This window comes from Lichenostomus cassidix, chromosome 4 (genome assembly GCF_008360975.1).
Source record: "Lichenostomus cassidix isolate B80296 chromosome 4, HeHo_3.0, whole genome shotgun sequence".
In the NCBI taxonomy this organism is placed as follows: Eukaryota; Metazoa; Chordata; class Aves; order Passeriformes; family Meliphagidae; genus Lichenostomus; species Lichenostomus cassidix.
Window position 1 is genome coordinate 19029912 of NC_139484.1, and position 441747 is coordinate 19471658.

Genomic DNA, 441747 nt, shown 5'->3' on the forward strand with positions numbered 1-441747 from the left:
CTGGACATCGAGGGCACCACCACCCCCATCGCCTTCGTCCAGGTGAGACCCGGTAGCCGCCGGCACCGCGGGGGGCTCCGGTAGCATCGCCGCTCCTAAGCGTGACTCCCCAGCCCCGGCGTCGCGGGGGGCTCCCGTAGCATCGCCCTTCCTACCGTGACTCCCCAGCCCCGGCGTCGCGGGGGGCTCCCGTAGCATCGCCCTTCCTACCGTGACTCCCCAGCCCCGGCGTCGCGGGGGGCTCCCGTAGCATCGCCCTTCGTACCGTGACTCCCCAGCCGTGGCAGCTCGCCGCGGGGCAGACCCGAGGTGCCGCCGGGAGCGAGAGCCGTGACCCATTTTCTGCGTGTTTCCAAATAGTGCTTACGAGAAATACGCCTTGTCTTGGCGATCGGCCGCCCCTCTGGTGGGCTGGGGAGCAGGTCCTTGTCGCTGAGATTCGGGGCAGGCCAGGGATTTTTTTCATGGATATAGAGCACTTGGAGTGCTCGCAACCTCATCCTGGAAATGCCCTCGAGCATCGCTGTTCCTTTGATACCTGGAGCTGCAGCACCGCACCCGGCTCTGCAGGGAGCCTCAAATACGATCCGTTTGAAGTACGATGCTTCTTTGCCTTAATTTCACTAATTAACAATTTGCAGTAATCGATAGTTCTCGGGGTTATCCGCAGCATTTCCCCTCGGGAGGGTGGCACAGCCGAATGTCCCCGGTGTGCCTGAGGTGCGTGTCGAGCACTGCGGGAGGGCAGCGCAGGGGACACGCGGAGTGTACGCGACAGGGACCGTAGTGGCAGCCAATGTACGAGTGGCCTCCCTTGCCTAGGAAAAGGCTTCAGACTGCTGGAAATGCGGGTTTAGGTGCAGGACTGAAGTGACTGGGAAGTCTGCGAGTCACGGGCGCTTGGAGAAGCGCAATTTTTAATAGCCGCGAGTCCTTCCTCTGCGGGAGGTTTTGGTTCCCAGCAGGGAGCGGCTTGCTAAGACACCGAACGGATGTGTGCCTTCTCCCGCCGTTAATTACCCTGGATTGCTACATGAGACATTACAGCTTTTGGTAGATCTTTTCAGCCAGTAGCTTCCAAAGGTGCTTTGTGACCCACATGGCAGGCGAAGGCTCCTGCCAGGCTTTCTAGAGGTTTCTGCTAACACAGTTTAGCAGATGAACAGCATGACCTACATCTTTCCTGTCTGCATTCTTCCAGTGCTCTTGAAGAAACTTCAGGCCTAGATGGCATTATAGCTGCCTCCCTCCCCTCAGTATCTTTCAATTTGAACAGTTTGGACAGCTCAGGTTTCTTACTAGAATCTAGCAGAGCATCAGAGTTGTTTATAATCCACCTTGAAGCCGTTCTGCAGTTGTGCAAACATGCCATACACCTGAGACTTCGGGTTTCCACCAAAGTCTTTCTGTTGCAGGGAAGCCAAATTAGTTTTGGTTCTCAATAAAATTCAGTTTGCTGGAAATCCTGAAAATGCTTGGAACAAGTTGTTTAATTTGGTCTTTCAGTTAACCTCTGGAATTTCTATTTGTGTTTGAGAGGTCTGCTGCTGGTTAGGCAGGCACTTTATTCTTTAATATTAAATTATTTTATTTAATCCTATCTCTAATGTTAGACTTACTGAATATGCAAAGTAAGGAAATAGAATGAGTCAGTCAGTGGGTGTATTAAGGAAATATAGCAGAAAAGAGAGTATCATCAATTAGAGGTCACCAAGTTTTCTCATTTGCCAGGTCCACCCTGGCAGAGTGGAAGTAGGTGGCTGGGGAAGAGATGTAATTAGATAAACTGCATCCTGTGGGATTTGCTAGATCTCCTGAAAAAGAGTATATTGTCACTGAACTTTGTGACAGCTTGCATGACATTGAGAGGAAAATGGACCCTGGTCACTTAAAATCCTACAAGCGCTAATTACAGCGAGCTGCATGGGCAGCTGCTGATGGTAAAAATGCTTCCCTTTCTTTGCTGGGTTTGACATTGTGAGCAGTTGTGAAGGCTTAGGAGGGCTGTCAAGCTGTGTTTGCTGGATCATGTTTCTCCATGCTGCCAAGCTGTGCTGGGGCTGGACGATGTTGAGGAGCCTGGCTATTCCCCTGCATGCAAAGGAGGCAGGCAGAGGGGTGGGAGCTGTGCACAGGCAAGCTCATATCTCTGTTCTCCAAGGGAAGGAAAAGTGGGTGAACTTAGAATGGTCCCAGCTAAACCTATTCAAGAGGCTGCAGCTGCCAGCTTTTGCTGAAAGCTGAAGTGGCAGAGGTGGGAGTGTTTTCTTTGAAGGCTATGAGGAGTCTTCTACACAGACTCAAGATCTATTAAACTTAGTACATCATTGGCTGGGATCACTGTTGACATCCATAAACCATCTGTCCTACTGGCTGTCCAGTATTCCAGCTGTCACATGGGTGTCTCCTCTTGGTCCACAGACTGACGAATTCGCCAATCAGTCAAGGACAAGACTTTTACCTTTTTAAAATCCCCCAAACCATAGAATATACTGACCTTTTGGAAGTTTTCTGTAGCCAGCACAAGAGTATGAAACACTGCTTTTGGAACACAATTGAGACCTTTCGACATCCAAGCTGTAAAGAAGGTTAAAGCAAGTCAGCAGGTCAGCTGCATTTCCCAGTGGATTCTCTTTAATTTCCTCCATGATTTAAAAGATAGTTTCAAAGTAAAGGACATGAGAGAGTAACTGGAGGGTATTACAAGGCTTCTGATTTTCCTAGGAAAGTTTGTGGTAATTTTTTAGGCAATTTACATTGTTTTTAAAATATACAGCATGGAAACACAATATTAGAGCAATAGAAAATCCTGCAGTTCTGTCACCACATCACACTCTCAGTACCACTGCTTTCTTAATTCAGTAACAAGCTAAAGGTGACATTCAACAAGGAGAAAGAAACTATGAGCCATTTTTTGAGGAGAGGGGAGCTGAGGTTAGTTTTTTCCCCAGTTACAAAAAGCTCAGTTCTGTACCCAAAGGAAGGAATTCCCTGCCCTTCTCCTTGACCTGAGGCTTTTCCCACACCCAGAGATGCACAGTGGCTGCTGCTGGCTTCTGACTCGTGAAGCACCACTAATGAGAGCAATTTGTAATTATTTCTGGTTGCCCTTGGGATCTCTGTGAAGGTTTGTAATTTTCCTGTGGCACTTTTCCCAAACCCCATTTCATTTCATTTGCAAGGCTGTCCTGTGGAGCTCAGTGTCACCAGATCAGGCTTTTCATTTTACAAAGTCCTCTAGCTTTGGTGAGAGGTTGAGGTGTGTTTTCAGAATGACCTTTGCTAGGACAAGTGCCCCATCAAAAATACAGTGGCATAACTTGTCAGTTCAGAGTACATACATTGTCAGCCTTGTACTCCTCAGCTGGTGGGAATGTGGGGTCACATGTGCCATTTGAGACATTTTTTGGCAAACCCAGGAGAAGTTACCACCTTTTCATCACAGGGTTTGAAAGTTTCAGCTACGAAAACATTTGTGTAAAAAAATCCACCTGCACTGATCTTGGCCTGAGGCTGGCTCAGTCCTGTAACCAGGCAGACACCCTTGGCAGGAAGTTTCACCACCTGCAGTAGTGCAGGGAAAGCTAAAGTTTCCCAACTGTACGTGGCAGCATGTGCGAATGGTTCCTTTAAAAGCAAGTCAGCCTTACCTCTGCCAGGTTAAAGGAGCATCCTGTTTTTTTGCCAGGAGACCTTGTTCCCTTACATCAAAGACAACGTGAAGGAGTATCTGCGTGCTCACTGGGAGGAGGAGGAGTGCCAGCGGGATGTCGGACTTCTGAGGAAACAGGTTAAGTAACAGAGTTATTTCGTGTCTCTGGGTTTTCATGGCATGCCTGAGGCTTCAGGTCACTTGGACTCCCCTGGTCACCCAATATTTATCCCTATCTCCTTGTCCCCACCCATGGAGGCTGGTTGCCTCGATGGTCAGATTCTTCCCCCACCCACAGCCTGGGTTCATGCTTAAGGAAGAGCTGTTGGTCAGCAGGCAGCAGCTTCCCTCAGCTCACCTTGGTCTTCACAGCCCCTGGGCAACTGTTGAGCGTAGAGTTTCCAGTTTTTTGCCTGCAGTGTGCCCTTCTTGTTGAATCCATTCTCTTTGGGGACCAGCATGGGGGAATGGCAGAGGACTTGTCCCACACAGGGCAGTGGATGCTGCCCCTGTAGAGGGACACAGCATCAATCTGAGACCTGTGGCTGAACCCAACAGATGCATTTTCTTCTTTACCTCAATTTCAGTAATTAAATACTTAAACAAGCATAGTTCTCATTAGAGTATTCACAATACAGCTACAGTAATGCTATTTGTTTGGTTTCAAAAGTACAATCCAAGAGTTTCTAAACACAACTGAAGTCTCAATTTCCCATTGTGAAAAGCATTCAAACAACGTTGTAACCCCTCGTGTGAAGAGCAGCTCAAGCAGTGTTGTGCACAGGGGTTCATGAATGCAAGTGTTAGACCACTTTCCTACCTTATGGGTGATGAAACAGCTCTGCCTCTTCCCTCCCCTCTTTTTATCATGGATGATAAATCATAGAGTCACAGAATACTCTGAGCAGAAGGGGACCCAGAGGGATCATTGAGCCTAGCTCTTTAGTGAATGACCCATACAGGGACAAACCCACAGCCTTGGCATTGTGGACACTGTGCTCTAACACCACTTTCCAGGCTCAGGAGGACTCCAGCCTGGACGGGGCCGTGCCAATCCCTCTGGAGAGCGGCAGCGGGGAGGAGGAGCTGGAGCGAGTCATCCAGGCAGTTGTAGACAACGTGCACTGGCAGATGTCCCTGGACAGGAAGACCACAGCACTGAAGCAGCTCCAGGGCCACATGTGGAGGGCAGCCTATGCCACCGGGCACGTCAAAGGAGAGTGAGTAATTGTGTGAGTAGTTGTGTGTCCCCTCCAGGGGGGCAGGTATGGTGGGGGAGACCTTTCCTAGATGTTTATTAGCAGAACAGCTATATAAGCTATTCCTGGGAGCAGCCCCTCCTACAAATAAAAATAGGTTCACTAGCTCAATGGACAAGCCAATATTTGAGAGATTTCTTGGTACACCAAAAAGCTGAGGCACAAGTATGAGCTTCTTACAGTTCTCTGTCTTGCATTTTTTGTCCCCAGATTGCACTCATATTTTGGAACAAGTATAAACAAGCCAGGGTTGGAGGGTCAGACCCTTTCAGTTGTTTCCTCCTGCTTTGTCTTTTACCTGTGTGTTTCCTGCCTTTCCACTTCTTTTTGTCTTCAGGTTCTTCTTTATGTTTCAGCCACAACACAGGAGTGCATAAGTAGGGACAACTGGAATTAAGCCAGATCTTATTTAAGTTAAGAGATACTTGGTTAAACTATGCATTTCAGGTTTCCAAGTAAGTAAAACAAGCCCATAAATTCACAAAGGGTTTTGTCAAATGAGGAGCAAGGAAGATGAAAATGAGCTCACACAAAAATGTAAACATCCACCAGAGAAAGTAACAAAACCCAAAAACAAGTCGAGACAGATACCCTGTTGGTTTTGTTTTTAAAAACAGGGCTAAATTCTCTCACAGTGACCCAAAAACCATGGGGAAAGCTTCCTGCTTGATTGCATTCAGGGAGTGAGATCTCTAAAACCTCCTTGCCCAGCTCTGCATCACCCACTGCTGAAATGAACTCCCTGGTTCCAGGAGTGCTGAGCAGATTGAAAATGAAGTCCCCTCGCAAACTAATGGGGCAAAACTAATTGTTCCAGTGGCTGGCTAACGGTGTCCCTCCACGTGCCTCTGGGTTTGCCCTTACCTGCTGCCCTGTTTTGCTCCAGAATCTTCGAGGATGTGGTTCCAGCCATCCGGAAGTGGCGGGAAGCAGGGATGAAAGTCTACATCTACTCTTCAGGCAGCGTCGAAGCCCAGAAGCTTCTGTTTGGATACTCTACAGAAGGTGATATCCTAGAGGTAGATAACCTTACCACCTTCCTTACAGCTTCTCCCCCTGCAGAGCACTCCCCTCCCACGACCAGCCTTGCTCTAATACTTTAAGAATCAATTCTGGGACAGGATGGTGGGGCAATGGGTTTGACCCATGCGAATTAAGCTCAACCAGTTGACTGTGAGAGCATGGCCACGCCAACCCCTCGTTACTGTGGCAGAAAGGGAGGGAGGGAGGGAGATTTATCCCTGCTCTTCAGGTGGCACTCAGCAAAGGCCTGTGCTTCTCTCTCTCTCTTTCAGCTCTTTGATGGCCACTTTGATACCAAAATAGGCCCCAAGGTAGAAAGTGAGAGCTACAGGAGGATTGCTGCCAGTATTGGGTGTGCCACCAACAACATCCTCTTCCTGACAGATGTCCCTCGAGGTACGTGACCTGCCAGTCCTGCTGCTCTCACCTGTGCAGGAGAGGCAGGTGCTCTTCAGAGGGGTGCTGCTGACTTCTCACAAGCACCCCAGAAATACTTCAGCTGTAGCTGTTGCCATCCTTCTTCCTTACACACCCGGGCTTGCACACAGCAATGGGATGTCCGTGTGCAGTGCTGCAATGAGGGGAAATAGGTCAAGTAGAAAACCTGCCTTTGCACCAGCCAGGAAGGAGGGACTGCTGAAGCAGAGCTGAAGCACGCCCCATTTACAAACAGGGTCAGTGGTTTGGCCCGTGCTCAAGGCAAATGATGGTGTTTGCTGTGTTGCTACGTGGCTGGTTCTTTGTGCCACTCACAGTTAGGCTGTGTTCAGCAGCAGGAAAACATTGCTTCAGGTTGCCAATACTTGACCCCTGGAAAACCAGGTTTGAGAAGCTAATTTAATTTCCTGCCTTTGCTGGAAACATCTTTCTGGCAGAAAAGGCACTGGGTCTCAGTCTAAGCCAGCTCAGTCCCCTGGAGTTAGTCCTTACCTCCTCCCCAGCCTTGGCAGCAGAGCTGATGGGAGCTTCTAGTTACCTCCTTTTCCCTGGATCATCTTCCACTGGCCTTTTGTGCTCAGAGTGCAAAAAGAAGCCTGTGAGAAGTGACTGGGGGAGGGGGTGTTTGACTCACAAATGACATATCCTGACCACAGCCCCGTGACAGGAATCAAGCTGATGGAGCAGGAATTGAGCTGATGGTGTGTGCTGCCTGCAAGGTGCCTTGGACAGCCATCAGCTGGCAGAGGGGAGAGGATGGCAAGGCTGCCAGGTCCTGTCCATTCTTGCAGCTACAGCCATGCACAGCAGGTCTGCCAGGAGCTGGTTCCTCTCTAGAGCCCTGCCATGTGCAAATGCTGCTTTCTCAGGCTCAGCCTTTAAAATCACTCGAGTGTTTTGGGGCATCCTCAAGCCTTAAGGAGCCTGATGTGAAGAGGTCAGTAAGCAGCTCTCATGTCCCCTCTCCCCACCTCTGTTTGTTTCAGAAGCCAATGCAGCCGAGGAGGCAGACACTCACGTGGCTGTGGTGATCAGACCAGGCAACGCAGGACTGACGGACGATGAGAAATCCTATTACAGCCTCATCTCATCTTTCACCGAACTATTCCTGCCTTCCTCCACTTAGGGAAAGTGGTGCACGCACAAAAGACTGTGCTTCACCCAATTGTCCTTGTGAAATGTTAGGTAATTTTGTCCATAATCAGAATTTCAAACCAAATCCACATTATGTCTTGGGCCTCGTGCAGGCAGGTATGGATGGAGAGTATGGTGTGGGGTCCCCTGTGCAGTAGGACAGAATCCTGCTGCCAGCTGGAGCTGGGAACAGGGCAAGGAGCAGCACCCATGAGCCCTGCTGTTCCTCCCCTTTCCTGGCTAGCAGTTAGCTAAGGGAATGCTTCCTTCAGACTCATCCTCTGAAATCTGGTGCTGAGATGCCCCACCATGAGCTCTGTCATTTTTAGAAGCAGTCTGCAAACAAAGTTTATGTCCCCTTGTCCCAGAGGGAGTGCTGAGGACCACGGAGGGATATGGGAGCTTCTCCCTGCAGATGGGATTGCTGGCTAAGTCAAAAACATTCACAGTTAGGATTGCCAAAGGAAAATGCCAGTTGTGGGCTATAATACAGTAGGTTTGGGCTGCCACAGAAAAAGCCAGCCCTTGCTGCAGACAAGCTCTTTAGACAAGGAACTATGTTTATCTTGGCTGTGTCTGCAGCAGCTCTAGGTACAAAACAGTACAGCTTGCATATGGAAACTGCTTACAGCTCCACAGCCAGCCTACCCAGAATGAAGTATATATGAACAGAGCTTTAAAAGGTAAATTGTGGACACACTTCACTGCTGCATCATGGTGCTAGGCTGTGGGATACAACTGGCTGAACCCCAAAGTCAGCTTGACAGCATTTCTGAAGTATCTCAGCACTGACCTGTGGAGCTCCTCCTCCAGCCAACATCACCCAGTCACATGTTCATAGCACTGGTCAGCTGTGAGCAAACCTTGACAAACTGCTCCTGAGGGCAGACAGCCTGCTGCATTTGATGAGAATTAAACCCCTGACCTTTTCACCTTACCTAAATTGTGCCAATGTAGATCAGATGGTCATGGAGCTTTTCCTAATGTAGTAAATAAAAACACAACTTTGCTTTCATTGTGTTCACTCCATCACAGCATTTAGCCTTCCTGTCATCACCAGTGATCCCAGCACCTAAAAAGCAAATTTTATTATTTCTAAACCTGTGAACACTGTTTTCCTGCTTTCACCTTCCCCAGTCCTTTCTTTAAGGCAACAGCCTTGTCCTGCCAAGGAAGCTGCACTACCTCCCTGACCATTTTTGGATTTCAGTTGTGGCTCAGTGCAGGAGTGAAAGCCACAGGGAGGTTATACCTGGTAGCAGTGGAGGCAGAGGCAGTCTGAAACTCTTGTCTGAAATCCCTGCTTCCCCATTGCCTGCTGCTGGCACTTCACGCACGGCTGTCTTGCCCTCACAGCCAGCCAGAATATAGTAAGTGCATGCTGCCTTCCTGAGCTCTGATCTACACCTACAGTTGTCCCTGTTGAGGGAGGCTGGTGAGTCAAGAGCAAGGAAGAGACAGGCACTTGGGGAGGAAATTACATTGTGCCAGCATGGCCCTTCTAAAAATTTAATAGTAGCAGGTCAGGCTGTGGGGCAGCTAGTCCAGATGCCTTTCTGGACTGTGCAGTGAGTGTGATCCTTCTCCTAGAAAAAGCCTGCTAATTAGTGCTGTTACAATAAGTCTATCTGCATGGCTGAACAGTCCCTGGCTTCCTTAAGTGATAATGTTAATCACTACACTGTAAATAAATACTCACCTTTTGTTTTGCCTTTGCCATCAGAAAGCTATGCTTGGGGTAGGGACAAAAATAAAGCTCACTTTCTCCATAAAAGCACTTTATTTAGTGGTCATGTTTCAGTGTATATCAGTTGTCATTCAGTTGTACTGAAATGTGCTGTTAGAAATACTCTTAAGAAATGTACAGTTATCACTGAAAACCTGAAGTTCAGTTTGGATTGCATATAGGAAAAGGAGCAAAAGGAAAAAAATTAACCACATCATCTTTTTTTTCTTTGATAAAATTACAAAATCTAAAATAATAAACTGAAAGTATTCATTAGGGAAAAGAAGTCACAGTGGACTATTTACAGTAAAACACCCTTACAGCAAATTGCTATTTTGTGCTCCATATGGATTGTGTGCCAGTGCAAGAGGATCCCCACCTGCATGTTCTCCAGACTGTCCCCTCCTGTTCTTGCCCAGGAGGAGCTCCCTGGATGAGCCACTGGGGAGCTGGCACCTCACACTGCTGTGTTGTTGGCCACCTTCAGCACATCCTTCCAGGAAAGCTTTTCACTAATGGAAAGCTGCTACAAGGAGGAAGCCTTCAGCAATCCGCAACAACCCTCTGTTGGCCAAAAATGCTCTGGATTTGTAACAGCTGCCTGAGAAAAAGTTTTGGTGCACAGAAAATAAAGGGCTGGCTGAAAGCTTTCTACTTGATACACAGTTTGTCTCAACTGTTTCTCCTCTCAGGAGAGGCCTGTGACCTTTGCAGAAGACTGAATGCCCTTTTGCCTTTTCCCTCTCTGTCAGAAATGCCACAGAGTGGTAGGAGTTCCCCTTCAAATGCCTTTTCCTACCATTTTAATTTCTGCTTGTTTTCCTGCAGCTCAGGCAAGATGAAAACCTAAGCTGAGCCTGATATGTGGAGGAAAATAGGAACCATGTTCATGAGAAGCAAATCCCATCACTCCCCTGCCCAGCCAATACACCAGCCTTCCCAAAGTCAGGTTTGAAAACCTCCTTTTAGGCAGGGAGAAGCCCTTCTGGTTCTGCTGTTCCCTTCTCACACTGCCAGCCCTCAGGCAGATCACCCAGTCTGTGGGGCAGAACTCACTCCTGGCACCTTGGAAGCCCATTTAAACCTGGGGCAGACCCCACTCAGGACAACTGGCCACACTGAAGGGCCCAGCCCAGCATGTCTGAAGTTTGGCTTGCACAAGGAGCAAAACCAAACCCTGTGCCCAGAACCACTGGTATTGTTCTTGTGGTAGATGAACCTGGTATCTCTAATACAAAGTTCTCCCCCTCAGTGAACTTAAAAAAAAAAAAAATTAAAAAAGCTTTTGAAATACTACACATGATGTGTGTTGGAAGCACTACACACTTGGAAAGAGCAGCCTTTTCTGGGTCATTTCCAGAGCACACAGATGTTCTCATCTCAATTCAGCACCTCACTCCCATCAGTCCCCACCATGAAGCCAAGCACAGCACCCCTCGTGTCACCCCCTCTGGCCTGGGGATGATCTGCTCAGCTACAAGGCAGCATCGACCAAGTCTCGCTTCCTGATCACAGCACAGTTCCTTCCAAACCCAGATTTACTGTCGGCTGCTTTCCAGGCTGGAAGAAATGCCTGCCTGCTTGCCATAAAAGCCAGTCCGTTGGGGTCTTCCACATCTGATTCTGGGTTTTGAACAAACAGCTGCTCTTGCTCACCCCACCAAGTTGCTCGGTTGGCAGCAAAGAAAACCCCAGAAACACATGAAAGATGCAGTCTGGTGACTCGGGAATCGGTGACTCCTGAAGATTCTTTGTGCTGGAAGAAGTCTGCTTCCTTCACCTCCTTCTCTGCAGGGTGGGCTGAGCAGCACCTGTCTCAGAGAGGTGTCACCAGGACAGGCTGTTGAATGGTTTGAACAACAGGAGTGTGACAGAGCCACTCAGAAAGAGTCACTGGTGGCACAAACTAAGCAGCTTGTGGTCTCTCATGCTGCCACTGAGATGGATCCACTCCTCTTCCAGCAGACACCTCTGTATGTTTGGCTCTTAGTGAGACAGCCACCCTCAGAGCCCTTTGGCAATACCATCATGATTGCACATGGAAACAAACTCATAAAAAAAGTGTAAATGAGGTCACGTTTAACCCATGAAACCATACCTGCCCCCCTCCCCCCCTGCCAGAGGACAGGCTACACCTGATCTGTCTGGTACTCAGAGGCTTCTGATAAGCTTTCGGAAAAGCTCAGGAAGTTTTCCTGGTACTCAGAACAAATTATCTCAAATCTGTAATGCCTGAACTCCACTGCAAAGGTGCCAAAGTAGCACAGGAAGCACATCACCAGGCCCCACTGGATTCTGGAAGCATGCATGTGAATGCCCTGGGCCATAAGAATGAAATCTGGAAGAGGGAAGTCAAGGAGAATAAGTGGGAGCGGAGACACAAACCAGTTTAAAAGCCAACAGGGGAGAAAATCTGAACAAAGTCACGAGGATAAGTCAACCCATCCAGCCATCATGAGGAGTGTGAGCGTGATGCCAGAGATGAAAAGGATGTCAGGTGTCCAATGGTGCCCGTGGAGCACAGCAGCTCTCCTGTATGGATCAGGGCTTCCTGATCCCAGATCAGGATGGTAAACATTTACAGAGGGAGACTCGGGTGCAGAGAAGTCAGTGATCTTCTTGAGCATCCAGTTAGATATCCAGCTCTATCCAGGGATAGAGCCAGCAAGTGGGGATCTGTCCATGGGCCCCTACCTGCCTGGAGCTTCCCAGTGGGAACTGGATCAGGTCACTGCACTGCAGGCAATGGGAACACCTTCCAACCTACACTGTGAAACCTTTCCTTCTATTTAGATCACCTGCAAAATTGTCCCTTTCCATGAAATCTGGAAGCATCACTCTACGCAGTAGGGCACTGATATAGGACTATACCATGAAGACAGAGTAGCATGCCTAAATGCTTTGAGATCCCAGGACAGGTATGAGAAGAGCCAATGTTCCCTGCTGCAGAACACACATGATACCTGGGTTCCTGGGGAGCAAGACCAAAGGATACAGAGCACCACACAGAGGGTGATGCTGGCTGAGAGAGCCACTCGTGGAATCCCAGCTTTCCGCCCCTCATTCTTCAGGTTGATCTTGAGGGTAAGGGCAGACTGGATCCAGCACGCCAGTGTCCCGAAGCCAAAGGTCAGCGATGTGCCCACGTTGTGGATCTCCTCATCATTGGAAAGCTAGGAACAAATAAAACTGTAATTGCCTGGACACAACAGGAATTATCTGATAGCTAACTGGATTGCTGCTGAGGCGGGATAGGGGAGAGTGGGAATCACTAGGGTGTGAGACAGAGATGCTGTATCCTTTCTTCTGGCAGAGGTGTAAGGTGTAACATAACCAAGATGAGCTGGCAGCTGTCACAGTGAAGCAGATCTTCTGCCCAAAGCCCAAGAGCACTGTGGAAAATGCAGTTGCTTGGGGATTGTCTCCACAGCTCGCTGGCAAGACTCACAAATGCAGAGCTCAGAAATAAATCTTTCCCTGGCTTGAAGTGATGGCCAGGGCAGGCAAGAACAACCCACTGGGTATTGCTCAGCTCCCTGCAATGGAAGCAAACCGTGTACCTTCAGTGCCAGCTGCAGGGAGCAGTGCTGCCTGGGGAGTGTCAGCCAGAGCCCTGACACCCCCCCTTGAGCTATATATGCTCCTGGTTTGGCAAGTTTCTGCCACCAGATTTCCTCTCCTGCTCATCCCTGACCATTGGGGTCTGAGGCAACACAAACCCAACCTCTCTGGAGTGCCAGTGCTTCCCTGTTCCTTCCCTGCCCTGTCTCACAGGGCTCAGTGACTGTGCAACACTGCGAGGCAAAATGACAGACAGGTTCAGCTAGCAAGAACCTGCAAAGAGATCCCTTGAGGCTGCAAATCCAATCAAAAAGTCCAGCATGGACTTAAGCCAAACACTTTCTCTTTTCCCTCTGCCACTGAGGCTTTTCTAGAAAAAAAAACACCAGCCTGTAACTTCTCCCTGCAGCCTTGATTCCTGTTTGATTATTTAACAAATCCCCATCAAATAAGACAATCCACAGGACAACAATCCAGTTGCTGTGCCTCCACTGATATATCCTCCCATCTCAACCCTGAGCTTTTTCAAGAGTAGGTCTGAATCATAATACAGGCAAAAATGGGATTGAGCTGCCTTTCCCAAGATACCCTCCACTGCGAGGGACTCAGAGCTACAATGTCCCTCTATAACACCCAATGTATAATTTTCCAGAAATATGATTTAATGCTACATTCAGCTTAGCTGTCAGACAGGGAGGCTAAGGTCTTATTACCTTATTATTCTAATAGACTAAGGTCTTATTACCACGTTTTCATGTTTGGCAAAAGGAAGGATACAGGTAACTAACAAGGAATGGATAACTGGAATCAGGTATCAGAGAATAATCAGAATTTATAGCCAGGCATGATTCAAAGCATCTACTGTTAAATATTAATTCCTTGTCATGCAAAGCCAGGGAAGCAGCCAGCCTGCACTGACCTTTCTCAGTTTCTGCCATTACTGGGGGTCATTACTTGCACCCCAGTGAGAGGCAGAGCCTCAGACTCTAAAGTGCCACTGACTCTAAAGCCTTGATTTTCACTTCAGCCCTGACAGACACACTCATGATCACAGCAGACACCCATCAGAGGAGCCCTCATCCTGACACCCATCGTACCAGAAGTCCTGGCATTCCTATGCTTTGTCCCTTCCCTGGTAGGTCTGAGGATCAGCAGGAGGTGGATTTAAAGCAACATATGTTTTAAAAGAAGGACACTGACCTCTCTGCTGAAACTGTATGGGCAATCGTACATCTGTTTGCACAGGCATGTCTGCAAACTTCCCACTCAACCCTTTTACCCAGGGCCATCTCTGCCACCTCCCAGGGCTTAAGAGATTCAGGAGGTCAGGTCTAAGCATGCAGGTGCAAATCCTGCTGGAGACACTTAACAAATGATTGTGGCCCTTCATCTTGGCACACGAATGGCAGACAGACGTGGCAGAGCAGCTACAGGGAGGGCTGGGGCACACACTTTCCCGTGCTCTCATCACAGGTCGTTCAAGGACCCAAGCAGATCCGCTAGAAAAACAGGGAACTCACATCACAGCCAGAGCAGGCGAAGCCTGCAGGGCAGTACCTGAAAGTTGCCGAGTAGGGTCATCCCAAAAGAGGCCAAGCACAATGCCACCAAGCCGCTGATGTTCAGCCAAGGCGTGAGCACCTTTGGCTTCAGCTGGATGAAGCGCAGGACAGCCACAACAAGTGCTGCGAAGGAAACAGAAGGCAAGGGGTGTCAGTAGGTAGACAAAGCACAGGAAGCATTTCTCTTGTTGCACCAAGCTCCTGGCTTCCTTTTCTCTTTATGCTTTGCCTGCAAATTTTCTGGGTGGAAAGAAAACCTTCCTGCTTGCCTGTGAAGCTTCCACATACACACCACGCATTCATTTAGTGGCACCTGGGCTTGCATGGTTTCAATCCACTGAGCTCTCCTGGAGGAGGTATGTCAAACCTCACCTGTATTAAAAAGCATATGAATGGCACATAGATATTTCTGCAGGGTTTGCCATAATGCCCACTGCCTCTTCTCCTCCTCTGGAACACGTTCTGTTGCCACAAACATGAGCCAAAATATGGCACTAATTTTCCATGAAGAATGGAACAACAGTCCTTCCAAGCTTACAATCACCCCAAGCACTATGGTATATCATACATGATAGATAGGATATATTATACATCATATTATATGGCATAACCCCAAAACATACTCAAATTGTGTATTATTGCCCTCCCTAGGGAATGCTGCATGGAACAACACAGAAAGCCAGGCAATCAGTGGGCCTTCAGATGGAACTTAGAACACTAAAAAGCAATTTAGCTGGACAGGGAAATTTGCTTGCTGTCGAACACCTTCTTATGCTTATGCTCATGCTCAAAAAGATAGCATGCAGGTCATATTGCTGTAAATAGTTTGCCTTAGCAAATTAAATGTTTTTTCCACAAAATCCCTGGTAAAATATCAAAAACATGGTTTAGGGAAATAAGGCCACGGTAAGTGAAAAATATCCATTTTTATCCAAACTGCAAAAGACATTTGAATTTACTCGCTCACAATTGCTCCAGTGAATCAATCTCCTCCAAATCCTTGAAAATAAGAGAACTCTGTTCCTGCCAAAAAGAGGATTTCTGTTTTTCATCCCCAGGTAATTGTTTGGGACAGCCATCCTATGATTACTTGAGTTCACATACAGGAACTTTTTAATTTCTGTTTCTCCAAGACAGAATCCTGAAATCATGTGATCTTTTAGTAAAACTTGATGGGAATGACAAAAGGGAATTAAAAGTATTCCATGAAAAGCAACTGCATTTTCAATTTCAGTCATTCCTGTTTCTAGCACATTTCTGTAGTTTTTCTCTCCTTCAGCTTTGACATAACTAAGGTGAGCAGAGATAAAAGCTAAAAGCAGCTCTCAGAAGTACTCAAATACAGCAGAGGAAAGTTTGACTTTATCCACAAAGCAGAGATTAGAACAGAGCAGGTTATTTCTATTGGAAGGGATCCACAACAATCATCGAATTCAGCTGCCTGACCAATTTAGAGCTGACCAAAAGTCAAAGCATGCTATTAAGGGCATTGTCCAGATGCTTCTTAAACAGTGACAGGCATGGGGCATCAACTACCTCACTAGGAATCCTATTCCAGTGCTTGACCACTCTCTCAGTAAAGTAATGCTTCCTAATGTTCAGTCTAAACTCCTCCTGGAGCAGCTTTGAACTGTTCCCACATGTCCTGTCACTGGATGTGAGGAAGAAAAGATCAGAACCTCCCTTTCCACATCCTCTCCCCATTTATACTTGGGTCCAGTGTCACTCCATCCTAGGGGCAGGATACAGCATTTAGACTGTGACAGCACTCACGGGCTCCTAAGCCCTCAAAAGCAGATTCCCGAGGTACTCTGCTAAGTACTTCCCTGAAGACCTTAAAGCTTGCTTTCTTGAAATTTAGGGGAACACTGCTGCTTCGATTTCCTAAATTCTTTTTTTCTCATTACAGCAGAAGTTCTAAACCATTTCATGATCACCAAGGCCGAGACAGTCACCTACCATCACACCTCCCACGACACATTTGCAGTCTTGGAGGTTGTATTTCCCCTGTTACATTTCTTTCTTTGCAATGGGAAGAAGCAGCAATGAAATGTACAGTTCAAAAGATTTCACATCATCACATTCAAGAAGAATATGTACAGGATATTACTTATGTTTCAGTGGCTCTTAAAACAAACAGAAAGAGAAAGAAACTGCAGTTGTGGTTCCTACCTAGAAATGCTGCCATGTTCATGACTTGACTAAACACACAGCTTGCAGGAGGTGCATCACCTGCAATACTTGAAAATATAAAGTGTATCATTGTAACTCTAGGATGGCAAAGACACATAAATAGCAACCATTAATCAGAGCAGTACTTGGAAGAAAATAATTCATTTACCTTATGTAAGGCGGTCTTTTGGGACCAGGTTTCCTAAGAGACACAGGCACAGGAATAAAGATTCAAGGTTTTCTTTCCCATTTTGCTTTAATTGTTTCAGTATTTTAAAGAAACAAGTGATTGAATACAAAACCGACAAGCAGCTCTTACCTATCTGGTACACTTAGTGGGAGAATTTTGTTATCTTCCACTGCTATAAAGTACCTGTCAAAAAAAGGGAGAAAAAACAAAATAGTGTAAAACCTCATCCTAGCTTCCATTCCAAATATCACTCAAACAAAACATTAAGTGTCTCACAGCCCACTGGCAGGATCAGCTGCAGGAGCCTGTGTTTCTCTCTACTCAAGCAGGCAGTTTTGCTTATTTCTCAGCCTATGTGCTTTCCTTTGTGTTGCATCCGGTTTGCATGATTGAGCAAACAGGGTCACTGAACTGAGCTGCCTTAAAAATAGCCAGCCAGGGGAATGTTTTCATTTTTAGTTTGAATCATTTTGATTCATCAGGTTTACTACGGTACTCCATCCACAAAAGCTGTTTTAATAGAGAGGGGATGGGACAAAAAAAACAGCAAGCAACAGAGGTCAGACAAAAGGCTTAAGCTGCCCCTGCTGCTGAAAAGCAGCATCCATAGACCATGGCCAAGGCCACATCCTACAACATAACTGCTTCTCAGCCTGAGCATAGCTGCTAGTCACACATTTATCACTCCCAAATTCATGCTGCAGTCATCTGCCTGCATGCTTGGAGGGAGCCCAGCTCAGGGAGATGCATGTCTTGTGTGCATTTTGGTAAGAAGCATTAGGGAGAAAGTGAGGTGTCAGCATTAAGCTGCTGGCAGGTTTTCAGTGCGGTGCTGGATGCTGCAGATTTTGAGTTTCCACCCCAAAGCAGGGCCCAAGTGTTTCTCCAAGAGCTCTGCTGAGTCATTCAAAGAAAATATGATTAAAGGAAATTTTTATCTTTTTGGCTGTCTCTTTTCAGACAGCTCCCAGTAATGTGTACCAAGAAGAAGGCAAGGTCAGCAACTTGGCCTGAGGAGCACAGAAACTCAGGGATAAAAATGTAATCTTCCAAGCCAGGAACTGGCACAGACTGACCCCTGCCCCTTTCATGTGCCTTCCCAGCCCCACTGTAGCTCAAGGGCAGAGCACCCCCAAAAGACTCTCCTTAAGGAGAAGCAGCCTCCCAAAAACCCAGCAGGAGATAACTTACACTATCCATAATCCAGCTGATGTAAACAGGGTAAAGACAAGAGGTAAAAACATCCACACGCTGCATTTCTTCCCATCCATACCTGCTGGAAACAAAAAACAAAGTAAAAACAGAGGGCAGAGGCACCCACCCTGCTCAGACCCCCTCTTCTGAGAGCAAGAAGGGATCCCCACAGCAGTGCCAAGGCATCGAGCTCCTGATGGCCACTGCAAGCCCCTCATGCTGTCACTACTGACATAAAGGGTTAAACTGCTGCACACAGGCAGCATCCTCCACGCAGTGAGTAACAACCAAGGCACTGAAGGCAGAGCGGGAGACTCTTCAGACACACCTACAGAATTTGAGTGCTTTTCAAAGTACTTTCCTTGAGGATTTCGCACAAGGTGACCACAAGACCTGCAGCTCTGATTCCCTACTCCTTCCCACAGGCACAAGGCAAGGCAGCCTCCCAGCCAGGGTCATTACCAATTCCACACACGCTGCCTCAGCAAAGCCTGCAGCACCGAGAGACAGAGGGATGCCCGTGCTGTCATTATCTCCACAAAGCACACCACCAGCTCCCGTCCTGGCCACAGCAAGCAGCTAAAAATAGTGTCTGGCCACACCTAGAGTGGAGCCAAGCTCCAGTTCCAGCACACAGCATGCTGTCAGGAGTCAGGATGAGGCGCTGCAAGCGGGATCAGCTCTTGACATGCAGGCACTGTGAAATCCTGCATGTGGCGTAGGAATGCTGTGGACACTGCTTCCCGAGGAAGCATTTGTCCTCCAGGCAAGATCGTGCTGGATGAGCATCTGGAATGCCGGGGCTATTCCTGTAATATGTGCCATGCAGAAACGCTGCTGTGCTGCGGAAACAGAGAGTCCCATGTCTCCCTGGGAGTCCTTTGATAACGGATCAAGTATTTTCTCGTGCTCTGTCCTCCTCCATAAATGCTCCTCCAGGCACCAGCACAGCCAAGAGACACAAAGAGAAGGGAATAACACGAGGCTCGCAGCTCCAGCACCTGCTTTGCTTTCACCTGTGCCCCTGAGCTCTGCCCCTATCCCTGCTGCAGGACAGGCATTCCCTGGGGTCACCAGCACCCACATGGCATAGTGAGGCACCCTGCGGCCAGAAAACCATGATTTGGTGCTGTTTGTACAGACAACCTGGGGTAAGGCTGAATTCCAAACCTTAAAAGACAGAAAAGCAATCAGACCTGGGAGCAGAGAGAACTGCAGACAAGGAGCCTGAAATTATGCAAGCATTAAGTACACCGATTTAAAAAGCAGACAGCTCCGGTGTGCATACAGATCTTTAGCACAGTGTAACAGATCAGGAGAGATTATCAACGAGGGGGGCTAGATTTTCCACCTCACTTCTACTCCTCTCCTGCACAGGAGATACAGCGTTTCACAGCTCTGTCCCCTGCTGGACTGAACCAAGGTAGCATAGTTCTTTCAGGTTGGGGGATGGCACATCTTTTTATTTACCCTTCATCTTTGGAAAGGTACAAAAGTTTCATTTACTCAATGAGAGCAAACACTAGCCATAATACCCGTCCTCATCAGTGGGTTGCCACAGCTCCTCCAGCCCCCAGCATGGAAACAGCAGCTTTCACAAGCTATTTTAGCATTGTCTGTTGCACAGAGAGGGAGATGGCAAGGCATTTTCCCCCAGGCAGAGCAGCGAGGCAACACGTAGGGACAGGGACTCCACACTAGAACAAAGTGGAGAAATGTGAAAATCCTGTCCAGATAACCATTGCTCTGTGCTGAGCTCTAAAATGGAGCGAGGCCAGGACTAGTGCCCAACCTTGCCAGAGTCAGAGCAACATGGCTACAGACTCACCTCCTTGGAAAACAGCCCGCTGGTTAATATTCACGGTGCCACACTGAGTCCCCTTCCATCAGCCACTAACAGAAAATGACATCTGAAATCATTGCATATTAGATGAATGATCAGTGCAGAGCAGAGTGTCCTGATGGGAAGCTGGTTCCATAGTTCAGGGAAAAGCCCTAATTTCATCCAGTTAAAAAGAAGGAAGCCTCCTGCAGTCTGAGAGATGAAATGCCAAAAGCAGGAAGGAAGGGTCCCTTTCCTCAATGTCCCTAGAGGAGCAACACCTTTTAATGCTGGCCATTGGCACAACCCACACGTGCTTGGATATGTTTCAGCATCCCCATGTGGGCAGAGGGCAGTTTAAAACCAGGGCTCAGCTCCTGCACATTTCTCATTTATTCCCTGCTGCGTTATTCATGTGCTGGGAACAAAATTACATGTAATCCCAATTTCTGCTAAAGGAGAAACCCTAAACATGTGCCAAACCTGCCTAGCTTTGCACCAGTGTTCAGCAGACATCATTCTCAGCAGCTGCCTTTGGGTTAGTCTTGTTCTTTTCAGGGATGTCCCCAGGGTTTGCATCTTCAAGCTGAGAGACCTCTGTGCACACTGTGACCAGCACCTCTAAAAGCAGACAGGAACAAGAGAACAAGGAACCCAAATATCAGCCTCTCCTGCAACACCACACCAGTTCAGCCAAAGTAAAATGCCAAGAGCGATTGGAAAAATTACCAAAATTCTTTATGGGAAATGTAGAAACAAATTCTTTGACAGTTAATTGCCCCATAGGGATGACATAAAACCAACCTTCCTCTCCACAGCTCTGTTCTGCATTGCTGCTGCGGCCAGTGATGCCAAATCTGAGCAGTCAACTCCAGCTGGCAACAACAGCAATCTCTGCCAGCCCATGTTCTCACAAATAAACACACTGTATCCAAGAGGCAGTTGGTAATTTCCCATACCCATTTGTCTTCCATTTTTAAGGCTTGCACAGGAAGGCCTTCAGCAACAGAAAGCTCTTGTGGTGCAATGGATTCACAAAGCTAATAAAAATGTTTTCAGCACTGCAGCTGACCCAGCCACCCTTCTCCAAAGCTCACATGTGGTTTTCCAGTCCCTCTTGACACACCCTCTCACACCAGCACTGCAAAACTCCTGTTGATGGATGCTCCCTCTGCCAGCTAATATGAGTCAGGGTGCAGAACTGAAAAGCGTTTCACATTAGCACTGCCCCGGTGTATGTCTTGAGGATTTCTCTCAATGCAAGCTTACTCATCTCCAGTTCCATTTTTAAATCTAAATCTGCTTAGACTGTCAGCTGCTTGCTCTGCTTTTTTTACCATTGCCCTGCTATACACCCTCAACCAATTAAGCTTCCGTTCCTCTAATGTACACACTTCAATTACAGCAGGCAGCTCACCAAACATACACTGCTGCTTGCTCGAGGTTCATTTGATATGGACGTCTTAATTTCATCTGCCAAGCAAAGCTGCAGGCTCCTCCTGAAGTTGCTTTCACCAGAGAACGTGAATGTAAGGATGGACAAAATTACCACATTAACAGAGCCATACATCTTTTTTAAGACTAAAGCACACAGATGCATTTAAAATGCATAAGAAGCCAGAGCAACATGCCTGCATTTCACAGCACGAGGCCATTGGGTTATTTCAGAGAACAGGTACAGACCCAGGAGCACTGGGAGAAGGAGGACACTTCAAAACAGAGCAAGTCACAAAGAATTGCTGCCAGTCAGCAACAATCAAAGGGGAACAAACACATTCTGTCTTTTGGGGGAGCCCACTATAGCTCTCTGTTGCTTTTAAAAGCAAAAATAACCACAGTCACTTGATACCTAATGCCTGTAACTGAGTAGATACAAACCAGCACATTATATAACCTGCCACCCACAAGTCACAAATGTCAACATAACAAAGCAGGGCGTTTTCAGGTTTATCTCAAGGTTTCCAGTGTGAGTGCACAATGAGAGAGATGTGACAGAGACTTATAAATATATAACAAAATGGTGGGGTAACAAGAAAAGAAGTGATCCCCTCTGTCAGCAGGGTATGATGTTCTGCTTGCTCCAGGTACCCACCTACCATCCCATGGATGTGCAGAAATGCCATTTTCATTTTATTTTTACAAGAAGAATGGGGAAAGGTAACGACATCTCTGGGTTGTGCATGGGGAAAGAGGAGATGCTTCAGTAATCCTGCAACAATGTTGAGAGGCAATGTTTTCACCCACGGCAACATCAGTACATGTTTCTTGTCTCATTTCACACACTGTGACTGCATTCAGTGGGCTAATGAAAAGCTCTGGCCAACACAAACCTATCAGACATGGGCCAAGTGCAACAAAGGAACAAAACCTTCTAGTAACCAAAAAACAGGGGCAGAAAAGGACATATTAATATCCTGACCCACAGATACTCCTGCAGCACTGCTGGCTCTCACAGCCAGTGCACCCCACTGCCCTTCAAAAGGTGCCCTCAGTATTCTGCTTCCTGCTGCCCCACAAGCTTCCCCCTCAGTCACACGAGTGGAAGTACTTACAGGCCATTTAGCAACCAGTGCTGAGCTGCTGTGTTACGGCCAGAGACGCCGACTGTCAGCTCCTGTGGGCTGAGTCTGCCTGTCTCACATTTGGCGCGGTACGAACCAGGCACGCCCCGCTTCCAGACCACGCTCCTGGGTGTTGTAAAAGAAGAATTAATATGGTTTGCCACCACAGGGCCAAAGGGGTGTTCTGCAGGCTTTGACCCATGGATCTGTGCCAGATCATGCTGATTTCCATGAGGTCCCATTCATATCATGAGCAGGGCTTGGGCAGTCATGGCTCTCAGCCTGCAAACAGGCAAAGGATGCAGAGACAGGAGCTGGGTAAGGCAGAAGGTAACATCCAGTTCAGACACAAGAAGCTAGGGCAGCAGGCAGTGAAACCAGGCAGGAGCAGCCAGGGTGAGCTGAGCAGAGCTGCATTTTGCAGGTGCTGTGTGTTTCTTTGTCCCAGGGATCCCAAGGGCAGATGCCTAACCCTCTCCAAGGGCAGATGTTGAGGAATGTACTAGCTTGGTGAGCAGCTGCAGTGGGAGCTGCAGGTTGTGCTGGTGGCTGGAGCTGCAGACAAGGAGCCATGACCTGGCACCTATCCTTTGCCTAGCAAAGGGCATGGAGAGCTGTGGCACTGGCCAGGGGTGGCTGGTCACCCAGAGACTCTGTAGAACCCAAATAAACAGTGAGAAGGCCCCAGACTAAATATCATGATTAGAACAGGCACACAGACTGTGAGGGTATAAAAGCCTGGGGGTTCCTTAGTTCAGGGACCTCCCCTGAAGGCACCAATTCAAGCTGTTACGGTGTTATTGCACCATGACTAAATTCCTTAAAGGGTCCAGACTTCTGGGACTCTGCTACAGGAAACCTGGGGTCCAGCCAGTGAGGGAAACCTGTCTGACTGTGTGAGCGTGGGGTGCAGTGGGAGTGTGACTGCCACAGTGGCTTCCAGGTGGTTAGACAGGAAAGCTTCCTTAACACAGAGATGCTCAGGACTGGGGCCACATTCACCAGACTTCTGAGACGCAAGGGCAATCTCTAGCAGAGCCTCAACACAGACCAAACCCATAGTCTCACACCACAACCACAAGGGCATATCTTCCCCTTGAGAATCCTTTGGTTTTGGATGCTTGTGAGAAGAGCGCTGTGAGGAAAGTGTCTCTGAAACCATCTCCTTGCTCTGCAGGCAATACAGAAATGCAGGCTGATGTTATGGCAAAGCCCAGGAATTCAGAGGCACTGTGCAGACAGGCTGTCCAGTAATTGTCCTCCACCTCAACTACCTCAATCTAATGATCAGATTGGAATGAGGCAGCAACAAGTAGATTGAGTGTTTCTCCTCCCATAAAGTACAGAGGTCTTGACAGGGTATTAATAATTTGATATAGGTGTTTTATTTGCTCCTCAGTTCAAAAAATCACAAATGCCTTCAAGCATTTCCAACGTGCACGAGCAAGCGAAGCCAAGACACACATTACATTGGAAGGGGGAAGGAAATCTGCCCAAAAGGTTTGTCCCATTATCAGGAAAACAATGTAAGCGTTGGGAGTGGCAAAGAACATTTAACAGAGAGGTGAAACCTCACATGTTGCCTTACAAACAGCTTTGAAGGTAAGAAAAATCAGATTAAGCCCAGGGGAACAGCCTTGGCAGAACGTTATTCCTGATCATATTGTCTCCTTCTCCTGTAGTTTACGGATGAGAGAGTACAGGTCCTGCAAGGCCAGAAAAATTCCAGGCTCCCCTGCCTTTCCTACTCTGTCACTGTTTTTCCCCATCAAACAGAAAACACACTCATGCTACAGAGCTTCTCATGGAGTGCTAGCAGGACTTCTCCCACCTGCCAACCCTGTCTTTTATCTCTTTTATCCCTTCCCTCTCTCTTCTATTCACCTTTTGGAAGCACAAGCTTCTTTCTTCACTGCACTTTGCAGCTCTACACTTTTGGAGAGACGTACACTGTCCCCAAAGCACCATTTCCTTTGGCAAATGCAACTTGTCATGGGGAAAACACCCAATGCCTGTGAGCTGTTAGGGACTGTGGCACAGCATACTGAGCCTTCTCTGCACAGTTTTCCCTCACCAACCTCTTCAGCCTGAGGACTCACTCCTCCTCCACAGAAAGAAGTCCTCTTCTTCATGTCTGTGTTGGTTTTGTTTGGCCTGGTTTTTGGTAGCAGGGGACCACAGAGGTGGTTTCTGTGAGAAGCTGCTGGAAGTTTCCACCATGTCCAGCAGAGCCAGTGTCTGATGGCTCTGAAGATGGATATGCTGCTGGCCAAGTTTGGGCCAATTAGATATAATAGTAATGCCTCTGTGACAACACATTTAAGAAGAAAATCAAAACAAAGTGCACACAGAGTCCCCTTCTAGCCAGAGAAGAGGAGGAGGTGAGAACATGTGAGGAAAACAACATGGAGACACCAAGGCCAATGGAGAAGGAGGTGGTGCTCCAGGCATCAGAGCCAACAATCCTCTGCAGGCCATGGTGAAGTCCCTGGGGAAGCAGGCTGTCCCCCTGCAGCCCATGGAGTCCACAGGGGATGCAGAGATCCACCCACAGCCCGTGGGAAAGATGCCCATGGGGTTTGGAGTGGGTGGATGCCTGGAGGAGGCTATGATCCCATGGGAGACCCAGTGGAGAGAGGGGGCCCTGCTTCCAGGCTGGAGCAGCCTGTCCTTGGAGGACTGCACCCCGTGGACAAGTGACCCACATTGCAGCAGTTTGGGAGGACTACTGCTCGTGAGATTGGAACCACATTGTAAAACAAAAGTGGAGGAGTTCACGGAGAACTGTCTCCTGTGGGAGGGACCCCGCAGCACAGCAGGGGAAGGACTCCTCTCCCTGAGCAGCAGAAGAAGATCTCAGTGATGAATTGACCAATCCCCCCCCCCCCCACACACACACACTGTTCCCTGTGCTGTCAGTGGGAAGGAGGGAATGGTTGGGGGAAGAAAGGGTGTCTTTAAGGGCATGTTTTACTTCTCATTATCCTCCTCTGTCTCTGTTAGTAATAAATTCACTTTGTAACTTTAAGTTGAGCCTGTTTTGCCCTTGGAGTGTTTCCTCCCTGTCCTTATCTCAACTCATAACTGATTCATTCATTTTTTTTTCTCTCCTCTGCCCAGCTGTGGTAGGGGAGAGCAAGGGAGTGACTGCCCTGGGTGCCTGATGCTTGGCCAGGTCTAACCATGACAATGTACTAACCATCAAAGCCCCAGAGGAGCAGCAATGAGGTGATGGGCTGGAGGGTGAGCTACAAGGATGGACATGCAGTACCCATGGCTTAGCTTTTGCCATTGTACTAAAGAGGCCCTCTCTGGCATAGGGATTGTCTTTTGACTCTGATGAGACCTGTAGAAATCATTTGCCCTGAGAGGCAAAGTACAAGATAAGTAGTCATACACAGGCATTTTTGTGGTGTTCACCACTTCCTTGCCAGCATTCCTTATTTGCAGGAAATAATTCCATTTGTTTACCAGTGTCCCAAGCTGATACAACCAAAAATTGCTGTTTGTAGGGTGCTCAGGTGAGCAACAGGAGGAATTTGCCATGCAGCGTTTGCCTTCATACAAAGAGACAGAGGGGAGCAGGGAACAGCTTCCAGCTGTTCAACAGGGGCCAAGCCTGTGTGACCAGCCTCTACATTGCATCCAGGGGGATTAAAACCTTTTAAGTCTCTTGAAATATTTTCAGAGACAGACTTTCCTGTAGGAGACCACATTAAACCACCTCTAAGAGCATTCAGCTGAGCCAAGACCACACCGGGGAGGCTCTCTCTGACAAAGCTGTGGCCATCCTCAGTGGCTTGGCCAGGCAAAATCCACTCTTGCAGTCCTGTGGTGCCAAAACTGAAGGGCCACTGGCTCTTCTGGTTCAGGCAGTCACCACTATTAATCCCAGTGGCTCTTCACAGGATGCAGAAATAACACAGCAAGACCAGAAGTTCTCTCCCTAAGTACCTGGACCTGTCCCAGCTCAGGAAATAGCAGGGAGGATGCTGGACACTCTCCCCACCACTGCAGCAGATCAGCCCACATCCTCCAGGCTTTTGCTCCCTTCCCTTTGCTGCCCATGGGAGAGGCAGCCCAGACCTCTCCCCTGCAGGCAGGAGCATCCAGCAGCAACCTCAGCATTAAAAATATGCAATAAACCCAATGCAAGGTAACCTAAAGCCATTTTAACAGTCTTTTCCTCTCCTCCCATTCACTCCACCCTTCTCTCTCCACCTGTTCCCAATGTGTTTTTCTTCATTTTCACTCTCATCCTGCCTTCATCCCTGAACCTCAGGTGACATCTTCTGCAACCTGCAGGGACCCAAGGCCAGGGAAGACCTTTGCAAGTCTTCTTGAGACAGCAAAATCCCAGAGTTATTCCCATTTTAGACAACAGGGCCAGTGATTTGCTTGCTGGGAGGTCACACTGGAAATCAGTGACACAGAGGAGTGTGCACTCAGAGAGTCCTGGCCCAAGCCTTCTACTGCAGCAGCAGCCTCCTCACCTGCCACCAACCCTATCCCAGCGTATCCTTCCCAATGTGTTGCCTAGGATCACCTTTCTCTCTTCTCATAGACCTTTCTCTGCTTCCCACTTAACCTGCAATCACAGCTCATTGTTTCAGCTTGGACTGCAGGACTTGGACCTTAAAGTAGTTCTGTTGAGCCAAACAGCAATTTTGCAATCTCAGGCTGCCCAGAAATGGCTGGGGGAAGAGAAAAACCATGGGCATGACATTTCTTCCAAGGAAAAACAATAGAAAATGTTGGTGTTCTCACAAGCACACATCCCTGCTCTGCATCTGAAAAGCAAACACTGCAGCACAAAGAATCCTAAAAGGGGAAATGAAATAACTGCACTTTCAGCACCCAGGTTCAGAAAATGCTGACAGCTGGGCATGGATAACCACAAGAAAACAATTTGACTTAACAGTCCAGCAGTGAAATCAGGAGCAAGACGTTTGTCAAGCAAATAGGAGTCCCCAGTCTTCATCCTGTTACCCCAAAGGCAAAAAGTGGCAAGAATCAAGTCCCCTTCTTTTAGGCACTGTCATCTGTTTGAGCAAGACACAACAGGCAGTCAGTGTCAGGAAACACCTTTCACACACTGCCCTCCTCCATATTGCATTGGTATTCCTAATTAACCATACATGTGTGCATTGCTACGGCAGAAGGATTGTGTGAATGTCGATCAGACAGCCCTTAGGGTCACTTTCACAAGTAGCTTTGTTTAAAAAGGAAAAAAGAAAAAAAAAGAAAAAAAAAGCAGAAAGGTTAACTTGTAATTTCTGTAACCTTTATAGCTTAAGGGCTCTGAATCAAAGGTCTGGCACAAGCATGATGCTTTAATTGAAAGCTAAGACTGACATCCCAAGCAACCCCGTCATCACCCTGGAACATCAGCACCCAGCACCTTTCTATCACTCAGAGAGAGGATCTTGCCCTTCCTTCCCTGAGGGACCACAGCACAGCTGAATGGCCTTTGAAACCTTAAATTCCCTCCAGGGAATTTAACTGGACGCAGCCTGCATGTCCTGACAGGACATCCTGACAGGATGTAGGGAAGGCAGCACCTGTCCCACCCCACAACCCCAACCCAGATGAGCTTCTCCCCAGACCCTTCTGCAGCAACCCGGCCGAGGACCCCGCCGAGTTCTGTCACCACCACATCCCTCGGCGCCCAAGGGGTGGATGCTCCAGAGGGACTCACGGGTGAGAGGGATGCCGAAATCACGACCCGGGAGAGCTCTTCCCCAGCTAGCTCCTCCAGGCCGCGGGCGAAGCGGCTCTAATCCTCTTACCTAGCCCGTGTCCACCTGCGGTAGCCCAGCACGCTCCCGGCCAGGCAGCGCTGCGCTCCCGGCTCCTGCCGCAGCCTGCAGCACCCGCGGGTCCCACGCCCGCCGCCCTGCCCCGCTCCCCGCCCGCAGCTCGGGGCTCCCCGGCTGCCGCGGCCACCCGGACCGGGGCGGGGGCGACCATTCGCGACAGGGCGGGGCGACAGCGAGACGGGAGCGGGCGGGAGGGGTGTGTGGCGCTCCGGGCGGGGGCTGCCGGCCGCGGCTGCCGGAGCAGCTCCTACCTGCGCACCTGCGGACGGCTCCGGCTGCGGCTGCCGCTGCGGCCCCGGCGAGCGCGGCCGGGCTGGGTCCGGTCCGGGTCCGAGCCCCCGCCCCGCCGAGCCCCGCCCCGGACGGGCGGGTCCGCAGCCGCCGCGGCCACCGGGGGCCCGGGAGCACCGCGGGGCCGCGGGAGGTGGAGCGTGTGTCGGTCCGGCCGCCGCGTTTGGGATGCTGGACGCGGCACAGCCCTCCCGGCGCTTCAGAGCATCCCTGGGGCACGGCCGGCAGCACGGCCCGTGTGCGGGCTGTCCCGCTGCAGCCGTGCCAAAGGCTCTCTCCTCTGCCCTCTCCCTGCCCGCCCTTCCCAGCGCCAGGAGCACCTACCCAGCCTGCGGCTCCGGCTGCCCCTTCTGCTCCCGGAGGCACCGGGGAGAGCTCGCCGCACAAACCCGCATCTGGCCGCGCAAGCCCGCAGCCCTCCCGGGAAGCGCTGCCCGTTTGGATGGGTAGTTTGAAAGGCCTGAAGGGAGCAGCCACCCAATAGCAAGAGACCCCAGGAACAGTCTCTTGCACCCCTTTTCCCTTTCCTACTGGGTGGTGGGCTTTGTGATCTCTGTGGTTGGAATTTTGAGGAGAAACATTCCCAGCTAAACAGCTCGATGATAACCATTTGGGACTGTTTCCTGGGTTGGAGGGATCCCTTCGCTGCCTCATCTTCATGGGATTAAGTCAACGTGAATGCTACTACTTCTTTTTCCTCTCCCTCCCCCCTCCCCCTGTCAGGATGACTGATGTTATTTAGCGACAGTGTTGTTTGTTTTCCTAAAATCCAAATAAGGTAGCGCTTATTCAAAATCTTGTCCTGGTGCCATCACTTATGAACCAACACAAAACAGACAGATGCCGAAATCCATGTCAGCCCCCAGATCTGAGCTGAGTTATACAGCAGCACTTTATCAGTATTTCGTCTGCTACCCTTCCAGCAAGCAGCACTTTCACCCTGCAGCTTTGGCCCTCGTGGCACACACTGAAGAGATTTCATCACTCTGATCCCCAGGGATTGAAAACCCCTCAGAGTGCTGATCCTCAGAGCAAGCACTGCACCAGCAGGTCCCCTGAGCCCTTTCCAAAGTGGCTGCATCATCAAGGGAGAGGACAGACACTCCCACAGAAAGGCACGTACTGTGTATGCTTTTCCATGTTTTAAAGGGTGAGGGGGCTATTTTTAGAGCTGAAATAACATTCTTCCTGCTTTGGTATTTTAAATCTTCTGTTACCCTGGACTAATAAGTGGTTCCTTGCAGCATTTGCTTTTTTTGCAATCCCCCAAAATCCAGAGATCTTGGACAGGTTTCCCTTCTGCATGCACCTGTCACTGCCCCATGGCACTGCCGTGCTCAGGAGCCACAAGTCACTTCCAGGCATGGCTTCCCTCAGGCTGCTATTGCCTCCATGTCACCAAGAGAGGCCCCAAAATCAGGTGCCTGGAAAAAAATATGCTTGAGGTATCAGCATTAACCACATCCCTCCCTGCAAGTCTTCTCATGATAGCAAAAGTCCAGGAAGTTCACGTTAAAAGTAATAGAGGGGAGGTCTCTCAATCCCTGTGCCCTCTGGCTTTCAGCAGCTGAGGCTGAAGAAAACCTTCTGTCAAACAGGTGAGAAGTGACAGTGCTCAGCCCCAGCGAGTTTGGCCAGAAAGGAAAATGCAGCAACTAATCAGAAACTGCCTTAGTCACTTCACCTCTGCTGTCAGCCAATGCTGGAAGGGAAACAATGCACCATATGGGATTTTAAGGCAATTTCATTTTTGGTAAACTCTGAGTGTCTGAGACATTTTGTTCACAGCTCTTTTTTGAGCAGATGGTGTCCCTCTGAGTGCTGGAAAACGCACGATGCTGACAGGCCCACCAAAAACCTATTGCAAATTAAAAAATCACAGCTTGAAAAAAAGGGCACAGCCTGGGGACAGCAAGCATGTGCTGCAGCCCACCCAAGTGCAGGAAGAAAGAGAGATGCAGGGAGGCATCAGCCATCAAGGGGTGATGTTACGTGGAGATATTTCCTACAATCACTTCTTCCTGGGGCACCCTCTTGCATGACCCTCATGCCACATCTGCTTTCTTCCAGGAAAAATGGGAATTCTGAGCCCCCACATCCTGACATCAAGTAGCAGCATCACGCCTTGGAGGTATTTTATTTTTCATGTAGAAAAGAGGACTCCCACAGAGCTAACCTCTGCTCATGCAGACTTCACTCACAGCTCAGGAGGAAGCAAAGCAACTTCATGCCCCTCTTGTAGTCCTTCCCAGGGTGATATTACCACTGAAGACTGGCTGTGGTTATCCTGGACTGGTTTTTTTGGGGGGGGGGAGGAAAAGGTACAGAGATGAGGAAAATGGAAAAGGGAATTGCTTTGAGTTTACTTTCATCTCTGGGAGATGCATGTCTTCTGAAAATGTTTTTGCCACCTTTTTCTCCTGTCCTGCTCCTTTCTGCTCCAAAGCTGGAGTGAAGCCTGGCAAGAAAGGTTGCCCACCCAGAAAGAGGAGCAGCAGGGGAAATGAACCTAGGGGTCACTCAGCAGCAGCCATTGGAGCTGCTCCACACCCTGATGCATGCATTAAATACAATTAAAACTGTTAAAAACCAGTTAAAACTGTTTCTCAGTTTAAGTGTTAACCCTCATTTCATTAGCCTGATCATCTCTTATCACAGCCATCTGTTCCCTTTTGGAGCTTTTCAAATATTGTGATAGACTTCATATCTCCAAATGCCCTGCTGACAAACAGATGTCATCTGAGCATGTGAACCTGTGGCTTGGCTTTGACAAGGTGTGCTCAGGGTGGTCGGAGAGGCAGTCACCTGCAAGGTGCTCTCTCTCACCCTAAGAAATATCCCCAGATCCCAGCCCTCCAAGATGAAGCTCTTCCCAGTTCACCCACCAGATCCCAACTGAGAAAAATTTACCTGGATCAGGGAATGGAGCAGCAAATTGAATAGACCCACTCCATCTAACTGCAATGAAGTGACACCATTTGAAAAGGAAAGGAATATTAGGAAAGGAAACGGAGAACATGGAAACAAAATTATAATTTTGTTTTTCCATAAAAAGAGAAGTTAAAAAAATTTACTGCTGTAATAGCAAATACATGGGGTAAAGAGGATTTGTGGTCAGGGTGTGAACTCTGGGGAAGAAACCTTGCAGTGCCAGTGTGTGCAGATGAGAGCTGCAGACTGGTGTGCCCTGGCCCCAGTGGGTGTGTATTCTTGCCTGGCAGGAGGACAGCCCTACATCAAGTACAGAAAATGCTGCGAAAAAAAAGGACTTTTTTTTTTTTGTAAGAACAAATGAGATTGTGTAAAATAATTATTTCCTATTATCATGCTATAAATGCTAATGGAATTGTGTCAGTCAGGAAAATTTAGTAGCCACAGTCAATACAAAGGTTAGGCATACTGTGTAGATGTGGCAAGCACCATTTCACCTACATTTTTTATCTGTGCTTCTCATTGGAGCCTTTCCTCCAATCATTTTCCAAGTCCTGCAAAAGGGGATTTTTTTTTTTGTTGTTCTGCAGGCAAGCTTTGCTGCTCATTCACTTATCCTGGGCAGTAGATTTATCTTTTAAAATGCTTCTGTGGGGCAGGGCCTTTACCTGCACTGGGGCCATACCTTTGCTCCTTGCCCTTTTGGCTTTAACTCCAGCTCGGTGGCTGGTGCAGGAAGGGGAGGGGTGGTGGCACAGCTCCTGGAGGCACTTGTCTGAAATTCAGGGTGGGAATTCTTTCATCATTTTCTCAGAAAAAGCCTAAATCAGGGTTTAACTCTCCAGGGAGGTGGACTCAGTAAAAGCAATGGACCCCATTGTGCAAGGGGTGATTTAATCAGCAAAAGCCTCCAAATTATCCAGTGGGCAACTCTGCCCATGCAGGGGCACCCCAGGAGTTCTGATTTTTCCATTTTTTCCACCTATTCTCCCCTGTTTAGTGGGCTGATGCTGCTGGGTAGAGGTTTTTGGCAGAGATTTCTGCTCCTGGGCCAGGCTCAGCTGTGCCAGAGCCTCTATGGGAGCTGGGGCACAAGGGCACATGTTAGCACACGCCTCCTTTCCCATTGGGCTCTGCTTTCAGTTTTGTTTTTCATTCTTCTTTCAAAGATTTTATGGGAAATTGCACCCTGATTCCCATAAACATGCAGAAGGTGGGGAACACCCTGCAACACCCTGTGACAGCCCTTTTACACAAAGGGTAGAGCTACAAAACAGCCTAGGGGCAAAAATACCGATACAAGTCCAGCCTGGCCATGCATTTGGGGCCACAGTCTGGGACATGAAATATCATCAACCACCCCTCCAAAATGAAAGGCCTCCCAGCTGCAAATACCCCAAACGTCATCTAACCAGAGCCCACAAGTCAGTCACCACACTTCCAGCCTTGCATGGATTCTCAGGCTCATGTGGACACGGGAAACCTTTTAAAAGATCTTTTTTTTTCCCTAGGATCCTCCCAGCCCAGCAGCTGAATGTGATACCTGCAGTCAGGCCACATTTCCCATCTGCTGGGCTTATTTCTAGAAAGCTGTGTTCTGGCTGCCAGCCCAGGGACAGCAGTTGCCTTGCACTTCCAAGCTGCAGAGGGATGCAGACATTCCCGAGGCTTACCAGGGAACAGCAGAGCCTCTGGAGAAAATGGGCAGAGCAGAAATCCACCCCTCATGCCCCAAGAATGCAAACCCTGATGCATTTCTTCAGCGCCAGCACTCACCCTCTCCCTGCAGCGTCTTTCTCAAGGTGTAATTTCAGTGTCAGCAGGTTTTGCCCATCACTCCTGCTCCAGGGATTACCTCAGTGCAGCCCAGCCCAGCTGCAGCAGGGATGGGCTCAGATATAGCCTGGAAGTTCCTCTCTTGTCAGCCACCACAACCTTGGTCTCACCCCATAGAGTGGGGTGACTGCTTGTCACTGCTGTGTTTGTGCACAAGGGGTGACTTTCATCAATGTTTGCATAACCAAGCACATGCTGTAACTTGGAGATTAAATCCTCCTCTATGCTGTAATTTACTGATTGAATCCTCCTGTAGAAGTTGTGCCAAGTGCCAGGGGTCCCAGGGCAGGCTAGCATTCCCTCGAGCCACCCCATGCCAGAAAGCAGCTGACCTGCTCGGGAGTTTCCACTTGGAAGGCGCACAAAACTCCAGAGGCAACACTGCATTCTGTAAGGGCCCCTCCAGTTCTGGGAAAAGAGGTGAAACCCATCCAGTGCCTGCTTGTGTGCCAAAGCTGAGAGCCTGGAAACACTCAGGGCATGGGGCAAAGTACAAATACCTGTGCCCACCCCTCCATGGTGTTATTGCAGGTGGTTCAGTGTGCCCAGAACAGAGTTAGAGATGACACAAGAGCAGGCAGTCAGACCAGCAACTCTCAGAAGAGAGTCTGTAAAAACTACACTAAAGAACATGACCACAGTTATTCACAAAACCAAAAAACAGAACAAATGACCAAAAAGTTTGAAACAAATACAAAAATACAAACAAGTAAGCAAAAAAGAAACACAAATATTCTTTACCAAAATTTGAGGCACTCTCTTAAAAAATCTAGTTTTCCTGCAAAGGCTGATGCTTTTTTTATCAACTCTACCACAGGGAGGATTTCATCCACAAAAAGAGGGATTCAGGTAGCATAAGCTTCCAGATAAGACATCTGATGGAGGAGCTTTTTCTTTTCTGAACGATGTTTCTTTACTTATTTTCAGTTTTTCAAAACCAGGTAACTTGACAATGGCTTCAATTTCAATCTCAGATCCCTGAAATGCACTGGAACTGCTGCTGCTTTTGAAGTCCTATACCTGGGGGAGGGTGGGGGGAATATTACCTTGCTGTAATTTCAGGTATTCAGAGAGGTTCAGAACAGCGTGTGCCTCTTCACAAGGCCACTTATTTTTGTTACACCAAGCACTTGCCAGGAATGAGCCTAAGGAAGTCCAAGCAGCAGCAGTACAAAAGAAAAATGATAAAGATCAACAGGAAGCTGTGTGTCTTGGTGCATTCCCTGCAGTTCTCCGGTCAGGAAACTGCACAAAAGAAAGGATGGAGCACTGGTGAGATCAGGCATTTGCACATCTTCCAAGCTTCACTCCTACATTTGCACCCCAAGTCCAAACCCATTACACACATCACTTTGAAGGCAGGTTCCCTATGATTTTTGCCATGGAAGGAACAGCTCTATCTTTCTAACCAGCAGGTCAGGAGCCTCCCAGCTCCAGCAGCCCATTTCCACACCATCCTGCAGGCTCTGCAGCAGGGGGTGGGGAGACATCTCCTACTCGTGTGTGTGTAATTCCTGTGTCTGTCAAACGGCTCTGACTCCGGATGAATGCACATCAAAACACATCTTCAGGCACACCCGGGTCTTCAGGCACATCTCAGCAGAAACAAAGAGAAATTACAGCAAAATGTAAATAAATTATTTAATATTTTTGGCCAAAGTGTTGTCCTGCAGTCACACTGGGTTGGTATTTTTCTATAAAATTGGAATTTTCATGTGCAAGAGCTCACCACAGTCTCCTTTCCAGTTTTTGTCAGCTTCCAGTTGCTTTTCCCCCTCTATCAGTTTGGCTAGGAAGCCCAAAGTAATCAAATCTCTTGGTGCCCTTCCATTTGACAGCTTCCTCTTCCCCTGACATTCAGAAATGCTGAGGGGGAAGGTATTTTGAGCTGCACCAAATGCATAGCTGGAAATGCCAAATGAAACACTGCTGTAATTCTGATGTGTGATGCACAAAGCCTTTCGCTTTGGGAGATGTTTCAAAATTAAACACAGTGGCCAGTCTAACTCATAACTGTTTATTGTAAATCACTCAAGAGTTTACACATCATTAATGGCAAAATAACACTTTTAAAACACCTGCTGGATGAAAGACAGAATAAAGACAACTCTTTTATATTATATGGCATCATCTGAAAAACAAGAAACAGAACAAAAAAGAAACCATTTTATTTTTTTTCCCCCACTTTTGCATCTTTCCTGAAAATATCTGGGCCTGAGTCTCAGTTATCTTCAGATCCCTGCCTTGCCCAGGGCGTGGGGCTGTGTGGCTGGGAAACAGGCACTCCCTCTCTGAGGGGCAAGGCAGTGACCTTCTTTATAAATGAAAATCATGCCCTCTATCTTCAAAAGTGCTCCAGTGCTGACAGTACAAAGCCTCTCTCCTGCACTGGCTAATATCTAACACAAAGGGCTATATGTCCCATTAAATCCACATGCCTTTTTTTTAATATTTTTTCCTTTTTTTCTTTTTTTTCTTTTTTTCTTTTTATTTTGGTTAAGCAAGGCAACTGTTAAAATTCAGAAGCTACATAACTGTCTTTAATAATTTTGCTCAGAAACTAATGGATGTTGCATGCAGCTGAAATATTAGTACAGGCTCTGACTTAAAGGTCAGTTTTCTAAGACCCACTAGTCAAAGGCAGAAAAAGAAATTAAGAGGCCTCTTGTGCAAAAGGAGCTAAAACATGCATGCATCGATGGCCATGACTGATTAGAATATGACTTAGGTCTCCCAACATTGAAACCGAAGCTTTATTTGGCTTAAGACATGGTTGAGCTCTATACATTTACAATTACAATGTATGTGTGACAACAAAGGAACCACCTCAATACAGCATCAGTTGGTATTTTGGCCTGTATAGAGACTAATCTTCAACACAAAAGCCTGCTCAGCAATAAATGGTTTTCATATTTAGCAAAGACAGCGGTGCACTGGGCTGGCTAACAGGGCTAATGAAAAGAAGAAAGCAGGTTTCCAAACTAACATCTAACTAAATTGAGGGTGATTTTTCCCCTTGGACATACTGGTTTTTGTCAGTGGTGTTACTGTCCTTTCCACGAGTATGCAGCTGACACAGCACACTGGGCCCTGCCCCATCCCCCCGAAAGATGCGCCTCAAAAGCATTTTGGATTAGCAGTAGGAACAAAAATCTCCCCTAACTGCACTTGGAAAGGACAGTTAGTTCCTTCAACCTGCCAACGCTTACCATGAACAAGCAAATTACAACGAATCTCAGACATGAACTACAGTGACTAAAATCAAACCTCTCTCCCGTTTAACTGCAATATTAAATAATATATAACATTTTTACACTTAATAGTCTTAAGTTCAGACATAAGACAGCTAATAACGTAAAAAAAAAAAACCAAAAGCTGCGGCTGAATCAGTTTCTGTGGAACAAATTCAGCCCAACTGATCTGGAACAAAATATTGATTTAACCCAGAGGTAAATCCACCACAGGCACAGGGTTGCACACACACACCCAGCCAGCCACGTGGACAGCGGCGCCGGCACAGCGAAGCGTCACTCCTCAGGCACTGCCATCTCCAGTCCTTTCCTTGCGAGCCTGGATCATCTCCTTGGGAGCCTGCTTGCGGTCAGTGACCAGCCCCAGCCAAAACATGAAGTCAATGAACCACGTGGTGGGGTTGAACTTCAAGCCCAGCTCACTGGCTGAGTAGTCGAATGGGAAGGTGTGGTGGTAGTTGTGGAAACCCTCACCTGGAGAACAGAGAGGGAGTTTACAGACCTCGTGGCTGGCACTTTTGTCAACACAGGAACACGCTCGGCTGCAACGCTTCTACACCCACTTCCCAAGTCTTGCATCCAGTGGAGGTTGTGCTCCTCCCCAGGCCTCTGGGGCAGACCCAAACCAGACTCCATTTCAGTGGGGCTTTTCCTCCCAGTAGGAAGGGACATGTCCCACGCCTTATGCCCAGGGAAGAAAATCACAAGTGCTTCAAGAGGGGAGACACCCAGCTGGGTGAGAAGTGGGGTCACTCACTTCTGCTGCACTATCTGCTGAGCAGAGGCTGCTGCTGGGTGCTAACACCTCCCTCCCCAGAGACTATATGGTGTTATTCCAACATGGGCACCATCAGCAGAACAGGGCCACCTTCCTCTAGGATGCACAAGCCCCAGCCCCCTCCAAACCCTGCCTCCAAGAGCCACAGGCACCCAGAGGCCCAGCCAGGGTGAACCAGGCTGGCACACCACTCCGAGCGTGCAGAGCTGTGCCCAGGGCTGCAGCACTCACCAATGGCTCCCAGGGTGACCAGGGTGTTCTGCCTGGGGTTGATGTTCTTGTCATAGGGGCGATTGCCATACATGTGGGCAGCGCTGTTGACCAGCCAGGTGACATTCAGGGAGATGGTGTACCTCAGGATGGAGGCCAGGAAGTAGGCATTCCACAGGCTCTCGCCCCACAGGTACCACGGCACGAAGGTGGGGATCACAAAGCACATCAGCACAACGGAGCTCTTGTAATACCTGCAGGAGTTACGAGGTGAGGAGGAAAAAAAGGAATGCAGAGTGAGACCCGTCTTGTTGGTGCCTGTATGGCAGGTTTAAAATAGAGCCCTGCTTTTGTTGAGTTTTCTGGAAGGGATGAGGAAAAACAGGGTTTGGTGTGGCTAGCACAGACCTTTCCCATGAGAATTATTCTCTCTCTTCTTCCTGCGTTTTATAAATAAAGTTTGGATGTTATTAAAAACAGTTTCTTGGGATGTGGATAGTTCAGGCCTGGCCAATCAGGCCTAGGGGGAGGCTTCGAACTGACCAATCTAGGTGACCTTTGAAAAGTCTATATAAGATGGAATTAAATAATAAAACCTTCTTCCGGATGCCACACTTTGAACCTAGACCTTCTTTCTCTGCTAGAGGCTCAACAGTGACAGTTTGGATTTATTAAACAGTTATTAAAGCTCTGCATTTGCTGAAAGGTTCTCAGATAGGAAGAACTGTCATTTTTCTTTGACAAAAACAAACAGTTTTCAATTAAAACCCACAAAGGATTGGAAAAATGTTAATATTAGCAGTATTTTTGAAAGAAAAGAAGTTTCCATGAACACAGTTCTCATCTGTAACACATGAGCTAGTTTTGATCATCTTGTGTATGAAATAAATCAACCTCTTGCTTTGCAAGTTCTTTGCTTGAAATATTTTGTTGTTGTTTGGAGGTTGTGCCTCACATGCTGGGCTCTAGAAGGAGGTCTGCAGCTCTACCAGCCATGGTGGAAAGAGAGCATTCCTCAGCTCTCTCACAGAACTCTATCCTCACTTATCTGAGCTAAGGCCCTCCGAGGAAACAAGTTCCCTTTCTTTGCTCCACCAAAGATAACAAATAATTGCCCACTCGTATAACTGACTTCAGATAAAGTTTGCAAACCTCTCCAATTCAAGGCCAAGATTGAAGCAGAGCTGGAGGAGAAAAATACTTTACAGTCCAGAAAACTCCTTCAAAGTTCAAAGCCTCTACCACTCTGGGGAGATAGACTAAAATATGAAAACAGCTTATCAGGCACCAAGTAAAACTATTCTGCAAAATGCAAGAAGCCCAGACTGAAGTCTTGAAATCTCCCATCTGAACAAGCATTGAGTACATTGTCTCCCTTTGACTGAAACATCCACCTTGGAGTGAGAAACCTCCTTACCTGGAATGCAGGGGAATCAATGCCTCAACACATGCTTGGGGGACAGTGCTGCTTTCTCCACATGAAAACTTTGTAATGGAGACACTTCACCTGTGAGCTCCTCTCTCACATCCCTTGCAGGATTATTGCTCCATTATTCACAGAGGGGAGGTTTTGCTGTCAGATGTGCCTGGAGCAGTACTGTGATTTCAGCTGAAGTGATGTGGTTTTAAACTGACTGAGTGGTGCCTCGTCCACAACTCAGCAGCACTACTACATTCAGCAAAGCTAACAATTTTGGCCTTAAAACAAAACGTGACAAGAAGGATTTATTATAATTTTTACTGATCTGACCTGCTAGATTTCCCATGCTGTCAAAAAAACCCCAACACTGCAACCTAGTAGAAAGGAGAAACCTGAATTCTGATTTCTAGATAAGGGACAAAGTCCTAAATCCAAATCCAGAGCAAAGACATTTGCTCAGACAAACATACTTTTTCACTACACAACCTTTGCAGCATGACCAAAGCAGTACAGCCTACTTCTCATGGGATGCTGTTGTCTTGGAAAAGGTAATAACCAAGAAGAGGTGCAGCAATCTGCAAGGGAGCTGTTGCAAACAGGCACTGCCAGCTGAGGAACGAGCAAAAGCAACCATATGTGGAGGGAGCTATTCCTCATTACTGGAAGATTTCCATTATGAGGGTAATATTTTGCATTAGAGAAATCTGTGCACTCGCAGAAAAAAAACCTGATTTTTGGACTCAACTGACTGCTCCCCTCACTCAGAAAACACACAGAAATGGCCTTAAGCAATTTTCCAAAGTGCCTGGATGAAATGCTTGCAAGCAGAAAGTGTTCTTGTGCCTAAAACACAGGTACTCAGAGAGAGCACAAAGGATGTTGCTCAATTCCCAGCTCTCACACAGTGTGGAGCAAACCCAGCTAGCACTGTGCTAACCCTCAAGGGAGATAATTAATCCTGAATAGAATGGCAGCCTCGGGAGAGGAGGCACTTGGCCTGCACTGGCCCAGGGTGCCAAAAATTACTTTGCAGAGTGAAATGTGCACTTCCGTGTTCAGGCAATTAGCGATTGCAGAGTTTGCTCCTATCATCAAAGAAGAAGGCCAAGATCCGAGCAACTTCTGCCACAGCTGTTTTCATAACCAGCCCTGGCTTTTTGGGAGAGCAGAGGGACAAGGACAGGGTGAGGACAAGTGTCAGCCACATGGGAATAGTGGGGGCCAGAGGGAAGGCAGCGCAGCACTTGAAGCCAAGGCGGCAGGGACATTTCGGGGAAGAAACGGAAACGACGAAAATAAGGAACGAGGATAAATAAGGATCTCTCCAGCCCCAGCTCCCATCAGGACGCAGCGCTTGCACTCACTTTCTTTGGAACCTGACGACAGGGTCATCGAGCAGGTCGGTGAAATCCAGCTTCCTGCCCTTCTCGATGACGTCGCGGTGCTTGCGCACGAAGAGCCAGCCGATGTGGGAGAAGAAGAAGCCGCGGCGGGCGTTGTGAGGGTCTGCGTCCGTCTCCGAGTACTTGTGGTGCACGCGGTGGTCTCTGCTCCACTCATAGATGTCATTCTGCACAAAAAATGGGGTGGGCTGAGAGGAGAGGGCCAGGCACTACAAGCTCAGTCATCCCACACACAGTAACAGCAACAAGTGTCTCTCTGATGCTCCTCAGAAAAGGCTGCTGGCTAAAACAGGCAGCTTTGCGGCCAGCCAGCCCATCACACCTCTGCTGACAGTCCCCACACAGAACAGGACCTGCTCTGGGAACTGGTGACACAGACTGGACAAGTCTCAGGGCTGGAAATGGCTGTTGCAGCCTGGTCCTGTGTTCTCCCTGGGTATTTGCTGTCCGAGTTACCATCATCTGTCTGCCCTGGGTGTCTGAGGCTGGGCTGCAGGGACTGGGTACACACATGTTTACACTGTTGTTTTAATTCTGTGCTATGGAGAATTGTGTATATTTATTTTCAGGGGAGTACTGTACAGAGGCTCTCACTTCTGGCATCCTCTTTCTCAGCTGGTTCCCTCCAGGCACAAACACAGCACTGAAAATGGGACAGAGCTTGTGGATCACTGCAACTACTGTAGTGAACAGCATGACACTGAAATGCCTTATGGCTGTAAATGGAATCATGGGGATTGCAGGGAGGAAGGGCTGGACCACAGTTTCACACTTGGATCCATAAAGTTCACTCAGCTGAAGGGAATTCAGCCTCCCAGTTTGCTCTGCAGGATGCACTGGACTAAACTGGTGGCATTTGCAGTGGTGCTGAGCTACTAGTGCAGGGCACTATAAGAACATTCAGCACTCACAAACCTCAGGCCACACACTCATCTATGACTTGAATTGCTCAACACCAGCACCAAAACATGGAAATGTCACTTGATGCTCAGATCCAAAGGAACATGATCTTCAATCAGAGAGTTCTTAGCAGAGGGTGCTATTTCCATCTCTGCACAGTCAGGGAGGTACCCAAGCAGAAATTCCCAAGGAAGGAAAAGCTTGAGTTACTCTTAGGAACAGCACCCACAGCTACCAAGCACAGCAGCTTTGCCCCCAGCAGAACTGAGCAAACCATTTGCAGTGTCTCTGAAGGAAGAGCAGGACACCACCCATCTGGGCACTCAGTACACCCCAGGACACAGCAAGCACTGGATAATGACAGTTGTGCATGCCTGTATTTTGAGAGGCAAAAGCCCTGTGCTGAAAGCACTGCAGAAATCATTGCTCTTTCTTTCAGCTATCAACGTTTGAGAAAAAGCACTGAGGGAACTCTGGGAACAACTGCAAAGGGCAGCTAAAGAATCCAGCCCAAATGGCTCCACATCCAATTTCAGCTTTGCAAAAATGCTCTCTGCCTGCAAGAGCACACCAGGGACAAGTGAGGAACAAAAGCCCTGGAAACATCTCTGCTACACTGCATTCAGTTGTGCTCTACTGTTGCCATGTAATGAACACAATGATGCTGGCAGTGGGCTGGGGATGAGGGGGACTTTTTTTGAAGCACTGACCCATCTAAGACATTGAGAGGAGGCAGCAAAGATCAGCCCCTTGCCAGTGCTCCAGTGTGTTGCACCTTAACTATCCCACTGCATGAGAAAACAAAGTAAACTGCAAAAAAGCAAAGGAAGTCACCAAAGTCCTCAATGAGAACAAGGGGAGGCTTCTACCTTCCTACAGAGAAATCAGAAGGAATGAAAACCTCTTCATTGCTTCAAGTGGCTTCAGTGGGAATATCTATATGACTGGAAAATGTCAACATGAAGTAATTTAAAAATAAAACAGGGTTATGCGAGAAGCACATTTAGAAAAGGTCCTCTTTCTTAACTAGAAATAATTTTTCAAGTGAGACTATTGATCATTTTGTCACAAGAGCAGTTGATAAAGTCATTTGTGGGACAGCAGATAACCAGGAAAAGCAATGATACTGTGAGAAATTGACTCGGCTTTTCATGCCACAGCAAATGCCTGCAGAGCTGGCAAAAAACAAACATGATTCCCCAGATGAAAGGGTTAGGAAGCTGTGAAACAACTGAATTGCATCTAATTAAAAACCACAAAAGCTAAGAGGAAATAAGTCCTGAGGCCAGAACTGTTGACAATGAATACACCAAGAACTGGAGCACAGCATGTGTAAATATGCTCGGAGTGTATTAATAGCAACCATTTTTCAGGAAGACATCCCTTTTGATCAAGTTTTGGGTGAACACAGGGGTGAAATCCCTTCTGAAGCAGAGAGCAACAGCATCATGCTGTGTGACAGTGAAGCAGACATGAGGTTTCATTAGCAGGTCCCTTAATGAACCTGCAGACTGAAACATGCCAGTAGACTGGGCTGTGTGGCAGTCTCTGTGTGCTGACACAGATTCCTGTGCCACCATTCCACACTCCTGCTGTGGGCAGATGCACCCAGCACAAACAGAGATTGTGCCACAGAGGTGACACCAGCCCAGCCCAGCTGAGCTGCTGGCACTTAAATACTAGGAGATCAATAAGCAGGTATTACCTATGTCTGAAACAGACAAGTGACAGCAAGAAGCACAGTCTTTCAAAATTGTGAGAGCTTCATTCTGGATGGAGAGAAGAAACACAGCTCAGCATGCTCCAATCATAAAAAAATCCACAAGGCAACACGGCAAAAATGGCTGCATCTGATGGTATTCCAGAGGGGTACAGCATGTCACAGCCCGGGCAGCATCACGTTAAAACTCTACAGCCAAGTTTGTTTCCCCTGCCCTTCAAGAATTCTGAATATATCCTCATTATTTAGCATCCAGGGATGCTGTATGCATCTCCAATGCTATCTCTTCCTTTCACAGCCAGCGTGAAGGAGATGGACCTGAAAACTCATCCCTCACTGTCTGTCTGTGGTGGTGGAAAGAGCCTTTAAGGGCAATGGATGTCATGGTAATTAGGAGCAGCTTCAGACTACTTCAAACTTTGAGTGGGCAATTTGGCCTTTCATCTTATTTCAGGTATGAAGGGCACAAAGGTGGCTTGAAGCTGCTTTGAAGTACTTCCCTGCCTCAGAACCACGCCGTGTCCTCAGACAAAAGCAGTGACGAGGCCCATGCAGCTGAGAGCAAAATCCATAGCAACAGGGGAGCAGAATGCAATGCAATCCCTGTGTGCAGCCTCACTGCAAGCAGCTCTATGCATTCATTTAAATTACTTGTGAAAGATAAGATCAGCTGTGCAACAGGGAGACAGTACCAGGGGCTTCTCAAAACTCAAACCAGTTGTTGAACACACTCAACAAAGGGCTTGCAAAGCTCTGCAAGGAACCAAGCAGCAGATGGGAAATGGTTCAGAATAAAGAAAGATTACAGTCAAAATGGACACATTTTCATTTTCAAGCAAAAGCATTGTGCTCTTTGTAATGCATAGAGGTGCTAACTAATTAATTCTTTCTTTAAAAACAAAATCAAGTCTGATAAATGAGCAGTACAGAAGTAGATAAAGGGACTCTTCATTCTCTGTCAAGGTCCATTAACAAAAAGTCAACCAACCAGATTGAAGGGAAAAAGCTGAAAACTCAGGGCACAACTCACACATGGTACTTGGTGCCACAAGGGGTTATGGCAGCCAAGCTCAGTAAGTTTAATGTTAGTGCAGGTTCCTGTCTCTACCCTTACCAGCCAGAGGAGGAACAAAATTCACACGGAGATGATCCTGGTTCAGGGCTAACTCCTACAACCAGCTGGGTGTTACACAAGTGTTTCTGTGCTCTAAGACTGCCTACCTCTGAGACAGTAAGCACAGAGCTAGTAACACACTTCTTCGCAAATATATTTGAATTTGGCTGGTGGAAAACACTGCATAAAACAGAGATAAATTAAGATTGTGAAAGGACGCCTGCTCTCCTATCTGGGCACAAAGTCTCCAACTGCCTGGGTGAACAGACACTTGGTTACACAGACCCATTTGCATCAAGTTGGCCCTTATAAAAAGCCTCCAATGTTGTCCTGTGGAGTGTGGGGCCTGACCTGTGCCACAGATCAGCTGCTGGGGTGCTGAGCTTCTGACTTGGTCACGTTCAGCTTGGTCCTTAAGTAAGTATTGCTCCTGCTCTATCTGGTGCATGTTGTTACGTGGATGGTGAGGGGCTCTGCATCCCCTGAGCCAGCAGAATGTGTTACAGCAAATAAATGTCTTTCTGTCGTTCTGCCAGTATTTTTTTTTTTTCTTTATTTTGCTGTTTCTAAGCTGAGGGGATCCCTGCACAGCAGGGAGAGCTGCCTGGAGGCCAAGAATCTGAACAAGCAACACAATCCCACCTGGAAAGCCATGGAGTTAGCTGCAGCCAGAAAGATCCTCAAAGGCAGCTTGGCTTTGTAGGAACGGTGGCTCCACAGGCGATGTGCACCAGCTGTCACACCCAGAGCCGTCATCAGGAAACAGAAATATGCTGAAAGACACAAAAACACAACACAGGGTGTGCCACGGGGCCAGCTGACATTCTTGCTCTCTTGGGTGCAAAGATGCTCCTTGTCCTGCATACTAACACCTGCAGGGAGGTGACATTCTCAGCCCACCTCTGCCTCACACACCCTGTGCCTCAAGGGGACAGGCTCATGTTGCAAGTGCAAAATTAAAACAAGAGCAGATTCAAACAGTAAGAATATTGCAGGACAACTTCTAATTCATTTACACCATCTGCAGCAATGTGTTGCTTAGCCAAGGCTCCCTGCCACCCTACACACACAGAGATATTTTGGGTAAAACAGCCTATTTCAAATACCTAAACAGAGTTACCAGAACAAATAGGGAAAATGCGATCCCCAGAAAGGGGTTTTCTACTTGTGTCTGCACAAGAGTCTGTCCAGCAGGGAACCCTGTTAGACAGGAATTCACAGTCTGCTTTTCCCACTGTGCAAGGTACAACATTTGTCTTTGCAAAAAGAAAACAAATGTATATGTAGGTGTGTGTCTGCTGTGTCCCTCTGTCAACTCCCAGCTCACAGTGCTTGAAATTGCAGCATCTCAGAGAAAATATAATAGAAAGATATTTGGGGAAGTAACAGCAACCATATTTCATGTTGATTGTTGTCACCCCTGCAGACTGAAGAAGCAAATGGACTTTTTCCACCCCACTGGTAGATCCATCAAAAACAGATTTACCCAAACTGCTTTCCATTATGTTCATGGCCAAAATCCCTGTCCATCTCCGGTACAGCAAACCAAAGCCTTTCTCACAAGATGCAACAAACAACTGGAGTCAGACTGGTCCCAGTAAAGATGATGCCTCTCTAAAACCTGCTTTGGATGCCATCACTGAAGAGACAATTCTGATTTTCAGCAGGCTGAGTGCTCATGGTACTCCTGGAAAAGGCTCCTTTGTGCAGTTACGTCCAGTGCACGGAAGTCTATCCTGAAATTAAAATTTCTACCCTCCTGAAGGGAGGTACAGAAATGAACTAAAATAATGAATTCTCTCTGCACATTATCTACAGATTTTGCTGAATTTACAGATTACTCTCAGATCAGTAAAAATGCTGACACCAAACTCCTCACACTCCAGTCTCCACTGCAGTCTTGCAGTTCTTGCATATGCCTTGTTAGAGCAAACGTTTGGACTTGTACAAAATCAGGGAAAAACTATCCTGCCATTTTCTGTGTGTGATGTTGAGCTGTGCAGAAACATCACTAAATAAAGCCTTCCAAATGACTGTAATTGTGGGAACAGATCTGTGACACACAGAATACTGACATTATCCAGCTAACATAAAAATATTAAGGTTAGAGTCCTGAATCATTACAAGAACATATTTTCTGTGGGCTTTATGATTGGTTAACCTCCTGCTAGTCATGGGCTGAAATCTCCCATCTTCAGCAGTTTCTTTGCTTTCTTAAAGCACAAGGGGGCTTTTCTCCCACTTCAAAGCAATAGATCATTTAATTGACCAAGTGCTTCTCAAGGGCATCCATCCATCTTAATCATGAATGATTGCTTAAAGCCAGAATGAAAGATAAATGGGTAGAATGAGATACATGCAATATGAGGATTGATTTTGCTTCCTGTCTCTGTCCAGCATTAAGAATGAGGCTGCATGGTAGGTAACAGACCATATGGAATATCTGCACTGAACACAATCTGGGACAATCCTCTCTGGCCTTTCCAGTCCCCCAGGGACTTGCCAGCCCTAGCCCACTCCCGCAGTGCTCAAGTGATCAAGAAAACAGCTGGGGTTTATACCCACGCAACATGCCTATTTTTTGGCTTTGCAGAGGAGGAATCATAAGAGCAAGAATCTTCCTAATATAAATCCTGAGGGCTGGAACATCCCCAGAAACAAACAAATAAAATTACTCTGGAGGTTCAGTGTCAGAGCAGGAACAAATCCTGTCAGACAAATGAATTGCTCAGTGACAGCAAATTCTGTGACTCTTACAGCAATTAAGGGTGCCCAAAAATATTACTTGACCACTAACTCCCACTGTATAAATAGCCAAGATGACAGATATTTGCCATGTAAGGAATAGGTCTGAAGCTCTCCTTTGCAGAATAAATTAGGATCTCAAACCAAAAATCCGACTACCAGCCATTTGATTTGACATTAATCATGCACATGAGAAAAAAGCCACTGCTTGACTACCTGTCTCCTTTCTGGGGGTGGCAGTGTGTGTAGGGGGTGAATGTCAATGAAACACAGAAGGATTACAGCCAGTTAATAGCAATTCCCCCTTATACTGAAACACCCTCTTAGACCTGTAGCTAAACGGGTCTCCTAAGTAATAGAGTAAATAATATTTATTGCAGGGAAAAGTGGGGGAAAATAAAACCACAAGAAAAGTACCAATGAATAACCTGGAATTCAAACAATTCATGTTATATTTCTTTTTCATTTAGGGGGATAGCTAATGTACAAAGAGGAAACTGGTAAAATAGCCAGATGTATCCTCTACATGTTCCACTAAGGTCTGACAGAAGCATTTCCCACCAGGAGCTCACTCCATAGAGCACAGCACAAGCAAAATGCTTCTGCACTGGAGCAGAGGGAGAACCACTTGAAAGAGGGAACAAAGAGGAAGAGGGGGAAGAGAAAACAGCAGGTAAAGCTGTGCAAAAGGACAAGAGGGACCCAGGGCACAGGGAGAGGATGCAAGAGAGACAAGACACACGAGGTTAAACCACTGTGCAAGCAGGGAGCTGGCGGGTTGCTAGGCTTCCAACATACTGTGCCTGTGCACAGATGCTATTTATGGGAACATGCCAGAATCAATAGGCAGAAGATTTTTATTCAACATTCTTATTAATGACCTGAAACAAAGGCAAACAGCATACTAATTACAACAGTGGATGATGCTATATTTGGAGCAGCAGTGAGAGAGCTAAGAAAACACGGGAGGATCCATGCAGAAACAGGGAAAGTAAGGCTCAAAGTAAAGACAAAGCAAAGTAATGTGGTTTGGGGAGCAGTAATTGGAGACAGGTATCTGCAATGAGGATGAGAAGCTTGGGGAAGCAGAAGCCTGAAAGGAGGATCACCAACAGTTCATAAAATATTCCCAGAGGGCCACATGACAAGGCAGCAAGACATCAGTGTGATTTTGAACAGCAGGCAGAGGTATCACCTCACTGCCACACAGAAGCAATGAAACTATATAAGGCAAATCATTTAAAAATGGATGAGAAATCAACAGCATAAAACATTTGAGCCATCTTTTTCAGAAATACTCATTATGCCCATAGCTGATTTCCAGAAAACATTTACTAAGCCCAGAGCCAAACTCTTCTGAAAATCTCAGTGTCCAGGGAGCTGGCCTCTTATGAAGATATGGTAGATGTTGCCACAGTCTGTATCTACTTCACAGGCATCAGGAAATGATCCTCTCCTCTAAGAGGTTGCTTAAATTGGAGCAGATCTCACCCCCTGAAAATTTCAATTCTGTTTTATGCTGAATATCAAAATTAGAACTTTTCATGTTTCTGAAACCTGGGACAACATTAGAATAATATGTGTTTATCTTTTGAGAATCCAGCACATTACAGATTGATTTTGACTTTTATCTGGTCATAAAAAAAATGAATCAACCAAAAGAAGATGCTCAGCAATCACCGGGCTCACTCTGCATATCTGACCAGACAATGCTGGCTCCTGGAAGCGTGGAGATGACTGGACATCCTTGTTCAGCACAGATGACAAGCAGACACTGTGGGACAGCAGCTATCCACACGTTACCAATGTCCAACACAGCCTAGCTCAATGGAGCAAATCACAATTAGCTCAGAGGGACAATACATCAGGCAGGAAAATAGGAGCAGTGAAACAAAATCCACTGCTCGTTCACAATAGCACTACAGTCAACACACAAACCATCTTTAAAACACAGAATAATGTCACTCAGTTGCTCCCATGGGGTGGCAGCACACGGAGCCTGGCACCAACTCTCACCCAGTGGCTGCAATCCCTGTGCTTGGGTGGCAGGGAGAGGAGGGATAGCAGGGCCAGGAGCAGGGAAGTGAATCAGCCCTTGCCAGCCCCACTGCTGGCATCTCTCTCCCATGTGGCTCCCACTGCCTTCTCAGGGATTTGAACACTGCATTCAACACAGCAAGGTGACTACTTTGAACCTTCACAGGCCTGGAGAGCCATCTTCCTCACAGTTTGGTCTGAGTTGTTCCAAACACAGATCCCACCACAGCCCTTTTTTCCAAACACACGTTGGCACTGGGCAAGTTCTGTGAACCTTTGAGCTTATTTGCATGTTGCAGCATGTAAGAAAAGCTTTCCTGGTCCTGATGCAGACTTGGTTTTAAGTCAAGGGATGACACATCTTCCATCAGCCAGCACTGGGGTGTATTACAGCAAGTGCCAGGAGCAGGGCAGAAACTCCCAGACCACCAGTGCCTCTCCAGTATGAACAATGGGGAAAAACACACGGGGCAAAGTGCTCACCCCTTCAAACAAGACAGATCCCAGGCCTTGTGAAGTGACAACAGTGGCTCACTTAGCCCCATACTTTCTTCTAAGAGGGGGTAAGGGGAGTTGCTATGCAGAAGAGACAAAATAATTAAAAGATAAAATAATTAAAAGATAAATTAAAAAGAAAAAAAAGTAAACACAGTCCAGCTATTGCTGTACTAGCACGGCCTGCACACTTAAATGGTGTGGACTTCAAGATGTGGCATTATGCAGAGAGAGCATGTGAAAAGTAATTACCAAGGCAAGTAATTAGTGGAGGCTGTCCCAGAGTTGTTATCACATTTGCTCTGACCAGGAGGGTGACAGACCTTGGGTCAGGATAGCCACCAAGGGTCAGGGCCTTGGTTTCATGTCTAGTTCTGAGGCTATCAGCCCCATTTAGTCCTGTGCTGGCTGCTGTCCCCTCCTGCCAACCCCTGATGCAAAGCCCCACTCCCAGCCAGCCCACAGAGTTATTCTGTACATGCTCAGGGAGCTGCTCCTTGCTCTTTACCTTCCTGCTGCTGTTTTGGAAAAGCCTTACCTGTTCTCCTGCCATCTTTTTGGGGACAGCTTCAGAAGCACACAGCCCTCTGTTCTGGGGGAGGTCCCACTGCTGGGTAAAGCTGTGCAAAAGGACAGTCCCACTGCTGGGTCATGACATTCCCAGTGCTGTTTAGCCTACAAGAGTTGATGCATTCCCAGCCCCAACCCAAAGTTACACTCAGCAAAGGCTTATATACGTTTTTACAAACACACACTGTGTCTCCAGCAGTTCAAGGACGAGGAGGCAAGATCCCATGGATCCAGGAAGGAGTAATTTCCTAAGATGTGAATTCTAATCACTCTAATGGCAAAGAAAGCCATTAGTCTTTTGCGTGGGGAATTAAAATTAGCAAATGCAAGGGCTGTGCTTCACCTGTAGACATCTGTTACCTCTCCAACAAGAGGGCAGCTGCAGACAGCTGACCTTAAAATGCTGTTCATGATGAAGACATCTCGTGACATGACACCATTTGCTGAAAATTCTCTCTCCACAGTAGCCAGCAAAGTCTCAAGCAAGCTGATGAGAAATTTTAATCTTAGCACAGGCCATTTTCTTCTTCCCTGTATATAAAAGGATACCACAACTTGATTTATTTGTATTAAAAAAACTATTTGAGGACTAAAAATAACAGGGATGGACATGAAATTTTCGTCCATTTCCACACCAGCATCCTGTGCTTATTCAGTCAGGTAAAAATTGCTTATTAGGGAATTTTACTAACCAAATGAGTCAAACCCAAAGTTTTCCATTACGCTGCAAGAACTGCATGAGAAATACAAACAGCAAGTTATTCAAGCACAGACATGCAAAGCTGACTGATTGCCATAAATATGTAACATTCCTGTAACTTCCAGTGGTGATTTTTTTCCTTTCTAAAAATTAAATTACCTCTGAATATCCTGCATCTTCCTTCTCCTCCTCACTCATGGGGTTTTGCTGTTCTTCAGTAGCAGATTTAGGACCAAACCAGGGAAAGCACTTCCAGTAGTGCTGAGTGGTGCCTAACTCCATTCCTACTGAAATTCAGGGCAGCACTGCCACCCATTTCAGTAGCTTCACTATGCCTGGTCTCTTCTGAACTCCTTGGAGATCCCCCACTTCACTACACATGCAGACTGAGGTAAAAGATTCTCTTCTGATTCAACATCAGGGCTCAGACCAAAAATGCAGCCAATAATTTTGTAGTGCCTGGTATGCTTTTGTATGCTTTCATTAAATAATGCCAAGCTTGGGGATACATTTTCTTAAAATGCCATGTCTGCCCTCAGAATGGAAAGTTTTCCTACCCCGAATCAGGCCAGGAGTTTTTCCAAACATCTCAGTTAGAAAAGCTGGTTGTTGTCATGCACTGCACTGGTGGGAGGGCCAAGGTCAACAAACAGCATTCTCAGATGTAGATTAAATGTTAGCTCCCCAGCACATCTCTACTGCTTAACTACAGGGAAACCTTGGAGATCTCTTCCTCCACAGCAAAGAGACACCAGGGAGCAGTAACACACCATTTAACCCACAGTATCCTACTAAAAAAGCCTTGTTTCCTGACCTGGAACTACATTTATTAAGGAGGAAGAAATTTTCACCTTCGTCCCTAAATTGCTGCCAAGAAGAAATGTTGAGCTAGTGCTCTGGCCCTGGGATCTCTGGGAAGGAAACATTGCTCTGCTAGCCAACCCTCTGCTCACTGAGCCTTGCTAACTATCAAAGGCTGGCATCAAAAGCTCCTTGGGCTGGATTCAAACAAGCAGATGAGAATTAAAAAGCACTGGCATGCAGCAGCACTGATTCCCTGGGCTGCCCACCATACAGGTCATGCCAGCTCTCACGGGGAGCTGCGCTTTCCTGTGGAGACCAAACATGTGAAATCTCAGGCCAGAAAGTTTCATCTAAAATTAGATCTTCACATCCCCTGAGCGACTCTAAATTGAGCCAAGAGAGAAAGAGATAAGAGGAAGCACATCAAAGGCAAAGGGGAAGCAGAGTTTCAGAGCTGCAAAGATGATTTCTGATGCTGCCCTGCTCCTGCCCCTCTGTACCGTGGTGGAGCTCCAGGAGAAGCCATCTATCACATCCCCTTGGCCCTGCCATCACCAGCTCATGAAATCCAGGCTGGCTCTGCCTGGATGCACATGCCTGCGTATGCATTTTCAGGAACATTCCCCAGAGCCAGCACTTTTGGCTGAGTATACAAAAGACTTTATTCCGGTTGGAATAGCAGAAATGTTCATATTGACAACTTCAGCCAGTGTGACATAAATAAAGCCAATAGAGCAATGGAAATCAGTGGCTGACAGCAATTATTCCAGCTGATGCTAGAACTCCCCTAGGAAGGAAATACAGATTCCCTAAACTCACCAGCAACTGAAGATTGCCTTAAGATGTCGAACAGCTTATACATATTTTTAGATCAAAAGAGAAGGCTGAGAGATGCTTTGGTCTCTCTGAAATTTTTGATGCTTATGTGTAGCCTGTCTCAGCTCAGATGGGTCCTGCGTCATCACAAAACCATGGGCAGATTTCACTTCTCTCCCAGTGACCTCACTGCTGTCCTCAATCCGCACACTGACTCGGGCTCTGGTGGGTTTTAAGTGCTCTATAAATGCCAACACAGAATTAATGCCAATTTTACCTCTTTTTTTTCAAGGACAGAGTAAGGAAACAGCATGGTTAAGCCATTAGCACAGCACCCCAGAGCCTTGCATTCAGCAGGCAGCTCTGCCCCAAGGAAGAAGGTTTAGTTATTCTTGTTTAGCATCCCTGTCCAAAAAGGGACAAAGCCAAAGGTTGCCCTGTGCAGAACCAGGTACATGGCAGGGGAATGCCCTGCTCTGACCCAGTGCTCTCCCAGTGACCACTGAAGCAGAGATCTGATGGGTTTGACTTTTCAGGACTTCACAGCCCAGATGTTTCCTTCTGTATCACTGCAGCTCACCTAGACGCTTTGTGTCTGCTTCACTTATATGCCATCAGCTGCTACACCTATTCCTCTCCCTTCCAAAACCAAACAGAGCTCAGAGAAAAATCTGTTGCCAAAAATGGCTTCTTCCAAACTTCACTCCTGGCAGTTTGAGCCTCAGAGTTGGGCTGCAAGCATGAAACCTCATTAAAATTAGAAGGCACAAGCCCCTAACTGACTCAGTAGGTCAGGTTAGACGAGGAGACCTTTGTCTCCAGTGTGGTGGGCAGGCTGGTGCTCCCCAGGGGCACTCACCAAATGTTTGCTCCCCCAGTGACTCCTCACTGCATCCCTCCAGCACAAACAGCTCTGCCCCAGCCCAGCTCTGCTCCCCCAGTGAGCTCTAAGCACTCTGAACATCCTCTGAGAAGCCACTGTCCAAAAATGTGTCAAGAAAAATCCTCCAGAAATCCCTATCCCCTGGCACTGAGATCCCTGCACAAGAGGGATGGCAGGCACACAGGATTCCCAACACCAGCATCACAAACAGCCTTCCCCTCTTTTTCACATCAGCTTTGCTTTACTTAGCACAGTCATTGTTAATGTTTCAGCTCTCCAGTGGGGCAGCACATTTTATTGTTAGCCTACATGGTAAAAACAAAATCTGATCACAAGGAATTGCGTGGCTTCAATTATAACATCAGTATTAGTTACAAGTGCAAGTGTGACTGCAGGGAGGGTAGGTGGAGTGGCAGAGATAAGGAGCCATGTTAAATTCAATACAGTCACTCTCTTGAGACTTCTCCTGCAGAACAGTCCATCCTGACTCATCCACTGGAACTTCTCAGAGCCTGTATACTGCCATCCCCACCTGCACACGTAACCACAGATAAACAGCCAGAGCCAGAAATCCCTGGTGACTCCCCAGAGCTGCCTGTACCAGCTCAGGGGCTGGTGTACCATGGCTAAAGAAGGCACTTCATGCTTTTGTGGCTTTTGGCTGTGCTTTTGTGTTTGCCACAGCCAGCTCTGGGGGTGCCAACAAACCTTGCCTTCATGGGGCTGCTTTACAGGGATGCCTCTTCAAGCCCACAATGCCAGGGGCAGCCCAAATGCTGACAATCCTCCCAAATTCAGACAGGGATTTCTACCTTTGCTGGATCCAGTTGTCATCTCTGTCCTCATCACGCAGATCAAAGGGAAAGAGTGCTTGAGGTTCTTCTGGCTTGCCTGCAGCATGGGTCAGAGCAGCCCAGCAGTGCCTTGTGCTGGGTGAGCATCCCAATGTCCAAACACAAACAGCTTCCCTGCTCAGGAACTCTTCAGGAGTGCCTTGAACCCACTCCTGAGAGCAACAGGACCAAAGGATCACAGCATGCATCCGGGGCTCAGCACACACAGGGGAATTTTTTCCCCATTCCTTTGTCATGCTCACAGTGCCCACGTGATGTGCAGCACACAGGACAGAGGCAAACAACACAAGAGCACCATTGCACTGGGGATAAGATCAGGATAAGGAACAAAACACGTACAGCTGAACAGTGTGACAGACAAGACCTTAAGGAACCACCTCCAGCAACAGTTAAAAGAAGAGGGGAGTGAATACTGGGGAAAACATCTGAGAGGCAGGAGTGTCCTCAACAGTAGATCATCTCAGAGCAGGATTCTGAACAGACCCAGGAACACCCTCATGTGAATGTACCCATCCATACCTGTTCACAACCAGGCCGTGCAGGGAAGTGGTGGAGTCTCCATCCCTGGGTGGATTTAAAAGATGTGCAGGTGTAGTAGTCAGGGATGTGGTTTAGTGGTGGACTTGGCAGTGCAGGCTAATGGTTGCTTTTGATGATCTTAGAGGTCTTTTCCAAGCCGAGTGGCTCCGTGCTGCTGTTCTCTCTGTGCACTGTGTGAGGGTGTGTTCCCCAGCGCTGCCATGGACACAGCTCACACCATTCCCAGATGTGTTACAGCCACCCCCAGCTCCAGGGCTCAGCCCATTTTTAAGGAGAGAAACACTGTTTAGAAAAGACTTTGTCCTTGTCAGAGAGGATGGGAGTTCAGCTCTTGATGCCAGGAGGGAAGGAAGAAGCCAAGAACTTGGCTATTAAGAGTAACAGCTGTAAACCATGCTTTCAAATGGGCCAGGGGAGGAAAAGCCAATCCAAAACTTCTCTGGAGACAAGAAAGGCTACTCCCCTGTGCAGATGTGCACCTCAGAGATGGAATTACCATTCTGATGCTCCACCTCTTCTCCACTCATCATCAGCTGCTGTCTTGAACTGCTGAAAGCATTGTGCAACTGAGGGCTGATGGACAACAAGGCCAGACTCCTGTATGGCACAGAAATCTCCCAAAGCTGCTCCCTGCTCACAGCTGGGGCTGTTCTGAGAGGCAGCAGACAGGAGATCACCCTTGAGAGTAAAGTGAGGAAAGGTCCTTCTGGTCATTAAGCCCTTCCCACTGAGTATCCAAGATAAATGCATTTGTTCCCTATTTCCTGACCCAAAAACTTGCCTAGAGAAATCACCTGAGCATAACCACTCTCTAGAGCAGCAGCAGGAATGACAGAGAAGTTCCCACCAAATGTCTCCATTCCACTGTGTGTGAAACAGAGACAATATTTCCACTCTCCTTCATCCACAGAGCTACCAAGGGAAACTTCCCTGGGGTTAGGATTTTTGTTATTTACAGCTGTCTGAGCAGAGTTTCCAACGCCGTGCATAGAAATGGTTTGGGACTAAAACCAGTTAATAACTAAAAAGCCAGCAGGTGGCACTCAAGAATATCCAAGACTTTGGAATCATGCAGGACCAATAAAACTTGCATCTGCAGTGCACAACAGCAACCTGTGCCTCATTACATAGCTCTGCTACCTACCAGGCAGCCTGAGAAACAGGCGATAACCCAAAGTGCTAAGAACACAATTGCTTTAATCTCTTTTACTGAAGGGATCCAGGCATCCCAGGCAGGACCCAGACTCTTGCCTGGGAGCAGTTTGCATCCCAGCAGGGCTGCAGCTGGGCAGCACCACTGCTCTGTCTGCACTCCCAGCCAGGCAGCACTCCTGCACGGGGAAAGCTGTGGATAATCATGGCACAGGGCCTACCACGGCTAAATATGAGCAATCTGGCGCTCTCAGGAGCACTAAAACGTCTCCTAAATGCTGCTAAAACAACAGCAAAAAGCCTCTCCTCCTCTATGAGCACCATTAGGGCAAGGCCATCCTCCTTCCCAAGCCCAGGCAGCAGCCTGTGAACTAACATCTACTCATTGCTCAGGCAGCTCTGCCAAACACATCCTGCTGATTTGGGATTTCTGGGTGGCCATGCTTGTGCAAGTTTTCCAAGTTATTTCAGCAGCCTGGAATAAAAGTTTTTAAAGCAGGTAAACAGCTCTATCTTTTTTGTAGCAGCTCTATTTCCTAAAATTAATTTGGCTACTTCAAGGATTCCCTCACAAGCCCTCTGTGAAGACTAAAAAGCACCTTTTTCCAAACAAAATCTGAGAAAATCACGTGATCCCCCAGATGGAATCTTTAAGGAGTTATCATGAGCCCACCAAAAGAAAGAGCGAGCAGCTGCTAGCATCAGGCCCTGCAGGGAAACATGCTGGTACTTCCCCCTGTACAAGGATTTCAGTTTTTCAGTTTGCTTTCCTAAACCAAAACAGATAAACCTCACTGGGACTGCCACAGGGTGGATCTGGCTGGAGCAAGGAGGTTCCTGGTTAAGAAGCATTATTTAATGGCGTGCTACTATCATAGGGGATGAGCTGAGTATATTTTCCTCCCAAGTGCCCTCTGGAAGGTGGTGCAGCATGTCCAGCCCAAAAGAGGACAACAGCAAACCACAGCCCCAGCTGGCCACAAGCACCCCTTTGCACAAGTTCACTCCTGGGAAATCTGCATGCTTGTCCCACCCAGCCCCATCAGCAGTGCTTCCACCCTGCTTCAGCTCCTCGTGGAGAGAATGGTGATGCCTCCCCTTCAAACCTCCGTGGTGCTGAGCACTGGGGAGAAGGCAGCAGGGTCTTCTCCACACACCCCTGCACCAAACCACAAGTCAGGCTGGAAAAGAGCAGGGAAAGAGCTCCCAGTGAGCCTGGGCTGCTGCAGCAGGGGACACTGCAAATCAGCTCAGCTGCTTGCATGGCTGTCCCATGGGCAGAGCCCAGGGCTGCTCAAAGCCTCTTGGGTCAAGGCAGCTCCCGGCTCATGGAAAATTTTGACATGAGTAATTTCATTGGTTTTGTTCAGCTTGGAATGAAATCAAATTCCACAGAGACACCGGGATGGCCCCCAAAGCCTGTGTTTTAACCAGCTTATCTGTACATCCCTTGAAAGATAACCCAATTCCCGGTTTGGCACCAATTCAAATCCCCAGTTCTGCACCACCCAGAATGCTGTTTGGGATCTCCTGTGCAACCCTAGCTCCACGTGGGGTGTGGGAAGCTGCAGCACGGGCCTCAAGGTGCTGGTGAGGGAGGCAACAGGAACAGAGGAGCACAGATAATCCTGAGTAAACAACCAGCTGAGCCTTCCTTGGCAGCATTTTCCCATTGTCTATTATGTACAGCTGGACAAATGTCAATAAATTACCAATGGAAATGAGCCCTGCCGAGCAGGCAGCTTGGCTTGAACAGCTGTTTTCTAGGTGGCACAGTGGCATTTCAGCTCCACTTTGCAATCAGTGCTGCATCAGCTGCCTCCGGGGGTGGGAAGGGAAGGAGGAAAGCGAGCCCTGCACAGAGGGAGGGTTTGTACCCGGCCTCCCCCAGGGGAGAACACAAGGAGAGGTGGATAACTTGGGGGAGGAGAAGGTAAAAAGCCAAGCAGGCAGTGGTGAGTCATGGGAAGCTGTCGGCTTCCTGCCAGACACCACGGAGGTCACAGCCAGCACTGGCATCCCACTCGCAGCACACTTGTCCCTGCAGCTTGTCCACAGGGGAGCAGCGGTGGGGAACACAGAGCAGAGCAATGCAAGGGCTTGCACAGGACCACTGGGAAGCTTCCCGAGTCCCAGGAAGGCTTGGGAAGAGAAAGGGAACCATGGAGGGATGCACGAAGGCTGCAGCTCCTCCATCTGCACCCTTGAGCGTACACACATCCGTGCACTACCTGACACTACACTCCACATCCACCCAAGTTTGCCAGCATGCCAGCCCTGCTCCTAAGGCTGGCTGGCAGCCAGCGCCCACAGAAAGGCAGTCTCACAGCTGATCTGCACAGGGAAGGAGATGTGGAGATCTGGGAAGGCTCAGGGACGCATCTGATCGACACTTCTTCCTTCCAACACAGCTTTACTGCTTGGCTCCTTGCACAGTGAACAGAGGTGAGTTTGCTAACTTAAGCAAAGCCACCTTTTTTATCTACCCTGAGTCTCTCAGAAGGACCTCAAAAACAGGTCACCAGCGTGACAGCAAGCTAATTTGTCTGATATATCCTGCAGGAGAGTGTGTATTTTCATGTTGCTCACCACTTCTGAGGGGAGCAGGACTGGCAGCAGGCAGAGCGGCACGTAGTGTCCAGCTGTCCAGGACAGCTGGAGCCAGTGCACTCACCCCCTGCTGTGGAGCCCCTGTAAAAACCACCCAGCAAACTCCTGTAAAAACTCTGTGGTCTGCTTTAGGCTGGCTGTTAAAAATAACCATGTCAAGAAATGAGAGGCTCTTACTTTCTGAAGGAAAGGCATTAAGCTGCAAAGTCACTGAGACCTGTTTATTATTTAGCATCTGTTTAATCTCAGCTAGGAAAAAATACCTTGGAGGACAGTGGGCTGAATTGGTAATTCTGTCCTTCAACTCCAGCCTCAGGGATTTTTGTAATTAAGCACAGTGAAATCAGAGATGATTTCAAATTGTCTTCTTGGAAAGGCAAAACAGAAGAAGAAAGCCCACCTGCCTGCACACAACAGGACCTAAAAGGATTGAAAGCAGATCACAAGCTGTGTGTTTTGGCCACACAGCTCCCACAGGCTCTCCTGGTCTCCCTGATCGTCAAGCTGTGGCCAAGGTAAACTATGAAATCAGCCTGAACACAACCGGGAATAGGGAGGAGAGAGGAGTAGTGCTTACAGAAGGAAACTATGCAAAACACAACCACCCCACAAAGCTCTTCTGGTCATGAGCAAGCCAGGTGAGGGATTGTGCAAACTAGGCAGCCAGTCAAATGCTGGTGCCCTCCAGGTTCCCAGAAACTGAGGATGGTAATTGACAGAAAGATTAATTTCCCAACTGCAAGCAGCAATGGTGGCGATTGCTGGAGGTTTAAGACAGACTGAATATCAAAAGCTGAACCTGTGAAAAAAAGATTTAGGACTTCTTCAAATAGAAGGAATAAACCTGACTTCTAAAGCATTTAGCTGGGTCTTCTGAAGAGTCACCTCACACTAACGATGACAGCCTAACAATCCAAATTCCATGTCTGAGTTTCTGCAGCAGAAACCCTTCTTTCCTCTGTACTAAAGAGTCACAGGCTTATATCCTCCACTCACCCAACAGCTCCCCAAAGCAGGTTTTTTATCCAAGAAATTGCATCAGCTGTAAGCAGCACTCAAGTTTTTACCCTCTCGTCCACCGAGATTTACATGACTCAATACACAGTTCAGCCTGCTGAATAGCGATGCTGACATTCACCACCTATTTGGTCTCACAAATCCTGACAAGCCTTGCACAATACTGCAGTGTTTCTATGTAGCATCTTCTCCCAGCATCACTCTCCTGTGGAGACAAGAGGACCACAGTGTAGAGAACGGAAGGAAAGATGCTATATTTCACATTCTCTTTCCAAACCGAATCCTTGGCTTTTCACGGCTAGCAGGACAGACACTGCGAGCCATCTCACCTCAAAAAGCACAGCCGGGCTCATCTTCTCTGTGCCAGCACCTTACGGCTCTTCCTCGACTTTTACATCTTCCCTAACGCGAAGATGTATCACCGTCCGCAAGAAACAAACGGCGAGCTGATTTTCCACTCCCGAGCGGAGCAGAGAAACGTGGATGTTCACAAAGTAACAAGGTGAAACAGCAAAGGGACTGCCGGCGCGTCCTCTCTCAGACCTTTAAACCGAAACACCGGCGCCTGGCTGGCCCTTTGTAACTAAAAAACCTGATCAATGTAACCGGAGGGAGGGAGAGCGCCTCCCGTTTCTACAGCAACCGAGGGCCCGGCGCGGCAGGCGCTGGCATCCCGGGAGCGGCCAGTGGGGGGGCTGGGGAACAAAAGCCACGGCGCCGGTAAACACGGGGCGGACAGGGATCCCGAGCCGCGCTCGCTGCCCCGCGCTGCCCGCAGCCCCCGCCCCACCTGTAGCGCATCCCGCACTCACCCCAGAGCAGGGTGAGGATGTGCGCCCGCGGCACCAGGCTCAGCGCGTAGACGGCGCCCAGGTGCAGCAGCCCCATGAGCACCACGTTGCGCCAGACGATGGCCTGCCCGCCGCCCGCCGTGCCCGCCGTGCCCGCCTCGCCGCCCGCCGCTCTCCGGGGCGCGGCCATGGCTCCGGCCGGGCGCTGGGGAGCGGCGGCGGCCCCGGTTCAGCGCGGCCCCGCGGCGGCTACGGGCGGCCGGGACGCGCCGCCGCCGCATCTGTTGCTGCCGCCGCCGCCTCCATGGAGCCGCCGCGCCGCCGGCTGCGCCCCGCACCGCGGAGGGGACGGGCGGGGGGCGGCCGCGGGGACCGCATAGCGACAGCCAATGGTGGCCCCGGGCCGCCCGCTCCGCCCCCGGCCCGGCTCCGGCAGCGGCTCCGGCAGCGGCTCCGGCTCCGCCCGCGGCCGCCTCTCGGCGCGCCCCCGCGGCAGCGCGCCCGCGCTCCCTGCCCGCACAGTCCCTGCCAGCACAGTCCCTGCCCGCACCGCCGCTGCCCGCACAGTCCCTGCCCGCACAGTCCCTGCCCGCACAGTCCCTGCCCGCACAGTCCCTGCCCGCGCTGCCGCTGCCCGCACAGTCCCTGCCCGCACAGTCCCTGCCCGCACAGTCCCTGCCCGCACAGTCCCTGCCCGCACCGCCGCTGCCCGCACCTCTCCTCCCCCGCTCCGCTCCCGCCGCCTGCCCGGCTCCCGGGAGACGCGGGTTCCGGCGGCGTGTAATTCTGGAAGATAGTGCCATCAAATAAAAAATGCCGCCGGCGCTAGGGGGGAGCGGATGTTGGAGAGGTGGTTGGTAAAGTTTGCCTGTCTGGGGCGACAAGGTGGGCACCGAAAACAAGCTCCCAGGCAGGCGGGAGGATATCTATCGGCAGCGCCCACGCGAACCGAGAGCTGCCACACTTGTTTGCTCCGTCCCACCGCCGATGGAGCGGCGTTCTTCTAGCGCTCAGCTGTGGTTTCGTGGGGCCGCCTGTGTCCCCCTGTGTCCCCCTGTGTCCCCCTGTGTCCCCCTGTGTCCCCCGCGTACTGCAAGCTCTGCGGGAGAGGACGGATCCCAGGGTGCTGGGGATGGCAGGGTGGGCGCTGTTCATGGAGAGCTCACCGATGGCAGAGAGGTGACCCAGAGGAGTGGCAGGCGGAAAGCAGCTCGCTGTCACTAGCGCGGTGCTTCACCTGCCGCGGAGCAGGAGCATCCTGCACAAGCAGCGTACAGAGGGTTTGAGCCATTAGGTGGGAACCAGACACCGATTCCAGATAAAACGTTTGCCTGTGGTGCATTTTGTTTTGTTTTGAATGCTCCTGGGAGGACTGGGGGGAAGGAGGGAGCGGCCCAGGAGTGCCAGCAGCCCTCCGCCTGGGCTGGGACCGGATTTTCCATGATTTACAGCCTGCCATGTCCTTCCATTGCTGCGCCAGGACCACAGAAGGAGCTGATTTAACTTGCGCTGTGCATTCCTGCTCTGACCTCCTCCGGCTGCCCAAGGTCAACTATCAGGCTTATTTCAAGTGTACCTACTACTGATCTAATACGTGATACTCATTTTCCTGTTTGGACTCTGCAATCTGATGTTGGGGCAGGCAGGAGAGAGGACTCCATCCTTCAATGATTTTTCCATGTCTCGGTGCCTGAGAGCACAAAGAAGCCCTCATCCCTTGCACAGCAGCTGCTGGGCACACTGCACAGGAAGGAAACTGCACAGCCCAAGCTCACCTCTGCACACCACAGATAGGATGCCCTGAGTGTTTAAGGCAGGAATGTCAGGGTTCAAGGTGAATGAAATGGGAAGCAGGCAGCAAGAAAATATGGAGACCCAGGGAGCACATCTCTGAAAACGCAGAAAAATTCATCCTGACCTGTTTTTGCAGGCTGTTAAAGCATGGCACAGGATAGATGTCAGTCTTGAATGCTCATGCAGATGCAAGTGGCACTGAAACCTCACAGCTACTTTCCACAGACATTCCTGCCACCCTGGCAAGAAGCAAACAAATTGCTTTGCAAGATGTCCAGCTAATTTGAGTCCCTGATGAGCATATCTGTGAAGACTCCCTCAGTGAGCCTTTGCACACAATACTGTAAGTTCCACACCCCACATTTATCTCCAGTTCACAGCAGTTTGCTCACAGAGTAGCCAACACAGCAGGGAAAGCAGGTGAACAAAGACAACATGACAAATGCTCTGCTGTGGCCAGAGCTCCTCTGGGTGCAGGGAGTGCTGATGCTTAGGGTGACACTGTTGGGTAACTTCTGTGAAGGAATGTCCTTGTGCCCCTGTGCAGGTGACGCTGGCTGCGTGCAGGGAAAGCTTGTCAAGTGCAGCAGCCAAACTGTAACGGGGATATTATGGGCTACCCACATATTATGTGGAACCCACCTGGTTCCAGAAGGGTCCCAAATGCTCATGGAGTTGCTGCTGCTGAGGAGCAGAGGAAGCCCAAGCCAGACTGAAATATCCCCATTGAGAATGTCATTGCACAGTGTTGTTCCTCATGAGTGGAGCCCATTACTGTTCCCCTGATCCCAGAAATCACTGCTCAGGCAGTGGCAACTCAGTGACAGCATCAGCATTTGTCCCAGGGTCACTGCAGTGGCTCTGGAAAGCAGCATATTTTGGGACATGATGCTGTGAAAACATCTACTCTCTTGTATAAAGCTACCTGGCTACATAGATCATAATGTCAGGACTACATGCCACAGACAGAGATCTGGACTTTCAGATTAAGGCCTTGCTAGTACCCAGAAATGCAAAGAAAATACTTTGCAAATCTGACTCCTACTTCCCTTGGTAAAAAAATAATATTGGAAAATATTCAATGAGCCAGAATTGCCTAGAGAAAAAACCTGGGGAGCTGCAACCAAAACAGCAACAAAGTCAAAAGGAGATTTTCTCAATAAACATTCCAGGGCTCATATTTTGAAAAGTGAAGGATGTGCAAGTCTGGGGGAAAAAAAAAAAAGGCTTGAGTGTAGTTTAGAGATCTGAAAATGACTTGGTTTTGTCTGCTGTACTTAATGGTGAATGTAGATGTGCCCAGGTTCCAAGCCATGCTTTGGTGCATCCTGCAAGTGATCACACATCCTCTCAGCCTTGCCAGCAAGAGGGGCCTCATCCATCATCTGCACCGAAGTGTGAAATGCTGCCCAGGACACCAGCCTGGGAATACCTCCCTGGCAGATTCCCAGTGCTGATGGGGACAGGCAGCTCTGTGCCACAAAGACACTTCTGTGTTGCTGGGAGGAAGGAGCTTACAGGTCACTCTGACAACACAACTGAGTGTCAGACAACCAACACCAGAACAAAGGACAAAGACCTAAATTTTGTGGAGCTTCCTATTCCAGAAGTGAATCTCATGGACTTGCAGGGGTCCAGGGTTCAGCACTGCTGCTGGAGTTAGATACTGCTCCTTAGACAAAGCCTGTTTTCTTTTCTGACTGCGGGGAGAAGCACTGAGGAATCCACTCAAACCTGCAAACAGTCCCTGCCTGTTGAGTTCTGTGTGTCAGAGCACAAGTGGGCATCTGCAGCTTGCCAGGCTGGTGCCTGTGCCATCAAAAATCCTACTGCCAAGTAACAAGACCTAGAGGCTCTCTGACTTACTGGGGTGAGCCAGGCTGGGATGGTCCTGGGAGCTGAGGCTGCAAAGGCTTTGTAAAACTGAGCCCCAGTGTTGCATAGCTCCAGAATTTATTTGTCCTTCTCCACTTACTTGACTTGAGCATTTCCTGCCTTAGAAAGCCACCCAAAGGAGTTCAGAGAGAGGTTTTTGGCAGGGTCTGAGAGTGGTGTGGCAGGGAGACACCAGCTCACCTCCATCCCAAGTGGGTCTCAGCACAGCACTGGGCTCAACTCCTGATGGGTCTGGACCCAGCAGAGCGTGGCTTTGTGAGTGATATTGCTACAAAGCACATTAGTCTGCTGTGCTAATTAATTACTAACTACACCTCCTGAGGCAACTGAATCAGCAGAGAGCATATAATTAAACACAAGATTGTTTTTGATATATTTTAAACATTCTTCTAGAATTCTCTGCCTGGAAGAAAGGAAGAGGGCAGCGATGATGAAAGGCTGTGAATGGTTCATGTGAACATTGAGGATCATTTTAATGATACTCAGTCCTGCCTGCTACCATCACATTTCAGTGCAAAGCTGTTTAACATGTTGACAACAGTGGCCTTTCTTTCTTTTTTTTTTCTCTTGCCATGAAAAATGAAGTAATGACCCCAAAGCATTGTTCAAATGAACACTTTAAGTAAAGGAGGAAACAAAGCCTAAAACATCAGTGGGACATGAAATATGTGATCAGTGTTTGTGGGTTGAAGTGCTTCTTGTGTACCTGGCAAAGAATTTGAGCAATGATTTCCCAAGAAGCCTTCTGCATGCTGTCCAGGCAGGCACAGACTTACTGGGTGAGGTCAGCTGCAGCTGCCTTTTTAGAGTGCTTCTTAATAAATCCCCTCTTAATTAGATGCTCTTCTGGATAACTTGCAGCTCTAAAGCTCAGAGGAATTTTAATCAGTTTAGCCTGTTTTGAGTGAGGATTGCATTAAATGTATCCATACATCCATGCTGACTGGCCATTTGGTGATGTATCTGTTTGATCTGCAGGATCGCCAGAGGAAACATGGGAATGATCAACTCAGCACACAGCAAGTCAAGGCTGGGAGATTACCCATTTAAGACTGGACATGTTGAAACTGTTCCTGCTATCAGTACAGTATTTATTACATTCCTCAGTGTTCTCTGGTGGTGGCCTTGGCCCTTGTTCAAGGCTGAGCGCCTCAGCTCAGCAGCAGGCACTTCAACAGGACACTCAGCATTCCCTGCAGGGGAGGTGCTGTCAGCTGCTGGCAGATGTTTGGCTGGATGAGTCTGGTTTTCCCTTGAGCTTTGAGCCGTGTCTGGCTCTGTACCTGCTGCTCTGCCTTTGCAATGGATTGCTTCGGAACAATGAGCACTCAGGGGTGTGGAGCCATGTGGGATTGAGGGTAGGGGGGAGGGAAATATCTGACTCAGGGTCTCCTTTATTCCCCCTCTCAGGCATAACAGGGTCCCCAGCCAGGCTAATGACACAGCGGGGTTGGTGTTGCTGAAGCCCAGTACCAGCATGCTGGTGAAGGTGAGGATGAAGCTGAGGGCAGCCTGCAGAACTCTGGGAAGTGGTGCCACTGCTCTGCATGCTGCCTCTGATATGCTTCCCAAAACATGCCCTCTTCCCTCCAAAATACTTTGGGGAAACAGCTCTGGCAGCAAGACCCCTCACCCTTCCTTCTCAGTAGTCTGGTCAGTCTGGCACATGCTTCCTTCTGGGCAGAGAAAACTCAGTCACTAAACAGTAAACCCACATTCCCAATCCTTGTGTTTGGGAGCTGCATGATGCAGAAGGCACAGCACAGGACAAATGTGATGTAAACCTAGCACAGGCTAGGAAGGCAGCAGCAATTAGAAGACAATCTCCAACATTCATGGCTAATGCTGACCTTGGACCTCTGCCAGCAAAACCAAGGTAAATCCATTACAGAGCTTGACATGCACAAAAAGGTTTCCACTCAAGTGCTTAACTTAGATGTCCAGGCTGGAGCCAGCCCTCTCTGCAGTACTGCCCCTGTTCCATCCCCACCTGTTTCCAGCAAATAGGACACAACTGCATTAATTCTGCCCTTCCCTGCTGGTCCTTCTGCTTGGATGGTGACTCCTCAAGTAGCAAGGTACCTCCTCATGTCAGCTGCCATAGGACAACACCCATGCTGCTCAGACTGTTCCTCAAATTTCCTTCCATCCCTTCTTCTTATAGCTCTGCAGCCTTAGGTGACTGCAAAGAGGAGCAGCTTGATTGGTGTTACAAAGGTATAAATCTCTTTTCACTCAGTGAGATCAAAATTAGGCTATTTGGGGCCAAATTCTTTTACCAGCACAACTTGGCAGGGCTTCATTGCCTTCTGTAAATGAAGATGGCCGTTTGCATTTATCCCATCAGATGGGTGGCTAATTGCTTGGCATTCCTTGAGGATATGAACAGACGGCAGCATAACCGATAATTCATCTCAGCTGCTCTCAGGAGAGAAGTAGCAGATTTTTGCATCCACAGTGCAGGTTTCCTGTCCTGAACTCCTGACAATGGCTGAGGTGGAAGACAGCTTTCATTTCAGCAAGGAGAGGAGATTATTCCATTGCTGACAGTGCCCATGCCATGGTGTAACATCAGGGTACTCATAGGATACTATCACCTCAAAACCCCTTAGTGTTTCCCTCATTTTTGATCACCTCAATTCCCAGACTAGCCAGCTCATATTACATTTGTTCTCAAGCTAACACTGCTCTCTAGTTCCAACCAACCTGATTGCCTCATGCTCTTCACAAGGGGAACAAGCAAAGTTTATTTAATCTCTTCCCATTAAATAAACTCTTCAGTCCTGGCCCTGGCATATGTGCTTCTCATTTGGCATCCTCTTTGACATGCATGGAAGTCTCATGAGGGTTTGTGTCATTAAATATTCCTTGGCTTTTACAAATCCTACTACTTTCACATCCTACTAAGTTTTATTTATTTTATTCCTGTTTACTTCTGAATGTATTCTTTCTTTTAAAACTTGTTCTTTTCCACCTTGAATCAAGACCCAAAGGAGCTGAATACACTGCTGTAAATACACTTACCACAAGAATACTTGTAACACTGCTTAGAAACCTATAACCTAGATAAAAATTTTACTCCAATTGTTGTTTAAACTCCTTAAATAAAGTACTCCAAACTGATGCCTTATGTTCACCAATTTTAAAAGCTCATAAAGTAAGAAAATGCTGGAAAGGAAATAAAACTGTTTTGTCTGACAAATCTGTTTGAAGTCACAGAAGTCAGCAGTGATTTACATTGTTATTTAGATATTATTTCTTGCAGTATGCACTGCCAAATCCTACATTGCACAGACATTGATATTTTAGGTAATTTTCATGCAAAACTGCTTTTTATTTCTCAAACCCAGACATTTCTTCCAACTGCTTTCTTTCTGTGTTCTACACAGAGCTTTTAGTGAGAAAGAGGAAAAACAAAAGTATTCTCATGCCCAGGACACAACACAAAGTGGCCCCACTGTACTCCAGGTCCAAAATCTCTCCACTGCACTTCATAAAGACAAATTTTAATAAATTCACATTTATTGAAAATATCAATTAGCTTTTATTTTGTTCATTTGCCCCAGCGCACAATTAAGCTATTTAACATGTAAATTGTAGTAACAGAACTGCAAGCAGCTTCATAAAATGAAAGACCAAATACACCTATAACATGATCAGACAGTTTTTAATCTGGTGGATAGGGAACAGTGGGGTGGAAGGGAATAATCTGTTTTAGGGTCCAATACAGATCCTATCTTGTTGTTTCAACGCATACATCTGTTATTAAAAGCCACTGTTTAGCAGCATAACATGCACCTAAAAATTGACAATGTGGGACGTATCATCCATTAAATATCCTATTTGTAGATGAGGATCATTAGGGATGGGGAAAGGATTAAAATAAGAAGAAAAGCACCAGGGCTCCACAGCCCTTCTAGAACAAAGTACTTTGCAGGGAGAGTGTAATGCCATTTGTCAGCTCTACTGCGCCATGCTGTGAGGACGAGCATTTGGTCCATTTCCTGCATGTCTGCCGTAGAAATGCACTTCTTTGGGAAAGCAACCCCCAGGGCTTTGCAAATGCAGGGCTACCTCACACCCCCAGCTTGTTGGCCTGGGTGAGGACAACCTTCAGGACTGGCATGAAAGCAGAGGTCTCGCTGAAGTTGCTGGTGCTGACAATGTGTGTGTGGATGTTCAGTCCCTCCTGATAGTTGCGGGTTTCGATGCTCTTCACGATGTTGTGCAAGCCACTAATGATGGTTGGAGAGAGCTGCAAGGAAAGCAGGCAAGGCAGGTCAGCACAAAGGAAAAACTAGGAAAAGAGAAATTCCCAGTGCAGCACTTGGCCCTCAGGAAGGTGCAGCAGTTAGTTCCTTTCTTTGGAGATGGCCATCTTCAGAGCTGCATCACACTAGGAATAGTCACTGGGAAGTCTAACAATGGACTTCAACCAGAATTTATCTTCTCTGCAGTACTGCTACGCCCTGCAAACCTTCCCTGCCAGTGTCTGGATGCAATTCCCTGGGGTGGGAGAGCTGCTGTGACAGACTCTGGCACCAGAAAAACCTACTGAGCTTTTATGCCTTTGGGTAAAGCTAACTGCTCAGCAAACATGGCCTGACAGCAAGAGGATTACATCATTCTAATTCTAAGGTACTAAGACACTTAAGCACAGTCCTTTATTCTGCCAAAGGCTCCTGGAAGGCTTTCAAAACACTACCAGATCTTCAAAAGTACTTGCACATCTGCCTTCCAGAAAAGTTAGTGAGCCTCCAACATCAAAATCCCCTGGGCTCTTTTTTGACCCCAGGCTGTGTGTTTCAGCTCCTGCCTGGAGCAGAGAAACAGTGCCTGCTGCAAGGAGCTCTGCTCTTTGCCTCAGCACAGCCTCTGAACAACACCATGAAACTCATCACACAATCCCAATAAATGCATTTGTTGCATTTGCTTAGAAATTGGATGCAAACATCCAATAAATGGATTTGGAGCACACTTCCAAAGGAAAAAAACAAGCACCCACTCCATACTGCAGAAGTATTATTGCACCAATGAAGTCATTGGCCATAAGTGATCGAGGGGTCGGCAGAAGTAAAACAGAACTTACTGTCTGTTCCCTAAGTTTGTCATATAGAAACTCCAGGCGTTTGTTTGCATCATCCAGTTTCCTCTTGGTTTGCTGCAAGAGAATAAATACATTAAAGTACAGCAATTTTAAGAACCCCATACTAATCTGACATCATTGCAAAGAGGTCCATGCAGCACATCAAATTCCTTTCTCAACAACATTTTCCTAACACATCATTTGGATTCTTCGTTCTGTACTCTTCTTCCCTGATTTTGCCAGGAGAGACCATGTGATATGACTGTAGCTCTCTGCATGTAAACCCTCCTACAGAACCCTCTATCTACAGAGAATAGAAAACTGTAGAAGTGCACCCCAAAAGCCACTAGTCATTTGCAAAAACCCACTGGTATAGCTGATAAAAGTAACAGAATTCTGAGTTGCAGCACAATTTTTTTTTTCTATGGTTCACTGCAAAAGCATAATGATAATTGGATAAAATTCTTACTGGAATGAAGTATCCAGCAACATCAATGAGAGCTTAAGGGCACATGTAGCTACTCAAGTCTAAGTGTGTACAACTCAGTCTCAATTTATGGCAAATCCTAATTATATTTTTCCTCATGTGATTAGTAAAGCCAGGATTTTGTCTGTAAGTTTTTAGTGTCAACAGGAAAACGAATAGCCTAACCCAGTATGTCCTTACAGATCCTTTGTGCTTTCATGACTTTTGTAAAGTAAACCACCCACTGATGTGCCTGGGATTATTTTGCCACCAAAATAACTCCAGTACATTCCACCTGGAACTGCAGCTGCTGGAGAAATGAATTTTTATCCACTATTTTTTTTTAAACAACATCTAAAATTGTAGATTTTACTCCAGAGTAATGAAACAGTAATAAAGCATCAAGGTTACAATTGCATGAGCACAAAAAAGCTGCTGGTCAACAGCAGCAGAAATGGCATCAGTGCACAGGAGTAATGGAACTTCCTCCTAAATCGGTCTGAGCATCAATTCATCTTCACTTACCCTAAGTGCCATTTTCCCTGGCAACTGGAAACATTTCTCTGGATGAAATAATTGCCCAGAGAAAATAACAAAGCCTGTGGGAATGCCCTAGCTCAAGGGTGAAGACCAACTGATGGCTGCTTGCTGTGCTAGAAATTAGGGAAAGCTGTTCAGATGGCATAAAGGAGAACACAGCACATGGGTCTTGGGCCACATGAGGAAAACTCCTCAGCAGCAGTTACATCATCAAGGAACTGAGATATCTAAAGAAAAAGTATCCCAGCAGGAGCAGGTAAGAAACCCCCAGTTCTTTTGGACTGGCTAACTCTCAGATACATGACTAGAGAACATTTGTTTCAAAGCCTGTGAAAAGGTGCACATGCTATTTTCATTTTACAGATGGTCCGCTAGGACAAAGAGGAATAAATGGTGTCTAGGAAACAACAAGACATCTGTCCAGCCAAAGCAATTAGGTGGAAATGCAAACTGGTTGTTCTCCTCGCTCTTCAGTTCCTGTTCCCATTTTCCCCTTTAGAAACTGAGCAGTGCCTGTATTTGCTCTGACAACAACTGATGTGTACAGTCAGGGTGGTGTCTCTTGTCTCCATGGGCTGAAACACTTTCCCTGCCTAAGAAAATAAAAAAGACTTAACAAGAAGCAAGCAAAATGTGTTGGCAGAGCAGAAAAGTAATCCCCAGGTGCAGATGTGAGTGGAATGCTTTTGCTTTCTTTGTCTGGGAAATGGGGCACTTGGAGGAAGAAAAGGTCAAAGGGAATGCAGTATACACTATATATATACACACACACTTATATATACACTCCACAGCCTTTAAACAAAGGATTTTGAGCAAGTGAGTGATACTAAACTGACAAGAGCACAAGCCTGTGCTGCTGAGCAAGCAAATTCAGTGCACAAAGCCCTCTGCACACACCACCAGCACCACCTTTTAGCATGTGGCAGGCACGAGCTGAACAGTCAGCATCTGGGCTTTGTGGTGGCACATTATTTACTGACCATCAGAAACAAATGAAAAGCTTTGGGAAGGATGGCTCATTTACAAAGTACTGGATGCTGTGGCAAATATTTCTTCTATCCAGCTCTGGTGATTGTGTTAAAGCTTCTAACCTTCCACTTCTCAGCTGCTGTTTCCCTTTGAAATTTAAGAATTTTAAATTTAAGTTTAAGAAACCACAAATGACAGAAATCACCTACCGGATCAGAGGCAGACAGGAGGCACCTCTGGATAAGAGCTTCAAACGTGGTCTTCAGAATAAGGTGCTCCTCAGGGATGGGCTTCTTGGTGATCTTCTCTGTTGGCAGTGCCTGCATGTGCTGAGCAACAGAGAACAGGTGAGGCTTTTCCAGGTCACTGTGCCCACATGTTGTTTGCAGCTAAACCGAGTGGCATCATTAACTAGCTTGGCACAACTCCTATTTCTTCCCTGTGGGTGTGTGGAGGTGACATTACCAGCACTTGATGTGGCTCCCTCTGGGAAGCTGTGAAAGTTGCAGAAGGAAGCAGCTTGTTGGCCATACTAACTATAGTATTAACAGCAAAAAGGTGGGTCTAGGAGATTACAGTAGCAAAATGCCAGCATGGTACAAAGCCAGTGCCTAGAAACTCCACAGTACATTTTGCAGCTAAAAGAAAAGCCTGGAAAACAAAATCCTGCCTGGCAGGTTCTACTGATGGACAAACAAACCCACACAACACCGAGGCTACATTACCTGGATGGCATTGCCAATTGGGGCCCCCGGGGCACCCTCTGTGCTGGGTTTGGAAACAGTGGGTGACATGATGGTTGGCCCCAGGGGCTGGGAAGCAGGCTGGTATCCACCCTGCAGCACCATCTGCCCTGCAGGGAGGTGGGGAGGCTGGAAGCTGGGTGCACTGGTGGGCGGTGCTGGAGCCGGAGGCTGCTGCATCTGAGACTGCGGATCTGCCACCGGGTTCATGATGGGGGCAGTGATGGGGACCGGGGGCAGGAAGTTGTCAGGGACCTGGGGAAAAAAGCAGTGCATTTACAGTGGTGTGGCTGCTGCAGGCACAGCACAACACCCAGCTCTTACAGACTTCCCAAACCACAGTAATTGAGAGCACTGGATACAGAAACAACACAGGCAGACAACACAGGACTGCACTCTGGGCTAACCAAACCCATCCCTCCGGCTGCACAGGAAGAAGTGCCTTGGAGCAGCCCAGCCTGCCCATGGCCACAAGAGCTGAGTGCAGCCACCTCAAATCAGAGTCACTCTCCCTCGGCCAAGGGCACAAACCAGAGGTTTGGCAGACCAGCACTATTAGAAGAGAAAACTAACCCACACCTACATCTATTCTTACTATTGGGTCATTATATTTAGACTTTTGTGTCTCACTTTCAAGGGTGTATTTTTGTCCATGCAGCACATAGGTCACAGCCAGCAACATGCCCCAGTAAAGCTTCTGAAAGCCTTTCAAGCTTCTGGCACACAGGTTTGCACTAAGGCAGATTACCAGGGCATTTCAGATTCATCCCTTAGCATCTGCCAGTCTTTACATGGTGTTTCACAAACATTTGGCAGAGCGAAGAAACAACAAAATGAGCTACTGGCCTCTGCTACAAATCATGCAGGAATCCAAATGACAAAAAGGGCTTCCATGGGAATGTGCACATTTTTTTTTGTGCACATGGAAAACAAAGGGAAGATTACAGAATCCAGAATGAATGATGCTGGAATTAAACTAGTGGTTTGAGACACCAAAAAAAAATATTCCCAATTCAGCAACGAAGTCAGTTATAAAAGGAATGAATCACAGCAATAAACTTTTGAGTGGTGCATAAGTTCTTACTTAGGAGGAAAACAGCTGAAAATTATGGCTTGAAATGCCAGACGCTGCTTCTATTTTATAACAGTCCATGTGGTGACTCATTTTATAATATCATAAACCACCCCTCAGACAGTGGACAGAAGGGAAATGAACACAAAAACACGACTGACAGATTTGTTAAATACCCAACAGGGAAAGCAACAAACACATTCCTCATTTAGAAGGAGCCAACCCGCAAGCCTGGGCTATGGCAGAAATTGTGGCTGTGACACACACACAAACCGAAGTAGCTGTTTGGATAAAATTCTGTATTCTGGATAAAATTCTGCAGCCTGGGTTCAGAAGGCTGCTTCTTGAGCTCTCAGCTCCAGCAGCTATTCCAACACTAAGAGTTCTCTATCTAACCTCCAGAAGCTTCTTCATCCTTGAACCACAGAGACCAAACTCCAAAGGGTAAGGAAGACTTCTGCCTTCACCCAGACCTTATTTTCTCTGCTCTAACTTTTTATGTTCTCCCCACACTTTACATGCTCCAGACTTACTCTTGCTTCCCAGGGTCAAAGAGTGGTGGATGACACTGACTGCTGTGGAGACACCCTAGGCTCCAGCAGCACCAGGGGATGAAAAGGTTCACTCTGCTCCATGCCAAGTGTTCCCAGCTATTCCGCCCTGCTGCAATTTAAATCCATTTTGCAAAACGACATTATCTCCATCATGTAAATTGTCTTACTCTCAACAGATCTCTCAGGGTCAGACCCTTAATCAGGATAAATTGCCTTCAGCTCCAGCAATGTCAATAATCTATAACAGTTTGCACAGCCTTCTCATTTTGCCTAAGTACCATCTCCTGCAAAACTCAGCTGCTTTACTGCAGATGAAAACAGTCAGAAGTATTTGCTTCAAACCAGGAACAATATTGTTATTAGCAACCACAACTTCAGCAAAAAACCCACCATCTCTTTAGAGGCTTAGACATTTTGGGAGGGATAATGCACATTAGAGAGACATAAAGGCCATTTCTGCTCATGAAGTGCAGCTTTTGTCTGCTACTAATTCTTCTCTTTCCTTCTCCTGCCAACAGGTTTCCCAGGAACAGCTCAAACTATTGCTTTTCAAGTGACCAGCACACAGTAGGTGGTGAGGTAGGACTTCCTAAAGTACCTTCTTCTTCTTGGCAGCTCTGTTCAGGGTGGGAGGGTCATTCCAGCCGTTCTGAGGCCCTGAAACGGAAAGAAAACAGAGACTGTAAGTACCTGGGAGGATGGCAGTGATGCCTTCTTGAGCTCAGCTGGGCCAGCTCCCTGCCATGGCTCTACTGGCAGAGCCTGCCCTCACCTGTCTGTTCCTCTGCCCTTCCCTGAGAGCCAGAACAGCTCCTGTGCCAGCCAGAGCCTCCCAAACATCCCTGCCATCAGACCCTTTGGGCTCTGTGCCCGCTGTGCGTGTTTGGGATCTTGACCAACTGTTCTCAAGCTAATAACTTTTTCTTCTCTTGCAGGAAAAGAGCTTTGAGCAGACATGCCCTCTGAAAAGGGCTTGCCATGCCCAAAAAAAGCTCTGCTACACGGACTGTATACTTGAAGAGAACTTATCCATGACATTTGTGCATGATGTTCCCCAACAACACCACACAGAAAGAAGAGGCACAAGAGGCAACAGGGGCTTTAAACATTTCAGACCAGATTCACCCAGCCACCTTGGAAACACAAAAGAGCCATAAACCCAGCTTTCCCCTGCAAGCTACAGCATGTTTTTGGGTGCTTTGTATCCCCAAATCAGAGCAGAGCTGCTCGAGCAAGGTGGAAAAATCTGGCTTTCTGCATCAGGGGTGATTTGTTTGAAACTGGAAGAAGCACAGAGGAGGTCTGAGCAGATTCACTCCAAGTCTGGGGTGCTGCTCTGCACCAAACCTTCTGCTCTCCCAGGAAAGCAAGCCCCGTGCAGCTGCAAGATTTGCACCCCAAAGCTCCCATTAGTGCATTAGGGAGAGCTGCCATCTCCTCACGGAGCACATGGAACTGGGCCCATGGCATTACGTCCACGCATTACTGCAGCCTCCCTGAGTAATCAGGATTTATTGCACAAAGCCACAAAAAGCCAACAAAACCAAATCCCTGCTCAATGGACTTTTTCACCACAGTGTTTTTCACTTAGCAGATGATGAATTTACCTTAGACAGCGCAGCTTAACATTACTGCAGAATTTGCTCAATTTAGCTGAAATTTCATTTGCTCATGAGCTGTTGGGGAAGCAAGTTCCACATCCAGAGCACATTAAAGGGGTAAATGAAAAACTATTTAAAATCCCTTCCACATCTGCTTTCTCTTTAACCAAAGGCAGTGCCATCTTCTGGCAGCTTCCTCTATTCCTCCCTATCCAGAAAATCTCCCAGACTGTTACTGCTATTAATTTCCTGGTATAATTTGCTTTAAAAAAGGAAAGTAATTAAAAAGAATTTGTTTCTGTGGTTAAAAACTCCAGATATATTGTTATTGGTTTCAATTAGGCAATTAAAAATCAATTTGATTAAAGTCTAATTGGCAAACAGCATCACACTTAATGTAAGAACGTTTGCATAATTGATGTCCATTCAATTAATTTCATGTAGTGGCTGTAATTATTTTCAGGTTAGGTGGTACCTAGTTCACCTGTGAAGAAAGAGGCCTGGTCTTGAGTTGGTAGACTTTCTGCAGACAAAATGCAAAGATAACTAAAAAAAAAATTTCTTCAAAAATAATAAAGCAGTTGGTCTTTAGTTTTTGACCAGCAATTTAGTTTCAACATGCATCAGCAGAAAAAACCACCTAACCTAATTACAATGCCAGCTTGGAGACAAGCCATTTGTTCAAATCCCCAATGGAACTGCTTTTGTCCACCTTCCCCCAAAACAAGCCTGTTGGTCTTTCCATGCAGTAAATCAGTGTTTCTAGTTGCTTCTAACAAATGTTGCAGGGTTCTGGCCCATTTTCTTATTTCTTCTGGTGTTCTCATTTTCTATTCCAGTGCAGCTGACAGACCATTACTCTTAGCCACAAACTTCTCCACACCGTTTTACCATTCCAGAAAGGTTTTCAAGAGATGCTGAAAGTACTTGACTTTAAGATCTCCAAGTATTTTCTCAAATCAAGGCACACTCTCAACTGCATGCAGCCCAGCAACACAAGTATGTTCACACACCAACTTTACACTCACATAAAAAGACACACTGCCTGCTGGGACTGAGCAACAAATCCAAATGGCAAAAAGCAGCCAATAAAGCCTCCACCATTCCAAAGAGGAGAAAGGAGCTTTGGGGATGAGATAACTCCTGTCCCTAGGGTTGGCCTGGGTCTGGTGCAAACCCTTCCTTTAGCTCAAAATTGGCCTATTGCATTTTCAAACAAGATTCAAGAAAAAATGAAAATTAGAACTCCCTTGGAAAGTAGGTTCAAAGATATATCACAAAACAGTGAGAGGGGCTGAAAATAAAATGAAATGTGGGTTTTTCTTGCTTACTGAAGCTCCAAGCACAGCTTAACATACTGATGTTATATGCCTTTGCAAAAAAACAGAAAATATTTACAGAACTCTTTATGTGCATCTTTAAATCCAAGCCAGTTCAAAGGTCAGGTGCTTCTCAAGAGTTCAAATCTGAGATGTTTTTTTCCTTCCTCCCTTACTGTTGCCTTTAAATGAGTCACATCTGCAAAGTGAACCATGATGTTCCCAGATAGGATCATCACCCCACACAAAAGCACACCACTTCATTGCCAGGATCAGCATCACAATACCCACTGCACCAGAACACTCCGAGTTTCAGGTGAGATCTACTTCTGGCTACAGATCTCTGTGCTTCTACAGGATCTCATGCCAAGGCATCTCCCACTAAGCAATGCAGCTGCTCAGAAAATATGTTGGTGGTTAAGCATATTAAGCATGTACACAGTCATTGCTGCACTTAAAAAACAAGGTTTTTTTCCTTCTTGTTTGTGTGCTTTCTGAAAGGTGTAATCTAAACACTGGAAGAGAACAGAGTGTGCTCTTCCAACACACTTTATCTTTTCTCCACAGTTCTCCAGCTGCAATCATCAGCTGTGTATATGCATGAGCCATCCTGCCCTCAGCACCTTGTTGTGCCCTGGAGTTCACCTCTGCATTTTAGCCTAAGGCTGCAGAAATCAGAGAGGATGCCCAAATTTGTGTTCCTGAAGGTCTGACACTTAGTACTGGTTACCTTCCCACCACAGCTGCTGAGAAAAACATAAGCAGCATTGAAAGTTCTTAGGAAGTTTCTTAAACAGCCTAATACAACCAACTTTTAACTTTGAAAAGAGCTTCACCCACTCTGAGCACTGCATGTGGACTATGTCAGGTCACTGCAAGTAACTCAGCAAGAGGCAGATCTGAAGTGCCGGCCAGTGATGCAAGTTGAGTAGTAAAATGGATAAGAAAGAACAATTTTCTTGTTCCTTGCATTTATTTGGAGGTGCAGAAGCTATGCTGTCTGCATTAGAATGTGCTGGTTGAAATCCCAGGCCTAGAACCTTATCCAACCCCTCTTCCTCCATCCAATTTAATAATTCTTCTGACTTACAGGGCATGCCAAATGTGAATCTCTAACATGGGGTCAGGAGAGGTCTCCTGACCTTCTGACAGTACAGCATCTCCAAGAACAGACAGGACACCAAATGTGGCTGCATGGTGGATGGAAAAGGCCCTTTCTGCCCTTCCAACTCTGGCAGGCCCACACCCAGTCCTGTTTTTTGACATAGCAAACAACCATTTCACCCCCAAACACAAGGGGCCATGTGAGCTGCCAGCCTACTCATAGGACTCATGCTGCCAAAGGCAAAATGCCATTCTGCACTGGATCACCCCAACAGACTTTTAAAATGAGGGAATGACAGTGGGCACATCAGGGCCTGTCAGCAGAGTCAACACCCCCAAAACATCCCTCAAATCTCGCCCAATATTCCCTGTACTCTCTGCTTCCCAGGTCTGGTCCTTGACTCTTCAGCTGGACCACCTGAACGTGAAGCATACTTATGAGCAGGTTTAGAAAAGGACTGCTGATTCTTCCTGCATGGCCTGACATGCAAAGCTGCTGTTTCTCAGGCTGCTAAGTGAAGGGACAGGTTTGTTATGGCAGGTGAGGTCACTGTCCCACAGCAAAGTGACACCCAGGCAGTCACAAGCAGACACTGAGCTCCACCTCAGCGAGTGCTCTCTCACCAAGCGTGCTCCAACATGCTCCTACGTGTCAGCCACACACACATGCTTTTAAATGACATTCAGGGAAGAAGAGACATGTAAAAGCATTTCTAAGTCACTTCTGATTTTCTTTTAAGGCATTCACAGCTACAGTAAATCCCTTCGCAATAAGAGGTTAGGGACAAAATAATGAAAGGGAGCCTATGCCACAGGAAATGCTGTTTGAATTAAATATGCTGCCAATCCTGGGCTTAAAAGGCTGCTCAAGAACCAGGGACACAGGGAGAGATCGTATTTGCAAAATCATTCTGCAAGGAGAATCAGGATCATCTTGTCTGCAGCCATTAGGAAAACTTGCTCATTTTTGTACTTTGCTCTCCAGTCACAACACAGGCTGTGATGCCAATGGTAAAATTGAGCCATGATCCATCCATGGCATACAACAGCCTTGTTACATGCCTGTTGCAGCACCCTGTCTTGGGCAAGGCAAAAGCTCTGTGACTGTGGCAAGGTGTGTCTCACAAGAGAAAGGTGACTACTCATGCTGCGCAGTGTACCAACACAGCCCTATCACAGATGCACAGGGATGGTGGCTTAGAAATGCTTTGAACTGATCTCTAAGCAAAAGCAAACCTTTTACAGAGCATTCACAAGGAAAAAAGTACATATTTAACTGAGTGGGTGAAGACCAAACCCCTCCCTCCTCCCTGCCTGCCCCCCTGTCCAAGCGCAGACCTGTTCTCTGGGATGCAGGAAGGTCACTGGTTGCAGGCAGAGTACCTGTTGGTCCAGTAGGTAATGCATAAGCCACAGAAGTTGCTGGAGGTCCTGGCCTGCCATGCTGAAAGGATGTGCCAGAAGGAGGAGCAGGGAAGGAAGAGGCGGGATTCAGGCTCGCTGGGGAGGGTTGAGGGTGCCCGGGGTACAGCGGGGAGGGCATGGAGTGGGCAGGGGCAGAGGGCAGGTAGGAAGGGGTGGTGTTAGGGGCAGGGCTGGGGTAAGAGGCTGAAGCAGGGACAGCGATAGGCTGCTGAGGCTGATAGAGAGCTGGTCCCCCTGTTCCAGAGGAGTACTGCTGTGTGGCCTGATACGCTACAAACAGGGAGAAAAAACAGTTAGTCAGTTCATAACAGAGCAGCAGCTTTCATCTGCCTCTGCTTCCTTCTTCACCTGACTCCCCTCTCTTCCTGTCCCGACCTGACCCCCCAAACCACTTACCTGCCCAGCCAAATCCTGGCTCCCACAACTCTGCCTGTGCTTGTAGGACTGCTCAAATCCCCACCCTGTCACTGGGAGCAGGGAGGCACAGAGAGGATGACCTTGGCTCAAAGGACTCCTGCTTTCCCACACACACTCCCAGCCCAGAGCCACCATGCTGTTTGGGGTGGGGCTGGGACACACGGACACTGCTGTGTTTTGGATCACTGCAATCCTCACAGGAGCTCTCAGAGAAGGGAAAGCCCAGGCCAAGGAAATGAACACAGACTCTGGAAGGGAATGTAAGCTCACAGCCTTTCAGTGTGGGCCCTGCAGCTTAATTTCAATGCCTCTACCCACCTATGGCCATTTCTCCTCCCTCACACCAGTACTTTCAGTACTGCTTTGAGTGTGTCAGAGCTCTGCCCCCTTCTTCACTCACCTCTACTACTGCCCTCATTTCCTCATCCCCTTTCCCATCTCCATGGAGCCCAAATGAGAAATGGATGGCCCAGCTGCACACAGTTGAACTGTGTCCCTCTTTACCTGTGGCCTGTGCCGCTTTCCTAGGACTCAGACTTTGCAGTTTGTGACCCTAGCACAACCTTGAGCAGGGCCAGCTGAGGAGTGAGTCTGAGAGCTGCAGGTAGAAACCTCAGCACAGGAGGAATGTTTGGCAGAGGGTGTCTGATGTCTGGACCCCACCAAGAAATGACAACCCTCAGACATCACCTCACCTCTCTCCCCACCCCACAAGTAATGTGGACTGGCTTGGTCTGAACACTCCCAACCACGAGGAGGGGACTGGTTATCCCTGAGTTAATGCTGGCTCACCTGGGTGGGAGGGAGAGGGGGAAGCTGCTGCTACTTACTCTGTGGGTATGCTGGCCGTGTTCCTGCCTGCGAGTACATGCTGTAGTTGGAAGATGTGGCTTGCTGTGGTGGCATGCTGGGGCCAATGGCACCTGGCATAATAAACCCTGGAGGAGGTGGGTTGTCCCCCTGTAAAAAACAGATTGCAGGAAAAATGGTTGGGAGAAGCAGGATTTTTCAGTAACGGTAATGCATTCCTAAAGCAGAACTGCAGCAAAATGATCAGTTCACGTTTCAAGGCCTGAAACCACATTCCCCGGAAGAAGGGAATCACCAGCACAGGGGCAAATGCTTCCAACCACCCCAGAGCCTCAGGGCACCCAGCACAGGACTGAAAGCACAGCTGGATGTGCAGTGACTTCAGCAGCAAGCAGAGCAACACACACCTTCCTGCACAAGGAAGAGCTCCCTGCCAGTGCTGCCTTGTGTTCAGGCAGCCCCAGAGCACCCTGCCATCTTTCAACTAAGTTTAAATGCTAACTCTGAAGCTTCTAATCTTTATGGAAAAGGGGAATGGAAAAATTGTACTTCAAATACTGCAGTGTGGGGCAAGGGTTGGGGAGGCTCAAGTCACACTGAGCTCTCACTCAAGGCTTTCCAGTGCTGCTCATCTAGACACTGGTGAAAAAAGAGTAACAAGATGCAGAGGAGTAAAACCAGAGCGTACATGGAAGCTGCTCCTCCCATCTATCTGTACCAGACTGTTCTAAGTACACAGACTACACCAGGGGACATATTAGGGTGGAGCAGAGGCTCAGAGAGGAATAATGAAGGTTATACCTGTGTGTCAGAGGGACAGCCTGCAGGAGGATGGCTGGGAAGGGCAGTAGGAGTTTTGTTACTCCAGGTAGTGACAGTAGGGGCAATTCTAACCTGAATCGAACAAAGAAATACCAATCATGGAAAACAAAACAATAAAAAAGTCTAAAGGGTTTCACAAAACAAGATGCAAAGGAGCGAACGCAAGAAGGTTTGCATGCTGGCACTTGTAACAGCCATAAAATCTCAGAGGAAGAAGGAAATTGCATTCAAGACAGACAAAAATCAGTGTGCACTGGAGCCAAAGTGAATTGCAGAGTGAGGACGAAGCACAGTGGAGTTGCAGCTGCAATAGGCTGTGGAGCAAGTGCAGTGTTATGTGTGCCAGTCAGCCAGCTCTCCATCTTCCATCACATTTTCCTACTGCAGAAGGCACCCCCACCATTAGTCCATGGCAGCAAGCATCACTAACCACAGCTGCAAGCCCCAGGCACCGTGTTAAATTCAAACATATGCCTCACACAAAATAAGTCTGTTCAAATTGAGCTTCAGATGAATTTAAAAAGGTTAAAATATAATTTTAAAAGGTTAAAATCTGATACTCAGCTCTTACACAAGCACAAATACACATCTTAATGGTAATTGCTTCCCAGCCAATCTCCCGTGGCTCCTGTCCTCTATCTTCCTTCTTTGCCACTCCAAACAGCTTCAATTCCATACAATCACTTCTACCTTTCTGATCTGGACAGAAGTCAAGAACTTCCTGTGCCTGTGGCATTCCTGAGCAAGGAGTGGGTGTGCTGCCCAGCAGCAGGATGCATGGCTGGGGTTCAGGAGCATAGGCAGAGGGAAAGCTGTGACCCTGCAGCCCTGGCTGGCTCAGCTGGCTTCAATCTATGTCTCTAACCCCACACAGTGCTAGGCTAATGGTGCAGTCAGCTGCACAACAGCCACTGCTAATGCCTGCATAACTCATCACTGGAGTCATCTAAAAGACTTATCCACCCCCTTTCATGCCTGGTTTATTCAGATGAAAAAGAGGGTTCAACAAAACTATGCTGAAAGGAATCCAAGTGTTGAGTATGTGTTCCTGTTTGGGACAGCAGTTAAACAAAGGCTGCCTCAAGCTTGAACAAGCCCTTTAAACACACTTTCTTAAAAGGAAGTCAAACAAAGCAAGTATCCTAAGACTCAAATATGTAATTTCTCTCCATTCTGGTTCATCAGCTGGGAACCTGACTGACACCTGTCCCATTCAAGCCCTTCCTGCTGAGAATAAACTCCCTGAAAAGCCAGGAACATAGCAGGTTGTAACTTGCAGTGAACTCATGGGGTTGTGATACACCCAGCCTTTAATTAATGAGCAGGGCTGGCTGAAATAATAGCTTGAGACATTCTGGAAACAGTGGGAGAAAGAGAGAACTCTGGTTTAAAAAAAAGCATTGCTCAGATCTCAGCATCTAGAGGAGAGCTGCGACTCTCCAGAGCCAAATGGGAAACACACAGCTTTGCTTCTCAAGGCAACTCATCAGTTACAAGGAGGAAGGCCAGAGACACAAACAGCAGAGCAGAGTTAATTATTAATGATGATGCATTTAATATCATATGCAATAGGGTTGGCAAGGTAAATCCTGGATGAAGGCTTTCTGAAATCTACCTTGCTAACACCCTGGAGAGAAGGCAGAGGCACACACTACTGCTGATATCGAGAATGCCCAACTCCCCCCCAACCTTTCATCCCTTCTTTCCTCCTGCCCCGTTTTTTCTGGTATGCAATGCTTGAGGGCAGCACAGAGAGAGAGAGAGATACCTCTGCTTGTGCCAGTATCCTCTGTTTGAGAACATCCACAGCCCTAACACAGCTCTGCTCTCAGAAAAGCCCAGCCCAGAGCACCTTTAGAGCAGGGCCAAATGAACTGCTGTGCTGGTGGATTAGAGAGCTGGCAGTGCTCTCTAAGCACACACACAGCTAGGGCTGCCCAACACACCACACTGCCCTGATAGCCAGTGTGCTCTGTTGCAGTATCATCCTCAGGTTAGAGGTAAAACCAGGGAACTTGCCTCCCCCATTTCTCCTCTTCCTCCCTGCACATCTCCCTCATTAGTCTCATACTCACCAGGTCTTGTAGCAGAGCTCACTGTCAGCCTCCCCACTGGCCCATGCCCCCTTAAACCCAGCTGGGAAGGTGTTTTCACAGCAGGCTGTACCCACAGCTGCTGAAATGTGCCCTCAGTTTGCTATTGCCACTGCTCAGCAACTTCTGCAGCCAACAAAGGAGCTGGGGGCAGGAATAATCAGCCCCAGATGAGGCTAGTGAGCAGCATGAGCAAGCCCCAAGGCCTGCAGGGATGGCACAACATCAGGGACTGTGAGAGGAAGCACAGAGAACTCCTGCAGTGCTCTCCCACACAGTTGTTCTTGACACAGAAGCACATTCTCAAACAAAGGGGAAAAAGACCTAATCTTCAGAAGCAGGCTACTTGATAAGATGTTTAAAGGATGTTTCCAGATGAGGAGTAAAGGAGGCATCTGTACTGACTGAAAGGAAGCACCAGTGACCTTCACCACAAGGCTCTCAGTAGAGGTTTGTCACACAGCCTCAGATCAAGAGAAAGGAAAAAAAATTATTACATCCATCACTCTCCAGAACTCAAGCACCATGTTCCCTCTTTTACTGCCAAAGCCCATTTACCTGCTGATAATACTGCTGGGCTGGAGCCTGGGGCGCCTGCATCCGTCCAGCCACAGGGCCAGGTCGTCCTTTGGCCATGGGCTCTCTCTCATATGGTCCCTTGAGGCTGTCCTGTCCCACTGGGAGCTCCCCTTGGGCTCGGCAAAGCCTGTCCCGTAGCTGCACGATGTTTGGCTGCAATCAGAAAAGAGCAGTGAAGGGAGCGGCTTCTCACCAAGAGGCTGAGTGGCCAACCACTGATGAGCTCTCTCAGAAGCCTACTCTGTTTTATTTCATTGGAATAAGTCTTTTCTACATGAGACATGGGGCCACTGGAAGTGTCTTAATGTGTGTCTGCCTCATTCCCAAATCAGCCTGTCTCCAAATACCAGCTGATGGAACATGAGAAGTCCGAAGAGAACAAGTAAATATTAATGTCATTTCATTCGCCGTGTCTGGCTCACAGGAGGGACACGCTTTGGCAGTCACTGGCTGCAGGGACAAGGGTGTGAAACCAAGAGGGAAGCAGAAGTCTGTGCATGCCTGCCAGCTCAGCAAGGCCAGAGCAGGGTGAGGGGAACAGCCTGGCTGTCACATCCTGAGGTGCATGTCAGAGGGCAGTCCTAATACTGAACTGCACTGTGAAGAGACCTTTGCTTGAAGCACACCTTCTCACAGAGAGAGGGAGAGAGCAATGCCTGAAGGCACCATACCTGGTTGGTGTTGGCAGGAAGGAAGGTCAGTGCTGCAGCCAGGCTTCCCTGAGCAGCCAGGAGGTTGGCATACTGGCTCATCTTCTCAGCCAAAAGGGCCCCCACAGCATTCGGGTCCACAGCCTGCGTGAGCTGCACGGCTTTGCGCAGGATTACAACCTTCTCTATTAAATCCTGAAAGATCAGGAGAGAAAAAACTCACCCACAAGTGAGAACAACAAAGTGAAGTAGGCCCTGTCCAAGGACTGTAGTGGAGCACCCCTCTCACCCAATGGGAAACCCAAGCTGAGTGCAGGTTTCCTGAACAGCCACAGCTGCACCAAAGGCACGGCTGCTCCCAGAAGACAGAACAGCAACCACCCACCAAGCAGCTTCTAACAGCAAACCCAGCAGAGTTCAAAAGAACTGCTTTTATTAAACAGGGTTTCAGGGCCCTATCAGCACTGAGCATGTCCACCAAGTGGAAGCTTTCATAAAATTATCTGGTGACAGCCTGAGAGCAAACAGAAAACATTACACCTGTCACCACTACTAGTGCTGGGTTGCTGCACATTCATTTACAGTGTTTTAGTAAGTCAGTTCTTATCCATCTTAAAAGGATTGAAAAACACCCTTGGGAGAGCTGTCCCTAGTTTTCTGGTTGTTACAGCAAAATGATCTTCCTGATATTCACCAGAAATACTCTGTATCTTGCCTTCTCTGCACATCCCCAAACACCAGAGCTTGTCTTGGCTGGGTTTCCTTCTAGTCCTAAATTATAGGAACATTTTCTGTTCAGTTTTCTCATGTTTTTCTTACTGTATTTATACTGAAGGACACTACAAATATTCATTTCCCAAAATTAAATCCCTTTTTAAAATCTTAAGAGATTTAATGGGGGTGTACCACACAAGATCTCAACCATACATAGCTAATAAAGATTGTTTTCTAACTGTTTGTTTTTTCCAACAAATGAGCACTTAAAAAAAGACAAGTAAAAAAAAAAATAAACCAACAGCTTCTGTTGCCACTATCATAGTTAAAAAGACACCTAATTAGGCCTTCAACAATATTTTCAATTTTACTGTCTGAGAGGCCAAAGCCATGCACTCAAAATGCAAATTCTAACTGAAGGTAAATCTGTAAATAAAATCCTCAAAATCAAATAATTTTGATAATGCAAAACTGGAGTGAGTTAATAACACAAAGCAAAACTCATATACACATCAGTTCCTTCAATTAACTAAACAAGAATCTCACAGCATTGTCAAACTGGTCTTTCAAAGGTCTTAAACAGATGGAAGAAACTGAGATTGTACTATAAAATAAATTACCTAATTGCTTCATTCTACTTATCAGTCCTATTCCCTCAAGATATCTGCTATAGGCAATGTATTCACTGCTGGAAACCAAGCATTGTATGTGTAAACCCCTAGAGAAAACTCTCACAAGAACTTTCCTACAGTCGCCTCTCCAGATTTAAATATAATTCTTTAGATTTCTTCTCCTGAACTTCCAAAAGCAGAAAAGTCCAAGTATTTCCTAACTGCAGAAGATGCAAGCACTGAAAGACCCTTCTTTACCAAAACACTAAGCACTACAATTTTTTACACAAGAAGTGTATAGCACCACCACCCAAAGAACAAGGCAAGCACAAGGGCCACTGTACTTCACAACATGCTTTCCAGTGTCATATTTATGAGTTATTTTTCCAGAAAGGAAAGGCTTGCATCCTGATGCACATCAGACAGCAAAGCCCTACACTAGATAATTCGATTTAAGAGCCAAATGACTGCAGCATGTTATTTACAACATCTTTCTTAAAAGAATCACCAACCTGAAGGGACAAGGGGCTGTTTCCATCCTGAACTTTGGTCCAACAAGCAACAAGTTTATCCACGTTGCCAGCACAAATGTAACAGAGGCAAGCTTGTGTCTGCAGAATGCTGTCCCCCTCATTCTCCAGCCTGCTACCCAGGAGATCTAGATAAAATATGAACAAAGATGCTGGTGAATCACTCTGGTTATCCCTCCCCACCACTGCTGAAGCTGGGGAAGTAACTGGCCAAGGAACTGCAAGCAAAGCTGTGATGCTGCTCTGCAATTTTCCAGTCTGTGAAGTGTCCTTACCGCAGAGGGCTGTAAACTCATCTGGCCTGGCGTAAGTGAGCACAGCAGCCAAAGCCTCTCTCCAATTCTGCAGGTCACAAGACTGCACAATCTCTTTCCAGTTCTTCGTTACAACTGCAGTGATGAGCTAGACCAGGAGAGAGACCACAGTTAGGATCTTGGTAGTGTTTCCTCTGTATAACACACAGGATAATTTGGGTCTGGTCAAGTGTACTCATCCCCACTGTTTCCAGGGTCACAACAAGTTCAACCACTGCACAAGAGCACATTTTACTAAAAAAGGAGTTCAGTGAAAAATCACAAAACAAGCTCAGAGAACACGCAGAAGCCAATTATTCTTGCTACAAAATGTACAAGAAAACAATACACGAATCTCCACAAGCTGGGATTGTTGCAAATGGTTTTCAGCACTATTTTTGCAGACAAAGATAATATATCAAGTATTTAGCTACAAGCCTTCTACACAATGTCCAGGGAGAGGTATGAATTTTGTTTGTTACACTGTTTCATTCAGCCTTAAGCTCTTGGTCTCAAGCTGATCAGGGAGGGGCAATTGAAAAGGCTGCATAAAGGAAACAGCAGTATCAGCCTCAGCTGGCTGTAGTATTCCTACCCTCCACTCACCTACCCAGGCTGCCTCTGCACAGCCCTCAGAATGAAATCCCAGTTTCTTCCTTTTCAAACTCTGCCTCCAGTTACTTTGCTTTAAACAAAAGAAAGACTTGGCAGCTGTGCTGCTCTTCAGTGAGCAAAGCCCTTCTCCTGCCAAGACTTCAAGCTCAGAAACAGCTGAACAAGCAGTATGTGTGCATTTTGGGACCAGAAAAGAAAAAACACACCTGAACAACAAATGCAGCATCCTAACAACAAGGTCAACACTTGCTTATTAGCACAGACACAGATAATTGGTCAGCTCTTAATAAAAAACTTTTCCCAAAGGATGAACTACAGTGAAGAAATTCCTCTAAAAGCTGCCCTCCTTGCTAAATTCTTTTAAAGCCACTTCTCCTGTTTCAACCTCCTGTCACTACTTTCTCATATTGGTAGTAAAAAAGAAAGATTTGCACAAGCAGCAGCAGCAACCCCTAGCCATGCAAAAAGCTGAAAATCACAACCACCAGCTGGCCACAACACACTGTCTCCTAGACAAAGGGTGATTAATCTACCCTGGGCATATTTTGCTCTCTTCTGTGTATGCAGTGAAACAAAGCAGCAGCAAAATCTGTGCTCATGGGCAGAAATCAACATAATGCTGCTGGCCCTGAGCATGGGTAATGTGTGCAAAATGTGACAGAACAGCAGACTGAAATGTGCCCTGGTCAAGGTATTTCTCTTTACTGAGAATCTATTAGTGTAGATGCAACTCAGAGATCCTGGAGATGAGAAAGAATACTCTTGCATTCTTCTGTACTGATATTCAGGTAGCGTGCCTCTTCTCCCCTTATCAATGCATTAAAAAAGTAACAGAAATCCTTCTGCTCTGTGATCTTACCAACTTGAATACTTACTAACATCTGCCAGAAATAAACCTATGAAATGGCAAGAAAACTTTTAAGGTGAAAAAGGGAGTTGTCAAAGGCATACAAGCATGTTAGTTCTGACCTGAGGAGACATACCCTGGTAATTTTGCTCTGCATCTTGGCAAAGTACTTCTCCTGTGTCCGGGAGAGCAGCTCCTGCCCGCCGGCAATGGCCAGGATGATGGCGTCGGCCATGCGGTTGTCATGCAGGCACAGATCCACGGCGCTTTCAAAGTTCCCCGTCAGCAGAGCCTGTGTGATCAACCCATCCACATCTGCAACGAGACACGAGTGCACCTCCAAACACTGCCACAACAGCCACTGAGAGATGCAGCAGCAGGTGACACTGTTTGACTGCACAGTGCTGGCACAGTTGTCTGCAAACCAGCCTGTTCCCTGCCAGGCACTTACAGGGGTGCTCATGTTCACCTCCAGCCTCAAACACACACGCAGGCACAGCCATGCCACAGGGGCACTGTCAGGCATTGCTTACCTTGTGGCAGGGCAAGTTCCTAGAGGCCTAAATGGCCTCTGAAACAACTACCTGCATAGTGCCATAAAAAGTCAAACCTCAACAGGGGTCAGTGGCTTCTCTGTTACTCAAGATCCCCTGGGAGTTTCTGTACAAACAGAACTTCATGCCTGACCAAGCATGTCTTCTCTTATATCAGAAATCACTCAGAGCAGCTGCATGTCAGCAATAGGGTACACAACTGCTGTATAACTTCCTTCCTTCCTTAAAAGAGTTGTATTTTCAAGTGCCTTGAGTTTGCGTGAGAATGCAGCTAGATGCAATTACAATCCTTCACAACCTGTGCAGAATTTGCCTTCTCACTGAACACCAGCATCAACATCAGTGTTTATAAATATCAGTACACACAATGAAATAAGTATCAATGGTTTTTTGTACCTCCACTAACAGAAATGTTAAATGTTGTCTTTGCAGATCCAAAATCTTCAGTTTCTTTTTTATGATCCTTCAGCGTCTAAGAGAAAGGAAAAGCATCATTTTTGAGAATATGTAAACACTTAGAAAATTTTAAAATACACATTTTAAAACCACACGGCTCTTGCATTGCAAATTAAATTTAGAACTCCAGATTACCAGTCACCTCAGAGATCATTAACTTAGAAGGGAAGGTCATCCCTGTGTGCCAGTTTGGGCAGAGGTAAAGTTACGTTTCTTCACAGTAGCCAGTACGGGGCTGTGTGATTTGTCCTGAAAACCGTGTTGACAATAGAGATGTTTTTGCTTTTGCTGAGCAGCACTTGCTGCATCAAGGCCTTTTCTGCTTCTCATACTGCACCCCCAGTGAGGAGGTGGGGAGTGCATGGGAAGCTGGGATGAGACACCACCAGGACAGCTGAACCCAAACTGACGCAAGGGATATTCCAGGCCTGATGACCTCATGCTCAGCATAATATAAAGCCAGAGGAAGAAGAAAGAGGGGGATTATTTGGAGTGATGGCAATTCTCTTCCCAAGTCACTGTTACATGTGACGGAGCCCAGCTTTCCTGGAGGTGAACACCTACCTGCCCACAGGAAGTAGTTAATTCCTTCCTTGTTTTGCTTTGTTTACCAATTAAACTCCCTTTATCTCACAAGTACCAGCAGTCAGACACCTGGATCCTGGGTATGACTTGCACACACACATCCATGCTCATACACATACAACCCCCTCCAAGCAAAGCTACAGCTACAAGCAGATAATCAGAAACCTTTCCCTTACCTCCTATTTCAATGTGAACCCCTACCAAGAAATCTACCATTAATGCTCCCTAGGTTCCACTCTGCTCTGCTTCAAATTTCAGCTCATCCTTGAAACCCTCTGCACTAGGCATACACCCTAGTTTAATTAAGCAAATTACACATGCTTAATTTTCAACACAGAAGTCCAGCCCAGACCACACGTAAGCACTCTGCGCTCAGCACCAGGAGTGCTCAGTGGACAGAAGCTGCTTTTTTTATAAAACTCTCCCAGGAGTTAAGACAGAGACCATTTTGTGCAAGTACTTGGATTTTGGGATTGTCCTAGGTTGCAATATTGATGTAGTTAAGTATTCTATTACCACCAGCTGTGGGCCATTAGCTGCTATCACCCACTCCGAATGACAGGCAATGGGCCATCCGTTAGCTATTTTCACTTGCTAACGACCCACCCCGCATGACAGGCAATGGACCATCAGAAACCCACCGTGTGACTCATGGACTTATCTCATCCCATGGTGAGATGCTCTGCCGAAGAGGGAGGAGCCAAGTGTTCCCACGTGAATATAACCTAGCCCTAGAACTGCCTGAGCTAGCCCGGTCTACTGGGTTCCCAGAAGACCAGAGCTACCACTAAATCTTCAGCTGGAGACTAGACCTTCACAAGATCACCGCTTCAACTGGACTACTTCAGTAGGACTGCTACTACCACCCTAACAGGGTGTTAGGTTGTATCTGACTTTGTCAGTGCTTTTCCTTGTATTATTTCACTTATTTTTAATTTCAATCTTGACTTGTGATCTCCCACTGGTTTGTTTCCAAACAAAGACATATTTTGGCGCCCAACGTGGGGCACGACCTGGGGAAACTCAGAAAATCCTATCACCATGATGATCAGCCTGTCTATGTGGGTAATGTATCTTACCCTTTATATTTTCCCTCAAATGGGAAACTATCTACCCGTTGCATTGCTCCTGTTGCGACCAGGGAACGGCATGAGAATTGCTGTATTGGTTTATTATGCCTATTACATGGTAACGTGTGAGGCGATGAATACCATTCGGAATATATACTCGACTTTGTCTGCCTGGCCTAACCTGAGCTGCTTCGTCTGGGACCTCCTCAGCAATCGCACCCACCCTCTGGGGCTAGGAAGAGAGAGTGGTTTCTTCCAGCATTTCAGGCCAGGTACAGCCATCTTTGACAACATTGAATTCTCTCTGGATGCTAAGGATGGCATAATCTTCCTGTTAGTTCTGTTTTCTTTCTTCTCTGCGACCAGCACAGTGTACCTCATGCTGAGAAACAGAACAATACTTGGTGTTATACAGCGTCTTCTCGAAGAGGAGGAGAAAAGAAACAAGTCAGCAAGCAAGAAGAAAAGAACCAAAGGAGCAGTCAATGTCTCAACACAGACCATTGCCGAATCAAAACAGCCAAAACCAGTAGCGGTTGCCCCCGTCCAGAAAAAGAAATCCAAGAGCAAATCAGTCCGCACAGCGACTGATGAGGATGCGGCAGGACCATCTCACCAAGCAGAAGAGACAGAGCCGGAGATCATCACTCGCTCTCTATCCCTGGGGGAGCTGCGTGACCTACGGAGGGAATTCACCCGGCAGGCGAATGAGTCCATCTTAACCTGGCTGCTCCGTATCTGGGACGCCGCAGCTAATGACACTATTCTAGATGGAAGTGAGGCCAGACAACTGGAATCCCTGTCTCAGGATGTGGTCATTGACCAGGGGATTGGGAAAACCCAGGAAACTCTCAGCCTCTGGCGGCGATTGCTGCTGAGTGTACGGGACAGATACCTGTGCAAAGAAGACCTCCAGATGCACCAAAAGAAATGAAACACAATAGAACAAGGTATCCGATGCCTGAGGGAATTGGCTGTGCTAGAGATCATTTTCTCAGACAACGAGAGATTCCCCAAGAGCCCAGATAATGTCCGGTACACTTCACAAATGTGGCTAAGATTCGCGCGGCTCGGACCAGAGATATACTCTCGTTACCTGGCAACACTGCAGTGGAGGGAAGGCGAAGACCAGGTGGGCGTGTTAACAAACAAACTGAGAATTTACGAAAACACTGTCACCGCTCCACTACGCACTCAGGTCTCATCAGTAGAAACAAACCTGGCCGAGCAAGTCCAGAGCTTGATTGAAGAGAGCCTCCAGAAACTCAAGAAAGAGTTCAAAGAAGAATTTTTCCATGCCACACCAAAACCAACCCGAGTCTCTGCCATCAGGAGCAGACGTCCCCCAACCAGGAAAAGAAGACAAACCCCGCGACGTGACCTCTGGTTTTTCCTTCAAGAGCATGGGGAAGACATGAGAAAGTGGGATAGGAAACCCACCTCCTCCTTAGCAGCCCGGGTACGTGAATTGAAAAAAGAAACATCCACTTCAGGAGGCTCATCTAGATACAACACTGCCCCAGTCTCTTGTGGACAGAACTCCAGACAAAATAAAAACGATAATATGACTGATCCTCTTGAAAAGACCTCAGAAACACATTTACAAGAGAAGAACATCGTGCACCAAAAACAAGATTAGAAGAGCCCTGCCTCTAGCCAGGTAGAGGAAAGGGATAATCGGATCTATTGGACTGTGTGGATCCGATGGCCTGGCACGTCTAACCCACAAAGATACACAGCTTTGGTTAACACCGGCGCTCAGTGCACCCTGATGCCATCCAGGTATGTGGGGACCAAATCCATTTCTATTTCTGGGGTAACAAGAAGATCCCAGCAGCTGACTGTACTAGAAGCTAAAGTGAGTTTAACTGAGAATAAGTGGCAGAAACACCCCATTGTGACTGGTCCAGACGCCCCATGCATCCTCGGCATAGATTATCTCAAGAGTAAATATTTCAAAAACCCAAAGGGATATCGCTGGGCTTTTGAGATAGCAGCCATAAAGACGGAGGACATAAGACAACTGAATACCCTACCTAATCTCTCAAACAACCCATCTACTGTAGAACTGCTAAAAATTGAAAAACAGCGAGTACCAATTGCTACAGCAACAGTGCACCGCCAGCAATACCGCACTAACAGAGACTCTGTAGCCCCCATCCATAAGATGATTCAGAAACTAGAGAGCCAAGGGGTGGTCAGCAAAGCTCACTCACCCTTTAACAGCCCTATATAGCCAGTGCGTAAGTCCAGTGAAGAATGAAAACTGACGGTAGATTACCGTAACCTGAATAAAGTCACACCACCACTGAGTGCTGCTGTACCGAACATGTTAAAACTTCAGTACGAGCTAAAATCCAAGGCAGCAAAGTGGTATGCGACCATCAACATTGCCAATGCCTTTTTCTCCATTCCTCTGGCAGCAGAGTGCAAGCCTCAATTTGCTTTCACCTAGAAAGGTGTGCAATACACGTAAAACCGACTGCCCCAGAGGTAAAAGCACAGTCCCACCATCTACCATAAACTGATCCAGGCTGCACTGAAAAAGAGTGAAGCTCCAAAACATCTGCAGTATATTAATGACATCATTGTGTGAGAAGACACAGCAACGAAAGTATTTGAAAAAAAAGAAAAAATCATCAAAATTCTCCTGGATGCTAGTTTTGCCATCAAAAAGAGTAAAATCAAAGAACCTGCCCGAGAGATCCAGTTCCTGAGAATAAAGTAGCAAAATAGACAGCGTCAGATTCCTTCTGAAGTCATCAATAAGATCATCGCGATGTCTCCACCAACCAACAAAAAAAAAACGCAAACTTTCCTAGGCGCCATAGGCTTTTGAAGAATGCACATCCCTGAGTACAGCCAAATCGTAAGTCCTCTCTACCTCATAACCCGCAAAAAAAACGATTTCCACTGGAGCCCTAAACAACAGCAAGCCTTCACCCAAATCAAACAAGAGATCGCTCATGCAGTAGCCCTGAGACCAGTCAAAACAAAACCAAAGGTAAAGAATGTGCTTTACTCTGCAACCGAAAACCATGATCTGTCCTAGAACCTTTGGCAGAAGGTGCCTGGTAAAACCCAAAGTCAACCACTAAAATTCTAGAGTCGAAGTTACAGAAGATCTAAAGTCAACTACACTCCCACCAAAAAAAAAAAATCTTAACAGCTTACAAAAAAATCCAAGCCACCTCAGAGGTGATCGGCACAAAAACACAACTTCTCCTTACACCCCAACTGCCAGTGCTGGGGTGGATGTTCAAAGAAAGAGTTCCCTCTACCCACCATGCCACTAATGCCACGTAGAGCAAATAGATTACCCTCATCACACAGCGCGCCCATATTAAAAACCCAAATCGCCCTGGGATTCTGGAAATCATAACAAACTAGCCTAAAAATAAAACTTTTAAATTATCTTCAAAAAAAGTAAAAAAGCAAGTAACACGTGCCGAAAAAACACCCCCGTATAACAAGCTGCCAAAGAGTAAAAAACGCTATGCCCTCTTCACCAATAGTTCCTGCCAAATTGTAAGCGCAAATCGAAAATAAAAAGCTGCAGTATAAAACCCCACACGACAAGCTGTACAGGCTACCGAAAGACAAAGTAAATCAAATCAAATCGCAGAGCTTAAAACCATCCAACTAACTTTAAATATTGCCAAACGAAAAAAATAGCCAAAGCTCTATCTCTACACTAACTCCTAAATAGTAGCCAACGCACTATAGAAATAGTTAAATCGCTAAAAAAAAACTAACTAGCAGCGCAAAAAAAAACCCATCTGAGCTGCTAAAATTTAACAAAACATCGCCGCCCGAACAAAAAAGCTAACCGTAAAAATTCAACACGTAAATGCACATATACCCAAAAATCGAACTAATAAAAAACATCGTAACAACGAGCAAGTAGACCGAGCTACCAAAGTAAAAGTGTCACAAATAAATCTAAACTAGCAACACAAAAAAAAATTATTTCTAGCTCGTTGAACCCATAATACCTCTAATCATCAAGAGAAAAATGCAACATACAAGTGAGCTCGTAACCGAGAGATAGACTTAACCATAAACAACATCTCACAAGTCATCCACAGCTGTGAAACTTGCGCTGCAATCAAACAAGCCAAGCAAGTAAAACCTCTGTAATACGGTAAACAATAGTCAAAATACAGGTATGGGGAAGTATGACAAGTTAACTACATCACACTTCCCCAAACCCGCCAAAAAAAGCGCTACGTGCTAACCATGGTAAAAACAACCACAAAATGGTTAAAAACCTACCCTATACCTCATGCTACTGCCCGAAACACCATCTTAAATCTAAAAAAACAAGTCCTATAGAGACATAGTACCCCTGAAAAAATCGAGTCTAACAATAAAACCCATTTCAAAAATAACCTCATAAGCACCTAAACTAAAAAACACAAAATTAAATAGATATACCACATCCCCTATCATACACCAGCTACCAAAAAAGTTAAACGGTACAACAAACTACTTAAGACAACTTTGAAAACACTTGACAAAAAAACCTTCAAAAATTAAAAACTAAACTTAGCAAAAACCACCTAAATAATTAACACAAAAAATTCTATCAATCGAGCCGATCCTGCCGAATCCAAACCTTTACACACAATAAATAAAAATAAAATCCCTGTAGTACACATAAGAAGTTTTTTAAAAAAAACTATTTAAATTAGTCCCACCTCAAGCAAAAGCAAGCCCATCCGTGAAGTTATTTTTGCCCAAAAACCTAGTTATACTTAGTAAATGATGCAAACAAATAAAAAAACTCGTTGTGTCCCACAAAAAAACCTTATCTTAAGTGAAAACTGTGTAGATAATAATAAAATAAAGAGTGGATAATGTCCTAAGTTGCAATATTGATGTAGTTAAGTATTCTATTACCACCAGCTGTGGGCCATTAGCTGCTATCACCCACTCCGAATGACAGGCAATGGGCCATCCGTTAGCTATTTTCACTTGCTAACGACCCACCCCGCATGACAGGCAATGGACCATCAGAAACCCACCGTGTGACTCATGGACTTATCTCATCCCATGGTGAGATGCTCTGCCGAAGAGGGAGGAGCCAAGTGTTCCCACGTGAATATAACCTAGCCCTAGAACTGCCTGAGCTAGCCCGGTCTACTGGGTTCCCAGAAGACCAGAGCTACCACTAAATCTTCAGCTAGAGACTAGACCTTCACAAGATCACCGCTTCAACTGGACTACTTCAGTAGGACTGCTACTACCACCCTAACAGGGTGTTAGGTTGTATCTGACTTTGTCAGTGCTTTTCCTTGTATTATTTCACTTATTTTTAATTTCAATCTTGACTTGTGATCTCCCACTGGTTTGTTTCCAAACAAAAACAGGGATTTCAAACAAAACCTTTCAATAATAAAAAATAATATCAGAGGGAATTCTCTCTACACCATTAATTTTCACAGCACAGTCAAAGCAGAGTGCAGAACCTGACCCACAAACTGCCTCATCTGTCACAAGCCATTGCTCCAGTACACGAAGAGAGTTCAGGAACACCCTGCTCGTTCAGCTAAATTGAAGGACACAGTAGACCAAAACCAGGCATTTGGATGGGGAAGCAAGTCTGAAACAAGCTTTATGTTTTCACTCCTGAAAAGGACACAGCGTCTGGAAAGTTATTTTGTTGCCAGAAAACACAGGATGTGTGTTGAGAGCATGTTGTGACTATCAGAGGAATAATGTGCCCATCCAGTTACTTTATGTATGTGACAGCACACCCTGGTGCATCATCAGTGGCTTCAGGCCAGGCTCACAAATATTTAGGTAGGCTAAGGTCATGTTTGGCTGTGAATTCTCTCCTAGAAGAGACATTTGTTATGAGACATCCAATATCTTCGTGACTGCATACAGCAAAACCCTTACAGTGAAATACACATCTGCCACTACAGAGCCCAAAGAATTAACAGGCAACCAAGCACCTAACCCAAGGAGAACATTAACAGGCTGTTTGTTATGTGAAGTGCACCACCCCAACATGCATGAGCCTTAAACCACTGTCCCCATCTCTACAGACAGCTGCAGACAGGCACCAAGCACAGAGAGGACAGCTAACAGCCCATCTAACCCAAAAGGGAGACTGAGGCAGTGGGGAAGAATGAAGTTGGCCTGCTCATGCAGCAGTACATTATTTTCAGTGCTACTGACACCTCACAAGGCAGAGGCAGAGGTCTTAGTGCTAATTATAGACCTGTCCCCATGTTTACAACACAGGGCTGAAAACAATGCTGTTCAAATGGTCAGATGAGAAGAGCAGCTGTGGGATCCCAAATGCTGACACAGTTGAGCACAAGCTGCCTGTAATAAACCTGGCTGCCCAAAGCAGATGAGAAAAATCTCAAGTAACTTAACAGCAGACCAGTTTTACCATTCTAAATAACTTTTTGTATCTCTGTATAACCTCAGCACTAGAAAAAGCCAACAAAAGGAGATGCTGTTAAAAGTAAAGTAAGTACAGGGAAGGTCAGCAAGGTTAGTCTAAAGGGCAGATACCTCTCCCAAGAACTGCTCCTCTGTAGTCTGGCCTTCATCCCCCTCGTTTGGCACAGATCCATCAGATTCTGCAGGAGCCTTCAGCAGAGAGAAGATGCCATAAAAATCCACCAGCAAAAGAGGCAGAAATACTTTGCATTGCAGAGTATAGTCACCTTCCCACCAAACAGTTAGAACCACACTGAAAATCACAGAAATGCATTGGTAATATATGCCTGAGCATCACAAACATGGCAGAGGCCCTGTTTCCTTGCTCTTTGCCATTACACAGTACCTTGTGCTGTTTTCCTCTTAGCTGCCTCAAAACATGCAACAAAAGCTTTCTTCCCCATTAGGCATGTACAGATGACATCTGAACTGTCTGTGGCACAAAAGCAATGCAGTCCTGCTGTAGACTCAGGCCACTGCAATTACAACAGGCCTGTTCTAATTGCAGAATTACAACAGGACTGTAGTTACCCCTCTTGCAGGAAAAGTTATAGGACCACACTCTCAGCCCTGCTTTTTTACAAGCCTGATGAAGGTGCTGCTCTTCAAATCAGGCAGCAAGGCTCTGCCCTACCTCACATGCAGCACAAAGTGTCACAGTGGACAAGGCACAGACAGCAGCATGGAAAGCTGGAGGGGCACCAAGGAGGCTGTGATGAGAGCCTTTGATTAGAAAAAGAGGGGAACACCTGAGTGGAAAAAGAAAAGGCTGGTTTTTTTTTTTAATAAGCACCTTCATCCCACTGAATGTAGGAACTTGCCACATGCTGCATTATTTCTGACTTACTTTGGGACATATATCAAGTGGAAAGAAAAACTATTCTTACTTTGCAAATTTCATGGCATTAAAAAACTAGAGTTAGCAAGCATACATGTGTTTGCTTACCTCTCCCAAGACACCATCTGCAAGACCTTCTTTATTCAGAGCAGATGTGATCTAGAAAATAACGAAGATTTAAGCAGGAGGCACCTAATTATCAGATTGCAAAACTGGCACATGTAGCTACTATGTTGTGTAAACAACAGTTTAAATGAAATGAAACATTTCAACATAAAACTAAAGCCACTTCCTTTTCCAGTCTGGTGATGGATTTACTGCTAAGATCCCTGCACCCCAAGCTCTGATGGACACAGCCACTCTATACCTTTAACTTGTTAACTTGAGGGCCTCAAACCCCACTAGAGCTGCTGGAAACCACAAAAATAAAAGCAGTATCACAATGTGAAGGACAAAACCCTCCATCTGCTCTGGTCAGGGAAAATAAAGCAGTGACAATCCTTAAGGAACATGGAGTCTGTCAGGAAGCTGTGGTTTCACCACATCAAGGCACATGGACTAGGATTTTCCAAGGTAGAAAAGAGTTAAAGTGCTCAGCTTCTACTGCTTTGCAAAGCAAATCATGACTCCAGATTAAATTAGTGCTCTCAAAACCAGCAATTTTATGTATAGAGTTTCTATATTATTTTGCATCAGGGAGACTGGGTTTCACATTGCTCCTAAAATTATCTACTGCTTTCAGTATTGCAGCCTTTATTTTGCCCTTGTAGGCTGGTTTGTGTAAAAAGCTGAGCTCAAACTGCTGGAGACAGTTTTCTCTTTCTTTTTTAATCATTGGTTTACAATAAAAATGAGAAATCCAGGGCTTGGCTTGAATGAGAATCACAGGTTTCAAGAATACCACCCACCCTTCAATGTTCTTAACTGCTTATTACAAGAAGCTGAAATTTGTGACCCCTGCTTTACTTTCCTAATGCTACCACAACAGTAAGAAAACCAAGTTGTGATTTAGTGAGTTTATCATCTGGGTATCACAAACCAAACTGATATGAGTGGTATTGTGCTGTTTCTCGACCCTGAAAAAAGCATGGACTCCATTTCTGTGTGGAATGCTTTTAGAAAACAGTTCCATAAAAACAGCCTTGTAGCCCCTCTCATGTGTTTCTCAAATGCTGAAAAAATGGGGTAGGCCCAGCATTCCAGGCTACCCAGCTCAGCTGTGCCCATTCTCCCAGCTTCCCCTCATGCACAGGGCATATCAAACCCAGAGCAACTGCAGCAGTGGGCTTTAACCTCACGAGGCCACTCTGCAGAATCTCTACTACATTTCAACTGGATTTTCTAATTGAGAGCTGCTTTTCAAAAACAGGATTACCCTTGCTGTGCTTGCCTTTGCAAAAATATTTAGACGCTAAGGACAAACTGTTATCAATTTTGCTTTTCAAAATGTAACCATGTTTGACCTTTAGGGTTTTTTTTTCCCCCCCAAAAAATTAATGGTATCTCCTGTTACCAATAGGTAAAGCTTTATAAGCCTTATCTACTGGTAACAGTCTCCCACAAACAAAAAAGAATATTCCAGCTCTCCCTAGTTAATGATACCCTGAAAACTGCTTGCATGTTCTTCAACCAGAAAGCCTAAAAGCAGATCCCATTCCATGATCCTAGAGTGGAAGGATGTCACATAAAAGTTACACAAACAGCCTGAATCAATAAATATCAAAGCTTCTTGATGGGTGAGAATTTCACATCAACAATGGACAGTAAGATGCTCTGAAGTCTGTTGCCTGCTCTGACATTTCCATTGAACATCCATATTGCAAGAAGACACACCTAATGAAAAAACCCAACAGAGCAAACTGTTTTCTGTAAAAATTCTGAAACTACTCAACAGTTATTTGTCTCACATATCACACATTTACCTTCTTCCTCAGATCATCCTTCTTGTATCCTAAGAGTTCAAGGTACTTAACACGTGAATCTTCTTCGAAGTTCACCTTTAAAAGGTTAAAGAATATATTGCAATTTACCATTCTTCATTTTCCCCCTCACTGGCACATATAACCCAGTAAGGTTTAGTGACTGAGTAGATTGAATGTAACAAAGAGAACTGCAAAAGTCTTCAGTGACTTGGACACCTGAGCAGGTGGGCAAAGCTTGCATCTGGTTATTGTAGGTGAGCAATCTGTTTATCTGCTTCACTTGGAAACCTCTAAATGCTCTGAGTGAGCAGTGAAAAGCACATCTAAAACTACCCCAAAGCTTTAATCCTCCTCACCAGCTCCCTGTACAAATATGTGCTGATGGGGGATATCAAAAACCATGGAATACCTTCACCCACACCTTTGCTTTGCCATGACTTCACACAAACCCCACAAACACCCCTGGCCCTGAGGACCCTCCCTCTTCTGGTGGGCCCCCTCCAGTGACATGGCTTAGGGACACTATTCCCACAGCCTGCAGCTTTTGGTTCCCAGCATGTCTTCTGCTAAATGTGCAGAAGGAACCACCTCCTGGCTTTCCCAGTCAGTGTGGAACTTGTGAAGAGCTGTGACCCTGTTACCTTTAGGAAGGCCCACACATTCCTCTCAAAGTCAGCCAGGGCCATGTCGATTTTCTTCTGGCAGTAGCTGACAAAGCCCTCAGACTGCACAGCCTCCTGCAGCTGGTTTGAGCGGGCCAGGAACTCCTTCTCTGTGACAACCTGGCTCACGTAGACATGGGGATGCTGCTGCTGCTGCTCCATGCCTGGCTGCTGCGGAGACTTGGAATTCTCAAACGTCACCAGCTTGCCTCCAAACTGCAATTGAAGGACACACAGAGTATACAAAAATATAAGTATAGAGGGGAGCATGTGTGAAAATGTATTTTATATAACATATATATGCTAATTGTCCAATAACTGAACACTCCAGACATCTACTCATTGATTTGTTGCCCCCTGCCCCAATATTTCTATGCATGTAAGGAGCTTGTTGGGTAAGTAGGTTCACATTTAATAAGATTTATAAGCACAGCCATTCTTGTGCCTGTTTTTTTTTTCTCAGGCAAAAGACAGACCAGAAACTGAGAGCTAGAGATGTGGGTCTATACAGTACCCAGCATCAGTGGAGTATCTCATGATATTGCAGTGCAATTACCACAGAAACTAATGCACCATTAAGTAAATGCTCAAGCATTATGCCTGCCCTGCTCTTTCCAGGCTGTTTAGCAGTTGAAACCCTACTGACAGATAGGCAGTAAGTTGTGACACCATCTGAAGAGGTAAAATCAACACAAGAACATAATTAGGAGTGGCTTATATTATTTCATTCTATAGCTCAAAGTTAATTTACACGGGCCAGTCCACTAAAATCTGTGTTAGAAAAATGCAAAAGGCTAGCCAGGGAAAAGACTGACATCTGGCTTCTAAAAAAACCCCAGGACAAGTAAGGGAATAAACAACATTATAAAATGACACATCATTCAGTGGCTAGGCAACATCACTTCTCTTTGACAGGAGAAAATTGCATTTAATTTGTGCATCAGATCATGAATAAGCAGACATACAATGCTGAAAATAGAGAACTATTCCACCAGAAAAATCAATTTCAAATGGACAGGCTAAAAGCTCCAGAACATCCCAAATAAATGGACTGTGGGTTTAGAAAATAAGCCAAAAGAGGGGCCAAAGAGCAATGACTGCAAAAAGCAGAGCTTGCCATCCCCTCAGCTGGCTCCTCTGCAAATGAACCAGCCATGGAGGAACCCAGCCTTGTGTAACTCCTGCTATCTTGATCAAAGCTAACCTGAGTATTTTCCACCACACTGACTCACATGAGTGCAGTTTGAAGCTATGAAGTCTCAGATACTTGCCCAGTTTGGGCTCATTCCCCCCAATGCATATTTATTAACTCCAAAGCAAGCACTGCACAAAAGCAAAAGCGAAGCCCTAATGCCAAAACACAAACAAACGAATGGTAATGTTTCTTTTTCCCAAGCATTTTGGTCAGGCTTTTGCTGTCCCCAGTGCTCAGAGCATCTCCCACTGTGATGACAAACAGGAAGTTCTCCCAAGGTGGAGCACCACACTCAACTCCCCCTTTCCTGAGGAGCTTAGCAGGTGCCAGCGCTATCTCCCTACCTGCCTGGCTGACCCTGCCCATCCCTGTCTCCTTACCGAGAAGGATGCTCCCATGGGTCGCCGGATCCACTTGGGTGGCTTCTTCAGGGGCAACACCACACTCTGTGGGGCAGTCTGCTGGGGAAGCTGCAGGGGAGGCAGGGGCTGGCCTGTGCCAAAGGGATCGAGGTTCCCAAATGATGAGGAGAGCTTTGATAACACAAGAGGGAAAAAACCAGAAGTGACATTTCTCTAATGAACTAAACATTTATTTGTACTGAAGTGGTACTCCTGCAAGTAGGGCTGCAGACAACCACTGAAGACTTCCCATATTTTGTTCCCCCCCTATTCTTAGCTGAACAATTTTCACCACCTGGTCAACTTGCTTCTGCCTCAAGCCATCAGTGCTGCCGCCCATGATGGAGTAGATGCTGATGCGCCCGTCGAAGGAAGCTGCAGACAGGACAGCAGGGTTCCTGGGACACCACTGGATATCAAAGCACCACTGGGTGTTTGTGGGCAGCTCGTACAGCACCTGCAGAGCAAAACCAAGCCAAACAAATCAGAGCTTTCATGGAGCACTGTGTCCAATAGCAGCAATTCTCCTGGCTGCCCTGAGACTGGTCTGCTCTTGCTCCCCCGCAGCCTCCACATCACTGTACATATTAACCGTGGGCAAACCCTGACAATCTCCAAACAGCAGATTATCACACATCGCTGCTTCATTTCCTTCTCCTCCCATTAAATCTTCTGTTTAATCCACACAGGACAAATGATGCAGGTGGGGTAGGTCTGTGCTGTCCCATTGACAACTGTGAGCTGTTGACATTCACACTAGTTTTCTCAGAGCTGATTTAGGTATCCCCACACACTACATGGAGTAAGTCTGTTTTCACAGGAAAACTGAAAAACACAAAATCTGCACCCTGGGCAGACAGCCTCTTGTGCCCTGGAACAGACAAGCCACCCTTACAGTAGACATTTAACCGTAAGTCACGAGAAACTCAAAGAACAAAATGCTAATTGTCAGCAAAATGCTGTCTCCCAAGAAACTGGTTTTTATTTTCAATAAAAACATGCAGCATGATTCAACCACATGTAAAAACTTTGTAAAAGCACAGGATCCAGCTCAGATAAATAATTTACTAATGTACAGCTTTTGCAATTTTGGGCCAGTGTCTGAATTTTAGAAACACATCCCACTCCACAATTACTGCCTCCTGGAGGCAAAGAGCCCTCCAGCATGTTTGAAGTCCTGATCATGGTCTTGGGACAAACATGGTCTGAAAAACAGATCTCATCCTCTTTGAAAGGTATCCCTAGGCCCAGCAGGGTGGGGTGGGAACACATCTGAGTGCCTCTCATTGATCTGCTACTATTATGGCAATCTACAAAATCCCTCCCGTCTGGATAAAATTCTTACAGAAGGAAAAAGGCAATTGCAACAATGACCCAGCCACACTGAGCCCAGAACAAAAGACAAGGAAGCATATACTTAGTTTAAGTGGAGCCATTTCCATCTCTTATAATGAACAGAGACATCATTACTTGGTAAGAGAGAAGCAGCAAGGACAAATGTGTAATGTTGACAATACCAGGAAGGAATACTGCACCAACAGAACAAGCTCAGAAAACATATATGGCAAATAGGATAGAGAGAAGCATCCCACAGAAGCATCATTCCTAGGAATGCACACACAGGAACACACAAACACACAAGAACACATGCTTTGCATGTGCCACCTCTGAACAGAGATTTTTGGGTTTTTTTAATGTGGCATGCATACAATACCTCGCCTGTGTTAGGGTTGGAGCAGAGAATTTTAGCATCCTTCCCACAGCTAAGCAGCAGCTCTGGATCTGCCATACTCCAAGCAATGGCCAATATACCCCTGCATGAAAAGCCACAATCAAAAAATGTTTAATGTAAAGGGAAAATGGTAATAAAATAAAGCATATCTGTAAGTTCAGCATCCCACCTCAAAATGCCCCCTCCACTCCTTCCTCTTACAGGAGGAGGAATTTTTCAATGTTATCAGCCCTTGTTTTGTTAAAATAGATGTTTTCTATTTCCTGCATGAAAAGGTATAAAGATGTAACCATTGTATCTGAAAATCAAATACAACAGTCATATGGGAGAACCTGTGCATTAGTGTAACAACATGGTTTGTTTGCTTGCAGTGTCACTAATATCCAGAGTGCAAACCCATAGGTAAGGTCAATGACTATGAAGTTTGTCAGCTTTTTATTAGCAAGAGATTGAAGTCAGCAGAACCCACTGGCAGCAGGTTTGGTAGAAGACACAACACTGTTCTCCCTCCTTAAATCAAGTGTTAAGGAAAGTTTCACCAACAATGGAAGAGGGACAAGAATTTAACAAAATCACCCACTCTACCCAAAATTAAGGCATTTAGGGGTTTGAGGGGCTGGAAAAGTGTGTGAGTCCACATGTGAGGACATGCCCAGGTGCACCTTCAGTACATTATTCAGGCACAATCAGCTACTACTAACTCTTTGCACCTCAGCTCTCTCAAAACAATTAGAAACAAAGTAGTAGCTTCGCTGTTTCAGCAGCATGGTGGTTTATTTATTTAATTTTTGAGCCTGTTTCCTTCAAAGTACCAAGCTCCAAAAGGCAACTCTTTCATGGCACAGGGCTGGCTGGGCAGCACGCCAGCATACAGCACTGCCTGCTGCTGAAATTGCCACCACCAACCAAGCCTTCCTTCACAGGGAACAGCAGGGAGTGAGATGTAAAAACCATGGAGTCACCACTGCAAACACCATGGAGCACACCATGCTACATAAGACTCGTACCTTGTGTGACTTTCCAGAACACGCAGTGGTGAGGAGGCAAATCTTAGGTCCCACATCTGAATAACAGGCAGCCTGTCGTCCTCTGAGGCCAAAACCATCTGGGTGGCAACTTCAGGGTGCCACGCCAAGCCTGAGCAGTGCATCTGAGGGACGACATTGGGCCAAAGCATCACATAACTAAGCAGCACTAAAGGAAAAACAAAACTAGACCAAATATGGCTCTGTGCATGGAAAAACTGTTGCAAGGGAATTTGCAGCTGTGTTTCTCGGCTGCATTCAGACTGGATATCCTCCTTATTCCTGTGAATGAGGAAACTTGCAGTTAAGTTTCCCAAGGTCCTCTCAGAGAGATTACATTGTGCTTTTTCACACTCCTATGTTTTAATGTTAGAAAACTGTAAAGTCCACCATATAAATATTTTCCTGTACTATTTTTATTGATATTTTAATAAAAGCTGACATTAGGCAGAGGTTATTGTCATGAGAACATTATATCACAGGACTACAATCACATGATGAAGACAGCCTACTGTGCTGCTGTTATGTCAGGCAACAAACACATAAAACACTGAGAGTTACACAATTTATCAAAATAATAATACAGTGACCAAAGAGCTACTTCACAAGCAACAACTTCTAAGTTTCATTTCTAACTCTTGCTTTATCTTTGGAGCTTGTTATAGCAATATTCCATTTAAAATAATAAATTATACAAATATATGCATTTACACTGCCTACAGGGGAGGCATGGTGGTTGTAACTACAGGAGGCAATGCCCCTGTAACCTGCTTGACACCACACTCCTCTGTGGCAAAAACAATAAAAATCTTTCTGTGGTAGCCCCAAACAGATCAGTAAGGGCTTTCTCAAAACTAACTCATCACTCTGATAGGGCACCTGAGTGCCTTGCCTTGCTTCAATCTGCATCTGGCTATTTTAATTTATAATGCTGACAATCCCTCTTGCACAAACGTACTCTCAAGAGCAAACTGGGCCAGGCACCAGTATCTCTGCCACAGAAGAAGGGGTGCCATGACCCATCCTTACCCCACACCTCTCTGCCAGCACCCCAGCAGCTGCAGGAGAGAACTCAAACTCACCCTGTTGTTGTGGTCGCTGACTTTGATGATGGGCTCGTTCTTCCTGAGATCCCACACGGTGGCTCGGCCGCTGGGGCTGGCAGATGCCAGGATGTGCTGGACTTGCCTGTTCCATGCAATGCAGCTGATGTCCTCCAGAGGCTGCCACACACACACAACAGCCTGTCACAGCTCCGCCAAACTGAAGACGCAAACCCTGTTATTTTCAGGACTTGCTAAGTGAGAAATCTGCAAGGAGACTGCCCCATGTACTGGGTGTGCTCTGGTTTCCTTGGTACACGTGCTGTAGGGCACAATGCCTGAAAACACTGACTGATAAGCTGCTAGAATTTCTCCGTGAAGTTATTTTCTGCTCTGAAATACTACACATTAGATACTGAAACAAGGGTAAGCAAACTCTCCTCAAGAACAGAAAATTACTACATGAAAGTATATCCAAATATATGAACTGCTCTTTTATCTTGGACTATTAGGTTTTTATTTAGCAAAAAAGAAAAAGTTGGCTTGAAGAAATTCCATGGGATTTTTTTATTCCCCCAATGTTTATTTTTAGACCAAAAATTAAAAGCAGTATTAATCCAGCCCTTGTTCCCCTATTATTTCTAGCTGTCATGAAACATATCCCAGCCAAAAAAAAATCCTAAAAGACCTAAGTCTTTTACAGGGATGTCTAAGGTGAGCACCCTCTCAAATGCCTACAAGTTAATAAATGACTTGAACTAAACAAAGTAACCAAACCCACAGAGTTTAAAAATCTTTAAACTCAAGATTACTTCTCATCCCATTTGCTCACTTTGTCGTTTCCAAATTATCATGCAGTAATAAACCTGCTTTCCAGTAACCATGAATTTTTGCACAATTTTGTAACAGCTACAGAAGTATACTTGCATTGAAACAACTTCCTCCCATTCTTCCATTTCCTTCACAAGGCACAAAGCACAAAAGACTATTGTTTTTCCCCATGGATCTTCTTTAAGAGACAGGCTAGACACTGAACCTTGCATGCAGTAATTAAACCACTCCCTGAAACTCACTAAAGGTAACTGCAAAACCTACTGCCTCATCATCTAACTTCTCAGTAGCTGCTTTTTATCTTCCTCCTATTTTCCTCTGTGTAGCTTCACCATCTTCAGCTATCTCCATGCAGTGAAACAGGCAGAGGAAGACTAAAAGACATGTAATGGTTATGGTACTTGAAAAGTAGTGTAACCTGAGAGACTCGGCTTGTTGCTTGGTAAAATGCAACATTTCTCAAAGAAAAAAAAAAAAAAAAGAAAAATCCTGCCACATGAAGACATGACTGGCTTGTGCAGCCAGCTTGTGCAGGTCTGCTGTGGATAAAAAAGAGAGCACATTCAGGGATGCTGCACAGGAAGCAGAGCACACCACCCTTGTATGCAGCCACTACCCAAGTTAGACGTTAACAGACTTCCATGTTCCATGTCCTTGAGACTGCTTTAAAACTGCAAATTTCAATCAGCTCTCACTCATCTGCCATACATATTTTTCATGAGTCTGCTCTGCAGAATTTAATAACCACAAATCTGGTACCTGTGTCTTCACTCCTGGTGTCATTGGTGTGGCAAAGTTGTTCAAGTCCCAGATATAGATTTCAGACTCATTAGCACCAGAGGCCACCAGATTAGTCTGTAGGAAACATTAATAGACATAGAGAGTATTTTCAGCATCAGCTTTCCCAGTCTTAGCTGCTGGGGGGTATCAGATCTGCAGGACTCTGAATTTCCCCTATCAGTTCAGGATATAGGAAAAAATACAGGAAAAACAGTGACATGGCAGAGGAGGAAGCAGTGCTGCAGTTCTGGCCACCACAGAGCTTTGCTCTGGACAGTGTGGCATTCCTGCCCTGCCCACAGTGAGTGCAGCCAGCCAGAGCAATCCTGCACCTGGGATGCAAAAGTCCAGGCAGGGCAACATGAGCCAAGGTCACCAAGCACCCTTTGGTCACATTTTGTGGCCAATGACAGGCAAGTTCTGAGTTCATAACAGGCAGAAAGGGAAAGGAAGAGATTCAGACAGGACACAATGAACACAGCACAGCCTTGCTGGAGGCAAGTGTGCAAGGACAGAAGTGTTATTTAGGAAACAAATGCAACTGAATTCTTGCACAGCTGGTGGCAACAAGGAAAAACCAACACACTGTATCTAGAGGGAAGTAAATGCTCATTAGTGATGTGGGAAGGACTGTTGGCTTTGAGAGCCCTTCTGCTAAAGAGGCCACAAGGCTATGTTCCCTTGCTATCTCCTCTTTCCAAACAACAATACTTAGAGGTCTTGAAGATTGATCCTACCCAATCCTCAAAGGAGATACCTGAAAACTGATCTCACCAGAAACATGACTGAGTATGCAATTACTTTCTGTGTGATGAGAAAAATACTGGCACAATGCATGGAAGCTAAGAGATGAGACTGGCTAAAAACATCCTGAGGACTACCTCTACTTCACACATAACCTGAACTAAAAAGATCCACTAAATTGATGAGGATAAGAAATGAAGCAGACAGCTTAGGTGCTTTCATTTCCCATCCTGAAATGCCAGTAGCAGGACCGGTTTTCCCTACTAAATACAAACACACCAAATAGCAAAAATATAGTTCATGCTTTTCAGGGGAGGGTAAGCGGCAGAAACACCTGAGGTCACAAGTTAAGACAGGTCACTATTGATGGTATGTTAAGAGGAACAGCAGAAAAACCAACCTGGAACATGTTGACATCGAGTGCTCGCACTGGTCCCGTGTGCTTGTCTTTCTGGGCAATTATTACCTCAGCCTCTCCATCTAGGATTTTGGCTGGGTCATACAGAATGACATTTCCATTTTCACCCCCAGCAATCAGGACCCCAGACACTCTGTCCCCTGAGCTCATGCTGTGAGGGCCCCAGATCAGCTTGTGGTACCTGTAAGACACAGAGGTCCCCACAGTCTTAGAACCGTTCACCACCAGCTCCTCGTAGGTTGATACATCCCATTTTTGCTCATCCCAGCTGAAGTCAGAAAAAAGCACTGCATGCATTTCTCCCTAAGGATGAGTCTCTGCACTTACAACCACTTTCATCAGAAACACAAGCCCCAGTTCTGCTCATTAACAAGAGACACAATATGCACCACCAATAACCTGCAAAAAGATAACATCTCTAATCTCCTGGCTGCAAAATCAGGTAAGTGCTCCCAACTGCAGTAGGAGTAATCAAAGAAAGGCTGTGAGCCCATCCAACCACAGCCTGGAGAAAGACCTCTGCTGTTTGCAAGCAGCTTCATACAGGAGAAGAAAAAGATAAAACTAGAAAAATTCTACATCCTTTTCCATATCTGTGCTTTTGGATGTGCAAGTGTTTTGTCTGCCATACCAGGTGCTCAGTAAGTGCTTTACTCACGTCACAGACACGTCTTGGACCACAGCCTATTTTTCAGGCTAAACCATGAGGAATTAAACATACTTCCAGAAATTAAGAGCTTTCACGCTACTGTGTCCATTTGTAAATACCCACATTCCCTCCAACTCAATTAGCTTCCTGCATAAGTAAAACAGCATTCCTGTGCATTTAACCATGCAAAGAATGAGCACCTTCTACATAAAATGACACAGCCACCTATCAGGTCTTATGCAAGCAGAAAGCACACCCACATTGACTGGAAGGTGGGCAAGGATCTACCTTAGCATTCCCTGTTCTATTCTTCATCTCTTCGTTACCTCTTGGAAATCTACAAGTTCTTTAAATCACAGCAACTTTAGCACAGTAAGGTGCACAAAGAGCATATGCTGGGTGAGAAATACTGTAACAGCAGGGTTTAGAGATTACAGGAGGGGTTCACCAAAGAATGATGCTACAAATGGAAACTGTTCTGTGATATAAGACAGACCAATTCTTTGGGTACGGCTTTTATGCTTCTGCACCTAACTATGCAAGTTTATGAGGAATTAAGTGATTGACAGGGTCATCCAGGCATCACCAGCAAGACTGAACAGGATTTAAGATAATCCAAAATGAGGGCAGGAAACAGTGAGGAGCAAACCCCAAAAATTAACTGTACAATTACTTTAGTCTTGCCCTTTACCCTTTCCAAGATATAGCACAGTTCTATAAAACCAGTGCAAAACTCTGCTTGGAAGGCAATTAAGGATTTATCTTTCGTGAGTCTAATCACCTGGACCTTTCCATTTGCTGCAAACCAAAATATAGCCTCTCATATATGTGCCTATCTAATCTTTAATTGAAAACAAACGAACAGCCCTTAACCTCCCTTTTAATGGATTTTCTGGGGCAAAGTCAAATTGTTGTGTTGCTGGTCAAGGGAGGTACTTTTCAGGGAGCACTGCATCCCAGCTATAAGTAGCGCTTCTAGAAATTCAGTAAGCAAATAGCAAGTCTTGAAAAATCTCAGTCATACTTAAAACAAGGTAGAACAATGAAACTCAACGATCCAACACTGCATCCTGCTCTGAGCAGGTCAGCAGCACATGTTAACATCAGCTCTGCTCACAGTGCAGGGCATTTAAAAAGGAACTGTGGCTGTTTCAGCTCTGCCAGAGAGCTGCTGCAAGTGCTGCTGAGATGGAAACTGGATGCTCTGATACTCACAGTATTTGTCTGGATAAGGACATGGTAAGGAACTAAAGCTAAGTGGAGGTGTGCAGACAGGAATTTGGCTTCTCAGCTGCGGGAACACATGCAACATTACCCAAGCTCATTATGTTACAGGAGTCCCCCTGAAATACCTCGATACAAACAGGATGAGGCAATAGGAAAAGATACTACCACATTTTCACAATTTCACATTTTCTTCTGTTCTCTTGTGAATGCCAGAGACTTCCTGAGATAAAGGATCCACATACTTATTCAAAATTTTTCGCTTTATGTCAGAGCATGCACTGCTTGCAACCCCTCAGAGTCCAAGCTCACTGCCCCACAATATCCATTGCACTCACTTGCTTCCATTTTTCAGTGCTGAACTTCTGCTTCTCCCCCCAACAAGTGCAGGCAAACCACATAAAGTGACCTTTCCACACACACCACGTGTAACAGTTCCACACACATTACTTTTCCCTTACAACACAGCCTACCTGTGTGAGGAGGAGAACGTGGCACAGCTCTTCATATCCAACGAGGGGTCGGCTAAGTCCAACTCAAATATTTCTAGAGAAGCACTTGTACTGAAGGTTGCATCCAGCTGCTGAGCTGATGTACCTGCGAGGAAGCACAGCTGGCAGTGAGAAAGCCACAGTACACAAAGCAGTAACTGCAAATGCAGCACAAGAAGGGGAATAAAAACATCATCCTTGCAAGAAGGACCCTAAGATGGGGTCAGGTTTCTATTACTTAGATGTAGTTCCACACAGCTCTGCTCCCCATGGTTCCCCCTTTGAGTGTTTCTTAACGAGCAAGAAAAGCTTTTGGCAAGTACCTCTCCCTGACGATGCACAGAACACGATTAATGTCACAAAGGAACTACAAGTGACTGGCACTTTGGATTGCTGTCACCTTCCTCTGGCAGAAAGAGGAGGATGTATGCTGCCACTTGCAGAATGCAAAGCACTATTTTATCAGCACAACCAGAGAACTCCACTGAAGGCACCACAACATATACCCCTCTCCAGCCCTCAGGGCACAGAGTAACTCCTACAAGTTTCAATAATGGCCCCTTCAAGGCAACCACCACACACAGCCTGAGGTCTGCTAGCCCATATTTCCCAAAAACTCACCTGTGGCCAGGTAAATGGGGTGCTGCTGGGCAGGGCTCCATGCCTGCATGGCAGTACGGTCTATTTCCTTCAGCTTCATGTTGCTGAAAAGTAAGACCAGAAAAGGTGATGTTTAAATGGCGCGTGGTGAGACTGCACTGCCACGGACTCAGGAGCTGCATTAGGACTCGGCAGAAGCAGCCGGAGGGACCATTTTCCTAAAGATATCCCACAGACAGACACCTAAGCCATCCTCTCCAGAGCACACCCGGGGGGAGGGGAGGAATAACTCTCCATTGGCAGAGTAACATTGACACGTAGAGGAAACTGACGGGTGCAGAACATAACACAGGAAAACGTGGGCAAAGCTTCAACAGCTGGGAAAAACCCTCTTCTCACAGCGTCAAGGCATCGAGCACCCTACAGCAGCCTTCTGCCTTAACCCACGAAACAAACCAGCCCCGGGAAGACCCTCCCTAGACCCCTGCCGCCAAACAGCCTCAGCAGCTCATTTCTGGCTCCTATTTCGGCATCCACGGGCTCCCCCCGCCTCGGGAACACCCCGCACGGCCAGCGGGACCGCCACCCTCGCCCGGTCTCCGACAGGAACCGGAGGAAAACAGTCGTAAAGCAGAGGATTTTCCCCGTCGCTGCCTCACCTCGGCGTCCCCGGCGCTCACCCGTGCCCGGACCGCTCCAACGTGGCAGCCCCGGCACCGCCTCCCGGCCGCCACCGCCTTCCGGGCGCGCCCCGCGGCTTCCGGGCGGCGGCGAGCGGGGCCGCGCCTTCCCGGCACCGGGAGCGGCGGGAAGCGACGGGCAGCGGCGTGGAGTGGGGTGGGGGTGGTTGGAGGATGCGTGTGGGGATGCGCAGCCGCCTCCTTCCGCGGGTGTCCTCCGTGTCCCTCGGGGCGGGAGCAGCCATCGGCCCTGGGGAAGAGGGAGAGTGGTTAGGGGCACCGGGACCGGGGGGAGCCGGGGGGCAGCGCCGGCAGCGCGGGGCCGCGGTGCCGCCTGTCCTCAGCTCAAGGGCAGTAATCATGGCGTGCTCATGATGTGAACAGCAGTGAGGCTCATCACCGGGCAGGGGCCACCCCAGGGCGGGGTACAGCCGGGGAGCTCAGCGGCTCCCACAGCCGGGGGCGGCGGCCCCGGACCCACCTCCTCACGGCAGCCGGGGCACAGCTCCGCTGCCGCCTCCCGCCGCCGCCGGGCCCCGCGGCCGCTCGGCGGGCAGACGCCGTGCGCGGGGCGGGCGCTGCCCGAGCCGCATGGCGCGGCTCAGCGGGGGCGCAGCGGGAGAGACGGCGGGCGCTCCCGGCCCCGGTATAAATAGGGGCTGGAGGCGCGGCTCCCATTGGCGCTGAGGATCGCCCCTCGCCACTGGCTGCGCCCGCCGCCGCCGCCGCTCCCGGTTGGCTCGGTTCGCTCCCCGCTCCCGCCGCCGGCACCGCCGTGACGCCGCCGCGCCGCCGCGCCCAATGGGGCCGCGGTCCGCCGGGCCCGCCGGCCAATGGCGAGGCGGCGGCCGGGCGCGCGGGCGGTGGCGGCGGCCAATGGGCGGGCCGGGCGGGGCGCGCGCGCGGCGGTGGGGGCGGCGGCGCGCGCGGGGCCGCCATGACGCGGAGCTGCTCGGCGCTGGGCTGCACGGCGCGCGACACCGGGCGCAGCCGCGAGCGAGGCATCTCCTTCCACCAGTGAGTGCCGCCGCCCCGCCCGCCGCCCGCGCTGCGCGCATCCCGCCATCCCGCCATCCCGCCATCCCGCCATCCCGCCTTCTCCCTCCGCCCCAGGTTCCCGGTGGACGCCGCGCAGCGCCGCCAATGGATCCGCGCCGTGAACCGCGTAGACCCGCGGAGCCGCCGGGCGTGGCGGCCCGGCCCCGGCGCCATCCTCTGCTCCCGACACTTCGCCGAAGGCGACTTCGAGCGCTACGGGCTGCGGCGGAAGCTGCGGCGGGGGGCCGTGCCCTCCCGCTTCCCTCCCTCGGTGCGAGCGGTACCGGGCGCGCTCCCCGCTCCCCGCCGGCGGGTTCCGCGGTGTGCCGTGACCGCCCCTCTCCCTCCCCCGCCAGGAGCCGCCGGGCGCCGGCCGGAGGAGGAGCAGGACCCCCGGCCGAGCGCTGAAGCAGCCGCTGCCCAGCCCGCCCGCTGGAGACCACAACTACAGCCTGCTGCAGGGACAGCGGGCGGCCGAGCACCAGCAGCAGCCCCCGGCCGGCAGGTGCGGCCCCGCGCACCGGCGCCGCACCGTGCCGAGCCTCCTCAGGGAGCTGGCGGGGAAGCGGCAGCTTTCTGAGGAAATCGTGGGTTTGCTGCGGGCGCAGTTTTCAGGTACTGCTGGGGACGCTTGCTGAGGCAGAGTGTATTCCCTCGCCCCGGTTTCATGTCTTAACCCGTGCCGAGGAACAGGTGAGGCACAGTGATACCATTTCTGAGCTCTACGCTTCACACCAGACTTCAGGACTGAGTTGTTCCAGAGACTGTCCTGTTGCCTTGCATTCTGCAGTGTATTTGTGTCATGTACCCCTCTGTTACGAGCCATTTATTTGCTTCACTAAAGTTGACCTTTTGTAATTTCTTAAACAGATTTGCCTTGCGAGTTGCAGAGCTGGAGGCAGATGGCAGACTACTCACCAGAAATGAAGCAATTTGCTTGTCTTCTCCACCTCTACCATATTAAGGCCTATGAATACTTACGGAAGATTCTTCCCCTCCCTCATCCTTACAGCCTGACAAAGCAAGTTTTTATTCATTCATCTATTCAGAGTGCATTTCCAGGTTCTCATGTAGAAATAGGTGTAACAGATCTGCCCTGAAGATATTAAGCAGTAGTAATTTTCTCTGGTTTGTTTTTCGTAACAGGAGCAGAGCAGAAAGCAAATGCCAAGAAACATTGATACCCCAGAGAGCTGGAATGTATTCCTGCATGTGGGTCACAGCCTAGGAATGACACACCTGCACTGTGTCCCAGGCTGCTTATCAGATTTATTGCCTGAAGCTACCTGAACAAGGCTAAAGAAACTCTCCCCTTGCAGGTTTAGGGTCTCAGACTCCTGTAGGGCAGGTGGAGGAATCCCAGGGGATACACACAGTCTGTGCCAGCCTGTGGGGGTTTAGCACAGGTTCCTGCTAGGAATCTGTTCAAAGGGATGCCAGAAGTACTGGATGGAGTGTATTGTGAAGAGTAGCATACCACATGGATTGCTGAGGGTTTCACAGCTTCCAAACTGGAATATGTCTGGTGTGGAGAAAGCCAGTTGGGAAGGAGAGCAGACTGGTGTTGCTGGCCCTCTGCATAGCCTGATTTGCATTTCTATGTTTGGTTTAGGTTTTTTTTCCCTTTTGCCATGAGATCTTATACTTTGAAAAGGCAGGAAGCTGCTTTGTTACTTCTCTGCATGGTCAGTAATTTCCTTGGCTTTCTACCACTAGGGTGAGAGAAAAGAAACTCAGACTATGCATGAAGGAAAGCAGGGTTGCTTTCTTTGCCCTGCATGTCTCAGCCTGTTCTGCGGCTCTGGGCATGGCTGACCATGTCTTAAGTGGTAAAAAGTGCTCTCTCTTGCTTCAGCTTTTTCAGAAACACACCTCCTAATCACATCCTCCCTTTTTTTTTCCCAGCTGGCTGTCTAGTAATGAGGCTGCTGCAGGCTTCAGCAATGACATTTTTCTCCAGCTTCAGAAAACAGTGGAGGGAGGGGATCAGGCCTACCGCTACTGTGCTGTGCTGGTACAAGGCATGTCCCTGCAGAAGCAGCAGGAGTGGGACCCCCAGAGCAGGCGGCTGACGGGCTTTGTTGACTTGGGAGCAGGCATGCTGGATGCTGATGAAGCTCCACTGGCGTCGGAAGCGATAATCCTCATGGCAGTTGGCATGTCGAGCCGTTGGACAGCTCCCCTTGGCTACTTCTTTGTGAGCAGCACGTCTGGCCACTTCCTGGCTCAGCTCCTTCGTCAGGCCATCAATAAGCTGAACAACATCGGGATCGTGGTCCTGGCTGTGACGTCGGGTGCCTCTGCTCATGGTGCTGAGACTGCCAGAGCTTTGGGGATCAGGATAGATCCCAAAAGGATTCAGTGCACTTTCCAGCATCCACCTGGTTCTGCTCACAGCATCGCATACTTCTTTGACATTTTTCATGCCCTCCAGCTGATAAAGAATGCTCTGCAGTGCTTCCAGAAGGTAGAGTGCTGTGGTGACACCGTGTGGTGGCAGCATGTGGTGGAGCTGGCAGCTTTGCCCGAACAGAGGGTGTTGGAGCCATGCAGTCCTGAGTCAGGCAGGGCTGGGAGTAAAGGGAGTTACCACCTGAAGGTCAACCTTGCTACTCTGCTGTTCAGCGAGGGTATTGCTGAGGCACTGGAGCACCTCCAGAAGCTGGGCCTGGCCTCATTTCAGAACTGCAGCGGGACTGTCAAGTTTGTGCATCTGATGAGCTCACTATGTGATGTATTTTGTGGCAGAGGTCCCTATGGAAAGGAGTCTTTGCTAGCTGGAAATTACACCAAAATAAGCAACCTCTTCAATGAGGCCAAGAGCTTCTTTGTCAACTTAACAGACTGTATGGGGAGACACATTATTAAGAGCAAACGCAAACTAGGATTTCTGAGCTTCTTACTCAATGCTGAAAGCCTCAAGTGGCTTTACTCCAATTACATGTGTCCAGAAGGCATTCCTTCCCACCACCTCCACACTCATGCCTTCAGCCTGGACCCTCTGGAGCAGTTTCTCAGGGCCCTCCAGCAAGCCTGTGGCAGCAGTGGCAGCCCCACCTGCACTATGTTCCAGACTGCTTACCACAAACTGCTGGCCAGCTGCAGCCTGGCACCACACTCACCACCCAGCAGTGGCAATGTAACCTCCTGGGACATATCCCTGTCTCGGAGGAGAGACCTGACCCTTGGCAGCATTCGTGCTCAGTATCACCCAGCTCCTGGGAGGACAGTGGCCCCAGAGTGGCCCTACAGTGCAGGCCTGCTTTTGCCCAGCTGTGCCCTGAGCAACGCACTGACAGATCTGTCGCTGTACACACGCAGTGTCACCTGCACTGCTGGCTGGGTGGCTGAGCAGCTGGCCTTGGAACTGCAATGTGATGCTTGTTTTGCCTCCCTCTTTGAGGCAGATGAGAGCAGGCTAAGATGCAGGTCAGTGCTCTACATCAAAAAGTTAGGTGGTGTGAGTCTGCCCTCGGCCAGCGTGCACCACATAACAAGCATTTCAGAACAAGTCCTAAACTGGTATGGCAAAGTAGGAGGTGCCAATAAAAATACCAAGCTGTGGCATTTGTCTCTAGAACAGAAAGTTTTCCAGGAGCTTCTGGGAGAAAGCTCCCTCTTTCCCACCCTCACAAACCATTTATTTGAGGGGGAGTTGAGCATCAACAACCACTACACAATCTTAGTAAAGGAATTAACATGGTGTTACTTAAACATCAGAACAAACCCTGGCCCACACCTGAACTTGAAATATCCATGTGGAAGGCACAGATTGAAGAGACTGAAGGGAAAACATTTGTTTCCATCAGCGCTTGATAGCTGTCAATCAAACAATCCACACAAGGTCTAGCTGAGTTCTCTGCTGTTCCAAGGATGGCTCTTCCCTGCTGAGACTCAGTGCCAGCCACACCTAGGCAATACATGTGAGGAAATGCTGGCAAAACTAGTGTTGTTAAGCAGTGATGTTTTGGACCATTGCAAGCCCCCTGACCAGAGTTTAGCCGAGCAAAGCAAGGAAGGTTATCCAATCCCCTGTTCTTGTAGCAATCCTGCAAAGCAGCCACATATTTAATGAAACTTGTGTGGCAGGTCAGGAGGAGCAATGGTTACTTGAGGTGCCTGGGACAATGGTAGGAGACTCTGCAGTGTCCCCTAGAAGTGCTGGGTGGCTTCAGTGCTGTATGTGCTCTTGCCAGGAGAAAACTGATGCATATTTGATGTGGTTGCTAGAGAATCACATGCACTGGCACTTTGATTTCACCAGAACAGATCTGCTTTATAAAAGCCGGAGGCAAAAAAGCTTGCAGAGCTTTTACTTAAATAGGAAAATAAAGATGTGAAAAGAGGGCACTTAAACGGCCCACAAGCTCTAATCTCCTTTCCTACATATCCCATCCAACAGCTAAATAAATTTAGTCTAGATGCTCTGGATCAGTGCTGAGCCTGTAACCAGACTCCTGTGTCCAGTGGCACCCAGGAGCACCAATACCCTCCTCCATGGGCAGGAGTACATGGGTGTGCTGCAGCAGAGCAAGCATTTCAGGTCCCATGTCATGGTCCCATCCTCCCAGGGCTGACCTGTGTCCTGCAGCCCAGGGCACAAAGCAGTCTCTTTGCAATGTTTCCACTGATCACTTGAACCATAGCTTTGATGCCACCACAGAGGACAGGCTTCTACAGTTAGTTCATTTCCATGGCAAGGAAACTGCCTCCAGTGCTTTAACTGGAACAGCAAAGTTTGGCATAACTGCTGCTAAGTGGTTTCACTTTGCTGTGCAGAAGAGCAGTTGCATCCATAGAGATGAAAGGCAATTAATTCCCACAAAACTTGCTGTTCAGTCACTTTCAAGATCCATGATGGAGATAGGATGAGAGGTAGTGACCTACTGCATCCTAGGGCAGTAATAGTATTAAAGGTACCATTTTGCCTACCAGTGACTTGACAAAACTGTCCATGGTTGGTTTGGGTTCCTCCTCCCCTTAGTTCTAGTCACTCATGGTGGGAGCAGAACTAATGCACTCAATCCCTCGAGCTCTGCTTTGAGAGCAGCAGCACCACAGAACTTCATACAATCACTGAGAGGAACAAACCAGAACCTCAGCTTTTTTTCTCCCACTCCAAGTATCTATGCAAAAAGCCGTCTTGAAGCCATCACTGTCATGGAGCCATTCCAGCTACAAGAGACTTTGCAGGAAACTATTCCCCCACTCTATATGTGATTTTTGGGACAACTGGCAAAATGCTGCTGAAATCCCAGTGACAGGTTGGTTGCAATCACAGAATGTTGGAACACTTGCATTACTTACACCTCCAGCCACAAGATGAACAGTTACGAACTGTGCCACAGATTGCTGTGCATGACAGCACACCAGTGGAAATAAATAGCCAAGGGATATTTATTTCTGGTAGGATTTGGTCTCACACTGAAAATCCAAGTCAGTACTTGCATCAGAAGTGGACCTAGTATTAACGATTTATTTTGATATTTCAGTAACAAACCAGTGTGTATTTGTCAGTGCTGAAGCAAAGGAGTGCAAAAAAATCGTATTTACAGAATAGTATAAATGTTTATTTTTTGTGATTTATCTGACTGTTTTATTTGTACAATATAGAAAAGTGTATTCTTTGAATAGGTCTTGTAAATATAAATTTAATTTTTCTACTTTTGGATGTAAACAGAACTATAAAATGAACCCTTGCCCCATTCCCAATTATTTTTTATGTAACTGGATGAACTTGACTGTTAATCTTGTCCAGCAGTTTGATGCAAATGGCTAAGGAAGTACAAAAACCAATTAATACACTCTACACCAGGGAGAGGGAAGGAGGAATCCAAGCTTAATATTTGAGAAAGCTTGTTCAAAACAAAATAGAAGAACTAAGAGCATTTGATTGCACCTTCAAAGTCTTTACAAGCAAAATATTCTCCAGCAATGCCATCATACATAATTACAACTGTAATCTAAATTTCACAAGTGCTTTTGCACACTGTATATAAATACACATCACAAAAGGTGCAATTTAGAGTAAGACACTGAATATATACAAAATTAACACGGATTGAAGTCTAAACAAAAGGCATATTGCAATCTGTTTGAAAAATAACGTAAGTAGGTATTACTTTATTCACTTACACTAATTTACATTTATACAAATCTTACTGGACAGACTATATTAGGTCACTAGAAGGGAACGGAATATCCGCACTATCTACAGGTAAAGTTACTGCACTGATTTTTTAGTAAATCCAAGTCCTAATTATGAAAAAAAGTGGCATTTACTTACACAAGAGGTGGATTCCCTTTTCAGAGATTTGCACAAACATTGCTATTTATGCTCAGGGAGATGTCCATAGCAGACAGAGCCCTTCAGACAGTGACTGGCAGGTCCCACCTGGTCTGTGAGCCACCACTGCTGCTGGCTGCCTCCCAGGCCCTTCATGCCTCCCAGGCATTTCAAGGAGGCACCAAAGAAGGGTCAAGGGCCTTCTGCTCAGTGCACAGGGCTGAGAGGTGAAGCATCCTCCCACCCTACTGCCTTCACACACATAGGCACATATCTCTGCTGCTGGTATGTTTAGCCCCAACCTCTCTCCAGTGTGGCCCTGGTAGAAAATCTGGAGAAAGAGCTCTGCTGCATTTCTCTGTATTTACAGTTTTATAGAAGGAATATAAAATCCCTTTTGGAAAAAACAGCTAGTTCAGGCTGCAGTGAGACAGGTAATAAAAATGCCTGTGATTAAACATGGTTAATGGATGTTCATGATAGGTAAGTAACCCACCAGGTTAATTCTGCAAATGTGTTCCACTATCAAAAACGTGATCTGAGATTGCCTGTAACAAATACTGAATAAAATCCCCTGCCTTAGTCTATACCCAGCTATAGCTGATTGCTCCCCATTTAGTGTAAAAGGATCTGTGCCTGTTTTTGTAGCAATCCTGATTCTGTGTTAGTACCTTCTCTGATCACAGCTCTCACAGTTATTCTAAATAACACTAAAAGAGCCCTTACGCCAAGTAAATTACCACCATGGAGAGAAGTAGCATCCTGAATACCCGCAGCCAGGCTGAACATGATCCCTACCTGCATTTGCAAGTCGATTCAGATGCAGACTGTAAACTCCCATGACTTCAGCTTCTCAGGCCTAAACAATTTGCCAGGCTTACAGCTTGATCCTAGAAAACGCAATGGACTGCACAGCCCTACTTCCAATGAGGGATCAGGCTGCTGCAGACCTCTGAAAAACTAAGCTTCACTTAGGCAACAGCATCCATCTGCTACACACTTAGGTAACATTACACTGGGCAGACAATCTGGCATTGTGGCGTGGCTGCTCTTCCTCACTTCTGAGGACAGGCCACTGTCTTAACCTTCAAGTTCCAGCTTAAGAAACACGTGAGCACTCCGCCCCATTCCTATCAAAAATGCCCAGTAATGCCATTCGCCTCTACAATCCTTGGGCCCTGCTCCAGAAACATTCTCCATGACTTGCTCAGTGCTAAATCTGCAAGCAACCCCTCTGTATTATTGCCTATGTATCTCACAGTGCTGTGCACTAAAGGAACATGCTGTGTCAGGTCCTAAATACAAGTACTACCTTCCATTTAGATGCTCATTTCTACACTTCCTTTCAGAGTTAGCTTGGATACACTGGTACATCCACATTACAGGCCTGTCAGCAAAAGCATGACCTGGCTATTGACATCACCTGTGTTTTCCTGTATGCACAGTGATGCAAATTCATATACTGTAAATAATATATATTATAATAATTTATATATGCCCTTCAGACAATTATTCTAGGGGAAAGGGGAGGACACATCTAGTTTTTAAGAAACCCAGGGTAAAAGCTGTACATTGGGAAGAAGAATTGACCTTTAGGCATTGTCTTAAGTAGAAGAGGATTTAGCTAAGATTTAAAAGGCTCTACATCTTGTTATAAAAGAATTTTTTGTTTCAATCTTACATGGGTCAATTTACAACAAGCACCAAATTAACAAATATTATTAAATCCTTTATGCTAAACCAAAGTGTCCCTGTGCCTTAAGTGTTCTGTTCAGTCCACTTCATTGTGGCTCATGTGCATGAGTCAGCAGTTCATGGCACAAGGGTCACCTTTGGACTTCCCTGCAGAGCTGATAACCCTCATCAGACAGCGTCCAAACTCCTCCAGGATCATGCGCTCTGCTGCAGCTTTGGACTTGCCCATCTTCTCTGCTTGCTCTGCCTGTGCCAGGAGGCATTCACATGTTGCATCTGCCACCTCTTTGGTGACAAATGTAAAGGGCAGCCTGAAACAAAGAAATAGCCACTTAGTCTCTGCAAGAGCACACAAGGCACCTAACTCTGGGACTGGCAATTTTTAGTCTGGGGACTGATGAGATTTCATCTGTCCCATTGCTTCCAAGAGCCTTTAGACGGTGAATAAGCCTCAGTCAACAGCCAAATGAACTGGTAGGCCAGTATCCCACTGTTCTGGAACAAAAAGCTCCAGTCACCTGACTGCTCCTGCTTCTACAGCTTACACAGACAAGGTTCAGAGATGACAGGGACATACCTGTCACATACATCAAAAACCCACATTAGAAACAACTCAGAGAGGGTGCAGCACTAACTTACTTGCCACCACCACTGCTGAGTGCTGGTGTTGGCCTTGTCAGCAAGTCTGAGATCTGGGAAGATAACTTGGTCTTTGCAGCAGTCTGCTGCTGGACCCTGACTTCTGCAGCATCTGCTAAATGCATCAATGTCTTTCGCTCTGGGCTTTCTTCAAAATTTTTACAGCCAATGCATTTGCATATGGAAGAACACATGATCTTTGCCTGAAAGAAACAAACAAAAGTCAAGAATCTGATGCGACCTTGATTCCCCTTATAAGAAGCCACAACAAAAAGATCTCTTTTTAATCTCTTACCAATTCACCACTAGAAGAAACTCCCAAGTAGTAGTCTTCCCTCTAAATTCTTACCTCAAGTTGAGATGTCTTCCCAGAATGTATACTTGAATCAAATAATAGAATCATAGAGCACAGAATGTAAATCAGTGGCTTCCCACTCATCCCTTTCTTAATCAACCTCCAATCTCCAGTGGAATTTAGACAGCTGAGCTATGAGAAAGGTCAGTCTGCCAGTCTCTACATCCACAGACTGATCAGGTAGCAGATCAAGTAACAAAAGCTTTTTCTTTTGACTTCCACAGACACATTCTATTCCAGAGCATCTGTGGGATGCTGCTTCAACTCCTCCTAGGGACTTGGTGCAGTAGATTCCTTTAGGAAATGGTGCTATTCAGTAAAAGATGAAGCTGAGCCTAAGTTCAAAGTTGCTACATTGTTTAAAATTAAAATTTAGTAGCGATCAATTTTGCCATTTACATGGCTTTCTATATGCAAACTGCCAGGAGAAGAGGTAACATTATAGCAATAGAAAAGAAGAGAAAACATTATAGCAATACAAGGAGAGACAAAGCAAATGAGAGAAGTCACTGCACTAAAGGGAAAAAGTTACTATCTTTCAAACTTCGTACCTCATAACACTCGCAGTAGTTTTTGAGACATCCCGAGCGTTTACAGTTACACCCTTTGCTGTGCCTCCGATCCGATTCTCCTTCCTTTCCTTTCCCTATTTTGGGCTTGAAGGCTTCAGGGTTTCTGTCGAGGCAGGCCTGTCAATGCAAACCCAAAGGGTCAGTCATAGCATGCAGGGAGCAGAATTTAGAGGTGCAATAAAAGAACTTAAGCCTTGCACATGTGGGAGGAGATCAGGGCATTTATACACCCACTCTGGAGCTTCAGAAGAAAGAAGCTAAATGGCTTTGATCCTGGGAGCAGGGGAAGAGGCCCCTCACCTTTATTGCTTTTTGCCTATCGTTTTCATGGTCCAGGTTGTTATAACAATTTGTACAGTTGCAGTTATTGCAGAATTCACCATTTGCAAAACAGTCACAATACCTGAAACAGAAGATGCAGAAGGCATTTGTAAATGTGACCATTACATTGCTGTGAGTACTGACAGCAGTAGCAGAAGTTCCTACTCTGGCACCAATAAGGGTAAGGGTCTCCCTCTGCTCAGCTCCACACATACAAGTGGTACCAGTCTCAGTGCAGAGCCAAAATCCCCTCGCGCAGGTCTAGCTGCTGTCTAAAGACACAGGTGGAGCTCAAGGGTGTCCACCTGAGCTCATCACAGAGCACAGGTCCCCACAGCAGAAAGAGAAGATAATGGGACTTCCCCCACATATTGAGGGCCATCCTGCTGCAGCCACCTCACAGCCAGTTCCTGACCCAGTCAGTCCAAGTTATCCCTCAGGAGCCCTCATACAGCCAAGCAAAAGGCAAGCAGAGTGCCACTTAACAGGCAAACTAACTCTGCAATGAGTTTTGGAGGCTTTTTGTTAGTTTTGCCCATAAGCTGGGATGGAAAAATAGAAAAGGAGTAACAATTGGTACATATTGGAGGCTTTGAAGCACAAGTAACTAGGGGAAGGATCTGAATGAGAATAAAGCTGACTTGTTAAAGGGACAAATATATGAACAATACGCAGCAAAACATGGACAGGGAAAGCCATATTGCCATGCCTCTTACGTACCTCTGGTGCCTCCCACCAAAAATAAATCTCACCAATCCCACAGATGTGATACATGGAAATACCACATTCATCCCCAGCTCAAACATGGCTTCAGGCCACAACAAAATCTGACATTTTTCAATGCTTCCAGGACAACCTCCAGCTATAGGTAAAAACACTGATCCTCTTCACCTGCTTTTCAAAGCCTGCTGGGAGTGTATGATCATTTTTAGGAGCCTAAACCCATTGCTAAACTGGCTTTCTGTGGCTTGCCCAGCCTAGCACTACAAGAATTGGATTAAGGTTACCCTGGAGTCCACTACAACCCTTCATCAGGTTGAACTGGATTTTGGTGATTTTTAGCATCTTGAATGGTCCCAGGGAGAAACTCAATTAAAAGCTTTTACAACCTGTTATAGCTCTCTTTTCTTTTTTAAAATTCAGCAGTGGAAAAGTCCTGGTTTCCAAAGCAAATAGTGCTAGCATCAATCATAAGAATATCGGTGAGCAAATAACTGAATTCACCTCTTTGTACATTGGGCTATGTGCCTACCTTCGGTGTGCATTTGGGAAAAAAACAAGTTCCCTTCCAGACAGAAAAAAGGTTTTACTAGTGAGAAAGCACCTCTGCCAGAGTGAATTAACCATTTGCTCTGCACCAATGCCCAGTTACTTAAAGATATAGGGACAGTGATTTACAAGAAAAGTTTGTTTCCAAACAGCACTCTGAAGGTGCAAAGTATCACCAGTGATGCCATCATCCTCCCAGAATTTCTAGGGCACATTCAGGCTAAAGCTAAAACCCCACACATCTAACATACACTGGGCACTATGAGGGCAATAAAACACGTAAATTATGTGAAAAACAACTACGCACCTTCCTGTTTGCCATGACCTCTATGCAACTGACAATTCTGAGCACCCCTCCCCATATAGAGGGGAAGCACAGAGCACCCCTCCCCATATAGAGGTGGGGTGTACTACACAAGAGGACACCCAAGCTTAAAAGTTTAGACACATTTCTTAACCTGGGTTCACACATCATTGCATCACTTCCCCTTTGAGTACCACACCCCTGATTTCCTCTACATTGTCTAGGATTCAGGGAACCACAGATTTATTTCAGGGTCTCCGCCCATTCCTGTCCCAAAAATATCAGTAAACTGACTTTGCTTCAAGGTGAAGAAACTCTCCTCAGCTTCAAATACTTTTCTGTCAAATTCTTACAAATACATTGAACAGAACAGCAAAATATCTCATAGATAAGCAAGAGTCAGACCTATGAGTGAAGAATCACTTGTCTATTCAGTCCTTTATTAAAAGATATACAGTCCATTTTTTCTGAAGTACTTGATCCAGTATGGTGTTACTGATGCACTTCAAAGTATAGCAAATGCCCACTAATGATACCATGAGATGTCATTTCACACATGGTACCAAAAAGGCAACCAGAGCTGCTGAGGGGAATCAGCTCCACCATGCAATAAGGTGCATGGTGCAAAGTTAGACATTTTTAAATGTTATGGTCCATACCGCTCACAGGAGTAGCAAAATTACACAGGCTCTGCAACATCTCCACCAATATCCACCTTAAAAGAGCATCCAGACATGAAACTTCTGACATACTTAAAAACATTATATGCTGATACCTGGCATACATTTGTGATGTTAAATATGAGGCCTGAAAGACAAAAACCATACCAAGCTGTACTTACAATTTCAAACACAGAGACTTAGTACAATTGCAAGGCTTCCTGGGGCGGTTTGCAGACTCAGAAGAAATTATTCTGTGGGGGGAGAAGGGCATTTATATACACACAGTTTTATCAGTTTCTTCTATTTTAAATTCATGTAAACAACTCATAACAAAAATTTTGGAAAAGTTTTATATTCCCCTTGCATTAGGTTTTTGGCTGACAGTGTTTAAGTAACTATTATTTCCAACCCAGAAAGAAACAGATTATTTGCTGCAAATCTGGGTGCATGCCTGAAGTAGAAATTAGGCTTTAAAGCTAGAGGAAGCATAACTGAAAACTGGAGTCAGAGAAATCTTCCCCAGAATCCCTTTAAGTGCAGTGGAACCAGATCCAACCACGATTCACACAACATGATCATGCCTTTTCTTTTGTTCTATTTGGAATTAAAAAAAACCAAAAAACAAAACCCAAAAAAATACACCCTCTGGCGTAACAGGAAAGCAAGCCAAACCACGGTATTCAGTTTATAGATAAATTTTATATTAGACACAGTCTTTAACTGCTCTTAAAACTTGGATTTTGTGACACTAATCACTTCTGATGAGATTTGTTCCATTCCTATCCAGCAATTTCTGCACGTAATACTAGGGAGATTAAATCAAACCCCATCATTTGAATAGCTGCATCTGGATTTGGGATTAGTTTGTATCAGTTGAGGGTGCAGCAACAAAAAGCACCTTCATGTTCACAATTTCCAGCAAGCAGTAATACAAAAGGACTGTGCAGAACAGCTAAGCCTGCTGGATTGGCAAAGGGAAAATAATGTATGTTAGCTGTTATTTTCATCCTTAAAGGAAAAATACAAGACTGAAAAAACCCAAAGCCTCCTATCAGGATCCATTTTGCTGTTTGGCTGAATTTCTGCATGTGTTAAGCATCTAGCTCATATGTTGTTCAGTACCTCTTTGCAGCAATGTTGAGAAATAGTTGAGGCCTGTAGCTCACAGGTGCTGTTGCAAAATAAAAAATGAGCAACAGGGAGCTTTCAGGTCAACTTCCTGCTACATGAGCTCAAAAAACAGAAAGGAAAACACAGCTTTGATCAAGAGACTGGCTCAATTGTCAGAGAGATCCACACTACTTAGTCAGAGGTAATAACCACACCACAGCAGACTTGAGTATCTTGGAAAATTTCCCAAACCAAACTCCAACACCTGATGCTGATTCAAGCAACCTATTCTACATGTTCTGTTGTTTTTCTTTTTTTCCCCAAAGCACTTACCCGTTAAATGGCAGCCGTGCCTGGGACTGGACGCTGGATGTCCCTGTGAAGCCAGTGTTGCTTGCTATAGATACATACGATGACTGTTGTAGCTAACAAAACAAAAAAGTTAATGCCTGACATGAAAGAAATTACAGCATACACAAGAGGATGTGTCTAGTCTTTAAATTAGTTTTCCAAATATTGTTATAAAAATAACTTGCAAGTACAGTTTTAGACACTTATAGAACTTGGATCAGGTGGCAACCTCCTGCCTCCATACTTAGCATAAAAATACTATTTTAGATTATATATTTTTTCTCTATTGCAGTGTCTAGATCCATACAGATGACAGATAACACATAGAAATGTGCAGACCACAAACAGCTCCTGCTCCTAAAAACATGTTCAATTTCCTCTAATGGAGCACAATCACTTCCTGCACAAATTAGTAGCTTCCTTTATATACAAGCCACTTACTCTGAAACTAAATAAAAGTAAGCAAAATAGTTTGCATTCCAACTCCTCTGTATACCTGAATCCACCTCTGGTTTTCCACATTAAAAAAAACAAAATCCCATAAGAACCTACCAAACAGCACTGTTCTTGACTACCTTCTTTAGCACTATCTACAAGCAGCTGTTTGCTCCTGCTGGGACAGGTTCTGGGGACAGATTGGCACACTGCAAGATATGGATCTGTACTGTGACCAGGAAAAAGCGGACAGGTTGTGACTGGAACACAAACCACAGAGGAGAGGTCCAATAGATGGTAGTTTAAGTAAAATGTATAGAATTAGACTGAATGGACACAGTAACAATCTTCAAGGCCAAACTGCAACTGTGCAACTGTGACAAAATCTAAAAGGCAACCAGAAACCAGGACAGTACCAGTAATCCCATAAGCTATCAGAGTACTTGTTCCTACAAACCAGCCTTCTACAGAATGTTTCATTTATTCTCTTTTTCATGCTGAACATTGGTCAGATCTTGGCAGAGAACAAAAACCAAATCCCTACACCTCAGCTGGGGTGACTGGTACCAGCTGCCTCTGACCCCTGGCAGTGTCCTTAGCACTAACTAAAACCATTTTATAATGAAAACAGCCATACTCTGTGACCAAGCAGGTCACATATATCCTCCCTTTCTCCTCATTATCAGGCCCTGAAGGTCCTGTGAACCAACTGACAAACCAACAGAATTTCTTCTTGCCTTTACTACAGGTGTCAGGATTCCTGGGCATCAGGCCAATTTCTCTGTTCCTTACTGGATATGAGGGCCTTGGGCACCCAGACAGCCAGTAGTGGTGACTGTAACAGAACAGGCAAGTGTAACAGCACACAGAGCACAGTTAGAAAATCAAGCTGTTACAAGTCCTAAGTGATGAAGCTAGACTGGAACTGCTGCTGGACATTGAGACCTGTGACTGCCAGTGGCTGCAGTCACCTTCACTGACATCTGCTTCCTCTGACAACTGAGTAACTCATACTCTTTTATATGATTTTCAAGTCTAGGTTATAGTGATGAAGCCAACTGTGTATCAAGATCTGACCAAATATGCAGAGGGTCTAGATGGTAAGAAATTATAGTTGAGATACAGATGTTTCAAATAAGTTTGCATTATAAATTCTGTACTATGCTACTTAAAATTGTAGTACACTGATTCTGCTTATAGAAACCCTGTGCTATTATGCCAATAAAAAATCCTGTTGAGAAAATAGTTTTAATTGCAACTATGATCTAGTGCCATCATCATTCTGCCAAGAGTCCCTAAAAGAAACTGTCGCCTCAGTGTCTGGTGACAGTCACAGGAACCTTTAAGTGAAATGCAGAATGTTCCACAAGAGCAGCATTTCCTTAGCCATCTCTGGGAAAGGCCATACCTGTGTGACATACTGAGCTGGAAGGACTGCATAGCCAACATTTCCTGTGCCAGGGGCGGGTGCCAGCACAGTGCCTGGGGGGAGGTTGGTGAGGTTGGGCTGGATCTGTGGCAGTGGAGTGGCTGGCATGATAAGTCTTTGTTGAGGCTGACTTGTAGTGACTATCTGTGAAGTTGAGTTGATTGGTTTGGGCACCACCTGTGGAGAAAAGAGGTCTTTATGAAACTAGTGTTTCAGTCATTCAGAACACACTTTTATTAACAGAACATTTCCTTACAGAGCTGGAGCAGACTTTTTTCTGTCCAGCCAAAACATGTCAGGAATATTTAATGATTTACATTTAGCTCACCTGTTTCACAGTCTGTGCTGGTACTATGGGAACTGACATACGCACTGGGGTCGCATTCACCACCACAGGCTTCGCTGGTGTCAAGAAACAACATCATATTAATGTGGATTAGTCACTCAGAGTCCCTAGTTCAGCCCTTCAGACTTTCACAGTGCATAACACAGAGGTACTTAACGCTGTAACTCATGGCATGCAACACTTGGGTCTAAAGAACACTTCTGTAAACAGGTATTTGGCACAAGAGTGTATGCACACATTTCATAGCAATGGCTTAAAAAACCAGCCAGGGTGCAGACCTCCTCTAGACATCGGACTTCCCTTACACCCCTTCTCCCTTTGAAATCTTTTATTCCATTACAGCTCTGGAAAGCAGGAGAGAAAACAGCAAAAACATCTGTCATTTCTAAGCAATTTACATGGAAGGATCTTCATGTTACAGGAGTTTTAGCAATATGCTTGTGGGCTGTCACACCTTCACACTTTTCATTATAGAGGAGACGGGAGTTGGATGAACCACAAATTTGGTAAACTAGGGAAAAGCAACCTAAAATGCTCCCAGGATTCAGGCCCAACTACAGAACAATTTGACACAAAGGAACATTTTCACATACAAACCAGAGATAGCGGTAGAATATGGAATTTATACAAGTCTTACCACAAAACCAAGTACAGCTGGCAGTCTTCACACATCTCTGTTATGTATTCATTTTAATCCTTACAGAACAAATGTGAAAGAAACACCCAACAGAAGCTTCAGACAATATGTTAACAGCAGCACTTACCCTGTTGCAGAGGCTGAGTATTTGTACTGGGATTTTGACTGGCAGATTGGGTTGAACTACTGGCTGTTGTGGCAGTAACGAGTCTGACATAATGGAACTTGCTTCCAGGTACCTGAATCTGTTGAACATTGGGTGCAGTTGCCAAGGGAATAATTGTCTTAAATTGAGATGTACCCACTCCTCCTACAGTAATGGTCTGCACTGCTGATTTCACAGCCTGTTAAGCCAACACAGACAGCACGAAGTTACTTGTACAAAGGCAGAAAGAACATCAGCATGTTTATTTCTCAGTTCATTAGTGAGCAACTCTACCATACCATTCGTACCCTTGAGTGGAAATTAAGTTACCCCCTTCTTGCTTTCAAAAGTAGAACTGATGCAAAGACATTAAATGCCTCTCAACAGCTGAGTGTAAACTCAGTTCCATTTTCAATGCTCTACACCAAACATCAGAGTAAACTAATATTTACATGAGTGGGGTGACTCAGGCCACTTCACCAGATACGTCTGCCAAAACTATTTTGGGTGACTGCTGAGAACATGGCTTGGTTTGTTTTCCACAATCAATCAACAACCAAACCTAGAAATATTCCTACTATTAAAAGCACATGGTAAGAACTTGCAGAACACTTTGTGCTGGACCACAGCATGCTTTATCTGTGTGTGTACAGGTACGTCCTGTTAAGGTAGTTTGTGATTAATCCACAGAAATCACTGTGCAACCCTTGAAAGGAAAATGGAACAGAATCCATAAACTGATGGACATCAGAAAGAGTACAAGCTCAGAAATGAAAGAAGCAAGAACAATGAGGAGTAGCAAAACAAATTCATTAAGAAAAAAGGCAAAATAGTGAAAGAAAGGGAGCTCAGCAGACCTGTGCTACCTTACAGTTGGAGTATCAGTATACCTGGAATTTGCAAAAGTTCATATTTCCCATTCTTCTCAAACTACAAATTAATAACAAGAAAGTTTTATTTCATAAGTCTACTGGTTTGATAACGGCCTCTTCTTCCAGACTTGCTCAACCTCAAACCTTGATTTCTTCCTTCCTCTCCTTCCATTTAACTTCTTTTAGAGCTCAGCTTTTTATTCTCAGGATCTTTTGCTATTGATATTAAACATATTGTCCTTGACATCAAGTTTAAGTATTACATTTGGCTGACAGTATGATGTGAATTCTTATGAGAACATTTTCCCAGTTCCCCAGCTTTCAGCAACTACACAAATAAAATATCAGTTTGCACACATTTCACTAGAAATACAACCCATGTCCTCTAAAAGGTGCTTTCTTGGGATTTTTAATTTTTTTCCTAATACACTGAAACTTTAACAAACCAGAGCATCAAAATAAGCACTATGTGTAAGCACAGTCACAGACATTATCAAAGGGAGGCCAGTAGGGCCAAAGTTCTCTCTAGCACGCAAATTAGAGGCTGCCATCCAAGGACAACTGGGAAAATTGTAAAATCCAAGGGACAGTTCTTCTAAAGGCATGTTCTTGAGCCCAGTGAAGACAGGTGAAGCCCTTGTGTCAGATAGCTTTGGATTAGAACTCAGTACGTACACCCCACAGATATCTCCATTTTCTCACTTAGGGTGCATGCGCTAGAGTGAGTTAACCTTTTAACAATTACTTCAAAAGATAGTTTTCCCTGGGGAAAAAAAATTCAAATCTCAGGTGTCCACATCCCATATCAGCATTCCAAGTATCACCTGTATCAGTAAGGTAAGGCTGGGAAAATCTGTCCAAGTCTCTGGTCTGATGTTGTACATGCAACTATGTTCACTCCCAGTTACACCCACACCCATATACATCCCTTCATGTTTGCCAAAACAGCAATACAGATATTATGATAGAAAAAGGTTAACCTAAGATCAAAAAAGAGGAAAACAGTAAAAACTGTAGTTTGTAAGAAAGGTCAGTTTTGTCTTGTGATTTAATTTAAAACTATTTATAAAAGCTATCATGGAAACCCATTTTTCTAGAAATAAGACATAGTTCTAGAAATAAGACATAGGAAATTAATGATTTCTAGGTCTGTAGGTTTCAGCCCACAGTGTCTTGCTTATACAGACCTCTACGGTAGGAAAATGAACTCTGCTGCAAACCTCAGAAACACGTGGAAAGTAGCCCTAGCCAGTGGCATAGAAACACTGGCAGAAGAGAGAGAACCACCCAAAGAACTCCTCCTTTTGTCACAGTTTTTCAGGTGACTTGGGAGATTCAATACACAGAAACAAGAATTTTTACCAAGTGGAGCTTTCCAGGTTGGAAAGCTGCTTACTAACAGCATGCCCCTGTATGGGCTTGCAATGGTTTGCACCCCTTGACTGAAGAAGTATGTGCTCCTCAGGGCAATGCTTTCGCCAATTCCTAAGCAAACACCATTCCAAGAATACCTTGGGACTGACCACTGCCAACCTGTGGTCCAACACTCCAGTTTCCAGCAAGCAATGACACAGACACACTAGAAGACAAAGGAAAGTCAGTCTGTACCTGGGTGGTAGTGTGGTTGACTATAGCCTTCCCAGGGGAGGAGGGTGCTGACTGCTGCACTGTGAGGATCTGCTGTCCTAACGCTACATTCAGTGGGACGCCCACCGTCTTCTGGGGGGAGTTGGGAGGCTGGGAGGCCACTGACACCACTGTTAGCTGCTTGGCAAAACAAAAAGCAGTTTAAACCTCTGTGCAGGATACAGGACCCTGTATACACACATTCCCCTCCTCAGGACAGTACATCTCTCCACCAGAACAGAGCTCTTTCTGTGAACAAGGGTGCTGCATTTAACCACAACTCACATGGGTCCAGCTGCAACAACAGCAAATAGACCCCAAAGGAACTTGGAAGACATCACTGGTTTCCAGCACCAAAAGGCTCCTGCAGAAACCTTAGCACAGCACCTGGCAGGGGAAGTGAGTGTCTTTTCATTTGCTTTGTGGGTTTTTTTTGTTTGTTTTTTTTTTTTTGTTTGTTTGTTTGGTGGTTTTTTTTTTAAGGAAAATATAGCATTGAAGCCTGAGCATCGTCAAGAGGGATCTTCTAAATAAAAGCATAATTGGTACAATGATTATTTCATCGTAAATAGAAATTTTAAAGAAAAGTTGTTGGAAAATAAATGGTCTCACCTCGTACTATACTTTGATTCAGTCAAAGTATAAGAACATCAGAATTTTCAAATCTACTTTACAGATTCCCACAGAGATCCAGTCTTCTGGCTGCATTTCTGCAGAGTGCAGTCTTCGAACACTCTAGTCTATATAACCCTACCCCTTCCAAGGCTGGCTTTCTACTTTTGTTCTACACTTCCTTATGTTTTAAGAAAAATCAGATATTTAGAGTTACTTATCTACAGTAAATTCAAGATGTGACCCTAAGGAGTCTTTTCACCCTCACTCCTAGTTAACAAAAAGTAACTTTAGAATGAAAATTAACTTCCTCATGTTGCGTCTCTTACTAATAACTGCCAAACACAAGTCTTTCACACTATCTGTATAACATGACATCACTAAAGCAGAGTCATACTAAAAGAATTCTTTATTGTTACTTTTTATATGTGATATTTAGTTTGCCTGCACTGTGCATCTTGTTCCCGTACCTCCCTTTCTCCAGCAGTATTCCTGTTCTAAAGGCAATTATCAAATCTAAAACACAAGGATCACCTTGACCTGTGCCAGTCTCCAGCTCTGTATTTGGCAAGGACCATTGCAAATCTCACTTACTTCAGAAGTAATCAGGGAAGACTAAATTTCCTGTGCAGTAGCAGGCAATGGTTAATAAGTGCTGACCTATTAATATTATTGAGGTCTCCTCTTAAACAGCCTGTTGACGTTTTATGAAGGCATTAAAAATAGTTTGAGCGCTTGGCTAAAAGGGAACAGCTGCTCTCAGAATGGATGCTTGGGGAATGGCAAGAAATGGCAGGAATGGGAAACTATGCAGTAATGCATAGCTACTTAAAACTACAGTAAGGGAGCCAGTTGAAAAAGAATCTAACTTAGGGCATTACCACAGAGCATCGTGATGCGAAATGGAGACTCCTTAGATATTTTTATGGACTCTGGAGATACATTTATTATCTCTGGAGAGATAATAAACAGCTTGTAGCAAAGACACAGAGAGCTCCATTCAGACCACTGTGCAGGAGGGATAGAAGGCTTCAGCCAGAACAGGTCCTTACCTTATTGGGGGATTTGAGTGGTGAGATAGCTATTTTATTCGGTGTCTGTTGTGTTGTTGTACTCAAAGATGATCCAATGACTCCGCTCTCAGAGATCGTTATTGTCTTTGGTGGTGTCCCTGGAGCAGACTGTGAAAAAACCCTACCTATAAACAATGAAGATACCATCAGCTCCAGTTATCCCTGGTCATATTAACTTCCAAAGCAAAGTTTTCCCTGCATATCGTGCAATTGATCCCTATTTCTGAGAGTGCATGACCTGGCAGGAAGGACACTGGCATTCTTTAAGTTAGATTTAGCAACAAAGAAGAAAATAATTGCCATTATTACAAATAAAAAGACAGCTCACTCAGGCTTAAAAAAAAGGAGCCAAAATGCACATTGAGCTTTCTGTGCCATTCAGCTGATAATTCTTGATAGCCAGGAGAGCATCCTGAGGTGCAGAGCCCTCCAGTACACCTGCACCACACACAAACACTCAGCCAGCTGGCAGTTTCCTGGGAAATCCCTGGGCTGCTGCCAATGCATGGAGAAACTGAGCATCTGTGGGGACTAACTTCTTTTAAAACCTCAGCCACCAAAATGAGATGTGTTACAGTGACCAAGTAAAAGGTGTTTGGTCTGTCTGCAATCAACTCTGAGGCTTTTGGGTTTTTTCTTCTCTTTGTCGATGGTTGTTTCACTGCCTAACAATATACGACACACATGTGAAAGCAGTGTGGTAGTGCAACTAAAAACTGTCTCTTTCTACAATGCCAAAGAAGATTAAACATCAAAAACAGCAGCTCCAAATCATGACATCACTTTCAAGAATATTGCAAAACTCCCAGAATGGAAAACAGATTTGTTTTTTCCATACTTTCTAAGTTTCTTTCCAAAGAGTGCTTGACCACTGAGCTTTCCTCTGCTCCACTTTGGTTCAGACTCATTTCTGTCATAGCTTCTCTGTCACCCATTCTCTTGTACTACATTTATAAAAATAAGAAACAAACAAACAAATACCAGCATAACTTTTCCATCCAAAATCAACCAGCAGCATAACAAAGTCAACTGGAACTAACAAGAAAAAGCACTATCCTCATGGAAAGCTGATTTCCTCTGAGGTCTGTGCTCTAAAATAACCACTTTGTGCAGTCTAACTAACAGCACAGACAGTTGCCAGCAGCTGCTAAAGCTACATGCAACCTGAAGAATGTCAGTCTGTGGAGAATTTCACCATCTAGAGTTTTCAAGCCTTTGAGTTATTTTCCTGGTGACAGCTTTCCCTTTCTCACTACATCTCCTCTGCACCCCTTGGCACCAGCTTCCTAAACAGAATCTGGTTGCTTATATTGAGAAGTCTTTCAGATTGACAACTTCCACCTAAGCTTGCAGGAATTTCCAGGCAATTAAAAATACCAGATTAATGAAAAAATGCATACAAAATCAAATGCACACAAAAAACAAATGTTACACCTTCCATTAAACGATGCCAGCCTCTCAAAGCTGGCAAGCTGTGCTGGTTGTTTGGAATGGTGAGGGGAAAACCTGATGTTTAAAAATATTTCCCTGTCAATTAGTGAAGCAACTTCACCTCCCAGTGATGCCTTTCTCACAGGCTCAGGCACATGTGATTTTTCAACATATTGATTTAAAACTGCAATTTATTTCTAATGTTTTTGGTTGGGTTTTTTGTTTGTTTTTATTTTGTTTTTTTAAACCCACAAACAGTTTAATTCAAGTATTTATAAGCACAGCAATCTTCTTAGAGGTCTGTATATTTGGTAGGGAACTTGAGAATGGGGACAAACTGGGGAGTGGGATAGGGAATTCCTCTTTCACCTGAAACACAGGTCAGGCTGCAGGCAGCCTGACAACTCAAGAAAAAGATTGTGTTCCAGCTATGTGCCATTCACTGGCATCTAGCAGCATTTTGAATAGAGGAGACAGTTGAATCCAGCTTTTAAAACCAGCTCAAGTCCCAGTTCTGTAAAGACTTAACAAATTCGTTTAAATATTTAAATACATGGAAAAGGTTTAAGGCCTACTGGGGTTGGTCAATCTGTAAGCAGTTAAAGACATCCATCAAAGCTCTAAAGATTACTCCAGCTTCCTACATTTTTCTTTTTCAGACAAATTACATGTCTAAGATGTTAAGCAACAGATAGACTGCTGTGATTTTTTGCTTTAATTTTGGTGGTGTTTTTGTTATTGTTCCACGGTCGGTTGTACTTTTCTTTTTTTTAAGGATATGTAGATTTGTTTTCCAAAGTGTAAAATCATTTGTTATTTGCCTTAATTACTTTCTTAGACACTTTTGCGATGGTTATTTTTAAAGTATGTGAGCAACTTCACAAAAACAACACAGCTTTATTCACTTTCTTCATTCAAACACTTTTTTCTGTTACTTGCATGTATTACATTTAAGTCCAACTATAAGCAGATTAAAGTAATACAAAAGCATGTGTCTCCCTTTCCCCTTGTGTATTTATATAACATTTCTACAAATACTTTCTGTTTATCAAGTAATCTTTTCTGTGGCTCTGGGGTATTTTTTTCTCCTCCCCAAAATCCATGAAGTAAAAGTACCTTGCAGCAAAAGCAACTTTGCAATTACAAAGATTATTTTAAACAAACTACTTATAAAAGGTACCGACAACTGCATTTACCTGCTTCTACCCACAAAGTTTTCTGCTGATTTTTTTTTTTAATTGCTTGAGGTACTTTGACAGAAACTATAGTAAAATCGTTGAGACAGAAGTTCTACAATTACCATTTCTTTGAAAAGCCTTTGAAAATGGTAAAGCAAAACAAGTCAAAGTAGTACAACCTGCAATGACTGGTGACACTTGAGTGGTCTGCCCTGTAACAGCTTTGCTATTGATTGGTTTTGCAAATATCAGCTTGGTGATCACCGGGCCAGAAGTTGGGGTTCGAGTCTTCTTCGCAATCTAAAAGATGGAGGAAAAAAGATCTAAAGTAACTTGAGCATTTTAGACCTAAATTATTGTTTTGTTAATTACATTAAAAAATAAAAAGGGTGATATTTGTATGCATAATTAGAAGAGTAACTGCTTATCTCACATTTCATCTCCATTTCTCCCTATGGAAAGAACTAGATTATCCTTGACACGTTAGAACACCAACTACCAAAGTAGGAGAGCCAAATCCCTCTCAGCTTTTTCATAAGATAGCTCTCTGTGCAAACACACCTGATCTTCAAGATGCTGAAATTATTTCTTACACGTGATTGCTCTACATAAAAATGTTAGAATTAAATGCACAACTCCCAGTATGTGAAGCTTTAAATGAAGTTACTTGTTTTTCAGCCAACCAGGACAAAACTTGTCCCCCAATGACTTAAATATGACCACTACTGCTCTGAAACATCTCTTGACCATTTTGAAATAGCAGCACATCTATTTTGCAAATGGGGAAACTGCCTTCTGCAATAGTTGCCCAAAAGTACATGGATCATCAGTGCCTGAAAGCTTTCAGTATCCACTAGCCATGAACAAATCAGTTAGCTACCTCCAGGTACAAGAGGGTCTATTTTCATTTTGTGATCCAGTCTCCTGAAACACAGCTGGACTGTATACAGCAATTCAATGACTTATCTCTTCAGCTTGAAATCTTTGTAAGCATGAGTTCGTAGTCTTAAAAGTTTTAAAGAAGACTTTTCCCCCTTTTCCACATTGAAAGAAGTTACATTCATTCCAACAGCTTTTATATATTGGCATTCAGCTACTGAATAGTTTAATTTAGAGGCTGACTTTTTCCAAAGACTTTTAACCTGCTGACTGCAGAGGCTGCCTATGGATGTGGACTACTGCTAGGATCTTCCCTGAGTCTATGTGAGTACACTGGAAGGCATTACTGAAGTCCTTATACCTGCCCACCCCACAGGTCAGGCACAACCTGCCTCTCCTCCACCACACACTTGCAGGCACTTGCTGTGGGCATCAGCAATAGAGAGGCCCAACATTAACATCTATGTGGGCAGCCAGCTCTCAGAGGCACAGAGCCACCTTTATTACTCAAGCAGCTAACTGGAGAAGTCTCACTGATGTGCAAAGAGATACAGAGATGACAGCTACTTTCGACAGCCTGAGAAAGTTACGAATGCTCAGATGAAGCAATTGAGTAGGCTGGAAGTTATGGTTTCCTACACAAAACGCTATGTATAGAATTTGTTGCCTGAAAACACTTTTTTTACAACCACAAAAGGCCAAAACATTCGAAATATTCAATAGCACATAAATTCCTCAACTGCTCCACAAAAAGTACACGTGAGGCTGCCCCTCCCCTCTGCTATGGAAAGCCAAGGGCACCTCTGTGTGCCTGAGCTACACCCAGCCAAAGGAAGCCACCAAGGAGCAGCTCTGACACCAGGCATCACCAAAGAACAGAGCTTGATTAAAGGAAGCCATGTGCTGCTCCACAGTAGCAGCACAGGAGCTCCTCAGAGGAAAGCTCCATCTCAGAACAAATATGCTGCTCCTCAGGCACATGAGCTTCTTTATAGCTGATATACAACTGTCAAGGCTTAAAATGAAACAGAGGAGAAATAAACCTGTTCTATTTGGAGATATATTAACTAAAACTTTGAAACATAATTTGTTTGAAGAAGGAAGCTTCATTCACAGCCCTGTTCACTAATTTAACTCAAAGTCATTTTAACATTTCAAGGATTTAATTATCTCAGCACATACACAGCTGATAGATGAGCAAGCATTTTCTCATTAATTTTTTTAGCTCGGACACATTTTAATTTCTGATAAATTCTACACATTTCATCTGCTTGATTTGAGATTTCTGTTCTGCTTAAATTAATCTTACCCTGCCATAAGGTATTATTGCAACTCAGCTGCTACTGCTTTTGTTCTGAAGCGAGAGCAAAGTCTGGTTCAGAACGTGATGAACATTCAGCAGGAACAGCCAGCTCTGGGCAACAGCAGTTGTTTCCCAGTAACAGTCAATAAATGTGCTTAAATTACTTACATGAATGTGTGCAAAACACTAGCTACCATTAACAAGAAAATATTTCAGAAAAAAAACGTAAAAATCCCAAAATAACAGGTCAACACAAGTAGCCCTGCTTCCCTCATACTCAACTTGCAGTATCCTCTTCAAATAAACCTCCCCCTAATTTTCAGGTGAACTTTTTGTATACAAATAAGGAGATCTAATATACAAGTGAATCCTGTCAGGGCTTAGGAAACAGGAAAAAAATGTGGTTGGTTACAAATGAGGAAAAGCACTCCTGCCCCCACCTGCTGCCAAAAGAGCCTTTCTGAGGTTTATGGCACTGGATAACCCCAGCCACCTGGAAAAGGCTTCTAGGCATCACTGGGAAACTCACTACCCATTTCTGTAGAGACTGGAGAAGCCAGAGGAAATAATCAAGATGCCCCTTTGATATTACAGAAGGAGCAAGTTCTCTGGAGCACTCCGCCATTGCCTGCACTAATCACAAGAAGCTTAACATTATCCCCCTGCCTATGTAAGCTAAGCAAACCCTCTGCAAATTACGTTGAGTTAGACTGCAAAAGTATTCCCTGGAGCAAGAAGCTCTTCTGTAAGAATATTACTATATTTAGGAGCCACACCAACCTTCTTTCCCCTACAGAAGTCAAGAGATTTACCTGCAGGCAACTTGACTTAAAGGGTCAATTTATGTCTTTATAAACATTCTCCACTAAAGATGAACTAGCAAGTTCATACGGCTGGACTTGGTTTTCAGTTGTCAGACTGTTCTATTCATACAGAAATAGGCACACTCATGCCTCACATTTACTGCTGGATATCCACATAGTTAGCTACCACAAAGGAACTAACACACTATAAATCCACTTCCTAGATGACCTCTTGGGAGCTTGTCCGTGTATCCACTCTCTGTGTAATTTATATTTGGCATAGTATGAAAAATCAGGGACTCTAGATATAAAGGAGAATAGCTCACTTCAGAAATGATGAAACTGAGCTAGGAATGGGAGTTTGAGTTTAGGGAATGCACAAGGTCCCTTTTCAGTGTTGAGACGAAGCCACAACGATGGCTTAGCAGTCGTCTTGCCATGGTAGCAACGATGCTATGGACACTGTTAAAAGAGCCAGTTAGCACATCAAAACAAACACAAGTCAGACTTGATGATGACCATGGCAATGTGTCTGGACTCCTGGTTCAGAGTCACGTGCAAGGCCAAACTCCTGCTAAATGCACCTGGACTAAAGTAGTAGAGCAGCAGGCACACCATTACTTGTAAGCCTGTACACAGGCAGGAGCCACAAGCTGAAAGCAGATGCAATTGCCCAGCAGTTCCTTCCACACATCCACGACAGTAGTGTCAACTAAATCAGGACAAGCTGCTAAGGACAGTAATTAACCTCTGGGTATAGATGAGGCCAAAGGTCCTGCCACTCTTTGCACCTCACAGTCTCATACCTCTAGAACTGTAACTGGAGAAGGAGCCAAATTCCAAGAAACATTTTGCTGAACTCTTCCAATTATGCCTCAGGTGCTGAGACTTCAACTGTCTCAATTAGATTACAAGATTAGATTAGATGTCAAGGCAATTGAGTTTCTCTAATGATATGCAAAGCCCCTGTGTTAGTGACCACAAGAACTGATAAGAGCTCTTTGTCATCTAATCTTTACCAGTTCACTTTTCAGCACCAAGTCAAAGGACTGTGCTGCCCTCCATCTGAAATACCTGACTCACAAAGCCACAAGAGGTAAGTTACACAAGACCCATGGGGAGGCAGGGAAGCATTCACAGCCTCCTTCTGCACTCACTGAAAGCTTAAGGGGCTTGTTCAGGATGACACGGTTAATGAATCACTTCTTTTTCTAAGACAAGGACTCAAGGTGTGGGTTACCTCCCCTGTCATTCAGGGCAGAGTAGAGCAAGAATCTCTCACCCAGCCTCATATATCACTCTGACACTTCAGTAATTTTCTACAGGGAAAAGCACTGTCTGTAAAGTGCTAATGTGATCATTTTCCTTGCAGTATCAGCTACTAACCCTGCCTTCTTGCTTTTCATTTCTAGTTCCTCCTCTCCTTATGGGAAAAAAAGGAATGTCAAGTGCTAACAATTCAATCTGTTTTCCAAAAGGAAACAACAGTTTAACAAAAATAAACCACAACAAAATAAATTTATCCAAACTGCAATGAAAAGTGGATTGCAGTGGAAACTGCAATTAAAAGTGGATGCAAGTCCCTTAGTAAGAGCTTCTGCTAAGGAACCTGTAGAATTCCCAACGGCAAATGGCAGAGGTCAATGGCCAAGTGGCTGTATTTCAGTCTCTGACAGCACAAGTCATCTCAGGCAAGGAAAAACCACATCACAGCTAAGTCATTCTCCTCAGTTTCCTGTATCTGTCATTTGGCAGTGAATAATGAAGCCAAGTAACAGGAACTAATCCACTCTTAAACACTCCTATGCTGAGGAAAGAGCAGAGACTTTATTGAAAGCTATAGTGAAAACCATTTGTGTTTCAAATGGCCATTATTAAATGTATTTCCACAGGTATGATGTAGCAACAGAATAGGAGAAAATAGAAATTGCTGCAGGAATCTGCAACTTTAGAAAAATATTCAGAATTGCTCTCATTCACCTCCCATGAAATATTACTCAAGGAACATTTGGCTAATAAAATGTTTTAAACTTTGTCATTTCTTACATGCAGCTGATTATTTTAATAGCATATATAAGAGTTTAATTTCTCATTTCATTTAGACAGTAAAATAAATATTTTTCCATCATAACCTGCATTGAGTTCTGCTTTCCCTTCACTTCAAGAGGTCTTATTTCTGCCTCACTGCCAACTAGAACAAAGTCACACACATTTAGTTCTGCCACATACCAGATGAAAATCAGACCCTTTGGGTCATAACCCAGGTCTTTTCAAACACGTTTTCAGATCCAAGCAGATTCTCTGTAGTTTCAAATAGCTCAAGATCCATGCCAGAGACTGCAAACAAAACCTTGAAGTGTTCAGCTTATGACAGTGTCTAGTGCATCACAGTCTATTAACAAGCTTAACTAGATTTGAGGCAGACAAGATACACCTTTCTGTTCTTTTTTAGATGCTGGAAGTTGGTCAGAGAATTTATTTAAACAAACTAAATGTAATAGGCAGAGGCTACTCTTTCATAGAGGAATGTATACTTTGAATAAAGAACAACAGGCATATAGAGTTGAATTCAGTCTTCCTGAAAGTATGTAGAATTTATTTTTATAAAATGAAAATAATGAGAAAATTATCTTCAATTTACTGAATAGTCCACTTTCTCTGAGGCAAACCCTAAGTTTCTAGACAGTAGCTAGAGGCAAACAGCATAAAATGGGAAATGCATCCACAGATGAAAGCATGGGCTAAGAGCAGCACTGTATTTTTTAATACAAAGAATAAATGCAAAGGCTGAAAGCAACAGTGTGTCAATCAGTGCAGGAAACAGACAACAACTGCAGCAACAGAACTGGTTTTAAGATGTTTCATCAGCATAACTCACTTTACCTGTACTGTTTTTACTTGCTGGGACTGCAAGACAGAGGGCTGGGCGGCAGTGTTTATCAGCTGACTTCCCTGTGTCAAAGCTGAGACACCCACAACAGGTTTCACTTCCGACCGACCTCCAATGACAACTTTGATCTGCTGGCCTTGTACCTTGGAGTCTCCACTCTGGGCTGGGGACACGGCCTTCTGTGACTGCGGGAGCTGGCTGTGGGGTAATGCTAAAACGATAGGCTGGCCAGACTTGCCCAAAGTTGTTACAATCAGCTTTTGCCCGTCCGGTTTAATACTCTGACTGCCTATTTTAATATCGGTGGCCTTGTTCAGAATAATCTGATTGGCTGAGATAGTGACAGGGGTCTGAGCACCAAGTTTATGGAGGCCACCTGGAAAGGCAGGCTTTACAGCTGCATTCACATCAGCGGGTGGGGCTGTGGTGTTCAGTGCTGCATCTCCTGAGTGGCTGCTGGGCGCAGGAACCGATTCCGTGGTGACTGTGGCTGTAGTCGTGGCTGAGGAGTCGCTGGTGGAGCTTATGTTCACTATTTCTTCCAGTTCTGTTTCCATGGGAATAGACTCTCCCATCGGTGAAGACACGATAACGGCCTCGATGCTGTCGTCTTCCACCAGAGTTATGCCGGTGTCCATGATTTCCTCAGGGAGCAAGCTGTTGACTTCTGCTGAAACCACCTCCATTTTAGTAGCTGTGGCAGTGATGGCCGGAGCAGGTACTGCAATATTTTAAAAAGTTATTGGCTTCCAGAAACACATATTTTCAAAGCTTTATGAATAATATTACCCAAGAAGAAAATATAGTAGAATTTTTTCAGACTGTAAGTATTGTGCATGCACAGGAGGGATATAATGGAAAAAATCATTATCATAATGTAACAGATTGAGCTGAATTTACTCTCAGTAATGACTTACATCAAACCTCTCCAACATCATTTAACTGAAGTCAAATCAAGACATTACCAGTCCACTCTTCTCAACACAGTACACAAAGAAGCAGGGCTTCCCCCCGAAGATATGGGGGCACAGACATTTAATCTCACTGAAGTATAAAGCAAGAGTTAAATAGCTTTAAGAAAATCCAAGAGATGATGATGTATTCTCATACATGTCGATATTGATTAGCAGGTTATCTTGCTCAAGAGACTTGTTATCCATACCAGATGTAACATTCTTGCCAAATTTTCATTTTGGAAACCACAGAAAAACAAGCAGCTGTTTAGTGATGGACTTGAACAACCCCACAAGCTCAATCAACAGCCACCTATCCCAGGATCAAGCCAAAGCCCTGACTCTCACAAGATGAACAGATAATCCCTTGATGCTGGCTATGAAAAGAAGAGCTCGGTAATTTTTTTTTACTTAATACTCACCAGAAAATATAACACCCAAATTCATTAATAATTTGAAATGTGTTCTAAACACAAAACAAGTAACATCCCATATGAAAGAAAACAGAATTTTTTCAAGAGTACCCAAATCATATATTGAACAAACCCTTACAGTGAGATTCAAAGCCAGTCACTTCCACTTGAGAAACCTGACAGACACTGTTGGAAATGGTGACATGTGCCATTCCCCTAAAGCTGTATCACTGTCAGAGTCTGAAAACAGATCAGCTTAATAAGGCATTTTCCGCACTTGCTGACCCCATGAGCACACTTGGGCACTGGATGGGTGAGCACAGCACGTGGGTCTGTGTACACGCTCCTGAGTACTAATTATGAGCTCAAGGGGACAAAATCCTTGCAAATTCTGTTTCCTACTTGCTAGGAAAAGCAGAGCTGAGTTTTAATACTAATTCATGAGGAGCTGTGCCAGCAAAAACACTGACCAAATGCCGAGGTGACATTGTTTCCTCTGGAATAATTTTGGGCCCATTTTGTACAACAGCTAACTACAGAACAGCTGCATTTCACCCACAAGGTGGAATGACTGGGGAAAAAATCCCTGCTAGAATTACACAGTTTCCATGCCTAACTCCAGAGGCTATGCTGGAGCAGTCCATGGCCTCCCTGATTGCCAAGGGTGCCACTCTGATCCCCCTCACCTCAGAGTGGCAGCCAGATCAAACTGCTGTGACACTCAAGAAGCCTGAGCTGTTAAAGAACTCGACTGACAGTTAGACTCACTGCTCACTTATTGGCAGCCATTTAAAGATACAAAGTAACCTGATGTCACTGCCAGAAATACCTCCTTTGGAAAGCATTTCTCCCAAAGTAATGCCTGCACAGTGATGCCAGCACTGGTAACCAGCCCTAGACAAAACAGCCAACTCCTAAGGAGATGTTAGCAATAGAATCACAATGCTGCCTTAAAGTCAAATAGATTAACTGCATACAAGACTACTCAAAAATAGGAATAGCAAAGTAGATTATGTTTTTAAAAACAGCATATGTTAAGGCCACTAGGTCTTCTTCCGGAGCTGTGTCACTCGACTGTCACCTCAGCAACTTGCAAAGGTTTGCGGCTCAGATATTACAACTTCAAATTATTTCAGACACAAAAAAACTAAACCTCAAACCAAACCATCATCCTGTTCTATACTGATATGCACACAGGGCTTGGATCCAGAAGTTAAGACTCCTAGTGTCAGGCACAATCCATGTAATGATTGCCTCCAAGATTGAAAAGGAGGGAATAAACTAAATCAGACAGTGGGAAAATCACCTCACTCTGTAATTATAAATAATTTTAAATAACTTGCTTTTGGTTTGCATTTGTATATGTTTTCCCAAGAAGAAAGGCCATTCTTAGTACCTATTAACAGTATGACCATAAAGTACTGAAACATATCTAAGCAGTTCTATAGTTCAACAGTTATTTGCATTCTTTATCCTTGCCATTTGGTTATGTTGCAAAGCAGTGAGTAGTTATTAAACACATATCTCGTTGAAAGTATATTTATATTAAAATACATGGAGTCGAGCTTTTAAACAGCATTTTGAGTCCAAACCAACCAGTTTCAAGTCAAAATGCAGAAGGAAAAGAAACACAACACATCAAGTCTGGAATCTGAAACTGAGAAGTGAAAAGGAAAGAAACATTACTCATAGTTACTGAATTAACAGTTTATGGCAATCACATTGGAAGATTTTGCAGTTACCAGGTCTAGTCATTTTACACTGAGCCTCCATTAATGTATTCAGGCTAGTGTCATCAAGAAGAGCAAAAAAAAAACATAACACAACCCACTTGTCCTATTTCGTCATTGCATATTGGACATGACTGAAATAGATACATGAAAGGCAACAATGCAAATCCCATCCTGGCTATACCAGAGGCTGCTGTCAAAGGCAGCTTCAACATCCCTGCAGATTTTTACTTCTTGGTATTTAGCCAGGATTTCTCAACAGTTCAGCTGTTTATTTTTTACTAATGCTTTTATACTGTTTCCATTTTTCAGCTCCTCTACTAAAGCGATTATCAACAGTAAAAGCATGCCAACCTCTTTTAAGATTCTAACAGCCTTGAGATCATCAAGAAAGGGTAGAGAATTATTTTAACTATTGAAAACATTTGAACATTTCCTTCACTTCAGCATTTATGCTTTGAGTACTTGATAATGCACGATTTCTACCTACAACCCCGGGAAAAGATGCATCACTAAGTGTTTACTCAACACCTGCAGGAAAAAAAGTCTAGACCAAGGAAGGGTTTAAGCTTCAGACTGGGACACTTGACAAAAATCCTAGGTTCAGATTACTAAACACGTAATTTTAACCTATAAAATAAGGGCCATACAATCAAATAAAAGTTCACAAAGAAATTCACATACTGAAGATTCGTAAACATAGCTCAGCTTAGAGCACCCAAAAAGCCAAACACATTAATAAAAAAAGGACTAAAGCATATTGTCAACAAAGTCTTGGATCAACAACTTTGAAAAGTGCTAGGTACGGTAAGGAGGAGGTGAAGAACAAATTCTCAGCTTGGACGAACCACCTGTGATCATCCTACTCAGAGAACAGATTCCTACTCTTGATATTCACGAAGAAATATATATATATATATATATGATGTTGTAGAGGATAAAGGGGATTTGTAAAGAAGAGGATAAAGAAGACCAGGATTGTTGGCAAAAATACGGAATGGTGCCTGACAGGTACCTGTGAACTTTGATCTTTTTCTCTGTCTCTAGCATGTCACTGCAGAATCTTTAAGAAACTGTTAAAAGTATTGAGATCAATCATATCAACACCTTTGTCGACAGAACACCAAAACAGCCACACTGAAAAGGAAAATAAAAAAAATTAATATAATAAAGCACAGTGATCCACAAAAAAGTACACAAAACCCAAGACATAACAATGCTTGTACTTTATAGTAACTGCATTCTTTTACATGTTGAAACATCTCCATTTCACTAAGATAAGAATAGCTAACCTTTCAGTCTGCAACCACGAGCAGTTTGAGTGCAGTGCCATGTTACAAAACCATCAGGAAGGCTATGCACTGAAAGCAAAACACATGTTCATAAATTCAGATTATACAGCAACAAGGCTGCTGAGACCAGCTTTACATGAACTCCAGGGAAGGTGATGGATGTTAGCAAGACCATCACAATGAGGCAGAGGTCTAAGGAACTCATCACCATTTGTGGCTGCTTTAGTGATCCCCTTCCCATTCTCTTCTCACCTGGTGGTGTTCAGCCATGGGAACACTTTGCTATAACTTGACAGATTTAGGAACACTGGCCAGACCTGCCGTGAGTCACTGGCAACATTCATGTCCTAATCAAGTTCTCAGGTGTCGCTTTCACCAGGAAATAAGGAAATTCAATCAGTAACAGCTTTGGTATGAACACCTCTTAAAGTACAAAACAAACCCACACCATCCAAAATCAAAAGCCTCATAAATGCAATGCATCCAATATACCCCTAAAGAAGCAGGGATTCTCTTGGGATCAGTAAGAAAATGCTAAGTGAAACTAAATATCCTTGCCAGATACAGCAGTATCTGTTAGTAGCTCTTTAAATCTGGAACAGATACATTTAAGAGTAGCAAGTGCAAGTAAATTCAACTTCCCGAGCTAAAACCATGCAAAAGCCTTTTAAAAGAAGTATGAGGAAGAACAGTGAAGCCTGCCCTAAAAAAATGGGAGAATGAGGCTGAAAACTTGGGTCAGATGAATGGCAGAAAAGTAATAGTGAACAACCTAACAAGTAATTATTCACTGCAAGTACAGTGGACTCTAATGAAAATGAATACAAAAGAATGCAGCATCACCAATTAGTCAGTTCTAAAGGGGTAACATTTGGAATTTCCATTGCTGAGACAAAAGTGTGCCAACACCACCTCTTCTCTTTCCAATCAAAGTGCAGCAGAGGACCACCAGCAGGCTATGGCTCACATTTGAGGATTTTAAAACTCAAAAGTCCCACAGTATTTGTATGGCTGCACTCATAAAATTGACATATTTAAACCTTAACTAGCACAGGTTTAAAAACACAATATATTTCATTCCTAAATCCATTCATTATAACAAAGGGAAAAGCAGAAAGGAGGGGAAATACAGAATGGATCCTTGATGATTTAGTGGAGAAGCATGAGATGCTGTCAACCACATTTTAGGTGCTTAAAGGCTTTTCAAATTTTTCAGCTTCTGCTTATATGCCAGTATTGGACAGAGCAGATATGTAAACTCCTGAAGGCTGCTGAGCTTAAGAAATCTAATTTTTTACGGTCTTAATACTTACAGATTAAGCAATTTGAAATAGCCAGGCCTCAGATGCCAGTGCCTAGAACTTTCTGCTGGGGCAGCAGACCTGCCTGCAAAAGGGGTGCTTGGGTGTTGGACCTCCTGCAGCAGGTGGTACGAAGGAGTTGGATGGCTGGTTCCAAGCACAGGCTGCAGCAAACTCACAGTCCACAGCCAAAGAGCCAAAAACTCCCCCACCAGCACACCCAGAAGGTTCAGGGCAATAATGCAGAGAAATGGAGGCTTGCAATGGCAAGGACTGGCAGGAGGAAGAGACTTCTCCCAAAGGCTGAAGTGCCCTTGCCAAACTGCTTCACTGCCTTGCAGACTGAAGAGCAAAGACCCATCACACCAGGAAAGATGCTGGAGCTAAGGCAGCCCCATCTACTCCCCGTGCCACCAGCAGGGGTTTGGGTACTCAGACCATGGGAGTCCTTAGGAGAAACCTGGTCTGTGAGGGACTGATGGGGTCTGTCTGTCAGAGAAAGGAAAGAGATCTTCATTCATAGGTTTGTCTGGATGGTTTTTGAGGAGGGTTTTAAACTAAAGTTGTCAGAAGAGGGGAACCAAGGGTTGTGATGTGGAGCAGAACCTGGTTGGAGGCCTGTAGCCACCAGTGCTCCCCAACGGGTCAGTACCGGGTCTGGTCCTGCTCCATTTGTTAAATGACCTGGATGAAGGGACAGAGGGCATCCTCAGCAAGTTTGTGGATGATACAAAACTGGGAAGAGCAGCTGATACACTAATGGGTTGTGCTACCATTCAGTGAGACTTGGACTGAGAGGAACCTAATGAAATTTATCACCAGCAGGTGCAGGGTCCTACACCTGGTGAGGAATAATCCCACACACCAGGCTGGGGGTTGACCTGCTGGAAAGCAGCTCTGTGGAGAAGGACCTGGGAGTTGCAGGGGACAAGTTCCCTGCAAGCCAGTAGTGTGTGCCCCTGTGGCCAAGGCCAGTGGTATCCTGGGGTGTGTTAGGAACAATGTGGTCACTACCTAGAACTGCTGGCCAGAGAGGTTTTGGAGTGTCCTTTCCTGCGGAAACCCACCTGGACCTGTAAACCAAACACATGTAACCTGCCCTAGGTTTGATTGTACTAGATGATCTCCAGAGGTCCCTTCCAACTCCAACCATTCTGTGATTCTGTGAGCAGTTGGAAGCTGCAACAATTTGGAAATTCTGGAAGTGGAAAAGAGATTCAAGTACAATCAAGTGGAAATGCTGCACTGCAGTAGGAATTCATTCACCTACTCTGATTCCTCTTCCTAATCTTCCAGCTCTTGGGATGGAGGGGAAAAAAAGCATGTTGCAATTATTCAACCATGAAACAGTTACTAAGCTCTCCATGCTGCTGTAATTAACATATAGTACTACAAAATACTGACAAGGACAATTAAAACATATTAAGCAGCCCCTCCCTCACAAAAAAACCCCAATACACAGAGGAAGAAAGATTATGTTCTTTATAAATATACTGTAAAGAATATTTTAAAGTTTCCAAAAATTCATGTCTTACTGTCTTCAGAACAGAAATGTTACAACTGTATCTTCTTCCTTCACACAACAGCTGCTACAAATATACTTTAAGACTCAGCTATCCTGTGACCTATAGCTGTTTTCTTCACATCAGGACTATTTCCCACATTAAAGGAATCACAGCATGCTACCACAGAAATTTGATTACACACACCAAGTACAGAAGCAATTTTCACAATTAAACTAACAAGGACTTTAGAAAGTGTACATAACCAAAAATCCCCATGAGTCAGTGCCTTTCAAGCAAAATGAAAGGTGGGGAGAGAAGAAGGAAAAAAGCTATAACTAAGTTTTCGATAAAAGCAGCATATCATACAAATTGCAAATGGTGGAGTTATGTTACATGTACAAGTGAGTGCACTGTTTCCTAGAAAACCAGCATTTCAAAATACTGAGATATCTAGCTCTGGATTAGACAATTCCTATTTCACCAGAAGAAAATACTACATTGCCCAAAGGTACTATCTATTACAAAAGAAGATTATTAAGGAAGAACATTCCAGCCATTGTGAGGTGCTGAGCAGTATTACTGCACAAAACACTAAAAAACTCCAAGCACTCATCCAGAATCATTAGTTGAAATCTTAAACACTGCTTGTTTACCACATTTTACAGCAACTTTCCAGGAAAGTACTAGAAATTACATTTCATGCAGCAGAATACTTCAAAGCAATTCAGTTTGCCTTCTGTAATGGGAAACAATGTTCTACTCTCAAGCGGAGCTTTAGGCAAACTAAAAATAAAATAGAAACTAAAAAGTCAGAACATTTCCCCTCACCCTTTCCTTGGTTTGCATGCCAGTTTCAGTCATTTTCAAAACACACCATAGCACAAAAGCTAAAATACAGAATTTCACAGGTGCAATGACCACTAAACACTTTCTGAAGGTGTTCTCTGCAGTGAACAATCCAAATTTTGGGTTCACAGATTCTAGGGCCTTCACATTTAATCTAGCACTTCTAACCTTGTGTTCCATACAAACTTTGGTGAAAGACAAAAATACTGAAACCCTAAAATAACTTCAAATAATTTAATTTTTTGCAGTGTTTACTAGGCCAATAGTAAGGCATTAAGAATCTAAAGTTAAATTGAGTAAATATGTGGTGAACTTAGTTTGACTGATTAAAAAAAAAACCAAACAAAACAAACAAACCTGAAATGTGAAGAGTACTTACTCCTAGGCCCCCAAAAATGCAGATTTTTGTCTTCTATATATAGATTGAAATAAAGATCTTGCTTTCCAAACTCCGGAATGTGAATTCAATGAACCACTTGAATGTGAGGCTACACAAAAATTCAGAGACACAGCAATATCACACCAAGAACACTCTTAACAACAAGTGTGAAAACTATCACCATAGGCTTGATATCAACTTTCCCACAGACTTTTAGCAGGTGTTATCATATTGTACACGTTTAAGATCAGGCTTGCTGCCAGCAATTTCAGCAAGTTTTAGGACTGTATTTATGAACATTTATTTATGAAGATTTCATCACAACAGAATTGTAACCTACCAGTTTTACTGAGATTTTGCCAACTGGGAAGCACAATGATTATGCAGTGCATCACATCTATACTACACCAGTACTTTCCGCTTGGGAGGTACAATACATGAAGATCATTATAATTGAAACAAAAACCCCACACATGACACTTATTTCAGTGGAGTATTTAATTTCAAAAAATATGCTAAAATGGCACAGAAAGCATTTTGCCCTAACAATTTAATTCCTTGTGTGTCTTATGCAATCATGTAATTCTTTTCAAAGTTAGAACACCACAGAGATGAAAACCAGAAAAAGAATCTTAAGACGATAAAGCACAGTACTTTAAAGGTAGTACTGTCAAGATCTGAACAGCAGTGAGAGTTGCTGTGGCCACTACTGCTTTTTAAACTCATCCTAGAAATCCAAGCTGGCTTTCCTAATTTTTGAGTCCAGTGGAGCATTAGAACAAAAATTAAAATAGCACAGTTACATTGCAGTGATTTGCAGGAAAACATGCTTCTAGCTGCAGATCTCAGCAGTTTTACCAGCTTTAAACATGACAACACTTCACAAGAACAGAATATGTTTACTTGCAGAGGGGCTGAGCTGAAGATAAATAGCTCTCCAGCAGGCAAACCATGACTTCTTTCAGATTCCAAAAACACTATTAGCACCTCCATCCCACTTTAATCTCTAGATAAAGCACCTCTGTATTCCTTTTGGGAAACCGTATTTAAACAACTAGGACTGTGCAACAGCTGATTTAATTTTGTGGAATGAAATTCCACATTAAGATTTTGAGTCAAGAGATCAATTCAATAGGAAAAATGGGAATTGCAGTGGAATCTTCATCTCTGCTCCGTACCATGTGGGTCACCTCAAACGCAGGCTTTTCAGACGTCTGAAGCCTCATGTGTAATAACATAAGAGGTTGAAGAGCTTCTGAAACACAAACTGGTAAGTTTCATTAGCTGTAGGTAAAAAAACCTGAACAGTTATGGGTAAACACTTCAAAAAACCCCAAAAACTTACAGTCAGGACTAGCCAGAAAGAAGCATTCTGCTGACTAGGACCACAACCTAGTGCAACCTTTGTTTTCAATGTGCTGAAAGTGACACATCGAGATACTGACACTGTAGCTTATTCTATCCCTGGAAAAGCTTTATTCCAGACTATATGCCAAGGCCACTTAGAGTTCTTCGTATGCACCCTCCATGCTGCTCACTGGGAAGCCTGTTCCAGTACCCAACCACTCTCTGGGAGAAGAACCTTTTTCTAATACCTAACCTAAGCAATCAGGAGGCTTTGAGAAATGCCCCAAATCTGTCCTTACAGGATACCCTTCCAAATTCGATTTCCCTGGCAAACATGCTTAACCATCAGTTGGACAAGTCACCACTACACTGTCTGAGTTGATACAGATTCAGAATGTTCATCTCATTCTCAGAATTACTAAGCGAAGAAACAATATGCAAAGCCTTAACTGTGGAAAAATGGAAAAAGTTGTTTAGCTTCTTTTTATGTAGCAAGACCTAGCTCTTTACTACATCTAAAACCACTTTGTATATACAAAAGAAGCTTTTGCCAACTGTCAATTCATAATTTTGATGACTGGATATTAGCAGTGAGTAACATGACAGGACACTGGAGCTGACCTACAGCTTGGCAGGTTCTCTGCTGTGACTCAGCTGCCCTAGTTCATCACTACACAGTTAATAGCACCCCAAAGCCAGAAAGAGCTGGACACACCTGAACCAGAGGGTGTCACTCCATTAATTCTCCCACAATTCAGCTCAGGACACACACCCAAGCAGCTCAGTCAAACTGTACAGTGAACCCAGCAGCAGCAACAGAACACATAAATGACCATGGGATACCTCTCTGTGCAAAATCCTATTGCATCTGCATTTATCAATGTCATCAAGAATTTTTGTTAAGAATCCAGGACATCCAACTTGTCAAAACCTTTTATTCAACCTATTTCTTTTTGCTGACATAACACCAAAAATCACCTTCCTGTTCAACAAAGAACAAGCTCTTATTTTTCCCAGTCATTAAGTAGCAATGTAAAAATTCTCAAGTAGCTTTCCTCTTGCCCACTTTCTCCTTCTCTCCTGGGGGAATCCACATTTTTTTGTCCACAAGAAACAGGAGTGACAAACTTCGCTAATATCATTGAATGCAAAACTGACTACAGCCTCGCTGGTCATTCCAGTGTAGCCAGTCCACAGCACTGGCACCAAAACTAATCTCTGCAAATGGAAAAACACCCATGGGTCATTTAATGGTCCAAGTATTCTCCTAGCAAAGAGAAAACTTATTTTCAGAAAAGATCAATGCATAACAACACAAGGCTCACAGTTCCCAGAGATTCTTGAGTGCTTACCAGTGCAAGGGATTTAGAACACCTACCTATGCAAAGTAGAATCAAGCTACAGTTTAGAAAGTGAAGCTCACTTGTTTGCCTAAGTTGATTTCAAGGGGAAAACAAATAAATCTTAGAGAAACAAATCCTTTTATTGAGTCATTTTATAACCAAAACAAACTAAAGCACAGGCTAGTTAATCTCCTTGTTTGCTGTGTTCTCTCATCCCTTTTTGACAAGCAAGCACACCAGCAATTCCAGGCAACTGAAATTCACAAAGAATGGCACAAAAAAAATTAGGAAATGCAGTTCTTAAGAAACTCTTAAGAGACACCAGACATGTTTTCATTCATTTGTTAGAAAAGCCTCCACAGAAGCATATATATACCCAAGACTCTCAGCACTGCTGGTATATTGTCAAATGAAAGAGCACAACTGCATGTAGGTGATTTTGCTGTACTACAATTATCCTAATTAATTGTCATTCTTCAATTTTGCCATCTTTTCAATAATGGGTAAAATAGTGTCATTCATTTTAGGCATTCTCCATTTTCTTACTCTCTCTGACACTATGTTTTGTCTCTAAAATTGAAAGGTTTGTTTTGTCATAAAGCAAGGAATTACAAAATCCCTCAGCACTGTGTTTTTTCAACAGAGAGGCTTTTGTTTAAGCTTACTGAGCTAGAGATGCTTTAACAAAATGGATGTAATGAAACCAGTAAAAGATGAATCCATGAGGAAGCTACGATTAACAAGGGTAAGTGGAAAAATTAATCATCTAAGACTGCAAACTCACCATGTTTGCATATGTAATAGCAGACTGAAAGCAAACAGTTTTAACACAGTAACAAAATATGTATGTGGAGCACAGACAAAATAATTTCCACTCTTTCCCAATCTCTACATATGACAAGACATGGAAGCAGTTTGTCTGCATGCTTCCCAGAGGATCATGGCTCTAGATTTATCAAATACAATACCAATGGCAAACTATAGCAAGGGAAAAACCCCAACCTCACTCTTTATCAAATGCTGAATACATAACTAGTGTAAGTATCCAGTCTTTCTTCCAACAGCTACAAGGAATATTTGAAGAAAATACCTGGTGTTCTTCTACCACAAATTAACCATCTATAGACACAAAATAGTTCCCAAGGCAACCATAATTCCCTCAACCAACACAGCCATTCCCCTCCCATTACTCTACGTTCTGCTAAGTGAGTGCTTGCTGCCTGACACAGCACACAAACAACGGTGTGCAGCAGATCAGAAGAATGGGCAAGGTACACAAATTAGCAACTCCTACGTGTTTAAACTGACAGTTGTTAAGTGATATGTACATGAGAATTTTAGGTTACACAGTTGAGGTTTTTGGTTTTATTTTGGTTTTTTTCCATGGAAAGGTTGCTGAAGCTCATGTTTCCACTGCCATGATTATAATAGAGGTGCTAGCTGGTTTCTTTTTAAGAATGGACAGAGAAAAACCAAACCAACAAAACAGTAACTTCTCGTCCACATACCAGTTACAAGGAGATCCTTCTTCCCCTATCAAGTTCTGGGTAATTTATGCTTCCATTGTAATTTTAAGAGGAAAAGCAAAAACTAAAAAACCTTACATGTCAACAAACTCTTAACAATACACTAATAAAACAAGCACCTGCTACAATTTTAGAGCATTTAATGTGAGCAGTATCCTAGCAGTACCTTTCCTGCACTGTTATTTCAAAGAGCATAATTTGCTACTTTGACCACTGTGTGCACACCAGCAGCAGCATTACTTTCCTTACATTTCAATTTCCCGTGTATATTAAGCCAGCATTTGGCATCTGCCCTTTCGTTTCCATACATTCCCCCTCCTTGTGCTAGCAAACATCTGTGTAGCTGCAAGGGCAGCCCAGATGAAGGAGCCAGGCTGGAGCAAAGACATCCAAACCCAACTCCAGGTTGTCACTGCCCCATTTTCTCCATGCCACTGACACTGGTGTTCAACCCAGGAAGAAAACTACTCCACAAAGTAGTAAGCAAATTCTGGTGAGTCAGTGTGCTGAGATTGCTCAGTTCAAAGTCTATGAGCACCACAGCTGCACCAAGGGGTCACACCTCAAAGACTTCTCCCAGAAACAACAGTTTCATCCAAGGAGGACAAAATTCTTGAGTCTATAACAGAAACTGCTGTTACTCCAAAGGAAGAAAAACCCCAAAAGAGTCAGTCCCTACAGGTGGGGATTCAGTATGTACCTAGAACTCATACAACAGATCAAAGCAGAGCCCAAAACTATGGACACAATCCTCATGGGAGCAGCAACACGTCTGACAGCAGAAGGATGGCTTTTGAAGGAGAGCGACACACAAGTTAAGGAGCCACCAATCTTCATCCACATCTGGAACATGAGAATCTCTCACATCGTGTAGCTTTGCGCCCCATGACTGATCAAGGGATTACTCTGTCACTCTCACTTTTTCTTGGGCAAGAACATTTTTTTCCAGACTTCTAATGTTGTCAGGTGAGCAAGCCTAGTCAAAGGCTGTACTGAAAGCCACATGCTGCTTATCATGTTTCTGAGCAACTGAGGAAACCAAGCTACTCAAATATAAGGCCTGGCAAAATACAAACCTTCGAAACAAGAAGTCAAGAAACGTTTTCCACTTCTCACTGGGAGCTTCTGAAACTAAGAAGAATAATAAAAAACCAAAACCAAGCAATCCTGAGTTTATCTCCTAATGTCTTCATTACTTCTAATTAAGTACCCCACCACATCCTCCCACTGCTGTAGTGTACAAACTCTGGAGGATATCAGGATGTGCTTGTCACAGCATGTGACAAAGAAAGCATGACCTCTATAGCACATATAGGGAACAAAAGCACAGACCAAGCGACAGAAAAGGAACCACAATTTATTGCTGAAGCAGAAACCAAATCCACCCCCAATCTACTTTAGTCCCCCCTGCAAATACTTTTCCAACAAGTGTACGGGAAAGTATCCTAAGGAGCTCTGATGTTTCTTCCAAATCTAAAACAAAAGATATTGCAGTGTATAAAATAACATCGCTAAGGCTGAATTGTGACAGTACTCTTCATCACCACCCTTCATATTTACCTGTGGTTAGCAGATATTCCATCTGAAAGCATTTAAAACTTCTCAAGAATTCTGGCTGAATTGTTCAGAGCATTCAGTTACAAACTATCTGAGCGTGGACATCACTGGAGTATAAGCAAACCAAACATCAGCAGATAGTTCTTGATACATAAGCTGAACAAGCAACCTTGCATAACAAACTGTTGAAGCTTACCCCATTACAACAAGCATGAAGTACTTTTTTAACCCGTTAGAGAAGCTGGGCTGTATTTTCTAACACACTCTCCAAGCTAGCCTGGAAGAGTGTTTGGCCTACAGAGCAATACAGCCACACATCTCTCTCTAGGTTGATGCAACTCTGTACAAGGCATGTAACCAACAGTTACCACTTGCTGACAGATTTATAAACTGGGTATCTTGACTTATAATAATTTTAAAAAAAGACAAATCTAATGTATTTTAGATTTTTACAGAAGGATTTCACTGACAGAAGAAGTATTTTTGGCTAATAACCCACTATTCTTCTTGTCTCCAACAAGCCAAAAGCCATTGAGAAGAAAATAACCACATACTCAAGGATTCATTACCTGTTTGTTATTGCCAGCTTCATGTAAACATTGCAAAGGGTACTTCAAATTATTTTTCTATATTCAGTATTTCCTACAGTAACTGTACTATATCAAGGAACTGTTCAGAAGGATGAAACTAATGAAAGGTGATTTAAATATCTGTTATTTTCTCACCTGACATCTTAAGTCTGAGAGCTTTCCTTGTGATTATGGTATATTCCAGTGGACAGTTTCACATGCTCTCAATACCACAGGGCTCTCCAGAACCCAAATCCTCAATATCAAGCATTACGTAATTACTACATGATGTGCTTCAAAGTCAAGGCCACAAGTAATTAAAAACACATTCTGAATACTGATATACCTCATAACAAGCAAGAATGGTGACACGAAAAGCTGGAACTATCCCAGAAGATGGTCCAACTACATTCACAGAATCCCAGAATCGTTACGTTTGAAAAGCACCTCTGGAGATGAGCCAGTCCAACCTCCCTGCCAAGACAGGGCCACTTGGAGCAGGTGACACAGGACCACAGTCAGGCGGGTTTCAAATGTCTCCAGAGAGGGAGACTCCACAACCTCCTTGGGCAGCTGTTCCAGTGCTCTGCCACCCTCAACAAGTTTTTCCTTGTGTTGAGGTGAAACTTCTTGTATTTTAGTTTATGGCCATTTATCCTTATACTGTTGCTGGGCACCACTAAAAAGTCTGCCACCATCCTCTTGGCGCCCACCTTTGAGATATTGACACACATTAATGACATCGACCTTCTCTAGACTAGACAGGCCCAGCTGCCATAACCTCTACTCATAAGACAGATGCTCCAGACCCTTCATCATCTTTGTGGCCTCCGCTGGACCCTCTCCAGTAGCTCCTTGCTTTCTTTGCACGGAGGAGCCCAGAAGCGGACACATTCCCTTGGAGCTGGGGCTGTTCACAGCCGGGCAGCGCAGCGCACAGGTGCGCCCCGGCACCGGGGAGAGCCGCGGAAGCACCGCACCCGCTCCCCGGGGCAGAGCCGGAGCGAGCATCCCGCCGACACAAGCGGGACGTCCTCACCCACCCGGGGCCGAGCCCGGCGCGGCCCCGCCGGCTGCCCGGTCTCCTCGGGTGGCGTACGCCGACGAGCTCGGCGAGCAGCCCGGGCCCCGGAGCCGCCCGACGCGCTGTCCCCGGGCCAGCCGGGCCCCGCCGGCTCCGGGCCCGGCGCGACTAGTCCCGGCGGCCGCCAGCCCCGCGCGGTGCCGCCAGCGCGGCCGCTCCCCCCGCGCCCCCCGGGCCGGATCTCACCTCGCGGGGGCGGCCCGGGCCCGTCAGCGCCGGCGGCCGCCGCCGTATTTCGAAAGATCCGCCATTTTCAGCCCGTCACCGCCACTCCCGCCCCCGCCGCACCTGCCCCCGCCGCCCCGCCCCGGCGCCGCCCCCGAGCCGCGAACCCCAACCCCTTCCGCACCGGCGGGTCCCGCGCAGACCCCGCTCCGGAGGGGAGCCTCGCGGCGCCTCGGGGCCGCCGTGACCCCACCGCTCCGCCGCGGCTCCGGGCGCAGCTGACCCCGGCGAGCGGCGGGCAGGGGACGCGCCGGGCGGGCACCCCCGCGGCGGAGGGGCGGCCGGGACCGGCTGTCCGCGCCGTCCCGGGGAGGCCGGCGAGGCCAGCCGGGAGCACGGCCCGCCGCAGGGAGAGCACCCGGCGAGGCCGGGCCTGCTCCTTCCCGGCGGGAGGCGGCTGTCAGCCGTGCCCGCACCCCCTTCCCCGTCCTCCCGCCGCCGCTTTCCCGCCCCTCGCACTCACCGGGCGGGCGGGCGCTCTTCTTCCTCCTCCGCTAGCGATGCCTCTCTCCGGTGCCGGCGCCCCCCGGTGCCGCTCCTGGCGGCCGCGGCGGCGGCGGCCGCGCCCGCGCCGATCCCGCCGCCGCGTTTGTTCAAAATCACGCGCCCCGCGCCATTCCCCCGCCGCATCCCATAATACCGCGCCGCCCTGGCAACCGCCGGCGCAGCGCCCCGCGCTTCCGGGACCGCCCCGCCCCGCCGTCCGCTTCCGGGGCCACGCGCGGGCACCACCCGTGGGAGGAGGCGGCGGAGGCGGCGGCTGGGGCCCGGGCCCGGTTCCCCGCGCGGTGTGAGTCCCGCGGGACAGCTCCGCGGGATAGCTATCCCCGCGCGGGGCCGACCCGCCCGCGCCCCCTCCCGCCGCCCGCGCGCGCTCCCCCGTCACGTGACCGCCCCCCCGCCGGCGCGCGGCCCCATGGTGGGAGGAGGCGGCTCCCAAGATGGCGGCGGGCGCGGTGCGGCAGGACCTGGCGCAGCTGATGAACTCCAGCGGCTCCCACAAGGACCTGGCGGGAAAGTGAGTTCCCGGGCGCTGCCGCCGCCTCCCCGCGCCGGGGCGAGGGGTGCGAGCCGCCTGCGGGCTGAGGGAGGGCCGTGCGCTGGCAGGGTGGGTCGTGGCCGGCGGCCGCGTTTCTTCAGATAAAAAGGAGACGGAAAGGTTGCACCTCATGGTTGCGGAGTTTTTTCGTTCACGGGCTGTCCGCCCGTGCCGTAGCTCCTCAGGACTGCCCTCAGGGCTTGGCTGCTGCCCCTGGGCTGCGCCTCAGCGAGAGGCCGGGTAGGTGTTTTCCTCTGCTTCCGCAGGTATATCAGCAACTCTGGTTATGGTTAGTAATTATTAATATCTTTTTTTGGTGGCTGTTTTGGACGGCAGCCCTCAGGGGCTGAGCTCCTCGTGTCACATAGGTTTTCACTCCCCTAGAGTCCAGTTGTCTCCTGGAGTTCTTTGACTCCCAGTCCCGTTGCTTGTGCTTTAGAGGGCTTTCAATCCTTCTAGGACTTTCGTATAAAACCTTGGAAATTTGCCCCTCAAAATATAGCTTCAGCGCGGATGTAGTGCTTCATCAGTGTCACATACACTGAGGCAAAGTTTCATTGGCTTGCTGAAACATGAAAACAGCAGTTGCTATTTTTTTTGCAGAAATAAACACTTGAAAATGCATAGTGTGCACCTGTGCTCGTGTCAAATGGCTGTAACATAGTATTTATCATATCGCTATTTCTCAGTCACATTGATTGTGGCATTTTGAGCATTTAATTACCTTGATTAATCTGAATCTATGAGCAATACAGTTTTCATTACTTTTTCTGTGCACCATCCTGGGCATGTGATTATTATTTTTTTTAAATTTCCAAAATGGCACATATATTCCTAGATAACAAAATGATGAGTTCTGTTATCTGAGACTCTAGTCCTGGGATTTAAGAAGAGCCAGATACCAATTCCAGGTGAATGTTTGTGACATTTGAGAACAATCTCTTTGGAGAATTGCCACCTCAAGATATAGAAAATATAAGCAGCAATAGGTGTCTTACATAGAACGTAAGCAGAGAGGCAGAACTTTTTAGTGAAAAAATGTGTGATTTTTAACCTCTCTTTAATTTATTTGTGGACAGATACCGTCAGATATTGGAAAAAGCCATTCAGCTGTCAGGTGTGGAGCAGCTTGAAGCTCTGAAAGCTTTTGTAGAAGCAAGTAAGTGCCTCTGGTATAATTGGTTGCACACTGAGTGAAGACTAGAGGTCTGTGGGGTTGTGTGGTTGTTAGCTCTATGTGAGGCTGTGTAAATAAAATATATTTTGGTCCTGCTGGAACTCAGACACAACAGGAAGAGGAACCCTCATCACCACACTCAGAAGTTAAGAGGGAATGGATTTGTAAGCTTTGTAAGTTATTACGACTTTCCAACCTGTCAGCACTGGAAGATGAAGACAAAGCAGTGTCTGTTGAGTGCTAAAGTTGCTGCTGGATGCCAAGTGGTATTTAAGCTAACAGCCTCCTTCACCCATTTGTAAAACTGCCAAGAAATTGTTAGGGTTTTTTGGTATGGTACTGGGTGTTTGGCTTATTGAACATCCCTGTAAATTATATCTGCTTCAATTTCTTTAAAGTTGAGAATGAGCTTAGTGAGATTTAGCCCAAACATTTACTTTGTCCAAGATATTTCAGCAACTGAGAACTGTGAATTGAGGATGGAAAATTCATTTTTATCTGTCAGGGGTTATAATTATGGTGACCTCTAGTGTACACAGTTTCTGAAAGAAAAAAATACGCACTTTATATAAAAAACCCCTTCATTTGCATAGGGTTTTAAAAATTGAAATATTCAAATTTAATAAAAAAGCAAATTACTGCCTTTAGTGAAAGCACTGACAAATATTCCATCCATTCTATGTTTTTCTTCTGTGCATCTCTGAACCAGTGGTGAATGAGAATGTCAGTCTGGTGATCTCACGGCAGCTGCTAACAGATTTCTGTACCCATCTTCCAAGTCTTCCTGACAGCACAGCCAAAGAAATTTACCACTTCACCTTGGAAAAGATACAGCCCAGAGTGATTTCATTTGAAGAACAGGTGAGAAATCAATGATGAGGGGGGTTTGGTTTGTGGGTTTGGCTTTGGTTTCTGCCCTCCTTGTCTGCTGACTGTTTTAAGCCTTTCAAAAAGCTGTTCAAAACAGGTATTCCTACTTAGAGTCCAGTTTTTCAGTACTGTACATGGAAAACCTGAGCTAAATGCAGAGCACTTTAGGACTGTGCAAAGATTACACACTGTCACTTCATCATGATGATGGACATGTTAATTCCTCTGCTACCAGAAATTGGCTTGTTACAATGAAACAATCCTTGAGCTATTAGAGGTACTTTAGAGAGACAGACTGGTACTTGTTTTATTGCCTTTTACCCAACAGGCAGATGGTATAAAGAACATGCCTCTTGACAAATACCTTTTGTTTCAAAAAAGCTGTGTGTGTTTATTTGAGCCATAATCATTTTACCAGGAAACAATATTTTCTTGAAATTCCAGTTCTACATAACTACCGAATATGCTGCTGTGCTTTTTTAGTTCAGTTCAGTGTTTTGTTGTGTGAATGTACACCATAACCTGAGAGTTCTTAGAGAAGTTGCTTATATGAAAAGCCCTTGGGATCTAGTATTTGGGAAGAAATTCAAAGCAGTTTCTGCTATAATTTTTATTTGCTTCTCTTTATCTTTTGTCTTTTTAAGCAGCTTTTAGTCTGAGCTGCACATGCTTGGGGTGTATTGTCCTGATAATGCATAAATTAAATCCAATATATCAGATTATTTCTTTTTTTTCCCCCACACTTCCACTTAAAAACCCAGGTTGTAAGCACTGATATTTTGCCTGCTGACAGCTGCTCTCCAAAGTAGAGGTTTCTGCATTAGGATCTAATCACAGCTCACCTCACTCGTATCTCATGGGCCTGATATGAGATGTAACTACAAAAAGTGGCTTGTGACTCTTGGTGCTTCAGTTCTTGAAAGTTTCTTTTCATCTTTTTAACAGCTTTATAAACGATAACTACTTTTGCTATTGATTTTGTTGTTCTTCAGGTGGCTTCAATAAGGCAACATCTTGCATCAATCTATGAGAAAGAAGAAGACTGGAGAAATGCAGCACAAGTGTTGGTGGGGATCCCTTTGGAAACAGGGCAAAAGTATGCTACACCCAGTTCTGTGCTGTTATCTGTACCTGCTCTCTGTGTACTGAACTAGAGCAGCGAGTGAGAATTGTGAGGTTGCATATTTTCCCAGAGTTTCAGTAGTGCAGGCCAGAATTGCTGTCAGATGACAAAAGTATTGCCTGATGCCTGTGCCTCACACTAAGAGTATAGTAGGTCAAAATGCTGCACCAGAAGTTACCCGCTGTCAATAACTCTTGTTGAGAAACTAATCTTTTTAATAGAATTTTGCAAAAATGCTTCTAAGGAAGCATTGGAAGGTGCTTGAAAGGTTGCAGTTCTTCCATGTGCACCTTCAAAATGAACACATAGTTTGAAATTGGATATTAACAAATGCACTTGGGGATTCTTTTGTGTGTTTGTGAAGTGGGGTTTGATTTGTTTGGGGTTTTTTAGGTCTAGAACCCTTGCTGTTGCTTTTCTCTGGCAGTCCTTTCCCCTTTCTCAGTTTGTACGTAGAAGGAATTGCTGTAGGTTTTTCCTATTTAGCGCCTCTTTGTTGCACTGCAAGGTTGCTTCTTAACTCAAGTGGCCACCACTGGTGGCAAACTTTCAGTCCACAAAACCCAGATTATGAGACTGTACATTTGTGTCTTGGCATTATTTCTGCTGGTGTTTGCAGGAGCCAGTTCTATATTGGCATTCATCTCAAATTTCCTTACCCTATACAGAAAGTGCTAATTTTGGTGGTAGGGAAAAAGAAAGTAGGGTAAAACAAATGTTTTACCAAATGTAAATGTAAAACAAGTGCTTAAAGATCATAATAAATGTTTAGAGCAGTTAAGAACAAAGGTAGTTTCGGAGAAATGCTGAGCACTTGCTTTTCTCTTTCCCTACAGGCAGTACAATGTAGATTATAAACTGGAGACCTACCTGAAAATTGCCAGGCTGTATCTGGAGGATGATGACCCAGTTCAAGCAGAAGCTTACATTAATCGAGCTTCCCTGCTTCAGAATGAATCAACTAATGAACAGCTGCAAATCCATTATAAGGTTGTCTAACCTGCTTTATTGCTTTCTCTTTCTACAGGGAGACAATTCCACATTGAGATGTTTTTATGCGCTGCCACTAAAACTCTCAGCATGAGAAAAGAGACAAAGGGAAAAACTACATGGTTTTGGGAGCTTGAGAGAAACAACTTAGCAATAATTAAACAACTTATTCCTTATCATTTGGAGATAATAATTATTGAGTAATGATTCCTTAAATGCCAGCTTTATTGATAGAAAAGAAAAGTTAAGCTTCAAAATATCTGAAATATTGTTGATAATATTGCCTCCACCTTTGTCTATAAATCTAAGAGGGAGGGAAAATTGCATCCAATATTAGTAACAGTAGAAGTCCTCCCACCCACCAGTAATTAAATAATAAATTCCATACATAAAAGTAGTTTTAAGTCATAAGTAGTGGATTAACTGTTGACATTCCTGCTTTTTTTTGTGGATTTACTGTGTACATAGTTCATACAGATTTCTCAAACTATTTTAGTAACTGATGAGCAGTGATGACTACAGTGTAACAGAATTGGCCAAGTCTGGTGGTGGTTAGAATTCTATGACACATAGCAGATGTGCCATGAGCTGTAAATCAGCATCTAGTGGTTTTGGTTTGTTGGTTTTCCCTTTCCTTTTTTCCTCATCCCATATTAGGTTTTGAAGTGTGCACTCAGTTGAAAGTGTAAATATTTTCTGTGAATCTTAAAAAAACATGAAGGAAGAAATATCAGGTAGTGCTACTGTGCTGAAAGGGAAAAGCAAACACTTGAAACATAAATTGCTGCCTAAGTGGTATCTGTCAGTGTCAATAGTGAAGGGGAAACTCACACAAGGACAGTATCAGCTGTACAATATTTCATTTACTTAAGCTCAATACATGGCTTGTAGACATTTGCAGTGTTTAACATGTGAACAGTGGTGGGAAATGCCCTTCCAATTGATTTCCGTGATACTTTAGCAACTACTTTTCAAGACAAGCTACTTCCTTGAAGACACAGATTTCCCTAGGAAGCTGAAGAGTGATATTTATGGGAGCTCTCACCTGATAGTATGCAATTTTTACACACCTGTATTATGCAGGCACCTCTGCTGCTTTTCTGAGCTATCCTGCCTTTTTAGGTTTGCTATGCTCGAGTACTCGACTACAGAAGGAAGTTCATTGAGGCTGCCCAAAGGTACAACGAGCTGTCCTACAAGAGCATAGTCCATGAAACTGAGCGGCTGGAGGCATTGAAACATGCTTTGCATTGTACTATTTTGGCATCAGCAGGTAAAATACACCTTACATTTTTGTGTAAAAGACTCAGCATAGGGATTTCCCCTGAAGCAAATCAGCTTGTGTATTACTTGTGGGGAGGTACTTTCTGACTAGGATTTGGGGGAGGAATCCAAAATTGTGGACACAGTATCAGAATAGCCTTTTGGGAAACTGTTACCTCAGAGTTGGATTAGTTCGGTGTCTTTGCCTTTGAACTGAACATAACCAAATTCCTTGTTCAGTAGAGCACTGGTGGCTATTATCTGCATGTATTTGGGGGAAAAACGCTGGTAACCTCCTGCTGTTTACCTCTAAGTACCTGGTGTTTTGGTGGTCAATTATGAGAATTCCTCTTGACTTTCCTAGGGCAGCAGCGTTCCCGCATGCTTGCTACTCTCTTCAAGGATGAGAGATGCCAGCAGCTTGCAGCCTATGGGATCTTGGAGAAAATGTATCTTGACAGAATTATCCGTGGAAATCAACTGCAAGAGTTTGCAGCTATGCTAATGCCTCACCAGAAAGCAACTACAGCTGATGGTATGCACCTCTAAAACCTTGTAATGCTAGGTGTTCATCTATGGGAGTTAGACTTCCAAAATCAGTCAAGAAGTGTCATGGAAAAGAGCTTAGTATTGCTTATGTCATTATTTGAAAAATATTTTTCAGCATCTTTCCTTCATGAGTATAGTTTAATAGTCAAGCTTCTTAACTATAGTTCTTCTTTCTGATTTGCTGTTAAGGTTTTGAAATACTCTTCTGGAAGATCACTTGTCAAATTTTCTTTCTCTGTCCATGCGTAGTCCGCTGACCTCACGCTATTTCTGGCTGAGTCACTGTCCTCCTGAGGTTCTCCAGTTCTAAGGCAGTGTTGTAAATAGGGTGACTAGAAACCCATGATATGCATGTAGGCCATAAATGGTCTGTATTGATGATAAATTTATTTGAACTGCTTCCTGACTTGACAGGAAGGTGACATAGTGAGGGGATGATTTGGACCTCACACTGTCTCCACTCTCATGAGGTTAACTCTGGAACCTCTGAACAGTGATAAAAAATGTCAAGTAATGACTTCACTGGAATTCTAAACAGACTGGTCTCAGTTTTCTAGATTGGAAGAATATCAAAGTGGAAAAATACATAGGCATGAAATATCTCTGAATCAGGAAAATCTTCCAACTGAAAAATAGTTGTTGGTTAAGGACAAATAATTATCTATGCAATTGCAGAAGTGAAAACTGGATTAAAGGTACTTGCTAACAATAAGGGAAGGAAGCATTCCTTCCCTTGGGTCACTTTGTTTTTTATTTAGAACCTGTACTGTTTGTCCTTAAAGAATGCAGGTTAGGTGGTATTTAAGACTGTGCTTACCTTCAGCTAGAGGTTAAGGGGGAAATGAGTTATACTGTTGAAAACTGTTCAGTCAAGAAGAGAGACATCAGATAAGGGTTTATCACAAGCACAGTAAGAGAGAGGTTAATTGTACTTCTAAGAGCCATAATGAAAAATAGGAAAACCCCCAATGGTCTTTCCATTTGTCAGGCTAGGATCACAGGAGGTCAAACTCCCACAATTCAGACATTGTCTTGTAGCAAGAGCTCTACTTGCTTACTCTAGAAATTAAATAAAAGGGTTTACCTGTTTTAAAATCAGCCATGTGCCATCCATTTGTTTTTGTCCACTGTCTCTTCCTAGCTTTACACTGATGCAAGGCAGATGCATCTGGACCTTCTGCACATGTAACACTTTGGGGAAAAAAAAAAGAGAAACATTTTTTCATTTGCTCAACTATATAAACCAATATTTCAATCTTATAGTAATGTTTTGGGGTTTTTTCTTATCTAACCCTAAAGGTTCCAGTATTCTGGACAGAGCTGTTATTGAACACAACTTACTCTCTGCAAGCAAACTTTACAACAACATTACCTTTGAAGAGCTTGGAGCGTTACTAGAGATCCCTGCAGCCAAGGTATCCATTTCCTACCTTTTTTCTTTTTTAAAAATGAGCATGAATGGCATGAGGAAATAGCTTTGGTAAATATTAGGAAAATTAATATTAGGGAATAATTAAATATTCGATATTACAAGGAAGGTTAAATATCCTGCACAGAGAATGAGAGGTACACAAAGTGGAACAAACAATAGTGGAGTTAGATGCCACTGATAGTTTAATAATTTAATAATGAGTGCTGTCTGTAGGTTCCTTCCCCAAAGTGTGTGGACATGTTGAAAACCCCGTAAGACTGCTAAGTAATTTCTAACTGCTAAGACTGCTGAATAATTTTGAAGTTCTTTGAGAATGGACAAAGTTTCTAACATCTTCCTTTGTCACTCCAGGCAGAGAAGATAGCTTCTCAGATGATAACTGAGGGTCGCATGAATGGATTTATTGATCAGATTGATGGAATTGTTCATTTTGAGAGTAAGTTCAACCACAGTGTAATTTATTTTTTTACTACCTTTCAGAGTGAGCTTTTGGAGGTGGTGCCTGCCAGGATAAGGAAATTAAGTTAATTAATCCCTTTTGCCTGAAGTGAGCTGGCTTGTCTTGCTGTGGCCAGGAGGTGGCAGAGTTTGCCATAAGGGATAACCTTTGCTGCTTCACCCACTGCCTGCTCTGCATCCTCTCACCCACAGGAGAGTGTGAATCCATTCCATCAGTCTCCTTCTAGGAACAGGTTCACCAGGAAATTCTGTGTTCAAATCTGCTTCAATGCAGGAGGTGGGCTTGTAACAGACAGATAAAATAACCAGCTTTTGAGTACAGAAGTGATCCTGATGTCACTGCAAGGAAGGCTTGCTCTGTGAGTTACATGAGGGCAGTGGCAAAAGGAAAGGTTGCAGTTGACAAGGCAAGGGAATTGCTAAGACTTGCTTTGTTTAGTGTGTGTTGTTTTTTCTCTTCTTTTCAGCTCGTGAAGCTTTGCCAACCTGGGACAAGCAGATTCAGTCCCTGTGTTTCCAAGTGAACAACCTGCTGGAGAAGATCAGTCAGACAGCCCCGGAATGGACAGCGCAGGCCATGGAGGCCCAGATGGCTCAGTGACTGTGTCACCATTGTCTGAATGGAAACAATCACCTGCCTGCTGTGCCAGAAGGGGGGAGCTGAGCAGGACTGGGAAACAAACCAACCATCTTCGTATCCCCATCTTCTGCTTTCACTATGGCTTAGGAGACAATTAGCTGATACCACGTTTGGTGTGACAGGCCCCCAGTTCTCTCAGCTTAGATGGATGCTCTTGCTGCCTCTGCATTGCACTCTGCTGTCCTGAAAATTCTGGTTTCCATATACAAGAAGCTGTAACATCTGCAGCAATCTTTGGGCTTGGTTTATTTAATTGGCTTTTTTTCCCACTGTATTGCTGTAGCTTTTTAGCCCATTACTTCCTGTGATGCTTGTCCTGCTGTGAAAATAGAAGCACCATGTTTCTTTTAGTTGTAATTATTCTAATAAAGGCTGAGATAAGCCATTTGGTTTAAGTGTTGTAAGAACCTGTGGTTTTGTGGGTTTTTTGTTTTGTTTTCATTTTTTTTCTTAAAGAGTAACTTGAAATCAATTTTTCTAATTGCATTTTCAGCCCTTGAAAATGTAAATGAAAACCATCTTTTTTTTCCTTCTTTGCTTATAAAATGCAAGTCAAGGTGCCATGTGGTAAGCAGGACTAACTTGAAATGCTTATGCACAGCAGTAGTGTAAAGTATGAAAATGGTCCTCTTGACATTTATCAGTCTGGAGCTGGCTACTCTACCCATCTGTGTGCTTAGCCAGATACACAGCTAAAAACCATGACAAACGTTTGGGTCTTTGGGGGCTTTTATGCTTTGTTATCTCCATTCTTTCGGAAACTCCGCTCAATTGCATATCTAGCTGCATACCTTGGATCCATCAGAATTTTATCATGGCTCTGTAAGCATCTGTAAGTTCTTTAACTGCTTACAGAAACAAAACCAAGTGGGCTGACAAGGCAAAGATCCCAGAAGAAAAGAATTCACAAGGTTTCAGGGTGTCAAGTTCAGCAGAAACTAGTTGCTATGAAATGAAAGTCTTTAATACGAGGAAGAGCAGCATGCACACTTGCTATACTTACACACTTGTCCAGGTCTGTAAAGAGGTGTCTTGTTTCAAGGCATATTACTACTATTACTCAGTAAGAAACTGTCAAGTGAGTTTTGACCCAATTACTTCGACCCAAGCTTCTTTGCTATGCAGGCACTGCACATCTCAGTCCAACAGCATCATAAATGTAAGAGCAAAGTGATGACATAAGTGGTGTGCCTTTTCAAGGCTGAAGAGTGCTTTGGCCACCTATTTTCAAGGGAAATTGCTACTAACTTGTTTGAAGTACTGGCTGGGAATTTACTCTCCCATCAAGAGAAATCCTGATGTAGTCACCTGTTGATTTTCTTTATGCTTTTTCTTTTTTCTCTTTTTTCTTTCTGTTTTTCTTCTTTTAGTTTGTCTTTTTTTTTTTTCCTCACCTGGATATGAAGTGTTAATTAACGTTTTCTCACAAGAATCCAAATAAGACCATAAAACGGGAGGGGCTATATACTGTCTTACTGTGTCCTTACTCTGTAGTTACAGTTTTAAGTAAGGAAAACTGCACTATTCTTATATTAAATGAGTAATTAAATGATCAACCAGTTGATCAGCAGCTGACTTTTGAGAAATCCTTCACAATTTCATATTGATAATCATTACCACTCCATGGCAGTCTTGTTGGCCTTAATTCTGTTACGTTTGTTACTTGTAAAGGCAGTAGTTAAATGTCTTGAAAGTTTTTATTTCTTTTTCCTTAAATAAATCAGCAGGTATGCTCAGTTAAAACAAATTGGTGATGAAGAATACACCTAGTGCTGGTGGCTTAGTGTGCTGCTGCAGGATGTGCCCTGGGTGGGGGGAATGTCAGGAGCCCCCAGCAAGGGGCTGTGACCATGCCAAGAAGTGGCTGATCCCCCTGAGACTCAGCAGGAGCTGATGAGCAGTGAGAAGACCCCAGAGTAAGGATCACCACTGGAACAGATACCCACATTGTGAGCCAGCAGCTCCCCACTAGATGGAGAGCTAAGAGCACATAACCCAGGCTGGGGCCTCAGCGACTGTGGAAGACCAGCACATTCCCAGTTTTATTTTGTGATTAAACTGGGCTTATCCACAGCGAGCACAGAAGAGCAAATTAATCTGCCTGTGGGCTCTGTGGATTTGTGAGCCTTCAGCTGTACTCAGAGCAGGTTGCAAAGCTTGCTTCCCACATGTAGTGCTTAGGCTGTACTTCTCAACTTCAACAGTCCCTTGGTACCAGAAAGTTTTCCCTCCACCCAAGCTAAAGGTGACAAGAAGGGAACTTAGCTCAGAGTAAGGGAGTAAAAATTACCACAGAGCCTTGCAGGATGATTCAAAACAATATATAATATGTTTTTAAGTATCATGTGGGACTGAATTTGGGATAAATGAGGTTTTGGGAGTTTTGCAAATTTTTTTTAAAATAAAAACTTAGTACAATGAGTTGCATTTATCTAGAAAAAAAGGATTTCTATGAAGAAACCCGAAAACAATGTAAGTAATCTGTTAGGGGGACAACACCCATGCAAATCCATTTCCCTTTTTTTTGTTTAAGGCTTAGGGACTTTCCTTCACACATGATAAATTACTTCTGTATGAAATTATGTTTTTATTCTTTGTGGTAGTCACTATTCTAACTTGGTTACTCATTGCAAAAGATAATCCAAAAGCAAAATAAAAAAGTTTACCAGACTAAGAACATTGGATTAAAAACCAGGCTGTCAGCCTGGGTTCACAGTGAGTGCACAGCATTAATTTTGTTGCAGGAGTGCAAACTTGAAACTGTGACTTGTGAGGGAAGGGATGCCACCCAGAGGCACCTTGACCGGCCTCAGAGGTGGGGCTGTCTGAACCTCATGAAGTTCAGTAAGGCCAAGTGCAAGATGCTGCACATGGGTCGGGGATATCCCAAGCCCAAATACAGGCTGGGTAGAGAATGCATTGTGAGCAGCCCTGAGGAGAAGCACTTCATAGACAAGAAGCTCAAGATGACCTGGAAATGTGTGCCTGAAGCCCAGAAAGCCAGTTGTGTCCTGGGCTGCCTCCAAAGCAGTGTGGGCAGCAGGGCCAGGGAGGGGATTGTGCCCTCTGCTCTGCTCTGCTCTGGTGAGATCCCACCTGCAGCGCTGCATTGGCTCTGGGTCCCCAACACGAGGAGATGGACCTGTTGGAGTGAGTCTAGAGGAGAGCACAAAGATGGTCAGAGGGATGGAGCATCTCTGATGTAGAGACAGCCTGAGATAGTTGGGGTGTGTAGCCTGGAGACTTTTAACACCTTCCAGTGTCTAATGGGAGCCTTAAAGGAGGCTTTGCAAGGGCATGTATTGACATGATGAGGGGTAATGGCTTTAAATTGAAAGAAAGTAGGGTTAGGTTAGATATTAGGAAGAAATTGTTTACAGTAAGGGTAGTGAAACACTGGCACAAGTTGCCCAGAGAAGCTGTAGATGCCCCATGCCTGGAAATGTTCAAGGCCAGCTTAGATGGGGCTTTGAGCAACCTGGTCTAGTGGCAGATGTTCCTGCTCAAGGCAGGGGGTGTGGAACTGGGTCAGTTACCATGCTGTAAATCAAGATATTTTCACAGCATAGCATGTGTTGATTGTTTGGGGGAATGATTGAGGGAAATGTGCTATCAGTTACCTCACAGCTTTGGGGGAGTCGTGGCAAGGTTATATTTTTGTTGGCTTTTGAATGCTGCAATCACTGTTGTAACTTCTATACTTCAGGGTACATAATGCTTCCATTATTGCCTGTACAGTGCTTTATTTCTGGATACAAAACACTGCATTGCTGCTGTGATTTTGCTTTCAAAACATGCACTGTGGTTGCACACCTGAGCACCATTAAAGCATCAGGTAACGATTGGCACTGATTGTTTCTAAGTGTTTTTAAGAGCCTGGAAGGATAGAAGCTGCTTTCTCCAGCAAGTTCTGCCTAGCAGGTCTCTACTGTACATGGATAGTCCCAAGGTACTGTGCTAACTATAAAATTAGAGGAAAATAGTAAGGTATGTGTAGTGTTCTGTAACTGTTTCACATGGTTAAATCCATGAGCAGCTATAATTTTCTGCTCTGAAGAATGGGAAATAGTCACTTTCTATAGTTATACTGCCTTGCCTTGTTCATCTGTGTTGGATGTGTAATTTTGTTGTGACCCCTCATAGCTTACAGCATTATAGCCACCAATATGACTAGGTTTTTGTCCTTTGAATTAGCATGTTTATTATCTGAAAACAAATAATTGTCATTATGTATTTCAGCTTTGCAGTAATGGATAAAGCCAGAGAGGAATAGTTGGAGATTATTTTAGACTCTCTCAGTCTTTGTAAGATGTCTTGTTACTTGAATGTGCTCAAAGCCTGTGCTATTTCCATTGTTGTCATCTCCTTTTTGAAGGGCTGGAAATCTTGACCTGCCTTTGTAAGCCTCCTTTAGCAGCAGCTGGTCAATAGCTTTGATCTGTGGGGTTTTGCTAATGGAGCTCAATACCTGTTCCCCTAACCTGAGGGCATCTTCTCTGATCAGATGCTTTTTCCTTCCATGCAGAATAAAGATTACTAGCCAGGGGAGGATTAACAGAGAGGGGAAGATTAGGAATTCCCTGGAGGTTTTGTGTGGTTAGAGGCTGGTGGGAAATTCAGGATGCATGCACACACACTGCCAGTGGAGCTAATATAATATGCATGACCTGAGAAAGTGAATTTCTACTGTAGAGGTAACTGAAGACCCAAGACAGGAACAGAAGGACTTTTTGTTGTTGCTTGCAAAAGTTGCTGCAACTTTCACAATAGAAACTCCTGAACCCTTATCTGTTCCAGATTTACTTTGATATTTTTTGTGTGGTTTTTAGCTGGAATTTGCCTTTGTATTGTAAGTAATGTTTCTCCTTTTTGTGGCATACGTGAAGAGAGAAACAGATGGGAGTTCATCACTGGACTAGGAGCTCACATTAGTTTTGGGCTCATCAGTAGGCTGGCTATTCTGTCAGTAGTCCCAGGGAAAATATGTCAAAACTGAAATGAGATTCACTCAATAAAGAATTACAGGATGGGAACGTATTAGTGCAAATCGATATGGCTTAAAGGAAAACAGGTGCTAGCAAACAAGCTAAGTAGGGTTGGAAAAAGTAATTGTGCAGGGGAGAAGAGGTACCCAACTTCACAGGTGTTTGTGACTTGCAAAAATTAGCTGTTGAGAGCTGATAGGATAAGAGTTAAGGAACTGATGTCATTCTAGCTGTTGATTAAGGAATCCCTATCAGCTGAGAGGTTTTGCTAGGAACAGCCATAACTCAGTATTTCCATTTACAGTCTGCAAGTGAATAGTTAACAGAATGATATTTGTGGATGCTGCATTACAGCAAAGACAGACTGGTAAGGTGAGACAGTCTGGGTGGAGGGGAGACATAAATGCAAAATAGATTTTGAAATAGCTGCATGCAAATTACACAGATGTTAGTGTTTCATTGCCTTTTGCCTGGTGTGTTGGTGCTGGTGTAAGCCATTAAGAGAAATAAGCCCAGAATATTGGTACACGTGTTTTTAGTGTGTTAAAACATTGGGGTAATACAGCTAAGTGTGGTCAAACTTACTTTAGAAAAGATAAATACTTTTTAGACCGAGCTTGAGGAATTTATGCTGTTGAATTCTCTCAGAAGTCCCTGGAGTGGCTAATTATCCATTTTCTTCCATGCAAAGCATATTTACTGAACTAGGATGAGAGGCGTAGTAACAAAGGGGTAAAAATTGAAAACATGAAACTGTGATGAGAAAACAAAGGCAGCAGCTCCTCAGAGCAGGAATTAAGCTCTGGAACTATGAAAGGCCAAGTGTAGGTTTCCACTGTTTTGCCATCTTGAAATCCAGAATGGTTGCCTGGCTGAGAAGTGGCTTAGCCAGTTAATGCTGGTTCAGTGTAGTCCAGAGACAGCAGTGCAGTTTAAGGGTCTGACCGACAGGAGGTCAGACACCATGATCTAATGGTCTGCTCAAACCTTAGGCTTTTTTGATCTGTGAAGTGATTGGAAGGTGAAAAGACTTGAATCTTACCCATTTCTCCACAGCAGCCATACTGTAGCCTTTAATTACTTTTATTCTGTGATGCTTGTATTTGAGGAAGAGCAGCATCAGAAATTTATGGTCAGACAACAAAGCAATCAAGTGCATGAAATAATAACTACATTACTTCTGGGTCTGAGTGGAAGGTTACATTTTGTTTTCCAATAATGTAATCAGATTTAATCTGACAGTTAGACTTTACCTAATGAAATGAAATACATATTTAAATTCCTTGATCAGAAAGTGAGCTGCTAGAGGATATATTGCCACATGCGAAACACTCTTTTGTTGTTGTTGCTGCTTGCCTTAGTCAAATCAGGAAAATATTTTCCAGGGAGTTATCAAACCTGGGTAAGAAGCTAATAATATTTGCTGCTTGTGTTGTAGTGAGAACTATTGAGAGATATTGACATCTTATTAGTGCTGATGAGTGACCCAGCTGGTTACTTGGGGACAATCAAAGGGCAGGTGGGTGGTTTTTCAAATCAGGCTGCCCTACCTTGCAGGTGTGTGGGCTGCTGTTATCAGAGTGGTGGGGCTGTTCAGAAATGCCTTCTGCTGTCAGCTAGAGCCTGTGGCATTTGGCTTATTCTGAACATGATTTACAGACTGTGATGCTGGTCATGAAATCCCATCAGCCCACTGCCTCCTGGCATGAATGTGCACAGCCTTTGGGAGACAGATGGGTAAAAGACCTCTAAAGGACACAGATTGGATTATCAGTTGCAATACTTCATCATACTGGACTTGTGCATAATTTTTAATTGAAAAAAGATAACTGACAATTCCATTATATGTCCTGTTGTGCAGGCATTCAATTTCACAGCCAGTTGTTCCTCTTGTCTCTGTCCAAGGACAGATCTGGTTTTACCCTGGTCTCACTTCTGCTGCCTTGAGACCATTAATCTCATTGCCAAGCTGTTGCATGCACCAGCCTGTGCAGAGGAATCCTACTTGGAGCCACAGCTGGCATAAAGAGGAGGTATGGCAGAAAACTGTCTTGTACCAGAGGTTTCTTACAAACCCACCTGTGCTGACAGCAGGCATTGGGGATGTTTAGGTGTGTTTATGCATGTTGTGGGAGCTGGGAAGAAAGCAATCTGCTCATTACTGATGACTTATTTTTGCTCAAGTGTCTGACTGGGAGACTGATACCAGCCAGCTGCTGCCTCCTCCTGAGGGTCTAAAACAATTCTGATAGTTAAGGCAGAAGATGGTTAAAGATGTTCCATGTACCTCTCCAAGCTTGTAATTTCCACACTTGTAGAGATGTCAGGCGTTTTCTTCCACTGTTGACACTCTGCACTTGCTCCTGGCTGCTATCAGCATTGATTGTGGTATTAGCTTGTACTAAACCAGGAGAGAATCTGTGCAAATGGTTGGCTTTTCTTTCTCACCAGTACCTGGCAATCAATGCTTAAGCTGCTGGGCCTGGAACAAATCATTGCATTCTCACAAATTGAAATATATTCCATTTTGGTGGGAAGCCCTTTGTGCTTAGCTGGATTGATTTTCCTGAGGTTGCCACGAAGCCAGCTTAGGATTTCTGCAAGGTAGATGCAGTTCATGGGAAGGGAATCTGTTGCCTCACATTTTAAGGGCTTCACAAATGAAACATTGATTCTGTCTCACAGCAAATATAATTAGGTTGTTAGCTTTAGGTGTTCACTGTTTGGTGTGCTAGCTAGTTATAAACCTGTCCTGTTATACAGAGTCAGGTGAGCTGCCTGTGGCTGGGACCAGGCCATGGATGGGCTGGAGTTACAACCCTGGCAGCCCAGTGTGCCCCTTTTTCCAGTGTAACAGCCATGGAGCTGTAAACATGTCCCAAAGTGTTACAGATGTGCAAGTGAACAGTGTTTGGTTTCCAGTGGGTAGTCCTGAGAAGGAGACCCCAGACTGAGTTAGCAGAGCTACACTTCTGAAAGATGGTGTTGCATGAAAAAGGGGCACATTTTGACAGGACTTCCACAGGAATGTGCCAAGATGGGCCTGATTCCAAGCAAGTGAGAAATCTATGAATGAAATTGGATCACAAGTTTAAAGCACGTGCAGCAGAAGCAAGTTAGGAAACCAAGTGAAAATATCCTGTCAGAATACTTGGTAATACAAATGGTCTCTGTAAAAATGGCACCAGTTCTAGTACTAAAATATTCTGAGCTATGTCCTATTAAAAGTTACTCTTTAAACCCCTTAGTTGTTTTGGGGCATGTCTTAAAGAATCGATGGTGTGGTATTGTTTTAGCTTGTGATAAAGGCTTCTCTTTATTGCCTTGCATGGGATATGCTTTATTCATGTTTTCCATGCACTTGTTGTTTTGGTTTTTTTCCCCTGGAAATGGCTGCTGTGCATGGTGACCTGGAGAGCCACTGCACCTCCACACCTGTGAGGATGAAACAACTGGGTAGTTTCCTTTAATGAGCAGCTGAGTCCCCACAGTGGAAGTTTCCACCGCAAGGACCCAGCGAGCTGCTGTGACCCTGTATTCTGTCCGTCAGACAGTGACTCCTGTGGGACCTGTGAGCAGAAGAGCAAGACAGGAAGCTGTGCCAACCCTTGCTGCAGGGCACTTCCTTTGGGTTTTGCCTTGTGACAGTCAGGTGGCAGAATGTGGATTTTTATTTCAGACTGACCTTTGCCCACGCTGTGAGTGCTGCAAGGGGTTTTGTGCCAGACACATCCAAGCTACACAGTGAGGCCAAGCTGGGTAAAACAGGCTGTGCTGGGTTCTGGGGTTTTGTACCTAACCTGGCATAGGCTTTTGGCTCAGCTCAATTACTTTCATATCTCTTAACTGTCTTATATCATAATTAGCTTTTGTGCGTGGCTAATTAGGGGCTTTAGTTTCTTTGAAATGTACAAGCTGCCTTCCCCATGTGTGCTGGTTTTGGCTGGGGTAGAGTTAATTTTCTCCACAGTAGCTGGTATGGGTCTGTGTTTTGAGTTTGTGCTGAAAATACTGTTGATAACATAGGGATGTTTTCATTACTGCTGAGCAGGGCTTGTACAATATCAAGGCCTTTTCTGCTTCTTGTACTGCCCACCAGCCAGGATTCTGGGCTGCACAAGGATTTAGGAGGGAACACAGCTGGGAGAATGGACCCCAGCTGACCCAGGGAATCCAGACCATATGGCATCATGCTTAGCATCTAAAGCTGGAGGAAGATGAAGGGAGCAGGGGGAATGTTTTCTCCTGCCCATCCCTCCTCTTGAACACTTTTTGGTGCTCCTACAACACTGAACAATCCATCTACTGCAATGAAACCTGAGTGCCAGCCATGGAACACTTCATAGAACATTCTCAGACACTTGCTGGTTGGTCACATGGATCATTCTTGATGTGCTCCGCAGCTGGTCTCCTTTGCTGCTCCTAATCTGTGCTGAACCATTTTAAGCTCCTAAGGACACCCAGTGATTCAAAGTGGTGTCATAGTTTATTTTCAGTATTAACTCAGAGAAAGCATCATTTCACTGAACACAGACTCCAGTCTAGTGCATTCAGGAACTGTCAGTAAGAGCATAGAGACTGTTGAGCTGAGACTACAAAACCTTTTCTTAAACATAGTAATGAAGAATTTTTCTTAAAAAAAAATTATTTCTCCTCTATCAGAGGTCTTGTTGGTGGCTCATGCCAAAAACCAAAAAAAAGCTAACTCATCTGAATTAGGGTTTCTAAGTACCAGAGGGGAAAGCCAAACATGAGGTGTCCCAAATAACCTCAGTGTGGCCTGCAAGGTGGTCAGGGAGCAAAGATGCTTCTCACAGAGCATTGCCTGTGGCTCTGTGTGGATAAATAATTATCCAGTCTCCTGAAGCTGAGGAACACATAGCATGTTAGAGACTTAGTTTTGTTAGATGAAAAATGTCCTGCAGGGATTTCCCTGCCACTGGAAATCCAAATTTAAACTGTTGAATTATGTCCATGGTGGTACATTCTGGGTTTAAAATGCCTTAGAGGAAGGCTTGAGAGAAGGCTCAACCTGAGTGGTTTTGCTCCAATACCTGAAGGTGGAAATTAGTCTTTGCTCTTCCACTGATTTCCCTTTAGGAAAGAATAAGTAGCAGTGTATTTCTAAGATCTGCTTAGACAGGAGAAATTACAAAACGCAGCCAAGATTATGTAAAAGTTTAAGATTGCTTGGGGGTTTGAATTTTTCAGGCTCACTCGGTTTGGAGATGATTCTTGGGAGCAGTAGCCTGAAGCTGTGATGGGAGGCTACACAAAGCCTTTGCATGTCCAGGCAAATGAATCCCTTAGTATTTCTCAAGAGGAAAATGCAACCCTTAATATCAGTGGTTCAGATCCGGGAGGACATGGACCATTGCCCTGTACCTTTAATTTACAAACTAGCCAAAATGAGTCCACCTGGATCAGGATGTCTGAGAAGCAGAGAGGACAGCCAAATGTTAGCTGTCCCAAACAATCTTAGCGTGGCCTGCAGGGTGCAAGGATGTTTCTTACACAGCATTGCCTATTGCACTGTGTGGGTAATTAATCATCCATTCTCCTGGATGTGAAACCAGAGGGTAGAGTGGTTCACCTTTTAAGATGTGTGGGGCATCTTATGCCCAGGAGGGTGTTGGCTATTCTGCTTGCCTGTGGAGGGATGTTATGTGCTTACACCACCTTTAGACAGCATTAATTGGACAGGAGAAATGATATTTGTAGCATTGTCCCTGATACCATGACAGACATATGACCCCAAGGGTTAACCCTTCCTCTGGCAGTGATTCAGGCCATGCCAATGGGATAACCTCTTGTTTGGAGATTGAAATGAGCCACAGACTGCTCATGTGAATGGAAAATGTGGTGTTGATGGTAATGGATCCAGTTTAACTAACATGTGACAGTACAAAGAAGCAAAAAAGAGTTTATATGTGTCAAGACAGAGGTAAAAAAGAAAGGACCAAAAAAAAAGTTACTTCTTCTTGTCTATGAGGGTATGGTTTTCTGGAGTCATCCTAGCCAGTCCTTTGACTTGTGAGCAAGAGTTTTCTTAACAATGCTTCCCTTGTTATCAGAGCTTGCACTCCAAAGGATGGAAACCTGCAAGCTGGTTGGCCTACTGGAATAAATGCATTTCAGCCAATCAGTCATCATGGTTTTCTCCTCCTCTTCCTCAGGATGGCTGGCTCTTTGGAGCAATCTTCCTTTCCACACTGCAGTGTGATTTGTAAAAAGCAGTTGAATGTTACCAAGAGTTTGGTGCTGTCAGTCTTCAAAGGAAGAGTACAAGGGAAGGCAGTGTCTGTGTGCCTGTTGATGTGTATCTGCCCTCTTGACTGCTCAGGTGTGGAAGCAGCCACATTGCAAAAATGCCAGTTCTCCAACAGGGATTGATTTGTGTTCAGTCTCTTTCTTGGTTTCCTGTGGCTGCATGAGCATCAGGTAGACTTTTAATGTTGAGGAAGCAGTAGGAGAAATGGCTTCTCTCCAATGTAGTCTCATAAATCTGTGTATGATAACTTCATATTAATTGAGAGAGAAGTTTCTTTGGCTCCTGCCTGCAATAAACACTTTAAGAAAGCAGAGCCACTCATGCTCAGCAATTCTCAGGACTGTGCTTAAATGCAGTTTTGTTCAGGGCTGTTGGTCTTTCCATATTGTGTAACTACCCTTCCTACCCTTCCATTCTGTGTGACAGAACTTGTCAGGAGCACTGACACAACTGAGAAGTCCTGCTTTGCAAGGAGATGTTTGAGGTAGCAATACAGAAAATCTACAAAGCACAGCCTGAAGCAAGTGCTTGTTTCCAGCTGGAATCTTCCCAGCAGCTCCTTGTCAAAGATATATCAAAGACTGATCCTTGGCTGTTAGCTGAGCTGTCTTGGGACTGGGGTACAGCATTAATATAAATATTGTCACAGAGTGACATAGGAAATTATCTTCTCTATCTTCTGTAATAGAGACTTTCTTGGAGTCATGGACTAGCTATAAGCAGTGCTGAGGGCTGTTGTAAAGAAGGTAGTGAATGGATATTTTGAGATTAAGGTTTTGTTTTCTTTGCAGAAATTATCATGAGACTTGTAGCTGGAGAAAGCATTGTAATTGCATCCTCAAAATGTACCACAATTAGCATTTCCGATGACTGAGGAAAGCAGGATGCAGTTTTTCTGTCTGTGGTGGGAGTGGAAGCCACAAAAAAAGGGACAAGAATGTGAAGAGACTATTCCTTCTGCTCTTGCATCTTCCATCAAGTGTCCAGGCTTAATTATGCACCTATCGGAAAATGTATGGAATTGGCATTCCAGTTAAGGATGTACAGGATGATTCAGCATGCTTTCAACATCTATGCTCTATAAATGGAGCAGGGAAATGAACTCAGAGGAGAGTAGGAAATGAGCCAGGTATTAGGGGTTTATCTGAAATTCTGCAAGTTTGAGGGTAGAATGTGTATTGGCAGGGTGCATTCTTGAGACACGCATCAGCAACTCTGGTAATCCCACCCAGTACAAAAACCTGTGTTTAAAAGGGTCATGGTGTTGGGCTTATCATTGGGATGTTAACTGTGAAATTTGTGCTGTTAATACCTCACTGACCCTGAGCACAGGGGTTCTGCAGGCACAGGTTGGCATGGAGGAATCCAAACAAGCTAAAGGCTGTTTGTCAATGAGTTGATACTAATGAAATGTCCTGCTGGTCTCTACTATTCTTCTGTTTACCCAAATGCCATTTACTATCATGTTTTCCCAACTTGCCTGTGTGAAAGCTGAGTAGGGACTGTCTCTTCCCTTAAAACTGCTACAAATCTGTTAGACTGTACACATCATGGATCTAAATATACATTTAGGTAAAATATATAACACAGCTGCTAGGCAGTTTATTTTCACCAGTGGAAAGACTATATTTCAAGAGTGTAGTGAAATGTCAAGTGAATTATGGGGTTTGTCTTCTTACTTGTAAAAATAAATTGTATATTCTATAATATGAACCAGACTAGGTTTTAATTATGCACTGTTTTGCTTTGATTTACTAGGCAGGTTATCAAGAGGCCAAAACACTAGCAGATATATTGTAGTAAGTCTGGAATGACTTAAAGGGCAAACATTAGACTGAGTAATTCATTTTCAACAAGCTACCATAGTTTTTTTTTCTAGGCTTTCTTTCATCTTTTGCCTCCAATTTTAACTCTTTTGTGGATTAGTGTAACTTCTCATTTCTGTTTGATATTTTGATTGTTAATTACCAACTCTGTCCATTCTGCATACAATTTATGCCCATAGGGTTTTGGGGAAGTAGATGTAACTTGAACTTGTCTATGCAGGACTTTTAGCTAATTGACTGCTTTTTCTTGTGGAGAGCTGAGTCTGGAAAGATAAGCCAGAGGCACTGGTGGTTCAGTGAAATGTGTGCAGCACACAATGGGAGATGCTCACTGAGGTATCATGTTACAGGTAGCAGCACTGATGTCTAACCTTCCTAGACATATCATGCTCCAGCCAAACTCCAGAGATTTTATCCTCTGGTTTTCATACCATGTTTGAATTTTGTGTTCAAATCAAATGCCAGAAGTTTCTGCAGAGCAGGATAGGTTTTGAGTTGGACAAGCATCCCTGATCAGTGGATTGAGTGGTTGTGGTCAGGGATGAAAAATTGCTTTTGACATTCTCCTGCATGCTGGGCATGGATTCTGACAGTGCACTGAGAGATGCTGTCAGTAGAATTTCAGTGTTACAGTAATGTGTCAGCCTTTAAAATGGCAATGGAAATAGTTACTTTGGATTAGTAAAGATAAGAGCTGAGAAATGCTGAATGTAAGAATCACCTGTTAACATCTCCAATCTGGACAGCTAATCTAGTAGATTTGATGAAATCCATTAAATACAAGGGCTGAAAAACTGATCTTAGACCAGAATTTCTGTGTAAAGAACTCAGTAAATTTACCTAGTGTAAAGTAAAAAACAGCAACATGGGGGATGGTCTGGGCTGATTTCTTGGAAGATTTTTTTGACAACAAATGTTTCAAATAAAAGCTGCTGTGTGAAAACAAGGAGATGCTGACCTTCACTAGGAAGCATTTTAGAGAAAATGTTACGTCAATAATTGGGCAGCAGTGGTTCAAAGGGGACACTGCAGACAGACAAACTGTCCAAAGTAAGTGAGCACTGACACTGTGCTGGAAGAATTACTACTGTTTTCATATCGACTGATGCTCTAGCCTGACCCTGCTTCCTTCTGGGATTTTCAGTATTTTTAGCCTGTTTGATGCCTCAGATAACTCAGCTGCAAAATGGACATATGGGCATTCAACTTTTGCACTGGAAAGTGATTTCTTGACATGTGATCAGATGCTGCAAAGCAAGCTGGTATTTGTCAGAGAGCAGTGGAACTGGGTTGGTTCACTTGGATTTGTAATACCAGTTACCTAACTTAGATTTTTGAGTTGCGTTTAGATTTTCCTTAGGTCAGCACAAAATTTATAAGAAGGCATCAGATCTGTCTGAAGAATTGTGTAAGTAGAAAGCCAATTACTCAGGAGTAGTAGTCTGTACCCTAAGTGCTTCCAAAGTATTTAGTGCCCATTATGAGTTGTTTGCAGTAGTAGAACAGAGCAGCATCTGCCTCACACAGACCCATGACTGTGGTTTTCAATTAAGTCAGGGAAGAAAACTTGGCCCTACTCCTCAAATTGCCTTTTTCTATTTCACAGTCAAATATCCCTGTTTTAAAGAAACTCCATAAAGAGCAGAACTGGGTGGAACTCTTTATTCACCACTTTGCCTTACAGTAAGTGCTGAATGTATGTGCTGACCCTGTTATAAACATTAGCAGAGCCTGCTCTCACCAGCCCAAAGCAAAACCCATGCCTTTTTCATTTATTCCTGTAGTTAGCATGCACTGGCAGGGTTGTGGAGAGCTAGGCTAATTACTAAAATTCTTTGCAGAGCTAGAGCTGATTTTGACTATTTTTTAGCAGTAAGTTTTTAATTACCTTGTCACACACACCAAATTTGCTGACAGGCTTCAGTGAGTTTGTGCATTGCAGTACAGCTACTGAATGTAGCACAACATGGTTGGTGTGCTTTATATTGTAGGTCTGTCAAAGGGGTTTTTATTCTTTTTATTAATATCAAGTTATTGTATATGCAGCTTTAGAAGCATGCATTATTAAAATTTTTCTCCTGTTAAAAAAAAATCTATCAGGAAAAACTCTACCAGTTGAGAATCACATTTTAGCGTCAAGAAGCAACACTGTGTTCACTGCCTCTTTGTGTCAGGGGAGCTTCCTAGGTTTTTGGGGGGGGGTGGGTTGTGTTTTTTTTTGTTTTTTTACTGTTGTGGTGGTTGTTTGCTGTAGAACCACGTGATTATGTGGTGTTTAGGCAAATTATAGACATAGAAGGAATGGTTGCACTTCTCAGAAAAGGAGGAAATAGCAACAGAGTAGCTAGTTAAAGTGATGATGTCAAGCGAGAGAAAGGGCCAATGAAAAGGACTGAAAGCTGAATTATAAAGAAATATTTATGGAAAATAGGAGATAAATACAGCCTCATGCTGAATTTGCCTTCTGCCTGGTGACTAAAAATTTATCAGCAGTTGTCTGTGTAATATTACCCTGGCTGTGGCCTGACAATCACCATTTGTTCCCAGGCAATCTATTTCTCTCAAGGAATTTTTTCTCCTGAAGTAAATCTGAGAGAATATTTATATCTGTCTGCATCATGCACTTATTTTCTTGCTGTAAACAAGTATCTAAGGCAAACCTGTAGACAGTGTCCAAGCACAACAATTAAACAGGAAGAAGTAGAAAGTCGCTCTGTAGAAAGAGTTATCTTGGAAAAAAGCAGTGGATTGTTAACTTGCAAACACTTGAACAGTGCATAGGAGGCTGCAATTTGTACTTTATTGCTTCACATGACTGTACTCATGTCACTGTTGAGCCGCTAGCAGAGAAGAGGACCCAGTTCTCAGTGTAGCAAGAAAGGCGTTTATTATTTTGATTTCCACACATATATACACTTTTCAGAGGTCACCCAGATTGGTTAGTCAGAACCCTCCCCCTAGGCCTAATTGGCCAGGCCTGAACTGTCCAAGTCTCGAAACACTGTTCGAAAAACATCCAAACTTTATCTTTGTTTATAAAACACAGCAAAATGTTCTCACGAAAAGGACCTGTGCTAGCCACATACTCACCCTGTTTTCCTGGGCATAATTGTATACATTTTTAAAATGGCATGAGATTTTCAGAGCAAACAGCTTTATTTGACTGAGATTTTGCACTTGCTTGACTTTAAAGGTCAGTGAAGTTTCTCTGGGTCACAGCAGAATCAGATGCTCTACAATACACAGCCCAAGTTCACTCTTTGCCTGAGATTAGATCTAAGAGAGTAAATCAGGCAGTGAGCACAAAGGGTGATGCTGTGCTTCTGGAGATACTCTGTGTTACTGGGATTTGGGAGGTCAGGTGGCATGATCACATCTGCTTCTTTTAGATTTGAAATCAACGAATCCATGAGTCAGAGGAAAGTATCTTGCCTGCTCATCGAGACCTACATTTTGAATTTGCATATTCAAGTGTGGCCATTGAAATTCTCCATTTTGTGGTCATGGTTTCAGAGACTGAAATATTTAACATCTGTTAACATGAATGCAACTCAAGCATTTGCACAGCTGGGGATCATGCCATATATGAAACTTGGGTGTAACCTTAAAGAAAAGAAAGCAGATAATTTCCACTTAGCTACACGAAAAGGAAGTCCTGTTTTCAAGACTTGTAGTGTATCTCTAAATAAGTCTTGCTAGGTTGTTGGATGTATGGGCTGATCCTTGTACCCTTTAATAAATGACTTATATGCTACCAAATACACCTATTAACCTTCATTTGATGGAATACCCAAATAAAGTTTAAAAAGCTGTATTATAAAGATTGATATCTGTGTAGGCTGGTTGATTCATGGTCTGGTTTACTTGAACGCTGTCGGATAATAGAAATGTGGTGTTACTTGTGGACTATCTGAATAGGATTACCAGTGTTTTCCAGCAATTACTTCCAGCTGTTTCCAAGATAAGTGTGAGAAATGGAAAGCTGTGGAGAAGGGCTGGATGCAGATATGGGAACTCTTCAGATCTTGTGTAATAAATACTGAGTGTGAATGTAAACAGTGCTTCTTTGAGGGTATGTAACAAGGATTTTGGGGATGGTGCTGGGGGGTGTCTACTGAGTGCAGGCATGGAGAAGATTAATTATATTGTGTTAAAGTAGTAATAGTAGTATCAGAAAAAAAAATAGTTGTAGCACTTCCTATTAGTGAGATTTCCTGACTATTTTGTAATGTATGGAAGAGTGACACAAAGAATCCAATTTCTCATTTGCTGCTACAGTTCCTGAGGGTAGAAAAGCTATTTTTTTTTCCAAGTTATACTTTAATATCTAAAGCAATTTTTTGAGTTCGGTGCTTCAGTGAGGCCCTGTTTTGATCCCTTATAGATGGGAAACAAACCACAGCTACTACCAGAAATGAAATTAGGTGAAGTGGAAATGAGCACCACTTAAACAACCAGGCACTGCATCTGAAACTGTTGAGGGGAGTCCAAGGATTGTGCACTCTCATTGGGTCATGGTTTTTGGTTATGTAGGAGTTAGAGCTGTGAAACCTCAACTCTGCTGCTGGGGCCCCTGGAGGCAGGGAGCAGAGTTAGTGTAGATGAGCATCAGCTGCACAGCTCAAACAGTGAAGGAAAAAGTGCTGTTCATGAATTTGCTGCTATTGATTATTATTGATTTAGCAGCATCCAGCACATCAATAACTCAGTGACATGAAACAGGTAAATTAATGATGCCATATTTACAGGCACATTGTGCTGTGATGCCTTTGCCAGTGGCCAAATGCCAGTCATCCCTGGTCTTTTAGCCCCTCCAAAAGCTGGGCAAGTAATTTTCTCAATCTCCTAACTATCCCGGGAAGTTCTCCAGAGCTGTGCAAGTTGCAGTGGAAACTGCTTCCAATTCCACAGGAAAGGCAGACCTTAGGGAAGAAGGCAAATGCAAGGACATGAAGTCCAAGATCAGCTGATGTTCAACAGGCAGGTGTCAGATTCATCTCACCTTCCCTATGCTTTATCTTCTATCTAACTCTATGCTAATATTCCTGTCAATATTCTGTCTTAGGGATGTAATCTTTTAAAAAGTAGTAAACAGGACAACATTAATCAAGGTTTTTGCATGACGATAACAGTTTGGTCTTAAATCAGAAACAGCCCCATTAGTTGGGGATTTCAGCTTCTGGAAATAGTTCTAGAACAGAACCAAAATGGTTGTAGTTCAAGTTGCAAATTTCCTTTGAAAGGAAATAAATGTTCTATAAAAATGTTTTTCGCAATAGATTAAAAAATCCAAAATAACCAAACAAAAAAAGTTCAGAATAAATACATATTCTTGATATACATTTAGCTAAGTTTGTACCTCCTATAAGCTCATGTGCTAAATTACAAATGTTTTCACAAAAACTTAGCAGCAGTGACTTGAAATACCTCCTCTGCAGTCAGTCAAGTTCATAAAATGTGGGAAGCAGAGAAAGTTCTTAGTTAAATTAAATGAAAAACATTTGATGTCTAACAGGGTCATGGCTAGAGTCCCTGCTTCAAATGATTTTTTTTTTTAACGTTTTTGTTCTGCTTGACTGAGATGCCTGAAGCACAATTATGGTTTCCCACATTAAAATAAAAGTTTTGAGCAGCCTTTCTAGGGGTGATTTTCTGTGGGATGCTATAGTATGACAGAAAGATGCACCAGTCTGTAGTATCTGCAGTTGTAATGCAACTTCAGCTGTAAGCTGTGGAGTACAAATGTAGGTTCCATGGCTTTAATATCCATACGACTGATTCTAGGAAGTGCTGATTAATATTTTTCCCTTCCCCTTTCCTTCCCCAACAAGGTACCCAAACAAAATTTCTGCTGTCCTCTCCTAGAACACAAGGTGATTTCTGAGGTTTGAATGTCTGTAATGGCATGCATGAATACATGGATTTTTCCATCAACATGATATATCTGCTTCCACTGGAGTGGTCAGGTGATCTAATAAACTTTCATCTCTGCAAGGGGAGACTCAGAAAGCTAATATACTATTACCTCATTTTAAAAAGCAGTTGAGGAACAGCAAATAACACACAGTGTTTTTATACTGTTTGATGGAATCATAGAATGGTTTAGGTTGGAACCCTAAAGATCATCTCACTTGTGCACATTTGTGGTGGATGGAATGAATACCAAAGCTGTTAATATAATGAGCAGTCCTCAAGGATGTGTGTGATTTCTCCCGCACAATCCAGGGATCCTGTGCTAATATCTCAGCTGAACTGAAGTCAGAAGGGCTTGCAAAAGGAGAAAGTATTACCCATGAGAAGGGCTCATGGCCTGCTTGCTGCTGCGGGCAGGTGAGTCAGATGATTTTGGCAATTCAAGGTATTTGCAAAGAGAACAGATGAGAAAAAGAATACCTTTTAGAGGGGAACAGTCACAGAGTTCATGTTCCTGCTAGGACAAGTTTGTATTGTTCTGTTAATATAAATCATTCCTTGAGAGGTCTTGGGAATGCAGGCAGGCAAAAATGTTGACACCTTAGGATATTTGCCCAGGGTTTTTTCCTCAGAGGCTCCATCTTATGAGACTGATTTTGATAAAGAAAAATCCTTCAAAGTAAAAAGTGACCTTGCAGTTAAACCAACTTTGACTTTTGTTATTCACTCAGTTCTGTGTTGCAAGGCTTAGTATTTTAGAAAGTTATTTTGGAAAGATCAACTCTAATATTTATGTAAGCTTTCTTTTGTTCTGTTCAGCTATTCCTTCTGCTTGGAGGAACTTGTCATTTTCTCACTAAGTGTTGTCAGAAATACACTTCAAGGGCTTCATTGTTCACAAAGGAGTTTAATCAGTTTGGAACAAGGCATCTATGAGGCATGATTATATCCAACAGGAAGAGTAGCAAAAGAATTGTGCCTTGTGTGTATATTCCCAGCAGTGCTCTGCGTGTGTCAGTTTTGCTGTTGGCAGAATTGTGCATGGGACAGGGCTCCAGAGATGTAGCTAATTTGACACACTCTCATAGCTTAGGAGAGGTTGTTTTGCATGAATAGAGCATTTCAAACCTAAGGTTTTTCGTTCCAGCATGATCAGGAAAGAAAAGTTCTCCGGTGGCCAATGAATATAAAAGCATTCTCTGAGATTGTGTGGTCTGGTGCCAGTGCCAGCTCTGCTACTGTCCAGCCACACCACCCAAAGCAAATCATGGGCTAAGCTTATCTCAGTTCTGCTACCTGTAAAATAGGGAGTCACTGACTGCCATTTCCTAATCCTTTCTGCCCTGGTCCACCCCACATTGGGTGAAAGAGGAGGAGGAGAGGGCCTTCAAACACCTCTGGGAATGATTGAGGAACCAGCAAGCAGCTGTGTCATACTTAGTTGCCAGCTTGGGTAAAACCACAACACTTTGACATCTGTGGGGGATAACACTGCAAAAATACTGGCAAGAAAAAGAATTTTCTCTTCAGTCCCACAACTGCTGTTGTCACAACCCTCACTTGAAAGTGCCCTCTGTGGAAATATGCAGATCTGCACAGATGTTAAGGTTCTGGCTTCTGTAAAACAAAGGTTACCACTAATCCTGTTTTGTTCCGGGGAGAAATTTTCTCCTGGAAAATACACCCTATTCTGTGCAGCAGGCTACTTTCACTTGTGGAGACAATGGACAATAGAGGCTTTGCTGTGGTGCTAAAGCAAATTTGAAGTTTCAAATTATTTCCTTTTGGAGTTGGTATCTATTATTCATCTAAGTGTAGCAGTTCTGAAACCAGATCTGCTCAGCAATGCCTGGCTTTGACTCAAGAAATAACAAAAGAGAGGAAGAATAAAAAGAATGGTTTCTGCAATACATGGAGCAATGGCACTTTGAGATGCTTCAGTAGACTTCTGTCTCTGGAGTGCAGCCTCTTATGTTACCTCTGGCTGCACTCACTTATCTGCAGCCTCTCCCTCTTTGTCCTGGTTTGCTATTCTCCCCTTTGAAAGGACTTATATTTTTTTTTCCTGTATGAATTGTCTGGAATCCACTTCAAGGGCTTATTGATCTTGATGGAGTTTACTTGCTTTGGAACAAGCCTTCAACGAGGCATGATCTTAAGGTGCTTCCTACAGTTTATGGTCTGTAGATCGTATTCTTTAATCTGCTTCTTCTGTAAACTTGCTGTGGCCAGGTTTTTACCAGTCTCAGCTTGCTCCTACACCTCCAGTGAAGTGTGAGGATGCAGTGAACCCCATCTCAGTTGAAGGTGACTGGAGAGCAAGGTTTGTTTTGAAAGGAATTGTGCCAAGTTCCCCTGTATGTGTGAGTTTTGGAAACTGTGCAAAAATGCCTCTTGCCTCTTACTGTGCCAGTAACAAGCCCAAATAAGTTTAAGCCTTTTTTTTTCTTTTTTTTTTTGTGCTGAAGAATATAGAAAGACAAATTTCTTCTCATCTGTTATCTCTTACTGAATTTTCCAGAGATTTCTCTACCTTCACAATTAAGAGAAAGTTATCAAAGATTTAAAGAAATGTGACATGCAGTGGCAGATCTCATCCTTGGAGTTGTGTTAGGAGTTCCTTGTTAGAAGGAAAACAGGTTTTGCAGTAAATATTCAGAGGCCAGTACATCCCACATGGAAACCTCAGAGCTGCATTTCAAAACTGTATTCTGCTTGGGCTGTGGCTTGACCTTTGTGCCGTGCGGGGACAGACAGGGCTGAGGGCAATGGAGGAGTTGAAGAAAATTTCACAGCACAGACTGGATAAGGACACTGTGGTCCCTTGGGAAGAGTTCTGTGGCTGCTTTGCTTACAGTGAGCATGTCTTTTATATGTTCAATGTTGGTATTGAACTTCTTTTGAAGATATAATCAAATATGTGTGTACGATAAAGGTAGTTAAGCAAGAGATAATAACAATATTCTGCGACAGCATTTCTGTGCCATTGTTATTTCTGGTGTTGATGAGCAGTTTGTGAAGTCTGCTAAACCATGTCTTAATTTCAGTTTTGCAGCAGAATAAGCAGTTACTTGGAGTGTTTTAATTAGTCAGAATTTTCATTACACCCATACATAAGATGCTACTGTGTAGTAGTGAAGCAGGAATAACTGTGGGCATGCTGACTAACCTTGCAACAATTCCATCAGATGAAGGTCCCACTTGAGCTTTTGTACTTTGGAAGTAACAAAGTTTGGGTGTCTGATGTGAAAATAATAAATTCTTTGGTTGTGATTTGCAGTGGATGACTCATTGGTGACGAGTGAAGAAGGCATGTGCAAATGTGCACTCTGCTGTGTTACACTGCTGAGATCTTATCTGACATGTGATGTGCCCAAGTGGCACATGCTGGGTGGAAAAATCTGGTTCTGTAAGAGATGAGCTCATCCTCCGCTTGCTGGGGCTCACATCTTGTTGCTGAAATAGAATATTCAGTGTTTTTTCTCATCTACAACTTCTCTTTCCTTCCATCACTTAACAAATTGAAGAAGACAAGCAGCTACCTGAAAAATGTTTTTCAATATCTCTGCTCCCTAAATACTTGAGTTTTTATGGTTTACTTTTTCACTGGTATTGAGCCTGTTCCGTTGGAATACAATAGTTACTATACCATTCTTAAAATGCATTTTCTCTGGTTGACCAGAACTGAGCTTTGAGGGTAAACTTTAATGTTAGTCTGCAACTCCCTGAAAGGAGGGTGTAGCAAGGAGGGAGTCAATAATTTCTCCCAGGTAAAAAGTGACAGGATGAGAGGAAATGGCCTCAAGCTGCACCACAGGGGTTTTAGATTGGATATTAGGAAAAATGTCTTTGCTGAAAGGGTGGTCAGGCATTGGAACAGGCTGCCCAGGGAAGCGGTGGAGTTTTAGACATTTACGTTAATGTCATAAATAGAAAGATGCAAGTTACTCATTATGCGTTTTACAGTAAACAGAAAGCTGACTTCATACTTAAATTATAGAAGATTTCATTGATGAAAAATGCAGCTATTGTCTAGTTCACACAGCAAGGCAAGTGTTTAATACCTTCTTGTTTTTCACCCAGCTGGATGTCAAGTTATGTGCGAGATGGCCAGTGAGAGAGACTGCAAGTCCCACTGAGCTCTGAAATGTGTGCATTTCATGAATGGCAGTGAGAGAGCAGGTGTAATCCTACAATTACACATTTCTTGCAGCAGGCAAGTTGGTGGGGGGAGGACTGCTTTGTTTTGCTGATAATCAGTTCTTAAGTTTTTACAAATGCATAAAGTATGAGGTAAGCGTGGATTTAGTGTGGTGGGTGTTTAGCTACACTTAAATCTCCATAATGCCTGTGCAATGGTTTTATCAGCAGGAGGAAATCCCAAGAAGCAGAACTCCATCACATCTAGAATGTCCTTAAAGCCCCAACCTGGCCAGAGGATCTCTGTTAAAAGTCTTTCACCTTCATGGAAAATGAGTTATCAAATCAGTGAGGTATTGTAAGAGCAGAATCATGACTGAGCTGTTTTCAGGGGAAGTGCACTTGTTGTATGTCTACTCTTACATTTATGTGAGAGTTCAGACTTCCCCCGTATAAAACTTTATTCATTCTCTAAAATGATGTATTCAGGTGGACATGTGGAATTCCGGGACCTTTGTGTTAAGGCAGCAGAACTGGACATGTGCTTTGCACAAAGCAGTACCTTCATTTAATGAAGCTTTAAATTCTTACTGTTTTTTGGTTTTGTGGTGGTTTGTTTTTTTTTTTTGCCAAGTGTTAATATATATTCAATACTCCTGTCAGAAAGTGATCAGTAGGTTTGGGGGTCCAGGGCCTTTGTACTTAAACAGGGTCACACAGAAGGGCAAAGAATGGAGGTTGAAAAGTGAAAGATTTAGTTCTAGAAAACAGTATGTGAAATTCTATCTTTAAATGTATTTTTAAGAGTGGATGAGAACCTAGAGTACCCCTAGCTGTAGTAAATCTTCTGTCAATGCTGGAAATAAATAGAACTGCTTATGACCTTCTGATCTAACATTTGGACTGGTAAGAAAACATTATGGTTGAGTAGATTAAGTTTGAGGTACTTTTACAATTGCAGCAAATCTTTTAAATAGAGATCTTCACATATTAACGGTAATATTTGACTGGTTTGGAGTGTGAGGACTGCTGAAATGCAAGAGTCTCAAAGTTCAATTGTGGAATTTTTGTGAGGACAGAAACCTTTGTCTTTGTAGTTAGAACACAGGTTTAAAAAAACCCTGCTCCAAACACTTTAAACACAAAAATGAATTTGGAGCATATCTACCGCTAAAAATGCAGTTTTACTCACACAGAATTTTATGTATTTATTAAAATTTATTAAGTGATAATTTTATTTTCCTTTATGTTTTGAAAATTCTTAACATTAAGATAACAGAACATAATTCTTAACAAGAGACCTGTTTGCTTAAAGAAATTAATTTGAATTCGAAAAAACCCAGCTATATCCTGTGGATCTCCTCCCAGGTGGAGACTTTGTGGATTGTTTTGTGTAGCTGCAGAGTAATAAGTACATCAGTTATTAACCTCTGAAAAATGGAGGTTATGATAATGCAAAGGCTGGCATGTTTGTAGGACCACAAAGAGTGCTGCTGTAATAACAAGGTCTTGTTTCTCTCTGTGAAGATTGTGGAAAGGGACCTTCAGCTGCTCAGGTCCTTTTGAAAAACAAATTAAATTTATCATGGGAGAAACTTCAGGACGGACAGCCCTTGAAGTGAAGTACTAGGTTTATTCATAGCAGAGTTATAAATGTGGACAGTCGAGGTGTGGGTTTCTTAAGACTGATAACTAAAAGCTTTGAGTAATTTTTAAGGCTAGTTCCAGATTATCATAGAATCACTTAGGTTGGGAAAGACCTTGTGGATCATTGAGTCCAAGTCCTCCAAGACCATCCCCAGGCATTTGTGTTTTCTAACACATCGATAACCCTTGTCTTTGCAGCCAGGTGGGTCTCTGTGCCCTGCCTTCTCTGAGATTGCCTTCTGAAGGACATCCCATCACACATGGGTGTGCTGTCCCCAGGCTTCTCTCTGCTGAGCCTGGTTTTCTCCCTTCAAATCTAGGTTAGAGCTCTTTCCAGGAGCCCTGCTGACACATTTGAGGCAGATGTATTCCACTGGTTGCCAGCAGGACTGGTGTTTGGTGGACAGACCCATGATAAAAAAATATAAAATCTGCCAGCGACAGCAAACTTGGGTTCAGTTATTGACCTGTTGGCTCTTAAACCACAGTAGAGGGGAAAAAATTGGAACATCATAAGGACAAAGGACATTGGAGTCTAGAGTGACTGGCAGCTCTGCCCTTGGAAAGGAGCTTGCAGAACAACCAAGTCATCTGCCACACACAAAAGAATCAAGTAAATGATGGGATTTTAAGTGAGTCTGAAATGGAATGTGTGCCCAGGAGCTGGGTTGTGCTTCCAGGTTTCTGTGGATAATATGTAAATTTGGTTGCTGGGTCAGGGGGAAGCACTGAACCCTGAACTCCTCACTCAGGTTTTGAATTTATGCTGGGATTGACATGATGTAATTATTGACTAACCTTGAAACACAGAGTGCCACAAAATGTTATTTCACCTTGCTAACCAGCACATCAACTTCAGGAACCTGATAGGCAGCAACTCACTAACCGATGCACTTCTGAGTGCTAAGGCTTCATTTTCTTGTCTTTGAAATATAGGTATTACTTTGAATGAGTGAAGCTAATCCTTAACAAGTGGGGATGTTGGAGAGCCATCTGTCTCATGCATGTTCTGTAAACCACAATATTTTCCATGTGCAATATGATAGTAAAATTTCAGGAGAAAGGTGCTAATTTCCTGAGCGCAGCTGTCTGCAACTGGGTGTTGTTGGAAATCCCATGAAAATTCCCAAGTGGTTTATCTCTTGGGATTTGGCATCTTCCTGGATACACTTGAAATGGTAATGCTCTTCTGTCTTTGCTGAAAGTAATCCTAGAACAGTATTGTTCTTTTCTCTTGAGCATCAGGTAATACTGACAGTACTGGGAGAAAGGGTTTGTATTTTCTTTTAAATTTCATTTTTTTCCATATGATTGAGTGGAACCATATATCTGAAGTGCTCTTGCACATCCAAAAATAATCTACTGCAGCAAGATAACAATAAATATGACAAATTATAACCACCCCAACCCCATCTGGTGGTTGACTTAAATTACTTACCATATTTAATAACCTTGAAAAATTTTTAACAAAATCAAACCATTCTTTCTGTAGATTGTAGGTCTTGTAGTACATATTCAACATTGACTGAGATTCAACTCATAATAAAATTTCTTTTTCCAGTGTAGCACTGGGTTTATTTTCTTGTTCCAAAGCTTACAGGAAGCTTTTTCCCTTTAGTCATGCAGTACAAGCATGTCTTAAATGGTCCGTGCTGTGTGTCTCATGGGAGAACTGCTTTGCATGAAATATGAAATGACCAAACTTAAGTTTCAAAAATGAGCTTAAACTTCTGTTAGGTTGAAAACCTAAAACTTCTTCTATGTTGCCCTGTCATGTGCTTTCCTTTGACAGCCTGTGTTCTCATCTAGCTGATCTAAAACTGACACAATGGGTAGTATGGCAAAAGGGCTGCTTTGGTTATTTTACTCATCATATATCAACTGTGGTGAGGAATAATAGGAAAAATTGAGTTTCTGTTCAGTGGAGGGTATATTATTATAGCCCACGTGCCAAAAGAGGTTTCTATGAACATTTCTGAAGAGGTTTCAACATCCTGCTGGTCAGCTTTTAGAGCTGTATTTGCAAAAAGAGTAGAACCACATTTTAGGTGAAAAAGACTTAATGTGCCATCAGGTCTTGGGCAGTGGAATTATATGATTCCTCTTGCCATATGTTTATTTGATCTCAGCTGTTACAGGAGAGGTATTGCTGTGGATCCTGAAGTGCTTGCTAAGTAACATGCTAGGAAAGTTTGAACTTGTAGGAATATTACTTCCTTTTTGACTCCTACAAAATCATACCTTCATTTAATATTTTGCCTGTTTGACCTCAGTGCGTTTGGTAGGTCTGTAACCTGGGGCAGTAATTTGGTACTGTAAACATGTATTTGTGTGGAGAAATAAAAATGCCTGTCCATCATCTGGGAGGCAGAATACAGGTTCCAGGTTCCTAATTTATCCAGAAGCAGGTCTGTCTTGTGCCTGAGTTTGGCTGGCACAGGAACTCTGCTCAGAACCTGAGTCTGAACACCATGTGGCATTTCAGAGCTCATGTCATACCATTATTATAAAATAAATACCTTGGTTTTATTTTCTATTGGTTTCTATTCTATATTCTTGGTTTCTATTTTCAATTAAAATTCCATGCAGCTTCTCACCAGAAATTATGCTTATAATCTGTTGCTGTGAGATGTAAAGTGAAAAACAAAGAAATTTATTAAAAAATAAAATAAGGTTATATAACATAAGGGAGGACTGCAGAAACAGAAGGGAGCATGGTAGACTACAAGGCAGCATAAACAAGTTCAGTTTCCATTTTTGCTGGTAATAAACTTTCTTTTTTTTGGGAATAATGAGTCTCCTTAAGGTATACTTACCATGAAAATTCTATTATTGCTTTTAATAGCACAAATTCATATGGAGGTATAAAACAGTCTATAGCAATATACCAGTACCAAGAAAACCTTTCCATTTAGCCTAACTTTATTAAAGTTTTTGTCATCATAGAGGAGCAATAAATGCCTTCTGAGCCTGAACAAAAGACTTTTGTCTTTTGCTCTGAACAGGGTTGGAGTGAGCATGTGCTGGCAATCCCTTTGAATTTCTCCTCTAAAAAGAAGGGAGGGTGGAGTAACTGCATTTATAAAATTTCACTAGAAACAGAGTGCGTGTGTTAGTGCCACAAAACTGTCTTGTTATAGTTCTAGCTGAGATGTCTCTTCATGTTTTAAATTACTAGACTTTTATGGAATGTTTCTGTGATAAATGCAGCTTTCCAGTGCATCTTGTTTTCCCACCATTTTTTTTCTGCTGGATCATAAGTAGATCAAAGTCTGGGGAGAAATAACACAGAAATTTAAGACAGCAGAACAAGGATCAGAAAAATAAGAGGAGGGCTGGGAACTGCCTCGGGGATGATGTCTGGACAGCAAGCTGTAGCAAATGTTTTGGGGTTGGAAGTGAATGTGAAGAATGGGGACCGTGGTATTTTTGTCTTTGAGCCACTCCAGGGAGCACAAGATGAGGCATTTAGGATGTACAGTGCAGCAACCTCGAGTAGCAAACTGGCTCCAGGCAGAAGCAGGACTGGAAAGGGGGAAACAGCCTCTCCATGGGCTTCCCTTGCTGCTTGGGTAGATCAGGCCTGGGAGATTACAGAAGGGCATTTGGAAGGAAAGCAGCCTGTCCAGCAAAGAGGAGAAGGGAGCCCTTCAACTTCAACCCCAAGAAATACGCAGCCCAGGAGAACTTGGAGGAACCTGAGCCAGCCAGCCCCACAAACTGCCTGCTAAGCTGACATTGCTGTGGGTGAGAGTTTGACACAGAACACCAAGGGAAGCCAGATCCCTTGAGCTTTTGTGTACCCTACAGTCGATATTCCTCCTAGCAGAGAACAGTTTGGGGTTGCCCTCAGGGCAAAATGAGAGACTATCTCAGATGCTCTGCAGCTCATGCTGTGCATGAATGGGACTCAGAAAACTGAGCTGTCTGCTAGACCAGAATACCAGAGCCCTGGCTATTAAACTGGTGAAGTCAACTCTACAGCTAAAGCTTTGGCAAATTAGCAGTTTAAAATGATTTTATGCACTTAAAGGATATACTTCTCCTAAAGGAAGTGGGTGACAGGAGGAAAAAAAATAGGCTTGCAAGATTATCAGCGATGGGGTAATTGCTTCAGCTGTCTGCTTTGGGGTGCAGGACACTGACAAGTGAGTTGCAGACATCCTCTGAAGTGTTCAGATTCTGACTTAGTCTGAAAGAGCTTGTCACTTTAATAATGCATGTTCATAATGGTTATAGGCATCAATGGCATGGATTAGCAAAAGAATTAAAAATCCACTATTTAAATGAGTCTGGCCAAAGGCAGATGGTTTTCTATTAGTTTTTAAATAATATCTGAACATTTTAAACAGAAGTGTTAAGGGCAAATTGCATTTCAGTCAAGTGCATGCAATTATTTTCACCTTGCTCTCTGGCATTCTGTTTTGGTGCTGGGCTGAGGGTCCAAACTATGACTCAATCTGGATTTCATATCCTGCATTCCAGGGGCACTGAAGTCTGAGACTTGGCTGTTCAGCAAATAGCAGACACCAGCTTCTCCTTTAATCATTCTTGGTGGAACTCACACTTCTGCCCAGTTTAATTTGTCTCTGACTGCTCCTTTTCACTGATGCTTTTGGTGGCTCCATTAGATCCAAAAGTCCAAGGCTGCCTGGACTGAATGGAGGTCACTTAAGATCCTTGTGATCTCAGTTCAGCCATTCCACCCAGCTGTTCACAGATGACAGCTGGTCTTACTTGCTTTAAAGTAAAGGGAGGAAGGAAATAAACCTATTATCTAAAAAATAGCTGAACTTTTAAACCTTTAATCTTCAAGCTGTACTGAGGCCAAGGCAGAATCTCCAGTATTGAATTTTACAAATACCTGAGTTCAAGTCATCCTTCTGTCTTAGTTACATAATTGGCTTTCATGGCCTTGTTTCCTGGGTGCTTGCTGGCTGGCTGCTGCTCTGAGATTTATGGAAATGTCCATTCTTTCCAAGTCAGATACAAGGTAAAAGCTTAGGCAAAGTTTAGAACTTTTAATGCAGGCAAGTCCTGTAGGCTGTATTTGTTCTGTATTCAAGCAAATGTACTGTTACCATTCTAGATTTGCTGAAATAAATATCCAATTTTGGTATTACAGGTACCAAATTAAAGAAGTATGGAAAGCGTTAAAGGGCATGATCAAGGGAGTAATGTTTTCTCTGAATATGTGAAAATACACAGTTCCCTCCAGTAGGGCTTACTAATTATCTTAGAAGCAGAAACTACTCAGCTCAGCAGGGCAGAGAGAAGGAAGTTAGTTAGAAGTTGCTAAAACCATCAAGCTTAAGCTTATTTATTTAGGTAGCTACCTGTCCTACACAGTCATAATATTTGTAGGAAAACTCTAACATAATTAGGTGCTTTAACGGAGTTTATATCCAATACTTTCATCCTATCATGTTCTTCCCTTAGCCAGACTAGAAACGAGTATTAGTCAATGTTCTCTTGCACTTATTGAACCTAGTTTTAAATAATCAAGGTGTGTGTGAATTTACCTGCAGGTAGCACCTGACAAGTGTGTGAGAAGATGGTGTATTTTAGTCTTGGCATTTAATTAGGAAAACAGTGCTTTTAATGTTATCTCATGCTTTTCTCTATTAAGTCCCATCTCATTCTTGGGATTTTAGGTGGAGTGGTAACATTATTGTACTTGCTGAATGTGAGCATGGCTTAAACTTTTGGAATGCACACATTTTAGTATTAGAAAAATAAAATTAAAAAGTTTTTACTCTCTTTTTTGAGGGAAGGATTTGGATTTAGCAGAAGAGTAGTGAAGCTGCTAATTGACCTCAGACGTCACAAATTTCTCCTGTCTCCAAATCAGTGTAGTGGTTAGTCTAATTAGTGTGTCTAAGTAAAGACTATTCAAGTTAAACTAAAGAAAGTTTGAAAAAGAAACCCATTTCTGTGTTGTCTGGATAGCCTGTGAGGCAGACTGCTCTCCCTAGTGAATTCATTAAGCTCAGGCTTGTCTCAAGGCTAAATCAGAATTTTGGAGCTTCAGGCTAGTCTGTGTTCATACCTGCTGCTCAGTCTGTGCCTGTTTCTTGCAATTGTACATCCCTTCACTTTTGTATCAACTGGGTCAATCGTGCAGCTGTTGAAAAGAGGCTGGAAGTGCTGCTTACTCACCTGTGCAAAGACTGTGGGGGCCGAGACTTTCAGAGGTTGAATAATCTCTTTTATTGAGATGGTTTTGTAATCTACAAGCTTCTTTACAATGCTTGACTTTAAATTTAAGAGTCAGTGGTTTTTATTTAGCTAATTCAACTTAGGTTTTATGGGCTCTCTTCTGAGTAAAACAAAATGTCATCATTTATAGGCACTAAAGGTGACACAGCCAAATTGCTCTGGCTTACTCCAGTGAAAGGGCAAAAGGCGATAGCCACAGACAGAACAGGAGAATTTGTTTTGAGATAAGAAATCTGAAATCTTTCTCCTGTGTAAGTGGATCAAGAAGTATCAGAGGTTTCTCAGAGAGACTCTGAAATCTCCATTCTTGGGCTATTCAAACCCCATATGAACCTGGGACAGCGTGTTGTAGATGACCTGTGTTAAATAGGGGCATTGGACCAGATTATCTCCAGAGGTCTCTTCCAGCTCAGTCCTCTGGTGTTTTGAGCAGACTGCAACCATTCCCTCTGTAAACATCTATGTGATGTGAAAAGCTCATCATTTTGCTACAGTAGGATAAAGAAAAGGTTGGTTGTTTTTTTTTTTTCAGCTGTGCAAGACAAAACAAAGGACTCAAATGCTGTGCTTTTTTGCAGAAACTCGTAAAAATTAATTTCCTGTTCTGGACTATAAAATATGCTGAGGAATTCTGGGCTTTACAGTATTACCTGTAAAAATAGGCTGATTTGGTAATATTCTGTACCTGCATGAGAAAGCCTATTAAGCACAGTTGTGACTTAGCACAGCCTGATTCATGATGCATTTGACTGGTCTCCAGTTTTAAACTTGTCTGTTTTCAGTATCTTCTTACACTGAGTCATGTTAAAATATATGTATAAAAGCAGGTGCAACACTTGGTTTGATAAAATGTTTTATATGCATGACTTTGAAATGGCAACCTCAGCTAAAATGTGCATAGGTATTACAGACACTTAAAATAGCTTCTTTTTGTGTGCTAGCAGGAGATAGTGTGCTGTAACAATGATTTTTGTCCTGCAGTGAATGCATTGAGGAGCCCGAGTTTAGTTTAGCTTACAGAAGCATCAAGTGTACACAAGTTTGTTGTAGAGTTGAATTTAAAATACATTGGAATTCCACTAACCTCAAAATAGAAGCCATTCTATCAGCTGCTATGTGCCACTATTATTGGAGGAGTATAATGGTGATGTTCTCATATCCCATGCACAGTTTTCCTTCTGTTCTGCAGGGTTTGAGAACAGCACAGGGACCGTTAGGGACCAAGCTATTTGTAAGAATGTTAGTGTTGAGGGTTGAATTTGATTCTAAGTGTGGCAAAACAAAGCCCTTACCTTTACAGAACACAGCATGGGGCTGTCCACTTCCACATTAATGCTTCTTGCTATGAGCTCTGCTTTGGCAGAGAACTTTTAATTAATGTAATGTGGTACATACAGTATCTGACTAGGTCAGGGTTCAATTAAAGCTGCTCTGGCAGCACTGGCACACAATTATCTGTTTCTCTTAGTTCCTTTTGTGACTTCATAGAATCATTAAGGCAGGAAAACCTCCAGGATCAAGTCCAACGTTTGATCACCCCCCCGACTAAACCACAGCACTGAGTGCTGTGTTCAGCTGCTTCTCAAACACCTCCAGGGATGGTGATTCCACCACCTCCCTGGGCAGCCCATTCCAGTGTCCAATCACCCTTTCAGTGAAAAAATTCTTCCTGATTTCCAGCATGACCCTCCCCTGGCTCAGTCTGAGGCCATTTCTTCTCATCCTGTCACTGGTTGCCTTGGAGAAGAGACTGATCCCCACCTTTCCACGACCTCCTTTCAGAGAGTTGTAGAGAGTCATAAGGTGTCCCCTGAGACTTTTCTTCTCCAGGCTAAACAATCCCAGCTCCCTGAGCTTTTCCTCCCAGGACTTGCCCTCTGAGCCCTTCCCCAGCTCCACTGCCCTTCTCTAGACTTGGTCCATCATGGTCCCTTCAAAATCTGTCTTCAAGATGTTATTTTTAAGTTTGTTGCCTTTGGTATTAAATTGCGATGTTAAAGCTGAGTATTTGGGAACATTTTCTTTAGTAGTCAGCTGCAAGACAAAGTCAAAAGCACTCTTCAGCTTCTTAGTTTTTAGAAGTCAGTAGACAGCTTTTTTGGGAAATGGATGAACTTTACCTTTCTTAGGAAAGCAGCAGAAAGTTGTCACAAACCTTGCTATAAACAGTCGGAGAGTTGTGTGTACACAGTCCAGTTAATATGACTTCCAAAGAAAAAACTTGTGGGATGTTTTATAAACTTTTTTTTATAGAAACTCAGGACACATGGAATTTTATTTTAGAAACAAACAGGAGTTAATATCTTCAAAAAAATTTAATTCCTAATTGTGACTAACTTCTGCATTGACTCCAAATTATAAACAGAAAGTGTGCATGCAAGGAACTTGACTTTATGGCATGAGAGAGGTGGAACAAAACTTAAGTTAGGCAGGGGTAAAATGAGAAAACTGCAACCAGCTGAGTGTATTTACTGCTGTTTTGTTTGTTACAGCTACCTCATTCTGTTACTAATAGTCTTCAAGGTATCTGGTCTGATGTTTCCAGTGCCACAGATGTTAAGAGGAAACATGCAGCTGATGAAGGCTTGGGCTTGTGCAGGAGTTTCCCACAACAGCAAATTGCAGAAAGCATCAAGCTGGGTTTCAAAGGGTGTGATCTGGATTAATGTTCAGAAGTTTGACTTTAAGTGTTTGTAGTTCCGTAAGGTAAGACTGAAAGTGAAACTGGATCCCAACTGTTGCAGCTGGTCCATGTTTTCCTACAGCCGGCAGGATACCTCCCTCATCATTTAGATGGCTGTGGCTGTCAAGGATCCTTGCTCATCTTTGAGCAGAGGGAAAACATGAGTCTCTGTTGGGGTCATGCTTTGCCTTTAGGTGTCCACATAAATGGAGTGGAATGGTTTTCTTCAAAACTGGTAACACTGAAACTGCTTTAATTCTGGGCTTTGGCATGGATTCCTTTTGGAATATATTTAGTATAAGGGTTCTGTACCAGCAAGAGTACAAGCATCTCAAGCCAGGAATAAAAGAACCCACAAGGACTGGCAGTTGAAGGAGCTGAAAGAATGGTTCAAATGAAATTTAGAATACCAAAATTCCCCATTAAGCAGAACCATTAGGCTATTTTTTCACTAAATGCAACAGTGACTGTTGTACTAAATGGGTAGTAAAGGTATGTGTCTCTATAGCATAAGTTCTATTTTACTGGCCTTTTCCTTCAGGGATATTTTCATTTTATGATGGATACAGAAGTTTCTGCCATTGGCTGAAATTAATTATCCTTTTAGCTTTCTCAGCTATTTATTGCTTTTGATACAGAGTCAGAAGATAAAGGTGTGTTTTGAGCTGATAATTTAAATAAAAAAGACACTGAGAAAATTGATAAATGCCTCTTCATGTTTTTCTTAATCCATGATTGCAGAGTTGGTATTTCCCATTATATTGCATCACTAGGTAGAACATGGAATGCCACTAAGGTGGAAAGAAAACTTTGCAGGCTTTTTTAGATCTGATATTACTCACATCCTGTTAGGTCAGTAATGATGGAGAAGCCTTTTCATGTTATGTTCTAATAGCTTGCATAGCAGCAGCTTGTGCCAGGCACAGGTGAAGGTGTCAGAGGAGATGTCTTTCAGTTTCTTGTGGGCAAAATAGCCAGAGTTTGTCTGAAGTGATACAACAAAGCAGACAGGACTTTGCTCCTTCTGTCAAGTAATCCTTCCCAAGCTGCTGTTACGGAACACGTTTGTATTTCTACACCTTCCTTTAGAAGATAAGGTTAGTATCTTGCACATCAGCCCTCTTCTGGGATTAACGTGGGAGTGTTACGAAAACAGTGAGCCAGGGTTCACTGGTGCAGAGCGTGTGAGCAGCTGCCTGCTTTGAGTGACAGAAAATAAACAGGCCTTGTGTTTACAAACCAAACACATGCAGGTGCCCCAGAATTCATGGTGCCTTGGGTGATGGATTTCAAGGGGATGGAGAGGACTCAGGATTACAAGGAGACTATATATATATATATTTTTTTTTTGAGATGTGACAAAAACCAAAAAAAAACTACTTGAGAAATGAGACCTGTGTACTGCTTAGTGTGTGTACTCTCCCAGGAGCATATTTCTCATTTTGGGAAGCTGTACTAATATAAGAGTTTGGCATCTGTGGTTCTAGATTGATTCTGAGGCTACTTAATCCAGGCCCAGCTCCTAATCAGCTGCTGTTTTAAGTTTCTTGCATAAGATTCAGTCAACTGAATGCTCAGGGAAATCAACAGTTCTGCATACAGTTATTTGCCTGTTAAATGCACTACTCAGTTGCTGGGGTTTTGTTGACTGCTTTTTTTGGGCTGATATTTTAGTTGTATAGATTAGTTTTGTCTTACCAGGATGTTAGGATTGTGAATTTAACCCAAGAAATAAAAAATCAGGCTCCAGTAGTTCTAGCAGAAGACTAGCAGCAAAGCCTGCTTAATTCCAGGCTGTAGTGCAGTGCAGGTGTTACCATGGTAACTTCTTAAACATCCAAGTACTATGTGGGTGGGATGCTTATTGATTTTTGCCTTTTTCCTTTTATATATTCTCTGTATTCTTTACACATATATTTGTATTTCTGTAGTCTACTTTATTTTTTACTATTTTTTCACTGGACTCCCAAAATCTATTCAGGACCCCTCAACCTCCCCTCAATCCTCCCAAAACTTCCCCAAGATGCTCCAGCTTCAAATTCCAATATTTATAAGAAGTTTGGGAAAGTGACATTGTGGGGGAATCCCTGAGAATTTGGGCGCCACAGGGTGGGATGTGGGGGTCCTGGTGGCGTCAGAGTGGTGGGAACCCCACTTTTGTCCCTCTTGACCTTGAGGAACTCTGCCATGCTGGAGAAATATTTCTGGTTGGCCTTGGCCACTTTCTTCTTGGCTGTCTGGGGTTTTCATGATCTCTAACCCCTGCAGGGGGTGAAGGCCACACTCATGGCTATGCCCAAGCTGTGGTCCCAGATGGTGGATTTGCCCCCATAGATGACACTCTGCTTCTGCAGGGTGCCCTGTAGGGTCTTGCTGATCATGGCCTTGGTGGCCTCCTTGACCTGCGTCTAGTGCACTGCTGGCCTTGCCCAGGTGGCCCAGGCTGAACCAGAGGTCCTCCTGGACGGCATCTTCCTCCATCTCCCCAAAGCTCACCCTGTTGGCCTGTTTGCAGATCTTCATCCTCTGGTACCGCCGGCATCCTCTCTTCCTCCTCTGCCCATCCAGCAGCATCTTCACCTGCTTGACCAGGGTGTCTCCTGCTACTTGTCAAACCTGTGCTCCATCTGCTCCTTCAGCTCATACCCCACCTGCCTGTCCCAGCTCTCATGGAAGCTGCCCACCCTGGCCACCAGCGTGCACTTGGCTGCCATGAGTTGTGCTGCTTTTCTTCTCAAATCCAGCAGTAGGGACTTGATGTCGCTGTGGTAGATGAAGCTGGTGTGGAGGAGAAGCTGGACATTGTCTGCTGCTGGGCCCCCAGCAGGAGGATGCTGCAGGCCAGCAGCTAGGACAGCAGGGTCAAGCCTGCTGTCACCCCCATGATCTTGGTAGCCATAGAGGCCCCGAGGATGAGGGAGGGGCTGGAGGCGATGAAGGACACGTGGGACTCCATGTACTCATGGATGCAAAGCTAGGCCCCACTCAGCACCAGGGCCATGCCGCACCCATCCTCAATCCTGCCCTGTTTGCGTGTACACATGTCCTGTCCTAAATGGGGATTGCAAGGATTATTTACTTCAATATGGTAACTGGCTACTAGGAAACTCCTTTCAAAATGAGCACTGTTGTAAATGTCCCCACACACTCTCTGAAATTCTCTACCCAAGCAGCTCTCTGAAGGCTCTCTCTAAAGTAGGCAGAGCTGGTGTTAGAAAAACACCCAGGCTTTTCCGTGGTCCTTCAAGAAGATTTACTGTAATCTGCCTCCTAAACAGAGGTCAGACCAAGTGAAATCCACAAAAGGATTATTAATGATACTTGCCAAGACAGAACAAAAAAGAGAACAGAAGAGACAAAAAGCCACAAAGTCCCCTCATATGAACTTGTCAGGCCCATGAATGAAAGAGCTCAGCCTCTTGACACATCTCTGACCAAATTTTATGTTTTCAGTTCCAGCTTTCTGTAATGGCTGCAAGATCCAGTCACCATAGAGACAACCTCTTCTGGATACCCAGAGGGCCCACAAAATGATTATCCATAAATCAGAGGGCATCTCTGTGGACCTCACAGGAGATGGTTTATAGCACTTTGGGCTGGTGAGCTCATCAGGTGAAGAGTTGGAGGACTGAAGGTGGCTGCCAGCCACTGTTTGCTGGTCGTTCTTTGGCCCTTCATCTTCCCCCTAAAGACTTATACATCAAATGTCATGTGAGCACTCTAAAGCTCAGAGCTTTTTTTTGACTGTGCTAATGCAAAATTTCTTGACCACTGTATGTTGGGTATTGAAAACTGCTGTGTACCAGTCCAGGGACTTGTTTTTGGCTTGAGTTTTAGATCTGGTTGCTTGCAAGTGATACAAATTCTGAATCAAAGACTATGAAATGGTGCACAGTATCCTTGAGGTACAGGTACCTTTCTACTCTAGCTAGGTAAGAGTAGGTTATAAATGGGAAGGAGAGTTAAGGCTGGGGTATTTCAGATTCTATAACCAGCTCTAGGTTAAGTGCCTTATGCAAGTTGTGGCAAAAGATTCAAGCACTGCTGTTCTTTTATTGATTAGTATCTGAGTCCTCTATGCCAGTTATGTGTGTTATTTCAAGTATCAATTTGCAGATAGGGTTTGTTTGCACTCATTCTCATGCTTGCTCTGTGTCATAATTTTCATAGTTATAGGAATGAACTTGTTTGAACATTCCCAGTTAAGTGTAAAAAAATATTTTCCCATGAGTATCGTCTTTTTGGCAAACACTAATGTGAAAAGGAGCTGCTGTGGAAACTGTTTCGTGTGCTTGGGAAGAATTTACTTTGAAATCCTTTCATATTGCAGAAAAAAAAATTTCAGTATCAGTCATTGCACAGAGGTCTTTGGAAATACAAACTTCACCCAACTGTCTATGATATTGATAAATAGCACTGTACTTCCCAAAAGATTCTTGGGAGTGAAGTTAAAGTTAAGTGCTAATATTTTTCAACAATATCTAAGGAAACCACATGACCTATTTGAACAACCAGGATATGCTTCTTGGCTTTGTATGGGCCAATCACATTTTGTGTTATGATTTAGTAACTGGGAAAATTTGATACTGGTTTCTTGGGATGGAAAGAGTTTTGCCAGGTTAAATTGTTATATGCTAATTTTACTAAAGCGAGCACTGTCTTAATGACACTGTAAGTGTGTGACTAGCTGAAATCTGGTGTGCTTTTGTTTTTGGTTTGTCAGGTAACATGATACTGAGGGAAAGCTGCATTTTGTCTGGGATCCTGAATGCATATTCCCCCGCTTTGTTTTTGATCTGAGGTCTGTAGGAGGTCAGTGGAGATGATGGCTGGGAACAAATGAAAGTGTGCCAGTACAGAAAGCTGCAGTGCTGTAATCGAGCATCTGTTGCTGTAATGTGTGAATGTTTGGCATTCTGGGAGCTGGGACACAGATTGTTGCTAGCTCCTTCCCAAGGTTATTTCAGAAGCACACAGAGCAGCTGGCAGGGTCTGGGACAGGTTTAACTCTCTAGTGGCATCCAAGTGCATGCTGCATTAAAAGTTAAATACACATCAAGACACAGTTTTTCTCAGCGTAAGTATTTTCTGCTGTAACTTATGTTTGACCTCAACACTAAATCCCTTGGTCACCATCTGAATGAATTACATAGTGTGAGATATGCAAAACCAGAAAACAGAAACCTGCAGCAGGTTTTGATGAGGTTGGGTGATTGTTTTTGAAAGAGGATTGTTGAGCAGAGCTGAGCAAAATGAGAGCTTTGTTGAGAGCTAACATTACAGTATAGCCAGACATTAACTGCCCTGGAAATGATCTGTAGGAGGTAAGGAGACAAGATTTCATCAGTCATCACTGCGCTATCCAACTAGATAACTGAAGATACAGCTTGCCGTTCTTCCTACAAAAGGCTTACTCCACAACTGCACACTGTCTACTAATAAACTGTAGACTGTAACATATTTTTCTTTTACATTTGATCTGAACTTTTTAGCTGTTTGGTGAACACTATACCAGACTTGGTATAGTGAAATAATAGCAGGAGAAAATATCATTCATATGGGAAATCAAGTTCTGTTGCTACTTAATATGCTGTTATACCTGCCTTGTTCCTCTGTGATTCAAAGGTGGTTGTAGGATTAGTTGTTGAAAAGCTACAATGTGAAGTCATTGAGACAAATAAGCAAGTCAAGTGAAATGCAAAAATGAACAGTGACAGTATTTTTCATGACTTCTTAAGGCCTTATACTTCTCAGCACCTTTGGAACTTGAAATTGATTGCTTTTATAAAACGTGTTTTGAAAATAGTTAGAATATAAACTTATCGGGTGATGGTGCTTCATTTCCCTGAATCTAATTGAGTTAATCATTGAATGCTTGTTATTCTTGAGCTATCACAAAAATATTTTTAAAATTATTTAAGCAATGAACCATTGTAGTTTTGAAGGATTTTGGGGCAAGTTTTTGTTTTTGTTGTTGTTGTTGTTTCGGGGATTTATGTTTGTTTGTTTTTTGTTGGTTTGTTCTTGGGGTTTTTTTTTGATTTTTTGGAATATTTACTATGACTTTAGTTTCAACATACTTTGGACATAATCTTTTTTAACCTCAAAGTAATCAAAATGTGTGCTGAAAAATGGTGTTTCCTATTTTAGTGGTGTGTTTTTATTCAGGTAGAGAAAAAAGAATGCATGGGATGAGTTACTAAGGCTGCTTTCTGTGTTTAACAAAAAACACGCTCATGGATGTTCCCTCTTTGTTGCACTTTCAGATGGCTTGAGATGATCGTTATGTTGTAAAAAATCTAAAGAGATGAGCAAAACAAGGTGTCTAGGTGCACATGGAGGCCAAGAGTCACTATATAAGTGGTGAGGCACTCTTTCAACACTGTCATGTGCTGGGTCCTTTTTATTAGCTGCTTATCACACAGCATCTTCTGCTGTCTGATTTCCTTTGAGGCACAGTTGCAGTAAGCTATCTAATTCACAAAAGGCTGCTCATGCTGTTCATCCTTTAATATTGAATATGATCTTATTAGCGATGTGATTTTTTTTTTTTTTTTTTTTAAATCCTCAGGTAAGTTTCCTGTCTCCTGATAGTATCTGTCTGGAATGTTTGCGGGATGTATCTTGGCTGGTAATTACTCCACTGGCCATTGAACGTTCTACAGAAATCAAGACTGATTTTCTCTGTCGGTGTTACATAAACACAACACTGGTTGCAGCAGAGCTCAATTTCCCCATGACCTGGTCCTGTAGGCGTTGCTGTATCTGATGGAAGGCCTTACATCCCACTGTTCTCCATTTCCCTGGTGTCTCTCTGTTGAAATCTGTGCTGACTGTTAAGAAGCGTGAGAATAGTGTGGCACTGAAAATACTTTTGCAGTAAAACTATTTATTTTGCACTCTTTCTGTCTCTAGAAGAGAAAGTTCCTTTCAGTGCTGTATATAGAAGCATTGTATGTTCATTTCTTTTCAAGAGCTAATTCTCTTCTGGGTACCTGTGTTTGACTTGAGCCATGAGAACCAGAGCCCCACGTGAGGAATAAGTTAAAAGTAGAAACCGAATTGTTCATTCAGTGCAGGCTATGGTTTCTAAACCAAATTGAAACTGGTGGTGGTTCTCTGGTGGCTGATGTAGGTTTGTTCACTGCATTTTAATTTTTTTTTTTTTTACCTTTTTTTCTTTTTGGCTGCTTTAGGCTCTATTTCTCCCTGCTCTCCCTGTTCTGAAACCTTACAGATTGCCCGCAAGTGTTTTTCTATGAATAAATTGTAGGTTTTGGAAAAAGGAAAAAAGATGAAATACAGTTTCTGTTATTTTTCATCCTGCCTCTGCCGTAAGGGAAATATAAGCAAAACACACATTTTCAGATCACGTAGTAATTGTCAGCATGTGTTGTCAAGCACCTCCTACAACAAGCAACTCTACTTTCTTTCCATTTTTTTTTCTCAGGGACTCTCAGGTCTACCTTGCCAGACTGAAACCCATTAGGTACATGTGTGATATATAAATATATAATATAATTGATATTCCTTCATAAACTTGGGACTAAGAGAAAGACTGAGTTATTGACAAGTCTCAAAAGAAGTTCATATGTTGACTTGATGCTATGTTTAGTGGTATAGAAATTTTTCCAGTGTACTTCCCATGAAATGGTGTACTGGATTTCTTTCTGTATGAACATGACAGAAAAGAAGAGGTTTTGTTTGCTAAAGGTCAGATTATATAAAAAAGATGCACTGTTTTGGGAGGATTTTTCTTGCACATGTGCACTTTTACTGGGTCAGATGTGGGTGGCCTGTGCTGATAAAATCAAATATCTGAGTAGTTTGCTTGTGCACTGCTCAGTAAACAGCTCAAGTACTGTGTCCAGAAGTGCCTTAAAATAGTCATGTAATGTTTTTGGCTCACCATGTTAGAAAATCTTTGGTAGTTTCTTTAAAAATAATCTGTTTGCCCCAACCAACTAGTTCTCTGGAGCATTACTGGTCAAAAGTCTCTCTGGTAACACTGAAAATAATTTATTCTCTCTTGATCAACTTTTCCTTTCATCATTTTGTGTATCAAAACCCCTTAAAGGGCTAGCATGGGCCAGATTACCAGGCTATTAATGCAGTGCTCTCCTCCACAATAGTCTTCATGTTATTTGCTTCACTTATATATTTCCCTCTCCCTGTTAGTTGCATGTACACAGGATGTTGCAAACAACAGGCAGCTCTATTTGCAGACACTGAGAAGTTTCACAGTTTGCGTAACTTTTTTTCATTATTAATGTGATGATAACTTGATGGTTTCAGGATAGGTCAAAACACTGGTAACTTGGTAAGCACCTTTTTTTAGTGAGGGAGGAGAGTACAAAAATGGTGTTTCATGAAACTGTGAGAACTGGAATTATTTTGGTATATATTGGGCATGTCTTTTTTTGTTTGTTTCGATGTTGTGGGTTCTTTGTTTGGAGGAATTTTTTTGTTTTATTTGTTATTGTTGGTTGTCTGATTTAAGGCACATGGATTTTATAAAACTGAAATTTGGAAAGGCTGGAATTTGACTTTGAGCTCTGTATTTAAGGTGCTCCTCCACAGTGATATTAACATATTGGTGATGAAAGGAAGCATAAATTTTCCTTCCTGCTATATCAGCCCAGTACATTGGCTACCAAGTTAAATATTTAAAACATTAACTTGAGAGCTCACCTACTTTTGCTGCTACCTACAATTGAGATGTTTGGTCATCAAGTGTTACCACAAAACTGAAAGAAAGCATACATAGTGAAGAGTAATCTTGCTGGGTCTTCCACTGCATGCTTCCTTGCCGTGACTTTTTTTTTGGGGGGTATTGTCTGTGACAGGCAGATGGGAGACTAAAAGCAGGCACAAAGTTTGATGCAGAGTTTTGAAGCCACTGGTGGAAGAGTGAGGGAACCTAGCCTTTGTTGTGTGTCTTTCCCTTTGAGCCTGGTCTCTCTGCTGCCTTGCAGGCACTGCAGTTATCTACCCTTGTTCTGGCTGAGAATGAAGGGCTCAATTTCATTTGCTTGTACATCTTGAAATGGTGGCACAGTGGTAGAAACAGAAAGTCGAGACTGGAAACTTTGCTATTCCAGTAGTGTGAACCATGTGACAGAAGCAAACAGGCACACTTTGTCTATTTAGTGGTACCAGCTGAAATTTGTTTTATACTGATGCAGTTTAAACTGATCCTAAGTGAATTCAGGCACGCTGATTTTAACTGAAGATCAAAACTCCCTGTGCCACACCATGGCAAAGCTGGAACAATTTATCTAGGTTCTTGTTTGTTTTGTCAGCATGGTGTTTGCAGCTGTTCTTGTTTTTCTTTATTTTATAAAAGAGCTCATATTCAAGCTGTAACAAACTTGATTTTGTGTGGTTGCTGTCTTTCAATTTTTCTTCCACTCACACCCATTCTTAGGCAGCCTCAGAAGCTTGGGTTTACTAGGGCTGTCTGCAAGGAAGGTGCTGTGAGCTTGAACGGGTAGGGGGAGCAGCCTCCGGAGGCAAGTGAGAAAGAAAAACTGAGTTTAAAAAGGTCATGGAAGGCAAAAGTTTGGGTTGAGCCAGTATAAAGCTCTGTCTGGTCCAGGATCACATTACAAGGGTTCTGGATACGTTTTAGCCTGTAATCTATTGAAAACTTGGAGAGGAAAAGGGACTTTTCTTAAATCTTTGAATTAATAAAAGAAAGTGATTTGGAAGATGGAGGCAGCAGCTACCAAGAATTACAGGCTTAAAAACAAAACAAACAACCCCCTCGCCCCAACCAGTTTACTGGTACTTTGAGAATAAAAGCCATAAAACTAACCCAAAACCCATTCTCTTTGATGCAAAGTTGTCTGAGCCTTAGGTACAACATGGCTTAGTATCATCCATGGAAATAAATAGGAAGTACACCTGTTTTCATTATTTGGGAAATGGATGCTGTCATCTGAGATTTTCCAGGTTTCTTGTTCATCAAACACTCAGGCAGGAGCCAGGATGAAAATCTGACTTACTGGTTAAAGCAGCAATTACCCTCCTCATAGCTGTAATAATAAAGTTCTTTTCTGATTTAAAAGAACAGCATGTTGAAGCATTAAATTTTCCAGATGAAGAAAGTACATTAAAATAAATGAAATTAACTTAGAAGCTTCTGATTTATAGTACCAATGGATATGAAGCTTTAGAAGAGTGTCTTGTTCAGAAGTTTAAAATTAGAGTATCAATTTTATTGTGGGAAACGGCTTCTTTGTAAAACTGAAAAGACGAATTCCTTACTAGTTTTATCACTTATTTATTTTTCGTGGTATGATTCAGACAGAGGTTAAAAAGTCAGCATGTCATATTTGACAATTGGTGACTCAGCCCAATTAAAAAAAAATCACGCCTCCAATGAGAAATAGCACTCTAGACTGCCTTTATTGCCCAGAAGTCTTAAGAATTGTTGGTTCTTTCCATGCACACACATGAAAATTTATCAACTGGTATTTACTGTGCTTTCCTTCCAGGGCTTACTGCCCTTCCTGTGGGTGCCAAGAAGAGGACTCAGATTAACTTTTCCCACAAAAAAAAAAAAGAGTTGGGGTGCAGTAAGGTCAGCTGAACTGCTTGGAAGGAGGAGTGTTGTCAGTCTTTTACTAAGTAAATGTGTCTTTAAACTTTACCACCTTCACAAAGAAGGTACAGCACCAATTAGCAATATTTAGCAACTATTGCGTTCTGAAGAAATTTCCCAATTTATTTTCCTCAGCAATCACTTTCTCCATTTTATGTTTTAGTGGTGTGTCTGATTGCTTTGAATGAAACAATAATTATGTTTTCTTTCATTTACTATGCAGAGTTGAAAGTATTTTGTGAGCACGTAACTTACTATTTCCCTGTCCCTTTTTTCATGTGTGTGCTATAATAGTAACAAAAAATTAAAATTTTATATATATAATTTAAATATATTTGGTATGCCGGATTCTCTGGCATGCAAACTTCTATGTAATGGAAATATGGTTAAATAGTTTCTTTAGTAAAGGACATCTGTGTAGTTGCATGTGTTTTATAAGCAAACCTATTCAATTCTGTTGACGTAGAGATTACACTGCAGAATTCTCCAGTGTTAAACATTGCTGGCATTTAGCCTGTAGAGATTTTACTAGGATCTCAGATCCCACTTAAATGTTTGTTTTTGTTTTTTTTTTTTTTTTAAATGTCAAAATAATGTGCAATTTTAAAATCTAAAGATAGTAGTTGGAATACCAGTTTTTGTTTCTAAAAGGATTTATACCTCTGAGCTGCTTCGGTAATTTCTTACATTCCATTTACACAGGTAAAATTTCTACATTCAAAGTCGAATGAAAAAACCTTGGTACATTTCTGTTGTGTAAAGATAAAATGACACCAGTAATTGGAAAACAGAAAATAAGTGTTCTATCTAGTTTGTGATGAGTTCCAATGTACATCTTAACTATTTAAAACTCAGTGTTATTTGATGACAGTGATGTACACTTGCAAAGTCTGCCTTCCTAGTAAAAATAATGTAGAGTAGTGCTCTTCATATCCTTTCTAAGTTGCTTCAGAGGCTGAGAAGACTTTGGGATCACAGTATAACTCATGTTGCAGATTAGTATCTACTCTAACTATAGTTCAAATGTTTCCCTGGATTAAGTAGAGCATGAATATTGTCCCATACTGGCATACCCAGAGAATGTTCCTGAATTGTGTACTGAGGGTGGCTTGGTTAGGATGGGCAGGAGAAGATTTTCAGGAGTAGAAATGCAAATTTTGGGCCTGTTGTCAGCTTTATTTGTGACCCTTTGTCTTCTGCACTCTGCTCTTTCTGTTCTTATACCTGGAGAGCGCTCTGTTTGTCTGTGCTCAGCTGGATGTCTGATTTGGTGCAGATGTTTCACGCCTGAAAGTCAATTTTGCAGAAGAGTTTAACTGAGAAAGGGGTTAAGGAGAGGCTGCTTGAGTTTATGCCTGAGTTAGGTCAGCTGTCCCACATTTGGGAGCACAAGCACCAGCCAAGGGCAGCCTGTTTTGTGCAGTTAGAGCAAAAAGGCTTCTTTTGCTACCTTTCCCATTCTGATAAACTGAAGTAGCTCTGACTGAACTTCAGTTAACTCTTGCGTTCTACTCATGTGCCTCTGTAGTTTGGCTCAGTCAAAACTGCCCTTTCTAGAATAGTTCATGATTTAAGCTCCAGATACTGCAGTAAAAAGAAAAACAACTGAACAAGCGAGTGATGGATCCTGGGATGAGATCATTGGGCAAGATAATGAACAGCTCCTTTCAGAGATGAAATACTACTGTAATTCCAGCAATGTTCTGGCTATCAGAGTTGAGTTACTATTGCCTTGGAGGTTTTGTAATCAGCCTGCTGGAGTGCAGCCTCAGTGCAGCCTCCTGTCTGCTAAAACACTCCAGTTAAGTGACTGTCTTGGTGCAGTTATGTTCCTTTATCAGACGCATTCACTGCAGGCAGAGACATAAGAGGGCAGCCTTCTGTGAGGGGATAATCACAACTGGACAGGCAAGTCAGCATAGAGAAGACCAGCAAATGTGGAAGGGTTCATCAGTGAAAATCTGTGAGCCTGTGCCTGAAATGCTCATTTTTCCCCACTTAAAAATCCAGTGCTTTACATACCTTACGTTTTGTGTTCATCCTTTGCTGTTGTGGGATGCTGTAACTGTAGCGCTCGTTAATTCTAAAATAGCAACCATTTTCTGTGTATGTGGTCATGTAAGACTGAGAAAGTCAGACTACTAATCTAGAAAAGGTTGAGGAAGAAGAGATTATTCTCAAATTATTCTAACTAGGGAAGCTGCAGCTTTTTTGTCTGTATTCTTTGGATGAAGGACAAACAGTAGTTGGTGAGGCCAGACCAGGCCTGTAACAGTCACAAAATATTTCAGGTTGGAAGGGTCCCATAAGGATCATCAAGTCCAATTCCCTGCTTCTTGCAGGACTATTTAAAATTAAACCATATGACTAAGAGCATCATCCAGACACTCCTTGAACTCTGTCAGGCTTCGTGCCATGGCCACTTCTCTGGGGAGACTGTTCCACTGACCACTCACTCTCTCACAGGGCCACTCTCTCAGAATTTTTTCCTGATGTCCAGTCTGAACTCCCAGGAATGCAGTCTTGGTGAAAGTTTGAGCAAAACAACTGTTAAGATACACAATTTAAAACAGTCCTGTGGGTAGCAGACACACCTGCTGGGTCTCAGAGATCTGTCTAGTTATACTTGTTCATGGCTGTCTTGTCTTCACTAAATATTGTCAGTTGCTGTATTTTCTTTTAAACCAAGCTTATTGGAAACTATTTCCTCTCTGATGAAATAGCTTAGTGTTGACTGGATGTTGCTTAGTTTTCCTGCGCAGGATGCCCTACCAAACATGTTTCAGCTCTGCATTGCTTACACTGTATTCTTCTGTTAATATAGTTCTTGTGCAAGATGGTATTTTTTTCATCAGCAATTTGCTGACCCTTTTTCCAGTATCTTCTGATTTTTCTCATAGACCATACTTCAGAGACTGCAGGAAATACCTAATTATGAGTAGAAATAGCATGGAGTAGTTATTTAGAAGCTTCCAGAGTAATCTCTAATGTTTTCCAACCATGTTCTGAAACATTCTCTATGTTTTCAGGCTTCAATTTTTCAGCAAGTTACTTACGCTTGCTTTGTTATGTAGATTTAATCTAAAGATTAGCATGAATGCAAGAGCACTGATAGATTTCTGTAATAGGGATGGGACAAGTAATTTTGAAAACAATATGAAATGAACAGTTCAGGTATCCACAATGCAGGTCTACCTAAAGCCATTTGCTTGTGTGAATACTGGTTTTAGTGTGGCATTTTGTAAAGGTTTAATCAGAAGAAAACAATTCAACATACTTCAGTGAATTTTAATATCTGCATTTTACTGTATTCTTTCAGAACTGTGGATGATCTGGCCTCCAGCTTGCTGAGGCACAAAGGTACTACTAATTACTGAGGAAAATGAATGTCTGTTTTTGTGAGCTAGCAAGGCTTTCAGAAGTGATGTTTGAACTGTAGGGTTTTTTTTAAAAAGATTTGGTTTACCCTCTTCTTTTATAAGAGCTGAGCTAAATGTTTACCTCTTTGGAGACACTGAAATGAAGCAGATTCAGGCTGTGGCTCTGATGTTGGTGTTTTGTCAGTTTTCTTACAGTGAAAATTGCAGTAGAGATAATACTCAATACAGGTAAAAAGAGAATTTCCAACATTTTACACAGAAGATCATTGAATGCTGCTTTTGCAGAGCACAGCTTAAAATGTGTTTTGTAGCCCTGCTCTCTTTGTGTGAGTTTCCTGGTCTGTCTGACCTTTCTGAAGTCACTCAGCTCAAAATGGCCAGCAGATGGATTCTGTTGGTTAAGTCAAGCAGACGAATGGCACTATTGTGTTCATACATGAGCCAGCAGCTCAGCTAGACTACCAGACATCAGTAGCAGTTCTTAAAAGTAGAGCTCTGAAGGTGCTCTGTGTGGTGGTGCTGATGGAAGAAGGCTTTCGTGCTGTAGAAGTAGTGGATCATAAAAATTACATGTGACAGCCAGTGGGGAAACTCAGCTATTGCAGAGGCCCTGTGAAAGGCTGAGTGATGCTGAAAAACACTGGTGAAATATTGCTGCTGATACAAACAAGAGGCCTGGAGGTTGATCTTGCAGATACTTGTCTGTGTGTTCTTTTTAATACAAGGAAGTAATTTATCAACTGGAGTAGCTGCAAAGGTAGCTAGGAGAGCTCTGTGACAAATGGCCCAGAATCCGTGTGTTGATGTGAATGTGTATGTGGAGCTTAGTCTAATTAGCAAATACACAGTGTAGCATGTTAGTGCAATTATTGCCTGTAAAGGAAACCATGGCCATTGAATGTGGTTTTTCACCATCTGGAAGGTGGGGACATAACCTGAGCCATTGTTTTGCTAATACCTGTGAAAGCTAAGACAGAACACATAATAAACGGAAAAGATTTGGTGGGAGTCTTGTCAATGTTTCCTGTTCTTTGGAAAATGCTAAAGAAGGAGTATGTTTACTTTTTTGGTAAGGGACTTGGGGCTGGGAGGAAAATAAGCTGTAATTTTCCATTAAATATTGCTTGAAGTTGGAAGAGGAAAGAAAATGAAGAGTCCTAACATCAAGGAATGCCCAGATCATAACATGCAGACAGCAAAGTTCTTAGGTTATTTTAGGTTATAAAGGGTTATTAAAGCTACACAAAATTTTGTTCTAGGTAAACCCCCTAAAATCAGATGTTGGAAAAGGCTTTGATAGTGTAATTTCCATTATGGGATTCCATGTTAATTAAAGGTGAAAGGTACTGTGCTTTTTAAGGGAGCTTAAATGTTTAAGGGAGTTTAAGATTAGAGATACCTTACAGAAGAATAGCAAACAAGATGGTAATGATGGATCTAGAAACATGGTGATGAAGAATAGATGGAAACACTTTGGATGGATGTCTGAAATATTAGATCATTGTTGTAAGAAAAAAAAAAGTGGGAGCAGTGTCTGTTGAAACATTTTATGTTTTTAACAAATAATAATTTGTATGTCACGCTGAGTATTGAATTTTCATCCTAGCTAAGGCAAACTTTTACATTGCTCTCAATGCTATCAGAAATGTGAATTTTTGGCTCCTCAGTGAAAAGCTGTGTCAAATGTTCTTCCTGACTACAACAACCATCCTTTGGTGCTTGGCAGAGCAGAGCTTGGGTGCTGTTCCAGTTGCACAGCAGCCCTGGACTCCAAGATCCTGTTTTAATTTTCTTCAAAAAGCACTGGATATTCGGAGTGAACAAGATGATGAACTTGTCATTGAGTAAATAGACAACCAAATTACATCCAGAACACAATTACACTGCTATAACATATGCTTTTATTTTATTTTAATAATGGTCTTTTACATGTGCTGCTCTTGCCATGACACAGACAGTAGAGAACCTTATCTGAAAGTCTGCACCATGCACTGAATTTGTTTAATCCATTTTAGAGTAAGGGCAGAACTGCTGTGCTGAGCAGTCTTTTAGCATGTGGCACAAAATGTATGCATAGTCTTTACAGTTTCTGTTGGAAGCATTTTGCTTGTTTGTACATTGTCCCAGGGTGGCACGTGGCTAAGAGAGCAATATACCTGTCTAGGAAACAACTGTTTTCTATTTCCCAAAGCCCAGTAGCAGAAAAACGAAGTTTTTACTGAAAAATGATGGCTGCATTTGTACTGGCTTTTAAAGTTGACTTTTCTGTGTGTCTGTAGCAAAAGAATACAATGCCTGTGTTGACAGGGTGGCTATAGGATTCAGGAGGAATGCTGAGCTGTTAGGTTGTATAAATGAGTAATGTCTTGCAACAGTTGGCCTTGACAGTCTTACACTTTCTTAAGCGGATTTACAATCATCTAATATTTGCACACCTCCTTTCAACACTTAAAGCATCAGCTTCTCTTTAGTCACCATAAATCTAGGGCTATTCTTTCAGGAGTAAGTTTCCCCCAAGTGATTTCAATGACCTGAAATGCTAAGTGAGATGGCTGCACCTTTAATGAGAGTGATATTTCTTAGTTCATCACCAGCTCTGTTATAAGAGAATATTTGCATTCTCAGTTGGCCAGCAAGAGTCTCATTATAGCAATTTCCAGATAGAAAACAGCTGAATGCTGAAGCTCAGCTTTAATTAAGTGTGCTACATCTAGCTTAGCTTCTCTAACAGGCTTATGTGATGAAATACCAAATAATTAAAGGGATAAGGTAGAGTAATGACTAGGAGTTATGACAAAGAACCAAGTCTGGTTTCTTTTAATCATGAAATGTTTTTCTTTTTCTGTGGGTGGACTTGAACATTTCAGTCCTTGTGGCTCAGTTCACTCAGCTGAAGAAATAAATGGTTATAACACTCCTGAAAAAGTGAAAAATAGTTGACAATAACCAAACAAGACCTATTATTTTTTCTGGATATTGATACAGAGGAAAACATGAAATTGTGATGAGTATGGATGAACTTTTGGAAAGATTAGAACTTAGACGGTTGCTGCAAAGACAATTACAGTTGCTGTGGCTTTGATCACACATAAAGCTGGAAATTCATTAAGGCTCTGTGACAATGCAAACTTTGGTAATTTGTTACCAGAACTCTCTCATGCTGTAGTTTTCACATTCACTCCTTCACAGTGCAGTTGAAAATTATTTTTAAAAAGTCAAACAAAAAACCTCCAAATGAGTGTCAGTTGTAGCTAAAAGCATCATTGAAACACTACACTTCCCAAGCATTTGGAAACCACGCAGCAACACCATGATTTGATTCAGACATTTCCAGACTCTGGACAGTGGACTGCTTCCAATCTTTCCTCTTTGTTATCCAAATTTTAATTTCATGCTTTGTAAAGTTGCTGTGAGATGCTAATCATTACCTCATGGTCAGCTTTGGACCAGCTCCCACAGTGCTGTGGTCCCAGTGGTTTGCAGGAGCATAAAAGACGCTCTAGTGCTTTTCCCCATCAAATTAAGTTCTTGCAAGGACCATATCTTCATGCTAGTGCTCCCACTGCATTACTGTACTCTTAGCTTTTCCCAAAGGAAAGCCAGGCTTCAAAGAAGCTGGGCAAGGCGAGACAAAATGCAGATTTGCTATTGTAGGGCAAGATTCCATTTAGAAAAAAAAAAAAAAGAGAAAATCACCACCAAGAGTTCAGCAGCATGGATTCAGCCTTTCTCTTATTTTTCCATTCTCCCGGTAGTGAAATAATTGCAGTAGCTATTTAAATATGTCTGGCAAGCAGGAATATCTTTCTCTGATGTCCTGAGGAAATTGGAGAAGAGTAAGAAACAGAGGGATAGTCCAGAGGAAAAGAAAAAATGGAATAGCACAGAGGGAAGTCACTGTCTACTTAATTTCACTCTGTTGCAAACTGTTAAGGGCTTTATAGTTTGACAACGACAGAGCTGTCATCAGACCCCACTGTCAAACCTTAGACTTGTGCTTTAACTAGTTCACCACTGGCAACATACACAGGATCAAATAATGTGTTGCATCTTGTGACAAAGCTGAGGTACACAGAATACTTTGCAATTGTACAAAGAATCACGGAAATATAAAGAAAAGGGTCCCAGATGAAAAAGAGGACTTTTTATCTGCTTAGGAGCTAACTAGTTTTTTTACTTTTTTTGACTTTTGCATGTGGCTGAATTTATATGCCCTTATACACCAATAATTTGCTCAATATGGATCTGAAAATGTTATGTGTGGAGCTTGGTGCAGCCTATTTCTAGTGATAGAAAGGGCAAATCCAGTGTGAGGTTTTTCAGTACCTTGGGCTGTAATTGTCATCAGTTTGTGTTCTTAGTTAATGAGCCATTCAGTACTTTATCACAGAAATGGGAGACTCATGCACAGTTTGTACCACTGAATTAATTGTCAAGCGTGTTCATGCTTGGCAGCTGAGTGTTAACTAGTGGCAACCTGTCCTGATGAAGCAAACAGCTGGCTTTGCTTGACATGCTGGAAAAGAATATATTATATTTTTGTTAGAGGCTCAGAAATATCAATTAAGTGTTGGAAATGTGCTTGAGGCTATGAAATGGCCACTTTGATCCAGGATTCCTTGTTGTTTGGACTTGTTCAAGTGCTGAAGTTTGGTATGGCCCATTGTGGGGATAGCTTGAATAGAAATAACTGTATTGTAGACAGCAATTATTGTTTTCATCAATATAACTCATCATCAAGGCATAGGCTTTTGCTTAGGTCCATTTCAATACTCTTGTCCTTTTTGCTTGATCATTGGATTTATTTCACAAGGTAGAAATGCTAAAATACTTACAGAAATGATGTTACAAACTGAAAGCATGAGCTGTGGGGAAAAAGGCAGGAACCAACTGCCCTGAGTATCTCAGGGAATCTTGGGTTTGGTGAAAGGAGGGTGAGAAGAGTTGGGCAATTTGGAGTCTTAAAAAAATGATGTGTGATTAAGATTTTGAGAGACTGTAGGTATGTAAGTTGTATCAGTGACTTATGTGGTTTCCTGGGTTTGTTGCTTTAATGCAGCAAACTTGTAACTTTAGGAAAGAAAAAATGGGATCCAGAGAGAACAGATTGAAGAGAGGTGTAAAGGAAAAAACCAATGCTCTAAGGATCCAGGTGACACTGTAAACCACCAGACCATGTCTGAGTGCTTTATCATGTCAATAAAAACTCCCCCTTTCTAGTTTAGTTTATATGCTTCATGGAAATTGAAAATCTGGCCTTGGAATATATTTAGAAATCTCACAGGATTTATTGTCTGATATTACAGTAATGTTTTTTCCCTGGGCTTGACAAACAACTCCAAAAAACCCCAACCTCTCAAATCACTGGAGTCTTTCCATCCTGTTCTTGTCAGTGAAATAAAAATCCATTTATTTGACAGGAAAGCTGCTAAGTGAAAGTACCCAAAGCAAATCAATTCTTCCTAAAAATTCCAGAAACAAAATGTAATTGGATATTGTATTGTGGCCATCCTGCCCATATTAGGAAATAAATTACAGCTTTTCAGGAGCTACTCTATTTAAAAGTGAATTAAATTGTTTACTTTTTGATCCAGATCATCTTTTTCCTGTCCGTTGCATTCTGTCACAGTTGTCACTGGTTGCATCTCACCCCATGCTCATAATAAAATGTGTCATACCTCATCTCATACACAAAATGTCTGGATTTTTCATTAAGAGTGAACAGCCAGTATAAAATAGAGTAAATGCTTGCCTTCAGCCTGCAAAGGATAAAAACATTTATTATTTGATGATAATATTCACAAAAGCAACTCACAGAATTACTGACTTCTCAGCCTGTGCCACCAAGGGGCACCCACAAAATACATGTAAAATGAGACTGTGGACTAAAATTCCATAATAGTTTATTGGATGGTAAAGACCTGGTGAGTTTGGCTTATGATCTGGTAAAGTTTTCCTGTGGACTGCTCCTCATAATGTGAATGTTAATGACTGTCTTTTCAGCTTTGAGCGACAAAGGTAAAGCAAGGACAAAAAGCTCTTCCCTCATTCTGCTAACAAGATTTTCATATTTCTGTGCTGTCACTGTGGTGTGGTTTGCTTTTTTTTTCTCCCAGGAAACGTCCAACTGATTAATGTAATTACATTTTACTAAAATCAACTGTGATTCACTTACATTAGATTTCTGCTTTTCTACTTTATCACATGGAGCCAAAGGTTATAATTCACCCTCTCAGTTATTCTCTTTACCAGTCCTGTATTTTTTATCCTGGTGATGACACATGTTCAGTGTAATTAATAGAAACATTTCCTGGTATGGAAAAGAGTCTGCAGGTGGTGTGCAAGAGCATTTAACCTTTGAGTTCACTGGAGACAGGGTGATGGACAAAGTGACTTAATATTTGTAAAAATAATATTAAAGCAGCAAAGGTGCAGTGCAGTTTGGCAGGAGATACCAGGCCTATCTAGCAGTACATATCTGACTGGACAGTGGTAAAATGATTCTGCTTCCCTGATCTGGCTTGTGGATATTTATTTCTTCTTCGGGAGCCCCTTCCTATGTCCCAGTTGCCAGTATCATTTTAATAATCAGGATGTTACTTCAGGTAGATGCCCACAGATAGGACCATGAAGCACTGTTGTATTTTAGTAGGTTTTTATTGCCCTGCTGCAGCTTATAGCTGGTCTGCTGTTTTCAGGCTTTGAAGAAGTTTAGTTACTGAGTCCCCTTCTCATTTGCTCTCTTCAGACTGTTTACACCACATAGTGGGACCAATACTGGGCTACTTTTTACTTCCCTTTTTCAGACCATCTACATACCACCAAATATGGAAAAAAAATTAGTTCTCTCTGATTTTTATGGTCTGGGTAAAAGTTGGCAAGGCATTATTTACTTGTGCTCTATACAGTTACTTGAAGATGTTTCCTGATCTGTCAAGATGGGATTCACAATCCAAATTCCTCTTTACTTTGCTACCAGTGCAATGAGTGTGTGACTTCATCCTGCTTCCCTGCAGCAGAAAATACAGAAAATAAAATCCTGTGCCAAAATCTTTGAGAATTAAGCCTGGGTATCCTACAGTCACGTTATGCATATAAGGTTTTTGTTGCTTCCTAATGGAAGCACAACATGATGGGCATTGTAGCAACAGAGAGTCATTGTCCTGGAGAGCTTAAGTTGAAACAGATGTGTTAGAAGTGGGGGAGGAAGAATAAAGACATAGAATAGCAGCATGGGTTTCCCAGATTTGCTTGGCTGGCAGAAACTTGGACTAGAACTCCAAATCTCAAGGCCCCTAGCTCATTGCTTTTTTTGGGCTGGATCCTGCTCTCTGTTTATACCACTCATGACATCTGTCTCATTTTTGAGACTTGCCAGGTAGGTTGAAGAAAAGAAATTAACGGGACATTACCACTGCAGTATCCATAAGTTTCCAAAACCACAACTACAATTTTTTGAAGGGGGAAAAGTAACAGTGTTTTTCTGTTTTGGGTTTGTTTTTTTTTTTTTTTTAGTATCCAGTTTTGCTGAAATGTTCCAGTTACAGGATTGACTTTGCATGACTTGTATGCAAACATCAGTAGGAATGGTTTTACAGTCTGGGATGCATTTTCCTACTCTGAATTTTTCAGCTCTGTTATCATGTTAGCAGTGTAGCAACTCACTGGAAGTGGAGGGGAAGCCAGTCTCAAGAGTTTTGCATTTTCCGTTGCTTCTGGTCCCCAAGGTCTGGCAAGCAGGAAGGCTCGGGTTGCTACAAAGCCCTGGTCTGTGTTTGACAGCTTGGTTCTGGCTGAGAGCTGGCAAGGATTTTGGCAGCCACTCTGAAAGGGATTTGAACCCCACTGTGGGCTTAATGGTAGATGCAGTGTGATCCAGTTCCACAGAAAGTTTTTCCTTGCGTAACCAATCACATTTTCTTCCTGGTCTGCAGTCTGTGTTGTTTGATCACAGTTTGATGGGTGATGGGGGCTTGGGTGCACTTGAGCTTGGTAAATATTATCATCACACAGATCCTCTGATACTTACAGAGAAGGTTGTCTTTTTTCTTTTTTTTTTTTTTTTTGTCTGATGGCAAAAGCTTTACCTCAGATATTCACAAAATACAATAAATGCCAGTGAGGTTGTGACATCCTAGCCTGGGGCAGGGGGAAAAGTGACTTATCAGGAAAAAGGAGTTAAAAGAGGAGAAGTTTTAAACTTGTTAGTGCTTTGAACATCCTGTGAAGGGCTTGTGGAGATGAGGCAGATGATATTATTCCTCTATCAGCCATCAGTTCCATGGCAAATGCTCCTTACAGGTCTCCTAAGTGGACAATTTTTGTTTGCTGCTGCCTTGAAGTCTTTCAGAATTGCTTCTCCTTAACTGGAGATTAATAGATCTCTAGTAGCAAACACAGAGGGTCAGAAGAGACATGTGAGGCTGCAGATGCGGTCAGGTGCATAAGGAGAGGAAACTTAAAGGTACTTTCTGAAGTGTAATTTCTGTTTAGTATTATTTATCTGGTTGTTTAGCCTCACTCGCTAGCTGTTGGGATTTAGTATGCATCCTTATCCATTAATTTCTGTTCCCCCATACCTGACACAGACAGTGATGCACAGTGTGAGGCAGGTGTGAATCTCTGGGAGCCTCTGTCAGATCACTCCCTTGTTTTTCAGTATTTGCTGTAGAGTCTAAATGCTGGAATTGTGTATTGGCTTAGAAATGCTCTTGTCTTCAAGGACTGAAAGGTGTCAGCTTCCCTCACAGTGAGAGAAACTGCATGACCAAGGCCTTCTGGAAGCAGCTGTGGGTTTCCTAATTTTGGGAATACCATGTCTGATCCTAGTTTTGCCATTTTTGGATCTGGATATCTGTCAAAGGAGGCTTCTTCCACAACACTGAAGAAGCTGGGGAGTAGCAACTGTTGATTGCTATGCCTGGCTTGTTTGTGAGGGGTAACCAGTAATCTGTGTTTGCAGTATGTACTGCCAAAGAGAGATTAGATTAAATTAAAAAGAAGATCCAACAACCCAATACAACCTTCATGCCAGATCCTTTATATATGTATTTAATACAAAATCCACCAAATCTGGTTAAATTGTGTGATGAAATAGTGGAGTCAAAAAAGAGGGGTCTGTATATCATCCATCTTGGATTTTACTGCATGAAGTAGTAATCCCCACTGTTTTTGTGACTTTTAAAGCATTATTTGGAGTTCTTAAGGATGGGAAGCATTTTTCTCCTAGAAGTAATAGCCTTAATTACCTCATTGTTACAAGAAGTGACTCATTTTGTTTCTGTGGCTGCTTTGCTAGAGGAGGAGGTCATTTGCCATGACACTTTGATAAAATCTCTGGAATTAAAAACTTTGAGTACACAGGTCATCAGGCATGCATTAGATTCTAGAAAAGACTCATAAAACTAAATGAGGCATGTGGAGATGAGTGCAGCAGCCTTTATTGCCACGATTAGGTATCCAATTACGTTGCTTCTTTTGACTCTGATTTCATGTAGCCTCTGCTCATGGCATCACCTCCACTCACTGCATCTCTTTTGTGTCACATTGAGCAAGTTGTGGCAGGGGCTTAAGATAGACCTCAGTGGCAAGCAGAATATAGATGCTTTAAAACATTCAAATGTAAAAATCCTGTTCTTGTTGGCAGGGTTATTTTTGGGTAAAAGGTCTTGATGAAGAGGGGAGTATCCATAGGGAGCTCTAAAGGGAAAAAGAGCAGATGACAATGGTATTGCAAGAGAAACCCAAGAGCTAGTTGAGGGGGTTTTTTTCTGCTGAAAGGTTTTTATTAAGCACCTGAAAGGCACAAAATACATCTCAGAAGTACTCTGAGTCAATTGGATGGCCTTGAAAACAGCTTGTATGTGGGAGAAGAATGGACAGGTACTAGAATGGCTTTTATATATGGGATAGCAGAAAGATGTGCCTATTTATGCTTGATCCAAAGGGGAGCACGCTGAGTGGCAGATGGGGCTTTTTGATTTAAAAGGTAAAAGCCTTACTTTTGCTATTAAAATCAAACAGCTCAAGAACTGTCTCTAGTATTTTGAAGTAAATGCCACTGTCTGAGATAGAGGTTTATCTGTCAGTCATGCCTCTAGATGCATCCAAGAGAATGTGAGAGAAATGACTTTGGACTGCTGTGTTTTCTGTTAATACATAGTCTGTTGCTAGAACTATCTCTCACTTGAATCACCTGTTGGAATTTGAAGGCTTTAATTGCAAGATCCTCAGGCTTTCCTTACCTCTAGTTCTTGTGAAATGCAGCATGAGGAATGGCAAACACTGCTGCAGCTTTGAGTGCTCAGCTTCCCAGTACTCTAACTGGGATCCAAGCTTACCATGAAAATGTGATGAAACTACTCAGGATCAGCAATCCCCAAATATGAGTGGGATTGCATCTTATCTTTTCTGATGAGACATATCTCATCTTTTGGCTTTACTCTGCTGGTTTAAATTTGTACCAAATAATGGATGCAATAAGACCAGATTTACAGTACTGCAAAATAGTGTATAACACATTAAAGATGAAGTGCAGCAAGAAATGCTAGTGAGATGTAGGAAGCAAACAGTGCACAAGCAAAAGGCATCTGAGCTGTAACCATGTGAACTTTTATTTCAGTTTCTTCTTGTCAGGACCACAGTGGAAGGGAAGCAGTAGATAACCAAGTCCAAGTGATCCATATTTTGGTGAGGCACTGAACAGTTCTTAAACCATTTTTCTCCTGGATGCCTAACTAGACTAACTGTATGGTTGAAAAAAGTCCAGACATTTACTGATATCAGCAATAAAATTTTAAAAAGCAAAATGAAAGAAAGCAACAGCAGCTTTAATAAAAATGTTTTCTGTGCTACGGTAGTAAGAATGCATTCATAACACTAAGAGAAAGATGGCGAGTCTCCTGGAAGGATTTAGATGAAATAAATATTGTGCACTGGAGATGCTGATCAGTAATATTAATACATCATGATATACTAATCAATGGCACACTGACAATGTAAGCTATTCAGAGCAGTAGCAAATGATAACTTACCTGGAAACATTTGTTGCAGGAGTAAGATGCTGGATGTTACCAGCCACTGATGCAGCCTACTTGCATCTGGCCTTGGAGGAAGTGGTGATGGATATTCCAGGATCACACTTAAATTATTGTAGAACATAGATATTGCAGGCAACATCCTGCAAAAAAATAATCTGTGGATTTACCAAAGGACTAAGTTTCCCCTGGCATAAAATGTGTTGGTGATAGGAGGTCCAGATTTTCTTCAACTACCATATTTTTGAGACACCCAATCTGTGACAATTGCTACCATGATGATGCAGTAATGCTAGAAAGGATACTTGCATGTGGAACAATGTGTGGGGAAAGGTGAGATTTACATGATCTGGCAAATGGTATGCTCCATTTGTAAGGCATTATGTAAGTCCTAATAGTAGCAGTCTTGACACTGTAACTTTATTGGACAAATTCAAGGCATTTTAGTGCTCCTTTTTGACACACTCTTCAAAATAATCCTTCAATAATATGGAACAGAATAATTTGTTTCCATCACTCTTGCTTACTTTTGCTCACTAATGAAAGCTGACCCAAAAGCTATTTGCAAGTTTTTTACTGCATTATCCAAGTTGTCAAGACAAAAATTTCTAACTTGTCCCTGGTGACTAAGCCTGCTGTCTTGTGCAGGAGAGTGTTTTGTGGGCGAATTGTGTAACAATTGCCTTTAGTTTTTGCCCTCTTATTTTTTGCTGTGGTCATGTTCATCTTACCTTTGATGCCCTTTGCACCTGAAATGATGTAGTTCATGTAGGGGGGCTTGTCAATTCAGAGCTGAGGTCCAACAGGTTGGGACTAACCTCTGGGAATCTGTGCTTGTGTTAAACATGGGTTTTGTTAGATCCTTCCTCCTCATGTGCCACTAGGGTAAAATACAATGCAATGGCTGCGTTGGCTTTCTCAACTAAAAAAATACAGGCATTTCCTACTGCAAGTTGTTTGAGCCACTGGTTTCCCACCCCTCTGTGCTTGTTCTTGACTGATCTCATGTAACAGTGACTAACTCAGAGGGTGGTGTTTGGCTGCAGATGTCAGCAGAAGTCATTGATGTGATAAGACAAGGACTTGAGCATTTCTATTGCACAAGGCACAATTCGTGTCAATTTAACTGTACCATTACCTTTGCTTAAAGGCTTTTTGTTATAAGAAAGCATAGGAAGGAGAACTTGCTCACCTGAGGAGGATGTGCTCTGTGCTGTTTTCATACTTCTCCTCAGAGATTAGCCCTAACAGGTGAATGAGTGTCCTCTGCACAAGGTGTGCAGACAGCTCATTAGAATTCACAGAAATTGCGAAGTACAAACATAGTGGCACATAATTTCATTGTTTAGGGTTTTCTGAACTCTTTACCTGCTGGTGTAACAGTTAAATTCATCACATTTGATGCAGTTAGTCCTGTGTATTATTCCAGGTTGACCGTGGGCTGCTGTTTTTCCCTTAATTTACTGTTGCTTTACAGGGTGGCTGTTTCTGTTTTTCCATCTAGCTTATTAAGAAGCCATGTGAACTGGAGCCCCTGTTTACTGTTGAAGAGGAACAGTCACTTCTTAGTGATTTGAGAAGATTGCTTGGCCAGCAGTGAACTCCTCTGAGCTCTTAGGGCTTGTTTGTTTCCCCTACTACTTTTCTCCTACTACTTTTCTACTGCAATTGCTGCCATGTTGCTTATGAAAGTGAAGTTGCTCAGAGTCTGCATCTTTGAGGTGAGACTATGCATTTAAACACCAGTTAGCAGGAACATAATTCTAATATTAAGTTCTGTTTGCATTCTTGTGTATATACGTTTTAAGTGTATCACCAAAAATAAAACCTGACACCCACCCAGTATTTTTGGGTTTGCTAATTGGGTGCTCCAGCTGCTAAATAGACAGCTGAGGAGTTTTCTGTAATGCATTGCAGAATATAAGTATAGATGTTAATTTTTAAGGGGAAGAAATCTTGTTTTGCAGTGTCAGTGTTCCCAAGCGGTACAGGCTCAACAACCTTTATTTTCATGTGAATTTCAGCATTTAGGAAGATCCCATTATTTAGACTTTTTTTTTTAAACTCCTTAAAAAAAACCCAACATTATTTTTGCATGGCACCAAGTACTCTGCAAAATGTCTACTGTCAAATTGGGAAGAAAACACATGTTGTACTTTTATATTTAAGGGTTCTCCTTTCTGTATAGAAAGGAACAGAAGTAAAACTTTCTGTTCTAAACTGCCTTAAGCAAACAGGATCCAGAATTTCCCTGTTTGAACTCTGACCTATAATAGTAAATCAAGATTCACTGCTGGAATGACTACATTAGGAAGGGAATTTTTAATTTCTTCCTAAAAGGTATGGCAGCACGTAAGGATACATATGTTTGTGTTCTGTGCTTCTGACCAAAGACATAAGGTCAGTTACCTTCTGCCTGTCCTGTGAGTCTAAAGGAAACTTGCCTTGTAGCTGGGAAAGAATAGTATGTTTATGCTAGTAAGGGCTAATTCCAAAGTAATCTTGGAGGAAAATTTAAAGATGTTTAGGAAATCAAAGCCAAGTGGTGTAATCTAATCTGAGATTCTGGCAACAGCCTTGTGAAAAAATCAAGTCTTGTAGTCAGTGAGTGCTTTAACAAAAACATTAGTTTTAAAGCCCTATGTTGATGTTCCTGATCTTGGTTGTCTTGTTTCTACATTTCTGCATTGATCTGTCACACTTTATCATCACTTTAACTATTGAAGCTTTTATTCTGTGCCTTCTAATGCTTTCTCAGTTCTAAGGAATTAATATAATTTGAAGCACATATTACATGAGTGGCTGTCTTTTCCTCAGTCAGAACACAGTGGAATCAATTTCCTTCTGTGTGTCCAGAATAACCTTGTTTTGTTTTTCATAATAATTTTAGTACAACTCTAGACTCAACAATCTGAACTTGAAGGAAGTAGACCAGATAAAATTGTTTGGACTCTTATAAGAGGAGGAGAAATTCTCTGCGGAATACTGACATCCAACCTAAACATGAGGTTATTTGGAGCACTTGCACAGAAAGGAAGAGAGAAGTGATGAAAAGCTTATTTTTCTTTTTTAAATGAGTATTATCACAATTTCATGTGATTTGATGTATGACATACACATCTTAAGACTCCTACATTAGTCCCAGTTATCTAGACTGGAAAACAGAACATGTAGCTAGGAATGATGGTGTTGAGTGCAACTATTGTGGGGAAGGTTCAGTTGCCATACACAGGGATGGAGCAAGTTATAAGGCAGGGAAAGCAGAAAAATCAACAAACTGGTAAGGAATATTTTGCTGCAGCTGGGGTAAGAGGATATGTAAATGGCAGGATATCCATGGGTTATTTGAGATAAAATGATTCCCAGCTGGACAGCTAGATTTTTGATAGATTTGAAGATACAGAAATTATTCAAACATTCTTAATGACTTTGAGTAGAAGTTTCCTGCATATAGAAGGAAGAACTTAGCACTTTTCAAACCATTCTCAACATGTCAGTTTTTGGCCCTGTCCCTGAACACTTGCATGCCTGTGCTTTATGGCTGTTAGTGTAAGCAGCTTTACTCATTTGTGAAACATCTTGCAGAATCTGTCCCTAGGGAAACAGTAAAGATTCAAGCCACTTTTCTGGGTGCTGTCTATTTAATCTGAGTGTGGCTTTTCCTTTTCTTGCTGAGGACTAAAGATACAGGAGTATATTTATCCAGTGAGCTGCAGTTGTGTTTTCTAACTTGTGGCCTTAAATTTTGATGACACTTGCTATTTGAAATTCCAGTTCTTTCCTTATTGTCAGCTGTACTATTGGATAAACAAAGGAAATAGTGGTAAGCCAGTACTCAAAACTATCCAACAAAAGTTAAAACACTAGTGTTTGAAAACATACTGCCTCTTCCAAAATAATCCAGGCACTGCGGGGATATGACAGATTTTGTTTATGAGTGAGTTAATGATAAATTGAATTGATTACCATGAGAATGAGGATGGAAAATAACTGTCCAGTTTGTTCTATTGAAGAACATTACCAGTGAGAATAGGGTGAGAAGATATTTCCTGAAATGTAAAGTGAATTTAGTACTGTCTGCTTTGTTGGTATTAGACAGAATCTGCAGGGGCAGCAGATGCCCTCTGGGTTTAGTTACATTGCAAAAAAAAAAAAGCAAAAAAAAAAAGCAGTGTTTCTTCCAGCTTGCTTAGACTTTTGTCCACTTTGCTTACCAGGCTGCACAGATCTCCGCAGAGAAGTTGTCTTCCAAAGACTATGTGTATGTATGTTTATATGTATACTTGCCCTAGGAACATGTTTGCCCAGGGAAGGGGGATTACCTTTGGAACTGCTTGCACTTGGCCAAGGGTTTTCTGTGCCTGAGCAAGGCCAAACTGTCTGTGGCAAATGCAGATTTCCTCCTTCCTGTTTGATTGTTTGGTAAAGTGTTTCTAGTTTTTGTCAGGAAATGTTCTGGAAAAAACGATGTGTTTTTCTTCCAGAGGAAAAGATTCAAAATCTTAGTTCCCTGCCTTGCAAAGGTGAAGTCTTTGAAGTGTGTCAGTTTTAGGTTTGGTATCTATGGAGTCAGATAGGAGCAGTTCTGATATGAGCTGGTACCTACCTGTGCCAAAACAGTCTTTTCTTTGCCTTAATTGTGCTTTGCATGGAGTTGGATAAACTGCTTCCAGTTACAGTCCTGCTCCTAACTGGCTTTTCCCTAAGGTAGCTAATGAATGACTGGATATTGATGATGTGCACATAAAAAAAACACCTAAGGCTGAAGGATTTCAATGCTCACAAAACTGCAAATATGAACTGGTTTATGGTCTAAACCTCCACTTCAGAAGTGCATCAGCTATCAAACCACAAACAGAGAAAACGAGCTGGAGCAAGTGACCACCCATAAGCAAAGTAAGGAAGAAAATTCCAACTACAAAAGGTCTCCTCATTGTTATTTGTAATTTGGTATTGATAGCCAGACTTCATATGTGCAGTTGTTTGAGGATGTGAGTGGCTTTGCAGATCAGCTTTTGAAGGAACCTGCGTTGTGGGCACAAGGCTGTGAGCTGCCTGTCAGGCACAAGCAAGTCTGGCACAAGACCAGGGGTTTGAGTTTACCCAGTGCTGCAGCCAGCAGTTCCAGTTTGCCCTGCAGCTTGCTTCCTGTGTGTCCCTGTGCTTAGGAAGTACATTGTGCCACTCTCCTTTCTCTACGGTAGCTGGAAATTTCCCTGGGGTTACTTCTCTCTTAAGAGAACAGCATAGTAACAGAACAGTAATTTGCTATACTTTAAACAAGAGGTCTTGTGTCTTAATACAGCTGTTGTTCAGATAAAGGCACAGAACTGGGGAGACAAAAGTTACAGAAGTGCCTGGGTTAAATTTTTATGTAGTGTCGATAATTGTGATGCATAAAGTGAGGCTGCCATACACACAGGCCCCTCATCAGAGCAGGCATGGTCCTTGATGGTGGAAAGCTTTCCAGCCCACTAAAAATGTTTTTTCTAGTGTCATTCTGGCTGTTCTCCCTCTGAGCCTGAATTTGGCAGCCAAGCAAATTGAAGGCCAGCATAGGTATCCTGCTGTGCATATGTTTAATTCTGTCCTACCCATCATCTAAAGTTTGTGCACGTTTATTTTCTCTTCCTGAGCAGCCATGTATGATACACCCTCTTTACTCTTAAAAAATTACATTGGCATAGAGTCAGTGGTTTCTTCAAACTGGAATGGGTCCTGGGAGAAGCTGAGTTTTGGTGGGGTGCAGCATGCTGTTCCAGATGCTGAGGACCTCTGTTGGCCAAATCTTTCCATTTGGCAGGGAGATCATAGGAGTGAGTTTGCTCTGCCTCCTCCTTGCTTTGTCTCTGTGGATTTCTTTTCCAGAGGCAGGAGCAGGGACCAGCCCTCATGCTTAATGGCTTGCTTAGTTGTCTTTTCTGGCTGGTTGTCTCACAAAAAGCTGGGCAGCTGAGGAAAGTGCCTTGGGTATTCCCCTCCATAAATGTACTCATATCTGGGCTGACTGCTGCCAGCCCCAACCCTTCCTGCAGCATTAGTGAGAAGCAGCATTCAGAGTTTTATTCAGTATGGATAACCAGGTACCTGAATTATTTTGTTTCTGTTAAAAGCAGAAGCTTCTCCAGTGCAGTGGTATCCCATTATCACATGCAAGCTATGACATGTCACCTGCTACACTATGTAAATATTCTTCAAACCTCATCTATTGAAAAACCTCATAAATCTGCAGAATAAATCAGAAAACTTATTGCTTTCAAAAGGCTGTACCTGTTGTCGTAGCACTGGGGAATTTTTTAATGCTTTCACACTGGGTGGAGCTGGAACCAGCAAACACAAAACTGTGAGAAATGGGTCATGGGAGGGAAGTCGGTGGGAGTGTCTAGATTTGTCCAAGCTGCACTCATCAGACGCTGAGATTCTCATGCAAAACATTTTTCTAGCATCTAAAGATCTTCCAGCTCCAGTCACTGGAGGAACACTATGTGCCTGGTATGTGTAGCTGAAAATGTGCAGGATTTTGTTGTTAGTGTGTACTGAAGGCTGAACCCTGCTTGGGCTTCAAAATGAGGTGTTGTGACATCTTCAACTATCATTATTAGTAATTTTTTTCTTGTGATCTCGTTGTGGTATCATATTAGAAACTGCTTTTTGTCTCATGATGGGGATCTGAAAGAAGAGACCAGGAAACAGAGCATCTAGGATTTTCCGAGAGAGGCTGTTTCCACTGAAAACCAATGCTGTGGGCTCTGGTATGGTGGCAGGGAGGACGGAAGTTCCTCGTCATTCCTTGCCCTCTATGAGTGTGGGGAAAAGCAGAGTGCAGTCTCATGCTTCCTGAGTCACCCTGGAGCAGCATGCATCACTCCTGCCATCCAGGGAGCGGACAGCAGCTCCCGAAACTCAATTACAGCTGCACTTTCCATCCCAGTTCCCCCATTTCTGCTGTGCACTTGAGCCAGAACCGGGCCTTAGGACCGTCGTTGTGCGGGCCCATGGATGAGTAAAATCCCCAGTCCTTCTTAGAGAGAGCTAAGCCGTGCTAAGTTGGAGGTGCTGTTGGAAGTGGCTGAGCCGGGGCTGCTCGGAGCGTGTTTAGTCCACTAAAGCTGCATCACAGGCACAAAGGAGAAAGGAGAGGGGGCGGCAAAACTCTGCGTAGCATCTCGGGCTGCGTGTGTCCCCTAGGAGCGTGGCAGGGTTAGGGACAGCAGGGAGCCCGGCGGGCGTCCCGGCGCTGGCATTCCCAGGGCGTCTGGGGAGGCAGGCGCGTTCCTCCGGCAGCGGAGCCGGCGGCGCGCCCCGGGGCTGCCAGCTGCCCCTGAAACCCGAAACCCGAGGGCCGGCCCTGGGAGGCCGCCGCAGCCCCTCGGCCGGCGCGCACAACACATCGCACATTATCCATCACCCTCGCACGCCGCCGCCCCGCCCGCCGCCGCGGGCTGCCCCCGGCGCGGCTCCCGGGGCACCCACCGCGGCAGCCCCCGTGGCATGGTGGCAGCCCCGCCTGCGCGCAGGTCGCCTGAGCGGCTGAGGGAGGGGGCAGGAAAAGAAACTTGTGAGCGCAGCCGGGCTGCGAGCAGCCGCCGGCGGTGCCGAGCGTGCCCCGAGCCGCCGCCGCGTGTATGGGGGAGCGGGGCGGCCGGAGCCCTGGTGCGTGAGCGGCAGCGCACGGTGAGTACCGCCTGCCCTGGGGACACTGCCCGGCTCTGTGCGGGACCAGGCACTGCCGTGGGGGTGTGTGTGTGAGACAGCTGTTCCTGCGTGCTCTCTGAGTGTGCAGGCATCTCTCAGCGTTCTTCTGTGCTGTTATTTCTTAGCAGTACTAAACACTTCCTAACGATCTGTTTTTGTTGGTTTCAGGGGTACAGGCTGAGTGTGTGTCATCTGACTACTTGTTGACTTGAATGCAAGTCAAGGCTCTTTGTGCTTTCTGCAGGCTTGGGTTTGTGATGGTTGTCTTAAAATCTTCCGCTTTCTGTGTAAGTATCTGTAGCAGGCTTTGAGAGATAAGGTCCTCACTGGGACAGATTTTGTAATGAGGACTTTAATTGTAATAACAAAGGAGTTAGGGAATCTTCCGTGGGTTTTTAGAGCCACTGAGTGGATCTTTTTAACCTAAGGGAGTAATTGTGTTCTCTTTTCCTTCATTGGGAAGGAAATTGGAGGTAGTATTTGTCTATCTTTCTTTGCAGTAATATGCATGTGTGTTGTCAGTTTGGGAGTTTTCTTCCAGCAGGGTGGAGAGTATTAAATAATTCATGTTTGATGTTAAAAAAATATTTGCAAGACATGACTAGAAGTAAACAGCAAGGGCTTTTTTTAGATAGGTACCTTTGTCCTGAATAGGTAGAAATAAGAAAACAAATTTCCTGTGTAGCACAGTGGCTTCATAACAGAATTTATCTGATATGAAACTGAATTCTGTTTGTCTGTGCTAAATAGCATGGTTGCTGGGAGAGGATGATGATAACTCTTATTAGATCAGGAGGTATTAAGATGCAATTAAGTTCTTCTGTTGTACAGTAGTTCTGTACCTAGGAGGTGACAGTAACTTCTGTACATTCTGGGAAAAAGGATTTCCCATGAGGTAAGAATTAAGGGAGTGGGAGTGGGACAAGCAAAGCATCTTGTCCTATCTAAAAGTCATTGAAGTAGCATCTTGTAGTCACAGAAGGCATGGAGTTACAGGCAGAGGAAGAGAGAAGGAAGAATTGAGAGTCAAGTGCCTGTCTGCAGTCCCGTGAAATTTTCATGTTGTGGCAGGTTTTGTTATTGCAAAAGCCATCTTCTGGTTCGTGATAGTGACAACGTTAAAAATAAATGTGCTTAGAGCTTGTTTCTTTGTGGATGGTATCTAAAGTTATTAGACTGTCTCTTCTTTGGTTGTTGTGCTGTCTCTCAGCTGCATTCTTCTTCTCCTGTTCTGTACTTGACTTTCAGTCTAATGAAACTAGCTAGGTCTAGTTTGGAATAAATAAGGTACCCATACCAAAAATCCCAAAATCCAAACAAAAAAACCCTCAGAAAACAAAATGGTAATTAAGTAAAAAATATAAAGCAGTGTAGAAAATTCAACTGGAAACACGATTCTGTGTGGAAGGCATGACTTCTTTGCACTATAAGGTGATGTGCTGCTGGGCTCAAGTGAGAGGGAGGCTGTGGGTTGTTCCTTGAAGACATGGCCTCTCCTGTGTCTGCAGACTGGTGCAGGAAGATCACTTCTATTTGTGGCTCTGTAACTAGGTTCATTTTTCTGAAGAGGGAGTTTAGAAAGACAGAAATTAAGATGCCTTTAAGAAATGGCCCAGGTAATACTTTCAATTCCTGGTAAGGCTGTGTCTTCAGAAGCAGGCAGAATCAAAACCCCCTGTGAGCTCCATGTGCAGCTGTGGCAGACAAGCATCTCTCACTGCTTGATTCAGTATCTTGGTGATTTTTTTAAACACACCAGGTGGAAGAAAAAAAAGGAGTTGAAATTCATGGTGGGTATTTTGAAGTGATTTGCATCTGCTGACTTTAAACAAGAGGTCTTGTTTAAAGGTCTTGTCTTCTGTGTAGACTTTTTTGTGTTTTTTGTGATCTGATGGCTTTTTGAAGTATGTTTAATTCCTGGAGCTATAACTGGCTCTCTCTATATTGGACAAAAGGATTGCTTGATAAGATTTTTATTTTAAAGTAATTTCCCAGAACAGAGTGTGACACTTCTTCATATTGGGGTGGCATTTGTGTTGTACACTGTTTTGAGGGTGAATGTATGTTAGCTTTCAGCCAGGGAGAAAAAGAAAAGGTTGTCTTCTCTTGGTTTTCTAAACCAAGAAAAGCATGGCAGGAGAGTATCTGGTACAGTTCCAAGTCTGGAACTTGGCTGTCTATTGTGTTGAAGACTCCAGGTAAGGTGAGTGGCTGATAGCGTTGGATGATAAGGAAACACACAGCTTTTAATGAAATTTACTACTGCACTGCTAGTCTTGGGAGAGATAGAAACTTAAGAAGGCAGTAGAGGCTAAATTTCCAGTTTAGATTCTCAGTCTTCGTGTAAGACTACAGAAAGTGTGAGTGGTAGGATTTAGTGTGTTAGTCTATTATTATTACTCTAAAGCAAGGATTTAAAGTTAGAATTGTTTTTTATAGTTGTTGCCTGCATTTATTTAGAAACATCTTGCTTAGGTTGCACTTTTTAAAATTGAAAGCAAACAAAAATATAGGAAAATACCAGGCATCTCAAAGATGGATATACTGCAGCTTCAGCAACATAGCAGACATCAACAAGCCCTGTGTTGAGACTGTAAAAAGACTCCTCAGTTGCAGAGGTGCTATCAAATGATGCTGAAAACCCAGCCTTACAGCAGTGGGGAAGGCACACAGCCTGTGGTGGCAGTGGCACTGTGGGAGCCAGGAGAGGCTGCTTGGCCAGGGCAGCTCCCAGAAGCTGCTGGTTGGTGTGAGGAATCAGCTCGCTTCAACTCCTCTGGTGTCCCAACCTCAGCAGGACAGTCACCAGCTGAAGCCTCCCCAGCCTCATGGCTTTGTCATTTTTGCTTTCACTGGGTACCCCCAGGATGAGCCAGCTGTGGCAGCCAGTCTGTGGGTGTCTGATCTTGGTGTGAGGAGCTGTGTGCTGAGAAACTTCTTCCTCTTCTGCAGCTTCTTGCACATTTCCTGACTCTTTCCTTCTGCTTCACCATTTTGCCAGTTACGTTTGGGTGATCAAATTTGGTATACTAAGGACTGGAGTGAAGCTGTAAATTGGTTTTGTACTTAATTGATTATGGATCCAAAATAAACCATAATGGTCCTTGATTAGCTTCTGTTATAAGCTAGATCATTTAGTTGTGTAAAATACCCTGTTTTGCCAACAAAGTCATTTGATTGACTCTCAATACTCTGCAGTATATTCATTTGGTCTAATCATCAGTCAGCTTTACTGCTGATTTTTGATTGCCAGCTTTGTTAGCTCTGGTTCTTGTTAGCTCTTTGTATATGTAATAGCCTTCTCTATCCAAATTTCTGCTTTCTCTTGAGTTACTATTTTATTCTTTACCTTCATTTTTTAAAAGTGGAACATATAGTTTCTTCATTTCTTGATTTTCTTCTCCCTTTCTTGATTCCAACATTTTTAAAAATGGTTTCGAGAGGAGATGCTCTCAGGTACTGTCAGTTCTTCCCAGCTTGAGCACCTGCTGAACAAGGAGACACAGACTGTTGTGCAGACAGACAGACAGCTGGCTCTCAGTGGCCTTTCCTCTTTGTAATTAACAGCTTCTTTGGTATTTGTCACCTGCACAACTTTTCAGTCATGATTTTTTTTTTTTCTTCTTAATTTTTCTTCCAAGTCGTTGGTTACACTACAAAATAAGATAGTTGCTTGGAGACTGGAAACCACCTGCAATGTGGTGCTTTTTTTGTTTACGGTCATGGTCTTTGACTTATCTGTTAAATGTTTGAATTAATTTTGTCTGCTTGGCTCAGCTCTAGTTTCATTGGGCTTTTCTAATGAAAATGTCATGCACCATCAAGCCAGAGGTCTTGAAGGAACACACGAACTCATTGCTTTTAACTTTAGCAAACTTCTGTTGTTTACTGTTGTACTTGATAGTTTGGAGGGGCTTTCATGCTCCATTGCTCAATGAGACAAAACTCAGCAACACATGATGGATTCCTTGGCAATGTGTGTAGTTTCTTGTCATGAACTACCTTTCATTTTCCTGTATTTAGTTCTCAGCGATTTTGTGTATTGGTAATTATGATTAGTAGTGTTTTAGCAAAGGCATTTTTCATGTGTGTTACTTCCAAGAAGTAGTTGGTGTGTTCCCATGGTCCTTTTCCCATATCTACCTCTGCTTGTAGAACAGCAGTTTGTTAAAAAAGAAAGGAAAGGAGAACTTAAAATTTTACTGGTCTGGTATTCTTGGCCTATCAAATTGAACAGTCATGAAGTGTTAGTAAACCCCAGCAATTTGCCTCATTGCAAAACAGGGAAATAGCTCAAAATAAGGAAATAGCCAACACATTCTGGCTCAGACCACACTAGTCAAAGAAAAGGCATGTTTGGGTCTCCCGGTCAGTGACTTCTAGAGGGATCTTACTGCCTCCCAGGTACAGGCAGAGTGCTCCTTCAGTAGGCAAAGAAGCCTTCCAGTTAATCCTGACAAAGTTGACTCAACCTCAGCTCCAATGGCAGCATTCTGGATTTTCTATAAGCTTTCTTTCTAGCTCTTTCTTTGATCTCCCCCAGCTACCACATGCTGTGCTGTGAGAAGAAAAATGTGAGGGAGGATAGAGGTGACATCAGGGGAGGAAGGTTCTAGTAATTGGCAGCTTAAGCTGGAAAAGGTCTTAAAAAGGGTGAAAAGAATGGTTAAGGACAGCACAGCTTCTGTGCAAAAAACACTGCAGCAGGAAGGAACTTTTCAGCCTGGAGATGAGATGACTGAGGAAATTGCATTCGCAAGTGTCAGGGAAAGGGTAAGTAGAAAGTGCTTCTTTCCTTATTTTTCAATAGAGGAGTCCCAGGCTCTGTCCAGGAGTGATGGTGACAGGCTCAAAACAAGTGAAAGGAGGTAATACTCTGTACAAGATGTGAGGTGTAATTAAGATGCATAAGTACTTGCAGTGTAGGGGTTAGTGAAAGGAAAACCCAGTTTTAAGAGGTAGTTAACCAAAAGTATTTCTGCTTGCTTGTCTTAGTTATCCTGTTTGTTTCTGGGATTCTGCTTCAGTTACAGATGGAGATGGGATGCTGGGCTGGATGGACTCTTTCTGTCCCACTGCAGCCATTCATTTGTTCAGTTCTGACCCTGTTTAGTTTTAGTATTACTTACATGGAGGAGAAAAGGTCTGATACTCTGTTCACGGCTTGATGGAAAGGAGCTTGATGTCCACAGCCGATCATGAAGGCCTGACTTCTGCTAGGAATGTGTGGATACAAGGAAGGATAAGCTGCTGTTGCAAAGGAAGTTGTGATCTTCAAAAAGCAAAAAGATTCATCACCACTTTGTTCCCAGGCAGTTGTGCAGGAATGTGTACACATGGTCCTACAGGATGAGTCTTCAGAAAATGAATAACAATGGATCATGTGAATTCAAGTGGAGCAGACAGCCCCTGAAGCCTGCTGGAGCTTGGTCAAATAAGGCTTTCTCTACATACCCAGCTTGACAGCTGGCACTGTTGAGGTGGAAGATGAAGAAGCTCAAGTGCTGCTGTGCTGCAACAATCCCAGTGTGCTAAATGATTGTTTAGCAAATGGGAGAGTGCTACAGTCAAGGGTGACTTAAAATATGCTTAAGGCCCCTCTTGAGTTTCTTGAGAAAGAAAAATGATGCGGAGGCTACAGGCAATTAACTTTGCTTCTCATTCTTCAAATCCTGCTCTGTGGATCAGTTGGATGTGGCAACTTACCCCATGGCTGTACTGGTTGATAATTTGGTATTTTGGAGGGGAAAAAGAGTTTCAGTAAATCCCAAATGAACTGTGCATTGTACGATAGCTTCAAGATCTTGTTGCTACCACGGCTGTGTGTATTTAGAACTAGTTACTTTAATTTAGTTGCCTATTACCATTCTGGAGCTTTAATCATATTTGCCTTACCTCCTTGGTCATAGACTGAGAAATAAGAATTGTGCAGTTGTCGCTATATAGCATAGAACATGATAAAACTCATTTTTAGTCCTTCCTGTTGGAACATAAGATTGCAGCAGTTCAAAGACAAGTATGTAACACAGACATGTATCTAGGAGATGAAGTTAGACTTCTGGAAATCTTATTTATTTAATGACATCATTGCCTTATTTCAAAGTGTTGTCTTGGAAAGTGTTCTGAGTAATTTGGGGTCTTAGTGTTGTTGCTAAAGGTGAGATAATGATGAAGGGTAAAGCTGTGCTGCACATTTGCTTGTAATTATAAACTAGCTACCATGGCATTTTCATTGTCCAGAAGCTGGAGCAAGCAGCCTGCTTGCTGTATAAGCTTTTTTTATGGTGGAGTCTCTAGACAATTCCTTCAGGGGTTTGGGTTTGTGATTGTCTTCTCTGTGTGTTTGCATGTCTGTGGTGGGCTCATGTTGAGCTCCTGCCTCTTATCCTTGACTGAGGTAAAAATTGTGTGTCAAATGCATGGATAGTCACTGTGGTTATCCACTACTAAGTGTTCTTGCAAAACACAAAATCAGAAATCCTGGATGCTAGAAAGAAATCTTTTCTCTGGCAGTTGCAATATTTGTGCAGCTGTTCCCACAGATGTTTCTTTTCTTCTTGGCTTTTTTTTTTTTAAATTTAATTTCTCCTAAGAAGTAAGCAAACCGAGGCAGAAATGTTAAAGGGCCTGCCTGGAGAAGGAAAGAGAAAATGCAGTGCCTTTTAGTTTGGATGGAGTGATTTATGCTCTTCCAAAATGACTGTGAGTTCTTACTTTGTTTGCCAAGTCCAAAGCCTGCTTAGGCTCTGCAGAGCTGAATGGAAGTGTCCTAAAATGGGAGCTTTGGAAATAAGCTTTGAGAGTCAGAATCTGACTGTGGTAATTTGGGATCTTAATAGCATGGCCAGAACCCAAATGGATCCAACTTCAACGTCTAATTTGCTCATTTTAGGAGTGAATAGGAAATGTACTGGTCAGAAAGCTTGTTCTGAAAGAGCTCTGCTCTGTGGCTTAAAAGTGAAATTTTGGAATGAAAACGTCATAGCAAACACCCTCCATGTCCCAATCAATAACTGATTTCAAGATTGAGGTCTATGTTCATACGTAGGACATATATGTTCACTGCTTTTAAAAAAAGCAAATACAATTCTGTTATGTGGCAGTGGGAAGTCTTGAAGGTGCTATTTTAAATACACCTCAAGTAAAAATTCTTTAAAAGTCAATAAATTAATTGGAATGTAAAACATTATTAACATGTGATGCATGATGGTGAAACCCCTTCTCCTAGGAGAATACGGGGCTCGAACTGGAGTCAGTTAACCTCATCCTCCAGAAATGTTTCATAAATGGTATTTAGGAAAACACACATTTGTGTAAATACAGATTATATCTTGATGCCAGGAGCTTTCTTAGGTTGGGTTTTTCTCTCAGGGGTCACAGCTAACTAGGTAGGAAGAAGCTCTAAGAAGGCACACGTTGTAGTGTTCTAGAGTAATGAAAACTTATGAAAATCAATAAATATCTGTCTATAAGTGTAAGAGACCTGGTGCTTTTGGGTTGTTTAGTTTTCCATGTAACCTGGTATGTGTGTGATGTCTGCTGCCTAGACTTAACCAGCCATGCTCCAGTTCACTTTCTTCAGAGAAAATCAGACCTGGCTTTGTGTGTTCTGTGAAAATGAGAAAGCAGCCTTAGTCTCTACACATAAATACGTCAGGTGGGTAAACATCAGGAAGAGAGCAGAATTATTTTAAGGTGATAAGGAGTAAATTGGTGTAGCCTGTCCATGAGTGTGCTGGGATGAAAGAAAAATTCTGACAGGGTAAGGAGTTCCTGGGAAGTCTTGGAACTGCTGGGTTGAGGGTGAGTGGAAATATTAAATTAGCTGTTTTGATGGTGTTTATTCACTACCTGGAAATAACTGTGTTGCCAGCTCCCATGGGATTTTAGAAGTTGGGCTTAATGAGTAGGGAGATCCTTTCCTTTCCTGCCTGTCTGTTATATTTGGACAGTTGTGAAAAAAGTAGTCTTCTGAATCATAGGAATATTTTACATGTGTTGTAGGATGTGCCAGGACAAAAACATAATTGACATCAACATGCTTATAGTAGGACCCTTATTATTTTCAGTGTGATGATTCTGTCCTACAGTGACTCAACTATTAATTAATTTAATAGAATCATAGAGCTATTTAGGTTGAAACAGATCTCCAAGATCAAGTCCAGTTTTTGACCACCACCATGCTGACTAAACCACAGCACTAAGTGCCACATCCAGTCACTACTGGAACACTTTGAGGGGTGGTGATTTCACTTCTTTCTTAACAGCTTTACTGCTTTTGAAGAATTTCCTAGGTTTTAGCACTGGTGTTACAAACAATTATGGTCACTTGCTGTGGTTATTCAGCTCCTGAGTTGGTCAGCCATTACTGGGAAGGGTTTGTTGGGTCTGTCCTTTGCAGTTGTCAGTGGATCTTTGTATGGGAATAACTGCCTTGGTCCATTCAAATGCTGCCTTTGCCATGGTAGAGGTACACTTCTGGGAAGGAGCAGGGACAGCTGTGATGATGATGCTGTCATCTGGGGAGCTTGGTGGTTTCTCATGCACACTCTTACGTCTCTTGCATTTGGCTGTTGTCCTGTTTAATATGTGCTGAATTCCCATGTGCTGAATTCCTGCCTCTTGCTGTCAGCCTGGGCTCCCAAAGCTCAGTGCACTCAGCTGACACCAGGAAAGGACTAAAGCAGGCGGTTGAGCATGCAGCACGTGGCACGTTCAGTGTCAAGACTATTTATCACCTAACGAGATTAAGCCTCTGTGCAGCACTGCTGTACAGTGCAGTTTCCTGGAGCTCTGACACCTTTCCTTGGCGACTGGGAAGGTGCAGAAGGCGAGTTGGGCGTAGGTGTGATCCTTTGGTAGCATTAGAAATAAAATCCTAAACTCTGAGACTCACCTCAGAGGTTTGTGTCATGTTTGATGGTGTCACTCCTGGGACACTGCTTCGGAGATGTTCATCTCCCAGCACCCACAGGAAGGCTCTGAAACGTGAGTTTTACCATTTCTTGCTTTCATAGGGGCTGTTAGAAAAAAAGACAGATTAGCCAAAATAATGTAGCAGGTATCGTTAATCTACATATGACTATGCAGTGAGCATTTTGTACATTATTTAGGTGTCCAGTAAGTAATGAAACATTATTGTGCAATAACTGGTGGAAACACCCAGGAAAGGAAATAATTTCTCATCTGTGCTGTTACACCAGTGAATAGACTCAGGACAATGAAACAATAAAAAGGTCACACTAATACAGTGGCAGGGTTAAAACTAAAATAATGGGATATGAGCAGTGCTACTGAGAGATTTCAGAGGTCCATGCCCTATGGATTTCTTTCCTGAGGATGTGAAGAACAGGCAGTTATCACTGAAGTGTTGCTATGGAGTTGCAGTTGTTGATCTGATCTCACTTGCAGTCTGATAGCACTGCTGGACTTGACTTCTGAGTTGTAGACAGAGCAGTAAGGATGTGTTGAAAAATGTGGAAATGTGGCATGAGGAGGTAATTGTTTTTCAAGTGACTCATCAGAGCTGCTTGTGCCTTCTGTAGCAAGAGCAGGTCTGTCATGTTGGGCTGTGCACCAAGCCTCCAGGCTTGTTGGAGAGGAAAGGAAAGGTTCATAGCTCAGGACAGATCTTTTGTAGGAGGTTATACTGCTTCAAATGCACACCTAGGTCAAGCTCCTGGTGTCTCATGAACTTAGACTTCTGAGGAAAAGTTAGCTCTGGTAACTGAGCTCACCCTGTGACACTATGTTGGACCTCATTAAGGAGCTGTGCCTTGGAGTGTCTCAGGCTGGAGGGACTGGATGGAAATAAGGCAAAATTCAGTGTCGTGGACCTCTGATACCACTCAGTTATAAGCATAAGTTAGTTCATACTTATTTTCTAATCCCATAAAATGTCCAGTAGCTTTCCATTGAACATGGCTGGGGGGAGGGTGGGAATTATGGTAGCTGTGATAACAGTATATTCAATGAGGGGTCTGGTTTTGAGCTGCAGGAGCATTGCAATTCTTTTTGTGCTTTCTCTGTGGAGAAAAAGTTTAGAATTTTTCTTCTTAGTCGTGGAGGTGTGACATGATGGACTACCGTGTGTGTGACAAGTTTCCTCTGTCACTTACCTGAAAAAGAGAGTAATGTGTATACAGTGTCATGTTCTGTGCTGACTCATATAGTCCATTCTTGCCTAGCTGAGGATCAGAGGTCCATGTTTGTGGATGGTTTGTATGCATTTTACACAAAGCAGTCTTGTAGTCAGAAAAGTCATGTGATGCTTCTTGTTAAATTGACATATTTCTCTCATGGAACACTTTTTACTGTGTTACCAGGCTTTGTTAGGTGTTAAGGAATTTCCTAGAAACATGAAAATTAAATAGTGTATTTACATGAGGAGATTGCTGGCAGTTTCTGACAATGTAAGTTGAGTATTGTCCATGGCATGATAGTACAGCAGTCTTGGATGCTAACTTGGAAAATACTAAGTGTGGAGCTGGTGGTAGGGAGGTCCTCTGTAGATTATCTGTGCTTAAAAAATAGGGCGAAAACTTGAGATCAGAAACAAGTTGTATGTGCTGTTGGATGTCTAGAAAAATTAGATTTTTGTGTGTGTTTTCAGAAGGACTAAAAGCACAGCTTTTTTTTGTTTTTTTGGCATCATCTATATAGATTGCAAGCAATGGAGGGTTGAAGTCTTATCACAAAACCAGAAAGATGATTTATTGACAATGTCAAGAAATCTATCACAGAGCCTAACAGGCCAGTTAAACAAGCTTTTTAGTTTGGGTATGTTTACAAGCAAGGAGGCTTGAATGGTTCTTGTTGATAAACTTGGGTGACAGATTGCTTGGAAACTGACAGGAGCAAATAGTTTGTTCTGAGACTCACTGAAAGTGGAACAAAAAGTTCTGCTGTTTCTTGGTGAGTCTGTCATTTGCAGATTTTTTTTTTGAGGCTAATAAAGTAGGAAAAAGCAGTGTGGAAACTGGGACACGATCCTGTAATTTTTCCCCCTTTAACCAGCCATTAAAATTTAAGAGACCTTTTTTAGAGAATGTTTTTAAGGTCTAACTTGTCATATTTTTGGTTGTGGTAGTGCTGAAATACATCTACAGAGCAAATGGGTGTTTTAGCTGAAAGCTTGTGTGAAAATATGTTAGTATTGACCAAGTTGTCAGGGAAAGGTTACTGAATTCCAAGATAGTGTTGGTGAGGTAGAAGATACTCATTTTCCATCCTGGGACAGAAGAGCACAGGGTAAAATTGCTGATGGCTTGGAGTGGTGTGAATATTATTTTTTGCTGGCAGTTTTTAATATACTATGTAAGCATATTACAGGAAAAATAAGACACTTCAAGCTGCCTCCTTGAGAAGTGTTATTGTTGAAATGTTTTAAAAATTGTGATTCTTGTTGTCCATATAGATGAAAAATTCAAATGGAATTATGAATTATGTCATTTGCAGAGCTGAAGGCAGGTGGGAATCTCCTTGGTAGTAGAAAACCAGTAATTCCAAATCTTTCCTAGCTTTAGCACCCCTTCACTTTACCTTACTGAAGCTGGCACTTACTGTATTTGGTTCTTGTTAATAGTAATGCTTAATGCCATTTAGTAGCATGAATGTGTGACTCTGTGCTGCTGTTGAACTTTTTAAGGCATTTGTGAAAAGAAAACACTAAATGTGGGCAGTTTTCAAGTGTTCCCTTGCAAGAAAATAAATTCTCTACAGTCAGCAGACACTGTAGTGTAGTGTTACTGATCACAAACACCAAGCAGAACCAAGCAAAATGCTGTGTTTTGTCTTGCTGTAAAACTTGGGAAAGCATTGAATGGTTCAGGGTGATGTTTTACAGAAATGCTGCATTAATTTCAGCATGTGGGATGGGAGAATGGAAAGTTAAATAAAGTGATTACAAACTATCTTAAGTGTTTTAGTGCCTTGAGAATTGTCTTGAATGCTGTGGTGAACTTGAAACTGCTGCTTTTTCTTGAGCAGTGATGAAAATGGGTCCCCCATCATTTCAATTTACCATCCATAGTTTCCTGTTATCAATTAGGATCTGGTGCAAAGTCTTAAAAGCTGCATAAAAAAAAATTATAAAGTGCATTATGAATGATTAAGCTGCTTCTCAAGGAATAATTTATAATGCAGATCTTCAGGATAATTTAGGCTTTTTTGCATAGCTGTGCTAATTCGGTGGTTTTTTGCAGCTAAAACGGACAAACTGTGTATCAGGAAAGTTTTAGTTGCCATTGAAGTACAAAGAACTCTTGTAAACTGGTGTGATGGATGAATACAGTATACTATAAGAGCAGATTTTTATAATTCTTGACTGGCCTGTTTGAGGGTGTGAAGGGCTGGCAAATGAAAAAAGTCTTCTGGAGATGAGAGGACAAGCTTCCAAGAGCCTTTGTGTTTGTGACTACCTGAGAGCTGGTTGTAATTGCAGACTCTGTGTTTGATGGACCAGAAGAAATAATATTTCATTACTTTGTGTTCACTCGGGTGATGTACTGGGCACAGGTTTAACACAGGAGAGGTCTCTGGGAATTTCATTAGCAGGTTTAGGTTGAATGTCTTTGTCACGTGTGGTGAAATTTTGGGCCTTTTCCCCTGAGCACCTCCTGTCCTCTCTAGCAGGATGTTTTGCAGTTTGCCACATTTGCTTTCAGACAGGTTCTGAAATTGCCAGAGACCTTAGAAAATCCAGTGACTGCTATGCAGAAAACTGGGAACAGTTAGGTGTGGATACTTACATGCCTCCAGCACTTTTTTTGGACTTACTGTTGTTCACTGTGTTGACCTGCTGTAGAGGTTGGTGGCAGCAGCTCCACAATCCATACTATTTTACCAATATATCTTGACACATCTTGCTTTCAGAAAAAGCTATTAGCACTGGACTTAGTACTGATGTTGTTATCTGAAGTGTTGCTGACTCTGTCTTGACATGAGGGATCTGGTTCATGACGTGATGATCCATCTGCTCTGGGCTTTTGATAGCTGAAGTAATTTTTCCCTAAAGAAAGCTCCCATTTATGTTGTGTTCAATATCCACTGAAACCAAGTAAAAAGGGCAGAAAAAGTATTGCTGAGAAAGAAGGCAACACATAGTAATAAAAGAACCAGGTGAACAGATTGAAATAATCTAAGTAGAGTATAGAGTCAGTAGTGAGTTGAAAAATGTGTGATACAGTTTTGTGGTAATTCCACTTGTTTGTGACAATCTGCAGACTGAAAGAGAAAACTTCCTGGCAATGAAGTCATGCAGTTAATGGAATACAAGTTACTTTAATTGTTCACGGGTAAAAATGCTTCATCGTTACTGCTCTTTTGTCTGTCACACATGCACAGGTTTGTTCATATGCTTAAATCTATCAGTTTGACCTGTACAGGGTAGGTGATGTCATAATACGAAACAGTATAAAAATGGGATTATTTATTTTCATACAGTGAAACTAGTGAGAGCATTTGTAGGATTATTGTCAGCTTTGGGTTTATGGAATTGTCACCTGTATGATGAAAACGTTTGAGTACTGTTTCAGAGCACCTGTTTATAGTACAAATTTGGAAGAACGCGTGGAGCATGGACAAGCTGATTTTGTGCTGAATGGTGTACCTGTGTTCCTTGCGCTGAAGAAATGATTTGGTGCAGGAATAGTTCTTCACTGAACTCTTGGAGGCTTTTGCTGGGTAGCAGAAATGTGGTGCCTGTTTTTGTTCTCTGAACAAAAGGCTATTTGCTCACTCAAGCTTGCTGTGGGAAGGTAACTTTGATGGTTTATGTTGCTGCCAGTGATACTCCTGATGTACTTCTCGAGCCACTGATTTTTGTGCCTTAGTGAGCCAGCGTGTGTCATCCCCCCCTTTAAAGTTGTCTTTTCTCCTTGTTGTTTGCACCCTTCAAACATTTGTGGAATGTTTTGTGTTCTTGGCTGTCAGGGTGTCAGTCCAACCAAATGCTCATCTCCATTCCTCTGCCCTGAATGTCTGCCAAGCTGTGTGTGTTGTTTCCAGTGGAGAAAAATCGAACTTGGTAAACAAGGTGTTGATGTATTGATACCCTGTACTATTTTCCATATTGAATTGGAAAGCAAGTTTGTAAATAGCTTGTTATATATTACCACTGCTAGGAAAGTGCAGTGGAGAAAGAAATCTATATTTACTCTCTATTTCTTCCAGGCTATTTTTATCAGAGAAGCAAATAGTATTTTTTCAAATGTGAATCTTACAAGAAATAGGCCAGAGTTGCAGTGTCTTCTCTGTTAATTCTGTCTTTCAAATGTGATTTTTGCAATTCTCACGAGGATCAGAAAATCTTACAGGCAAGCTGCCTATCCAAATGCAATCACCTCACTGCCTTAGGATAGGAAGGGAAAACTCATGTTAGTTTTGACAAAATCAGAGTTTTGCAAATTGTTCCATCCACTTCCGGTTGCCACTCTCCAGCCCTTTTTTTCTTCCAGGGTGCCAGGCCAGCTTGTAAAGGTTTTGCTTTGCAGATTTAAGCTTGAGTGGGCTGCTTGAATGGTAGGCTCTTCTGGAAATCTGGACCATGAATTATGCCAGGATGTTCTCTGGGTCCCAGACTTGCGATATCTTTTGGGAAACCCCAGATTCCTTGGCAGTTTGTCAGGAAATGTCACGGTGCTGTGAGAGCTACTTATGTCCTTCCTTCCTGACAGGAAAAATAAAGGAAAAATCTCCAGTGAACCATAATAAAGATGATAAAACCAGCTTTGTCCTTGGAAGGCTTTGTTGAAATCTTAGAACTGTTTCTGAGGGGTTTTTTTTCATTCAGTTGTCTGCTGTGCTGCTTATCGTGGAATTTCTTCCAGCAGAAATTTGCCTTTTTTTTTTTCTGGTGGTTGGTTTTTTTGGGTTTTTTTGTGTGTGTGCATTTCTAAGCTGCAATTCAAATAACTTGGGATTAGAGTTTAGGACATCTAATGCGTATTTGCCAGAGAGAAAAACTGGAAGTCATGTGAAAAATATTTTGCTTTCATTCTATCCAGATGTGTCTAGACCATCCTTCATTTATCTGCTGTGGGGACAACATCTGTTTTCTTCTTTCCCTTTCACTTTGTGTTCTTCACGATTGAGTAATTAAAAGGATAAATTGTGGATTAGTTCTATGTATAAACTGTGACACAGGGATGTGGTCAGGTTCCCCTTAGCATCTGCTCTGAGTTGGAGTTCTGTCTGCACAGAGGAGCTATAGTTGTGTCTGTATGCCACCTTTTCATGATGTTGGATTTCTATTTGTGCAATTGCTGCTTGATTTTGAGAGCACATTGTGAACTAATGTAATAAATAATAAAGTGTGTGTTCACTTGGGAGGTACTGGAATGTATCTGAACTGAGGAGTTTAAATGAAAAGTAGGACTCAGGTTCAAGTTTGAGATGTGAAAATCCTGAGAAAGGTGAGGAGAGTTCTTGGCAATGTGGTAAGTGCCAGTATTTTCTAGTAGGACTGCAGTCATAATTGCACTTTTGACATCTTAAAACGATGCTACTTATCTTCTCAGGAGTAGCTCCTGAGAAAGAGAAACTCTTTTGTGTACTTGAGCTTGTACTTTACTTGGCAGAAAATCACATATTACTAGGTGATTGCCATGACAAATGTGTCTATTTCTTTTTTATTGATTGTTGTTCAACCTCTGTTGTGCCATCTTCTGCAAAAAATGGTGTACCTGTGACTGTGGTAGATATTGTCACTCTTATTACAGGACCAGCACATGAAAATGCCCTGTTGGGACAGCAGGCAGATTTTTTTGGTTACCAAAAATGTGCATTCTTAGCTCCCTACTCTTCTGGGGTGAAATGAACCACTTAGTGTGGACAGGAGGATTTTCTTACACTGTTCTTTATGATGTACAGGTCTGTTAGGAAGGGGAGGACAGAAGGTGGACTGGTTTTAGCTTCCCTTGCCACCGTTTGAGAGGGGCAGGTGGAGTTTTGCATGACAACCCTGGCCTTACCTCCCTTGTATTTCTGCTGTGTTGAACCAGGTGTGGAGCTGTTAAAGGCTCAGCACAGCTGTGCCAGTGTTATGCTTGGATCCCCTGTGTGGGTGTTTGTGCAGGGAAAGCTGTGTGACTGAGCTGGATAAAAGAGGAGTAACCAAGTCACTGCCTAGTAAATTCCTGGGAATGTTTCTTGCTTGTACAAAAATATTTACAAAGGGAATGTTCGTTTGCCAATTTCGAGGAGAAGAAAATAAATTGAGGTGAAATTGCAAAGGAACAGTTTAAAGAGGGGTGGGGCAAAAGGAGATGGTTTGAAATCAATCACACACACTCCTCTTCCACCTGCAGTTTCTTTGATCCAGAAAATGAACCTAGGCCTCCCTTCCATTCATACTAGTTTTTCAAAATGCTTTTGGAATAACTAAAAAAATAAAACCAAAAAAACAACCCAAAACAAATCTACAAAACCCCCTCAAAACTATTAAAATAGTTTTAAAAAAGAAGCTATTCAAGCTTTATAAGTTGTTGAGCAAGCTTTAAAAAACAATATGAATTACTGCAAGTGAAATTTTTCAATTATTTGCTTGGCGAGTAAAAGTTGTTTTTTTTTTTTTTTAATTAAAACTTAAAACTGCTTACTGGATCTTTTCCCACTCTGCCAGAAGAAAACATTGATTAATTTGAAGCCTAAGGATAAGTTTGGTTCAGTCTCTACAGAGATCTGATAGTAGTGATGAAATCTAAATAGAAGTAGTTCTCCTGGTGATTTAGCACTCTGTCTTGCACTTAGGTTTAAAACTGATTGTATTTTTCAGTGAGTTTTGGTGAAGGTTTGAGATGGATTTAGTCATATCTGTTTTGTTATTGGAGTTGAAAAGGAGGAAGAATTAGCAATGCACAGATAAGTTTTCAAGGGTTTTGGAAATAAACTTATGCAATTTCTTCATTAGCTGAACAAAATTTGTCTCAATGTGAACAGGATTATCCATAAGGCTAGATCAGGAATACAGCCATATTATGTGTTTTGGTCATGTGAATTGTCCCAGTGAAGTGTATATATGTCTGATAAGAAATACTTGACTCTCTTTGAACACCAAAGTAAATGTGTTCTTGACAATACAGTGGTAATGGTTGAACTTGCAGGATATTCACAAGATCTTTGTGCCACTGAAGGCAGAAAGAGCTGCTTCTTTGGGTAAGTTTCAAACACATTCTGTGTAAGGACTAAAGCATCAACTCATAGCACAGACAGACAAAATTCTGAATAATCAGCAAGTACTGCAGCAAGGTATTTCATGAAAAATTTACTTCTGCTTCCAAGTGTCAAAACTAGTCCTGCAGAGCTTACAGATCAAACCAGTTTCTATCAAGCTGTGTACCAAAGGATGGAGATCCACAAGAAGAATTTGTTCACCACTAAATAAGTTTTAATGTGTAGAAATATTTCCAAATAGGGGAAGTAAAAAGCTATCTGGGAGGCTGGGACTTGACTCTGTTTTAAGGTTTTGGATTCGGTCATTGTTATGTTAATATTTGAGGACAGACTAAACACTGAGAAAACTAAACATACATCCTGCCTGCAACACCAATTAAAACAAGAAAGCCACTTACACTTGGTGGAGGGAGTGGTTTCTTTTCACAGCAATAACCTGAAGTTACATTAGCAGTGGATGTACAGAAATGTTTTTTGCTATGCTGTAACTATTCAAATAATAAAATGAGCAAAGTTTATATACTGGTGGATGAGACTGAGGACTGCAAGTGCTTGTGCTTTCAATTTCTCTCTTGGTTAAACATCTTGTAGGCTTGTCTGTCTTGGGGGTGTTGGGAAAGTGATGGATTTAGTCCTTTGGTCTTGGGTTTCCTGGGGCTTCCAGTACTGAGAGGTGTACATTCTTTTTCCCCCTTTGTCTAATTTCCTCCCTTTGAAGTGGAGATCAGGCTTCCATTGAAAGCAGAGGTTGTCCAGATACATGGCATATGAACATATGATTTTATTTGAGAGTACATGAAAGGCTTTTATTACTTTCTTTTAACATTTCTGTCTCGTAATATTATCTTAAATCACACTATGAAATGAAATCATAATAGTTGCCGCCTAGATTCCTTGTGTGTTGTAGAAAGCTTAATGCCTTATGTACAGGATCTCTCAAGGCCTAGCTGAGATTTCAGCTGCATTGTCTTCCATATGGTTGGAAAAAATCCTTCATCATCTGCATCCAATTTAGCAGAGAGCTGAAATGCCGGAAACACGTTTTTGTTCCTGATGAAATATAACTGCAAGCACACTGTGAGCAAAAGCATCACAGTGGAGTTGTTCCTCTATTTGTGTAAAGCAGAGGTGTCCAAGTTCTAGCTGCTTTTATTTATTTATGGGTTTTAGTTTGTATTTCTTTGGTGTGGGTGAGCCTGGAGGGCTGCAGTGAGCCTACAACAAAGCAATCAGGTCAGCTGTGGTTCTACTTAGCCCTTGGTGTAGGGCAGAGGGGCTGTGCTGCTGCTGCTCTGGCTGTGCTGCAGGAATCTCACGTCCTGAAAGAGCTGCTCCAGGCTGCTCCTGGAGCTTTCTCCTGGAGCAGATACTGGCCAAGGACACTTGGTGATGTTTGACATCTCAATATCTGGTACTTAGACTCTCTAGCAGAAGAGGCACGAGGAGGGTAGGTGATGCTGTTCTATTACAGTGCCTAGTCACAAATACCAACTGGATTAACTGTTTTCCTGTTTGTTTTGCTGAAACACGTGGCAAATTTCATCATCCTAAGAGGCAAAATGTGTTGGTGCTTGTAGGCATTGGTGTGTTTTGTATGTGTTTTGTCCAGAATCCTTTACCAGCCTATTGCTGCGAAGCGGAATGCCTTCCACAAACAATGTCTGACATCTGTTATCTGTGCTGAATTGTTTTTCTCCATGTCAACTTGAAAATTGTATGTATAAAGCTATTTTTTATTTGTTTGAAACTTCCAGGGCATTTGACTGTTTTGTTAGGAAATGCAAGGTCAAATAAATGTTTTTGATGAGTCTTGCTGTTCGCTCTTAACAATTCTGAAGCGGCACCAGCAGTATTATGTCTTCTAAAAGACAAAGGCTTTAAGACTAATTGAAAACAAAAAAGTGAAGGAATTAGAAAAGCTTTGCCAGAGCTAATGTAAGAAGAGAAGTCAGGTCACAAGACAATAATCAGAGCATCTGTTCTGCAAAATCCCAAAGTATGAAGTTCTTTGTTTTCTAGAAAACCCAACTGTTGCTACAATGTCATCTATTTGCACTGGCTGATCTGTTTTTTTAAAAGGTTAATTATCTTCTTCCATTTGTAAAGGTTAAAATATTGTCTTGAGCACTATTGTGTCTGTTGGAAGAGAAGAGGAAAAATCTAAGTCTGTCTGCATCTTTTCTAATTAAACTTGGTTCCTAAATTTGGGTGAATGATAGATCAGGCTCGTAAAACAGACAACTCTGTAAAAATTGCTGTCTGTGGGGTTGATACCTAGAGATTTTACCTTCCAACTTAGAAGAGCAGAGTTACTTTTCTAATCTTTCTTACCAAGAGCAGATGAAAAAGTAAGGGTGTAGTTGGGGTTGCAGATACAGAGGAAAAGGATGTCAAGTATGAAGTTACTAGGACGCTGGATTAATTTAATTGCCCTACATTGGCTTTTCTGCAGTGTCTGTTCTAGAGGTTAGCTCTAAGTATGATTCCTTGGGAAAAATTGTCCAGAAGCGATACTTGTAAAATAATAAAAGTCACAGTTGTAGCTTTTACCCAGTTCTACTGAACTGGCTTTGCAAATGGAATAAACTGTGTGGTGCTGATTCTTTTAGCAGTCAACTCATGTAATTCATTCTTTACAGAACGCACAGTATTCTGCAAAAAGAAATCCTTTAACAGTCTGTGCTTTGGCAAATAAGGAGCTGCTTGAGTTTCAGAGACACTGATTTAAATTTCATTTGGTTTCCTGCACTGATAAAACATGTTGCTTTTGAAATGCATGATAGTGTTGGTGCAGGTTATAGATAAACCTGAAGGTTACAAGCAAGGCAAAAAAGGTGTCCTTTTCTTCTTTCTGAAAATAAAGATCAAAAAATCAAGAAAGGAACAGTGCTGAGCCATGACGGCCATATGGAGAGAAATGGGGTATTTTTGGGATGTGGGTGGCAAAGCTTCTCCACGATTTTGACCACAATAGTGTGAAATAGTAAGGCTGTCTGACTGGAGATAACTTCCTTTCCCTTGGGCATGCTGATGTTCCCCTCTGCAGATAGTGACTTACATAAAACACAAACTATCCTTACTGTAAAGGGAGTTAGTAAGAAAAGGTAGATTTTGCTGGTTATCATAGCATCAATAGTTCTTGATGCTATATTATGCTGTTAATGACCTCTGTCATTCATAGGAGAAGAAATTTATATTCTCAGGATACCTTGCCTCTCTTAAATTGGGTAACTTGAATGAATTGAGCTCTGTAAACATGGACATGCTCAACACAGTTTCAAAGTGGTTTCAGATCCAGAACCTGCCATATTTGGATTATTTTCTTGTGCTTTTGCATCTGTTTCTCTGAAGTGTTAGTCCTAGTTAATGCCACTGTCACTTTTTATAGCCTACCTAAAACCTGGAGAGTGCCTAATGTTTTCTGCTACTGGTTGGTGTTTTCTTTTAAAAAAAGAAACCAAACAAATGTTTTGCTTAAGTTTTATATAGGTAAGTAACATGTACATGTCTTCTGGTTTTGAATGCTGTTAGGTGAATAACTCTACTTGGTTTTCCCTTTTTCATTTTGGGTGGAGCAACGTCAGAAAAAGATGCTTACATGTTTCTAGCTGGCTTTCAGGTCACTGAAGGTAACCAGTTTCTTGCTGAAGTGTTCTTGACTTTAGTTCTGCTTCTCCTTTAGCTCACAGAGCATGCCAGAGTAGTGACGAGAGAGACACACATGCATATAAAATGCTTTTAGAGAAGGTGTTTTTCACCTTTTAGCTGTGGGTTATGGTGGTGGAGTCTGAAGACTCTGGATGCACCACAGCAGAGTTGCCTTTGCCTTCAATGGATCCTTCAGTACAAGCTGGAAAGGTAGCTGTTAGCATCCATGCACAGATTGACCTTTTAAAGGTTAAGGACCACATGAATTTATTCCATTCCCCCATATGAATTCATTTTAGAGACTAAATAGAGTGTTGGTGTTGGTGCTGATTTAGGAATTCAGGGACAGTATTCACTTTGCTTGGAGCTTTACTGGAAAAGGCAATGCCACAATGGTGTTATTTTTCATTTACTAATGCATGCTAATTTTTCATTTACTAAAACAATTTAAGTGGCATGACATACTCACTGCTGCGTTCTGAAATACATAGGAAGGACTGTGGACTCTATTTTTCTGATGCAAACTAGGTTTTAAAAAAGTGAAATGTTAGTTCTCTAAGTATGAATTAATGCTTTTCCTGGGCAGAAGATGGAAATGTCAACTACAAAGTAATGGTGCTTATTTAGAGTTGGCTTTTTCAGTGGAAAGACACACATCTGCTTTTAAAAAATTTGACTGTATTGTCTCCAGTATTCTAGCATGGAAATTTATGTCAGTATGGTTAATGTTTTTAAGTGACAGAGGCAATTACCATTTACATAAAACATTTCTGAACAGCATTAAAACTATACTGATTCCTGCTTAAAAGTAGATCTATTTAGAGTTTAGCTCCTGCTGGGGTTGGCACGCACAGAGGACACAAATCTTGGCTCTGGTACTAAGTTTAATAGGAATGGAAGCAGATGCACCTCTGAGGTTGCCAAGTTTGAGCCTTTGGTTCTGACTCGCCCATGTTTGTTTGAGTTGGGGCAGTGCCAAGACACTCTCTGAGGCTGGGTGGGTGCTCACTACCTGTGTACATTATGTACCTACCTGCTTAATATCCACATATTCTTCTGGATGCATGCAGGACAGGTGGGAAATGGGCATGGTAATTCTGGGTTTCAGTGCAGGCACAGGCTGTAATATGCTGGGGCAGGATGCTCCCACACACACATCTGTGATGCCATGGTCCTTCTGGGGAGCACATGGAAGTGTGAGAGGTTTGCTTCAGGGGAATCTCTCAGCAGATCACCAAGTGCTGCTGTTACTTGAACTTCTTTGAACTGAAAGGAATAAACATAGTGTACATAACAAAGCAGAGGAAGTAATTTTGCATGAAATGTTCATAGCAAATACGTTCAAAATAAGTCAGTGGATTTCTCTTTGTCAAATGTGAACTAATGTAAGACTTAAAAGGTCATTGTGGGCTGTGTTGAGGTGGATTGAACCTTCCTTTGTTTCCCCTGAGGCTTCTATGGAGGCACCCAGAGATAAGGTTCCTCCTGCTCTGAACATCCAAGTAGCCAGAGAGATGTTGCCAGGCAGTACTTGCTGTGTTAATCTTCTTGCTGAAGTTGGGACTTTGCTGGGACTGCGTTTGCTCTGAGCAAGAGAGGAGTTTGAAGCGTGGTGCAGGCAGCAAATATGCATCTTTCTTCCTCCCACTCTCCAGCAACTGTGAACTCTTTCTCCAGAACCTGGGGGCTCCTTTGATTTGCAAGTACTACAGCAGATTGGGGAGGAGGCTTTTGCTGCCGTAGACAAACTAGAATGTTATTTTTGCTGTTTGGCAGTGTACTTAGTGAATGCCACTTGCAGCATTTTAATTCTCTTGGTCAATTTTACGAGCAATGTGTGCAAGGCCTGAACTGCTGTGAAAAGGACAACATGGAAAGTCCTCTTGTGTTGGATTTCCTAAAAAAGCATTCAGCCTTGTTTCATTCTAAGTGATTCTCTGTCAGAGGGCAGCTGACATCTGTACTCAGATGTCTTGTGCCACCAGTCATTGAGAACAAAGAGTTAGTGCTAGAGATTATTTTTATACTTTGAGAGATCATCTGTTGAGATCATGCTTGGGCACATTTCTTTTTCAATTATTTTGTAAGTGAAGCCAGTATGTGCTGAAGTATTCACCACTCACATGTAGGAATTAAGTTACATTTAAGCTGTCCTTACGATCACTTTCTCTGTGTAAAGTATGAAGCAGTAAACAGGGTTTATGTATTTCCAGTGTCAGATATTCAGAGGCAGCATTACCCTTTGGTTGGAAGAGACATCTGGGATTGGGATTTCATTCAGCTGTTCCAGATGCTGCCTTTGTCTTGCTCCCTGACCTTTTCACTGCTTGGTATTTCAGCTCCTGAGACTTGTCAACTGTTCTGCATTTCTTTGTCCATCTTGCATCACTTGACCCTTTTGACTATCAGAGGCTCTATATTACCTTGTCTGTTGGTTTTTTAAGCTTCTCCAGATACAGATGATTTTCTGCTGTATACAGTTTATCTCTAGTATTGGTAGTTGTGCAGAATAAGACACTTGAAATGGGAGTCTGGGGAGAAACCTGGAAGATGAAGGACCACTCCATTCTAATCATAGAATAATTTTGTGTTGGAAGGGACTTTTCAAAGGTCACCTAATCCAACCCCTCTGCAGTGAACAGGGAGAACTTCACTTTTCCAATCACTTTGGTAGCAGCAACCTTGTCTTGCAGCTGTGTGCTACCATGTGAGGAACAAACTGAGGGGATATATGCATGATAGGTAACATGCAAAAGCATGACAGAGGCAGTGTTATCCTTGCAAGTTGCCTCTTAAGTTCTTCAGAGCCCTTTCCTGTGCTGTGACATTTTGCAATGATTCCTAAATCAGACATGGTATATCCCGTGCTTGAGAAAAGATACCCAGACAGATTGTGTGCAAATGTCTGCTAGTTACACAAGTCTTCTACAGCTGGAGTCCATCTCCACTCAGAAAAAGGTAATATGATTAGGAACTGATGGAGGGAAGGAAGTGTCTTTTCTGGGTGTCAGAATACTCTTAGCTGTGCAATTTCGTTGTGGCTCCTGCTGCCACAGCAGTGGTGGGAGGACAAGGGATTTGCTCAAAAGCTGCTGTGTGGATTTAAACAGAATAGGACTGAATGGCAAGGGTAGCAAAAGTTAAAGCTGTGAAAATTACTCCAAATGCCGATCTGACAGTGTGATGCTGCAGTAGCAGAACTTCAGCTGATTTTTTTCTTTACAAAACTGTGCACATGTATGCTAACACTAGTCACAATCACAGAAAACAAATATACACATGCAGAAGTGGATGTTTTGAGAAGTGCCTGACAGAATTTGTTAACTAATTCCTGTTGTAATTCACAAGAAGTTGAATGTCTTATATTCTTTGTAAATCCTCTAGTCGTGTTTTATTTGGGCTAATTATAGTTGTGCTTGAATTCCTGAAAGGAAACAGTAGGCTTGTAAAGGTTTGGCTAGTCTAGGAATATTTGTCAGATGGTTCTGACATGAAAATGCAAATCAGGTACTAAAGAGTTGTATTTGACCAAGGCCTCAATTTTCTGGCAAAATTACTGGGTCTTGGCTTTCAAACAGTTCCCAAAATGTGCAGAAAAGATAATGGAGGTCTTTCCCTTAGCTTCACCAGGCAGTGAATGTCACCTGCTGCAGTCTGACTTCAGCAGACTGATAATACTTCTCACTGTTTTTTATTGACTAAGGAGTAATTATTCAGGCCTCAGAATTAAAATTCTTTCAAGCAAAATACATTTGCACTTTCCCCATTAGGACAAAAGTGAGAGTGAGGAATGCAGAACAGCCAGATGATCTGTGCCTAGGAACATTACTGCTGGTAGTACAAGAGTTTTCTCAGATGTCTCAGAAAACCTTTTGAATAAAAATATTCTGTCTGTTCTAAAAGTTCGTGGAGGAAAGCTACTGGCAAGTGCACTGCTGCAGATTTTGGAAAAGAGCAGGACTGGTATGCTGTAAAATCTGTCCTTGCAGTGATAGAAACCAAGACATGCTCCATGCAATGTAAAAATGGTTGCTAAACACAAACAGAAGGTTAGCTCTCTTATGAAGCATGTTTTTACCTCCTTGACACTTCTTTCCTTCAATGTGCAATATCCTGTTGATACAACAGATGAGTAGCAACTGCTTTGAAATATCCTCATGGTGGGAAATAGGCAGGTCTTTCTCTTCCTGCAGCAGTTGCTTACAAACTCATGCCTCTGTTGCAGCAGAGATTCAGGTGCCTTGAGACATCTTACAAGCAAGATGAATGGTGGCAGTGTTTTCACATACTAAATGGTTTTAAGAAGTTGCTACTCAGCAAGACTAAATCAAAAGGAAACTTGCTGGTCAGAGGCGGCAAGTCTGTACCTGAACGATACTGATAATAAATTCAGGCACTTATGCTCTGTATAGCCCATCTTAAATAAGTAGAAGGGAGCACAGAATTAGACATCACTTGGGAAGTGGTGTAAGTGTTGAAGTATTAATCTAATTTTGCGCAGTGCCATTGTGTCACAAAGACGTCTATGAATTTTGCATGTATGTATTTGGCAGATACATTTATCAATAACCAGGCCAATTGTTGCTGCTAAATTGCAGCCTTTTCCTGGCTATCTGTCCATGTGTCTGATGTGGAGAAGTCATGTCTGTGCAGTGCTGTGTTTGCCTGCCCTTTTCAGAGAGCAAGGGAATTAGATGTTGTGACATGCTGAAGGGGTATGGTTCTGGGGCAGGCACTCTGGTGGCTTCTCACATTTATCCATTCTGTGCTGGGCTGACATCGGGCTGCAAAGAACAGCATTTCAGCAGTGGCAAAGATGAAGAGTTACTGGAAGCGAACTCTGTTGATGTTTTGCATGCTTGAAATGTGCTATCTTGGCCATGAGAAATTTCAGTGAGAAGAAAAACATTGACTGCAAACCACTGAGGTTTCTTGCCAAACAGATCGTCTTCGTGCAGTCTTGTGACTATTCTTGTAACTGGATTTGGTGTGCTTTAATGAGTTTCTCTGACTATTTCCTGGCAAAATGCTGGGAGCTGGGGGAGCTGCCCAATTCCATAATTCAAGTATTGAGTGAGTGGTAGCTGAGGAGAAACACTTTCCTGCTTTCTGTGCCTGCCACCGGCACAGACCTTCCACATTGGCAAGGAGAATGTAAGTGCAGTTATTTGCCTTGTAGACAGACCAGTGAGAGAGGCAAATGGTTTATGGGAGCAGAAAAGGGTTGGATTGAGGCCAGTGGTGGTGGATGGCGATGGTCTCCGTGGACCAGGAGATGTTGATGCAGAGCCAATGTGTCAGGGAGCATTTCTCATTTTGTTTGCTTTGCTCTCCTGATGTACAGATGAGGCCAGGAGACTGAGCCCACAGGCAGCCCCAAATGAATATATGGTATAGAATTTATTCAGTTCTGGTCATTACCTAACTGGAGGCTGGCCAAGTTGGTAGAGTTGACTCTGGCAACAAGTACAAGTTGTGTTTCCTGTTGAGAAGATGATTTTGAGGAATATTCTCATTTAGTGCTTGAAAATGCATGGCTTTCTGCCTCGTCTTATGAGACCAAGAGGACTTGGAGTATGTTGATGTAATTCCACACTTTGTCATGTGTTGTTTACATACTGTTTGCACCTCACTGTTCTCTGCATCAGTGCCAGCACCCTGATATTTCTGCAATTTATTTTTATGATCTTAGTGTTGAAACAGCTGTAAAAACAAGTAGTGAAAGTGAGCCAGCTGCTGGAATTTCTGATTCCAAGTCTGGTTTGTAGTAGGCAGATATTGAAAGGGAAGGATACATGAAAAACAACAAAAATTTAATCTCAGGACTAAATGCAAACAAGTTAAGTGGCTGAATTTTTAACTGCTGAAGAGAATTAAATCACTAATGAATGAAATAATGCAACGTTTTTTGTACAGAACATGTCCAAGGATATACAACTTCTCCAAAGGAGATCTTACACTGTCCTGTAAGGACTTGAGAGCAGTACAACTGTCATCTCTCCTACACCTCATTTATTTTAGTATTGCAGAAACAGTTATATAGAAATTTTACCAGACAAAGAGATGGAGACATATTAACATTTTCCTTGGCTGGATAAAATCCGTATACTTGCTTTGTACACTGGTATCAGCACCATTGGCCTGTGACTTTGTGAAACAAAATAAAAAATAGTCTTTCAACCAAGCAGCTAATCGATTTTTACTTTGGATTTAGGTTCTTGTTTATGGTCCAAGTGTAATAGGGACCTAATGTCCTTAGCACTGCAGTGATACACATAATTACTGTATTTAAACTCCTCCTTTGTCCCTGCCTTGAGGCTTGCCCAGGCAGCAGAGATAAATTGATCAGCTGAGCAGTTAATGCATCAAGGAGCCCAGGGTAGCCTATGGGTAATGATTTTGTTCCTTTTTTCAGCTGCAGTACTGTACTTGCTGTTTACAATGCTTTCCTTAAAATATTTGCTAATTCACTTTCTAGGGGTGTGAGTTGGAGGGCTGCTTTTTGGCATCTACTTTGGTCCACCCAAAAACCAGCAGCCTCCAAGACATTCCTGCTCATATTAAAAAAATGCCAATTACGAGTTGGGTGCATTTCCCTTTGGAGAGAGGTCAGTGTGGTCTGAGGATTTTTCAGCTGGTTCATTCTTGTTCTCCCAATTGTAACCACAGGCACACGCACAAAAATCTTTATCTGCTCTACAGAGAGCCAGACACGTTTGTATGTTTTGTGGGGACACTTGGCTCAAGTAAATCTCTCAGTACAAGTGTTCTAGGTGAACCCTAAAGAGACAGAAAAAAGATTTCCTTTGTCTGAGAAGAATACCAAGTGATTGAAGTTTCGATCCTGCAATTTGTACTTTGCTGAAACCTCTGTGCTTGTGTTGAGACCTGTTAGCCTCAGTGTCACAGGGCAGTGAGGAGTTGTAATCACAGCTATCAGATTACAGGATCCAGCTCAAAGCAGGGATGTGACAACAGGCTGTGTGTGGGTATTAAAAGAAAAAGCTGAAAACACACAGCAGAGATGGCAGCTGAAGAAGTTGTTCCAAAGGAGGATGTGTGAGCAGTAGGAAGAAAGGAGCCAGAGGAGAAGAGGGCTGAAAACCGCTTCTGACTGCAATCTATGGATTTCTCCTTGCTTCTTGTATTGGGATTTATCTTATAGTGATGTAACACTATCCAGACAAAGTATGTCTATTAATTGTCAGAGGGATGGTCTCATCTGACAAATGGGTGTGTTATCTGCATTTCTGCTCAGCTTCTGCCTTAGAAGCTGAGTACAGCCTTGGCAATGCTGATGCCCATGCACTATGGTCAGTAAGGATATTGTTGCTGTGTAGGGAACCAGAGCAGTGCCAGGCTTGGACTCGCCGGTCTACTTTGCCAAAGTCAGAACATGAAGCTTGGATGTAGATAGTCTTAGTGTCAGGTATGTCTGCTGCCTGCAATGTCAAGAATATTTATTTATTTTCCCAAACTTGTTTCTAAACAAGAAAGTACCTATGAAGCCATTTCTCCGTACCCCTAACAGCTATGCAAGCTCCTGATGAGGCAAGAAGATTGCCAGTGGTAGTCTGGAAAGAAAAGAAACATGTTGTTCTTTAAGCACTTACAGGCAGTGAAATTTCACCATTGATTTTGCACACTGCTGTGTTTGTGGTCATAGGCACGTTTTATTCTGTTTAGGTATAAACTATTTGGCACACGTAGGTTTTGGGTTGATTTGTATTTCGACTGGAAATATCAGAACTTGCAACTCAAAATCCTGAGATTTTTGAGCTTGAGACTTAACAGGGGATCAGGAAAAGCCTTTGACCATGAAGATTAAACATTTTACTGAATGATTACATGTACAAAATCCATCAGTAGTAATGACTGTCTAGAAATTGTTAAAAGGTATAGTTCTAATAAGGCCAAAATGTCATATGAAATTTTGTCAAGTTTAGTTTCACAGTTCTGCTCTAGTTTTGACACAGTTCTTGTGCCTGAAGTTAAAATGGGCCAAAATTCTTCATGATTTGCCAAATGTCTGTAACAAGTGTCTGGACACACACTTCTGTCAGGGGTTGCTTGCATGAGAGGATGTGCTACTATTCTTGCATTTACTGTCACCATTCCGTTAAATGGATTCAAGTAAAATGAGCAAAAACAACAACAAAAGCTGTCTTGTCTGGTGGGGTAAAATTAAGCTTTGGTGAAGCAGAGGCTTTTTTAACGTTCGCTGAAACTCCCAAGCCTGCCAAGGAGTTTTAAATGGGGACATCCAGTAGTCAGCTGCTTTCCTTAGTCTGAGGAAGTACTGTAAATTGATTCCTTATTACTGCCTGTAATCCAGCATAACTCACCTCAGGAAACAGCTGATGTCTTCTTCACTGCTGGTCAAAACGTCTTGCACAGCACTTGAACAAAACTTTTGCCTCTTGCCTGCTTTTTAGCAGCTCATTATTATTTTAGTACTTTATAGGTGAGTAGTAATTCTCTCAGCTGATGGGGTGCTGGTACGGGAACAGGCAGGCAGATGGTAAATGCTTTTCTAACACACTTTTGTAGTCGAGGTGTGTTTCTTTTCCAGCTGTGTTGAAAGGAGAGAGTTACTGCCTGGATAATAATCTAATTATTTTACCTTTTCCTCTTATTTGCCCAACAGGAGAGTTGCCCATTCCCACTATGGAAGAACACAATGGCTCTTCAGAGACTCCAGCCCTGAGCCAAGGGCGGCACGTTGCCATCAAGTGTGGGTGGCTGCGGAAGCAGGGGGGCTTCGTCAAGACCTGGCACACGCGCTGGTTTGTCCTCAAGGGGGAACAGCTCTACTATTTCAAAGATGAAGATGAAACCAAGCCCTTGGTAAGTGGAAGGAGGAGATAGGATGGGAGGTCAGGGAGAAGAAATTAAGTTAATGTGAGTAGAATCGTTTAGTGTCTAAAGCATCCAACTTCATCTCACTGACTCAGTGTTGGATTTGGGATTTTGATTACACTGAGTCAGGCCCTGGAAGTTAGTGTGGTTTCCCCATCAGACTAATTTCTAAAACTTCCTTTCCCAGGTCAGGTTTTCTCATTTCTGCATTTTAAAGAGAGGAATATATATACAGGAAGTTCAAGTAGCAAAAGTCATCAGTCAGATGGGCTTGACTGAGGCAGATGAATAAGCTGTATTTGAAAAGATACTGCCTGTTTGGGTTTTTGGTTTTTTGTTTTTTTTTTTTCCTGCTTACTATGGATAGTATTCCTTCTTCGTGTCATCCCAAGTAAGACCATAGCCTGAATACATTGCCATCTGTAATATGGAGCAGACTGGTGTCTGTCTGCCTGGTTCTCTTGTGGTGGTTTACTGCTCCTTAACCTCATCTCTTTTCCTATTTATTTACCTTTTCTACCAGCATACTTTAGGGCTGCCTGTCCCCAGAGTGCCATAGGACTAGAGTTAAATAGTGCTGCTTCTTTGGTCAGGGCAGGCCTGAGCATCTTTGATGGTAAGGATCTCCTGCTAGCACCTACAGGGATATGATAGTCTCATGTATTAATGATTTTCCAGATGTTTGTGACTTTAGAAAAAAGCTTTGACATCTGTGAGTTATTTCTGTGCAGATAGTAAAATGTGATCATCACACATTTTTTATGGCTACTAAATTTCTGATGGTATAGCTTTTGTATGGAATTTCACAGGGAGTTCTCAGAGATGTAAAACCCATCTAATCCAGCTTCTTGTATGAAACAGATCATGAATCTTGGCCAAGTTTTACAGCTTACAATATCGCATATATGTTAAGAAAAGTGTTCAGTCTTGAGGTAATTGTTTCCAAAGTATGAGTTAATTTCTAAGTACCTATTTCACAGCCTTGGTAGCTGTTTTCTCCTCAAATTATGTCAGATAGTATGGGTTAATTAAATAACACACTGCATATTTACAAATGATATGTTAGGATGAGTGCTTTGAATATGAAATAGTTTATAATTTCTGGGAAATACAGTGTGTCTTCCACCATGTATATTTTGTTCATCAAGAGTGTAAAAAGCAACCATCAAAATAAAAGATTTGTGGACCAGATCCTGGGTTTCCAGTATATAACTCTGCTTCCTAGCACTTGATATCTGCCAGTATGGTTACATGCAAAGACTTCATGGCCCTTTGAGAGGTGGCACAATGCTGTGCTTCATGGAGCTTTCTACAGCCCAGAGCCCAAATTACTGTCTTGTGCATCTGCTGCTGACCTGTGGGATGGCTTTAAAAGATCCTACTGACTTGGCTGCTTCCTTTTTGTGAAATGGAGGTGGTGATTCTGATCTGATGTTTGTGATGGGTTAGGTAGCAGCTTGTGAAATAACTAAAAGCTTATTTGAATTTTCCACTTATGTCTTAAGTAAGTTCATAAAGATACCTAGAAATACCAAGTAGGGCGAGAAAAGTGCTGAGAGAAGTGTAACTTAATACCAGTGGGTTTGGAAAATTAATGGGCTTGTCCAAATTAGGATCAGTCAATATCTCACCTTGGTGTAGCTTTTGAAATGTTCCCGAAGCAAACTGCACAAGTGTCAGTGCCTGAAATATGTCCCAGGTTCAATGCCATATACAGAACTATTTTTTTCCCATTACAGTGAAGGGTTTGCTGCATTAACTTTGACAAGAAAATCACTATGACCTTCTGGGAACCCTGTTGTTCTTGCTGTGGTGAGCTAAAGCAAAGAACTCCACTGTTACAATGAATTTTCAGTGCATAGGGGTATTAGGAAATGGCAAGCATATTTTGTTATATTGGATCTGTGTTTAGGATAAATACCTCTTTGTTTACTACTGGATTGTACAGTCTGTGCAATTTACAGATGTACAGTAATTCTTTTAGGCAGTAATATAATGGAAGAAAGTTAATGACGTTTTGTTCCAAATCAGGTTGTGGTTTTTATTTTGCTACTAGTTGGTTGTTTTTGGAAGGAGGCAGAAAGCAGTGATTACTCATATTGAGGAATATTCTAATTGCACACCTTGTGTATATATATATATGTATTTATAAAAGGTGGAAGAACTGTAGCAGGAGAGGACAAGACAAGCCAGTGACCTTGTGTTCATAGTCTTATTTCTGCAAATTCAGCATGTGTCCTGAGCACCAGTCTGCTTAACATTTGGGCTTGGCATCTATTTAGTCCATACTAGACATTGTGCTGTGATTTTTGTGTTTTTGAAAGTGAGAGTGATGTGAATGGAACCAAATTTCAGAAAAATATTATATGATCTGTCAGACTTTATTCCCCAAGAGACTGTGTATAATGGGAATAAAAAGAAAGAGGAACATTTTTTGTCTAAGCCATCAGTAAATGCTTTGGAATTCCTGAAACAGGCTCACTTACTGCTAGTAATAGAGATAGCTACTGCATATGCTTTAGTCAGTGTGTGTACATCTCCTTGTTGTCAAGACTATTAAATTTTAAAGTCATTAACTATCAGTGTGAGTGTGGGGAATTGCCTCTGCCAACCTGTGCCTACAGGCACACAGAGCTGGTGAAGAACAACAGAAGAAAAAGCAGTGCACAGCTGTTAGTCTTATAGTCAAGGTCAGTGGATTGTCATTGATTCTTTATTATCATCCAACACAAGAATCTTTCCCTTGTAATGTTTTATCAGTAAATTAACATTTATCTTTTGCTCTGATACCAATGAAATATCTCTGAGGATCTGGCAAAGATGGCATTTCTGTTTACTGAAGATGTGTGTATGGATAGCAATAATCTCGTTAATTCCTCAAGACAAAAAATCCTAACAAATAAGTGAGCAAGCCATGTGAAGAAATAAAATCTGATTTCTGATAAATCTGCTTTATCTCTACTACTTGGAAGTGGTACTGGATTCTGCTTTGTTCATTCTTTTTTCTATTTCGTGCTTTAGAAAACTAGTATTATGCCAGATCTGAAGGTCAGCTCTCCAAGCTTGAAATGTGGGCAGCTGAAAGAAATCAGAATTTAGCATTTCCCATTCCACAGTACAGCTGTTGTTTAAATGCAGCCCATGAAAATTCATTTCTTCTGTTCTTCTCTCCTATGGTTAACCTCTCCAGCTGCATCAGGATTGACATGGTCTTGACTGAAGACAGGAGGAGGAAGTCAGTCCCTGCTCAGTGAGACATGGTGCTTTTTCTGTGGTTTTGTGAGCAGCAGAAGAGAGATTTGAGGCAGTGTCTCCTTTCTGCAGTTTTGCTGTCTCACTCTCACAGTGTTAAGAAGTGCAGAAGTGGGAGCAAAGCTTGGTGACCTGTATTGATGGAGCATCACTGGTATTATACGTTTGCAAATGATAGAGAATGGGCAAGCTCATCCAGTCCAGCAGTGTAGGTTTAGGCACCTCTTTAATGTTGCTGTGACTCAACTTGGTTTATGGACTTGAATTTGAGGTGTGTATAGTACAGAGATCTTGTAGAGCTATGAATTAGCCTTCAGGAAGCACTTGGTGCATGTCTGAAAGCTGACAGTGATCTGATTGTGGTTTATATCCTATCCTGAACATTTTGCTATGCAGTTTTTATCCTCAAGATCTTTATAAGCTCTTAACTGTTCAGCTTAAGTAATGCTGAACAGTATTCAGTGGCTCACAGTATCTTATGCCCTGGGATGGGACAGTAGATTGGAGTGGAAAAGTGCTAGTCTTAAATGTGGCATTTGAATTGGTCATTGACTGAAAGTGAGTTAAGTGGCAGCTGCAGTCATAAGTATGGGTCACTGTTTTGTCTGTAAGGGAAAGATGTTCTCTGATGTACAAACAATATATTTTGAAGGATCACTTTGTAGAAAAATCATTGAACGAATCATAGTATGACCTGGGTTGGAAGGTGTTTTTAAAGATCATCCAGTTTCAACCCCTTGTCATTGATGCTATTGGAACTTAGCCCTTGACCACTATGCTCTGGATCCAGCTAATTCCTTACCCACCAACAGTCCACCCGTCAAATCCATTTCTCTCCAATTTAGAGAGAAGGATGTTGTGGGACACTGTGTCTAAGGCTTTGCAGAAGATCAGATCAGTGACATCTGTAGCCCTTCCCTTGGCCACTGCTGGAGTCACTCCCCTGTAGAAAGCCACTGGGTTGGTCAGGTGGGACTTGCCCTTGGTGAAGTGGTGCTGGCTTTCCCAAATCACCTGCCTGTCCTCCATGTGCTTTAGCACAGCTTCCAGGAGGATCTGTTCCCTGATCTTCCCAGGCACAGAGGTGAGGCTGACAGGTCAGTAGCTCCCAGGGTCCTCCTTTCTACCCTTTTTAAAGATGAGTACAAAGTTTCCCTTTTTCCAGTCACCTGGGACTTCACTTGACTGCCACAGCATTTCAAGTATCATGGAGAGTGGTTTGGCAACTACATCAACCAATTCCCTCAGGACCCTGGGATGCCTCTCATCAGGTCCCACAGACACATGTACATTCAGGTTCCCCAGTGGCCATGAGCCTGATCACTACTTACTGTGGAAGGGACTTTGTTCCCCCAGTCCCCATCCTGCTGTCCCTCCACTGGAGAGATGAGGGAAGAGAGGTTGCCCCTGATAACTGAGGCCAAGAAGTTGAGTACCTCAGTCTTCTCTTCATCTGTTGGTAACAGTTTACCAGTGTTGTGTGTTGGGGTGGGTACACCCTCTTTGACGTTCCCCTTTTGGTTAACATTCCTGTTGAAGCTCCTCTTTGTTATTCTCTGCATCTCTTGCCAGGCTCAGTGCTTCCCATTTAATGTGATTTGTGTAAAAATTTCATCAACAGATAAATCCATTTAATAGCATTAATAGGAAACCTGACAAATTTCTGTTGCATTTTTAAATTAAAATAAAGCTTCTCATGAATGTAAATAGAAATTACTATGATAATTACATAATTTGTATCTTAGCCTGTCAGTAGGGAAGATCCTTCAGTATTAGTGTTGAATGTGATTAAAGATTGAGCATCAGGTTTTTTTATAATTTAAAAGGGAGTGGATAACACTTCTGTGTGGAGGGCAAAAACCTAATTGTACATGCACTTGAGAACTGCATCACAAGAAATGTGATCTCTCCTTGCTGCCCAGAGCATTTTCAGTGAGGGAGATCAGAATATACGCTCTGCTCCTTGTCTCTGGAAAGTAACAAGAACCAACTTTTGTGTAAGTACTGACAAGGGGCATAGCAAGTGCAACAGCTTCTTAGTAGATTTTGCTTTGATTTTTAAGAGCAGCCCCCTCAGTCTTGCTGAAGGAAGGATGTGAAGCACTGAGTCCTTGTATGCTTGGCTTCGTGGGCCTTGCTTCAAAATCCCCAAAGCCAATTCAGGGACTTGATGCGAAAACAGCAAGGAGTGTCTAAGCCACTGATAATCATTTCTTATTTTTCCATTTCTAGGCAAAATGCTTGCTATCAGTCAAGGAAAGTAGAAACAGTTTTGGGATGGACATGTGCTGCAGGGTGAACCCTTGTCTGTGCAAATGTATTGTAAACTTTAAAGGGAGAATTTAATCAAATTAAATAATGCAGGTGTCACAAGAAATGGGGGATGGGAGATGTTTCTCAGGAATTTCAATAGAAACTCAGTATACTGGATGAAGTTAAATAGGGTTTGCTTGACATCAGTACTGATGTTTGCCAAACTGTTTACCAGAAAGACTTTCTGCTATTGGACAGTGGTGAATATGGAACTTAAAAAACAAGCAAAAAGCCTCCAAAAAAAAAAAAAATCCATCGGAAAGTATATCTTAAATGGCTCACGTGAATGCAGTTGGAAGGATATCCAGCACACCTCAGATGAATTTTTTTTCATGTCATGCCAACAGGAGACAGATTCTGTGTTAGCCCCATGTTCCTGGTGTGGTGATACCTCTTGTTTTTTAAAATGCTTAGTTAAGGAAGAGAAGCCTCTGTAACTTACTTTCCTATGTGTGACAAGTGCATCTTTTCCTTTCTGCTCATTCTTGAGCTCCATCCACTGACCATAACATCTCGATGTCGCTGTTGGGCCGCTAGCAGAGAAGACCCGGATTCTCAGCGTGGCATAGAAAAAAGAGAGCTTTATTATTTTGATTCCAACCTATATAGACTTTTCAGAGGTCACCCAGATTGGTCAGTCAGAAACCTCCCCCTAGGCCTGACTGGCCAGGCCTGAACTGTCCAAATCTTGAGACACTGTTTTAATATCATCCAAACTTTATCTTTGTTTATAAAACACAGGAAAAAGTTCTCATGGGAAAGACCTGTGCTAGCCACATCTCACGAGTTTTAAAGAGAAAATTTAACTGCTTAAGCATGTCCCTGATGGAGTTTCACATCAGACAAGAAGAGCTGTGTGTTGTCTGATTGTGAGTAGCAGTCTTTTATGCTTCAAAATTGCTTTCGGTACTTTTTATTGGTTTTCGGGGAATGGTTTTTCAAGTGTATCAATATAAGCAGGCTTTTGCAACTAAAGCAGTGAAATTTTTGGAATATTGGGATTTATTGAAGGATAGGTCTTAGCTTTTACACACAGTCGAAAGTTCTGCTATTTCTAATACCTTTGTGGATTTTTAAGTCATTTACTCCTGCAGGTTTCAGCAACTTATTTGCAGAGACACGTTTTTTTACTTCAGTGATTTATATAAGTGCTTTAAAAGGTGTTTTAAAGGTGACCAATACACTTTGGTTAGTAGATACCCATGGGAATTTGTACATGAGAGATTAGTGTGATAAGATTGAGTTTATTTGAAACCAGGGTGTTTCTAGTGCCTTTATTCTGTTGCTGGGGAAGGGTTTCTCAAATTCACAGGACTGAATTTCTGTTCTTAGCCTGGGTCAAATAGCAACAAGATCCTCACTGAGGTACTCAGCTTGGAGGTGATCAAATTCCAACTTTAATCCCCTTTTCTGCTTCTTTCAGATAAAAAATACAAACTTGAATTTTCAGTAGTTGTTTGTTTTGTTCCTTTAAAAACTTTAAAGTCCTTTGGCTCAGCCCAGTAGGAGTCTTAAAAACTTTCACGGAATAAAAGAGGTTTTTTCTCCAGCATTAGCTTCCACATTAATTACAGGAGTGTCACTAAACTCTCTGCAAGGTTATGGAGTCTGTGCCAAAATCAGGTGGTTCTTGTTTCATGCTTTGCTCGAGCTCATGCAGTTGAAAATTCAGTTCCCCTGTGAAGATGGTTTTAGGTTTGAGTTCAATGCAAGAGGTATTCAGTGTCTCTTTTAGTCAGTTTTGCATGTAGCAGTTGTCATTGCCGTGACTGTACTGGCAACATCTGCAAGCTGCTCTATCCTGCTATTATACAAATTTGTTTAAATCTCTGCATGTTTCATTCCCAAGGGCTTGTAGCTTTTCATGCTCCCTGAACTTGACTGAGTTTTCAAAACAGCTCTCAGGTGCTGCCTTTGTCTTTCTTGCATTGCTGCTGTTCTCTTTCTTCAGATCCAGCTCTGGCTCTCACTTCCCCTGGGTCTTCCTTTGCCTCTGAATACATTGGTTCATGAAATGACTGTGCTCCCCTCCTCTCCCCATGCCTGTAATGTCCATAGAGGGCCAGCTTGTATGGTTGTTGCTCCCTAACATGGTTCAATGTCTCCATTCCATTTGACAACTTGGAAAATAAAAGATTAAATGGTTGCCTTCCTATTCCACGTGCCCTTAGCATGATGGCTGCCTGAGCAGATCTTCAGTTTCAACTAAAAGTTTGGTTTTTTCCGTAATCAGTCTCTTTAATGCATTTTGACACTCACCTGCCCTGAAATAAAAGCAACACTGGGCCTAGATGCTGTGCCAACCTGAGATCATGTCTATCTCATTTTAGGCCTCAGAAAACACGTCCAGGGACTGAATTTCAAAATGCACTGAATTGAGACACTTTTCTAGGTGGGAAATGTGAACCTCCTATGGTGTTTCTACTTGTGCATTCCACAGGGACTTTTTGTTGTTATAACCAAGCTCAAAATGCAGAATGGTAAAGACAAGATGATCCCATGTGAGTCTGCCTGTTTGTGTGGCAGTCAGTATAGCCCCAGGTCCTTTTAAAGCTGTTTGGGAACAATGAATACATGTTCCCAGACTTCTGTGTCTTTAATGAATCCAAACTGGGAAATTAGTTCCAGTAAATATTTTTACAATAGAACAAAGCAAGAATGCCTCGTGGCACTGGCTGAGAGTGCCAGTGCCATTGACCCATGTGTGCATTCAGAGCTGAAGCTCCCGAGTATGCTACCATGTGTTGTATAAACTCGGTGTGTAATTAGACTCAGCCAGCACCTGCTGTTAGATTGGAAAAGAGAGGCTCTCTAATAAGATGTAAACTGGCCAACAGCTTAATTTCAGGTCTTGGCTGCCAATGCATCTGCCTAGTCCAAATGTTGTGAGAGCTGCCCCCACCTTTCTCTTCCAGGGACCAGAGAACTGACTAGTTTGTGAAAGCTTGCTAATGCTGAAGTTGAACCCTTAGCGTGCTTCATTGCATTTCATGGACAGGCAGGACTTCCAAATGTAAGAAGCTGCTATGTGGTACAGAGCTGCTTTTCCATGATGGTGGGGCTGCCCAGTCTGTAGGTCTCTTGAGCCCTGTATTTCCCTTTATGCTCACACCATCTTTCCCTCCCTCCTTTCCTCTCTGTTTCTGACTCGTGCCAGGGCTTGGGACAGGGAAGTATGGGGAGATACTGTCTTTTTCTTTTCTCTATTTAAAAATGAAAAGTGCATTTCTGTTGGATGCTAATGAATGTATATTTAACAGATTATTGAACTAGTGTGGAGAGGAGTAAGGTTGGTGTCAGGCTGGTTAAAAAATATACCTACTGTTATGTTGGATGGTATTGATTATCTTCTTGCTGCTGCCTTCTTGTCTGAAAGACACTGATCTGAATTCCTAATCCTGTCAGTAGTTTTGTATTATGAACTCCAGTGCAGTGCCTTGTGTCATATTCAGTGAGCAGCAGTAAAGCAACTAATGTGAATACTGCTACACAGCACATGTGAGGCTATAGGATGAAATTCTGTGAAAATCTGCCTCAAGATTCATCTTTAAGTAAACTTAATGCTTTCTCTTTCAAGTATTTGTGGAACCTTAACTGTTGTAAAAGTTGGTCTTTTTCCACACGCCATTAATTTGGGCAGCAGAGACTATGTGATAAGTCTGTTTTGTTTAAGGGCAAGCACATGGGGTAATGAATAGGTGAGGATGTTTTGTTTTGGAGCCTGATAGTTGAAATTCAGTAACATTTGATCAACTCCTAACCTGAAGGTGTTGCTGATAGCTTTTAGTTTATCATATGCTATTAAGGTAATACATGAGGTGTGGAAAAGTTCTGTTGGTTCTGTTACCTTGTGTAGGCCACAGTTAATGTCTCTAAATAAAGAAATCCTAGGTGTGTTTGCTTATTTCCTTGCATATTGCTCAGGGATTTACTTAATGTTGTTGCTGTAGTGACTGAGAACTGATTCTAGCAAAAATTTTTAGCAGCATTCCTACAAGTCCACTGACTTCAGCTTGGTTCAGCTGGACTGCATAAATGCTCTTATATGTGAGCTTATGCTCGTCACATGAAAAATGACATAAATCCTATGCAAATTTGAACACACCAACGTGGTGAAGATGTGCCATGTAACGTGGACAATGTGAGCAAGAAAAGCCTTCCTCTGTGTGTTGGTTATTAGAACTTTTGGGCTGCCACGTGTTGCTTATGAGCTGGGCCAGACATTTCAAATCCCTTTGCATGGAGCAAGTTTATGAGAATGGCCATCACAGGTGGTATTTGTGTTGGCAGCCTCAGAAGGGAGTCCAAGGGTTGAATAGTAACAGAAGCAGCTAAATTAACTTCTAGTGCTGGAGGGACATCCTTTCCAGCAGGCTTGCAGTACAGAAGTTGAGCTAACAAGAACTTTCTCTTTTACTGCTTGGACTGCAGAATAAAATCCATTAAAACTCTATGCAGCTACCCACGAAGAGCTCCTGCTTTGAGCGACTAATTGCAGTGTTTCCACTCTTTTAGTCTTGAATAGTAACCACAAGCAACTGAGGAGTACTAAGGGCTTTCACAGACACAGGCATGTGTTTTGGAAACTGGTTGACATGAACTGAGCATTACTGTAATGATCTTGTCATGCAGGTGATAGAAAACAGACAGAAGGCTGTGTTTTTAAGTATATGAGCTGATGCTTTAGTAAGCATTATATGTGTATTTGCCAGAGTACAGTGGGGATCTCAGAAGAACCTTCTTGAAAAAAATAGGGAATTATTTACATGTTTTGGAGCCTAGTGAGAATGAGAGACACTTGCAGGTTTTTTCCATTTCCTTCTTTTGCTTTTCCACACTTAAGGAACAATAAATAATGCTCCAGATCTGAAGAAGAGGTTTAGTATTTGTGTGGAAAAAGGATATTGTAAAAAACTTCAGCTTGTCATTCTTATTAAAGTTACTACTTACTATAAACTGCCTAGTGTTAAGATGCCAGATTTTCCAGCCCTCCCTGGACTTGAAAGTGATACCTATCCCACTCTGTACCATTACTGAAACTGTTTAGCTTTTGCAAGCTAAAAAGGTAGTTAGCAAATTATAAATGTATTGTGTTTCTTCTAATTTTTTAGAATAATAATATATAAATTTTTATATATTGTTATATATATAACAATATATAAAAATATAAATATTATAAATATTATAAATAATATATAAAATATTATTCTAAAATAACTATTGTTATTTTAGAATAATAACAAAGTGGTTGCTCAGTATACTTAATTGTAAAACCTTTATTTTCTAATGCAGAATCACTGACAGTATCTTGGAATGAGCTTCACTGTTTTTCTTGATATCTTCTGTTGACTGCAATTTCACCTCTTCATCTGCATACTCTTAAATCCAGTGTAATGATCTAGGTTCTTGTGAGACAGATGATCTGCTACATAAACCAACTTTTATGTGTTACAGGTATAATAATCCCTTTCACAGGGAAACTATTGCCTAGAGGGACTTTTTGAAAAAACACCTAATGAGAATTGCTAGTGTGATTGGTATTTGTTACAGGTCCTGCTAGCATGTCTCTGAAAAGGATAAAGAAAAAAGGTAGACTGAGATCAACTTGTTTTCACAATTCCTTACATAAATGTTTAAGAGCAGAGATGTTGGCCATGGGAAGAGATGGGATGAGGCACACAGTGGTGCTGGGAAAGGAAAGGAGACATAGTGTGAAGTTTGCTGTGCTGTAACCTTCTTCGTGCCTCTCAAGAATGCCAGATCAGTCTCAGGAGCATCAAACTGGCTTAATTTCCTTTAATGAAGTTGTGTATAATTCTGTGCAGTATCCAAATTCTTCTGTCACCAAACGACTTTCATGGAGCGAGAAGCTCTACCTGGGGGTGAGGATTAGCAAGATCTGTCTGTGGTGGGCTCCTGAAGGTGACTTGTTGGCATGAGAGTTCATGGATTAGTCTGGAAGAAGCCTAGTGTTAGATTTCATTCACAGTCTAGGCTGTAAAGCATATGTTGCATTTAATTACCTTTGGATCAACAGAAGATCTTTTTCCTTTTGCTTCATGGGTTTGATTGTTATTCCAGGTGTGTTTCGTCATTTTCTTTCAGTATTTATGTAATGTCATTTATATAACCAACACTATCTGGAAAGAAGAAGTACAAGTCATAGGTGAAAAATAAAACACACAGATCTTATGTGTCAGCTTTTTTGATGTACTGAAGTTTCTGGCTTTTAATTTTCTGGCCAATTGCCTCAGTTTTTGATAGGTTAACCTAAGCTGAGGGTGGAGGGTACAGAGGAGAGTAAATCTTCGGTATTTATAATGTGACAATAAGAAGAAATGCATAAGGTAATTTTCTACTTTCTGGCTAACACCAGGGTGAAGGTAAAGCATTTCATGAGTAATCAAATCATTCTGAGCCAGTTGGAGACAAGGATTCATGTACATTATACTGAGGACATGCTAGAGAGGAAATGGTGAATTTTTTCCTTAAAATAGCCTTCAGTTTCTATTAAAGCACTTGTTCCAATAAAAAGTCTAAATGTAGCAGATGTCAGTGCTATCAGTGGTGGCTGTGGAACAATTTTCACTGGGAAGATAAGGTCCAGTCCTCCTTACTACCCCTTTGCAAGCTGGAGCTTTACATTTCCCAAGGCACTTGTGTATTTGGACTGTGAAAACCCAGGTTTTACTCAAGCATGAAATCATGTTTTTAGGACCAGTGCATATTATGACCCTTGGTTTTTCTCACAACGCCTGTTTGTGATTGCAAGAAACAGAGTACAAGCAATTCTAAAAACAAACAAGTGTGCCTGATGGCATTTGTTTTATCCTCTTTAGTGTAACAGTTTAGTAAACACAGTGATTATTTTGGTGTCCTTTTGCTAAACTGGAAGAAGTATCCAATTAACTGAGTGAAAAAACTCATCTGCTGCTCTGAATGTTACAAAAGGCTGATTTAGTTCTCAATCTGAGAGTATTTAACATTGTGAGTAGAGCTAATTAAGCTGTTAAGCTGGCATGAGGAAAACACAAAACCAAGATCCCCGTTCTTAACTCTCATTCACAACACAGCTGTATTCTTGGACTTTTTTAATGACTCATACTCCTCAGTACATAGTTCTTCTAATAAAATGTTTAATTAAACAGAAGGAAGGTCGGCTGGGTTAAGTTGTTGGTGCTTTTTTGGTCTCCCAAAAGAGAGCATTGAGACTTCTTATGGCTATTTCCTGCTGAAAATACTAATGTAATATCTGGAATAGCTGTGTATATGAGTGGTTAATCTTTGACTTGAAGCAGTTTTGTTCTGGCTAGAGCAGTGTTGCGTAAGGAGTCTGCACTATAGATGTGTCTCAGTGTCTTCTCCATTGCTCGGGGTCTTGCTCAATTTGCTGCCTCTGGGTATACCTGAGTTATAAACCAGCAGTTCCAGTAATGCTGTTCAAAGACACCATGTTTCAGAAGTTAAAATGGTTTTCTTAGTTGAGTGATTCATGTTCGCTGTATTTACAAAAAAGTAGTAATTTCTCCCTAGTATTCCAATATTTCTCAAATTCCTGCCTTTATCAATGTGCTTAAGTGTCAGACGTTTAGTGCAGCTCTCAAAAGCAGTGCATGGTAGTGCAGTTGTGTGATGTTCTCTGTAATGGCAGCTGTATGATTTGCATCCAGTGCAGCCATCAGCAGCTGTGTGTGTCTCCAGTATGCTACAGGACCAGTGAAATGCAAGATAGTTTCTAGACTGTCTACTCTCACTTTGAAAGGCTTGAGTTCACCATCTGTGAATGCATTATTCCTTCTTAAGCTTTATGTTACCAAAAGAATATATTGCTTTCTTTGAAGAGAAGAATATACTTGACTTTTATGTAGTCTGCTAGACAGTGTCCATCCTGTAGTTTTGTTTTAACATATGTTGTTTTTTTTTACTTGAAACATCCATGGTGTGCTGCTGCTCTTCTCCCTCTCTGTCCCATTGCACTGTGCTTTGGGAGAGGAGCAGGGCTGAGGAAATAGGAGACAGGCAAGTATTAAGTATTGTTCACACTTGGCATCTTCTGGTAGCACCCATATATCAGGACTGAGACCATCTGCAGGACATGGATTATGGATTTCCATCACCCCTATCCTGCCAGCTCTTTGCTGCTGGGAATGGAATGCTGGTGCAAAGACAGAGGAGATGCTGCTCAGTACTGTGATTGCAGCAGTAAAAGTGCTTTGTGGATATAGTAGCTTAAATGTGAGCTGGTCAGGTTGATGTTTGTAGCTTACAGAGTCTGATCTGAGCTGGCAGAGTCGAGGGGGTGCAAGCAGGGACAATTTCAGGGAAAGGTTGATTGCATGCCTGTAAAGCTGTGCAGTCTCTTTCAGATCAGGGGCTTAAATGTGGTGCTGTGGGAGCTTGGACATGAATGTAGCATTTGATCTTGGGAGGGAGGGTGAAGTGGTCAGAGGGGGCTGTATGAGAAAATTCAGCTGTGCTGTGTAGGCTCAAGGAATGTAACCAGAGATCAGGGGAGGAGTGTGTTAAATGAAAGGCTGCAGAACTGGACCATGGCTTCACAGCAGGTGTGGGGAGGAAGAGCTGAACTTCCAGACCTAAAATGCTGGCAAGACTTCCCTTAATTTGTTAACCATTCTTCACATTCTCTGTTTTCTTCAGAGGATAATTATTTGCTTGCATTATTCTGCTTGGCTCACCTTGTGAGCACAGTGTGCATCTGCAAATAGCATTAGGTTCAGAATTTGGCTTGTAGTGTTTTCCCATAAAAGACTTCAGCTCTGTTGTTTTTAAAACCTTCAGCAGCTCACAGTAGAGCTCATGAAGGTATGCTCTGGGGAAGATGCAGGGACAAAAAGGCTTTTTTTTGCAGAATGGTCTCTAAATCTGTGTGTAACACTTCTAAATGAACATTTGACAATAGAAGAATAATGTTAAACCAGACAGTAAAATGAGATTTTAGAACAATACCCATGCTTCTCTCAAATTGGTGGCATTGCCAGCAATGGGACATATGGCTGCTGAAGAGTGAAACCAGCTAAAGGCAGCTCTGCTGCCAATTATCCAGTGGGCTGTGTCCAGCAGGTCCCCAATGTGTTGCAAACATTCAGGGAGAGCATAAAGGCTTTTTATGTAGGGTGACTGTGAATAATGGATACTATCCAGAAAAGAATTGCTGTGCATTGTGGAGTTTGCTAATGCCTGTGTAGTCAGCAGGAAGGTTCAGTGATAGATTTCTCTTTTAACTGCTTACACAGTTAATAAACCAGCCACTGTGTGCACAGCAGGAGCAAGGTGGTAGAAGGTCCCTCTGGAGAGGAAAACTGTGATGGTCTGCTTTGGGAGATACAATGGTCAGAGCTGGGAGAGGAAAAAAGGAGGTGTCTGCAAAAGTAAGTAGTGAGAGCCTTCTTACTTGACTTGAAAGGTGATCTTGCAGGAAGGTAGGGTTCACTTGACTTACTTCAGGAAGAGATTACCTAATGGGTACAAATATTGGTGTGAAATTTTAGAAAGTTCACAAAAATTTTGCTGCATCTCTCTCAAACAGTAGCAATGTTGCAGACAATGCCATTATTTCCTGCCTTCTTCAGGGCAGTATGTGGAGCAGGAGAGGGGGAAGTTTTCAGAAAGGGTTGCTGAGCTCAGACTGCCTGTGAGTCTTGTGGGATTTTGGGCAGTAGTGAAGTTGAGCTGGGGAGGAGGAAAGAAACTGTTCTTCTCTGAGAGAATAGCTCACATGTTAAAGACTGTCTGAAAAGAAAATGCTGAAGATAGTATTTTAGTAGAAAGGTGTTGGAGATGAGTCTTTTGACTTCCTATCTGAAGTGAAAGTGATCCTGCATGATGCTTTGAAGATCCAAGGTCATGTTACTTTCAAAATGATTGTAGTGTTTTTGTGGGAACTGTTTCTAAGAAAACCAAAATTTTTGGGGTGATCCATTTTATATACAGAGCCTGGTAAAATGACTAGAAATAATTTTAGAACAGAGGCTCTAGGAACCAGGTAGGTAAAAAGCAAGCTTTGGGCTTTGACCTTGTTTGTGTGCATAAAAGCAAAAGGAAAGACCAAGAGACACAAGTAAAAATAGGGAGTGAATGTCAAAATAGATCACTATAGCTTTTCCTGCATACCAGCAAAGGGACTGGAGGAATAACCACTGGAAAAAGGTGTGCTTCAGGTGAGTGTGAGGAGAGTGGTCCTCCTTTTATGCCTGTATTTGTCCTGAGTGGCAGAAACTAGAATGCCTTTGTCACGTAGCTCTGGTGACAAGTCCCATTTTGCATCTTGCACGCTGATGCAAAGCATGCTCAGGAAACAATTGTTTTGCATTTAATTATCCCAGGTAACACTGTCCTTCCATGTTCTTCCTACCCTTGTGCTGTTTAAATGGAGTAGAAGGACAAAGTGCCCAAAAAGCACTGGGGGTTTGGAGGGTATTGGGAGTGTTCATGAAGAACACAAGTGTCTTGGGCGGAGAGAAGAGCAGGAAGCCTCAGGGTCATTTAGGGGTTCATCATTAAATGACCATCTGCCCTACCTAACCTGGCCTGGTATCTGGTAAACAGGAGAGTTTCTGAACTGTACTTTCAGAGAGTTTTGCTTATTATGTGACTTGCAAAACGTATGAAGGCTTGTGCTGTCTGCTGTGGGGAGAAATTTAGTATCCCAAAAGGAAAAGCCTAGGCTTGTGGTTTTCAATTATTTCCAATTATCCACAGGGAGTTTTAGAGTATGGGTAATTTAATAAACACTTTTTTGCTTAAAACCACTGCAAACCGTAACTGAAAGCAGGTAGAGGTAATACTTCTAATGCAATTTGAAAAGAAGATTCAATTATATGTAGTATTTTAAAAATATACAAATGTGATTTGTGGGGGCTTGTAGAATATTACAAGAAATAAATGGATTTGATGATCACTAATTTAGTTTCATTTGTAGATTATGTCCACAATAGGATGCACTCTATTGTGCACTATGTGTGGCACTGATTTTTGTCTAAGACAAAGGCATGGACTCTGTCAAGGACGTGAAATGGCATGCTAAAACTCTCTTATATAAAAGATAAAGTATTTTAAAAACTGTCAGGTGCCATAAATAGAAAAAAGTAGATCTTTTAAGTCATCAGTGTTATAAAAGTTGAGACACTGATTTTTAATCTAGGCTGGGATTGTCATTTCAGCAGAAATTGTAAATTCCAGGCTGTCTTCAGCAAGATAGACAAATATCCTGGATTTTTTTTCCCAGGAGTATTTTATAGTGAGTTCTAGGAATGACATTTTTGCTGTTGTCTGCTCAAGGCTTGTCTTTCAGTGGAAAATAGAGAAAACATTTCTTCAGAAGAGAGAATGAGAAGTTTTGTGCATTCAGTGCTTGTATGCATAAGCAACCAAACCAGCCCTGTAAAAATGAGCAGAGCAATGAGATTTTTTTGTTCTCATGAAAGAACTTAGGGATACTACAGTTAGCTTCCTAAAAGAAAAGTGTCCTTTTAAACCCGTGGAGTGTATTTTGTAAGGGACAAAGAGGGTTGAGCTCCCTGTGGCTCAGAGAATGGAGGCAGCATGTCACATCAAGACTCCGTGAAAATTGTAACTATTCATTGCAGCCTGGCTCTTACTATCTGTGATATCACCGTGGTGGAAATGGCCTTTCTAAACATGCTTAAGGACACACAGATATGAATGCTAAGAGCTTGGATGCGCTTTGTTGACGTCTTTGTTGACTTCAGTGTTTCCTTAATGGGCTAGTGAAAGCATGCCAGAGCTGGGGAAAGTGAGTGGGGTGAGCTGGTGCTTTGGGATAACATCCTCTTCCACAGCATGATGAGGTGGCTGCTGCTGGTGGCACTTCTGTGCCAGCCATCTGTGAGGAGTGCGGTGACCATTTTAAGGATGACTAAGATGCCTTCTGTATTCTCCCTAAATTAGTAGTAAATTGAATATAAGCACAGCTGGCAGGAACCTGCAAATCTGTGTTTGAGATTCTGTAGCTCTTCACTAGAGCACTTCCCTGTGTGGTGATAGTTTCTTTGGTCTGATTTTCTTTGGTCTGAAGTTACTTCCTTTACTTACCTACAGGAGGGAACCATAGGCTTTGTGTGTGGTTAACTGAAAACTTACTGTAAAGTTGTAATTCCTGATTTCTTGGAGGAGATATTAACTGCCCTGTCTTGAAATAAATGAGTAAGGGCCCTGTACCTTCAGCTGTGGGGCAGTAAAAATGAAGGACCTTTTATAACTTTCTGTGAGATGAGAAATTATTTTTTTACTACAGATTGTAATGGTAAATTACATTGGACTTTACACACTGTCTTGTGGAGGGAGCTGGTGACACACTGAAATAATATGTGCATCAAGTGTTTGCATATGGGCAATTATGTTAAGTGTTTTTCTAAGAGATGACATCTGTAGGAATTGCATACTGGGATAAATGCAGTCACTTAGCATCAGGTGAGGCCCATCTGCTCTGGTTTTGTCTCCTAAGTTTATTGGTGACTGAATGACTGACTTTTCCAGTATCATATGAGGTGAATGGGCTGGGAAAAATCACATGAATGTAATGGAGCAGTGCCAGATCCCTTTTTTTGCCAAATGTATCCAGTCATTTGTGGAAATATGGGCTCTTCTAGTCTAAGCTTATGCCATAAATTAAAACGAGCCTCTTCTCATGTGCATGCTTTTATAGATACTAGCACTGTGATATTAGTGGCTGCTGGGTGTTCAGTTCCTGTAGATTTTCCCATCTCAGTATGCACAGAGAATGAGTGTTGTGCAATAATGCTTTTTACGTATTGCCGAAGTAAAAGGGATGTGGCTTTGGGATGTTGGCATGTGTGGTGCAGGAACCTGCCTGCTTCTTGTTTTCCTGAGACTTGTATCAGTGCTTTTCATCACAGCATTTTTCACTATATTTGTGTAGGCACAAATACTGCTACTCTGCTCTTTTATCAGATTGTGAAACTGAGGGCTGCTTTCTGCTTAAAGAGAGGAACAAAAGAGATTAACATTCAAATTTATTACCTGTTTATTCCAGCCTTAAAATTCTTCATAAGCTTTATAGAACTGTTGCCTATCACTTAAAATTAAAAGGATGGAACAGAAATTTCACTGTTTTATACTGGAAGTTTCTCTGAAATACTAAAATGATTAATGACCTCCAAACATTTCTGTAAGGAATATATCATCCCCTATTGAATTCAACATAATCATTTCATCAAACCATAAACCACAGGATTTCTACTAGCACCTGCATGAGTTTTTCAGCAGTATCTCCTTTGTCCCATATTATTAAAACACAGAAAATGAGTGAGCAGGTGACAGCTCCAAACAGTTTTGGACTGAGAGAATAACAGTCCCAATAAATTAGAGATGGCTGTCACCATTCATCATCCTTAGTATAAAATGAAGCTCAGTGGAGTAGAAGGGGTGTCCTTGATTGTGGTGATGAGGCTCATGGCAGGATTTCTAAGAAAACATGGAAGTGATGGGAAGAAAGTCTTAAAAAAAAAAAAAAAAAAAAAAGGCAGCGTTCTTCTCCACCTTGTGTAGAGGCAGGGCAGGCACTTGTCCAGGTCAGATAACTTCTGGTTGGGTAACCTGAGATATGACTGTTGGTTTCAGAAAATACTCACAGTTTTCACACCGTGGGGTTGACTGTTGGTTTTGCCAGATAGATTTTAGTAGGTGACTGCTGTATTTTCTAAGGCAATTTTGATTTTGCTTCCATTTCTACTGCACACCAGAGGCTAATGTTTTCTCACAGACTGATACTCATTTCTTACTATTTTTTTACTGACTTGTGAAAGACTAACTCAGTAGCCTGTGAATTTAGGTTGGGAGTCAGATTGCTTGTTGCTTACTTAAAATTATTTATCTGAATGTGCAAATGAAATTTGGGACAAACTTTTGAAGGCATGGTTGATGAGTTTTCAGTGTTCAGATGAAAACAGACTGTATGAAAAATGAGGCTCCTTTCTCAGACAAGTTGACTGCTTTATCATCCCAGCCCTGATGCTGCAGCAGATAATTAAAATACCTCAGTAAGTAATTAATGATTAAAAAAAAAAAAATCTTGGTTTGAAGTAAGCGTATGAGCATATGGAAGTTATTTTGTATAAAACTGAACTAGAAAATGCTCAATGTCTACTGAGCTGTCTTCCATGCTGGCTAGCAGACAGAAGAGCTTGAGCTTCAGCAGTGGCTTGGACTTCAAAGAGAGTCAGACATTTGAATTTCCCTTTTGCTTTTTTCCCAGTAAGACGGACATTTCTGAAAATTGTGACTGTGTAGTAATAACTTTAGAGTTTGAGGCCTTTGCAAATAATTTTATTGTAGTTTATTTTGCTTGGAAAATTGATGGGAGTGGGAATGAGATGAAGCAAAATTGGTAGAAAAAAGTTTCCAGGATGTGTGAAGGAGTTGAGGTGGGATGGAATGGTTGTGCATTTCTGCCACTGTGCAGGCATTCTTCACAGACTGGTATCTGTGTGTTGTGAACAGTCATGAGGAAAAAAAAAAGGTGGCTGAAGGATTTCAGTTGTCATGACTGAGCTAGCAGGAAACTAAATTAGTCTCAGAGAGCCATATTGTCATGGTAGCAGAGAGAGAAGGGATCTAGAGGCACACTGGGTATTGTTTGATGAGTTAACATCATATGAGGAACAGCCAGACAGAGCTAGAGGGGCACAAATCATATAACAGTGACTTGGGAAATGGAAGCTTTATTTTAATGTCAGCAGCACTGAATCACAGTGTCTTAATTTGCTCTTTTATTTACCTATTTTTCTGTGTTTGTTTCATGTTTTCAGTAAAGCATTAAGACGTTTTAGCAGCAGCACAGGCCATATCATTGCTACCTGACTTAGCCAAGGATTAAATAAATTTGTTAGGTAGAAGGAGTAAGAAAAAGGGAAGTGCACAGATATTGAGCAAATAATAGGGTTTTCTTCCCCTCACAAGAGAAAGGCTGTCTTCCACCTCACTTTCAAACACAAAAAATAACTTTCTGTCCTCCAGGAGTCAGCAACCCCCTTGTGTGTTTAAAGTTTTTAAAGGTGTGATGGGAGGCTTGTGGCAATTAGTCTTGGGTGGGCACAGAGGAAGATCCAGTGGGTAGCCTTCACAAGGACTCATTCCCCAGAGTGAAGGTGACATACGAATAACAGTGGTGCTGCTCCTTGTAATCTCACATAATCTCTTGATCTTGTCAGATAGGAGCACTTGTGCATTAGACTAATCATGATCAGACAGTATTGAGTGGCCTGAGAAAACCATCATTCAAGTGTGTTCCATCTCACACTCAGTCTAAATGCTGTAAAATTTTCCAAACAATTAGGGACGATAAGCAGTTGTGTGATAATCACTCTTGTCTACAGCTTGACTCTTGTGTGGGTGATGGGCTTTTTGATGATCTTTGTTTCCCTGTTTAAAGGGAATTTCAGCACTGTAGGAGGTCTGTGTCCATTAAAAGGGCCAAGTCATGATGACTTTTTTATTCCTTCCTTTTATTTACTTGGATGTGGTACAAGTGTGCATGGCTCCTGAAGTAGCAAAATGAATAGCTCACAGGAGAGCCTCATTAGTCTTGAAATTAAAATAATTGAGTTCTTTTAGCTTATTAGTGCTTAAGAATAGCCTTCTCTAAGTGCATTACCTCTGGGATAAAAGCCGTATTTGCAGCTGAATAAGCAGCATGTACAACATGACTTGTTGCTAGGGAAAGAGGCTTTCTGAGTTCTTTGCCAGGCTTGTGTAGTAGAGAAAAACTGAATGACCTCAAATTGCATTCCTGAAATCCTCTTTACTCTTCAGTTGGCAGTCTGAAAATATTTCCATAAGTGTCTCTGGCTTTCTGGAGCTGCTCTCATTCCCTTTCCATCTCGGACAGTCAGTGATGTGGGAAAAGAAGCTCCTTCTCCTGCTGAGTCCAATTCTATAATGGCAGTGCTCACTTGTTTTTAATGGGTTGAATCCTGGTTTTGGTGGAGTCATTGATAGAAGCCTCCCTCAAGAACGATTCCAAGTTTTAAAATAGACCAAACAATGTAAAATGTGTTGAGAGCAATCTTACCAGACTACCTTTAAGCAAGACGTTTAACTCTCAATCAGCAATGAGGCACATAAAAATAATTTTGCTCCTTCAGCAGCTGAAGTTTGTAACAATTGTGCAGAGTAAAGTGCAGTAGAGAAGAAACTGAGATTGTGCTGTACTGATTAGTACAAGAAACTTGAATACAGCAGGTCAACAGTTGTGCCTTTATACAGCTCAGATTTATCAGATGAGTCCTTTTTCTGCAGTGGGAGCAAGGGAAGTTCAGTTTTAGAAATTAAGATAGCAAATTCAGGAGTTTATACTGGATGGGGGAAAAAGTTTAAAAAGTTTAAGTGCCAGAAAGGGCTTGGTGGTTATTCTGACATCTGCTGTCTTACTTTGAGATGTCTGTAGTAAAGACATTGCACAGGACAGTGAGGACCAGGACAGACTGCAATTCTCTTGATACTTGCATGATATTAATAATGAAGAGGGACAGAAGTCCCGAAATCCTGACAGTATCTATAATACGAGACTTGTGTCCTTACCTACCCTTTGGATAAATGCTGTAGCTGTTGCAGTTTGAGGATGAGAGTCCTGCAAGGCTGATGGAGACTGTCAGTTGTTTGGCTGGCACTCATATTTAAAAGGCATCTTGGTCAGAAATGTCTGAAATCTTGAATATGTGGTACTAAAGAGGGATATATCAGTTAAAGGGCCCTAAAACTCAGTGACAAGGACTGTGGACTGAATGTCGGACAGGAATGTTTACAGGCTTTGGTACCAGCAGTGGTTTTCTTAGATCATAAAGCTACTTGTGTTCAAAAATAATTTTCTTGATCCTCCGTTCTTCTTAGCACTCAAAACTTTTTAAATCTCCGTATAATGGGAATGCAAGCCTTTATCTTATACTCAAGAGGGAGGTCATCAAATTGTGGTAAAAATTCGTGTTTCACAGTGAAAATGTACTGAATCCTCTAGAGTGGAAAATCATCACATCAGTTAATCTTCTCTGCTTTAAAGGGAAAAGAGAAAAGAAAGGAAAATAAGAGACCTGGAGCAATCATTGGTACAAACTCTTCTTATGAGAGACAAAAGGAGACGATTTAGAGATAGGGAGTTTCTAATTCAGAGTCGTGGAAAAGACTTTTGTTCCTTAACACAAACCCTACTAAGAATAGATGGGTGCTGTGGCTTCAAATGAATTTGCTGCTGTTTGTGTTTGAGTGACTGTATATCATCTTGCAATTCAACAGAGCTCTCAAGCTGCAGAGCTTTCTTGTTCTCTTTTGCTAAATGTATTCCAGGGGTCCAACTTCTTGATTGGTGCTCTTACAATGGATCATAGCAGTACAAATTTTGATCATTTGCTTCATTCTGTATAGCTCCAAGTCTCCCTTGAGACATGTCTGCTTATGTAGGCAGAAAATTAATCGGAAAGTCTTCTGTCTTTTAGGTTTAGGCTGTTGTTTGGTGGCTCTCTCAGTTGGACTTTTTTTTTGTAGTGTATATATATTTAAATGTTGGGCTAAGTAGAAAGCATTTGTGAAAGGTTTCTAGCTGGGTGAATGGGGTTTGGGACGTGAGAGCCTGGCTTTTGTGCATCTGGGTGCATACACAAATAACAGTTTCTGAACAAAATGGAAATCGTAGCAGTGTAATTCCTTTCCCTTCAGACAGATGTTTCTGAGGACAGCTTTTCTGTGAAAAGCCTTGGAATGGCTGAAATTTTGCTTTTCCATGAAAGCAGCCCTGCATGTCAATCCCCCATGAAACTCCAAAATCTGCCTGTGAGTCCAGATGTCATTTTTTGGGTTGCTGTGAGGCATGTTCAGCAGCAGTTTGCCTGCTGTCTGCTTTCCCTGGGATGTCCGTCCAGCCACTTTAAATGACTCAGCCAGTTTGTGTTGAGTACTTCCTTGACTGTTGTAGATCTAAAATGTAAAAAATACCAAAATTGGAAGAAGAAACTAGTGGAGAGAGCTCCAAAGCTATAAATATGAGATGCACTTTGTCAAAATTGATGCTAACATTTTTACAACATAATTTGATTGATGTAACACTTCAAACAGCAGCCTTGATCAGGATGCTTTTGTGAACAAGATAATTTATCTCAGCAAATACGTTCTCATAAATGTTTTAAAATGAAAGGCGTGATAAATCTGTCTACAGTCTGCACACAATAGAGCTGCCAAACCTGCCACCTGTTAAAGATTTTAATGAACTGCTCTGTATTTAACAGAAAAAGTTTAATTAATGTTGTCACCTTCGTATGCTGAGACTTCCCTTATCTCAGACACTCTGAGATACCATGTAGCAAGTGCTTCTGAGTGGAACTGCTCTGGTGTTTTAATTAGAACTTCAGCAAACTAGTGAAGAAGGAATTAAATCCTAAGTGTGGCTTTTGTGCAGCACAGCCATGAGGATGGGCCTTTTGTCCAAAGCCACGGGGAGCCAAAGGATGCCCAACTTCGTGTTATGTCATTAGATTAATGGGAAATTAGTTCCTGTGGATTTTCTAAATGGAAGATTTAGATTCTGTTTTTCAGAGGAAACCAAGAATGCACCAGGATTTTATGCTTCTGTGTGTGTGAGAGAGAGAAAAACTTTGAGTGCATTCACACCTGTAAGACATGGCTTGATGGAGGTTTTTCTGCAGCAGTGGGAAAGTATTTACAAGTCCTTCTCAGTCCTTCTCCATCTCTCTTGTAGACGCTCTTTAGGTACTGAAAGGCTCTTGGAAGGTCTCCCCAGAACTTTCTCCTGTGAGAAGCCCCACCAGGATGCTTTTTCTTACGATCTTCAATGAATTTGTGTTTTTCATCCAAAGTATACTAGATGCTTGCCTTTTAGGTTCTTGATTGACTTTGATTTGCTGTGGATATGGAAAGCATTCCTAGCTGAGTAAACAATACTCAGCTTTTAGTTAAGCTATACAGTGTCCAGACTGAAGCTCACTGATGTTGTAGAAGGGATGTAGAAGGGCGGAAAGGACCTAGGAAAAGTAAAAGCAGTGGGTAAGGAGGTAGAATAGCAAGGGAGAAAGCTGTGTACAGATTTGTGAGATACATGGGCAAAGTTAGTAGCATGATCAAGAATAGCTATTGATAGCAGCACCAGCATAAAACCATACCCTTTAAAAAAAGTAATCAAATGTCATTGATTACCTTCATTGTGTATTCTGGCTTCAGTAAGCAGCCTCTGAAAGCATCCTCAAGCCAGTGGCTCAAGTGGATATTGGAATTCAGAAGCTTTTCTATTTTTCTTTTGCCTGAGTTACATTTTGTCCCATGAGACAAAATAATGTGATAGTTTCCACAGACTACTATAGACTTGAGACAGATCCTTCTCTTGCCACATCCTAATTGGTACCTCAGTTTCCCATGGTGATCCCAGCTCCAGCTGTAATCACTGTGCTCTGCAGCTGTCAGCATGCCAGAAAATGGGGCCACTTCTGGTTCCACTCCAAAGCAAAGTTTTTACTTGCAGATTGGTGGACTGACTAATTTGACATGTTTGCCCTACGTTTTCACTTTGAAGAGAACAAATGTGTAGCAGAAATAAATGTGCATCTAGAAATGCTTAAAGCTTCTGGAGCTGTCTCTTCTTTCAAAAAAAAAAAAGCAGATTCCAAAGTGTTGACAGCAGATGACTGGTGTGAACTACTTTTTCTTAATAGTTGGAAGAAAGGCCCCTTTTCAACAATAACTCCAGGCAGGGAGCAGTCCAGTGGCCCGAGTATTATTGTGTTTGCCAGAAAACCTGGAGCTTTGTTTCTCTTCACCTGCTGTGTAAACACTGCTTGGTTTCTCCTCTTCCATAAACTGCATTTCTTCCTCTGCTTTTGTAAAGGCTTCTGCCGTTCTCCTGCAGACTGTGAAGGCCTTCATGGTCATTTATATTTTGATAACTTATTAAAATAGCAACATGGAATCTAAGGTATTTATATTACTATGGTTGGAACAGAGCAGCTGCTGGAGAGCAGTTAATAATGCTGGCCTCCAGTCACCCTGAATCCATTTTTATTCCAGACTGTCTGGAATAAAATCCTGGCACTCTGCAGGATACACCCCCCTGAACAGGTCTGCAGCAAGCTTGTCACACTGCCTTGTGGAAAAGCATGTAAACGATGGTTTGATATTTAAATACATAAAATTTTGAAAAGTTGTAATAAGCTCAAATACACTGTTATTCTTGCTGTATGTTTACAGAATGTTGTAAAATACCTTTGATAGTGTTATTCAGAGATGCGTGTGAAAGTCTAGATTTGTTCTCAGTGAAGTAAGTGCTATTTTGAGACAGTATAATATTGAAAAATATTGGCTATTTTTAAAAGATATCTCTAATTAAAAAGGTCAGCCTCTCTGCAGACCCTGGTAAGGTGCAGGAGCAAGTCCTTGTGGAGACTTTTGCATACAGAGGGAGCAGCTCTGTGGCTCAGCTTTGGCTTTGGTGTAGTCTCCCATAGTGTCCTCAATGCCAAACTGCTGAGATAAATAGGTCAATTAAACTAGCACTGAGAATAATTGTTTGTGGTGCTCCCTGAGTGGTTGTTGCCTTATTCTGGGTTGGTTTTGTGGTCCACATGAGTTCATGGAGTTGAACTGATGCCAACAACTTGCAGTAGTTTTGAATGCAGGTTGTGCCAGTTGAAGATGATGAAGAAACCATGTGAAACCACAAAAAACTCTCACCCAAACATGTGCAAGCAGAATTGCAGAAATGCCATGTATTCTGCATGACTGAACTGATCCATGGGTACTTGACTTGACCTAACCTAACTCCTACTAAACCCTTCCTTGATTGTGTAGTTATTTAAAATGGGAGTTATCTGGCACCTTTTCTTACATAGCTAGTAATTTAAGCATTGTCCTCAAAAAACATGCTACCAATACATAAGACTAATATGAAGCAGCTAGAATTCATGGAAAATCTGTGAAAATGTGTGATTCAGATCAGTTATAAAGATGAGAAACTATCCAAGAACTCCAGTTTCAAACTGGAAACAATATCACAGAATGAATGAAGCAAATGAAGATGCTGAACTAAAAGTAAAACGTGAAAATATCTACTGCACACAAATAGTACTGCAGGAGAAGTAATTTGTAATCAGGGAATCTGAGCTTTCCAGTTCTTCTACTTGTTTACATGGAACTTATTTTATGTAGATAGCACAAAAGACATGACCCTAGTCTCCCCCTGAGATAGGATCACTGCTACTTAATGTAATCCCTTAAACAAGGACCAACAGAGTATCTTACACAAATGCCAGAAAGCTAAATGAGCTATTTAATCTGTGTGATTGTGGTATTTGTAGTGTAGTAGCACTTCTAAGCCATGCTCATAAAATATTTACTATATAGATTAAATATAAACAATGTATAGTTGTTAAACCAACAAGTAGAACAGTCATTAAAAAACCTTGCAAAACCAAGTGATAATCCTTGCCATTAACCTGGAATTTTTCCATGTGAAACTGAATTTTTTTCTTCCCCTAAAAACTGCAAGATGAAAACTTACATAAGACAGGCAGACTCACCGGGAATGTTCTTGCTAGACAAACCAAATGAGAACATTTGCACAGGAAAAAAACTTCAGTGGAATTTTATTCCCACTTCCATGTCTCTCTGCCACCTTTTTTATCCTGTAAAAGTTTCACTTTATGTGTAATTTTTAGGAAATCTGCAGCAACTTCAACTTTTACTACACATTGACATGGAAATGAATTGTCCTAAGTGGGATAGTTAGCATAAACAAGTTTCCTGGAAAAAAACATACAGTTGGCCTTTTCCTGTAGATTCAGCCTGTTCAGATCTCTCTGTAGAGTCTTCCTATTCTCCAGCAGATAAACAGCACTTGTAGCCAGCTGCCAGCTGGATTTGACTCCATTTACACCATTCTCTGTGCCTTGCCATCCAGGCAGTTTTTTAACCCAGTGAAGAGTGCCCCCATCCAAGTTTCTCCAGGAGAATGTTGTGGGAAACTGTGTCAAAGGCTTTACTAATGTCTTTACTAATGTCTTAAACATCCACAGCCTTTTCCTCATGCACTAAGGAGGTCTCCTTGTCATAGAGGGAGATCAAGTTAGCCAACCTGCCCTTCCTAAATCCACACTGTCTGGTTCTGATCCCAAAGAGGGGATTGAGTGGATCAGCCTTTTTCCTCATCCATTGTCACTATGTTTTGCCTCTACATCCAGTAAAGGGTGGAGATTTTCCTTAGCCCTCCTTTTGTTGCTGATTTATTTATACAATCATTTTTACTGTCTTTTACAGCAGTTGCCAGATAAAGTTCTAGTTGGGCTTTGGGCTTTTTAATTTGCTCTCTGCATAACCTCACCACATCCTTGTGGTCCCTCTGAGTTGCCTGCCCCTACTTCTGAAGGTCATCAGCTCTCCTTCTTTTTCTCTCTGTGCCAAAGCTCTCTGTTTACCCAAACTGGTGGCTTTCTCCACTGGCTTGTCTTTTGGCACATGGGGACAGCCTGCTTCCGCATCTTTAAGATTTCCTCCTTGAAAAATGTCCAGCCTTCCTGGACTCCCTTGCCCTTCAGGACTGCCTCATGGGATTCTTGTCAACCAGACTCCTAAACAGGCCAGTCTGTCTCTCTGAGTGTTGCTGTAGCTGTCAGACTGTCACTGGAGAGCTCTGTATATAAATGAGAGGTCATACTTGAAAATTTCCCCTTGTCAAATTTTATCCTTTTGGGAAATAATTGCATTATTTTGACCTAGATGTTCTCAGGACTGGAAGTTGGTAAATTTACTTTGCAGAAGTGATCGGTAAAGCAAGACTTGGTCCTTTGTGTTCTGGCGCTTTATTGGCTTTTTTCTTTGGGAAAATAATTTTATCTAATTAAAAGCTGAATTCCTTGCTGACCAGAGCTATTGGAAGTATTTTTCCTGTAGTAAAAATCTGTAGCAATTCAGTAGTGCCCAGTTCCAATTTTGTGTGTTGATCAAAATTTCATGACCATTGCAAAGCCTAATTTTATCAAAACTTTAATGTGTGCATATAATTATGATCTCAGCTTGTATTCATGAGTTCTTAAACTCAGTTCAGTCTCCGAATTTGTTTATACATTTAATTTTTCTTTTTCCATTGGGAAATACCAGGGGTCATTTGTGTGAGCAGTATGGCAATTACTGAGAGGCTTCTCCAGGAAGGCACCCTGTGTTGTAGAGCTCCAGCTTCTGAACCCTGTGACCTGTCCTGTTCCCTTACCTGAGCTCAGTCCTATCATACCTGTCTCTTCTCTCTTGCCCTTTCTAGAGAAATGAAAACCATAGGCTTGCAATATGGATCTAGCCTCTGGGTATAGGCAAACGTAATGTTTTGTGCTGTAAATAGCTTAACTTGGGATGAGCTTGCTTTCTGTCAGGGACAAATAAGGGAGTTTTTTTGTCTAGTGGCTGATCAAGCCAAGATTGCTTCATTCTTGAGGAAAGAAGTTTCTCTCAAGCAGAGAAGCACTCAACCATTAAGTGAAATGTCTGGCAGGAGAGAAAGAGAAAAATGTTTAAAGAAACTGTAATCACATGGTAGTAAAACTGTCAGTTCTGTCTCTCATGTCAAAATCAATGTTTTGGTGCTCAATATCAGGCAGACAGTATAGATGGTATTCACCACCACAGAAAAGAATTCATATTTTTTTTTAATATTAAGCTATCAGGTAATTCCTTTGGTAAAGGAAAAGAAATCTCCTTTGGGCTCCTGTTTGCTGAGTATGTGAGAACTAAACAATAATTTTCATTCTTCAATAAAAACAAACTCTAGAAATGTGTTACTGGGACAAGATGTCAAATACAATGGTATTTATGCCAGAAAAATGTGTAATGGCTTGATTTCATCCAACCAGCCCTGGGGTATTTTTTTGTAATTTCTCTTTCCTTCTCTGTCTTCATTCCTGGCATGTTACCCCCTAAAATCTGAATAGTCACCCCCAGCCATTGTTCTCTCCTTGTGCATGCTGAAAAATTGTAAATGGCTGCAATAACTACAAGGCAATGAGTGTATCACCTGCTGCAGTAAATGTACTTCTTCTAGTGCTTTGGTTCCCTAACTGGTATAAAAATCCACTTGTTTGATAAAAATTTTAAAAATCTACACTGACCCAGAGTATGGAGCCAGCTGGAGAGCTTGCTCAGGCCCTGTTTGAAATACAGATATCTCTGCGTAGGCAGTCAGATGAAAGGGCTGGCTTTCAGAGTTGCTGTGCCCTTTTGCAGTGAGTGATTTCACTGGGGTCTTGGAAATGAATTGTAATGGTAGAAGTAGAGTGGAATTTTAAAGAAGTTACTGCAATCAAACTGCTTGTAGTGAGCGCAGTGCAGGTTTCATTCATTACTGACCCCAGTATGAGTGGATTTCTGTGCTCTAAGTCTTCCTCCTGACCTCATGTCTGTAGGCTCCTGACAATGCAAAGGGCTCACTTGGACTTGAGATCTATTTTTGTGGTAGATTAAAAGCAGAAACAGCAATGTGAGGAACAACAATTTAAAGATAGCTGGTAAGAGCTTGCATGTTCTCTTTCTCCTTCTTTGATATGCATCACTTGTTTATGAATTCACAGGACATGTGCACATCTGTGTATCCACAGAGAAATACACTTGTGTGTATGTATCAGGTATGTTATTTAATTTACATTGATTAACAGGCTTCTCTGTGAAATACAGCAGATGCCCTTCTGGTTGTGGCCTTGTAAATACTAGTAATGTTGAGAGTATTATTCACTAGAAGTAGTGTTTTTCAGCTTAAGATGCCATCTGAGCTGAAGTGCACTGTTGTTTCAAAGTATGACAGCCAAGACTTCCCAGAAACAGCAACAGTGAGAAGAGAAACCACAGAACACTGCTGTGTTGGATGTGGCTGTGAGTCATACAGAAGACACAAGTACCCAAAGATCCCTTCTGCCTCTCCATCCCCCCCATCAGCTGCCTCCTTTCTGGTGACCTTCCTGCCTCTCTGAGAGCTGATGGGATGAGTTTTCCATGGAACAAGAAAAACAGATATGTAAATGCAGCACCTATCTTGAAAGTCAAAGTGGAGTCCAGGGATCTTTGATGAATAATTGAAGCAGGAAGGGCAAGAAGAGCATGTGATATAACTGCTGGTACTGTGTACTTCTCAACTTTAAGGGGTAGCAGGACAAACTACCAGCAAGCAAATAGCCCTGGGGAGGTGTATTAGGATAAATCCTGAAAATGTTATTTTGGCACAAAAGCACTTAATTGCCTCATGTCTCTATGTGCTTTTTGAGTAAAATCCATTCAGAGATGTTGAAAATCATTTGTCTTCATAGTTGTCACTCAGCATCTTAAAAGCATTGGAATTCCAAGCTTTATTGGGGGAAAACCTGGTATCTTTCAAACAAGGTGGGAAGTCTGCTTCAGAAAACCAAGTTCAAGAAAGGCTGGGGAAAGTGTAGCTAGGGAAAAGTAATGGAGCAGAGGCAGCAAGAGGCACAGGGTTGCTTCCCTGTTGCAATGTGTTACACAGAGCGTGCAAAACAGAAATACCATCTGTCAGCTGGTCCTCATGAAGCACTTGTGCAGTGGCCATCCTGTCTCCTCTTCCGTGCTTCCTCCTGAAGTTCAGCTGCTGAGTGGTGCTGAAAATGTTTCAAGGGACCAGCATGGGATAAAACATCTATTTGAGCAAGACTGTATCATGCTGTGACTCTAATCCAAAGTAGATTGATGTCATTCTTGCTGCATTATAGTGTTTTATCAAGCGATTAGTTAACAGAGCAGTATTTTTTCTCAAGCTAAATCTTTCATCTATGAAGATTTTTGATTGTAACAAACGTGTTGCTCAGCTATTTCAGAGATCTTTGGTTTGAAGCAACAGTGGGCTATAGAAAAATCAATGTGTGTAAGAATCTCTCTTGAAAGTGGGCCTGATACTCAGTTAGGGAAAAGACCAATGCTTCTTGAGCAACTCACATTTCTCCTGCATGCTGTGAGTCATACTGAATGCTCCACTAGGGAATCAAAACTGCTCTGGTAAGGACAGAAATGTTGGAAATGGAAAAACAACTCGGGCATACCACAGCAGGAGCTCTGCAAAGCACTGCTGACCTGGTGGAGGCACAGCCTGCAAACAGAATGGCAATGGGAGCCAGGAGGGACTTGGGTCAGAGCCACATTTTTCTCCCACTTCCCTTTTTCTTGTATTTCAATAGACTTTGTCTTGTTCCCTGCTGGCACCACTCTGGTTTTCGGTTGGGTTTTTTTTTTTTTTTTTCTTTTTTGAAAGTAAAGTATTAATCTGGTCCAATCTGCAGTCTTGAGTTGAGATTTTTTTAAATGTTTTGAATGAGCTGTAAAGTTTGATGTGAAGCAATGTGAAGTCTTATTATGGAACATTTGCATGTGCTCGTGCACTGACACGCAAGTCAAAACATGTATTTCCTCTGGAAATCACCTTCCTCTTGTATATGCAAATTACTATCTTATTAGGTGTCTGAGGCTATATAGCTGGTTTTCTCTTACTTCCCCTGGAATTAGATACTCAAGGCGGAAAGCAGAGCATGAGTTTGAAGCTTTGCAGCTGACTGATAGTCTGTACTCTTGGGACTGTTCAGGCTGTAAGGATGGACCTAATGTTGCACCTCAAGGGCCCAGAAAGGCAATTGAGCAAGGGGACCAACAGTGATGTGGAGACTGGGGACCCTATTTGTGTCAGATACCCCACAGCCAGGGCTTTGTTACAGTACAGATGTGTTCCCTGGGCATCAGCTGCTGAGAAGCTGAGCAAAGGGACAGTCCAGATAGCCTCAGTGCAGTTCTGTAGACAGCTACAAAACTTAGCAAGGGGGGAAGCATTGCTGTGTGGAGAAGGCAGACAGATGGGTGTGAAAGCAGACAGAATGGGAAGTGAGAGCTGCAATTGCTCTCTTAATCTTTTCTCCACTAGAGCTGCACACCCAGGTGCATGGTGCACAAAAAGAGTTTTATTTTTATTTAAAAAACCCCTCACATACATGTATTGATATACTTCATGTGCACTGATGTTTGCAATAATAGCATTGGAAACAGACAGTAAAATAAAATCGCAACTTGAGGACATTTTCTTTTTAAACCATGGCAATTTTCTGTATGATTTTACTGTCTGGTTTCTCTTCATATTAACTTAGCTGTTGTGTGTGGCTTTAGGCTTTACATTTTAGTAGATGAAATAGGTTTCATCTCTGAAATGAGGGCTCTAGGCTTATAAATATAATGCTTTTGTTTCTATGTTCTAAAAAATCTGTCATTAAGAGAGCTCACTGTAAATGGTAAAAGGGTTTTATATCAAAGAATCAGAAACCATCACACAGTAATGAGACTGCAGAATGCCTGTTGCTAATGAGTTGACAGCCAAGTTGAATGCAGTTTTCATTTACTGTCTCATGAATTGATTTTAGTTTACAGTGCTGTAGGCTAGGTCTCATTAATTTTGCATATTTGTTTAATTGAATAGCAAGACCTATGATTAGCTTAAATATGTTGTATGCCTTCAGTGATGGAGGCTCCCGAGATAGTGAAACCTAATCCAGCATGAAGAGGGATCTGCTCATCCAGCAGATGGAGGGAGCTTCTTTTAGATAAAACCAGCTTGATATCAAAGTGAGCAAGAAAATTATACCTGTCTTAATGGTGTCTTACATGGGACAAAAAATATATATAGTTAAAATGGTTTTTAGAGATTCTTACTCTGGGTCTCCCATAATTCTAAAAATAAAAATATTCCTTATATTTCCTGGTTTTTCTTCAGGTGTTAATATGAGAAGTTGAACTATATTGACACTTACCTTGTCTTGTTCATATAATCTTTCTTGGTTTTGATATTTTTCTTGACTAATAAGGTATTTCCCAGAAGGCTTTGTGGTGTGACCTTTATTAACAGGTCCTGCTTGTGGCAGGAATGCAGGAAGATAGCTCTGAGTGGGGCTATTGGACCAAGGCACTTAATGCTTATAATACATTTGTAAATGCAGTGACTGGGGACATTTGCCCACGACTGCTAGTACTTGGCACTAGTACAACCTCAGCAGAAAGCTGTGCTGTTCCACCTGCTTTCAGAAAAAGCATCATACTGTTTAATGGAGGTGATTCTGTATGTTCTGATGAAATCCCTGTACTCCCTATCTTTGCCTTCCCGTGATAACACAGTTCTTGCTGGCACACAGCACTGACAAGTTGGTATAGAGCCCAGACTTCACAACAACTAGTACTAATGCTGATTTTGTGAAACATTTGTTACCTTTTCCTTCAGGTGACTTTTTCCTGTCAGTTTGTAAGGTCTCCTTTGTGAGAAGACTGTAGTGTTTCCACTTGTCTTGACTTCCTAATAATTCTAAATGGTTCTGCTTGTAATGAAGGTTTCAGGTCGTAGCAATGAATACTGGATATCAGTATTGGTGGTTTTCATGCAGAGGGATATCTTTAGTGCTGTTTAGGTGAGGGGTCTGAGATATTTGGGTGTTTGGTTGAAACTACTATGGAAAATGGTGCTCCAAGTTGGAATCAGTGGTCCTAACGGGGATAAGGACCGTATGTGAGGTGTTCTGTATTTAAAATGTGCAAGTTATAGAAGTGTTTACTTGGGATATGGAGGCCCCATTATGTCATAACTGGAGGTTATGCACTAAGTAGGTGCTATTTCCCATTAACAGTGGTGGACGTCTTGTACCTAATACAATTCCTAGGATGTTTCTCTGAAAATTTTTCCCTGGACAGACATCCCAGCATAATTTCACTAAGGAATGCCTGCTGACTAAGGTTGAAAAGGTACTAGGAGGAACTGTAACTTCTAGAAATGAAAAAGAGCTCTCAGACGAAAGTGGTGGTTTATCCATCCCGTGTGTCAGTGGAAGAAAGGGGAGGGAATAAATTCACCACAGCTGCAGAAATAGTTTGAGAGTTGCAGGGGTTGTTTTTTGTAACCAGTGTCACTATAAGTATGCACAGCTAAAATTCCCTACCTGCCCTCTCAAGGTAGTAAAGTTGTAATAAAAGCATTCAATGCCCATCACAGAGATTTTCTCTGCCTGTAGCAAACACATCTTTGAACAGGACCCTGTCTGTGCCTGCTGTGGCTTAGCACCAGCAGGCACAGAGCGTGCTGCAGCCGCTGGCTGGGAGTGGGATGTTTTCTCTGTACTGCTTCCCTGGGACACTTTGGGAAAAGGGCCCAGAGCAGGAGCTGGGTATGCACCCCACAAACTGAGGTTATTCTTCTGTCCACACCAAGAAGCCTGGCTGGTGAGTTCACCTGCCTCACACATGCAGCTTCTAGCTCTTCACTAACCCTTTCTTTTAAGTCTCGATTTTTTCCTGCAGAACAATGGGATTAGTATATATGATAAGTACAAAACTCTGCATGGTATCAAATACCCAAGAGATTAAAAAGCCCTAAGACTGTTAAGGGGATCTATTTATGTTGCATTTTGGGATAATCCCTCCTCAGTCTCACACTGGAAGTCAGCTGCTCAGGTGTTTACAGTGAAAAATTCAAGTTTAACCCAGTCCAAAAAGAAGAAACATTAATCTATCAGAAGCATGATAGCAGTTTTAATCCAATGTTTGTTGTTACTTTTTTTCTTTAGGGTACCATCTTTCTGCCTGGCAACAGAGTAATTGAGCATCCCTGCAATGAAGAAAGTCCAGGAAAGTTCCTTTTTGAAGTTGTTCCAGGTAGGATATTCTACTCCATGTAAAAAGCCTTTGCAGTTTGTCCTCAGTGACGAATGGCTACATCTGTTCTACTAGAACAGAAGCTGAAGGTGATTAATGATCCAATTTAAGGGGAAAAAAAAGGTTTAATTTGTTAATGTGTTGGTTCATAATTTTTTCATTCACCACCAGGCAGCATAGGCAAAGGATGTGTATTTTATTTGTCAGTATAAAGCAGGATTGTTCAGGGCAAGGAAGTACCAACTCCTGCTCTTGGACCACAACAGCCCCATGAGTGCTGTGGGTTGGGGGCAGAGGGGCTGGAAAACTTCACAGCAGAAAATAACCTGTGGGTGCTGAACAGCAGCTGAACAGGAGCCAGCTGTGCCCAGGTGGCCAGGAAGGCCAGTGACATCCTGGCCTGGGTCAGCAATAGTGTGGCCAGCAGGACCAGGGCAGTGATTATCCCTCTGTGCTCGGTGAGGCCACACCTGGAGTGCTGTGTCCAGTTCTGGGCCCCTCAGTAAAGATAGTCACTGAGGTGCTGGAGTGTCCAGAGAAGGGCAACAGAGCTGGGAAGGGTCTGCAGCACAAATCTGAGGAACAGCTGAGGGAGCTGGGGGTGGTTTAGCCTGGCAAAAAGGAAGCTCTGGGTGGGGATTTTACTGCAGGTAACAAGTGATAGGATGAGAGGAAAAGGCCTCAAGTTGCACCAGTGGAGATTTAGGTTAGATACTAGTAAAAATTGCTTCACTGAAAGGGCTGTCAAGGATTGGGACAGGCTTGTGGAAGGGAAGTAGGGGAGTGGCCATACCTGGAGTTATTTCAATGATGTATAGATGTGATGCTTAGGGACATGATTCAGAGGTGGATGTTGCAATGTTGGGTTAACAGTCTTGATTTTAAACATGTTTTACAAACTAAATTATTCTGTTTCTACATCAAGTCAGCCCAGTGTATTTATTCCATCTGTTCTGTTAATCCCCATATTACTTTACAAATTAGCTCCTATTAGAGCTATTTGGAAGGACAGATAGATAGTAATGTCTATTGAAACTCACCTCCGTGTTCTTGGTCTTAAACCATCCTAGTATCAGGGCAAAAATGTAGTTGTGTTTACTGATGTGCCAAGTTTTAATACATTGTAAATGTGTAAGAAATACGAAGTAGACTTCAAATCTTGCTATGAAAGACATAGGCAGTAAAGGATTATTATGCAAAGACAGCTGGTGTGGTATCTCTGAGGTTTCACACTCACCCCAGTCTTGAATCAGTCAGATTTGAAAAGTTTCTTACTGTGTCTTCTCAAAGTCACTTTTTTATATGTTCAAAATATCGAAAGAAACCTATTTATTAGCATTGCAAGTCTGGACTGGACTAAAATCTGGTTTCCATTGGAAATTGAGAGAATTCTTCATATGTCCTGATTCATATGGCACCTTAAGTTTTCTGATAATGCTGACCCTGGGAATGCTTATCCTTCATGCCCAAGTTGAGCATGCAGTTGCTCTTGTGATTTCCTAAAATCTGTTATGCCACCTTTCTATGGAGTCAAGTTGAAAAGCAATTTGTAGTTACTTTTGGTCTGCATTCAGTATTTATTAGGAGCATCCCTGAGAATCAGGTAGGCTTTTTTGTTTTGCTTTGTTTTTCTTGTTTTTAATTCTGAGAATGGGGTTTTGAATGTGTTTTAGGATAGCACCAGTGTATTTATTTCCCACCCAACTTGCTAACGAGCATGTAGCTACAGAGACTTCCTACTGGACATATTATGCCAAGGAATTATGACCAAAAAAAGGTTTTTTGGAAAATCAGGGCATTTCATGGTATAGCACTGGTCTTTGGGGGATGAAATTAAAATGAGGACTCAGACTGTGGAGGTGGCATCACAGCACAGATGTGTAGTAGTGAAGGAGAAGTGTCAACTGTATTTTATGCAAAGATGGAAGTGAGCATTGCCACCGTTGTCATGTCACTGTTCCTTCTCAAGGCAAGTATTTTTCAGCCTTCTGTAATGGAGCTGTTTGTCATCTGTATCCTCTTAGTGACTCACTATAAAAGTCAGTTTTATAGGCTGACAGCAACAACACTGAGCTCATTGAGTGTAAAAGAGAAAAATGTAGCAAAGGTTCTGTTTGGCCTTTGTGAGCTTTCATATGAGAAATTAACTACGTAGCAAGAGGATTTATTTGCAGATTTTTTAAAAATTTTGTCATCTTAACTGAGCATTGTGTTAAATGTATGGTGCTGAAGCTCATGCTGTTCTTGCATTCTGTTTTCCCTGTATTAAAAATTGAGGCAATTTTAGTTGTAATCCCAAAAGCAAAAGTGACAAGTCCTCTTTTTGTCTATCATGTCAGTGGGCGGCCTGAAAACTTGTGTGCGTGTGTTTCTTTATTGGTAATACATGCAAATTATTTTGGGAATGTACGTGGGAGTAGGTTTATACTGTGAAACTAATACTCTGTATGCAGCCATCTCTGAAGATGAATGAAAAAAATGTGTGTGGAGACAAATATCTTGCAGTTTTGGTGCTGTAATTAAAATACAGATGCCTTCAATTTGCATTTTGAAAACATTCTGTTCATTCCTTAAGTCATTACACAATTTAACACTTGAAATTTTTCCTTTTTTTTTTTTTTTAATTTGCTGTGCTGACAGAGTTAATTTACAGGAGAGAAGCTCTCTCCTGCACAGCACAAGGCCTATGCCACAGTTCTGTGTGGGAGTTTTCTGTGCTGGAGTCAGTGACCACAAAATGATTAGTGATGCCTGTGCTCATTAAGAGCTTCTCTTGCACTCAGAGGAATGTTTCATTGTCAACAAAAAAAAGAAGAGGGTTTAAGTTAATACCTTTTCAGTTGGAAATACGATTTGTTCAAGTGATTGCATTGTATTTGCTAATTGTTATGAGCTTTATATAGTAGATAAAACCTCATTCTGTGCATTGGTTGTGTTCTAAAGGAAACCTGAGGTTTTCCTCTTGGTGTGCAGGTGTAATGGGTGGAGGCATCTCTGTTCCCACAGAACTGGAGCAGGTGACCTAGCTGTGTCTAAGTGCATTAGGTGTCACCCATAGGTGCAGGACAGGGGCACAGCTGTGATTTGCATGTGTGGTGGTTTGCAGACAGGATTCCTGCACCTCATTTGCACCAGGAGAAGCCAAGCACAGAGATGTGGGAAGCTCAGCCTTGTCTATTATTTTTCATATAAGGCTCAAGTGTCTTTTTTAGTCTCCTGGACTCTCCAAGGGTTGCTGCCTGAAGGCATGTTGAGCAAGTGCAGCATGAAAAGCCTTGTGGTAGGGGTCTATGGCATTCCCAGGGGTGTCTGGATGCTTGTAGGAGCTCCAAGGACTTGAATCCTTGTTCTGTGGAAGCACCACCAGCCCAGAATAATCTGGGACTATATAGGCAATTGGTCTAGAAGAGATGGTGGTTATTGAATGGGCAATGGAATGTGGTTCATCATTGCCTGGACTTTGATCCTGGGAGCTAAGCTGCTGATACTGCTACCCCACCAGCTGCCGCTACTTGAGATCCTTGTGTGCTCGTTGATGTCCTTCTCTGAGTATGGCAAATTGTTTTGCAGCTTGGCCTCAGGTAAGAAGCCAGATCCTCACTCCAATGGTACCTCACCATTTGAATTGTTACAAGTCCCGTCTTTCCTAGTCCCTGTCCTGTATTAATGCAGATTTCAAGGAAAAACAGCATGGAGGACAAGGTTACTTGCAGGACCATGTTCACTGGCCAGTAACCTGTTTGCATGCTCTGATCTTAATCCTGAGCTCCCCAAAAGACACAAATATCCTAATGATTTCTCTGATGAGTTTTGCAGTTGCATGAGTTTTAATATTTAGTTAGTACTGTTTAAACTAAAACATAAATTTCCAAATATTGATCTTCATTATTCCTTGTGGAATCTTTTGCTTGTAAGCTTTGTGCATCTGTGTTGTGTTTTTTACCATTGACAAAATAGCATAGTCCAGCATGTGCATCTGTGTGGACGAGTTTGCACTTTGGTAATACTGAGGTACAAAGTCAGTTCATCCTGCTAAGAGCATTCTCTGTGCAGCCCCAAGTCATGTGTCTGCAGCTTAAGTCAAAGTTTCATGCTTAGGGATTATTCAGGCTGTTAGGGAAGAACTGTAATATTTTAGCAAAGTCACTTGGAGTCTCTGCTGATGCTTTTTTCTTCACTTATGTATCTGGTGATTTCTTCTGCTTGTGGATCCTGGCCTATCTCCCTTCTTATCAGGGAACAGGATAAGTCATGGATAGTGGAGACTGCAGCAGGCAAAAATTACCTTCAGCACTGTCCCCTTTTGTTAAAGGTCAATTTGTCAGGCTCTTAATTAAAACCTCTGTAAGGGTGTGAAATATTAAGTTCCCAGAACTTTGAAATAGTTACAAATTATTTTTTTCATTAGTCAGAAGAAAAGTGACAACCAAAGGCCTTTTATTTTGTTTTTTCATGCATTTCATTTCATAGTAAATGTCAAATTACATTTCATGCAGATTAACTCTTCTGGTAGGGAGTGTGAGGTGGTTTTGAGGGTTGGGCTTTTTTTAAGCTTCCTTTACATGAAAGGTTGAATAATGAACCATTTTGCTTCTTCTAGTGCAGTAAGTTTTCAGTCCTTATGTCAGCATAGATCTGCATAGTTAGGTCTGTGCCCCCATGGCTGAGAGTCAGCTGAGGTCTGTTTTGCATGTGTGTGTCACACTGATCTCCCTGTCAGTAAACAGGCCCTTTAGCCTCCACAAAGGTGCTGTGAGCTTTGATAAGATAAATGGCTGCTGGTTTGTTGTGAAGTTACCAAAACCTCTTGAGTTCCCTGTTGCTGTACAGTGTTCAGCAGATTAAGCCCTTTGAGACTTTTGCCATAAGTTCTCAAACATCTGAAATAGGAAGGCCACACTAGGTGATAATTCTTGCCACCTACTGATTCACAGTGGCTTTAATTAAGGGTCCACCAAGGCCTGGAAAATGTGGATTTTCTAAGTTCACTTGCATTTTTTCCCCAAGGGACACAAGACAAAACAGGAATTACAGACACATCTTTTTTGGCTAAAAAAGCAATTCTTTTTGTAGTGCACCTTAGCAGGTTGGATACAAGGTGCTTACTGTAGCTTGTTTCAATATCCTTCTCCTCTGATATCAGTACTTTTCAGTCCTGTAAGCCCTACTGACAGCAGGACTGCTGTGGGATGGGACAGCTTGTACTCCACAGTGAGGCACCAAGCAGGGCAGATGATTAGCTGACACGTTTGACTGTGGCTGATATAATGCAACATCATGTCTCAGGGATAGAAATGGTTTAGGTTTTGGGCTTGTTGTTTTGAAATAGAACTGTGTGTTGTCTGTGAGGATGTAGCCTTGTTAGAAATAAGGGGCGAGAGTTTCCTGCCTTATTTTCTCAGGAGTAATTGCCATGTCCTAAGTGAGGATACACCCACATGTACAGCAAGTAGCTTTCCTTGAAGGCTTAGCAGAGTGTTGGGAGCACAATGCAATAAGCAAATTCTCTTCTGTTGACTTCAGGAGAAAACTGTTTGTGTATTCAGGAGGTTTCCTGCCCTGATACAAAAAAAAGCCTTTCCACAGTGCACGTGTGCACACACCTGAGCATTGAGGTGCTCTCTCTGCCTTTGCTGTCCGGCAGATTCTCTGTATTCCCTTTGCTATCAGCATAGCTAGCACAATTTATTCCCTTTTCTCCAACATATAAAACCCAAAAACGAAGTGTTAAACCATTCAGCTGCTCTGACTCGTTCCCGGTGCTGGATTCCTGACTCCTGGTATGATGCAGGTGGATTTAATTGGCGCTGCCAGGAAGATGAATGCCTCCCCCTGAACGTGCTGACAGCCAGCAGTGCCTCTTCATTAGTCGGCAGGAGCACAGCACCTCAAGGGCATTGCTGATAGCGCTGACTGAACTAATTGTACCTCTGATATCTTGGGGAGGGAGCAGACAGGCTGTTTAATCAAATGGGCACCAGCCTTACTGCACAGATAGCCCTATGTATTGTGCTAAAGCAGCTTTGAGCGCTGCTCATTCCTTGTCGGAGATCTCCTGAAAGCATTGCTGTCCTTATTAAGAGTGATACATTTCTCAAAAATATCTGCTAGAGAGCCACCTCTCTGCACTTGAACACATTGGCATGCACTGTCTCATTCTCATCCTTCAAAAGGTGATTCAAAACTGGGGGTTTTTTTAAGGATGTCTTGGAAGTGCATGGAGTCAGCGAGGCAGGGAAATGAAGCTGGCTGAAGCCTTGCTGCATGTTTCTCACAAGGTGAATGGGGAGGGCTCTGGGAATGAATGCTTCTCCATCTTGAGCAGCAGCTCTTGTGATGTGGAATTAGTTGATGTGCCTGTAACAATTTTGTGTCCTTAGTAGTTTTCAGAACAGCAAAATCCAAACCATCGTCAATCCTACATCCGTGTGAAATGAGATGGTGGGTCACACCACTGAGCTGTTCTGCTGCCACCATAAAAATCTGCTTATTTCCAGCTCATTTCTGTACAAATCAGTGCATGTAATATCCCTTTTTACTCGTTTTTGTGCTTTTTTTTATCATGGCTAGTGAGCAACAACTGGGGGAGGGCAGCAAGTTTAGTATGCCTGCTTTTTTTTTTCCAGCGCCTCCTTGTGTGACATTGGACCAAGTAGTATCTTTCTGTGCCTTTGTGTCCACATATATTTAATTCAGATGGTACCTGCATTACAAGAATTATATATTAATTGTGTCAATCTGAATTAATGATATAACCTCTGTATGGGGGATTTGAGGGAGAGAGGCGAGACTAAGATTGTGACACCTATTTCCAGAGTGACATGAGTAGTTTTGCCTCCTCTCCTTCATATGGAAGATCCTCTCATGATACTGCAACTGCTTAAAGATTGAGATTGGTGTGACTCAGATTTGGGCTACTAAAAACTACCAGAAGATGTCCCGTTTATCATGCAGGGGGAGATGAGGTATCTTTTCCCATTCAGAAGATGATGTTGCTTTTCTGGTAGGACTCAAGCACTGGTATCTAGCAAAGAGCCTGCAATAACTGGTTTAAACAATTTCATTAAATACAGAAACATTCCTTCATTATTTTTTTTTTTGTTTTCAGCCTAAAATAATTCTGACAGTAGAAGTTTAGGCCATCTGCTATCAAAGTGAAGGAATTAAATCTAGATGCAAGAAATATTTAAAAGAAAAAGAAAAGAAGAGCCCTATCTGAATATCTTCTCTGAGCTATGCAGCATGTGCAGAATCAACACATTTCTCCTCATATGGCTTGGGTGTGTAACTTCAGTGAAACATCACTGATTTTTATATACAAACCCCCTTATCCTGAATCCCTTCTATCTTGGTGAATGAGTGCAGAAGATAGGTTAAAAATGTGTTTATATTAGAAGAAGTAGTAATGTTGCCTGCTTTCTGAATGCTATTTCCTAGTTACAGTCTATTTTGAAAATACGTGACAGAGGTGAATCACTTCTGAGAACTACTGAACACTCATATCTTCATTTTCTTTCATCTAAAGTAATTCCAATTAATCATCTGTCCTCAGTGACATTAATTTCATGTGGCAGAAGACTGTACAGACTCTATAAAAATTTACCCATTCTCCATAAAAATATACCATTACTCAAGCATGGTGTATGAAGCTGAAGTTAAAATGTTATTTTTCACTTGTGTCTTTTAATTTGGAAGTGGATTGCTTTTATCGATTGTGCTTAGCCTGTGGTGCATGTGATCTGAAATGTGTTAAGTTGGCAATATCGATCATTTGTGACCCACTGTTGTCATTCTGGAGGTCATCTTCTACACGGATTCGGAACGTAATGGCAGTGGCATCTTTAAAAACCTAGGTGGCAAAGAAGCAAACATAGTGGTTGAGTTTGTGATAAACTTCTTTCAGCATTGTTGTTTGTGTACACCAGATTGGCCCTTAGTGAGGATGTAGCTGATCCTGAAAATTAGATTGAGGGGTATGGCTTATTCCCACCCTATTTTAAATGCTGCCAGTTGTAATTGCAGCACCAATGAGATTTTTTTTTTTTTTTCTCTGCCTCAGCACTGCAGCCAGCACGGGATTTTGATGATCATTAATAATGTTGGAAAATGGCTTAGGTAGTGCCAGAAATGCAGAGAGAGTTCCTACAAAGCCACGTGTTCTGTGGGAAGTGAGAAAGGTAACTGGAATGAGAGCTTGTTTCTTGGACCATTTCTGATAGTGGTTTGGGGACCAAATTGTGTGTGTGGGGAAGCACAGTATTGGCTTTTTCCATTGTTCTGTTGAAAGGTGTGAGCAAATCCTGAACTTCGATTGTGCAGACTCTGTGGGGCTGAAGAGAAATTGCACCCCAAAGGTATGGCTGGAATGAATGAAACTACAGCAGGTCATCAGTAAGGTCTGTGTGCATTAACTTAGTGTCCATGACCATTTTGTTTGCCAGTACAAAATCTTGTGTGTTGATACTTGTGGCATTCTCTGTGGTGCAAGGGCAAACTTTGCCCCAAAAGAAGCAAAACGCCTTTTCTCTTCCTAATTACAACAGCTGCCTGAGGGACATCTGTGACAGATCATTAGGGTTTTCTGCTTGGCTGTTTGGTTTTCTTAGCTTCATCTAAGTCCCTCTAGTGGTGACATCAAAAAGCCCAGTGAAGTGATAGATGTTCTTGTGTCTGGGATATCCTGTTCAGTGCTTCAGTTCTCAGCTTCATTATTGCTTTTAGAAATATCCCTGACATATCATGAAGCACAGTTTGAAACTTAGATTCCCCAACAAATTCCGTGAAGAGGGAAGGAAGTACCGGGAAAAAGTCAGAGGCAGTGATAACTCAAGCTTCTTTTGAGAAAAGATGTTCCTAAATGCCCATACTAGTGACATTATTTGGATGGATTGTGATGGTGATAATTTTGCTGTCTACCTCTGCTCACAGAATTGAGGATCCATCAGCTTTAGTCAACATGCAAGGTTTTATAACACAATAATGTTTTTATTACAATTGTCTGTGTGCACTTTCTGTATTTCAGTTGTTAAAACATGCTCTGTACTTGATTGCAGTAAGTAATGAAAATAGTATTGTAGAAAGAAGTGAGACAGAAATGTTATGGAGGGAAGCTCCAAAGAATAGATATTCAAGATGTCATTATTTGATGGGGCATTCTCTAGTACAGAAGTCTGCCAGTCTTCTGTAATAGTAGTAGCTGTAATAATAATAATAATAATAAAAACCAACATAAAATTCTCATACTCATCACCATTTTCAGCAAGAATATCTGCAGCTGCAAAATGTAAATGAATTAAGATGCATATATACCTCCTCAGTCATATAGCTGGTGGGATTCCACTGTAAATGGCAGGAAAGACAGAGAGTAGGTGACTTGCCTGAAGTTGTCTGGAAGGCTGGTGGCTGAGTCTGAAGGCAGATCTTGCCTCCTTGGTGCACCAAAGAGCAGTGCTTTTGATGTGGGAAGCAAAGGGACAGAGGCTTCTGAAGTCTTCTTGTCTCTGAAAGTAGTGGGAGAATCCAAGCTCCACTTGGATTAAATGATGTTTTAGCAAAGCATCCTCAGAATATATTACTTCCTAGTGCCTAGGTAATCTGAGTAGAAACTGGATTATTTTCCTAGTTTGCAGGTCTTATGGCAGACAGCTCACATTTTCTCAAGTGCTTGGGTGTTGCTGCCTGACCCAACCCTCCACCCTGTGGCTGTGGCAATAAGAAGCTCGTAAGTCCTTTGCTCTTCATCCCATCCTCCTGCAGACTCTTTCATCTTCTCCCTATTCCATTACTGGTACCTGGGGAACACTGCTCCTTATTTAAAATAAAGCCTCATCTTCCTTCTTTTTCAGCCTTGTGTTAAAAAGGTGGGCAAAAACTTTCAAGCCTGTGGTGACTGCAAGGACCTCACTTGCCTTTGCTTCTTCAGCATGGGTGTCAAACTTAAGGCTGAAAGGCAGAATATCAGCCAGTTTCAGAGTTACACCACACAGAAGTACATGGTGCTGATTTGTTATGCAGCATCTTATAAGTGAGGTTAGGCCAATTCCTTCCCTTTGACAGGAAAGGAAAACCTTTCTGTGGATGTGAGTCTCTCTTCCTAGGCCGACATTGTCTCATCTCTCCTCATGGAGTCACTGCTGGCACCACTACCTCTGGAGATGGAAATCTCTGCTAATTAAACTATGTCTCTTATAAATCTGATGGGTATCACTTGTGAAATTGTTCTGTGCTGTATTTCAAATCCCTGCCATATCCATAAATTTAGTGAGCACTTAAGTTTTATTTTCTGGAAGAAACAGCAAGGAGGAACATGTGATTGATGTGTGTTCATGAAGAGATAGCTTCAAACTGCAAGCCCATGGCTGACAGTGAGGTTTTAATGGAGCAGGTCTACAATTTAGGTGATGATTAATGAAAGCATAAAGTCAAGGAGCATTGTTTGATGGTATTACGTGGATTCCTGCTGCAGGCTGAACATTTTCTTCTGTGGGAGGAGAACTGCTTGCTCTGGATGGAAACAAGCCATACCCAGCAGCCAATGTTCCCACTCCCTGGTGTGCATTCCGGGTGGCGCGTGTCAGGAGCAGCGTGTCCTTTGTCCGTGCGCTGCCGGGTCTGCTCCGCAAAGGGCTTCTTTCAGGGTGGCAGCGGAAAATGTGACAGCCTTCTCAGCCACTCTGCTGCCAGCGTGGAGGAGGAAAACACCCAGGGAAGGGTGATTATTGCAGCTTGCCAAGTGCAGCGCTGCAGCTACAGGATCTTGGGAGAAGGTGCCATATGCTGCCATTTGGCACGGTGGCTGCGGGGGCACAGAGCACATCATTGTCCTCGACCTTGGCGGATGGAGCTGGCAGCATGCCTGCTGGGATGCTGCCTTTGGCAAGAGATGGGAGAGGGAGGGACGTGGTGGTAAAAGGGCAAACGTGGCTGTGCCTTGCATGCCACAGTAGTGCAAGAGCTGGGGGAGAGGGACTGGGTGCCTTGGGCACCATGTGGCTCTTTTGTTCTGCCATGGAAGGACAGGCTGCACCAGCACTGAGTGGGGCCAGCAAAGGGCTCTCAACCCATGGTGGGATAATGTGCCTGTCAGAAACCATAACATTGTTCAAGCTCTTAGTGTGGTGATAACTGGAGGCTTACGCCAGCTGATGAGAGAATGAGCTAGCTCTGTGGAGACATTGCTGAACTTGGATAAATATCCCCAAACTTGATTAAGAACACCAGGGGCTTGTTTGCTTCTGAAGGACATGACACCTGCAGCTTCCTGGCTTTCACTTTGTGTTGTGGTTTACCAGGTGTACACCTTGTTTCCTAAAGAGAGAGGAGATAGTAGGGGCTTAAGGAAAGACTTCAAGTAAACTGCCTAAACCACCAGATATATCTTTGCTCAGGGAACAAAATGCTCACATCTCAGCTGTGAAAAGAAAATGGCGCTGAGGTGGAAGAGTGTACTTTTAGCAGCAGGCAAGCCAAACAGCGAAATCAAGGTTTGAGATACAGTAATGGCTAGAGCTAAGGAGAGCAAATAATGGGATTAAGCAGTGGGCTGCTAAAAAGGTGTATAAAGGGAGACTGTTTATATCAGAGGAACATGAAGTAATTTGTGCCATATGCTTGTTACTTCCTTATCAACTGAGAGTCAAATTGTGGTAAAGGCTGAAGGACAGTCCCAGTGTAAAATCTGTTCCTGCAAGGCACACGTGCATGCCCATGCTGTCTTTCTGTTTGCAGTATTGCAGAGGAGCAGCTCTGGAATGGCAAAAGAGAATTCCGGCAGGGAGGGCAGCCTGTAGTTCATTAAGGGCCTGGGATGGATAAAAGCACATTTAGCTTCCATCTGTTCTGGTTTGGATGATGCCAGTAGAAGGGTCATACTTTTGTCAGTGATGGATGTCTGAAGTCATTGCCATTTTTAGCTCGTCCAAAATTTCCCCTCTTCTGTTTATTGGACATCTATTTTTCTTTTTGACATGTATTGCCAGATACACTGCAGGTGGTGATGAGCTACAGGTGTTAGATGAAGTGAATCTCTCCTTGCTGTCTGTCTCTCTTTCGCTGCTGCACGTGGTACAGAAATGATGGGGAATGGGACTAGTTAGAGATATGTTTTGGCACTGTTCAGATAACTGTAATTTTGCTTTCCTGGAATCATATGTGTAATTACCTTACAGCTTTTGAGATATTATTAAAGCATGAATGTAGCTTGAAAGTAATAAAAAATGTAGTTGTTCTACTATAGTGCAATTCAAGAAATGGATTATGTGTCAAATACTTCATTTTCTGAATACTGAAGTAGAAATGTTTTTCATATGTTTTAAAAAAGTCTCTGCTGCCTTGTGATTAAAAAAAGTCATCAAGGTATGTCTTAAATAGTTTTCCTTTAATCAAAAATTAAAAGCTATTGTGAATCTATGTAAAATGGCACACCATACACTGAATACCCAATTATAGCATTCAGTACTTCTTCCTGGAAAGTGGCAAGAAATCAGCATTGTTGGTATGTTAGAGAGCTCAGCATTCTTTTTCCGAAAGTTGTCATTTTTGACAGGGCGTGGGCCAATGGACAAGCATGTGTTTCCTTCAGAGAGGTTTGTCCTTTCTGTGTGTCTCTAGAGGCAGTATCTATGGACTGAAGAGTAGTATTTTGCCACAAATTATTGCAAATCCATTTACTGTAGTTCCATATTATTAATCCTTGTGAACTTCTGTGATACCTAACCTGCCTTTATTGAAAACACTGTAATTGCTGTCTTAACTCGAAGTGCATATTTGTGATTCTCATTTAAAAGCCTTATCAAAGGTGAGTTAGACTCCAGTGTGGTAAAACCTATTTAAAGAATCCCCAAAGGCTTTTTATGTGGCAGACTTCTTCAAGCCACAAAGACTTGCAGAGCAGTGGGCTTTCTTAAAGAGCGTGTTGTAATAGATGCACGTGTATATGCTGATTTATTTTGTTTGGAGTACAGCTTTGTCCACATGTGCAGATGATGGGAGAAGAAAAACGTGAAAGTCATATCCCACTTGAAAGTGCTTTTGATCTTGTGGGACTCCTACACACTTCAGTGATAAAACCACAGTTCAGATAGGTCTGGCTGAGTGTCAGCAGCAGAGCTGGGATAACTGAGGTTTAGATTCTCAGAGTACCATTAAGTAGTGTTGGATCTGCAGCTGTTTTTTAATGCATCAGCTCTCTTTTAATTCCCTGACATGTGTGACACCCCTTCAAACCATGTTAGCCCATGGTTGAGTCCTCCTGTCTGAAATACAGGCAGTAATGCTTAATGCTTTTTCTAAGGTATTCTGTGGGGTTTTTTTCCTCTACAAGTGAATTTGGGACAAGTGTAATGCTACTGAGTTATGGGAACTTGACCTTAAAGTTGTCATTGTAATTTGTCACTCTCCCTATTCCATGATTGTTTGTTTTTAATATTATTATTACTATTTTCTAAACCAGATAATTCATACAATTCACAGTTAGCCCTACTGAACTCGTGATCCCTCTAAAAGTAATTTTCACATTACTGTCTTTTTGTGAAGTGATGGGGAGATCAATATGATGTGAAGTATGTGGCAGTTCTTTCAGTGATCACTTATTTATGTATTTAATTTATGTACTTAAATGATTAATCTTGGTCAGCTCTTACACAAAATGAAGTTCAAATCCAAGCTGGATTTTTTTCTGCATCTGAGGCAGTGATGCATGACCTCTCTGTGCTCCACAGCACTGTTTTGGTCTGCGGTGTGACAGAGATCCCTTCTCCTACTAAACAGAACTACTGAATAGCTTCTCTATGCTTAAAATTAATCTAAATACTCACAGATCAGCTTCTCTAAATTAATTTAGTATTTCTTCTGAGGTGGGTGACGAAGTAGTGCATAAAGCCCTCTCAAATGCCAGGCCCTTGTAAACAGACTGAGCTGTGCCCTGATACAGTGCCAGGCAATTAGCTGAGAGCACTCTTGTTCAATGCTGCTTCCAGTTTCCTTTGGATTTTGTATCCTGTGGCAGCAAGTAGTGCTGTTGTCGCCAGGCCTTCGGCTGTTCCTGTACTTTTTCCAGTTTTCTTTGTCTTGCTAAGGGAAAGAATTGCAATCCCCCTTTTCATCCTGATGAGTCTTTGCTTCCTCTCTCCTTCATCTTCCTGCCTTAGAGCTAGCTGGGTTTTTGCCCTCGCTGTGTTCTCTGAGAGTTGTCAATGCCAGTCCTGTCCTGGTCACTCCACACCCTAGTTACCCTTTGCAAACCACCCTGGTCTGAGTGACCAAAGCCTTCGTGTAGCCTCACAAAAAATGCTGTCCCTGAAAGTCTTGTTATGAGGCTTATGAGCAGGAAAGGAGTGTTCTCCCAGCTTTTATCGTGAAGGGCCAGTTATGGTTCAGTCAGCATGAACAAAGTCTGATACCATTAAGAGTCCGCTGGTTTTCAGGGAGACCTTAAAATCAAGGAAACTTTATGATCCATGTAGCCATGGAGTTAATAAAGTTAATGTTTCATTTTTACTGCCTGTGCTGTCCCGGGTCGGGTACTGCAGGCCAAGTGCATGGCAGTGCTGCCCTCTGCAGCCTCCTGTTCTGTGGCCACAGCAGCCCTGGGAGCTGTTCTAGGGCAGCTCTGCCCGGCTAAGGCTGGAGAGCTGCCCACCCGCAGCAAGGGCGTCTTAATGCTCTCTCCTGTCGTCACTCTGCTGATGTGCTTTCCAAGGCTGTTGTACTCTCCAGTCAGCCTTTCCTGGTGCTGCTAAACACGCTGGACTTGTCAGGTTTCCATGGGATGCTCTATGCCTTAGTCCATGTTAATGCTGCTCCTCCCAGTTATCAGTGCAGCTGGTGGGTGTGGTGAGTAGGTACCCTAGCACGTAATAACAACAGCTGTGTCTTGCTCCCTGTTCTTTGTCTGAGAGTTTGCACTTTTTGTGCCTGTTGCCAGTTCTGGCAACCCATGGCAAGATGACTTCCTGCTTTATAGATGGCATGTTTTTGCACAGTACAGTTCTTTACTTGAAAATAAAAAAACACTTTGGGAAAATGGATACAATGTCCATAGCACGGTTTGTTCACTTGTCTGCACTGTGCACTAGGATGATGTTTTGAAGAAGAGGTGGATTTCTATGTATTTTTCACAGCAGTAATCTCAGGCTGAAGATGAGTAGTTGAATCTGTTGAGATAGCTTTGAAAAAGCCAAACATTCTCCTGCTCTATTTTTGTTTCTGTATTGGACAATCAAGTCTAATTAATTTATTCAATGTCTCATGTGAGCAAAGAACGTGGTATTCTGTCACCAGATACAGTTGGTTGCCTCGTCTGTATTTGCTGGTGTAGGTAGTTATAGTGATCACTTAATGTGCCTCATTCAGCTACAGATGCTCCTCTTTAAATGTGGAAGTTTTGTGTTTAGTCTTAGTTACAGTCTCCGTGTGAATTGAAGTCATCCTGCATTTTCTTCATTGTGAGTGAGAAGAGAATTTGGCCTTGGTGTAATTAATTTAAACTTATCCAAGCAACACAGTCAACTTCCTAATAAATTATGGGAAGTCCCACAGTTGTCTGTATGATGACTTGGAAGAATTGAGCCAAACCTTGAGTTTCAGGCTGGGCAATTCAGTTTTAATCCATCCATCATGTCCTCACTGCATGTTACTCAGCAGAAAAACATGCAGTGTTTCTTGACTTCATTATTACTGTTTTTTCTTGTGTGACTATTTTACGTCCAGAAATGAAACATGAGCAAGAATAATCTTTTCGGGAAGCCAGTAGGGAAACTCCAGAGATATATTAAATTTAGTAAGTTAAAGTGATAACTCACAAAGCTTGCAGAAACAAAGTAGGATGCTGACTACAGTTTTGGTATTGACTTTGTTCTGTACTCTCACTTGTGAGTACAGCTGACAGAGAGAGAAAACCACGTATTTGGGGAGCTAAAATAAAACCACAATGTTGTGTGCTGAAAATACAGGAAAGATTGATTCCATATATTATGAGCTTTGTCAAACTAGTGTGTCTCAGCTGTGCCAGCAGTTTACCAAGGTGAATCATCCCATTCAAAAGTCTCCACTGATTATGAAGCAGCCCAAAAAATTGGAGGGCTTTTCCTTAAATATTTTATCAGGTCCTGTAAGCAAAACTAGCAAGAAAGCAAAGGCTTTGAATGCTTAACGGAATATTTCACTAGTATAATCTCAAAGCTGCAAGTTACAAAAGGCAGCAGGTGATTGTATACTTGAGGATAGACTGTTTTCCCTTTCTCTTGATAGGCACATATATCTGTCTTTAATTAAACAGATGTATTACAAGAAAAGAAAACGAATATGTAAACAGTTTCTTCAGTTTGTATTGACATTACAAATCATTTTGAAAACCCACCGATTTACACAAGCAAAAACCTTTCATATGTGAATATAAGTTTGTTGCAGTGGGCTGCTCACTTTCTGCTCCCTTGATTTATATAAAATGCTTTCCAATTGCATTTCTGGTAGGCACTTGTACTCCAAAATGCTCTCTATGCTATTTTATAGCTAAAAATAATAGCTTAGTGATACTGTGTTAATGACACTGTAGGTGTCTTGTCCAGGGTTACTTGAAAATTGGGGAGCATTTGAGGAAGTACAAGAGCTGCTGTAATCACTTGGTGAGATGAACAGCTAGGGTTTAAAAATACTCAGTCTGGCTGCTAGGCTGAATTTTAAGAAGTGTTGGCAGACAGGAGGTGTAAAGACCAATTCATCCCTATGTACAAGAAAAAATAGTCAAGGTAATCAGAAAAAGCTCACCTTCTGGATGGTGCTGGTAGTTCAGCCACATAGCAGATGGAAGTAGTTAATGGAATATAAGTACAAAAATTAAGAAACATACTAAGAACAAAGTTATAGAATCAGATTATCAGTATTGAAGTGGATTCTTTTAAATGGTGCATATAGATGCCATAAACTGCTAAATTAATTAAAATTATTTTTCTATATTTATGCATGTGTTTACATGTTGAAGATATTTTGTATTGTGAACAGTAGTCAAATGGAAAATTATGCTTGGTCTTTGCACTATTTTTCCATAAATTTTGATCATCCCTTGCATCCAGTTTGGGTAAAATGGGATAGGCTGTATCTCCTCTCTAAGGAACAGTTCTCTCCTTGTCCTTGATGGCTCTCAGTGATGTGAAAATGAGCATTGAGCATTCGAGTTGTGGGGTTAGAAAAGCTCACCTGAGGTACAACACACTTCAGATTTTCTTTCCATCTGCAGCATGTCCTGAGAAGCAGTGTTTTCTTAGTGGGCTTAGACTGCTTGGGTTGCTGCTCAATAGATTGTCTTCTAAAATTGCTTTGAGCCTCGATGGGCAGCTCTCCCCCTTCTTCTCTGTTTTTGGGATGTGTGCAGGAGAGCATAGAATCTTCCAAACTGTAACATAAATACTGCTTCATAATTGCCATAGAACTTTGGGCTAATGACCAGCAATGGGAATGGAACCTACACTGGCTCATGCTGAAACAGAGTGCCAAAAACGACCTTACCTTTACCTTTTACGTCTCTGTCTTGTAAGATTTTATATGTCTAGGTCTCTCTAGGAGATCCTGGAGGATATGCTTCCTCAGCTCTCAGCCACATCAAAGCAGCTAATTCTGCTAAATATCTCCAGAAGCAAGGTTCCTGACAAATGCCAAGTTTTTAGGCCCGTGGTCCACTGCCCAGCTCTAATACATCTTAATTCTGGAGCTGGCAGTGGCCTGCTCACTTCAGTGGTGCAGGCTAGCAAGCCAAGATGCAGTGGTGTCTCAGCAATCACATGCAGGGTAAAGGGTAAATATGAAATGGTGTTTTTGATTGGATTAGGAATACCATTCTCAGTCCTGAAACATGGTTTATATTGCCATATTTTGTTAGTGTTGGGAACAAGTTAGTTTATGGCACAGAACTGTGCATGCACAAGAGAGCTGCTGCACACTGTGGTTGCAGCATTACTGTGGCTGATTGTAAGATGTGGATGTAGATTCTATACCTAGGATTTACCTAGGATGTGCAGCTATTCTAGAAAAGCCTTTCTTGAATATCTATGTATTACATTTTGAATAATAAAAATTATAGTGCCTTATATTAATATATTTCAAAATTAGATTTAAAAACTATCCTATGTTGAAGAGGATGATTCACTCTTCTTTTCAAAGGGAAGTTCATCCTCACAGTTACTGAGGTTTGCTGAATGTTAAGTGTTTGTTGTGACACTTGACCTCAGTGTCTGTGGAGCTCTGTGAATACTTGGAAGTCTGGTCCCAAATGGCCTCTGGGCACCTCAGAAGTTGTTTTGATTTTTGTTCTTTTCCCATTCTGCTATTAAACATCTAAATATTCAATAGTTGGGGTAGATGGTTCAGATGCTATACCGTGCTAACAAGTACTTCACCCGTGTGATGTAAGGAAAAGAAACATAATTCCTGAAATGAGGGTTATTTAGTAATCTTTTGGAAATGTTTTACTGGAGACTGCTTGTAGATTTTGGGTTTGTTATAATGTTTTAACATTCTGGCTAATGATGCTGCCTCAAGAAAGCTGGAGAATGCTGTAGTCAGGCCTGTCTCTGACTGACCCCATTGTGCAGACAAGAAACAGAAAATCCAAAGGCAGAAAGGCAAACTTGGAGAGTCTCCCTGCAGATACCCAGCCTGGGGAGTGAGGAGAGTGTGCAGCTCCATGGGTTGTCAGAGGAGCTGGGGCTGCCGCTTCCCCTGTGCACTCTGAGGGACAGTCCTGGATCTGTCTTTGGCAGGGTGGTAAGGATTGAAATCTACTTCAAACATACCATGAAAGATTAATTAGAAACAAGCAGAGTGGATGGTAGAGCTGGAAGGAAAATGACAGTTCTCTGGGGGTGCTGAGATCAGGTTTCAGCCTCCTGTGCCCCAGCTCAGCTGGACTTCTCATTCTCTGACGTATCTGCAATATAAATAAAGCTATGTGTTTAAAAGAAAAAAAGAGAACTAAAGTGTGTAATGTAGTGCCTGGGACTGTTTAAGTTTTAAGAGCAGACTTACAGAGCAAACTAAAATAGTCCTTCTTGTCTCTTCTTCTGGGGTGTCTCTTAAATGTTCTTGAGAAATTTTTACATTGAAACACACCACATTAAAAAAATAATCCCAAGTGCACTTGGAGTCTGTCCCAGTTTACAAGGTTAGAATATTCAGCAAACTGGTTAAATTATGCCAAATTCTCTCAAAGACAGTGGGATTTAGGCTTGAGTGTTTCAGCAAACTGGGGTAACTGTAAATACAGTCTCTTTTATTATTTTTTTTTTCTTGTCTCTGTGGAGGTTTAGGTTAAATACCAGGAAAAGGCTCTTCTCCCAGAGGGTGGTTGGGCACTGGAACAGGCATCCCAGGGCAGTGGTCAAAGCTTCAAGCCTGCCAGAGCTCAAGGACAATTTGGACAAGACTCTCAGGCACATGGTGTGATTTCTTGGGGATGGTCCTGTGCAGGGCCAGGAGCTGGACTCACTGATTGCCGTGGGTCCCTTCAAACTCAGAACATTCTGTGCTCCTATGACCTGAAATTGGTTGTCTCCAGCTTCAGGTTGCAGAGGGATGGGAACAGAGCTTGAATGAACACGAGGGCCATGCTGTGACTATTTCTGGTCTTTGAACCACTTCTCTTTACATGGAGAAGTGTAGAATCTCTGTAGTAAGTGGACAGATTTATTTGGGCTTGTTTTTGAAGTCAGTATTTATGATACGAGAAGCTGCAGCTGTGTTGGTCTGTGCTGCTATACCTCATCCGTCAAATGCATCAAAATATTTGGCAAAATTTACTTCTCAGTGGAGATGAATCTATATTTTTATTTGTACTGCAAAGTTTCTGCATATTATTACTGATTAATAATAATAATTTTTCCCAGAAAGTAGTGGAAATTTGTGACAGATCAGAATCCTGTCACCAAGTTGTTTTGTGGTTTAGCACCCTGCAAGAGAGTATTTGGCCTGCTTGTTCTTATGTTTAGCTGGCAGTATTTTCATATTTACGTAAGAGACAATGTTAGAAATAAAATATGCAGTTTCATTAATGCAGAGGAACGTAACTTAGTCAACTGCTTTTGTGTCAATCCTATTTGTGGCTAGCTCACTGATTCCACTGATAATTTGCCAAAATGCTTTAACAATCTTACATTGTACCTTCTCCCTTTTTTTGGACCAGTTGGAAATGACCTTTCTCTGGAAAGCACCACTTAGAATTTTGCAACATTACATCTGACTCCTGATCCCAATGGCAAAATTCCCAGCAACTTAATATAAACAAGAAGCAGCCCAGTTATGACAGGATATTATAGAAAACACTATAATACGTTGAAATGGGAAAGAGGATTTTAGGTTGAAAACTATTAAGTATCAAATCTTAATTTAGGTGTAACAGCTATGTTTAAACATACTCTCTCCCCCGTTTCCCCACTGGATGTTCTGGGGGGTAAAAACATTGCAAGGGCTTGAGTAACTGCATGTGGTCAGGAAGTCTGTTCCAGATTTCCAGATTGCATCCAAAAGCCTTATATGTAATAAGATATACCACAGCATTGAGGGTATGTTCTTAAGTGGAAAATCAAACAATAACATTGAAAGCTAGTCAGTTGTTCCTTGTGTATCTTATTGCATTACAGAACTCCATGAAAGAAGAAACCCACACAGCCATGCCATCTCTAAGATGTTCCTTCCCCATAATTTATTATTAAAAAAAACCCAGGAGGGTTCTGTGGTTGAGTTACCTCTGAAATGTGTTGACTTTTTAATAAGAGCAATATCTAAGATTTCACCTTTACTGTTTCTTTTGAATGGACTCAGAACAAGGTTTGCAAAGATCAGGTCCTGTTTCAGTGATAAGCAACACAGTTTTAATAATGAAAGCATCTACGGGTTATGTTTATATACAGCAGAAGGGATGTGTGTGTATAAATAGAAGTATGTATATTTGGTTTTGTTTGTTTATATACATAATGATATGTTTAAAAACACTTTCTCCTTTTTGAGGTCAGAATTTATGCCTGTTATTGATAAAATGCATCTACAGGGTGATTGTTTTCAGAAACTTCAAACAAACAGTGCAACATTAGAACTCTTACACTCCTGCCCCTGTCTGCTATGCTGGCCTCCTCCTGGGAAGCTTTTTGGCCTATAATGAATACACACCTAACAATTCAGTGTTGTACACATAGTAGGATTTTTATGCTACACAGAGGATTTTTTTTTCCCCTAAAAGATTAATTTTTGCATACTTGTTACTATATAGAAAAAAAATCGTCTTTTAAAATGAGCAAGCAAGTGTGGTATCTTTAAAAATCTTTAAAAGCTTTTGTCACTTATAGAAATGCTACTTCAAAGACAGCATGTAGCCGTGCTTTACCTTTTTGGCTTGTACCTAGAATTTGGCAAGATTCTGGCACTGGAAGAATTTTATTTTTAGGGTGTGCATGGTGGTGGGGAGGGTGATGGCATGTTTTCCCTTGATATTGCTGACATTTTTGGGGGGAATTAATGAGGAAATACTCTATCCTGTATCTAACCAGCCAGCATATTTGACAGTGTTCTGCATATTATAAAACCATTTCAGCATGTCCCATGAGGCTCATCCAAAGATGAACTCTGTGTTCCTTTAATGGCAGGAAGCAGAAGAAAAAGGAAAAGGGCATTCATGTACTAATGCTTCCCACTCTGAGCTGACTCTTTTTTTTTTTTTTTTCCCCTCCCAGATGATTTAGTGGTGTAGCTACTTAATGACCTCAAATAGCACTAAAATAAACAGCTGCTTTCAGTGCTTTCTAGCTAATACAGCCTATCAGCTCAACGAGTCATGGCAGAGCAATTAGATTCACTTCATTACTGATGGAGTAACTGGGAGACTGCAGGCAAAGGTGTTTCCAAGAATGGCAGGAAGTTTAACATCAACCTGATGTCTCAAAAGTCCTGGATGCTTTTCGGTGGATTTGTTTTGGGAAACAGAGGGAAGCAAATCAGGGAGTATTACTAGCTCCTAAGAAGCATAGGCAATAAATTATGTGATGCCACTCAGAGTTAGTATAGTGCTTTTTAGACCTTTGGAAGCTGCTTTCTAGAGAGACCAAGTGAAGAAGACTCTGTTCAGCTGGGGAAGTGTCTGGGTGAATAAGGTCTAGCAGTTTAATGGAAGGCTTCAACATCTTCCTTCTCAATCTGCATTGCCTGGGAAACAAGACTGCTCAAGGTTTGGGAAAAAAACTGGTAAAGAAATACCTTTACCAGTTTATATACATATATACCAGTGTATATACATATACAGCAGATGTATATGCTTTTGTTCAGGACTCATGAATGTTGGAGCCAACAGTTAATTAGTGAAATATGGATCCTGGAAGCATGCCTTTTGACCTTGAAATGATTGCTGTTGGATGCTAAATGAATAAAACATACAGTTCAGTATCAATCATTGTATTAATGGTTGCTCTCTGCAGTCCCACAAACAGGGAGGCTGTGCTCTTCCTGACATCCAGCAGGAGCTGGGGACACTGCCACTCCTGGTGCTGCCTTTTGACTCCCATCCATCAGTGTCCCCTGCTTCTGGGGCCATCTCTTTGTCTTGGACCTTCTTCCTCTTGCTGTTAATATTTGCTGGGAATATCAGTATAGCCAAACCGTCACCACTGGTGACTGCAGTGCTCAGCTCTTCTCATGTAGTGTCAGAGATTGCCATGAATCTCACTGGAATTGTTTTCCTGCTGTTGCTGAAACTTACTGTCAAGCAGCTACCCACTTGTGCAGCCCTCATGGATCTCCTTGTGTTCTCAGTCTTTCCTGGTTTGGAGACTGTCCAGCTCCCCTTAGCTCACTTGTGTTGGTCAAACACTGCTGCCTTGTGATGCTGAGTGGCCTTTCTGCAGCTGTGTTGGGAGCACATATCCCATTTCAATGGATGTTTGCTGGAGTGAAATAGTGTTGGCCAGATAAATGTAAGAAAAATTGCCAGTCCTTTTTTTTTTTTTCTCTTCCTTCTTCACGTAGTCACCCTGTTTCAAAAGCTGCTTGGACCTTGTCATTCCTTGCTTGTTAGTGGTGTAAAGAATATGATGGTTGTTGTGCATTCACAATGTACAGTGGTTGTGGATGTAGTGTGACACCCTTACCTTGGGGGTTAGAACATGCTTGGGAGCCATGAGAGTGACATTAAGTTTAAACTTCTAAAATGAAAAAAGAAAATGCGTTTCTTCTTTCATTCAAGCTGTCTGTTGGTTGTTTCAATTGATGGTCTTAAAATCTGGTGGAAGAAGGTAGGCACAAAGAAACCTAAGGGATGCTTTGCTGAATTAGGCCAACTTAACTGGTGCTGTTTGTTTCAGAAATAGCAAACAAGCACAGCCCAAGGGGTGCATTTTTGTTGTGGTCATAACCAGAAAATGCAAAGCCCCTGCTGAAAAGACATGTCAAAGAGTGTGTGGGTCTCAAGTCTGCATCTGACCTAGATGGCTGTTCACTTGCTGCACTGTAGGAAATGGCTTGACCTTCTAAATAATTATTAGCCCAGTTATTTAGACCTGCAGAAATGTATGACAGCAGTTGAAAAAAACTCCACCTCCAATATATTCTTTATAGCATAATGACTAGGCCATTATCTGATTTTTTTTTTGGTCCTTTCAACTGTGTCTGCCTGATATTTCTCCCAGGGAGACATTTCTTTTCTGGGAGTAGGAATGTAGTCTAAAGACCTAGCATGGGAGAATATATTTTTCTTCAGTGCCATGTAAATGTTAGCTTGGTTTCTTCCAAGACAAATATTTCTTGACAAATGGAAGTAGTAATGCTGTGGTACAGGAGGTTTTCCTAAGGGACCTTAGGTTTATCAAAAGGTATTTTGATTTCTAGGAGAGAAGGTTTGTATCTGCAGACTGTGGTGCCAGATGGACACTTGCGTTCCCTAAAACGGGTATTTTTGAAGGCCTTTTTGAAGGTTTTATATGAACTCAGTAAATAAACGAGATATTAAACTAGCATCACTAGTTGGAAAGTTAATTCCTTGTAAGTTTTATTGTCTCTTGACTGTGATCCAAGTTGCATTCATGGGGTATTTGATATACCTGCAGATAATAGTTTTGTGCTACAGTCAGAAACGTGAATGTTTGCGTGACTGTCATTACAGACGCACGAGCAAAACAAGGCTTAGCCCATCAATTTCTTATTGATAAAGTAAAAGCATACCAGTAAAAGGTTTTAAATGCAAAGATGATCCCAGTTTATGCCATATTATTAAGCCAATAATGTGAATGGGATTTCATAATTTGATTTATTAATACATTTTATGTTTTGAGAACTAAAATTTCTGAGGGATTTTATCATATGTGTTTATTAATTCTATTCAGTGAAAGATTCAGACTCATTTTAGAGGGAAAACAAGGCACGTGTCCTGCAGCTGCCTTTCCCTAATTGTCTGGAATTGATCTTTGGAAGCCATTAAGATTTGTATATGTAAGTGCATCCAGTTTTAAAGATTATTAAACGGAGTATTGTGCATGCCATGAAGTGTGTTATCAAAAACACTGAAATACTTGCTGGAGCTATGTGATACTTGTCACACATGAAGGAATGGATGCTCCCAGTATGTGCAATTGGGAGTTCTCAGTGCAGCTTTGGCAGGGAAGCTGCTGTGTGCCCACACTCAGAGAAAGGAGCTCTGCCTTCTCTGTCAGTACTTAAAAACTCAGTTCTATTAAACTTGAAGGTCATTGGGTGTCACCAGACTGAGGCAGGGATAAATTGGTGAATAAAAGCACTTTTTCTGTCTGTGAGCCATAACCTTTCTTGCTGCCTTATAGCAATTGTATATGCAGTGGCCAGCTAAGCCTGTTTTAAGCCTGGAATTAAATGATGTGATCCCTAAGTATTTCCCCTGCTAGTAGCATGCATGGAACGAGCCCTTTCTTTCTGGCACAATACTTTCCTTCAGCCTGGCTGCATGTGAAGCATAAACTGTGCCCCAAGGTAGTGGGATGTGAGCACTGTGTGGAAGTCCTTAAGATTTGTGTACCATGTGTAGGGAAGCCCTAGCACCAGTTGGGGCATCAGGTGCCCTGAACAATAAAGGATTTGCCATAAGGTGTGGAAGAGAGGAAAACACGATGTAAGCTGGGATTTTCCAGTCTGCTGAGCCTTGTTCTTCTAGGCTTACTGATTAAGAGATTTATTATAAAAGAGCTAAATGTATCTATTGAGGGTTTATTAAAGATTTATTAAGTAAGAGGGAAATACTCTTCAGAGATATTTATTCACTGGCTTTTTTGCTCCCTGTGCTGACTCTAAGGCAGTGTTGCAAAGAGCTGAGTGCACGACCAAGCAGTGGCTTGAAGAGGCCCCATACTGGGCCCAAAGCTTAAGCACATACAATTTCAAGGCTGGGATTATGAAATGTAGCAGATTTCTGCAGAGAGCAGAAAGCTTTGGGCTCTGGGTGCAACTATTTGGACTCTACTATTTCTAGCTACTAAGACATCTTAGATATTGATAGACTGCATATAGCACAGGAGACCAAAATCGTCCTTCTGGCAGCACATTCTAGGGCAAGGTATGTCCTTGGGAATACATCAGGGTCATGATCTTTATGCTTAGGTTTTTATGGAACTGTGTTAGGGATAGGTGGATGTGGTGTCTGTGTGCCTACGTCTTTCATACATTGGAACCTGCATGCTCTTAGATGAGAAACCCCTGAGCAGACACACAACACTCCAGGCACCAATTGGAGACTGAAAGACAATTAGAATAGAGTTAATAAATCTGCTGGAAAAATCTGTTTGAGGAGGATCAGAATGGAATGGACACTTCTTCCCGGAAGAAGTGAGGAAATTGTGAAAGCCAGAAAAAGCCCACTCTTGTAATTGGAACCCCAGAACCTAAAACCTGGGGTGTAATGTAGCTTGCTGGAGAACTTAAGAGTCAAAACAGAGCAAGCCAAGATGGGAGACTGAATTATCTGTAAAACTGCCTGCACAAAATGCTTTTCTTTCCACTTCCAAAAATGTAATAAACACGTTTAAAATACAATTTTTCTTTTATTCTTTAAGCGTCAGCGACTGAAACAGTATCAGTTAAAATTCTCAGTAATGGGGAGACAATACTGTCATGGGTCTGCTATTTCAATTAGTTGAACTTACTCTGTTCAAGAAAACAGTGAAGCCAGGAAGCTTGGGAAATAAATGGTAAACCAGACTCCCCTTAGTTCCTTTTTGGAGAAATCATTGCTCTTTTAGGCTATTAAAATGTCTCCAGAGCATCAGTTGTGCATTTAGTGTCTGAAGAGATTGGCAGTTAATAACTCCAACTTAAGAGAGGCAGAGATAAAACTGTCCATCTGTGTTGATAGTGTTACATCTTCTGCTTTGTGTTTACAGCTCATATTTCCTGTGGTGTATGAGGACAAGAAGTAGTTCACATACATTTTTAAAGACAAGAAAATAAGCACACACTGGAATGCAAAAGATGATTAAAATACCACAATTTGCTTCTTACTATAACTAATTAGTCCAGTCCACTGCATTTCTGAATCCCCCATTTATGGAGTCCTTCTAATGAGGTTTTTTGTGAAAATGCTGAGAGTGTGAGTAAAAATTACATATTTTACTACTGTATGTGTTGTAAAGTCCAGTCATGGTCACAAACAGAATGAAGTACTGGATTTCTTTGAAAGACCAACAGTTTTTCAAAAATATTTTTGTAATGCCTCTTAGCCTTGTTCTGCTACTGCTCTCAGTGGAGAAGGAAAGGATTTGAAAATATTCTTTTTATCTGTCCTCTGTTACTTTGCCTACTGTAACCCAAGAGGTTCTCCTGGTCTGCATTTCCTGGATGTGCAGTTAAGAAAAATAGTGCTTTATCTGTTGCTTATGAAAAATTTGGATGAGAAAATACTGATTTACACATCTTGGTGCCTGTGCTTGAGATACTGTTAAAGATAAACAGGAAGGTAGTTTGTGTTGTGGAGCTACAGACCACTTTTAATTCTCATTTGCCAGTAATTTCTTTTCTCCCCAATTTTTTTACCACTCTCTCATTTTCTATTCAGGGTGGCCAAATACTAGCAACCTGGAGTTGCCTAACAGTGGAATATGCCAGTGGTCGAAGACTTGATCCTCTTCCCTCTATTGAAACTCTGTGTGAAAGCTGTGGAGAAGGCTTGGAAGCTGACATGCATTGGAATTAATTTTGAAAACTTAATTTTGAAAACTTAAAATTATTATGGGCCTACAATGTTCTTGCTATGCCATTTGGTGTAAGGCAGACGTGAAGAGGTGCAATTCAATGAACTGGTTCTGTGAAAAAGTCACAGGATCAGTGTGTGCTTTTGCTGCATCCTGGAGTAGCAGGAAAACCTGGAGCACTGTAAATAGTAATAGATTCTAAAAATCTATAGTATTTTTAGGAATCAGGAATAGCATGGCATTATACAGCTAAAAGTAGCTGAAATGTGGGGAATTTAGTGTGTCACTACATTTTTTTAAGGTCATATAACCTCTCTGTATTATTTTGCATTAATTCCTCAGTGGGCAATGCACTGTTTTCCCATTGCTTTTTGAAACTTGATTAATACCACTTAAGGCAGTGCTAGCGTCTACCCAGGCTGCTCACATGCACTGTACACCAAAGTTTAGATGGAAATTCCTGCCTTTCCTTCAGTGCTGAGGTATTTCAACTAGTCATTTTAGTTTTAAAAATATTTATTGGGTCTTACACAACACAAAAAGTCTCCTAGAGACTTGTGCTTTGTATTGGGAATGCACAACCAGCCTGGCTGGTGCTTGGGCTGGGTGAGCACAGTTCAGAGTCCACATGAGCATCACTCGTTCTGCTGGAGCTTCTGTGGGGCTCTGCATTTCTCACTTGACTTGGCAGCTGTTGTCTGCATGAACAAATCCATCACTCCTTTCCCAGACCACATCCTACTGGCATCCTGATCACAGGAAGCTAACAAAAGGAAACATTATACAGAAGACCTCTTTTTCAGAGTGCTCTGAGAGTTAGGGATTTTTCCCAAACTCCAGATTTATATCCAGAATTCTTCTTGTAGTAGAGAAGCTTATGCCCAAGTTTCTGTAGAGGAATGCTGGCCTGGTGGACAGGGTGGGCAAGCAGCCCAGCAGGTATCAGCTGGACATTCTGGGGCAAGGGAGGCCAACTGAGTTAGCAGCAGGTGAGAGAAGGGTGCCTGGTCCAGTTCAGGCTCCCCAGTAAAAGAAGACCCTGATGTGCTGACTTGTCAGTGAGATGGTTGGAGCAGTGACAGAAGAGGAGAAGCTGAGGGAGCTGCCTTTTTCAGCCTTGAGAAGGTGAGGGAGACTTCATATTGCTGTCTGTGGAGGTATGGTGGAGGGAGGGTACAGAGAAAGGAAGAGATACAGAAATAAGCATCCCCATGCCATTCCTAGGTGAGCATTTGTAAATCCTTGACTGCTTTTACAGCAGGTTTTTGATACCGGGGTAGTAGAATAAAAATTCTGCCACGCAGGAGTTGCACACACTATTTTTTTGCACCAGTGTAATCGCTTGATGTTTATTTTGCTCCCGTCAAAGCAGCCTGAATCCTACACCATCACAGCAGCTCAGTGCCTTCTCCTTTCTACTCTGACTTACCCTTTCTTCGAAAGAGAGCTAATTCCCATTTGCATTCAGGGGCACAGCCTGCTCACTCGGCTTCAGTGCTTCCAGGGATCTTTCTGGGTTTGTGCCATGCCCCAGCTGGGGCTAGCTAGCAACAGGCATCCATATGGGAGGAATTTATATTGTCTGAGGGGCCTGAACACTGAAGTTCTGTAAATGGTGTTTTCACACACTTCAGCTAATTCCCACAGTTTCCATTGCTTTAGGCTGTTGCTTCTGATGAAAAACAAACAGCATAGTCTGGGAGCTGAGGAATGCAGTCTGCAGCGCAGTCAGCACGCGGCCTCCGCTGGAGTGGACAAAGGGAGCTGGAAAGGGAGCTGTGTAATGCCTGCACAAAAGAGGGGTGCTCAGGCACGGTGCTCAGCACTCCTCAAGGTCAGGGCCACGGTTCTTAGAGACTCTTGGAGCTTTATGGACTCAGCAGGGCAATTCACTTCAATGGCTGGATGCTTTACCTTCTCAGCAAATTGAAGGGATTCCTTGAAGACACGGAAACTTTCAGCTGTACAGTCAGTAGTGACTTAATGGAAATCTTCACTAGTGCATAATGTCTCCTGAATTTCTAAATGATGATATGGGAGAGGCAATTTTTGGGGGGGGGTACAATGAGCAAGCATGGTAAATATATGACGTGGCTTTATTATGTTAGGATGACCATGAATGTCATAATGATGCAGCTTCTCCCTTGTCCTGTTGCCTGGCTTTTGCTCAGGCCCTCATCTTCCTCTCTCAACCCTTGGTCTTTCCTGCTGTTGCTTGAGTTCCCCTTGCAACTTGCATGCTGCGTTTTCTCATGAAGTGAAATGTGTGATAAAAAGCCAGTCTGGTTTGGACACTACTTAATAATTCTTCTAGCGTACGTGGTTCCAAATGCTGATACTGGTGATCCGCACGCGTTTATCACAGCAATAAATAATTCTCTACTTCTTGCATGGGACGAACTCAACCTTTTTTGAGGCTGTCCTTGCACAGTGAAATACCTTGCTGTGTGCAGTATCTAGGAATTTTTCCTTGGCTAATTCTGGAAGATTATGGAATTGCCCTCTATATACTGCATTCTGTCTAACCACTGTGCTGTGGCTAAACATGAAAACTAATTGAGTAATTTTTTTCCATGAGCTGCTGGTGGACATCAACCAAGTCATTCTCACAGGATCCAGCCACCTGTTGGAGGAATTAACTGTGGGTTTTGGGGTGTTTTTGAGAAAACCCTTTCATATTTTACTTAGATGCAAAAAATAACTTTGTTCACAAAGAGCTTGTTGCCAGTACTTCAAGGATCTTTTCATTCTTCCCTGTGAAAAGGTAGAGATAATAAAATGAAAGATTAAAAAATCAAATTGTATTGTCATTGGAACTTCAGACAGTGCACATCTGCCTTTGGTCATTTGAAGGCTGGGAAATACAGGTAAATCTCTTATGTAGAATATCACACAAGGACCAGACTTTGCTGGAAGTGAGTCACCAAGGTTCAGCTGAGTGTTCATGACTAGGACTAGCTGCTACCTGATCATCAGTGGCAAAGGCTTTTTGAGGCTCACAAATGCCCAAAGACCTGCAGCATCTTCCTGACAGACATCAATGTTTTTGCAGTCTTGCAGAAGGCTCCTTATAGGCAAATGCCACACACTTGTGTAGCTCATACAGCCTAAGCTGAAATGTGTGAGTCAGCCTTGTGCCTGAGAAGGAAACCAGTTTCTGGGTAATAATGTGATGAATGTCTCTGAGCTGTCTGGGAATGCCATAGCCAGCACTCTCCTTTCACTCCCTCCGGGAAATGTCGTAGCTGCGTGCATGCATGCCTGCCATAGAGGTCAGGGAAAAGGAGTGTGTACAGCTTTGACTGTTCTTCCTCCTCTTTACTGTATTTTGGGAAAAGAAGAGGGGATATTTTTGTCATATTGACCAGATCAGCTGTTAGAGCTTACCAGCAGTGCCTAGGCTCTGACCTTGTGAATGCGACGTGAGTTCCCAGCAGGACAGCACAGGCTTTTAAGACAAGGAATCCCTGGGGACAGAGTATTCAGTGCTTAATATGTTTAGGAGTATTTCCCCTGTGACCTGTAGCAGTTGTTATTTTGGCCATGGTACTTGGAAATTTCGTTTGAGGTCACAGAGGTCCATGAGTGTTGTCTGCTTGGGATGGTTGAATTGCTTCAGGGTGCAGAAGCCATGCCACTGAGCAATCTTTGTGTAGGGCTGGCTTCCTCTCCTTTTTGTAGGTAAAACCAACAAAACCAAAAATGTGTTTCTCTGAGATGGAAAGAGTTTGTGCTTTATGACACTGTCTCTGTATACATGTATCTATAAAAGGTCATTTTAATTTAGACATGAGGGTAAAAGGGAATTTTGGAGAGGAGCAATGTCTTGCACATGTCCAGGAGGTTGAGTTGGTAATAATTACAGTTATGGAGTTGCTATGCTAAGTTTTCTCTCAGGAAAAGGTGATTCTGGTTTCCAAGTCAGTACTTTTTTTTCCCTTACAACAGCTGACTGACCACCCTTGACGAACCTGGCTGCAAACTTTGTCACATATGCAGGGAAAATGGAGTGTGGTGTCAGGAAATCTTAACTGGAAATCTCTGCTGAGAAAGTAGCTGGCTGTGCCAGTGTAGTTGCAAAGTGCATGAATCTCTATTTGTGGTGGCATTACAGACCATGAGGCTGAAAGTCAGTCACCAAAAACCTGAGTACCTCTTGTGTATGCATGCAATTAAATGTTGTAGTTTTCCCTTGTTAATGAAGATGCAGGGCAGACTAGGAGCAGCAGGAACAGGACTATGCTCTCCCCTCTGGCCTGTCAGTTCCTACAACAGCTACAGCACTGCAGTTGTCGTAGATGCAGCCATGGCAGGCCATACTAAACTGGTCCAAAAAAAGGGGAAGCTATCCACTTGGAGGCACATTTTTTCCCATAAGCCTTCAACCTTTAATCCTACTAACTGTAAACAAACCCTGACCTGGAAAAATCTTTTCATTTTCTTTTTTTCCCCCTCAAGTGTGGGAAGAGAAGTCCCACTCCTTAACCTTTGCACAACCACATATTAATCTAATTTCCTACTCATCGTGACCTAGTCATTTGGAAATTGCAATTATACTTAATTTGATTTTTCTTTCTATATTTTTTTATTATGTTTTTGTTGTTTCCATGACTCTTGATTTTTGGTTCAGCACTGGTTCATTGAACTTCAGTCACAAATACCAGCTGGAGGGCTCACAGCTTGTTGTCATTTCAGCTAATCAGACATTTGTAGATCACAAGGGGTTATTGCATATGCATGTGAAAACTAGGGCTCTCTTCTATTGTTCCTTCCCTTTCTTGGGAAACTTTGGCTGATCACTGCTTTTCTCTATGTTGGCCCACCAGGATACACTTTTCTGAGAGCTTAGCATAATAATGCTTTTTTTTTCTAGCTGATTCAAGAAGCTGTGCCATCCTCTACTCCCTGCTGCTACTGTTGTCCTTGTGCACTATTTTGGAAGGTAGCACAGTCATTTTAGGATGTTACAATGCACCTTACGTTTTGCTGCACTTCCAGTCGGCAGGTAGAGTCCAAAGTTCTATCTGATCACTTAATTGAATAATAATTAAAAAAAAAGAGTTAAACTGGGCTCAGAAGAAAAATCATGTTTTGTATCTCTGTAAGAAATACCATAAGTTGCAGTTAAGCTGTAATGGCAGTAGTTCTGAGTGATCAGTAGCTGCCAGTAGCTTTCATTTAAACCACTAACAGTAAATGTTCACATCTCAATAGATGTAACCTTCCCTTAGCAGAAATGTTGTGGGAAAATGAGACACTTAAGCTGTTTTGAATTAAAAAGAAATAATAAATTGAGTTATGGATTATGATGGGCAGTTGACACAAGTATTTTTTTAGGGACATAGACCTCTCCAAAGACAGAAGGAGATGACTGGTTTTTTTTCCTCATATATCTTCCATTTGCTGGAGACTTCAGAAAAGATTTTTGTTTTAAGTGCAATATTAGCAAGACTTTGATTAGCACCATACCTTTAACTCCCTGATACCACATAGCATAACGTCTTTTCCCATGCCTGTGCTAATTGCTGCAAATCCAGCAGTTCCCATGGCTTGTTATGAATTCTTTCCACTAAAATTGCTGAATCTTGGAATTCAAGCTATCAAAAATTGCATCTGTGAAAGTAATGAATCTTACATCAAATCCTCAGTGATTTGACATCACTTCCTTAACTGTTCTCCATGTCCTCCCTCCCATTGCAAGGTTTCTTTTTTTCTTTTTTTTTTTTTTTAGAAGTTTGCTCTCCCATCTGGGAGCAGTGTTTTTTTTTTTTTTTTTTCCTGAAGGCTTTATTGCTTAGATTGGAAGAACAGTGTCATCTCAAACACAGTTGGTGTTTTGTTACTCTGTTTGCAGTAGAACAACACATTCAAAACTTTGCATGAATAAAAATATCCCTGTAGTCCTTTCAGAAGTCCCACAGTTATAGAATTCTTGTGACCAGCAGGTACAACCCTGGTGTGCTGACAATGTGCTGTAAGGGAGGAGGCTGCCTCAGCTAAGCTTCAGTGGCTAAATTTGAAGAAAAGCAAGTTTTAAGTGACAGTAGAAATTGTGAACAGCTAAGTTATATTACAGTGGGGTTTTTTTAATCACACCAGACATTATTTTTAATAAAAATAGTAGCATTGCTGGGAGCGATTTTAATAACACAATAAATTGGCAATTGAGATTGTCTCTGCACCTTCACATTGCAGCACACACATTTATATACATACACACACATATACTGAAAATTCAGTAGCCTGGTGGCTCCCAAAGGAATTGACTGCATAATCAGATCACTGTACAGCTGAGCAGTCTCTAAACCCCAAAGTTCAGCAGATGTCTTGCTCCTCCAGAGCATATGTACAAGAGAAAGGAAAAACATAGGAAAAGCGGCCTGACTTCTTTCAGTGCTGTGGGGATATGCCTGTTCTTTCTGAGAAGTAAAACAAAATGTCCCTGAGAGGTTACTTTGTCCTCTATTGGCTTTTCTTATTTTTTTTCTCCCTTAAAGTAAATGAGGTCAGCTTGAGCTTTCTATAACCCCTATTGGAAATCTTTTTCTCAGACTTAAAGTGTTTGAATGTCTTTCCAATTAACAAAAAAAAAAAAACCCAAACCCTTTAATAATATAAATTAGTTAACACCCACTGAAGTAGTTAAAAAACCCCAAACAAATGAATATCAAGCCTGTGAATCTATTATATTTCCTTCCCTTGTCCAGCATAAAGCAGGTGATAGTTTAGATTCTTAGTAACTGCAGGAGTGTTTTGAGAGAAGATATAAGAGGCTTTTACATCAATAGGGCTATGTTAGAACCTTTCCACAAGCCATCTCCATATTCCATACAAGATTAAAACAACCCAGTGATAATTCCAGTTCATTTTACTTACATTTGAGGAGAACTGTATATGCTTTACTACATTTGAGGAGAGCTGTATATGCTGTAACATGTGCTTCCCTACACTCACATCTTCCTTGATTATCCCCAGTTATTACACATTATCCAAAGAAATTACTGCTCAGCTATTTCCCTGCAAGGGTAATTTCTCTGTTAACAGACTTTGATTCAGATGGTTGCCCCTACATCAAAGCTGGGACAACTGGGTGCACATCTACTTAGAATTATCTTTATTATTAAATTAGCAAATAAATAATAACTGTAGAATATTTTTGAAACAACAGACTGTACAGGGAGCAAATCTTGCTTCTTATTACCCAGTACCCATGGTAGTCACCATGCCACTGTGCAAATGAATAGTTTCAGGTGATCCATCTGCCCTTAGTGCAAAGAGATGCCACATTAAAATGGAGGAAGATTACATTTGTAATTGCTCAGCATTTATCTTTTTCTTGAAACATTTATGGTTCATGAAACATTTATACCCATTTATGCTAGGAAGCAAGCAGAAAATAAATGATTGCACAGAGTCTTGGTTTTCTGAGGCAGTACACAGATGCATTCAGGAAACATGAAAATTAAGGAATAATTTACCCACTGTCTTGGAGGGATGTGGACATTTTAGCATTACCTCCTGTTCTTCTGCACAGAGGTACCTCATCTTCTCTAAGAGCTGAGCACAGTGGGATTTTGTCATAAAGTAGCTAAGAATAAGTGCTTAATAAAGAAGGAATAAGTGATGGTGAAATTATGCAGAGACAAATAGCCAGTCCCTAATTCACCAGGGAGCTCCCTCCATATTCATTCCCTTTATGTTGGCCCTCAGGGCATTACCTTTGAGCAGAAAAAAAATACTGTGCATATGGGGCACAACTGAAGGATCCATGATGGCAGAGTAACTTGTGATTTCTGGATCCCCAGCACTGAATTGCTCCCTTGTGGTGGCAGAGCAGGGCAGGACCAGCCTATTAATCTGGTCTTTTACATTTTAATCTCCCTGCCTGTGCACTGCTCATCTCCAGGCTCCCTCAAGATGAAGCACTTCCCTGGGCTGAAAAGAAATCCTTTCTAGCTCCTAAACATATCCATGATGTGCTTCCTTGTATCAACTAATAGAGTCATACCACTCTCCTTCCTTGTGTTGTGGGCATGGCAAATTCCACCTGCTGAAGGGAGGGGAAGCCAAGGCAGCTCTGATGACAAGCAGTGTCTTGAAACCCAAGTCAGAGAGAACCTTCAGAAGGAAGCTGCTCATTTGGTAATTCTGTTTAAGTCATGCTTAAATAATGTCAAAAGGTTTGGTATTTGCTGGTTTCCATCTAAGCATGGTCCCAGGAGGGTGTAAAAGGAAAAAGAAAAGTTGAAGAGTAATTTCATAAATTAGTTTTGCAGGATCAGTTATGTTGAAAGATGCCAAAGCTCCTTTTAAGGTTTTGATCCTCTTCTTTTTGCACATTCCCTAGTGCTATAAAGTATAACTTTGTATTTACAGCTTGTGAATCACCTTAGCAGGGATGCAGGTTGTTTTTCAACCTCTCATTATCTTGTAGTATACACTTGATCAAGTGAGCCACTTACTGACTAATTGCTCTAATTTGCATATTGATAAACTGAAGTGATGGTAACTGAGCTTGAAAAACTCTCTGAGCAATTCTTGTGGAAGACAGGGAGTATCTCAATATTGCCTTCATAAACCATGGTTGTTCCCATTATCTTGGAGCATCTCTGATTCAAAGGATTCTTTTGCATAGAATCACAAAAATGAGAAAACTTGCTTACTCAGCCTGGAGTGGTTTTTGTTCAGAGAGGCAGGTCTCTGGTAAGAGAGGATTTTACTCCTGCATGGTGCCTTCTTTGACAGCAGTGGCTGTTTCTTTTGAAAGCCCTTTGCCCTTCTCCATTGTGTGGCTGACCCTGCAGCATTCCTGTGTGCCTCTGGCTCTTTGAGCAGTATTTTGAGATCAAACTGTTTGCTGTGATACGTTGCATATTTCAGCCTTTGGAAGTGTAACTTCCCTAACTAGAAAAGAAACTATTACCCCATCAAAATGTGCTGTTTTCTTACATAATTCAGATGACCTGCTCCGTAAACTGAGTGTAGGGTCACATTTGCTTTAAACAGCTGTGTCGCCCCTTTGACATTGCAGGCAATTATTTTGCCTTCACTGGTAACTGGATTGCTTTTTGTAATGCATGCATTTCAAAGTGTTTCATTAATGTGGTTCAGTGCCTGGGGCAGAGGCTTGCTGGCTCCTCTGCCCTCCCTTGGCCAGATGTGCTCTGCACAGTACAGGTTGATCACACATGGGTTGTGCTTCTGGTTGGATGCCAGGATGGACGGTGAGACTCTTCTGTGCACCTGCAGGTTTTAACTTTGCCCTGGACACTCTTGATGCCACCAAAATGTGGAATATGATACAGGACTTCCCTTGTACAGGATTTCCCTTGAGTGGCCAAGACATTCTCCAAGTACCTCTTTCCTGTCTTAACTCATGACTGTGGTTTTTCAAGGGAATCCTGAACAGAAAAGACAAAAGAAAATATGGAGAAAGAACTCTTTAAAATAAAGGCATGCTTTCCATCATTAAAGGTTTTCCCCCTGAAATCTTAAAAAAGGCTGCCTATAATCATATGGTGTTTTCTCAAAGCAAATGACTTTCACCAAGAAACTTGGCTTATGCCTTCCTGTAGAGCAGCCAAAGGAGAGGTAATATTTACCAGATTTGACATGAGAGATCAGTTGGAATGTAAATAGAGTAGTCCTCCAAAAGACACTGAAGCCAGAGCAATCATCCTGCAGCTTTGACAAATTTGCTAACATCTGTTCTGGTGCCATTTGTGCTGTACAGACCTGCCATTAACCATGGAGATGAAAGGGCTTTAATTAAACGAGCAGATTGACATGTTAAACTTTGATAACATCGTGCCATCTGGGTGGGTTATATTTGCAAGTCTCTCCACAGCTTCTTACATTTAGGGTATATTTCAGTGCTCTCCCGGTTATTTTTGGGAAGATAAACTGACCCTAGAGCTCTGGGGTTCCTCGGGCAAGGTGTCAGGCTCTATGTATGTACACTAACATATATGTTGTAGCATCTCACTTCTGAGCTGCATAATATTTCTTTCACAATTTTGGTTTTGCAATTATATCTGGTTTTACTAACACATCACTACCTAGTCCTGGTTACAACTGCTACTGTAGGTTTCAGGTAATAAAAGGAGCATAAAAATGACTACTTATCATAACTAAACTTCAGTCAATAAATAGGCAGGATGGGCTACAGATTAAGAAACCTTTAAGAGGTGCCTTAAAAGCCCCACACTGTTCATATATTCATTCCCTGCTGGCAGTGTGTCGCTGGGTTCATACAAAGTAGTCAGTCCAAGAGAAGATTGCTCTTAATTAAGTTGGAAATTGATAAGTAAAATTTTGCAGTGTTTTAGATGCCTAATGTACTGAGTGTATTCAGCTTACACTGTAGTATTTGTCATCCTTTCAACTTGTAATAGATTGGAGCAGGGTGTTTAATATGATGAGATGCAGTTATAAATAAAAGGCTTTTATAGCTTCAGAGAAAATCTTTATACAGCTTAATTGTGTAGACAGGTTCAATTCCCAGGAAGGCCAAGAGGGAAATCAGTTGATAATTTTAATCCAGAATCAATTTACTTTAAGCTTTTGAAACGTGCTTATCCAAGTTTTTCATGCAGCCGTCAGTCGGTTTCTGCTGAAGTAGCAGGTGGAGTGTGGCTGGTGTGTTACTTCAGTTGGCTTCCCTTTATACAAAACTGAAATATCTGGTGAGCAGATGAAACATTTTGGGAGATGATACTGCTATACTGATATAGACCAGTTTGAGTTCAGGTAAATACTTCCCTGTCTGCCAGCACTTTGAGTGAGATGATCTTCTTTGTGCTGTAACATACGAGCCAACGCCTTAAGTACTCTTGCTACATGCTGCCTGCTTTCTGCCCTTTTAGCTGCAGGATGGTGTCTCCAATGTTGCAGGAACCTAAAGGAAAGGATTTGTCAGGACTTGAAAACGTTTAAATGTCTGAAAATGTCTGAACAACTGAATGGGAAGCTATGGATAAAACCTAGTAGTCCGGGTAGAGTGCAGGAAAGAAGCTTCAGACTCTCTCTTCCGTGCTAATGACACTTGGTAAAATGAATTACTTGTATTTTAGTTTTTATGTATCTGGTTTCTTCAGAATGCAAGAACTAGGAGCAAGGTTGTCTTTGACCAGCTAGGCCACCTTTTATCCAAGATGTAGCAAGCTTCCTGACAAATGCACTGTTTTTCATTTCCGTTTTTGTGTAATCACTGTTTGAAGCATGTCAGCTACGACAGGTGTGTTTGTAAATCCTGATGATGTCAAATCATAGTTCATTTAGTATGTGGAAGGACACTGGGGTCTTGTAAGTGCTGTTAGTCTGGCTGTATTATCATGCCTCTGCACACATTTTGTCTGGATAGGCTTTAAAGAGAAATCAGTATGAGCGTCAAAGGAAGGAGTCATGCTACCAGATGTAGGTATAAAGGCAAAGAAGGGCGAGAAGGATACACAAAATATGGGATATTTATGTGTCTGATAGTGAATGCACATCTGCAGTTTGGAACATGCTGCATTTGTAGTATTAACGAGAAAATCCTGTATGCTTTTGAAGTCTTCTTACTCCACTTGAAATTAAAGGATTTTTGCAGGACATCACAGATCCTGTGTGTCACAATGTGTCCAAAGGTTGTTGCTCTAAAACTGTACTGGTTGGAAACGTTTTGATTATTTATCTTCCAGTAAATAGTACTGGCTGCTTCCAAATGTTATTGAACAGTTCTGGCTCCTGGTGTGGTAGTGTGTAGTATATAGATAAATACAGAAACCCTGAGCCAAGGCTTTGTGGGTGCTTGTACTTCTGGATTGTCTGTGTGTGTGTATCTCAGCTGGGGAGAATGGTCCTGCTTTACAGAACTGGGGTTCATTTGGGGTTGACTTTTAGTTCCTCAAAGTGCACAATATGCTTGTAATTGACACAGATGCATTTAGAATGCAGCATGCTTCAGGGTGTTTAATTTCTTAGCGCTCCCTAAGGATGACATGTTTGTAAAGGGAAAACCAATTGTATTTTATCTCCTTTGAAAAGTGTGTGATTGAAGGAAGTATAGGAAAAGGTCATCAAAACAGTGTAAAATCGTGGAACTATACTGGATTGGTTTAGGGGTGGAGATTACAGTCCAAAAAGTCACGTTGTTGTTTCCCAGAGGAGGAGGTAAAACTGCATCTTGTGTTCCTGTCCATAGGCTTCAGGGTTGCAGTGAACCTGCTGCACAGGTCAGGGGAGCACGGCATGGGGGAAGGCTTTAATGAGCCCTGTCAAAGTAAAAAGCTCATAAATGTCACTGGACAGTGAATCTATCCCCAAGCCTCTGTTTGGGTGTAAAAGGGATCCTTCATGAAGTGCTGGCAGCAAGCCTGCATGTTTTCTGACAGGGCTCTGCTCTCAGCACGTTTTGATCCTGCCCTTTGGAAGATGCTCATGACTTGTTTTTTCTGTAGCCTGGACTGACCAAGAAATTAAGGGTTTTTAGTGGCTGCTAACAGTTGTGCAGTGAGTGTGACAGCTCAGCTCCAACAGCCAGCAGAAATGGCCTGCTCAGGTAGGAGACTCTCTGGAGTGGTAGATTCCAGGATTCCTTAGGGATGCCCACTCCATACTGCAGCTGAGCAAACCAAGTTGGAAATAAGCTCATGGCTATACCCTGCTACCACTTCAGAACTGGGGGCGTCTGCTGAGGGCATCTCTACCCTGGGCAAATATGTAATTTATTATTTTTAGCCTTGTTAGTGATGGAATGAGTAGCGGCAACAGCTAGGGAACAGATACACTACATTTCTGTTCCTGGAACTGCCTCTCTCAGATCTGTTTTAGGTATTTCACCGTTGCCCCATTACATACTCAGCTCTTTGGTCTCCAGTACAGGAGCAAGTCCAGAGGAGGGATACCACTCTGAGCTGCCTGGTCTAGAGAAAGGTGGCTCTGCCCTTGGCAGGGGAATTGGAACTAGATGATCTTTAAGGTCCCTTCCAACCCAAACTATTCTATAATTCTATGATATGTTCATTTTGCTATTTGCAAAAAGGGATAAAGATACTTATTTGCTTACTGCAGCCTAGAGGAATAATCTGTTTATGTAACTGCCTTCTCAAACGTGTTTTGTTAGCATTAGCCATAGGAAAAACTATTCTCTTCTCTTGGTCCCTGGAAGACAACAGTTATACCTAGTAGATGTTTATTATTTTAGGATTAACCTATGTGGGATATGGAAAATGAGTGTTCAGTACTCTTCTTTTGTCTCTGCTTATAAACTGGACAAAAGCCTCTGTGGACAGGATCAAGATTTCTGCTGTCTTCCTGTGTTTTCCCTCAATCCTTTCTCAAAGTTAGAGCAATGCAAAGTACAGAGATTTATCTTTACCTTCCAACTTGCTGTTGAATCCATGTTTATGGAATAATATACTGATTCTAAATGCCAAATTGTAGCTGATGTGTCTGTGTGCGAGTTGTGAAATGGTGGTGCACACCTAATTCTTCCTCTGTTGTTGCTTATCCTCTCCTGGAACCTTTGGAATAAACATAAGCTTGTATTACTCCGAGCCCTAATGGGAAAGGAACAGTGATCTCCTGACAGAGCCCAGGTTGCACAGGATGAGACAAGTCTCTCATGGCATCAGTGCTGGAACTGAGGAAAACTACCGGAGTCCAGATGTCATTTCTGTATTACTAACATTTTATAAATTAGTCGTAAGTCAGTTTTTTACAGTATCTTAAGGTCCCACAGATGATATAAAGACAAAGCACCTTTTACTGAGCTTGATAGCACCTTGTCAGAGGTGCTACTGATTACAGTAATTTTTACTGGATGCTTCTCCAGCAGGAACAGGAGTTGAGCCAGTCTCACTTCATTGGAGCTGCTTCCAGGTGTCAGGCTATGGCAAGTTTCAATCATCTCTGACTAGGCTTGTATTTGAACTGATGATACAGGAGGGAACAGCTTTCAAGAGCTGAAATTGCAACTCTGGTATTGCAAGTGTACTGTGACTTGGTGCACATGTCACTGAGCTGTTGGAAAAATGGCTGGGAAACAAACCCAGAGGATGGGCTGTGTGTTTCTCAAAGGCCAAGAGTTTGAGAAGTTTTGTCTGCCACGTAAAAGCAAATAATGTGCTTTTCTGGCTCACCTGGAGGCTTGTTTTCCATGGTCAAACCTCAAAACCATGTTTATCTTCAGAATCTCTGCTTATTTTCTGACTTCCTCTCTGGATTTGAAACTAAGACATTGCTGTCACCAACATGTCACTGTGATGCAGAGGGAGAAGACACAGATCCCATGTGCTTTCCTTGACTCAAAGTTGACATGATTGTGTAATAAGTTTTGAATCCACATCTGAGCTTTCTGAATTCCCTGTTTAATTAATAAATTTTTATTTACTCCTTCTTTTTGTAAACGAAGGAAATAACAGCTGGTGTTTGTTTATGTCAAGTAGACAGATGCATCACACAAACACCATACTTTCCCAGCATCAAAACTGAAAGGGAGTTAATATCTGAAGGGCAATTTGGGGATGCATCTGTGTTTATGAACCTGTTCATTTCAAATGTAATATCCCCCAGATATAAGGGGAAGATAGAAAAGATGTTGTCCTTATGGATTACAATTTCACAATAATTTTTTTTCTGATGTTTTCTTCCCGACCTGCTATAACATTTCTCATATCTCCCATTCCCCTTTGGAGTAAGTGCTTTGAAAAGTAGCATGTTTTGGCAATTTCTTCTTGTGACCTAGCTCTTGGAGAGGGTTTCTCTAAGCTGCAAGGCAGAACAGCAGCCAAAAATGTAATTGGGCAAGTTAAACAGTGTGCAGCTGAGAGCCCTTTGAATGGTACAGCTGACAGAAGCTTCCATGAGAAGATCTCAGCATGATATTCAGAGTTATTTGGGCATCCCTGAGGGCTGCATGAATATAACCAATTCAAAGCCCAAATGCACAAACATATGGAGAAAGACTAATTTCTTACATATCAGCTGAACTGGATTTGGACTGCAGTGAAGTTGGAAGGAAATGGAGGAAAGCACTCTGGAAGATTTATTCTTGTGCTAGAATATGCAAAACCAGATGCTGCATCTGTATCACAGAGGAAATAATTTCTGTGATTGTAACATCCTCTTTGCTGTTATGGTTCTGTGTGTGACTGACTTTTCACCTGTCCATGAAATGTGTACGGCGATTTTATCCAGCAGAGTAACTGAAAGAACAGTTTAGCTTCTCCTAGGAATGTCTAGTAATGCCTATCACTGTAATGCTGTTTTTAGTAATGTTGAGGGACAAGCTGACAGCTTTGCTTTCAGCAGAGATTATTTTATTGGCAGTAAGAGACTTGCTGATAAAGTGGAGGGCAGATCCAAATCTGGACAACCTCATGTTTTCTAGGAGCTTTTAACAAAGAACCCAAAGTGTTCTTGTCACACTGAATTCCCTAAGCAGTTAGGGATTTATGGGTACTTTAAAGATTCCCCTCATAGTGTTCTGTGAGTACCTACACTGCATAGCTGTCTTCTTCCATACCTCCTTCTTTAATGCATTTGTGATCATATAGTTAAACATATGTCATTAATCCCAAGGGATATGCTCAACAGTTAAATTTACATTACCATATGATCCTTAATTCATATTTCTGGTTGTTACTCCCATTTTGCATGGGTGTAGCCCAGCTGGCACCTCTGAAAATATTCCTGCCATAAACTACTAAAAGTGAAGAGAAGGAGAGGCTCAAATCCCATTTAAACATGCACTATGAAAAAAAAAAGGTGTTCTGAACTCACATGAAGTATTAAAAATTATCCCACTGTGCTAAGTTACAGTCTCTCCAGCAATAAGGATCTTTTCAGTGGGATGTGAAGCAAATACTTTGTGGCAGATCCCAAACCTTAAAGGCAGAGCAGAAATCACTAAGCAGTTGGTTTGATCAGTTAAGAAATCTAATTTATTCCTGGTGATGGTACTAGAGAAGAAGGCAAAATGTCTGGCAAAACAGTTTCCCTCATCTCAGCCAGCTGGCAGGAAAGGAAAACTTGTTGAACAGTCTGGATACAGGGAGTTGGAGTCAGGATCATGACATTTGCAGGCAGCAAAGTTGCTATGTTTCCCATCTTGCTGTCCCTCCCCTTGTTCCCTGCCCACCTACACACACAGCTGCTCCCTGCCCAGGCGGCCCTGGTGTCCACCAATGTCCAAAAATGTGAGGAACGCAGCCCCATAGTGCTGTGGCCAGCACTGCACCAGCCACTGGAACATGTGCTGTTTACAAAATACTGCTCTAAATATTCCCTGCTGCAACCAGAGAACAGAAGTGTGAGGCAACAAAGGCAACAGAAGGAGATTTCTTGCCTTTTCAATGAACGGCAGGAAAGGTAGGAGGCTATTTCTAGGATAATTTTTACTGGGAGCAGTGACTTACCTAAGCAATGATCACTTGCATTCAGTCTGCTCCTTTGAGCCCTGGGCAGAGCAAGTGGACCCAGGGACTCTGCAGGCTTTGTGGCACAATTTTCCCTGGGTTTCTTCAGTGACCTCCCAAGCCCAGGTGATTCACGTAGGTACAGTAACAGAGAGGATTATGGCTAAACCTGATTTGTAATAAGGAATCCTACAGCACAAAGCTTTGGAATTTTGTCTCAGACAGTTAAAGAACAACCACTGCTTTCCAGGGCATCCTTGGATCCAGGAGGTGGCTGTCATTCTTGCTTATGTGCTTTTGACCAAAATATGCACTAGTCTTACAGGCTGGCTTCCAAAAAATTCATCTTGTAATCTCTCCCACCACTATATGGGGCCACCGTACTCTGATTCAGGTGGATGTTCAGAAGGAATTTTCTCAGGAGGACAGAGAGGTTTAACTTCAGCAATTCAAATGAAAAATGGTACATACTTGCTGTGATGTGGTTCAGCTGTCTGCAGGGCCTTGGCAGTTGCAATCTCGTTGCGAGTTCAGTAGTGAACTCTAAATCTTGGCAACTGTGGTACAATATTTCCACTCGCCTTTCCATGCATGGTGTCAGCCAACATCTGACTCTTTGGAGAGTGGCTGACTGTTGAGTACTTACAACCCTGGCTCGCTGTTAAGCAGGAGAGGTGAATTAGTCACCAACAACACTGAAAAATTCTCAATACTTCACCTCCATCTCACCAGCACTGCCAGGCCCCAGGCTTTGGGAACAACAATCCAGGTTGCTGCAAACACAAACCCACTGCTGTCAGGGGAAGAACAACTGCTATGTGAACTGCTTCAAGAGACTGATCCCTAGGGATCAATGGGCCTTGACAATATCCACTCGAGGGTGTTAAGAGAGCTGGATGATTTCATTGTGAGTCTGCTCTCCATAATCTTTGAGAAGTCATGGAGATCAGGGCCATCAGAGAAGGCTGCAAGAAAGCTAAAGTCAGCTGCATCTATAAGAAGGGCTTAAAGGAGGATCCAGGAGATTACAGGCACATCAGTAATGCTTCAGCTTCTGGGAAAGTTACCAAAGGAATCCTCCTGGGAGCTATCACAAGATATGTGGAGCAGGTGATTGGGAAAAGCCAGCATGGATTCACTGAGGGCAGATTGTGCTTGACAGAACTGATCACCTTCTATGGCAAAGGAACTGCTCCATCCAAGTGGGGTGGGCGGTGGACATTATTTACCTGGATTTCTTCAGGGATTTCCATATGGTTTCACACAGGCCTCCTCCTGGACAAACAAGATGTGTTATGGACTAGACAAATGGCCCCTGCAGTGGGTGAGGAACTGGCTGGCAGGAGGCCCCCAGAGGGTGCTCCTTTTCAGACTGGTGACCTGTCACAAGTGGGGTCCAAAAGGGATTGATATTGGGCCCAACACTGTTTAATATCGTCACAAATGATCTGAATGATGGGACCAAGTACAGCCTGATGAAGTTTGCCAGTGATTCCAAACTGAGTGGAGAGGTGGGCATTTCAGAAGGGAGACCCACTCTACAGGAAGACCTGGATAGGCTGGAAGAGTGGGCTACTGTGAACCTTACGAAGATCAACAAGAACAAGCGTAAGGTCTTGCACCTCACAAAACATAACCCAGGGGTGCCGCACAGGCTGTGTGTGAGATCAGCCTGGCTGGAAGCAGTTCTGTGGAAAGGCCCCTAGGTGTCCTGGTGGACAAGCTCAATATGAGCAAAGAGTGATGATGTGGCAGAGATTCAGCAGGATGATGGGATGCACCAACAAGGGCACCACCAGCACAGATAAAGAATCATTATCCTGTTCTATTCGTGGCTTGTCAGGCCACACCTGCAATACTGTGTTCAGTTTTGCTCCCAGCTGTACAAAAATATGTAAACAAGCTGGAGGGGGTCCAGAGAAGGGCCACTGAGATGATCAAAGGACTGGGAAGGCTGCCATATGAGGAAAGGCTGAGAGAGATGGGTTTGTTCAGCACTGGGAAAAGGAGGTTTAGGGGAGGCCTTATTATCACATGTTCCAGTATTCAAAGGGTGGCTACAGAGATGGAGACTCCCTTTTTACAAGGAGTTGCATGGAAAAGGTGAGGGGTAATGGTCACAAATTACTTCTGGGGCGATTCCAATTTCTTTGATCACTCTGTGAACTCACTAGAGAAGCAGCTGCAGAAAGCAGGCTGCTCAGACCCAGGGGACTGATGATGTCTGTAGCTTTCTCATTGCCCTTCTAACTGGGTAGAACTGTGAATTATTCAGACAAACAATGCTGAGTATGATACTTGCTCAACATGACTGTAAGAGGCTGTGACCTAGGGCTGTGTTCATATTCACAGCAGTGTTCCCCTGGATTTTGGTAGGGTAGCATTGGAATATGATGTATTAGGAGGGGAGTATTTCTCTCCTACAGTGACTTCACTGGGTGCAGCTGGTCCTCAAATGTGTTTTGAACTAGTTTCTCATTAGGATCAACTTATGGGAAGTAACAGATGGTGATGTGAGACTAAATTAGTGAGAACATTGTGCTCTGTTAATGCTCTCTCTATAAATAATAGCTGGGGAGTGGAGCAGGAATGAAGATGCTGTTATGGTTGTGGCTACCTCTGCTGCTACGTAGATGTTATATGATGCCTTCCAGCATGTTTGGTCAGCAATAGAAAGGAGTAGAAGGAATTTGCCAGCCCTTTCACAAGGGCAAAAATATTGCAACTCTGCTGCAGAACAAATAAAATTTAAGGAATGCTCAAAGACTTACGAGGGGGACCACATGTGGGAGACAATTTTACATTAACAGACAGTCTTGTCAACTTCTTCCTATGGAAGTGAAACAAAACCCAGCATCTCTCCTCTGATGTTCCGAGTAAGTCTCCATCTTTTTAGTGTTTACTTCTATCCTAAAGTCTTCCTTTGAAATGTACATATCTTAGTAAGACTTAACTTGCTGTGGTTCAGACATCCTGGCTTGTTGTCAGGCACACTTCACAGCTGGAGCAACTACCAGGAGAATCATTGTGGCTTTACCAACCTTTCAGGATGCCGCAAGTGGTTGCTGCCAGCCATTACCTGCACCTTCCCATTTCTTTCTGCACCACAGTGTGAATGTGTGTGAGTCTGGCATCCACTGACTGGAAGTTTTACATTCAGATCTGCATCTGGCATCCCAGCTTGGATATTGGCAGCAGCTCTGTCATCTTTGTCTTGAATGACATCTTCTGCAACTTTGGGCTTCAGTGATTGTTTTCAGGTTACAGCAATGAAAAAGCTTTGCAAAAAAGAGTTTCTCCTGAGAATTTTTTTTCTGGACTTGTCAGCCTGTGCAGTAAACTTTCCTTATGGGCCCTTTTGTACACTTTTTTTGCAGATCTTATTCACTGTCCTGCAGGACAGACACTTCTGTTAACGATCATCCTGAGGTGTTAGCCAGGATAAAATCCTGCTCTGTTTCCCATACTAGTACTAACTCCACAGTGGAAGCAGGTGCTCATACTATTAAAAACAAACAACACAAAGCCGAAAAAACCAACAGTGTGAAACTTTGATTTGCAGGGGGACATATGGATCTCTGAACAGCTCAGAGACTAAGGAGATATACTTCCTCCAGGGATCTTTTATCATAAAAGCAGCTTAAGTGACTCACTCTTTCCCGAGGATATTCTTAAAACAACCCCACTCAGTTCGTCTTTTAGTGGTCAGAAAGAAGATTTATTTTGTGCTGTCTTTCAAAAAAAAGACAAAAAAAATCTTTTTGGTTAAGTCAATGGTCTTATCTCTAGGAGGATCTGGGCTGTATTAAAGGTCTGTATGGCTCACTAATGCATGGGCTGACTGGCACTATCTTCACTCAAGCAAGTGCTCCAGTGAAAAATTCAGTGCTATTTTTAGTTCCCTTACAACAAACTGCTTGATTGTAAGGCCTGGGGAACCGTGACACTGTGATCGCGAGGGGTCTGCTGGAAAAGGCAGAAGGACGAGGCACGGCAGCGTGCTGGCCACGCCGGGGACTCCGGCTGATGCACAGAGGAACACGCCAGGAGCAGGTATTTTAAATCGTCCCCTAAGCCTTGCTCTGCCCGCGAAATGAATCTGCTGGCCAGAGTCAGGGCATGAAAGCGTTAGCTGGCTGGCTCTATCTGCTCCTGCCCTTAAAGATTTCATTCCATAAATTCCTGTCCTGACCGTCAGCTTTTAAGTCGTCTCCTCTCGTTTCCTAGCCTTTTCTGGGATTTTGCAGGATCTTTAGGCAAGTTAGCGAATGGCAGTAGAGGGAGAGAGATAAGTTTCCCGAGCGGAAGGCGTCGTGCTCCGGTGGAAGCCCCGCGGTGGCAGCGCCCGGGTGAGTAGCCGGGAGCAAGCAGGAGCTGCAGCGGCCAGAGGACGGCCGGCCGGTCGGGGGTCTGTCCGAGCGGCCGGCGGGGCTGCAGCGCTGCCCGGGCCGTGTCCGACTGCGTGCGGCCCCCTGCCCAGCGCCGCTGACCCCCGGCCCGCCGACCCCCTCGGCCGGGGCGCTCCCCGCGGGTCGGTGCCGGGGGGTTGCGGTCCCGGCGGTTCGGGGCTCGCTCCGGGGCGCGGTGGTCGCCATTCCTGCGCGGTGCGGTCACGGGCGGGACGGGCGCCAGCGGGCGGGCAAGGCGCTCCCGGCCCCGGCTCCGCGGCTCCTCGGGCTCGGCCGCCCGGGGACAGTGCCAGGTGAGCCCCCGCGGCGCTCCCGGATCCCGGCTGACGCCCGCCCGCCTCCTGGCCGCTTCCAAGAGCTGGTGCTGTGTCACAGCCTCTGCCGGCGTGCCTCGTTGGAACAGCGAGGATCCCGGCCTGCCCTGGGCTGGGGCAGGGAAAGTTGTGTGTGTGCAGTGCCGTGGGGAGCGGGGCAGTGCTGTGCTGTCTCGCGTTTGCACCCTTTTGTTTTAACTCGGCTGTGCAGCGCTTGCCAATTGCTTGCTTCAGAGTCAGACTTCAGTCGGAGTGAGCCTTGATGCAGTTTTAGCTGCATTGCTGTGTTTTAAAATAACTACGTGTGTTTCACCCTTAATGATACCATTATCTTAAAATAGCACGATGTGCTGCCTCCCTTGAGTTACTTGGTAGAAAAAACAAGGCAGGGGAACTGCTGAATTCCCATGAACTCTGTGTTTAGAGATCCTGCTGGGCTTTCAGGATGCTGAGCTGCTGTGGCAGCCTTCTCTGTGTACTGGAAATGTGCAACTGCTCTTTGCTGCTCTGGTCGTATTATCTGCCCTAGCTGTGCTTAAGGCACATTTAAAAAGACAGGTGAAGTGGCACTTCCATAATGGGGTTTTCAGTGTACTCCTGCTTGATCTGTGCATTTGTACATTAACAATGCAAACAGGTGCAAGCGGAGTAGCTACAGCATGTGTTGGCTTATGTTTGCATGAACTGAGTTCAGATAATTAGCTAATAATCAATCATGTTCATGTGAGATGAAACAGTTAATGTTTTGGGGCTTGTCTAAAAAAGAATTCAAAAACTCAAATGTAAATACCTTCTTTTGTTCTCATTGGTTCTGACCAATCCAGAGTTTTATCCTCCAGAAATAGTCTTCATCACTAGTTGCTAGTTTCAGCACTAGTTACTAAAACAAAGGCAAGTAGAATGAAAAGTGAGTGACTCCATGGCCTGAATTCAGTAAACTGAGTCTGCATGGTCTAGAACTTGTTATATTTTCTGAGTAATTAAGATGAATTAATTGGGTTTTCTTCTGGGAAATGTAGAAGTGGATGAGGTTTTATTACCCCTTCAGTGACAAATGTTCTAGTGTTATGTCACTTCATTGAGAGATGCTGTACATCTCAATGTAGGTGAAAGCTCTGTGGCTGCTTATGGTGATCTAATGCACAAATTTTGCCAAACTGCTGGAAGGGTTGACTGGGTATTTTTTGATTGGTGTTGTCTTCCCATCTACTCCTCCTGTTATCCTAAGCATTTCAAGGGCAGGTACCACACAAACCATTTTCAGAAATACTCACTGGTATGTTGTAGCACTTATTTGTGTTTGCACAGAGAATACTTGTACATAGTCCTGATATCTTTTAGGTAAGCAGTGCAGTTGATGACTGGAACGTGCTGGAATCAGCCTGGCACAGGGGACAGTCTGTGTGACTAACTGCATCATCTAATCCTGGTACTCTTGTACCTCTGTATCAGAAAGACACCTAGCCCTCAAAGCAAAAGACAAACTCTATTACCTCAGAGGTACTGCAGTTCTTCTCAACTATCTGCAGATGCTGTCCACTACCCTGCTTGAGGACAGCTCAAAATAGCAGCAATTGAATTGCTTTTTGGTAGTGCGAGAATATGAGAGGTAAGGGCTCAAGGGATAGTAGTGCAACAACATGAGAGGTAAGGGCAAGGCATGGTAGTGCGAATATGAGAGGTAAGGGGAAGGGAGTTGTAATACTTCTGAGAACTGTTAAGAAGTGACCATGTGTTAACACAATATTTGGGTATAAAATCCCTCTTTTCCCTTCTCCCACACCCTTAAGCCTTTTAAATAGGTCAGTGGGTGAGATGCTGTGCTGCTGGTCACATCATGCTCTGAGTGCCATTGGAAAAGGTTGCCCCGCAGGATGTGTTGTAGCACCCTGATTCTGGAGCTGCTCGTGGATATTGTAGAGCTCCCTTCTCTGCTCTGCAGGATGGCTTGCTGCTGCCTCTAGCCTTCTCTTTACTAAATGGGGAGACACGTGTCCTTCAGTGTCTCTGCAGGTTCTGAGGGCAGAAATCTCATTTGAAGGAGGTGAAGTGTCTTGCTGGCTTTATTGTCCCAGTTGGGAAGTGATGGATTGCACATAAGCTCTGCACCTGATATCTCTTGCAGGCTATAAATCCAAGCAATGCAGCTCAAAAGCAAACTGTGAAGTCCAGACTAACTTTGTCATTTAAATGTCCACTCAGAGAAATACTGGTTTCTGAGCTATGGGTAAAGATGAGCAGTTGTCAAATTCATTCTCATATCCTGTAAATGCAGAGCAATAAATCACAGTTATCTTACCTGTTTTAAAAGAGCTTTCTGGAGTTTCTTTGATGTTCTTTTTTTCCCTGATCTTTGTTAGCTAATTCAAGTAGAAGTGGCTTTTTAATTAAATATCATTTTCTAATGAATTCGGCTCATCCTTCTTAAGCCAACTCTGATACAAAACCAAACTCATTTTAATCATTAAATTAAGTCATTGACTTTTCTGTCTGTGAATGTCAGAGGGTAGTAGATAACTGAAGTACTTAACCTGAACATTATCCACAGACTGCAGCTCCCTCTTCTTCCAAGATATAGTTATGAAGTGTGCTAATACCATGCATGTAAGAAGTTTCAAGTTCTCAGCGTTCATTCCTGCTGCCAGAGGAGCAATTATAGCCTTCTGTTGGCAACAGATTTTGTGAGTAATGTGTTTTGTTGGTTTTTTTTTTAATTTAATGATGAAAGTAAGTGTCAGACTTTCAAAATGACCAGGAACATGTTGGGGTCATTCAGGTCGTCACAAGAGCTGCTCTGTCTGATGCCTCTGAGAACCTTTCCCTTTTCAGGGTATGTCAAGAGATTCTGAACCAGTGCACTTCTCAGACCATCTGGCAGCAGGGTAAAGAGGGAGCCCTGTGCAAAAAACTAAAAAAGCCCAGTTTCTGAGGATGAGAAAGGTGTCAGAGAATACCTGAACTGACATTTTACACTTAGCCATAAATAAAAATGGGGCAGCTAGAAGCAGCAAAGAATGTTTGTTAAAAATAAGTGTCATATGTTTAAAGAAGGGATGGGCTAGAATAGAATAGAAATAGAATAGAATTTTTCATTTAGAGGAGACCTGCAAATGCTCATTCAGTCCAACTGCCTGACCACTTCACTTGACCAAAAGTTAAAGCACATTATTAGGGGCATTGCTAAAATGCATAAGTCTTGGGGCATCAAACATGTGTCTGGGAAGTCTGTAGTAGTGTTTAACCACCTTTTCAGTAAAGAAGTGCTTTCTAATGTCCAGTCTAACTGTCCCTTAATGCAGCTTTGAGCCATTCTCATTCAGAAAAATATGGGTAATACTCATCTGTCTATGTGCTAAGAGTGTTTCCTGAAAATGTGTGGAAGAGCTAACAACATCCAGCAGTTGTTTCAGCTTCCTTTTTTGCAGTCTGCTTCAGGCTTCATTTGGTTTCCTTTATTCTCCCCCTGGGATATATCTCCATTGCAAATGAGTTGGATTTGTAATGAGGAAGCAGTAGGTTTCCAATATTAAGTGAACAAACCCCCCAAATGTTTCCTCTAACAATAAAAATTCACCATGTTTGTCTGTGGATTTTAAACTTCAGCCAGTTAGGGAGCCAGTTGATGGTTTTGTGTTGCCAAAGGAAAGAGTTAATGTGTTTTGGCCACATTTGTTCATGTTCTCCTGTGGCCTGCCATTGAGATCTTTGTTTCAATGTAAAAGAAAAGGAGGGTTAGTGGCTTTGGACATCTCTGGTACTGTGTGCTACTAACATGAAAACTAATAAAATTATAGGTTGAAGGTGTAAAATATAGGCCCAGAGTTACTTAAAATATGTGAGAGATGGCTGTGAAATTGGGGCTTGCAATAAATGGTCAAAGATAAAGTGGAAAAACCTACCTTATTAAAAGTGGTATGTGCAATATATTTATTTAGGCACTCAGAGTCAGTAGAGCTGTGGCTGCTTCAAATGAGAAATGTGTTCTCAGTAAATACTTTTTTTAAATTTAAACTTAATTTGAGGAGGTTTGAAAGTAGAATTCATTCTTGTGGAATTAGATTATGCCCTGGTTGTTTTATTTCCCTCTTCTACATCATCTTGTCTTTCTTAGTTCCACAAATAGCTTTTTCATCTTGGTTGCCACTGGCAAAAAGCTGTAAGTACGATTTTTGGACACATACGAGTGAATCAGAACTGCTGTGGTTGGAAGTTTTGCAGTCATTAGGAGGAGGTGCTGGAGCGATAGAAGGTCAATTGGCCAGAATTAAGCAAACTCAGAGTTTGGGGTTGGTTGTTTGGTTTTTTTTTTTTTCCAGAACAGCATGGCAATGGTGAGGAGTCAGTGCCAGCAACATCAGTGCTGAATCACAGTGTCATCTGCCTTTCTGCAGCCTATGGAAGTTGTATCTCACATGGTCTTTCTTCAGAAATCAGGATGCACACTTTACTTAGATCACGCTGTAATCACACAGTGACCATTACTGGCAGGAATGAATCTTGAACCACAACCAGTGCATTTAAGTACTGACATCCTGAGGGGAAGAAATGAACATGGCCTTACCTTTGTCTTTTTTCTGCCTCCAAAAGGAGGGAGGATAGACTGGGAAATACATATCTTATTTTGCCTTTCTCCTGGAGTACCCCACTACATGGTAGAGCCTGTGTCTTTGTGGCTGGGAGAGGTGAGGGGTAGGCTGAATAGCAGAAGAAGCTAATGGAAGGAGTGGAGCAATAGAAAGAAGATGCTGAGATCCTTCACCGAAGAAGGTCTTACCTTAACCAGTCATTGTCTGGTCCTGAAAGGACATGAGGCCGCTGGTGGGATCTGTCTGCTTTATAAAGGGCTTTGAATATCCTGAACAGTGTGATGTTCCTCAGGTGAAACAGGAAGGGCAGCTGTGCAAGTGCATCATCCTTACTCCTGTACTCGTTCCCAACCTTACAAAACTTGATGTAACAGCCCGAGGTTCACATGTGGTATAGAGAGGACTGTTAAGGGAAAGAAAAAAGAGCTGTGGGAATTTGGGGCCGAGACAAATTGCATAAACTTTTGGTAGCTTTAAGGACACCTAAGTGAACTGTCAAAAGCATTCTCTGGGCCAGCTTTCCAGCAGGAGTACAGCTTCGCAGTGCCCAGGCTCTCCAGGGAGGGTCATCCTCACCTGCCAGGCCCCTCTCTCGCAAGGTGGTCACGTTGTGGTCCCGACTGCATTTGAATCCTTGTGCTCAGCAAGAGGATCCCGAGGCAGCGATGGCTACTTGTGCAAGGGGGCAGTCACTGCTGTGTAATTTTTACATCAAGGCCTCTCAAGTATTTGCCCTGATCTGTGACTTGACTTGTGATGCTGGCAGCTGGCAAGTTGTTAAGTCGGTGCATGGGATCTTCAGTGTGAAATCCCCTGGGGGCAAAATCTGCAGCTAACCCAGCCGATTGCTGTGGTAGAAGCAGCAGTCTGTCTCCTGTCCTTGCACGCACCTCCTGCCCCTGTCTGCCTGTTGTTTGCTCCCCTGCAGCTTAGGAGGTCCTGTCCTTCAACCCTGGAAGAACTCAGGCACTGGCAGCTTCCAGCTTTTGTGCTGAAAGGAGCTGATTTCTGCTTTTAACACCAAAACTGGAAGGAGGCTTTCACATAAAGATAGCAATGAGTTGTAGTGGGAGACATTCCTGCTTGTGTGTGCCCTCTCTCTGCCTTTTTAAGGCAGATAATACACTAACTTTTATAGGTAGTGGCTTCTGACAGGTTATCACTGATTGCAAATCACCCTGTTTATCTATTTAGATTCCTTCCAGTTCACTGAGTAGCATGGGAAATTACTACCTTTCTGATGAGTGTCCTGTAAAATCTTAGTTAAGGTATGGTGGGAAAGCATGTTGTAGTTATTTAAATTACAACTTCTTTTATTTAAATGGGATATTTATTTGACACACTTCACTTCAGATATGACCTTTGTGTCTCTGATGGTACATTTTCTGAGTTTATGACACACTTCACATTCCTATAAAGCCTTTCTCTGGGTGTTCTTAGAGTCTTTACAAGCTTTAATTAACTCAAATACTATGTCTCCCCTGTGAGGTCAGTAAATATTCTTAATTGCTTTTTGCAGAAAGAGGAAAATATGGTAGAGAAATTTTAAAGGAATTCACTATTGCTGGGCAAAAAGCTACTGAGGAGGCAGGAGCAGGGGCTGCAATTCCTGAACCCTCTTTGGTGTGCACCATTGCTCTTTCTTACATAAGCATGCACAGGAACGATGTAACCCAGCAGAGTGAGGCAAGATGTAGGTCAGGTTTCTTTTGTCTGTACATCTGCTTTTTGACCTGTAAGTTGCTGAAAGCAACAAAAGCCTATGGATGAGGGAGTCTTTTCAAAACTGGTTAAAAAAGCAACAAGCAACCCCTGAAAGCCTCAATCCCCTCTAAAGAGCTATTTTTAGGAAGCTAAATCAAAGAGGAGTCCCCTGGGGGGCCTGTACACAAAGTTTCTGTCTGGCTGCCTTTGGATAGCTTAAAGTTTTAATGCACTTGTCAGGCTGTCGCCTTTTGTGCCTGGTGAAAAACAGGGACCAGACTGAGCGAGCTGTGTGGATGGGACAGTATAGCTGCTGTGGGGACAGGGAGGGGACAGATCCTTCTTCAAGGCTGCTGGTGCCAAGCCCAGTAACTGGAGGTTTTGGGAAGAAGCACTGTGAAGTGTCAAGATGACTTTCAGTCCCATTTTGATCACAGGATGTTGTTCCCTCTGTGCTGAGTAAAAGAGCAAAGACATTTCTACTGTGTTGTTGTTGACTGCTTTATTAGAAAAATGGCAGCACATAGAGCCATGAGCAGAAATTACCATATGCACTGACAGCAATATAAATGTCATGCCCAGTTTTAAGGACCACCAAGGAAGGAAGCTTAATAGGGCATCATTGTTATTCCTCAGCTGTGTGAAAAAATTGTGTCTGTCCCTTCAACCATGCTCCACACCACGTGGAAGCTCTTTTTTACCCTTGAGTACCTGGTGGTTTGCTTTTGCTGAAAGAGGAATGGCTCTAATGACAATGTTGGAAGGACTTTGAGGCTTTTTTCTGCATTTGAACGTCATGAATGCAGGGGCAAGAGGGGACAGCACAAGCTGCTCTGTTGTTGAGAGAAAAGGGAATAAGGTGCTGGAACCGATGTTGGAGTCACAGTGCAGAAGTGCCCTGGAAAGACAGTTCTTGCTGCTGGTGCTCTGAAACGCTTCACTGGGAGCTGAAGCACTACTGGCTTTGTACAAAGCAGGCTCTTGACTGTGAAAGTTGCAAAGAAGCCAGGAGCAGCTGGGATAAGGAAGGCAAAACCTTCATTTCCTGAAGCCCTTGGTGGTGGTTGTGCCACTTTCTTTTACCCAGCATGTTAAACAGATATAATAACAAGTTCAGTCTTGCAACAAGAATTGGACGAGCTGATTTAGGTGAAATGAGAATCGATGAGGAGTTAACTCTAGATTATTATTGCTTTGTTTGTTGCTCACATATTTTTCCTAGAAAATAAATCACCTTTTTTCTACACGAACACTAGAATGAAGGCTTAGACACAATTCATTTTTATTTCAGCTCAACAGATCAGGAATAAAAGCATGTCCCTGTCACGAGAGTAGTGCTGCTTCCCCCCTAAGAAAGCCTCATTAAAGTGGGGAAGGCTGGAGACACTACAGACTCCTGTAGCCTTGAACTGTGCTGGCACAGGATAGTTGTTGAAACAGCAGTTGCCACTTAATATTGTTTGGAATTCTCGCCTAGAGACCTTAATTGGTGAGTTCATACAGAATTACCAACTGATAATTCTGGCTGATAGCGAAGAACTGTGATAGGTCAGGGGACGACTTAAAACAATATAAACTAAAACAAGAGCAGGTGCTGATAACACTCATTTAAAACCAGACAAAATTAGTGAGAAAATGAACAGGGGCAGGCCCACCATCTGGTGTGTAAATACTGGGAAGCACATTATTAGCGAACAGACCATCCCAGTCAGGCAGCTGGACTGAAGGGAGGCTGGAGTGTATCACCTATGGTATGGGAAGAGACTGCAAGGTGAAGCTCTCAGCCTCTTGATTCACAGGACATAGGTTTGGTAGGTGTTGTTCTGTATGAGAAATTGGCGTGGAGATTTTGCATTAAGGATGCTGCCTTCTCTCCTGTGGGTGTTGCTGTTAAATTTGGAACGTGAGTGATTTAGTTGGTTAAATGAAACTGACACAGCTGAAGTGAGTTGTTGCTGTAAGACTGTGCATCCATGGTTATCTGATGATGCAGCAAACCCAAAAGAGGCCCTGCTGCAAGCAGGCATTGGGAGCTGGGGCCTCCCACCTGGCCATGCCTCAACTGGGTGTCAAGCCTATAGGAAATAATTCTGTGTTTGCAAGCTAAATGCCTGGGTGCTTGTCAGCCAATTCCAGGTACTGAATATTTTGAAAGTACTGGAAAGTTTGAAATTTCCTTAATTGTGACAGGAAGAAATTGCTAATAAGGGCAGGGGACCCTCAGTATGAGAACTCTTCCAGCTTGGAAAAGCTTGCTTTTTTGGGGGTGGGGAAAGCTCCACAAACCCCCCTGCTGCTTATTCCTTTTTCCTGTCGTCTGCCTGTGTTGTGTCTGCTGTGTTGCAGATGGAGCCAATGCTTCTCTTGCATCTTATTATGAACTAGTGAAAGTGTGTTCACTTAAACAACCAGGAGCCAGGGTCAGGAGAGAGTGGACTTGACCTTTATTTCTGACAGCCTGTCTTCAGAGTTCACAGTAGTATTCCCAGTGGTGGAGTACCTACATATGAAAAAGAATCTTTCCTTTTTTCCTTTTTCTGCAACAAATGTGAGTAAACTCATAATTTAACAGCCAAAGACAGTCTGGATCAGGAAGGGCTTCTTGGCCATAAGCAGGCAAGATGCAGGACTTCATAGTTAATTAATTATTGGATCTGGAAGAGGAAATGCTGAGATGTCACTGTTTAAAATTTTCTTTGGTGCTCTGTTAGCCTCCAGGGAGAACTGACAGGTTGGAGAAGAAAAATGTAGCTTTAGTCTAGAAAATGTAATTTACTGAACAATACCATGTTGGTGGTAGGTACCTGAGCATTTTCAGTACTGAGATCCAGGCATTGCAAAAGCAGATGACAAGTGTGTTCTTTTTCTGTAATCTGTAGGATCAGCCTCAGTGTTACGATAACAAAATCACTGCTGTGCTGTCCATCCCTTTTGTTTCCATGCCCCTTTGGGTTTTCTAGCTATTTCATCTACTTCTGCACCTACCAGCTCATTGAGGTATTGGATCAGTATTTTGGCTAATTCTGAGTGCATTGTATGCATTCAGAGCACTCAGAATAGTCCCCTAGTGCAGCTGAAATCACACTGTGATCTGAATTACATGACTAAAGTGAAAGAATCCCCTTAGATTCATTGCTTGCCACTTAATATCTAGAGAAGATGGTGGTTGTGTACTCATATACCATAAAAGAAGTAAGTATGTCTAAACCTTCATAACACTGTGTAGTTACTTTGCCATCCCCTCTTGCAGGCCACTTTTACATCTGACAAATCAAAGCTGCCTTTTCTGAAGGAGGATTTAAAAAAGCCTCAAACAGCATCCCCAAAAGAAAGGCTGCTCTCCGGTGGCTGGCAGCCAGCTGACTGGGAGGCAGCCCCATCCTGCTCCCCCTGCCCACTTCCAGGGCACAGGGATGTGTGGAGCAGCTTCACGCTGCTGCAGACATCAGAGGCATTAACAAGAAATGGCTCTTCCGCGTAGAAACCGCTGTGGCAGCGTAATCTTTGTCCAGGGCTGTTTAGGCAGCAGTCTGAGCTGCCCTGGTGGGAATAAAACATACATTGGACCAGAGCTGGAGAGCTGCATGGATATAATCTGTTGGTAGCTGAAGGTGGGGCTGAGCCGGGACAAACCAGCGTATCCACACTATTCTGGAAAACTGGAAAAGTGTTGGGAGTGGAAAGGAGCAGCAGCAGTACGGAGCAGAGGTACTCCGTGTGCTCTTTGGTTTTGTACTGGGCAAGTAAAAGCCGCAGCAGTGGTTAAAGGGACATTATGTTTCATGGTGAGATGGAAAAGTCTATTTTTCAAAAATTGTACTGGAAGTTACAAGTTCTCCCAGCATAAATATCCAGATGAAATTGGTTGTATTTCTTGTTGAATGCGTTTGCCAGCGCTGTGATCTGTAGTCATATAAAGATGTTTACATCCCTGCAGTGTATACTGGAGTCTGTTTCCAAAAGCCTGGATCTGCTGAAACTTACCTGTAATGTGGAAATTTCAGCTTAGGTCAGTTCCTCAGAATGAGCATGTGGGACCTGTGGCTGTAATGCACCTCCAGCTGAAGGGCAGAGCAGTGCTTCCTGATGAGAAATTTCCACTGTGTCTATACTGGAAAAGCCTGTGTATATGTCATCATGTGCTATGAATAATTCCCAGTGCTCCTGACAGAAGAGAAGCCTTGTTTTGGAGTTTCAGTTTTTTAGATAGCAGAAATAAAAATTATTTTTCTTTCTTGGAGACAGTTATTTCAGTAAATCCTGCAACAAGGCAGGATTATCTGTGGGTGTGTTTTGGGGGTTTTTTCCCATCAAAAATGAATCACAGGGTTAAGGAAAAAGCCTCTCGATTTCCCAAAATAAGATCAGAATTAGAACAAATCAAGAATGTGTTACATTTGTTCTGCAGCCATGCTTGTAGCTGTTACAGATCACAGTGGCATAGAATTATCGTAGTTTGGAAAGCTGTAAGCAAGAAGGAAGATTAATGTAACTCTCATACTTCATATAAAATACCAGCTTCTTGTGTCAGAGACTTCATAAAAATCACTGCTTTTTTAACATAAGCCTGCTATGAGAGAGATTTTAATGCAGCGGTAGTAGATATGGTCAGATAAAGAAATGGATGAAGTGAAAAAGAGTTACAGGGTAAACAGTTTTTCTTGTAAATAGACAAGAAATAACATACTGAAGTATAGTAGCAGTCCAGGATATTCTGACATACAGCTTTCAGGACAAAGCTGGTAATGTAACTCAAGAAAGAAATCGGGAGTTATTGTGATTGTCTCTCAGAGACAATTTTCAGATGACCTGAAGGTTTATTTGTGGCACCTTTTCTTTCCAGTGCTATAGTTCAGCTGTCAACCTTTTTATGTGAATAGAGTGGTTGGTGAGATGGAAGCTGTGAAGAGGAAGCATGGGAGAATAACCTGGTAGGAATGGATGCATCTGTATCAGTGCTGTACCTGGCTGTAACAAGGGTCAGGACAGTTGCCCAAAAGCAGAGCTCCAGGGGTTTGGGAAGAGGTGAAAGCAGCAGGGTGATTTGCAGGGATGGTATTTTGTATCGTTTCAGCAAAATTTACAAGCCTCTTGCCAGATTGAATTAGAGCTGGAGCTCATTTAGTGTTTGGTGGTGACTTGTCAGATCTGGATAGAAAATACTCCTTGCTTTGATAATTATGTTTTCTATTTTTTCCATCCCAATTTTCAGTGTTCCTTCTGCTAGCTTTGGTATTACACTGCACGTAAGCTTTTTTTCCATCCTCTTTGCCACTGCTGAGTTGGAGGGACTGACTCCTCCCGTTTGCTCATAAAGGACTTTGCTTCTAGCCCAGATGCTGAGGAGGGCAATTTTGTTCATGATCAGCTCCCTCAGCGCAGTGATCTACTGGGGGACTTGTCCTTGGTAACTCCTTTGGTATCTCATGCTTGATTTGTCTCATTTTTAGGGGTTTTGCTTGTACAGAGAGAGAGGGCAGTGACATCTCACACCTGCCCTCTCCTTAGCACTCCTGCCGTGTCTGCATTGAGGTTACACAGTGGGAACTGTAAAATGGGATCTGGATCAGCTGAGGCCAGTCCCTCTGGAGAAAGCAGGATCCCAGGGTGTGTAAAAGTCATACAAGCACAAATAACCTGAATGCTGGTCTTGTTATTCTGCTCTTTGTTGTATAGTGTGGTGTAGCTCAGATGCAGGATTTAGCTCACCAGTTCTACTGGGAGCTTGAGGAATTCCCCTAGGATAATTGTGTCTTAGGCTGTCTAAAGGATGGGATCTAAAAAAATTTCTAACAATTTTGAGGCTGAAATGCTTGTGGTATTGGAGGCAGCAAAAGTCCTGCTTTGCTCTAGTGTTCACAAAAACACATTTCTCTTTCTATTTGTCAAGCCTTTCAAGACTTAGTGCTCTATAAACCACATGTCTACCAAATCCAATTATTAATGGCTCATTTTTTTTTATAGCTTGATATCACAATATGGGGAACATACGGGATGCCTGGTACAAACAAGGTCCCTTAAAGCACCTGCACGTTGTGCTTTCCTTCCCCCTTCCTAGCATGCAGCTTTATATTCCTTAGTTTGTGCTTGTTTCACTTTGAGCAGAGGTTCTTTCATATGCAGGAGCTTGCTGTTCAGCATGGCTTTCCAGGAGAAATGTGAACGTGAGGAGTGTCCCTGACCTTTTTGTCCTTGGCCATAAAAATCTTTCCTTTGTATGCAGCTGCATGTACAGCAGGTTGGCGTTTGCCTCCTTGAAACACGTTAGGGATTAACCTTTTGCAAAAGCAAATTGCAGACAGTGAAACCTGCCCACCACTACAGGTTCTCACCTCTCTCCTTCCTGGGGCAGATGGTTGCCCCTGGCTTAGGACTCTGGTTTTTGGCAAATAAAAACATCTGTCTTGCCCCAGCGAAAGGAGCGCTTTAATGAGGTTCTCGGAGACCTTCTGCACTCTCCCTTGAAATGTAAATTTACCCAGAGATGGAGATTATTTTGGAAGGGCAGGAGCAAGAAAGTGATGCCTTTGTCATGAAGATGGAGAAAGCAGCGTGATGGCTATATTAAAATGCCTGCCTTTAATTAATATTGACTGAGTCTGCTCAGAAGAGAATGCTTATATTATGTGCTGTGGCTGAGGCGATGTTGAAATACAGGCAGGAATTATCAGGCGGGTTTCAGTCAGAGCTGTCATCACTGTTGTGTTTCTCTTTGGCTTTTAAATCTTTTCCCTGTTTGTTAAAGGAGCAATTCACAGAACACCTTTCCTGGTGGAAGCTTGTTTTACAGTCTTCGGATCTAACTTTCTATTCCCAGCTGAAGAACTTAGGAAAAATGCAAGAGGTGGGAGTCTGCAAGAATAACAAAGTGTAAATTAGTTGAAAATAAACATTTTGCAGTATGTTAAATACCATCTGTGGGCTGCAACACAGTCTCCCTTTAGTGGAGAGTGATGGAAGCATTCCTGAGAAAAACAGGACTAGGTTCCTATGGGAGAACAGGTGGAAGAGAGGGAGAGGAGAAGCTGTTACTCCCCAAGGTAGCTCAGGCAGGCAAGTGCAGATGATGGGGCAGAGCAGAGGGAAAGGGGCCATGCTGAAGATCTGCATTAGCTCTGGAGGTCAGATCTGAATGCCAGAATTGAAGGTCCTGGTGCTGCAGTTTTGGCTCCTGTGGCTGCAGGTGACCTCCAAAGAAATGTCCCCCAAATGACCAGCATAGTAGCACTGGCCCCTGGAGCTCAGCTAGCAAAAGGCAGCAGTTTGGGATATTAAATACTATTTGCGATTATTTCCATCTCAGTGATTATGGCTTTGTTTTTGGTTTGCCTATTGAATATACACTGAGTTCAAAGCTGGGAGGGCAGAAACATTTGTTTGCATTATGAACAGAAAGATCATTTGCAAACATTGGAGATTCTGATCAGCTTTCATGCTGGCAGGTAGCTGCTTGACCCAGGTCAAGAAACTGGGCAGCGTTTCATGGGCTTCAGCCCAGACTGGCCCAGCTGGCCCAGGGAGTCAGGTTCCATCTCCTTTCTTGCTGCTGGGATCTTTCTGCTAAACCAGGCAACACAAACACATCTGCCTGGTTCTGTACAGCAACAGACCAGAGAAATCACTGCTGCTCTTTGTGCCTTACATTTAATTCCCCATATCATGTATTTAATTGCCCATCTTAACGATTTGTTACTGGAATTACAAAATGTCATCTTGCTTATAAAATAAGCTAAATGCCACAGTTGGCAGCTAGGTCCCAGGTAATGTGTTGACATGGTATCAAAACGACTTGGTAACGATCACTGTGCCTGTGGACAAGATATCAGTGGGATAATGAATGTTTAAGTGTTTACACTCATTTTACTCTAGTCAGTAAGATGAGTGGAGGTGTAGGAGAGCAGAGAGGAAGAGAGGAATGGAACAGGCGGTGGCTGCAGTCAGTGCTTGGAGCCTGAGGGAGCTGCACTCAGGCTGTGGGTGCTGCCTGCAGCCACAGAGAGCTTTGGGCATTGTCCTGACCACACAGACCAGACCAGATAAAGTATTTGTGCTACCCAACGCTTGGGTGCACTTTAAGGACGGCTGGAAGACTTGCTTGATAATCTTGGTTGGCTGAAGTGGATTTGAATTCACCAAATTACTCATATTAAAAACATGAGTAGATTTTGTATAGTTTTTTCAACAAGTAATGGGCTAGGAGGTGTTTTTCCTTTTGAAAGAGCCTCATCCTGCTTCTAACATAATCAAGATTGCTATTAAAATATGGCATTAAATGAACAAAATACTTTAAATATTGCATTATAGTGTATTTTTACTGCTCTGAAATGAGCATTTGCAGTTTTGTTTTACCAAGGAAGCCAAAAAGCTTGTCATTTTCAGTCAGTGTAAGGACTGTTTAGCTTTCTTTGGCCAGCACTCCACAAACTCACTTATTCACATAGCTATAAATACCTTAATATTTTCCTATCTACACATTTTGATTTATAACAGCAGCAGCTAAAGAAAATAACTGCTTTCCCAGTCTACAGTAAACTGCTGAAAAATATTCCCACATATGTGTCTTTTCCTTTCTTAACTGAGTTATACACATGACAGAAAAAAACTGATGTTATGAAAATGTGTGTTGTCTTTGGGCCATGGCCTGTGATGGATATACAAAAAAAAAAAAGATTTACGCAGGGATCAAAGGTATTTGTTGAGAGAGGTTTTCATAAACAACAGCAACAAATCAGAGGTCCCTCAGAGTGCCCAGTGATACAGAGCAGACTGAATCCCTCCTTAGGTGTGAGGTGGGTGGGTTAAGGAAATACTGACTTCCCACCCTCACCCTCTTCCCTAATTAAGAGCAGGTTCAATTAGAAGCAGATCTGATTTCTGTACCTACCTGAACCATGTTTTCCTTCTCCCTTCCTCTCCTTGCCATGCAAATGTGTGTGTGTGAGGGATACAGAGCCTGACTGCCTCTCCTCAAGTCTCCCCTTACATTTTTTTTCTATGCAGGTGATGTTGAATTTCAGTGACTGTGCTTGCCCTTCTACCTCGCAGCCTCATTCAGGGAAACTGGTTGCTTTTTGTTGGCTGGACTGCCAGTGCATTTCAGAAAATAAAAACATAATACTCTTGTGTGTCACAGGTCACATCTTCCTGTGGAGCGTTAATTCACAGATCCTGGGGCAGGCTGGTGATACCAGGCTGGAGAGAGGATGAGGGAAAAGGCATGTTCATGCTGCTAAATGTAATCAATAGAACAGAGGGCTTTGCTTGGGATGGAGCCATTTGTTTTCTCTTCTTTCGTGTTTCTCTTAGGTAAGCAGAGGTTTGTTTCCTGACTCTTCTGAAAGAGCAGTTGATGGTTCGATGATAATGAAGCAGCAGTGTTTCAAGGACAGCAGATATTTGATGTGATCTTTTAATCTTTGCAGCCCTAGAGGGGATGAACAGCTTCCTGGGTGGGTTTAAGGCTGGCTGGACAGTGTTGCTGCCACCCGAAGACTTTTGCCATTCAGACAGAGCTATGGCTGCTTCTGGTGCATCCCTTCCTGTTGCTCCAAGAGAGCCAGTCTCCATGGCATCTGCTGAGGCCATTAGCTGGTTAAGCCCTGGCTCTGGTTTCATCTCAGTGCGGTCATTAGCCACTTGGCATCTGTTAGCAGCTAGAGTCTTCACCTTCTCATAACTGGCTTTTGTTATCATTCCAGTTACAAAGGCCTCTTGTAAAGGGGAGCTCCACATGTGCATTACAAAAAACAGCTGTGTGCCAGAGCTATGGGGAGGTAGTTGTTGTCACCCTGAGAGCTGAGAGTCAAGTCTCGTTCTCTTCCTTGTGTGATCACAAAGCATGGCTTACAGTGGATGTTACATGAGAAGTAGCACAGACTCAAGGCACGAAGTCCTGATTCACGTCTCAGTTCTACCAAAGTGTTTCCAGGGGAAAGGGCTCAGGTGCTGCCTTCTGGTGCAGGGCAATCACTAATGAAAATGCTTCACTTGGGTGATTTCTGCATTTGTCTCTCTGATTTCAGCTGCCTTGATGCTGTTGTTGTCTGGGTTGCTAAGGCTGTGCCAGCATGAGGCTGACTCCCCTGCAAGGAATCATGAAAAGAAGTGGCTGCCTTTCTGCTCTCTTATCAAAATATGCCAGGGGTGCTCAGCAACCTGGAAGGCCTATGTTTGTTAATAATCCATGTCTGCAGCAGCCAGTTTTTCAGCACCTCTCCCTGCGTTTTCACTGTGCTAGTTGTGATGGTTGCTAATGCCTTTTGCAGGTGCTGAGAATAGAGTAGAGCTGCTGTTGTTCAGCAGCTCTTTAGAAGTAATCCCTGTGTGAGGCAGCCTTGGCTATGTAACTTGGTTTTGGGGTCTCTATTTAGGAAGGATGTCTCCAGTGAAACAGCAGTGCTGATGGCAGACAGCAGGCTGACTGCTTCACTTGTTGTGACTGCAGTATTTCCTTGGGGTATCCCTGAGAACACAAGGTGCCATTAGAGCTGCTGGGTTTATGGAGAGTGGAACATCTGCTTCCTACAAAAACTGTTGCCATAGCAGCTATGTGCCTTAAGAATGGCTTCCTAATACAATCTAGTTATTTATTGTGCACTGTAAGGGTTAAATGCTGAAAAAAGCAATCGATTAAGAGCCAACATCATGGGACCTTACACTAAACCATAAGCATAACTGGAGTCAAGCCTTTATGGCCAGCTGTCCTTAGCCAAGCATCTCCACACCCATCACATCAGCAGTACATAGGCACGTCGTGTTCAGTATTGCCTTCTCTGAGCTGAATTTAGATGGAAGCAGAAATGGGGGTGAGGAAGCTGAGACAGAGACTGGTCTGCACGTTTTTCGACTGCACAGATAGAAGACATGCTCTGAAAGAAATGAGGCTGGAGCTGCAAATGCAAGCCACAGCATGGTTAAATTCCTGACTGACTTTTTTTGGTTTTTAACTCCATGTCATGTATGATTGATCTCTAATTTCTGCCTACTGGGAGAAGGAATTTCAGTGTCAACTGTGTTTTCATTCTCCTCTTGCCACTTTAGCATGGAAAATGGTGAAATGTCGTTTGTTTGTATAAATATTTTACATTCTCATTTTTCATTTGTGTTGTCTTAAATCAAAATTGCTTGGGTTTGTAATAGCCTCATTTTACTGTGGCACTTTTATGAATCTGTAATGAGAGGTTAAATGAACAAGAGAAGAGGGGAAATAAGAGTCTTGTGAGACTCTTGCACATAGCACAAGTTCAGGACCGTAAATCCCAGCAGTGCTTCATTGCGTTTGGAGTCCAAGGGCTGGGTGTAGAGCAGGGTTACATTCTGACTAAAATCCTTGTGAAATTAGAAACATCATCTGTAGCTGACTAATGGGATGGAGTGCTCCTTCCTTTGTGTTCCTTTGTGTGCTGGCTTTGGGCTGAGCACAATGAGCACTGTCTCCTGTTAGCCTTCGTTGGCATGAACAAACCAAACATCACCCTGCACATATTTCTAGGCCAGTTGCTTTCTTCCCTTGATTTCTGTGCTATAGTCAGTAGGTTTTGGAGACCCATCTGCAATCTTTATGGCTGTATTTATTTATGCAAATGCTTTAAAGCACCTGGTAGAAATTGCAGCTGCCTGTTAATGATTGTCTTCAGTATTGTGAATGCAGAAACACTCTTCTCCTTCCTCCCTCTATCATCAGTTTTAGCATTAAATGTAAAATCCATGGTATACGGCCCCTGTGAATAGTGCCAAAGAAGAGTTGGTGCACATGGCCTATGCACTGTCCTGTGCTGGTCAACAGCAAATAAACTGCTTTGCCACCATGGCCACTGGGTGACCTGCAGCCAGAGGAGTCACCTCATGCCTCTGTAGCCTGTCCACTCCAGCTTAGTTTGCACAGACCACTTGCAAGCTTGCACTGGGAGCTGTGAGATGAGGTACATTATTACATTTCCAGCCTCAGGCTCTCAATCTCCACTCTTTTGATCTCACAATTTACCAACTGTATTTTTTTCAAATATGTCAGAGTAAAGTAAATTTGTAATTCCATCTCATTTTTCTTTGGCAATTATACCACTGTATGCTCAAGGTTATATGTTACCAAGTTGAATTACAGACACAGTGTGTTAAGTTGGAAGTATCATCCTCAATAGATACTGCAGTTACTGTGCAATAATAACATACCTGTCACCTCAATAGGTAGGGAATGATAATAGCATGGTTTAAAGCCTTTTCATTGTGCTCTTTCTACTAGAACTTAGTGTGGCAATTACATGAATTAAAACTGAGGCAAAGTGTCTAATGATGTAAAGCCTGGCAGACAGCTATACTCCAGCCTGAAATGCCATCTTGGTGTGTTTTAACATGTGCTTTACATGAGCTGAAGGACTGGAACTGTATCTGAAAGAATGAGTTCTGAATAAGCAGAAGAGGCAAACTCCTTTTTAACAAATGATAGCCAAAAATCTTTCTTCCCTTCAGAGCTTTGGATGTTAATACTGTCTTCAAAGCTGGATCCCTGCTGCCCTCTAGGAATTTTTAATGAAATATGGTTGGCAGTATCACCATACCTGTATTGCAAGCTAGGGATTCCTTTATTAGTGTTCAGTAATAATGTTATTGAAAATACTTCAGATTTCTACAGGGACAGCTGAATTATCATATCTTACTTTTGTAAGACCTTCAGGAGTTCTGCAGAGCCTCTTCACTACTGCAGTGTTCCTCGAGGCACTGGCAAAGTAAGCAGAAAGGGACTTTTAAATAAGTTCATAGTTAAATCAGATTTTTCATTCAGAATAGAGGTTATAGCATTAAGCAACACTTAGTTTCGGATTTCCAGTAGAGAGATGGTGTGCAGCAAATCTAATAGAAATGTAATTTCTATCATTAGAGAGATGTTCTGCCCTAAGTACCTCGTAGCAGGATATTTAGCATGGCATAACATTAGACATAAATGGCTCCATATGTTATAATGAGCTCTAGATTCAAAGCACATCCCAAACTGGGAAGGAAGTTTTATTGCAAACTGGCATTTTGTAGCTCTGGCAATTAGGGTCAATATTGATGCCTCATCATCCTCCTTCCTCTCATAGGAGAGAGTAAGTGGTATGACAACATTGTGTGGGATCTGGCCCCTGTTATGATAATAGTGGATTAAGTAATTGTCTGTGGTTAATGAATGCAGCTTGGTTAGCTGGGATTAGTCCAGAGAAGGGCAATGAAAATGCCTAGCCCTGGGCAACTGAGTATCCTGGAAGGTCCTTTTTAAAGTACTACAAATTTGCGTTTAAATTAAGAAATGTTGGAATAAGTTTCAGGGACTTGACTGGTTATTTAAGAAAATACTGTAAATAATATTTAAGAAGTGGGAGAAACCCCACCATAGTTGATGTGAGCTTTAGAGGCGCAGAGTATCAGATATAAGAGTTGAGTATCCTGCATTCCCTGCACAGAAATGGCACATGGACAGCAAAGCACAGCCTGGCTGTTGGCAGGACCTGTCCTGCCCATACCTCCAGGCCTGTCAGGGCAGCAGGAGACAGTGGAGATCACAGTGGTATCACAAGACACAGTTTGGTGCAAAGCTGAGGGATGGAGCAATTGCCTGGTTTCCAGCCCTGGTTTCCCAGGATCCATGCACTGACACTAGCTCCGTGGTACACAGGTGCTTCTCAGCAGCAGGAGGGTTTTCTGGAGCAGGTTTTGACATGGTGTGCATGTGGAGTGGAACTGCAGGAGCTGGATGCAATGTTGCCTCTGACTGCTGGCTTCATTCTCACGGTTAGGTAGTTAAATTCATTTTTACAGGTGATTAAAAACCAAAAATCTGTTCGTCTTGTATGAAGACCAAATGAGGACGACTGCAGTGTTTTCCATAAAATGGAAAACGAAAGATTTTTTTGAGTAATGTGTTTTGTTCTAGTATATTCAGCTCTGCATTCTTTCATGACATAATTACCATTGATATCAGTAGTTGTTTGAGAAACAAACATGAGAGAGATTTACATTTTTATTGTAAGTTAAAAATCAGCTTGCAAAAGCCTGCTGTGAATAAGTTTGGACCAGTATAGTGTTACTGTTTTCAGTGGAAATATTCCAAACTTGCACCTCATATTGGGGTTAGAATTGCCTGGTTGCTTGTTGTGTAGTACCGTAATTGTCATCCTGTGCAATACAGGAAAAATCTTGATGCAGAAGCACATGTTTCTATTTATATGTGGTAATCAATGAAACAGTGATGTCTGAGGTGAAATAAGCAGCTTAAAGTCAAGGCTGGTGGAAGCTAATACAAATCCCTGTAGTGAAATTAGGGATTTAATTCGCTATAGACTGATCTACAGGAGGGAAAATACTATCACCTACCCAGAGCTGGTAAAACACAGAATGAATATATGCTTATTGCTGTGAGAGGATGTCCTGAAAACATTGTGTCTTGCATCTGACTCCAGCAGTCTAGCACATGAGGTTGTTAGAGAGGGTATTTATTTGTTCAGGAGCAGATTAATTCCCAGCATCTCTCTGAGCAGCTGGGACAAATTCTTGGCAAGTCTCACATCGAAGAGGAGCACCCTGGGCAGCCTCTGTGAGCAGAGCATGGTGTGGGGATTGGGTCACAGGGTCACTGCAGCCACTGACCCTCTGGTCGTGGTGAGGTCTGTGCCCTGCTGATTATTGCTCTTATTTCTTTGTAATACTTTGGGGTTTCCATCCCCAATTCCCCACACTGCAGTGTAGCATCACTGCAGTCTCTGGTTCCTGGCAGTGTGGATAGGTTTGGGTGTATGTCAGTTTTTGTTTTATTATTAATTGAAATACCCCCAGCATATGTCATTTCACACAGCTCCGTGGTTCTCAGCCCAGACAGGTTCTCTGTGCCCAGCTTTCTGTTCACAGACTTCATATGCCAGCATCACTTGGGACCTGCCCACCCTTTGCTTTTGAGGCTGTGGATGGTGCTACCATGTCTCACACACCTGTTCAGAGATTTTGAAAAGCTCAGATGCCTCCCACTGCTGTGTTTCAGTCCTGGCTGTGCTTTCAAAGGGAGTACAAGGACCTAGGTCTGGTGAAGGGCAAAGGAACAAGTCTCAGCCCACTGCTGCTGGCAGGTACAGCCTGCTGGAGTCCTCACGTCTGTCCTTCAGGAAGCACTGGGGTCTAAATGCCATTTATTCCCGGTGCATAAGGAGCCTGATGCTTATCTTCCTGTGGCACATACCTGAGGCTTTTGTTCTCACGGAAGGAGTTAATGCTGCTCCTGATAAGTGCCGCTGCCTCCTGTTGTGTGGCTGGTGCACCCCACCAGGCTGGGGGAGTCAGGAGGCTTGTTGATTCAGTAGCTCAGCTTTCCTGTTCAAACTGGATCTGTAAGTTAGGAATGGAGTGGAAGTTCCCACTGAGCAACTGAGTTGAAATGCCTCCACTGCTGCCCCACTCAGTGAGACATGGAAAACTGCTGAGTTGGTTCTTTGTGTGATTTGCCATTATTTTTATGAGTCTTTTATTTATAATTGCATTAGTTTCTCTGATGAAAGAGTTATGTTTTGGGTTTACTTGGGATTTCTGTTTTTTGAGATTTTTTATTTCTATTTTTATGAATCAAGTAACTGTTCACTTTGAATTTCAAGTGCAGACTGTTTGTGTATGTTGTGCTTACAGTATTTTCAGCAGAGGATTGAGGCTGAGAATAGCTCCATGACCATGTGCAATATGTGGGTCATTCAGAAGGCAGCTTTTTTATATCAATAATCATCATATGTTCCTTGAAAACTGGTGTGTCAGTAAATTTCTGTTCTTGTGGTAGGCCAGTGAAAAGTTTGTGCTTACTTGATAGGGGTAAATTCTGCTTGTCTTGCTCTCTAACCTCACAGACCGCTCATGAAGCTTTGATCAGCAGTTGAAGTAGCTCCTTATTTTCTAAGTCATAACAAACAATGAAATATTCACAGACCTTTTCATTAAGTATCTCCGATTATCTTTGACCATTTGCAGATCCCATGTTAAGAAAAGTATTGAAATTGTGTGCAATAAATGTCTTGCCATTAGGCTGTATTGCACATCTGTTCAGCAGCCTTGTTTTTCTAGTGCATTGAACTTTTGGTAGTGCCATGGGGAAAACTGTACTGCCTACAGCAGTGTGTACATGCAGGGTACGGAAAGGACAGTGTGTGTCTTGGGTAAATGTACCCAAGTGTCATCACCAGGTGTGCAGGATGGCAATATACTTATTCATCACGTTGTCATCTGAAATTTTATTTAGCTGATTTTCTGTGTTTTGATGATTCTTTCAAAAAATTTCTAATGCGATGAAGCTTCCAGGTCCTGACCTGCACAAATGAACAAGTAAGTTACTGGTTCCCAAAACCTGGCTGTGACACTTGTCTATTTCTCCAGTATTTTTCAAAAAAAACAGCTTTTGCTTCATGGAATCCATGGTCAGGATCAGGAACTCCTTTATGTTTAAATTAACATTTCAGGGACTAAAGACAGAGGAAGTGGGTTTTGGTATAGAAAATGTTTGCTTGTTTTTTAAAATGAAGTCTCTCTACACTTGCCCAGGTGAGAAAATGCAAAGTGTTCTTTCAGAACTTGAGCATTCTTCCTCCCTTCTCTAAATGCAGCCTGGGAACAATTTCAGTGTGGTTTGTCCTCAGAGAGGATTTGCTTTTTTTAAAATTTGCTCCTGCAAATCCCATAGTCTCTCCCAGTTTGCTCCTTTTTACAATAAAGGTTTTGGCTTATACCTGATACTATATGCACTAGGATAACTTCTATGGATAATATTTCCTTCATTTAAAAAAAAAACCCGAATGCACACAACCACAAAATACCCAGCAAAGATATTTTTAGATGACATCAGCTACATTTCAATTCCCAGATGTACACCTTAACCTCAAAATGAAGTTCCTCATGTCACTTAGCTGAGCTGTTTCACCTTGCCTTCTTACTGCAGAGAATGTTTGACCACTATAGTTTGTGATGCAAATGACATCAACCTGCCAGTTTCTTTCTAGCCCAGTATATTGGAGTAGGATAAGCAGTTTATCCCAAGTGTAGTCTGCAAGCATAAATCTTCTCTAACGGAATTGCATATTGCTAGCCCAGCGCTGGAATCTGTGTACCCACCATGATTCCTGCACCTCCATGTGCACACCAGAGACCTCCTTTAACCCTTGAGAAATAGGTTCAAACATTCCATCCTTGCTTATAATTGCCCAAAGAATAGCTGTGTGTAGGGCTTACAGTACCTATAAAATTAATAATGACACTGAATTCTAAGGCTGGAATGGCAAGTGACCCTAGTGATAGCATGGCATGCAGGCACCTTATCTGAGGACAAAGCCACCATCTTTCATGGATTAACTCCTGCAGATTTACTCCTGTGAATTTACTATTGGATTGCTTTTCTGTGTGCAGGCAAGATTTTCCTGTGTGCAGTGAAGGTACTTCTGTCTCGCCATGTTAAGTGTCCTTCCGACTAATCAGATACCCATGCTGGGAATGAGATAAGATGTGATTTTGTTTTGACTGCCTCCAAGGTCAGAGCTGTTGTTTGCATGGCTTCAAGCAGATTTGGTAGGCTGCTGATACCAGTGTCTGTCTTCTTTTGATGATAAGCCTCCTTTGTCCCTTGGAGGGAGGGGAGAAACAGAGAGGCCAGCTGCAAAAGAAGCATGTGTTTTGCAAGACACTACAGGTGAATTCTGCAGATTTCAGAGCAAAAGGTGGTGGAGCTGCCTGGAAGGTTGCTCATGACCTCAGCTGCAGGCAGCACACAGTAGCAGTGCATTTTGAGCAGTGTTTCCCTGTTCCCACGTGTAAAACATGCAGGGTCTCTCCGAGAACTACGCAGCTAGATTGGACACGAGCGAGGGCCAAGGTGAGCTGTTTGCAAGGTATGCAGGGCGTCCTGTGGTGTTCTGGGGTTGTGGTAAAAGCCATACTGTCATGGTGATGGGAAGTGGTGGGAGCAACCCATCTTCTGGACAGAGCAAGTTCAGCTGGGGTCCCTGGCAAGTGGCAGCAGAGGAATCTGTTCCATGGCTGAGCTAGCACAGGTGGCACATGTCTCTGGCCTCTACAGTAGTGTGGGTAGCAGTAAGAGGGCTCTCTTGGCACATACCAGAACACAGTAACTGAGCTGGGTGAGCACAGCCTGCTCTAGGATGGCTCTGAAGTGCTCTGCAGAAATGTTGTGCGGTGATTTCTTTTCCAGTGCCTTTAGAGAGGCCACATGGGTGAAAGTCAATGAGAATTACCATATCCTGAAGGTGTGAGGTGGGCTCTGAGGGAAATCTAACAGTCACCAGCATCTAGCACAGCAGGTTTGGTGCCCGGCTGTGGTTTTTCCTCAACTGTGGGCTTAAATGCTAGTAGGGACTCAAGTGGTTCTTTTGCCATCTCTGAGAATAGACATGCTGCCTGGGAGGTTCAGTTTTGTTTGGTAGTGTCCTAGAGAAATTCAGTTTGCTTTGCAAAGAAACTCTTGTTCAGGGGTTTTACTGAGGCAGCGTGCAGCTGCTTCCAAAGGCTTGAAGCCTTATTTTAAAGCTTAGCAAAAGCAAATAAATGGATGTGTTGGTCAGACATGCCAGTATGGCAGCTGTACCACACCAGCAGGCAGTGAGGTGGAATATTTCATGCAGGCTTGTATGTACACTGAATTTGCTGATTAAGTGGAGCTGCATGAGGCTAATGTGACCACAGGACACTGGGATGTGCAGTGGCAGCATGCTGGTGTGTAGGTGATAGGACTATATCACTTTTTACAGTGAGGGTGGCACAGTTACTTGAAGAGAAGATCTCCTCCTGAGCTGGTCTGTTTTATGGAGCTGTAATGGAGCTCCTCTGTTCTGCTGTCAGGAGGGGATTGCTGGAAGGAGATAACCCTCTCCAGTTTCATTATGGTACCTCTCTCTCCTGAGGCAACATGAATGGGCTGTGTGGGTCTCTTGGTCCTTCTGTGAGACATGGGGTTTTGTCATGTTATGGCAGGATGAGTGAAGCTATTCCACCTGTGCTGCAGTTGGTTGTTAGATTTCAATATGCTTCTTTCAGCCTGGGAACAGTAATACAGTTGCAAAGTTAAAGAAAGGGAATATTGCGAATTCCCTTGGTTGGCTTATAGGGTACCTGAGGTAAATGGAACAAAGACAGTTCATTGTTGATTGGCTGTTCACATATATTTATCCGGAGGGTTGATCCAGAGTCATCCTGGAGTGGGTGGAGAATCCCAGGTGCTCTAGGTGTCTGGAGCCTAACAGAAAGTCTCTAAGTCCTGCTGTTACCCACCCCTCCCTTGGCTTTTCCAGATGTATGTCCCTATCCAATAATGCATGCTTGGAGCTGAATCTTGTACCCCCATTATCCCCTTCCCAGAGGTCACTCCTGAGATCCTATCTTAGCACAAACACAGTCTTTTGTGGTCTCTCTCCACAGGTAATAGCCTTGGATTTTATGAGTTGTTACTTCAGATCTGTGAGGTCAGGAGAATTAATCACATTAAAAAAAAAAAAAAAGGGTGGCCAGACCTTGTATGGAAACAAGGCCTCTCTTCTAAACATGGAAATATCATTCCCCATTTTAGCTAAGAGTTTAATTTTTTCATGAGTACTTAGGCTTCAAGAGCATCATGCAGTAGAAGACATTTCCTTATTTATGGCAGTCTTTGCTTTGGAAGCCTCCAGTTTTGGTGTCTGGATGGGTGTGTTGGGATTTCACCCCACAAACAGTGTTCCACTCCTACCCACCCATTCATGTGTAGATAAACACCTTCAGTTCATCACTGCATACTGGAGCAGAGCTGTTGGATGTGATACCCGAGTCCTGCTGAGAAGCAGTTACTGAAAGAATTAACCTTTCAGTGACCCAGCCTCTGTGGCAACCAATCTGTCCAGACCTAGGAGTCTGGTGTATATTTTTGTACAGTCGTGGAAGTTGCCCTCGAAGGTCAAGAGCAGAGATCTGTGAGCTTAGTTACATGGCTAAGCAAAATCTATTTTAGGGAGAAAAGCTATTAAACTGCAGAAATCTTATTAGCAGTCCTAAATGGTAGGCTTTGCTATTAGTTTTTTGAATAGCAATCTTGGTATGTTTGAGATCTTCAGATTTATTTGAGGCGTTCTTCTGAGAATTGTGCCTACATGGTAGGAATGCATAGTGACATTTAGTTTAATAAATTGATTCATTACCTCTAGATTTGTTTACCACTCTAATTGTATCATTATATTTCCAGTATCATTCTGAATTAACTTATACTGTCCCCTCAGATGGTGCTGCCGTTTTCATTTTCTCTTCCGTGGGATGTTGTCTCATTTGTAATTATTTTATCAGCATTTAAAAAGTGTTTCATGCCAGAATAATAAGCAGAGTAAGGCAGAAGCATTTGTCCCCATTTAGAGTGTCTGAAGGTCAGGAAAATGACACAACTTCTCTGAGATTCCTGAGTAAATCGGCAGCAAAGAGCTAGCTCTGTGACTGTGGAAAGCAGCTTTTGCTCTTCCTGTGCCTGATTATTGGAAAATTCACATGGCAATTCAGGCATATGCAGTGTAACTACTGCAGTACTGGGTACTGGGGAAAAGGACCAACCTGGTCACTGGGGCACAGGGCTGAATCTGTGAGCCTTTGGGACTGTGTTAATCCATTTGTTGATCTGTCAGTGTCCTGTCAGCTGGAACAGAAGTTATTTCTGTAAGTAGTCCAGGCCCCTAAGAAGGAAGGCTCATGGATTACTGCTGCCAGATGCCTTTCATGGCATTGATAGTTAATCCTTCGTTAGAGGAGAAATCATCATGTTCTTTTATGTAAATTAAGTTTATTTACTCTGTGCATATCAGTTAGAGAACAGATGAATCTGAATGTTGTAAGGACCATTTCCCCACTCAGTCTCTATCCAAGGGCTAAACCCTAATTCTCTGGGAGTGATTCTGCGTGAGAAGTGAGTCTAGTCAGAAACTAAAGAGAGAAATCATGGCAGAAGATGCATCTCCCTGCCACAGCAGACTCAGGCAGGAGCTCCATCCTACGACAGGTGAGTGAAGCTTTTTTTGGAGGCTGAGTAGCCTGAATACAGGAATGACTTTTTGTGTTGTCCCTGAAGTGCTGCATAGGTGCACCCAGGTGAGATTTTGCTTGGCTCACTCTGGCAGGGCTTAGCAGCCTGGCCACAGCCAGCACGACTCTCATTACAGCCTGGTTCTTGTATTATGGATCCTGCTTCCCAGCTGGGGATTTTTAGCCTTGTTTGAGTTGCTTCCTCCCATAGCTACGCCACTTCTTTCTCCATTTGTGGTTACTGCAGCAGCTCCAGGTGGAGAAATGTGGCTTCTTGTCTTTATTAGCAGGGTGTCCTTTGGTCATTCAGTTCACTTTTCATTCCATTCATTTCAAACAACTCTTTTTCGCTCAAAAAAATCCCTGCCTGCTGGGCTGCCAAGCATAAGTTTCTCCACTTCAGTGCTGTGTAGTCACAGAGTAATTTGCAATGCTAGGCATTGGCTGATGTTGTATTTAATATGTAAGGAACATGATGAGATTAACTGGATGTGACCATCTGTCGATCTGCAAAAATTAAGTTGTAGTAAGTTTTAGTCTCTTTCCTGGTTTAATTAGCCATAATCAACTTGAGTTTGTCTTTTTGTAAGACTTTATTATGGAACAAAAAGTTCTCCTGTGACTTTTGTGCTTTTAACTTCAAAATGTGGCATGTGTGATGGAAAGTGTATTATTCCTGTTCAGCTTGTGATCAATAAGTGTTTTTACAGTAGAATAATCACAGGAGGAAACACAGAGAACACAGTTCCAGGGAATTTGCTTGAATATTTGAACATTCAAAGTGACTTTGTATCCAATTTACTTTCTTGACAGTTTGGAAAGTGACGGGGAGGTATGTTTGCAAAAGATCACAGAGATGTTTTGAAGAGGAATTCTTTGAAAGGAAATAAAGTTTGCAATGTGGGCACCAGCACATGGTTGGGTCTCATCTAAGCATCCTCTTTGAAGTATTTTCCTTTTTTCTCCTTCATTTTTCATTTTGAATACCTAAGCAGATGCTGGGACGTAAGAAAGCACTTCTGCATGCCCCAGCACTGGCTGAGCTGCCCTTCAGAGAAGGGTTTGGTGAGGCTGGTCACACTCCCTGTCTGTGCAGGAGCAGGGAAACCCCCAAACCACAGCTGTTTATTTACACAGACTGTTCTAAGGCTGCTGTACGCTTATTATTGTTGGCTTTGGACAAGGTAGGATTAGAATTTAGCTCTGTGTGAGTGCATAAACCAATAACAAACTGAATGTTTCATTTTTGGAGAGAAAACTACAAAGGCGGGAGTGGTTTCAAACTGGGGGCTAATTGCTTTGTGTCTGATAAATTGACCACAAAATTTGAGGAGGTTCTGTGGCACGTGGGAGAAGCAAATCTACTTTCAGTATTATGGGGAACTTCTCTTTGCCTGGCAGCTGCTGGCTATACCATAAAATACTTGAAGAAATAACCTTAAGTGCAGTGTCAGGGTTACCTGGCATTTCTGCTCAGCTTTTGGGAGTGCAGCTGGACCTCTGCTTGGGCTGTGCCACCTAAAAACACCCTGCTCTTGAGGGCAGCCTCCCTCCAGAGGGACTCAGCAGCTCAGCTTGGGTAAGCATCAGAGTTTGTGTCCCTGTCAGAAGACTTAATGTGGGAAACCTTACAAGAACTGGCTCTCTCCCAGACTTTGTGATACTCGCCAGTTCAAGCTGTGCCACTGATACTGAGAGTCTTTCTAAGATACCAGAGTCACCTTTCCAAAAAATCACTCAGGGTTTGGCAGCTTCCATGTACAGCATGATATGGCATCCTACAGTTCTCTCTGTATTTTGAACAGATGATGAATCTTGGTGATGCATTTAGTAATCTGACTGATAAATATTTCTCTCTTACTGACTTTGGTCTTACACTCTTTTTTTTGTTCCTGTTTTTATAAAAATATCTTCTGCCATATATGCTGCATGGTTTAAGGACAGTTGCTGTGTCCATGTTCAGCACACTTAAAGTATTCCATGGAATCCATATGGAAATAACATCCCTAGTGAATGGTAACCTGTCAGTGAATGAATTACCTTTCTTTTGAATTTGTAAATTTAGTCGAAGCATCAGGCAGATTTTTAAAGAATCCATCAAAAGAACATAACTTAGTATTCAACAATTTTGTAGATTTCAATGTAGCCTGAGAATCTTGTTAAATTTCAGCGAAATCTTTGTCTAACTTCCAGCTAACATTAGCTTGCTCTTCTGTTGTTTCATGAGGACAGCAGAAAGTTGTACCAGTTTGTATAGCGTGGCCCCAATTTACAGTGCACATGGTGATTCTGAACAGTAAATTTTTCAAAGGAACCGATGGCAGTTAAATTCCTGTCTCCTGTTTTGTCAGCAGTAGGTATTTGTATGTCATCATTAAGTCCTTATCCTAAGCTTATAACTTTCTCTGGATTAAAGCTTTGTGTTTCTTGAGAGGGCAATGATTACCTGGAGGATAGGTGCTGTCTCTTCAGTATTAGCTAATGTCTGCTGAATGTGTGGCTTTGTTGGTTAACACATTGTTGTTGTCCAGGTTGTCAGTGATGGATTTTAGTTGCCTTGCCCATTTTCAGACTTTGAATCCCTTCACTGAGGTGCAGAAATTTGCCAGTAATTGTGTGCCAAAATCAGAAATGCCTGCTGGCAACCTCTCAGGTTTGTCATGCACTGTCATGACTTTACTGTAAGAAGTCTTTTATTTCTTTCCTGCTAGAAAAATCAAGTGTCTAGAATAACTTTTTCTGCTCAATTGCAGATTATTTACTTAACAGATTTATGATATTTCTTAAAAAGTAAATGGCTTGTAGATACTCACTGTATAATGTCCTTTAAAAAGGACTACTTCAAAATAGACTGGGTTTCTCCTTGCAAGCACTTTATGTTAGTGCACTCTGCCAGAAATGAGACCCAAGTGATTTTTGTGGGAAAAAACCCTTGTGTGGTATATGGGCTCCAGCTGTCAAGGCAAAGGTATAGACCTACCCAGATTAGAAGTAAATTCACTCTGGGATCATTCTGTGCTCACAAATGAGAGGGGAAATGCAGACCGTATTATGAACATGTCTGTGTCATAAACAGAACAAGGATAAAATGAGATTTCTGTCCATCCTGCTCTATTGCAAGGTATGGAGATGTACAGAATAATAAGCTTTGTTTGTGCTTGGCAGATAACTGGTATTTGATGGCTCTTTCCATGTGAAAGCTGTGCTTGAATTTGACATTTCAGAGACTGAAATGTCTGAAGGACTGGAGAGTTGAGCTGATAATTCATTAAGCAGCACACTTTTGTTTCAGTCAATATTGAATTGATATCCCAAAATAGTGCTAAGAGGCACAATGTTCCTGGAGATGGTTGATTTTAGATGAGCTGTGGAACAAATGTCCTGAACTGATGACTAAAATCTCCTGCTACTTTAGATAAGCAAGGTTGTTTTATGCTGAGACATTACACTGTATTAGGTAATTGTTTTTGGAATATGTCAATTAGCCCACATGCTTTATTGAATAAATTGTTCTTGATTTATTTACTGAACTGCTAAAACATGAATTTGCATTATTAAATAAGTGGTGCTTCAATAAAATTACATGTATGCATAATATATACTTGCTGATTTAGGATATTTGTATCCTTTTGGTTTTGTATCTGTGCCTCAAAGAGCTATTATTTTTATCTGTGATCGAATTTGAAGACAGATAAGGGCTGAAAGGACTGTCTGCTCTCTGGACAAATGAAGTATTTCTGTGTTTGAGCCTAACTCAGTGGGCTGGAAAGCACCATGTCCAGAAGTAGGGAGGAGGATGGACAGTTCCTGATGGAGAAGGAAAACTGCTTTTCTTGGAAGCTTGGAAAGACATTATATTTTATGTCTGTTTACAAAACAATTGTCTGTAAAATTAGAAGGCATACAATGTTTACTGGTTTTGGGGCAGATCACTCTACTTGTCAGCAGTGGCCTGAGGCCACTGTATGAAACAGAATTTTAAAGACTGTCTCAAGTCATGCCTTAGCCACAATTCAGTGCCCTGGGATACTGGATGGGTACCTCCTGATGGAAGTTCTTTTTGGCTGGCTTTTCTGAAGAAATACCACATGAATTTAGCTGTTTTGTACTGAGTTAATTCCCCACCTTGTATTGTGCACACAAGAGCATGTTTAGACTGATAAAAGTGCATCTCGATTTTTATCTGCTGAAGGCTCAGGACATTCCATATTCATGAGGAACAGAGAGCTTAATGAGTAGATGCTGAGAGCTGGAGAGCTTAATTACTAGATGCTGAGAGCTGAAGTGAGCATGTGCTTTGAATGTTGTTCTTGTTAGTCTCCAGGGACAACCTTGCTCTGACATCCTGGCTTTGCAGCCTGAAGTTCACATGCCAGTGTATATATAGCTAAGTCCTGCCAGTCCCTGGGTGAATTTACACTTGAGGACTTCCATTCAGGTATTGATCCTTCCTTTCTTAAAATCATCAGAAGTTTTAATTTCCTGCTGGATCAAATGCCATACAAATATGTGCTGTGGACCTGACCTTTCAGACAAATCCATTTCAGGCTGAGTGTTTGCACTTCAGTGCAATTCATGATGAGAGGCTGCAGAGCAAAAAAATAATTTAGTGGCATAGGGCAGTCATTTCTACAGCAGCAGTAGCTCTAAGGTCTTGATTTTTCTCAAAACAGCATCCTCACAGTCAAATTCTTTTAAAGCATCTTTCTACATGTTTGACTATGACTACACCAGCAAATGCATGGGGCTTTTCCCACTCTCTCCTTAGTTGCAGAGGTGGATATGTTTGCAAAGATTTTCTCTAAAATCAACTTGAGGATCAGCCAAATTTCAAATAAAGTGATAGTCATTTAGGTGTCCAGCTTGAGATGCTTCAAGGAAGGTTCTTATTCTCAAATGACAGTAATTTATCTTCAAGATGTGTCATGTAGGGCAGAGAAAATAAGTTACTGTAATAATTTGAATTTATGCTTTTCTCTTAATTAGTTACAACAAGTAACAGTGAAGTCATCCATGAATTCTTGCACTACCACTAATGTTTGGCATTATGGGACCCTTGAACTCCTCCCTTCACAGGTCATTGAAAAACTCATGTTCTTCTTTCTATTCTGTTTATTCTAGGAGGTCACAAAAAAGTTCTTCTGTCTGCTAGGAACCAAGCTATTGTTCAGGAAGCAAATCTCTCGTCTGTGTCCCCAGGAAACAAGCCCTCACAATTTAATATCTTTTGTATGTACAAGTTTTAACTAAAAAAGCCATGGTAGGTTTTTAATAGTTTGTGGCATTAGGCAAAAACTCTGCTTTCTTTTTACTTTCTTCAACTCAAAATTTCAGAGGAAAGCTCTTTATGGTTGAAGTTTTGAAAACAGGGCACTGTAATAGCACTGCACATTTATGTAAACAAGTGTGGCATGCAGTGTAGATTTCTTACGGCCAGTCTCTGGGCTTTTTTGTATTTATACTTTTCCCATCTTCCTATTAAAAAAAACCCAAAACAGCCCTCCCCCCCACCAAAAAAAAAGGGCAAAAAAAGCACCCACATGAAATTACATTGCAACAGGTAAGGAGTTAGAAGCCTTCTTGAGAAGTGATCCTGAGTGTGTCTTTGTGGATCCACTAAATCATTTCTCTGATTCCATGCACTGGGTGTTATAGTTTGTCAAGACCAGGTAAAGTTACAATACCTGCTTTGTCAGAATGTTTGCTGAGTTTCATGTTAGTGCTAGAGCGTGTGTTTAAGATATTTTCAGTCAATTAGTCTCTTTTAGTCTGGTGACCAGTGACAGGACCTGATGTAAGGGAAGTAATCTGAGTCGAGGGGGTTTAGGTTAAATATCAGGAAAGGTTCTTCACCCAGAGGCTGGTTGGGCACTGGAACAGCTCCCCAGGGAAGTAGTGACAGCACCAAGTCTGACAGAGTTCAGGAAGCATTTGGACAATGCTCTCAGGCACATGGTGTGCTTTTGTGTGTTCTCCTGTGTAGAACCAGGAGTTGAACTTGATGATCTTTATGGTTCCCTTCCAACCCAGCACGTTCTATGGTTCTGTGAATCTAACTGCACTGGAGTAATTTCTCTTCTATAAAAGTATAACTCGCATACTGTAAATATGACCTTTCTTCCCTAGTCCATCTCCTGCTGAGAATTTCTTGCCAGACCAGCAAGTATAATGTGATGTATGGCTGAAAAAAAAGCAAAACCCACAATATTTTTGCTGTTACGTGGTCTCACAGAACTTCAACATAAATAAAAGAAAGAGGAATCATTAATGCATGCAGAAAACATTACCAGCAACTCTTGAAACAGCTGAAAAGGAGAACAATAGAAGAGCAAATGTGAAGTTTAGACCCTTTTTTTTATCATAACAATTCTGACAACATTGCAAAATTTTGCAGAGCTGAAAACTATAAACAGTAAGGCACAAGAAGCCTGCCTCTGACTTCCCTGTGGTTCTGATTGACTGGGAAGGCAACAGTGTGTGCTTGGGGGCTGGTAAAGTGTGGAGCTGTGATGGGGTCCACACAGCTTGATGGACTTCTATTAAAACCTGTAAACAAAATGTGCTGGATGGTGTGCCCTGAGCAAAAAGAGAGATGAGATTTTTTCAAGTGAGAATGGCACTGGGAAAGGGCAAAATACAAAAGTGAGCTGTGCTGGCACCAACATCGTAGTGACAGGGAAGGGTAGGATGAACAGACTCTACAAAATAGGTACCCCTTGGGATACGTGGCTGAGGAGGAGATGGAGAACTGTAAAATCTGTTTGAAGCATAGCAGAAGTTCAAACCAGGAATAAAGGAAGGACAGCAAAAGTAGGGGGTAAAAATGAGACATGGCTGAAAAGACTAAAATGCTCTGAAAAAGTCTGAGCTCTTCTATTGTACAAGGGATGATTTGAATTCACATCTCTCTTCCTCATTAATGATATCTTTCTCACACAATTATAACTGCTGATGAGCTAGCCTCACAGGTTTTCAGTCAGTTATTTAAGCAATAATTACAGCTATGCAATACACAAAGTGCTTAAATATGGCACTGCTTTTATGGTTTTATTGTGCAAAACACTAAACTTACTGTTACAGACTGATGGTGCTGTGGTTGTAGCCCTGCAGAACAGGAGGGACCTACCTGTACAGAGTGTTCATTGTGCTACACATGAGGAATCCATTTCCTGAGCCTGATTTCAGGTATCCAACAGCAGCTGGTTCAGTGCTTCGTGAAAACAGCCATTCTGTGGAAAAAGCCCTGCTGTGTTCCAGGCATTCTGCAAGTGGGGAAATAGTGCTAGAGCACAAGACCCACCAGGGAATGTACTTGTGCTAGCAGGCTTTTGCTATTTAGCACTTAAATTAGGCTGCAGCCTTTATGCTGGAAAGCTAATACGTCCCCCTCAAAAGAATACACCCCTAGAGCACAAAACTGCTGTTGAAGATTATTAATGTAAAAGATTGGCTGGATAGGAGCAACAGAAAATTGTATCTAAAAAGGAGTATCTTCATTTCTGGCTTGTTCACAGGTACTTAATTCCGTTTCTAGGAAAGTGTGTTAGTTCCTTGTGAAGAGAGAAATTAAATAGCACACCTGATGTGGTTTGGTAGTAAAAATGGTGATTTTGATAACTTTGTATTTCAAAGCTGAGACTCCTCAGTGGTGGTAGCATTAGTCAGTCAAAGCACATAGGTGATATGAGTATTTCTGTGGCCACATCTGTGTCCTTTTAGAAGAGTAAACAACCTTGAATCATTTATCCAGTTTGAGAAAATAAGAACAGCAGATAGAACAGTCCTAGGAAACTGTAATTGGAGTTGTAGTTTGTATATCTCCCTCAGCCCGGTTTATTACTTGTCATCAAGGCCTTAGAGGTAATGCAGCTATGTAGTGTTCTTCTGATGACATGAAATTTGCATGATAGTTAAGAACTTGGCTCTCCAGACTACTTTCTGTTTTGTAGTGAAGAGTGCAGTGACTTGAACTTAGGCTATGTAATCCTTTCTTCATCTTGGGTGAGCCAAGAGGGGAGACTTTAAATTCTTGGTCCAGAGGAACAGGAGCAATTACCAGGCGTGAGCAGAGTAAAGAAGCTTTTAAGATTTATAAATAAACAAACAACAAAAAAACCCCCCCAAATACACAGAGAGCAAGTTTCAAGTAGCTTTGTCTCTTTCTGATCTTCAAATCGGTTATTTGATGCAGTGAGATGGCGCAGTTGCTAAACCTTCAACGCAGATTCACACTCGTTATGAAGAAAAGTTCTTAATGAATGCTGGACCCAATAAGACATTAAAATCTCATTAAAATACAATTATGTTCTGAAGCTCAGCTCCTTCATTTGGCTGTGCTCAGCCTGTGCTCTGACCAAGCTTTTTGCAGTTAGGTTTTTCCACTGTCCCGGCTGGAATGAAAGTAAAACATTTTGGTGTTTAAATTCATCTACCAGCTCGATGGCAGTTTGAAGAATAAATTGTCCCGTGTCGGCTCAGTGCAAGAGCCCAGATCATCCAGACACCCACATGTGGTTTTTGTCAGACTCCAAGTGCACACAGTTCATGAACAGAAGCAGTGGCCAGCAGAGGAGTTCTTACATTTCATTAAAGTTGGGCATGATGATAAGTTTAGCACCTATGATAGTTTTTTGTCTCATTTCAGGATAGATGGATCTCATGGTTTCCAGTGCTGGTATATGGGAGGCAGACATGTGAATTTGAACTGGAGCTCATCAGTCTGTCAAGTCAGACCTGTGCTTTAAAGCAGCACTGGTTAATGTTGTTTTACTTTCAAGGCTGGGTAATGAGAATTTCTGTTTTGTTCCTAAACAAGGAGTTTTATTAGGGGAAAAAAAAGAGAATAAGGTTGTTTATCTTGCTCTCTGATATTCTATTACATTTCCACAACTTGCAGAGATGATTTCTGCTTTGCATTAAAATGTCTGAATACAAATGCTTTAAAATTAAAGTTGATGAAGGAAATTCAGGTGGGTTTTGCTAGAGACATAGATTAAATATGTCAATTAGTGTGCCATTCATTTGCAACAGAGGGGAAAATGTGAGATGCAAAGTGCAGTGGAAAAGCCATGAATTTTGTCATAATTATTGGCGTTTTGCTTCTGAAGAAATACTAACTGGAGTCCTGATCAGGAATGATAAGCTACAGTCCTATCATCCACCTAAACAGAGAAAAAGATGCTGTGAGGTGATGAGTAGGCAGGAGTTTCTGTTTGAATATAGCATGGAAGTGTACTTAGTGTATTCATCTGAAACATCAGAAGGCTAAAATTTTACCATTTAGCGTTTTCTTGAAAAAACAAATACAAAGCATCCAAGCAGGAGGATGTTTCTAAAGAAAACCCAGTGGGTTCTGTTGTAAGACCAGTCTGCCTTTCATATTCTTTCAGGTCCCAAGCTGAGAGTAAGGGCTTCAGAAACTTTGGCTAAGAGAAATGCATAAGGGAATAGGAAACTGTTTCACTTTGAAATTGGTCCCCAATTTTATTTTACTTTTTTTTTTTTTGTTGGAATGTGAATGTTCTTGTGAGGTTGGCCATGACATTCTCAGCTCAGAAAAATCGGATTAATCCTAGTTTTTTGATGTTCCTCCTGGGAGAAAATTCTCTGCTAAACAGTTGGTATGAATTTAATCCTTTTGCATTCCATTCTCAAGAATGCTGGAACCACTGTTCGCAAGAAACCCAAGATGCATTTAAAAGGACAAAGGCAATATTTCGTTCAGAGTTCAGCCTGGGCACATCGAGGTAAAGGAGGGGTGTTGGGTTAGAGAGGAAGAGTCTACAAAATAGTAAAAACAGGACTGCATGCCAGAACTTCTGTGCCTTCTCCTTTAATGGATGGGCGACAGGAAGGTGCCGAGCTGTTGAGCCTGGTACTGAAGGATGCAATTCCCCTTCACTGCAGTCCTGCTCTAGTGCCTCTCCCAAGTGTGAGCTGTGGTGCTGCATCACCAGTGCAGCCTGGTCCCTCTCTTTCCCCCTGCAGAGTGGATCCCTGCAGAAATTGGTCTCTCTGTAATTTAATTATAGTTTTAGATTGGGTATTTTTTTCTGGATGCTGGCAAGAGTTCTTAAAATCCCTTGCTGGTGCTGGAGGTAGCAGCAGCATCAGTCTGTGTGTCACTGAGCTCCTGAGCTGGCAGGACAGAGCCCTGGGCATCCATATGGGTGTTATGGATAGATTCCTTCAATAAACAGGAGTTCATTTCTGCTGCTGCCAAGACAATGAAGTGCATTGGGATCTGGTTAGGGCTACAGGAGTAGCATTATGTGATGGTACATTGTACTTTTGAGACTCCAAACAGTGTGGATCCAATTACTTTTGGCCATTTCCAGAGGCTGGAATATACAGGATATACACATCAGTTGTGTAAACAGCTTTCATCTTGGACATGCCAGAATCAGCTTCTCTGGTCAGGGTAGACTGGGTTCTGCTCCTTCCAGCTCCTGTGACACCTGAAAAGTAACAAAGGGAAAAAGATGGGGAAAAAAGTGGAGTTCATATTCCAGCCCCTTGAGTTGGTTGTTCACAACCAGGCCACATCACACAGGCTTAGGCATTTCTTGGACTCCATATGCAGGCAAGGAAAATTGAGAAGGCATAATCTGAAGCTATAAAACAATACAGGGAAAACAGATTATGGTTTGCATGAGGAAAGGAATATGGATGCACAGCTTCAATGGGCTTCATGCTGAGCACCGTTCTCAAGTTTGTGTACTTAATGCTGGTGCCTGTGGTATGAATAGATGTTTGATTTTTGGAGATTGTGATCTACTCATGCTGCATTGTAATGATAACAGAAGTATTAAAAGGAAAAAAAAGTAAGAGTGGATATTCTAAACATTTTTCACAAGTGTCCTGCAGTCCTGCTGAAGATTCAGAAAGGTCCTTCTAATTCTCTTTTTGTTTTTCTAATATTTCTTATCTGAGATGACTTCTTTCCCAAATCTTGGTCATTTCTTCTTCTCTTATCTTGTGCATTTTGTATTTAAAATATAGTCTCACTAAAAATTAACATTTGCAGTAAAACACAAATGCAAGTGCTGTTGCATCCCAAAAAAATCTTTTAATGAGGCTTTACTTAATGAGTAATAACTACATTAACATACAAGTAGGAAAACCCTGCAAGATCCAGTATTGTGTTGTGAAAGAAAGGAATTTGAATTACAAAGTAGATCCAGAATTGCTGTGTAATGCTGAAGCTCCTTCTGTTAGGAAAACTCCATTTTCTCCTAACAAGGTAATAACCAAACATTATGCTTTCCTTCCCTGCAAAATCAGGCTGATTGTGTATTGGCTGACTGGGTGTTTGCCTGAGCTAAAATACTGCGCTGGAATTCACACTGTAAATAAACTAGCTAGACTTACGGTATTAATCCGCTTTATCTGGAGAACACCCTCCAATTTGTCATAACATGGTAACTTGGTACATACTACATAATCTGCCAAACAAATATTACATAATCTGTTGAATTTAAATATGCAGGCTATTAAAAGAATATGGATCTATCTGGCAGCACCTGAGAGGAGGACCATCACATGTCATCTTTTTCGTTGTCTCTTTAGTGAAAAAATCAGATCACCACTTTTTTTTTAATTCCTGGATTTGATATGTATTATGTTTATGCACATTTTTTGTTCTTTTTTGTGTGGCACCTTGCAGGATCCTAGTCCACTGAAATGAAAAGGAGCTACAGTGCAACATGATAAATAATTTTTTTCAGTTTTTATAAGCCACAAAAAGGGCTCAATGGTGGTGCATGATTTTTCTCTCTACTGTATTTACTACTACTGTATTTAATAGCTGTGACAATACATTGAGATTTTATGCTTGAATCTTTATTTTTCGGTCCTTTCAGGGTGAGAATTCTAGATGATCTGAAAAATAGGCCAGTTTAAGTTAAGAAAGTCTTTACTGTGTCTTAGGAAAAAAAAAAAAGTAGTGTTCTTTAGACTTTTAAACTGTGGTATAGTCTAAAATGTATTGTAGTTCAGGTTGTTGCGTTACTTGTGGATGCCTTTTTGGGGAACATATGGTGTTTGAATGTGTTTTGACTGTAGAAAACCAGAGTCTCTGTTAACCTCCAAGTTCAAATTTAAGTTTTGAATAGTGGTGCAAACCTTAAAAATAAATTTTCAGTAGAATCTTCCTGTGTCTGGCTTTTGCATTCATCAAGTTTCAGTTAAGTCCCCTTTACAGTTGTGTGTCCTAATTCTGTAAAATGTAGTCTACAGGAGTAGATTAATTCAGAATACTTCTGACAGGATTTTCTAGCCCTTGAGAGATTTCTCTTCAGAAACCTAGCTGTTTCAGTGCCCAGTACTAAGCATGGCACTCTTCCAGGAGCAGTATTCCTGTTGTAATGAACAGAGATATTTACTTTAGATATGACTAGGATAAAAAATGGGAATTTAAGCTGGAAAGAGGTGAGCACAGGACTGACAGGATTTCTAGGTGCATTGCATTTGTGTATGAAGCACTTGTGCCTGCCCTTGGCTCAGTGACAGGGCTTCAAAATGCCACTCTTCTTCTGGAAGGGTTTGGCATTCTGCAGTGCTGGAAAGGTGGTTTGAATCCCCACGTGCCCTTGCACTAACATAGTACCTTTCAGAATGGAGGTGAAGCACTACTACAGGTCTGAAAACCTGGAGCTGTGGCAAGTCAAGTTCTGGTTTTGACCTTCTTATTGTGGGCCCATCCTTTAAATAAAGGATAAAAAGGCAGTGTGTTCCCTTTTAATCTAATCCTCATCGGACCCATCAAGGCAGCAGGCTGTACTGTCTCATCTGCCTTCTCCTTAGAGAGTCACAGCAACACTTGGGTGTATCAAGTGTTATTGCCATGAATGTGGCACAGCGTGTTCCTGAAAATAAGAATGGAGTCATCCCCACTTGTTCAAAGCACCCTTATCTGTCTTTGCATTTATTCTCTCCATCATGGTACAGTAACTGCTGTGAAATTTCCAGTGCGTGTATCGAGTTACAGATTAGTGCAGGCCCCTGTGGTTCTTGGAACAGCATGGGGCTGTTTTTGTTTACTGATGACATTTATCCTCTCATTTCCTTTTGGAAGCATGACAGCTTCTCACTGTCTCATGGGGAATGTACTTACAGGACCTTCTTTTCATGCCATGTCTGACAGCAAGCGCTGCACTGCACAGTATTCATGTCTGCTTGCTATGGAGCTGCTGCTCCTGCTTCCAGCAGTCAGACTGGCAGGAGCTTGGCTGGACATGGAAACAAAAGGGTTTCTAAGTGCAATTATCTTCTCTTGCAGGAGGAGACCGAGAGCGGATGACAGCTAATCATGAGACCTACCTTCTCATGGCGAGCACGCAGAATGACATGGAGGATTGGGTGAAGTCCATCCGCAGGGTTATATGGGCACCGTTTGGAGGAGGTGAGTCACTGAGGGAACATGCAGTGCTCACAGATACACAAAGACACAGAGGGGTTCTTCTGGTATCTCTCAGCCACAGCCAGAGTTTTGAAGTGATGAGGAGAATGGTCTACATCTTTCCAGCAAAGGGGAGTAAACATGTTTCCACACAGAGGGCTCAATTAAAAGACTTTGAACTGCCTGGAATCACTTCCCTTGATGAGGGTAACACATGGTAGTGCGAGGGGAAGTTTTCACAGAAGATTGGTCTTGTATGAAATCGGCTTTCCTGCAGGGAGAGGCAGGGTAATTCCTTTGATCACCAGCTGAAAAACCATCCATGCGTTTCTTAAATGCCTGTTCGAAAAGCTGTCAGCAATTCTCCTGCCAGTGACAGCTAAGACCAGTAATAGTATTATATAAAGCTGTGCCTCAGAATATTAGCACTAACAGTATAGGAATTTGATTGGCATCTCCCATGATTTTGGTAGCACTGGACCAACATTTTTTGTCGGGAGTCTAGTTGGTTTTTTTAGAAAGCTCTCTTATGTTGAATGGGCTGCAAATTGTTATAATTTTCAGCATTACTCTTGTGGTGATTATGTCTCTATTGTAATACGAGTATGATTGATACACTTGCACAAAATGTCTGTATGTTAATCAGACTGTTCCTTGGAGCTCTCAAACCTCTAAGTCTGGGGACAGAAATATTTTTCCACGGTGAAAGACCCACCTGCATTGTATCAAACGATTGGTCTGGTCTGCAGGTTGCTGGAAAAGTCAGGAGGGCAGGATTGTCTGTGCTGTTTCATGACCAAGAAATGCACTTACCACCGAAAACTCTAGTCGCTGACTTCAAATGACTTTTTCTCAACTGCCAGATAGATCACAGGAGGGAGGAGGGAGAGACTGAAGGAAACTACCATTAAAAAAAAAACTTTTCTTGTAAGCCAGCCATCCTTCTTTGTGCTTTATTCAGGTCACACAGTGTATAGGAGAGGACTTTGGCCTCACTGGTGGGCTGCACTGAGGGACTTGATCAGCTAGGGCCTGCCTGGCATCCCTGAAACTTGACTGCTTTCTTTTTGGCTTCTCCTGTGGAAATGTGTCTTGCAAAGATGGTGAAACGCAGTCATCTCACCCTTTATGTTAAATAAGTTGGCACAGTCCTGAATCTGGGAATGTAGGTATTGGAATGCTTAAAAAAACCCAAAAACCACCAAAAAACCCCAAACTCACAAAGTGAAAGGTTCGTCTTAAAAGGCATGAACTGATACAGGTATATGGAATTGGTTTGGGAAAGGGAAGGTGCAAGGAGCAGTGTTCTGTAATTAGGCTAGGTAAGAAACCTGGGGTTTTCTACAGCACAAAGATTACCCATCCCAGCTTTCTCTGCAGAGCAGGCCTCACATTGAGCTCCTCAGTGTTCTCCTACTCCAGTCCAGTAACAGCATAAGCTGCTGTGGCAGTCATATATTTGGGGACTTAGCAGAAGTGGATTTTTCAAAGAGTATCTTTGTGGATTTCTGCACTTGGCTTCCTGCACCACAGTATCTTCATGTGGCAGATAATAAGGAAAGGCAGCCTTGCTGTTCTTCTGCAAGTGAAGAAGTCTCTACATGTCACAGGCAGGGAACTGTGATTAGGTGAAACTAAATTCTAGCCCAAGTCCGTGCACAGAGCTACAAATAGAAACCAAATCTCCCAAGTCCTGACCCTGTGCTTTCTTCACCAGCTCCTCATTTGCTTTTATAGGGCAAGAGCTATTTCTGATTTGCAGCTGGGAATCATTCCAGCCACCAAGAAAATTCTCAGGACACCATCATTGTTGTAGAAATGTTTAATGCCAGTTACTGAGGGAAGCACCTCACTGAGGATTTTGCTTACTGATTTCCATAAAACTAGAGAGGTGCAATCCTTGCATTACCTTTTCAATTCTTTTGTACTGAAACGCTTCCAAATATGTTCCTGTTTTTCTTGTTGGGTTTCTTGAGCAAGAATAAATATTCAGGGTTGTTTGTGTTGGAAAGCAAACGGTTAACTCCCTGGAAAACACGAGAATAGATGGAACATAATTTAGGGTGTAGTGTTCATGAAGAAATTTTGGTTGTGATAACGCAAAGGCAGTATCATGGGATGTGTCACCATTAAGAACAGAGTTTTCAACATGTCCCCCATTTTATTAACTACTTGATAGTCAGAGCTGTCTTAGCAAATATAAATAAATCAATCCTGTTAACTGTTCTGTAATGAATGTTCAGAGACACTCATATTTTTATTATCCTTTGCTACGTGGATGTTGCTACAGCTGCTGCAACAGTCTGACCCTTCTTAAGACAGGCACTTCTGGCTTAAGATGTCTTAAGGGCCTGCCTTTATGAGCTGTAGCTGCTGAAGTTAAAAATGGTTCTATATATTATAATAACTATAAAAAAATACAGGAAAGTTGCAATCACATGATGATGATTAGCCAGTAACAAGTAATTACTTGGAACACAAAATTATTTCAGACAGCTAATTGATCAAACCACTAGTTTTATATCAGCTTCCTAAATTTCAGTACTTAATGGTAAACCACAATAGCCTGTTGTCACACAAGTCAAGTGCCACTTTGAGTAATGTGAATTTTCTGGTTCTTCTAAGCATTGTAAGTAAGCAGTAAGCTCTGTGTGTGTGTGTGTGTGTGTGTGTGCAGCCCGTGTGTACAAGCCTTGGTGAGCTACTAATATTTAAAGTTTGTCTGCCAGTGGGAGAGGACTCCTGGTACCAGAGCAAGGAGCTCTGTAAATGATTAACCTTATCATTAAATTGTTATTTGTTAACCTCTGCTAGAAAGAGAAGGTGGGAGGGGGGCAAGTGGGAATCTGCTAAGATCATCAGAAATAGGTTGCTTTTTGCACCAAAAGAATAAGGTGACTGGAAAAAAAAATCTGAAAGGGAAAATAAATGTAAATGAGGCAGGGCATATAATGCCTGTTTGCACATGAAATTCCCTTCCCGATTAGATCAAAAAGGCAATTTTTTACAGAGCCTGCAACTAAGGGGGGGGAGGGAGCAGGCGAGAAGAAGGAGCATGAGCATTTTAGCAGGGGTAGTGGTGTAAGGTCTGGCACCTCCTGCAGGAGCCAGGCACAGGCTGCTCGCTCTCCCCGCCGCCGCACATGACAGGCGCCTGAAGTCAACTCAAAGTCACCCGAGGAGACAAACCTGCGCTGCGGCTGCTCGCCGCGTCCTCCCCGCACCTGCTGCGCGCAGGCAGAGCTCCGGCGGCACAGCCCCGCCGCCAGCCCCGCCGAGCGGCCGGAGCGACACCGAGAGCCGGCACGGCATCCCCCGCTACAGGCACGGATTCCCAGCCAGCTCCCGGGATCCTGCCGGCAAGGATGCGCCGCTGCCGCATCTGACGCGCCTCTCCCGGGAGAGCTCCTGCTAGTTGGAAGGCGATAAAACAAGCGAGGAGCCCGTGAGAGCATCACACGAGGAGCTGGCTGTGTAAAAGGACTTTTGAGAGGAATCTGGTATGGACAAAGAGCCTTTCGGGCGAAGGGACTGTTATTTTTGCTTCTCAGTTGCAGAAATAAAGGGTGCCAGCGAGGAGTGTTGCATCCTGGAGGATTCTTCCGTGGCCTTTTGGTATTGTTCTTCTCTTTCCCCTTGCACACCGCACAGTGCTGAGCTTTTGCTGTGGAATTAGAGTCTCTGCCACTCAGCCTCCTGTTCCAGCTGGGAGGAAGAGGTCTTTCTCCCCCTCCATCTGTGCAGGCACTTCTGTTTGAATGGAAGATACGTCTTTTTGCTGAAACTCTTTTGTTGTGACATTGCATAATAGGCAGTTGTCTCACCGCAGGAAATAAAAGAAACGAAAGGAAATAGATGGAAGGAAATTATTCCCCAAAGCAAAACTGAAGCAGAGAAGAGAACATCAAAATCCTTTCAAGCCCTACCCAAGATCTAGAAGACCACAAATCTCCTAGCTCCAGAGGAAAATACACTATTATAGAAACTCCTCAGCAGTCAGTAAAGATGAGCAATTGTGGTGTTTTGTCTGGATGCTGCTGGTAAAAGAGAGCTTTGGAGGGACGTGGTGGCTCTGGCCTGTATGATGCCTGAAGACAGGAATGCTGGAGTGCGCAGCCCAGGTGCCTTAGCAGCAGCTCCCTTCATTCCTAAAACTACTTATAGGAGAATTAAGCGGTGTTTTAGTTTCCGCAAAGGTAGGTCTGCTCTGTCGCTGTGTTCTGCTTTGCTGGTGAAGCCATGGCTTCTCAGAAGTCAAGGGGGCTCTGTGTGCAGGGGCAGATGAGAGCACCGAAACAAAAGGCATTAAACAATGCAGATGCCAACATTCCACAAATGATTTATTTACTCCTTTGTTCATTTGTTTGTAGCTGGCCAGCAGTTACTGTCTCTACATAATAGCCCATGAATGCAGGAATGAGGTGGAATGAGACAAGATTATTGCAGTGCCTCTGAGCAGGATTGAGTGAGAGCACTGAGGGAATCAGAGATGCTCTGAGTTGCCTGTTCGGCAGAACATCGGGAAAAAGAGTTTATATTTGCATTTTATGTGTGTGGGAGGAGGGAGGGAGAAGAGAGGGAGCAAAGCAAGGTGATAAATGTTCATCTGCAGGAGCCTGAGTCCTTGGTTTCAGAGGCTTCTGATGGATTGAAGTGTAGCTCTACAATGCACTGTCCTGGTGCAAGTGCTGCATTGCCACTTCATCGTGCTGCCCTGCAGCCTGCATTTGCCTTTTCACCTGCTGCATAGAGAGGTTTATGGCCAGTTTGTTCTGCATTGCACATACTCCTGTTGAAGCAGAGCATGACAATAGTTGGGGAAAGAGGGCAAAGAGGAGATTGGATGTCATATGTCAGTAGGAAGTACATGTCTGAGATAGAGATGTGACAAGTGATGATAAGGTGCTATGGCACTTGGGATGGGTGGGGAGAAGCTGTTTCCATGACAAGGACAAAAACTTTGTGTGGGGGAAGAAGAGGATATTAGTGCTGTTTTAAAAGCTCTGCTGGACAGAGAAATACAAGTGAAAGGTCTAAATTGTCATGTTTTTCTGAAGTGTGAGAAATTATTTTACACAAGGCTTATACAAATCCTATCGCCCTCTTCTCCTGCTCCTTCCTCAGCTGTTCCTCTGTGCTGCCGTTTGCCCTTTTCCAAGACCACGCAGCTCTTTGCTCCCAAGGCTCAGCAGTGATGTAGTGACATCATTGCTTTCGAGGGTTGGCGAGCAGGCAGTCAGGGGCGATGTCTTGGAACGAAGGATCACAGCCAGTGAGGGGCTCACTGCAGAGCTGCTGCAGAGATCAGCTATCACCTGCAGCTGAGATAGCACTGGGAGCTGTTTGCCCCCTGTACCCCCTCCCCAAGGCACTTGGTTGCTGGAGTTCAGTCCTGCTGGAGGCTGGCCAGGAGGATGTGCATGTGTGTTGCGTTTCAAGGTGTCAGTGTGAATTAGAGCTGCCTGTGCCCCATTTATACCCTTAACTATTTGAGAAATGTTTGGAAGTTGAATAAAGGATTAACTGATAATTTTGCAGACAGCTGCCTTTGTGCCTTAGCTGCTCCAAGAAGAGCTTCAGCTGTTGATTCTTCCCCCATATGTTCTCATACAGAAACTCTCCATGTCTAAAACTCGCAGTGAAGCAGCAGTGCTTGGGGCAGAGGACAGAGTGATGGCGGTGATGCTGCTAAATTGCTTTGCTCTATGTAAAGTTTGTTTCAGTTGCTTTCTTGCATACATTTTCTGTCAAGGCCCCTAGATCAGAGCTGCAGAATGCTAGGGCATATGTTTAGCTAGGTCCATGTCCCACTGAAGTCAACTGAAAGATTAACATGAACAGGACTCAGTCAAGCCTTTACTATGGTTGCACTGGCACGTTAGGCTAACTATTCTTGTCTTATTAATTGCTTTACTGAATTATTACAACTTCATTTGCAGATTGTATACCTAAGTACAAAATCAGACAAAACTAGCCTTCTGCAAATCTAATCCATACTTGCGTAAAGCAGATCAATTAGTTCTAAGTTGTGCAATATGATGCAGAAAATAAAATTAGCAGGGAAAACCATTGGATAGTCATGGGAAGGACAAGAGAATCATGATATCATCTCCACCAATGATACCAGGTATAGAACCCTTCCTGGAAATCCAGATCAAAGTTCCATTGTGATTGGCACCAGAAAATACATGCCAGACTTGTTTGGGGGCCATGTCATAGGAAAAGTCAGTGCTCAGAGGATAGCATGTGAACAGAGATGGAGCCAAGCATGTTTAAACTCCAGCTTGGAGAAGATGTTCTCTGTTTATGTACCACCACAGGAACCTTCACAGAGAACAAGCAGGGTCAGTGGAGAAAGCAGTGTCTGAGGGTGGCATGTAATGGTGAGAACATTCAATAATGTGGTGAATTTGGGCAGCCAGAGTTGTGGAGAAGGAGGCGTTGGCTGTGGCCAGGGAGGTGGTGCAGGCTCTGATGTGATCAACTGTGACAAGTTCCTGGTGATGTTTTCAAAATTGTCACCTTTCCTTTTCCTGTATCTAGTCATGCTCTTATTTCAGGGTTGTTTTTCCTAAGCAGGTTTTTGGGGTGTGCAAATGTTCTAAACTCCAGGGTAGGAGTTTATCTTGCCTTCTCTACTGCCAGCATCACACTGACTGTGAGGCTAGGAGAAGGCTTGAAGAGAAGAAAATTATTTTGGCTGGAACAAAATTCTGCTACCACTGGTTTTGGTGGGATTTTTCCTCACCTGTACATTATAAAATTCTGTGGAGAAGAAATAAATATTCTTTGTCTTTGATCCACTCAAAACAGCACTTACTGCGGGGGAACATCTGAGCAGAAGGCTGATGGGAAATAATAATTAAAACCCGCATATTGGGTGTTATGTGGCCATGACAGCCACTTCTTTGTGTTATTCCAGGACCTTTGTTCCCAGCCCTGGTGTTGATAGCCATTCATCTGATCTGTTATTTTCTGTCAGTGTATTACTGATGAAGAATTGAGAGCTGTTTAAAATTCACGTCCCGGTTCTGAGCTGAGATCAGTTCCTTTGACCTTAACTGACCCTTTCTGATCAGGACAGTCCATGAAACCAGAATTTGTGTTGGAAGCACCGGGATCCTTTGCTGCACATTGGCAAAACACGTGTACAGACATGGGCCATCTATGAAATCATCAGCCCTCAGTGCTTTTTGCTGTCTGAAACCTTCTGGCTCACTGAGCACCAGGTGAGGTGCTTTTCTGAGTAACTCCTCATCTCAAGTCATTCCTTACAGAGCACCATGGTGGAAGAAGGACCACCTACATTTTTCTACTTTTTATCTCCTGAATCAGGAGTCAGTAGACTTTAGATGTGACCTCTACCTGTGTTCAGTTAGCTGAGGAAATCATTGACTAATAGCATTCTTAAATTTTAAAGCCATTCTCTGTGAATATGTACCATGAAAAATAACCACACTGCTTCCACAACTCTTGAGAAGACACAGGCAGAATTTGCATATAGCACTGTAGTGTTTTCCATAAGGTTTCTGAGTATCTGTTCAGCATGGAAATGTAGTTTCTCAAAGTGTTTACAAAACTTCTGCCACGGGAATGTTCTAGTTAATGAATAACTGCTCAGCATGCCCTTTACTAGCATGTGATTTTCCTCTTTGATGTTATGCGTGATCTTGGCTTAATTGGATATAGCTTTACAGACCTGCAAGGGCTCTCTGAAAAAGCAGTTCTACTGATTAAATCTAATGACTGGTCAGAACTGGATCCTGTACATTTCCCTGCCTTCCACCAGCTGTGGGGAAGCCAAGCCAATGCTATTCTGAATCTTACGGTTTCTTGTTGATATATTTGTTTCTCCTCTGGCACCCTATCCCAAGGATAAACCAAACCACAGGTCAGCTCTTGTGCATCTGTGCATTTCTGGATTTTGGAGACATTGAGATTTAGGAGGAGCCACTTGATTTTGGATTACAACATGAGTTATGAGGGCTCTCTTTTATTTCTGTCTCCAACAGAGATGTTCTTGTTTAGTTACTGAAGTGAAAATTTAAGAAACAGCATTTGATATTATCTCTGTGGTTTTGGTTATATTCTAGTGTCTATAACCTGGACTGTCTTTTCCTTTCTTCTTTGTAAAGGGAGGTGCAAGTAGTTACCAGTTGTAGCTGATAGTGCTCACTGTTGTCTCTGCCAAAGATGAAGGTAATTATATGTTTGCCACTGCAGTTCTTCACAGCATTGCCTTTACTTCCTAATAGTCAACCCCTTAATGTTTGTAGACTGTTTGTCTGCAATATCTGCAGAGTGGTTTGCTGTGGCATAAAGAGGGGATAAAAGTATTAGAAAGGGGCTGTGGAAGAAGGTGCACCTTACCCAGCAGACGCCAGAAGGATGATGAGCCAGGTAAAAGCTACGGCAACATGATGTGGAAGCAGAGTTGTCACATTTCTGCCACTTCTGCCCCTGGCAACAGAGTACCTTTGCCATGAGGCATCAGCAAGTCTGTAATTTCAAGTCAATATTTGTGCAGGCTTATCATGACTGATTTCTTTCATGGCTAAGTGCTGCCTCTGTTCTACATTTGTTGTGTGGCAGAAATGCTTGCTTTGGAGAAGTTCAGTGTACATCTTGGTGCCAACCCAAGCCTGCCTGAGATTAATTCCAATGCCATACAAATTGAAAATAGTGTTTAATTCTAGTTACAGATATCTTAGTGCTTTATGGTTCTTTCCTGTTTTCAGTACATTTTGTGCTGTGATGCATCAGCAATTTATAATAATATGGGAAGGTTTTTTGCTCCCACTGCACAAAATGCCCTTATTCTGGTTTTATTCATTATCTATTAGATATGCTTTGAAAACCAATTTTAAAATGAACTAAAAAAAAAAGGCAGCATCCAAAAAATGTATTAATAGAAAGTGATGTATTTTGACTGCAGTGTCATTACTAATAGGGGTTTCAAAGCACTCTGGTAGGTCTAAGAACTCACTCTCTCCTGCTGCAATATGCACATTACTGATTAAAGAAAGTTAGCATGATGAGAAGAAGGTATAGCCAGCAGGACAAAACTTACTCATCCTAATTGTACCATCAGTGGGCATGAGTTGTAATTATAATATATTCCAATACATTGTAATTGTATAATTGGAACATCCTATCAAATATTGTTTGAAAAGCGGTAAAAAGTCTTGTGTTTGAAACCAGATCTCATGGGCTCCTGCACGGAAGCTCAGGGTGTATGTTCATAAGGCAAACTGGAATATGATGGCCAAGTCCTGTACCCATGAAGGAATAACCCCAGGGGGACAGCTCTGGGGAAATGACCAGGATGCCCTGGGTGACAATAAGCTGGACATGAGCCAGCAGTGGACCTGGCAGCAAGGAAGGTTTGACAGCAGTCTGGGCAGGATCAGCAGAAGGAGGAAAGTGATTAACCTCCTCTGCTTGACATTTTTTAGGCCGTATTCCAAATATTGCATCCTTTAACAAACCAAACAAAAAACTACCGAAAACAGGAGGTGGAGATAATATTAAAGGGAGTTGAGCGAAGGACCACTAAGGTGTTGAGGAGCTAGAACACATGCCCTTTGAGGAGAGGCAGAGAAAGTCGGGCTTGTTCAGCCAGAAAAAGGGACAAACTGGGGGGCACTGAACAGCAGCCTTTTCGTATATTAAGAATGACTTTGAAATCCCCAGACTCCCATAATCACACAGATTCCTTAACTGACTTTCGGTGGACCTTCCTCCTTAATTCCACTACCTTGAGAAGGAAGGTGTAGCAAATGGAAGGACTTGGGGTTTTTTTTTTTTTTGTATTGACCAGCTGCAACCCTTAACTTGGACCAATACAGGAAACCCAAATTGAATTAATACTCCTTCTGTCCCCATAGTCAGATTGTAGGAGGTTAGGAACATAGGCAAGATTTAAGAAAACATAGTTAGCGTTCTTAACTCCTCTGCCAGCCTGAAGGACCTGAACTTGGTGGATACTACATCAGTCAGTATTCTTCTAAGCTTGACTCACTCTGAAATTTCAAAAATTCCTCCTTTAACTGCTTCTTGTTGGCCTTTGGGTTTTGTGAAACATGAAAAAAAGAGAGCTAATAAAGAGTGACTATGTGATGTTCCTTCCCTTTACCTACTGCTGGTTTTGGCATCCCTGAGTGTGGGTACCATGGAAATCACAAAATACGCTGCTCTGCATCTCGGAGATTCTCTGGATGTCTTAGCAGGACATCAGTTACTCTCTCCAGTTATTTCCTCTGCTACAGAAAAAAAAAATTGCTTTTAAGTACAAACCCCAGACCTTCAGTATGGTTAACTTAAGACTTGCCCTGCGTCAGTGAGTATTTGCAAGGCAACTGTCCCACCTACAACTAAGGTTTCTGTTCAAGGAAAAATGTACACATTTAATGTTTCCTGGATGGATGCTTTGATCTGCATTGTAATCTATGGGTGAATTAAGTTTTTAGGTCAAAATCAAAAGCTGTCTAGTTCAATTTTGGTTTGTTTTGTTTTTTTTTTAAAGTAAGCCAAAACAGCTCTGTTTTTCTTGGTGTATATTTTCAAACGAGCAGGAACTGTGTGCTCCTGAAGGGCACAATTTACTGCCTTTTTTTTTTTTTTACTTTATATTGTACGTCATTGCAAAAGTGAAGTAGTCATTTGGTCTTTAATTTCTGATCGTGACTGCCTTAGAACTATTCATTGTCTTGCTATATATAGAAGTTGAATTGCCTTGCTTCAGCCCCAGTACTGTTCAGCAAGTGGTGGTCTCAAGAGAGAGCTTCCAGCACAGATGACATGCCTTGAACATTATTGTGCTGCTCTGCACTTTGAAAGGAGAGGGAAAATAAGCTACAAAGAGTAGCTGTCGTTCCAGTGGTGGCAATGATACCCTCAGATCAGGGTTGAAATTAATTCTGTCAAAAAACCTCCATGTTTTTCTAGGCTTAAGGACAAATGCAGCTTTTCTGCAGCTCATCTGACATATTTCACCTTTCATGTCAGGAACTTCTTTTTGTACACAAAATTTGTTACTGCTAAAGCAGATGGTGGGTGATACTGCAATTGGTACTATATTATGGATTTATCATTGTCTATTTGGAGAAAAAAAAAATTTAGTATGGACAAAATGCTGAATTACATTTATAAATATTTTTTCCCCCGTGTGTACAGATAATGTTTATCAGTTTTTGGAACTAATACAGGAAGTACTTAATAATTTGGCATTAACCAAAAAAGATGGAGGTATACATTACTTTTGAACCAGAAGTTTTGTGACAGAAAATCCTACTTGTGTTATTTCTGTGTTTTCTGTGCCTATGGTCTCACAAGTAATTTACAGTGTTTTATTTTAAATAATGTTTTTAAGCATTGTTGTAAAATATGTCAGCACTGTATTTCCATAAGAGTGTCAAAGGTGAAATTGAGCATTTTATTCTTAAGAGTAAGTTAATTTTCCAGGTATTTAAATGACCTGCAAAATGCGTGGGTTGTAATAGAAGGCGTGGGCTCCTCAGATGTGTTGATGGGGCTCAGCTGAGTCAGACCTCTCTTTTTGGTGCAGGTATTTTTGGGCAGAAGCTGGAAGACACTGTCCGGTACGAGAAGCGCTATGGGAACCGCCTGGCTCCCATGCTGGTGGAGCAGTGCGTGGATTTTATCCGACAGCGGGGGCTGAAGGAGGAAGGCCTTTTCCGACTGCCTGGGCAGGCTAATCTCGTCAAGGAGCTGCAGGATGCATTTGACTGTGGAGAGAAGCCTTCTTTTGACAGGTAAAACCCTCCAGCTGTTCCCCACTCCTGAGAGCCTAGGCAGGACACGATGTGCGGGGCTGGCTGACCCGCGGTGCTGTAAAACACATGGCAGCAGCAGATAGAACGACATGTTTTTGTAGGTTTCTCTGTGTGTTTCCTATTACTGCTCTTAAAGGTCGTCTTTTTTGTTCTGACTTTGATGTCTGATTACAAAATGTTTCTGGAGAATTTCCTTTTGTGAAAAGCTGGGTAGGAGAAGTATTGCTGATGTTTTGGCTTAATCAAAAATATCTGGATTGCCTTGATCTTAAGATCATTTGAAATGTAGCGGTGATGCTGGCATTTAGTCAGTTCCACAAAGGAAGAATTTCTATTATCACCAATCTCAGTGTGTTCCATTATCTATAAAACTGACTGGAAGTGAAGTATACATTCATGTATTCCTTTCTAATTTTGGGCCTTTGGTCTTAAAATAATACTCACTCTGACCATAAAACAAACCTATGTGGTCTTGAGGGTCCAGGTTTGATTTGTATTCCATTATTTATGCAGTTTTACAAAGCTAATGAAAGTTTCTGGGCCAAGGAAAACCTGGTCCCATTCACACAGAAGTCTCCTTTGTCTGTAAGACTAATTTTTGTTCTCTCTTCCTGTAAGCATTGACAGCAGTTGTTCACATATTCAGAGTGTGCAATCGGAGAAGCAGAACCACTGGATTATAAATGGCACGTAGACTTTTTGACTCTGATCAGAGTTAGTAGGATAATAACAAAATTCCAATTCAAGAGACTGTTAGGCAGTGGTTGTCCTCAACATGTGCCCTAAGTGACACCCATAACAAAGTGACACCCATAACACACCCCCACAGTGGCGTGGGGATGCTTCACTGCAATTGTGGGCCAATGCGAGTTTGAAGGAAGAGGCAGATTGCATTTATTATGTGAAACCTTTGTCTGATAGCAATCCAAGTAACAGGAAGGAAAGCATAGCTTGATCTTTTAGTGCAAAAACATGCCATAATTCAAACCTGATTGCTGGAAATCATTTAGGTCCCTCCATTCCCTGTTCCCGTGAAGTGAGCAAATTCATTAAGCGTGAAGGTTTGTGTATCAGATGCACAGAAGGCAGACACCTGTAATGCTCTTTCATCTCCAACTGTTTCCTCAGTCCTGACCCTCACTTTAAAAGAAAAGTCATGAATTTATAATGCTTTGGAAAAGTGACTTGTCTTCCTATGAGGTTTATGAGTTTCTCATTTGAAGGGGAGTTAGGATAATTGATGAGTATATAGCTTTATGGAGTCAGAGGACTATGGGAAGTCACAGTGTTAGCTGATAAATGTTCATGGCATGCTCACTTACTGCTCAAATATCATGTTGCTTATTTAAAAATGGTGAAGAAGTATCTGTTGGGTACATTTTTCTTATTTGGACATCATGATAAATATTACTGATCATGTCTGTCTCTACCAAAGAGTAGGCAAATGGCAGAAACAAAAGGTTATGTTTTTCTGTGCCTGTAAGCCAAATAATTGTGGAGGAAAGGCTTAAGGAAACAAGCCACCCCCAAACTGTAGGAAGATGATGTACTGAACACCCCACTGAGAGGTACAGCTTGAAGGAAGTGTACAAGTTCTGACTATTCCCAACCAGTGAGACCAGGGCTCAGCCACGCTAATTCTTTTTTTCAAGGTTATCTAGCAACATCTGTAGCACAGACTAATGAGCCCCATGAACAGGTATGCTGGCTGAGCTTTAGCAGATGAAAAGGAGAAGAGATTTTACATGCTACTGCTGTGAAGAATGCACGTAATTTCTACTCTAGCAATTAGAAACATCAGCAGGAGCTGCCTATAAATCGCTGGTCCTGCAGTTCTGCTTCTGAGGCTGAGAATTTATAGAATGCTGACCTTGTACGTCCCCATGTCTTGCACAGGGTACTTCTCCTGTTTACTTTTCACATTTGAGTTTGGAGAGGTGTGATTTAGGTGTAGCAGTGGTCCAGAAATCAAGTAGATATAAACTGTGCTCTGAGCTCTGCATTAATTCCACTGTGCATCTGCTTTTTTCCTTCAGCCCTTTCATTCCATTTGTAAACTTTTGAGGTCAAGTTCATTTCACAGTGTTTATAGAGTACCTGTGCGATGACCTTGGTTTGGGGGAACTTTTCATTGTGCTGTACAGCAGCATGGTCTGCAGGTTTGATGCAATCTGTTGGGCAAGTTGAGGTCTTGGAAAATGGCCACAATATGAAAAGTCTGTAGAGAAAAAAATATATGTGCACTAGGCATCCATGCTTAGTTTCTCTGGTGAACCTCCATCCAGATCCAATGTGCTTAATCTGTAATTATATGGTGCTACTGGCCAAAAGTCCTATAGTGCAAAATCTACCCAGGTTCCCTCTATTAATTTATATTTTGCTGGTTCTCATACATCAATAGCAATAGAGATTTGTGCAGTTAGGGCAGAGCTGACATTTTTGTTCCTGGGGCACGGAAGACAATGGAATACAGGTCACACTTCCGTAGCAGTGCAGGGTCACTGGCTCTGACTGGGAGAAAGACTGGCTGCTGTCACCAGTGTTGGAACTAACACAAAGAACTGATGTTTGAGGAGTTTGCTATTTTTCATGCTCACGTTTTTCCCATGTGTAAGTGCACATAAGTCAAGCAAAGATTTTAGAACAAGTGAAGATGCTTAGAAGTATGTGTAGGCTTGTGTTTATTTTTGTGGGATAAATTTATATTAAATAATCCTTCTCTGTATGCCTTCACAGCCAATTCAGTAAAATATGTAAAAGAGCATTAAAAGCCAAACCAAAGGTGAGATCATAGACCCATGGTTAGTACCCCTTTAAAATGTCATCTCTGTTTTAAGATGGCTGCATGCCTTAAATCACCTTACAGATGAGATGGAGTTCAGAGGCACAGATCTGCCCTTTGGCCCACAGTTCAGCTGCTGTCCGCAGCTCTCTGGAGACCCTGCCCTTCTTTCTCCCCTCTTGCCTTCCTGTCTGCACCCCGTTGGCAGAGGAAACGCAAATACAGCAGATTTGAAACAAGAAGTGGAGCAGCTTGGCTCAAAAGAAAATGCAGCCATGTTTTGAAATATAAAACATATCTGAGAAATGGTTGCTCTAATGTGAGTTAGCAGCTGGATATTCCAATACAGAAGTCAGTCATAAAAACGCAGTAGCAAAAACCTTCACATACTCATTTTGAACTTATGGCTGGAATAAGATGTTGCTGAAGATGTCTGTGAGAATGGAACCAGTGTTTAAAATTTTTTAAACTCACAGACAGAGAAAACTCACAGTCTGATCTGAAACATCCAACGCCCCAGGCCCCCTCCTATGAAAAGTGGAACATCATCGTTTCTCACAATATTGGAAAGGTGAGGTCAGCTGCTAAAACTGAAAACTGCTGAGGCCTTTTGTGTGAAGAAAAACACAACACCTCAAAATTGTGTATCAGTTTAGAAACAAAAATCAATAAATACCTCCCTCCCTCTGAATGTATCTGCACGTGTTGTGAAATTTGCTTTAAGGAACTAGCAGTGCAATTAGGCAATCACTCATGCTTGCTACTATTTGAAATATCCTTGGTATTTCCAGTACAGCTCCACCTCTGTGTAAAATTGCCCCTGTCAGGGAATCCATTCTCCTTGCCTTTGGGGTGTTTGCTTCTCTCTTCTTGTGTGGCTTACATTTTACTTATAAAGTTCCTCATCTCCTTTACAAATCATACATTTGTAATGACACAAAGTGAATTATGATCGTTTGTTCTGTAAAATTAGCACAGAGAATATGGTGTTGCATAAGGAAAATAGTATAAGGATTTGTTTTCCAATTTTTACCTAGGAGGGGTACAAAATTGGATTTCTCTTTTTATATTGCCTCTTTCCATCTGGTGTTCATCACAATTACTACCAGATGACATGTGAGATAAGATTGCTTCGAGAGAAAAAATATTTGAAATGTCACTGAAACAAATATTAATAAAAAAATTAGTGATTGATGTATGTGGCTTCGATTTTCATAACTACTAGTGATGTATATAGTTCAGTAGTTCAGAAGAGTTTAAAACTTACATAGCTCACCCACCAGTGTTTGTGTGCATACACAAGAGAGAAGGAAAGCACTTAAATGAACATTTAACAAAACATTTTCTGATGAGTATGAATTCCTCTAAGGAAGAATACAGTGTATTGTAGGACAAAATGTTACTTACTGCTCTAGTCACCACTGCAGTCAGCTTACAAAAAGATACCTAAGTGGCAGTATCTGATTGCTGGCAAATGATAACTGTTATTCACTGGAGCCAAATAATCCAGAATGTAGGACTGGTATGTTCCTGTGCATTTAATCACTGGGATTGTTGAAGCAAAATAAGACAATGATGAGGTTGGTAATAATGTAATATCCTCAAGGTGAGAAGGAGTACATGCACAGTTCTTATTCTCCTCCAGAGGCAAAGAATGCTTTATAATTTTGGTGAATGCAGGAAATGGGTTGAGTCTCAGTGGGGCTGCAGTCTGCCTTGGCACTGTGTAGACAGCAAGTAGAAAACACTGCTTGTAAAAATTGTTCTTTGTTTTCCAGATCCAAGACTGTACATAAGAATTTGTTTAGAAACAGATAGTTTCCCACAAAGAAGGGGCTTTATATGCCTTCCTACTGGCAAAGTTCAGTAATCCCTAAAACTCCACATTTTTATGTGAAAGGAAGTCTTTACTAGAAAGCTGGTTCCTGCCAAACACAAATGGCCTTAGGCCTGTGAAAATTCCCGTTTGTTTCTGCCTGTTGCAGACTTTCTTCCCTGATTCTCTCGGTCTGCTCATCAGCTATGCCTCTGGACCCACTTCCATGTCCTTTTCAGTTCCAGCTCTTTTTCTATCCAGTTAACAGAAATAACCTCTGCATATGGCACAACTTAAAGACCTAGTCTGGCAATTAAATACACATTAGGAGACATATCTAGTGTGATGCAAGGGTCATTAAATCAGTTTAATTGGTGTCCTGTTGTGTTCTTAGTTGGATTTGGTGTCCTCAGAGTGTTCTTAGTTATTGGCAGTGAGTGAACATTTGTAGTTACTTTGCATGGGTTTCAGCTTCAGAAATGGTTGTTTTGTCAGCCCTGCTTTAAAAGGACAAAAAAAAGGTAGCTACATATTTCATTTGCCAATGACAAATGATTTCTTAGACAGCCATGGTTGCCTTTAAGAAAGGATGACATTTTGTTACTATGTGCAAGGTCTGAGAGAGTGGTTTTTTTCCAAGCATTCATACCTGCATTGCAAAATCTGTGGCTTTCTCTTCCAGTAAACAAGAACAGGTAGTTTCTCTGTTGTGGGTTTCCATGTTTTTACCTATGCTTGTGATCCCTGAAAAGTCTTGGAGTAACTTAATCGTTTTTCTGAACAATCTGTCAAGAAATAAAGTAATTACCTGCAGATTCAGTAGAGCTGGTAGATCTTTTTCCTAGAGGGAACCCATCTGTTCCTTAGACCTTTGCCCACTTTACCTGAAAGCACTTGTGTTTCTCTTTAAGGATCTGTATTTTTCTATTTCTAAATATCCTTCTCCATGGAGCTTATATTTTTCTTCATCCTAAATTGCTGTCTTTGTTGCTGTTTTCAAAGTCTGGATAAATTGGCTGCTGCTAAAATTACTGTGGTGGACTTCTAACTTGGAAGCAGAGTCTACCAATTTTCAGTATTCATTGTGGACTGTGGAAGGTAACATGCATTCTAAAAATTGTGAGGACAAGAACAAAGGAGCAGAATAGGTTTGGTTTATTTCTCTGTCTAAACCGAAAAATAAGAATTGAGATCAATTTTTAACTTAAATTAGAGCCAGACTTTGCAGCAGCAAGGAGAGGAGGAGACAGCTCAGGGCTTAAAATGGTAAATACTTTCATATACGTTTCACAAGTTGTAGGCAAAATTTAATCTGGTACTCAGATAAAGCACAGTACTGCTTGTACTAAATCTACATTACGTAGGAAAATCATATAGAGTAATGCTTTGAAGATAGCCACATAGGGGAAGAAAAATCACATAGGGCATTAAGTTAACCTGACCTTTGAATTTCTGGACCAAAGCCTGGCTCCCCAAATCAGTCAAACTGGTACGCAAACTGCAGTGTTCTCCTTTGTTTTATTACCAGGCCTCCTAAATTAAATTACAGCCTCACAGCTTGTTGTTCCCTACTGTTTGTTCTTCATGCAAACTGTTTATGTGCCATCATGATCTAGAGCTATTTTTGGCACAGCATTAATCTTTTTGTAATGTGACCTTGCCTTGTTAATACTTCCTCTCAGAGAGTTTATGAGGGGCTTGTTGGCTTTGTGCTCTGAAGCGCTGACTCCAGCTCTCTGAACACACACTGTCTGCTTGTCTGAGTGTGAGGGTTGTGCCTGGATTTCTGGTGACCTGCTGGGCTTCAGGGATATTGTTTATGGTAGAGAGAGTGAAAAACTCCAGGCAGTGTAATCGGTCTGACAGCCACTTCCACGGTGTCTGTGGTATCACAAAGGAAAGTGCTGTCAAAACAGCAACGCCATGAGAGATATTAATGACAAAGTTCAGATGAATGGGGCTTTGAATATGGGCAGTCTGATGACTAAGGAGAGGCTGGGACACATTTGCATTTGTCATGCCTGTGCATGAACAGTGTGGAGTGGGGGGATGCTCCTTTGGAAATGCCAACATGAATACAGTATTAATATTTCGGTGTGATAAGTGATCTTACTCAGACCTCCCAGCACAACATGCCGAAATAGCTGTTTCTCAGCTTGCTGGTGCTTTTTATGTTAATTCAGTTTCCCACTTTGTGCTTTGTCATTCCCATTTCAAGCTCGTAATTGTGCACTTGGAGAAAGTCTGCCCTGGTTAATGAGAGTTGTTCCAATTTAGATAACAGAGGATTTCCTGCCAGAATTGACATACTGTATTATAATAAAAATTAATGAATACTGCTAATCATGTTAATTATGAACGGGTAATCATGAAACACTTTGATATGACACAGTCAGATAGCAAAAGAAATATGAAGATAGGTATAATCATTAAATTTCTGTAGCTGTAATGATTCTGGAATGTAAGCAAAGACAGCGCCAAGTGGGGAAATTCTGCCTTGTCTTAAATTGATCAGTTGTAACTAGAAAAAGTCTGTGAGGAAAAGGTCCTTCACAGGCCTGCAAAGATCCATGTCTTAAAAAATACACAAATTGTCCTCAAGGCAGATATATAAATGGTGTTGTTTGACTTAGACTGTGGATGGAACACTGCAGACTGAAAAGGGAAATAAATGCTCCCAGCCTTCCAAAGAGCTTGCAGTTCAGCACTTCTTTGAAACCCACAGCTGTCCTCTGTGGCTGAGAAGTTCTTAGTGGTATTTGTGGACCGAAACACTCAAAATACAGATGGATTAGGACTGGAGTCTGCCATTTTAGAATTTTCCTCTGTAATTTAAAGCAAAAGGTGAAAAAAATAACACTACATCACAAGGTCTAAACAGGTTTCAGATTCTGTGAGACAATCTTTAGTTACATTATTTATAAGAATACTGACATTTTTATACCCACAGTTGCACTCAAAGAGGAAAGTTACTTGCTTTTGTCTAAATGTTGATAAGCAGAATTTAAAAATCCAATTCTTAAAGAGCTTGGCAAGCAGTATATCTGTGTATACAGACTGTATATGTTCTGTTTGGGCTGGCAAAATCTGTGTGGTAATTTCTGTACAGATTAAGTTCTACGAAGTGGTCCAGTACAATAAAGGGAAAAAATGACAAATGTTCCAAAATCTTACTTTGCGACCCCACCATCTCGTGGCAGTCTGTGGTATTGCCTCAGAAAATAATAGTAATAATAAAAAAACAGTTTAAAATACTGCATATGTGTCTCTGGGTGCTAATTACGACCTGGGTTTCTAATCCCAGTTTATAAAACACCTTTCTGTATATTTGTAAATATAGCATGTGCTTGAGGAGGTTAGTTTGAGAGCAGCACTTCCTACTGTTTCCTTCCTCCTCAGCATCCTGCCCTCCCCATTTCTCTCAGTTCTTCCGTGGTAGATGCACAATTTTTGGCACTCAGCTAACCTCTTATAGCAATAATCTGTCATTTCTTCACGCTGAAAAAAGAAAATGTATAAATTGCATTCCTTTTCAGGGCTTCTGTCCCCTTCCTCAGCCTTTTTATCCTCTAGCTGTTGTGCCTTCTAGGAGCAAGTATTCCACACCAAGGATTGGTGTCAAATTATTTGTACATACTACATGAAGCATGATCCTGGCAGTACAAAGAAGGAAAGGTGTTAACTGCGTAATCCCCTTGCTGAGAGGCCTGTGTGCCAACTTCTAATTGTTCTTCAGTCATTTCTCTCACTTAACCTGTTTGATTCTTGTGGTTTGGAAAGACCTCTCCAGTTGTATGGAAATAGACTCTGGAAAGATGTGTTTCAGTTCTTCAGCAAGGTGTGAGGAGTTTTCCTTGTTTAAATAACATAAACAGTAATCTTCAGAAAGATGATCAATGCTGAATTGGGAATAGGTGTAACAGAAAGGTTAGAGGCCAAATCTGAGCTTACATTTGATATCTCATAAAACAGCACAATCATCATACCTAGTGTTGTGCTGGTAGTTCCCCACATTTGTTATATATGCATCCAGAAAGTGTGGTGGGGTAAACACTGTTTTGAATTCAAGCCATTCTACAGCAGAGAGTTGCAATCAAGAGATTAGAATTTAAACTTTCTTTAAAAATGTGGGTGTGCATTAGTGCTTTATAGTTTCTCCAGAAAACGCTTTTTGGAATTTGGGCTGGGAATCATTCATGATTGAATTAGAAATGTTTTCTGCAAATTCATTTTGAGGAGTTGGATGGTGGTGAATATTTAAATATATACAGTTCTTTATCATCTCTCTTCTTTTGTTTTGGCATACCATACCACATTACTCTAAGGTTGTTCCCACCATTCTTGTTAAGATTTAACTTAGTAAAAGCCATTACTGTTTTAACAGATTATTTCAAAATAATGATTAACATACCTCTAGCAAAGCTTAAGTGCATCAAATACCATTGGTACCCTTTGAGACACTGTGAGTAAAAAAAAAATACTCTATGTGTAAACTCTTCAAAAAAGAAAAAGAAAATACATAATAATGCACACTGTAGGCATGTTGTGTGCATTTTCTGTTTCTTATTAATGAAATGAGCAAAATTTAGTGTCTGCCTTTTTGATTTTTCAGAAATCAGAGTGAAAGGTAGCAGCTTGCAGTAGAACTCTTTATCTGAACCAGGGAAAACATGTAGAACATTCCAGCAAGGATTTGAATAAATACCTGAGTAGCTAAACCCAGAGATGGAGTCAGACATAACGCAAGAGAGATTTCTTCATGCTAACTTGTACCTTATATCTAATTTCTACTTACTTATTTTCAGATAAGTGCTCCTAAGTTAGCAGAGTGTAATTTTACAAACCACAGAAACATTTAAGCAAGTGTGATTGCATACTCTGAACTTGCAGTTTTGATTCTTTGCCCACATTTGTACTTCTAGTGTGCCTGATAAACAGCTGAGGTTCCTATTGGCTATGTCCAAAACAACTCAATTTCTGCAACTGCAGTGATGGGAAAGCGCTTGCCATATCAGATCTTTCACTGATGGACCTGCGATGTTACCTGTTGTCTAAGCAATCAAACATTTTGTGTTTGTTGCCTCAGCGTGTTCAGTACAGGATAGAGCTAAAACTCATTTCCCAGGGATTTGTATATCCAGGTTTTCAATGTAAGAGTGCAGCTGAAAGGCACAGTAGTCATTTTGTGGGAGCCCACAGGAAAAATACGCATGTCAGGGAAAGAGCTGTAATTGCAATAGTAGGTGTCAACTAAACACCTGTGGTATAAATGGTTTCCTTTAAAACCTGCTTCCTGAGTACTGATAACAGAGGGGGTGGTGATACAATGGAATTGAGACATGCTGGGCATGTTTTGGGAGCTGAGGCCATCACGAGTAGGAGACTAATGCCCACTCTGTGAATGTAATGCCTGGTTTCTGGCTCAGGTGAAAACCAAAACTGTCATTTAAGATGAATTTTGAATGTCTGAAGGGAGATGCTTGTCAGCAAGAGCCAGGATCTATCTCCTCAATACCTGTGTCTGTAAATAAGGCCTTCTGTGTAATTATTTATGGTAATAAATCACCAGAGTTGACAGGCATTTGCCTGTGGATATCCTAAGTTCTTCATAGGAGAAAAAAAATCCCATCAAAAACCAGATTACAGATGGGATCTGTAAAATATACTGCTGATGAGTAAAATATAGGGTGACAATGAAAAAGTGGCAGGTTTCAGCCTGTCAGTCTCAGAATATCATCCTGATTCACATTAATGACTTCTTGTCTCCCACCCCAACAGCAATACAGATGTGCACACGGTGGCTTCACTGCTTAAGCTGTACCTGAGGGAACTCCCAGAACCAGTCGTACCATACGCAAAATACGAAGATTTTCTTGCCTGTGCCAAAATGCTCAGCAAGGAGGAAGAAACGGTGAGTTGGTAGCTTGAGTAAGATGAAATAAAAGGCTGTTCCAATTTTAAGGACGAGAGAAGCTGGTGATTGTCCTAATTTAAATGTGCGGCTATAACTGAAGCAGTTTTTGTATGAAAATTGTTGCCATCTGGGTCCTTTGGAAGCCTAAATAAAGGTGTGTAGCATAACCTTAACTGTGTTTATTGCATGTCACTGAATCCAGTTCAAGTAAACATCACTGTAGTGAATAGCTTCCATTTTGCATGGAAGAGACTTGTATTTTTGTGGGGTAGATTCTGAGCTATAAAAAGAAGGGTCTTGATGGTTGCTGTTCAACCCTTTCTGTTGAATCAGGAGTCATTTATTAATCAGAATCTAGTATGGACCAGAACTGAGTAAAATAACCAAGTAGTTCCTCATAGGAAATGCCAGCTAGTTTAAACCAGAACTGTTCCTGGAAGCCTTAACCTTGTTACCAGTGGGAGTAATGGAGCTGCTGGTCAAAAAAAGTGTGAAAGATAAAGACATGATGAAACCAAGATACTTATTTTCTTGTTTATTTTTTTTCCAGAGCTAATCCTTGTTAACTAAATCCAAAATGCCCTCTACAAGCTGTTCCTGATAATAACCTGTATTTCAAATTGCAGCTGCAGTGGTGTGTTTGTTGTCCTGTAATTGGAATTGCTGACTTTTTTTTTTTTTTTTTAATCTCTGGTGAAATATTAAAAAACTCTAATCACTCTTTCTTTCCCCTTAAACCACTTAAAGGGCCTGAAGGAACTGGTGAAGCAAGTGAAGAGCCTGCCAGCTGTCAATTACAATCTGCTGAAATACATCTGTAGGTAAGTGCTCTTGCAAGAATGTCACAATGGTATTTTTAAGTGTGAGCTGACAGACAAACCTGTCTGTGGATGTGCCCTGAAGGAAAGACTTTACTCACAGTTGGAGGAGTGGTGAGCTCAAGGTACTAAACTATAGGTGTACTGCATGACTAATTTGTAATTTGATCTCTCAAGATTGTGACTTTTCTTTCATAAGCACACAAGGAATGCAAGAAAGTAGACGGGAATATATTCTGTCCTCTTGATAGGACTCTCTTTTCCCCATTTTTAACTGCAGTTATTGGTTTTGTTTGCATTTGGAATGTAATACTTAAACTATTGTTAAGAAAAAATCACGTGCTTTGACTTTTTTTTAAAATAAATTTCCACTTTACGTGTTCCTTAAGGACCTCTTTCTTCCCCACAGATTCCTTGATGAAGTCCAGTCATATTCAGGAGTAAACAAAATGAGTGTGCAAAACCTGGCTACGGTGTTTGGCCCCAACATCCTGCGCCCCAAAGTGGAAGATCCTCTCACTATCATGGAGGGTGAGTTCACATAACTTGTGAGAGAAAAGAAGAAATGTCTTTAGGTTGATTAACAGCACATACCAGTCCGTATAGTATGTGCAGTAAGTTCCATATATCTGTTATACAGACACGAAAATTTTCGACCTGAATGAGATTTTGGGTTAAATCTTACAGGTTACTGTGAAAGGTACTGAAATGTGCAGCATTGCAAACAGACTTTGCATGAGATTGTTCTGCCCTGGCAACTTCACTAAACATGGACCTACTCTCTCAACACTCCCTGCAAACATGGCATGTTTCTACTCAGCACGTGCAGTTGGAGTGGAGTTAATATTTCACCTGTGGTTCTTGAGGATGAGGAAAAGTACAGGTTCACACTGCAGTGACCCATGTAGAACCCCCACGAGGCAGCTGGATATTACATGCCTTCTTGAACAACAGGAATTAGTTTACCAGCTGCATGCTCTTACCTACAGCCATCTTCAGCTGTAGCATTTTGCTTTGATTAAGATAGAAATATGGATGTGACAATGTCCTCCTCTAACTTCCTTCTAGACTTAGTCTTTGTGCTTTTAACTCTCCTTGAAGTACACGATGCCTTTTCAGCTATCAAACATGTTTTATGTGTAGGATTTATTCAACTTTCTCAAAGTAGGGCTGTACACAGACTGTGCCCTGAAAATGTTACCAAAACTAGAAAAAAAAATGCAGTTCTTGTAGTTTATTTGAGACTGCATGGAATTGTTATTTTCTTTCCTATTAGTATGGTGCTTTTTCTCTTCCCCAGATACAGCAATTCCCTGTACACTTTGTTATTTACTTGTTTTTCTGAAGTGTTAATTTTTCTCCTTCTTCTCTTTAATTCTTACGACAATGACTGTGGTGTTGTGAACAGAAAGGCATTTCTAAATCATGTATGGAATCTTTGACTGCAGTCTGAGCAGCTCTCCAGCGTGCTTATCAGCAGCCCTAGCATTAAAATGATGGTGACTACTGTAGGAAATAGGATGGATGCTACAGCCTCTGTAGGGAAACACAAACTTCTTTAACTAATGAGAAATGGGTTTGATGAAACAGATTTATGACCTCTTTTAAGCATAACTTTGACATAAGACAGTGCTGATTTGTAATTGGGGCTACACATGCTTAAATGTGCAGGGATTTTTAGCAAAGACCACACATGGATAGATGCTCATGGCCAGCCTTCTTAATTTCTGTTTCCTTTTTGGAAGATACAGAGTGTTTTTCTTGCACAATCATTCAAAATCAAACAGGCAGCTAGGAGGAGCCATATCTTTATGATGGGGATGAGGAGTTGGTTTTGTTTGATTCAGAGATTGTATTCGGAATTCCAACCATGGGGAATTTTTTTCCTGTCAAATGCAGTCATAAAAGTTGCCTGAGGACAATGCAATGTTTGTTGTAAAGTTCTGCACACATGTAACATTCTCAGAAGGAATGCAGCTAAGTGTGCCATGAGAGTAGCTAAGTGAATTTTCCTACTGCCTAGTTCTAATGTATCATTTTTCCTTAGCAAACAAACCAACAAATGAGAACACCTAAAAAAAAAGAGTACCCACATTGAATTGGCTCTTGGTATTTGTATTTTAAAAGGGTGGGATATAAAAATCCAGAGTATTACAAAGTAGTTGATGTGAAATGATTTTGCACAGTGGGAAGTTATTGATTAGAAGAGCACAGCATGCCTCTGAAAGCTTTTTAGCAGTTTAAAAATGAGGTGGTTATTATAACTACCTTGACCTTGTTCCTGGAATATTCTTAATAATACTTAATGAGGGTCTGCTTAGCAAAATAGAGTTGCACATCTTTATCATGCTAAATCCACTTCTAAATGCTAGTGTGTAAATTACAGTGCAGTCAAGTGGTGTGCACACCAAGGGGCTGTTCTTTAAGAGGAAAGGTGGCCATCTATTACAGGAAGCAGCAAGCTGTGGTCTTGCATTACTTCCACAGTGTGCTGTAATGTGCAGTCGCTCTCTGGCTGCATGGAGTCTTACCATGGAGTGGTTAAAGGCATTCACATTAAATTAATTCTGTCTCATTACTGCACTGTTTTGTTTCAGAAGACTAAAATGTCTGTTCCAGCAGTGCAAATCCCTTGCCTGCCCATTTGCTGTTTAACTGCCAAACACAAGTGCTGTGCCGGAATGAGACTTTGGTTTTAAAATGTTCGTCACATTGAGTGGAAAGACATCATGTAGCATGATGATACCCTTTGCTGCTTGTTATCTCCTCTTGTGGTGTTCATGGGATGCAGTTACTCTCACAGTAACAGCTTCTTTGCAAATGTTCACATTGTTTTTAGGGGTCTGGGAGGACTTGCTGGCTTGGTGTGATGGAAGAAAGAGAGGATGCTGATGTGGCCCTGTAGCTCAGAGACATTTCAGCCTTGTTAAACATTCAGGGTGTTGCACAGATGGATGCATTGTGTCAATGTTTGTACAAGCAGAATGTTTACTAAGTATTTGTGGAATCTGGTAGATAAAGTATATTTATGCCTTAAACAAAACAGGTCATTCACAACCACGTGCTTGATGTGCCCTTTCAGGTACAGTAGTAGTCCAGCAGCTCATGTCAGTGATGATTAGCAAACATGAAGAGCTATTTCCCAAGGATGCAGACCCTCAGATGGGACCTGAGGTGTGCAACAACAACAACGAAATTCCAAAGAAAACCACTGCAGGGCAGCTACAGAACAAAGAGAACAACAATACCAAGGAGACAGCAGTGAGGCGCTGCTCCTGGGACACGCCTGAGTCTCCCCAAAGGGGAAGCATGGACTGTGAGTCTCCAACTGCTCTGCCAGGCAGCAAGACTAACAGCCCCAGGAACAGCATTCAGAAACCAGATGTCACCAGGAGCCCGCCACTCATGGTGAAAAAAAATCCTGCTTTTAATAAAGGTAGCGGCATAGTCACCAACGGGTCCTTCAGCAGCTCTGTGGAGGGCCCTGAGAAGAGCCAGACCTTACCAAACTGCTCCCTGCAGACCAGGAGAGCGTCATCCCTGAAGGGGCCAGTGACCAAGATGGGGACACACAGCGTGCAGAACGGAGGGGTGCGCATGGGTGTTTCCAGCACGGATGGGCACAGCAACACCCTCGGCAGCCGGAGCCCGGGCTGGGTGCCCAATGGCTATGTCACTCTGAGGGACAACAAGCAGAAGGAGCCAGCGGGGGGTGAGTCAGGCCAGCACAACAGGCTTTCCACCTACGACAATGTCCACCAGCAGTTCTCTATGGTGAACTCTGATGACAAACAGAGTGTGGACAGTGCCACCTGGTCAACGTCGTCGTGTGAAATATCCCTCCCAGAGAACTCCAACTCCTGTCGCTCATCCACCACCACCTGCCCCGAGCAGGACTTTTATGCGGGTAACTTTGAAGACTCTGTGCTGGATGGGCCACCACATGAAGACCTCTCGAACCCGGGTGACTATGAGAACAAAAGTGACAGGAGGAGTGTGGGGGGCCATAGCAGCCGAGCCACCAGCAGCAGCGATAACAGTGAAACGTTTGTGCCCAACAGTAGTACCAACAATCACAGTGCTTTGCACAGCCTGGTGTCCAGCTTGAAGCAAGAGATGGCCAAGCAAAAACTAGAATATGAGACAAGGATAAAAAGGTAAGATGGTTTGTGTCTCTACCGTCTGACTGCCTTTTGCAGAGTAAATTCAGATTTTCCCTCTCATGACTTGCACTAGCTGCAGTCCTTACCGTATCACTCACTGGGTGTTTCCCAGTGGGTTTCTCATTTTGCAGTGTTGACATTGCTTCAGTGATACTGTGATCCAAAGGAGTTTGTTTCAGAGCAATTGTTTGCCATGGTTGTGACATACTCTCCTGTTGATGTTAAAAGTAAAGCCAGAACCTTGTGAGTGTCTGTATAAAATGTGATTAACAAAATCAGAGGACTCTCACAATGTTTTCATTAACTCGTGCCTGTTTTACAGAAAAAGGCACCTGAGTGTCACTTTCCAGTGGAAGCAATGTTGTGGTGTACTCCACCTGTAGTTTTTGGGACTGGGGAGACTGCTGGACTCCTTTCTAGTCCTCATTCCTCTTGAGAAAGTGCAGCATCTGGGTGTTATCTCTGCTCATGGTCCTGTCTTTGCTCTGCTGCTGAGTCTTTCCTTCACAGCTTGGATCTGTTAAAAGGAAGGCAAGGGAGAGATTTGTCTTTGTCCACAGATAGTGCAGACTCTGCTCATACAGAGCAAGGCTTTTGGGATGGACAGTTGTAATGATCAGTGAAGAACCTCAAAGTCTGGGCTTAGCATTAATTAGTGCACTCAGCAGTGCAGAGCTGAATGTGCTCCCTTTGTAATAAAGGTTCTTCAGTCAAGCCGTTCAGGGCTTTCCATTCTCACCTCTGTTACACAGCAGCTCTGTGCATTGTGCAAGTCATAGACCACAACATGTGGGAGCAGCTGGCAGCAGCAGCTGCCGGGCAAAGTGCAGCACACGGAGTGTTGCCACCTTTCACCTGCAATCACTATTTTCAGCACAGTGTGCAGTGTAGTAGAGCACTTCATACAGGATTTAATATGTGTGATGGCTGTGTGTTTAGTGCCACTAAGATCATAGAATCATAGAATGGTTTGGGTTGGAAAGGACATTAAAGATCATCCAGTTCCAACCCCCTGCCATGGGCAGGAACACCTCCCACTAGACCAGGTTGCTCAGAGCCCCATCTAGCCTGGCTTTGAACACTGCCAGGGATGGAGCATCCACAGCTTCTCTGGGTGACCTGTGCCAGTGCCTCACCACCCTCACAGTAAAGAATTTCTTCAAAACATCTGATGAAGCCTACTCTCTTACAGTCTGAAGTCATTCCCCCTTGTCCTATAACTACAGTTCCTGACAAAGAGTCCCTTTTTGGCTTCCCTGTAGGCCCCTTTGAGATACTGGACAGCTGCAATGAGATCTCCACACAACCTTCTCTTCTCCAGGCTGAACAGCCCAAACTTGAGCAGCCTGTCTTTGTAGGGGAAGTGTCCCAGTCCCCTTATCAACTTTGTGGCCTCCTCTGGATTTGCTCCAACATTGTCATGTCCTTCTCACGTTGGGAGCACCAGAGCTGGACACGGTATTCCAGGTGGGGTCTCACTAAAGCATAGCAGAGGGGGAGAATCCCCTCCCTCAGCCTGCTGCCCATGCTGCTTCAGATGAAGCCCAGGACACAGTTGACTTCCTGGGTTGTGAGCACACACTGCCAGCTCATGTTGAGTTTTTCATCAACCATCACTGCCAAGTCCTGCTCAGCAAGGCTGCTCTCAACCTCTTCTCTGTCCAGCCTGTAGGTGTGCCTGGGATTGTCATGACACAGGTGTGGGACCTTGTGCTCACTTTATTGAACTTCATGATGCCTGTATTTACAGATATATGCAGGTCCATATTGGCAAATAGATACAGCAGACAGATCAGCTGAAGAAGGGATATTAGCAGTGAAAGAAAAGCATTCAGGGCACTATTGTGACTTCGTAGGTGACACTAGTGCAACTAGCAGGAGCTGGATGTCAACACTTCTGGAAGTAAAAGGAATAGTTAGCCTACTCCTGGAGAATTAGGTGGAGCTATTTGCTTCTGTGCCTTTTGCTGTTTAAAGGTGTTTTCTAAATGAGCTGCCAAACAGACAAAGGTATTTTTTTAACAAACTACCAAAGAGGTTGCTCTGTGAGAACAGTTCATTGATGAAGCCATGCTTTGCAGATACACTCATCAGAAATTCAGTCTGAGCTTTATAAATGAAAAGAAGTGTATGAATTTGTTGGTAGTGTGTGTTTCTGCTTGAGTGATTGAGGAGTGGTGCTCAGGAGCTGTCTGCTTTTATTCCCTTTATGCAGCCTGGAGCAGAGAAATCTCACCCTGGAGACGGAAATGATGGCCCTGCATGAAGAGCTGGATCAAGAGCGGAAGAAGTTCACAATGGTAGAAATCAAAATGCGCAACGCAGAGCGGGCGAAGGAGGATGCAGAGAAGAGGAACGATATGCTGCAGAAGGAAATGGAGCAGTTTTTCTCTACTTTTGGAGAATTGACAGTAGAGTCTCGCAGACCAGAAAGAGGCAACACCATCTGGATCCAGTGAGCTTTGGAAGCATAGACTGTGGGACTTGAGGAAGGGCTTGGGGGTATTATACTGTATCAGGTGGCTGGTCACCTGTCTGAGGCTAGTACTCAACAAAATGTTATAAACCCTTGAAGGAAGAAATCATACATACATTAAGCACTCATATCTCCAGTGTGTACTTACCAAGTTATACTCTTTGAATGCTTCATGAGACTACTGTCAAGTGTTACAACTGGATATGTGTATATAAATTTAAAAACCACCTTAGAGCAAGAGATGTATCTGAAGAAATATTTTAATGCAAGTCTTGTATTTAAACTGGTAAATTGAAATGTTGTTGCAATCAAGCTTTATATAAAGGCTTTTCTCCCTTGCACTTAACATAATAAGCTATTTTTGGCATTGTGTTACCATCAGCTTATTTTGTATATCAAATGTTTTTTTTGTTTTTGTTTTGTTACCCGTTTTGCTGGGGAGTGAAGATAAACAGATATGTTAAGGTAAATGTGTGAATGGTTAAATGTATTTGCGTCACTTCTAAACAGACAGCAGGACGAGAAACTGAAGTATGCCATGGGCAAAATAAAGCAGTAGTGATTTCACAGAATTGGTGGCCAGGGGAGAAAGTTCCAGGGCACCCCATTGTAAAATAACAAGTGAGGATATAAAGTCAACCTAGACTGGGGACAGTGACAGAGGGGTAAACAGCTGCTTGTTTGGGAGCAAACGTGGGTGGCTGAGTAAGAAGCTGGGAGAGGGGAAAAGGGGACTTAAGGAGAAGTTATTCACATGGCCAGAGCTTCTTGGTGTATCCTAAAGAACCCCTGTGACTGATGACTGCAGTTCAGAGCAGGGATATAAACCAGTTGTTCAGATCATGTTTGCATCCAACTTAACCTCTGCACTCTGGGTGAAAGTGAGTCCTTTTTGTAGTGCTGGTGAAGGGACACACAGAGAGGTTTAACTGGAGGATCTGGTAGCCTTATTAGTGTGGTGGGTATTGAAAAAATAACAACAAAACTAGGTCCACAGTAGAAATTACCAGAGCAACTGGCAAAACAGTAAATAAGGAAGAAAGCACACCAACATATTCACCACTTGTATTTACAGTGTGTATTAGCAAGTTATCACACTGACTGAATGCTTAAAAAGATTACTGTCAAGTATTACAACTGTGAAAGTTCCAGGCTCTCGGCATCATCAAGGGAGTACCTGGAGGGAACAGCCTGGAGCATCGGAATGCCAATGGAAAAGAAACAGCAGAGCCATCCTGTAAATTAATCATTTGTTTGGCATCTTTAAATACAGTAAGTATAACCAGTATTTTCTACACTATGTTAAGGATGTTTGGTTTTAACTTTGGGTTTAGGACTGCAAGCAGTATTATTGGAGAGAGTTGTTGAGACATCTTGGCTTCCCTCTAGTGTCTCTTCAATATATTGCAATTTTTTAAAAAATTCCAGTTGAGAAAGAATGATGAACGCAGCCTCCAAGAACCTTCTTGGTTATAGTATGTCTATTAGGCAAGTACTAATTGGATGTGGGAATTATGCTGGGAAGCAAACATGAGGTTTTGCGTTTCAGAGAATTACAGAGCATTGCACGTTGTGCTTGTGGATGCATGATTTATGTCTGGTAAGGTTTAGAGTCCCCAGTCAGGGCAGCTATTGCACTGATTGCTGTGAACACGTCTAGCACACCTCCAATCTGTGTGTAAATCAGAAAAAGTCAGACAGGAAGTGATCAAGGCATTAGGTGCCTATGTTATATCAGCAGCAATGACAATATGTACCCACAATTGGCAAGAGAAGGAAACGGATTACTATGTTTATTCTGATCTTTAAAATTGAATGAGAGGTCTTAATAGCTGATGCATTAGGCTTCAGAGTTGACTCACGATTTAAGCAGTATCTGGTATCTATTGACATGACATCAAAGTCTCTGAGATAAGTATTTTCTTAACAGGAATTCCTTTTTTTTACACTAGATGTACACATTAGTGAATGCTTCTATCAAACCTTGTGTGAGGCAGGATTTTCTGTTGGAAGTTTGACTTTGCCTAGATTTGAAGCTTGCCTTCATGTTTCAAAAGGTATTTCAGTCAGTTTCTCAAGGAATGTCCAAATTCCAGTTACATGGCTAAGCACTGACACCCCAATTTCTTGCTTTGCAGTCCAGAGCAAGACCTCACCCTCTCTGCAGAAATCATCTAGACAGAGGGGGAACTTGAGCAGGCACAGCAAACTTAGAAAGTATCACTGACAACAGATGTCCGTTCCCATCATGATCCATCCAAAGATCCGTCCACATCACACTCCTCATGTGAGATTGCAGCAGCATTTAGACTGTAGTGGTAGAGTTTATTTATGTCCTTTGAATGGTCATCTTCATGCTCCTGTTATTGTCCTAGTTCTTTAAAAGCACAGAGTCCTAGATGTTTCTTATATTCAGAATCTAACACTCATCACTTCTCAGCTGTGATTCCATTCCCATGTGGTCCACAACTCATATGCTGCTCTGTTCTCTGTAGCATGTCCAGCCTGTGTGTGAAGTGACCTGCTGGGGAGGGCATGCTGACAGAGCCAAGTGGCCAAAGGATAAAATCATGCTCCCTCTCATTCAGTGCAGTGGAAAGGGGCAAAATCTATTCACAAGATTAAGGTTAATGCAGACTGAGCCTGAAGGCTGTGAAAAAAAACTGATTTCATGCAGTGCATTTGTAGATCAAGCTATCTCATAAAGGCAGTGTTTAGGATTCTTAAATGCTAAGGCACTGAATATAACTGAGACAGCTGGTTTTATCCCCTGTTTGAGTAATGAAAGAAGTCATTACAGGCCAAGCTAAAAGTTGTACCTGCTACAAGAGAACACTGAGTTTCAAGTATCAGTTTAAAAAAGGGTAATAATAAATTTGCTTTTGGCTCTTTCTCACACTTCTGTGAGCTGCCCAAATTAATCTGTTGTGTGAGTTCACTGGCCAGCTCCAAACTGAGAATGCCAGAACAGCTCAGCTCTTCTAGCACACTGTCACTCTCCCTTGTGCACAATGCACAAGAGGCAAAGCTTTTACAATTAATCAGTACAGATGGTGGGGAAAAAATCTCTCGAGCTGATGACCTTCTGGTCCAGTCACAGGGTTCACGTTACATCCAAAAGCATAATTTCAGGACAGCACACACAAGCAGGCTAGAGTTGAGGGACAGAGTAAGGGAGGGATGCACACTTCCCATTGTTAATCCCATCTCCGACCACATTGTCAGAGCACTGGGATGGGTTGTTCATACCCTATGTGCCTTTGAACAGTAGACTGGAAAAGTGGCAGACACACCCCATAACTCTGAGTGTTAGATTCTGGTGCTTTCCTTTGAGAAGCTTCTGTCTTCCCTTCTGTTTGTGAGAATCCTGCTGCACATTTGGAGTATGCTCTGGTGCAGCAGAATACATAAAGTTACTACACATCTTTGCCACATGTTATTTCAGCATGTCAAACAAGTTTCCCAAATACAAAGATTCATAAATAAAATGCTGTGTTAAATGATATGCAAAACTGGTATGTTAGGTTTTTATAAGAACAAAGATGAAAGGAGCTTGCTGATATTATTGCTGTTAAGATCTGTAAGCAGTACCTGGTCTAGTAGTTAAAGTGTTGGTCCAGAAATTTTTGAGAAAGATATAATTTCCTAAAAAAAATCAATGTTTAACAAATCTTACTTGTGTAGCATCCCTAGTTGGATGGAGCTACCCTGCTAGAGGCAGGGTAAGGAGAGAATGAATAAACAGGTACAGTGATTTGCAGATTTTGACAGCCCAGTCAAAACAGTGAGTTGCCTCCAGCTGCTGTACATATGAACACTTCCTGGATGAGTGAAACTCGTAATTAATTTCCTTTCTCACTCTGAATTCCCTCTGGAGTCTGTCCATTGAAGAGGAGAGTGTCTGCAGACTGTGCCCCTGGCAAATCTGCAGGGAAGTAGAGGAGATGGAAAGGGGAGATGGACAGCTAGAAATCAACACATACTTGTGATATGGGCATGCAATAATAGAGGAAACAGATGGGAGAGATGAGGAAAACAAGGAAGTTAATATACCTTAAATTGCCATGTGTAGGTGGTAGTAATTTGCCCTCAGTTAAGAGCATTCTCTCTGAAATCTTGTCTCTACAAATGGGTTACTGCAGTTAATGTTGTGTCATTCTTTCAGAGCTTCTTTGGCTCTAATTGCTTTGTGGGCTGACGCCAGGAGCTGGCTCAGTTGTTTCACAACTACCTGCCTTGCTTCTGTCGGTCCTGTGTGAGAGCAGCCAGAGTTCCTGTGGGGAACACCCAGCAAAGCCATTGCTGTGGGAGCTGACGGGAAGCAGGGAGCCCAGAAGGTCGGGCAGTTCCCCTGGGTTGCCAGCACTCGCTCTGGGAACATCCAGTGGCCCCACACTGCCATTCAGCATCTCCGGAGTGGTGCTTCTCAGGAAATAAAATTCCATGCTGCAGATGTCCTGCTGATGCAAATTGCTGTAGCTCTGCAGAGGTTTAGGAAGTGGTGGGAGACGCTGGGAGCTTTCCCTGCCAGGCTTCTAGAAGCTGTCATAATGTGTGTAATTACAATTAGCGTTGGTGATCTAGTTTTATTGGGAAAAGGCTTGTCAGCAATAAAACAGGTTTCTTTGGTATGCCAATAATAATGGAGAGTGCAAACATTTTTTTGAGGCCAGAAACATTATCATGATGCAAATATATTCCTTGCTTTTTCCCAGAGGGATCCAGGATAATGAGCTTTATATGCAAGACAGTTCCCCTTCTGAATCTTTTAAATGTGAGAATGGAAAATCTTTTCTACCTCTGTGTATTACTCTCTTCATGTGAAAGAGGTTTAAAATGACTAATGTGCAGCAGGGCTTTGTGTTTAAAACACTATTATGAGCATGGTTGTAATTTTTTAAGTGTATCGTATTTAGGAGATGAGTTGGCTTGGGACCAAAATAGGTAGTTTTGAGCACCAGTATTTTCTCTGTTGTTCATGTGACAAAGGTGCAATCTTGATTTTTTGACCTTAACGTTTACTGAAATGTAGTCTACAGTTCAGTCAAAATAATAGAGGTTGTTGCAATAGTGTTTGTAGCACTGCTCTCAGATCTGCTTCCTAAACTGTAACAAAAAATATTCTTCAAACATTGCTCAGGAGTGCTCAGTTATGCCAGTAACTGGTATTTTTGATTGTGCATGTTTTATATCGGGATGAATGACAGAACCTGAATTTTGGCAGAGCAGGATGACAAATGTAGTGCTGTTCCCACTTTTAACATAGACTGAGCACTCTGGTAAGGTTTTGCTTAATGTCCTCTTGCAGATGTGTGCCTTGTGTAGCAGTGAGACCTTATTCAAGGAAAAAGTTGTGTGTGAAAAACTTACAAATTCACACCTCTCTAATTCCACAGTTGTTCCCATGAGCAGACATGCCTTAATACTAATAGTGCATGTGGCTAATGGATATATTTGTATAGTTTAATGGTATTAATAGTGAGTGTATCACAATTGACTTAATTTATATTTTTCTGTCTGACTGGAGGGACCTACATCAAAGGAGGCTGAAATGGAAAGCAAGCAGGGTATGAACCATGGCAGAAATGAAGAATCTCTGGAGGCAATTCCAAAGGCCATTAAGAGAACAGTTCATGAACTATTAATGTATTTCTGTGCTGCCAGCAAGGCCTGTTTTTCCCAAGGCCCAAAAGCACACTAAGCTATTAAAAACCTTGTCTAACAAGGAAAGAGGTGGAGACCTGCTAGAATGTGCTCAGGAGGATATGCTGAGTAAGGATGGACAGCTTTGGGTGCACTGGAGCCAGCAGGGGCTGGGCAATTTTGCAGTAGTTTGCAGGCTCAGGCACACATCCCAGCTCAGCTTCTCAGTCCCCACTCCAGCCAGTGTGCCCATGCAGCAAAGCAGGCTGCCCTGGCTTGGGCACACAGCAGCGTACAAGTAGGGCTAATTCTGAAGCCCCACCACTTTTCTTTGTCTCTCTCCCAGTTCTGTGGCCACAGGAGAAAAGTGGAGGCAGGTGGGCTTGAACCTCCTTTGAAAGAGGTGGTGGGGGGAGAAGGGAGTGATCCACCTGCCCACCTCATCCCTAGCAGGTAAGGGAAGCTTGGAAGGCACAGGTTTGTGTGGCTCTATCAGTAGCTTGCCATAGGCACTGCAAGAGGAGTCCCTGGCAGTTGCTACCTCAGGTCAGAAATTACTGTTGTCATTACATTGAGGGAACTGAGGGGAAATCCTGCTCCACTTTTTAAAATACATATTTTAAGAGTAGGTGTTTGGAAGAACTTTTTTCTATACTGGTTACTCACACATTAGAGGTATGCAGTGTGTGGTGCTGTGCATTAACAGTGTGACGGGTTTTTGCTTCCTGACAGTTTCCTGGGCAATTTTTAAGAAAATGTAAACAAATTACTTGTATTCTACTTCTCTGCTATTCAAGTTCTACTCTTAAGGCAAACAGGAAGAAAGAAGGGGAAAAAAAAAAAGGAAAACCTAAGTACAGTTTTAGTGTCTGTTTCTTTGTTTAAACCTTATAATCTCAGTGGGCCTGTATAAACCCTATTCTTTGCAAACTTGTAATTCCAAATCACTAAAACAAGCCTCAGGCAAGTCATGCTCTCTGCTACTTTAGTTATCCTTTGCAGTACTTAACAGTTAGCCTCATTGTTACTGTGGGGAGCCAAAGTCACTGCAACTCAGCAAAGGCAATTAGAAATGCAGGTTTGCAGGAGGCTGATGTCCACACTGATGAACACAAATCAATAGGTCTGTTGCAAACATTGATTTCCTACTAAGAAATTAAAAAAAAACTATGAAATGGTCAGTTGTAAATGTTAGGTATAAATTTTGTACTGATTTTAATATGAAATACCTATTAGTGAGTGGGATGGATAGTTAATAGGTGTGTGCTGAGCACATTAAAACAGGTCAGCAGAAGGACTTTGATTCAGCCTGAGAGGCTGGAGTTGAATCAGTGACCCACCTGAGGACAGCAATAATGCATCACCTTCAAATGATGGCTCACTCTGAGGGTGGTGGTGTTTAACTGAAAGTCTGTGATGCTGCAGAAATACAAATCTGCTGTTGTCCTCTATATTTGTCTGAAGTGGTTTCAATATAAATGATGGATACTCTTGACCCTACAAGTCAGAAGGGATGAATTTTCTGCTCCTCTGAGGCAAGTCACAGTCTCCCTAACAGGTACACAGGCATAATCTGGGGCAATTGTAATACAATTAAATGATAGTGCTTTGCAATAGCATAACCAGTATAGTCAATAGAAAGGATTTTCTCAAGCAGCTGATGTTTGCTAACAAATTATGGTAGGCCTTGGAAACAAGTGAGAAGATGTGATGTTAAAGGAAAACATAGAGCCTTTCCTAAATCATGCAGGGCCTAAAGGCCCTAAAGACTTACTAAAGTCATGTGTTTGGGGTCAAACATGGCCTACAGTCAACAGAAGATGGCAAACAGAAACTATCTACCTTTGTAGGCAAAGCCCAGAAAACTTGCCACGATCTTGGCAATTTATTGGTTGTTCAGTGATTAATCTCCTTTTTATGTTTTTATTTCCTTCTTCCTGACTCTTGGCACTGCTTGTCTAGGGGGAGGTTAATCTGCCATAGTGTTCCATATTTTGGGCAAGCAGGCATGGCACCAGAAGAGGGGTTTGGTATGAGTTGCACAGTATGTGTTGTTATTTTATGGAGCATGGGTGTTCTGAGGCAAAGCAAGGTGTTTCAAGAAAACCTTCACTATTGTACAGCCATCCTAGGATGGAGATATAAATTATGGGCTTTTAAAATTATTATTTTTTAACAAAACATCACTAAGACATTATTAAGAATTTTACTCTTCTGCTGATTAAAATATTAGCTATTGGGAAAACTGAGGATGAGAGACACTTTGAATAAATCTCCTGGTTCACAGGTGGAAATCTAGACTGCAGATAGATATTGCAGTTGGGATTTTTATTTTTGTATTTTGGTGTACTTTTTTCTTTACTTTGCTGAATGCACTTTTGCTGAACTCTTAACACCAAAGCACCACTTTACAATGAATATTCCCTAAGTTCTGATTAAGAGCCCTTGAAAATACAGTTTCTGCTTTCTGAAACTTTTTTTATTTCTCACCATGAGAGTCAGGGGGAAGAGAGGTTGCACTTCTTTCATTCCATTCTTAGCAGGAAGCTACAGGCTGCCATGATTTGAGGGAGCCAGAGGGATACATGAGAGGCAGTACAATACTCACACTTAGGTTTAGTACAAGTAGAGCTGTGTAGTACTGAGTGACTGCAGTAGAGCATATAGATATTCAGCAAGGCTTAGATTTGTTAGCCAGCTGTGGCACCCAGAAGCTCAGCACAGTCTATTTCAGTTTGCCCTTAGTGTGGTAATTTATCTTTTGACCATTCAAAACTGAAAAGCCCACTGGGAGCCTGAGAAGAGCAGAAGTAACAATGGGGGAGACCTTACAATGCACGGAATGTGTGAGATGGGGAAACAAGGCAAGAGAGATGTCATCCTGCTAGAAGCAACGTAGCCACAAAACCCTATTCTTAGCACTGCAAAAGCTTTCAGGTGGATTATCCTGCACTCTGTGTGTACAGACACACTGTCACAACCATGACAGTGCTGTGCAGACAGAATGTCTTATTTTTTGCAGGCTACTGAATGCTGAATTGGCTGGTGTGCTGAAGGAGGTGCCAATGCATCACAGGGGCTGGTAGATGAAGTAGTGAAACTAAGAGCTCACCAATTCAGAGAGGGACTGCCCAGGAATTTAGAGATAAATGCAAAACTCTCCACCCCATCTTTTTTTTCTTCTTCTTCTTTGTGCATGTGGAGGGGCAGTTGAAAGAATAAAGTGAAAGAAAGATACAAATTTGTATTAAGACCAGAGTGTCTGAGGTGATACAGTATTGGGAAATTTCTGTGTGGTTAGTAGTGTGGTCTGGTAAAACAAGCCCTTTAAATGTTACATGGAAGATAGCTGTTCCAGTCCTAGGTGCCTGCAGGACTGACCCATGAAAACAAAACCCAGGAGATTGCTGAGAAATTGCCCAGAAATGCAGAGGAAAGGAATCAGTGGAAGCATGAATTATGTCTCTTTGTCCAGAGGCTGTGCAGTGACTCTGAGCCAGTGAATGTCAGGGAAGCTTTCTTCCTACCTTGGGAATGTAAATTGGGCTTGATCACACAGCAGAACTTTCTTCTTCTTGATGGAAAGTGCCTGACAAGGACAAATTCTGTCTTCAAGGTAGACTCCAGACATCCTGCTAGTTGTTTCAGCTCTAGAGAAGAAAGGGAATCTTGAAGGTCTTCTGTTAAACTTGGCAGCACTCTTGACCCTTTTTACCCTTATAAAATGTCCTCTTGGGCAGCTGTAAATGTCTTTTCCCATAGGGTGCTAATAGCCATTGCTAAGATCTTCCTGGGCTGCTTTTCACCTGCTAACTCAGTTGATTTCTTGGGTTACCTGTGGACCACTAACAGCTTGGACCAAGTATCTGCAGTGGCAAAACCGTGTTGCAGAAAATTACTAACACTAAAACAAAGGCAATTGCAGAGCAAACCTTGCAAATATAGATAGCTGTGATCCAAATCCTTGAAATGAGTGTTTGGATAAAACTGAAGCCTTGAGCTTTTCATATGTATATAAATTTTAGGAAGGATTGGCCTACTCTATTGAAATTGTGAGTTTATTATCAGGCTGAGAATCACTTAAAAAACCCAACAAAACAAGCAAAACCAAATAAATCTCAATACCAGAACCCGCATCTATCTTTAAATGCATTCTCACATTCAATTCAAGTGTTTGATCCTAACACTGAATGCCATTACTTGGCACATAAAACTTGTTAAGTGTGTGAATTACTAGTTTTTTAAACTGATGTGGTGGAAGGAAAGGCTGGTCTCATGCTCTGCAATCTCAGTCAGAATAACTGTGAAGGACTGCAATGGTTTTGAGCTTTAAGGACTTTTTTAGAAGAGCAGTAGATAAATACACAGTGATATATAAACAGATAGTACTCCATCTGTATCTGGAAAGATAAGGGAGACTTCCTGAGAGATAGAACAAGGCATACATGATACTCAAGAATATTGCAAGACATTTTATTTTTTCCAATTTGACTCCAGTAACCACAGCATTTTTTCCTTGTAACTATCTATTCTGCCTAAGAAGCTAAGGTTATCTGTTGCAGCCAAAATAACATAAATTATATGATCAGTGAGGCAGTTCATCTGAATACTGATACAGCACAAAGAAGAAAACCCTCACAGCCTGTAATGCACATTAGGGAGTCATTTTTGGTAGTAAATGGGAGAGTTTATTGTTGCCCCTCATAAATACACATAAGAATAATCATATTGTACTACTTAGGCTGACATTTTTCAAGGGTGCAACTTAGCTGTGCAGGCTCAGTGCAAAATTGCAAGGCTGTGGTGGTGCCTTCTCTTTGGGCCACTCTCTGATCCCAGGAATTCCTGTGAGACCTTGGCCTTGGTGAGTGGCTCCTGGGCACTTGCACTTCCTTGAGCTTGTTAGAAACACTGGCTTGTACAGAGATCTTCTGCTGCCTAACCGAGGAAGGAATGATCCCTTTGACAGAGATGCTTTAAGTGACCCAGGCCATTCATTCCCAACAAAGAATCAGGGATCACACAGAGTCACTTTGCTCACTGAGCAATTTGCCCCTTTGCTCTGGTACCTTTCCTCACTAGAGCTGCTCAGGTGCCCAGCTTAGAACATCAGTTTCAAGGGTCTTACCCTGGGCTCTGTGCCTCTTCCTCCTTGGATCAGTGCTTACACACCTGTTCTTGGAGTGTTTTGTTGGTCCTTTAGATCAGTGCTGTGTAAATATAGAATATTAAGTTTATCTGGAGCTACCGCAGTCTATAAATATTCAAGTGTCTGCTGCCAGTTTTGTGGATGTAAGGCTCACGTTGCACTAATGGAAATTATAAATTCAATCACAAATGAGGAGGACTTTCAAGAGACACTTAAGTGCACTGAAGTATTACATCTCTAACAAGCAAAAAATATTAATAAGTAAAGAAGGAAAATAACTGTGGCTTCTCAGTGGAACTTCACAGATAGCTAGCTCTGCAAATATTCTTTCTCTACACCAAAATCCCAGTAAGTCTGAGAGTTCTCAAAAAAATAGAAAAAGCAAAAATATTCCATTTTATATGTCTTGTGAAATGTGATTATTTAGTTCTGCCACCATGTCAATGCCACTGTGTGTCCAAAAAAAGGGGTGTTGCTTGCATGATTCCTTCAATCTCTCTGGAAAGAAAGGCAATTCTCCTCTGTGCCCTTCTACTTGAAAAAAAAAATGGGGTGGAACCTGGTATAAGAGAATTTGCCATGTAAGGATGATCCATGCTTCAGCATTCTCTACTGAGAAATCCCATACCTTTTCAACCTCTCTTACCCAGTTTTTAATTGTCTAAACACCTTGTTCTTAGCTTTCCTAGGTCTCCTTGTGCCTTCCAGTGATCAGGAGAGATGGGATTCAGCCATATTCCTGCCTTATCACCTGTGCCAAGAGGTTTTCAGCATCAGTACAAATGCTTTTGCGAAGTGATTTCATTCTGCTAGCTGTCAAGTGTTGCAGTAGATGTTTGCAATGCGGTGTGTTGCATAATAGTGTGATTTGTTAAGAAAGAACATTGCAATGCAAATTTTTAATCTGGGTACCAATATCAGTGAAGGATAAAAATTGCCATAGTGTGGAGCTTCCTCAGGCTATAACACAGGTTCCATTCAGCATAGACCATGTGCCAATAAAGTTCACAGCTGTTAATTGCAAACTTAGTGAAGGTTTATGTGAGTGCACATGATAAGGACTATATCTAATCCTGGCTTGGTGGGTGCTGATCACAGGTACTTCATGATTGCCACACTGGCATAGGAGTTTAGGAAGCATATTGCTGGTTAGAAATAATTCCAATATAATTCCAATATATCCTGAGCAGCATTTAGGATCTGCTGGGCAGCCAGAGGGGGATTATTGTTCTTACATGTTGAATATTCTCTGGTTTAGTCTGTTGGGATTTTTTAATGAGGGACAGGAACAGGGGAAATTCTGTTTTTTCAAATACATGTAACCCCTTTGTTATTAAAAAAGTGAACAGTAACTCCTGATTATTCTCAAATCCATGAAGTGTTTCACTCATGTGACATGTCGAAGTGTAGTGGGCAACAATCATCCCATTTATCAGATTCACTGCAAATCACTGAGTGCATGGCAGCATTTGTCATTCAAAAAGCATGTCACATTGCAAAATTCCAGGTTCCCACCATCTGAGGAAAGTCAAGTCATGAATTAAGTTTGAAATTATAGAGGCAACCCTCCAAGTGAGCTTTTTTATTGACCACCTCTTTTTATGTCCCTGCTAATTGTGTGTCTCTCCTTTTTCCAGTTGTTTCAACACTTGGCAATCTGATCTGCTTTTTCTATGCAAAAACTTCCTGGATTGTAGCAATAGCAAGACACCCCTCTTTGCAGGTTCTTCCACTTCATTTTGCAGGATGTTTTTCCATTAAATCACGTTACAGCTCCTATCAGCCAAAGCATTTTGAGAGCTCTGTACTGGTGCCAACAATCTTCATAAGGAGTTAATCACAGAAAGAACAGTCCAGTACAAAATGCCATGCAAAACACCTTCCCTGAGCTGCTGAAAAAGCCTTTCTAGGGAAGGCATTTACTGCTGAGCTCAGAGATTCACCCACTGGACTATGAAGAGGAAATGCTGCTTTATGTTTGTTTGTTTGTTCAGAAGAAAGGAAATTGTGTTTGCTATTACAAAATCTGGCAATGACTGCTGTGTGAACTAAAATTTGAAGCTTCTCAAATGGAAATGAGAATTGCAATCCCAAACTGAGCCCCCTGGCTAAATCTTTTTGATGTGTTCATTAATTAATTACCCATAGCTGAAGAAGATTAGAGCAGAGTTCAAAACTGAGAAGTATGCAAAGGAAAATACTGTATTAGACAACAAAATTAACTGTAAAAAGTCTAGGCCAGTTTTTTAGGAAAGATTCACCAGCCATTCTAGTGAAGATTTTGTTTCACTAGAATTCTAGTTCTTAAATGTGTTGGGGTCTCAGATGAATGTGTATTGAGCCTTTCAAAATATGTGCTGCCACAGCTAATTCTGGAATTTATTTATAGTCTATCATAGTTTTGGGGGTTTCCAGTTTAAACTGGAAATTTAGGGGCCTAAGAAGCCTTGGAGCTTATCTTTCCTTCTGGAGATTCTGGATGTGTAAAGCTGTTATGATGCATCTAACCTAAGTCTGAGAGGTAATAAAAAAATGTTACTTAAATTTAATTTTCTTTGTGACCCATAAAACAAGGTGCAGACCTTGAGTTTCTCAAATAAATTTACAGATTAATTAAGATATTAATATTTTCATCTAGGATACAGTAATTTCTGGTAGCTGCAGGTAAAGCATAAATATACAAAGAAAAGATGGATTACAGTAAAAAGCCCCCAGTTCAGCCTTTTCTTTAAAGAAAGGAGATTAAGTAAGGAAAACTAGTGGTGAAGCTGCAGTGTAATTGTTTGCAAAGATAATGTAATGGTTTTACTGAATAATCACATTGGGCTGAAACCAGCCAGCCAAACCACCAAAACTTATAAAAATCAGATTTCCTCACTGTGGGATGAGCAGCCACATGAGCTATATGATTTATTAAAGATAGTTTTACAACATACGCATGGGATACAAATCCCACTTACTCCAGCCTCTCTTTCAAAGGTCTAGGGTTTTAACCTATGCTTTCCATTATTGAATTCACCTGAAATACTTTAACTTCAGCTGTGGCATTTCCCAGTCTCCTCCTCCCCAAGTCAAGAAAGGGCATTAGAGGTGTGGTACAACAGGTGAGTGTCATTTCTCTGATACAGACTTTTCACATTCCTTGTCTCCTGCAACACTGTGTTGCCTGAAGTCCTAAAATTAATTCAGTAGTGAAAGCAGGAGTATGTTGGCTTGAAAGTCAGGGCAAAAGAGCGTCTTACCTCCTTGGAAGTGTGTTTCCTGCAAGGTTAAAGATGCTGTGACTTATGAAGCTTCCAGAGATGACTCCTGTAAGGTAGGATTAAACAGAAAGATGTTCTAGGGCAGATGTTCCCTGCTATCATGAAAAAATGTAGTAAACACTTGACAACAATTCTGAGACTACTAGAATTAGAATTTAGGGTGTTGGGTGTTTTTTTAGGGGAGAGTTAATTTCTCAGTGAAGGCTTCATCGATGAGGAAAGACTAATGGACACTAAATGGTTAGAAACTACATGCTAAAGAAGATTGTGTCAACCAGGATTGAGAGGAGGAAATGCTGAGTGGGAATTCACACCCTCCTAGTTGTGAAAAGGCAAGTGTAAAGTGTAATAAGTCCCTGAGTCTTGGTGGGGAAGAGCAGATTAATGTTCCAACAGCACCACATACCGAGGTAGGTGCAGGTTGGTGCTGCTGCAGGGCTCCTGTTCAGTGCACTTTTAAAGGTGGTTGGTGCTTCAAGGGACACTGGAGGAGAGAATTATGGTAAGTTATAAAAGCTATGACAGTACAGTTTGAAAAATAGCTTGGGAATGGGGCATAAGGATAGAGAAATAGTACTCAGAACCATTTCTCCAGTGAAGTACCACTACCTGGCAGCAGAGAATAAATTGAAAAGCCAGCTCAGGTAGAAGAAATCTAGGCCAGGGCCATGGATGAGCTACTTTATCCTTGCAGATAGTGGAGTGTGGATGTTAAAAAGCTGAACCCACTCCCTGGGTAGAGTTTTAACCCTGAATAGAGTTTTAAAGGGTATTTTATATATATTTATATATATGTGTGTGTGTACACACATATATACCCATGGCTTATATAACTTCTTAAGATATGAGTCTTGCTCAGGTAACTGAGATGTATTCAAGGAACCAAAGTTTAACCTTTGCATGTATTTCTAAGAGCTGTGTGTTACTTGTTTATCACTTCTATTCTAATAGGGGAAAGATTAGTCAATTACCTATTTTTATAGTCTTTTTAAAAAGGTTTTCTGAGGAGTGGAAGTGTAGGTTTTTTCCCCGTGATTATTTACTACGGAATTTTAATTTATAGTAGTTGCAAGTTCATCTTAATTTAGGATTTGTAGGAGGAAAAATTACAAATTACTAGTTTTTAACTCATATGCACTGCTTGCTAGCAACATACTAATGACTCTGCGAACAAATTAATTTTCCTTTCCAGTTCTATAAAGAGTTTGTGTATGTGTTCATTCAACAGCTGCAATTTATCCCTGAAAATGGCAGCAGAATCATAGAATCTTTTCAGGCTAAGAAAGTTATGTAAATTGTTTAATCTATCTGGAGACATTTTCCAGCCCTGAGTGTAGAAACCATTAAGTCAGGGCTACTAAAGCATCCCTGAAGTGCCACAGGATGGCAGCCTTTCAGAGTAGTGCATTCTTATCCTGTGGAAATCCTGTAATTCATTTTCTGCCTGAAAATTGACGAGCGTTCTGGTGTATTTCTTTGTTGCAGAAACCACTGTCCAGCTACATCCCATTGTGTTTTGTCTGGATGCTCACAGAGCTTAAAAGGTTGTTCTCTGTGGTGCAAGTCTGCATTTTAAGCTTAAAGCTGAGATTTAAAAACAAGGACAGTCACATATGGTTGTGGAATTCTAGTTCTGGGTTTTCTTCTTTAAACTACACAGTGCTTAATGGAGCCTGGAGGGTTAAACTCTTTTTCCTCTTGCATCCCCTTTGTGATGGGTTGGTTTGGTTCCTCACTCAGATCCTTCAGGTATTTTCTATGACATTTTGTTTAAGTAGGGATTATAGCTTTAAAAGTACTTTGAATAAGGACAGCCATTATTGTGTGTGGTATATGAAAAGCATTTATTACTGTTGGTTGTTGCAATAGAGATTACTGCATGTGTGCAGGTCTTTAAGATTACCTCAGACACCGAAGGAATTGTGTTCATGTGGAGCTGACTGTCTCCATAAACTCTGCAGGACTCTGTGACCTAAAATTTATGCAACTGTAATACCCATATAAAGAATTAATCAGTTCTACACAAGTTTGCAAGTGTGCTTGTAGGATAAAAATGGCAAACTTTTTTTTTAATCTGTATCTTGATCTAAAATTCCTTAGTACATGATTGTGATGTCAAACAACAGCTTTGAGGTTACATTGGAGTGATGATTGCATTAATTGTGAAAACTCAGTCCTCATGAAATGAAAACAATAAATACTTCCCCATAAATGAACAGAAGTACCAGGAATTGAATTCTCTTCTGAAGCAGCTGCCTGGGTCACATCCAAAAATGCATGACCAGCAGGCTCAGGGAGGTAATTCTGCTGCTCTACCCTGCTCCCGTGAGACCCCACCTGGAGTGCTGCATCCAGATCTGCTCTAGGTTAGGTATTAGGAAGAAATTCTTTACTGTGAGGATGCTGAGGCACTGGCATCGGTTGCCCAAAGAAGCTGTGGATTCCCCATCCCTGGAAATGTTCAAGGACTTGGTGGATGGATCTCTGAGCAGCCTGGTCTAGTGGAAGGTGTCCCTGCCTATGGAACTGGATGATCTTTAAAGTCCCTTCCAACCAAAGCCATACTGTGACTTTATATGGGACCCAAGCCTCTTTTCAGGGCATCAAGGCACATTGATCTTGTAATTCCCAAAGTAATTTTATACATATTGTGTCTACTGAATACACAGCAGTCTTGAAAACAAACCCAGAATTGTTTTTTCCCTGTCCTAGGGCGTGACAGGATATTGCCAGCTGCTCACATTTTTTCCAGCAGGGCAACATCCTGTTGAGTCTAGCTTTCTTCAGAGGCCCATCTTGAGCACCTCAACATGAGTGTGCAGGACAGTGTAATGAATCCATGTGTATTCAGCAGGAACTGTTGCCCACAGCCAACTCTGCTGTGGTGGAACCTGCTTGCCATGGATTCCAAAATAAGGCAATTATTTATGTTAGTGGGGATCAAAGGAGAAATGGGGCCAAATGCACAACTGTAATATATAAGGTTTTCATGGGCTTCATGGGGTTATTTTGATTGAGTTGCTCTAACCACAATTCATGAGCCAAAGTCTCATTTTGCTTTGGTGCACCAAAGGGTGCAAATCATACTCACAGCAAGCACAGTCTGCAAGCACAGGCTTGCAGTCATAAAATCAGTGTCTAGGTTCACAGCAAATAACCAATGCTTTATTAAAATAAGGACATAAAAAAGTAAACAATCTGAGAATTTTCCCCATTATTAACATTTTCAGAGAAAAAACTCTCTCAAAATGAGATGACTGCTTTTATTCTTTGCCAATTCAGTTACGCTAATTTTAAATGTAATTTTTTATTGTTATGACTACTATCTGTATTGGGATGTCTTTCTGTACTTTCCTTTGTGATTTGTTTTCCAGAGGTCTGCAGTTTGAAGAAAAAATGCAGTGAAACATTCATAGGTTGCATTGGATATGGGGCAGCACACAATGCCATGTTATACCAGCATTTGTTTTTTTGTTTTCTAGCTCTTGCTTGAGTTTTGAGGAGAGTTTGTAACCAAAGCTGGCAGATGGTGCTCCCAGACTCAGAAAACTCTAAGACATCTCAGTTTTTAGCCCAAGTATGGTGAAGCCTGTGCTTCAGCAGGGTTCTGTGACCCTACAGGTTCTACCACACAGAAGAGCAGAAAAAAGCAGCTGCCTCACCTTTTAAAAGTGTGAGGCAGCTGCTCTGTCTTCTCCATCCTGCTGATTTTCCAGATCCTCAGCTCACCTACCACCCACGTGGGAAGGTGGTTCACAATTCGTGTTGCACCTCAATTACCAACAAACCACAAGCCTTTCTCAGCTTCCAAGGCTTTCTAAATGCACTCATGGGTCAGCTGAGAGTAACCATAAAGGCAGGATTTTCTACCTTTTAGTTTCCTGCCTTTCTAAGAAAAAAGGTTTCTCTCAGATGAGGAATATTCTGAGGGGTGGATGTTTCTGGCCCAAACATCCCTCAAGTACTGCCCCATAAATCCAGGTGCTGCATTCCCTAGAAGCACTGGTTATGTGCTAGGAATGGCATCATTTTTGACAAAACTGAACCTGTTCTTTCCAAGTAGCTCAGACACATTTTGAATTACTAGCTCTGCCCTTCCCTTACATGATCAAGAGAAGGAAAAAATGAGTCATCTCATTTTGAGAGTTTCTTCACAGAAGGAAAATTCTGCTGTCGTAATGGTAGTGTATACATTATGCTCTGCAGACAGGCAAAAGAAAAAGAGGAGTGATAGATTCAGTGGTCAGGATTGTTTCATAATTTGGGGGAGTTTGAAGAGGGCATATGAGAAAAGCCAGAAAGGTGCTGTCAGAATCACTTTTTTTCTTTTCCTGTTTCTAAAGAATTTCTTGTAATGAAGGGTGACAGTCTATCCTAGAAGGTAATGACAAGTTACTTAGTCTGTCCTACAAGTTAATATCAAGTTGATTTCCCCACCCCCACACTGATTATATAATACCTTAGTACAGTACTCCCCAGTCTCTTAAGAAATGCAGAGTAAGTGGATATTTGATTACTTTGAGGAATATCCTGGTATGTGTATTGTGAGAAACCTTCATAAAGTAGAGATTGAGTGCTCCAGGGGGTCAAATATGCAGGTATTGGTATTCATCTAATTTAGGTTTAAATAAAAAGGTAATCACATATTTCTCATATACTTTAAGAAAGTAGCTTATATAAGTAAATTGATAAACAGCTCTGTATTTCTTTATTAGTGGGATTTTTGTCTTTGTTTTCGGAGCATTCTCTTCAAATCTTAAATTTCTCACAGGGCAGTAATTCCTTGTTTCTCTTCTCAGAGCTTGGAATTGCAAGGAGATGCCACTGTCTGATTCAGGATTGAGTTGTAGGTATTAGCCTGCTGTAACTCCTAACTAATATGATGATACCTTGTAGGCAGAAACTGGGGAACCTAACTTATTTCTTATTACTATATGGAGAAGAAAAGGAACCCCAAATGCAGCCTTTTAGCTCTGGAGAGATTATCCACAGGATTACAAGGGTATTGCGCCTGGAATATAATTAGCCTATTAAAAGAATTTTGAAGGACAAATACATGCAAATATAGATCAATGCATTTAAGTGAAGTTTAATTTAATCTCTGCACAAGAGTATCGCCTTCAGAAACTCTTGAGAGTCATGCAGGTATTTTGCTTTTTCTGCCTTGGATTTCAGCCAGAAGTATAAACAAATGAGTGCCAGCTCTGCTCTTGGGTAGATCTTTGTGGTCAATAGCTGCACTGCCATTCAGTTTCAAGCTATGGAACTAGCAGAGACTGTGTGATTTCTTTTTTTTTTCCCCGTTCGGATTTGTGCTTAAGAAAAAAGCCCCACCATGCTTCCATTCACAGTGGAGAATTTGTCTACATCTGTCACTGTCTACTAATATAATGACATTTTTTAAAATATTAACTTCATTTGAGGCATTTCCAATGTCAAATATACAACTGTAGACAATTCAAGAAAAACAATTGATATGAACTATCATTCTCTCTGAGCTTAATTTGCACCTTACTTAACTGTGTGTCTGTCCATAGCTCAGTGTAGTCCTGCTCTTTCACAGAGCATGAAGTGCTACGGTGTTGGAAATAAATGATGCAGTCTTCTGCAGGCTAATATAAAAAGTTAGCTAATGCTTACGAGACTCCAGAAATAACATGACTGTCATTTTTAAAATAATACTCTCTGTTCTTAGTTGTTGGAAGTAATATAAACGATAGTTTTAGTGGAAACCAAACTAAAGCCCCAGATTTAGAGTTATTATTTTGCATTATACTTATTTCAGGAGGTTTAGTTAAGATGTCTCATTAAGGGGGGAATTCAGGTGCCAGAGATGGAAGGGATTTCCTATTCAGAACTTGAAGGGACTCCCTGGTTTACTGAGAAGAAAATGTTCACAAAACAGTATTTTCTGTAAAAGGTTTCTGTGTTTGTGCAGTGGCTTTTTAAATGTAATTGTTGTCTCATTTTGGAGGCAGTACAGCAGTTAATTTAGGCAGGACCTAACAACAGTGTTTTGTTATGCCAATGTAATTCTGCAATGTCGACATGCAATGGCATTAGTCTTATTCTGAGGTGTGTTTATTTTTAATCCCTGCTACTATCCATGAATTTTCAGGTTTCTAGCCTGCTTATCAGTTTTCTTAGAATGGTTTCGGGAGTCTCCAGGTTTTGAAAGAAGTCTGTCTCATAATCTGCCTTTTTATCTTGCTCTGTTAGCGATTTAAACACAGAAAGAGGAACTGCTTACGCTGAGCCACCACAAATACAATAATAAAAAAAAAAAAAATCAAAAAACCAAAAAAAACCCCAACCCAAAAAAAAAAAACCCAACCAAACAACCAAAAAAACCACAAATAATCACGTAGAGGTTAAATTCACCTATTTGGGTAGGTGTTTAACCACAACTCTCCTTTTGATATTATTTTCAGGATAAAGTTGGATCAAAGCGATTTTTCTTTCAACAATGTGTGCTTGCCTTTTATCTGCATTAGAAAAGAAGTGTGAATACTTACCATCACGTCAGTGGTTACTTGTATGCACACTTCTCAAACAAAAGTGCTTTCTACCGTGTCTGAAACACCAAACACTTTGTCCTTGAGGCTGACCTCTCTGAAGCAGGGTGGCTATGGTGAAGGTGGGGTTGGATGCAGCAAGGGTTAATCAGTCAGAGCTTCCTCTGTCTAATCCTACAGATAAGGAGTAGGGCTGAATGCAGTGACTCCTGTGTCATCCATATGTGTTGAGATTTCTGAGTCCTGTGCCTCCACCCACCACAGACTGTAGTGTGAGGGATTCTGCTGCTCCCATGAGAATTTGCATATAGGTGGCTGTGAATCCCTCTGGCAAAATCAATTTGAGCAGTTGAAGATAAATGAGAGCCTCTTGATGATAATGCACTTATTAAAAGCTTATTTTAACAGTTTGTTGAAATAAATACGTTGTGTTGAACATGAAGACTGACCAAAAAACCAAACATTCGCTGCTCACCCATGAAACAATGCATTTTAGTTCAAAGTTCTAGGTAGATCTGGTTCTGTTGGCTGTACTCCCTGTTCCCTGTACAAGGCTTTTTCACTCAAAAAATGGAAATGGCAATGTGCCATGTACCACATATTAAAATTGCACTGTTATAAAAGCAAGGAAAAAGCACTTTGCAGCACTTTCACTTATCATTTAGTGCCAGCTGGCAGTGTGGGAATGGAAAGGCTATTGGTTAGTCTTTTATATTTGGTCTTGCTAGCTGCGTGATAAATAATAGGTCTATCTTCCCTGACACCTTTTATCCAGGATCTTTAACAGTTTCAACTTTGCCTGTGGATTGGAAGGGTTTAATTAATCTTTGCAGGTGTTGTATTGCACAGGCTTGTATTATACAGTTTCTTTACATGACTGTGCTGATATGCACACAGGTGTTGGTGCCAGTGAAGCTGTGGAATGCTGCTTGCAGTGTGCACCCATTCTATTGATCATAATCAAAACTAAATGAAAAGAAGCAGCCCCATGTGCTCCAGAAGCACAGCCCCCAGCCTATGCAAGGGGAGGAAATTTTTTTAAATAGCTAAAATCTTTAAAACAGATGCCTTGATGTTTTCATCATGCTGAAGAACTGCCTATTGCTGAGGAATCCATGTAGAGGCAGTAGCTCAGGTACAGAGAGCAGTGGGATGTGGAGGTGTCCATGGACTCAGAGGTCTCACATCCAGCAAGAAGCAAGAGGGGGGTGGGAACACAAGGGTGATGACAGCAGTGGTTCAATGAACTCTAATTTATCTATATACACACTTATTTTTATAGTGTGTGTGTGTGTGTGTATGGAAAGCCAGTGGAGGAGTTGGAGTTTGTGGTGAAACTGCACTTTATTCCATGCTGTGCTGGGATAAAAGGAGAAGGTCAGTGATGGAGGCCAGCCTAGACCCAAGAGAGAGCTCCTTTAAGTACCAGTGGGGGTGGTGAGTATAATGTACTATGCAGGAACCTCAGGGAATATCTTGGAGATCTCTTCGTGCTACCAGGTGGCTGTTGGCATCCAGCCCAAAGCTGATGTGCACTCACAGCCATTCTGGAACACTCAGGGAAAAATACAAACCTGAAGTTTTTCTTTCTACAGCTGGAAGCCAAATCATACCACTCTCAGATGTAAAGAAACTTCTTTTTGATTTGTGTGGGAATCAGGAAAGTTCTAATGCATGTATATAATAAAATCATTGGCATATGAATATGGCTTAAAAATGATGATTCATTCTTTGAAATCCCACTTGATGCCCCTGCCCATGGCAGGGGGGGTTGGAAGCAGATGACTTTTGAGGTCCCTTCCAACCCAAACTATTTCATGGTTCTATGATATCAATAATTTGGAACCTGAAATAGAAATTATCATATCCCCAATCTACTTCACTCTAATCTTTGCTGGCTTGTGCACTTCTTTGCCACACTGAGACTTGAGCAATATGGGGAAAAATACTTGCTCATAATGGGCTAAAATAGATTTTGTACATTGCTTCTGTGTTTACCTGTCTGAAAAATACATGCCTGCAAAGAATTTGAAACTAGAAAAATTACATTCTGAACCTGAATTTCTGTAGTTTTGTGGAAATTGATCATAAAACTTGTATGACATGATGAAATAAAAGTATGAGCTTTTGGTTTTTTTGCTAGCTTTTGTGTATTATTGGTGTCTGTGTAGAAATGACTGCTATGTATGGATCTATATGTGAAAAAATAGATTATATTGAAAAAATTAGCCATGTTTCTCCATGCACTTCTGGGAAAATAAAGAATATAATTTATTTTTATTTAGATCTGACTTTTCAAGAAGAGATGCAATTACATAAAGAAGGTGTGGTGGCTGTACATAACTGTGGTGTTTACTATGAAGATGAAAATGGACCAACTACTCTTTGGTAAGTTATTACTGGCAAAAAGCAAACATGAACAGTAAGCATTGCTGAGTAAAAATGGCCTCTTTGGCTAGAGAAATGGTAAGTGTCACAGAAAATGAATTCTGGAATCTGTATTCCCAGCATTTTCTTTCAGGCATCAAGGTTTCAGTCCTGGCAGGTTTTGCTTTTCTGTGTTCTAGAAAGGATGGGAGAGTTATACAAGATTTTGTTGACAGGAAGTCTCTCAGGTCCCTAGGACAACTACTGTAAAATGACATTCTCTCAGATGCTCATGTCAGAGCAGGCCTCTTCTGATGAACTTTCAAACTACTTTCAAGGATTGTAACCCAGGATATTACCAGTTTAAATAAACCAGATTCGCAAGTGTCAGGGTAGATATGAAAATACCCAAACAAATGTAGTATTTGATTAATATTAAATCAAGCCAATCTCTGGAGTGAAAGTTTCCCTTTATTTATTTGCTGGTTCTGTTACCCAAAGGTCTGACTTTCTCTCATCCATAAACACCTGAATCATCCTCTTAGCTTATCCAAGGCAAACTGCTGCAAGCCCTTAGTCAGTGGGCTGATGGAAGTAGCCTTGTAGCTGTTGTTGGTTTATTCTGTATTGACAATAAACATTTTACTTAAAGATCTTTCTTTAATAACATTGAAAAAAAAGCCCCTCAATCTGCAGGAATAATTGGATTCAAAATGTTTGCTTCTTTCAGAAATAATGAAGTTTCAAATTAAGGATGCAAGCAAAAGGGAAGAAGTGAAAATACTGCAGAAGGGGACAATAACTTTTTTTTTTTTTTTTTTTTTTAAATTTCACTCAGGCATAGCACATAACTGTTTTCTAGGACTGGAAAGAAGTTATTTGGTAATAGCTATTATGTG

The 441747-nt window shown here is 42.8% G+C and overlaps 8 protein-coding genes and 1 pseudogene across 38 annotated transcripts in view; 4 read left to right on the forward strand and 5 right to left on the reverse strand.

The window, feature by feature from the left end:
• The window catches only part of ENOPH1 (enolase-phosphatase 1), a 9587-nt gene extending 304 nt beyond the window's left edge, over window positions 1–9283 (forward strand). Inside the window, exons 1-6 of the mRNA XM_085058105.1 lie at window positions 1–42; window positions 3689–3790; window positions 4670–4872; window positions 5798–5930; window positions 6207–6330; window positions 7359–9283. The exon at window positions 1–42 is cut by the window's left edge and continues 304 nt beyond it. Of these exons, the coding sequence (XP_084914231.1) occupies window positions 1–42; window positions 3689–3790; window positions 4670–4872; window positions 5798–5930; window positions 6207–6330; window positions 7359–7498 (744 nt within the window). The 3' untranslated portion in view covers window positions 7499–9283. The remainder of the gene's footprint in view (window positions 43–3688; window positions 3791–4669; window positions 4873–5797; window positions 5931–6206; window positions 6331–7358) is intronic.
• Window positions 9268–33521, reverse strand: TMEM150C (transmembrane protein 150C). 11 transcript variants are annotated; one of them, XM_085058095.1, is made up of 9 exons: window positions 33504–33521; window positions 22286–22420; window positions 17909–17993; window positions 16847–16900; window positions 16697–16729; window positions 16528–16595; window positions 14351–14478; window positions 12228–12405; window positions 9268–11570 (listed from the first exon to the last, which is right to left on the reverse strand). In XM_085058095.1, the coding sequence occupies exons 2-9, from the start codon at window positions 22290–22292 to the stop codon at window positions 11362–11364; spliced, it is 762 nt and encodes a 253-aa protein (XP_084914221.1). In that variant the 5' UTR covers window positions 22293–22420; window positions 33504–33521; the 3' UTR covers window positions 9268–11361. The 11 variants fall into 11 exon arrangements, with proteins under 11 accessions (XP_084914221.1, XP_084914222.1, XP_084914216.1 ...); XM_085058096.1 differs by lacking the exon at window positions 33504–33521 and adding an exon at window positions 33112–33305 and having other exon boundaries at window positions 17909–17990; XM_085058090.1 differs by lacking the exon at window positions 33504–33521 and adding an exon at window positions 33112–33305.
• Window positions 33522–35174: 1653 nt separating this feature from the next.
• On the reverse strand, window positions 35175–60329 carry SCD5 (stearoyl-CoA desaturase 5). Its single transcript, XM_085058106.1, has 5 exons — window positions 60003–60329; window positions 44610–44740; window positions 40195–40400; window positions 37432–37664; window positions 35175–36896 (listed from the first exon to the last, which is right to left on the reverse strand). Exons 1-5 carry the CDS (start codon window positions 60169–60171, stop codon window positions 36706–36708), a joined length of 930 nt encoding a protein of 309 aa, XP_084914232.1. The 5' UTR covers window positions 60172–60329; the 3' UTR covers window positions 35175–36705.
• Window positions 60330–67191: 6862 nt separating this feature from the next.
• On the reverse strand, window positions 67192–112010 carry SEC31A (SEC31 homolog A, COPII component). 11 transcript variants are annotated; one of them, XM_085058111.1, is made up of 29 exons: window positions 111870–112010; window positions 111232–111314; window positions 110593–110716; window positions 108229–108427; window positions 107064–107159; window positions 105513–105653; window positions 104413–104555; window positions 103388–103487; window positions 101969–102130; window positions 101653–101805; window positions 100057–100293; window positions 99416–99490; window positions 97602–97652; window positions 96728–96805; window positions 88482–88557; window positions 87668–87846; window positions 86052–86178; window positions 85759–85904; window positions 83943–84116; window positions 83251–83424; window positions 80579–80671; window positions 79798–79927; window positions 78509–78820; window positions 75187–75225; window positions 73700–73758; window positions 71458–71730; window positions 70942–71061; window positions 68761–68832; window positions 67192–67926 (listed from the first exon to the last, which is right to left on the reverse strand). In XM_085058111.1, the coding sequence occupies exons 2-29, from the start codon at window positions 111308–111310 to the stop codon at window positions 67747–67749; spliced, it is 3792 nt and encodes a 1263-aa protein (XP_084914237.1). In that variant the 5' UTR covers window positions 111311–111314; window positions 111870–112010; the 3' UTR covers window positions 67192–67746. The 11 variants fall into 11 exon arrangements, with proteins under 11 accessions (XP_084914237.1, XP_084914235.1, XP_084914234.1 ...); XM_085058109.1 differs by having other exon boundaries at window positions 75178–75225; XM_085058108.1 differs by having other exon boundaries at window positions 78464–78820.
• A 776-nt stretch (window positions 112011–112786) lies between these two features.
• THAP9 (THAP domain containing 9) lies at window positions 112787–118591 on the forward strand. The gene is made up of 5 exons (XM_085058119.1): window positions 112787–112907; window positions 113004–113199; window positions 113285–113543; window positions 113799–113949; window positions 114834–118591. The coding sequence occupies exons 1-5, from the start codon at window positions 112828–112830 to the stop codon at window positions 116776–116778; spliced, it is 2631 nt and encodes an 876-aa protein (XP_084914245.1). The 5' UTR covers window positions 112787–112827; the 3' UTR covers window positions 116779–118591.
• Window positions 118477–158825, reverse strand: LIN54 (lin-54 DREAM MuvB core complex component). Of its 6 annotated transcripts, none has more exons than XM_085058120.1 (14): window positions 158685–158825; window positions 142145–142872; window positions 136456–136576; window positions 133647–133792; window positions 131965–132120; window positions 129467–129683; window positions 128685–128758; window positions 128336–128533; window positions 126475–126566; window positions 125211–125282; window positions 122776–122878; window positions 122455–122592; window positions 121549–121751; window positions 118477–121220 (listed from the first exon to the last, which is right to left on the reverse strand). In XM_085058120.1, the coding sequence occupies exons 2-14, from the start codon at window positions 142835–142837 to the stop codon at window positions 121019–121021; spliced, it is 2415 nt and encodes an 804-aa protein (XP_084914246.1). In that variant the 5' UTR covers window positions 142838–142872; window positions 158685–158825; the 3' UTR covers window positions 118477–121018. The 6 variants fall into 6 exon arrangements, with proteins under 6 accessions (XP_084914246.1, XP_084914248.1, XP_084914247.1 ...); XM_085058122.1 differs by lacking the exon at window positions 158685–158825 and adding an exon at window positions 158346–158364; XM_085058121.1 differs by lacking the exon at window positions 158685–158825 and adding an exon at window positions 158183–158298.
• Window positions 158826–158924: 99 nt separating this feature from the next.
• On the forward strand, window positions 158925–168170 carry COPS4 (COP9 signalosome subunit 4). The gene is made up of 10 exons (XM_085058126.1): window positions 158925–159239; window positions 160340–160419; window positions 161147–161298; window positions 162300–162403; window positions 163267–163420; window positions 164543–164693; window positions 165048–165218; window positions 166532–166647; window positions 167016–167100; window positions 167591–168170. Exons 1-10 carry the CDS (start codon window positions 159163–159165, stop codon window positions 167722–167724), a joined length of 1224 nt encoding a protein of 407 aa, XP_084914252.1. The 5' UTR covers window positions 158925–159162; the 3' UTR covers window positions 167725–168170.
• Window positions 168171–171633: 3463 nt separating this feature from the next.
• On the forward strand, window positions 171634–418381 carry ARHGAP24 (Rho GTPase activating protein 24). Of its 6 annotated transcripts, none has more exons than XM_085058128.1 (10): window positions 171634–171712; window positions 263632–263831; window positions 299030–299117; window positions 388028–388150; window positions 399714–399921; window positions 410319–410451; window positions 411202–411275; window positions 411682–411803; window positions 414355–415429; window positions 417651–418381. In XM_085058128.1, the coding sequence occupies exons 2-10, from the start codon at window positions 263652–263654 to the stop codon at window positions 417892–417894; spliced, it is 2247 nt and encodes a 748-aa protein (XP_084914254.1). In that variant the 5' UTR covers window positions 171634–171712; window positions 263632–263651; the 3' UTR covers window positions 417895–418381. The 6 variants fall into 6 exon arrangements, with proteins under 6 accessions (XP_084914254.1, XP_084914255.1, XP_084914253.1 ...); XM_085058129.1 differs by having other exon boundaries at window positions 171671–171750; XM_085058127.1 differs by lacking the exon at window positions 171634–171712 and adding an exon at window positions 233765–234143.
• LOC146437977 (U4/U6 small nuclear ribonucleoprotein Prp31 pseudogene) lies at window positions 202957–204490 on the reverse strand (annotated as a pseudogene).
• Window positions 418382–441747: the final 23366 nt, after the last annotated feature.

Coding starts and splice junctions, on each gene's coding strand:
- TMEM150C (XM_085058089.1), bottom strand. CDS start 28,264: ATGGTCGCCCCCGCCCCGGTCCGGGTGGCCGCGGCAGCCGGGGAGCCC. Junction 16,730..16,846: donor CCACTAAGTGTACCAGATAG/GTAAGAGCTGCT, acceptor TGTGTCTCTTAG/GAAACCTGGTCCCAAAAGAC. Junction 12,406..14,350: donor CCCTACTCGGCAACTTTCAG/GTACTGCCCTGC, acceptor ATTTGTTCCTAG/CTTTCCAATGATGAGGAGAT.
- SCD5 (XM_085058106.1), bottom strand. CDS start 60,171: ATGGCCGCGCCCCGGAGAGCGGCGGGCGGCGAGGCGGGCACGGCGGGC. Junction 44,741..60,002: donor CATCCTCACCCTGCTCTGGG/GTGAGTGCGGGA, acceptor TGTGTCTTTCAG/CATATTTCTGTTTCCTGATG. Junction 40,401..44,609: donor CTAACTCCATGGCTTTCCAG/GTGGGATTGTGT, acceptor TTTTTTGTGCAG/AATGACATCTATGAGTGGAG.
- SEC31A (XM_085058107.1), bottom strand. CDS start 111,310: ATGAAGCTGAAGGAAATAGACCGTACTGCCATGCAGGCATGGAGCCCT. Junction 100,294..101,652: donor CCATGGGAGCATCCTTCTCG/GTAAGGAGACAG, acceptor CTTCAATTGCAG/TTTGGAGGCAAGCTGGTGAC. Junction 80,672..83,250: donor CCCAGCAGTATTATCAGCAG/GTAAATGGGCTT, acceptor TGTTCGATTCAG/GTTAGAATTGCCCCTACTGT.
- THAP9 (XM_085058119.1), top strand. CDS start 112,828: ATGACGCGGAGCTGCTCGGCGCTGGGCTGCACGGCGCGCGACACCGGG. Junction 113,544..113,798: donor GCTGCGGGCGCAGTTTTCAG/GTACTGCTGGGG, acceptor TTTCTTAAACAG/ATTTGCCTTGCGAGTTGCAG. Junction 113,950..114,833: donor CATCCTTACAGCCTGACAAA/GCAAGTTTTTAT, acceptor TTTTTTTCCCAG/CTGGCTGTCTAGTAATGAGG.
- LIN54 (XM_085058120.1), bottom strand. CDS start 142,837: ATGGAGGTGGTTTCAGCAGAAGTCAACAGCTTGCTCCCTGAGGAAATC. Junction 133,793..136,455: donor AGTGTCACCAGTCATTGCAG/GTTGTACTACTT, acceptor CATTGTTTATAG/GTAGGGTTTTTTCACAGTCT. Junction 122,879..125,210: donor AAGTCTCTGTGTTTGAAATT/GTAAGTACAGCT, acceptor CTTCTGTTTCAG/GTATTGTGACTGTTTTGCAA.
- COPS4 (XM_085058126.1), top strand. CDS start 159,163: ATGGCGGCGGGCGCGGTGCGGCAGGACCTGGCGCAGCTGATGAACTCC. Junction 162,404..163,266: donor CCTTTGGAAACAGGGCAAAA/GTATGCTACACC, acceptor CTTTCCCTACAG/GCAGTACAATGTAGATTATA. Junction 167,101..167,590: donor TGGAATTGTTCATTTTGAGA/GTAAGTTCAACC, acceptor TCTTCTTTTCAG/CTCGTGAAGCTTTGCCAACC.
- ARHGAP24 (XM_085058128.1), top strand. CDS start 263,652: ATGGAAGAACACAATGGCTCTTCAGAGACTCCAGCCCTGAGCCAAGGG. Junction 299,118..388,027: donor CCTTTTTGAAGTTGTTCCAG/GTAGGATATTCT, acceptor CTTCTCTTGCAG/GAGGAGACCGAGAGCGGATG. Junction 388,151..399,713: donor ATGGGCACCGTTTGGAGGAG/GTGAGTCACTGA, acceptor TTTTTGGTGCAG/GTATTTTTGGGCAGAAGCTG.